The sequence below is a fragment of the Coturnix japonica genome, chromosome 37 (genome assembly GCF_054131305.1).
Source record: "Coturnix japonica strain WE chromosome 37, WE-NBRP24, whole genome shotgun sequence".
Classification (NCBI taxonomy): Eukaryota; Metazoa; Chordata; class Aves; order Galliformes; family Phasianidae; genus Coturnix; species Coturnix japonica.
Window position 1 is genome coordinate 1121890 of NC_140699.1, and position 576716 is coordinate 1698605.

General features: G+C 42.8%; 11 protein-coding genes, 3 long non-coding RNA genes and 1 pseudogene across 24 annotated transcripts; 4 read left to right on the plus strand and 11 right to left on the minus strand.

The window, feature by feature from the left end:
* Window positions 1-22594: 22594 nt before the first annotated feature.
* LOC146754857 (receptor-type tyrosine-protein phosphatase T-like) lies at window positions 22595-456449 on the plus strand. Of its 6 annotated transcripts, none has more exons than XM_085526618.1 (12): window positions 124593-126624; window positions 130766-130847; window positions 133765-133880; window positions 136033-136207; window positions 178583-178876; window positions 280990-281115; window positions 338682-338953; window positions 343091-343172; window positions 346090-346205; window positions 348367-348541; window positions 383027-383320; window positions 456147-456449. In XM_085526618.1, exons 1-12 carry the CDS (start codon window positions 126313-126315, stop codon window positions 456158-456160), a joined length of 2058 nt encoding a protein of 685 aa, XP_085382744.1. In that variant the 5' UTR covers window positions 124593-126312; the 3' UTR covers window positions 456161-456449. The 6 variants fall into 6 exon arrangements, with proteins under 6 accessions (XP_085382745.1, XP_085382746.1, XP_085382747.1 ...); XM_085526617.1 differs by lacking the exon at window positions 456147-456449 and adding an exon at window positions 445339-445660; XM_085526616.1 differs by lacking the exon at window positions 456147-456449 and having other exon boundaries at window positions 124594-126624; window positions 383027-383836.
* LOC146754858 (uncharacterized) lies at window positions 107603-108698 on the minus strand. Its single transcript, XM_085526662.1, is given in 3 exon segments — window positions 107603-108071; window positions 108074-108439; window positions 108442-108698. Coding segments are annotated over 3 exon segments (816 nt in total). The 5' UTR covers window positions 108529-108698; the 3' UTR covers window positions 107603-107708.
* On the minus strand, window positions 244771-246085 carry LOC146754859 (olfactory receptor 14J1-like). Its single transcript, XM_085526665.1, has one exon. It carries the CDS (start codon window positions 245919-245921, stop codon window positions 244986-244988), a length of 936 nt encoding a protein of 311 aa, XP_085382791.1. The 5' UTR covers window positions 245922-246085; the 3' UTR covers window positions 244771-244985.
* On the plus strand, window positions 259099-264322 carry LOC146754860 (uncharacterized). The gene has a single exon (XM_085526700.1). It carries the CDS (start codon window positions 260608-260610, stop codon window positions 262057-262059), a length of 1452 nt encoding a protein of 483 aa, XP_085382826.1. The 5' UTR covers window positions 259099-260607; the 3' UTR covers window positions 262060-264322.
* A 50-nt stretch (window positions 456450-456499) lies between the features above and the next one.
* LOC146754861 (olfactory receptor 14J1-like) lies at window positions 456500-457800 on the minus strand. Its single transcript, XM_085526622.1, has one exon. The coding sequence runs from the start codon at window positions 457791-457793 to the stop codon at window positions 456858-456860; it is 936 nt and encodes a 311-aa protein (XP_085382748.1). The 5' UTR covers window positions 457794-457800; the 3' UTR covers window positions 456500-456857.
* A 14044-nt stretch (window positions 457801-471844) lies between these two features.
* On the plus strand, window positions 471845-479680 carry LOC146754862 (E3 ubiquitin-protein ligase Itchy-like). 4 transcript variants are annotated; one of them, XR_014938489.1, is made up of 5 exons: window positions 471845-472013; window positions 476589-476709; window positions 477664-477760; window positions 478266-478338; window positions 479014-479680. XR_014938489.1 is itself a non-coding variant. In XM_085526466.1 (3 exons), exons 1-3 carry the CDS (start codon window positions 475603-475605, stop codon window positions 479165-479167), a joined length of 282 nt encoding a protein of 93 aa, XP_085382592.1. In that variant the 5' UTR covers window positions 475267-475602; the 3' UTR covers window positions 479168-479680. The 4 variants fall into 4 exon arrangements, 1 of the variants encoding a protein (XP_085382592.1); XR_014938488.1 differs by lacking the exon at window positions 471845-472013 and having other exon boundaries at window positions 476338-476709; XM_085526466.1 differs by lacking the exons at window positions 471845-472013; window positions 476589-476709; window positions 477664-477760 and adding an exon at window positions 475267-475657.
* An 8026-nt stretch (window positions 479681-487706) lies between these two features.
* LOC146754863 (uncharacterized) lies at window positions 487707-492191 on the minus strand (annotated as a pseudogene). The gene has a single exon (XR_014938581.1). The product of XR_014938581.1 is annotated as an uncharacterized LOC146754863 (transcript).
* A 1070-nt stretch (window positions 492192-493261) lies between these two features.
* Window positions 493262-495250, minus strand: LOC146754864 (uncharacterized). Its single transcript, XR_014938584.1, has 3 exons — window positions 495135-495250; window positions 494111-494191; window positions 493262-493382 (listed from the first exon to the last, which is right to left on the minus strand). It is a non-coding gene; the product is annotated as an uncharacterized LOC146754864 (long non-coding RNA).
* A 632-nt stretch (window positions 495251-495882) lies between these two features.
* Window positions 495883-498548, minus strand: LOC146754865 (uncharacterized). The gene is made up of 4 exons (XM_085526480.1): window positions 498416-498548; window positions 497564-497686; window positions 497004-497165; window positions 495883-496053 (listed from the first exon to the last, which is right to left on the minus strand). The coding sequence occupies exons 2-4, from the start codon at window positions 497675-497677 to the stop codon at window positions 495883-495885; spliced, it is 447 nt and encodes a 148-aa protein (XP_085382606.1). The 5' UTR covers window positions 497678-497686; window positions 498416-498548.
* Window positions 498549-498990: 442 nt separating this feature from the next.
* On the minus strand, window positions 498991-502812 carry LOC146754866 (kinesin-like protein KIF20B). Its single transcript, XM_085526652.1, has 6 exons — window positions 502694-502812; window positions 502235-502295; window positions 501870-501995; window positions 501467-501606; window positions 500114-500269; window positions 498991-499185 (listed from the first exon to the last, which is right to left on the minus strand). The coding sequence occupies exons 1-6, from the start codon at window positions 502805-502807 to the stop codon at window positions 498991-498993; spliced, it is 792 nt and encodes a 263-aa protein (XP_085382778.1). The 5' UTR covers window positions 502808-502812.
* Window positions 502813-504183: 1371 nt separating this feature from the next.
* On the minus strand, window positions 504184-509860 carry LOC146754867 (kinesin-like protein KIF20B). Its single transcript, XM_085526482.1, has 4 exons — window positions 509609-509860; window positions 509041-509102; window positions 507815-508010; window positions 504184-505391 (listed from the first exon to the last, which is right to left on the minus strand). The coding sequence occupies exons 1-4, from the start codon at window positions 509799-509801 to the stop codon at window positions 504184-504186; spliced, it is 1659 nt and encodes a 552-aa protein (XP_085382608.1). The 5' UTR covers window positions 509802-509860.
* A 3534-nt stretch (window positions 509861-513394) lies between these two features.
* On the minus strand, window positions 513395-515069 carry LOC146754868 (immunoglobulin superfamily member 22-like). Its single transcript, XM_085526661.1, has 2 exons — window positions 514324-515069; window positions 513395-513680 (listed from the first exon to the last, which is right to left on the minus strand). Exons 1-2 carry the CDS (start codon window positions 514619-514621, stop codon window positions 513571-513573), a joined length of 408 nt encoding a protein of 135 aa, XP_085382787.1. The 5' UTR covers window positions 514622-515069; the 3' UTR covers window positions 513395-513570.
* Window positions 515070-519471: 4402 nt separating this feature from the next.
* LOC146754869 (uncharacterized) lies at window positions 519472-524208 on the minus strand. Its single transcript, XR_014938585.1, has 3 exons — window positions 524006-524208; window positions 521824-522092; window positions 519472-519772 (listed from the first exon to the last, which is right to left on the minus strand). It is a non-coding gene; the product is annotated as an uncharacterized LOC146754869 (long non-coding RNA).
* An 8146-nt stretch (window positions 524209-532354) lies between these two features.
* LOC146754870 (rho GTPase-activating protein 32-like) lies at window positions 532355-533660 on the minus strand. The gene is made up of 2 exons (XM_085526659.1): window positions 533178-533660; window positions 532355-532858 (listed from the first exon to the last, which is right to left on the minus strand). The coding sequence occupies exons 1-2, from the start codon at window positions 533341-533343 to the stop codon at window positions 532428-532430; spliced, it is 597 nt and encodes a 198-aa protein (XP_085382785.1). The 5' UTR covers window positions 533344-533660; the 3' UTR covers window positions 532355-532427.
* Window positions 533661-561120: 27460 nt separating this feature from the next.
* LOC146754871 (uncharacterized) lies at window positions 561121-567599 on the plus strand. 2 transcript variants are annotated; one of them, XR_014938582.1, is made up of 5 exons: window positions 561121-561219; window positions 562625-562712; window positions 564011-564082; window positions 564523-564677; window positions 567507-567599. It is a non-coding gene; the product is annotated as an uncharacterized LOC146754871 (long non-coding RNA). The 2 variants fall into 2 exon arrangements; XR_014938583.1 differs by lacking the exon at window positions 562625-562712.
* Window positions 567600-576716: the final 9117 nt, after the last annotated feature.

Below are 576716 nucleotides of genomic sequence, written 5' to 3' on the forward strand. Positions count from 1 at the left end.
GATCTTAGAGGTTGCCTATTGCAGCCGTGCTTGACATTTTGGCTGCAGGCAAGACATGCAAGTGCACGGCTGTGCTGTGCCAAAAAGGTATTTCTCTTTTGTTCTTGGTGTGAAGTCTCATCTAACTCAAGTACAGGTGAAGAGGTTACCCAGTGTTAACAACAGTGGGCTTTCTCCGTGCCTGCTTGCAGGTATAGGTTCTACTAACAAACCATGGGAGACTCACATGTGGTAAGAAAAGCAACCTCCAATGAGCTTGCATAGTTTCTCTGTTCCTTACTATCCCGTTTTTTTCATGCACTTTTCATTACAGCTCCTTTTTTTGTACTTCACTGATCCCTCATCCTTTTTAGAAAGACTTTTTTTTTTTAAATAGCTTTTAAAAATACAGCTTTCTTATAAGATGGGCTCCTCAGGCAGCACGCCTCCCTCGAGACAACGAAGTAGGCATCTCACACAGAGCCCTGAGAGGCTGTGGATGTCCTGCCCATCAGTTCACTGTTTGCTTTCCCATCACCCTGCTGAGGATTCTGCTACTTCAGTGATGCTACAGCAGCAAATAGACTTCGTCTGTTTTAGGCCTTCGCAAGGCAAAGGGTGACAGCTCCCAGCTGTCTGCACAGGGCTGCAGGAGGAGGCTCTTCATATGAGCAAGTGCTGCCCATGGATCAGCTGGTGCAGAAACATTGCTTCCACAGGTCCATGAGCTCTCTGTGCTGGCCAGTGTCTGTGTGGGCTGAGGAAAGGGGCCCAGGGGAGAGAGGCTGTAAGGTGGTTCAGTACCAGAATAGGAAGGGACGTCAGGGAGCATCATTTTGGCTGCACCTGGGGGCTCCTGTGTGGGCTGGTATAGGGCTGATACCACTTCACCACATGAAGGGGCTAGGCTGAGAGCCCCCACAGCAGATGTCTCTCCTTACATACACATTACAAGTTGCTGTAGATCCAGGAATGAGTTCCTAGTGCAATGTGTATGGTCTGGGAAGGAAGGTATCTGAGAGGTGGAAATGTAATCCTCCAGCAAGAGTGGAGGTAAAACATCAGTGTACCAAAGGGGTTTTGTACATCCCCATATATGCTGAAGCAATATTTAATTTGTGCCCTCACGAATGCACAGAGCTCATCAAAGCTGTAAATGCAATCAGCTTTTGTAAACTGACTCACAAGAAAGGAGGAAAACTGGGGACCTGGGAACTGCTCTGGAGACTCGGCATATCATCTCGATAAACTGCCGTTACCATCAGTGCATCAGAGAGCCTAGAGCAGGGTCCTGTTGGCAGTGTTTCTCTATTGGCTATGGGATATCTAAGAGCTACAGCTAACTGATTCCTTGCTGTACCTCAGTGTATCTAGCATCTCCAGCATTAGCAGTATGTCTGCTAAAAGGCGTCTTGGAACAATCTGAAATGCAATAAGTGCTGTTGTACAGAAAGCTGTTTTTGTGTCTGCAGTCCAGGCAAAATGGGTAAACACCTATACTGTCACAATGGGGTCATGTTGTTCCCTCAATAAAAAATAGGGTTTTCGCAGCATAGGTTGCTAAAATTTGCTAGTCACAGCATATTTGAAAAAGAGCCTCCAATTTCCCTGTTAGCTAGTGCTCTTTCTCTGCCATAAACAGTAATGCTCGATCAAACATCTTGATGCTGTTATAATGAGCTGTACCTAATACCTTAACGAAAACATCTGTGTAGGCTAAAAGGGAGAACAGACTTTCTGGCTGTCAGCAGATTTAGAGCTCTGTATCTGATGCAGTCCAGCCAGATAGTCTCTGTTCATATCTTTCCCTGTTGGCTTTCTTCTTTTCCTACATCTGCTCAGGTAGCACTGGGTGTCCACGACCAGTCACAAGTCACCAACCTATACAGATGTTCTGCTTAGGGCTGTGCCACCTGTGGAGAGGAAATCCAGCAGTGATGGGAGTTAGTGGTTTCTTTGCAAGCCCACCCCATGTGCCATGTCATCCTGTTTTCCCCTTGAGTAGACCTTTGATTTCTCTTTTTTGCAGGCTGCTTTCAATATTCTGTTTCTCCAGATACTGGTGCCCTTCTCTTGCATTCTCTGTGTACCCCCATGCATGTAGTACCTCATGTAGTAGCACGTAATACCTCATTCATAAAATTTCCCAGGCACGCTTCTAGACCCAGATAGCAAGGGCATTTGTTAACTGAGACAGGATTTCAACCTGTGTGATGCAGTATCTGTGGAGTTGACAGAGCCTGCGGAAAGCTGACAAGAGATGATTTCATTCAACTGTGAAGCCTTGAACCATGAAGATCGCAGCGCTGCTCATCCTTTCAGAGCACTGTCATCATTTGATAGATTAATCAGGGTTACTTAGCAGGGATGCTTACCTGGCAAGGCAATTCCTTAGCTTTTGTACCCCTTGAGTAAAAAACTCAAGAGCAATGAGCAGCTGCATCTGGCTCCAGCAGCACTATTAAACTTCAATACCAATGGGGTATTCAGTGAAGGGTATGAGGGCTTCATGTCTTACAGTTGATTTTTTTCTCCCTTGAAGATACCTCTGTATTTTGTCTTCGGTGAGGTGAAAATTTCACTGTAACCTGCATTGTTGCATCTGATAATATTTACAGAGCTTTCTGCCTTAGTAGCCTTGAAGAAATTCCTGTCTCTGGTTTATATTTGCTATGAGCAGACCAGTGCATGTTACCATTGTTGTTTAAAGGATATTTGTGCTTCAAGACCTTTTGTGTAGCATCTCTTTCCAGCTTTGGAGTCAGACTTTCTGCTCCTCCCCTGCAGGTCTTCATGCTTCCTAAAGCGTGCCCGTGGGCACAAGATGAAGCACACACGTACCAGTGTCCTGAGGCTCAAATGCTTTCTGTCCTCAGGAAAGATCCTGAAAAGCCTTTTCCTAAGTGAAGCTCTGGCCCTTGTTTGGGTTGGCTATGAGCTGGCAGAGACAAGATCCTTAATGCTACCTGCATGCATGCTTAGATTGGATTTTATGGCTTGTGAGCCTTCCTGCAGCCCTCTGTGTGGCAGCCTGACATTTAGGCTTCTTTCTTCTTCCATCTTAAAGAGGGGTCAAAAGCAAGTTAGCTTTCTGCCTTCTTTCTTATCTGATCTGGTCTTTGTACCATGATCTGAGCTTTTGTCACCTGCGTGGACAGCTTATATTAACACTGATTTTAGTTTCCAGCCTTTGATCTGCTCTCTTCTAGCTATTAATCGTCTTATCTCGTTCATCAGTAAGACTGCTTTTCCCCTGAGGGGAGATATTCTCTTCCTCTGCCCCGTTTTCCTTTATATTACTGCTACAGCATGTTTGCAGTGCCTGAACTTGGCTCTGCATTGTATTTTCTCTAACTTCTTGCTTACAGATGCAGATTATCAAATAACATCCCATCTGCAAATGGACTCTTAATTTAAGCTTCATAGTATCTGAATATCACCACGCTGCAATCACATCAAGACTGAAGGGAGAAACACGTTTTGCAGAATGGCAGTGTTGTATTTCAGATTGGAGTCAGCCTCTTGTGAAAGCAGCCAACACTTTTGCTCCAACTGGAGCATACTGATGCTTCTCTTCTGTGACTCACTTGAGGCTGCAAATCTAGCTCAGTAACATCTTATTCTTGGTAACAGTGGTCTTCAGAATCCCTCCAGTTTTGGAAGGCTTGTATCACATTTTTTTTTCCCCAAGGACTGAGCCATAGGTGGGCTATGGCTTCTAGGCTGCAGACCTTGTGTATGTTTTTATAAACCTAAAGGAAAGAACTAATATCTTTCCTAAACAACTTAGTACAAGCTGTGCTACGTTACTTGAATACCCTTTCCAATTAACATCTTCTGTGTACAATTCTTGAACGGCCACTAATTTGTGTTTGCTCCATTTTAGTGTAGCACTGTTTAAGACATCAGTTTATTCATTGGATTAGTTTAGCCACAGCAGTGGCACTCCCAAATATACTTTTGTTCCACTGTCCAGGTAGCTTGTCAATGTGCATATTGTTAATGCTTTTGTTTTCTTCTTTGCTTTCCCTTCTTTTTTTTCCCTCCTGCAGTTCTGCTGCAGTCAGCCCTAGAAATATCTTGAAGCATAGATTTCTTCTCTGTGCTAATTCTTTAAATGCCAAAAAGTCTTCCTGCTTCCATATGGAGGCTTTTAAGCTTTTTCTTATGCAGAAAGCAAACATTTTCTGACAGCTGCAGAGGAATTCAGCCTGCTCTGGCATTTCAATACAGACACCTTTTTGCTTGCTAGATAACCACTTTGGGATGAGAGGTAGTCTTAAAAGTAGAATTGTATCGAGTATTTCCTTCCTTTCTCATAACAAAATTCAAAGCCTTTGGTCTACAAATACATATGACTTGTACCTGCCTCACTGCTGCTGAGTGTTAGCAGCAGGGTGCAATGAAGCCCTGTTTTCCTGAGTTACAGAAGGTCTTCTCCACCTGCACAGAGGCTTTTTCACCTCCCGCTAGTGCTGTGCAGTGGGAATCAGGGCTCATTTGGAGCAAGTGTAGGTGACCTCTGGGTGCTCACAATGCAATGAAAATACAGTAACCCCAAATACAGAGCTTGCTGTACCTAACACATTTACTTTGCAGATCCCTTTGTTCAGATTCCTGTTGCACAGAGTGATATGCTTTATCCTGCATAAAGATGGGTCACGCTGCTCCTGGGAGTGCAGGCTGTACAACTTTCCACTCTCTTCTGAGAGCATCGTGCCTGACAAGTCTCTCTTCGATCTCGCTAGACCCTCAGTAGCTTCCAGATATCCAGACAAGAATAAATGCCAGGATGTTCTTTCATTCTTCATTGTCAGAAAGGATTGCAAGATCATTTTTTCTACAGACAGACTGAACTTGCTCTATCTATCCAAGCCTTTTCCATCTTCATATTAAATTACTTCCTCATATTTCTACATCGGGCTATGATGAGTACAGCATATGGGAAAGTTAATAATGAAAAAGCAAAGAAGTTAAAAGTAAATCTGGAGTTTTAAATTTATTCACGTTAAAAAGCCAAGTGCTACTTTAAAAATTATTTCCTATGTTTTCACAGTGTTATTTCAAAAAATATCTCCACTAAGAAAGCTAAAAATCAAATGTGAGTTGAAACTTTTTTAGTTTCATATGATGTTAATGAAGAATCTGGGCAAAACAACAAACTCTGAACCCAGATTGCAAAGTCTGTACAACCAAAGGAAACAAGGGGGGGTACCTACTGGGGGTGATGGCTGACAGGCAAACCGAGAAGAACGTGAACCCCAAGTACTTCAGCCAATAGGAAAAGGGGGAAGGGCTCACTACTGTTGGGGTATAATGATAAAATAGAGGCTGTGTCCCTCGGTACTTTGAGACATTCCACAGGGGAATGCCCCAGTGAATTCAAAATGAGAGAGCTGAAGATTCGCCTCTGTCTCTTTTTGGGATGATTGAATAAGCCTGCTGGAGCAGAAATTTTCCAAACAACTGGTTCAATGGTTCACCCACAGGTCTTAGGAGAATGGGAGGAAACTGGGGAGAGGCTTATGCATTTCTTTCTGCCTTTCTCTTGCCTGTGACACAGAGGTAGTACTGCAGCATGCAGAAAGGCTGCTCTGCTGAAGAGTGCTGAGCACACTGCCAGCTGCAAAAAATGTCATAGTGTGAGATTTAAACAAGAAAAAACAAATTAGTTCTCCTCACCCTATCTTGGAATTTTGAGGTGTCTGTGGGACTATTTTCTAAGGGCTGGAGGGCTGGAGGTTTGTGTTCTCTTCTCTCCTTTTGCTTTTTAAAAGATAGCTAAATTTCCTGTGGGATTATGTGGCTTAAAAAGCCATAAGAGAGGGAAGTCTGAATCCTCGGGAGCAGTCATTGCCCTGCACAATGCAGAATGTGCAGGCAGGTGGGTAGGAAGGCTGTTAGTGTACAAAGATTTGTCTTCGTGCATTTTCATCCTGTGAGGACTGTTCAAAAGCTGCTCTTGTTTAAGGCAATTGCAGAGATTATCATTGATGAAGAGTGATTTAACAGTTCCTAGGTGCCATACATTCACTGTGCTGGCAATCCGGGCTCTCCAACAGCCTCCCCAAGGGCGGGCCTACAGCTGGTAAGGACATGCTTAGAGGCGGCATTTTTTCTGACTACTAACTTGAAAAAGTGGTGAACTACTCCTTGGTGTGAGCAAAGGAGGGACATCAGAGAGTGAGGGTGGCTGCAAGACCCCTCCCAGTGCCATGCTGGCCCCTCTGCCCCAACAGCTGTGTGAGGCCTCACCTGTGGCCTTTACCCACCCCTGCCCAGGCCCTGTTTCAGCCCTTCTGAGGTCTGCACCAAAGGATAGCTGCTACAGATCATGCAGGTATGTGTATGTATGCTGTTTTGGTGGGTACCTAGCTCTGTTTAACACAAGTTTGGTTGGCAAAAGATGTCTGGGTGCCTCCTCTCTCCTGCTCCACCATGCAAGACTTGCGCTATGCAGGACACATGGCTGGAACTTGCCTGCTTGATGTGCTAAAGCTAGCCAAGTCTCTGTTGTGTCAGCTTTACAAGTCAAGAGGAGCTCCACCTGAGGCTTTCTTTTCCTTTCTCTGGCCAAGATATCTCAGCCCTGGAGCTGCCAGCTGGGGTGTGGGTGGTAGCCGGTGTGCAGGACTCCACCAGAGCTCGCTGCTTGCTTTTCCCAATGTTAGCAGGGTGAGCTGAAGAGTTTGAAAGGAAAGAGGATAACTTCCTCAGTTGGAAACTAGGGGTGTTGGTAACTCTGGGAGTCCTTTCTAGCCTTGTATTTCCCATCCCCTTCCCCTGTGGGAAACCTGAAGGAGCAGAAGTAATCTACTTCCCGCTGCTTAGCTGTATTTATTTTCCACTGCCTGCCCCTCGGCCTGCAGCACCACTAATATTCCCAAAGCACCTGAAGTCATTTATTTTCTACCTCTGCCTATGGCAGTGGTATTGCACCCTAGAAGGTTTTTCTTGAAGCCTTCTGGGCTTTGTTGGGTGCGCTCTAGGCATGTGAGAAAATAAATGGGCATAGAAGCAGTATGTGTTAAATCCACAGTGGGTGTCTAGACTGCCAAGGCTTGTATATGTTTTCACTTTTAATAAGTGTACATAGATATATTACTAAGTATCTAGTAGACAAACATACTCTAGATGCTGGAAACTTGCTGCTCCTGTGGTCCTCACAGGAGCAGTTTGAACAGCATCATCTTCCCTTTATAAACACTGTAACATTTCTCTAAGAACTTAGATTACTTTTGATGCTCTCCATTTAATTAGGAAAATCTCTGCTTGTTTTACAAGCTTTTCTGGGTCATCCAAAGCCCTGTGTGAGAAAAGATGCTTGGATGTTGCTGGGGTTGTGCAGGTCTCCCTGCTCTGAACTGAGCTATGCATGCATAGACCAAGGTTCAGCATTTTGGTTAAGAGGAAAGGAGCCAGTCAGCTGCTTTTTCAAAGAATGATGAGGTTTAGAGTGATTAAATGTCTACAAGCTTCTAAGGTAACAAGGCTTCAATTCTTCTGTGATTATAAATGGCTGAGAGTCAAAATGGGACTATTTATTTCCATGAGTGACTGCGTAGGAAGTGCCTAGTTCATGCTGTGAATAACTTGTGTTTTTCCTCTTCTTCATTCCCTCGGCTTCTGATGGTCTCTTGCAGACGAACTTAGACACATTTCTATTAGCTGTCCCCAGCTGGTGTCACTGGCATCTCCTAGATCTACACCAGCAGTTTTTTGGCCTCAGTCATTAAAAAATACATGAGTAAAAATACAAGTCACTGGCTCCAAGGTGGACATAGTGAGCTAGGCTGCTTTCCCCAGTATCTAGCCAGTCTGCATCTAATGGTGAGCCTGCAACCAATAAAGTCCTGAGGAAGGCACATAAGATGTAAAGCCTTTCCCCTCTTATTTCCCTTGGACTGTTTTTCCCATCTTTCCTCATGTGTTTTGCTAGCAGAAGCACCTGTTGTTTGTCAGACAGCTACTTAAGACTTAGGCTGGAACAGGCACATGATACAGTCAAAACTTTTGTAATTTGAACTCCTATGTAACTTTCCTACTTACCACAGGGGAGATAAATCCTCTTACCCACCTGTCAGGTAGGCCCAACAGAGCAGCTGGAAAGAAGAAAACAAGCTGTGCATGACCATCCAATCCCTGCTGACCATTGCGGGTGTTGCTGGGAGCATGCTTTGCTTTCTCCTGTGTAGGAGATATTACCTGGAGCTTTACCTCTGGGGTCTTCCTAGGCACTCTGGTGCTGAAAAGTCCATTCTGCTCAGCAAAGTCATCAGAGGTGAAAAAAGCAGTTTGAGCAATTGATAGAGCTTAAAGTTACAGATGAAAAGGGAACTTCTCATCAAAGGCTTCAACTTTTTCTATAATGTTGCTGCCCCCAGGCTTGCTCTGCTGATGACTCTCTGTTGGCCTGTGCTCCTTGGGGTCATAGGAAAACTGCTTTGTCTGTTGAAGATGGGGGTGGAGGAGGAGAAAATAATAAGTTGGTCTTTCTTTTTTCTTATTTTTTTTCTTCTCTGGAATTGAAAAACATGCAGTTTTAGAAGACATTATGCCAGTCTGTTCCTGCTACGGAGCAAGATTAGTGTTGTATACAAATGGAGATGTTAGGAGAAAAATGTAATGCAAAACAATGTCTTGTTCCCATGCAAGCTAGAGTGGCTGTATAATAAATACAAGGCATCCAGTCTGTGTTTAACATGCTTTTTTGAAGCCATGAAAAAACCTTCAGTAAAAGTCTCCCAAAAAGCTATGAAATGAAAAAGTAGCAGCTGATTCTTACAAATGTTTCTTCCTGGAGGTTTATGTTTATCTTCAGTATTTTTGTTTAGGATTGTTTGACCCTCACACAGCCCTGTGCAGAGGGCATATATAAAATCAGAACAGCTCCATTTTGAAACACGTGGGGTGGCTTCTGAGCTCACTGGCTCTGCTGTAACTAACACTGCAGCACCTCTCTATCTCTCTCTTAAAACTGAGACATCAAAAATGTTTTCTCCAGCCTCCTCCTCCTGGCCACACTTCACCAACATGTACCTTGCAGAAGATGAGGGATAGCAATCCATGAACTTTACGGCTTCAGTGCTGGGGTTGTTCCTGGGCCAGCTGCTCCTCTGGGTCCTGCTGATGGTCAAGGTATGCATCTCTGGAAAAAGCTGGCTTCTGAAGCAAGAGGTATAGCATTGAGACCTATTTGAGATCAGTTCAAGTGCACTGATGAGCTGCAAAGCAATAAGGCATCTAGTAGGAACACGTAAGGTGGTATTTCAGCACTTGCCAAGGAAGGGCATTTATCTGCTATTAAGTCAGCACCCATCAGGATAACAACTAATTGAAACCAAAGGGACCGCTCACAGCGTAATATACCAGGCAACGTGAATAATGATAATACTATTTGGCCCTCAGTTAGTCATCTACAGTTTCCTTCTAGAGCTAGAGAGCTCTGGCTGTATCTCCTGCTGCTGCACGTGGGCTCTGTGTGGATTAATTTGTGCCTCTGAAGAGGGGTGACTGCTGCTCATGTCTGCAGGTGTTTGGCCCAATCTTACCCCTTCCATTTAAGAACTGAAAAATCAGTTATTTTTTTCTTCCTCCTTTACCACAAACTATCTGGGGTCTCTCAAGTGTCTCAAATAAATCTTTCTGATTTCTCTTTGTGCCTGCTAAATTATGGCATCTTTACTGCAGGATAACAAGCCTGGCTGCCTCCCAGCTGGTTTCTTTGCTGGTTGCCCAGCTGTTAGCCTGACCAGAAAGGTGACATGGATGTCTGTCACAACGCAGGGTTTGCCTTTTCTTTCACATTACTTATGTTGCTGTAAGTATACTTGATGAGGTTCAAACACATGAAGTCTGTGGGAATGAAAATTCCTTGTTATTGCCCATTAACATCTATGCAGGGAGACTGGTACTCAACAGTACCAGTGGATGGGGATTTTTTTTTCTTACTGCTGGGCTTGTTTCTTTTTGTAATATATCTTCCTGGAAACTGATTTTGGTTCTCCCGTTGCTGTCTGTGAACTTTAACAAGTAGACAGACTACTGTGATGGCTGCTGCTGCTGAACAATATTGGATGAGCAGACAGGGTTAGTGCTAAGTTTTGGAACACACTCAGCATGTGCCCCTTGAAGTCTGGATTCTTTCCTGGGACTTGAGGTCCTTCTGTGGACTGCTGCTGTGGCATTGCCTCTGCTCATTAGATTTGATACTTCTGTAAGTATAGAAAGGTGGCTTACTGTTAATAAGCTTCTCTGTTAATCTCAAGCGTGTCCCCTTACTGTGTAAAAGCTCCTTGCAAACATAGACTCCGAATCTCATCTTGGCTGTGCTTCTTCGTTTCTGTTTGTGCCATGCATTGCAGTAACGTATCATTTTCTGAATCCTGCCAGGAAGAATGTCTGCTATTCTTCATAGTCTTCTTTATAAGATGGCTTCTGTAGTGTTAGTCCTTGCCTGCTCTGGGAAACAAATACTTTGCTGACAGTGTTTTCACTGATACATCTTGCTGTACTATTTTTGAAAGCTGGTCTCGTCTTTGCACTTGGGCAATTCTCCCTTTAGAAAATGTGACAATGAAACCCATGTGGCACCTTTTGTTTTCGCCATAGCTGCTGATGAGTCATTGGTAGGAGACGCTCTCAATGAATTTTAAGTTTGCACAGCACCAAATGAAAGTACTTATTTGGACACTTCCAGTCGATGTTGTGCTCAAGCACAATAGCAGCAATTAACTTGAATGTGATTATTGTGAGGTCTGGTTTTGATCCCACCAAAGATGTCCTCAAACACATCCTGCACTGTGAGCTACCAGATCTGAGGGTGGGAGGGCAAAGCACAAGGATGTGTATTTTGGCCACTTCTGAAAACAGAAGCATCTGGATGTAGATTCTGTCTAAAGGTCTCACCCTGCAAAAATGTCAGCCATCATAGTACCAGATTAGATCTTCACTTAGCTCCAGTATGTTTATCAAACTGCAAGGTTTTGCTTCCCCCATTCCCCTGCTTCTGCAGTCTAAAGCTGCTGAGGAGTTTCATAAGAATATGTAGCTGTAGTTCCTGTAAATGGGTGAGAAAAATGAACTGCCAACAGTCGTATACTTTATCAATTAGCAGACTGGAGCTGGAAAAAAGAATTATGCCCACCTGTCCTCAACAGTTTCCTGTTTACTGGATTTATTGAGCCCATTCATCTTGACTGAAACATACATCTGGATATGCAGGACTGCTGCTTAATATGTGTGAAGCGGGGGATTTAAAAATCAATCATATTGAGGAGCAACTATTTTCAGTCCTTCACTCTTTCACATTTCTGCCTATTCATTGTGTTCTCCAAGCTGTGAAAGCTTTTAATTTCAGTGTGTTTGACTGACACCCCAGAGGATGTGACTCATGAGTTAAGGGATGGACAGGAAGTGTTCAGTGGTTTCTCAGTAGGGATACATCTGTCCTGAGGCAATTCTCCTTTTTAAGTGGCAGGGGGCTTTAGTGGGAAGAAAGGAGGTTTTGACTAGGAATTATAAAGGGTATCTAGTAGAGGCTTCTAAGAAAAATGCTCACATAAATTCTTTTAATTCTGTGCTAATAGGGACTTGTCAGTGAGCATCCAAAGGTAAAGTTTGGCCAAGTTTGATCAGCACAGAGAGCAGAAAAGGATGTGGCAGCCCAGAGTGCCTTCTTTCCCCAAGTTTCTCTGGTGGGAAGAACCACTTCTCTGGTCTTGACAAGAGGTCTAGAAAGAAAAAGACAGATTCTGCCTACACTAGAAATAAAGCTATGCAATATGCCTACGTTCTGACACAGAGCTCCATGGGCAGTTTTCTGTGGGCAATTTCTTATTCTTTCCTTGCTTCTTTATGCTGTTCTCTTTGTCATGGTGTCAAGATGTCCTGTGGATTTTATGACTTGAATTAGCTCATGCTAAGTAATTTACCTGAATGTTAACTATATAATAACACAGGGGAGGTTCAGGTTGGATATCAGGAAAAGGCTTCAGCCATGGGGAGGCTGGGCACTGGAACAGGCTCCCCAGGTCAGTGGTCATGGCTCCAGACTGCCAGAGTCTTAAAAAGGTCTATTGGTCAGTTTAATCCTACAGCCTAAGCTGACTAGAACAAGATATGTTGCAACTATAATGAGTCTATTTATTTCAGTGTATTCTTATTTATTTATCTTTCTGTTCCATGGGTTCAAACTCAGCTATAGCCCTAATCTATTTTATATATGGTTTTCCCTGGCTTCAAAGTTTTGGTTCAGACCCCTAGGAAAGTGCAGAGAGTTTCTCCAGACAGAAATCCGTTCAGCTTTCTGATGTGTCATGGAAAGACTTTCTTTGGGTGCTCATATGTGGAGCCAGTGAAGCGTTTTGAAGCGTCCCTCACCTGCAGACCACTCTTCTGACTGCTTTGTGAGGGAGACGCTGGGTAAGGGATCTGTGAAAAGTAAAGCAGCTTGAAGCTTTTCTTGTGATCTTGCCAAGCGGGATAAATGGCTTCCCCGTTTAAACAGGTCAGCCTCTAGGAGGTTTCTTTTCCAATTGGCTGCTGTGTTAGGGCACTCTGGGAAGACATTCTGTGATGTCTCGGAAAAGTTCAGAAAATGCATATAATGTTTCTCAGTCTTAAATTCTTTCATTACCATTGAAGGAACTTCTGGGATTTTGCTTTTTTATTGAAGAAGACTACAGGTGTGTAGGAATCAAACTTCATAAGCTTATGAACTTGAAGCAAATGAACGCATTTCCTCCAGTTTCCTATGGCTCTAATCTCAATAGGCTTTGATAATATAAGAACAGGGAAAGGACAGCTTGTGGTGATGGACAGTTTAATCTCACCTGCCTGCTGTGAAATACACTGGTCGATCTAGAGAACTGCAAAGTATAAATTGCCTTTTTAATACTGATAAACAATAAAGGGGTAAACAAAAACTTAAGGAAATATTACATCCTAATTGTAGTTATCTGCTGGGATCAACAAATCTGGTTCATCCCACAGCTTCTGCTGTTTATTGAGTCTCTCAGCCCCACAGTAATTATTTCCTTAGCCCTTAGTTTGTTTGTGCTGTAACAATGGCTTGAGGATGAGAAATTCTGTCCATGTTTATTATGCAACCAAAGCAGCTGACCAGCTAAGTATCTGTCTGATTTTTTTTTATCAAGGAGTTTGTAAGCAAACTTATAATCTAAATGATGCCCTGATGTAATGTAAAGAAAGGGAGGTGATGGATAATCCTCTACCCCTCTCCATCCCATTCCTTACAAGTCAATAAGCTGCATTCCGTGCTACTTCAGGCTGTTTGCATGGAAAAGAGATAAAGAGGGAATAGACTGAAATTATGTAACTTGTTTAATCGTAGAATTATAGGGCTGGCAGCAATGCTTCAAGTCTCCCTCACACCCAGCCTTTACTTGTGCCCTCGGAAGAAGCAGGATCCTTTCAGAAACTCCGAGCTGAGTCTCGCCTCTCTATCACAAGGCAGAGATGGATCTTACCAGATTTTCAGGCTGATCTGATGAAAGAGAGATGGAAAAATGCTACATCCTGTCAGTTTACAATCAGGCAGCCTCCAGGTGCCACAGCTTGGGAGTACAAACACCATGAAGAGCATCTGTTTGAGAAGATCTAACGCAGGGAAAGAGAATGAAATTGAGACTGGGCAGAATATCAGAGCAATGTTTCACAGCAGTGAGGACTACTGAGTATGACTGGGAAAACAGCAGAAATGATCTTAAGAGTGGGGTGATAACTATGAACCAACCCATGCACGCTGCCCTGTAAAGGAGGAGGAGCTTGTTATCTGCCTGGTGGGGAAACTGTACATCAATTGGTTGTTTGCAGTCTAATGAAGGATCCAAGTGTGCTGCCCAAAGGTGGACATTTTCACTGATTTATGCCAGAGGAAGACTCCTGGTAGCACTTCAGCTCAGTCTGATTTCAGTGTGTTGCACTCATGTCTTATTCTAGTGAATTAGGCCAGAGTGGAGTCCTTTGTTAACATAGGGTGGTCAATTGTATTTTGCCTGTAAAGCTTTATTTTTTATGCCTTTTTCTCCTTTTGCTTCAGGATCCCAAGTCCCGAAGCATTTAGAAGAGCAGGCTCAGTTACAAGCACTGTAAGGGCGGTGGAGATGTGTGGCTGCTTACAACTGTCATGGACAGATGTCATGGGAGCTCAGCATTTTGAACAAGAGACAGGCAGAGCTGTGCTGTCATGTCTAAGGAATATGATCCCCGTAAGAGGAATGATATCTGCTATCCTGTAGGGCATCATGTTGATGGGTGATGTTAGCCTCTGAACTGCTTTTCATGACACTTGAGTGGGTCACTGGTAGTTCCCCAAAGAATTAACTGCTGTGGTGAGGTGGGAAAAGATGTCTGACCTTGGATAGCTGGCCTTTGTGCCTCAAGCACAGCAGCTGGTGCCCTCCCTCTGCAATTGTTTTGTGGGAGTCTGGGAGGGCAGGCAGGCAGGCATGGAGACATCCCTTTCACAGAGCAGAAAGGGGCTTGTCTGGCTGTGCTTGTATGCTTGAAACGTGGAATGAACTTAAATATCCCCTTTAACTTTCTTAGAAGAAATCCCATTTGCATGTTACACCATTATTAGCAGAGACAATGGGACAAACACTGGTATCCTGTTAATTATGGGCATGCTAATGATATATACTTCTGCAGTCAAATAGCTCTGTAATTCTATTTCCTGTCTTAATTTTGTGCTTTGCTGTTTGAAATGTTAATGAAGCCAGAATTCTCAAAGGTCATCCTCTGAATATATCGGCTTTTTTATTTTTTATTTTTTTATTTTTAATTTTGTTTCAGAACAATTTAAATGAGGTTTTGTTCTTAATGTTGCTAACAATGTTAACTTTTCTGTTTAATTAATGAAGGTGTAGGAATATGCCTTGGCCCTGGTCAGCGAGCTAAATGAGAACAGCTCTGTGTTCTTCTCTAAACCATTCCCTGCCATTTTCTGCCCTGATATGTGTCCTGTTGCCTTGTTTCCCCCAGCAGCCCCTGCCTCTTTCTCTTCAAAGATGACATGGAAGAATAGTTAAAGGAAAAAAGAAAAAGAAAAAACAAGAACAAAAAAAAACCAACAGAAAAGTGCAAATTTAGCAGAACTGAGCATTGCATTTTCCACGAGGCCATTTATCATCCTCAGAAAGTTTAGGTTCTTCACAAATAATAAAGCAAAGAACTGGTAATTGCAGTTTTCGGCTAATTGGCAGAACTGTGTCATGCAAAAAGGAGAATTTCTACACTGCCTTTGCTGACGATACTTGAAGGTTGTTTTAAACTTTCTACTAAATTAAGTGATTGTCCCTTGTCCGGGTTCAATGTTAATCCAACAGGTGGGGTTTTCATTTGTTTTTAATACTCTTAGATGACGGGGAATTGGCAAGTGTAAGAGGTTGTTTCCACCAACTCGATTTGTGTGATAAAGCTCTCCAGGTCTGTTGTATGCACCTTCATATTGTAAGCTAGGTTCTGCTTTCTTTTTCACTGGAAAGCAAATGGAAGCTCTGGGTTATTTGGTGCTTTTGTACATGACCATACAGCTTTTTGGTGCCTTAAATACCTCTCATGCAGCCAAAGCTTCTCAGTGGTTAGAAAATGCAGGAGCCGTTTGTCTGGCTTTTTTCAGTCTGAACTGCTGACAGTTTCCAGCTTTAGGAAGCTCTCACCTGGCTCCCAGTGTTTAAGTCTCTGATACAGTGGGGCTGAAAAGGAACTGGCCAGGGGGAGGATATGCAGGTATTTGTTTCTAATGAATTAATCGAAACTGGATCAGAAGGGAGTGGTGGAATTTTTAGCTAGCTAATCTATCAGCTGTACTTGCATGTACCTACAAATCTGTGCATGAGAGGCAAGCCAAGAGCTTCTGCAGTAAACTTGCTATTTTTCACATATTTAGATAGCGTGATCATCCTGCATGTGGAGGGCAAATGTGTGAGGGGAATTTTACCTGCTTCTAATATAATCAACAGAGAGTTTGCTTACTTCTCTCATACACCGTGAAGGTGACTTTGGTCTACCTCTTACATTTCTCACTTTACAACTGAGATTGTCAGTGTCTTTTAGCTTCACTGCCTAGGGCTGGATAGTTCCTCAAATATTATTTTACAGCAAGTGTTTCCACCTACAGCGCTGAATTTGCATGTTAGAGCACTTCAAGGGCAGCTTCCCAGCCTACAGACCCTGCTGTTCAGGTAGATAGAGGACAGTTAATCAAGTGTCTGAATGGAGTTCAGCAAGCTTTGCACAGGTATTCCTGGTGTGTCTCAGTGTCAAAATGGGGCAGTATTTACCCTGTGGTGAACAACCCTGGATGCAGATATAACAGCTGCTTGGGGAGGAGTCTGTGGCATTTGTAGCTCAAGAACACCCACTAGCTTAAAACCAGGGTTGTGGCCACATAAACTTCTAATCTAACACAACTGGAGAGACTATAAGCCTCTTAAACCAGCTTCTCCTGGTTTGTGGACATCACTTGTCCATCAGTCGTGGTAGTAGAACTGCCCCAAAACTGGGGAGGAGAACCATGCTACTGGTTAATGTCTCCTGCAACACTGCTGTTCTGGGGGGTGAGGCAGTTCGATTATCTGAATGCTTACTACACTGATATTGCCAACTTTTCTTTTTTTCCTCCACTATTATAGATCTAATCATAAAGGCCAGCTTGTACCCAAAGCACTAGCACATCCATCAAGACGCATTATGTTCTCTAGGGCTTTTTATTTTTATTTATTTTTTTTAAATAGAGACTGTATATTTGGCATTATATAAGAAATCAGTTTTGAGAGAAGATTGATGTTTTCAGCAGATTTTGGTATTTTATGATATTTACAAAGCCCAGAGAAGTGCAGAGGGAGAAAAATATGACTAACTTTTCTTGAGTACTCCAAATAGTTAAATTGAAGTGAAGCTCTTTGTTGTTCCCCAGCAAAACAAAAACAAAAGTCTCTTTTGTTTTGTGTGGTAATTATGGATTTTCATGAGCACTCCCTGGTAATCAGGTTTAATGACACCAAACCCAAATCACATTATAGTCATTTTCCAAGGCTGTGTTGGAGACATGCCACATTAACCCAAAAGAACAAAGCTTTCGACGACAAGAAGAGTAAAAAGACAAAGGGAAGCAGCAAAGAAGTAAGGTTTTTCTTACCTGTGACTGTACCCTTTGCACAATGTGATGCTGCACTAGAGGAATAAGCACTGATAAAAATATTGGAGAAATAATGTTGTCCTTGGATATCTTGGGAATCTAAGGGATAAACTTGTGTAAGGATTTACTCTTAATTTTATATTCTTTACTATCATGTCTATTTGATTAAGCTAATAAAAAAACCGTGCTGCAGGTTGCATTATGTTATTTTAATATGCTCTTTTTCTTCTTGCTTGCTAAGCCTGACTTAGCTCAGTTGTCGAGTGCCAAGGGTTATGGGTTAGACTGTTCTGTGAGCTCATGAGCTGCAGAAAAAGGTTGGGGCTTGGTGGGTTGGAGGAACTTTCTATAGGAAACTAATGGGGGAATCTCATGTCTGCTGTGATGAGTAATGCTTTAGCAGATGCGCATGAAATGATGGAAATAGATCAACTGTACCACCACATTGAGCACTGAAAATAATTTTGGAAAGCCTGTCTATCCAGGCTATCCAAATAAAAACTTGATAGGAATTTCATTGCTGAGCTGAGGAGGGGATGTGGTCAAGAAGTAGGTAACTTAAAATTCATACAGGGAGCATGCTTTAACATAAATGCATGTTTTGAGTTCTGGTAAGATATGAAGTGTGCACACTGGCACACTTGTATCCATTTTTCTATTATGTCATATGCACTTATTAGTGAAAACCTCCATGTAATTTTTAATATGTGCTGAGTGAGTAAGATAACTCTCAGTGTGAATTTTCCTGCACTATAACTTTTGCTTTCTGGCTTCCACAAAGCACCGTAAGGACTTCATCTGTAATTAGTGAGTTGTTCGCATTGCTGTAAAGTGGTAACCTGCTGTAGCTATTGTCTTCTTGGCTGTACACAACTTTCAAAAATATGGTCTAGGATGTCATTATTCTTTTCTTTGTGGTTCAGAAAAGGAATCCATTTTCTTTGATAAAAGACCCATTGATCTTTGTGATCTATAAATCATTCTTTCAAAAGAAGCCCTTTGAAATATCAATTCAAGGTATTCTCACAGAATATAACTTTATAGCTTTTTCTAGTGATGGAAGATAATCCTTGCGCCTATCAAAAAGGAAAATCCATACTATTTTTCATTGAATTTTGTGACTTTAGTTGAAGCTTTCTGAAGGCCCAACATTACCATCTCTAGCCTTGTATACCATATGAAGTCAAAGCCTTTGTGTCAAAACAGTATTTCCTTACCTCCAGCAGAGCTTGAGATAATTGAATTAAAAACAGGACTGTACGAAACAGCACTCCTTGCAGCACTGCAAAGGCTTAGCACCTTTCATGAGGAACACTTGTGCTGTGTGTGATTTCTTCCTATTTCTATTTCTATTTTATTTTATTTTATTTCATTTCATTTTATTTTATTTTATTTTATTTTATTTTATTTTATTTTATTTTATTTTATTTTATTTTATTTTATTTTATTTTATTTTATTTTATTTTATTTTATTTTATTGTCTTTTAAGGAACTGGTTTTCCATTACTGTAAACTGCTTTTAGGAGCCCTGATAAACTCTCTCCATAGGATGCGTTTCTTAGATGCCAGCTTGAAAGTGTCTTACATCCAGTGGAAATACCTGATCTTGCATAAACCTGTCCTGGACAAATCTGCCTCTACCAAGGCTACAGGCCAGGGTCTGCTAAGACTGTCGTATTTGGTGAAACAACTGGAGGGGAGGTGATGAGTGAGTGGTGTCATCATGCTCTCACACCAGCTGTCAGTCCTGTAGCTATCAAGTTTTTTGGCATAAGGGTGCATTCATGTTTCTCCTTATGCAATGAAGGACTGAGACTTTTCTTTGTATAATCTGAAAACCATGGCCACATCTTCAAGGAAAGCACAATGTACGATAACAATGCTGGCTCTATTGCTAGTGGAGGCTAGAGAGCGGGCCTGGGGTGGCTGCCTTTCAGTGCTATAAGTAATGAGCAGTCCTTAAGTGAACAGTTTAGAATTCCTCAGAGACGTTCAGAAACCTGCTGCACAAACCAAGGAATAAACGCAATGCAGCTCTTTTACATAAATAATCCTTTCTGCTTCTAATCTTCTGATTTATTCCCGTGGTGGCATATTGTTTGCGGTGTTTATCTCAAGGGATTGCTATTGATCTCTATTGAAGTGCTGAGGAAATGCATTTATCTGCATGAACCTGTGTCACTGTAGAGGCGCTCTGTGTCTGAGTGTACAGTTCTCCTCTTCGTGGTGATCATGCCTTATCTTTATTTCTCTTTTCCCTCCTCAGTTTATCTTTTGGGTGGCTGGCGCAGAGCAGTGGAATGCTTGGTGTGGTTTGTGAAACTGATTTAGGAAGTCAGCAGTGCTTCTAGTCCAGATCTTACCTCTTCAGTCTGTGACCTGACTGTGGATATAATGTGATTTGGTTTGTTTTTTTTTTAATAACTTTCTCACAGAGACATCTATACTTCAAGCATGTTCAGTGAAATTGGGGCACTCAGTAGAGGAGGGGAGAAGATGGTAGTGAGGAAATACTACCCAAACTGCATCCTTATTGAAGCTAAATAGGGTATTCCCAAAGGTTGAGAAAAGGACCAAGATCTGAAAGTAGCTGGAGTGCCATGCAGAAGGGGGAGGATTTTGTAGCAAATGTGTCCCTCTGTCTGTATTCTCCTCTGAGAATGTGAGGTCTGAAGGATTCTTCAAAGAGCAGAGCCTTCATCACAGGGTTGTCTCGTCTAAAACTGCAGAATAGAGTGAGAAACCTCTTAGGTCTGGTCCTCAAATGAGAAGATTAAAGAGAAAACCACACTTCTATTTTTGTTCATTTGTCCTTCAACATTAGAAACAAGGCAAATATTAGATTTCTGTTAATTTTTTTTTTTTTCCTGTTATTTTTTTTTTTAACCTGGCTTGTATTATAGGAAATGTCAAGGTAACTGACCAAAGCTTTGGTATCATTCCTATGGGTTTTCCTGCCCCTTGAAAAAGGCAACTGAGCAGTTTTTGTGAGACCTAACATCCTGAAGATCCAGATCCAGAGCAATCAGATATGTCTTTGCCCCATTGCACAGGCTGTCACAGCAGCTGGCTTCAGGGCCTTAGGCAAAAAAATCTCCTTGGTCTTCAGCAGGATGCTGTGGAAGGAGTCTGAACTCAGATGAGTTCCTTAAAATCACCCGTAGAGTTCTCCTTCACATTTCTGTAAGGAGTTCAGATGCCATTTCACTGTCTTCCTTGGGATAAGTCAGCTTTGCTGTGGAAATCAGTGAGGCAGGCCATATCCTTGCTAGTTGTTCTGCAGAACCAACCTGCTTGTTCCTGTTGGCTGGGTGAATGGGATTTTGGAAAGATGCTTAATGTCTTTGAAGTATTTTTCTGGTTAAATATTGTTAATCGTCAGAACTATTCAGTTCTTAAGGTAATTTGTGGGTTTCTTTTTTTCTTTCTTTTTTATTTTTTATTTTCTTTAAATCCATTAAAGGCATGAAGTGGAAAAAATTCTTTGGTTCAAGATTATTCAATGTAATTAGAACAGTGTCACTCATCTTAGTAAAATCCTCTATAAAAGTGTTGTTTTTTTTTTTTCTGCTCTCGTTAAAACTTAAATCCATGATACATAGGAAAAGATACAAGTTATTGTTCATTTACTCTGTACCTCGCCATATAATATATTCCTAGAAATAGGAGGCTCTTGGTTTTAGTTTTATAAGTTGAATGCAGCTACTGCTACTATAGGTTGCTGCATGTATGGGAGGCCTGGAAGTGCTTTCTGCTGGTATCGGATTAACTACCTCTGTAATGTATGAAATCCTCATGTAAAGGATGGCTGTGCAAGAAGTGTGGCTGGGATGTGAAATATGGATTCACTGGACACCATTAGGCAAGGCAAGCTGCAACGTTATTATCTGCTTGTAGATTGTCTTTAATACCGGAATACATGTTGAGCATCCTTCTGGCCATCAACCAGATGCTGATTGTGACTTTTTGATTTCTCAATTCCAGCTTCAGCCATGACATTCCAGGCTATGAGGAATAAGTTACTCTTACTACCAGTGCTCGGGATGATAAAGAAACTGTTATTGTTTTTCTTCTTCTCTGCTTTTGTCTTTAATTTGATTGCATAAAACCTTATTTTTCATTTTCTATTTTGTTCCTGTAGATCTCATGGTTCAGTGGAAAAGAAATCATGGGATGCTGCTTCCTTCTGCAAGCTCATCACTTTAAATTTTGATCATTCGAGTTAGTATTATTTCAAGGATTGTTCATTAATTAGGATTTGGATTGCCAAATGTGACATTGTGCCTTGTGTAATCATGTATCAACATATCAATGACTGTGCTGTTCAGCAAACTCTAATAGCCATTTTGGGCAGATAAAAATTACAATAGAAATTAAAAGCAGATTTAAGTAGTTTTATGCTTATGCTTTATGCTTATGGCTGCATATATCTAAATTTTCCAAGTGTTTCATTTGATTATTCTGGACTCATCTATTATTATTGAAAGATTTTTTCCCCCCTTTTCTATGCTTCTCATGACTTTTTTTTTTTTTTTTTAAAGTATCACAATTTGTTCCTCTCTCTGTGTGATGAAGAGACCTCCTCCTAGTTTTCTTCACAAAAGTTTGGCTTGCTCTCCACTTGAATCCTAGGAATGAATTTCATTTGTAGCCTGAAGATCCATAATCATTCTTTGTCTACATAGCTCACACCCTGTCAGAGGCTGCTGTTTCTTACAAATTGCTGAATACCTGCAGTGTTTTGCCTTCTTTCTGTTTGTAATGATTGTGTAACAGCTTCCACCATTCCCTAAGTGCTATTACTGTAGTCTGTTCTCAGTTTGCTGTGCTCAGTCTTGCACTTCAGCAAGCCTTTGATATTTCCAGTTGTCCCATCTGAAGTCTCCAACAGGCCTGATTTTACCTACCAGATACCCATTTTCCTTGGCTTTGTGAGTTACCACTCATCTGACAGTCTCTTAGATGGAACTCTATCCCTGTTCCTTAGTGAGGTTGGTGCACCTGGCTGGATTGCCAAAGAAGTTTAAAATGAAACTATTATTTGGAGACATTTCTCCCGTTGTGCCATAAACTGAGGTTTCCCGTGAGCCCATGAGAGGTTATTAACAACAGGCAGTCATGGAAAAGTCTGTTTCGCAGGACACAAATAAGTTCTATGAAATATAGTCCAGTACATTATTATTACTGTGGAGCAAAGGAATCAGGTTTTATTTGTATGATCTGGAAGCTTTGGTTTTTGGCTGGATAGAATGACTGGAAGATACTGGGAGAAGCTAAATACCAGTAATAAACACTCTTCTTTAGTGCTTCGAGATTGTATTATATTTTTCTGTATGTTTGTCGGTTTGATATGATTGTCATAACTCAAATCCATTTGTTCTTAGGTGTTTAGGAACTGCTGTGAGCAGCTACAAGTATTATCCATTTATTTGCTCTCCTACAGGAAGATGTGTAAGAATACGAAGTTGCCCGAAAGAGACCTTTCCTGAAGTACTGATTTTGGTTCTCACTCTACAATGTGACAAAGCCACCTTCCTAAGACCTTCATCTACAGGTAATATAACATCAGCTGAGTCCATGGTGCTGCTGTTAGATGCAGCCAAATTGAAAATGTATCATAACTAACAATGCACATTGTACATCAGCATACTGAATACTGAATATGACACAGTCTGTAGCTTGGGATCTCTGGATTCCACAGGTTGGAGTATTGGGCACCATCACAGGTTGTTTACTCACCTGTATGTAATGTATGCTCACTATTTAGCAAATATGATAAATCTGGTATCAAGTTCAATGATATGGTTGGTTGAGGGAATCAGGCTCAAAGAAGAAGAAATGGTATCAAAACCAGCTCTATTCTGAAGTGCTTTTGGGGTCCTACAGTTGATAGTTTCTGAAGTGCCCAAGCAGCAGGTTGTTTTTGTTTACTTTAAAGCTTGTTGCCTTCTGATTATTTTCTTTCTCTGGTCACTTTTTCTTAAAGGGAAATAATCTGAGTACCAGGTTTACCCACTGTATTTGTTTGTGCGTAGCTTATTTGCCTTGTTCATGTTTTTGCTTGAGGGGAATGTTGTCTTTGGACTGACTAGGTACTTAGATATTTCTCCTATGTTAGACGAAATATTGTATCCTTTACAGGGTGGGGAGTGCTACCATTTAAGACGATGGAATCAGTCTGTTCCAAAACTGTTTTATATGCATTAGGATCAAGTTAAAGAAGTTTTTTTTTCTGTTGCTATGACCAAACTGTTTCGGTAGCTTTGGACCATTTGCATCCTCATCTTTGTATATTGTCATTCTGAAGTCAGTGTTTCTACTGCAACACTGGAGCTTTTACAGATTTTGTATTGAGAAACTCTTCCTCAGTCTGGGAACGTATTTCTTGTACAGTCCAAATTATATTCACAAATAACTTGCCTTTGTGCGAGCCCCTACCACCTCCGTGCCTCAGCATGCACCGTACTTTTACAGGATGAATACATTAAAATGCTTAGGCATTCACGGCTGACATTTGTTCTGTTTAATTGAAATAATTTCATCACCTTCTAAACTAAGCTTTTATGACACATCAAAACTTTGGAACATTCTCTTTTCAATTATTTATAAGCCTTACAATATATTTCTAAATTTCTAGTTTAGTTGTCTCAAATCATGTTTTTATGTTTTCTCATAACAGCCTGCTCTTCATCTTAAGAATGCTGTCTAACCTCTAGCTTTCTAGAAAATGTGTCTCCTATGAGCTGTAGGATGAATACACAACACAATCCACTCCATTAAAATGCACACACCATAACAATGCTAAGCTTTTGATGCAGGAGTGCTTTCAAGAAACCCGTGTTTCTTTGTGCTATAACATGTCCATTGCTGAAAGTGGACTAGTACCTAGAGCTGCCTAAATGAAGATTGTGTTGTAGCTCGACTATATTACAATGACAGTAAATGAAGGACATATCTTGTATTCACTTACCGTGTTTTTTTTTCCAATTTACTGAAATCATGGAAGTATTTATGGTTAGGTTACCTTAACTGAATGGTATATAAGCCCACTATATGGTGGTACATCTATTCTAAGAGTCTGTAATTGAATAAAGTAGGAAAACAGGGTAAGAGTTTATTGACAGAAGAGTGGTTCTGTGTTCACAGACTTCTGCACCATCTTGTCTTATTAACTGAAATGTTGTTTCCCTAGCATATAGCTGTTCTATGGTTGTCTTAATCATTTTGCTCTGTAGCCTCTAACAGCACCCTCAATGTGCTATTAGCAGCAGGGTCGTTCTGTAAATGAATAAGACAAAATATCTGTTTTTTTTCCTTTTTCCGGTGAAATTTCTCTGCCTACACAAGTTCTGTGTCCCTGGGAGCTGCAAGGAGTCAATCTTTGGTTCAGGTTGGGAGGAGTTTTATTTCTTTTTTTTTCTTCCTCCTTTTTAAATGTAGTTCAGCCAGCCACTTGGAAGGTGAAGATAAGATAGCACTGAGGTTGTCTGCAGACTCAAGTCACGAGGACTTGTAGGCTTCTCTCTCTGCTCACAATATAGTATTGCAGCGGGCACTTCTTGGGATCCATGATGGTGTATATTTGATTCTAGTTTCAGTGCTTTTCTCTTGGTTTCTGAAGCTGTGTTCTTGCTAAGCAGGAAGGTGTTTTTGTAGTGTTAGAATTAGCAATCAGTGTTGGAACTAATACCTTTGCTGTGAGCTGGGCAAGAGCGCTTCAGAAATAGCGCGTGGTTGTCATTAAATGCAGTGAAATGTGGCAGTGTCTTCTAAAAAAATTAACTTCCAGGATTTCCTGTGGAGCTGACTATTTTCTTGATCTTCATGTAAGTGCTCAGAATTAGTGCTCATAAAAAGATTTTAGTACTAATCCTCCTGTAGGTTCCTTTGAAATACAGTGTTAACATTTTTTTTTCTTTACTCCCGTAAAAGTTCTTAATGTGCCTCCTACGCTTCTTTCAGTGAACACACAGCCTCTGATTTATTAATGCACAACGTGTCCCAGAAATCAGTTTAACTGATTCCCATCCATCATTCAGTACCATTTCTTCTATTATGTTGCAGAGCGGGTGTCTTTGAAGCCCTATTTTGTATACACTGGGTGATAGTTCCGTCTAACTTTTCTGAAAAAGAGATAGAACTCACCAGTTTTATTATTTATGATTGAAGGGTGCATTAGTAAGAGCAGAGCCAGAAACCTACTTTCCATAAAAATGTTGAATACTGTTTTTCAGAAGCTGCCTTTCATTTACGCTTCTTAAGTTTTAGGAAATAAATTTAATGATCAAGAAAGGACTGACAGCACCAGTTCAAACAATGTTTAAGGCCAGGTCTGTGTACAAAAGCAAGGTCTGCAATCATACATTGTGCATTACGAATTAATCTAAACCGGCAATGTTATTTCTTGAAGGCCTGGAGCAAAGACGATATTTATTCCAGGCGAGTACCTTCTGTTCTGCCATGTTGTGTCTGTCCATTGCTCTTAGCTGCCTGTCATCTCTGCTGAATGCAAAATACATTGATTGTCACTTCTGCCCTCTGACATTATTGAAGCCTAAATAGAAGGATGTAGAGCTAGTATTTGTTATGCTACATCAGCCATAACATACTTCCTGTACCAAAACAGTCTCGTAGTCTCTGATGTTCAAAAGTAAGCAATGTCAGGGAAACAAAGACAAGCCCATCACTTGGGGACTTGTTTTATTAGCCTCCTCTAGCTAAATACTCCCTGACCTACATCTGGAGCTTGTCTGCAATTAGGAAATAACTATGTCTGCTGTGTTGAGCAAATCAGGAGAGAAGCTCTCAAAACAAATGAGCAGTGGGTTATACCTAAGCTGGGGATATTTAAGGCAGAATCCTGAAGTTCACATTCAAGCACGGAAAGTGAGTGACGTGGTTACTTTCTGGTGCGCAATCCTACACCCTGGTCAGAAAGGTGACTGAAAGCAGCCCTCTGTGGGTTTGCTGATGGAAAAGCTGAGTTACCAGACTTTGATCCATAATCAGCACCATTATTCAATGAGACGGTTGGGATGGCCCATGTTAGAGTCAGGCAGTCTCTAATCTTTAAGTAGGAAGTTTGCAAAGCCTTGGATCAGTTACATTCTGAGTAGGAATAAGCTCTGTTTTTTTGTGGGGATTGAATATCAGTAAGACTCCAGCAGCAGGGCTCCCCTTTGCTCCCACAGTGAGGGGGTGTCCACAGCTCTGTACCTTTTCCCACATTTCATGGTGTCAGTGTGGAGTTTTTAACAATCAGCAGCACTTAAGTTAGCTAAGAGGCAGGCAGTGTGTTGGCACTGCCAAGAATGTCAGCAAGCAGTTTGTGGCCACCCCACATAATTGACACATCTGCGTTATTCAGAGTTTGCTCCGTACAAACTGTTAAACAATGAGTTAGGATTGCCAGCAAGGATAGTCAGTTTGGGAGTATGAAAATGTGTGCATCAGCATCTCTAAAATAAGAGAAGAAGAAGCAGCTTTGAGTCTGGGAAAGATTTACAGGTAGGCAGCACCCACTTGCTTTAATTAAGACTGAAAGAGAAGAGCTGAAGGTGACCTGTAGGGGTATAAATGAAGCTGGTGTGTGTAGTAGCAGAATAGGGATTAAAAGACCTGAGGAAGGGAACTGACTATCAGTGTTTGCTAGTGAGGAAGAGGAACCTGCAGCTTTTGGATGAGTACAGAGCTCTTCACTATTCAGTAAGAACCCAAACAGATTGAATGCAGTTTCCTCCTTTCTGGCTAAACAAAGACTGATGGAATATTACAATAAACTTCAGCCTTTTACTGCTTTAGTCAGTATAAAATTATAGAGAACAGGTCAGCCCTGTGAGTGCAGAGGAAATAGGTCAGGGGTAAAGCATATGAACAATAGCATCTCCATTTTCATAAGATATATTATTCCTGTTTTGAGGCAAATTCTGGTCTTTGTGAAGTGCCAGAGGGCATCTGTTGTGAACTCTGGAACAGGTAGATGAATGGTGGCTGAATTTAACTAATATAAGGAAGCCTTCATTAACTAATGAACTGAATAAGTACAAAGAGAAACTGAGCTTGAATAACTCAGCTTCTCCTCTGAAAAGAAGAACAATGGCATGGAAATCAAATAACATACTCCTTACGTGGGAATAAATTTCTGGCCAATCAGTCCTTGATTTGTTTTCCAGGTTGTACCCGTGCTGGCAAGCTTCATTTCTCATGAGTTGCTGGTAGTTGCTGGCTCTGGGATTCGTGGGTGGTTTATGCCAGAAGGTGAGTCCCAGTCTTGGCATTTGAGCTCTGTGTTCCACATGCAATGTAGTTGTCAGCATTTGGGCTCATGACCTTATTCTGACTGACATATCCTGTCCTATGCCCTGGAAAACCCATATGTGCACAATCCACTGTCAAACAGAGTTCATAGAGAGGACACGTTATTCATATAAACCTTGTTTTGAAATCTTTGGTCTTTGCCCTTTACCTGTTTATCTGTAAGTTTATTTACAAGACTGCTCTGTGTCCATTTGTGTCTAGATGATAAGTGACAAAATCAGATCTCACTTAAGGCTTACACTTGTTTACTTCTAGAAGATGGTGTGATATAGGTGCTAGGAGAGGTGAATCTATTGCAAAACAAAACAAAAATATTTCATTCAAAATTGAGCTTAGATACTTTCTTCTTGTAGTTCAGACTCTTTTACAAGGAATACAAATATGCAATCAGGTAATAGTGCAATCAGTGTCCTAATCAAAGTCAGGGGTCACTTGCTAGATGATCTCTTCGTTTGACACAAGTAGTAGGTGGCCAGATAGATAGTAGAGGACAGACAATTGCTATAGATAAAGAAACAATACAACCAAAATCAATTCAAACTTTTTTACTCTTATGACAGCAATATGAGTCATGCTGAAAAAACCTTCACAGCACACCTTTGTTTTTTTTTTTTTCCCTGGTAAATGTTTCAAAGGCTGAATATGAAATTTGGGTACAATTATTATTCCATTAAAAATAAAGATGTACTGCATCTGATTTCACTGTGTATCCAAACAGTTTTTAACAATTTTTTTTTTTTTTCCAGAACAAAATTGCACCAAGTAAATTTGTGCTAGAAACTTGCACTTTACACAGGAAAGAAACATTATTTTCTGGGCTGAGTGTACAGATGCTGCTGCTTTGGTACACGTGAAGTTCTTTTGTGTTTTATAGTCAAGTGTGTGATTTTTTTTTTTCCACGTGGATGTACTTTTCTTTTGAAATGCCATAAAAATGTATTTTCTCCGCTTCCAAACAAAGATCAACAAGTATGTGATGCACTGACATGTCAGCAGTTACACAGAATAATTTTCCATGAAAAGGATGCTAATTAACTTGAATCAAAATGAATTTGAACTAGAACTTGCCTTCTGGTGGGTGAAGCATGTAACAAAAGTAATAGCCTATGAAAAAATGGGACACGTGTATGAAGGTTTTTCTTTTGTGGTGTGGCACTCAGGAAAATACTCTTCATGTTGTGGAATTTCACGGTGCAGTGGTTGGTAAGTTTCTCTCTATTTCATTCCCCATAGATACTCTTGAAGCAGAACTGCTGAGTCACAGCCTGCACCAGTGACGGAGCTCCTGGTGGGAAGGCAGGGCCTACCCAGGGGAGCTTAAGTGCATGTAATGTGTCTGAGTGATTGGAAGGGCTGGAGCCAAGATCTACCCTTTCCAACACCTCATTTGAGGGTTGGTGAAGGTGAGGATATCTTGTTGGAGATTCCTGTATACCTGAGGCCTTCTCAAAGTAAGTAGCTACTTTTCTTTATTTCTGTGTCTGCTGTGTTTGAGCAAATCCTCACTTGTTGCAGCCTGTGATCTTGCTCCTCTGCTGTTGTAGTTGTGCTTTCAGTTGTGTTACAGCCCTAAATTGTGCTCTTAGTCTGTGGTAGCTCTATGGGCTTTTTCCAGACCTTATTTAAAAACAAATGGAAAATGGGCAAAGTGGGTGTGAGAGTCAGACGAAAAAGTTTGGGTTTCACAGTGTCAACAACATGTATTGCCTCCTTTGGATTCCTTGACAGGTGACAAAAGATCAGAATTTCTATATTCTTCGCTGCACTATTTGTTACAAGGCTATACTACAAAAGGAGAACTGTGGTTTCTTTTTCCTATTTCCATTTCTTTTCTTCCTGTTCATTAAACTTCTCTTTGTAGAACATAGTTTATCAACTGGATGTATATGAAAGGATGCAGCCTTTTCAGCCAGAAATTTGACTCAAGCACTGCTGTTGAGAGGAGAATGCCAGTTGTGCTTGACAACTTAGTACTCTGTTGAGTGTGGAGTAGCTTTTGATTAGTTTTAGTTTTAATGTAGGCATTCTGCAGGTGAGAGGAGGTTCATGTAGAATCAAGGTAAATGTTTTTGAAAGGCTGTTTCATTTGCTCAAGCAGCAATAATAAACTTGCAATTGTTGCATATATATTTCTAGGCAAGTCAGTAATTTGCTTCCAAAGTGATTTGGTTATGTTTGGCCACTCATAATGAAAAGCCTTATTCTGATTAATCTACAGCACATGTCAATTAATCTCTTGTGTAAGACTGAACTATAGTGCCTAATGTGGTTCTTCAAAGTGATAACCCTCTTATGCTTTGCTAAAAAAGTACTTGTCTTTGCAGTTCTGAAATAGATTAAATTAAATTTCACATTGTTGCTGTGAAGAGAGGAGGTAGGAAGAGCCCAGTCTCATAGAATCATAACTGGAAAGCAGTTTTGCTCTTCATGAACACTCTTGTAACCTCACTGTACTAACGTATGGGCAGAACCTAAAGGAAATGACATAAAATCCAATTTAACTTCAGACTCTTTCATTTTATAAGCAAGAAGAATTTGTGAATCTGCATAGATGCAATTGAACAAAATATGTAATGCAAGCCCTTTTTCATTGACTTAATTTAACCAATTTCAGCCACGTGTCAAATCACATGAGGGGGATGCTCTAGAAACTAGTAAAGTCACAAACCTCTTAACTAATCTTGTTGATGCTAATTTAAATTCTTGTAATAAATTTCTATTATAAAAATATCAGAGGGAAATAGGAAATGCTGGTACATAATGCTCAGGAGATATGAAAACTAGTCTGATTGGCTGGGAAACTTGTGCCTTTCAAAATTCCACACTTACGAGCAGTCCTATGAATGTTTTGGTCAGTTGCTGGCATTTAATGAAACCTGCAGAATTCATGGCATCTCTAAGAGTCCCACATTGCATTAGTTGATGATGGGGCTTGGGCCAACAGGCTCAGTGTCTCTGGATGATGGATCTCAGGTTGAAAATCACTGTGCTCGCTCACCCTTCTGATCATCCTGGACGTCAGATTCATGGGAAATCAAAGTTGCTTTGTTATGCTCATTTCTGAATGGAAACGCTTTGCATGCCTCTCATGTCTACATCTGGGCTTTGGGTCAGATGCTTTGCACACTCAAGATTTCATTCAGTAGCTGTGGCAGAGTGCATCATGTTAGGTTTTCATTCGTCAGTCCTGGGTGCTTGAAACTGTAAGGAAGAGCCATTCTCACAATATGAGTGAGAAACCTGAAGTTGTGGGGTCCTCAGCGCATCAGCTGCAGCTGACTAGCTAGTTAAAGATAATCTGGTCTTTCTAATTTAAAAATGTAGTGTAAGATGATAAGTTAAAGGGAACACTGTTACGGTTGTACATGACGCTAGAATAGATTTGTCCTCAGTGCTGTTACAAAACAAGTCTCCACAAACAAATTTTAGTGTCTCATTAAAGACTGCTTTATTGAGAGCATAGTGAACAATGGATATTTAAGGTTATTTTTTGAGAGCAGAAATTATTTACGTTTAAAGAAAACTTTGACTTTATTTCTTGACCATCTTAAGCTATAAATCTTAAGCTGTGTTTTACTTGCTCTGTTATTACCAGAAATGCAGTGTAGTAAAACATGAAGTACTCAAAAAAAACCCCGCAAACATTATTGAAGTCTTATATGGGCACTTAATGTTGAAACATCTTTACTACCAGTTTATAGACACTTAAAATATCATTGTCCTATAAGGTCAATTGCTCTTGCAACTTCACTAGTGGCAGTTACACTGCCTACCCTGTATTGCATTAAACCTTTGTGTACTTATTTAGAGTCATGTGCTTCTTCCACTTTCAATGCTCTTACATATGTTATAGGAATCAGAACTTTTAAAGCAGGCTTTTAAAAATCGGATGTAACTTTTAAATCATATGTGCCTTCCTTTTGTTTATTTCTAGAGCTGTTAGAGACACAAATGAAAATTCTTTTGTAATATAATTGATGTCTGACTATAACATGAATCTTGTCATATTCAACTTTTACCTCTGTTCTTGTACTTGTATCATTCTGCTCTTTTAGCAGAATTGAAGAGGATAGTGTCTGGTCTTGATAGCTTGGGTACAAAAAGGGATCTATGGCGAGTCCTAAATGAAATCATTTATCTGCTTTAAAACTATACTTCAAGGACTGTTATGCCTTCAGCAGAGATTTGCAGGGGAGGGGAAGAGATCAGAAGGAAAAACTGAAGCGATGGGTCATCATGACATACTTGCGTACAAGCATCAATAAATACACTTCTTAGGGGCAGTTGCTGGTACGTCTTCCTCCCAAATATGAGTACAGAGGTATGGTGTCTGCCAGCACCCACTGGGCAGCTCAACACACAGCTACATGCCACACACACTCAGGAGAATGCACAAAAGGTAATTTGTGTAGGCATAAATATATGTACCGAGAATATAATTCCTTAGGAGCAGGCAAGCTGATTGTTTGATTCAAATTGTTTCTTAATTGAAACACAAAACAGCTCCTCTTTAATCTTCAGAGTACTTGAAATCATGTCTAGCTGGGAATATATGAAGAACAGTATATGAACTGCATCTTTGAGGAATGATGTCTCTACTTTTTTCCAGTAACAGATGCCATTTGGATTAACAAATAGGGATTCTCCTCACAGCAGCAGTATCTGATGGGGTTATCAAATTCTCTGAAACTAAAGAGAATGTGACAGTGACATCAATCAGATGTTATTGCTGCACATACAAATTCATTTGCTAGCCCAAGTGGTAGTTCATTTTTGTGCAGCTGGGAAATTCCTTTCAAGATTTGGTAATAGCTCAGCAGTGTGTATGAGTGGATTTGTATACATAAATGACATATATGGGTGCTGTGGCAGCAGTACAAAGCCATACAAATCTGGAGCTGTTTGTTCCTGATTTGAGGCTTTCCATCATCAGAGCTTTGTCTTTTTGGCCTGTGTTAAACATGGGGCGCATAACATCAAGTTGAAACTTGCCGTGGTAGATTCACAGATGTTTCACCTATGTATTTGTTAAATTAAATGTAGGTCTGTAGTGACAAATTTCAGTCTTGATTAAACCTACGTCGGATTATAGTCTGGTGCTGCAGTTTTCACGTTCATTTTGTAGTGGAGTAGGTATCAGGCTTAAAACCTTAACCATAATATTTAGAGGATGTTCAACACTAGACTTCTGTTATAACATTGCCTTTATGGTTTTAAATGGTAATTGCCCTAGTGGCTATTTTATGCACTCAAGTATAAGTGCTCTATATGTGTATAATACCTGGATTTAACAGTTGTCTTTGTTCAGAGCCATATCAGGCATAGCAACAGCTCCTGTGGGTCAAAAGCTTTTGCCTTTTGAATACCCTCCGTGCCTCTCTGAGTTGACCTTCTCTTAGGAAATAGGTTCACAATAGGGCTGAAACGTCCTGCATGCATTTCTCATTTCGTAGTGGAGCATTGCAACTGCTATGTCCTCTTGGGCTTTGAGCTTTGAAGAGCTCCTCTTCCTTATGGCTGCTTTTAGACAAGAAAAAATATGCCAGCAGACTCTATATCTGTGCGTTAGCACTCCATGTACTGCATTCCCTTTCTGGGCTGTTGCATTAATTTCACAGTGTTTTCCAATATCTAGTAGCTCTGAATCAAAAGAATCTTGGTCTTTTCTGTTTCTAGCAGTTCTGGATTTAGAACAGTCTAGAAATTAAACGATGTCCTAATCTTTCCTTAGTGGCAAATGAGGGAAGAGTACTTGTCTGTGTGGGCATGGCCAAATTGTGGCACTGGGACTTACAGTCCTGATGTTAATCCATGGAGAGAACATCCTCCTATCCACACTGTTATTGGGCCATGAGAAATTAGTTTATTATGAACAGGATTTAGGAAAAAAAATTAATGAAGTGTCATTAAAATATATATATATATATATACACATATATATTTTTTCTTAAAGCACCCTGTAAAGTAAAAGCATGAATTCAGTTTGTTTGTGGAGTCAGAGGCATCTCGATATGTATTCGCACTTGTTAATGAAGGGGGACAGCTGCCTGGAGATGCAGAAATTGTAGTTGAAAGGAACTCTGAGAAACACTTATAAGTGTATGTCTATGTATTTTTATAGTCTTTTGTACAGATTTGTATCTATTCACTGTAAGAGAAACGCTATCCTTTTACAGTCTCCATTGAGTGGTATTGGCTTTGAAAGGTATATTCCACCCCTGCTTTGTTCACATATGCACATTATTTCTATTTTAAGGTTTGCTGTGAGTAAAAGCAATCACTGGGTAGGATTCATCTCCTTACAACTATGTCTCTTTAGAGTCAGTGGAGATCACATCAGGACAGTCAGTAGATTCTCGAGTGCAATTCCTGCTATCTTAAAGCAACACTTAAATAGGTCAGATTAATTGTGCCTGAGAGGTTTATTTCTTTCCACTGATTATGGAGGGAGAGTAGATGTTTGTATCACAGTCATCAGCTCTGAAGCTCAGTGATGTGCATCCCACCTGTGGTGTCAGCACAGAGTGGTTCCTGCAGTGAGGTGCTTCCCATCTACTGGCCTCCCGCTCTGCATTTCTGTGGTTCTGCTTTCCTGCACACCAGTATGATTTTTGCCTTGACATTAGAGTTCATAGATGTGAAAATGTAGTCTCCAGATGTTTTAATTCTGCCTGTCAGCACAAGAACCACATTCTAAAACACTTCATTTGACATAATGCATAGGAGAGAAGTGGAGGTGCTGTAGGAGACTTTGTCAAATGGGTCCTTTGCTGTTACAACTAGGGCAAGTTAGCCCTGTTTTGAGCATGGTTGGATTATGCAACCTCCAAAAGCCTCTTCCAGTCTGGTTAATTCTATGACTCTTCATCCAGAGTTTTTCAAATTCATGGTTATTAGTGGCAGGTTTTAAGTCGGGCAATCTGTCTTTTAACAGGTCATAACATAGCAGCCAGTCTTGGGCCTGTACCTTGCTATCTGACCTATTCCTGGGGCTGGATGAGGAGAGCTGCCTGGATTTTCTCCATGAAGTTAGGCAGGATCTTCTGTAGGTACTCAGCAGAGCATTGCTTGGCAAACTTTTTTTCCCCTTTCCTTCCTCTACAAAGAATAAGTATATAGAATAAAGTGAAAGAAGATATTTTTCTGTTCTGCTAAGGCAATTTTGTAAGACTTGGCGTGAGTATCCTGGGAGTCTAAGCTAAAGATGGTGAACATATGGGAAAGCCCAGGAGGAAGCACAGAGTTTTAGTTTTCAAACCTTACTCTTGGACTGCTACAGTAATGTAATGAAAGGACATTAAATGAGCTGAAGTTATTAAACCCTAAAGGTTACAGAGTCCTATTGGGGGCCACATTCAAAATGTAATTAAGCCAAGTCCAGATATTTTAATTTCTAGCTGGAGATTTACACAACATAAGTAGATTCTTCTTCCAATTCTAAACTTTATTGAAAATAAGCTTGTTAACTTGTTTATTTCTCTCTAGCAGTAACTGAATAGACATTGTTTAGAGCCACTTGGCTCTAGTAAAACAGTAGGTACCAGTATCAAAGAGTCATGGTTCAAATCAGATCATGTATCTGGGAAAACAGATGCTTGCACTCTGCTATTAAAGTCTCACTCCCCCAAAACCATGTAGTCTGCAAATGGTTATCCATTCTGATCCTCCAAGGCTCTCCCTGCCTGTTGTTCCAGATGGTCCATTGCTGGTATAATGCTCTCCATTACAGTGTGTGAGAGAACAATGGTCCTAGAACTGTTAATTCTGCTTATTAGGAATATAGGATTACACTTATAAGAGGTTGTTTCCATCTAAAACATTCCGATTTCATTGTAAAATGAACTTGAGTGAGTTTAACTCTTCAAGAACACTATCTTTAAAAAACAAAACACAAGAACAACAACAACAAAAAGTTCACCAAACATGAACACCACCGAGAAAAATCCTTAAAACAAGCCAAAATCCAAAACCAAGGACATATCTTTATGGATTTGACTTGGCTTCCTATTGCTGGATTGGCTCAGCTTTTAGTAGTCCCTTCTCTCCTTCTGTCTGACTAGCTGCTCTTCTCTGAAGGAGTCGGATTGGCTCTGCTATCTATTTTCCTCAGGGAGAAAGCTGGCATGTGGTTCAGGTGCCTTGTGCTGCAGTTTGCAGGTCTGTGCTGGAAAGCTGACTCTTGAGATGACCTGGGTGAAAAAGAAGACGTCACTCCCTCTGCCCCACATCAGTTTATTTCTTGGACTAATTCTGTGACCTGTTTGGGCATTGTGACTCCAAACAAGTTTATTCATGAAACACATCTTGAGTGTGTCCTGTGACTGCCTTGGAGCTGGGAAGATGATTTGAGGGGGCAAGAAGCCAGCAGTCTGCCTTGGTGAGTTGTGCGCACACTAGCTAGGGTTTGAGTGACCTGGAATAATCAGGCACTGGCAAGGTATACCTGGGTGCTGTGAAAAGGTGTGGATTAGAATTCTTAAGGTGAGGGGAGACTCAGTCCTAAAACTCGCTCCTTGGTTGTTTGTCTTGACTGTTGGAGGCAACGGGCTGGCACTGAAAAAATGCTTAAGTTTTAAATTCAGAACAAAAACCTGCAGCAAGCCAAATCACCTTATTTAGAACTTACTAATTGCTTATAACTTTGCTACATCAGTGAAGACATTAGTTAGAAGCAATTGTGGGGCAAGGAGGAAGATAAGAACATGTTTTTAAGACTGTCTTAATATTCAGTCGTACTAAACAAGGTTGCTATGCTTGAGACAACAAGAGTAGAGGAGAACTGCTGAGAATTGCTCTCCTGCTGGAAGGTGTTTGTGTTTGGAAGTACAAGCACTCTGCCCAAGAGACAGCGGGCTGCAGGCTGGCGTAAAAGCTGCTTCAAGGACAGAATCCAGTGAGAATGGTTTGTATGCAGGTGGAGGAGAACATGAACCTTGGGCACCACTCTCCCTTTTTTGTTTTGTTTCTCTACTCTGATAGGGTTGTGTAGGGCTGGGCTTCTTAGAGGAGTAACTGTATTAAAGACAGCAATTCCTGAAAAGGTCAATTTAGGATACCTTCGTCTTGATCGGTAAACAGACAAAAAAATAGATGTGTGAGTTTTGCACTTGAATCTCGATGAGCAGGAGGCATGTGGTAATGTGTGAGAAGAGCCTCAATGTGCAGAGCAGCCCAGAGAGACCAGTTCAGCAGCAGATCGGGATGTGGGAGTCAGACAACGCTCCCACATTAATTAATGAGGTGAGGAAATAGAATCACATGTTTTCCAAGTTTGTTCTCCAGAGAAGATTTATCTGGAAAAGCTTCTGTGTTGATTTAATGGAGATGTGCACACTATGAGGTGTTTGTATGAACAGTTCTGAGCTATTTGGATGCATGTCCCAAAAGCAGAGTAGGGCAAGCGGTGAGAAACTTCTCCCCTGCTTTTTTATTTGCTTACCTTATTTCTCACTGAACGAAGGTGCATTGGGTCTGAGGGCAGTGTCTGAGCCAGTTATTCCTCTGTCCTTCCGGGGTACAGTGCCAGTCCCTGCCTGTTCCCTGCCGGGTGTTTCCTGAGGGAAAACTGAATGAGGAGTGGGGAGTGAAGAACCTGTTTCCCCCAGGAGAGCAGCTCAGGGATTTGTATTGAAACAGGCCAATGATTGAGCTTAGTCCTTAACCAAAGTGTTAATGCTGGCAGCTTGCCTGCACAGTATAAAAAAAGAAGTAAAAAAAAAGGTAGGGGGAAGGATGAGGGTGAAGATGTGGATGGAAAAGAAAACACAGCAGCCTGTACAACCCATGCAAAAGAGACAAAATGAATGTGCTACAAGGAAGGCAAGCTTCCTGGGTGAGGTCAGAATGGAGAGGGGAGCAGGTCACAGGCACAAGCTTGAGAAGGTTAGCTTTGAAAAGCACTCCAATGGCTTTTTTCTGTGCTAGGGAGCAGCAGCTGTTGGTTGTGCCTCTGCTGAGGTTGAATTTTGATCTACTTCAAGCTGCAGTAAAAAAGATGCAATATCCTCTGCAAAATGCCTGCTGAGCACAGAGCTGGGTTTGTAGGGATTGCATGGGTAGATCAATCTATTGGCTTATTAGCTAAAATGATCAGGAATTGCATCACAATGGACTATCGATGTCCCATAGCAGCTGATGGCTCTGAATTCTCATCTCTTCTCTTTGAATATCTATTTTATGTATGTATGTATTTGTATATACATACATACATGTATATAAATATAAATTTAAGTTTCTTCATAAATTTTTAGGATACAGTGCACTCGTACCTTGTAACAATTGTATCTTCTGAGATAATTGTGCCCTTAATTTTTTCTGCTGGTTGTTTCTTCTAGGCTTGCCATCTGTGGGACTGGCAGTCCTCAGTGGCTTCAAACATCCCAGTGAAATTTGATCTGATCTTTCCTTTTTCTTTGTCTAAACAAGCATGGTCTAAACTAGTTGGTTCAGGGTGCGTGGCACACAGAGCATGCTTGACTGAGAGTTTCCAGGAAGGGTGAGGATCCTTATGAGGAAAATCCATTCTCTTCAGTGAAAGCTGCCTTCAGAGCCTGGGAGCCCTGGGACAACTGCAGCCGTGCCTTGCAGTAATCTGGTAAGCAAGAGAAAGATGAGGCTGATTGGAAAATAAACCGAAATGATACAATATTTGCAATGGATAGCTTTCCTCCTGTCTCTGCATATATTGAAAGTTTGTGCTATTTGATGATGCCTCTCCTTTCCCTACCAAATGTTTTACTGTTTTGCTGCTTGCTCTGAAGCTCTAGCAGAGACCTGCTGTGGTACGTAACTTCTAATCTGAGGGTCAGCAGGTTGGGCTCATTCAACAGCAAACTCTGTGGTCACTAAAGTGTCACTGATGCCATGTCCCGAGATCCATCCCAGTAAGGTTTTCCAGAAGTGAAAAGATGACAGTTCTGACAAAGGCCGATGAAGTGGGAATTATCAAAGCAATGTAAAAGGGGAGTGTGTTCAATGAAGAAAAGAGAAGTTTCCTTTTGGGATTGGGGGAAAGGACTGAAATGAAATGAAGCTTTCTTGTAAATATTATAGAGAAACTCTTTGCTGGCTTGGCTGAAAGACAAAGTTAGCATGAAGTAAACCGGACAATGAATTGTACAGACAGTTGGATAGGCAGGCCTTGGATTTCTTCATAAAGACCATTTCCTGTGTGTTGTTAATCCTGTTGATTTAAAAACAAAACAACAACAAAAGGTTTCCTTAATTGTCCAGAAGTTTGCTGGACCCAAACCTTGATGGTTATTACGTATTTTCCACAGATTGCACAAATCTAAGTTTAGTTTGGATGTCATTCTAGCTGACTCTTTTTCAGCCATGCAGTGGAATTTGAATGTGGGTTATTATAGTGGGTCCCTTTTTCCTTTACTGACAATTTTCCCAGCGGTGTAATCAGTCTGTGATAAGTTTTGATTCTGCGTTAACTCTTGTGAGATTGTTTTTATGGATTCATAAGGAATCAGACCTTTGGAACCTGCGTTAGCAGAACAGAAAAACTTTTCCTCTTGTCCTCTGGATGCAGAAACGTCGTGTCACCTAGAAAAAGTGACACAGTAATCACAAGCTGAATGTGAATTTGCAGAAGAGGGCTGTTGTATGGTCCTTAGCTTAGAACTGCATGATGCTTCTTTAGAAGGGAGACCCTGAAGAGGCGTTCAAAATGGAGTACTTGATATGCTTCATGTAAAAACCAATGCCTTAGTGGAAATCATGTGTTGCATTTTAATATTTCTGGTTTTGCTAAGGGAGAGGAGAAAAAAATAATCCAGGTTGCTATTTCTAAATGAGTTCTAGCAGTGACCCATACAGTCCACCTTCTTCTTTTACACAGGCACACAAGGGATCTCTCACAGTAAAGAGTGCTAAGTTTGCGTGCTTAAATTTAAAATCCTGCTTAAATAGAGTTTAACTAAGACCTTAACTCTCTTGACATTAGACCTAATAATTATTAGGCAAAGCAAGTACTGTCTTTTATTAAACTAATGGGTAGAGTTGGAAGGAAAAAAAAGACAAGCTCCTGGGTGTAAAAGAATTTGTCTTTTTTTTTTTTTTTTCCCCTCAACATCTCTTAGCGAGAGGTGGGGAGAATGAAGTATTTTCTCTTTCCATTCAGTGCTTTTCTTGCCCATGTCCTTGATTGACCATAACTCTGTTATATACTACATTATGAACTATTGCTGTTCTGTGGTTGTGTGATTAAAAATGAGAGAGGTCCTATTGGGGGAAGCTGCAGTCTGACTGGGACTAGACTCCATGGTGAGGTGCAGTAAGCAAAGGAGCAGCATCAGGAAGAGACAGTGAAAAAAGCATGTTTACAAAGGCCAGTTCTCCATGTGGTTTTGGTTTTGAAGACCAAGTACGTAATGCAGTAAGCTTCAGAAGCTATCAGCAGCTTCTCCTAGCTGACAATTCAGGTACTGGGGATAAAAGAAGTGATTTTGAAGGAACTGATGAAACTTGTGAGGTTACATGTTAACATCCAGTAGATGTGAGCTCCCAATTGCCAAGCTGGCCTCTGTGTTCTTTCATTTTTTGAGGCCTGTGGCAGATGTAGGAAAACATGAGGAATTCTGACCTGTGAATTAGGTTGGGATCTTTAATTAGGCAGGGAACACTTAGGAAAAAAATTGGCCTGAATGGGGATTTTTGAGTAATGAGCTGATTTGAGAGGTTCAGGTTTGATATCCTGCCAACTAAAGTTTTGCATTAATACTCAGGCCTCTCTTGCTGCGTGAAGTAGGATGGAATCTGTTTGGGTTTGCCCAGTTTAGCAACATTTTAACTGGTACAAAGCACATATAAACTGTCTGCAGGCTGCTCAGTGTCCCTGACTCATGCTGGATACAAGCAGCAGTTAAAGTTACAGCATCCCATTCTCCAGCTATGCCTGGTCTAACAGGGCAATATCTGCTTGAGACTAAGAATGGTGTGGGTCTTCCTGGCCAGTTGGAAGAAAGCTTTAGCACGCAAGCCTGGATGTGGAAACAGTCTCGTCTGCAAGAGTCTCATTTCCATTGTTCTGAGACCTCATTTTCTATAATGATGTGGAAACACTGCTAATGAATTTCAATTCATGTTCATCAGATCTCTTGGATTTGATCAAATATAGGCAGGTCTAGTATAAGACTCAGTTAAAGGGGATTTAGTTTCTCAATAGCAGGAGTTATGTTCTCTCTATTGCCCTGTATTATCCAGCATCAGAACTAAGCTTGGTAGAGCCTGTTGCAAAGGTGGAATGTGCTTAGCTTAAAAACTAGGTCAGGGTCTGAGTAGGCAGTGATTAATATCAGGGTTCAGACCATGTGTAACCCATTTCTGTGAAATATTTATATTCTCAAGAAGGATTTTATCATGGGAGGATTTCCCAGCAGGTTAGGCATATACCAATGTAGCCTTCATTTTTCATGCTGTGATTTAACTGGGTCTATTCAAGAAATGAGTAATTGCTACATCATTGTGATTTTTTGCTTTATCTTAGAACTGCAAGTTTACCTGTTGCCTACAGGGTTCTAATATGAACCTGGTGAACCACGAACGAAATGCTGTTTTGGAATGTAGCTGAAATTAAATCTTGATGTGGATCCTTTGCATGATTTCTAGAATAATGTTCTGCAGGGTATCCCATAACACTGCTGTGATTCTAACACTTGCCTGTAAGAATGTTTCCAACAGCATCCCTAACAGCGACTGGGAATCACTGTATGTTTTCATCTGAGATGTGTACTGACAAAACTTTTAGAAGAGTGTTTTGAGAATGTGATCATTTTCTATCACTTCTATTTTCTTGGAGTGTTTGCTGCTAACTGTGATCATAAACATAATAAGAAGAAAGCAAGAGGATGAAAACTGAGACACAGGCAAGATCCACGTACTCTACCTGGTGCTAGTATTGCCTCGCTATGAGAATCATTGTTCTCATCAGCCACAGAAAATGTAGTTTAGTTTTGTCTTCTCAAGCTTATCTACTTTACGCAAGCAGCTCTAAGACACCAGGCTCTGTCATGCCTGGTATGCCTGGTAGATAAGTCTACTTCATGCAGTCATTTAAATTACAGTGCTTATCCCTTCCATAGCATAACGAGTCGTTTTTTCATCTTTGAAGTGCTTTCAGACTGTTTGCTCTTAGTTCACCTAACACCTGAGAGACAGTGACTGAGAAACGGAGGTTAAGGGGCTTGCTTCAGGCACAGAAACAGTTGGTGTCTGGGCTAAATTCAGGTTTCTGTACACTTGATTCCCATTCCAGAATTAGGAGCCTCCATTTAAAAGCCAACTAAAGCTTATATCTCCTTTTTGTTTCTTTACTTTTTTAAAGGGTAAAAACTATTTTGTTGCTCCACTGCAGCAACGCTAATGCAAGTTTTAATGTGGTAGCTGTAAGAAGGTATTTGTTACAGGTGACAGCTTAGAGTTTCTCATAATGACAGCTCCACACAAATAATAATCCAGTAGTTCTGTGTTAGGGTTGTCCGATGGCAACAAAATTCTGAGAATCAAAGGTATGGATGTAATTAGGAATCTTGCTAATGATTCTGTGCGTTTTTGTTTTTTCCTTCTCAATGAAATGAGATTCACACAGATTAATTACTACCTGCTATAAATAAACCCTGAGAATGGCAATCTGCATCGCAGTGGCAGAGGGTAGCTGTCATTTAATATATCACAGCTTTCCACGCACCTGTTCACCCGGTACTGTTCCTATGGCAACTACACTGTCACGGTTTGAACTAAAAATCCACCTGCGTCCGTGACAGGGGCCGTGGGCCCCGGAGGGGCCCTAGGCCGAAAGGAAAAAGTTAATTAGGAAAAGAAAACAGCGGCAACGATCTAAGGAGGCACACTTATTTACTAAATACTATATCGAAATACAGGATAACACAATATAATACAATATAATTGAAAATTGAGCTAACGAATCAAGCGAAATAGGAGAGAGAATGAATCCCGTAACCGAGAGGCCTACTGTGAATCTAGGCGAACGGCTGAAGGCTCCCACACACTGCCCTGAACGCCAGAACTCGAAAGACGTCAGTCTGTTCTGCGACTGAGTTAATATAGAGTCCAGGTCCCGTGACCCATCGTGTTGTTCCCTGGGAGATGTAGTCTTCTTCTGTAAGTTGCAGATTCAGTAAAATTATTCATGCTTAATATGATGTTATGATGTGGAATACTGATAGCAAAAATTACAAAATTATTAAACCATGACATTCCACCCCTTATTCTACATCATTACATTATGTTTATACATACATACACACTCATATGTATAATTGTGAATAATCAGCAACCTTATTTTTCTCAACAATTTATATTTCTTCCATACAAATCCCTAAGTTGAGAACAAAACTCTATAACCTAACCTACTATTTATTAATTTTGAGAAAATGGCAAAACTGCCAGAAAAAGGAAAACATGTCAGCGGTAGAGGGGAAAGGCAGCGCTAGTAGGGCGTCCCCCACATCAAGGTGCACTCATCCTTTCCCAGCCACCACAGCAGATTTCCTTTTGACTTATACTTCTTTCCATGTGTGCTCTACACATGCATGGCCAGTGCAGGATATAGAGTCCAGATGGAAAACTTGCTTACAGAATGCCTAATTAAGGTATATAGAGAAAAAGTGTTTCCTTAACATTAATCCACTCTATCTTAAGTCCTATACCTAATTGAACTATTCTGTACCTAATTGAAATATTTTCTGAGACTCTACCTATATATCTACAGGACAATCATTGGCTGCACTCCCCCAACATCAAATTCCCTTGTGGTACACATTGGACATTCCCATTTTTGTCCATCACCCACCACGTGCACCCAGGTCCCTGGGCAAAGACAGTACCCCGGAGAGGTTTGCCCTTTCCAGATGCTGGAAGGACCCAAACCGTCTTTCCCAACACGCTCTTTATGTGTACTACAGGAACCTTATCTCCCTCCACGGTACGTAGGGAGCTGGATTGGTTAGGACCATTGCGATTACTAGATCCTCGAGTGTTGACCAACCAGGTGGCTTCTGCTAAATGGTTCTCCCAATTTTTATACGTTCCGCCACCCATTGCTTTCAACATAGTTTTCAACAACCCATTGAATCGTTCAATCTTACCAGAAGCTGGTGCATGATAGGGAATATGGTAAATCCACTCAATGCCATGATTTTTGGCCCAAGTGGTTACAAGGGAATTTTTAAAATGGGTCCCATTATCTGATTCAATTCTTTCTGGAGTGCCATGCCGCCATAGGATTTGCTTTTCCAACCCTAATCTGGTGTTTCGGGCGGTAGCATGGGGTACTGCGTATGTTTCGAGCCACCCAGTGGTTGCCTCCACCATGGTGAGTACATAACGCTTACCATTGCGAGATCGTGGCAAGGTGATATAATCAACCTGCCATGCCTCTCCATATTTATACTTTTGCCATCGCCCTTCCCCCCAAAGAGGTTTCATCCTCTTGGCTTGTTTAATTATGGCGCATGTTTCACAATCATGAATAACCTGAGCAATAGCGTCCATAGTTAAGTCCACCCCTTGGTCTCTGGCCCACTTATATGTTGCATCCCTTCCTTGATGACCTGAAGTCTCATGGGCCCACCGAGCTAGGAATAATTCACCCTTGTTCTGCCAGTCCAAGTCTATTTGAGCCACCTCAATTTTGGCAGCTCGATCAACCTGATGGTTATTTTTATGTTCTTCAGTAGCCTTACTTTTAGGCACATGAGCATCTACATGGCGCACCTTTACAACAATGTTCCTTATTCGGGCAGCAATGTCTTTCCACAGTTCAGCAGCCCAAACAGGTTTACCCTTTCGTTGCCAATTATCATTTTCCCACTGTTGCAACCACCCCCATAAGGCATTTGCCACCATCCATGAATCAGTATAAAGATGAAGCATTGGCCACCTCTCCCGTTCAGCCACATCTAAAGCCAGCTGAACAGCCTTTACCTCTGCAAATTGACTTGATTCTCCTTTACCTTCAGTGGCCTCTGCAACTTGTCGTGTGGGGCTCCATACAGCAGCTTTCCATCTGCGATGCTTCCCTACAATACGACATGATCCGTCTGTGAATAGGGCAAATTTCTGTTCGTTTTCTGGTAGCTCATTGTATGGTGGTGCCTCTTTAGCACGTGATACCTCTTCTGTAGGTGGTATTTCAATTTTTTTACTCTCAGGCCAGTCCATGATCACTTCTAGAATTCCAGGACGGCTGAGTTTTCCCATTCGAGCTCGTTGAGTAATTAATGAAATCCACTTACTCCAAGTGGCATCAGTAGCATGATGGGTGGAGGGAACCTGTCCTTTAAACATCCAGTTTATTACTGGCAAGCGAGGTGCTAGAAGAAGCTGAACCTCTGTCCCAACTACTTCAGAAGCAGCCCGAACCCCCTCATACACGGCTAAGATCTCCTTCTCAGTCGGAGTGTAGCGCTCCTCAGACCCTTTATATGCTCAACTCCAAAATCCTAGGGGTCGGCCTCGGGTCTCTCCTGAGGCTCTTTGCCACAAACTCCAGGTGGGACCTTTCTCTCCAGCAGCAGTGTAGAGGATGTTCTTCACATCCTGTCCCGTCCGTACTGGCCCCAAGGCCACGGCACGGGCTATTTCTTGTTTTATCTGCTCAAAAGCCTGCTGCTGCTCAGGACCCCATGAGAAATTATTCTTCTTCCGTGTTACCTGATAGAGAGGGCTCACTATGTGGCTGTAGTTTGGGACATGCATTCTCCAAAAGCCCACTACTCCCAGAAAAGATTGGGTCTCTGTTTTATTTGTGGGCGGAGACATAGCAGTGATTTTGTCAATCACATCTGCTGGGATGTGACGACGTCCATCTTGCCATTTTATGCCTAAGAACTGGATTTCCTGGGCAGGCCCCTTCACCTTGCTGCGCTTAATGGCAAAACCAGCTTTCAAAAGAATTTGGATTATCTGTTTCCCTTTCTTGAAAACCTCTGCTGCTGTATGGCCCCACACCACAATGTCATCAATATACTGCAAGTGCTCAGGAGCATTACCCTGTTCCAAAACAGCTTGGATCAATCCATGGCAAATTGTTGGGCTGTGCTTCCACCCCTGGGGTAAACGGTTCCAGATATACTGAATACCTCTCCAGGTAAAAGCAAACTGTGGCCTACATTTTGCAGCCAATGGGATGGAAAAGAAGGCATTAGCAATATCAATGGTGGCATACCACCTAGCTTCTTTTGACTCCAATTCATACTGGAGTTCTAGCATGTCTGGTACAGCAGCACTTAATGGAGGTGTGACTTCATTCAGGCCACGGTAATCTACCGTCAGCCTCCATTCCCCACTGGTTTTACGCACTGGCCATATGGGGCTGTTAAAAGGCGAGTGCGTTTTGCTAATCACTCCCTGATTTTCTAATTGGCGAATTAGCTTTTGAATGGGGAGCAATGAGTCCCTATTGGTGCGGTACTGCCGTCTGTGAACCACTTTGGTGGCAATTGGTACCTCTTGGTCTTTTACCTGGAGCAACCCCACAGCAGAAGGATCATCTGACAGACCAGGTAAAGTTGACAGCTGCTTAACACCATTTGTGTTTACAGCAGCTATCCCAAAGGCCCATCGATACCCCTTGGGATCCTTGAAATATCCCATCCTAAGGTAATCGATTCCCAGTATACATGGAGCCTCTGGACCAGTCACAATAGGGTGCCTTCGCCAGTTTTTACCAGTGAGGCTTATTTCGGCCTCCAACATAGTCAATTCTTGGGAACCCCCAGTCACTCCATGGATATATATTGGTTGTGTCCCTTGGTGACTTGAGGGCATTAGGGTGCATTGTGCACCAGTGTCCACCAAGGCTTTATATTTCTGTGGTTGAGATGTGCCAGGCCACTTAATCCACACAGTCCAGTATACTCTGTTGTCCCTTTCCCCCCCCTGGCTGGGGGCAGGGCCCCTCTATTGTTTACCTCGTTGACTTGCAGCAACTGGAACTCTCCCCTTCTTGGAAGAGTTCACCTTGGTAGTTGTTTCACCTTGTAATTCTTTCACTCGTGCCTGAAGTGCAGAAGTGGATGAATTACACCACTTCTTCATGTCCTCCCCATGACTACAGAGGAAAAGCAACAAGGCAAGACGTGTAGTCTCATTGTTGATTCGAGGTGACTTATCATCGTCATTTGCTTGAATACGAGGACGTCTCTTTTTAATGGTTGAGATTTTCGATGATACAGGTCGAGAGGAACTCATGTTGTTTAGCTTCCTCAATAGGCGATTGTGGAAATCCTGGTTTCCATCATCTTGTACCACCGTGGATTCATCTACATCAGGCACATTAGCCAATTTGTCAATAATATCATTTTGTGTTCCCTCCACTTCGTTTAACCTTTCCACAATTTTGACAATGGCTGAAGTATACAGATTAACTTCTGTGGCGCTTATAAATAATTCAAGTTCCTGAAGTCTGCCAATTAATTCATTCACAAAGGGTTTCCTGTCCCCTTTGCCATGTACTAATGCAAGTGCACTGGCATGCTTTTCTGGAGCTGCTTTTGTAAAGTCACGCCACATTTGTCGTGGAACGCGGACTGCTTCAGGATCATGTAATTGGTCTGGATCGTTACGATTGAACTCGCGGCTGTATAGCATTTCCACCAGAGCATTTTCTCTCAAAAATTGGATACCTTTCTCAATATCAGTCCATTTCTTTCTCTCAGGCTCCAAGTCCCGTTTAAAGGGGAATCTATCTCTTACCGCTATCAACATCCGCTTCCAGAGGGTGTAGGACCGATTTTGGCATGTGCCAATACCTCTGTCCACACGTGGGTCCCTGGAAATGCTACCCAGTTGGCGAGCTTCACTGCCATCGAGCCATGCACTGTTGGCACCATTGTCCCAGCAGCGAAGTAACCAAGTGACCATATTTTCTTTTGGCTGACGTGTGTAATCCTTTCTTAGATCTCGAATTTCACTCAGTTTAAAAGATCGATCAATAATGGTCGTAATACTTTGCTCACCTTTTGCTCTATCAAGAGTCCCAGGTGTTGATGGTGGCAACTGTGTTGATGAGGCTGCCCCATCTACAAGTTTGGACTTGAGAAATTCTCGTAAAGAAAAAGTAGCTTTTGGCTCCTCTTCTGACTCTGACCCTGACCCTGATGCTTGTGTTATTTCCTCCAGGTAACCCTCCTTCTTTTTCCTCTCTCCTAACTTTCTCTGCTCCTCTAACTTCTTCTGCTCCTCTATCATCTTCTGCTCCTCTATCATCTTCTGCTCCTCTATCATCTTCTTATACCCCTCTAACATCCTCTGCTCCTCCAACTTCTTCTGGTCTTCTGACTCCCCCTGCTCCCCTGAGTCTCCTGAGTCCTGCTCTCGTAACTCCCTCCGCTCTTCTAACTCCTTCTGCATTTTCTCTAACTGAGTTGAAACTTGTTTTGTCTTTCGCCCTCTTACAGGGGCAACCAACATTGTATCTGGTGTCCCAGATGGTTGGTCCAATTGGACTACCTGTGCCCCCGGTGGCTGGTCAGATTGGACTACATGTGCCCCTGGTAGTTGGTTAAATACATTCAACTCACCCTGGAGGGCACATAACTGGTCTCGGAGAGCGTTCCGCTCAAACTGGACGGCACCAAGCTCAGTCTGGAGGCTGTTGTAGTTGGACTGGAGAGTGTTGTACCCGAACCGGAGGACGTTATGCTCGGCCTGGAGGGCAGTGTGCTCAGTCTGGAGAGTGTTGAGCTTGGTCTGAAGAGCGTTATGCTCGGACTGGAGGGCATTATGCTCGGACTGAAGAGTGTTGTGCTCGGTCCGGAGGGCATTGTGCTCAGTCTGAAGAGCGTTATGCTCGGACCGGAGGGCATTATGCACAGACTGAAGAGTGTTGTGCTCGGACTGGAGGGTGTCGCAGTTGGATTGGAAGGCATCATGCTTGGCCTGGAGGGTGCCGCACTCAGACTGGACGGCGTCATACTTGGACTGGAGAGTGTTGTGCTCGGTCTGGAGGGCATTGTGCTCGGTCCGGAGGGCATCGCGCTCAGTCTGGAGAGTGTTGTACTCGGACCGGAGGGCGCTGTGCTCGGACTGGAGAGTGTCGTGCTCGGACCGGAGGGCGCTGTGCTCGGACTGGAGAGTGTCGTGCTCGGACCGGAGGGCGCTGTGCTCGGACTGGAGAGTGTCGTGCTCGGACCGGAGGGCATCGCGCTCAGTCTGGAGAGTGTCATGCTCGGACCGGAGGGCGCTGTGCTCGGACTGGAGAGTGTTGAGTTGGGATTGCAGGGAGCTTTTCTCATCCCAAAGTTTTTCTGCGTCAGCTCTAAGATTCTCTTTCTCGTACCAGATTGAGTCTCGTTGGTACAGGAGATCTTTTCTCTCAGCTTCAAAAACTTTTTCTCTCTCTACCTTCTCATCCCAAAGTTTTTCTGCGTCAGCTCTAAGACTCTCTTTCTCGTACCAGATTGAGTCTCGTTGGTACAGGAGATCTTTTCTCTCAGCTTCAAAAGCTTTTTCTCTCTCTACCTTCTCAGTCCAAAGTTTTTCTGCCTCAGCTCTAAGACTCTCCTTCTCGGCCCTGAGACTCTCTCTCTCAGCTTCAAAAACTTCCCTCTCAGGAATGGTATTGACTAAGGCCCGATAAGCATTAGCTAGGCCCAAAATCATTTGTGCCTCCTGAGATCTGCCTGAGCCACAACATTCCTGCCTCAAATATGCAATCAAACTCTCAGGATTCTTCAAGTGTTCAGGAGTGAAGCTCCATAACACTGAAGATGTCTGTCCTTTGAGAATCTCTTCAAAGCCTCTCCACACTCCCTGCCACTCAGTATTCTCTGGTTCTAGAGAAGACTTCCTCCGGATGTTATAAATCCAGATACTGAGTGAGATTATTACAATAATCAACAGTAAGATCAGGGAGATTGAGAGTGTGGCCCACTGATCATTCAAAAACTGCATAAAGGATTCATAGAAAGAAAGAGGAGCACGCTTAAAAATCACCATTTCTGTATAATTAGTTGCATTAGTTGCTCCTTCTGGAGCTGTATACAGATACGAAGTGAGCATTGCTAACCATGCTTTCAATCCATTATACAATTGTATAGCTCCATAAGAAAAAGTGGCTAGCTTAAACATGACCCAATATGTTCGGAGTGTCTCAAAAAAGGAACCAATGGCACACAGTCCCTGGTAAAACAAATTTAGTAGAGAAAACATTTTTTTTTCCTCCAATAGAGAGAAAAAAAAGTAAAAGAAAACAAAGCTCAGCAGTGTTTATAAAATATACCGGAGTATTGGCAGTCCGCCTGGACTTTCGAGGTCAAGCTCGCAGGTGCAGAATCGCAAACACGAGATAGCTCCTTAACAGGGAAAAAAACTCGTAGCTCTGTTAAAAGCTAAAAGAGCAACAGAAGAAAACACAGAAAAACAGCAACTCAATTTGCCCGCATTCTCCACCAAAATCTGTCACGGTTTGAACTAAAAATCCACCTGCGTCCGTGACAGGGGGCCGTGGGCCCCGGAGGGGCCCTAGGCCGAAAGGAAAAAGTTAATTAGGAAAAGAAAACAGCGGCAACGATCTAAGGAGGCACACTTATTTACTAAATACTATATCGAAATACAGGATAACACAATATAATACAATATAATTGAAAATTGAGCGCCAGAACTCGAAAGACGTCAGTATGTTCTGCGACAGAGTTAATAGAGTCCAAGTCCCGTGACCTATCGTGTTGTTCTCTGGGAGATGTAGTCTTCTTCAGTAAAATTATTCATGCTTAATATGATGTTATGATGTGGAATACTGATAGCAAAAATTACAAAATTATTAAACCATGACAGCACTGTAGACAGCTGGACTGTGGACTGCACTAGAGTAAGTCCTCAATTCTCTTTAAAAATCAGTGGAGAGGAGCTGGTGGTTCTCAAGGGTGATTCCTCTCACCCAGACACATACATGAGGGTGAGATGACGTGCAGAATACAAGTACTGTTGTCTCTTTACTGTCTTTGCAGCCAGCAGAGGTGGCGTAGATCTCTGCGTTACCAACACATTAAGAATTAAGTGGATCCTGGCTGACATGCTTTCTGTTCCTCCCTGGAGTTGGTGGGATTTCAAAGCATTCCGTTTGAAGTGAGGGCTGTACAACACTCACCAAACCCATCCCGAGCTGCCAGCGAGATGTGAAAGCCGTTCCGCATTTGTCCTAAACTTCAGTGGGCGGCGAATTGCATTGCTTCCACTTGTCAGGTGGAAAAGCCTCACTTCTGGGGGCTCTGACAGGAAGGAAGAAATATATGCATTCTTTTGATCTCTGTATAGAAATGCAGCGTGGAGATTTGGAACGAGCTGCTGTCCGGTGACATCCCCAGCTCAGTGTATCAGCTTAAATGCTGACTCCATCCAGATATCCGGATGTTTTTAAAGATCTTTGTTGTATTCATTTTTGAAGCTTTTCTAGGGCAGGATAGTTGGTTCTTCTTGCATTTCGCATGCAAAGCATCCAGTTTAAAATACAAATCAGTTTGAAAACAATCCTCTTTTTGCTTTTTTTTTTTATATTAAAGAACTTTTAAAGCTTGGATTTAGCTTTTTAGGCTCATTAATATTCACAAACACTGCTTAGTTAAGCTTGCTTTAATTTCTCTGTGTGCTTTCTTAATAGGGATTATAGTGATGTTTGCATTTGCATGTGAGACTTTTACTATTGTGTAAATTATGGTCCTTATTATGGGAAAAAGAAAACTAAATCTACTTTGCTCCCTTCAGTTCTTTAACTCTTAATACCCCATGGGTGTGTTTCTTTTGTGCTTTCCTTATTTATCAGGTGGGTTTTTCAGTTCCCTTTGGGGTTCTAAGCCATCTTTCAGAGGATGAGGAGACTTCTGGTCTCCAGGGAGGCCTGTGACAGGGACCGAAGGATGTCTACCTCTAGAAATTACTGCTTGCTGTCAACCCTGCAAGAGCAAGAGAGCATGTATGGACACTGGGCTGCCTTGTGCTCAGCTCTGCCTTGCTGGAGATCCATGTGGATAGGAGTCAGTGAGTGCCCTGTCAGCAGGGCACGTGGTTGTTGAATTAGAAGCATTAATGTTGGAAAGACCACTAAGGTCATCTAGTCTACCCCCAAACTGTTCACTTAGCACTGGTTCCTGTCATATACCTGCAGGCCATAGGTGTTTGGTCCAGAAGCTGTCAGTGCACCAATGCAGTGCTAGTGCTGAGCAAACACTGCCTCTCAGCTGGGCTTCTCACCATGGACTTGGTGCATGTGGCTCTTGGCAAGCAAGGAAGGTGGAAGAGAGAATAAGTGATCATCTCTGGGTAGGACCCAGACCACTGTCTGAGGATGCACAGGATGAGCAGCAGCAGCAGTTCAGTGCTTGGGATAACCCTAGGAAAGCTGCAGAACTCTTCTGAGGTGTACCAGCACTCTTTAAGCACTACTGTTGCTTATCTGAGTCTCTATAGCTAGAGCATGAAGAGAGTATTCTCTTTCCTTTCCTCCTTGAAAACCCCAAACTAACAAATCAGACACAGGGAACTTGTACACCTAGGAACGTTTCAAACAAAAAGAGCTTCGTTTCCACTGGCTGTTGTGAATGGATGCACTTTGCATCTTCGCTTGGCATCTCTGACAACGTGTACTCTGTAATTTCATGCATCCCTGTAATTAATCACTCACGGTGTGGCTTGTGTAGCAAGAGATGCAACCATCTATAAATCAAATAAAATACCTTGCATAAGTAGTCCTTATATCTTTCTCATGTTATGTTTTCAGGAAAAAAGATGGCTTTTGGTTGGGTTTGCTGGGAATGGGGTTGTTCAGGTTTTTGGAGGGGGAAGCTGTTCTCTGGCAGTCACGTGTGACTTCTTTTTGCATTAGGAGTTGGCAGAAGTAACACATTAATTCACTAAGCAGTTCAGAGCAGCAGGTTCAGCTTCCTTCTGCTGAGGGAGAGTTCTAGTGCAACTCCTTGGGATGTTTTCTTTCCTGCATCAGCTGGAATGGGCTGCATGCTCCAAGCTGCAGAGCATTGATAAGCCTTTCAACTTCAATAAATAAACCCTGTCTGATGGATTTGGGTTTTTACATCCTCCTCATCAATATCTCTTGTTCCATCAGTCACAGGATGCAGCTTGTGTTTGTTCTGACTTATTCCAGCTTAAGAAATCTTGGGAAATGGTGGGGAAGAAGGGGGGGGTAATGGTTTCTGTATATTTAGCATCATGGAGATCTTCATCTGAAGCATTATTAGACTGTGCTGTCCTACCTCTGAAGGCAGCCTTTGCTGATTAACTCAGCAAATAATTAAGCACACGCACCCCTTAAAACTTCAGTTGTATGAGAGTTCTGCACGTTTTGGGGCATTTTTCTGCCCTTATGGAAGAGTAGCACGAGTTTTTCTTCTGCCTGTTCAGATGCTTTATGAAGCCAGTTTGTAATACATATTACTCTGGGGACACTTGTAAATTCGGGTAATGTCTGTCTGTATGAACAGAAATTGTAAGTTTAGGAAGTGCAGCTTAACAGTATTATCAGCTGATCTCTGCTAAACTCCCTTCCCTACCTCTGTTCCATAAAATAATAGATATCTGACAGAGGTTCTGATGCTGATTCATTCTGTTGTTTTTTTCCTTCTGGTTTGCTGTTTAAATAGGCTCCAGCATACAGTGCGTAAACAGCTGTGCTGGAAAAGGCAGATCACTCGATCCTGTCCAGTTAGCGTGTGCCTTGCTGCCTCAGATCAGAGTGCTTTAGACAACTAAGATGAATATCAATGTTGTTTGAAAGATTTGGAATCAAAAGTAGAGAATTTGCCATAGGTTACCCAAGGTGTCCCTGCCTATAGCAGGGGATTGGAGCTACATGATCTGAAAGGTCCTTTCCTACACAAACCATTCTGTCATTTGATGCTCCAAGGCAAAGTAAACCTGCCAGAAGGTACCAACATTCTGAGGCTTAGTGCTGAGGTTCTGAGGAAACGAGGCTTTCAGAATTGCCATGCCATACAACAGCAGAGAAATGAAAGTGATGGAAGAAGCAGAATTGCCACATCTTTGCCTCCTTGTCTCCCACCATGATTCTACAAATGCTGTCTGTAGACCACAGCTAAGCACAGATCAGTCCTGAAGCAATGGCTGTTTATTCTGGTTAGTGTTTCTCTAGGACCAGCGCTCTGTTTTCACTGTCCTTGTGACAGTGGGATTTCAAGGGGAGAAAAAGAAAGTGTGGTCACAGTGTTAAGGGATTAATTACCTGACGTTTAATTACTATGAATTTCTGTAAGCGTGTAAATTGTGTTATGGCTTCCAGGTGTTAACTGTACCCACAGCATCTGAGCATGTGAATGACCATGAGGCACGTGAGATCTGCTGGTGCTTCTGTGGAACTAAACATAGCATCAGGGTCTGAGAATTCCTCTTGTATAGCTGACACGTTCATTTGTTATCGTGAAAGAAAAGAAGGGATGTAAGAAAGTGACTAACGATCTTATAAGAGCCATAAAAACATTCAGTTGCACAGATGTATAAGCTCTAAAGCTCAGTGCTGGTAAAGATGAGATTATTGTTTCTGAAAGCATGCTGAAATAATGCACTGTTTGCTTCTGAGGCTGTGCTAAGTCCCTTTGTGCCGTCTTGTTTTAAGAGATGAGAACTACTAAGCAACAGAATATTTTAGCTTTGTACTGGCAAGATTTTTCTGATTATGTAGGAAGGTAATCGCAAAATGGCTTTTTTGTTTTTGAAAGCAACAGCAGTAAAACATGTATCCAAAACAAAATCGTACATGGTTTGTTTTTTTTTCCTACATAGAATATAATTTTAAAGCACTCATTCAATGTGGAATAGTTGTCTTGAACAAGTCCTTTTTTTATGTAATATGCTCAGATCTGTGCTACTCTGTGGAAGGATCATTGGTCCCAAACATATTGCTCTGAGCACACTGCAGCTCTGTTTTGTGGGTTGGCCTGGTGAAGAGAACAACTGCCCAGGTTAGATATGTAACCTTTAGGGATGGGAGAACTGGACATGAGACTTCATTTGGGGTGGTGATGGAAGCAGGAGCTGTGAGATTGAAACAATGTGGTTTTATTTCGTCTTATAGTTAGGTGAAGTTCTTACAGCTCTGGACTTGTGTATGGAAGATTGAACAGATTAAGTGCTTTATTGAAATCCTCTTTGCATTCCCAATCATGCCATGGCAGTCACTTCTGCTAGAAACAGAAGAATAGTTCAAACTCAATCTAGGGCTTGTCATACCATAGGAAATGTTTGTTAAGAACAGTAGTGTTACGTTATCTAAAATGAGGCAATTTTAACATCATGTGTCTCTGTAGACTTGACTTCTCAAGCCATTTCCACAAAATTCTTCCTCACAAAACACAGAAGCTGGATAAAATGGGTCTTCAGTTCTCTGAGAAGCAAACTCCCTTTTGTGGCCCACTGAACCACATTAACATCCTAAGGGAGATCTTGTAAAACGCGTGATGCAACATGCTGTGTAAAACCTCTGAGGCCAATGGGTGTCAATCTAGCCTTTGCATATGATAATTGTGCTATTTTTGGTTTAGGGGAGGAAACCATTGCATATTTTCAGCTTTAATAGATCTGCTGGTTTCCCTTCTCTTTTCCTTCCTTTCTCTGTACTCTTTGCCAACACTTGATTTTCCAGCTGGAAACCTTGACCATCCTCTAGAGATGGAGCATCATTTCTGTCAGATCACAATGTTTCTTCAAAGATCTTTTCTTGCTTTGCCTGTGATTGTTGCTACTCCAGTGGTACAGAGGAATTAATAGAAGAGTAACAATATTGGATGAATCAACAAGCATGCTCTTGTTGGTTTGTTTTCTTCTAGAAATAAATCCTGGCATGTGAACATATAAACAATATTAGTGTAGGTTTTGTCTATATTAATCTCAGCAATGGGTACACTTAATAGTCTGGTTGTTTTCATCAGCAACCTTATTAGAACTGTTTTATTAAGACTGCTTTTCAGCTTTTTGGGGGTCTCCCTTTCATGTGTTCCTCTAAATCAAGGAATGTAGTCATTTTCTGAAGGATTATTGATCTGTATCTTCTTGCTTCTCTTTGCTCTTCTGCTTGTTTATTAAATCTCATGGAGCTTCCTGCTTGAATGTTAAAGCTCTTCATCTAACCATCAGGTTTCAGTAAATACTTTCTCATATGAGTTTTCCTAAGCTCAGCCACTGCTCTGATTTTTATTGAAGCAGTCTATCCCAGGATGTTTGGCTTCCCGTTTTCCGCAACAGCAAATTTATTACCTTCCTCCTATTTGCAGTGTTGAAACCATGGGGCATTATGTGATGATTAAGGACCGAATCACCCAAGGATGCCGCTCAGCTTCAGCAGTTTCTTCTCGTCCTTTTAAGACACAAAGTTCAGAAGGCTGTAAAGTGAACCATGTACTGTAACCATCCCTATAACTTGTTGGTTCCCAGGAATGAGCTGTAGGAGAGGCCATCTGCTCCCACACCTCCTGACAGGCACTTCTGCTCCTTCTTTACTTATTTTCTCTCTCTTACAGCTTAGAAATGGACTGTGACTGTTATCAAACCGAACAGATTTTAGCTTGCGCGTGTCTTTAAGAGATTCATCTCAAACACAGAGATGCGGAGGATGCAGCTCTCCCCCATCGTGTTCTGCTACAGCGTTTAATCACCCTTACTGTTAAAAAATGTGTCCTTCTAATCTGAAATTTTCTGGAACAGCAGCTGTGCATCTGACAGAGCAGTGCTTCATGATCTTCCCCTAAAGTGATCTAATAGTGTTTAACATCTGTGGACCACTTGGGGTTGCCAAGGTTTTACACACCCGCTGTGAGAGTGTTTGCACACAAAGGATGCCCCGTTTCTCTGCTGCTCTCGTGCACATCATTCTGGCAACTTCTTAAAAACGAGCCAACATCGCGGTATCTGCACAGCTATGCAGCAGATTTACTGTGCTTTAGAGTACCAGTGTTGATACATGTTTGCAATACTACTCATTCTTCATCCTTGTATCCATTCTGACTCCATCCTCTGCACTGTAGCAGTGGGAAGTATGTAGGATTAGCTGGTGGCACCGTTTGGGCAGATGCTGAGGACTGTCAGTAGTAGAGAAGTGGAATCCACACACATTGTGTGTTCTGGCTGGTGCTTCAGCTCACAACTTTGGTGGGTTCTGTGTGCGTTTGTTTGGCTTTGTTTTCTTAAACAAAGATCTCTTGTTACTCTGAAACAGATTTGCTTCGTGGTTGTTTGTGCTGCTTTCTATTGCTTTTCATAGACGAGAGTTCTGTTGGTACTCTGAGCTTGTTATCCACGGAGAGCTGTGTGTGTTTGGAGGCAGAAGAGAGTCTGTGCCTGAAGGTTGTGTTGTGTCCCTATGGCTTTTTGCTGTGCTCCAAATGGACCCCAGGGCAAGGCTGCATGGGACAGCACTGCTCCTCCTGGGACAGCTATGGGGAAGGGGCATGAGGGATGTGGGTAACACTGACCTGGGGGACAAATCTGGGGCTGGAGGTGCCGGCTGTGTCTGTTTGGGAATGTGGGGTGCAAGGGGAGGGTGCTGTGCTCAGCGTGAGAACAAAAATAGTCTTGTTGGCCAAGCTGGGCTGATGTTCTCTATGGGCTGTGTGGGCCTGGCTGCTTGAAGTCTTGCTAATTACCTTTGTGTGGCTTTTGGGATAATGCTGCTTCTAGAAGCATGGCCTGTAGTCCTTTATACTAAAATTTCTCCCTTGGTTCTTGCATTCTGTGCAATCAAGAGCTGTGTGTGAGCGCACTTGATCACAAGCATCTCACTGCTCCTAACCTTTGGTTGCTTGGTTTCCACAGCAGCATCTGAAAGCTTCTCTTGTCTTTCATCTGAAAGTTCGGCTTTGTATGAAAACCTGGAGGTTTATATTCATGCTGCCCCTGGAGCAGTGGGCTACACACACAGATCTCTGGGGGAGAGGATGTTTCAGGGACTATAATGGACTTGGGGGACACTGTGAGGGGAGTGGATGCTTGAATTAATTTCATGTTGTTTCAGGATACTTACCAGCCCATGTTCTGCAATGCTGCAGTGCTTCAGTGGTTGTGGGAGGGATGAGATTAGAGGAGCAGAAATTCAGATTATCCTTTCCTCTTAATGCTGTTATTAATTCTGGTCTGTATCGGAGTGGTCACTGTAATTATCTCTATACGCTGAGATTGATTTCTCCTTGTGCTCCATGGAGTAGAAGCTGGGCTTTCATGTAAATACATTGCAAACGTCAGACAAACTCAATATTGGTTATGAGCTGAGAGGACCTTTCCTCAGGCATTGGTGTAAGACTTTGTACTTTGTTTTTACTCAATCTATCTGCCTCTGGCCTTCAAGTGAAATATGCTTGTCCTTCCTGCTCTCCATCTCCTGTAATCGTTCTTCAAGTGGAATCAGTTTTTTCAGATTTAGAAGCACTGCTTTGTTGGATACCAGTCCAGAACGTATTTAACTTGAAATTATATTATATTAAAGTTTAGTGAAGCTGAATCTCTCTGTTTATTTCTCTGCCAGTCAAATCAATATCCTTCATCTATTTGCTGATGGGGAGGCAGCAAAAAAGGAATCGTTGTGTAGGTGGTAGCGACTTGATTGGCACATGGTAGAAACAAACAGGTGAGAGATGTTTTCTTCTTTTGTTTCCCCACTTTGGAACTTTCAAGGAAAGGAAACAAGTTTCCCAGTAGGGTTTGAAGTGGTTCTTGCAATGATGCAGTTCTATCCCATGGGATAGATGTGGGGCACGTGCTTGCCCAGCTGGTGCTACAGGAGGCTCTTCTGTAGTGCAAACACTCAGGAGGGCAGGATTCTGCCCTCCCCAAGTCATCCCAATCAGATACCATTCATTCCTTCAGTGGCATGTGGATGTATGTGGAAAAAGTAGTGAGTTAGCTTGGAAAGGGAAGCGTGAGTGCAATGGACTGCTTCAATCTATTCCTCCTCATAAGAAATGCTAATAAAGCCACTTGAATTTTTAAAAATGGAGTTGTAGAATTTCATTATTGCTCTTTTTGAGTCAATTAAAGCTGAAATACCACAGGCTGTGGAGCAGGGAAGGAGCCAGGGTGGAACTGTAACGTGTGGTGACTGCAGTCACAGCACCCAGTGGAAATATTAGCAGAGGTTAAGATCTCAGAGTTGTGCTCGTGGTGCCCTAATTCTGCTTCCACAGAGGTCAGTGGTGAAAGGCTCTCTGGTGTAATTTAGAGCCAATGTAAGCTAATGAAGAACATTTTGACAAGTCCACGCTGCAGACGTTGGCCCCTGTAAGGCTGCAGTCAGCTCTGTAAGGCTGCCGTCTCTGAAGAGCTTGCACTCAACCAGCACGACAGTGGCTTGATCTTTTTTTGCATCTTAATTTAGCGTTTTAATTAGAGTTTGTAACGATGAGTGTGAGCTGGTGTGCTGGATGTGGCCTTGCTTTGCTTTCCCAGGTAAGAGCTGATTCTCGGTGGATGAGAGATCTGCATGCTGAGAAGGTTAATGCAGGGTTCGGCCCTTCATAGCTATGGCTGCAATGTAGATAGGAGCATTAATGGAGCAGGTTTATGCTCTATATGGGTTTTTTGGTTGTTTTCTATATGTTTCTGCCATTGGGTGAATCATGCAGGTCCTCTTCATTAAATTTAGTTATTACTTTTGTCTGTGAGTGTTTGGTGTTCAAATAACTGGGGGAAGGGGGAAGGTTACTTAAATATTTAGGCGCATAAAGCTGTCTTTAATATGCAGTCTACAGAACAAGAAAGCAAGCTTACAACAGTATTTTACATTTACAATGGATTTATCTGTGTAATGCAATGGTGTTTATCTACTTCATGCAAACTCAGCTCTAACTGCATTCTATTGGAGAAGTCAGGCATTTAGCGGCAGCCGTATGGAAGCTGAACAGCAGCTCTGCACTGGGCTACTGCTTCCTAAGTCCATGTTTATCTTAGCTGAAGTTGGTTTTGCTTCTGATCCACGTAAGTGCGGAGCCAGCAAACTTTGAAGTGAAAATCAATCCGTTAATGAGCTCAGTTCCTGGTCAGAAACAATTATTTGTTTCTATTTTGGAACAGACTAAAGCTTGCAACTGCCTTCCTGTATGTTTGAAGCGAAGTTGCTGAGGTGGATTATTTTGTACTTTGTGAACTTGCACCAAATGTGTTTAATGAAGTTATACCTGGCAGACACATCTGACAGTGGTTTTATGAAGTTGGTGTTCATATACTATTGAAAAAAATAGTATGGAAATGCCAGACGTGTTTTCCAGGCAGATTCAGACATGGCTATTGATTCATAGATGCAGATACCTTCAAGTTCTGAGATGAGCTTCTGGCATGGATAGAGCTGTGTTAGAGACAGTGCAGAGGAGTTTTGCCCTTTCATTGGCAAATACACAGCCGGTAACAGCTCAGGCTCACTTGTGGTCCAGAAATCAATTATCAGGCTTTTACTCAGCTCTTTTGTAACTTCCTTTTCCTTAATAAATGATGCAGCTGCCCTGATGCCAGGGTTCTCAATAAGGGTGAGCATCCCTCTGCAGCAGTGGCTGCTTTCCCCGTGCCCCCTTTTGTGGTAAAGCAATGCAAGTAAATCTTGGTGTGTGCAATGCAAAACCTGTACCCTCTAGAAATATTTCCTTATTCATATAGACGTCCATTAGCTGCTGGTGGTACTTCAGGGCTACTATCAAGCTCAGGGCTACAGTGAAAACTCCAGGGCTGCTGGTCCTGATGCTTTCACTAGTCAGAACAAAGCTGGTAAAGTTTCAATCTGGGCTCAGAACTGTTGTTTAATCAATTTCTTATGAAGTTTGAAGCTTGCACTGAGACTGTATGCTTGCATGCTTATGAAAGACTAAATTAATTATGCTTGGCTTTCTTAGGCTTTTCTTTCTTGTATGTCTGCACTCTGGGTCCCACCAATGGCTTTTTGGTATTCTGGCCATTGGAAACCGAGTTTAAGTTCGGTTACTGTGAAGAAGTTGTTTGTCAGTGTAATTGCTGTTAGCAGCTGGAGAAGAGACTGAAGTATGGATTATAGCTGCAGAGAAAAATACAAAGCTGAGCTGTTCTACATTGCAAAATAACCAGCCAAACCTTCAAACCAGGGCTGCAAAACGGTGGCAGCTGCTGTACTGGCACTGTGCTGCAGAGTGGAGCCTGCATAGATGTTCCCATCACATCAGCTGAGGATACAGCTCCACATTCAGCTCTTTGCTCCTGTGAACAGAAATGTTAAAGGCTGTGGGGTACCAGCTGCGTGGTGTTGGGGGCTGTAGGCACTAAGGGAGGGGATACCCATTAGATGCCTTGTTTTAAAAGAGTAAAACTTTAATTTAGTATGGTCATGGGAGGATCCTGGCTGGCAGCACTGCAGCCAAATCCTGTTCTGAAATGTGTTGGTACAGACATAGAGTCGCTGCTTAAAGAAATCTTGCCTTTAACCTTTGGGATTTGCAGACCTTGCAAAGAAGGTAGGCTGCTCTTGTTAGCTTCTTCTGGCTAACCTGTTTTACACTCAAGTCTTTGCTGTGCAGTGGAAGGATGCTGTGTGCCCGTGGTATTGTTATAGCCTTGTAGTGTGTCTGCGCTCTAGTGCAGAGCTGCTCAAGTTCTTTGAGATCTGAACAGATCTTGAGCATAAAAGCGGTTTGTAAAGACCCATTCATAATACTGAGATGGAAGATGGCTTATCTTGAAACAACAGGGAACAGCAGCTGCCAGAGTCTCCATAGAGCACTCAATGGAAGGATTCAGCGATGTGTATTTTGTTGCTGTTTGCTTCTTTAAGAAGGCTTGAGCATCGTTCCTGCACACTCCATGACATTCCCCACCAGAACTGATACTAATTCTTCAGCAGATGAATTAAGCTCACTCTCAACTCAAATTCTCTCACCTGAAAGCAGAACTGTGCAGTTAAGATCTGGGAAAGACTTTGTATGTGCAGATAATTTACATCTACTTAAATGTGTGTTTAGGAACTGATGCCATATATCAGTGTCTAAAATCTCTGCTTTGTAGAGCATCTGGGCCTGGCCGTCTTATTTGTGAGCAAGTCAAATTGAATTAAACACATCTTTGTGCTCATGCAACCCTGGGCCATCAGCATCTGGGAAGGAACTGCTCCATTCTGCACATCCTAATGCAAACAGCCCCTCCTGCCCCATCAGCCAAAGGTAGGCTGGGGAGAAGCCATGACTAGGAGTGCTGCAGCTCCAGGCCATCCCCAGGGGGTGCACTGGGTTGTGCCCTCCTGTGTGTATTTGCTTCTCTGCTGTTTCAGGGCATGAGCAGAGAAACTAAGCAATTCCCAGGGGATCTGTCTGGTTTTCCTTTTAGCAGACAAAATGCTTAATTTTTTTTTTTCTCCTGAAACCCTGGGGCATTGCAGACTGTAATTTACAGAAATTAGTATCTTCAACCAGAATTGGTTTAAGTCCATGAATTTTGCAGAGCTCAAGGAAGCCATAATGCCTAAACAAACCAGTGCTGAGCTGAAAGGGGTTGAGGTTGGGATCAGTGGTGAGGTTTTCTGCAGTGTTGTTTGGGTTGGTCTCTTTCAAAAGGAACAATTTGATAGTGCGTGGTGCGTTTGTGTTCAAAGTGCCCTGCACACATCCCAAATTAACCCTGCCAAAATCCTTTGCAGTGCTGTGGAATGAGGTCTTCTGAGGCTCTGAATGAGGGACCTGTAGTGCAGTGTCAGGCTGGAAGTTGTAAGGAACAGCTGTACTGGAGATGGAGTATTTGAAAACTCATGACTGTGTGCTGAAGCCACATCCAGCCCAAACAGACTGATTAATTTCCTTAATTTTTTTGACGTAATACTGCTGATATGGATGAATTTTGGATCCAGCCCCAGAAAATATCTGATGCATCTTACTGAGTTGTCATTGGTTTTGTTTTTCAGATTTATGTTTTTAGGGATGTGTCAGAGATGTACATCTGTCTACACAGCAGTTTCTAAATGCTGTGTCTTTTTGGAAATGACCTCAGGTAACATTTGTATTAAGAAACAGCTCAGCTTTGCCTCGCTGGTTTTGAAAGCTGCCTGTGTTTTCTTGCAGTTTTAAAAGCCCCGACAAACCTATCAATCCTCTTTATAAAGGAAAGAAAGATTGAAAATACAAATAAATTTTGTATGCCAGCTCTGGCGAAGTCGTAACAAGAAATGAATGTAGCTATAGGAAATGTCACTGTTTCTGATTTCTCTGATGTAGCCGTGGCTTGTAGATATAAATGTGTGCCCTTTGCTTGTTTATCACCTTTTATTCTGTAATCAGAAACAATGCCAAGCGTGTAACACAGCTGCTCTTTGCTGCTCAAGTGGCACGGGCTTTGGGAGAGGCACTGCTGCAGCACTCTGTTCCTTTGTGCCTGAAGGAGGAGCGATGGCAAATTATTGCAGATAGAGTGTTTTGCAAGTACAAGGAATCCCGTCTAATCCATAATTTAACCTTTGCAAGAAGATTGCTTCTGTGAGGATGCTACCTGGGCCCATCTCTGAGTTCTTCCCCTAAATGAAGTGGATGTTGCAGGAGCTTTAGTTGTAGCTTCAGTTTTTGAGGAGAATCTCCACTGATCTCTCATGGCTGCAAAGTTTTGGCCACTCCCTCTGCACTGTGTGCTCAACCAAAGCCACCTCCTGATTCTTACATTGATTTTGGGCAGCGGCTTCATTGAGGAAGTGAACTTCATCCTAAAGTAAGGGCCTGCTATGCATATAGGATATTGTTCAGCTTCTGTGTGCATAACATCCCTGGAAGGTGCACACAGCACAGCAATGGGAGATGAACCCTATGCTGAGCTCTGTGTGCCATCTGGGGGTCTGGTGGCCATGGCAGCCTTTCCCACTGTGTGGTCCCAATGCAGCAACCTGAGCACCAGCAAGGTCACAAGCTGAGCATGGAGGTGTTTGGCAGCAGCTGGCACAGACTGCTCCTCTGATCCTCATTGCTGTTCGTTTGCTGTTGCCTAAAACTGGGAAATGAACCAGGGGTTTTTGTACCTGTGCATCAGTGAGCTCTTTCAGCCTACAGAACAGTGACAGTATTGTGGCACTTTGAACCTCTTGTTTAACACTGACTCTGTAAACAAACTGAAGATTTCCAGTTGTGTGTATCAGATTGTTACACCCGTGTTGCTGTGGCCTGTTCTGCTACTCGTCACCTTTGCATCCTGTTCCCACTCTCAGGAAAGCAGCCTTCTCCTTGCATTGTCTTATGACCCAGCAGAAGTGTTTTCTGCTGTGTCTGGCTTCCTCTGGCACTGTAGCATCCCCACCTGCCTCCCCAGCCCCTCGTGCTGAACATGAGCTTAGTTCTCTTCTCCAAATTAGCTTTTGTCCTTATCTTTGCCATGCATTCCATTGATTAATCCAGAATGAAAATACAAATCACTGATGTTGGGCTTTTTTGTGTGTGCAACTCACTTAAAATGCATAAAAATCCATCAGAGGCAATGCAACATCTGTGCAGTTCTTTGTTAATGGCTATTTGCTGCTCTTGCAGTGCAGGAACAAAGGGACATCCAAGGAGTTTGGAAGGTAGCACATTGTGCATTTAGAACTGATTGAAAAAGAGAAGTGCACATTTTACTTGTGCCGTTCTGTCTGGAGGCGTTTTTGGGGAAGTAACTTGGCTTGGCGAAAGATCAGACGCTTCCTTGAAAATCCATGGTTAAATTATGTAGGATGGAGTTGGGGAAGAGATACAAAGCCACTGCCCCAGGGCATCAGCCTGCGCTCTGCTGTGGGTCAGGAGTTGTGGAAGGGTCCTTGATGCATCTCCTTCCCCGCAGCACCAGGGCTGAGCACGGGGCAAGTTGCTCCGTTGCTTTCATCCGATGTGTTACTCTTGCTTTCGTTTACCTAAGTACACCAATTAATTGGTCATAAAGTTGTTCAGGCTTTTCATTAATAGGGAACGTGAGTGATTTACAGCCCCTGGGAATAATCCATCAGATGAGCCGTGGAGCTCAGGCTGGCTGTTTTCAGAGAGAGGCTACGCGGCGATGCTGCTTGCATAGCAAGGAGTCGTGCTGCAGCCATTGGTATTCAAGGAGTGCTGCCCAAAGGGAATTTTTTAAAGATAATTATGACGTTTTCTCCTTTCCTTCCCCTCTTCCTACTGCACTTTGCCGACACGATGTGATGGAGACATAGCGGCGTGGGCTCCCTCCCCTCAGTGTGCGTAGGGTTACTGTTCCCGCAGCACAGGGAGGCAGCCGCTGTGGAAGGGAAGAGCCTTCCTGGATCACAGCACTCATAAATATCAGATGGAACCAGCAGGAAGGAATTTAGGTTGGGAGTAAAATGACACAAAGCCCCGTGTTGGTTTTACGCAGGTGTGGGGAAGCCTGAACAATTATTCTTTCTGCGCTGACAGTTGAATATTTCTTCCCTTTGCCTTACTGTGGTATTTCAGTTTCCTTGGCAACCAGGGTGTTTTTTTTTTTTTTTGCAGGCTGGCAAACCCTCCCAAGAGCAAATACAGGGAAGCAGGTGTTGGCCGTGGCTTTGCACATTGCTTGGGCTCCTCCAGCTGTGGTTCTATAGGATGCTCCTTGGGCCATGCCATGAGCTGAGTTCTGCGCGGCATCGCCGCGTGCCACCAATAGTGTTACCTGAAGGACTTAGGCTGCAGACTGTGCTGAAGTTATCAGCATTCCATTTTTCAGAGGGTGAGTTAAGTGTGCAGAAGGGCTGAGGAAATCACACCTTGGTTTTCTCGCAGAACGTGGTGCTGTAGTGATATTTTAGGAAGGTATTATTTCTTACCCGTTACCTGTGAGTCACCGTGGTTGCGAGCTCAGCCACCTCATTGCCTTGTGTCTTCCAGATCGTCTCATTGATCCCAATTGCTTCTAATGAGCTGCAGTAATAACCAGCACACCTTATCTTTGGATGCTAAGGAGTATAAAAACTAGCTAATTTAGATCTAACCAGCTTTAATTTAGATCTGTGCTTTGCCACTGGAATAAAAAGAATCTGGGCAACTACAGGCAGAGCTGTGCAGTTGGTTTTTAGCATGGATTCTGTTAGGAAAAGAACCACAAGCTTTTCTTCTTTTCTGCCTGCAGAGGCAAGGCTGAGGTGTCTTGATGCTTTGACCAAAGGGAGATAAAGCTCCTGCAAGCACCATGCTTGGTGCCATGTATATGCAAGGAACTCTATTGCATTTATGTGATTGCTGTGTTTGCACTCTGCGAGTTTCAGTAGGGAAGTGGGTTGTCTGGCCATGTCTCATTGACCACAACTAAAAAAAGCACAAGAGTAGTCACTAAAGAAGTTGATGCTTTGCTGCAAGGTGTAACGTCCCATTTTCTTGCTGATGAAAGGAGGTAAAACCAAACTGCCAGAGTTTAAAAAGGGATTCTTTTCCTCCTAGTACTATATTTGGTAGTAAGAAGACATGAACTGTAATGGAAATGTAATATGGCTTTATAAGCAACAGGTGAAATTAAGGAATTTCAGTTCTTAGTTAAGTGCTCACATTTCTTATGTTCCCCAGTTCCCTTCAGAGTTGAGCTAAAAGCATCCCTAGATAAGCAGCTTTCCAGACTATGGTGGGATGGGAAGTGCTCCAGATAACCCTACTTGGTGAAGTTGGATGTATCTGTTTCTGCTCCCAGGTGGATTCTGGTGGCGCAGAGGCCAGTGGGTGGATGAGCTTTAAGGTGCTCAGATGTGAATGTTCTTCTCTGTTCATGCCTGATTGACAGAGCAAAATCTTAAAGGTCACACACTGCCCAAATGTAAATGTCTTCACTGACAAGCACATGTAAGTGGGGCCCGTACTCAGTCTCTTGTGCAATACTTTCATCTCTCGGTACGGTTGCTGTTTTGAGTAGTTGGTGTGTTCTGCAGGTCAGACTTCAGAGGAGTACCCAACTGTGAACGATTCCTTTAAATCAGTGCACCTGTCTGCACACCATGCTGCTGAAGCAGTATTTGTTTCTGCTACACCTGGAGGGCTCCTTCAGAGCCGGGAGCTGAGTCCTTTCCAGCAGTGATCATCTGAGTGTGATCCTTCTGGATGGTCTCACTCTGCTGTGCCACTGCAGCAGGAATGAGAGCTGAGGAGACAGTTGTAGTGCTCATCTGAACTGAGTCCACGTGCAAAACAAATCAGCAGGGCCCGTGGCTTCTCCCTACTGAACAGAAAAGAGATGGATTCAGGTACGGTGCCACTTACCCTCTTCTTCTTGAGAAGCATTCTGGTGCTCTCTCTACTCCTTCAGAGATTAAAGTGCCCCAAAATGAGCCCAGTCTGAGCACTCAGAACTGTGGGAGGATGCAGTGCTTGTTGTGCTGACAGAGAAACACTAATACAAACTGCTCCGTGTCTGGTTTGGCCACCTGCACAGAGAGCTGCTGTGGCTGTTCCTTATATGAGCATTTATAAAACCACTTTTGGGTGATGAGAAAATGAAAGCTGGGAGTTCAGCACAGCATTTGCTGTGTCCCTCTCCCATCACAGATTATTAATCCTCATAGGAGCAGCCTACTCTTTTAAAATAAAACCCAAAGAACAGCAACAATAAAGAACAGTGAGTCAAGCAGATGTTACAAGGAACAGGAAGAAGGGGAACATGCTGCCCTTCACTAATTATTGGAGTAGTGCTTAATATCTCACTCTTCTGTGGGCGTATGTTAGGCAGTGAGCTAAGGAGTACTCAGGGCTTTGATTTTTACCTGGAAGATGAACGCCCTTATTCTCAAGAGCATCGCGTTGGTGTGACTGTGCAGGGGGGAGGATGCAGAAAACCTGGAGTCAATCAAAGGACCCCCCAGACATTGTTCTGCTGTCACCTCTGCATCCCATAATGGTTCTGGGATGCTCTCTGACCTGCTGGCACCAGGAATCTCTGCACACTCAGCTGACACACAGCTGGGATTACAGAAGTGCATTGCCTGACTGTGAGCAATAACGAACAGTGAGCTTCGGGAAAACCTGACTAATAAGAGACCTTAAGCACACGTGGGTTTTTAAAGCTCTGTTATGTACCTTTAATCTTCCTGAAGATTATAGGGTGACAGGATTTTCTAGAAACGGGCAGGATTGTTAAAACAGTGTGCGGAGATCAGCTGTGAAATGACTACTTTTATCATAACTTCTCAACGAGACCTCTCTTTATGCTGTTGGGAGATAAGCGTAGGTTGTACCTGGGAAGTTATAATAAATGCTAATTGAGTTTAAGAATCTGTTCTAAAACTGCTGCTTTTTCTATTTCTAAGGAGGGGGAAAGAAAAAAAGGAGGGGGAAGAGGGTAGAATTGTGACTCTTTTGAATGGTGACTGAGCTAATTTGACAAAACACGTTATTAGACTGTGCGCTGGAATGCTTTTCTGTGCTCTGTAATGGATCCCCCTAGTTTACAGAAACATGCTTTGTTTAGAAACAACCATGGCTGCATGAGATCTGGATTCACCCACCCGTATGGTTGCAAACACAAATACGTGAGGAATGAGGAGAAAAATTGCTACTGCTCTGTTTTGTAGCTGGTTCCATAAAGCTCACCCTGCTTGCAGCGGACACCAAGCTGCAGCTGGATCCTGCTGTCACCCAGCAGCACCAGTTCTCCTGGCTCTGCAGTGCTGCTGAGATGTGATCTCACAATTGTCAGTATAAGGCTGCACCTTTCTCTGTTTCCTTGATTTTTTTTAATCTGGGTGATGGGCAACAACTCTGACTCTTCTACTGACCGGGTAAGCTGTGGTGGGTGGGTATGTAGGGTGTATAGATAGCCTTTATTTAAATAACAAACACCAACAAACCCCGTCTCCCCAAAAAATATCACTTCCAAGGAACTTTAAAGAATAAATCCTGGCTCACCCCTTGGCATAGGAGATCAAGGACTAAAAAAGTGGCCTAGACACAAATCCTACTTGTCTAAAAGCTTACCAGATGTAGCCCGGTGGGCTGACCTGGCTCAGCTTCTTTGATGCAGCCTGATGCCTTCAACTTGACTTTCTAATGCTGTCCCTTTGCTCCCCTGAGAGATGCTTGCTCTTCTTTTCATCTCGTTTTCAGCTGTGACAGAGTGCATCCTTACTTTGCTAGAGCCAAGGCAGGTTTGTCCCTCCTAATAAGCAACAGACTCTGTTGTCCTTCTGTCTGTTGAGGTGTTTTGTTTAAGGCATCATCTTTTCACACTCCTCTGCCTCCTGCAGCTTCTAATTAATTTTGATAATGAGATACTTATTGCCACAAGAGTATTCAAAATGTAGGTACAATTAACTATTGGGAAATTGGCCCTCCTCCTCCATGGAGGAATGGAATGGCATTGACTATTCCTGGCAGTGACTTCTGTTTTCCATCATGGATGGAGGTCATTGCCAGGAACTGCACAGCTTCTTCCCTTTGGGTTTTGTGGCTGTTTCTGGAGCAGGTCCTGCTCCTGTCTGCATTCTGCCCTGGCTAAAGTGAAAGGAGCTGTGCCAAAGCTGCTTCCTGATGAAAGGAGCAGCGACACATTCCCCTGTGGGCCCTTACAATAGGCAGGGGAAAAAGCACTTGTGAAGATTCAGTCTTGGCCGTGTGTATGTAACAGGCAGTGCTCCTGCTTCTGACCCTCCTTCAAGTCACCATGCCATCCAAAGAGCTCTAGTGAGGCTGAGATGGCACTGGAAGTGTGTCCTCAGGTTGTGGGCTCTTCTGCCAGCAGTGCCAATAGCAAAGGAGCATGCTGCCTGCTGAATTACCCGTTTGACAGCTTATATGCACGTAAGCTGGTACTGGTGATTTATTTATTTACTGTTGGCTCTCCATGACCCCTCTACTGCAAATGTTGTATGACTGCAGCCAAGCCCCTCTGTAGGTCCCCATGTCCCTAAGAGCTGTGTTGGCAGCTAAAGGTGAGAGCTGGTGCCTGCCCTTGACCTAATTCTGGAGCTTGTGTGTACAAATCCATCCCATAGTATTCATTCCCCCGGAGCAGACTTCAAGTAGAACGTCATTACGCATAAAACAGCAACTAGGGAAGGGAGAAAATATCAAAGGGCTGATGTTAATGCATGATGCAAAGTGCCATGTGCCACAGAAATTTAAGTACTCTGTGTAGCTATGGGGATTGAACTCGGTGCTTCAAGGCACAGCAGCATCCAGAAGCCAAGTTGGATGAGATCATCAACAGTAATGCATTCAAACCTCTGTAGGTTGAAAGCAGAAGGTGATGGTGTTTCAGGGGTTGCACGCTTCTGCTATCAGTAGGAGAAGCCCAAAGTGTGTTTTGTGGGGACATAGAAACCCTTAACCCACCTGCCTGACTGGCTGGAAATGGAATTGTGAAAGTCCAGGTCACTGCTCAGGGTGAAAAGAGCTGTTAAGGCTTAACATAGCCTGAAGTTGTACCTTCTGTGTTTGTGTCGGATAAAGGTGGGAAGAATCTGAAATCCTGTGCCAATTATTCATAGTGGTTATTAATCACCGATGAGGGTTGGGATCAGATGATCTTTAAGTTCCTTTCCAACCAAAGCTGTTGTATGATTCAAGCCATGCTATTGCCAGGCTGTGTGCATGAATGCAGTTTTGGTGGGGTCCTCCTTCACACAGTTTATACCTACAGATCATCAACTCTGTCATTTGTTAATTATTAACGTGATATCAAAAGCTTTTGTATTTTAAAAGCCACAGAAACCTTTGCTATTAAGCAGTACCTACCGCAACTTTGAAGTTCTTTGGTTCAGGGATTAACCATGCATAATCCTTTGGGTTTCTTTCTTTTGATGGTTAAAATGTACTAAGGACTGCTTCAAAGAGAAAGCAATGACGTGGCATGATAAAACAGCCACATTTAACTGTTTTTCCTGGTACAAACAGCAAAAACCTGCAGATTTGAGGTTGTTTGGAAGGTGTAATAAACACTCTCTGATGACATATGAGGCTAAAGGTTACTCAGCTTTCTTATGATGTTACATTAGGAATCCTGATGAGCCATTTCCACAGAGGGAAACTACTCATTACACAGAAGAAAGTGCAAATATGGGAGGTAATTTCTTGCATGTCTGTAGGGAAAGACAGGTGGTCTGCATTGAACAGAGGGGGAGGGCTGTCTAATGGAAGGATGAGTGGGGATGTCTGCCATTCAGAGCTTATCGGGTCAATGAAGGAAATACTTTCCTGTTTTCTTTCTTTTCTGTTCATGTGAAGAAAACAGCAATACAGAATTCTTCAGATGTAATACTAGGAGGGTGGATATGCTCACTGAGGTACAGGGCAGTGGAATCTATTTTTACCTTAAATTGCAAGTACCGGACCAGAAGCATAGTGCTTTTTCAAGCTTATAAGCTCTCTTACAGAACTGTTTGCCACAAAAGAAAATATGAGATCTGTAGGTAATTGTATTTTGGATGCAAGATGTAGAAATCATTTGCAATTTCACATTTTACATTTCCATATGTTTCAAATCACAAGACAATGAGAACCGTGTTTGTAACTTATAGCAACTGTGTGAGATCATATAGTTGCCTCCATTCTAGGACAGGCAGAACAATTGGGAACCTATGCGTTGCATGTTGGTACCTTTTCAGCTTTTATGGCATGTAAATCCAGACATCCTTAGCTGAATTTGGTAACTTCTGTAACCTAGTTCTTATCAATAAGTATAGGATCTTATATGTGTGAGTCTGTCTGTATGCCTGTAATCTATAGTCACAGCCTGAGATCCCTAAACTTCAGCCATCTCTACTAGTGTTGCTATATTCCTATTTTCCTGATAATTAGCAATTAGAAATAATTAGAAACTTCAGACAAATTCAAAATAGGAATTAGTCTCAAGTAAATTCTTAGCAGTGGAGAAGTAGGTAGGACTGAGATGCCCAGATGGGGGCTGCACTCAGTGCTTCTCTGTTCTGCTCCAGCTGGTTCAAGTTTCTGGGAGGGGACAGGGAAGTGCTGCAATGAAGTCGTGGGAATGTGAAGAGGTGCAAGGCCGCACGTTAGAAAGTTTACTTCTAAAACCTCAGACGTTTGACTTCAGACATAGTGAGGGCTTGAGCAGGGTGTACCCCCCATGCTCCAATTGCTCCAAAAAAAGTTTATTTTGGACAGAGCACTTCAGGCTTGAACTGCTGTTGTGAGTTTGTGCAAGCAGCAATATACAGATGAAGGGCTTTGGAAGACCTCCACCCCATCTCTAGCTTCTTGATGCAGGATTGCTCTGTTTTTGATGTATGATTCCTTATTTAAGGTCATTGAAGCTAATGCTGCAGTCAGGTCTTTCATGATGGATGTTTTTCTTAAGTCTATTTCACCCACCTGATTGCATGGCCTCAACCAAAGAGGAAATAAGGCAAATGAGGCAAGGAAGCTACTGGAGATGGTCCTTTGGGTTGTGCTGAGCCTTTGAGCTCCCATTTATAACCTGCTGAAGTCACATCGATACCACCTTCCACTACCAGTCCCTCCCCCCCAAAATCAAATGCCCACCTCTTTTCCTTTTGTCTCTCCACCAAAAATTAACAAAGAGTTAAGTGTTATTTGGAAGTTCTTCGTCTCAAAGTGTTCTCTTAGCCATTTGTCTGTATGTTTCCAGGGTATCTGTGGCTAGGGAGTTTTAAACGAGTAGAGAACAACTCTGGTTTGACAGCTGTGTGCTTTGAAACAAATCTAGTTGATTACTTCTGCTTTTTTTTTAGCTGAAGTTGACTACAGACATCAGTCCTTAGTGCTTTTACTTCAAAATATATGTATTTATTTCAAAGCTCGTGCTTATTTGCAATCCCAGCTTTGTACACAGTTGATTATTTTCATATTATTTCCCACTTGAATGAAAATCATCTCAGGCAGTATTACAGATTCAATTTTCATTGCTAGTGCACATCTGTAAATATATTTTCAGTGAATATTTGTACACATAGTTGAATGTTTTCTTTCTGCAAAGTGTGTGCCAGGAATGACTGTATTTAAGAGTCGTACACCTGGTATCAGTGTGATTAGAGGTAAGATTGCTCCCCAGTTTTAGAAGGAATTTACACTGCTTGCTCACTTGTTGCCATGGTGCCACTGGTTTTGTTTCTGTAAATGTAGGACGTGCTTTCTTTGTAAAGGGCCTGTGAGTTCACTATTGGCTGCTTGGAGTGCAGATTGCTTTAATCCTCATAGTTTAAACAGGCAAGTGTGAGGATGTAAATAGAATAGGCAGAGAAACATCTAAGTGGCTTACCAGAAAGAATCCTATGGATGCATCCCCAAAAGTTTCAGTTGTTGGCTCCAATTTGTGTTCATTCTCACTGCTTTGCTTTCTTCAAACACACAAGGCTAACAAGGCAGGTCGTGAGCCTCTCAGAAGAGCAAGGAGCAGTGTGACTTACTCTGGATGAATGGTAGGCATTAGAGAAAGCAAGAAAATACTTTTAACATTCTCTGTCATTGTTTCAGGGTCTGAATGATTTGGCTGAAACAAGGCATCTGTGTCATGGAGCAAATATTCATCTGGTTCTACTTGTTGTGGAGGTGATGGGGGCAACTGAGAAACAGTGGAATGCCAGCAGTGTGAAGCAAACCTTCAACTCTGTCTTATCCCCCTGACAGCACATTTAGGTGATCGTATTTGTGACAGTGGATGAGGAATGGTAGAGCCTGATTTGTGTACGTGCTCCAAATAAAGTGCTGATTTCAGCATCAGCTGAGATGTGTTAAAAGTAGTGGTATTTTTATTCCATCCTGCTTTAAGTCTGACCGTCAAGAGCACTTGGGTATTTTCTGCAGTGTTAGGAAAAACATTGTACTTTGTGCTACCTGCTGTCTGTGCTCCAGGGTCTATTAAGGGCTACCGAGCTCGAGGGCTTGAGGTTTGGTTTGCTGGTTGCAGAACAAAGTGAGAGAACAGCTGATGGTTCTGTGTGTGGTTGTTGCTCTGTGGCACAGAAAGGTTGGCACCTGTAATGAAGTATGGATGTCTAAACAGTACAGTGCACACAGTAAATAAACTTTGGTCATCTGAGGGTGAACTGACCAAAGCTCTGCAAAGCAGGAAAAAGTAGATTTGCTTTGTTTTTTTTTGTTTTTTGGTTTTTTTTTGTTCTTCTTTTGAACACACTATTGCATAATAGTTTGATTTGTGGGAAATGTTTGAGAAATAGAGAATCTTCCCTTTTCCAGGTACTTGTGGGCTGTCTGTGAGAAGCAGCAGCTATAGCACTCATGTCCTGTGGTGCAGAGCAGGCCCATATGTCTTCACCTCTGGGGGGAACTGATGCTGTTTACTGTGAAAGATAGTCTCTTGTTTTCCTCTAGAATAGTCAAATCCTCCTCTGAGGAATCCCTAAATTACAAGATCAAATCATTGCTTGGATGCACCGAGCGTGAGGATTCTGCTTGAGAAGCACAAGCTTCTTGAATTGCTGCATTGTGCAAAGGGAGAAGGAATCCTGGCTTTCTGAACTGTAGCTCAGGTAATAAGGGAAGATGATCCTGATGGCCACAGCTTTTCAGTGCACCTGGTGCAGGGAAGAGCACTGTGGGAGAAGAAGAGGAAGAAGGATCCAAATGCTTCAAATGGAGTAGGACAGGGAAAAAAGCACAGTTTTCTCAGTTTATGTTAGAATATTGCTGTATACCAGAAGCACCAATGTGTTAAAATGCCCAGGTATTGTGCAATGGTTGCAGAACGGGCTCAGATAAGGCCTGGTGCTTCTGGGTTCTGTTTCACAGCACTGGAGAGTTCATACTGCAGTATATATCTTGCTTGTTATTTACCAACCATCCTTTTTGCAGTCCTAGAAAATTTATCAAGTTAACTCCCCTCTCTCCCACACACAGTTTTAGTATGTCCACTTGTATGGGAGAGAAAATGCAATTAAACCCTTGCTTTTATCATGGTGTTATTAGAGTGAGAAAGTGCTGACAAGGCCTCTGCCTTCAAACTTGCTTCAATCTAATTGTTCTCCATTTGTGGTTCTATAGTTGACTTTTTAACTGAGCTTTTCCTCCCCTCAAATTCAACTTGAGCTGCATTTTTTCAACATAATAATGTTGCTTAAAAGGAAGGGGGGGGGGGGGCACAAACATGGCTCTGTAATTTTGTCTTCATTTGAACTCTTTATGATGTTGTTGGCATTGGGAAAGAAGATGGAGGAGTGTGGAAGGGGTTGATGGAGGAGGTGAAACTCAATGCAGCTACTCCTGTTGATAAAAGGTGGTAAAAGGTGGGCAGATCCAGGCTCTGGTCAGCTCAGCATAGCAGCAAGAGCTGGGGGGAGAAAATAATGGTTGTTGCAGTAGTAGATAACATCTTCAAGCAGTATTAATTCAATTGGAAGGTTGTAATAAAACCATTTATTTTCAAAAAATACCAGCAGAGGCCAGTTGTGTTTTCCTCATATGCAGAGCAGTTGTCAAAGGAGGTCATCAAAATGATGATTCCTCGTCTGCCCTGCTTCTTATGTCCTTGACTATTTTTATTCACTGTTTTCATAGCTAGCACATCCTGCTATGCAGAGTTCTCTGCAAATAAGCCCAAATTAAAAGTCTATAAATATTTATTTTTCTCCCCGTGAAGCAAAAAGATTTTGCGTTGCTTTTATTACAGCATTATCCTTGGTGTCAGGTAATCTATCTGAAAAGATATAAAAAGAGAGTCACACTTAGAAGGCTTTTTCACGTTCTTGAAACTGAAGGCAAATATTGACTCTGCTTTTCCCTCTAGAAGAGAAATCTGGTTGTTTTTGTATATAGGCTTCTTATCTAAGATTCAATTTGAAGGGGAAGTGACTTTGCTGCTTTTGTCAATTAGCAAGTCAGCAGTTTCAGAACTTACATGTGATTTTAACATAGTTACCCGAGGATGCATTTGAATTTGGTGTAGATACACTTATTCCACATTATGAAATTGTTTCTAACATCGTTTGCCTTTCAGAGAATTTCAAACCTAAATTGCAAGTGAAAGCTTTATAGTTACAGGCGCTGAAAGTTTGCTCACTCGTGAATGCAAACATGACGGCGGGGTGTGTGTGTGAATGCAATCTGATAGCAGAAAGCAAAGCATTGCATTCTGCAGTTGGACTCCGTTGTGTCAGAAGCGTGAACGGAGATGTGTGTTCCACCAAAGGGAGGACTTATGGTCTCTTTGCTAATCTGCAGAGCATTGAGTCTGCTTGGTGTGTCAGCTGCTGGGGAGTTCTGTTAGGAGTTCAGTGAAGGAAAAAAGAGGGAACACAGATGGATGGAAGTCTATGCTTGCTTCTATGTTGGAAATGCATCTGCCTAAAAAGAAAGTATATGAATGATACAGGATCATAGTGTTTATTTTGTTTCACATGCCCTGTGAAAAAGGGGAAACAATAACCCTTTCTTCGAAAGCAGTATTTATCTTGAAAGTGCCTGTTTGCTGTTGGACGGTGAGCATTTGAGGTCCCTAAAGAAGTTAAAGCATCCATTACTTTCTGGTTTTCCAAGAGTAGCTGCACAGAAAGTAGAACATTACTTTTATAACCTGTCTTCCTTTATAGATTGATGGATAATGGTGGTATTGTGAACTTTCAGTCAAGGTTTTGCTGAGCCTTTTGTGTTTTCCAGGTAAGGAAAGTGCTGAGTGAGAACAATGTTACAAAGAAAAATTAAAATACTGAATGTCCTAAAATAGCTTAACAGGGAAAGATGATACACAAGTCTTAGGACTCTAAGTTACTTCTATCTCTATTCAAGGATTGTCAAACTCTCTACAGTCTGCATCCCTGAACTGTGAAATATTCAAGGGGGAAGTCACCAAAGCAGATACTTGGAGCCAGGTGTTTAGAAAGCTGGCACCGTCGTGAATGGCCCAATTCAAATTGGGTGTATAGATAACAACAGATTTTATTTTTACTATACTGTAGAAGCTAAACCATATTTTAGAAACTGAATTATGCCTGTAGTCCTTCAGTTCTCCCCCTTTAGCCTTCTTACAAGGGCTTTATTCAGTGACCCTACAGGAAACCAACATTTTAGTAGATAAATTAGTGTTATTCTAGCAACAAATCTCAGGCTGGTATTTGGATTCCTAATTCTCAGCCTCCCAGCGTACTACCAAACCTTGGTTATCTGGGGAACCCATTACTGATTCTTTAAAGCATGCAGTGTATTAAAAATTCCAAAGAAATGAAGAGGTTTAGCACAATAACATGAATTTGTTCAAATCCTGACCATCATTTAAGTCTCTGGGGTGCTCTGATAATACAAGTGCATAGAAAGTTGCATATTCAGCTGGGTATAGTTTTCATCTCTGGCAAAATGAAAAGGGTTTGGATATTCATTCCAGGAGACATTTTTGAAAAGGACTTGTGATTGATATCTTAGTCAAAAAGACTTAAGGCTCTTGGAAAACACTTTATACTTGTCCAGAAGACACTGGTGCTGAAAGGCAGCAATTTTAATAATTTAGAACATTAAGAACATAATCATTTATAATCCAGCAGTGTCTTTGTACATGTCTGTGTTCTGAGGGGTTTCAAGCAGATAATACTTATTTGAAAGTCATACAGAAAAGGAACATGACTTAAAAATCTTAAGAAGAGATAATGATTAGCTCTGTAATCTGTTTTGCATCTCTTTTGAAAACGTTTTCAGTGTATCATGCTAGACGGTGTGTGTGTGTGTGTGTGTATAAAATAGCTTAAGAGTTCATGAAGGCTGCAAAGGTCATTAAAATCAGGTGAAGCTTTCTCCATCTGCTGTAGGAAATCGCATGTTAATGGGCAGAATTAGGTGACCTTTGCAGGAGCCTGGAGATACGTGAAGCTATTTGGAAATTCTACAGCGAATGAAACAAACAAGATCACCTGCTAGATGTATTTATTTCTCTGTGTGCAATCTCTCTTTCTGAGAAAATCTTGAATGACTAATAGTTGTTTAAAACTGGGTCTAGAGGAGCCTTATAGAAGGTTTTAAGCTCACTGGACTGATTGTCCTTGCACATAAATGTAAGTACATTGTGGACCATTAAAGTGAGTAATCATCAGATGTGTCTTATGCTTCTTATTGACACCATCACAGTTGGTAAGCAATGGAAGTCTTGCTTGCATTAACATAGGCAGATGATATGAAGAATCTTGCAGTATTTTTATTGTAACAGGAGGACTGTGCTCCTCAGCAGAAGGCTTCATTTCCATCACGGTTCCCCAATTCTCAGTCTTCTATCCTGGGGGTGTTAAGAATAACCATTTAACTTGGACGGCTCTGTAATGGAGGACTGTGGAAATGGAGAGGATGATGATAATGCATTCCATTGTGATTTAGTAAAACAGCCTTAAAAAAGGGCTTGAGTTTCTGTGATGTGGTTTTGTTTCTCTTATAGAACACCCCAGATGTTACCATAGTACCATGTTGTTGTGCTATAAAACAAGGTAGATATTTAATGTTTTCAACAGGGTTCTGTGGCTTGCTTCCTAACCAAGCACTCTCACTTGGTGTCTTCAGCCAGTCGCTCTTACATGAAAAACAGGTGATTAAACTGTTACTTAACAGATGATTTCTATTTTCAAAACAGAAAAACAATACTTATTATCAATCCACATATAAAAGACGGGGAGTGAACTTCCTGACTTTTACAGTTAGCAAAAACAGGGTATTATGGGTATTCTTAACTATGTCTACATGTATTACATATACATATATATTATTATTTTATGTAAATGAACTTTTAAAGCCACTTTGAGAAATAACATGCTTTATAAACATAGTGCGTGTCAGCATTGTTGTAAAATTACACCCTAGTCTCCATGAATGAAGACCTAAGCTTGAAGTAGCTGATAATGTACTTATGAGTTACTAATTTCTAAGTCATTGATGTTTCATGTCAAAACAGTAACTTAAGATTTGAAAAAGTCAAATAGAAACTTGTTAAATGAAGGGTTTAGAGCAAGTATACTTGTTCCTTTGTTTCTCATTATTCCTTTCCTATCTATTAAATACTGCATCAATTTGACAGTACTGGAAATCAGAATCTATTAAATAATTACCCAGTTTTAGCAGTACCAGCGTGACAGTCCACTGACTTTATCTAAGAGATTAAATCAAGTAGTCAAAACCTTTACTGTCATAAACTCTGTGGGACTGGATGGGTGAAAGATTGGCTCAAGCTGGTACAAATTTTTTCAGTCACTACTGAATCGCGCAGTGTTGATTGCTACAGCCAGATAAAGATTTAATTTAGATCAGAAGTATTTGGAAACATTCATAAAGATCCTACAAGATAGAGTTTATGAGGGAACCAGTGCATGGGCATACTGTTAGACTGGATGTATCTTTAGAGAAGAAATATATTAAATGGCTGAGTCTGTGACTAACCTGAGTGTTGTTAACTTTGTGTATACCTTTCTTCTATATGAGGAGTTGGCTAAAGGAGTAAAGGATGATTCTTGAGATCTAACTTCTTTTCACTGATGCTCCTGATGTAAAAGCAATGGATGTGCAATCCATAAGCACTCACGGACGCGCAGTTGGAAGAGAGTAAATTAATCATACTGGAGGAACGAAAGCTTTGAAATGGGGTGAAATCGAAATTGGATGTAATTTAGTATTGCAGTGTGTAAGGTCATGCATGTCCGGATTAATTAGATTCTTACTTAAAGATAGAGAATCAGCTGAAAGTGACAAAAAGCTGCTGGAGCATTAATAAAAGGAGATTGAGGTGAGTGAGAGATTTGTCCTAACACAGGGAACGAATTCCTGTAAGGAAGGATGGTAAAATAAGAATGCTGTTATGCAGATAAAAAGTAACTTAATTTGGCATGTTCTGTACAACTTAGGTGCTCCTTTAGAGGAAGGATTAATTCAGAACATTACAGATGCAAAGAAGGGCTATGAGGATTATTGGTAAAACTGACAACTTTCCCTGTGAGAAGACCACAAGAGTGTGACTTTATTAATCCGGAAAGACAGTGGCTCCTCATGGAAATACACAGAAAGAAAGGAAAAATAACAGAATGCTCTAAACACTCCAGATTGCTCTATTTTTCTAATGGGCACCCCTTCACTGACCAGGTCACCAAGTTACACATCCAGAAGCATCGTGGTAGGATGGCTTAACATCTTGGTGCTTTCCTCTTGGTGAGGTAGCTCAGGTTTGCTTTCTCCCATCGTGTAGGTAAATGTAAACTTTGTTCTCACATCCCCATCTCTTGTGTTCAGGAGAGTGTAGCCTGTGCAAGTCTGAAGATACCATTCTCACAACAGTGTTTTTTGATGAGGTTTTTTTTTCTTGATGTGGAAGCCTCACTCTAGAGCAGTCTGAGAACTTTTACTGAAGTGAAACAGTGTTTTGTACAAACCCCTTGAGACTTAGAAGTATATTCTTTTCTACATCGTTTTGTCCTCCCTATGGTGCCCTCTGTCGAGCCTTAAAAGGCCATGTCAAGATGATCTCTGGTGACAGCAGCAAGAAAAAGTGATGATACCAATGGATGCCATGCCATTGGCTATAGTCCTCTTGAGAATGGCTTGATATTTTCTACCTCAATCAGTACAGGTAGAGATGATCAGGTAATTAAGCTGGATTTTCTGCTAATAGATGATGTAATTTTTATTCCTGGCACTTGACTCAAGCAATAATTGCTTAGTCCTTCATTAGTTGCTGCTGTCATGCATGCAGTATTCCCAGTGGCTACTGTCAACTCACTCTGAAGAAAGAAAAGGTCTCTACTTATTCTTGTTTTCAGTGTTGAGTGTAATCAAATTCACTCAGTGTTCGTGATGCCATCCAATCTGCAGAAGAAGCGTTACGTCAATTAGCTCTGTGTACAGCGTGAAGACTGTGTGATTCTGTGAGGAGTGGGATCGCTGAGGTTGGAGCAGTGTTTTTGGAAGTTGGTGACATAATTATAAGTCAGGTCAAATATATTCCATAAATCAATGTTCCCAGCTGTCCTGCACTTGAATGCAGATGATTTATGGATATAAAATCTCTCAGAGGAGGAGGGAAAAAAAAGAAGAAAGGGGAAAGATTTCATTAAAGTAAAACTTGAACTACTCAAAACGATTTGGTATGATCTTTACATTTGAAACCAAGCCCATCGCCTTGATTCTTTTTAGTCCTTATGCTAATAAAATAACTGCTAGTTAAATATTGCTCTTCAAAGTCCATGTTAATTGTGGTAACAGTTCTGGGAAATTCTATTAGTTTCTGCCACAGATAAGTGTTTTCAGAGGTAGTTAAATAACATCTTTATTCCAGCTGGGACCTCATTGTCAGGTTTCTCTTCATTAGATAATCTTAAAATAGCCTTAAACTACTAGAACTGCTGCAATACAGTCAAGTATACCGATTCTTTTTCTCCCTGAGAGACAGTTCTTCACAAGGAGAGGGAAAAAAAAAAGTACTGTTGGCTGATAGCCTAGTGAGAAGTCTATCTTGTCCCAAAGTGCAGAATGTGATTTAAAACAGTTATGCCTCCTGGGTACAGCCCGACAAGCGCTGTCACTTACATGGGAAAACAATACGCTGTAATCCCTTTCTCATCACTAAAGTGTCAGTTCAGCACATGAGGTAAATGCCATCTCTGCAAAGGCAGCGTCACTCTCCTGTGCTTGTATGGCTTTGCGTAAGGGCAAAAATCACCCCATCTCTAAGTATCCCCAGGAAAGTAGTAGCCAGCTGTCGGAGTGCGGTTCAGCTGTAGAAGCATCACAAACGTGAAGGTTCTGAAAATGGTTGGGTAGATTCATGGGGAAAGAACAACTGACTTGAGAGAGGCTTGTTGGGGGTTGGAAGGAGTTTTGAAGAAGATCTGTTGTGTGCATGTCCTATTTCTGCATCTTTCCCAAGTGACGTCTAGCAGATGTCTGACCTTTGGTCTGACGTGCTGCTGTCACTCTTCTGTTTTGGAAGCAGCATGAAGTGCTCTGCTGTCTTTTCCTTCTGCCAACCTCAGATATGTGCAGGTTCAGGCGATTATGATGGAACCCAGGGGCATCAACAAAGGTCTGATACGGTACCATGCTTGTTCTCTTAGGCTAGGAAGTGCATGAATAACAAATGGAGATACCTGACTAGCTTATTTTTGTCACTATTGTGCTTGATGTGATATGCTAAAACCTGCATCTGAAGCCTGAAAGATCTTAAGTTGCTTTTTCTTAAGAGAAGGACCATGGGGCAAACGCCAAGAAAGCATTACCTTCATTTCTTACATTTTTGGCAGTAGTGCCTTACGTGTTCTTGCTAACTGAAGTATCAATGGAGTTACAATGTGGTTCTAATTTAATGGGTATATTTAGTACCAATTCATTTGATCAGAAACTGAATCTAATTTCTGAGTTAATATTATTGTAATGTTTTGAAGCATTATCTATTTAATGAATCAGATTCTACACAATTACTTTAAAATTACAGTGTCTGGCATGAAAATATTATTGAAGAACACTGAGTTGATTTGAATTTTTACACTCAATTTTAACTGCATAGCTGAGATCTTTAGGATGGCGCTTTCATCTCTGCTTCTGAGTATCTGCACTTTCACATGGGGACACTGGGAATGCATTACATGTTAATGAGGTTGCCTGTGTCATCTTGTAAAGCGAGTGCATGCAGTTGTGTGCATAAATACCCTTTCCTCTACCAAAATCAAGTGGGAGAGAAATTTTTTAGGGCTTGATGGTGTATGGATAGAACAATATCGTAGAGTAAGTGTTTGTCTAATTAACAGAGGCAGCGTTGTTAGACCTCTACTGTAAAGAGAAATTCTGTAAGCAAAGGGATTTACTTTCTTATAGTGATGCAAAGACTTCTTCCAGAATTAGACTTCAGCAAATGAGCTTTTTGTGCATCTGAGTCGCACCTGTGAGCCAGAACTATTTCAATGTAGGAACAGTGATGAAATCTTTGACTGCAGAACTGTTTTGTATTGCACTCTATGTAGAAAACGTCACAAAATCCTTGTAGGTTACTCAAAGGAAATATTGATGTATTGTGACCTACTGTATGTTAAATGCTATTCAGACCAGGTTCTAAACTTGGATCTTTAGGTGCCTTTCCCTGGGCCATCTCAGCTGTACCAAGTATGTTTGCACTAGAGCATGAAGCACAGGTTAGACCTGTGTGCACTTGGGATAAGAAGCTCAGGGTACCTGGTTCGTGTCTCTCAACTCAATGACACAAGGTTTAAACCGTGACCAAATATGACAGCAAAATGTTTCCTGCTAGAAATTGGCTGTTGAGTATCTTGAAAAGTAATTGTGTTGATGTTCTGCCTTTCATATCTTGGGAAGAGGTGCTTTAAACATATAATGCTTCCTGGCATGGTTCAAACTGATGCTATTTTAAGAAGTAGGAACGGAGGAATTCAGAAAATCCTCCTTTAGAAATAGTTTCAATTTAAAACGTAGCATTCTAAGTTTCAGACTCAAAATGGAGAAGATCCATCCCAGAAATGGGAGGAAGGCTTTGGATGAGGGCATACTGTTTATTATTTTTCTGCTACCATTCAGGTTTTCTATAACAACAGCACAGCCGGAACCCATTTTGAAATGAAATGCGTAGTGAACTTAAAACATTACAAATGAGCCCATTTGTGCAGTTTGGAATTCCTCTAAAACCAAGGATCTGAGCGGATAGCATTGAACTGTTCTCAATCTTCTATTAGCAAATGATTTTCTGCATCAGAGGATGAAGGAGAAGCTGTTTTCTCCCTTAGTGGAACTGCCTTAGTATTACATGGCTGATGGTCATTATTTGAGATTACCTTTGCTTTGTCTCTGGTTGCAGCTGTTTCAGGACAACACTGTGCGGTGAGATGTGCTCTGGTGGCCTCCTTTTTAACACAATATGAGCTGCTATTAGAGAGTTGCATTTGTGTTAATGCCTTTAATTTTTTCTCCTTTCCCCTGCTGTCCTTCTCTAATACACAGTTTAGGAGCCAACAGCTGTGTCTCTGCTAAATGCGTGTTCTGGGTCTGGCACTGCAAGTTGAAGATTCAAAGCCGTAATTAGAGGGGCACTTTAGCATTTCTGCTCACATACCTAAGTTGGATATTTGGTTAAGCAGAAAGGGAGCTCTATATATTTTCAGGGACTCGTTTGCTATCAGGCAGGGATCTAGTCTTTCCTGGCACCTATCTGTGTTTTGCTCTTTGGACAAAGATATTTGTGCTACAGGCTAAAAGTAAGCAAATCTTCCCATGATTCCCATGTTTGCAGTGTGCTGCAGAGGATAACAAGGCTCCTGGTGCTGTTTGCCCCCACTGTACTATGATTCTGGAAGGCATTTCTGTTATTACAGTGCAATTGGGGCACTCAAGAACGTCAAAATGTGTGAAAAATAGAAAATAAATGGACTTAAAAAAGAAAACAAAAATCAAGTAACAGATAATTAACTTTTGAGTCCAGCTGATTGTTGGTGCCTTGGCCATCACTCAGCTGACCAGACTTTGCAAGGTCTTTCGCGTAGTCCATCCAGCATTTGACATCCTGCCCCCAGCCTGACTGCAGGGCACCTGAGAACAGAGCAGCTGGCTCACTGCTGTTATTTCAAGGCCTGAGTCTCTCCTGACACATTAAATGAAGATCATGATGCAACTGAAAACAGTTTTAAAAACACATCTCCTACTATCCTTGAACCCTGCACTTTACATGTAAATTGAAACTGCTGGCAACAAATAAGAGAGTATTTTATGGACCTCAGTCTATGGAAGGTGCAAACTCATAGCTGCAAAAATGGATAGACCTCAGTAAAATTTATTTATGCAGCCAAACACTCGGAGTAACTTCCAATAAGCACAGAATTAAATTTAACAAGATATGTCAATTGCAACACTCATTGCAAGTTATTATTATTGTGATATGAGCCAATGAGATTCTGTCTGAACAGGTTATATCCATTTTTCTAGGTAACTCTCTGGTATTTGACTGGTATGCAGTTGAGCTATTACATTTTATATACACCAGCTTAAATATCAAGAAGCAATCTTTGGAGATCTATGCCACGCTGGATGCTTAAATTGCACGAGTGCTTCAGAAGCAGTTTAACAAAAAAAAATCAGTATTGATCAGAAAGAATCAAACTAGGATGTGGCTCTGGGCATCCTGGTCTGGTGGCTGGCGACCCTGCACATAGCAGGGGGGTTGAAACCGGATGATCATTGTGGTCCTGTTTAACCCAGGCCATTCTATGAATCTATTCAGTGAACCTATGAAACTATTGGATTTAAGTTTCTAGAGGAAAACTTTGAAACAGGTATTTTTAAAATTACCTGTATGCGGGCACAATCTGTAATCAAAACATGACTACCTTGTCTTTATGCATGCTGTATGTAGCTTTCTATGAGTATAAAATGGAGGGGTGGTCTTTGGATCATGCTAGGTGTTAGTGGAGGTTGGCTCTGGAAATGTGGTGAAGGATCAGTGAATGTCAGATGCAGAGAGAATTAGAGAGGTCATTGCAGACTGAATGACAGCAACTACCACAGAGAAAAGGAGTTATTTATTTCACTTGGGAAAAGCACTGAGGTAATAAAATGCCTTCTGAAAATCTCAGCTTAATTTTTTGCTCTCTAAAAGTGATAAAAATCTGTTTCAGTTACTTTTGATTGCAACCAGATTGCGTTTAACTGCTTTCCTTTTTCACTGTTGTGGCAGTTAACATGATTTCTGTTCCATTGCCAGAACTCACAAGGACAGTAGCTTAGAAGTCTTCAAAGAAAGCATCTCAGCTACAAGGAGATCCTCCTTGGGATTCCTGATAGTCCATCTTTTTGTTTTCATTCATCGCCATGCACAATATGAGTGAACCGATGACTGCTGCTTGTTTGAAGCTCTAACATACTAATTCTAGGCTTATTAAAAAAATTAAATAAAAAAGCTAGGGTTCATAATAGAATAAAGAAAATATTTATTTTGTTTCTATTGTTAAGGCAGTAAATCAGTAGTGTGGTGGCTGCTGTTATACTGCGAAATCCCCAAATCCTTAAACAGAAATGATGTAATCCCAACACAAGAAGTGCTAAGAAAAGAATGCGTAAGTGTGGGTAGGCACATTGGCTAATTAGCTCAAGTGCATAGGAGAATTCAGCTCACTTTTGAGTTGCTGGACATGTAGGGCTAACAGCGATTGGATGTTTTAGTGCAGAATCAAAATGCTTCATTGCAGAGTAAGCCATGTTTTCCATAGTCTTTTCACCACAACTTCAGGACACTTAATAGTTCAAAGCACTGGACTGTAAAAACTCTGTAAATGAGTCTTTAAAAGTTAGAATGAAAACAGGGGGATGGTGGTACAACCACAACAGTAGTCAGTCAACATTGCAGTAGTGCAGCCTTACTGAATTGCTGCCAAGGAATGTAGATTAGGAGCCATTCTGTTTTAAAAACTTCAGCTAAGATAATTAATTGCATTTATTTTCAAGGTGATGTCGTGCTTGTTTGTGGGAATGAGCAACAGAGAATTAGAAAAAAAAACATGGAAATTTCATCAGTGATTACCAAAGCGATAGTGATTTACTAATTGCCTTTTGCTGTTTCCTGACAGTTTGTATCTCTTATAAGCGAAACAATCTGCCTCCAGTCACTGAAAACATTTGTGTGTTGAGAGATTAGGATAAATATACCACAAGTAATTGTTTAGTTGTAAATTTGTTCTTTTCCCTTTGTGGGGAGTTGGATTTGCCTCCTGTCTTCTGTGGGAAGTGCAAATACTTACCCTGTAACCCTTAAAGTGTGCTCAGAAGACCCTAAGCAAGATTTTGGCAGAACAGAATGTAGCCAGGAGCAAAAATCTCCTTCCAGATGTGGTGGAACGGAGCCCTGGCAAATTCTTTGCTCTCCTGGTTTTGGCTCTGGGAAATTCTTGAGAGCTGCGGTTAGCATCAGTTAAACAAAGACTGCAGACTGATGCAGGTTCTGTATGTTGTCCCCATGTTGCTGCTGTTGCTTCTTAAAGGTCTTTCCCCTCCATAGCCCTGTGTGCTTCAGCTGGGAGTTGGAAGGCAGATGCAGCTACATGACTGTATTTGCACTGTGTGAGCGGGGGCTGATCTAGGGCAGTATTTTCTGCATTTTTCCTTCTCTATGCTCTGGTATTTCTTTGCCAGCAGTGTGTGGATAGCACATTAATCAATATAATGAGATTTATGTGGTTCTGTTGAGTTCTGTAGGAAAACATATTGAACGTAGATTGAATGATGGAAATGAAGGCTCAGACAAATGTCTGACATATGCGTTTCTTCAGGCATTTCAGAGTTTAATACGCAAATGGGAAAGGTGTTGATTTTGTGACCCTTTGTGAATTGGCAGATCTAGATCCACAGAGGCAGAGATCCTTCTGCTGCCATCAGTAACTCAGTTCCTGAGTGTTTAATAAAGTGCAACCGAAACCTCTGGATAAATAAATAAGTACCTCGTACTGCAAATCAGTAACTTCTATAGTAAAACCATATTCACAGGTTTTTGCTATGTGACTGTATCCTTTTTTTCCCCCCATCCTGAAATAGTTTTTTTCTAATTAAAACTAATGTAAAAGTGCAGACAAAAGTAGTGAAATGCCATATGAAGCTGCCCCATAACCATGGGCCAGGCCTATCTTTCTCACTGCTGTAAGAACAATACGGTTCTGTGTTTGTGCTGATCTTGAAATCATCCTGCAGTACTTTGCAGTCTGAAACAAATGAAAATCACCATACATTGTTGCATGGCAGATCCCATAAACAGCAGGTCTGAACGACAAGTGTGTAGTGTAATGGGATAGGAATAATTCAGTGAGAAAGCAAAAAGCCTCCTTTAAGGAATGCTTTTTGGAATATCAAAAAACCCAACCAACCAACCCTACCCACAGCCTTTGTGCACAGCGTGTGGTTACTTTCATGCACAGAGCTGGGCTGTGTGAGCAGGGAGATGACAATCCTGAGCCTGGATGGACAACCTGGACACAGTCTTCCACTTTGGATGCTGTATGTGAACTGAACCTGGTCTGCTAGAGATGTTAATTAAGTTGTAAACCTGTGGAATGGATTCCAAAAAAGCCAGACAGTTGGAGCATATAAACAGGAGGGGCAATGGCTAATTACAAGGGTGGACAGTGATAGGACAGGGAGGAATGGTTTTAAACTGAGACAAGAGAGGTTTAGGTTGGATATTAGGAGGAGGTTTTTCACCCAGAGGGTGGTGATGCACTGGAACAGGTTGCCCAAGGAGGCTGTGGATGCCCCATCCCTGCAGGCATTCAAGGCCAGGCTGGATGTGGCTCTGGGCAGCCTGGGCTGCTGGTTTGTGACCCTGCACATAACAGGGGGTTGAAACCAGATGATCATTGTGGTCCTTTTCAACCCAGGCCATTCTAAAATTCTATGATAAAAAGGGGTATATTGATGGAAGACGGCTGGTAGATTTGCTTCATTTTCCCATGGTTCCTCTGCTATTGTTCTTGAGGAGCAGAAGGGAGTGAAATGGAAGTAGTCCTCTGGTTCTCTATTACAAGCCTGTGTATTGTCTGTGTCACCTTAAGTGGTGGAAGAAATCTGTAACTACTCAGGACACCCCCTAAACTCTGTATTCAGCACTTACTTGTTTTAATCCCAGCAGTTGCTTAGTTGCATTTAAAGCCCCCGGGCCCCATTGAGTTAACTGTTGTGACTGTCACCAGGTTGTTTTTCTTTCCTGCCCAAATGAGATGTCTCCCCTGAAAATAACATGAGTCTCACATGCAGAAAGCACAGCTTTCAAATGTTAAACCAGATGGCAATTATCCTGAATTAGTCTCTCATTTGCAATGCTCTCATTTTTTTTGAGGTCTTCTTTTTTTTTTTCCTTTTCTTTTCTTTTCTTTTTTTTTTTTTTTTTTTTAAACTTAAAAACAAAACAACAACTAAAACAACAGCAAAAGCAACCCTTCAGCCATTTGTGATTATTCTTGTTTGGTATTTAAAGACTTGTTTACTTTTAATTGGTTGCCAAAGTCACGTACTGTTTTTGATACAATGGAAAGGCAATAGAATCTTTCTGGGGACAAGATTTGTACTATGACATTCAATGGCAAGGATGTACATGAGGGACATGGTTCTAATCTATATGGAACAGTAAACATCAAGTACTTAACTGGAGAATACATGCTTTTACATTTGGACCATCTACATTATTTCCCTCCAAATACTATGTTGGCTATATACCGTATTTCTCTGCTTTCAGAGCTTTTGTTTTCTAAATTACATTTAGAGCTATAAAACAGAATGCAAGCAGAAGGCAGGAGACTCCCTGTAAGCTTATTTAACTTACTGATGTGGACTGAAGATGGGTTTGTGGAGTTTCTAGCTCTGAAAATGGCCGTCAGAAAGCTTTGATCTCTCTCCCACCTTCAGTCAGGTCGTACTGTTCCAGGAGTAAATCTGAAGATACAAAGCAATTTCATTTTCATTTTGAAGTCATTTAAAACAGAATTGGGCCTTTTTTTTTTTTTTTTTTGTGCAGTGAGATGAGTAATGTATAATTCTGAAATACAAATACTGATTTCTCATATGTGGGCTACTCCAAAAGTAATGCCTCCTATTTTATGATGCTGGCGTGCAACATCAGAGGTGTATGTTGGTGGGATGGCAGCAGAGGTTGAACCTTCCCACCAATATCCTGTTAAATTTTGTTGCTGTGTGACAGATGGCAGCAGAGGGTCAGTCTGACAGAACGGTGTTGACATGGGAGTATGTATGAAGCAGAGGTTTGGAACTGAATTCCTCCATGTGGAAGAAATGTTACCCATCAACATTCATTGACATTTGCTGAAAGTTTATGGAAATCAAACAGTGCATGTTGGCACAATGGGGTGGGGGGTAGAGCATATCAGCAGCATGGAAGACAAGCCTCATTCTGGACAGCTGTCACACCATGGAATGAAGAGTGTCTCCATCAGCTCATCTGCGTGAATGAGCAACTTGAGAACTGTGTACAGAGCTTAATATCATCTTCAGTGTGTTGGAAGTGATGGTGACTGTGTTAAAATATTGGAAAGCCTGTGCCAAGTGGGTCCCAGAAATGCGCACACAGGAACAGAAAGAGCACCATATGCAGGTTTGTCAGGACATATTGAACCACTGTGAGGATGAAGGTGACAGTTTTCTGGATCGCATCATTATCGGTGACAAGATGTGGCATCACTGCTACAAGCTAGAGTCAAAATGGCAGTCTGTGGAGGAGTGATGTGAATTCTGCATCGAAGAAAAAGCTCAAGATGCAGCAGCCCTCAGTGGGTAAAGAAACATACACTGTCCTTTGGAATAGGAAAGGGGAGGATCCTTCTGGAGTACCTGGAAACTGGACAAACCATCAATTCTGACCATTACATCATATCTGAATAAGCTGAAAGCTTCCACTTCTGGACTCTGCCAGAGACAGTCTCAGTTTTACAAGATAACACAAAGCCACATACCTGTTTAGGGACCATGGAATATGTTGCCCATCTTGGTTGGACTATCCTACTGCACTCACCATATAGTCTGGATTTGGCTCCCTCTGACTTCCATCTGTGCAGGGTGATGAAAGATGGGCTGTGTAGACAAGATTTTTCTAGCAGCAATGCCATCATAGCAGCTGGGAACCACTGGGCCATCTCTGCTGGTGCAGATTTTGACATGCATGGCATGCAGGCTTTTTCTTGTCCATCACTGGTGAAATTGCACAGTGAATGACTATGTTGAAAACGAATGTTTTATAGGTGAGAATTTGCTCTAACGAATGGTGATATTATGCTCTTTGTATCTGTTGTTGTTTCTGTGGAAATAAATAGGAGGCATTACTTTTGGAACAATCTCTACATAAAAAGTCCCAGGTATCCATATAGTTTCTTTGCAACGAAGTAATCTCTTATGGATCAGATAAGAAGAAAGCTGCTCCTTCCACAAAATCATTCTGCCTTTGGTAGTTGCTGTGTGACCACTTAGGGGTTTGGAGTGCAAAGTGAAACATTCAAGGATTGCTTTATTCCAGTATGTTTAGGATTACTTTTTCCAGCATGTAAAAGACACAGATATTCCTGTGTACATTCTGAGTTCTTTAAAAAAAAAATACAACCATGTATTCCGATGCTGAATATGCAGAATATACTGAATAGCTTTAGTTGGTACTTGGAGGCAGTTAGAATTTTTTCTTTATCAGCTGAAAAATCTCATAGAAATCTGCAGAGTGTTCAAGGAATTCAGGTACTTCAATCCCACCCTCATATATATAACTCAGTGTTTTGAAATGTAAATCCTACTGGTATCTTAAATATACATATATATTAAGTACTTCAGAGAATGTTACCTATAAAGCATTTATTTGTAGCCATGGACTGTTTTAAGTATGTGCAATAAGATACCATGTACTGCTAACATAATTCCTAATCATATTGTAAGAGCCCGCAGACAGGTTTCTTATATCACAATCAGTGTGTTTTATAATGCATTGTTCCCCAGGGCTCGGTGCTGGGGATGCTTCTATTTAACATCTTTATTAATGATCTTGATGAGGGGGTTGAGTGCACCCTCAGTCTGCAGATGATGCCATGTTGGGATCTGCCAGAGGGGAGAAAGGCACTACAGAGGGACCTGCATAGGCTGGATTGATGGGACAGGGTAAACTGTATGAGTTTCAATAGGGCCAAATGTCTGGTCCTGCATTCTGGTCTTAACAACCCCAGGCAACCCTGTGGGCTTTGGGAGGAATGGCTGGAAAGCTGCGTGATGGAAAGGGACCTTGGTGTGCTGATGGACAGTCAGCTGAATATGAACCAGCAGTGTGCACAGGTGGCCAAGAAGGCCAATGGCATCCTGGCTTGTATCAGGAGTGGTGTGATGAGCAGGACTAGGGAAGTCATCCTGCCCAGTACTCTGCACTGGTGAGGCCTCACCTCGAGTGCTGTATTCAGTTTTGGGAACCTCAGTAAAGAAAGGACACTCAGGTCCAAAGAAGGGCAACAAAGCTTGTGAGGGGTTTGGAGAACGTTGCCTACGAGGAGCAACTGAGGGAACTGGGGCTGTTTAGTCTGGGGAAAAGGAGGCTGAGGGGAGACCTTATTGTTCTCTTCCAATACCTGAAAGGTGACTTCCAATCTAGATGCAGAGGGAGATATTAAATGCAAGAAGAGAATAGTTGTTGAATTGAATCTTGAATCAGGACCGAGTAGGCAACATAAACAGTGTATTTAGTTCTGTATAAGGCTGGAGATAAAAGGATAATGACCGTAGGAGGAGGAAAGAGAATTGCATCAGCCTCTGGAATGAAGGTTCTTGTTTGTGTGCATTAAAGGAACTATTATTATTCCATAGAAATATCCATGGAGATCTGAAGTAACTATGTGAGCTGGGATTAAGTATATGTATTAGGTCTTCGTAGCATATGAAGTTGTCAAAATGATCAGTCCTAGAACTGGTCTATGGAATCTTCTGACATATGAAAATGTAGCAGGGTGCTGAAAATACAGACCCAGAGTGTTTAAAGAAAAGAAAAAATGGTATTTATAATCAAAAGAAGGAAAAAAGGATCAGAATTTGTTCCTGCCAAGAGATTAGGACAAGAATTGATTTGTGATTTCTGGACAAATGTAAGGAAATAAAACACAAAAAGCTGAAAAACAACAGTGTAAGTACAAGCACACAAAGGCAGTAATAGAAAAAAAAAAAAGGGGATTATAAAGGATAAAGCTGATGCCTTTAATGCGCTGCTTGGCAGTATTAAAAGCACAATGAAAAGCAAACAAATTCTGCAGTGGATACACAGAAGTAGTGAAAAGCCAAAAGGTATCTTCATAGCTGCTGGATGACTGTACTTAGTGGAGCTTACCCCATTATAGAGAAGCTGTTAGAAGAGAGATGAGGATTCAGCAAAGGTCAAACTGAAGTGGTCTGGGGTCCTGAGGATCTGAAAGTATTATGAGAGAACAGGAAAATAATATTTTAATAGCATTGAGAAAACAGAGAAGGAAAGTGATCAACAGAGGGCCTTGTTGAATTATAAGAATGTGCTTGGAATAAAATGAGCAGATGCTACAAGAATACTTGAGCTGGTGATGCATTTAGGAACAAGGAGCTGTGAACTAAAAGTGAGAGGGGGCCATGCACATTAATTTAACCACATTTCCTTAAAGAGTAATGCATCAAATAGACTTTCAAGAAGAGTAGGGTAAATGCTCCAAGCAATTTTAAAACATTAGCTAAGTTTTAACTTTCAGAGTGTGGGGAGAAAAGTGGTTTTCCAGCAGCCCTTCAGTCCCCCATAAAAATTTTCCAGACTTGCTTTGAAAAAGAGCTTTATACATCTAACTCCTCCTAACATCACTGGAATGGAGTTAGAGAGTAGAGAGTAACTGACTACTGGGATTGTTCATGAAAGTCCAGGCTAAAGAGTGAAAGAAGAGGAGGATACTGAAGTTATGTGGAAAATGAGCATCCAGTTGACCTTGCTGTTTAGCTGGACCTTCCCCCAAAGTCTCTGTTGCTTGACAGTTTTACACATGAAATACTCTATTTCTTTTTTCTTAGTAGACGCTCTTCTGAAGACACAGACATCTCAGCCCAAAAACAGCTTCTGCAAATCGAAGTTAGTAAGCACTCTGGATTGTTTGCACCTTGCTCAATATCTGCAGCAGTTAGACTTTTGGAACAAGAACACAGAATCTTCTCTAAAAAGCTAGAGATGAAGTCATTCTCCAGTGGAATAAAAGCTTCTAGTGAAACACGCTCATTTTAATTTAAGATGAATGAGATTGAAACTGTATTGCCTCAAGATAATTTCCGGCTGCACTGTTGGTCAGTCCTAGCTCTTTAGCACTTATAGCTTGGTTAACCCTTCTAGTTCTTCAGAGATTGCATTAATCCTGTTTTTTTACTCAGCCTTCCCCAGGCACAGAACTTTATTAGGGAAGAACAATATGTATTGCTGTGCTAGTGACTGAACAACGCACAGCAGAGCTGAAGGCAAAGGATCCAAACCACATTTCAGCTTTGTCCACATTTAGTTCAGTATGTAGAGCATCATACACAGTACTACTATTTTTTTCTGTTTTCTGCTATATTTTTAATTGATGACTTGCTCTAATTATACTACTAGGTGTCAATTTAAACTATACTCATCATCAAAACAAAGTTTGGTACGTTCTGTATTTGACAAGTCATGTTCTCGCTGAACAGTCGTATTTTGTGGATTTTTTTGGTGTTACTTTGACTAAAAAGCAGTCTGCTCATTAGCTTGCCTAGATACTTGCTGCTCTAACAGGTCAACATTTTCAACACCTTGGTTGTGCAGGTGATGTTTTTCAGACTCTAAAAACATTGCTCTGTCCTGAAGCAATGATTTTTGTCTTGGTCGAGTGAGAATTTCAGTAGTTATCATGGTAAATAGAACTAAGTTATAAATATGGATTTTTGCATCTGAAAAAAAAACCCAGTGTTGCCAAACGAATTCTTGCAGGCAAAACCTAAATACTTATTTTTATTCATGAAGCCATCAGTTTTTCCAAAAGGTATGCTGCAAATGCACATATTGAAATCTGTGGGAGGGTTCTATCAAGCATGCAATTACTACAGCGTGAAGTCAGTAATATTTGATAGAGACTGAAAACTGGTACCGTCAGTGACCCAGTTCTTTGGACAATGGCAATGGGAATATCTTCCATCTTCTGCACCCTTCCCATTGACGTGACTCTGGTGGTGGGTATTCTGTTGTTTCCCACAGGTGATGTTCACAGATTAAATTGATCTTGCTCTGAGGTGATATCCAATGTAAACGTTCTTTTCTGTTTCATCGTATCTCTTTGGAGGATTGGTTTACTGCAGGAAGAAATGTCAAAGTTCTTCTATCAATCAGGCAAACATCATCTCTTCTGACAGGAATTTGCTCAGTTTGGTCCTGTATATGGTGAACATAGAAGTGCACTTGTTTCTCCCTGGAATTTTTAGTTTTGGAAAGTCCTTCAGCAGGGAGTGCTGCTTAATCACTCAGTGTGACTTCGTCTCTTCTAGGTAGGCTTTTGGTGAAAGCCAGGATGAATGAATTGGTCCTCAGAATAATTTTTAAGGGAAAAATTGGATGTTTACCGCTACATGGCATGAACTTCATGGTGCCTCTTTGCCATATGATGTCTACCAATTGGCGTGAGGTTTTAATTCCCAATTAACTAGAAAAGAAATACACTTGAGAAGTGTTGAAGGTTTGTGCTTGCTTTGAGGCAAATGATCTTTGCAGATAATGAAGGCAGCATTGTATCCTTACAGCAAATTGAAGTGGAAATTTGTGGGCTTTTCTGATTGTGTGGTTTTGTTGCCATCATTTATTTCTTGGTTGTTTTTCTTTTCCCCTCTTAACCAATAGGCCAGATTTCCACATGGTGCTTTAGTTCTCTTGGAGCCTGGCTGGTTTTTATCAGTTGAGAATTTATGTCTTGAAGGGAGTGCCTCTATCAGATGTACTTGTTTTCCCAAGGAAAGAACTTCCCATTCTGCAACCTGCCTTCTCATTCCCAGTGCTTTTCAAACGTTGTAATATCTTAGCACTTTCTAAATGTTGCAAAGGATTTGAATAACTTCTACTTCAGCATATGGTATGTATCATCAGTGTAATCCACTACAGGTTCTGAGAGCTGATAGCAAACTGCATGAGAGAGTCTATGCGGAAAGTAAATGAGATGGGGAAGAACTTTAAATATGAAATTAGAGCAACAGTGAGATAAATCAATAAAACCCATTTAAAACATTAGGATAAAGTAATTTGCTTTGAATGCTCAGGAGAATTTACTATCTTGTGTTCAGTTTGTATCCCATGTTTACTTAATTTTGTCTTCTGCCTGTTTGTAATGGGTTTTTCTGTGTTTTTTTTAAATTTTTTTTTGTTTTTTATAACTGCGCATATTTGAGGTAATTCAAGTAATGAGAGAAATTGATACTTGCAGTATAAAAATGACTGTCCAGGTGTCTTGGATGGCATTGAAACCAGTTCTGGAAGTAAACAAGTAACATTCAGGATGTTAGTTCTTCTTCACCTGCAACTTATTCTGCATATCTTGTAGAGAAACTGATGCTTCAATTTACTGTGCCACCTGGACTCTTTTACTTTGTGCCTTAAGCAGAAAGACTCTGTACTCTCTGGAGCTTTGTTATACCTCATGCTGTACTTTCTGATGCATCAGCTCATGGAGAGAAGATAATGGCACAGAGTTGTTGGATTTTTTTTTTTCCATTCCAGTGAAAATGCTTTCATTTAATTTGTGAATGTTTCTGTCACTCCACTTAAAGCAATGTTCGTGTATTTGGTTTTGCACAAAAGGTGGAAACGCTGCCTAGTTTCTCTTCACAACCTCAGTCCTTGACTTCAGCAAACCATCAGAGGCTGAATTCCTCTTACAGCAACAGCTGCAGGAATTAGGAATTTTAGAGGGTCACACTTTATCACATGCAAGTACAGTGTGTCTTGCTTCACTGGAGCTGGACTCTCGTAGATTTAATTGAACTATGTTGCCGTTGGGTTTTTTTTGGTTCTTTTTTTTTTTACTGCTGCTTGGTCTCACTTTATTGGATATCTTAGCCATAGCTGTTAAAAAGCAACATTAGAGCTGAGCAAAAAATAAAATTGCAGAAGAACAAAATGTTACAGGAGGCAGATATCCATGTGTGTTTTATAGAAATAGGACTTAGGTTGCCAGAGGCGTTGTTTGTGACTTTATAGCCAAGTTGAATGCTCTAAACCATGTACAAAACTAAAAAGTGACATGATATAATGCAAGATTTAAAGATGTAGACAAGCACAGAGTTGTTTGTCTTGTCCTGAAGTGTAGAAAGGACCTGTGGTGTTTGTGGAAGGAATCACCTTGGATGGACATATTTAACCCTTAACAGCTTAATCTTCTCATGCTTTCTCAGCTGTCTCTGTTGAGACATGGGCTACATGACAAGTTTAATGTTTTAAACAGCTATTTAGAAATGTATTAGAAATTACTTGAGAAACTATTATGTAGGTTTTAGAACAACACCAGCAATACATGCCAGCAGTTGTTTTCAAATGGCCATTAAGCAAAACTTCCACGCTTGATCACTCTTTTTTTGAGCTGACATGGTGCTTTTGATGTTGCTATGAGATGATGATGGTAGAGATACTTGCAATGTAGACATGCTGCTGTCTAAAATCCCTAAGGATTAGAAGAGCAGTTGAGGCCAGTTTCTTACTGGGTCTCTGTAGCTTGCTTGAGGCCCACGGCTTAAAGAGTCCTTGAAGCAGATTTTGCATTGAGCACTAAATAAAACATTTTCTGTCACTGTTTCAGACAAGAAATTCCTTAAAATAAAAATACTTCTAAATAATTTACAGGTTATTGAGGATATAACTTCCAAATTCAGAATGTTTACGAGTAAAATAAAGCACTAATCATACTAATGTTTTTAAACTGAAATTCTTTGAAGGCAGAGCTGTCCGCATACATTGGGAATATGGTTGCTGTGCTTTTGTTACCTATGCATCAGTGGTTATATATTTTTTTTCAGTTTGAGTCTGCTATTATGATGAGGCTTCTGTCTGTTTTCTGCATCTAAAGGAAAGGATTGGTTCAGAATATTGAAATACAGAGGTTTTGTTTTTTTTTTTCCTGCAAATCTCTCACAACTGGTACAGTCCAATCAAAATCAGCTTTCACGCTGTGTCTGGTGTTGCTGCCAAAGGCTGCCTGCCCTGGGCTGATGTTGATGTTTCTCTTCCACTTCTGAGAGTGTTTGTCATATTGTCTCAATCAGGCCAAATGAAATACAAACTGGAAGCAAGAGAAAGATTGGGAAATCAGTTGTGGTGTGAATGAATATGTTTGGGGGCTCTTGGGGGCTGAAGCTTGGAGACTGGGGCAAATGGGTGCTATTGAGAACTGCATTGCCTACCTGGAGGAAAAAAAGAGCAGTATGGTGTTTGCTATTTATGTTGGAAGCAGTTGTTCCTTGCTCATTAAAGGCTCAGTGATCTGATCCAGAAATAGACTTTGTTGCTTGGAGGCACGAGTTGTGATGAGTAGAAATGAACAGTGAGTAACCCATCAGCTGAAAAATGCCACAAACAGAATCCAAACTATTAGAAACCCCAAGAAAATTGATAGGTGTCAAGTTAGGTTTGTGAATAATTCATAAACAACAGTTTCCATGTTACAGAGTAAATCACTCAGGAAATTCTGCTCACCACCTTCTCATAGTAGTGACTTCTGAGCTAGTATAGTTGGTACGTTTATTATTTCTTTTGTTTGTTTCAAAACAATATCTTTATGATTAAGTTAGCTGAATAGCTGTGCCAGGATTGCAGCTGGCATCCATTCTGCTCTGCCAGCATTTCACAAGGAGCACCTCCATGACCTGTTGTTGAACAGGTGACCTAACAGGAAAAAGAATCTTGTTAATGACATGATAGCCTTTGACATTGCTTCCTCAAAACCCCACTTGCATGTGTGCAGAAAGAGCAGTGCAAAGCATTTCCAATCGTATTACAAGGGTTTGCAGAGCAGAATGGTGTGGAAAGGTGATCCAGAATGGGGAGCTGGTAAAAAGGGCTGGGATTCTAATGCAATGTTTCAGCATTTTTTTTTTCTGTAGACTTGCTCCCCTCTTTGAAAGACATTTCATACTAGTAGAATGTCAGTGATTTTATTCATTCTACAAAGCATATGATCACCCTTGCAGAGATCAATGTTCCTCTGACTAACAGTTTCATCTTTGCTTTGTTTTTGTGTCACTGCTATAAGCAGAACATCTGGCCTTATGGGACAAGGAAGGCATCTGGCTTCTTGGAAGAGGCAGCAGAACAACTCAGATTTTGCTGCTCTGAAAGTAATGCCTCCTGTTTAGTTCCATGGCATCTGCAACAGTTCCTCGCTGCCTTCCATCCCCCCTTCTTGGCTTTCTGTGCCCTGCGCTGAGCACAGGCCGTGCCCGCAGGCTGCCCTGGGCTGCTGTGTGCCCAGGCTCCTACCCAGCACTGAGACCTGGACTGGGCCATCACCCTGCGGGGCAGAGCCATTCCCACTGGGGAGAGCAAGAGGGGACATGGGAGTCCCCAGGCAGACCCTCAAGTACCCACATGGAGAGGCACAGACTGTTTTTGCTTTTTTAAGAATTGCTCAGGTTTTTATTGTTATTACTTTGTGTTGTCCTTTTAAATCGGTTGTGGCCCAGTGTTGAAACAAAAGTCCCAATGGAGCAACTGCGGTGGACCTTCATGCTGCCCTTGAGCCCTTCTTCCCGTCCAAAGCCAAGTCCTCTGCTTCTCCAAAGGAACAGCCGCCTCTGTAGCTTCTGTGCCAGCGCCTGGAGGCCGCAGGGAGCTCGGGGCCGTTCGCTGGACTCCTCGTGCTGTGGTGGTGCAGCAGCTGAGAGGACACCAGTCCCAGTCCTGCCCTCTTGTCAGGGCTCAGCTGGAGGCTGCAGGAAGCTGAAAGCCATCTGTTGGACTCCTTGTCTTGTCCCGGTGCAGCAGCTTGTAGGACAGCAGTGCCAGTCCTTCCCGTCTCCTCAGAGTTAGGGGAAGAAGAGGTGAGAGGTCTTGGGGAAGGCTGAGGATGGAGGGCGGGGAAGAAAGGGCGGCAGGGAGCAGCAGCTGGCGCAGGGGCTCTCTGGCGGATGGTGCCATTTCAACGCCAAGATGGAAATGGAGAGCCCCTGGTGCGCCGCCGATGGAGGTAGCAGCGTCGCCAGGCAGACACGATGTTGGGGTGCCTGCCCTGCCTCGATGGAGGTGGATCCACCTCCATGGGCTCTTCCTCCACAGGGATGTCCACCTCCATGGGCTCGACGCTGCTCTGTGGTGGATCGACATCCATCGGCTCAGGTTTGCTGCTGCTCCCCTGAAGCCGCCGCTTCTTTGGTGGAGGAGGATCCATCCTCCTCCACGAGGGACAACACAAAAAGTGTGAAGGGACTTTATATGTTGCTCCTTGGGCCACAAGGGTGTCACCAAGTCGCGAGTCTACTAAGGACTGATGTTCTGTTGTCAGGGTCCCTGTATTTATAGCGGTTGTCAGGGAGGTGGTTTGTGACATCAGAAAGCCATGGCAGTGTGACCATTAGAATGTCCCATGGTGACCAAAACATGGCTGTGTTGGGCGTGGGGAGGCAATGGCCTGAGAGCAGCCATAGCTTTCAATGGGGATGTAGGGTGCATATAATTTGAAAGATGAATAGAAATAAAACCAGCTCACAGTAATAAACAGACAAGCCAACAAACTTTGAGGCAGTGTGTGCTATTGAGATCCTTCAGTCATTTCCTTGAGTTCTTGGTACAGTGAAGCACATTTGAAACATTTATACACCAGTGCACACAGCAGGTGGAAGTAGGTAGAGCAGCTGGAAGTCTTGGCACTGTCCCATAGCTGCAGTGTCATTGGCATTAGCAAAATGTGTTGGGAAGAGCCCTGTGCCTGTTGTGTCATGATGGACGGTTACTGGAACTTCATCAGAGACAGGCAGGGCAGTTGTGGGAGAGAAAGTGAAGTGTCATCTACCATAGGCCATGGTAGATGACAATTAGGAACGGTGCTTGTAGATTTGTTCCTTTTAAACACTGAAGTTGAAGTTTCAAATCCTTGGTGGTGGTTGGGAATTTGTCACAAAACTTCAACCCAGGATATCAATACCACCAATATCTGCCTCTAATGACCTGGGCCACATAATAAAATAGGAGGCCTTACTTTTGGAGCTGTTCTCATAGCTTGCATTGAATAGGATGAGCTTGGAGTGTGACCTTTGCTTCTGAAATCCTCTGCATCCTCTGGTAGCGTGTCAGAACTCAAGAGTAAGCTGGTGATTAGATTTTTAACAGATAGGAGTTTAAGTCCTTATTGAGCTGTGTGGAGGATGTAACATGGCTGTAAGCAGTGATATGACACGTAACCAGAATCAAGAGCATGGGGATCATTTTGTAACCTCTAATTCCTGAGGGAATCTCGAACACATCCTTCCAGCAAGCACAAGTCATGGCTGCTGTAAATACTAGGGTCTGCTTTGTACAAAGATTCAAGTAGTGCATAAAAGCATTCTGCAAATATATGTATTTTGTTACGTTAATCAGTGTGCAAGGTCGTTGTGTGTGTGTATGTTCCATGTGTTAACAAGATGAGGCAGAAGCTCCAAAGAAAATAGAAAATCAAGTCTATAAATTATCATTTTGAAATTAGACAGTGTCAGCCTTGAAAGTTCTTCTTGTAAATGTAAATAATGGGACTTGGTTATTGTTATCCCTAATGATTTATTCATCTGGTAGAAAAATACCTGTATTGACAGTGCAAGATAAATCCATGCTTCTTCACAAACAGGTGACCTAACAGGAAAAAGAATTTAGTTAATGCCAGGATAGCCTTTGACATTGCTTCCTCAAAACCCCACTTGCATGTGTGCAGAAAGAGCAGTGCAAAGCATTTCCAATCGTATTACAAGGGTTTGCAGAGCAGAATGGTGTGGAAAGGTGATCCAGAATGGGGAGCTGGTAAAAAGGGCTGGGATTCTAATGCAATGCTTCAGCATTTTTTTTTTTTTTTTCTGTAGACTTGCTCCCCTCTTTGAAAGACATTTCATACTAGTAAAATGTCAGTGATTTTATTCATTCTTCCAAGCATATGATCACCCTTGCTGAGATTGGTGTTCCACTGACTAACAGTTTCATCTTTGCTTTGTTTTTGTGTTACTGCTATAAGCAGAACATCTGGCCTTATGGGACAAGGAAGGCATCTGGCTTCTGAGAAGAGGCAGCAGAACAGCTCAAATTCTGCTGCTCTGAAAGTAATGCCTCCTGTTTAGTTCCATAGCATCTGCAACAGTTCCTCACTTCCTTCCATCCCCCCTTCTTGGCTTTCTGTGCCCAGCGCTGAGCACAGGCCGTGCCCGCAGCCTGCCCTGGGCTGCTGTGTGCCCAGGCTCCTACCCAGCACTGAGACCTGGACTGGGCCCTCACCTTGCGGGGCAGTGCCATTCCCACTGGGGAGAGCAGAAGGGGACACGGGAGTCCCCAGGCAGACCCTCAAGTACCCGCATGGAGAGGCACAGACTGGTTTTGCTTTTTTAAGAATTGCTTAAGTTTTTATTGTTATTATTTTGTGTTGACCTTTTAAATCGGTTGTGGCCCATTGTGGAATCAAAAGTCCCAGTGGAGCAACTGCAGTGCACCTTGGTGCTGCACTTGAGCCCTTCTTCCCATCCACAGCCAAGTCCTCTGCTTCTCCAAAGGAACAGCCGCCTCTGTAGCTTCTGTGCCAGCGCCTGGAGGCCGCAGGGAGCTCGGGGCCGTTCGCTGGACTCCTCGTGCTGTGGTGGTGCAGCAGCTGAGAGGACACCAGTCCCAGTCCTGCCCTCTTGTCAGGGCTCAGCTGGAGGCTGCAGGAAGCTGAAAGCCATCTGTTGGACTCCTTGTCTTGTCCCGGTGCAGCAGCTTGTAGGACAGCAGTGCCAGTCCTTCCCATCTCCTCAGAGTTAGGGGAAGAAGAGGTGAGAGGTCTTGGGGAAGGCTGAGGATGGAGGGCGGGGAAGAAAGGGCGGCAGGGAGCAGCAGCTGGCGCAGGGGCTCTCTGGCGGATGGTGCCATTTCAACGCCAAGATGGAAATGGAGAGCCCCTGGTGCGCCGCCGATGGAGGTAGCAGCGTCGCCAGGCAGACACGATGTTGGGGTGCCTGCCCTGCCTCGATGGAGGTGGATCCACCTCCATGGGTTCCTCCTCCAGAGGGATGTCCACCTCCATGGGCTCGACGCTGCTCTGTGGTGGATCGACATCCATCGGCTCAGGTTTGCTGCTGCTCCCCTGAAGCCGCCGCTTCTTTGGTGGAGGAGGATCCATCCTCCTCCACGAGGGACAACATAAAAGGTTTGAAGGGACTTTATATGTTGCTACTTCGGCCACAAGGGTGTCACCAAGTCGCGAGTCGACTAAGGACTGATGTTCTGTTGTCAGGGTCCCCGTATTTATAGTGGTTGTCAGGGAGGTGGTTTGTGACATCAGAAAGCCATGGCTGTGTGACCGTTAGAATGTCCCATGGTGACCAAAACATGGCTGTGTTGGGCATGGGGAGGCAATGGCCTGAGAGGAGCCATAGTTTTCAATGGGGATGGAGTGTGCATATAATTTGAAAGATGAATAGAAATAAAACCAGCTCACAGTAATAAACAGACAAGCCAACAAACTTTGAGGCAGTGTGTGCTATTGAGATCCTTCAGTCATTTCCTTGAGTTCTTGGTACAGTGAAGCACATTTGAAACATTTATACACCAGTGCACACAGCAGGTGGAAGTAGGTAGAGCAGCTGGAAGTCTTGGCACTGTCCCATAGCTGCAGTGTCATTGGCATTAGCAAAATGTGTTGGGAAGAGCCCTGTGCCTGTTGTGTCATGATGGACGGTTACTGGAACTTCATCAGAGACAGGCAAGGCAGTTGTGGGAGAGAAAGTGAAGTGTTGCCACCCTTCTTGGATGATGACACTGATGATGTATTCTTTAAGGACCTGAGAGGTACCTGTGCATCAGGTGCTCTTGTCCTTACAATGACTTCAACTTGCCAGATGTTAAGGGTGAATATGACACTGCTGGTATAAAACAAGTCCAGGAGAGTCCTAAAAATGGCTTGATGGTAATTTCTTAGTACAGGTTCTATGGGAACAAATTAGGAACGGTGCTTGTTGATTTGTTGCTTTTAAACATTGAAGTTGAAGTTTCAAATCCTTGGTGGCTGGTGGGAATTTGTCACAAAACTTCAACCCAGGATATCAATACCACCAATATCTGCCTCTGATGTCCTGGGCCACATAATAAAATAGGAGGCCTTACTTTTGGAGCTGTTCTCATAGCTTGCATTGAATAGGATGAGCTTGGATTGTGACCTTTGCTTCTGAAATCCTCTGCATCCTCTAGTAGCATGTCAGAACTCAAGAGTAAGCTGGTGATTAGATTTTTAACAGATAGGAGTTTAAGTCCTTATTGAGCTGTGTGGAAGATGTAACATGGCTGTAAGCAGTGATATGACACGTAACCAGAATCAAGAGCATGGGGATCATTTTGTAACCTCTAATTCCTGAGGGAATCTCGAACACATCCTTCCAGCAAGCACAAGTCATGGCTGCTGTAAATACTAGGGTCTGCTTTGTACAAAGATTCAAGTAGTGCATAAAAGCATTCTGCAAATATATGTATTTTGTTACGTTAATCAGTGTGCAAGGTCGTTGTGTGTGTGTATGTTCCATGTGTTAACAAGATGAGGCAGAAGCCCCAAAGAAAATAGAAAATCAAGTCTATGAATTATCTTTTTGAAATTAGACAGTGTCAGCCTTGAAAGTCCTTCTTGTAAATATAAATAATGGGACATGGTTATTGTTATCCCTAATGATTTATTCATCAAGTAGAAAAATACCTGTATTGACAGTGCAAGATAAATCCATGCTTCTTCACAAACAGGTGACCTAACAGGAAAAAGAATTTAGTTAATGCCAGGATAGCCTTTGACATTGCTTCCTCAAAACCCCACTTGCATGTGTGCAGAAAGAGCAGTGCAAAGCATTTCCAATCGTATTACAAGGGTTTGCAGAGCAGAATGGTGTGGAAAGGTGATCCAGAATGGGGAGCTGGTAAAAAGGGCTGGGTTTATACTGCAATGCTTCAGTGTTATTTTTCTGTAGGCTTGCTCCCCTCTTTGAAAGACATTTCATACTAGTAAAATGTCTGTGATTTTATTCATTCTACCAAGCGTATGATCAGCCTTGCTGAGATCAATGTTCAAGTGGATAACAGTTTCATCTTTGCTTTGTTTTTGTGTCACTGCTATAAGCAGAACATCTGGCCTTATGGGACAAGGAAGGCATCTGGCTTCTGAGAAGAGGCAGCAGAACAACACAGATTCTGCTGCTCTGAAAGTAATGCCTCCTGTTTAGTTCCATGGCATCTGCAACAGTTCCTCGCTGCCTTCCATCCCCCCTTCTTGGCTTTCTGTGCCCAGCGCTGAGCACAGGCCGTACCTGCAGCCTGCCCTGGGCTGCCGTGTGCCCAGGCTCCTACCTGGCACTGAGACCTGGACTGGGCCCTCACCCTGTGAGGAAGAGCTGTTCCCACTGGGGAGAGCAAGAGGGGGCACGGGAGTCCCCAGGCAGACCCTCAAGTACCCACATGGAGAGGCACAGACTGTTTTTGCTTTTTTAAGAATTGCTCAGGTTTTTATTGTTATTACTTTGTGTTGTCCTTTTAAATCGGTTGTGGCCCAGTGTTGAAACAAATGTCCTAATGGAGCAACTGCGGTTGACCTTCATGCTGCCCTTGAGCCCTTCTTCCCGTCCAAAGCCAAGTCCTCTGCTTCTCCAAAGGAACAGCCGCCTCTGTAGCTTCTGTGCCAGCGCCTGGAGGCCGCAGGGAGCACGGGGCCGTCAGCTGGACTCCTCATGCTGTGGTGGTGCAGCAGCTGAGAGGACACCAGTCCCAGTCCTGCCCTCTTGTCAGGGCTCAGCTGGAGGCTGCAGGAAGCTGAAAGCCATCTGTTGGACTCCTTGTCTTGTCCCGGCGCAGCAGCTTCTGGGACAGCAGTGCCAGTCCTTCCCGTCTCCTCAGAGTTAGGGGAAGAAGAGGTGAGAGGTCTTGGGGAAGGCTGAGGATGGAGAGCGGGGAAGAAAGGGCGGCAGGGAGCAGCAGCTGGCGCAGGGGCTCTCTGGCGGATGGTGCCATTTCAACGCCAAGATGGAAATGGAGAGCCCCTGGTGCGCCGCCGATGGAGGTAGCAGCGTCGCCAGGCAGACACGATGTTGGGGTGCCTGCCCTGCCTCGATGGAGGTGGATCCACCTCCATGGGTTCCTCCTGCAGAGGGATGTCCACCTCCATGGGCTCGACGCTGCTCTGTGGTAGATCGACATCCATCGGCTCAGGTTTGCTGCTGCTCCCCTGAAGCCGCCGCTTCTTTGCTGGAGGAGGATCCATCCTCCTCCACGAGGGACAACACAAAAGGTGTGAAGGGACTTTATATGTTGCTCCTTGGGCCACAAGGGTGTCACCAAGTCGCGAGTCGACTAAGGACTGATGTTCTGTTGTCAGGGTCCCTGTATTTATAGCGGTTGTCAGGGACGTGGTTTGTGACATCAGAAAGCCGTGGCAGTGTGACCGTTAGAATGTCCCATGGTGACCAAAACATGGCTGTGTTGGGCGTGGGGAGGCAATGGCCTGAGAGCAGCCATAGTTTTCAATGGGGATGGAGGTTGCATATAATCTGAAAGATGAATAGAAATAAAACCAGCTCACAGTAATAAACAGACAAGCCAACAAACTTTGAGGCAGTGCATGCTATTGAGATCCTTCAGTCATTTGCATGAGTTCTGGGTACAGTGAAGCACATTTGAAACATTTATATACCAGTGCACACAGCAGGTGGAAGTAGGTAGAGCAGCTGGAAGTCTTGGCACTGTCCCATAGCTGCAGTGTCATTGGCATTAGCAAAATGTGTTGGGAAGAGCCCTGTGCCTGTTGTGTCATGATGGACGGTTATTGGAACTTCATCAGAGACAGGCAGGGCAGTTGTGGGAGAGGAAGTGAAGTGTTGCCACCCTTCTGGGATGATGACACTGATGATGTATTCTTTAAGGACCTGAGAGGTACCTGTGCATCAGGTGCTCTTGTCCTTACGATGACTTCAACTTGCCAGATGTTAAGGGTGAATACCACACAGCTGCTATAAAACAGGTCCAGAAGAGTCCTAAAAATGGCTTGATGGTAATTTCTTGGTACAGGTTCTAGGGGAACCAATGGGGAATGGTGCTTGTAGGTTTGTTGCTTTTAAACATTGAAGTTGAAGTTTCAAATCCTTGGTGGCTGGTGGGAATTTGTCACAAAACTTCAACCCAGGATATCAATACCACCAATATCTGCCTCTGATGTCCTGGGCCAACGTAATAAAATAGGAGGCCTTACTTTTGGAGCTGTTCTCATAGCTTGCATTGAATAGGATGAGCTTGGAGTGTGACCTTTGCTTCTGAAATCCTCTGCATCCTCTGGCAGCATGTCAGAACTCAAGAGTAAGCTGGTGATTAGATTTTTAACAGATAGGAGTTTAAGTCCTTATTGAGCTGTGTGGAAGATGTAACATGGCTGTATGCAGTGATATGACACATAACCAGAATCAAGAGCATGGGGATCATTTTGTAACCTCTAATTCCTGAGGGAATCTCGAACACATCCTTCCAGCAAGCACAAGTCATGGCTGCTGTAAATACTAGGGTCTGCTTTGTACAAAGATTCAAGTAGTGCATAAAAGCATTCTGCAAATATATGTATTTTGTTACATTAATCAGTGTGGAAGGTCGTTGTGTGTGTGCATGTTCCATGTGTTAACAAGGTGAGGCAGAAGCCCCAAAGAAAATAGAAAATCAAGTCTATGAATTATCATTTTGAAATTAGACAGTGTCAGCCTTGAAAGTTCTTCTTGTAAATGTAAATAATGGCACTTGGTTATTGTTATCCCTAATGATTTATTCATCAAGTAGAAAAATACCTGTATTGACAGTGCAAGATAAATCCATGCTTCTTCACAAACCGGTGACCTAACAGGAAAAATAATTTAGTTAATGCCAGGATAGCCTTTGACATTGCTTCCTCAAAACCCCACTTGCATGTGTGCAGAAAGAGCAGTGCAAAGCATTTCCAATCGTATTACAAGGGTTTGCAGTGCAGAGTGGTGTGGAAAGGTGATCCAGAACGGGGAGCTGGTAAAACGGGCCGGGATTCTAATGCAATGCTTCAGCATTTTTTTTTTCTGTAGACTTGCTCCCCACTTTGAAAGACATTTCATACTAGTAGAATGTCAGTGATTTTATTCATTCTACCAAGAATATGATCACCCTTGCTGAGATCAATGTTCCACTGACTAACAGTTTCATCTTTGCTTTGTTTTTGTGTCACTGCTATAAGCAGAACATCTGGCCTTATGGGACAAGGAAGGCATCTGGCTTCTGAGAAGAGGCAGCAGAACAACTCAGATTCTGCTGCTCTGAAAGTAATGCCTCCTGTTTAGTTCCATGGCATCTGCAACAGTTCCTCGCTGCCTTCCATCCCCCCTTCTTGGCTTTCTGTGCCCAGCGCTGAGCACAGGCCGTGCCCGCAGCCTGCCCTGGGCTGCTGTGTGCCCAGGCTCCTACCCAGCACTGAGACCTGGATTGGGCCCTCACCCTGTGGGGCAGAGCCATTCCCACTGGGTAGAGCAAGAGGGGACACGGGAGTCCCCAGGCAGACCCTCAAGTACCCACATGGAGAGGCACAGACTGTTTTTGCTTTTTTAAGAATTGCTCAGGTTTTTATTGTTATTACTTTGTGTTGTCCTTTTAAATCGGTTGTGGCCCAGTGTTGAAACAGAAGTCCTAGTGGAGCAACTGCGGTGGAACTTCATGTTGCCCTTGAGCCCTTCTTCCCGTCCAAAGCCAAGTCCTCTGCTTCTCCAAAGGAACAGCCGCCTCTGTAGCTTCTGTGCCAGCGCCTGGAGGCCGCAGGGAGCTCGGGGCCGTCCGCTGGACTCCTCGTGCTGTGGTGGTGCAGCAGCTGAGAGGACACCAGTCCCAGTCCTGCCCTCTTGTCAGGGCTCAGCTGGAGGCTGCAGGAAGCTGAAAGCCATCTGTTGGACTCCTTGTCTTGTCCCGGCGCAGCAGCTTCTGGGACAGCAGTGCCAGTCCTTCCCGTCTCCTCAGAGTTAGGGGAAGAAGAGGTGAGAGGTCTTGGGGAAGGCTGAGGATGGAGGGCGGGGAAGAAAGGGCGGCAGGGAGCAGCAGCTGGCGCAGGGGCTCTCTGGCGGATGGTGCCATTTCAACGCCAAGATGGAAATGGAGAGCCCCTGGTGCGCCGCCGATGGAGGTAGCAGCGTCGCCAGGCAGACACGATGTTGGAGTGTCTGCCCTGCCTCGATGGAGGTGGATCCACCTCCATGGGTTCCTCCTGCAGAGGGATGTCCACCTCCATGGGCTCGACGCTGCTGTCTGGTGGATCGACATCCATCGGCTCAGGTTTGCTGCTGCTCCCCTGAAGCCGCCGCTTCTTTGGTGGAGGAGGATCCATCCTCCTCCACGAGGGACAACACGGAAGGTGGGAAATGACTTTGAGTTGCTCCTCGGGCCACAAGTGTGTCACCAAGTCGCGAGTCGACTAAGGACTGATGTTCTGTTGTCAGGGTCCCTGTATTTATAGCGGTTGTCAGGGAGGTGGTTTGTGACATCAGAAAGCTGTGGCAGTGTGACCGTTAGAATGTCCCATGGTGACCAAAACATGGCTGTGTTGGGCGTGGGGAGGCAATGGCCTGAGAGCAGCCATAGTTTTCAATGGGGATGGAGGTTGCATATAATCTGAAAGATGAATAGAAATAAAACCAGCTCACAGTAATAAACAGACAAGCCAACAAACTTTGAAGCAGTGCATGCTATTGAGATCCTTCAGTCATTTGCATGAGTTCTGGGTACAGTGGAGCGCATTTGAAACATTTATACACCAGTGCACACAGCAGGTGTAAGTAGGTAGAGCAGCTGGAAGTCTTGGCACTGTCCCATAGCTGCAGTGTCATTGGCATTAGCAAAATGTGTTGGGAAGAGCCCTGTGCCTGTTGTGTCATGATGGACGGTTACTGGAACTTCATCAGCGATAGGCAGGGCAGTTGTGGGAGAGGAAGTGAAGTGTTGCCACCCTTCTGGGATGATGACACTGATGATGTATTCTTTAAGGACCTGAGAGGTACCTGTGCATCAGGTGCTCTTGTCCTTATGATTACTTCAACTTGCCAGATGTTAAGGGTGAATATCACACAGCTGGTATAAAACAGGTCCAGGAGGGTCCTAAAAATGGCTTGATGGTAATTTCTTGGTACAGGTTCTAGGGGAACCAATGGGGAACGGTGTTTGTAGGTTTGTTGTTTTTAAACATTGAAGTTGAAGTTTCAAATCCTTGGTGGCTGGTGGGAATTTGTCACAAAACTTCAACCCAGGATACCAATACCACCAATATCTGCCTCTGATTTCCTGGGCCAACGTAATAAAATAGGAGGCCTTACTTTTGGAGCTGTTCTCATAGCTTGCATTGAATAGGATGAGCTTGGAGTGTGACCTTTGCTTCTGAAATCCTCTGCATCCTCTGGTAGCATGTCAGAACTCAAGAGTAAGCTGGTGATTAGATTTTTAACAGATAGGAGTTTAAGTCCTTATTGAGCTGTGTGGAAGATGTAACATGGCTGTAAGCTGTGATATGACATGTAACCAGAATCAAGAGTATGGGGATCATTTTGTATCCTCTAATTCCTGAGGGAATCCCTAACACATCCTTCCAGCAAGCACAAGTCATGGCTGCTGTAAATACTAGGGTCTGCTTTGTACAAAGATTCAAGTAGTGCATAAAAGCATTCTGCAAATATATGTATTTTGTTACGTTACCTTGGCTATTTCATCATCCTGAGCAAAGTAAGTGTTTTGGCATAGATATTTGTTGACTCCAGTAATTAAACAGCTGTGGTATGAGGAGTGAATTCAAGAAATCCAAGCCCTGTCAGTGCAGCCACCTTTGACCAAGGTGCCTTGGTTCTGTTGTCTCCCCTGAATAGAACAGAATGGTTCAGTTGGCAGGGACCTACTTAAAAAGCTTCTTGGCCTCTTTAGGGATGAAACAAATTTGTGAGGGCATTGGAGTGTCTCTTGAATACTGACATGCCCAGGGCGTCAGCATCTCTGTAGGAGGCTTGTTCTAATGTTTGGCCACCCTTGTCATAATGGAATCTTTCCTTGTATCAGCTTTGTGTACTGAAAACTGTGCATTGTAGGATATAGTTCAAGAAGTTATTAGGGATAGTCTGGACTACAGTAGCTGAGAATAGAAAAATACAACATCAAATGTGTAGCTTCAGTACTACTTATGATTTATGGGAGAATGTTCTCTGCAGCAGAGGCCTTTGCAAGCTGTCCTGGAGGCTGGGTGGCAAGGCCTGCCTTTCCTTGTCTTGACGTTCCCATGTCCTTCTGCATGTAATGCTCATCCACTATATGCTGAGGAAGGAAAACAATGTTTTAGAGAGTTATCTTTTCTATGAAAATCTGTTTTCGTGTTAGATATGGTTGGAAAATCAGCTCACTCTAATTCAGAAGGAGAGAAAAACTGTGTAATACATTTTCAATGGTCATGTTTGCATAATATATGCAATGCATAATCTTTCTTTCAGTTTTTTTCCTTAGGTCTTTGAGGTAAGCTTTTCTTCATGCTTTGGTGACTTCCATTGCTAAAAATGAGACAACACTTCTGGTAAAGGTTAAGAAAACCTTCAGAGCCTTATTAAGGCTTGTACCTTGACTGATCTGTAGAGCATCTTAAACGTCAAAGTAGTAAGAACATCTTCAAAAGATTGATGAGTAATTAAAATCCACGCCTTTTCAGAGCTGCAAATGCGTTGCTATACCAAAGGCTTTACATGCTACAAGCATGTCTACAATTGCCATACAATTGTGTGGTTGAATGCATGAAATCATGTCATGCAGCACATGTATGGGTTGAGAATGCAGAAATCAAGATGTACCAGGCTTTTGGAAATCATAATTGTTGTACTTCACGTGATTTAAAGGTATCTGGAGCTGTAGGCAGCGTGAATGCCGTATTTAAAGTGCTGTGCTTTCACTGACATTGTCAGAGTTTGGTACAAATCCTTAGTTGTGTGTACCCTTATGGCACTGGTACTATCTGGAATTTTAGATACTTCTGGATATTTTATTTCTAGCACCATTGCATATGACATAGAGTCATTTGGTAGTTTCCTAAATGGAAAGAAGTTAAAATCTACTATTGTATTGAGCCATATTGAAAATACTACGGAAAAAATAAGTGTGCTCATGGCCAAGAGAATTAGAGTAAGATGAGCAATATATACCCTTCAGCTCTTAACAAACTGTTTGATAGGCAAATTGTTGCATGCTGAGTCTAAGCGGTTCTGTGAGCAGGAGGAAATCATCCTCCACTGTTCTACCAAATTAGCACCCTGGATGGAGGCTGTGTGAATGCAAAATAGAAATGGAGCAAATGATCTCAGTTCTTGTTAATTCCTTTATGCCTTATTGTAAATAGAACAACTAAAATCTTGAACTGTTTAAAGTAAAAGCGTTCTGAATAGAATACGTTAGGAGGAAATTAAAACAGGATGGAATTCAGAAAGATCTCTTGGAGGAAAGTTTGCACTCAGCATACGGTATGTGTTTCACAGCGCTGTGAAATCAGACTTTCATCAAGTTATCTATGTTGAAAATGTAAACCTTCAGCCTGTTACCAGTTTTAGTGGAATATGCTGAGCCTTTGCCTTACTAGGGTGAAACATAATTGTGTGTCCTCAAAGCACAAGCTGCAAGTGGTACACATTCAAAATGGAAAGATGTGTTTTAAATGAACTGTCTGTAGGTTTGGAAATTGGATTCTTCCTTTACAGTATGAGGAGGCAAAATAGCAAAGGAAATTGTCAGGCAGCAGGACTGCTCAAATTCCATTCCTCTGGGGGCTCACATCATGGTGTTCTGAATACCAAAAGTAAGAGGAAAGACTAAACAAATGGAAAAGAGCTTGGGGTTTGTGTTTATTTATTTATTTGTTTTTAAATGTAGTTTTTATGTTTATATCACAAGCAGCAGTTGTCTGTTTTGGGTACTTTTCCTCCCCAGCTGCTGAAAATGATACGGATACAGAGCCAATCTGAGCATGGACTGTGTTTTAAGCTGTTATCATTTTTACTGCTCTTCTAGACAATGTTTTTTTAATGTAGTATATTCTCTATTCCTTTCAGTTCAGAGCTGGGAAGGGAACAGCTCTGTGCGTGTAACAACACTGGGCTCTTGACGTTTGGTTGCAGTACCTCCATGTTGTTGTGTATCGCTGGCTCAAAGATGGTAAACTTCAGGCAGTATTCCACAGTCAGCTTTTGGGTACTGGGCTCTGCATTCCAGTGCGTCTCAGTGCTTTAACAAGTAACTACAGAAGACAGTTTAAATGCTCTTAAAAAATAAAACTAAAAACTGAGTAATCTTGATTGCTTGAGAAATGCATGTGCTATCCAAACACAATACCACTGCCTTGAAAAACTGATTAGCCCGATGATCCAATAGGCTACCTGTACGTACACTGACATTTAAAGGAAAATCTAATGGGTTTCATGAGGTTGCTCACCATGCTGCATTTTGTAGATCAGCGCTCCTTGTGAATGGCAGCTGTGAGCAAGCTAAGCAAGTTATTTCAATTGAGCATCCATAAAACCTCAAGAGTAGAAACACCGTTGCATGGCTGTCAGAAATGCTGAGCTTATTTTAACAATCGTTCCCCTGGGGTATGAACTTCCTAATTTATTCTGTAAGTCTTCACCTGTGGGTAGACTGCCATCCCAGTGCCTGTGGGCAGAATAATGCATGCTGACCCTGCTGTAGCACACATAGAGTTATGCTGCTTGCAGTCAAAGTGAAAGTGGCCTCTAGAAAGGGAAGAAGTCCTAAGATCCCTCTGATATTTTTACTATGTGTTTGCCTATGTAACTGCCTATGTTTTTGGATCATGTTATAAGCGTAAGTAATGCTAATAAATACAAGTTTAAAAGTGATACGTTTTATGTTGTACATGATCACCAGAGGAAAAAAAACTGACTTACGCATTTTGAGGCATTTTCTTATTTCTAAAATGGAGCAGAATGTGGATGCTAGAGAAATCTCCATCCCAAAATCTCTGCCAGGGTGTTGACTTGAGAGCTTCCTGCAGCTGCAATAATAGAGTTCAATATATTAAATCAGGAGGCATAGAAATAGGATTCCAGAGTACATTTCTGTAATAGAGATTAATGGGAAAACTGAAAGCCTGAAAGCTTAATTGTGTCCCCATGCTTGGAATGCTAGTTTGTTTGCATGAATTTGTGGAAATTCTAGTTAGCTCGGTGTAAGTCCTACAGAAATTGCTCATTTGTTTGCAAGGCCACGAGGAGCAATTATTTTTCAAAGATAGATAATCCTACTCAGAAAGATGCTTGTTAATAATTTGGCCCTGATCCTGATCGTGCTGAGTTCAGGAGGAGCTTTATTTGTCTGCTTCATTTAGAGCAGTATCAGAACCTGAGAAAACCGCTCAAGTATGTTTTAATTTGAGTTCTTTCTACCTAAAGTGTTTACAGCCTGTTTCAACAGCGTGCTCATGGAATGGTAAGGGGGAGCTTTGCCTATGGAAAAATCTGTTTCCTTTTGAACTCATGCCAGTACTGAAAACTTCCTTCATGTTCTAAAAATACAACTGAATTTTTCACTTTACCTCTTGGCCATCTTAAACGTTCTGCTGTAATTGCCCAGCCCTCCATTCAAGTCTCGATACTTATGTTGTTTCAAGGCTGTCTCGCACAGAGTTTTAGGTTTTTTTATCTTGCTGTTCCAATTGAAGAATTAAGAAGGGTTATGTGTAGGAAACCATGCTACTGTTTGTCCTTACACTGAAGTAAGTTTATTCAAGCGTTGCTACATTTGGTGGCATCTTTGAAGACTGAAAGTATGAACTAAGAGAGATTGTTAGGGCTGCCATGGAATAAAGCAAATAAGTCATAGAATCATAAAAGATGACTTGGTGTCATCTGCAAACTTACTGAGAGTGCACTCAATCCTTTCATCCAGGTCATCAATAAAGATCTTAAACAGGACAGACCACAGTACTGAACCCCTGGGGAGCACCACTAGTGCCTGGTCACCAGTTGGATTTAACTCTGTTCACCACCACTCTCTGGGCCTGGTGTTCAGCCAGTTCTTTACCCAGCAAAGAGGGTACTGATGCCAGCCATGGGCTGCCATTATCCTGAGTGGTCAGGTACCCATCTGCATCCAGTAAACGATGGAGATTCTCATTAGCCCTTCCCCAAGAATAGAGAACTCTACCATTGCGGGATTGCTCTGCATAAGACAGCTCCTGGCCTCCACATCTCCATCAGTTCTTCTGTTTGTGAACACCAGGTCTAGGAGTGCACCTCCCCTGGTAGGCACTCTTACCAGCTGTGAAGTTTGTCTTCCATAACTTCTAGAAGCCTCCTAGACTGTGGGTCTAGATTAATGTGCAGCGTTATATTTCCAGTATTTATCAGGGGAAGTTAAAGTCCTCAATGAGAACAAGGGCTGGCAATCATACAGCCTGTGCCAGCTGTTCACAGAAATGCCTTGTCTGTCTCTTCATCCCGATTAGGTTGTCTTTAACAGACCCCCACCTGGATGTTCGCCCTGTTGGTCTTCTCCTGGATCCTTACCCACTCAGATTCAATCTTATCATTGCTGTCCCTTTGAAGATAAAAATAACATTCCACTTTAAAAAATAATTAAATAATAAAAAGAGCCTATTAAGAATAACTTTGAGGTCTAGTACAGACACTTGAAATTGGGGTAGAAAGATAATTTCAGACTAAGGTAATAAGAGATTCTAAGTTTATTTAAATCTCCTGGCTGCGGGAATTGAGGACTGATGAGTCAGCTAGAATCAGAATATCAGTAATTGGGTTCTTTTTTAGGTACAGAAATCTACACTTCAGGTAACCTAACTGATTACTTTGCACTAGCTTTTTTTTTTTTTTTTCTCTTGGGAGGTGTGGGGGGAGGTTTTTTTTCCTTCTTTGATTCTTGGTCAAACAACCACTTGTGGTTTTAGTAACAAACAAGAAAACTTCATAATTCTCTGAGGAATTTTTTAGGGGAAGGACTTGATTTGCTAATGTGCTTTTTCACAGCTGCTTAATTGGCTACTGAAGAGAAGAGCCAGGAGTCTCTTTCTTTAACATAAAGAAAAAGAGATGATCCTAGAAAGCTTGGAGGTAAAAACGATTAAAACAATAACAAATAGATGAATCCACTTAGGTGAATCCAGCATGACAGACTAACCAGCAGAGCACTATGACGTTCTAATTTACAGAAATTTCTTCAATGCCAGTGTAATAATGGATTAAAAACTGGATTTACCAGGGATTTCAAAGCTTTTGAAATACCTCCCGAGAGTTTATTAAATAAAGTAATCCTCATGGGAGGGTTAAAATTCTGTTTGGGATTTGAAGGCTACTGAAGATAGAAAATAGTCAAATGTGGCAGAAGGTTAACAAAGGATTGCCCAAATGACTTTCCTAATAGCATATTAAACTGCATTCTGTAAGAGGAAGCGAACAATTAAATAAGTAGCATGGCACTGACTGCAAAATTTGTTGAGAACTGTGAGGAACTTGAGCTGAAGGAAGAGCTGGCATACTTGGGTGTTTAGAGGCTCTGAGGATTTCTCAGCAAAGTTATGAACTATTTACGTCACATTCTGAACATCTCTGTTTGTGTACATTTAACCCTTCTGTCACTTCTAGCTCCATGTGTTTAACCAAAGTGCCAGGACTTGGTGCAGTGTTTGTTATGTGGTTGCTAAATAATGCTCTTCATTTAAGCGGGGTCCCGGTGGCGTCAATTCATGGCTACATTAACCAGTTATTTTGGTGTGGCTGGTACAACATTTGAGTTACCTTCTGGGGATAAAGGTGGATTTAGGTTATGTCAAAGAACTTAGCAGGTAAAATATTGGAAGTTTTCACCCAAAAAGTGGTATAAACTCAGTCTGTATCACCTGCGGAGCTTGGAATGGATGTTGCACAGCCATGTTTCTCAGCAGGGAAGAGCATGGCCAGAAAATGTGATTCAGTTAATGCTATTAATTTCTAATCAAAATCTAACATTGTGTGTATAACGCTATTAGGTTCTAAATGAACTGCAGTCCACAGGGCATAAATGTATACACACTTTTGGGCAATTTAGTAAAAATAAATAAATTCACACAGGCGTCCAACTGGGCTCCAAAAACCACATGTGAATAATAGCCTCTGTGGATGTTAATAATCTTGTTGCTGCTTACTATCAAAAAGACCATGAAGTGAGTCATGATCAACTATTGCAAACTATGCACATTGAGTGTGCTGAGCGTACTTGTTTGACTAAAGCACAGGGATGTGTCCTGTGGCTCAAAGGCAGCTTCTTTTAAGCTACTCAAAGAAAAGCTTTGTTATTGAGTACAGCTGTCAAGTTGAGTAAAAATGTTTGTCAATATTCAGTAACTATTGGGCTTTTACTTAGGCTTCTGTGTAGTGATTGATCCAGTTCAGTAATCGTTAATTGCAACTGCATGGTTTGGGACTTTTTATGAGCACAAATATTGCCTTGTGTTCTGAGCCAGCCACCTATTCATCCTGTTACTGAGAAATGTCTTCTGCTTGGATTAAACTAGTATTTTATTGTGGAGAGTTTAAACCTTCTCTGAATGGTAGTGTCAGTCAAGGCAGTATTTCATTTTCTCTTCCTGAGGCATAAATAATGTTCAGCTAGAAAATGACCACCCTAAGAGGATAACATGCTTGGAAATGAGGATGGTGACTCTTCTGCTTAGGTTGCTGTAATTGTACCAGGGGTTATGATAGGCAAACAAACATTGCCTGTTTAAAAGAAAAAATCTGGTTTAATTTAGTTCCCATGGGAATGAGCAAATCACAGTGATCACAGCTGGTAAAGGTGTGGGCTGAAATGACTGAGGCTCCTTTTTGCTGTGCCAATACGCCTCCACAGTGGCCTGCATGAACCTCTGCTTTTGCAGTTTAGAGCTGCTCCTTTTGAGAAATTCTTGCTCTGCCATACAGTGTGGTGACTTGTGAGATGGGCTTCATTATTTTCTGAATTCTCTCTGCCAAACTCCATCGTTGGCTGCACTGCAGTAAACCCAGAATAGCATCACTGACTTAACAGCAATTAACACTTTCTGTTAAAACCAAGCTCCGTGAAGTTGGGAGTTTGTTACAAAAATAACTCACCAGCCAACCTTTGTCATATTCTGAGTTGAGAGTTGTGGTGCTGATCTCTTAAGTGTGTAAATAAGTGACCATATGGTCAGAACTCTGTTACGTAAAAACAAACTCCTTAAGAAACAATTCCTCTTCAGACATTGTTTGCTGCAGTTGCCTTTTGGCATTGCATTTAATATGTGTTTTCTGTCACAAATACAGACGGTAATAATCTCTCCGCGGTTGCCTGGTGAATGTTACATAGACAGACATATGGAAGTTTTACACAAGTTGCAGAGGCCGTAAAAGTTGGCCAGCAATGGAGCTGCATGCCTGCTAATGAGGTATTTGGTTCTGGCTGGCGTACAACACACTTCTTATGCTTTGGAATGACATAATAAATTATTTAGCCATTTGTCTTTAATGATTAAGCAAAGATAGAATCCAGTGTATTGAAAATAAGACTGTGCTTGGATTACTTGGAATCTAGTACCTTCTAATAGACTAATAGTTTTGCTAAAATACTTCTGGTAGCCCTCATGCCAACTCCAAAGGTTATTCCAAAGTTCCTTTTGGAAAATACACAAGTGTTGAGGTCCAACTTGCATGGCCATTTAGAATTTTTATGAATTGCAACAGCAAGAAAGCCAGGAGTCTATGAACATGTGCTCCAGATGGCTGTCTTATGGGGCACTGGAAACAGGCAGTGGGTTTTGTCTGATGCAGAGTTAGGTGCTGTGGAGCATCTGAGAACCTTGAGCTCCAGCAGCAGGGTAAGTGTCTGGTGGTGTTCCATCTCAGTGGCCTTAGATGAGTGAAAGTAAAGTAAACTAAACCAAGCCGTTCTGTGAACCTTGAGCCATCCATCCGCGCACCTCTCAAATGAGGCTGCATCTAACAGATGTCTGCTGCATACTTGAAGAATGAGGCATAACGGAGTTTGCAGTCATCTTTTAGAACGTGTGTAGAGGAGAGAAAAAATGTGTTCAGAAGCAAACCAGAAATGAGAAACACTGTAAATACAAAGTAAAAGTAGAGAATAAAAGTGTATTCTAAAGAGGGGCTGTTGTTTTTGAATGACTTTGACTGGTCTGACATTGTATCTGAACAGTGCAGGATAGTTGCTCTGTGCGGGTAGTTACAAGTTGTTATATCATGTCTGTTGGCCGTTACTTGTATATGAAACATTCAGACAAAACAGCTTTCAAAGCCAGAAAGAAATTATGTTCCTGGTTTAGTGCATACTGTGTCTGTTCAGGCGTATCAAAGCCTGTTGCCATTGGCTGTCCCAGTCCAGAGGGGCAGCAGAGCTTCCCTTTGCCTTGCTGCCCTTCCTCCAATAAGAGCTGATGTAGCATTAGCTGTAATGTACTCATTTAATTCTTTAATGACTTGTAATCAACAACTGAAAACATGCTTTCCTCGAGCCTTGGTTGGAGAGACCTTTATTTTTAGCCATTGAGTTGTAATGAGATGGGGAATTTTATTTTTAAAGTAAGTTCCATATTTGTAAGCAAAGCTATGAGGTGCACGTTCTAAACAGCAATTACTTGTTCAGAAAAATCTGTACTGACTGCTACCTCTGAACTCATTTGTTGTTGTCATTTCCTCACGAGAGCGTTCTTTAGCATCTGTCTGTAAATTATGCTCATTACACAAGCATTTGCATGCCTGGAACCTAAATAAATGGTCAGTGTGTTTTCAGAGAGTGGGTCCGGGGGTTCTACACTGAAATGCTGCGTTTCCCATGAGTGAGAGAAGCACTTGGCAGCAGCCAGTTGGCCATGGGTTAAATCAGGTGAAGAAGATATTTAGTATTCTGCTGAACTCTGAGCCTTCTTGGAACTACATTTGCAAGAGGCTTTGAGGCTTACTAATGTCCCTACAACTCATTCCTGTGGGCCTCTCTTTCAAGGCTCAGCTATAATAAAGCTCTTGAGTGCTGAGAACAAGATTTGCAATGTCTTTAAACATAGATATTATGCTGAGTTACGGCTATTCCCTCTATTTTGCTTATTTGCCCATTTAATAACCTATGCCTTATTAAGTGTTTAAATCAGTTCTCTACATTTTACCGAAGTGTTAAGGTAGTAATTGATAGGATGAATAGTAATCAAACTACTGGAACTGAAAATCAACAATAACTCCTCATGGTTTTAGTGTATATTTTCATGCGATTTAAAAAATGATGATGCAAACAAGAAGGTATAATTAAAATCAAAGAGACTTCTGATCTTTTGATTGTAGAGACACGTGTTTATTATTACAAGATTCATTTATCTGATAAACTGGGGTAACTTCATTGCTAATGGATCCTTTTTTTGCAGTACTGCAAAGCAATTCATACTGTATTTATAAATAATGGAATAAGGACAGTCTCAAAGCATGCTACAGCAGTGACCTTAGCAACAATGAATGAAGGCAGTGAATCCATTAAAAAGTTGTTCGCCATTGAGATTTATAGAATAGTTTGTGATTCCACAGCACTGTTTGCTTCTCAGGAACAGGCTGATGGCTGTGACAGTCACTCTTTCAATAAATAAACATTTACAAAACATGGAAAGACAATTCTGAAGATGACTGTGGAGCATTGCGGTACGCAGAGCATTTGTAAGGTACATGTAACACATGAGCGATGGCTTTCATCTGGGGTCTGATACCAAGGATTTTTGCTTTGTAAATTAAAATTTGAGGGAAAGAGGTGATTGGAGCACAGATGTTATTCCAGCAAACACCAGCTGCCGGTGTTCTTCCTCTGGTTGATGATGGAAGCAACTTGCTTGTGAGGCTTGAGTGGTAAGCAATAGCACTGGACAGCATTGTGCACCTTCAAGTGTGAAATTTTATCATGAGTCTTTGTGATAAATCATCCCTATTACAGACCAGGGCTGTTAGATGGCACTGCTTTCAGGATTCATCTGATGGAGGCTTAGATCGAGGTTCTTTGGTTATCAGAGTTGTAGTTAAGTATCACTACTGTGTTTGTGCTCCATACAGATGTTAGTTAACCTCTAAGTGCTGATCTTCCACTGCATCTAGCAGTAGTTTGGGTACAGGTATACCTGCATTGAGTGCATAGCTGCTTGGGACTGCTCTGGGCTGGTGGTGAGGCCACAAAGTCCCTCTGCTAATAAGAGACCCTGCTTCAGAAGGGTCAGTGAGGCGACAGTGCCACAATCTTCACATCCTTTCAATGAGTACAGCAAATATTTGTAGTCGCTGAAGCAATATGTAATCAGTCTTGTTTCCAGAGAAGATTTATCTTATAAAAACCCTCAGCAACATAATTCTTTTCACGACATAAATATCCAGAAGAAAACGTCTTTACAAATAAAGGCTGTCTCTTTAAAAAATATTTTCCTATTATCCAACAGTTTCCCAAGTGAATGAATTGTCCTCATGAATTATATGGGACTGAACTTGCAGTTTATATTCCTGTTTATCTGTGAATCAAGCTCTTTCTTATTCCATGGCAGATTAATTCAGTGTGGCCCACATTTGAGAGATAAAACCCACGGGTCTGATTTTGTCCTAATATTTGAAGAAGGGATAGCAGCTATGAGATACGCCTTGTTTAATTCTGAGTTTGTACAAGCGCTGCTCGCTGTGGTTCATCAGTCAGGAGAAGAGATTTCTGAGCCTTCTTCAGCTGTTATTACATGTAGCTGAGAAGGGCAGGGGTAGAAAAATGAGGAAAGTACAATGGTAACTTTTTGTGAAGAAGAACTGTGAATTTCATGGTTTTAACTTTAAGCAATTATATGGAAATACTTTCTTTCTTTTTTGGTTTTGTAAGATGTGAAGTTACCAGAGCTCTCTTGGTCCTGTAATTCAACTGCAGAAGAAGTGCTATGAAACTACGGAGACCAGAGTCAGGACAAAGCTTCATGTGTTTCCAGGTCAGGGTGTTGTTATGGTCTGGGCTGGTGGTGGTAGCTGTGGAGGTGTGCACTGGTTGGCTGGCAGTAATTGGTGGCATCTCTAGTTTGGCATCAAACTATGGGAACAGTTGATACAGTCAAGGGTAGGACCACCATCCAGAGGGCTAGAGGCAGGCTGGAAGAAATACTGTGAATGTGGACGTAGACTAGTCAGGTAGAGGGCAGCCTGAATATAAGTCATCAGCATGTTCTGACTGCTGATGCCATCCTGGGCTGTATTAACAGGGACCTAGCCAGCAGACAAATAGAAGTGGTCCTTCCTTGCTTGCCACTCATTAGATTGCCTTTAGCCTATTGTGTCCAATTTCGGGTGCCCCAACATCACAGACTCTGATGAAAGGGAGGGAGGAAAGTGAAGGCCACCGAGTGAGTGGTCAGGGCAGGAGCCAGCACCCTGGGACAAGAGGTTGAGGAGTGATGACATTGTTCAGGCTCGGGCAGGAAAGATTTGGGGGGGTCCTGGGAGCAACACCTCAGTGCCTCCAGGATGGGGTAGAGTCATTACTGCACTGAGTGGCTGGAGGGTGAGAGACAAGGGGTATGGGCTGAAATGAGAGGTTATAGGGGTGACAAAAAAACAACCTGAGGGCAGCCAAGTACTGGAGCAGGTTATCCAGAGGGACTGGACCATCTGGGAGGCTTTAGAGAGTCAGTGGGGAGAAGAGATGACCCTGCTCTAAGCACAGAAATGGACTAAATATGATGCCTTAGATATTACCTGAGGCCCCTTCTGACTGAAATTATTTCAGGTTGCTTCATTCCATGCTAACAGGGTCAGGTGTCAGGCCCTTCCTTTTTGAGGGTAGAGTTGTTCTTTGGTAACCAGAAGCACTGTGTCTGAAAAAAAAAAGTGCCTGTGCTGTGATGGAGCTGCTGGAAAAGCAGATTGATGTACTGGGAGAAAGAGTTTGCTGTTTCAAAGAAAGTTCTGTACTTTCTGATTTGGGTTCTCAGGGTTTCCGAAGGCTGTTTTTGCAGTTGAGCATTTTGACAGTTTTCTTTTCAAGTTTACATTCAGTCTTTAATGGTTGCTGTAATTTTACTTTTAAACAGCGCAGTTCTTCAAAGGCAGCAGTGAAAGAGCATCAGCTGAGGTCTGTCTGGTGATCATGAGGGGTTCTCAGTGGCTCATTTCTTCAGCTGTCATTTGTCAGAACACACTCATGTAATCTTAATGAACAATGTGCAAAGCCATTAAAAACTCAATTACGGCTTTCTTTTTTACTGCAGACGTGAGAAAATGCAATCATAAAGTGCTGATGTGTAAACACAATAGCCACCATCTGCTACAGAGCAGCATTTCAGCTCAAAAAGAGGGTATATGTTGCAGATGCATCAATAATAGGAAGCTTATCAAGGCATCATTATGCACCAAGCAGGGGAAAAATTGAAATTTATGGCCAGCTAGAGAGCTCTTCATGGTTTAATTCCCCAATTTTCGGTGGTATGTTTAATAACTATAAGAGAGTGCCTTTTTATGTTCACTGTCATTTGAATGGATTTTTAAAAATGAATTTATTTACCATCTTTCTTTTCTCCATGCTTTTGACTGATCTGAACGCAGCACATTTGGTTTTAGTTATTCAGGAAGGTGGCAAAGCCAGCAAGATATTAACTGATGTAACCTGTTGGTTCAAGAGCACTAAATTTAATTGACCTCATATTCAGCTCCTTTAATGAGCATTTACTTCTGTGTCCAATAGAAACAGAACAACCCAACAACTTTCACACAGCAGAGATCATTTCTTCTCTTCAAACTTTCCCATTTCAGTGTCTATTTGATGACATTTGAACTTTCCAGATGGAGGTAAACAAAAACAGCACTCAGTGTTTTTTTCTGCTCTCATTACTGTTCAAAGTCAGTCCAAATCAGAGTTTCTTCAAGGAATCTTTTGTTTTATACACATTCATGCCTGGAGAAATTTAAATAGGTTTTCAGTCATTCATTGATCAATAATTTCTGTTTGTGACACGTTAATGCATTCCCTAGTTCTTTATATGAGTGAGAAATATGACAAATGGCTTGTTGGTGCCAGACCCGCTTGTACCTCTTTTATTTGCACATACAGGCCTATAAATTCAAAAGAAGTCCCATCAGCTTCAATTCTGCGCTCATGTTAAAGAAGTCTGTCAGGCTCTGAATCGCAATGTGTCAGTTTTTATTACAGCTAATAAGGCAAAACACGCTTGTCCTTAAAAGGCTGTTCTGAACTCTGTTTGTTTACTTATTGCTGATCTCAGAGCTACTGGTAAGCAATGCGTCCTGCCCAGAAAAGCTTTAGTGGCATGGACAGGTAGTCAGTGCATCCCAGCTGCTGGTCCAGGAGCACACAGAGCAACCTTTGGAAGGTCCTTGAGGGTAGGGGATGGGTTATGCATTCAGGTTCACAGTGCAAGAAGGGAAATGAGAATCACATACAGCTAGGTTTGTTTGGAGGGTAATTTGTGGTAGAGGGTATAAATTATTCACAGCAGTGAGATTTTGTGAGATAGCAACGTTCTTGTACCCACTGTCAGTCATGGCATGGGTGAAGTTTAATAATATCCCCTCCTAAGGACAGGCTTGGGGTGTTGAGCACCAACTTGACCTGGCAGGAAAAGACCTTCCTGAGGCAGCTGCTATTTGAGGTCTCTGTGGAAGTAAGAGCAGGTAGAGACACCAGATGGCACAGTTAAAGATGGGAGCAGCACCAGTAGTGGAATTTTTTTTTTATCTTTTTCACAATCATGTAAAACAGTCTCTCCCCTCAGGACTTTACTGGAGACAGTTATGATCTTAGAGCCTTTTCTCTTGTATTTCTAGGCATGCTATGGGGTGTGGGTTTTTGTTTCTAAGGCATCCAGAAATGAGAACCAAGGCTGTGAATAACATGCAAATGGCAATGATTTTTTTTTTTTTTTTTTTTTTTTTTTTTGGTAAGGCTATTCTTCCCATAACGAAGGCTGATTATTTTATTAAGTGTTTTTTTGCTTGATGGATATTTCACTCACTCACGTTGTGTCAGTCTCTATGTACAGGCTCTATACTCCAGAGTTATTGTACAAAAGGCCATTGTCGTTCTGCAAATAGGGTATGATTCATTTTTGGTGGGTGTCAAAAACTAAAATTGTAATTATTGCTTTGAACTTTTACTAAAAGCTGATGTTTTTCTCCCAGAGGAATGCTCCTTATTTTCATACGTGAATCTGTAAAAGTGAAATCCTCCTTAAGTCTTTCTATCATTGAAACGCCTGCCTGATGTAGTACAGTTCAGGACCCTGTTGTGCTGGGCACTGTATAGCTTCAGAGTAGATCTTTAGGGCAGGGATCCATCTACTATCCAAATAGATAAGGATTTCCAAATAGGGAAAGGATGAGGAAGACACCCAGAAGTGAAATGATGTGTGCTAAAATCTGATCAAAGATGGAACAGAAATGAATGACCTCTTCTTTACTGAATGTTTGCTTTGGCTGTAGCATCACCCCTGTATCTTACCTGTTGGAAACTGTGCTTCCTGGTCATAAATTATCCCAGGTGATACAGTCTGAGCCCAAATCTCAGATTGCCACTATTTTAGTTTATTTGGGTGGATCAGAAGATTACTGCAGCACTCAGTGAGAAACTAACTGACGAAGGGGGTTTTGAGTTTGACTGAGAGCAGGAGTGAATCAACAGAGAATGTTTATCAGTCTCACCTTACAGACTTTGATTATTAGAGAAAAAATTGAAGGCTTGGATTCAGCTTTTCTGTTTCTTGAGCTCTTTACTGTGAATTTGGAATCTCTGGATTGGGGGCCATTGGGATTTTTAACCTATCCAAATGAAAGATCGGATCGCTAGAGAGCACCTTACTGTAGCTTTTTTGCTAGTACCGCCTCATCCCCAGCTGTGCCTGCACTGTGCTCGAGTTTTCCAAGGTCTCAGGAGCGTGTGTGATTTCTTGTGAAAGATGCACTTTCTTCTGCATCCGTGCTTTGCAGTCCTTTACAAAATGTATACACATATCACATAAACAGAAACAAACCAACAAACCACCAAAAGCAGTTTTGTGTGAGGAAGTGGCTGGTATCTGGTGGCTTAAAAGAAAATAAAATAGAATATGTATGGCTGTCCACTGGACAAAACTGATCAGAATGTTTATCTGGCTCATCTGAGTGTCTGTCAAACTGCTGTGGCACGGAATTGGGGAAGTCAATAGGTTAGAAGTGAGGCAAGGCTTTTCAAACACAGTGTGCTGTGAACTGCAAGAGGCCAGTAGAGAAATACATTTGTAGCATGACTTGGCAGCTGCAGCAGGACTCTGAATGTCAAGAAGGCTGCATTTGATTAAAAATTATTATGCCTAGCTGCTGACACATAGATTTTTTTTTCCCCCGGATCTTGGTATTTTCTTCAGCTTTTTCTGTGAGTGTCTGCACACACATAAAGCAGATCCCTTAAACAGAATTGAATCAAATAACTCTCATAATGTTTTTTCTTATTGCTAACATTTGTCACCTTGATGCATCTGTAAAGAGATGAGTTGAGACACAATGTGCTGTAAAATAACTGCTTGATGAATCAAAACATGAGTTCAACATCCAGTGCCATGCTTAATATGATGCAAGCTTCAGGGTTAACAAACTCATAAATTGCCTTAGTATAGATTTCTCTCCTAAAATTCAGCCGGTCCTTCCCTCCTAGAAGTGTAATTGTCCTTGTTGCTGTATTGCTAGTTGAGATGTTGCTCTTGTGCTAACAAGCCTAATTCATCTAGGCTCTGTACACTGGGTTTTCTTAACACCTTGCTGCTTTCCAAAGCTTGTACCACCAAGATACAGTGTTCCCGGGTACAGATTGGCACTAAGGTGGTAGAGACCATGCAGGCAAATGCCAGCTGAGAATGTGATCTTTTATAGCATTCTTTTGTGTTGAATGTGCCTTTGGGAAAGTAGGTATTTGGGGCTGTACGCTGTAGGAGAGCCCTGTGGCTTCTTGGAAGGTAAATATGACTTTGTTTAGGGTGACTCTTTTATTGCAGTGTTATAAAACAATAAAAGCAAAGTTGTATTTATAATTTCTAAGTTATCTAATTAAGGCGGTTATAGCTGGCCATGAATCTATTTGTATTTATACCCTGTAATTTAGATCTCCTTTCTTTTCTGTTACCTAACAACTAGCATAAAATAGCTAGTTTGAGTTCTTAGGAGGAACTGTTTTGTTTGCTGGCTTCTAAAGGAATCATTGACTTTTCTAGGGAATCTGCTTTAACTGAAAGAGCTCAGCAGATGTTTAGTATTCATTCTTTTTTCCCTTGTCTGTGTACAGGCTCCTTCATGATGGTGAACAGCTCTGGACGGGCATCCGGGCAGAAAGCTCACTTACTTTTGCCCACGTTGAAGGAAAATGACACACATTGCATCGATTTCCATTATTACTCTTCCAGCAGAGATCGTTCGAGTCCTGGCTCTCTGAATGTCTACGTGAAAGTGAACGGAGGACCACAGGGCAATCCCATATGGAATGTCTCAGGGGTTGTAACAGAAGGATGGGTGAAGGCAGAGCTTGCCATCAGTACTTTCTGGCCGCATTTTTATCAGGTATGAGTTCACAGTATTTCTCTGTCTGTTTCCATTGAGTGTCTGGCTGGGTGTGAGCTATGAGCTGTTGTTAGCAATAAGTCTTCTGAAAATTAAATACAGCTTTTTTTCCCCGCATTTTTTTTTTTTTTTTTTGCATCAGATAGAGTTTTCATATGACAGTTTTATAGCAAGAGATGATAGAGACATCTTGACTTAATTCTTCTCACCCTTTTTCTTTACATATGTTCTCAGGTCACAGAGGAAAAGCTGGGCAGGTGAAGTAAATTATTGGAAAGTTAGAACCCACTTATGTATCATGAAATATGCATGTAAACGGACTTGGATTGGCACTTCCCATGCACACAATGGACTCATATACTCCTTGTTAAGCAGTGAAGACATGAGAACTCTTATCTTCTGATTTTTATCGTTTTACATTCAAGGGAAAAAAAACAGTGCCTGGGAGGTAATTGCACCCTACACCTTGCAGGAAAAGGAGAAATACATATTATAGTGTAAGAAAAAAGAGCATGAGTGAGATAGGAATTACAGTAAAAGAAACTATGAAAAGGCATTGAATGCTCTACGGATAGAAAACAGTAGGAAGAAAAGCTTTTTTTTTTTTTTTTTAAATAACTGGGTAGTAGGTCTGTAAAATCTGAGCTAAAGTAGAACACTTTAATGTTCTGCCTCCAAAAAGGAGCCAAGGATTTCAGCAGAATAGATAAGAGCACACTGTACAGGGTGAAGGGGAATATGGGATAAAGAGATGCAAATGCACTGGAAGTGGTGTTTTAAGGGCTGTGCACAACTTGTCACTCGCTCTGAAATCATATTAAAGTGATCGATACTACTTTCATATTAACATCAACCAGAATCTGCTTCGTAGTAGGTGCTGTACAGAGAGAACAGAAATGATCTTTCACCCAGGTAATCAGTGCTTGAAAAACCTGGAAAAGACAGTCTGATCTCAAACTACGAGATCCAACTGTTAGATATACCAATACCAGACTTCCTGAACCTCATTACATCTTTTGCAAGTTTTTTTAGAGGTCAGGTTTGCTTTTCCCGAGGAAGAAAATCCTTTAAATCAAAGAAGAATTTTGCACCGCTGTGCAAAAACGAAGAGCCTAAAGGCAGCAGTGACTGCCTGGGAGTGGTTCCTGCCCAGAAAATGCAAATGTTCTCTCTCTTTTTCTCTCCCTCTCCTGAGCCTCACCTTTATGATGGATAAAGTTCTAATTTCCCTCTGCTAAAGTATGGCTCTTAAAATGTTGTCAGGGATCTGATAGTCTGCTCTGTCCTTGGTCCCTAATTTTGTCCATTGGTTTCTGCAATCTAGTGACTCTCTATGTTTAAGGAAAAAAAGAAAAAAAGAAAGAAAACTTTAAGCTCTCAAAAGTGGGGGGGAAATGCAATCATGGAATTTTATCAAAATTACTGTTGGTTACATCGTAACACTTGTGGCTGAAGGAGTCCAGAGGTGGCATGGTGATAAAAGCTTCTGTGTACCGATGCCTGGGGAACGTCTCATTGACACTCACAATCCAGATTATGCTGTGAGAGTGTTATTTGTCAACTTTAAATCAAAACTGCACGCCCGGAGAACAGTTTGTGCAGAAGAGGCCTGAATGGATATTCTGTATTTCAAAAGTACAAGGTAACACAGGGGGGAAAAAAGTATTTCTCCTAAATAATGAAATCTACGTCAAGAAAAATGTTTATTTTCTTAATACCCAACAATTACACCATCAGTAATTGCTGTGTGCATTGAGAAATCTGAAGCCAACTGCCCAGGATGCAAGGTATTGACAAGTGCCCAGAGCTTTGGAGGTGTGAGTAGCAGCAAACCAGTGCTAGGCCTATTGCCAGAGGGTCGTGGTTTGGGTCTGGCAATTCTGCACAAGGGTTGTATGAGTCACCTACATCCAGAAGCACTCTGCTGAGGTATTAATGTGATGGTGGTAGAGGTTTATCAGCTCTGCCCATGAGTTAGTTGTGCCTGGATTCCCAGTCTGCGAGCGTTTGTAGTGTAGTGAGAAAAATCTATAATAGCTCTAGGAGAAAGGTAAGACGTGTGCTCTTGAATTACTGCATGCCACGAGGATTAACTTAGTCCCAGAATGCACTGAGCACAGCACTACAGTCTGCCAGGAAGGGGTGTTTTGATGTACTGATCCTGTGTACTGTATTGATCCATGCCTGAAGAAGTCTGTCGTACCACGACAGATGAGCCACGCTACATCACTAACACAGACATTGCTGGTAGATAGCAGCAGTGAAATGTGGGTTTGTTTATGGGTAAGGAAACATGAAATGAATCTTGGTATTTGCAGTTCTCAGGAGCATTTAAGAATGTTGAAGAGCCAAACTTTGCATTTGCGAATTATATTAATTTCTGAGAACTTCCAAAAATGTTAAGTATTAAACACTTGTTCTTCAGCCCAGGTGCTTCTGCTCTGCCCACTCTGACAGGGCTGAAGTGGTGCAAAACTGTATAAAAGGGTGAGAACAGTGTGGAAATCTGAACTGAGAAATAAAGAGATCTGAGAGTAGAGTTAAAAAGGTAATAAAATAGCTGTCTAAACAAAGCAGTGTGAATTGAGACCCTCTGCTCTTGTCAGTGATTTTGGCAGCAATGTGAAGATTAAATCCATGGTCTTTTTAGAAGCTGACACAGCTGCTACCGACTCAAGGTTTAGGTTATTTTGTGCTCTATTAAAGACACTGAACTGTGTCACTAATTAACAGAGGTCAGTCCGCTATGTGTTTGTTTTTACCTCAAAGAAGCGGGGAATTATTCTTTCCAAGTTCTTGGCTTTCAGGAAATTGAGGTAGTAATTCAGCAAAGCTTGTAACTTCTCAGCTATAAGATAAGCAAAGTAAAGTTTGGTGGCTATGAAGGCGCAGTTTAATCCTAGTCTGAAGGGAGTCACAGTAATTGCTGTGTGACCTTAGCAGTAAGTGCCGTGTTTATCATGAATGAATTTTCATTTATCAAATAAATTGTCATTTCCATACTGAGGACATGCATTCTATTCCTTGTTTATACAGTCCTTAGAAAGTATTCTTGAACACAGGAAACATTTATTGATGGTTTGATCATCTTCCAGATATTTGCTACCTCCTCTTATCCTTCGGACAACCTATTTTTTGCCCACCTTCATCTGCTGCAGAACTCTGTTTATATTGCTAGCACCTGAGCTTTTCTTACTTTGTTTTTTCCCCTTTATTTCTTTATTCTACCTGTTTTTATCATGGCATTTTTCTAAAGGGCTTATTTCAGGAGTGCTCCCACTTGGAATGCTTTGAACTGAGGGAGTAGATCTTAAGATATCATGGGAATATAAGTAGAAACTAAATTATGGAAGCCCAAATGCAAAGCAAAATGATTAATGGCAACCTGATTATGAAGTACATGCTGCTCCACTTTTGTAGCTTGAGCTGTGGTGGTCGGCATTCAAAAAGCTGAATCTTTTGTTGAGTTACATCTTCCAATGGAGGAGATGAAGAAAAGGCTCAATAGTGACAGGCTAGGAATGCCAAATTTTATTTAAAGTGGGAATAGCAGTGTTGAAGACTGGCTTTTAGTAGTTAACAAACTTAATGGTGTTCCGGTAATGATTTTGATAGTCACGAATTATCCTGCAAAAACAGTGGCTGCTGCAGTAGTAGTAACTGTGCCAGCTGAACACATTAATTAGCTTTGTCCTTGTAAACTTTACAGCATTTAATACTGTTTTTTTTCCTGAATTTTATTTTGCTTATTTGGCAATAGTTAATAAGTTTGAATTTTACCAGTCTCCCAGAGTCCCCTTGCCCTGCCCCAAACTCTTTGCACACAGTATTTGTATTGTACTTATAGAACACTTCAAATCAGATGTAATTGCACACGTGTGTAATTGGTTTCTTTGCTCTTCCAAATGGAAGCAGTACATAGTTCTCACTAATCCTAATTAATATTGCTCTTTTTGTTATCTGTGTCAAATTGATTTTCTGTCTTTGACATGTGTCTTCATGCTGTATTGCATAGGTACCCCTTTGTTATTAATGATAAAATGCTTTGAATGTATCAGACATTGGAATAGGAGTGGAATGTGGTGACTGGCCAAATGACTAGTGCAGTTCTTTCTAAGAAAACCTTTTCTTTGTATTTCAGGTGATATTTGAATCTGTCTCTTTGAAAGGACATCCAGGGTACATAGCTGTGGATGAAGTCAGAGTTCTTGCCCATCCATGCAGTGAGTATTCTTTGTTCTTCTAACCGTCTCAATGCGTTAAATACCAGGCTTTGCAGTCTATAATACTGGGCTTGGCAGTCTTAAGTTGTGACTTATCCAATAGTGCCAACTGTAAAATCTCTTCTGTTTTGGTATCCCCCAAAACAACTAAAGACAGCCAGCCTTGTGCAATTAAATAACTTGACAATTTGTGCAAAAGGCAAAGGTGCTCTGATTCGGTCACTTGTGCCAGGATGTTTGTGGAAGTTTCTCATTGTAGAAGAGTCACAAGAACATAAAACTCTGTTTTGTTGTTTCGGAATTGTTCTGCTGTAGGAAAAGATCTAAATGTTTCTGATAATGTTCTGCGTGGTTAACTTAAGGAAATAAGACAAATTGGTTCGATATATAAAGTAGTAAAATAAGAAAAGACATATCCTAAAGGTATCTCTCAAAAGAAAGGTTTTTGATTCTGCATGAGTTATTTAATAAATAAATCTCATTTAGACTTACACAGCAACGAAAACTAATGCAGGTTCATTACACTGTTCAGAAATATTTGTTCTGTTTCTCCTACCTTAGCTGTACTATGCCCAGCTTACATTTTTCCAGCATAGAGAGACATTAAGCCTCTACATTTGTGTGCGCACTTCTTTGGTTTCTCTGTGCATCTACCGAGAGGCTCAAGGACTTTTGTATCCCTACACTGTGTATGGAGCATACAGATTTTTAACAGCTTTCATGTTCATTGATGAGTTTAGACATATCTCTTTAAAATATAGTATTTTTAAAAAGTAATCCATAATAAATTAATGTCTTTTAGTGCTTGAATTATTAATTGTTATGTAGCAGATTAAATTGAATTTATGGGTGATACTTTGGCTTATTATATTTAGGTTTGTTTATAACTTTGATGCTGTAGTATTTCCAGGTGGCCTCATATCCTTTGGGAAGGTAGCCCACCACCCCCATCAGGTTGGAGCTTTAACAGCCCCTTTCACTGGTTCTTAGTTTCAGTAAATGAGCAGCAGCTCTTCCAAACAAAATTTTGTGGGTGAGGTTCACCCATTTTATTTCAAAGAATAGCAACCATTCGCAATGTGAGGTACATGGCTCTGCTCAAGTTTAACAGGACATTTCTGATAACTGCAGTATGGTTAATTGCAGTTTAACTGAATTATATTTGTATTTACCATGTGCTTGTTCCTCGGGCCTTTGGGTGTATTTACTTCATTAAGAAATACTTACAATCTGTGTTGACCAGATGTTGCTGATAACTGGCAGCCTCCAAACAAATCCCCCAAATGATGTGTATGCATTCCAAAGCATGTTTGGTGGTGACTGATCCCTTTACTGGGAAAGAGGCCACAGAACCAACTGTGAGGCAAAGACAAGAAGGTTATGGGATTAAAAAATATATAGCAACCCCAAATCCTGCTTGGTGAATTATTAAAACTGATGTTTAAAACTCCATCTCCAAGTACATGCAGGTTCCTCTGGAAAATTAAATGCAATCTTGGTGACCCAAAGCTGGAATTACTCAGACTATATCCAGTGCATTTGAAATCAGTTGGCAACCTGCAGTGTGTGCAGGTCCCTACAAGCTATGAGTTCTCTGCAGTCTTTGCAAATACTTCTGTCTGATTCCCAGTGTTGTCTTTGCTGTTCAGTAGTGACACTGTACAGACTTACTTTGCCCCTCGGGTTCATTTTACAATTGTTAAAACTCAAAGCACAGGAATGAGGAAGCTTCTGATTGAGCCTGAATGGCACTTGAAATTATTGGTGTTATGTTTTAGTTTTGAGGCTGGTGTGGCTATATGTGCCTGATTTGGAGCTCACTCATACCTGAACATAGGCAGAAGTCACTCCTAAATAGCCTGCAAGCAGCACATAGTACTTGCTTTGCTGCCTGTCACCCAGAGGTGGTTTACCAGTTGGCTTTGACACGCTGCTCTGACCCCTAGAAAGCACGATAGTACAGAATCCCTGCACTTTGCTTGAGTTGTCAGCAAATTGGGCATATGGAGAATGTGGCACAGGAATTAGATAAAAACCTCTGACGTAGCATGCGGGCAAGGGTTTTCTGTTCATGTGCCTGTAGTAGACAACCATCTATTTGCCAGGCTTCCTGCACACACATGCCTACATCTTCTGAACCTATTTAATTCCAATAGAAAAATGTAGGTTAGTTTGTGCTCTGAAAATATGTAATTCCTTGGCTACTTATATCCAAAAGGTAAAGATGAAGTTGAAAAATGCTGACCCTTACTGTATTAGAAGGCTGTTGTGTGTCCTACTCTGAGAGTATTTGGTTGGTGCACAAACTTCCTTCTGAAGCCCAGCAAGCACAAAGCTAATCAGATGATCTTTTTCTGCTGTCACAAAATATGTTGGTGATATCAGCATTTGGATGTTGGTGGTTTAGTGTTGAACGAATACTGAATTTATTGTCATCAAAAAGCAGATATTGGCGTTATTAACCAGTGCAGCAATCCAACACTTATCAGTAATATCAATGTTTCATTTAATATCAGTGATTTTATATCAGCGGCATTGTTACTCCACAGTTACAGGATGTATTTGATAGTCAATACAATTGAAAGGAGAAAATTCTTTATACAAATTTGTTTTGGCCAGCCACACTTGACAACCTCAATTTCATTTCATTTTGCCCTTGGTAGAGCCACAGTTTCCTAAAGAGAAAAAATGTTCTCAGTTACTCTTAATAGAAGGCAGTAACAAATTGTTTTGGTGACCATGAAAGATCTGTAAGATCCCCTTGCTCTGCACCAAGTAGCTCAGTACTGAGGGACAGCTTTATTTTGCTAAATCTCTTTGTCAGGAGTAGGATGACTTGCTTTGTTCTGATATCTGTGTTGGTGTAACACAATCGCTGCCTTGCTCTACCCTTCCTATTCTTTGCATTTCTTGTTAGGAAAAGCACCTCATTTCTTACGGCTTCAGAATGTGGAGGTTAATGTGGGACAGAATGCGACATTCCAGTGCATTGCCGGGGGGAAGTGGTCCCAGCATGAGAAACTCTGGCTTCAGGTAAAGTGATGCAATTTTTTCAAGTAAAATAAATAGACAGAGGACAGCAGGGTGGTGGGGCAAATGTTTATCATCAAAATCCTTTGAGAACTGCCTTGAGTTGTTTCCAGATCAGAATTCAAGATGATAAAATGCAGAACTGTGCTTCAGAAGATGGAAAAAGTGGCCAGCAAAATGTTAGTTCTAAACATACATCTTCAGACCTGTAAGCACTCCTTCATAAAAAAGAAAAGGCAGAACAGGTGCAATAATCCCTCCCTTCTGCTTAATTTTTGGTCTTCTTTCCTTTTGCCCTCCAAAAATATTGTTGACAAAGGCTGAGGGAAGTATGTTGAGATGAAAACATTCCTTAAGGTATGTTATAAAAGGACAAAGCCAGTTTGTACTCATTTTGTTTCTTCCTCCCAGTTTCCGTTGGCTTTTGCTCTGCATTGGCTCTATATTGATAGCAGAATGTTCCTCTGGTTGCTCACTAAATGACCAAAGAGTTCCTTCTCTTTGTGTCTATTTTCATTCTACTGGTTGGACTTCAAAAACTGTGTTGTGCTATTCACGTAGTGACAAACTTAAGTGATTTTCAGTTCTGGAGTTAGAAATGGAGCTTTTAGCAAACTGGAAGGGTGGAGTGCTGTTTGCCAGTGAAGGACAAAGTTATTACTTGTGCCCTTTGGAGTACTTGGCTCTGTGGAGTTCCAGCATTGCCATATTCTATACTAGAGTTCTTCTGGAGACTTTGAAGATAGTTGAGTTGAAAATTGTTTGAAATTGGTAATCACAGCCTGAACCTCTGATTAATCAGCTGAGGCAAATGTTAGGTCAGCTGTGGGAGCACAGGTGAGACTAATTTAGCTGTGGTCCCAGAAGGGGTGGAGCTTGACTCCACCTCCTCTAGACCTCATTTAAGGGCTGACCACCACTGAGGCAGCATCTCTTGGAGATTGCTCCCTGGTGGAGGTTGCTTCAGCATTTCCCAGCGAAGGCATCCATATTAGTGAGTTTTTCCTCATAAATAACCTTCTGAATATCTGTTACCATCTTTGTATCATTCCACCTTGCACTAGTCTAAATACTCAGGCAAGAATCAGTTTACTAATGGTGTAAACAAAAATTAATACCGGGAAAAAGATTGTGTTGGTGAGAAATGTGGTTGGCGTTCTGTAAAAATAACAGTCATTCTAACTGTACATTATTAAAGCTGTTATCTTAAAATATACCTTTTAGCCTGAAAATTATTGGCCTATGTTGTACTTTTAGCATTAACAGAAACATATTTTGGCTTATTCTATATCTTTTTTTGAATTATTTCTGTGAAATCTTTCCACGGAAAGATTATATGTGTGTGAAAAAACTTCTGATCTGAAGCACTGTGAACCTTTTTTCCAAAGAGAAGAAGGGATTTGGGAGGAAATCATCATTGGTAGGGGGATCCTGGTTTCCATTCTTTTAAACTGGAGGATTTAATGAAAACAGCCTTGGAAATACTTCCCAAAATTGATTACTGGAAACTGGCACAATGACTCTGTGTTTTCCATTGAGGTTTCTAATAAAATAGACCAACTGAGCAAGTTCAGGTGTTTATGCTGATTTCCAGTTAATTCATCATCTGTCACTTTTCCAGTTGGGAAAATGCTGCATGGCATTGGTGGAGAAAGATTTATTGAGGATTGCTGGACATATAAACATTGCTGTTCATCCAAGCAATGTATTTAAATTGTTCTGGAAACAAAGTTTTATGCCTGAAAATGACAGGTTTATAAAATCTGTTCACTTATAGTATTTTCACAGGAGTACAAAATGCATTCATTTGTAGTATTTTCATGTCCTGGATAAGCTTCTGGATATACCCAGTACAAATAGTCTTAGCTGTCACTCTCCAGGCTTTTCAGTATACATAACACATCAAACGCACAAAAATATGTCAGAATTTAAGTAGATACAAAAAACTTAAATATATAAGAACATTTAAGCCCACTACTTCATAAAACCCAGAAAGCCTGTAAATTTTTCAGGGACGTTACCAGCTGTCTTTTCCTGAATGAATTGTACTCGTACAAAATCTAACCTAGTGAAGGTCTGAGCAGTTTTAAGAGTAACGAAGAGTGAATAATTTGTGTGCCTTTGTGATGTGAGTTGTTTTCATCTGTCTCCACAGCAGTGGAATGGGAGGGACACAGCATTAATGGTTACTCGAGTCGTCAACCACAGGCGTTTCTCTGCTACCGTCAGCGTTGCTGACACTTCGCAGCGCAGCATCAGCAAATACCGGTGTGTCATTCGCTCAGATGGAGGATCTGGAGTTTCAAATTATGCAGAACTAATAGTGAAAGGTAAGTTGTATTAATACAGCAACTTGGTGTTAGTTGAGCGTTTCCTCCTGTGTCAACTGTGTGTAAAATTTGACGTCCTATTGGGCCTTTCTTTCTTTCAATCCTATTAGATTCAAGTAGGAAAAATGGGTAAAAGTGACATGAATTTCAATCATTTTCTTAAAACAAGTATTTGAATCAAAGCTTTATCTGAATACAGCCTTCTTCATGAGCTCTTGAAGTAATGTATGGTAGCTGTGGATAATTTTAATGCAGTCAGCAGAATAGTTTATCTGTCAGTCAGCTTCATCTGGCTTGCTTTACATTTCATCAGACACAAATAATCCTATGGTAGTGTTGCATGTCAGAAGAGTCTGTTCAAGACTGTTGGGTGCAGGTGATCTGGAATGATTCTGTTGATGTCCTGAAGCACACAGTACAGATATCAGTAGCTCTTAATGGAAGCTGGAGGTTTCAGCTCTCTTATTAACTGTGATTCAGGAGGTGATGCTGTGCCTGACACGTGCAAGGTGGTATTTGCTTAAGAACATCCATGATGCACGGAATGAAATGCTATTTACTGCGCTGCTTTATTAATGTTACCCAAGCTGCACCACAAGGATGCTCACTGTGTCTTAGGAGAACAAACCAGAAGGTGACAGTCTCCCCTCCCCTTAGACTGCTTTAGTGTCTATTGAAGGCAATACTGATGTGGGTGGAAGGAATCTTCTCAGAGAATATAGTTTTATTGATCAAAACTTTTGTACGTTATGGAGATAGAGGACTGTTGGAGAAATGAGATCACTTTGTTCTACTGTAGTACTTTTTTAGCAACTTTTTCTGTCACTTAGCACTAGCACCTTCACAATGTTTTAAATATCCAATGTTGTAGATATTCAGGCTACACTGATCATGAAGAGAATGTTCAGATTAGGTGCGAAATGCTTTTAATTCCCACCAAATTATCTACTATCTCACTTGTTAGAGGAGTTAACTTATGATTAAAATGAAATCGAGTTGCCAAAAGCAGCATATTGGTACTGTAAAATTGTTAAGTAGAGGGAAGGCAGTCTTCCAGAGCAACCAATATTAGAGTATGCAGAGTTGGGCATGTGCCTGACACTTTCATGTTTAACAGTATGAGGAGGAGAAAAATAGAAGAGTGAGTTGTAAATGTGAATGGCTGGACATCCAACATGATGGACATTGGTAGACTCACTGCTGAATTACCCAGGCAGACACCTAGGCAGAGAAACTTGAGGAGAGGAATATTGTTATGGGAAGGCACACTCCTCTGCTTTGTGCTGCTGTATTAGTAAGCAGGCAAAGTTAAGTGGTTCATTTGAGGTTAGCTTGATGCAGCACTGTGAAACACTGGGATTGCATGGATGAGTACTTCTAGTCTGGCTAATTTTAGCGTGGGTAATAGCAAATTCGCAACACATATATACAGACTGAAATGAAAGCAAATTGGAATTGTTTAATTCTGAAGAGATGTTTATTGAATTGCAGTAATGTACTTGGGTATACATTAAATTAGTCTGTAATTGAAGTTCTGCTCAATTGATAGTCCTGTCCCTAAACCTACTAAATCCAAGCTAATTCTTTGCCTCACATGCTTTTTCCCAGTTAGCTGAACATAAAATCATGTAGGATTTTTTCAACAAAGGTCAAGGTTGAAAAAACTATCTATATATCTTTCTCATGTGAAGATCTGTTTGCTTCCCTTAGCCGTAAGATATTTTATTACAGCAATGAGAAAGTGATTTACAGTTCTTGATGCTGCATAATTTAGTAGACACAGATTGAGGAATCTTTATTTGAAATACATTTACTACCTCAACACTTGAAATTGGAACCGTAGATACTTCTTTCAGCAAATAAACCAGTGATATTAAACACAAACCAGCCCCTTCGGTTGTCATACGTGACTATGTGGACATTATATTTCCAATACTGAGAATGCTAGAGAACTGCCACTGCAGAGCTGTTCACTGTCTGTGCAAATACCTTCTGTAAGTGGCAGTAAATCTATTCTTCTCTTTGCACTTCAGAATCGTAATCACAAAGCCTGCAAAACCCATCATTTCCATCTGCACACCTTACCATCCTTTGGTGCTCCTCTGGAAAATAGCTCTCCTCTATTTCTTAACTTTCACAGTCTCTCATACAGTAATTTTGTGTAGGGCAGGCTTCGAGTATCCTAGAGCTTCTACATCTTGCTGTACTGATCGCATGCAGATGGAATGCTTCTAGTCCGTAATTTTCTTTTAAGTAAAAGCTGCATGGCAGTTATCCATATTCTGAAATAAATGCATATTTTGCTTGTGTAAAGATTGTTTAAAATACTACAAAACTGTCCAGGATCTGAACACGTGAGATCTGTATTAATGATACAATTCGAGTGTCCTTCCAGAAAGCCTCTTACTTCATGTGGGAGTGTGAATAACATTTTAAACTGTGCGTGTGTTTGTATTGGCAAGTTGTTTGCGATTTATTTTTCTGATCCATTTCAGGTAGTTTGAGTGCCCAAATTAATGAGTGGTAGAAATTTGTAACTTCTTTTTTCTTGAACCTGTTTGTTTTTGCAGTCTTGGCTCACCAGCAGGTCCCTTGAGATCATTTTATTGCTACCTGATGATTTTTATGAGATCTGTTCTATGCTGCCACAACAGGAGTTGCAGTATGCGACAAAACCCCTTTACAGACCTCTCAGGATATGTTCTTTTTCCCTTCAGTTTTGCCTTTGTTGATTTTTATAGTGTTTGATTACTCAACACAGATGTAAGACAGTCTGTTCCTTAGCTGAGTGGCTTTCTGTCATCCATGTGACGTTTGGGACAGCTCATCTGTTTATCAGTCACTTTTTTCTTGAGGTTTTCAGACATGAAGCTGATACTTGCAATGATGCCAGAGGGAGAGGTGGGTTGTTGTTTTTTTCCCCAGTGTTGCTTACTGTTTTTTCTCTAATTCTTTTCTGGTCTGATGCCTGTCAAGACAACAAATAACAATAAATAATTATGCATTAAGACAAAATACCTATGTATGTGGTTAAGTTGCTTCAGTATTAAATATATAGAGATATACCTTGCAAATTCACTATTAAAAATTATGAAGTAGACAACCTCTACCTGCATTTTGACCAGTCTCAGTATGTACCATTGGAGTTGTATCCAGAGTAGTTTCAATTAATTATTAAGCTTCAGGAAGAACTATTAGGAAAAAGAACTTTCCAAAGCCTAAAAAAAATAAGAAATAAAGATATGTCTCGCACATCTGATCCAGGCTGGATCTGGCCATAGAGATGTTGCATCAGGCCCTCCATAGGTCTGCTTGGGTGAAACAAGTGGGAGTGTAGATATGAAAGTATATTATATGGCATTATGCATGTACTGCAGATTAGAGCTTGCATCTGGACTGAAAATACAATTGACTTCAATGTACTTCCTTAGGATGACATTGTTATGGGGGCCTGTAGTGACAGGATGAGCAGAAATTGCCCTCTTCCAGTTTAAAGCTGATTTAGATGTGATATCAGGGAGAAATTCCTTACTGCGAGGCTGGTGAGACACTGGCACAGGTTGCCCATTGAGGCTGTGGATGCCCCTTCCCTGCCGTCATTCAGGGCCAGGCTGGATGGGGCTGAGCAACCTGGGCTTAGAGGGAGGTGTCCCTGCCTACAGCAGGGGGTTGGAAGGAGGTGATCTTAAAGGTCCCTTCCAACCCATTCTTTGATTCTGTGACCATAAACTCCATAGTCTTTCACTTCATATTCATCCACAGTACATGTATAATTTTGTACCTTAGGATACTGGTATGAAAAGTACTCATTAAATGTATCATAATACCCTTGCCATCACAAGATAATATAGCAACTATTGCCATAACAGTACTCAGATCCCTGGGCTGGGGGTACTGATAAGAATAGTAGCAATGTTGCAGTCATCTTCTTTTGCCTGAGAGTAGCTGGAAGATCCTAACCTGGCCCCTCACTTGGAGCCATTTAGGTGAGAAACTCATCTATGGTCGGAAATAAATGCTTTTTAGATTTCACTGTTAAAATATTTTTTTATAGTGTGCAGAAATTCAGATAGGAATTTTCGTGCCTCACGGCTATTAATCGGGCTCATCCAGGTTGTGAAAGTTGCTGAGTAGATTTGAATTCATCTGCCTGAGTAATATGCATTAATCAAGGTCCTGCACGTTATCACTTTATGAACAGGGAAGCATCTCTCGTTGGCACTGTCAGCGGTATCAGGAAAGCTGTGATGGGGAGGGCTTTCCTCAGGCTTCATGCTCTCACACTCTCATGTTCTCTCTTTGCCTTTTTACACAACTGGATTGTCTGCAGAGTTAATGTGTGCAGCACCAGGAGAAGTTAAGTGTAGATTTGATTGGGTGTGTGTTAATGTTGCTCTTTTGGATTACCACAGAGTGTATGTGTGGATGTGAACCATTTGTGAAGGTTATGAAATTAGTGAACATGAGAAACTGACTTTGTGGTTGCGGGGTGCCTGAAGAAGCTGCTGCCATTCCTTTATTCCTCTGTAGTCACAGTGATGTAGGGAATGCAATGCTCCAAACCCTGGTGTTCAAATCTGGCTAATAATTACTCGAACTCTTCACTCTGTTTTAATCATCTAGTTTGGTGTTGTCCAATAGCTATTGCTTTAACTCAGATCTAATCATTGGATGTCTGTGTGCTGAGAAAAGGGGAGATGAGATTTTGAACACTCATTCCCTCTCACTGAGAGCTTTGCTTCCTCTCCTTTCACTCTGCCTTAATAGCTTTTGGAGGAGGGGAGAGCGCTGAGGACAAAGCCGTTGTTTCATAGAAATAGGCAGTTAGAAAGAATGATACGTGTTATTTCAAAAGAAAATATTTCCTTCTCCTTCTGTTTAACCTCCAAAATAGAACTGGAAATGAAGCCTTTCTTGGGAGCTGATTGATAGACATACATGATATTATAGACTGGATCCATTTTTCAGAGCTGCACTGTGCAATGTGGACTTGCAGTCGTGTTGCCATGTTTGTATTCCTTGTTTTCAGTGTTTACGTTAGCCAAGGATGTGTGAATTAGAATGGGTGTTTCCGGGAAGAATACAAAGCTACAGCTGTGATACAAGGACATTTCCTAAGCTAATTGTTGACAGTTCAGGTCTCCAATTTCTTTTCTTTCTGCCATAGCTCTTCAATTTCTAAGCTAAGCAAGCAGAGATTGCTGTATGAACTTTATCTTCATTGTAGGCACTTGGGAAATGAATACAACTTTCCTGTCACAGCACTGACTTGAGTTTCAGGAACTATCAGTATTGTGCATATAGGAAAGAAATTGGAGATTGGGATGGGGGGAAGGCTGGGCGTTGGAGGGGGGGGGTGGAGGTTGGTGGTGTTTGATTTGTTTGTTTTCCTCCTAGAGATGCATTAAGGAGTTATGTTTTAATCCTGACTGAGCATGGTAGACAAGTAGGCATGGGATTGAGTTCCTTAGGATTGTTCTTAATATGCATGTTTCTAAGCGTGATGCTCATGATGTATAAAGTTCTTAACTGAATACAAGATAAAAATGCAATAACAAGTAGAAAAAAAAAAAGAATACAAAACAATCTTTTTGAAGTGAAGGAGCTTGAGTAAATCCTTGTGCTTTCTGAGTGTGGTTACCTGCAGCCTCCCTGATGTATCTCAGGAACCGGTTGTGATGGTGCAGGGAGCAGACGGCTCATGTGAGCTGTGGTTCTGCTGGCTGAAAGCCATGGGGCAAGCAGTCCTCACCAGTCTTAGGCAGAGAGAGCTGTTACAGCTTTGTAGGAGCAAGGAGGCTTCTCCCAGGGTTATCATCTTCTCTCTCTCTAGAAGAGGACTCTAGAAATAGCTAGGAATGATTAACTTAGTAAAAGGCTTGTTTGTTTTTAGTTTTGTTTCTTTAAATCTTTCCTCTCAACTTGACCTGAGTAACTGCAAGATTTGTTGTGGGAAGAAGCCTTCTTGCTGCTTTTAAGTAAGATAATGTTATGAATGTATTGAATGTATGAAATAATTGTGCCCTGTCCTATACCCTCTTACCTGCCTCTACCAAACAGAGGAGAGGAAATCTCCAAAGAGCAAAAGTAATGAAAGGAAAAGCATTGCTGTGTGATAGACTTTGTCATCTCACTAGACTGCCCTGGCATTCCTTGACTTTTCCATCAGCTATTCATGTAGACCTGCATATTTCTATATAACCTTATTCTTCTACCTGCTGTTCTGAGAAGTGTCTCCCCACATCAGACAAATACAAAGGATAAAGTGGGAATCGAAGTAAATAAATGAGCTGTTTAATCATAACAATTTCAATCTTAGTATGTTAAAATTGCCAAAACAATTTACATAAGGTTTTGGTCTTCAGAGAAAAGATGTGGTCCAAAAGTTGGTGGAAATAATATGTTGTTTTTTGGTTAGTGTTCCAGTAAACATCTACCTATTAGCTTCCTATTGTAGAGAAAGCTCCCAACAAACAGTTCAGCTGGTGGAAGGAGGGAAGCTTGCAAGAACAAATGAATGTGTTTCAGTCTGCCTAGGATTACACTCATGCTTGAAAAGTACAGACAAGGTAATTTCGTATATTTCATGCTGCCTTACATCGTGGAGGAAGATAGCAGTAATGCAATTTTCAAGTATCTATTGCTGCTGGGGCGTACAGCGTATTAACTTATGTTGAGGGACTTTCACTGCTGGAGGCTTCTGTTGTTCTGTAGTATTCATATGACAGTCTGTAGTCTTGCTAATACCAATTCTCATTTGTTTATTTTTAAAGGGATGGGAGGGGTAGCAGTTACTTGGCCAGTGTTGTTTATTGTCCCCATTAGCTTTCTTGCTTGGTGGCTAAAATATAGTCAAAATACAAAATTGTCCCTTTGTTAATTGTTCTGCAATCTATGCTGCTGTTTCTAGTAGGGTTTGATCCTGCTGGGTTATGCCTGTAGTTGATATTTGGCAGTCAGAACACACAGCCCTCTCCGTGCCCATTTAAAATCATCAGAAAAGTTGAAGGCAGCTGCAAAGAAATTAATTCAGGAGTGCTGCTATCGGAAGGAAAAAAAGCATCAAATGCTAAGGAGATATCTTAAAAGCCTTTGCTAGCTGGAAACGTTCTTGCAGTTAGGATAGCTTGGCAACTCAGACGATCAGATGTACACCATGCAAAATGTATCTGGAACTTTCCATTGTTCTTTGTTTCTTTCCAAGGTACGGTGTTTTCTAACAGCTGATTGCTTGTGATGCTCATATGATATTACAATTCAAAATGACGCCCCCCCACCCACCTTATGACTCAACTATGAAATTTAGCAGAAGGTTTGAGTCACATGCGTCGTTAACTGTCTCTCTTCCACTCATCTTTCTTCTGCCTCTTTAATTGTAGGGAAGTTATTAATGAACTTTCAAACCTCTTGGCAAATGGAACCTAGAACTATTCTTAATTTGCCCATGCTGTGGTTACAATCCTGTTAAGTGCTTTTAATTCAAGAGAAGGCACTTGAAGTACCATCTGTCATTGTACTGGATATTGGTGAGGAGTCTGGTATGATTAGGAGACCTTTGACACTTGTTAGATATAATTGGTGGATATGAGCTGTTATCTCCGCAGGAAGGATATCCTTTCTACATCAAAATATCTTTTCTGTTGCAGGAGGGGGGAAAAAAAGCCCAAAATTGTAGTGCTATACTTAATATGAAATGTGGGCAAAGATTCATTAGATTTCTCAGTGTGCAATGGTCATTATTAATAAGAGAACCTGTCAGAGTAAACTGGCAAAACAGCACGGATTCCATTTATATGTGAGAAATGGTTGAATTTCAAATGAAGGGAGTAAACTCATTCTATTGGGATGCAGGTGCCTCAGATCATGATGACTGGAGATTGTAGGAAGTTTGTGGTGCTAGACACAGAGAGTGTAAGGAAGCATAGTTACTGAGCTCTTTCAGGAATGCAGTAGTTACTGCAGCTAATAGGCTTGCTGCAAAAGTATTACATTTGCTACTGGTCAACTGAATGAAGTCAGGTGTGCTGAATGGAGGCCCTTCAGCCAGCTTCTGTTAGATATTGAGGGAAACAGGGCTTTTAAAGTTCACACAGTATTTGCCTCTGAATGATGGAGCTGAACTGCTTTGCATTCAAAGCCGGCAGAACTGAACTCCAGGGAGAAGCTGGGTGTTGGTTACGTTAACATTCGCCCTATCCAAATGAAAAGATTAAAGAGCATTTTTCAGCGTTAGGGAAGGAATGCTCACTCTGCAGTCAGCTCCCACTCAGCTTCGAGATTATTGGAGGTAGGAAAATATCCGAAGTTGCAGTTTTGCATTTAGATTTTGCAGTCCCACTTCTTCCCCCCTGCTCCACTGAGGAATTTATCTGAGCCAATGATTTCCCAGCATCCATGGTAGCTGTCAGGTGAGGAAATGCAGATCCCAGATGATCACCAACAAACCCCAAAACCTGTTGTGATGCTTTTCAGCTTTGATCTGATGTGTTAATCTTCTGCCATGATAAATATCACCACTTGTTGCCCTCCTTTACTGGTGCTGGGATGCTTTGCTCACTTCACATCCTTCCTGTTACTTCTGCCCTGCTGTGACTTTGAGAGATGCCTTCAGATGTAGGGGCAGAAACCTGCTGAGCAGCAGTTAAGTAGTGTGATTGCAGCAAGCCCTGCCTCTATTGTAATCCTTAGCCTATGGATTTGAGGGCAGAAAAAAAAACCAAACATCAACATAATATGAAGTTTCTTGGCTTTGTACAGACTAGACCTATCTATCTACAGGTGAGATTTCCCTCCCGAGCATCTCTCACTTCTCTTTCTCGGCAGGAAACTTTCTATCAGTGCACGTTTGTATGTGAGGAGGATGCAAATAGCTGCACAACTTAGGCTCTCTCTCTTTGGATCCTATAAATCAGTCTTTGCGTGTGCTTTACTGTCCTATTTATGAGCCTGCAGCTAATACTGAATCACATGGCAGACTACAACTTACAAACTGCTTGTTCCCTCAGCAGGATACAGACACAAATTAAAATGGAAAAGGGTTGAATTGCTTATTTCTTTAATTCTCTCTTTTGTTTCTGCTGTTTCTAAGTTTCTGACTGGCCCCTGTGAGCAGTGCTGAGAAGATCTTATTCCCTCTTACTTGGCATTATGGTATTATTCAGTCCTTTGTTCCAAACTCAGTATTTCTCAGTATTTTCCATGGTTTTGAGGCTGGAATTCTCAATATAAGCACTTTTGTGTTTCCTCTTGCATTTTCTTTTGCCATCACTCTACTACTTAGTCTTCCACATACCTTTGTCTACTTGTTGAGCCTTGCCAAATCGCTTACTTCTGCTTCCTTGTGTGTGTTATGGATGAACTTCTCTCAAGTCTCAGCAAGGAACCTTAAGCATTGGTAGAGGCAAGCACTTGGGCAATGGAATTACTGCTTACCCCTGGGTAAGGGCTTCCACAGTGATGCTCCCAAGAACTACAGGAAGACACAAAAAGCATCAGCTGAGAACAGCATAAGAGCATGAAAAAGTAATTCTGAAGTTTAAAACTGTACAGTTGGTGATGTGTTCTGGGAGACAATTATTTCAAGTGGTTTGTGTACACTAAATCAGCAGCCTTCCGTATTTACTGCATTTACGGCTGTATGCTGTACGATCTGTTTATAAGTAAAAAAGTAAGGTGTCTATCCTTAGTGAATCCACTGCACATCTCTGTGTCAGTTCTTATGCTTTTATATGCACCTGCTGCTTCTCTTTCCTGTTAGCTGCTCTCAAGAGGAGCAACTCAAATGACAGGCCATAATGTTATCCACTCATTGACTTGTCTGTCCACATCAAAATGTTTTGCTGCAGACAAGGTGATAATTTCCCTTACATCAGTCAAACTTCTGTCAGTAAGATCAGACAAATGTCCCTCTGGTTGCTGCAAGGTATATTTATCCTGTTTCCAGTCTGAACAAAGAAAGGAGCAGTAGGTAATTCTGGTGGAACGGAATAGAGCAAATTACTGATAATTGACAAGTAAGACACTTGAGTTGCTAGGGTTACTCCAGAATAGGAGAGGTTTATGTATAATTACAACAGTTCAGTTCCTTGCGTGGGACTGCACTATTGATTCCCCTTGCTTTAGATATGTTTGTGAGAAAAGCAAAAGAGAAAAGCCAGTGTATTTCAAAACAAGTAGTGAGAGTGTTGTACACAAAATGTTCTTTCATTTTGGCTCCTCCATTAAACTGAAATTCCTTGGGCACTAAGCCCAAGAGTTCAGAGTGACATTTGTAAGGTTACGGTCTTCTATACGTTCTTTCTCTTGCCATTTGTGTCCAACAAGCCAAGAGTCCAGACAGTTACATCACAAATTGAGAGGAGAGTTCAGTTAGTAGTTGGATGTGTGAGGTGTTTATATCTTTGGGGACAAATGAGTCAACTTTTCTGATCAAACTATGATTTGATAGTGTTCTACATCAAAATGTGTAGAAAAAAATAAACAAAACCCAAATAACAGATTAGTAGAAAGCGTGAGAGAATCTAACTTAAAACATAACTATTGATTGTTCCATGTGTTCTTATTGTCCCATCTGCTGTTGCAGAATCTGTCATGATTTAATCATCTTAAAAGTTCATTTTTAGGATAGAGATGTCTTAGTCATATATATCTGTCAAGTCTTGACTATGTGGGCAATTCTGGGATTCACCAGTGACTCTCTTCAGTTGTTTTCTCTTGAATATTACATAGTGGTTATTTGAAAAAGATGTAATATCTGGAGACCTACACTGCTGTTTTTTTGTGTTCTTTTTAATTTTATGTTTTCTGATGCTTTATATATGTCTGGTCTGGGTGGCAGCTCTGTTTACTAATACTGCTTCCAAATTGATTCATGTCACCAGACGTGCACCACATTTCCTGTGCCTTTTGATGCTTGAAGGGAAAAACGTGTTCTACGTACACAGCAGTGAATCAGTTTGGGTATTTACTCTTGTAAATAGATGGAGACAGGAGACAAGCTTTCGCCAAACTCAAAGGCAGTGGATCTGGTGGTATTTATAATTCTAGGAAGCTTTCAAACAGGAATGTGATGGTTGGCTGACAATGGATGGCATCCAGTCTGCCAAAGCTGAGTTATCTGAACTTGAGCAGATCTTTCTCTCAATGGCTTCAAAGGCATCTGCCTTTCAGGGTGAACTGTGTAAGAGACTGAGGCACTTGTTCTCCAAGGCCATTTCATTAGATGACTGGAATTCATCCTCAGGATAGCTATACTTGTACAAGTTAATGTGCATATCATTTCGAAAGCGGCTGTAGCTTTAGGCACAGCAGGCTTAAAATAATCTCTGTAGTTAGGACAGTGGATGCCATCATACTGGAGTACAAGCACAAGTACAGATCTCACTCCACATTGTGTCACACGTGCAAAAGTAAGCTGTCACGGTTTGAACTAAAAATCCACCTGCGTCCGTGACAGGGGGCCGTAGGCCCCGGAGGGGCCCTAGGCCGAAAGGAAAAAGTTAATTAGGAAAAGAAAGCAGCGGCAACGATCTAAGGAGGCACACTTATTTACTAAATACTATAACGAAATACAGGATAACACAATATAATACAATATAATTGAAAATTGAGCTAACGAATCAAGCAAAATAGGAGAGAGAATGAGTCCCGTAACCGAGAGGCCTACTGTGAATCTAGGCGAACGGCTGAAGGCTCCCACACACTCCCCTGAACGCCAGAACTCGAAAGACGTCAGTCTGTTCTGCGACAGAGTTAATATAGAGTCCAGGTCCCGTGACCTATCGTGTTGTTCCCTGGGAGATGTAGTCTTCTTCTGATAAGTTGCAGATTCAGTAAAATTATTCATGCTTTATATGATGTTATGATGTGGAATACTGATAGCAAAAATTACAAAATTATTAAACCATGACATTCCACCCCTTATTCTACATCATTACATTATATTTATACATACTTACACACTCATATGTATAATTGTGAATAATCAGCAACCTTATTTTTTCTCAACAATCTATATTTATTCCATACAAATCCCTAAGTTGAGAACAAAACTCTATAACCTAATTTACTATTTATTAATTTTGAGAAAATGGCAAAACTGCCAGCAAAAGGAAAACATGTCAGCGGTAGAGGGGAAAGGCAGCGCTAGTAGGGCGTCCCCCACATCAAGGTGCACTCATCCTTTCCCAGCCACCACAGCAGATTTCCTTTTGACTTATACTTCTTTCCATGTGTGCTCTACACATGCATGGCCAGTGCAGGATATAGAGTCCAGATGGAAAACTTGCTTACAGAATGCCTAATTAAGGTATATAGAGAAAAAGTGTTTCCTTAACATTAATCCACTCTATCTTAAGTCCTATACCTAATTGAACTATTCTGTACCTAATTGAAATATTTTCTGAGACTCTACCTATATATCTACAGGAAAATCATTGGCTGCACTCCCCCAACATCAAATTCCCTTGTGGTACACATTGAACATTCCCATTTTTGTCCATCACCCACCATGTGCACCCAGGTCCCTGGGCAAAGACAGTACCCCGGAGAGGTTTGCCCTTTCCAGACGCTGGAAGGACCCAAACTGTTTTTCCCAACACACTCTTTATGTGTACTACAGGAACCTTATCTCCCTCCACGGTACGTAGGGAGCTGGATTGGTTAGGACCATTACGATTACTAGATCCTCGAGTGTTGACCAACCAGGTGGCTTCTGCTAAATGGTTCTCCCAGTTTTTATACGTTCCGCCACCCATTGCTTTCAACATAGTTTTCAACAACCCATTGAATCGTTCAATCTTACCAGAAGCTGGTGCATGATAGGGAATATGGTAAATCCACTCGATGCCATGATTTTTGGCCCAAGTGGTTACAAGGGAATTTTTAAAATGGGTCCCATTATCTGATTCAATTCTTTCTGGAGTGCCATGCCGCCACAGGATTTGCTTTTCCAACCCTAATATGGTGTTTCGGGCGGTAGCATGGGGTACTGCGTATGTTTCGAGCCACCCAGTGGTTGCCTCCACCATGGTGAGTACATAACGCTTACCATTGCGAGATCGTGGCAAGGTGATATAATCAACCTGCCATGCCTCCCCATATTTATACTTTTGCCATCGCCCTTCCCCCCAAATAGGTTTCATCCTCTTGGCTTGTTTAATTATGGCGCATGTTTCACAATCATGAATAACTTGAGCAATAGCGTCCATAGTTAAGTCCACCCCTCGGTCTCTGGCCCACTTATATGTTGCATCCCTTCCTTGATGACCTGAAGTCTCATGGGCCCACCGAGCTAGGAATAATTCACCCTTGTTCTGCCAGTCCAAGTCTATTTGAGCCACCTCAATTTTGGCAGCTCGATCAACCTGATGGTTATTTTTATGTTCTTCAGTAGCCTTACTTTTAGGCACATGAGCATCTACATGGCGCACCTTTACAACAATGTTCCTTATTCGGGCAGCAATGTCTTTCCACAGTTCAGCAGCCCAAACAGGTTTACCCTTTCGTTGCCAATTATCATCTTCCCACTGTTGCAACCACCCCCATAAGGCATTTGCCACCATCCATGAATCAGTATAAAGATGAAGCATTGGCCACCTCTCCCGTTCAGCCACATCTAAAGCCAGCTGAACAGCCTTTACCTCTGCGAATTGACTTGATTCTCCTTTACCTTCGGTGGCCTCTGCAACTTGTCGTGTGGGGCTCCATACAGCAGCTTTCCATCTGCGATGCTTCCCTACAATACGACATGATCCGTCTGTGAATAGGGCAAATTTCTTTTCGTTTTCTGGTAGCTCATTGTATGGTGGTGCCTCTTTAGCACGTGATACCTCTTCTGTAGGTGGTGTTTCAATTTTTTTACTCTCAGGCCAGTCCATGATCACTTCTAGAATTCCAGGACGGCTGAGTTTTCCCATTCGAGCTCGTTGAGTAATTAATGAAATCCACTTACTCCAAGTGGCATCAGTAGCATGATGGGTGGAGGGAACCTGTCCTTTAAACATCCAGTTTATTACTGGCAAGCGAGGTGCTAGAAGAAGCTGAACCTCTGTCCCAACTACTTCAGAAGCAGCCCGAACCCCCTCATACACGGCTAAGATCTCCTTCTCAGTTGGAGTGTAGCGCTCCTCAGACCCTTTATATGCTCGACTCCAAAATCCTAGGGGTCGGCCTCGGGTCTCTCCTGAGGCTCTTTGCCACAAACTCCAGGTGGGACCTTTCTCTCCAGCAGCAGTGTAGAGGATGTTCTTCACATCCTGTCCCGTCCGTACTGGCCCCAAGGCCACGGCACGGGCTATTTCTTGTTTTATCTGCTCAAAAGCCTGCTGCTGCTCAGGACCCCATGAGAAATTATTCTTCTTCCGTGTTACCTGATAGAGAGGGCTCACTATGTGGCTGTAGTTTGGGACATGCATTCTCCAAAAGCCCACTACTCCCAGAAAAGATTGGGTCTCTGTTTTATTTGTGGGCGGAGACATAGCAGTGATTTTGTCAATCACATCTGCTGGGATGTGACGACGTCCATCTTGCCATTTTATGCCTAAGAACTGGATTTCCTGGGCAGGCCCCTTCACCTTGCTGCGCTTAATGGCAAAACCAGCTTTCAAAAGAATTTGGATTATCTGTTTCCCTTTCTTGGAAACCTCTGCTGCTGTATGGCCCCACACCACAATGTCATCAATATACTGCAAGTGCTCAGGAGCATTACCCTGTTCCAAAACAGCTTGGATCAATCCATGGCAAATTGTTGGGCTGTGCTTCCACCCCTGGGGTAAACGGTTCCAGGTATACTGAATACCTCTCCAGGTAAAAGCAAACTGTGGCCTACATTTTGCAGCCAATGGGATGGAAAAGAAGGCATTAGCAATATCAATGGTGGCATACCACCTAGCTTCTTTTGACTCCAATTCATACTGGAGTTCTAGCATGTCTGGTACAGCAGCACTTAATGGAGGTGTGACTTCATTCAGGCCACGGTAATCTACCGTCAGCCTCCATTCCCCACTGGTTTTACGCACTGGCCATATGGGGCTGTTAAAAGGCGAGTGCGTTTTGCTAATCACTCCCTGATTTTCTAATTGGCGAATTAGCTTTTGAATGGGGAGCAATGAGTCCCTATTGGTGCGGTACTGCCGTCTGTGAACCACTTTGGTGGCAATTGGTACCTCTTGGTCTTTTACCTGGAGCAACCCCACAGCAGAAGGATCATCTGACAGACCAGGTAAAGTTGACAGCTGCTTAACACCATTTGTGTTTACAGCAGCTATCCCAAAGGCCCATCGATACCCCTTGGGATCCTTGAAATATCCCATCCTAAGGTAATCGATTCCCAGTATACATGGAGCCTCTGGACCAGTCACAATAGGGTGCATTCGCCAGTTTTTACCAGTGAGGCTTATTTCGGCCTCCAACATAGTCAATTCTTGGGAACCCCCAGTCACTCCATGGATATAAATTGGTTGTGTCCCTTGGTGACTTGAGGGCATTAGGGTGCATTGTGCACCAGTGTCCACCAAGGCTTTATATTTCTGTGGTTGAGATGTGCCAGGCCACTTAATCCACACAGTCCAGTATACTCTGTTGTCCCTTTCCCCCCCCTGGCTGGGGGCAGGGCCCCTCTATTGTTTACCTCGTTGACTTGCAGCAACTGGAACTCTCCCCCGTTTGGAAGAGTTCACCTTGGTGGTTGTTTTGGATTGTAATTCTTTCACTCGTGCCTGAAGTGCAGAAGTGGATGAGTTATACCACTTCTTTATATCCTCCCCATGATTACTCAAGAAATACAACAAAGCAAAACGTATGGTCTTATCATTGTCGTTTGCTTGAATACGAGGACGTCTCTTTTTTATGGTTGAGATTTTCGATGATACAGGTCGAGAGGAACTCATGTTGTTTAGCTCTCTCAATAGGTGATCGTGGAAATCCTGGTTTCCATCATCTGGTACCACCGTGGATTCATCTACATCAGGCACATTAGCCAATTTGTCAATAATATCACTTTGTGTTTCCTCCACTTTGTCTAACCTTTCCACTATTTTTTTTCCCATTTGGACAATGGCTGAAGTATAAAGCTTAACTTCTGTAGCGCTTATAAATAATTCAAGCTCCTGAAGTCTGCTAATTAGCTCATTTACAAGGGGCTTTCTTTCCCCTTTGCCATATACCAATGCAAGTGCACTGGCATGCTTTTCTGGAGCTGCCTTTGTAAAGTCACGCCACATTTGTCGTGGAACGTGGACTGCTTCAGGATCATGTAATTGGTTTGGATTGTTACGATTGAACTGGGGGCTGTAGAGCATTTCCACCAGAGCCCTTTCTCTCAGAAATTGGATACCTTTCTCCATATCAGTCCATTTCTTTTTCTCAGGCTCCAAGTCCCGTTTAAAGGGGAATCTATCTCTTACCGCTATCAACATCCGCTTCCAGAGGGTGTAGGACTGATTTTGGCATGTGCCTATACCTCTGTCCACACGTGAGTCCCTGGAAATGCTACCCAGTTGGCGAGCTTCACTGCCATCGAGCCACGCACTGTTGGCACCATTGTCCCAGCAGCGAAGTAACCAAGTGACCATATTTTCTTTTGGCTGACGTGTGAAATCCTTTCTCAGATCTCGAATTTCACTCAGTTTAAAAGATCGATCAATAATGGTCGTAATACTTTGCTCACCTTTTGCTCTATCAGGAGTCCCAGGTGTTAATGTTGGCAGCTGTGTTGATGAGGCTGCCCCATCTATAAGTTTGGACTCGAGAAATTCTCGTAAAGAAAATTTAGCTTTTGGCTCCTCGTCTGACTCTGACCCTGACTCTGACGCTTGTGTTATTTCCTCCAGGCGACCTTCCTCCTTCTTCCTCTCTCCTAACTTTCTCTCTCCTAACTTTCTCTGCTCCTCTGACTTCTTCTCCTCCTCTAACATCTTCTTATACTGCTCTAACAACCTCTGCTCCGCCGACTTCCTCTGGTCTTCTGACTCCTCCTGCTCTCCTGAGTCCCCCTGACCTCCTGAGTCCCCCTGCTCTCCTGAGTCCCCCTGCTCTCCTGAGTCCTGCTCTCCTAACTCCCTCCGCTCTTCTAACTCCTTCTGCATTTTCTCTATCTGAGTTGAAACTCGTTTTGTTTTTCGCCCTCTTACAGGGGCAACCAGCATTGTATCTGGTGCCCCCGGTGGTTGGTTAAGTTGGAGTACATACGGTTCAGACTTGAGGGTGTCGCATTCTGCCCGGAGGACGTTATAACTAGACTGGAGGGCGTCGTGCTCAGACTGGAGAGCGTCGTAGTCAGACAGGAGCTCGTCGTACACAGACCGGAGGGTGCTGCGACTGGCTTTGAGGGCGTTGTAGTCGGCCTTGAGGTCAGTGTACAACGAGTCAATAGAGTCATGTTTGACCTGGAGATCGACGCACTTACACAGGAGGGCGCTGTGCTCGGACTGGAGAGTGTCGTGCTCGGACCGGAGGGCATCGCGCTCAGTCTGGAGAGTGTCATGCTCGGACCGGAGGGCATCGCGCTCAGTCTGGAGAGTGTTGAGCTTGGTCTGGAGGGCATTGTGCTCGGTCTGAAGAGTGTTATGCTCGGACTGAAGAGTGTTGTGCTCGGTCCGAAGGGCATTGTGCTCAGTCTGAAGAGCGTTATGCTCGGACCGGAGGGCATTATGCTCGGACTGAAGAGTGTTGTGCTCGGTCTGGAGGGCATTGTGCTCAGTCTGAAGAGCGTTATGCTCGGACTGGAGGGCATTATGCACAGACTGAAGAGTGTTGTGCTCGGACTGGAGGGTGTCGCAGTTGGATTGGAAGGCATCATGCTCAGTCTGGAGAGTGTCATGCTCGGACCGGAGGGCATCGCGCTCAGTCTGGAGAGTGTCATGCTCGGACCGGAGGGCGCCGTGCTCGGACTGGAGAGCGTCGTGCTCGGACCGGAGGGCGCCGTGCTCGGACTGGAGAGCGTCGTGCTCGGACCGGAGGGCGCTGTACTCGGACTGGAGAGTGTTGAGTTGGGATTGCAGGGAGCTTTTCTCATCCCAAAGTTTTTCTGCGTCAGCTCTAAGACTCTCTTTCTCGTACCAGATTGAGTCTCGTTGGTACAGGAGATCTTTTCTCTCAGCTTCAAAAACTTTTTCTCTCTCTACCTTCTCATCCCAAAGTTTTGCTGCGTCAGCTCTAAGACTCTCTCTCTCGTACCAGATTGAGTCTCGTTGGTACAGGAGATCTTTTCTCTCAGCTTCAAAAGCTTTTTCTCTCTCTACCTTCTCAGTCCAAAGTTTTTCTGCCTCAGCTCTAAGACTCTCCTTCTCGGCCCTGAGACTCTCTCTCTCAGCTTCTAAAACTTCCCTCTCAGGAATGGTATTGACTAAGGCCCGATAAGCATTAGCTAGGCCCAAAATCATTTGTGCCTCCTGAGATCTGCCTGAGCCACAACATTCCTGCCTCAAATATGCAATCAAACTCTCAGGATTCTTCAAGTGTTCAGGAGTGAAGCTCCATAACACTGAAGATGTCTGTCCTTTGAGAATCTCTTCAAAACCTCTCCACACTCCCTGCCACTCAGTATTCTCTGGTTCTAGGGAAGACTTCCTCCGGATGTTATAAATCCAGATACTGAGTGAGATTATTACAATAATCAACAGTAAGATCAGGGAGATTAAGAGTGTGACCCACTGATCATTCAAAAACTGCATAAAGGATTCATAGAAAGAAAGAGGAGCACGCTTAAAAATCACCATTTCTGTATAATTAGTTGCATTAGTTGCTCCCTCTGGAGCTGTATACAGATACGAAGTGAGCATTGCTAACCATGCTTTCAATTCATTATACAATTGTATAGCTCCATAAGAAAAAGTGGCTAGCTTAAACATGGCCCAATATGTTCGGAGCGTCTCAAAAAAGGAACCAATGGCACACAGTCCCTGGTAAAACAAATTTAGTAGAGAAAACATCTTTTTTCCTCCAATAGAGAGAAAAAGTAAAAGAAAACAAAGCTCAGCAGTGTTTATAAAATATACCGGAGTATTGGCAGTCCGCCTGGACTTTCAAGGTCAAGCTCGCAGGTGCAGAATCGCAAACACGAGATAGCTCCTTAACAGGGAAAAAAAACTCGTAGCTCTGTTAAAAGCTAAAAGAGCAACAGAAGAAAACACAGAAAAACAGCAACTCAATGTGCCCGCATTCTCCACCAAAATCTGTCACGGTTTGAACTAAAAATCCACCTGCGTCCGTGACAGGGGGCCGTAGGCCCCGGAGGGGCCCTAGGCCGAAAGGAAAAAGTTAATTAGGAAAAGAAAGCAGCGGCAACGATCTAAGGAGGCACACTTATTTACTAAATACTATAACGAAATACAGGATAACACAATATAATACAATATAATTGAAAATTGAGCTAACGAATCAAGCAAAATAGGAGAGAGAATGAGTCCCGTAACCGAGAGGCCTACTGTGAATCTAGGCGAACGGCTGAAGGCTCCCACACACTCCCCTGAACGCCAGAACTCGAAAGACGTCAGTCTGTTCTGCGACAGAGTTAATATAGAGTCCAGGTCCCGTGACCTATCGTGTTGTTCCCTGGGAGATGTAGTCTTCTTCTGATAAGTTGCAGATTCAGTAAAATTATTCATGCTTTATATGATGTTATGATGTGGAATACTGATAGCAAAAATTACAAAATTATTAAACCATGACATAAGCATTTACCATATTGCAAATCTAAGCCTATATTTGTTAACATGCATGCAAAAATGAACCCAGGGGACTTTAAGATGATATCTAACTAAATGATTGTGCTTGGGGCCCTGAGGCTAATGGCATAAAATGTGGCAGTGCATTAAGATCACTTAGCTGAAATAGCACCTCAAACAATTTATATGTTAAATGAGTTGTCACATATCTTGCTGGGATCTGCAGCCCTCTTTTCATTATATGCATTAATATATTCCTGTTTGGAACCATCCTTTTTTTTAGGGGGGGGAGGAGGGGGGGGGATGAAGTGGGGTGGAAAAAAGGGAGTATTCAATAAAACCCCACTGGGTTCAATTTTCAAGAAAATTAACAAATGCCAACTTAATTAGTGTAATAAAATTGTGAAGGATGGGGTGTGGTTAATATTGCATGAAATACGTATCCAAGAAGAAAAAGCAAATGGATTTTTGTAGGAATGCATGTTTGGATCCATCTGCAGTTTATAATAGATGTTTTGTTCAGATCTACACAACAGAAAGTTGAATTAGTGTAGCAGGTGTACGTTTTTTGTTTAAATACACTGATTGGCACCTGCTTGCCCCTGCATCCCCTCCTCTGCTCTTATTAATGATCAGTATCCTGTTAGAGTGAGAAAATTCACTTTTCATTCAGTTATATACAATTCATTTGCACTGACAATTGTTTTGAGATGGAACATACTTCAGCAGATTTGAGCAGCATTGCTAGTCAGTGCCCACAGTCTGTAGTTGTGGTGGTTGTCCTTAGCTCTGTGGGGCTTTATATGCACTTAAATCCATACTTTCTTCTCTTATTCTTCTGAATGTCTGCTACGACCACAGCATTCTGAGTTACTTATTGTCCTCCTCTATCTGTCCTCCATCACCTCATTTTTCTTATTTCACTCCTTCAGTCCTGTCCTTGCCTCCTAATCAGGAAAACACACCTTTAACCTGTTGCTAATGCCCTTAGAAAACAATGATGCTGTTTGGATCTTTGCATAGACATGCTATGGTCTGTATCAAGGGAAAAGAAGTTTTTCTCCTGTTCCCAGACACAACTTGGAAGGAAACGTACTTAAATCATCTCTGTCACACGTGTTTCTGTGAAGCAGGAGGGCAAAACATGATACTTTCTAGATTAATACTGCTGTTAGTCAAGGTCGTTGTATCATCCATCAAGAGGCTAATCCTGCTGGGTAGGAAGGTTTGAATTTTCCAAGTCTTTCCAAGTGAAAGGCAAGCAGACCATTAGCATAGTGCCTGGGATATCTCTGTTCACATCAGTTATAGGCAATTAGTGTTTTATTTTCCAACTGAATAAACAATTTCAAATATAATTAGTCAACAGAATGTCTTTCCTGTTCTTTAAATGCAGCCTTAGGGAGTGTTGGTTTCAAGCAGGTTAAAGTTCTTATTAGATCAGCTGGAATGTTGTAACAAGATTTATTTTGGTGCTGTATGGTAGAAAAGAAAAAAATCACTGAGAACAGCTTTTTCTTTGTGACTTTTTAGGAGAGAAAAAAAAGCCTACAGGAAATACTGCTGCCACTTGTTTCAGATAGGACTTTTAGGGACTTGAGATAGAACTTTTAGGGCTGTGAATGTCCTTGCAAGATCTGGGAAACCCATTCCAGAAATTATTTCACTCTCCAAGGAAGTGTTTGTTGATCCCTATTGTGGGCCACACAAATGGGAAGGAATGCCATGTACCCACTGAAATAAAATAATAACACTTTTACATTGGTTGTAAATTGCAGATATAATCATGCGTCCTTTTCCGTTATCTGGAAGCAGTGTGTTCCTTTAAAAGCTTACTAATTTTATTTTAGAAAGGGAACATAAGTATCTGACTCACTCTCTCATTCGTCTGCCGTAGAAAATGCCTTCTCTTCAGTATTCAAGGCATCTAACAATACTTATTCACGTGCCTCTTGTTTCTTTAATAACTAAATAAGCATTTCTGAATAAGTACCATTAAACCAATTAGCACAAACATCTATTGTATTGTTGTCGATAAAGGAATAGCCTGTATTTACTCTTTCTGATTCAACCCTTCCTCAATTAATAAATATCTTCTGAGGAGTCCGTGCTAGTAAATCTCCTTTGACCTCTCTCTTCTGCTGTACCAAGGCCATGTGTAAGCGCTTCCTTGGGAAAGGAGTTTAGTTCTTACTCTATGTAAGCTAAATAAGCATCACTGAGTTTGAGTTACCTCACAGCCTGTGGCTGTTTTCCTGTGCCCACTCCCAGGTTTGGGTGGCATATTGGCTCTGGTTTCTCATCTTCGTTTAGTGTGATGGAAGACCCCAAAGTCATCCATTGGACATGGCTGCTCATACTCTGCTCCCTGCGTGCTTGATGTCACCCACCTGTCTGACTACGTATTGCTCGTCATGCCCAATGAGTTTTATGAGTTTTTACATACATCCAGAAAGCCATCTTTTCCTATTAATGCAATTTATATCAATGTGTATGAAATAATAATATTTTGTATAATTTTGCTCACTTATAGTTACACCTAAGCATTGTTAGTTATTTTTCTGAGTGTATTAATAAGGAAAACATTGGTGTACAGAATAGTTTCCCTCAGTTATCCCAGTGGCAAGGCAATTAGTGCATCTCTGCTGGCCACTGACTTGAATCTTGCATGGTTGTAGTGCTTTTATTCACAAGCTGTCACTGTTATTCTCTAATCTATCTAGTTCACAGGGAAATAAAGTATGCCATCTTTCGGGATTGCGTTGGAAATGGAAATAACGAATAAAAGATATTTAGTTTAAAAAAAAAAAAAAAGTAATGCCTAAACTAAACTGTAGCCTGATTCTTCAGGGAGAAAATAAAATACCTGCTGACAGCTCTTACCATAGTGACGTTCTTGCTTCTGTCAAAATATCAGACGCCCCATCATTTCCATTGGCATTTGCAAGACTCTTTAAAGAGATGCATAGGAAAGCAGAATGTTTTGATGGGTGAATTTTTCAGTTGGAATCCCTTTCTGTAGCCACTGTTTCAATTGAAAAGAATTTTTTTTCTGTCTGCATGCACTCAGTTTGATTAGAGAAGGTTTGGGAGCAAGTGAAGTTGAAGGGCAGATAAGATATTAAAATTCATCAAAGTGTAAGTTTTTCCACCTGTTGTGCAACTGGACAGTGAGAACTTCTGCTATTATTAGAGAAAAAGAGATATTTATAGTGCAGATGAACTGTGGGACCTGGGATGCGCTGCTCATCACTTGGGTATCTGTGTGTTATTTACAAGCGAGTGAAATTCCTCCTTTACAGAGGTGTAAGGCAGAGTGAAGGACATAGCAATGTCCACTTTGAGATAAAGATAATTGCTCAGCATTCAAGACCTCCTCCTTTCAGGTTCTGGTGCTTCTAAAGAAATATTAGTCTTATCTCCCTAGGATGTGTGTGCCTATTTCTGACGCTTGTGGAGAGCGGCCCACACTATCTGTGTTGTGGTTAATCTCATCTGATTAATAGAGGAGAAGTCAAACATCTGATGTAATTGGGACTGAGGCACTGAGCACAGGTGTGTGAGCTGTCATTGAAATAGGAAGATGGATGCCTATGGAGAAATAAGCCTTTAATGTGTCATTTAGTACTGCAGTGTTTTCTTGTCTGCTTAGCTTTTCTAGATATGGGGCAACCACAATCCTTCTAGTTACAAGAAAACAGCATCCTGTGATTTCATAGCAAAGTGGTTGTTTGTGACTTTCTTTCCTTGGAGTATAGATTCCTTTACTGAGTTGGAAGAAGGCTCCCCTTCTTTTTTCCAGACATATTGCCTAAATAGGAGGGATGGTTATATATATATACTGTGCCAACAACTAACTGGTACTGGGGCAGGGTACACACTTGATAGCTGGACGTCCATGCTTAGTACCTGGTGCTGACAGAAAGGATGACAGACTCAAATACAGTGTATTAAGTAGTAATCTGCCTAACTTCATCTACTCTTTGTCAATAATAAACCCCATAGGACACCAATTTTTTTTTTGTCCGTGTCCACACACATGGCAGAGAGAGGATGAAACTATGGAGAAATAGGAGCGAAAGAGGCAAAAATGAGAAAGTAATTCCCTGTCCAATTACCCTTATCCACACCGCTGTTGTTTGCAGTCACTTTGTCTGGCTGTGTCGTGCTGATTGGCAAAGAGCTGCAGACAGGGTAAGAACAAGTCCATTGCAAATAGGTCTGCATGACTCCAATTCATTGGAAATTTTCATTTAATACTTACTAAGTATTAAACTTTCTTTGCTTCTTACTTCCTTGATGAGATGGACTGGAACATAAATGCAGTCAGCTCTGTGTTTATTGTAATGTGGCTTTTAAAGGAAATAACAGATCATGGGTAATTATATCCCTCCTTCCTCATCTCTGTTCTTCAGAAGCGATTTAGGCTGCCTCATTATAAGCCCTGTTTTCTTTACTCTGAGAGCTTCCTTAGGAGCTTTGCTTTCTGTTTGGCACCTCTGCAGTGTGGAAGTCACCTTTTTACTTCATGGATTTTTTTGTGTGTGTGTTTTTAACAAGAAAGGTCAATAGGGCTGGTATTTTAGAATGCATAGTCTTAGGTAATGAGTTTGGGAGACTCCTCTGTGCTTTTGAAAAAGGAAAACCATTTTAACGCTTTCCTTCACATTGCTGGCATAGTGTAGTTTTTGACAGCTGCTCCTTTACTGTGATTGCCAGATTTGCCTTTACTGTACTTACCAGATTTGGTGATGTATATTAAAGGCTAAACATTCTGATCTCTCAATCCAGCCGTTGGGAAAACCATTACTTAAAGAATGATGTGATGACAACAACTGCAGTAACAGGACCTGTCATTACATTTAAAGACTAAGAAGGAACCGTTGCTGCAATATCAAATGCATACTTTTGTACCTCACTGGTTCATCAATTGAATATGTGTTCAGTTTATTGTTCAGCTTATTAATGGAAGTAAACAACCCCCTAAACCTTCACACTGCATTATGAGAGGTACTGAGCTCTGGCAAACAACTGGAAAAGATAACCCATTAAACAAGCTGGCCTTAAAACTGCCTATAGCAGGCATGAATCCTGGAGCATACCTGGCAGTCCCAAGTTCCATGTGTTGAACGAATGAAAGAAGCCCAGTTCTTTGCACCTCTGTGGTTCTGTATGGGTGCACTCAAGGTTTGCACCAGGTCTTTTTTGTTTGGAAAGATGTCTTGTCAGATGAACAAATATCACCATATAATGGATGTGTAGGTGGTGATTATAGGATGAGAAACATCTAACTTGGGTGATAAAGTACGTGCCTCCAGCTGTGAAGTGACTGAGCAGGGAATATTTCAATGACTGAATCCTGAATGCTTTATGTTGGTAGGAACCATCTACTTCCTTGGGAAGAGGAGGAAGAAGAGTTCTTAGAGCCCCAAGAGTGAATCCCTGTTGTTTTTGTTAGCTTGGTATGACAAAAGGAATTCAGTGGTGTTTAATATAGGTGGGATTAATTATTTACTAAGGCTGGATCTATTTGGTTTTAATGTGGATGCGCTTATGTGGATTAACCAATAACTATAAAGACCAGGAAAGCAGGAATAGCACAAACCAGGTCTTCCTTGATGTACTTTTATTTTATTTTTAAGCTAAAGCACATCAAAAGATTTATGTCTGACAGAGTGAATTTTTGTGTGTTAGTGCACCATCCTGTCCTGTTGTTGGAAAAAGAAGAGACTGTAAATGTAAGTGTATTGCATATTCACTTTGCAATTCTTCTTAACTGTTCCCTGAGTGGCTTGTCGTTTGAGCAATCATAAATGATCCATGATCACATTTGCCACTGCTCCTTCCAACAAATGAAGCAATAGCAGTGTACCCTGTAAATCCCGCAATACAGATGATCTTAGAGTGGAGGTAATGAGAAGATATTTTTCCAAGTATGAACCGTATTGCTGCTTCTTTTTTTTTAATCAGCATATACATCTGTATCTTGTCTAGCCGTGATTGTGTTCAGCTGTTGAGTTCAAACATCACTTAATCAAGATTCTCAGTCCTTTATTGACATGACTTGTTAAGTTTGCTTTGAAATAGGCTTTGTATAGGAGAGTTGTGGTGTCTGTTTAAGTGCTTGGTTGAGTCACTGCATTTACCTTTTGTGTTAAATTACTCTATGGGTAGTTCTACTAATAATTTGTAGCAACATCCTGAAAGAAATACAAGGAACTCAGGTCTGCCAACTAATTCCTGCTCACATGCAGCTGCTAGGCATTTTTTCTTGTTTACATACAAGATAATAGTGCCTTAAGATTTATTTCATAACGGCTTCTGAGATGCATATGCTGTTATTATCTACATAAATTTCTTTCAGTGAGAGATCTCTTATACAAACAACTAATTTTAATGTCCAGGCACTTTCAACTGAGCAATGAAGAATGAAGTAATTCCTTTTAGCTGATATCACATTAGGACATCTTTCTTACTTTCTTAATTCCAGTGATTTGAAAACAAGATAGGCTGCCCAGAGGCAAATGAGCTGGTAGTGCTGCTGCTCTTCTACCTGAGCTCTATTGCAGGAGCTCATTGTCCTGCAGAGGTAATAGGTAGGTAGATTTTCATCGTTGTGTCTTTGAAGTATGGTTAATATGAATCATTAGGATCATCATAAATCTGTGCTGTGATTTCTGAAGAAAGGAATTGGGTGCAAGGCAGTGGTAAATTAACCTAGCCGAGTAATTAATTGTATCAGATGGAAATTTCAAATTCTCCACTTTCGTATACCTGTCCTCCTTTCATGTGGTTAACTGAGGTCTCCCGAAGGATTACACTGATTGAAGAGCCAGATAACTGCTGTTACCAGAAGTGTGAAGGAGGCATTGAACTCAATGAATCAAATAAATGAAGGGATTTGTAAGGCACAATTCAAGTAAAAAGCACTTCAAAGATACTTGAAAAGGCCACATGGGTCAAGTTAGCTAATTGTGGATCTTAACCTATGCGCTGCATTCTGGCCCAGATTTGTGCATACCTGGGGGGGTGGGCCATGGGAACAACGCGTGTGCTGCTTTCTTCATGGTCTGTTACGTTGCCTGCTGTCTTTATAAAATTAAAGCTTACTGAAAGCTTTTGCATACCATACACTGGTAAGGCTTGTCTTGTTGAGATTATTTTTCCCTTGTGTTAGCTAATATAAGATTTCTGTTTTTATTTTTATAACCTGAATGCTTTCAAGGAGCTGCAGGTCTTCTCTGTGTTTTTGCAAATTCCTTTTAGGAAGTACTGAGGTAGATCTGTCCAGTTACCCCTACAGCTCTCAAAATGCAGAGTGCTGGATTTCCTGGGGAAGGAGTTGCAATTTTCCATACTGGTGTGGCAGAATACGAGGCTGTCATGGCAGCTAATTAGATGGGAGAGGCAGTGCTGCTTTTTTCCCCTCATGCTCTTCCATGTTATGGTAATCTCTTATAAAGAAGCACCTTAAACTGTAGTGGTTAAATTTAATAACTGTCTGTAAAAGTCATTTAGCTGTAGAAATCCTTTGCTATGGAGCAGAGCTTATTTACAGCTTCCTGTGTGCTCGTTCCCTTTATAAAACAGTGGGCAATGTTCTGTTGTAAGTACACCTTTGTTTAGGAGAAGGTATGAAATATCAGGACTGTGATTTCCATGAGATAACAAGATTGTCTAAATATTAAGCAATGAATTGTGAGGACTAGAATCCAGAATTGGTACCACAGGCAGTTAAGAGTTGTAAGTGAAAATTGCGTTGGTTGTGTAATGGATTGGCAGCTAACACAGTACTTGAAATTCATTTGGCATTTACATGCACGGTAAATTCCAAACGAGCTCCTAAGAACCCTATAAAAAGAAAGAAGTGCATGTGTGGACTGCTAGTCCCTCCCTGTAATCCTCATAGTATCAGGTTATCATCTGTGCATCATCGGGAGTTTTTTAATGCATGTGCAGAGATGAGTTACATTCCCAGTTATAATACATTTCCAACACCATCAGAGGAAGTAGACTGTTGTTATCTTCTCATCTGATGCTTGCACTTTCCACATGAATTTATCTCAGTTTTTCTGCCCTGCTGCTTTTATGCAGTGAATATTGGTAGATCCCAAGAAAATACAGCCACGAATTTTATTACCAATGAAGTGATTGCCCAGCAGATCGCATTCACACTGGCAGCTTGTGACAGATGTATATATAATGGTCCTAAATCATTGCATGGATTCACTGCGTTCTGTGTTTTACTTGAATAAGTTTCAATAACAGTTATCCAAATAAATTAAAATGCCGCTGTCAAGATCACCAGCAGGAGCTGAAGGCATGGACAAAACATATTAAATATCCAATTCCTTGTGGAAAACCTGTGAAATAAATTTTGCTGAATCTGAAAGCGGCAGATTCATCTCCGCTGTTCGTTTTTCTTCTCTCACTTTTATTAATCAAGTCAACTTGTAATTGAGCTTATTCCAGAAGGTTGCTTACAGTTCTGGGTCTGGTTCTGTATCTGTTCCATCAGTCCTGGTTTACTTTTTTTTCTGAATTATAACTAATTTTCCTGGAAGTTATATACTATAATACTTTATCTAGGGTTTCCAATACCTACAAATGAACATAGCTTCTCAGAAACTCCAGATAGATTTGACTGCCACAGTTATTTCCTTTTATAAAATTATTGCCTAGTTCTTAGAATTGGGGTTTTATGTGATCTTAAAACTAAAAATCTACTGACAACTCTATTTTAGACTCTCGTATTTTATCTTAGTGCCCCAGAGATGCCAGTTCTGGATGTTGTCAGTGCGTGCCTAGTGGTTTGAGTAGCTCCCCATCCACTTCCTTTGTCTCCAGTCACTTCTTATCCAGTTGGCAATGGCTTATTTTGACTCCAAGCTGCTGGCTCTGCTTCTCCCTGTGCTTGCTGGGGAGCTGAGCCAGACCCTCAGGGGCCGGCTTCACTCCACTGCCTTGCTTGCAACCACTGTCTCCAAGTAGCATCCTTTCCACCCTTTCCTGTCAAACTCTCTTATAATCTCCTATTTCCCAGCACCCCAGGACTTACTCATTAATTCATGCTGGAGCAAAAAGTAAAGGAAGCTGTGCAATGGCTTCTTTTCTCTTGACCTCACTTTCAACACTTGGTCATCACAGTTTCTGACAACCAGCGGGGTGCTCAACATTTATCTGTACTCACATTCATAGATCTGTTGGTGTTGAAACATTTCTAGAAAGCATCAACTCTTTCTACGTAGCTGACAGTGGTTTTCGTATCTCTCCAGGCTCATTATAGCCACCTGTTCAACAGACTAAGTTCATCAAATCATTTTTAATCATGTTTGTTGGGCTGTGGAGCTGTGCCAGGGTCCTACTAAGCAACAAATGGGTTCAGAGCAGGCACAGCACAGATACTGCTAGAAAATAGTTCCCTCTGGTGCTTATCTTCTTACCAGCTTGCCTATGAAGGGTAAGAATTTATCAATATTTCAGATTACTCGGGGACAAAAGAGCAGGAACTTGGCTTATTTACCTCACAGTGGTAACTCCATTTATTTTGCATTTGTACCAGAGTAAACTAGGGAAGAATTAGGCACAGAGCCAAGTCATCTTTGTGTTTCTTAAATAATCAGCCAATTCTGCAAGGAGTTATGCTGATGAATATTTAACGAGTGAGAGGATCAGATGCTATTCGTTAAAGCCAAATATTATACCATAATCCATATCTTCCTGTTCTCAACCAGGAGATGTTTTTAGGGGTATGCTTTGAAAAGAACTCTGAGGAATGCAATCTAACCGGTGCTTACAAAGCAGTAGATTTTGCTGTGCAAGTACTTTGGGTAAGATTTGACCTGTAGTGTTTTACTCTAGCTCCTCTAGGGTGCATGATTATCTGCAGCAATTCACTTGTGATTAGACACTAGTCTAAGAAATAGAGGGTTTTCTATTGCACTGGAGGGAGATCTCATCAGGTATTACCCGCAGTTTGTTTGGACACTAGGTTTCTGCTTGTGCAGATAGAAAGTAGGAAACTGAACTTTTAACTCAGTATAATCAGGTCTTATCCATTCATATAATAACAGGACAGTTCTAAATGTTTTCTGTTGCTGCTCTTTGTTACAGTACCTGTGTTTCAGTGGCATAGTGCAATGCTGCTTCATGTTGAGAGGCATTAAGAATCTGAGAGTTTCAGCAGGTACATGGCAGGTATTACTGACAGTAATAAAAGTGAATTTTGACCCAGTGCCTCATAATTACATAATGAGAAAATTGCTGACTTTTTTAGCACAGATGTTCATGATTATGTAAATGACAGCTTATGGAGGACTTGTCTGCTTAAAGTTCTCCATTGATCTGCATCAGCAGGAGTTCCACACGTACAAAGTAATGGGCAAAAAGAAACCCCTTATGTACCCTAACTCAATTTTATGTACGTACCAAAGGCTGAAATAATCAACATATGGCCTTTGCTGTGTTGCTTCAATGTGAATGACAGCTTGAGAGTTCACAGCCTACCTTTCTAAATTCTGTGGCTTTTTTAATCAAACCTGTTTTTCCATCAGTGACTCAAATGGATCTAAATTAATGACTTCTCCACTGAGTTAAGAAGTACAGACCTTGTACAAAGTGATAAACGTCCCTTACTGAGGAAAACATATTTTTTTCCAGTCATCATTTTCATCTAAGCTAGGCATAACACTTTTTCATACTGAATAGTATGTTGGTCATTTTGCATTTTAGTTGCTGATTCTTCACATTCACAGGATGACACATTGTTCAGGCTGCTGCTAATTACGTATTAGCTATTAAGGTAATTAGCAGCTCTCAATTTAGCTGTTGTGATTACAAAGTACTTGGTAACAGGATGATGGTGCAAAAAGGTTCCAGCCAGTCTTCCTGCTGGGAGTCAGTGCTGCTCCTGTTCTCCTGTCTGTGTGTACAGGTATGAGCCTGGTGTAGAGTTTCATCTGTGCAGTGCTTATCACCATAACACAGATAGTATGGCAGTGCAAACGTGTGCAGGTGTGTAGTCATGTATACATGTGTAATCCACTCCTCTCTGTCAGCAGTGGTCTCAAATCACACTTTGGAATAATGTAGTGTTTAATCAGATCTTGTTTCGGCCAGAAGGCATGTGTGAACTGCTCTTTCTTGATGATTCTTGACCTGTTTGATGGCCATGCTTAGGGAGTGTTGCTATTAGAAGCTGACAGATTGTATATCAAAGCTTGTGTACCACAGCACATCATCTTGAAAGGATGAGTCGCTGTGACCTGAATCCTTTGAAGTGTTTTTGAGATTGTAGTTTTTGGTTGTTGTGGGTTTTTGTTTGTTTTCAAAGCTGTCTTTGCATGTCTTAACAGATTTTCCCTTCTGTTTTTAGACTTCGCTGAATGTTTGTCTGTAGGGAACTAAACTATTTGGGAAGCACTCAGCTCATTACATCAGTACATTCAGGTAGATTCTGAACCTACTCAGGATTGCCCAGGTTCAATTTGCATGGGTAGATGGAGTAATAATGTACTTTAAGCAGAAAACTCTGGACAGAAAAGTGTCCTTCAGTGAACAAACTACTAATAATCTGATGAGTCTTATATGCAGATGGTTCTCAGACACCTGCAGATTCTGTTTAGGTAAGATTTGTAGCAAAGTGAATATTCCATCCATTAGTTCCTCCATAAATCATTTTAGTCTATCATTTTATATCATTGGAACACACACTTTTATAATGGAGATTTTATTTGGAGGAAGTTGATTTGAGGTCATGCAGGAAGTGTGTGAAACTTGATGCGACGTGAATGAGAAATAGCATCTTCTCAAGAAGGACAGGGTTCTGTTGCATAAGCTCAAGTACAAGATCTTGTCTGTGGAGGACACAAGTTGTCTTAATACTAATTTTGCATTGACTTCTAGATACAGTACACTACATCAAAACCTGCTTTAGGTCTTCTACAGTTACAGTCTGTATTCCAGGAGCCATGACCAAATAAGCTTCCAGGTTTGTCTGGTTATAGGAGATCTTGTTTCAAACTAACTCCCTCAGTGACAACAGGACAAGCAGTGAACATGTACTTACTGAAAGAGTTTATTAACTAATTACAGACATCCTTGGGAATACTGGGAGACTGCTTGACAAAAAGCCAAAGCACACCCAAACCAGTAAAATGGCAGCACCTTTTTTGGGATCTTGGATTTCTGCTGGTCTTCAAGTCTAAAGGAAATATCCTACCAGCCTTCGCTTAGTTGGACTATTAGATTTATTGATGTGGTCTGGCCTTGGTTAGGGAGCTGCACTCTGTGTTTGGGACATTTTCTCCATTGTGCTGCAGCTGAGGAAATTACCAGCTCTTACTTCTCATCCCCTGTAATTTCTCTGCGATTGGCTGCTCACTCAGTTGGTAGCTCTAAGAATAGTTGGGTAGAAATGTCATTCATTGTTCACCACTGTAGATTGCTGTCTTAGACCTTCAATCTCTTTTCTTTAATGGCTACAAAATAGATTCTTTCATACACAAAAGAGATTTTGAAATGCCTCTTTTATACTTTTTCAGGGGGAAGTTTATGATACAGGGTGAGACTTTTTAAATAAAATGGGGATTTATCAGGCCTGAAAATCCCGGTGTCAACAGGCGCAGTTTCCCAAGTGCAGTGCTCTATTAGAGCTGTACACCTATGATAGGTTTCAGTGTTCATGGGTCCCCATGCCACAAACCAAGCCCTTCTGCAAGAAATTCTTTGTTTTATTCACATGATTAACGTAAGTAGCAGATACATAGAAAACAAATTGAGTGCAGTTTGTATCATCTCTGAAATAACGGGGCTTTTAGGGCTGTACGGATATTGTCAGGCACTTTTTGGACTGTAACATTTCAGCAAGGAGAAGGTCTTGGTCTGAAGCCCCATTTAACTTACATTAAGATTACTTGGACTAGACAGTGAAGGTGGTTTTTTGAAGAATTCCTTATCTTGTTGGAGTGTATTTGGGGTTAATAGGACCGACTCTCAGGTATTCTGTTAGGTACATTCAGAAGTAGAAAGTTTGTTCTTCATGGAAATAAAAACAACAACACCACACATTGGAAATCATAAGTACTAATACAAATAACCAGTTTGGGGAGTATTTCTTGGTGTAATAGGCAGATTTCTTTCTTTCTGGCTGGTATGAAGTATGTACAAGAGTCTGGCATATAAGCTAAGGGTGGAAAGAGATCCCTTTATGATCTGGATGTCAAAATGGAGCTTCATGGTGTGCTATTAGGACACACTTGGACTTTTTTACACTTTGCATGAGTATCTTTCACATACTTTTCAGAGGTGGCTGATGGTAAAGGGCAGTGGGATGTTTTAATTCCCCAATTTGCCTTAAACGAAATGAAAAAACCCTGCCTGAGGCTTTTCCTGCAAACCTAGCAGGTTGCTATGGATTAAACTACTTAATCAATCTGGACAAACTGTTCCATGCTGCTCATAGTAGTCAATACCACCAGTCACTTGCCATTTCAGCAGCTTAGAGACAGACAGTCCTTCATTCTGCAGACAGAGATGTGCCAGAAAGCCAAAGTTGCTAAATAGCCTCTCTAGAAGAACCTATAAAATCTTGTTGTCTCCATCCTTTCCCATCATCGTAAGCTAGTAGCATAGCAACTGATGAAGCTGCTTGAACTTGAGTTGACCTGAAATTACATGTTTCACGGTTTATGTGTTTACTACTACTACTGCCTTTCTACTTTTTTGTGCTTGTTGAATTTACATTTGCAGTCCCTGTGGGAGATTAGCAGCTTGTTCATGCAGAAAGCTGAAATAGATTTAATAACACATGATATATGAGCTTAAGTAGCGCCCAGAGTTAGAAGCATGAGATAGAGCTAAAGCTGGCCCTGACTACTGGCTGTTGAGAATTCCTTGTTTTTGAATGGGATGTGGATGCAGTTTTCAGTATCTTTGTACAGAGTAGTTGCAGCCATAAGAAAGGAGACTTCATCTGTCTTGGATATGAAAGTTACCTTGAACATTGTCTGAAATTGTCCATTTCTCTCCATTGACTATAGAGGGAACTTGAGATGATTAGTACAAGCTTGAATATATAGAAGCTACACATTAAATTTTAGAGTATTGCCATCAGTTCATGGATATGTAAGTTCTTAACACATAGGAGTGTGTTGTGTTGAGTCTCTCGTGAAAGATGTCCGTAACAAGAATGGTATTCCATAATAGTGTCATTCCATAAGCAACAAGGAGCATGATGCTGTTTCTCTTGTCATGATGTCATTGTGTAGCTATTCTGTGGTTGAGAAGATCACACAAACATTAAAAATGAGTTAAATGGCCATTACTCGCAACCCTGGGGAGCTTGATGCTCGCATAGATTAGCTGGAGACTGCCTGTGCACTCCTATCTGTGTAAAGAAAGGTTGCCTTCTAGCACTCTGAGAGCACAATACTTATGAGTGTGTCTTGCTACAGTAGTGGAGGTTTTTGATTCTTTTGATACAGTTGTGTCTCGTCAATACTGAGCCATTAGGGAGCCTTGGGAGAGTCTACAATCACCTTCTTTTTTCCCTCTTTTACACTACAAATGATGACTCAAAGAGAAGCATTCAGTTCTAATCTATGTGGGTTCTTGTAATAAGCTTTACAATTAGAGCAGTCTTCCATCTAATTCACTTAATTTACGCTGGGAAATGAGATACTGTTCAACTAATCCGATGCTATTTTCTTCTTTATTAGAGAATGAAAGCATCCTTGGAGGCTCTGGTGGGATTCAGATTAAGCTTCTGAGAGACAAACAGTATGAAAGGCTAATGAAATAGCATGCTATGGTAATTCCCAATCAGTATCCGTGCCCCACTCCTTTAACCTATAACAGAATTAGGAGAAGAGTTGGTAGGGGGTGATGGACTGTACCAACTCTTTCTGGTCTCAGGGTAAGTTCATAAATCTCTGTTTAATAGGATGACACTGATAAACTTTGTTAAGTAGGGTTTGTTCCACCTGTCTTATCTGGTGACTGCAGTGCTTTCAAAAAGGTTTCAAGAAGTTTTCTGAATTATCTTACCTCTTAACAAACTTCATTGCATTCCCCTCTTTAAACCCAGGCAGCTCTGTTGCTTAATTTAGAACAGACATATTCAAATCACTGAGGAGTATTTCCACTGCTTTTTAAGGGGGAAATGTATAGAGAGTGTGTTCCTCATTCTCATCAGGCTGCAAGTTCTTTAGAACAAAAGTACTACACCTACCCTGCTGTGAGATGTAAAGGATATAATTCCATACGTTTTGACTATTAGCTCTTTGGGAGTGTCAGAAGATGAGCATCTTGTCAAATATTGGTTATCTTGCTCCAATAGCTTCTTTTTTCTTTCTGTGATTACAGTTACTATCCCCAGAGATCTGCTCTGCTCTTGTTTTATTGCCATTGCGTTGAGTTTTTTGACCACTTTGTTTAGTTCTTTGACACCATTCTGGATCGCATATGTTTTCTCCCCTGCTTCTTCTACATATGGGCTTTGTTTTACTGCTTTTTATTCTCTGTATGATCTCCTGTACTTGTGCCTTTTCAGCTCTCACTTCTGTCCTTCTCAGCCAGATCGCTGTGATTGCCTTGCTGTCAACTTGCAATTCCATTTCTACACAAAACCTCCCACTTTCCACCTTTCCCACTGTAAATACCAACAACCTTTTGTTTCTTATGCTTTTGGAAACTAAAGCATTTCCTAGCTTAATCTGTCACATAGATCTGCACTGTATCTGCTCCTTCTGCTTCCCCATGACATTGATGCCAGTACTTTTGACCGAGTCTTCTACAACTTCAGTTTTTGGGAAGGAATTCCTGCCTCATGACGTGGTGGACATTGGCTAATATTTGTAGGTGACCTTTTTGTTGTAAGACAGGAGACAGTTGATCAAATCATGATGTTGTGTCCAGTCCCTTGCAGGCAGAGATATTAGCCGTGAAAGCAAAAGTGAGAAGCAGATGACATGCTATGACGTGTGGTCTGTATCATACCGTACTGAAGCTACTTACTGTGTGCTAGTAAATTCTGAATTGGAAGGAGTATCACATGGAAAGTACTGACATTAATTTGCTAATGCATTAAACAATATGGCAGCATCTAATTGCATCTCCCCAGTTACTACTCCAGTGTCCTGGATCTTTAGCTAAGTACCAGCCTGCCAAGTTCCCATTCTTTCTGTAAGTCTTTGATTGTTAAGCACATAAAAATCTTCTGATTGTTCCCAGGAATGGCTGCAGTGTTGATCTCAAGAGGGCCAACGAGACACCTGCACACCCGCTGGGCCTCTGCATGCAGTGCAGGAGTGCTTGTGAAGGATGAGAAGTGAAATGTTTGTAAGGGTGGTGATTGCAGGTTGGGACTGCTGTGCTGGGATACAAATGGGATAATGGGATACAAAACCAGCTTCTCGCAAGAAAGGCTTTTGCATCCTTAGGATGTATGAATCTTTGTTCTGTAGACTGTAGAAACCCGGCATTGTCTTCTCTCTCTTCCGTGGATTTTTGCTTTAATTAAATATTCAGAATTATTGATTTTAGAGCTGGTTCTGGGCACTTTTCTTTGAGAGTAGGCAGACTGGTGCAATTTACCCATGCAGGTGAATTAATGAATCACTTTATTAACGCCACTGGCACATTTCTTCCAACACAGTTGACATATGCCATTGCTGTCAGCCTATTGCATTACCGAGAGACTGATTTGAATGTCTCTCTTATAGACAAAAGAGCTATTAGTACCGTGTCTGTCAGTGCAGTGAAATGGTCTCATGCTAAATTTCGTCAAATCCTCATGCTGTTTCTTTGTGCAGTTAATGGAACTGGAAGTTCAGACAGTCACTGGAAAGCAAAATTCAATGGCTGCATTTATAACAGTAACGTGCTCTTAATAAGCAATATAAATACCATGATTCAGAGCTTAAAATGCTCATTACAGGGGTGTAAAAGTAGAAGGAGTCACACAGATGCTGTTCAGACATTTACATGACTGGCTCGAAGCTGTCATTACAAACAAGGTGTGCAACACAGCTGTGCTAAGGTGACAGATTTATCTTCAAGGACAGAGGTACGAAAAATCCCAACAGTGGCACTTCAATGTGTTGCCACTTCATTTCTTAAAACAGCTGGGTTTGCATTCTTAAATGTAAATTTAATTATGTACATTCTCAGTAGCCACTGTTTGTGGCTGTTGTGCCAAAAAACACACAATTATGTTCTGTTCTGCAGTTTTTGTTTTATTAGAAGAAAAAGGGTTCTAAGAAGCTTGACATTTGCCTTCTGGCCTCATCTTTACCCATTTCACCTGCTCAGTGAGGATGCCGTGAGAAAATTGTGGTTACAGTTCCTATTAGTAGGGGAATAAGCAATATCAGGTTTGGAAACACAAATCCTGCTTGTCCAGCAAATAGCAGCTCCCCATCCCCAGCTTTTTAACCGCCAAAGAATGAAAAGCACTGTGTGTCTTTGAGCTTGTAGTTGGAGCCTGTGCTCTTGGCTGTGTGCATGTGGGTCTGGGCAGGCTGCAGCTGTCTTGCTGCTCTTTGGGATTTCTGGCTACAGACAGGACATGTACTACTGATGTTACAGGATATCAAGCACTGTGACAGGTATAGACTGGATGGCTCAGGCAGCCTTGTAACAATAGGGGTTCTTTTTTATCTTAAATCATCTCTTGGCCAACATGCAAATGCAGGGTTGATTTTTTTCTAATGCCTTTCTCTTATGAATTGTATCACAGTAGACAGTGAAAACAGTTCTGATGTTTCAGTATTCAATCGGCTATTGACATTTCTAAGCTGAGTTCTTGCATTTGGTGCATTTTTAAGTTCAGGTGGAGACTCTGGTCAGCTGGAGGTTTGTCCTGTGAAACTACTTGGGATGATACAGATACTGGGAGACTCTTTTAGGGAGCTTGGGAAGTCCTTACGTAGTACTATGTGCTGTAGAAAATCAACATGTAACTCTTCTGTTCTTATGCTTTGCTAGAAGTAGACTTGGAACTGGTTTTTGAGTGTGACAGACCTTTGGGCTGATCAGGTTGAGCTGATGTTGTGTTCCCATGTGTATGGCTGTCTATGGAAGCAGGGCAAGAAAAAGTATCCAGTATTAACTAACTCTCTGTAAAGCCATCAGCTACTTTCCCTTTAGTTTTACTCTCAGATCAGTCTCTTCTATCCCTGTTTAAAAAGCAGCAACATTCCATGGCTTCAGTTTTGCCAATTAATTTTCTTGAATCTTTTGTAATTGATGTAAGCTGTTCACATAATTCCCTTCTGTCATGAGATACTTGCATGAAGTCTCAAAACACCAAAAAGCAAAAAACAGCCATCTAATTGCAACAGCAACCCCAAAAAATAACATCAGCAGCGTGCCAATTTGGCATAGAACGTTTTTTACTTTATTATAGAAATCAGAAGCTCTGATTTAGAGCAAAGCAACAAACAAAAAAACCCCTCAACATTCTCCTGTTTTCACGTCTCAATTTGAGACAGCTTCTTTGGCAGTTCCTTTCTGGTGCCTGGGAGAACAATGGAGGTTTTCTAAAGGTCTCTTGGTAGAGTTTGCCCTTTTCCTCTGGACAGATCAGGGATGTCATGGTGATGGAACTTCAGCCTTCTTTCACAAGGATTGATATAGCAAGATCTCAGCTGTGCTCCTTTCCAGCTTCGTGCTCAGGTCTTTTTCTTAGTGAGGGGATTATTGCTTTCCATCTGGGATTGCAGTGGTTTAGAATAGGCAATAAGCAAGGGCTTGTTCAGGAATCGCCTCTCTTTTTTCTTAAAGATGATACAAACTTTCAGACAGAATTAATGCAAGTGACATTCACTGCAACATTTAAATAGCTCATTGGTTGTCCTAGTGGGTATTACCTCTTCTATGATTATCTCCATATGGAATATAATCAACAGTTTCTGTTTGTATTTAGTAATGGATAATAAAATTAATGGCTTTAGCTCTGTTCCAGTTAGGCTGAGTGTGTTTCTTGCAACTGTATTTTCAAACATTTTTTGCCATGTCTGCTTCCTCCTATGCTTCTGCCAAAAGGGAGTTTTTCCCTCAGTTCTATTTGGCTTTTGAACAGGCTGCTTAGTTTTCAGCAATCTCATCTTGCTTTTTCACACAGGGGTTTTAGATGTGAGAGGTAAGTTGGGCTGAAGTTGGCAAAAAAGAGTTCAGAAAAAGCACTCTGTGAAATAATCTTAATGTACCTCTGGGTGCATTTCCGAGATGAAAGTCATTGCTGATTGGGGAGTATTTGTCACACTGCTGGGAGAACAACTACATGCCTTTTACTTGAATGATAGTCAATCTAGTACATTTTACAGTTGCTTACACATTGGTCATCTACTGATCTACTACTTAAAGGATTACCCAGCACCTCCTATGAAGATAACTGTAGTTTCTTTCACTGCAGCAATCAAAATCTGTAACATTTCATGTTTTCATTGGGAGCTCCATTAAAAGCTCCAGAACTGTTTAGACCTCTACCAAGGACTGATGGACCAGGTGCTTCCTGCCACGTTTCTAACAGACTTGTTGATTTTTTCCAACATAACATTTTCTTACATCATCTTTATGGGAGAGAAAAAAAGTAGCGTGTTGAAGGTGTCTCCAGCAAATAATTTGTCTTCTATAATACCGTTTTCCTTCGCGATTGATCTCAACGGACAGAGCTTAGCAGTCTTCTATTGACTTTCTCCATCTTTTGGTCCACTTTACAGTGTTTTACCACTGAACTATACAGATAACTGGAAAACTAAGTATAGAACATAAACTCTGTTCTCATTTCAAGCTTTTTCACCCATGCTGCATCCAGTGCTTTGTCACGGAGCACTCGGTTCATCCTCTTTTCTCTCCCTCATTTTGGAGCCTTTTGAGCTCAATTAAAGCAATTGCTTAGAATTGTCAGGTAGAGAAGTATTCCAGTAGAAGGGTAGAGATACCCAGAAGCGGTTGTCCAAGAGCAAAATGGGTGCTGTATGTGAAGTATTTCTCTTCTTATGGAGGGCAGAAGAGTACACCCTGAATTCCATCACTGACTGCATAATTGGAACTACTTTGTGTGCAGGGTAAAATCTATGCATGTTCAGTAACTATTTTGGGCTTGTACTATGTCTTTTCTTTTCTTGAACCCTCATTTTTGTGTCCATCCTGGGACTGGCATTCAGGCTAGATGCCGTCCCAGTTGCAGCAGCCCAGTTCCAGGTGTGCTTTTCCCTGCAGTGTCTGCAGGAAGAGGGATAAAGGCTGAAAGGGAGCAACATGGTGGACAAAGCTTGCTATATAAAATATGGGCTGGATGGATCAAATGATGCTTAAAATACTGCTGATTGCAATTACATGTGTACAGACCCAATCTGTTTCCCTGTTAATCGAGGTTGCAGAAAGGTTTTAATTACAAAAGGAAGCTGTTAGCATGAGGCTGGTCATCTGTAACTGACAAGTGGGTTTAGTTATAATGGCCAAAAAAAAGGTCCTGGTTTATGTTCTAGTTGTGCTAAATAGTGAATAACTAGTTAAGATCACTTGCAATAGTTTGGCAAAGAGTGATATTGAAAAGTAGCTTCCTGTCCAGTTGGTGCAAGTAGGAAAGAGCCCATTATGTGCAGTGAGGTGTTACTGAGTCTTGAAAAATTGCAATTACATCTGCTCATCTTTGCTCCTTCTGTTTGGAAAATGAGAACAACAGTTTCAACTCCTAATATTCCATTATTCTGCAACATCTCTTCCTCTAATGTTATTAGAGAGACAAAAATGAAGGGGTAGATGAAAATGGAAACCCTGTTTTGGCAGAGGTGGAGGGGAGGTGGTTTAGATCTGTCCTGAAGTAGGCAGGGAAGTAATGCTGGATGCCGTCTTAATTTAAATTGCTTTGGCAATATTAGTTTCTAAACTTGCTAGACAAGACTTTAATGTCTGGTTAGCAGGACAAACTGTTCTATTAATTAAACTCAGGCCCATAAATCTGTTCTAACTGGCAATCAAATCCCAGAGTAACCTGGATCATGCTGTTGTTGAAGCATCACCAGCCCAGGAGAATGATGCTTAATATTTCATTTGTCTTGTGCTCAGCTGTAATGTGACTTTGCAAGATGTCATTTTTTGCACTGGGAATAAAAATCAGCGAGTCCATCTTTTAATGCTCTTGCACCAAGAAAAAAGCAATAAACAATTTAAGATTTATAATGATGTGATTTTTAATGATAATGTATCAACATGCATTTCTTGAAAACTAATTATTTTATTTTTAGAGAAATAACTTTACTGCATAGCTGATTGTGATTAGATAGCCAGAGGAGGTGAATTAGGTAACGTTTTAGTTGGTACTTTTGTATTTACGCTGGTTTCTGTATATTTGTTTCTCTTCACTCAGCAGATGTTAACCTGCAAAACTTCTCCAGAGGGGAAAGTGCTCTGGTCCTCCATCCCGTGTTGCTCCATCTCCTTTCTTCCCCATTCCCGTGGTTCTGCCCTCTTGCTGTTTTCTGTGCTCAGTGAGGAATCAGCTGTGGGAGTTGCAGAGTAATTCCCATAGGGCTCTAAAATTAATGTCGTGATGTAACATTCATAGGTTTCTTTTTTTCTCAGAGAGAAATGTCCTTTTCGTTGCCTTGTTTTCACAAGAGAATAGGTTTTGTGTCCTCTGGGCTGAAGGCAAACTGCATTAGAGTGTGGCAGAGCAAAAGCTAAATGAAATTAATGAAATTGCTCATAATCTTGCACAGTTCAGCTCGGGTTTTCAAAACCACAAAGCATATGCTATTCATGTGGCTTCCAATACCCAGGTGTTATTTCCAACAGAGGGGGATGATCAGGCAGGCAGGGCTCAGGAGACCATCAGTGGCTTTTGTCACAGGGTGCTGCTGAGATATCAGTGCTTGTCTTTGCTTTTCTATCACAGAGGTTATATTCAGTGGCTGAGTTCCTCGTGATGCTTCTCAGACATCTGGGCACTCTTCCAAGTCTCACACAGACTTTATTTGGGTACTTCTGCTCATGAAATTAAGCAAGTTCACAGTCAATCCTTGGTGCCTTTGTTTTTTTTAGCTCTGAGCTATCAAAGCTCTCAGTCAGTTTTAGTGGTGCCTGGAGTGCAGGACCACTGAAAGATCCCCAGTGTTTGTAACTGCAGTACCTTCTCAGACAAATAGCCAGTGCTTTCACTGCAAATCTGTCCTATTTTTCATGTATGTTTGCCTCTATAAAACTTCAGAATGAACAAGTGATTTGAGTTTTCTGCTCTTTGCTAGTTGTGTCATTTTAAGCACTACACAGGTGTGCTCAATCTGTGTTATTTAAGACTTCTTTTCCTCCTCCTATGTTCTATTGACTGCCAGTATGTGTATGCGTAAAGGAGGAAATAAGTACAAACCTTCTGTTCTTTTAAATGTATGACTGTTGTGCTTTATATTTTCAGCAGAAGTTGCTTTGTAAGCACTGTATTTTTTGAAGTGGTGTTTCTGCATTGGTAATGCTACCAGTTGCATTAATACAGCAGTGCAAGGGGCAATAACTTCAAAACAAATATAGTGCCTTTTTATTGTTTTATTTCTGTAAAGCAATAAATACTTTCATAAAAAGAATATTCCAAATGAAAGATTTGGTAAATAACAGGAAAAATTCAATAACTAACAATGGACTGGGGGCAGACTTGCTTTACAGGTACATAGTGGAAGGCCTCAGGCCTCTCATGATTTCTTTTTGTCTACAGAACCCCCAACTCCTATTGCTCCTCCTGAGCTGCTGGCTGTCGGAGCCACCTACCTGTGGATCAAACCCAACGCCAACTCCATCATCGGAGACGGGCCCATCATACTGAAAGAGGTGGAGTATCGGACGACCACTGGGAACTGGGCAGAAACCCACATTGTGGACTCTCCCAATTACAAACTGTGGCATCTGGATCCAGATGTGGAGTATGAGATCAGAGTGCTGCTGACTCGCCCTGGAGAAGGAGGCACGGGACCACCTGGACCACCACTCACAACAAGGACAAAATGTGCAGGTAGTGTTTCTGCTGCTTTCCAGTACTGCATGGATGTTTTGGTTTGCTTACTGATGCATTAACAGACAGGACTTTACCTGTCCTTCTTGTAGATGTGCTTCTTTGGAGATCTGAATGAACTTTATGGATTTTGATATGCTGTAGGTATATTTTGACTTTTTATCCATGGACAAGTGTTTGAGAGTGTTGTTTTTATTCATGCAGTGTGTTTGCTTGCAAGACTTTCTTCCACAGGGTATGTCTGCTTTCTGTTGAAACGGACAAGCAAACGAGAGCTTTTCAACTGATTCTCCAGTAGGCAAATAGATCCTAGGACTTGACTATTATCACATTTTCACCCTGCAAGTTTATAGCAAAATATGTGTTCTTCTTAAGTAGAAGCAGTTCAGTGTTGGCTATTCTGTGCAACAGGGATAAGCGGTAAGCATTGAATTGTTAGAATATATTTCTGTATTCTATTTGATTGTGCTGATTGTTCCTCTACCTTCTGACAAAGAAACCTATTTGAACACTGCACAGTGTCTTCCTTTTTGCTTTTCATATTGGAACAGATCAGTTTTGATCCAAGGTTATGAAAAATCTTTCTAAAGCATTTTGGACTTATCAGTTAAAATTAAAGGATCACATTCTTCATGTTTCAGGTATATTCATCCCATTTTCATAAATGGATCACTAATGGAAATCAAGAATAGTGCTCCTCACTGTCTCTCACAGCATAAGTATCCCTAGCATCATCCTCTTCCTTTGCCAAAGAAGCCTGGCAGGTTGAGAGTGCAGGGCAGAGCTGGGGGCACATCCCTACTGCCTTTGCTTTTTGTGTGGCTTATACAGCAGTGAACATCTGGAGTCTCTTTGAGAAGTTTTGATTGGTAAAAAAAATAGAAAGGAAACTTTAGCATAAGGATTTGGCAGTTGGGTGTTTGCTATATTCAGCACTTATACATTGGCAGAAGACAGATGTTTGGAGGCTTTACTTCAGTGGTATGGATGTTCTGCTGGCCTCTTTGGGAAATGGCATGTGCTGTGCTTCCAGCTGTCCTCATTCACTAGTGTTGTGGTCACGTCGGTGTCAAATTTTCTAACCTTCAGCAGAAATAACCTGGCACAGTGCATCTCCATGTGGAATTATGACATGCTGAGGTTGGGTTTCTTGCAGCTTTGCAGGCCAACTTTCTGCGACAGCCAAACTTGCAAGCCTGTCTGGTAATACTTTCTAGGTAATACAGGATTAAAAAAAAAAGTGGTTAACTTTGTGCATTATGACGGCTTGTACAGGAACCCAAATTGCTCAATTTCTTGCTCTGATTATCAACTGATGTCATAAAGGATGATGTAGATAATCTATTAAAATTGGCTAAGTGGTGCTACTTGCTGTTTTCCGTCCTAGTTTGCTAATGAAAATCTTACTGGAGAAGGTCATTCTGTTAATATATGTTGCAATTTAGAGCTTGTTAAGGCTGATGATGGTGGCATTTATGTTTTGTTTAGGGCACTGGGTGGGGGAACTTGTAGCGATCTTTATGGACTCGAAGGAAGAGACCTCCCTACTGTCTGAAGATGTATGCCTTCTAGAAAGGGCTAACTGAAATGATAGACAAGAAAACATGTGGTATTTCCTGATTTTCATATGTGGTGGCAGGACTACAAAATAACCTATTTCTGGTATAATTATACAAAATTTTCATAGTAAAGGCTTTCAGAAATGTACTGAATGAAGAAAGCAGCGCTACCTCCTTGGTTTTCCTTACAGCACCCAATGAATGACATCAATTGAAAGAGAGTTGTTGTTTTCTAAATAGTTCAGTGATGAGCAGTTCCACTTTTTTTTCAGCCCATTATTTTCTTTTGTCATTGTGTTTTCTTAGCAGGGAGGGAAGTACCAAACTCCCACACATTTGTATGTCATCAGTAAGTGGTGAAATGGTCCTGTTTTATGTTGTTTGTAACGAGTCTTGCTTTAAATAAACAGAAATAATACAAAGTTTTTATTAAACTAGATAATATCTTATTTTTTATAACTTATATATAATATATATAATGTATATAATTTTTTATAATTTCTTTTTTTATCCCACTGGTGGAGCTTTTGCTTTCACACAGGATGGTATTGCAGGACTTCATTTATATTTGATATTTAGAAATGATACTGAGAAGTAAGTCCTACCTTGCTTTCTTCCAGGAAAAAGCCAGATGCAGGGAAAGGGCAAACCCTGCCCTTGCAAATAAATGATTATTTTTGTTTGTAGTTTGTTTCCATAGGCTGTGATAGGTCCTGACTTGGGACCTATGAGAAGGTTAAATGGTCTGGCAGTGCATTGGCAGTCACAGGGAAGAGACAAGAGAACAAGAGAAAGACTGTTGGAGGTTAAAACCAGACACAGGGTTGAGGAGCAGTTAGAGGAAAGGATGATATCAAATGTTAGGTTGTTTTCCCCCCAAAAATAATAGGGAAGGGATAATAGGGTCAAAATAATATGTCTGAACACAGCTCCCAGTAATGATCTGTTCAGCTCAGCACCATCTTCTGAGTGAACTGAGCAACCAAAGCATCTGTTCATGGTAAACACTGAGTTTTTACAGTTTCAAAAACATTTTGTATTTACCTTTAAGGTGATAACTCCCCTTAAATGGGAAACGTTACCTGTTGATGTTGGAAAATAACATTTGGGGTTACTTACTTATGTTTCTTGTCTGTTTTTATTGGTAAATGTTGTAAGGGACTTTCTATTCTTACTGCACTAGACAAGGCACAAGGCTCAGTGGCACATGTTCCGTTCGTGTTTGGTTTTTGCTATATTCCCCAAAAAAAAGGCTTGTATAGCACAATGAAATGAGTTGTTCTTCTCTTGATAGCTTCTGTTCCCAAGAGCCACAGAGCCCTGCAGGTGAGCTGCTGAGGATGGCACAATCTTACATCTGCGTTTTGATATGTGGATCCCACAAAGCCTGTGGGACTTGTACCTGTTTGAGCGACTCTGTCTGTGAGCTGCAGCGTTTTGTTGATGATTGAAACTCTGCTTTCATTCCACCTCAATAGCCTTTGGCATGGCAGCTGGAGAGATAAGAATAGACTTAGGAAATATGGTATTCCTTTTTCTTGATCCCCAGTTGGTGCTTGGAAACAGTCTGATGGTGTTATTGAAAAATAGGGACTTCATCTTAATGGCTTATGTCCTTTTACGAGAGATGATGACTTTCTCTGTCTAATTGATTCAATAGATAACGCACGTTTCTTGGTTTCTCCTTTTTCCCTCCTCACTTCCTAATTTTTGGGGAGCAGAAGAACAGCATCTATCCTTTAAATAACAGCAAGAAAGGGCGTAGTGTTTCCTGATGACATGCATTTTGTGGCTGTCGACGTGCTGGAGTGGAGCAATTTCCTCATCTGTCAGGTTTTAATTTCTTGTAGCCCATAATAGGTACATTCAGACCTCCTGGACAGTGCAGACATGGTGTCAGTTTGAAGAGCTGAGTTCCATAGGAAGAAGTTGTTTCTGTTTTGTCTTTGTGCTGCTGGTGCCAGGGGTGTCCCAGGCAAAAGGTGTCTCTTGGAGGAGCTGCCAATACCAGGTTAGAGATGCACCAGCTGTGGAAGTGTGGTCAAAGCAAAGTGACACCTTTCAGAGAACAGAGGATTGATTGTATGTAACTAGGAGTTATGGACACTAGAAAGGAACTGAGGAAAATGCCATCAACCAACTGTGTTGTCTGAGCTGTAACAAGGTGATGACTTACAAGGAACAGAAAGAATCTGGGAGCAGGAAGGGGTGTAATTAAATGGTGAAATGAGAAGCAGGATGCTTCACAGTACAGGACTCTTGAAGAGCCAGATTGGAGTATGACAGGTTATGTGGATAGGCTTGAGAAGCCCAGCCAAAGTTCAGGCAGTACATTCAGTGCATTGGGAAATGATAGTGTGCAGAGGAGAAGCTGGGATTTACTGTGGGAGTTCATCAGCATGGCACAGATCTAAGGCTTGCTTCTAGCAGCTCCCGAGCCTAGCAAAGCGTGTCTCCTTTTGCCCTGAATCAGGACACATGTGGTGAGGAAATTTCTTTATCCTGATCCTGCAGGAGATCAGCTTTTGTCCCAAGGCGTGTGGATTGACTACCCTTATCTTAGTCTGCATAAATACTTTCATGAATGTAGAAGCAGTCATGATAGGGTTTTGGTCTGGAGGTTTTTTTCCAGTGGGATTTTGCTCATGATGGATTTAAATTCTAGGGATTTATTTCATTTTATCTGCAAAGGCAGTTTGTTATCCTGAAGTGGTTATTTTTATTTATTAGTCTGAAGTCTATTTATTCATTTCCACATCCCCCCGTTTCTGCTTGGTGCCGTTGGTGTTAAATCTAATGACTTTCTACAGTGGTGTTTGAATATAGCACTACAGAATGAATATAGCACCATATTCTGAGTGGGCTGGCTGGCCAGCCTTTCAGAAAGGCATGAGGCTTTCATGGTAAGAGGAGGAGATCTTGCTGGGGATGGGACAGCATCTCTTTCCCAAAGGAACAGAACCTACCTGGCACCTGTTTCCATGCCAGCTGTGTTGGGACACTCTTGATATTCCTTGTCTCTCAAGTCCCATCTGGGTTTCACCCTGAACTGACAGATCTGAAGAGGCGGAAATGCAGAGGGGGGAGATAATGGCTCGATTCTCCTTTTTAAGCTCACTTAAAGAAGGGAGAGCAACAAAACAAGCGGATATTTGGCGCGCTGATGGCTTCTTTCCGCTTTGCTTTCGCAGCTTCATTTTAGCATCCTCGATTTGAGGGTCTCTTCACCACACGATCCTAAAAGTGCCATTGCACAAAATGGTATTCAGGGGTTTGTGTGCAACCAGAACTGCTGTACCAACATCACCATTTTACACCAGTTGAAAGTCGGGCCCATGATTTGCACAAAAAAAAAAGGGCCGGGAGTGGGGTTGTGGTTTTTTTTCCTGATTGTCACTCAGTCCCCTGCTAAAAGCAATTTATGGAAATTGCATGGTGTCTTTTAGTCTTCAGTTAAGTGCCATCTCTCGTAAAATTTCATCCCTTATTACCATATTATTACTGCTTCTCTGCCTTTTTGAGGGTGCGATGAGATGATCATTTCCAGATGTTGCTTTATACGAGAGTGAAAAGCCCAGTTAGTGGGAGGAAACTGGAACGGAGAACACTGTGTGTGTTCCTGCCGTGCCTGTGGGAAGCACTGAGCTTCCACTGGGGAGTGACCCAAGAGAGGAGGCTGTTTTTCCTCTCTATACAGTTCACATTGTGAAATGACAGACCCCACACTTGCAAAGCATTCATGAAGCTCTGTGTTTGTGTAGTCATGAACCTACCTTTGTCCTGGGACTAACGCTGCTTCCTGCTTACGCTTCTCTTTCTGCTTTTCTAAAGGCAGATGAAAAATAAATGCCTTTTCATTTTGATGTACGCGAGTCTGCATGAAAAAGCACCCAAATAATAACAGATGCTTAGGGTTTGTATACCAAAAGTGCCCAATTTTAAACATTTCATAGAATAAAAGGCACTTTAATTGGCTTTTTTTGAAGCTCCAGCATGTAACACAAAAGCAAGGTAGGGGCTGAACTGAATAGAACACTGCATCTTTAGCCTCGCTTTACTCTTTTAACCCTGAAATATTTGTGAAACATTTAGAAAGTGTTTTGTTCCATACATTGTCAATTGTTTTACATTGCCGTGAATATTTTACCCTTTTACTTTTTCCCCACTGGATGTTGAAATATTAAGGTGAGTGTGGCTTCCTGCCCAGTGCTCTCCAGCTTACCCCTATCAGCTGGGATGGTGCACAGCTTATGAGAGAAGCGGGGAAAAAAGAAGTAGAAAACCCAAACTGAACATAGAAATACAACTGATCCCTACTGAGGAGAGCCAGCAGGTGGAGTATGAGAGTACAGAGCCTTTTATGTGCTGGTGTGTGAGTTCACCTTCATAAATACTTTTCATTTTCATTTGGATCTCACCCTGGTTGAGCTTGAAAGTTCGTTGTGGGTTTGTCTGTTTGCATGGGTTTTTAGCCCCTCTTTTGTTCGTGGATGCTTCTATGATCCATTACTTTATGGCATCTGAATATGACAAAGCCAGGAATGAGCTAGACTTGTCCTCCCTCCTCAGAGGGTGCCAGAATCCCTCTGTATCTCAGTTTGCATTTTGCAGGTGGAGAAGCAAAGACCCCGAGCTCCACAGTCTTTGGATTGTGGTGCAGTTTGTTTGCCATGGGATTGATAGGAGACGGAAGCTTTGCTGCCATCTTAATTCTTTGTTATTCCACTGAGCTCAAAGTAAGTGAAAGGAAATGCTTTCACCTCCTTTAAACTTAATCTATAAGCTTTTAGCTTATAAAAGCTTTTTATTGTGATTTAATAAAAGCTGTGCTTCTAAAGCATGTTTAGTAGTAGACTGTTTTTTGACTCTAGACATTTTCATGTAGGCCATAGCTGTGACCATATCAAAGTATTCAGATGTTGCTGGAGAGGCGTACAGGCCTGAGCATCATAATCAGCCTGACAGTTGTTATTACAATGTACTTCATTCAACATCCACAAATCCTCCCCTTAGCTGCCAATAATCCTTCAAGTATTAAACTAAAATCTTGGTGCAGAAACCATTGGAAAGGGATTTACGTGGAGAACCACAAGTGCCAAAATAACAAACTCTGAAACCTTAACATAACAGATTTCTCCCTGTGGCACTTGGAAAATTTTTCCAGCATTTACTAGAAAATGAAGAATAATGCAGGAGGGAAGGAGTCCTTGAATATATCCAGATCTCCAGAAGCTGATTTGTGAGTAAAGGAAGGGTGAAGAAACATATTTGGTGAGCTTGAAAGATTATTTATCAAGGAAGGCTATTTATCGAGGAAGTCCATCACTTTGGAGATGAAGTCTTAGAGTGATCTATTTGTCCAACGTGGAATTTTTAAGGTACGTTTGGTTTAGCAATGCTTGTAATAGGTAAGTTGTTAGTACTGAGTTATTTTTAACAGAGAAGGGAGTGAGGCAAAGAAACAGGACATCAGCTACAAGGCAATGAACGCTGCACCAAAGGCAATCTCAGGTACCAAATACTGTATGTGCTGTGATCATTGTGAGCGTGGATACTCAGTCCTCCACAGGTTATTGTCTTCCTTCTAAATCACCCTAATTTCAATGAAGAGAACATGAAACACAGACATGAAAGCTGAATTTTGACCTGGCCTAAAACCCACAGAGTTAAACTCAGCCCTCTGTGCGCTGCCTGTGCTCCTGCTTGTTCCAAAGTGGTTTTCAGTCACTGCTGGTTTCAGTTTGTGCTGTGCATGTGTACTGCAAATACCTGCCTTCTTCCTACCTCCTCTCAAAGGTTTGTGCAATATATAGCTTTCCCTTGATCCAGCTGGCACAGCAGAGCAAATATTTACTTCTTTTCCCACAGAAGCAAATAACCTCAGTGTAAAAGAGCTGGAATTGCATTCTGTGCAAACAGGTGAGCAAGCAGTACAGCATGTTACAGCCTATCAGGAGCTGAATCTCCCAAAGCTCCTGCACTGCTGCAGCACAGCAGGGGTGCAATCTCAGGCTGCAGGCAGTTCCTTGTATTGCAGGGCTGCACCTGGGGGCTGGGGGCATCAGCAGCATCACCCTGTTGTTGCTGCCTTTTCTTTGGGACACTGGGGGGGGGTCCCTTGGGAGTAGAACAAGGGGGTTTTAAAAGCAAGCACTTGTTGAAAGAGGGGAAGGCACTGCATTGTTTAGGTTGGATATCAGGAAAAACTTCTTTACAGAAAGAGCTGTTAAACACTGCAATAGGCTCCCCACGGAGGTGGTTGAGTCACCATCCCTGGATGTGTTTAAAAACCATTTGGATGTGGTACTCGGGGACATGATTTAGTGGAGGGTTGTTAAGATTTGGGATAGTACGGTTAGGTTATGGTTGGACTTGATAATCTTTAAGGTCTTTTCAACCTGAGCAATTCTACCATTCAATGATTGCTTAGATGTGTTAAGCAAAGGGTACGTTTCCAAAAGTGCAATGGAAGAACCTAAAATGAAAGCAGTGGGGGGATATTCTCACTGTACTGAAAAACACTCTAAAAATTGGTTTCAAATCACAGGCTGTTTTCTGGGGATGTGTGTGTTCTGAGCTGAATCACTTCAGTGCTGAGTTTCTTTGTGCAGGAAAAGGGTTGTTGTGGTTTTTTTTGATGTTGTTTTTCCTTCTGATTGGAGCCGTTTGCTACAAAATATTTACGTTCACCTGAAATTTTCTCAATCATTTCACTCAGAGACAGTAATTAAAAATGAAGAATGTTCTCCTCGCGTTCATCCTTAAGCCATGTGATCCTCCAGTAACCCTGAGATCCTTGGATCTTGTTTTCCTATGCATGTGGCAAGAGAAAGTTAAAGTAATAGGAGTTATAAAAACACAGAACATACCTGAGTCTTAACTGTAGATGACACGGATGACAGTGGAATGAACAAATGTAAAGTCAGTCTGCATATGTGCAGTGAAACTTAGTTTGTCTAGCAAAATATCTCGGTGGTGTTTGACTTGCAGTTTGTGTGGCCACCATAAATATTGGCGTATGTGCAGTTGTGCACATGTTGGAAGTTTTTGCATAAGAAAAATGCTGGGTGAAGTTGGTAGGTGTTGGATTGAATCTGCATTTAAATATCCTAAAGAATACTTTGGCTTCATGAAAATAATTATTTTAAAGAATGGATAATGAGTTTTGTTTTTGCAATGCACTTGCCTTCATTCACAGCATGAAAAATAACCCTGTGTATAATTCTGCATTTCTTTGTCCATAATTGCTGCATTGATTCCTCAGTTTCAGATCTGGAAGCGGTAGTATCCACAGAAGTACATATGGAATCATATAAACAGTGAGATAGAACGGATTATGAGGCATTATGCTATTCACGTTATAGATATATTATGTATTTTGTTTCCTCACAGGAGTAATAGGAAGATTAACGTTAGAGCAGCATGATGCTACAGCTCAGCTTGCGGGAGACACCAGAGGTTTCTGGTGTTGCATCTGAGATGTAGAACTATGCATTTGTATTTCAAGCCAAAGCAGCAGCCGTGCTCTGGGAAGCAGGGCCCAACAGCTGTGGGGCAAGCACTCTTTGTCACTGCCATCCAGGAACAGGTCTGTGACCTGGACACTCCAAACCTGGTGCTGTGGCCGAAGCTCTGCCCTGGGCAGTCTGTATTGGAGGTGGGGGATTCCTCTGAACCACCAGCTGGGGGAATTCAGGGCTTCCAGCTATTTCGTTGGGAATGGCCCATCATTGGAAGTGCTTGTGACAGGGTTTTATAAAAGAAATCTCAAGCAATTGCTGCTATAAGAATATGGAGAGTTAGACATCCGTATGCATTTTTGTTTTCTCCTGTCTCTGTCTCTGCCTCAATTCTAAACAAATTCCTGCCTGTGAAGCTTTCATCTAATTCAACCTTTCCTTTCAAATAATATTTTCTTCTATCTCTGATTTCTGAAATCAGAGTTGAGTTTTCTCTTACATGCCTGGAATCGATGCCCTCCGGTCCCTGCAAACAGCTTGCCTGCACTCGGTGATGGTTTTCTCTCTGCTGGAGTGCCTGTCCTCAGTTAGCTGTCCCACTTGGCACGGTCACTTTTATCTGTTTAACCATTGACAGTTTGATTGCTCAGACCTTTCCAGTTGTCAGCAAACCTTAACAGTTACCCCCTTATACCAACATCTGTTTGACCATATATTTTCCATTTCAGGTAAATAAAACCAGGTTATCCTCCCTGGGGTTAAGGGGGAAAAAGATATATCCAAGAAGGCATGATTAAACTGCTGCCTGAGTGACAGACTTCATAAACATCATGAAGAAATCTCCAGTATTCTCCATTGCAGGACAAAAATGGCCATACTTTGCATGGCAGCTGCATGGGATTCATGAAATGCCATTGCCTCAGATAATGTACTTGAATGTGTTGACAGCTTTGAAACCTAAATACCTTAAAGGGTTTATGAAAAAAAATCCTACCTTGGGTTGTCCCCTGGGTTAAGGACTGGGGCACTGGTGGTGTATCACCTTCAGCATTTCCTTTCAATTGGTCTTTCTCAAAGGAGTCAGGCTGAAAAATAGCAAATTGTAGCCTGCAGCCGTCCATCTGTTCCCTCCTGAGAGCACAAGGACAGTGTGAGATGCTCTGGGCACCCTTCACACAGCTGCAGGTTGCCTTCTTGTGTATTCAGAGCATGGAAGGAACAACAACGTGATCGGATTCTGGGCAGCAAAGCTGAGCGATTCCCAGATTGTGTTGACAGGTCTATCCTTAAAAACCCTTTCTGCTTTGCTTTTGTGATTTTTATGACAGTTCTAGTACCATTGGTCCAAAGAGCTTGAAAATTTTGGAGTCAGAAACCATCTATCTGATTCGCCACTCCCTGCATCCAACAACCTCAGGAAAACTGGTCTGGTTTTTGTTTTTAAACCTTCTGTTTGCTTATGCTTTCATGTGTATTTAACAGTCATAAATGGATGTTTTGTTCTCCATGCAAAAACCACAGGCATTGAGCTGTGCCTCCAGGCTGCCATCTACATGCATCCTCTCTTCTGCATTGCTCCACTTCAAGACTGAATACATTTCCACAGTGGTAAAACCAACAGCTTTTCTGTCTAGAAGGCAAGTTGGGGGGCAGGCTGCTAAAAACTGCTTTGTTGGTTCTGCTGCCTGTTTGTCCTCGAGTCCAGCCCCAAAAGAGTCAGCAGGTGGTGGGATGTGCTGCCCCAGGACTGTGCTATTTGTTTGCACTGCAGGGCTGATGGCAGAGGGTCTGGTATTTGCTCCTGCTGTCTCTGTAGAGCACCAGGAGCATCTTTGCTGCACTGCTCTTTACCTGGTCGCAATTAACTCAAACAATTCCTTTGAGCTTCCTGGGCTTCTTGCAATGCTAATTGCCAAGTCATGTAGCTTGCAATAATTTTAGCTCTACTTACACTAAAATATTATCCTAGACTATCTAGGGAGCCTTATTCTGTGTAGTATGTTGTCTGCTTGAAAGGAAGCGTGGGAGCTCAGGAACTGTGCCAGTCAGTGTGATCTGCAAAGCTTTACGTTTCCTACACTGCTGAGACAACATATGGGTGTCAAGATGTACCATACTAGAGAGACATTTATAAGGGGAGGTTTGACATGAAGCTTCAGAACAGCACAGCTTCTTGGCAGCCTTTGCATTGCATTATACCAATGTATATTTATTTTTTATATATATACAGAGCTATTATGGTATTAATATGCAGTGCTGAATTTAGTGGAGAAGAGCAGTGATGTCTGGAATGCTGTTGAGTTTACTGCAGATACAGCAGTGCTGGGCTGAGTGCTGCTCAGCTTTCACATTAACATCTCTTGCTTCTGTTTCCATTATTTTCTTTAAATTTTATTATCTCTTTTCCTTCCGCTGAAAAAGAAGTATTTTTAAATTTCAGAGTTGAGCTGATGCTTCATCCTCACGGGAATAAGAGCTCACCTTCTCCTCCCTCCAAGCACAGTCTCAGATCTCTGCTTTCTTTAAGCACTGTGCCAGCTTTCAGCTCTCGAGTGCCTCCTTGCTTTGACTGCTGTGTCAGGTGGGTAGTGCGTGAATTCCAGGTATTGTCCTAGGAGGATGAAGCATCACGGAATGGGGGTTTTTCATCCCTCATACTGTGTCATCTGCAAAGCCTTTGGGTTATATTTAAGCTCCTTAGGGCCTTGCATGTCACTGGAAAACACCACGTTTTCAAATAATCAAACTCTTATAACATTCCTTAGATACGGTTTTATAACTCCAGGTCAAATTGCCCGAGAACCTAAATTTTAAAAATTATCTGTGTGGGGAAAGGCAAAAAACCTCTGAATAAAATGTGTGGCAATTAAACATCTAAGCAATGTCACTTGCTTAGTAGCAGCTTTGTGGAAGATCTCATTATTTGATACCATATAGAGTATCCTTTGTAATAACAGAAGCTGGAGACATCATGCTCCTGCGGTGTGTTGTATTGATGCATGTTGTCTGTGTGCATAGAAGTGCTCAGTAGAAACTGCAGTCCTGTCTTTTTGTGCAGTGGGAACCTGAACTGGACCCAGGGCTCCAAAATACTGATGTAATACTAATAAATGTAGAAGGAGATGTGAAATGTGGTAAGAGCATCATTGAATTGCATCAGACTTTGGCAACTGGATGGATGCACTTTGTGCCCTTCTCCATCCTTGAATGTGCACGCACAAAAAGTGGGTGAGCAGCCATTTCTGTGACAAAACTTGAAGACTGAAGGCTTCTGTTGTTTTTAGTGTCGCTGAGGATGCACAAAAGAGGAAGAATCTTCTAATTCTACCCAAGTCTAAATACTGGTGTTTGGTTGGTGTTCTGTCGAATGGATGGGGCCAAGCTCTTCTTGGTGTTGTGTAGCAATAGGACGGGGAGCGATGGCCTCCTTAATGTTGAACATAGAAAGTCCAGTACTAACGTGTGGAAGAACTTCTTTATGTAAGGGTGATGAAGTGCTGCGGCAGGCTGCCCACAAAGGTTGGGGAGTCTCCTATGGAGTTATTCGAGGCCTGGCTGGATGCCCATCTGTGTGACCTATTGTAGGGAACTGCTGTAGCAGGGACTGGACTCAATGATATCTTGAATCCCTTTCAACCCCATGAGCAACAAAACATTTCCATTGTAGGGATGTTAAGCTTAATATTTAACGGGGAAAGTAAGAAATTTTCTATTTAACTTTCTGTGTGAATCAGTACCAAGGAGCAATTTTCTGTATATAATATCTGTAAGTATCTATCAGTAGCTTGCAAATGTTTGATCAATTTCTTTCTGGCCTGTAGCCCATTCAGTGAGTCTGTAGCATTGAGCGTTAATAGTGTATATATATATAGTGTATAGTGTAATATATGAAGTGCATTAAGAGTCCTTTTCCTTGCTCCCTGGATGGGACTCGTTGCAGGGCCAGCAGGCTGTGGCCTTCCTCTGCTCTTCAAACACAGCCTCTGACATCCAAACAGCAAATGGAGCAGCTTCCTTCCTGTCCCTGCATGCCATACAAAAAATAGTTCTAGTGAAAATAAGTGATCTAGTTTAGGTTCTAAATACAGAAATAAACAAGTCTGTGGTAAATGAGGTTTCAGTCTGACTCCTGACCCACGCAGTAACTGTGGCATTTAAAATGCAGCGCAGGTTCAGCTCTGGGTTCTCGGTTACTGTTTCTGCTATCCTGAGATGAGACAAAATGAGGTTTCATCTGGTGCAGTCACTGGCAGTTTGAAGCGTTAACTGCTGTGGAAGAAGATTTGAAAGGCAATTTCCCTTCTCAATTTTCTCCTAAGTCATTAAAATTCATCTTTGGTTCTTGAAACATCCAGATTCTGTTCCGCCTTGTTATCTGGATTGGAGATCTTACGATTGTTCGCTGCATTGAATATCCCTTAAATATATAGCAAACTGTTTGACACCGTTTTACAAATCGTCTGTGATTCTACAGATTTATCTTTAGAAGTTTAATTTTTTCCCTGCCAAATGAACGCTAATCTCGCAATGATCTGAGCTTAGTACTGCTGAAACCTGAAGCTTCCTCGTTGCTTTCATTACTTATTAGCATGATGCACTGCTGCGGCACTTTCTTGGAACTGTTCTTTCTTCAGGTTGGACCCACTCTTGACTCCTCAGCCCTTTCGTTTAATGTGTTTTGCTGTGATGCTGACGGCTATTGGCAATAAAATGAATGGAGAGAGGAAGCAGAGTGCACAGTTCACTCATCCATGCCTCAGAGCACCTATTTGGGAAGAGACCTGGAGGAAGTTTGTCTTAGAAGTGCAGAGGAGTATAAAAATAACTGTGTCACCATATTTGAATTTAAAATAACTTTTTTTTTTTTTAATTCAAAAAAGCTCATGGCAGGAGTTGTCAGGCTGTGGGTGTCAGAAGGGGATGAATTTGCGTGAGCGGAGGCTAGAAGAATACATAGGACTTCCTGCATATCTTTTCTTTAGGAAGCTAGTGGGAAGGGAATAGCCTTTTGTCATGCTCGTGTCACATTTTATTTTAGCTTAAGACTGATGAGAGAGGAGAAGAATCTGGCTGTCAAGATCAGCCTGTCTCCTCTTGCCTGCTTTGTTCCTCCAATCCTCAGCTTCCACTCCTTGCAATGTGCAGCAGAAACAAAGCTCCAGCTAATCCAGGCATTCAGCTGGCGATGCTCACTGCCCTGCTCATGCTACTGGCTTTTAGTGAACGCGATGATGTGCCTTATTCTTGTCTTCTGAAGGTTACTCTAAACCATGTTTGTTTCTACTCGTTATGTTCAGCTCCGCAACTGTTTTAATTATGGACATTCTAGGGTGCGCTGATTCGCCTGGGATTTGGGAGCTGGATTTTTTCTGTCTAGACAACAACCTTGACAAATGATCATTTCAAAAAGTTAAGGTTAATGACAACACACTTTTCAAGGTGCTCCAATAATAAATTACTACGAAGTGAAACATGGGCACACAGTATGTATTTATATCCCAGTTTTGACACCTCTCGGTCATAGAAGAGATTGGCAACTCTTCTGTTTGTCAAGTACAGCGGGAAAGAGAGGGGATGAAGAGATTCATCTTGTTCTCTGAAGTTACTTCTCGTTTCAAGGCAGACACCAAAAGAGAAGGTTAAATGAATGGCGAGAACCTCTCTTTTCCTTTCATTTCATTCTTCAGCTGTGCCTGTGATTGTGCGCCGCGCATCAAGTAGCCAAAGGCCCTTCTGAAAACTCTTTTCATGTGAGAATGATGCCAGACAGAGTGCTTGTGAAATAATTACAGAAAATGAGTGTTGATGCATGTTTTGACTGTGCTGCAGAAGTAATTCTGTCTTCTCTAGCTGAAGTAATTACATTTGTTTCTAAATAGAGGAAAAAAATGGTAATTGTAAAAAAAAAAAAAAAAAAAAAAAAAAAGATAATAAAATTAATAATAATAATAGATCCAAATTCTACTTTATGTAGTGGCAGATAGTTGGGAAGCAAAAAAAGTAATTGTTATATTAGTGGAGTCATTGTTGTGTGTTATTCATTGAGTGAAGTACTGTTATTAAACACATCGAGTCGTGAAGGATTTGTGGGTTTTACGGAATAGTTTGCCTGATGGTTGTTGCTTTCTGTAGCTTTATGGAGAATCAACGTTTTTACATTGTGCTTGGTTAATACTAGACAGCATAGAATGCTGCAGGAACTCGTTAGCTGCTATTACTTTTTAATCTTTTTAAAGGCAAAGATGATCTTCTGTAGCTTCAACTAGAGTTTTCACCAGGGGAGGAGCAAGATTGTCACTTGTAGTTCTATACCTGCGAAGTTTCTGCTCCATGCACATGGCCAGGGGTGAGGCTGTGCTGTCCTTCCTTTTGGACTGGGCTGGGACTGCCCTGTCAGCAGCACTGCTTTCAGCCCTCCAGCAGAACAAGCCTGCAAGTTCTGCCACTCAGTATCTATTTCACCATCTATCTTTTCAAAGAGATAAAAAGTGTGTGTGGTTCCTTGAGACTCGGCTCCCTGAGGTTTTGGTGCAAATCAAGTGATGTAGACCTTACAGCCTTCAGTAAGGACAGAGGTTTAGTGTGTGTTTGGGGTGGGCATTTCAGGAGCACTCTGGGGAGAATCCCAGGCTCTAGAAAACTGCTGAGACTTCTTGATGCTGTGTGCTGTTGGTTTTTCTGTCACAGATGTGGCCTTGCAAGCAGCACATGTATGCTGAGTCTGTTGGATGTACTAGAAATCTTGGTGGTTTCAGAAATGCAGATGACCCAGGTCTCAATGGGCTCAGCGTTGCTCACAGTTTAGTGTGATGGACACGTAATTCTTCATGCTTTGCTGGTGCGTGGTTTTCTTGATTTTATCTTCTGTCTTTCACATTCAGGGAAGCCTTGTTCTATTGACCTTAACTGGAAATTGGACTTCCACTGGAAATGGGGATTAAACCTTTTGAGATAAACTTTGGCTAGACTTTTGCCCAGCATACTAGAGTCCTGTTGGCACATATCTGAAAGCAGAGTTGGACATCTGTAATGCAGATTGCATGTTACTGTGAGTTGTTTAATGAGAGAATTTGAATTGTTGAGTGTATTGTTAAATTTAGAAGTTAGTGAAAGGAAATACAGTGGAACGTTGCTCTACATTCTTAATGAGGCACCTGATACTCTGTTCAATATTAGTTAATTTACTAGTTTCCTGAAGAGACTTCTTAATCTCTTCCTAATGCCTGTACTCAATCTGACAGCATTCATTTACATAGCTAGTGTTTGATTGCATGTATTTAACAGGTGCACATCACCGTAGAGTCATGGACTGAAATAGCCACACATCAGCAATGGATTTAACCGAACACTTTTGGTGCTTCTGAGATATGTGATGAAATTCTGCATCTCCCAGTCGGTCACAATCTGGAAAACCTGTCTGTGTAAAATCACATAACGTGGTTCCAGCATTAATGCTGTGGACTTGCTTTGTGTTTCAGTATTCTATCCATAGATTTGCCACCTGCTCTTTGCATGGTGAGCTGAGCAGCAAAGTAGGCATCAAGCCTTGATTCCACACTGCTAGCAAGGCAACTGAGATGTCAAATAAAGAATAAAGGCCACTGAAATTAATAGGGTTTAATGTCCTCCAGGGATGAATTCTATTTGCAAGGCGATTCTTTCCGTTTTTAAGGGAGAGCTGTCAAAAATGATGCGGGGACCCTACCTGCTTTTTGGAGAGCAGGGTAGAGTCACGGGAGCTTTGTTTTGGTGTAAAATCTTGATGAGTTAACCAAAAGCACTGTGCAGACTCGCACACAAATTGTCCCTTAGTGAGTCATGAAATTATACTCACTTTTCATTTCTATTTTTTTCTTGCTTGTGCTGGAAAGCTTTGGATGACACACGATGCTGTCAAGGCTGTCAAAACTTCATACAGTATATTTCAGCTAAAAGAAAAACCCACAAAACCAACCTCTGGTGTGAATGGGAAGAAGGAGAACCTGGCAAGCTCTCTGACATCAAGGAATGAGAAGGGCGTTGAGAGATTTCTCCCTATCCAAGATCATAAGCAACATATGTTCAGTATGGTGATTTTTTTGCTATATATATTTTTTTTCTTTGATAGTAAAATACAACTACTCTCTTTTCACTACAATGTTTGATGCTTGTGAAATGAAGATCACTTATTTGTGCTAGTGTAGTTTTGATGGGGATGAACTGGCTGTGCGGCTGCTTTCAGGTCAATGGTGGTAACACAGAGCTGTGGACTGGCAGGACTTGAGGTATGAAGCCTGTTTGTGGGGTCTTGTGAAAGCCCACAGACCCTCTTGGAAGTACCATTCCCATGCTGAACTTCAATAACCCCAACATCTGCTGGGAGGGCAGCATGGCAGGATATGAACAGTCCGAGAAGCTTTTGGAGTGCAGCAAGAACAATTCTATGAAAAAGATTAGAACTTGAATCATTTGGTAGGTGATTGTTGGAACTGGATGCTCTTTGAGGTCCTTTCCAGCCCAGGCCTTTCTAGGAGAAGTTAAAATGAGTTTGTTCCACCTGAAAACGTGGGTCTGGAGGGGAATGGTGTCTGATTGCTGTAGCTGTTATGTGAACTGTAATAGAGAGAACACAGTGAAATCATCCTTTTGATGCACAGGGAGAGGATCAGAAGAATATATCTGTTGAATTTTGAAGTTGAATGTAACTTTGAAATTCTGTTTTGGATGTGGAGTTGTTGGACCAGATGACTTGCAAAGGTTTCCCCCAACCCGAATGACGTCAGGATTGGCTTTTTTCCCTCTTTGGCTTTTATCCCTCTTCATCACAACCCTTACTGGGTTATAGAACAGCTTCTCTTGTCCTTTAACTGACACTTTTCATTTACTGTTCCACTTATTCAACAAATTCTGCCTTCTGACCAGGAGTGTGTTACTCTTGATTTTTAATGTTGCTGCACCAGCTATTGGCTGGTGTTGGTGGTGGGGGGGGAAGGATGAGGAAGCTGCAAACTAAATCAAGGACCAGAGGACTTTTAGTCAAGGATTCAGGAGAACAGGGGAAAAAATGCGACTTTAAGGTCACCCTGTGAGGGGATTGTTGTTCTGCAAAAGCCAGCTGTTCTCCCATGGGTGCTATGAACAAAGGCCTTGCTGCATGCAGAACTGATGGAGAACTCTTTCTGCAAATACCTTCTTTCCGCTGTTCTTCATGTAACTTTATTGTGTTTTTAACTCTGAGGTAACAGCATTTTGTGTTAACTCTATTATGCCACGTTTATAAATTGCCAGAGCTCCCAGATGTATCACAAACTACCAAAAAGCAGCAGCATGAGAAGTGTAGTGATTTTACTCAGTGGGGAATTGCAGACACTGGACTTTGAAAGACTTCATTTAAGGGAAAAAGAGATCTTCAAAGCTGGCATTTCCCAAGTAAATAAGGCTTCATCTTTGATATGCCCGCTTCGTGCTGCCTCGTTGGTCTAGAGAAAGATGTACCTTAAATCAAAGTGGACAACTGAGAATGAAAGCTGATAAAAGATTATAATAACAGAAAGGAATCCCTGACAAAAGAAAAGACAAAAAAAGAAAGACATTGTGCTATCTGTTACAGCAAGCGTTTGTCGGGGTGGATAGCTCATGTACAGTCTAGACTGAGATTTCTTTGGGTGAACTTTTATCATGCGCTCAAAGCTCTGCAGGGTGATGTGAAAAATCATGGGGCAAGGGAAGTCCCCAGCCATAGGTTCTCTGTCACCTTGGAGACTCCATAATGTTACCATTATGAAAGAAAAATCACTGCTGGGCTGGTGATGGTTTTGCTGAGCAGGCAAGTACACAGTATGTATAAGCACATGGATGAGGATTCAATAGCCTCATATTTTATGACTGAAATCAGCATGATTAATATTTAGCAGAGCAATAGATCCCTGACCTTGAACAGCCCTGCACAGGCCATCATTACAGACTGGCCATGGAGGAGGCAATAGCACTTCACTAATGGAGAGCATTTGTCACTTTTAGGGAAGTTTGTTTGAGCTCCCAAACTTGGGCATTTCAAACTACTGAAAATTAAGATTAAACCAGTCTGGAGCTGAGTTCTTTCTCCAAGAGCTTGAAGTTGATGCTGGTTTGGGATAGGGAAGTGTTTCTTGTTTTAACATGTTTCCATGGCCATCTTGGCAGGACGGCACAGTCATTGGTGCAAGACTGAAGCACATGTTGTGTATTGGTGCAGTGCTGGGGCTCAGTGATGACACTCATAATCTCTTTTTCTCTTACAACCTCAGAACAGGGAGTGCAGAAGGGATTGCCAGATACATGGGGCAAAGAATCTGCCCTTCTAGGGGTACAGGATGTTGGTGGTGATGTGAGGTACAAGAGCAGGATGAACACAGGTATATCTAAATAGTCTTTTGGAAGCTTGCAGTGCGGGGAGGACCTCTCAGTTTGTTTTACCTGCCCTGGGACCACTGCCAAGTGCTATCTCTAATGGACTGAAGGGGCAGAAAGTGTCCTTGCTGTCTTTGTGACTTGGTTTCTTTGCCTGTAAGCACTGGATGTTTTGTAGGGTTGGTTCAGCTGGAAGGCTGAGTTGTTGGAAAGCCTGAAAGGACCTGGAAGTCACTGGGGAAATAAAGAGTTCATTTCATTTTCCCATCTGTAAAACAAGGATTAGCAATGCTGCTTTGCATAGTGTTTTTTTGTTTATTTTAGGTACTGCAATTGTAGGAGCCCTACGATATCTGTAGCACATTGCCATCCTCTCTTTGGTAAACAGCAACAAGATGTTACCCCAGTTATCCTGGTGCACTTAACAGTGTTTACAGTGTGCTTCAGCTGGGTGCTGCCTTCATGTTTGTTCCCTGCCTGATCTGTGTAGTAGTGTTGCACAAAGGATGCTGAGGCAGACTGAAGTGCAAAAAGATCTTCTAGTGGCATCTGTTGTTGCCATCAGGTCTTTCTGAGGGATAAAACTAGAGAAAGGACAGTGAGCCTTCCAGTGGCAGCTGGGAGGAGAAGTAGTTCAGTGCTTCCATGGTCATGGAAATGATGCAGTTTCCATCAGGATCTTCTTAAAGTCACCGCTGGTTGCAGCCAAGTGGGTTTGTGTTGGCTGGAGCACTTCAGGGGCAGGAGGTGCTGCCTACTGGGAGCTGCTAAGGGCAGGTCCGGTCCTAGCACTGCCTGGGTTAAGGCACTTGGGATGCTGTGTGCTGCTACATGTGTCTCAAGTGGGCTTTTGCCCCTCGTGCTGGGGGCATAGGCCTCTTGTCAATGAGGATTTTCCATAGCATCTGCTTTCCTTGCTGGGAATTCAACAGCAGAAGGTGGTGATATGAAATATCCCATCTTCCAGATAAACACGTTGATGACTTCACAAGTGAAACACGGTGCCAGGTTCTGAAGCAGGAGAGCACACGGTGCTGCAAAGAGTAGGATTTGGCAGACCCTCCGATAAATACTGTGACTTTGCATGTTGTAGGTAATGGCCCTGCAACAAATTATCTCTGATAAAGCAGGGCTGTAGTAGCATGGGTAGATTCCCACTACTGTCCTGCTGCTTGTAGACATCCTTGAAGAACCATTCTCACATCAAATACTTTCGGAGTCCTTTGTGCTGAACTGCAGCAGAACTGTGCTGTGCACGGTCCTGCGAGTGACATGATGGCTCATTTTGTCTTTACAGTCAATGCCAAATGAATAAATAATGTTCTGCCACTTACTATAAATAATGCCCTATTTCCACTATGAAACCACATGCATCCTGCAGAACTCTGACACACCAAGGCCACGGAGCTGCTTCTGCAGAGGTGCTTTGCTGGGCTGGCAGAAACGATGTGTGTGTGGCTTCAGGCATAGAGTCCGGTGGCCCTGCTCTATCTGACAGCCACTCAGTTCTTCTGGAAAAGAAACTGAAGATAGAAAGTCAAGCAGTGACAGAGTGAGCATTGGCTGGGGGCTGGAATTCACCAGCTGCTAAATGAACAGCGAGGAGCAGGACGGCTCCATTAGGGAGAAACATCACACAATATGCTGTGCTTAAAATGTGTCGTTTCATAGCAAATGTTACCGTTTCTGTGTGTCAGTCCTGTAATAGATTTACGTGAGCAGCCTTTGGCAGGTGCTGAGTTCTGTCCAAACCCATGGAGATCTTCAAGTCTGGTTTACATGATCAGATCTCACTAAGGATGCAAATCATCAAGGATGGCACTTGGCAAATTCTGGGGCACTGCATAAATAATCTCAAGGCAGAATATGTTACAGGTGACGCTCATTAATATGCTGCAAAGCTGGGGATTGAACCTACCTGACATGAGATGTCTTGGGAAATAATCTCTGGCTGCGTTGTTCCTGATCAGTCACATGTGGCTTGTTAAAGCAGTTGGAAAAAACACCAGACTGATATGTTCTGCAAGCAGAACAACTTGTGTGAGCAGCAAGTTTTTCACCCAGAGGGTGGAGATGCACTGGAACAGGTTGCCCAAGGAGGCTGTGGATGCCCCATCCCTGCAGACATTCAAGGCCAGGCTGGATGTGGCTCTGGGCAGCCTGGTCTGTTGGTTGACAGCCCTGCACACAGCAGGGGGTTGAAACCAGATGAGCATTGTGGCCCTTTTCAAGCCAGACCACTCTGTGGTTCTATAAGGGTTTCTATGGGGAGGGATGGTCTCCATGACCATTTAGGTGTGAGGAATGACCCAGCATTATTCTCAGCCTGCTAATGTTGTTAAACCAAAGTATGTGCACAGCTACAGTGTGCTGAGGAACATGGAGGTTGTAAATGTGTTTGTAAATGCTTTGCTTTAATTGTATAAATAACGTTTCGCAGGGAGAAGTAAAGAACCATAGGCTGAAGCAGCCCTAACAGTCATATTTCTCTTACAGGGAACTGACAAGTTTAAATGTCAGGGCCATAATAATAATTAATTCAAAATGCTTAATTATCATTTTGTAGCCAGTTTTCCTCTCTGTGCCACAATGCCAGGCATAAATTGCCTGCTGCTGAAATGTGGCTACCAGGAGAAGCCACGGCAGGCATTTTAATGTTGTTTGGGAACGTTATATACTAACCAGTAGCTTGAGGTACGAGGGGGGGGAGGCATCTCTTAACTCTCCATTTTAGTGCACATAAAGGCAGCACGCTGATGTATCCCCAGCTCCAGAGACTGACCTCCCCATGCTGGATGTTGCACTAGGGATGAGTTTTGGTGCTTACATGTGTTTACAAAGGCAGACAAATGCTTCAGTGCCCTGGGCTTTCTGCTGTGTGCTTTGAGTAAGAGAATTTGTCAGCAAACAGTGTGGCATACTCCAAGAGAGCAGGGAAAGCAATTATCTTCCCTGGCACCCTCATTTCCAAGCCCAGCAATATTGAGGGGCAGGGAGCTAATTGCTCCATCTGTTGCTTTGGGTCTTTGGGAAGGAGCCGGGTCTGTCTGCCACACCCCATGGAAGCTCCAAGTGTCATTGGCTTCATTAGAGCCCACACGATTTTCATTGCATCGCTGCATTAGCCTGGGTTTTCTGTCAGACTGGGGTCGATGAGGTTTGTTTTCAATCACAACTTGTGTTGGATGCATTTTTTTCTGCCTGGTGGTTCAGTTGCGATCATAAACCAAAGTTCTTTGTGCCTGCAAACCGCTGTGCAGAGATGCATGTTGGTGTCTGTGCAAACTTTAGTGGCCCAATATCACAGCGGCATTTACAACAGGATGCTCAGTACCCGGGTTTGTACTTAGGGTCTGTTTTACTTAGTGGTAAAAAAGAAAATGGGCATTGGCTCTTCAGGTTCTGTATTGGTCCTGCAGTGCTTTCCTGTCCTCATTCATGTATATGATGCTCTGATACGCATTAGCATTGGTTTGTACATTTATGAACTGTTTTTGTACGCTGGGATGGCAGTCACATCAAGTATAGCAGAATAGCAGCCGTTACAGGTACAGCAGTACTGAAATAACCTGAGATGGAAGAGACCTGAGAGGACTGTGCTGCTTCTGATGGTGAGGTCTCAGTTGTGTAGAAAGCCGAGCTCTTCTGTGCTGTGCCCAGCTGAGCTTTAGTCTGCTGAAGGGGGGTGGGTTTGCCACGAGGCTCTTGTACAGATTGCTTTTTAGTTGCCTCTTGCTTTTTGTTGCTTACATTATGCATACCCCCAAACTGGAGGCAGTGCTGCTGATTAGCTCATCAGGCGCGCAAACTGTGCAGCACCGCACTTTGATCTTTGCTGTATTAGAGATTTAAATGATAAAGCAAGCCTGATTTTCTGTTGAGGAGTCAGAAATAAAAAGCACAAATTTAAAGAGCCCAGGAGTCTTCCCAGTAGGCTAACATTCTACTTAAAGATATTTTATATGGCAATATGTTCCCGCTAAATATCTCTCCAAATACCATCGTTAGCCTTCCATCCAGAGCCACGCTGACATGCTGCTTTCAATCAGACCCAGGCTGCAGAGGATGTCTGAACAGAAAGCAAACCTGAAGCTGAAAGTTGGAGCTTTCAACCCACCTGACTGGCCCAGAAGAGCCCAGGGAGCAGTTCCCTATGATCCACTTGGTTATGGGACAGCTGCACTGGGAGCCTCCAGAACAGCTCTTCTTTGCTATTCCACTGCTCTGCCCCTCTGTGATGGCAGCAGCAGCTCACAGAGTTTGCTTATCCCTGTCTTAGTATCATCACAGCTAGAGACAGAAAGCACCTTAACACAAGGAGCTGGTAGCACGGGTCCATGTCATACATCCTTATCTGCAGCATGCCCTGCAGGAGCCATGTCCATTACACAGGTGAAGGTGAAAAGGCTTATTCGACCTCAGTGACCTCTTCATTTTTTGTAGTTCATGAGGTTGAGAAAATAATGTTACATTGCTTATGTTACATTGCTTATCTTTATGATTAAGTTTTAGAAGTCGCAGCTTATCTCAGCCTGCTTTTTAGACAGATGCTGCTGTTTTCCACTGAAACTGTTAGGAGTGCAAAGATCAATGCTTTCGAGTTGGAGTAAAGGTGATTGAACATGCTACAGGAGAAAAACAAAACCAGGTTTGCATTCAAGGCTGCTGTTTGAAGAATTGTTAGCTGTAGTAAGTGATATTGATTCATTCTTGGAGATGCAAGTTTGGAAAGAGCTCTTTTCTTCTTGCACCTCTTGCAGAGGAGAACAGAGGGACATTCCCCTCTTCTCAGCACCCAGCTGCAGGAGTGAAGCTGAGCTGGCTCAGTGACTGACACGACTGCTGCATCTTCATGGCTCCTGAGCAGCAGCTGCAACTTGTTCTGTTCCAAAGTTCCCAAGCAAGTCTGGGATGCAACATTTGTTTAAAGCTTAATGAATGTGTACGGTCTGTAGTACTAAAGAGCCTGGGAAAATCAGCATTAAAACAAAAAGCAAACAACAAAACAAAAAAAGGCCAGAAGATGAAATAATTACCTAAAAAGCAGCTTGTAGATGCTAGAAAAATATATCTCCCATTTTCTTCTATGTGAAATTTTGCAATCTCAATTCTGTTTCCTGAAGACCCATGTACTTATTGGGTGCTCCAGCAAGAAGCTCAGTGAGGAACATGAGGCTGAAATGCTGCTCCTTGCTGCCTGAGCTGCCCCTGAAGAAGGCTGAAGCATCCCAGACAAGTGTGCAGAGGTGAAGGAGGATTTCTTCCTGCTGTTGCTCATGGGCTTGTTTTGTTGCCAGCTTCCACAAGAGTCAGAACAGAATCCTCTCATTTCACTTCCAGAGGTCAACAGAAGCAAAAATCTGAGGCAGTAGCAGTCCTTGGTTGGATTTTTGTAGCTCAGCATGTAGCAAACGTGAGGAGGACGTGCTTGTTCCCCCCTTTTAAAAACAAATAAAGAAGTCTTAGGTGCTTTTGCATTGCATGAAGGTTTATTTCCCAGGTAAAAACCATACATCCTAGAGAACACTTTGGTGTACACCATGGCTTGCTGAAGAAATAGAATGGGAAGACAGAAGGCATATGCAGACAGGCATATGCGTGCATGCATGCATTCACGTGGACTATAACAGTTCATTTCATATACATGAAAATCAGTGACACGTAGTAAATGTGACCTGACACACTGCAGATAACTGTGTGATTTGGTGGTGTTCCATGTTCTGAAACTTGGAACCATTGTTGTAAAGAGATTTTGGAATATGGATGATGTTGGCAGAGCACACCCTGGCTGTTTGATTGGCTCAGAGACCGTTGCCAACCAAGTGATAAGAGGAACTGCATCAAAAAGTTCAGTTCCTGCATGAAGCTTGAAAAATACAAAGGTGCAGATAATTCCACATTTATCTGCTTTAAATTTTGATTCATTTCCCTAGCTGTTCTGTTGATGGAAATCTGTGTAATCTGCATATAGGCCTGCAAAGAGAAACTCAATGATTTTACAGAGCTTTTGAGAGAGCTTAAGCATCAGGCCAGTAGGAGAAGCACAGGCAGCTCTGCTTCCTTGCCAGTGCATGTGGGATGAGGGCCCTGCCCCTTGTTTCACAGCACTCATGTGCTCCGTGAGTGGCATTAAAGACCCACATCAAGGCTTTTTTTGTTTTGCTTTGCCTTGCCCTCCCCATGGGTTATTTGAAGTCTGCTGGGACCAGGCATAGTATGAAGTGCCCCATGGCTGCTGAGGACTGTGTTCTGGTTGGGGGGAAAAGAATGTTCTGCTGCATGGCAGAAGGGGAAACAGCATCTTCAGGAGCACCCCTTGGTTTGGGTAGGATTGTTGTCCTGTGACCCCATTAATTACCTGCATGCAGCCACCCACCTTGACTTTATGAAGCCCCCGTGTGTATATAGCTTGAAGAATTAGGCTGTATTTGCATCTATGAGATGACAAGAAAACCAGAAAAATATAGAAATCCTTTTAAGTGCAGTATTGGTAACCATTTTTTCAAAACAATTCATGGAGTTGTAGCTCATCCTCTATTTCTCAATAGGAAACCCCAAGTGATCCCAGGTTGGCAGCCCTGGATCTGTGAGCATTCCTTTTAGTTTCCAGAATGAAATTTAAATGGGAAATGAGCTTGGTGCTGGATGGTGTGGGGACAGATGGAAGAGGAAACACTGGCAGAAGGAAAAAAATACCTTGACTATGTCAGTACAGGCGAATGTGCAGCACTGCAGCGCTCATACAGTGCAGTGATGGAGCCATCAGTAATGGGAATGCACAGAACAACAAGGCTGGGGAGCAGCAGATTTCTTTTTCGCTATTAAGCCTATAAACCTTTAGGCTACTTCCTATTAAGGCCATGCAATAAAACATTCCCAGCTGTTTCCAGAACACATTTTGTGGCAGTGACCACAGCAATATAGTATGAGTATTGGCTGCATTTTATAGAGGCTTCTGGAAGTATGAGATACTTGAAAAATACACTGGAGTAATGCTTGAAAACACTTAGGATGTGCCCTCAGGCCACTGCTATAATGTTGGGACTGCTTGTTTCTTTCCTATATTGTTAATCTTTCCTTTTTCTGCGTGCTTGGTTCCACGCCAGTCCTGCAGGATAGGAAATCAAAGTGTCACCAATGACGGAGCTGTCTGAAGGTGAGTGTGCACTGCTGGGTGCTGAGCATCCCATCAGCACCTTCCTGGCTCTGGAACTAAAATGTAGGAGTGCATTTCCATAGCTCCAGCATAAGGTGGCTGAAGTCAGATGTGTTTTGATGAAGAAGCCCAATTGAATTGCATTGCCTTATTCTTCTCAAACGCTTTGGTTAGAGTGAGCAGGCATTTAATCGCCCTTGTGGGTCACTGCTTCACACTGTTTCCTTTCCCATCCATCCCTCGAAGTCACTGCTGAGTTTCAAACCAGGTTTTTCCTTTTCTCTGGTGTTACACGTTCAGCTACGCAGCCAATTGTGGTTTGTTTCCATATCTTGTTCTACATCTCTCCTAGTGGTTTCATTTCATGCTTTAATTAGAAGAAAGGAGCACATCAGTTATTTTCAAAGGAACCGTTGTTAGGTGGAAAAAGCATTTGCTGCAGGTTCATTGCTTCATAGTTTTGACCCTTATACGCTGTTTGATTTAAACAGTTATTCATCAGGGAAGATGACAGCTAGCTCCTGAGTGCTTGAGGGTGCTGCAGGTATTGCACTGCTGATCTCTGTGTGTCCTGCAAAACACCGTGAATGGTGTCTGAAGGATGAAACCAACAGGATCCTGCTTCTAAAAGCAGCAGAAATTAATAAAGAGCTGTTGGAGTGGGTCCAGAGGAGGGTCACTAAGATGATCAGGGGGCTGGAGCACCTCTCCTGTGAGGAAAGGTTGAGGGAACTGGGCTTGTTTAGCTTGGAGAAGAAAAGGCTCCAGGGAGACTTCATTGTGGCCTTCCAGTACTTGAAGGGAGTGTATAAACAGGAGGGGGAATGGCTTTTTGTGAGGGTGGGCAGCGATAAGACAAGGAGGAATGGTTTTAAACTGAGACAGGGGAGGTTTAGGTTGGATCTTAGGAGGAAGCTTTTCACCCAGAGGGTGGTGATGCACTGGAACAGGTTGCCCGAGGAGGCTGTGGATGCCCCATCCCTGCAGGCATTCAAGGCCAGGCTGGATGTGGCTCTGGGCAGTGGCGACCCTGTACATAGCAGGGGGGGTTGAAACCAAATGATCATTGTGGTCCTTTTCAACCCAGGCCATTCTGTGGTTCTATAATGTCTATTCCTAATGTGTTTTTTTAAGACTTTCCCACATAAAATTCTATAGCAGCGATAAAATATACAGTGATATGAAAACACTGAATATAGAGGGTAATAGAAAAATTAAATATTTTGTGAGGTCCTTCCCCATCAGGGATAACTAGACATCACTAGTCTGTCTGAACTTCTAATCAATATGAAATTCAATTTGGAAGTGGATAAAAGAGCTAACAACTTCTTTGCAAAGAGAAGATAATACATCTCAGTTCAGCGAACATACACCATTCTGAAGTACAGCAAAAATGTTTGGGCAGTAGAAAAAGATGGGAAAAGCATCCCTGGGTGGTGTTTGCATAACAGAAAGGCGCTGTTAGAGTCTTCCAGTGCTTCATGGGGAGTGAAGACCTCAATGAATACAGTATGTAGGATGAGGAAAGGCTGATCTCTGGCATTTGTGGTATCAAATAGAGATGAGGGTCTTATTTTTTACCTAAATAGCCTCAGTAATGTTACTGGTGTTCTAAATTCAGCTGCAGAACAGTGACTGGAGCTCCCCATGCTGCCCCATACAGACCCAGAGCCCAAACCAAACCACTGGGCACACCCAGACTGCAGAGGATAAAGTGCATCATCAACACAGCGCTGTTTCTTGTGCACAGGGATATTGTTTGGATGCCATCTGAGGGCTGCTGGTCACAGAGTTTACTTGTTCAGGTCATCGGTTACATCTGTGAGATTTTATTTTGCCTTTCATTGTGTAAAACCCAGAAACTGGGTTATAAGTAAGTGACACCTGAGCTCATGATCTGTGATATGTTGGAGGAACTGCATTTGCGGAAATTCTTCCTCAGAAGATCCCCCAAACATTTGCCAACAGATGACTTTGTTCTCTTGGCTCTTCAGTGAGGTTTAAATGCTATCATGAGGCTCAAAGCCTCGATGGTTGTGAGGGCAGTTTGCATAGAGAGCATTAACAGGTAGCTAACCTTTCCCACTGCAGCTCATTATAGGTGCAATTAATGCTCAGGTTTCTTCATAGCTACGATATAAAAAATGTCAATAGTGTGCAATAGCTGGTTCAGTGCTGTGGAAGAGGTGTGTGTGTAAGAAAGGAAAATGCATTGCTTGGAAAGGGAGCGCAACAGAAGTCAATGGGCAGCATTTCAAAGTAGAGAGTGGTATCATTTCAGGGGTTGTTGGATTTGGGGATTGGAATTAATTTCTGACCAAAAATGCTGTTTGTGGGTGGTTTTCTTTGGTTGTTTTTGTGTTTGCTTTTAAAATGTTTTGAGCAGTGAACTTTCCCAGTGTGAACTAGAAAAGGGGCAAACAGAAAGCAATCTTAATATTGTTTAGGCTGTGATAGATGTGTAAATATTTTATAAAACCATGGCCAGCCAACAAGCAAATATTCTGTCTGCCCATTGTGACTAATTAGAAGATGGCTGAGCCTTCTAATGCCACAGTGCCTTCAAATACAATGCACAAGCAGAGTAGCAAAGCACCATCCGTTATTGACTCGTATTGTTTTATGCTTTTACCTTTGTGCTGTATTGCTGCAGATGAGATTAGACGTCAGTCTGCTCAAACAGAAATCTAATTGAACTTCTTGATTTAGTGCCTCGTTCTAATAACGTTGGAATAGATGGACTAAAACTTTGTTATTGCTCCCTATATATTTAAAATTAAACAAACAATAAAAAAGCAGGCAGAATCTGGATTTTATAGCTGTAGCCTTTGGCAAGAGCAGTGTATGCTTCTATAAATTCTGTTTGATATTGTTGGATCTCTTATGTGACAGCAGTGTTGAAATGAAAGAGTATTACTGCAGAGAACCCAGGCACGAATAACACACCAGCCCGGCGGTGCTCAGATACAGAGGGGCGGCTACAGCTTTGAAACCAAGGTGTTCATTTTGTTTTCCTTCCTGGAGGATGAGTACAAATGTGTTTGGATGCCGCTCATTTGCAGGCAGGAACTTGGTTGTTCACACCACCCCCACTGTCTGTTTTGTTCCGTTTCGTTTTTTCATTTCTCTATAAATGACTTGCTAGAGGGAAATTTGGCCAGAGAAAATGTTTTTAGATGCCTTTGAAGATGTAAAAACAGCAAACGGAACGTGCTGTGGCATAAACATCAAAGATCTGCCCAGGAGGAATCAAAGGATTTTTGTCAGTCTATCAGCTTGCCCATAAGCTGCAATGCTTCAACTGCTGTATGTTTCCTCATGCAGGGCACCTCGCTATTGATTTTGGTGCCACCCATGCATGAAAAGATGCATGGTACATTACAACTGCAAAATTCTACCTCTCATTTCTACACCAGCAGTTCTCCTAAGTGATGTCAGCTCTTCTTCCTTGGGTCCCACACTTCTAAGAGTTCGGGGATGCAGCTGGCAGCCCTCCTTTCTCTGAGCTGGGAATAAGGCAGCAGGTCTTGTCCCAGAGCTGCTCTTGGGTGTTGTTAGCAACCTTCGGCCCTAAGAGGGATTGGGGAGTTGCATTATTAGTGTTAATCTCGTAGTGCTACTGTATGTAGGCAGAAAATGCTTTATGCCAATATACTCGCATTTTATGTCTCTGTTTCTGTTCTGCATACTTGTGCTGCATCAGGGCAGTCAGGTATTAATAACAGTGCTAATGGGACACACACATTTTATTCCTTCCAGATTAGTATGAATACTTTTCCCTAAATGGCTTTTCAGATAGAGGAAAAGTTAACTCTGTGCAGATGAGCTGGTATTGGTTACTAATGTAGTTTCCTTCTGGTTTTGATGCAGTGACCTCCCAGGGCAAAGTGAGAGATTTTTCTCAGTGGAATGCAGAGTGAATTCCTTTGCATTGAACCTGAGGTGTTAACAGTGCAGGTTCAAATGTTCAAAGAACACTGAAATTCTGTCTCAGCAATCCCTAATGACTCTCTTTGGATGTGTTCTTAACTACTGGGTGTTAGAAGGGGTTGGTGCTTTTTGCTTTAATTATCTTCTGTGAGTTAAGGAGAAGTTATGCAATAGCCTCTTATTGCTATTTATGCCACTAGTTCCATTGTGATAAGATCCTGTTTTTGAAGAGTAGAGCAAAAACGAGGCATTTCTGGGTGAAGTCTTTCATTTGGAACCATGATTAGGACTTCTTGAGAGCCTCCCGGTTTGGTGCATCCATGTAAGGCCGTGGCTGCATCCCACAGCCAGCAGCAAATCCCTGCCATGGAGCACTGCAGAGTTTGGGCACCGATACCTCCTGGGGCAGAAGACAGAGTCCAGCCTGGCACTGTAGGAGAATGTCAGCCCAGAGCACAGTTTGGAAGGAAAAGCCAACTGCTTGAACATCATGTATTTTCTCTTCAGGTATTTTTTTTCCCTTTGGATAATTTTCAAATTGCCATAGTTAGTCTCTGTGCCGGTTGCTCAGGTTTCCATGCCTGCAGCGCCACATACGCAATGTCAGGGGAAGTTGTTGATGTTGAATTGATAAAAGAGTGAAAAGAAGAAAAAGAACAGCTTTGACAACCTGACAGTAAAATGCCAGTTTAATTGCTGTGCCCTCTAAACTGTGCTGCTGGCTCTAGTGTGGTGTCCCTGCCAGCTGGGCCTGCAGAAGCAATGAGTGGTTTGATCCACCGGTTCTGTTTCTTTTCTAAATGAGAAAATTTCTCTTATGTTTCCCCACATGCACCTTGCCCAGGAGCTGCTCTGTCCATTTAACACCTCTCCTTTGGCATTAATTGAGCTAGGAAGGTGTGATAAATGGAAAGCATAGTCTGTTTGCTTCCTTTCCGCTCTTGCAGTCATCCAAGACTGGCCCATTATAGTGATTCCCTTTGTCTGATGTTCATGTGAATGCTAACTGATGGTTAGGTGCTCTCTCTAGTTGCACTTCTAGCTACTGGAATTGAAGACCTTATTTCCTTTCCCTTGGATCACACCAGCAGCTTTTCTCTTGTCTTATGAATTCTTATTGCTTTCAGAGGTGGAGAAGTAATATCCTCGTCCACTAGGTGAGAAGTACGTGGGAGTATTTACAAGTGGAAAGATAGAATGAGATTGGTTCCTTCTGTCAAGCTAGATTAGTAGGACGCATCTTCCCAACGGAGCTGGAGCACTGCAGGGTGTCCCTCTGCTGCCCAGTGCTGCACACAGGCTGTTTAACAAGTTTTCCATTGCTTTTCTGAGAATGATTAAAAAGATGGGAAGTTTTGCAGTCAGCTGGTGCTCCCGTAAGCAGGAGCTACACATTTATCTTCTCGTGTTGCGTTTTTCCGTGGGAGAACTGTAGATATATAACAAATCTGATGGACATCTGTATTTCACATTATGAAATACCTGATTTTAGAATGGTTTGCTAAAGACAGAAGAGCAATTCTGAACGTAGCAGGGCTGCTCAGACTGTTTGCGGAGAAGTATCAGTTTTAAAACTGGGTTCTGTTGCTGAGTTGGCATTGTATGTCAATTGTTTCTTCACTTCTTGTGAGATAGGAAGCCAATAGAGTATATAAAGTGAATGAGGGAAAGATCACCACTTCCTATGCTGTGCTTCGGTGGGGAAAAAAAGCACTTAGAATATTTTGTTCTGCTCTAAGAAATAAGACATAGAAATAGGAGGTCTCAAACACATGAATACCCACATGTGCAAGGTCATGTTGTGCACTGCTGTGCCTGTCCAGATGGACAGAAGTTGGTGTCAGGCTATGGGAGTGTAGCACTGCAATGACAAACTTTAGTACTTAATTGTTGGCTCTGCAACTCGGTGTGTTTGGGGAGTATATGTTTATTTCTAGGAGGAGGAAAAAAGGCTTAGTGCCTGTTGGTGTGAAATAGTCAGCAGTTTCTGTCTGTGAGAGGACTTCATAATAGCAAATGGGCTGCTTCTGGAATGGGGACTCAGTCGATTTCTTATTATTGGTTTTTAATTTTATGGTACATTCATGCATTTCCTCGTGCCCTGGAGGAGGCTGCTTATTGCCAGGACCTTCTTTTTACTCTTCTTTGACAGGCCAGAAAGGCGCTTTTATAAATCTAAGTTCATTATCCAAACACAAGTGTAATTATTAACACGACAAAGCTAAACTCAGAGAAAATGCAGCTCATTCAAGGACTGTTTCAAAGGATGCCCACTGGGTCAAACCCAACAGATCAAACATCCTGCAGCACTGTAAGGATTAGGTGTCAAACTGCAGGATATCAAACTTGCTGTCCTACGGTCCCGCATTGCAAAGTGAATTATCTTGAGCCGATCAAAGAACACCTCCCCCCTCTCATGCTTACTGCAGTGCTTGGAATGAAAAGCTTCTTAAGAGTAGTTTCCCAAGGTTATGTTTCTTCACTGCTGTGTATTGAAGAGGGATGCATGTTGTGTGTTTGGGAAGAGTGGGGCAGTGGTAGGAAAGAGGCTGATAAGATAAAATGCAAACCCCACGTTGTTCAAGGAGTGTCACAGATAATGTTCATGTCTCAAAGATATCTGGAACTTTGGAGACTGAGAGCACAGGTGGCAGAGCATGCTGATGGTCGGTGGTGTTTCTGCTGTGTGTGTCTTTATGCAGCCTTTCTCATCTGCTTTTGCCATTAGTCTGCCATATCGGATGCTCAGAAAGATGCATGGGCTCCTGTGTGAGGCACAGGCAATACATTTGGTTTTAGGGACTGCTTCCAGTTCTAGCAGAAGTGTCATGTAAAACCAGGAACTCTTCTCTTGCATATGATTAATAAAATAGAAAACATTGATTGATTATATTTCCAGCACAAACATGAGAGCTTTTGATCCAGTTAGCCAAAAAAAACCCAACAACACCAAAACACCAAACAAACAAGCAAAGAAAAACCCCAAACTAAACAAAATCAAACACCAGAAAAATGCTTATCTGTAAATATTAGAGTTGCAGTGGCTGGTCTGAGGTAAGTTACTGCCTCCAAAGTAACAGCCCTATTTGTAGTATTGCATTTCAGCTTTCCAGAACTCTGAGAGTCACTGAATCGTTCAGGTGGAAGAGAACGTTAAGATCATTAAGCTGGTTCTAAATGTGGGTCTTAAAATAGTGCAGGAAGAGAAGAAAGATGTTAAAATATTCTTTTACGCTGTAACTCAGTTCATTTTGTCTGGATCTGAAAGCTTGATGTTGTAGATGGGGAAGATCATTTCTAATAAGCTCCAGCTGGTCGCCTGGTTTGGGGATGGGATTCAAGGAAATGGGAGAGGAGAGGAGAATGATTCCCTCTCTCCTTAAGCCGCTCCTACATGGTCTGGCAGGTGGGAATGTGGCTCGTGGTTGTTTCCCCTCACTCATTACTATGAGATACTGGTTATCTTCCTCCCTATTTTATCAGCTTCCAGATGTGACTGTGGAGTACATGAATTGTTCCATGCCTCAAAGTCTAAAATGATACATCTGATCTCTCAGGAGAGTGAGCTGTTATCTAGGAAGGAAGAAAACAAGCACAATGGACAAACCCCAAAAGCTCATCAACCAAGGGCGACATTTCTGGCAGCCTGTGTTTTATGGCAGGTTGCTTACAGCAAAGTTTTTGGGCTCTTGTAGTAGATTTCATCTCTTCTACCTCTATTGTTGGCTTGTGAAGTACCTGCAGCAAATCCTAAAGAGATCGCAGTACTCAGACTGCTTTTGCAAATGTAATGCAAAAAGGCTCCTATGAAGAAGTGGCCTGCAGGTGTTTGGGGAACAAGACAGCATTATTAAAAATGGAATAATTAATCTCCCAAGGCTTGTTGTATGTTGCTTTTACAGTCAGCTGTTGTTTCTAGGCAAGCTTCAGATGCTGCAATCAGTACTTGAAGTCTGTGGAAAACTTGCAGTACGGTGTGTATCTGTTCAAGTGTGTGTGGAATGGGCTGAAATGGTCTCTGCCACCCTTCTTACCCTATGAAAAAACGATGCCTGTTGTCCCAGAAGCAGGTCAGTCTGGACAGCCACATCTTTGCATGCTAACCCTGAATCTTTTAACCTCTGTCAGGGACAAACTTTGTTTTCCATCATAACTTTCAGCTGTTGAGCCGAGTTCCCCTTACCATTGTTATCTCTCAATTGTAATAAGGCATTAATAAGGCTGCAGCTGAAGAATCAAATCCAGTATTGGATGTTGCAAAGTAAGACCTGGAAAGCAATAGGAAGAGCCCAAGGGAAAGCATTAAGAACAATCAGAGGTCTGGAAGGCAAGATTAATCATTAGGGTGGTTTTGTCTGGAGAACAGCATGTAAAGCACATAGTGTTCTTCAAGAACATTAAAGGAAAGAAGAGAGTAATTTATTTCCCATGTCTATAGTGAGCATAGAGAGATGCAGTCAGGTTAAATGGCAGCTTTGCAGTTTGACCTAACATTAATGTCTATAAGCCAAAGCTTGGTATAGTTTCTGCTTCAAGATCCATTTGGCAAAGGTAACAGCTGTGCTCCGAAGTATAATTCGGTATCATGCAAGAATGGAACATCAACAACAAAAATAGAAATTATTTATCTAAGTAAACTTTTTTTGGTAGTAATGCTTAGAGTTGTGTGTTTATGATTAAATGCCTAATTAAATATGAGCATCTCACCTTGATAATTAAGCAATAAAGACACATCAAGCAGTGCATTTCAGGGTGATTATAGTCTGCCTTGGGTGTTACTATAAGGCATGAGGCCAAAGATTAAGTGGCTTAAACCACCTGAGAAATTCATTAATATCTAGTAATTTCCTGCTTGGAGTGTTTTGTTGCTATTGAGAACCAGATTCATACATAAGAGCAAGGAAAGCAGGTCTTAGAGGGGAAATTTAGGTAGTGTGGTTAGAAGTGGCTGAAAGCCATAAGGCTCTCAAAGCAGTAGGTACATGTGGTGTTAGCTTATATTCCTTATAAGAATAGAATGTACACAAATGCATATGTATCTTACCTGCTTTTTCTGTTTGACTTCTCTTAATATATTCTAAATCACTCAGTAGCCCCTATGACTTCATGGAGCTCTGTGCATGTCAGTACATTAACCTTGACTGGATTCTCCAGGTACCACTTTGAGATAAACATTAGGCAATAAAGCATATTGTGGCTGGTATTAAGCAGAGAAGAGTGCTGAATGTTTAATAGGCTTGTGATTCCATGTGTTAGCTTCATAAAATAACCTACATCGGAGTCCTTCCCCTTGCATCCACCAGAGAGCTTATATTAGTGGGGTTATGCTGGCTTTACAGCACAGAATTATATATGTTGATGTTGTTATTTTTCCTTTTCATCATCCAGGCTTTATGTTCTTCACTTACCTTCTTCAAGCATGTTCTAATTTTGTTTTCTAATTACTCCAACCAAGTCCATTCCCTTGCCAGCACCAATACCTGCGTACAACTGGTTGTCAGTGGGGACTTGGTGAGAGCCTTCCAGCTGGTAGTTTATGTGCCATCCAATCTGTGATGCCTGTTTATTTTTGCTTGGATGAAATATAATTGCTCCTCGGGTTGACATTGATAAATGGTGTTGACTGGAGTGTGTTCTGATTGCTTCAGTGAATGATGTGAACCATGTGCTGATTTTTGACTGTTAAACAAACATCTCCTTGGAAGACAGTAGATTATTAACCTCTTGCAACGACGTGCTAATTAGCCACTATAAAAATGGGAGAAAACAGAGTCTTATGCTCATTGGTGTTCAGTGGGGATAAAGTTTCTTGAAGTTCTTGGTAAGATCAGCAGGAAACATGCAGCAGTCAGTTTGTGCTCCCAGAATAGGAGGCACCCTTAATTTTGATGCTGAATATTAGAGAAAGAAGTGAAACTAATTTATGTACCACGGGAACTTCTGAATTGAATCAAATGGATTCTGAATCCTGTATTTTGCTGCTTTCTAAAGCAAAACTGGCATATCTCAGCACAGATGTAATTGCTGTTTCAGAATTAGAACTGAGATTTGGGCTGCAGTAAATGTCTCCGGTTACATTTTGGCCCAAGTCCTTCATTTGAATAAACAAACTTTAGAAGGGTTTTGGGAAGTGATTGAAAGGGATAGATTAGAATTTCCCTGCCATTTCCAATCAGAAATACCTTCCAAGCTCTCTGTTTCTGTCCGCACTGTTTGAAATATCTGACCCTTTCTCTAGTGGTTCTGCAAACATTCTGCCCAGCTCTCATCCCATCTCCCCCCATGCCTGTTTGATAGATTTGTTTCCTCATCATTTATTTGTGACATTTGTCTATGCTTCCTCATTGTCCCCACATAATGCACAAACTTTGGCATTAAAATTCATTTTCAGATACTTCTTTTTCACAGTATTTTTGGATGCTGAGTTCAAAAGGAGGACAAAAAGAGGCAGGTAGCTGCCTGCTTCCCAGCATCAATGACTGCTGGACCTACCGACCTTAGGGGTCTTAGAGGCACATAGAATCTTACAACCATAGAATGGCCTGGGTTGAAAAGGACCACAATGACCATCTGGTTTCAACCCCCTGCTATCTGCAGGGTCACCAACCACCAGACCAGGCTGCCCAGAGCCACAACCAGCCTGGCCTTGAATGCCTCCAGGGATGGGGCATCCCATCTCATCTCATGTTCTGCTTGAAGCATGAAGAGATGCGAAGGGAAGAAGCTGCATTCATGAACACGCTGTTGTAATCCACAGGTATCTTCAAGATGCTGCAAAGTTGGAAGGATTAGAAATAATAGTACTCCAAATGCTCAGGGAACTGGAAAGAGACGTGGGTTGTGGAGAGGTAATTAGATGTACGTGTTGTGCCTCTATTGGCCAACATCTGGGCAGAGAGTGAAAATTAATAATTTACACATTTGTAAACATTGAGAGGGAAGAAGAATTTGGGATGACACCGAGAATATGGCTATGAATAGTTGAATGGAAATAAAGAAAGCAAAAGCAAAATAATAATTATAAACCTCAGTCTTGGGAAATGTATTAGAATTAGTAACCTCTGCCTGGGGCATTTAAGATTAGAACGGAAATTGCAGTGCCAGCTCATTTCCTACAGCATGCTTTACAGAGACAGAGGACATTATCTTAATGATCTGTGGTCCTGAGGCAGAGCTAATTTAAATTTCATGTTTGTGTAAGTGTAATGTTTTGGAAAAGAGGATCATTTATATTTTTCTGTCACTTTTTCTGATATCGGGTCTTAGATATGAACAAACGTGTGAGCGTTTGTGTTGATGGGTTAGAAGGATGCCAGTTCAAAACGTGTTGCTTCAGGAGGAGTGGTTGTCATACAGAACCTCTTGCATGGAAACAGAATGGATGTGGTGGATGATTGGAGCAGTGTGACAGCACATGTCTTGTTGTGCTTGTTCATTTTACAACAGGTTTTTAGTTAAAAGGCCTTGAGTAACAGGTGGCCAAAAAAAAAAAAAAAGTCTAAGGAAAAGCTGTATTTAAAAGGAAATCTGTTGTAAAATAGTTCGGGGACTTCTGATCACGATGTGATTGATCTCACTGGGACTTGCTCGAAGAATTTCAGTCTTTAATCCTCTCTGGTACTGACCACTCTATTGATCACACTCATTGAAGGCCAATCACAGGTCAGTAGCTGCTAATTTACAAATGTGCTTTCAGTCTCCAGACCTCATGAAACTCATTTGGATGCATTAGATAACGAGCAAATCCGAATGCCTTTAGTTTGACTGACAGAGGAATCTCCAAGGCATTGTACAGGGACCATAAAAAGCACCTGTGTCAGAATGCCAGTGCACGCTTTTTTACCCTCCTGTTTGCATGGACTGCTTAAGGCCCTTTTTGATGAAGAAATAATTAATGTATTTCTTCCTAACCCCGATTTCCTTCATCTCTTTGGTCGTGTTTCTGATGTAATGATCTCAGTACCATCTCCACAGCACCCATCCAAGCTACAGTGTTTTTCTGTTGCTTTGGGAGAAAGGCGAGGACTTGAGACCTGTTTCTTGTTTCAGTTGCTCAGTGTATCCCAGAACAGCCCCCATTTACATTCTTTAGTCTGTAGCATAATGTGCATACAAGTTCTTATAATCTGGATGCAAAGTAAACTGTGAAAGTAGATGGAAATAAATGTGTTCAGCTTGCATTCAAATGCAAAGCTATTCAAGACCAATACCAGAGTACAAATTGCATACAAGCAAACCAATGCATTCCTGTTTAGTAAGGGAGATTTCAGTGCTATTCTAACACTGCCTACCATGGCAGGGCAATTACACAGCAACTAACCACCCTCCCCTGAGTGCCTGTTCTGTGAGCCTGAGCATGTAATTGAAAAAGCCACAAGTACATTGAAGAGCCACCTGTTTCCTCTTAGGATTATTTAAGGATGTAAATATCTCACTTCAGAAAATCTTAAGAACACATGCAACTATTTGCTGATTCACGAACAATTTATCTCCAAGGTTACCTACGCTAGGACAAAAAGAAAAGGATGTGCAGCAATTGTACTAAAACACAATCCAAAATGGTTTGAAAGCAGCAAGGAAACCTCATAACCATGACAGCGGTTCACACTGTAGGGCTCATCCTGTGCTCCTTCAGCACAGGCATTTCATTCCTGCCCTTCTCTTCCTTACGGCAAATTAAAGTCTATCAAGATTGAAGATGTGTTAAGAGCATGTTCCAATGAAGAGAAGCCAGTGGTGGCTGCTGGTGCCAGGGACGATCAACTTCCTCTTCTTCTTGAGCAGCTTAAAGCAAAATGGATGCCCTCTGCACTGAGATCAAAGTGTGTTTTCAGTGTTGGCAATGGAAACCCAAAGAGAGCAGCTGGTTTGAAAGGAGTTTGTCAGCAATTATATGCACCAGGTCTGTGCTAAAGGGCAAACGTACATTTCTGACAAATGGGACCATTCTACTTTTGAATAACACTTCTGGAAGTGCCTTTTGAAAAGCTTCCCATCTTTTATAACCATTTGAGATTCTAAATAGGTCAGTATAAGCATATCAGCTACGACTATCAGCTGACAAAAGCCTTGCCTGGAGTGGACAAAATGACATCCAGATACAGAACTCAGTCCTTGCTATTGCAAGCATTGAGAATGAACTAAAGCAGAAGTTTGCTAAAAATTCAAAGATAGAAATGCTAAACTAAACAACTGCTGATACATTCATGGAAGGAATACCAAGGTTTGTTTTAATGTTTAGAATTCAATGGCAAATTTAGAACTTGGAGCAGCAAGTGGGGGGCTGCTCCGCCAGGGCTGGGAGTGGGGAAGGCCCTGAGCCTCCAGCAAGACGCTGGCACAAACCAAGCATCACCTCTGCTTCCTATGCAGGTGTTCATTCATAAAAATACACCTTCTGAGACTGAAACACAACAGAGAGAAGCTCACAGCTCTGCTATCTTTAATGTGTAAGGGTTGCATCTACTTAGCTTCAGCTGTTTGCCATCAGCATGAGGTACTCATCAAAGAAAATCCTTTCTATTCCCATTTGATTAATACTGCAGTTCTGGACTGGGAAAAGGAAGTTTTGAGGTAGAAGCAGTCTGTCACTAATGAAAGAGAGCAATTTCCCTTTGTCTTTGCTTGGCTATAGATGATCTCTGTGAGCACTGATATTCAGGTGTCAAATTGGATAAAGCCAGGCTTACTCTGTCATTCTGTGCTCCTGAACACAGCTGTTGTGGCACAAGTTCTTTCTCAGTGGTTCTTTTCTATACGAGGGGATAGACCATGCTTGTGGCTGTGTGGGCCTCACCTTAGTACCATTGACAAGCTGAACCTGGAGTCATTATTGGTATTCCAGTTGCTGAGGCAGAAATCCAACTCTTGAATAGCTCTGGGACTGGGGTGTTCTATTCCTGTTGCATCTGATCCAGCTGCGGGATGTTCCCAAACTGACTGACATTTTGCAAGAGATTCAAATGAAACAGAAATATCACATCACAGCAATCTTTGTGTCAGGGTAAGTTGGAAGCTTTCAAGTGTGAAGCAGAATGGCTGCCTCTTTATTGTATCCGTGGGCCAAAAATTTCTTTCCTGCTCAAGGATTTTTTTCCTACTGGATATAGGTAGAAATTGAAGGCCAGGACACGTGAGTGTTCCCTTTTCTCATGTCACGGCTATTGATGAATAGCAGACCTAAGATGTTTTTAGTATTATCCTGTACTCCATTTAAAACTTAGGGGTTGGAAAAGTAGGAAAGAGATTTGTATGCACACTGTAAGCAGAGCAGCTTCCATCACACTGCTGCTTCAGATGTGGAATGATGGGATGTGAGCTCCTCTTCTCAGGTTGCCTGATTAGCAGACCAGGATTAACTGACAGGGCTGACTTTTTATCACAGTGACGTACAAGATTGGAAATGCCAAAGATGTATTCTTATGTAAAGGCTGGTATTTCAGCTCATGAGCTAAGTAAGACTGATTTATGGTTATTTCTACCTGGGTATTAATTTCTGCCTATAATAGAAGCACCAGATGTGTTCTGTCCACTGCTGCTGAATGCAGCTTTATTTCACTTCTCAAAGCCATCTCCTAGGAAGTTGGATTTGTCATATCTTGGATAGGAGGATTATTATCACAAGCACAATAACTCTGTGGCTGAACATTTCCTTTCCTCCGTTTCTAGTTCTTTCCTCAGTACTTGTTCTCTGATGGTTTGTTTGCATATTTACTGCATATCCATGTTTTTTACTGCTCTCTGGTGTTACTGTCTGTGGGTTTTGCGGTTATCCAAAGGTGATTTGTAAATGACCTGTTGGACACATAGCCCAGAAGAGCCTGGGATTCAGCAGCAGCTCAGAAACCAGCATTTACTGAGTTGGTACTTGCATTGCAGCATATGTGGCTACTGCAGCCTATTTCAATGGCTACACTGCTAAGGATGCTCAACCCATGAACTTCAAAGCTCAGCTGGATATATACATACATACATACATACATACACATATATATATGTATGTATGTATATATCCAGCTGACCTTTATATATATTATATATATATAAAGGAAGTAGGTAAGAGTGCTTAATGGGTGACAGACATGTTGCTTTGTCCTCTTATGTCTGAAGATCCAAATTTCCTTTGAGGAAGGAGAGAATGCAGGATGTTCTGTGCTTGTGTAGGGGGGTCTCAGTCCTATAGCAGAAATTGATAGTTTAGATTCTGGCTTAGGAAGTCAAACCCATCCGCTGTTCGTGGGTTGCTGTAATGAACAGGTCGTGTTAAGGAAAGAAACTACGGCATGGAGCACATTTCTTTTAATTACTGTCCACTTTGAAACGTGTCAGCACGTGTTCAGCGCCTCAGCTGGGAGGAGCTGCGTCTGCCTCGAGGGCGGGGACACGGGTTGGGTGCAGCTCCCGCAGCGGTTCCTGCTGCTGCCGTCGGGCACTGACAGAGCCGGGCAGCCCTGCAGCCCAAGGCCCGGCCGCACGTTGGATGCGGAGCCGCGTCCGGGCGGCTGCGGCGGTTATTGAGGCTGCGGAGGCTGCGGCTCCGTGCCCGGTGGGGGCCGTGCCGGGAGATCATCACCGCCCTTGTCCCCCCTGGGCCTTCTGGGCCCAGCACCGAGCACAGGCCGTGCCTGGGCAGACCCTCAAGTACCCACATGGAGAGGCACAGACTGTTTTTGCTTTTTTAAGAATTGCACAGGTTTTTATTGTTATTTTGTGTTGTCCTTTTAAATCGGTTGTGGCCCAGTGTTGAAACAAAAGTCCCAGTGGAGCAACTGCGGTGGACCTTCATGCTGCCCTTGAGCCCTTCTTCCCGTCCAAAGCCAAGTCCTCTGCTTCTCCAAAGGAACAGCCGCCTCTGTAGCTTCTGTGCCAGCGCCTGGAGGCCGCAGGGAGCTCGGGGCCGTCCGCTGGACTCCTCGTGCTGTGGTGGTGCAGCAGCTGAGAGGACACCAGTCCCAGTCCTGCCCTCTTGTCAGGGCTCAGCTGGAGGCTGCAGGAAGCTGAAAGCCATCTGTTGGACTCCTTGTCTTGTCCCGGCGCAGCAGCTTCTAGGACAGCAGTGCCAGTCCTTCCCGTCTCCTCAGAGTTAGGGGAAGAAGAGGTGAGAGGTCTTGGGGAAGGCTGAGGATGGAGGGCGGGGAAGAAAGGGCGGCAGGGAGCAGCAGCTGGCGCAGGGGCTCTCTGGCGGATGGTGCCATTTCAACGCCAAGATGGAAATGGAGAGCCCCTGGTGCGCCGCCGATGGATGTAGCAGCGTCGCCAGGCAGACACGATGTTGTGGTGCCTGCCCTGCCTCGATGGAGGTGGATCCACCTCCATGGGTTCCTCTTCCAGAGGGATGTCCACCTCCATGGGCTCGACGCTGCTCTCAGGTGGATCGACATCCATCGGCTCAGGTTTGCTGCTGCTCCCCTGAAGCCGCGGCTTCTTTGGTGGAGGAGGATCCATCCTCCTCCACGAGGGACAACACAAAAGGTGGGAAGGGACTTTTTGAATTGCTCCTTGGGCCACAAGCGTGCAACCAAGTCGCGAGTCTACTGAAGACTGATGTTCTGTTGTCAGGGTCCCTGTATTTATAGCGGTTGTCAGGGAGGTGGTTTGTGACATCAGAAAGCTGTGGCAGTTGTGACCGTTAGAATGTCCCATGGTGACCAAAACATGGCTGTGTTGGGCGTGGGGAGGCAATGGCGCTGGTTTTGAAGGAGGATGAAGGGTGCATATGATTTGAAGTGTGAAAAGAAATAAAACCAGGCTCACTGGTGATAAACCATGGGAGAAGTCTCCAGAATTTTAGGGATTGTGTGTTACTGAGATCCTTCCGATATTTCCATGAGTAATAGGGTACAGTGAAGCACACTTGAAATGTTTATACACCAATTCACAGTAGGTGGAAGTAGGTAGAGCAGCTGGAAGTCTTGGCTCTGTCCCATAGCTGCAGTGTCATTGGCATTAGCAAAATGTGTTGGGAAGAGCCCTGTGCCTGTTGTGTCCTGATGGACGGTTACTGACCATCAGTGACAGGCAGGGCAGTTGTGGGAGAGGAAGTGAAGTGTCATCTACCATAGGCCACCAGCCTGGGATGATGACACTGATGATGTATTCTTTAAGGACCTGAGAGGTACCTGTGGATCAGGCACTCTTGTCCTTATGGTGACTTCAACTTGCCAGACATTAAGTGTGAATACCACACAGCTGGTATAAAACAGGTCTAGAAGAGTCCAAAAATGGCTTGTTGGTAATTTCTTGGTACAGTTTCTAGGGGAACCAATGGGGAATGATGCTTGTAGGTTTGTTGCTTTTAGACATTGAGGTTTATGCCCTGTTCATCCCTGGAGATGTCCAAGGGGGTACGACTTATTTGGGGCTTGGCTTGTGCTTACCGTGCTCTATAGAACACTGTTCCGAAAAGAGAGAGTTTCCGAGCTGAGGTTCAAGCCAAAAAGTGAAATCCCCAAGTCAATTTTGATCAGTCACAGGAGGCACCAGTAACAATATCAGTTGCCCCTGTGGAAGGCAAGAAATGGAAATGGATGTCCTCACGTCTAGAACGGAAAAAAGAAGTGGAGGAGGAGTCAACAGAAGATCCAGGTGACAGGTTTGGATCAGCACCGAGAAAGGCAAAAGGAAAAGTGGCATGAAGAAGAGAGTGATGAGGAGGAAATCTCTATTACTGTTTGTCGACCCCTGAAGATGACTGAAATCCAAGGCGTAAGAAAGGAGTACACACGGCACCAGAATGAATCTCTTGTTACCTGGTTGCTTCGCTGTTGGGACAGCTGGGACGGTAGCTTGTTGTGATGTGACAGGCCCTTCCCCATATTCTGGAAGAATCTTAGTGTAATACAGTGGGTGTAGACAAAAAGGCGTAGGTTATATAAGGATGTGTCTGTTTCAATAAATCGCCATTTTGCCACTTCATCTCCTTGGTGTCACTTGGTAATTGGCCTAGCTGCTGCTTCAGTTGAAGGCGAGAGATCGTAAAGAAATTAATGATCATAAAGCCTTCATGTGTATCATTAAAATTCTCAGCTATTAGACACAAACGCTTTCCAGATCGAGCAAGGAACAACAGTACAATTGCACCACGTGTTTCCTTGTGGTGTTACCTATGTGCCCACAGAGAAGACATGAGGAAGTGGCATGACCAGCCTACTCCTGTACTATGAGCATGGGTGAGGGAACTACAAAACAGTCCAACCACCAGTACGGCTGCTCCAGTTATCACAGGTAACCAATAGAGGGGCCCTGCCCTCAGTCAAGGGAGTGGAAGGGATAATAGAGTTTATTGGACTGTGTGGATTTGATGGCCTGGCACATCAGAACCACAAAAATATAAGGCACTGGTGGATACCGGTGCACAGTGCACCCTAATGCCCTCCAGTCATGAAGGGACAGAATCAATCCATATTTCTGGATATCTCTCAAGAATTGACTGTGTTGGAGGCTGAAATAAGCCTCACTGGTAAAGACTGGAAAAACCATCCTATGTGAGTGGCCCAGGGTTTCCGTTCATACTTGGTATTGATTACCTCAGAAGAGGGCATTTCAAGGATACTAAGGGGTATCACTGGGCCTTTGGAATCGCTGTTGTAGATACGGACAACATTAAGCAGCTGTCAGTTTTACCTGGCCTGTCAGAGGACCCGTCTGTTGTGAGGCTGCTACGAGTAAAAATAAAAGAGCAGCAGGTACTGATTGCTACAAAGACAGTGCACAGATGGCAGTATCGCACCAACAGGGATTCCTTGCTCCCCATTCATGATTTGATTCGCCAGTTGGAGAATCAGGGAGTGATCAGTAAAACTCACTCACCTTTTAACAGTCCCATATGGCCAGTGCGTAAAGCCAGTGGAGAATGGAGGCTGACAGTAGACTACCGTGGCCTGAATGAGGTCACACCCCCACTGAGTGCTGCTGTGCTGGAGAGCAAATAATTCAAATTCTTCTATGAGCCAGTTTTGCTATTAAGTGAAGCAAAGTAAAAGGGCCTGCCCAGGAAATTCAGTTCTTAGGTATAAAGTGGCAGGATGGATGTCATCACATCCCAACAGTGATTGACAAAATCACTGCCATGTCTCCACCAACTAGCAAGAAAGAGACACAATCTTTCCTGGGTGCAGTGGGCTTTTGGAGGATGCATATTCCAAACTACAGCCTCATTGTAAGCCCCCTTTATCAGGTGATGCAGAAGAAGAATGATTTTGCATAGGGCCCAGAGCATCAGCAGGCTTTTGAACAGATTAAACAGGAGATAGCCTGTGCCGTGGACCTGGGGCCAGTACGGACTGGACAGGATGTAAAGAACATCCTCTATACTGCTGCTGGAGAAAAAGGTCCCACTTGGAGTTTGTGGCAAAGAGCCTCAGGAGGGACCCAAGACCAACCCCCGGGACTTTGGAGCTGAGCGTACAAGGGGTCTGAAGAGTGCTACACTCCAACTGAGAAGGAGACCTTAGCCACGTATAAGGGGGCTCGGGCTGCTTCCGAAGTAGCTGGTACTGAAATGCAGCTCTTTCTGGCACCTCGACTGTCAATGATGAACCGGATGTTGAAAGGGGAGGTTCCCTCCACCCATCATGCTACCGATGCCACCTGGAGCAAGTGGATTGCACTGATTAGACAACAAGCGCGGATGGGGAACCTCAATTGTCCAGGAATTTTAGAAGTGATCATGAACTGGACTGAAGATAAAAAGTTTGGAACATCACCAGGAGAAGAGGTGTCATGTGCTAAAGCGGCCCCACCATACATCGAACTACCAGAAAATGAAAAGAAATATGCTCTTTTCACTGATGGATCATTTCATATTGTAGGGAAGCATCAGAGATGGAAAGCTGCTGTTTGGAGCCCCACACGACAGGTTGCAGAGGCCACTGAAGGTAAAGGAGAATCAAGTCAGTTTGCAGAGGTAAAAGCTGTCCAGCTGACCTTAGATGTGGCTGAACGGGAGAGGTGGCCAATGCTGTATCTTTATACTGACTCATGGATGGTGGCAAATGCCTTATGGGGGTTGTTACAGCAGTGGGAACAAAATAACTGGCAACAGATGTGTAAACCTATTTGGGCTGCTGAACTGTAGAAAAACATAACTGCTCAAAAAAAAGATATGATTGTAAAGGTGTGTCACGTGGATGCACACTTGCCCAAGAGTTGGGCTATTGCAGAACAACAAAACAACCATCAGGTAGGTCGAGCTGCCAGAATTGAGGTGGCTCAAATAGACTTGGACTGGCAGAACAAGAGTGAATTATTTCAAGCTTGATGGTTCCATGAGACCTCAGGCCATCAAGGAATGGACATAACATATAACTGGGCTAGAGACTGAGGGGTGGACTTAACTATGGATGCTATTGCACTGGTTATTCATGACTGTGAATCATGTGCCATAATTAAACAAGCCAAGAATATGAAGCCTCTCTGGGGGGAAGGCCAAGGCAAAAGTATAAATATGGGGAGGAGTGACAGGTGAATGACGTCACCTTGCCAGGATCTCATAGTGATAAGTGTTTTGTGCTTACCATGGTGGAAGCAACCACTGGGTGGCTTGAAACATACGCAGTACCCCATGCTACTGCCAGAAACACAATATTGGGTTGTTAGAAACAAGTCCTATAGAGACATGACACCTCAGAAAGAACTGAGTCTCATAATGGGACACATTTCAAAAATTCCCTTAATAAATACTCGGGCCAAAGTTCATGGCATTGAGTGGATTTATCATATCCCCTACCATGCACCAGCTTCTGGTAAAATTAAAAGATACAATGGGGTGTTGAAAACTACGTTGAAAGCAATGGGTGGTGGAACACTGAAGCACTGGGAAAAGCATTTGCATGTGGTGCAAGGATGCTGTTAAAGTTCATATCCCACATGTGCCCTGTGTCTCATCACAGGATGTGGGGTGTGAGAAGGGCCCAGTCTGAACAAGCAGTCAATCCCAGTGAAACTCTGAACTTCAGATCTCTCAGTTCCATTGCCCTCCTGTGCACACTCTCCCATAGTTTGATGTTCTTTATGTTCTGCATTGCCCAGAAGTGCACCCAGTGCTCCAGGTGAGGCAGTAGCAATGCAGAGCAAAGAGGGACAAACCTTTCTCCCACCCAGCTGGCAATAAATTGCTTGATGCACTTTAGGGGACTGTTGGCCTTCTTGGCTGGCTGGGCACACTGCTGACTCACTTAAAATTTTATGTTGAGCAGGACCCCCAATCCTTTTCAGTCAGACGTCTCTCATGTGTCCAATATACAGACAGTGTTTATGTCCAGGTATACCCAGGTGCACAATCAGGCACTTGTTCTTGTTATGCATTATGCACTTGGTGCTTAGTACCAACTGGTACCCAGTTCTCTGACTTGTCCACATCTCTCTGCAAGTCCTCTCCACCCTCAGTGGAGGCAACAGCACCTCCTCATCTGGTCTCATCAGCAAACTTGCTCAGAACATCTTCTAGTCCTGCATGCAAGTCATCTGCATAAACATGAAAGGAAAGTGGCCCCAAAATGGAACCCTGGGGAACTCTGACAGTGACCATCTACCAGCCCAATGGAACCCACTGACTATAATCCTTTGGGACAGAACTACTGGCCAACTGCTCACCCACCACTGCTGGTGAACCTGAAAGGCAAAATGTCAGCGTGCTGGAACAAACAGACAAACACCAATATGGTTACATATAGCTGCGTCAATTTATTGCCCGAAAAGCCATGATTTTAAAGGAGACAGACAAGGGTGTCCAAAAATCACACACGCTAATTGGAGGAAAGCTACTGCAATAACAACCCTATAACCCCCCTTCAAAGCCACGAGCCATTCATTCTTTTCCTAGAGATGTCCTTGGTTCTCATGCTGTTTATCCTGCTCCGCAGCTACTGCTCTGTGAACTCCTTATCTCAATCCATGGCTGCTGCTCTGTAAAATTCTTCTTGTATTACAACACACCACGTTCTGTTTCTGTCTAGCTGTATGCAGGAATTTCTGTCCAGAAGGGTGCTGGAGAAATAGTATCAAAAGCTCTACTGAAATCCTCAAGGATTACATCAACTGCCTTCCCTTGTTCAGCTCAATGGATAAAGGTATCATAAAAAGACCTGAAATTAAATAGGACCTTCCCCTCTGTATCTTGTGTTGTCTGTGACCTGTCCTTCAGTTGTTTTTCCATAACTCCCACCATCATTTTCTCCAAAATTTTACCAAGCACTGTAGTGAGACTGAGAGGTCCATAGTTGCCCGTGTCATCTTTCTTGCTCTTCCTTACAATGTGACAACATTTGCCAGCTTCCTGTCAACTGGTATGACCCTAGATTTATTAGATGCCATTGAAATGCAAGCCCAGAGCATGCTAAAGTGTCATCAGTGCAAGAACATAGATGTGCCATAGCTTTGCAATGCCTTGAAATCCAGACTATGCCACAGATGGAGCAGAGAGGAAAATCTGCCTCTTCTGTTCTGAGCTCATCCTTTCGATAAGCTGAATATCACTACATACTCCATGGGATCAGGTGCAAAAGACACACTGGGTGCCCTAAGCACGCGGCTGCAGTGGTATTTAGGATGGCCAAGAATACCTCCCTTCTGGCCCTCAGCTGATGCTCCAGAAGGAGCTGTCTATCTCATAGATTTTCCGTCACAGTTTACAAGCACTAGCACAAAACTAGGATCACCCAAGGCACCTTGGGCATCACTGAGAGACTGTGTACGAGCAGTGCAGTCGCTGTGGAATAAAAACCAAGGATTCAGATGAGGGACTCACACACAGACACCTCACTGTGCACATCTGAACTCAGCTAGGTGAACTTGCAGCTCCCGTGGTTCTTTGAAAAACTGATCCCAATTCAGCCCCAGGGTTTCCATCTGAGGATGAGATGCCTAACGCTAGAATAAGGATGGGATGGTCTGATGATAACAGGACAAATGGAAACGGATTTAAATTAAAAAGGGGAGACATAGGTTAGATGTGAGGAACCTATATTTTTACACAGCAACACTGGAAAATGTTCCCCTTAGAGGCTGAGCATGCCCGATGGATGGGATCCTGGTTTTACTCTGGGTTTACCCTCACGTCAATCCAGGTTTCTACTCATACTTTTATCTAGGTGAACTCTCTCTTTTCTCAAGGTTTTACTCACAGTTTACCATCAGGGTGTGTGATCGGGAGATGGGCTGGTGGAGTGACTTGCTGGCATCCCCGAGGGAAGGCTGCCAGGCAGATACCCCCAGATAAGTGGTTGACTCCCTGCCCTGTCACGGTCAGACAGACCTGACTGATGAGGAGGGTTGGAAGAGAGTCCCAACTCAACATCACAGGAGCCCCCCCATGCCTGCATAGCCCTCGACCCCTGATCCATATAAGCAACAGGTTTGACACTCTGAAATCTGAAGGAGATAAGAATAGGGAGGCAATGGAGGATCTGCCTAGGAGGGAACCTAATGCAAGGCAGTCACTACCAAGCCTTGTGACTTCCTCTGCCATGAAAGAAAGAAGGGTGGTCGTGGTGGGTGACTCCCTTCTCAGAGGAATAGAGGGCCCCATTTGCAGACTGGACCTGAGTTGTCAGGAAGTCTGCTGCCTTCTTGGCTGCAGGTCAGGGACATAACAAGGAAACTCCCAATGCTGGTTAGGTCCACTGATTATTTTCCACTACTCATAGTTTAGGTGGGCAGTGATGAAATTTCTTAGATAAGACTACAAACTATAAAAAGAGATTTCAGGAATTTAGGCCATTTAGTTCACAGAGTGGGAGATCAAGTGATTTTTTGTTCTATACCTTCAGTGGCAGTGAGGGACACGGAGCAGGCTTGGAAAGCAAAGCAATGAACAGTTGTCTCAGAGACTGGTATTGAGCCAGAAACTTTGAGTTCTTTGATCACAGGGCAGTTTACTTGGCCCATGGTCTGTTATCCATGAATGGAACCCAACTGTCTCAAAGGGGGAAGTGAATCCTAGCACAGACGGTAGCGGGGCTTATCGAAAGAGCTTTAAACTAGCTACGATGGGGGAGGGGACAAAACAGGGCTTACCAGATATAAGCCTAGGGAAATGCTGTTTGAACTGGGAGAGAGGCAGATGCCTCAGCTGAAGTGCGTCTACACCAACGCACGCAGCTTGGTCAACAAGCAGGAGGAGCTGGAAGCAACTGTGCATCCGAAAAACCATGACCTAGTTGCTATTACCGACCCATGGTGGGACCACTGCCATGACTGGAGTGCTGTGATGGATGGTTACAAGCTCTTCAGAAGGGATAGATGAGGAAGGAAGGGTGGTGGTGTGGCCCTTTATATTGAAGAGAGTTTTGATGTTGAAGAGCTTGGGCTTCAGAATGAAGTGCATGTTTGTAAGGATCAGGGGAAAGGCCTGTAAGTGTGACATCTTGCTAAAGGTTTCTTATAGACCGCCTAATTGATGGGTGAGGCATTCTATGAGCAGCTTACTGAAGTCGCAAGATTGCCAGCACTCATTTTCTTGGGAGACTACAACTTCTCTGATATATGCTGGGAATATAATAAATAGCAGAGGAATCAGTCCAAGAGGTTTATAGATTGCATGCAAGACAGCTTCCTTACTCAGCTGGTATGAAGTCCTACCAGGTGTGGTTCCTTGCTAGACCTGCTCTTCACTAACAGTGAAGGACTGGTAGGAGTTGAGAAGGTTGGGGACTGTCTTGGGCAGAGCAACCATGAAATGGTAGAATTCTCTATTCTTGGAGATGTCAGAAGGGTGACTAGCAAAACTACTATCCTGAACTTCTAGAGGGCGGACTTTGACCTGTTCAGGACACTTGTAGCACAGGTAACTTGGGAGTCGCTCCTTATGGGTAAAGGGGTCCAGGAAGCCTGGACACTCCTCAAGATGGAAATCTTAAAGGCACGAGATCAGGCTGTCCCTGAATGCCATAAGGTGAGCCATAGGGGAAGAAGACCAGTGCAGATGAACTGGGAAAAACTATTGAGACTCAGGAAGAAAAAGAGAATCTACGCCCTCTGGAAGAAGGGACAGGATACTTGGGGAGATTACAAGGAAGTTGCTAAGGTATGCAGGGAGGAAGTTAGGAAGGCACATTACTTCCCTGTCCCTTAATCCATGCCCAGAGCTTCTCAGCCATGTCCCTGTCAACTGTAAGCTCCATGCAGAGGTCAAGTGGGACACAGAGGGCACAGCCTTCTGCTGTGTGGATGCAAGTGTTGGTGGAACCAGATGGGACAAAGCCCTCCCACCATGCCCTCCTGGGAAAATGGCCACCCCAAGAATGGCAGTCTGCATCCTCCATGACCCCATCTGAAATGCTCCTGCACTGTTTGATTAAAGGGCTTTAAACCAGGTCCAAATGGGGAAGGGTGGGGAATTGGATGTGACAGAGAAGGGCTGAGGGATGATGTTGGATTTGGAGATTGCAGAGAAAGCCTCTGAGTTGTTCCATAGGACTGTGGGAGGATTCCTCAGAGAAGGTCTTACTGCCAATACCCCATCCTAAATCTTACTCTGTACCCTCTGGGGGTAACCCCAACCTGCTGCTGCCCAAAATTGCCTGTAGACCAGTGCGGGTAGCATGAGAAATAAACGGGACAACTCAAGAGAAAACCACAGAGCATTTCCTTTCATGCAGGCTTCTGCTTCTGAGCAAGGCCCTGAACACCAGTACCACAGTGTAGATGCAAGACCCAGACAGGCTAAATCAAAACATGCTTCTGTTAGGGGATGCTTTCTGAAGAGTCTTTACGCTAATGAGACAACCGCAAACATTCACTCAGCGAACTCCAAATCTCTGTGCCTTTGCGGGCCTAGGGTCTTGTTTGTCTCACAGAGACATGGTGGAATGGTTCTCACCTCTGAACTGTAGCAGAGCAGATACCAATTCTTTATGATGGATGGCCAAGAACAATTAGGAAAGGCTGCTGCCATCTGTGAGAGTGCACTGAGCTCTGCCTGGGGATGGCAGAGGAGCCAGCTGAGAACTGATGGAAAGGGCTCAGAGAGGAGAGCAGCAGATTCTGTTCCTTGCTTCCTGATCAGGAAGGACAAGAGGAGGAGGGGGACAGGCAGGTATCTGAGTTACAGCTGGGATGGAATTGTTTTCTTCAGGCTGCCTACTATGGTGCAGTTTTTTGTTTCTAAGAGAAAAACAACGGTGATAACACTCTGATGTTTACAGCTGCTGCTAAGCAGCATTGTACAGAGCCAAGGCCATGGTCAGTGGAGGGCTCAAGGAGCTGGGAGGGAACAGACTGCGCACAGCTGACTGGAAGTGGTCAAAGGGACATTTTGTAGCACCTGACAGCAAGCAGAAATTGTATTGAAAGGGGTGGCAGTTTATCTCACTCTCTTCTCTTCCCAGTGCCCAACTGAGCATCAGTCTGGTGATGCTGAGCAAGCGCTTGTGCATCAGTTGTTACTACTGCATATAAATGGATATATAGTGATAACTATTACACCTCTGCTTTTATCTCTTTTTTCAAATTGCTTTGTTACAACCCACAAGTTGTACTTTTTTTCCCCAATTCTCTTCCCCATCCCACTGGGAATGGGACAGTGCACAAAGCACTGTGTGCTGCTGAGCCACATGCTGGATTCAACAACCACCATCATTTTGGTGCTTGATGTGAGACTCCAACGACTGAGATAACAGCACATCTGTCCTGAGTGAGTTAACACAGGTCTTTGTGGGAGCTGGAGAACTGCAGGCCATTATGCTGATTGTTTCCCCATTTGTGGAGCTTTTTGAGTCTTCTCATGAAGCTGCATTGCACAGCTCCTTGCTTGCTGCTTGTTTTCCTTGCTGTACTGTTTGCCAGCTCTGGGGGCTGGATTAGGGTATTTATTTTGCTATGCTGTTTGACTCTGGTTTATATCATGATAAAATTGGCAGCTGACAAAATGAAGTTTTGTGCACATTCATCTCTGATGTCATCTTTGAGTTATGGAAGTTATACTGTTGATAAGATTAGTAATTACACCCTTGACTTGGACTCCTCAGGGAGTCTTGCTACGGAGGAGAGAAGGGATGACACTTTCCAGTAGTCCCTCAGACTCACTCTCACTTCTTTTTGTCCTGGAGATTGACAGCTAGTTCCAATAGCTCTTGAAAATTTTGACTATCCATGGGATGCTTACACCAGCACACTCCCACTGTTACGTGTCATTAATGTGTTTCAGCTTATGTTTCAGATTAAACAGTTATTCAGAAATATCAGTGAGAGATCTGCCCCAAGGTGAGAAGGCTCTGCATGGCAGGGGGTGTGGGATGGTCTGGGCAGCTGTCTGGAGCGGTGGGCACCCCCAGGGCTTTGGAACTTCATCTCTGAGCAACTGCAGGATCCTGAGAAACTGGTAGAATATTGGGGGCAGGTCTGCTGTGGCTCTGGTAGCCCCCAAGAAACACACATGACTGCAGTGTGCCAGATCCAGAGAGCTGGAAATGCTGACAGTGCTGCAGCCTCTTCAACTCCTGGCACAGACCCTGCAGCAGCTCCAAGGTTTTGCCACATGTCCTGCGCTTGCTCCATGCTCTGGACAGATCCCGCTGTCACTCATCCCCTCATAATGAGCTCTGCAGTCACTCCTGCAACAGGTCCTGTAGCTGTTCCAAGTATTGCTATAAGAAAATGAAACAAATTCCTCCCAAGAGAGGTGCACTGTGGTATTGTACAGGAGGTACAGCCCTGTGGTCACTCCAACCCCTCCAATGAGCCCAGTGGCTGCTAAAACTTCAATCTCAGGTCCTGCGGTGATTCCAGCTCTGGCAATGAGCTCTGCAGTTGCTCCAACTCCTGCAACAGCCCAACAGTCACTTCAGTTCCTACAGTGAATACTATGGCTGTTAAAACCCCTGCAACTAGTTCTGAACTTGCAAACAGAAAAACATAAGAATTACTTCATATATGTTTGCAAATGCATATATTGTATATGTGTGAAAATATACTAAATATATTATATATGTATAAATACATTTGTCAAAACTATTATCCTTTTCTTTTTCTCTTTTTTCTTCTTCTTTTTCTTCTTTTTCTTCTCTCTCTCTCTTTCTTTTTCTTTTTTTTTTTTTTCCTCTTTTCTCTTTATCTCAACCCATAAACCTTTAACCACAGCACTGCCCCGAGTCTCTTACTGATCTCCTTGGGACTATTCAATCTGATCCGGTCACACACTGAAGAGCCTCAGAAGATCCCGAGGTCTTCTCAGGGAGCAGCTCCTGAGGTACATTCCTTACACCAGCTTTGAAAGAGGCCTCCAGTTCTCTGGGCCTGCTCTGAAGGAGCCCTCTTGTTATGGCAGTGCTAGCAAGGAGTCCAGCCCTGACACAGCTGTTCGTATTGCCGGATACTGACTGCAGCCCTGATTGCTGCTGTAGAGGCAACAGGACTGTCATAAGACACACAAGACCTTCAGGACTGCACAAATGAGAGGACTTCAGAGCACTGTGGTGGTGTAAAGAGATCAGAAATGGAAAGAGCACATTGAGCTGCTGTCTGCGGCTGTACCTCCCCAAATCCAGACAAAGTAGGTAGAAAGAAGAGCTAAGTAAAAGTCTATTTTGAAACATTTTTAGGTATATTTTAACGTATTCGGGGAATCTGGTTATATGTTTACATGAGCACTTGGAGTGAAAAAAATGCAAATTAAGTAGGAAAGAAGTGAAATAAATTTTTATTTATAAGTTCAATAACATTTTATTTTTTTTTGCACGTTGCGATATCTCACATAATCAAACAATAAAAGATGCATAAAAAATAAAGAACCATCACTGGGAATCCTATGAGGAAGTTGTGCATTTTATGGAAGCTGGAATAGTGCTTATTGCAACACCTTCCTGAGAGCGTGCTTGATCTCCCTGTTCCTCATGCTGTAGATAATAGGGTTCAGTGTTGGAGGAACCACTGCATACAGAAGTTCCACTGTCAGATCCAGGAGTGGGGAGGAAATGGAGCGGGGTTTCAGGTAGGCAAAAGAAGCAGTGCTAAGAAATAGGGAGACCACGGCCAGGTGAGGGAGGCACGTGGAGAAGGCTTTGTGCCGTCCCTGCTCAGAGGGCATCCTCAGCACAGCCATGAAGATCTGCACATAGGACACCAATATGAAAACAAAACACCCAAAGGCTAAACTGGCACTGAAAAATAGAAGCACAACTTCCCTGAGATAGGAGGCTGAGCAGGAGAGCTTGAGGATCTGGGGGATTTCACAGAAAAACTGGTTGACAACATTGCCTTTGCAGAAAGGCAAACAAAACGTACTGGCAGTGTGCAGCAGGGAATAGAGAAGCACAGTGCCCCAGGAAGCTGCAGCCATGGTGGCACAAGCTCTGCTGTCCATCAAGGTCCCGTAGTGCAGGGGCTTGCAGATGGCAATGTAGCGGTCATAGGACATGATGGCGAGAAGGAACAACTCTGCTGACATGAAGAAGACATAGAAAAAGATCTGTGCAGCACATCCTGCATAGGAGATGGCCCTGGTGTCCCAGAGGGCGTTGGCCATGGCTTTGGGGAGAGTGGTGGAGATGCAGCCCAGGTCGAGGAGGGCCAGGTTGAGGAGGAAGAAGTACATGGGGGTGTGCAGGCGGCGGTCGCAGGCTACGGCTGTGCTGATGAGGCCGTTGCCCAGGAGGGCAGCCAGGTAGATGCCCAGCAAGAGCCAGAAGTGCAGGAGCTGCAGCTGCCGCGTGTCTGCCAACGGCAGCAGGAGGAACTCGCTGATGGAGCTGCTGTTGGGCATCTGCTTTTGTTCCTTGCCTCAGAGACCTGTTCAGAGTGCAGAAGATAATGACAAATCCAGATGATTCTCAAAGACATTCCTCCTACTATACTATGAAATGTTTTCATTCTCCTATGACAATATTCATTTAGCAACTCTAATTGAATTTAACTTCATTAAGTTCACCATTCTATAAGCAGAAAAAGCACATGGAGCTTTAACCTTCCTTTCATCTTCTAATCTTATCCCATTTCCCTGGACTTTTTCATCTGTTTCGTGTCTCATATCTTTACCCTCACTGCTGTTAAAATCCTCAGTCCCAACCTTTGTGCCCTTCACTTTCTCTTCTGGAAACATGCCTATTTGCAATATAGGTGCATTATTCTTGTCAACAAAATTGATAATTTCAACTAGTTCCACCCTTGGAAAGGTTCCTTTTTCTTGAAAGGAGAGGCTGAAAACACTTCACGTGTGACAGTTCACATAACAAGCAATTGACTGAAGAAGAATTGGGAGTCTCAGAGTTGTGTTTATGTTTGACAGACTCTTAGACTTCTGCTTCGAATCCTTCCCCCTTCTGTCCAAACAAGAAATAGAAAATTGCTACCTTGGCTCTCCTCTTGCAAAGTACCCACAGAAACTTTCAGCTGTGCAGTGGAGATCCCCCTGCCCCAGGCAGCGGCTGTGGCAGCACAAGCCCTGCTGGGGGGCTCCTTCCCCCCACACGTCTCCCCGCAGCGCCCTGGGCAGCTCCCCGGGCAGGCTGAGTGCTGAGCCTGGCAGGCGGCAGAGTCCCATACCCGGCACACAGCCCCTGGGGCACAGCAGGGACCCTGCTCTGCAGGACAGCCCTGGGCACACACCTGCAGCCCCAGCTGCACAGCCTGCAGCCGTGCTGGGACACGTAGCCCTCAGGGCTGTGCTTTCATACTGCAGTATGGAAGCCCTCAGGTAAGCAGAAGGCTTTTTCCACTGTAAAGAAACATTCATTGCCTGAAGCTAGATCTGCTTCGGGATGTTCCAGATTAAGTTAACCCTCTATGAATAGCAGCTGCATTACCTACTGCAAGGGACTTACTGTGTCATGGCCTGTGAGCAATGTTCCTGAAGTGAGCTCACAGCCCGCTCACACCGCACACATCCTGTAAGCTCTCTCCTATTTCTCTCGTCTCTGTCTTTCACCTGCCGGCTGTGTGTGCACAAGAGCTGCTCCTGGGCACAGCTGTCTCTCTACAGCTCTGCCCACTTTTATGAGCTCCCTGTGTCCCAGGAGCGCGGCCAAGCTCAGCAGCAGAGGATGTCAGTTTTATCCTTCCCGCTCATTTCCCCTGTGTTGTCCCTGGGTCCTCGTGGCCATCAGCTCCTGAAAGACAACAGTATCATAACGGTTCTTTGAAATCTGCTGAGTTATCCACCAGTCATTTCCTGACATCTGGTGAGTCCTGCTTGAGAATGTTTGATGAAACAAAAAGGGCAACCAGACAAGGACAAGGAGGGCTGAGACAGCTTCTCTGTGCAGGGCAGTGATCCAGCCGAGGCAGTGCAGGCGCCTCATCCCTAGATGGAAACCCTGGGGCAGAAATGGGATTCAGCTCCCCATAGACCCTTGGGAGCTGGGATTCCTCTATTTCAGCTCAGATGTGCACAAGGAGTTGCACAGTGCTGTTTTAATACCTTCTTTAAACAGAACTATAAACAAATAAACAGTAAATGTTTGCTGGATTCTTCCTATTTAAACTCTCTCCAGGTATCTCTCCATTTTGCTGAACAAGTTCTGATAACCTGAAATAGATAACAGGAAGGCACAAGGCACAAGATGCTCTTTAGGTTAGAATGGGTCCCAGGGCTCATTTGCTGCTGAGTCCATCAACCACCAGTGCAGAGAGAAGTTTGCACAAACTGCTCAAGAAGACAAAGTCAGAAGTAACAGTGAAGTTTCTTGGAGTATTAATGGGCCCACTGAGGGCCATTACCAAGTAAGCTTCCCAAGGCACTAGTTAGAGAAGATAATTGGAAGCCATGACAACAGGCTGGGAAAGGCACTCGCATGCTAAGAAACCTCTCCTTTGCCTTACGAAGCAGACAGGTCAAGCCCTGATTGCAAAACCAGAGGTAGGGAGATCCTGTCTCTCATGTTGGCTCAAGGCACTTCCTGGGGCATTGAGTTGGAGGTCTATATGATGTTAAGTGAAAGACATGGGAATGGAAGATCCTAGGCTCTGCATGTGGTGCAAGGATGCTGTTAAGTTCATATCCCACATGTGCCCTGTGTCTCATCGCAGGATGTGGGGCTGTAGCAATGCAGAGCAAAGAGGGACAAACCTTTCTCTCACCCAGCTGGCAATAAATTGCTTTATGTGCTCCAGGGTACTGTTGGCCTTCCTGGCTGCCTGGGCACACTGCTGACTCACTTCCAATTTTATGTTGAGAAGGACCCCCAATGCTTTTCAGTCAGACCTCTCTTATGTGTCCCATATCCAGTCAGTGTGTATGTCCAGGGTTGCCCATACCCAGGTGCACAATCAGGCACTTGTTCTTGTTATGCGTTATGCACTTGGTGCTTAGTACCAACTGATACCCACTTCTCTGACTTGTCCACATCTTTCTGCAAGTCCTCTCCAACCTCAGTGGAGGCAACAGCACCTCCTCATCTGGTCTCATCAGCAAACTTGCTCAGAACATCTTCTAGTCCTGCATGCAAGTCATCTGCATAAACATGAAAGGAAACTGGCCCTAAAATGGAACCCTGGGGAACTCTGACAGTGACCATCTACCAGCCCAATGGAACCCACTGACTATAATCCTTTGGGACAGAACTGCTGGCCAACTGCTCACCCACCACTGCTAGTGAACCTGAAAGGCAAAATGTCAGCGTGCTGGGTCAAACAGACAAACACCTATAAGGTTACATATAGCTGCGTCAATTTATTGCCCGAAAAGCCATGATTTTAAAGGAGACAGACAAGGGCGTCCAAAAATCACACACGCTAATTGGAGGAAAGCTACTGCAATAACAACCCTATAACCCCCCTTCAAAGCCACGAGCCATTCATTCTTTTCCTAGAGATGTCCTTGGTTCTCATGCTGTTTATCCTGCTCCGCAGCTGCTGCTCTGTGAACTCCTTATCTCAATCCATGGCTGCTGCTCTGTAAAATTCTTCTTGTATTACAACACACCACGTTCTGTTTCTGTCTAGCTGTATGCAGGAATTTCTGTCCAGAAGGGTGCTGGAGAAATAGTATCAAAAGCTCTACTGAAATCCTCAAGGATTGCATCAACTGCCTTCCCTTGTTCAGCTCAATGGATAAAGGTGTCATAAAAAGACTTGAAATTAAATAGGACCATCCCCTCGGGATACTGTGTTGTCTGTGACCAATCACAGAATTGTACTTCAGGTGTTTTTCCATAACTCCCACCATCATTTTCTCCGTAATTTTATCAAGCACTGGAGTGAGACTGAGAGGTCCATAGTTCCCCTTGTAATCTTTCTTGCTCTTCCTTACGATAAGACAACATTTGCCAGCTTCCTGTCAACTGGTATGACCCTAGATTTATTAGATGCCATTGAAATGCGAGCCCAGAGCATACTAAATTGTCATCAGTGCAAGAACATAGATGTGCCATATCTTTGCAATGCCTTGAAATCCAGACTATGCCACAGATGGAGCAGAGAGGAAGATCTGCCTCTTCTGTTCTGAGCTCATCCTTTCGGTAAGCTGAATATCACTACATACTCCTTGGGGACAGGTGCAGAAGACACAATGGGTGCCCTAAGCACGCGGCTGCAGTGGTATTTAGGATGGCCAAGAATACCTCCCTTCTGGCCCTCAGCTGATGCTCCAGAAGGAGGTGTCTATCTCATAGATTTTCCGTCACAGTTTACAAGCACTATCACAAAACTAGGATCACCCAAGGCACCTTGGGCATCACTGAGAGTCTGTGTACGAGCAGTGCAGTCGCTGTGGAATAAAAACCAAGGATTCAGATGAGGGACTCACACACAGACACCTCACTGTGCACATCTGAACTCAGCTAGGTGAACTTGCAGCTCCCGTGGTTCTTTGAAAAACTGATCCCAATTCAGCCCCAGGGTTTCCATCTGAGGATGAGATGCCTAACGCTAGAATAAGGATGGGATGGTCTGATGATAACAGGACAAATGGAAACGGATTTAAATTAAAAAGGGGAGACATAGGTTAGATGTGAGGAACCTATATTTTTACACAGCAACACTGGAAAATGTTCCCCTTAGAGGCTGTGCATGCCCGATGGATGGGATCCTGGTTTTACTCTGGGTTTACCCTCACGTCAGTCCATGTTTTTACTCATACTTTTGTCTAGGTGAACTCTCACTTTACTCAAGGTTTTACTCACAGTTTACCATCAGGGAGTGTGATCCCGAGATGGGCTGGTGGAGTGACTTGCTGGCATCCCCGAGGGAAGGCTGCCAGGCAGATACCCCCAGATAAGTGGTTGACTCCCTGCCCTGTCACAGTCAGACAGACCTGACTGATGAGGAGGGTTGGAAGAGAGTCCCAACTCAACGTCACAGGAGCCCCCCCATGCCTGCCTAGCCCTCAACCCCTGCTCCCTCTAAGCAACAGGTTTGACACTCTGAAATCTGAAGGAGATAAGAATGGGGAGGCAATGGAGGATCTGCCTAGGAGGGAACCTAATGCAAGGCAGTCACTACCAAGCCTTGTGACTTCCTCTGCCATGAAAGAAAGAAGGGTGGCCGTGGTGGGTGACTCCCTTCTCAGAGGAATAGAGGGCCCCATTTGCAGACTGGACCCGAGCCGTCAGTAAGTCTGCTGCCTTCTTGGTTTCAGGTCAGGGACATAACGAGGAAACTCCCCATGCTGGTTAGGTCCACTGATTATTTTCCACTACTCATAGTTTAGGTGGGCAGTGGTGAAATTTCTTAGATAAGACTACAAACTATGAATAGAGATTTCAGGAATTTTGGCCATTTAGTTCACAGAGTGGGAGATCAAGTGATTTTTTGTTCTATACCTTCAGTGGCAGTGAGGGACACGGAGCAGGCTTGGAAAGCAAAGCAATGAACAGTTGTCTCAGAGACTGGTATTGAGCCAGAAACTTTGGTTTCTTTGATCACAGGGCAGTTTACTTGGCCCATGGTCTGTTATCCATGAATGGAACCCAACTGTCTCAAAGGGGAAAATGAATCCTAGCACAGAAGGTAGCGGGGCTTATTGAAAGAGCTTTAAACTAGCTATGATGGGGGAGGGGACAAAACAAGGCTCACCAGAGATGAGCCTAGGGGAACGCTTCTTGAGCTGGGAGAGAGGCAGATGCCTCAGCTGAAGTGCGTCTACACCAACGCACGCAGCTTGGTCAACAAGCAGGAGGAGCTGGAAGCAACTGTGCATCTGACAAACCATGACCTAGTTGCTATTACTGACCCATGGTGGGACCACTGCCATGACTGGAGTGCTGCGATGGATGGTTACAAGCTCTTCAGAAGGGATAGATGAGGAAGGAAGGGTGGTGGTGTGGCCCTTTATATTGAAGAGAGTTTTGATGTTGAAAAGCTTAGGCTTCAGAACAATCAAGACGAGTGCATGTTTGTAAGGATCAGGGGAAAGGCCTGTAGGTGTGACATCTTGTTAATGGTCTCTTATAGACCACCTAATCAAGATTAATTGATGGGTGAGGCATTCTATGAGCAGCTTACTGAAGTCGCATGATCGCCAGCACTCATTCTCTTGGGAGACTTCAACCTCCCTTATATATGCTGGGAATATAATAAAGAACAGAGGAAGCAGTCCAAGAGGTTTCTAGATTGTATGGAAGACAGCTTCCTTACACAGCTGGTATGAAGGCCCACCAGATGTGGTTCCTTGCTAGACCAGCTCTTCACTAACAGTGAAGGACTGGTTGGAGTTTAGAAGGTTGGGGACTGTCTTGGGCAGAGCAACCATGAAATGGTAGAATTCTCTATTCTTGGAGATGTCAGAAGGGTGACTAGCAAAACTACTATCCTGAACTTCTAGAGGGCGGACTTTGACCTGTTCAGGACACTTGTAGCACGGGTCCCTTGGGATTCGCTCCTTATGGGTAAAGGGGTACAGGAAGCCTGGACACTCCTCAAGATGGAAATCTTAAAGGCACAAGATCAGGCTGTCCCTGAATGCCATCAGGTGAGCCATAGGGGAAGAAGACCGGTGTAGTTGAACTGGGAAAAACTGTTGAGACTCAGGAAGAAAAAGAGAATCTCCGTCGTTGAGAAGAAAGGACAGGATACTTAGGGAGATTACAAGGAAGTTGCTAAGGTATGAAGGGAGGAATTTAAGAAGCTACCTTACTTCCTTGTCCATTAGTCCATGCCCAGAGCTTCTCAGCCATGTCCCTGTCAACTGTAAGCTCCATGCAGAGGTCAAGTGGGACACAGAGGGCACAGCCTTCTGCTGGGTGGATACAAGTGTTGGTTGAACTGGACAGGACAAGCCTTCCCACCATGCCCTCCTGGGAAAATGGCCACCCCAAGAATGGCAGTCTGCCTCCTCCATGACCCCATCTGAAATGCTCCTGCACTGATTGATTAAAGGGCTTTTAACCAGGTCCAAAGGGCGAAGGGAGGGGAATTGGATCTGACAGAGAAGGGCTGAGGGATGTTGTTGGTGTTGGAGATTGCAGGGAAAGCCTCTGAGTTGTTCCATAGGACTGTGTGAGGATTCCTCAGAGAAGGTCTTACTGCCAATACCCCATCCTAAATCTTACTGTGTACCCTCTGGGGGTAACCCCAACCTGCTGCTGCCCAAAATTGCCTGTAGACCAGTGCGGGTAGCATGAGAAATAAACAGGACAACTCAAGAGAAAACCACAGAGCACTTCCTTTCATGCAGGCTTCTGCTTCTGAGCAAGGCCCTGAACACCAGTACCACAGTGTAGATGCAAGACCCAGACAGGCTAAATCAAAACATGCTTCTGTTAGGGGATGCTTTCTGAAGAGTCTTTACGCTAATGAGAAGACCACAAACATTCACTCAGCGAACTCCAAATCTCTGTGCCTTTGCGGGCCTAGGGTCTTGTTTGTCTCACAGAGACATGGTGGGATGGTTCCCACCTCTGAACTGTAGCAAAGTAGGTACAGACTCTTCATTACGATTAGGCAATGAAGATGAAGAAATGCTGCTGCTGTCTGTGAGAGTGCACTGAGCTCTGCCTGGGGATGGCAGAGGAGCCAGCTGAGAACTGATGGAAAGTTCTCAAAGTGGAGAGCAGCAGATTCTGTTCCTTGCTTCCCGATCCGGAAGAACAAGAGGAGGAGGACAAGCAGGTATCTGAGTTACAGCTGGGATGGAATTGTTTTCTTCAGACTGTCTGCTATGGTGCAGTGTTTTGGTTCTAAGAGAAAAACAATGTTGATAACACTCTGATGTTTATAGCTGCTGCTAAGCAGTGTTCTACAGAGCCAAGGCCATGGTCAGTGGAGTGCTCAATGAGCTGGGAAGGAACAGACTGCGCACAGCTGACTGGAAGTGGCCAAAGGGACATTTTGTACCACTTGACAGCAAGCAGAAATTGTATTGAAAGGGGTGGGAGTTCATCTCAGTCTTTTCACTGCCCAGGGCCCAGCTGAGCATCAGTCTGGTGGTGATGAGCAAGTGCTTGTGCATCAGTTGTTACATACAATTCCATATCAACAGATATACAGTCAGAACTATTACTCCTCTCCTTTTATATCTCTTAGTAAACTGCTTTGTTACAACCCACACGTTGTACTTTTTTTCCCCAATTCTCATCTCCATGCCACTGGGAATTGGGCAGTGCACAAAGCACTGTGTGCTGCTGAGCCACATGCTGGATTCAACAACCACCATCATTCGGGTGCCCGATGAGAGGCTCCAAGGGTTGAGATAACAGCACATCTGTCCAGAGCGAGATAACACAGGGGTTTGTGGGAGCTGGAGAACTGCAGGCCATGATGCTGAGAGTTTCCCTATTTGTGGAGACTGATGAGTCTTCTCATGAAGCTGCATTGCACAGCTCCTTGCTTGCTGCTTGTTTTCCCTGCTGCATCATTTGTCAACTTGGGATGCTGGATTAGGGTATTTATTTTGCTATGCTGTTTGACCTTGGTCTATATCACAATAAAATTGGCAGCCAACAAAGTGAAGTTTTGTGCACATTCAGCTCTGTAGTCATCTTTGTGTTTTGAAAGTAATATTGTTGGTATGATTAGGAATTACACATTTTACGTTGTCTTCTCTGGGAGCCAGGGGTATTCAAGGAGTGACTGGATATTGTGTTGAGGGACATGGTTAAGTGGGAGCTATAGGTAATAGCCTATATGGATAATGACCTATGAATGGTTGGACTGGATGATCTTTTAGGCCTTTTCCAACCTTGGTGACTCTATGATTCTGTGACTGAGGTTAAACATTATTCAGGAATATCAGTGAGAGATCTACCCCAAGGTGAGAAGGCTCTGCATGGCAGGGGGTGTGGGATGGTCTGGGCAGCTGCCTGGAGTGGTGGGCACCCCCAGGGCTTTGGAACTTCATCTCTGAGCAACTGCAGGATCCTGATAAACTGGTAGAATATTGGGGGCAGGTCTGCTGTGGCTCTGGTAGCCCCCAAGAAACACACATGACTGCAGTGTGCCAGATCCAGAGAGCTGGAAATGCTGACAGTGCTGCAGCCCTTGCAACTCTTGGCACAGACCCTGCAGCAGCTCCAAGGTTTTGCCACATGTCCTGCGTTTGCTCCATGCTCTGGACAGATCCCGCTGTCACTCATCCCCTCATAATGAGCTCTGCAGTCACTCCTGCAACAGGTCCTGTAGCTGTTCCAAGTATTGCTATAAGAAAATGAAACAAATTCCTCCCAAGGGAGGTGCACTGTGCCAGGAGGTACAGCCCTGTGGTCACTCCAACCCCTCCAATGAGCACAGTGGCTGCTCCAACTTCAGTCACAGGTCCTGCGGTGATTTCAGCTCTGGCAATGAGCTCTGCAATTGCTCCAACTCCTGCAATAGGAAAAGAGCCTCTCCAGTTCCTACAGTGAACCTTGGGACTGTTAAATACCCTGCAACAGGTCCTGGACTTGCAAACAGATATGCATATAAACAATTATCATCTATGTATCATATGTATATGTACTAGTACATGCACATATGTTAGCCACTGCCTATATTGTATATATGTGAAAATATACTATATATATAAGATATGTATATATGCATTTATCATATTTATAATCGTTTTCTTTTTATCTTGACCTTAGACCACAGATTCTAAACCTCAGCACTGCCTTGAGTCCCTTACAGATCTCCTTGGACTTCTGAAACTATCCCTGGCAGTCAGTGAAATGCACCAGAATATCTTGAAGTCTTCTCAGAGAGCAGCTCCTGAGGTATATTCCTTACACCAGCTTTGGAAGAGGCCTCCAGTTCTCTGGACCTGCTCTAAAGGGGCCCGCTTGTTATGGCAGTGCCAGCAAGGAGACCAGCTCTGACAGACCTGTTCATATTGCTGGCTACTGACTGCAGCCCTCGATTTCTGCTGTATAGGCAACAGACAGTCGTGAGACACACAAGACCTTCAGGACTGCACAAATGAGAGGGCTCGAGAGCACTGTGGTGGTGTAAAGAGATCAGAAATGAAAAGAGCACGTTGAGCTGCTGTCTGTGGCTGTACCTCCCCTAATCCAGACAAAGTAGGAAGAAAGAAAACCTAAGCAAATGTCTTTTTTGAAAATATTTTAGCCATCTTCTAACGTATTCAGGGAATCTGGATACATGTTTACATGAGCTCTTGGAGTGAAAAAATGGAAATTAGGTAGGAAAGAAGTGTAATACATTTTTATTTATGAGTTCAATTTTTTTTTTTTTTTTTTTTTTTTTTTAACGTTGCTATATCTCACATAATCAAACAACCAAAGATGCATAGAACATAAAAAACCAACACTGGGAATCATATAAGAAAGTTGTGCATTTTATGGAAGCTGGAATAGTGTGTATTGCAACACCTTCCTGAGAGCGTGCTTGATCTCCCTGTTCCTCATGCTGTAGATAATAGGGTTCAGTGTTGGAGGAACCACTGCATACAGAAGTGCCACTGTCAGATCCAGGAGTGGGGAGGAAATGGTCGGGGGCTTCAGGTAGGCAAAAAAGCCAGTGCTGAGAAATAGGGAGACCACGGCCAGGTGAGGGAGGCACGTGGAGAAGGCTTTGTGCCGTCCCTGCTCAGAGGGTATCCTCAGCACGGACATGAAGATCTGCACATACGACACCACTATGAAAACGAAGCAGCCAAATACTAAACTGATACTAAAATTGAGAAACACAGTTTCCCTGAGATTTGATTCTGAGCAGGAGAGTATGAGGATCTGGGGGATTTCACAGAAAAACTGTTTCACTACATTGCCTTGGCAGAGAGGCAGTGAAAACGTACTGCCAGTGTGCAGCAGGGAATTGAGAACCCCAGCGCCCCAGGCAGCTGCTGCCATGGTGGCACAAGCTCTGCTATCCATCAAGGTCCCGTAGTGCAGGGGCTTGCAGATGGCAACGTAGCGGTCATAGGACATGATGGTGAGAAGGGAATACTCTGCTGAGAGGAAGAAGAGAAAGAAAAAGAGCTGTGCAGCACATCCTGTGTAGGAGATGGCCCTGGTGTCCCAGAGGGCGTTGGCCATGGCTTTGGGGAGAGTGGTGGAGATGCAGCCCAGGTCAAGGAGGGCCAGGTTGAGGAGGAAGAAGTACATGGGGGTGTGCAGGCAGCGGTCGCAGGCTACGGCTGTGCTGATGAGGCCGTTGCCCAGGAGGGCAGCCAGGTAGATACCCAGCAAGAGCCAGAAGTGCAGGAGCTGCAGCTGCCGCGTGTCTGCCAACGGCAGCAGGAGGAACTCGCTGATGGAGCTGCTGTTGGGCATCTGCTGTTGTTGGGCTTGGAGTCCTGTTCAGAGTGCAGAAGATAATGACAAGTCCAGACCATTCTCAGACACACTCCTCCTGCTATACTATGAAATGTTTTCATTCTCCTACAACAGTGTACATTTAGCACCATTACTTGCCTTTAATTTCATATATTTCAGCATTCCTTAAGCAGAAGCAGCATATGGAGCTCTAACCTTCCTCTTCTTATCCCTCCTCCCTGGATATTTTCATGTGCTTCATGTCTCATATCTTTAACCCAACTGCTCTTAGAGCCCCCAAAACAGCCTCTGTGCCATTCAGTGTGAATCCTAAAAAGCTGCCTGTTTGCAGATTGAGTGAATTATCCATGTCTACTGAAAATTAACATTCCCTCAGAACAGGAAAAGGAAACCCCCTGCCTTGGCTATCCTCAAGCAAAGTGCCCTCAGAAACATACTGTTGTGCAGTGGAGCTGTGATCCCCTGCCCCAGGCAGCAGCTGTGGCAGCACAAGCCCTGCCGGGGGGCTCCTTCCCCCCACCCGTCTCCCCGCAGCGCCCTGGGCAGCTCCCCGGGCAGGCTGAGTGCTGAGCCTGGCAGGCGGCAGAGTCCCATACCCGGCACACAGCCCCTGGGGCACAGCAGGGACCCTGCTCTGCAGGACAGCCCTGGGCACCCACCTGCAGCCCCGGCTGCACAGCCTGCAGCCGTGCTGGGACATGCAGCTCCCCCCCACACACACACCCCGTAGATCTTATGCTGCAGCACAGAAGCCCTCAGCTGGACCAGAAGGCTTTTTCCACAGTAAAGAAACATGCATTACCTGCTGCCAGTCTGCTATGGAATGTCGCATATTTTGTTAACCCTCTATTAAAAGCAGCTGCATTGCCTACTGCATGAGACTTACCGTGTTGTGGTCTGTGAGCAATGCTCCTTCGTAGAGCTCACAGCCCGCTCACACAGTACATATCTTGTAAGCTCACTCCAATTTCTCTCCTCTCTTTCTGTCACCTGCAGGCTGTGCTGTGCACAAGAGCTGCTCCTGGGCACAGCTGTCTCTCTACATCTCTGCCCACTTTTATGAGCTCCCTGTGTTTTAGGAGCCCAACCCAGCTGAGCAGTAGAGGATGTCATTTTTATCCTTCCCACTTGTCTCCCCTGAGATTTCCCTGCATCATCATGGCCAACAGTTCCTGAAAGTCAACAGCATCATGACTGTGCTTTGAAATCTGTTGAATTTAACAACAGATTTCAGGTGGTCAGTGACAAATTCCTGACATGTGGTTAAGCCTCTCAGAGAGTGTTTGCTAAAGCAAAAAGGAGCACACAGACAGGGACAGGATACCATAGAATCATAGAAACACCAAGTTTGGAAAAGATTTAAAAGATCATTCAATCCAGCTGTTCACCTATCACCAATAGCTCCCACAAATCCATGGCCCTCAACACAACGTCCAATGATTCCTGGAACACCTCCAGGTTCGGTGAATCCACCCCCACCCTTGGCAGTCCATGCCAGGTCCCAAAGTTCAGGACGTGGCATTTGGTCTTGGTGAAACTCATCCCATTGGCTTCAGCCCAGATCTCCAGCCTGTCCAGATCCTTCAGTAGGTCCTTGCTAATGACAGACAGGTCCACACTCCCAGCCAATTTGGTGAAATCAGCAAACCTACATAGGATGCACTCAGTGCCCTCATCCAGGTCATCAATAAAAATATTGAAGAGGACAGGCCTGTCTGGAGGCGTTTTTGGGGAAGTAACTTGGCTTGGCGAAAGATCAGACGCTTCCTTGAAAATCCATGGTTAAATTATGTAGGATGGAGTTGCGGAAGAGATACAAAGCCACTGCCCCAGGGCATCAGCCTGCGCTCTGCTGTGGGTCAGGAGTTGTGGAAGGGTCCTTGATGCATCTCCTTCCCCGCAGCACCAGGGCTGAGCACGGGGCAAGTTGCTCCGTTGCTTTCATCCGATGTGTTACTCTTGCTTTCGTTTACCTAAGTACACCAATTAATTGGTCATAAAGTTGTTCAGGCTTTTCATTAATAGGGAACGTGAGTGATTTACAGCCCCTGGGAATAATCCATCAGATGAGCCGTGGAGCTCAGGCTGGCTGTTTTCAGAGAGAGGCTACGCGGCGATGCTGCTTGCATAGCAAGGAGTCGTGCTGCAGCCATTGGTATTCAAGGAGTGCTGCCCAAAGGGAATTTTTTAAAGATAATTATGACGTTTTCTCCTTTCCTTCCCCTCTTCCTACTGCACTTTGCCGACACGATGTGATGGAGACATAGCGGCGTGGGCTCCCTCCCCTCAGTGTGCGTAGGGTTACTGTTCCCGCAGCACAGGGAGGCAGCCGCTGTGGAAGGGAAGAGCCTTCCTGGATCACAGCACTCATAAATATCAGATGGAACCAGCAGGAAGGAATTTAGGTTGGGAGTAAAATGACACAAAGCCCCGTGTTGGTTTTACGCAGGTGTGGGGAAGCCTGAACAATTATTCTTTCTGCGCTGACAGTTGAATATTTCTTCCCTTTGCCTTACTGTGGTATTTCAGTTTCCTTGGCAACCAGGGTGTTTTTTTTTTTTTTTGCAGGCTGGCAAACCCTCCCAAGAGCAAATACAGGGAAGCAGGTGTTGGCCGTGGCTTTGCACATTGCTTGGGCTCCTCCAGCTGTGGTTCTATAGGATGCTCCTTGGGCCATGCCATGAGCTGAGTTCTGCGCGGCATCGCCGCGTGCCACCAATAGTGTTACCTGAAGGACTTAGGCTGCAGACTGTGCTGAAGTTATCAGCATTCCATTTTTCAGAGGGTGAGTTAAGTGTGCAGAAGGGCTGAGGAAATCACACCTTGGTTTTCTCGCAGAACGTGGTGCTGTAGTGATATTTTAGGAAGGTATTATTTCTTACCCGTTACCTGTGAGTCACCGTGGTTGCGAGCTCAGCCACCTCATTGCCTTGTGTCTTCCAGATCGTCTCATTGATCCCAATTGCTTCTAATGAGCTGCAGTAATAACCAGCACACCTTATCTTTGGATGCTAAGGAGTATAAAAACTAGCTAATTTAGATCTAACCAGCTTTAATTTAGATCTGTGCTTTGCCACTGGAATAAAAAGAATCTGGGCAACTACAGGCAGAGCTGTGCAGTTGGTTTTTAGCATGGATTCTGTTAGGAAAAGAACCACAAGCTTTTCTTCTTTTCTGCCTGCAGAGGCAAGGCTGAGGTGTCTTGATGCTTTGACCAAAGGGAGATAAAGCTCCTGCAAGCACCATGCTTGGTGCCATGTATATGCAAGGAACTCTATTGCATTTATGTGATTGCTGTGTTTGCACTCTGCGAGTTTCAGTAGGGAAGTGGGTTGTCTGGCCATGTCTCATTGACCACAACTAAAAAAAGCACAAGAGTAGTCACTAAAGAAGTTGATGCTTTGCTGCAAGGTGTAACGTCCCATTTTCTTGCTGATGAAAGGAGGTAAAACCAAACTGCCAGAGTTTAAAAAGGGATTCTTTTCCTCCTAGTACTATATTTGGTAGTAAGAAGACATGAACTGTAATGGAAATGTAATATGGCTTTATAAGCAACAGGTGAAATTAAGGAATTTCAGTTCTTAGTTAAGTGCTCACATTTCTTATGTTCCCCAGTTCCCTTCAGAGTTGAGCTAAAAGCATCCCTAGATAAGCAGCTTTCCAGACTATGGTGGGATGGGAAGTGCTCCAGATAACCCTACTTGGTGAAGTTGGATGTATCTGTTTCTGCTCCCAGGTGGATTCTGGTGGCGCAGAGGCCAGTGGGTGGGTGAGCTTTAAGGTGCTCAGATGTGAATGTTCTTCTCTGTTCATGCCTGATTGACAGAGCAAAATCTTAAAGGTCACACACTGCCCAAATGTAAATGTCTTCACTGACAAGCACATGTAAGTGGGGCCCGTACTCAGTCTCTTGTGCAATACTTTCATCTCTCGGTACGGTTGCTGTTTTGAGTAGTTGGTGTGTTCTGCAGGTCAGACTTCAGAGGAGTACCCAACTGTGAACGATTCCTTTAAATCAGTGCACCTGTCTGCACACCATGCTGCTGAAGCAGTATTTGTTTCTGCTACACCTGGAGGGCTCCTTCAGAGCCGGGAGCTGAGTCCTTTCCAGCAGTGATCATCTGAGTGTGATCCTTCTGGATGGTCTCACTCTGCTGTGCCACTGCAGCAGGAATGAGAGCTGAGGAGACAGTTGTAGTGCTCATCTGAACTGAGTCCACGTGCAAAACAAATCAGCAGGGCCCGTGGCTTCTCCCTACTGAACAGAAAAGAGATGGATTCAGGTACGGTGCCACTTACCCTCTTCTTCTTGAGAAGCATTCTGGTGCTCTCTCTACTCCTTCAGAGATTAAAGTGCCCCAAAATGAGCCCAGTCTGAGCACTCAGAACTGTGGGAGGATGCAGTGCTTGTTGTGCTGACAGAGAAACACTAATACAAACTGCTCCGTGTCTGGTTTGGCCACCTGCACAGAAAGCTGCTGTGGCTGTTCCTTATATGAGCATTTATAAAACCACTTTTGGGTGATGAGAAAATGAAAGCTGGGAGTTCAGCACAGCATTTGCTGTGTCCCTCTCCCATCACAGATTATTAATCCTCATAGGAGCAGCCTACTCTTTTAAAATAAAACCCAAAGAACAGCAACAATAAAGAACAGTGAGTCAAGCAGATGTTACAAGGAACAGGAAGAAGGGGAACATGCTGCCCTTCACTAATTATTGGAGTAGTGCTTAATATCTCACTCTTCTGTGGGCGTATGTTAGGCAGTGAGCTAAGGAGTACTCAGGGCTTTGATTTTTACCTGGAAGATGAACGCCCTTATTCTCAAGAGCATCGCGTTGGTGTGACTGTGCAGGGGGGAGGATGCAGAAAACCTGGAGTCAATCAAAGGACCCCCCAGACATTGTTCTGCTGTCACCTCTGCATCCCATAATGGTTCTGGGATGCTCTCTGACCTGCTGGCACCAGGAATCTCTGCACACTCAGCTGACGCTGGGATTACAGAAGTGCATTGCCTGACTGTGAGCAATAACGAACAGTGAGCTTCGGGAAAACCTGACTAATAAGAGACCTTAAGCACACGTGGGTTTTTAAAGCTCTGTTATATACCTTTAATCTTCCTGAAGATTATAGGGTGACAGGATTTTCTAGAAACGGGCAGGATTGTTAAAACAGTGTGCGGAGATCAGCTGTGAAATGACTACTTTTATCATAACCTCTCAACGAGACCTCTCTTTATGCTGTTGGGAGATAAGCGTAGGTTGTACCTGGGAAGTTATAATAAATGCTAATTGAGTTTAAGTATCTGTTCTAAAACTGCTGCTTTTTCTATTTCTAAGGAGGGGGAAAGAAAAAAAGGAGGGGGAAGAGGGTAGAATTGTGACTCTTTTGAATGGTGACTGAGCTAATTTGACAAAACACGTTATTAGACTGTGCGCTGGAATGCTTTTCTGTGCTCTGTAATGGATCCCCCTAGTTTACAGAAACATGCTTTGTTTAGAAACAACCATGGCTGCATGAGATCTGGATTCACCCACCCGTATGGTTGCAAACACAAATACGTGAGGAATGAGGAGAAAAATTGCTACTGCTCTGTTTTGTAGCTGGTTCCATAAAGCTCACCCTGCTTGCAGCGGACACCAAGCTGCAGCTGGATCCTGCTGTCACCCAGCAGCACCAGTTCTCCTGGCTCTGCAGTGCTGCTGAGATGTGATCTCACAATTGTCAGTATAAGGCTGCACCTTTCTCTGTTTCCTTGATTTTTTTTAATCTGGGTGATGGGCAACAACTCTGACTCTTCTACTGACCGGGTAAGCTGTGGTGGGTGGGTATGTAGGGTGTATAGATAGGCTTTATTTAAATAACAAACACCAACAAACCCCGTCTCCCCAAAAAATATCACTTCCAAGGAACTTTAAAGAATAAATCCTGGCTCACCCCTTGGCATAGGAGATCAAGGACTAAAAAAGTGGCCTAGACACAAATCCTACTTGTCTAAAAGCTTACCAGATGTAGCCCGGTGGGCTGACCTGGCTCAGCTTCTTTGATGCAGCCTGATGCCTTCAACTTGACTTTCTAATGCTGTCCCTTTGCTCCCCTGAGAGATGCTTGCTCTTCTTTTCATCTCGTTTTCAGTTGTGACAGAGTGCATCCTTACTTTGCTAGAGCCAAGGCAGGTTTGTCCCTCCTAATAAGCAACAGACTCTGTTGTCCTTCTGTCTGTTGAGGTGTTTTGTTTAAGGCATCATCTTTTCACACTCCTCTGCTTCCTGCAGCTTCTAATTAATTTTGATAATGAGATACTTATTGCCACAAGAGTATTCAAAATGTAGGTACAATTAACTATTGGGAAATTGGCCCTCCTCCTCCATGGAGGAATGGAATGGCATTGACTATTCCTGGCAGTGACTTCTGTTTTCCATCATGGATGGAGGTCATTGCCAGGAACTGCACAGCTTCTTCCCTTTGGGTTTTGTGGCTGTTTCTGGAGCAGGTCCTGCTCCTGTCTGCATTCTGCCCTGGCTAAAGTGAAAGGAGCTGTGCCAAAGCTGCTTCCTGATGAAAGGAGCAGCGACACATTCCCCTGTGGGCCCTTACAATAGGCAGGGGAAAAAGCACTTGTGAAGATTCAGTCTTGGCCGTGTGTATGTAACAGGCAGTGCTCCTGCTTCTGACCCTCCTTCAAGTCACCATGCCATCCAAAGAGCTCTAGTGAGGCTGAGATGGCACTGGAAGTGTGTCCTCAGGTTGTGGGCTCTTCTGCCAGCAGTGCCAATAGCAAAGGAGCATGCTGCCTGCTGAATTACCCGTTTGACAGCTTATATGCACGTAAGCTGGTACTGGTGATTTATTTATTTACTGTTGGCTCTCCATGACCCCTCTACTGCAAATGTTGTATGACTGCAGCCAAGCCCCTCTGTAGGTCCCCATGTCCCTAAGAGCTGTGTTGGCAGCTAAAGGTGAGAGCTGGTGCCTGCCCTTGACCTAATTCTGGAGCTTGTGTGTACAAATCCATCCCATAGTATTCATTCCCCCGGAGCAGACTTCAAGTAGAACGTCATTACGCATAAAACAGCAACTAGGGAAGGGAGAAAATATCAAAGGGCTGATGTTAATGCATGATGCAAAGTGCCATGTGCCACAGAAATTTAAGTACTCTGTGTAGCTATGGGGATTGAACTCGGTGCTTCAAGGCACAGCAGCATCCAGAAGCCAAGTTGGATGAGATCATCAACAGTAATGCATTCAAACCTCTGTAGGTTGAAAGCAGAAGGTGATGGTGTTTCAGGGGTTGCACGCTCCTGCTATCAGTAGGAGAAGCCCAAAGTGTGTTTTGTGGGGACATAGAAACCCTTAACCCACCTGCCTGACTGGCTGGAAATGGAATTGTGAAAGTCCAGGTCACTGCTCAGGGTGAAAAGAGCTGTTAAGGCTTAACATAGCCTGAAGTTGTACCTTCTGTGTTTGTGTCGGATAAAGGTGGGAAGAATCTGAAATCCTGTGCCAATTATTCATAGTGGTTATTAATCACCGATGAGGGTTGGGATCAGATGATCTTTAAGTTCCTTTCCAACCAAAGCTGTTGTATGATTCAAGCCATGCTATTGCCAGGCTGTGTGCATGAATGCAGTTTTGGTGGGGTCCTCCTTCACACAGTTTATACCTACAGATCATCAACTCTGTCATTTGTTAATTATTAACGTGATATCAAAAGCTTTTGTATTTTAAAAGCCACAGAAACCTTTGCTATTAAGCAGTACCTACCGCAACTTTGAAGTTCTTTGGTTCAGGGATTAACCATGCATAATCCTTTGGGTTTCTTTCTTTTGATGGTTAAAATGTACTAAGGACTGCTTCAAAGAGAAAGCAATGACGTGGCATGATAAAACAGCCATATTTAACTGTTTTTCCTGGTACAAACAGCAAAAACCTGCAGATTTGAGGTTGTTTGGAAGGTGTAATAAACACTCTCTGATGACATATGAGGCTAAAGGTTACTCAGCTTTCTTATGATGTTACATTAGGAATCCTGATGAGCCATTTCCACAGAGGGAAACTACTCATTACACAGAAGAAAGTGCAAATATGGGAGGTAATTTCTTGCATGTCTGTAGGGAAAGACAGGTGGTCTGCATTGAACAGAGGGGGAGGGCTGTCTAATGGAAGGATGAGTGGGGATGTCTGCCATTCAGAGCTTATCGGGTCAATGAAGGAAATACTTTCCTGTTTTCTTTCTTTTCTGTTCATGTGAAGAAAATAGCAATACAGAATTCTTCAGATGTAATACTAGGAGGGTGGATATGCTCACTGAGGTACAGGGCAGTGGAATCTATTTTTACCTTAAATTGCAAGTACCGGACCAGAAGCATAGTGCTTTTTCAAGCTTATAAGCTCTCTTACAGAACTGTTTGCCACAAAAGAAAATATGAGATCTGTAGGTAATTGTATTTTGGATGCAAGATGTAGAAATCATTTGCAATTTCACATTTTACATTTCCATATGTTTCAAATCACAAGACAATGAGAACCGTGTTTGTAACTTATAGCAACCGTGTGAGATCATATAGTTGCCTCCATTCTAGGACAGGCAGAACAATTGGGAACCTATGCGTTGCATGTTGGTACCTTTTCAGCTTTTATGGCATGTAAATCCAGACATCCTTAGCTGAATTTGGTAACTTCTGTAACCTAGTTCTTATCAATAAGTATAGGATCTTATATGTGTGAGTCTGTCTGTATGCCTGTAATCTATAGTCACAGCCTGAGATCCCTAAACTTCAGCCATCTCTACTAGTGTTGCTATATTCCTATTTTCCTGATAATTAGCAATTAGAAATAATTAGAAACTTTATTAGAGCAATTAGAATAATTAGAAACAGTGGAGAAGTAGGTAGGACTGAGATGCCCAGATGGGGGCTGCACTCAGTGCTTCTCTGTTCTGCTCCAGCTGGTTCAAGTTTCTGGGAGGGGACAGGGAAGTGCTGCAATGAAGTCGTGGGAATGTGAAGAGGTGCAAGGCCGCACGTTAGAAAGTTTACTTCTAAAACCTCAGACGTTTGACTTCAGACATAGTGAGGGCTTGAGCAGGGTGTACCCCCCATGCTCCAATTGCTCCAAAAAAAGTTTATTTTGGACAGAGCACTTCAGGCTTGAACTGCTGTTGTGAGTTTGTGCAAGCAGCAATATACAGATGAAGGGCTTTGGAAGACCTCCACCCCATCTCTAGCTTCTTGATGCAGGATTGCTCTGTTTTTGATGTATGATTCCTTATTTAAGGTCATTGAAGCTAATGCTGCAGTCAGGTCTTTCATGATGGATGTTTTTCTTAAGTCTATTTCACCCACCTGATTGCATGGCCTCAACCAAAGAGGAAATAAGGCAAATGAGGCAAGGAAGCTACTGGAGATGGTCCTTTGGGTTGTGCTGAGCCTTTGAGCTCCCATTTATAACCTGCTGAAGTCACATCGATACCACCTTCCACTACCAGTCCCTCCCCCCCAAAATCAAATGCCCACCTCTTTTCCTTTTGTCTCTCCACCAAAAATTAACAAAGAGTTAAGTGTTATTTGGAAGTTCTTCGTCTCAAAGTGTTCTCTTAGCCATTTGTCTGTATGTTTCCAGGGTATCTGTGGCTAGGGAGTTTTAAACGAGTAGAGAACAACTCTGGTTTGACAGCTGTGTGCTTTGAAACAAATCTAGTTGATTACTTCTGCTTTTTTTTTAGCTGAAGTTGACTACAGACATCAGTCCTTAGTGCTTTTACTTCAAAATATATGTATTTATTTCAAAGCTCGTGCTTATTTGCAATCCCAGCTTTGTACACAGTTGATTATTTTCATATTATTTCCCACTTGAATGAAAATCATCTCAGGCAGTATTACAGATTCAATTTTCATTGCTAGTGCACATCTGTAAATATATTTTCAGTGAATATTTGTACACATAGTTGAATGTTTTCTTTCTGCAAAGTGTGTGCCAGGAATGACTGTATTTAAGAGTCGTACACCTGGTATCAGTGTGATTCGAGGTAAGATTGCTCCCCAGTTTTAGAAGGAATTTACACTGCTTGCTCACTTGTTGCCATGGTGCCACTGGTTTTGTTTTTGTAAATGTAGGACGTGCTTTCTTTGTAAAGGGCCTGTGAGTTCACTATTGGCTGCTTGGAGTGCAGATTGCTTTAATCCTCATAGTTTAAACAGGCAAGTGTGAGGATGTAAATAGAATAGGCAGAGAAACATCTAAGTGGCTTACCAGAAAGAATCCTATGGATGCATCCCCAAAAGTTTCAGTTGTTGGCTCCAATTTGTGTTCATTCTCACTGCTTTGCTTTCTTCAAACACACAAGGCTAACAAGGCAGGTCCTGAGCCTCTCAGAAGAGCAAGGAGCAGTGTGACTTACTCTGGATGAGTGGTAGGCATTAGAGAAAGCAAGAAAATACTTTTAACATTCTCTGTCATTGTTTCAGGGTCTGAATGATTTGGCTGAAACAAGGCATCTGTGTCATGGAGCAAATATTCATCTGGTTCTACTTGTTGTGGAGGTGATGGGGGCAACTGAGAAACAGTGGAATGCCAGCAGTGTGAAGCAAACCTTCAACTCTGTCTTATCCCCCTGACAGCACATTTAGGTGATCGTATTTGTGACAGTGGATGAGGAATGGTAGAGCCTGATTTGTGTACGTGCTCCAAATAAAGTGCTGATTTCACCATCAGCTGAGATGTGTTAAAAGTAGTGGTATTTTTATTCCATCCTGCTTTAAGTCTGACCGTCAAGAGCACTTGGGTATTTTCTGCAGTGTTAGGAAAAACATTGTACTTTGTGCTACCTGCTGTCTGTGCTCCAGGGTCTATTAAGGGCTACCGAGCTCGAGGGCTTGAGGTTTGGTTTGCTGGTTGCAGAACAAAGTGAGAGAACAGCTGATGGTTCTGTGTGTGGTTGTTGCTCTGTGGCACAGAAAGGTTGGCACCTGTAATGAAGTATGGATGTCTAAACAGTACAGTGCACACAGTAAATAAACTTTGGTCATCTGAGGGTGAACTGACCAAAGCTCTGCAAAGCAGGAAAAAGTAGATTTGCTTTGGTTTTTTTTTTGTTTTTTGTTTTTTTTTTGTTCTTCTTTTGAACACACTATTGCATAATAGTTTGATTTGTGGGAAATGTTTGAGAAATAGAGAATCTTCCCTTTTCCAGGTACTTGTGGGCTGTCTGTGAGAAGCAGCAGCTATAGCACTCATGTCCTGTGGTGCAGAGCGGGCCCATATGTCTTCACCTCTGGGGGGAACTGATGCTGTTTACTGTGAAAGATAGTCTCTTGTTTTCCTCTAGAATAGTCAAATCCTCCTCTGAGGAATCCCTAAATTACAAGATCAAATCATTGCTTGGATGCACCGAGCGTGAGGATTCTGCTTGAGAAGCACAAGCTTCTTGAATTGCTGCATTGTGCAAAGGGAGAAGGAATCCTGGCTTTCTGAACTGTAGCTCAGGTAATAAGGGAAGATGATCCTGATGGCCACAGCTTTTCAGTGCACCTGGTGCAGGGAAGAGCACTGTGGGAGAAGAAGAGGAAGAAGGATCCAAATGCTTCAAATGGAGTAGGACAGGGAAAAAAGCACAGTTTTCTCAGTTTATGTTAGAATATTGCTGTATACCAGAAGCACCAATGTGTTAAAATGCCCAGGTATTGTGCAATGGTTGCAGAACGGGCTCAGATAAGGCCTGGTGCTTCTGGGTTCTGTTTCACAGCACTGGAGAGTTCATACTGCAGTATATATCTTGCTTGTTATTTACCAACCATCCTTTTTGCAGTCCTAGAAAATTTATCAAGTTAACTCCCCTCTCTCCCACACACAGTTTTAGTATGTCCACTTGTATGGGAGAGAAAATGCAATTAAACCCTTGCTTTTATCATGGTGTTATTAGGGTGAGAAAGTGCTGACAAGGCCTCTGCCTTCAAACTTGCTTCAATCTAATTGTTCTCCATTTGTGGTTCTATAGTTGACTTTTTAACTGAGCTTTTCCTCCCCTCAAATTCAACTTGAGCTGCATTTTTTCAACATAATAATGTTGCTTAAAAGGAAGGGGGGGGGGGCACAAACATGGCTCTGTAATTTTGTCTTCATTTGAACTCTTTATGATGTTGTTGGCATTGGGAAAGAAGATGGAGGAGTGTGGAAGGGGTTGATGGAGGAGGTGAAACTCAATGCAGCTACTCCTGTTGATAAAAGGTGGTAAAAGGTGGGCAGATCCAGGCTCTGGTCAGCTCAGCATAGCAGCAAGAGCTGGGGGGAGAAAATAATGGTTGTTGCAGTAGTAGATAACATCTTCAAGCAGTATTAATTCAATTGGAAGGTTGTAATAAAACCATTTATTTTCAAAAAATACCAGCAGAGGCCAGTTGTGTTTTCCTCATATGCAGAGCAGTTGTCAAAGGAGGTCATCAAAATGATGATTCCTCATCTGCCCTGCTTCTTATGTCCTTGACTATTTTTATTCACTGTTTTCATAGCTAGCACATCCTGCTATGCAGAGTTCTCTGCAAATAAGCCCAAATTAAAAGTCTATAAATATTTATTTTTCTCCCCGTGAAGCAAAAAGATTTTGCGTTGCTTTTATTACAGCATTATCCTTGGTGTCAGGTAATCTATCTGAAAAGATATAAAAAGAGAGTCACACTTAGAAGGCTTTTTCACGTTCTTGAAACTGAAGGCAAATATTGACTCTGCTTTTCCCTCTAGAAGAGAAATCTGGTTGTTTTTGTATATAGGCTTCTTATCTAAGATTCAATTTGAAGGGGAAGTGACTTTGCTGCTTTTGTCAATTAGCAAGTCAGCAGTTTCAGAACTTACATGTGATTTTAACATAGTTACCCGAGGATGCATTTGAATTTGGTGTAGATACACTTATTCCACATTATGAAATTGTTTCTAACATCGTTTGCCTTTCAGAGAATTTCAAACCTAAATTGCAAGTGAAAGCTTTATAGTTACAGGCGCTGAAAGTTTGCTCACTCGTGAATGCAAACATGACGGCGGGGTGTGTGTGTGAATGCAATCTGATAGCAGAAAGCAAAGCATTGCATTCTGCAGTTGGACTCCGTTGTGTCAGAAGCGTGAACGGAGATGTGTGTTCCACCAAAGGGAGGACTTATGGTCTCTTTGCTAATCTGCAGAGCATTGAGTCCTGTGAAAGACAGAACTGGTTTTCTTTTGTTGTCTCAAAGCTTGCTTCATGAGGCCTTCCTGATGATAAGACTCTGACTGACAACTGTTAAGTATGCTGGAGGACGGATGGTGGGTGTCATTGTGCCATAGTGTTTCTGCTTACGACCGCAAAGATAAGCAGAAATGGGAAGAGCAGTCTTTCTCAGGGGTGCTGCTCGAAGGAGTGGACCACTGCAGAAGGCGATAACGCTTGTGTCCGGCAACAGAGACCCCCTCTTCCTTCCTTGCTGGCCCATCTGTGGCCAGGAATGTCACAAAAGATGGTTGTGAATCACTTTTCAAGAAGTGTTTGCCTGTTTGTTCAGAAGTTTGGTATTTCCCCCAAAAATGCTGAGCTGCAATTCTCAGACTTTGAAGAGGGAAAATTCCCACCGAAATGGGGGATAAAAGGCCCTCGCTAAACTGGGGACTTTGGAGACAAACTCCCAAAGACACCTTTGACGGAGAATTCCCTGAGGGGAAAACTTTGTCGGAAGAACCCCCGGGACCGGCTTGCTGCGGAGCTCCCTGGCTGTCTCCCATCCCCCGCGGTGATCAGACGAGTTCCTGAGATCAACGGACCTACTGCGTACCTCGCTGGACCCACGGTGGTGACTATATCTCTTTTGCTCTCTGCAAAGATTCCTTGCTTATATTTCCTACTTTCCCTATCGCCTACCTTCCCTTCCCCATCTCCCAAAAAAAAAACACCTAGGTCTTTAATAAACTGGTTGGACCAACATTTGAACCGTTGCTTCTTAATCTCACGCCGGGTATACACATATTAAAGAACCTTGCCTCCCTCCTGCAAAATTGGAGCGAGACATTTTTATTGGCGTAGTCGGCAGGATGCCCGCCGTGAGAGTGTTGTCCTTCCAAAAACTCCAAAATTTTTCTGTATGTACCTCCTGGAGTTGCAAGGACCGATAATTTTGGTAACTTAGATGTGAGCACCTCTCCAGGAAGACCGCTTCATATTCTGAAACTTTACTGCTTATGTGTTTACCTCTCGGGGACGCATGAATTAATTTTGACTATTTGCTTTTGTTTTATATGTGTGTGCCTCCTCGGGAAGACTATTTTGCATTTTTGTGGTTTAAGTAACTTGTAACGTATTTTGGAATTTGAAAGTTTTGTGTGTGCGCCTCTTGGGGAAGTGAGGAAGTAATTTTTTGACGTTTGTGCCTCTCCAAGAAATTTATTCCTTTCTGAGAAACCTAGAAGTGTTTTGTAACTTGTGTGGCTTTAAGCTTGAAGTTTTTCTGGCCTGACAGGGTAGCCAGGAGCGATTTAGGTGTTTGCACTTTCTTTGTAAGTGTTGATTGGGCTTCTTGGTCTGTTGTGAAAAGAAGGAATGATTGTAGCATTTGCATTTGTTTGATAGGTGCCTGTCTCCCTTGGGAGGGGTAAGGAGTTAAGTGTACCTTCTCTTCCCTTAGTGTGTATCTTTTAGGGTATTGAGAAATTAGTGAAATTATTGCCACTATGAAAAGTGAAAATGTGCTATTTGACCTTTTAGAAAAGCATGATGCTCGGCCCTCTTTATCAGGCGTGGATTGGGCACGACAAAACTGGTATAACTTGCAGAGTGTCTCCGACCGCATTCGTGTTTTACAATATGAGGCTCATACTCGAGCCGGGAAAGGAAAATCGTTTATTTGTGCGGTACTCGGTGCTGCTTTAAAAGCTGCCGTGGAGTTCCGAGATGAAAAGCATTCGGCAGAAACCCAAACCATACAAGCATTACAGGAATCAGTTAAAGTAATGCAAGAATTGGTAAAAACTCTGCAGAATCAAATAGTGAACCTTGAAGAACAATTACAAAGAGAGCAACATAATACAGTTTTGTTGCAAATGGCTTTTAAGGAACTATTGACATATAAGAATACTAGCAATACTGCTGTCCATAATTTGCCTCAAGAAAAAACTTTTCCTCAGAAGGAACTACAAGGAATAAAGGAAGGGCTTGGCAAATTAGAGGACTCGCCAACCCAATTGCGTCCTTTGATAAAAACCGAATATACGTTTGATAACGGTGAGGATCTGAACCCTCAAATGAATGTTAAAGAAATTCCTTTTTCTGCCACTGAATTAGCAAAACTGAAAAAAGATTTTAGCCGCTCTCCAAAGGAATCGGAAACAGAATATGTATGGAGAGTCAGCTTAACTGGTGGAGACCAAATTATGTTAACCGAAAAGGAGGCTGAGGGTTATTGGGGGCCAGGTGTATTTTTGACTACTGGTAATAACCGTGCTCCCTGGTCCCTAACACAAAGGGCTGCCTATTGGGCAGGTGGTCTTAACCCTTTAGAAAGGGGAGACCCTCTTGCTATTAATGGGACAGCTGATCAATTAGTGGAAAGTGTTCAAAAAGCTGCTTGTCTGCAAATGATGTATGATAGAAAGCTGCAGACACATCATGGATCACCTATGATGATGCCTGTTGATCCTGAACGGATGACTCCTTTAATCAGGGGGCTTCCAGAATCACTGAAACCTATAGGTATACAACTACAAGGAAAGATACAAGCTATGCCTCAGGAAGAAAGAACCCTAGCAGCATTAGAAGGAACTGGCACCTCAGGCCATTTGCAGTCGGGATGTAAAGTATGGACATGGGGGGAGGTTGCCCAAGAGTTGATTAATTATGAAAGGAAATATGGGCCTGTGGCTTCTTCCAGTATATCTGAGCCAGAGGAAGTAAGGCTTGCAGCAACCATCCTTGCTCCTAGGCCACCTAGCCCAAAACTCTGTGGAACTGGAAGGGTCTCATTGCCAGTAAGAACAGGTAGGCGAAATATTGATCATAAACGTAATCGTCTCTGGACACTGGGCTGGCAAAAGGGTGTTCCACGAGACTTGATGAATGGATTACCCACAGTCAGGTTAGAGAAATTAGTTAACTTGTGGCCAGAACAAAAGCTCAAGGAAAGCTGATGCTTTCGCCCCCTCCCCCAGATGAGTGGGAGGTGGGGGGGGAAGGCAGTTAAGGGTGGATGTTTATTAGAAAGCTCACAACAAAAGGAGATCCTCGATTTAACACCTTCTGTCCCAAGGCCTCCCCACTCCTGCCAATTGCCCCTGTGAGTCACGATCCAGTTGCTGATAAGCTAGGGAAGTACTTATCTCTCTGGCCAGCTTGTGTGGACTGACTCAGCTAACATGAGGCGTTTCCCTAACCTTAATGAAATCCCTCAACAAATATCCTTAGAAGGCTAAGGACACCCCGAAAAAGGAATGTAAAATATACTCCTCGATGGATTGTTCTCTCATTTTTTAATTGTATTAACAAAGCCCCAAAAGGGCAAGTTGTTGTTTTGTTTTATTTTACAGAACATCCCCGTGGGACCTTCACTGAACAGAATGACTGATAGCTGGCTTTAACCATTTGTGTTTTGTGACAGAAAAGTTGAAGATGTGATTGTGCTAGAATTCTGAATTTACCTCTCTTATTACATATTTTGGTTGCAATAGTATTATGCTTTTGTTTGTTGTTGTGGATTGTGATTGATATCAGTCCTTGGATCTGTTAAAACTTCACAATTTGGTTCATAGTTTCTTTTTCAGGTCATTCTGGATTTCTGGTACTTTCTGCACAGTGATAACCATTCCTTCTGATCCCTTCTTTTACCCCTTTTTTTTTTTTTGTCAAAGTGATTATGATTTGCATGTAACTCCTCCATGCTGTTTCCAAATTCCTAACAAATTGGGAAATGAGCCAAGGGACCTATCTAATATCTGTTAGATGTGGTCAAAAATGAAATATATTTTAAAACACTTTGCACTAATGTTTTTCAGTGTCACATAAGTTCAGGAGTTCCATACAAAACATGGTTGTTGAAAAATGTCTAAGTTTTGATAAGAGATGTGTTTGTTTCTGGGATTATCTCTCTTATGGTTTATACTGTGGGGTATCCCACACACTGTCCTGTGAAAAGTTCGGTAAACTATAACAGTACTCTAACTTGCCAAACTAGTATTTATATCTCTCAGCAATTGAACTGCTTTGGAAATGCTCAAGTGGACAGCAGCTGACACAAATACCCCTATTTATTTGTTTTACATGTTTATTTGATACTATTATTTATTGTCACTGTCTTTGTGATTGTTAAATGTTTATGGTATATATAAGCATGGATTGCTAAAGGAAAGTTATATGGTATTAAGGGTGTTAATTTCTATTTTAAAGAAATCTAATGTAGTGGTTTGTTATGAGTGAATATATATTGATGGGAAATAATTATGACCTTACGAGTAACTTTATGTTTAATGTGTTATCAATCAAGGTTTTGATTGAATGATGATGATTATGTTAACATTTAATTCCCCCATATCACCTATCCCTCTTTTCCCTTATGCTTACTTTTTTTTTTCTTTCCTCACCACCGTGAATGGTCATTTGTGCATCAATTTCAAGCAACCTTTGAGCCACGGGGTGGTGTGAAAGACAGAACTGGTTTTCTTTTGTTGTCTCAAAGCTTGCTTCATGAGGCCTTCCTGATGATAAGACTCTGACTGACAACTGTTAAGTATGCTGGAGGACGGATGGTGGGTGTCATTGTGCCATAGTGTTTCTGCTTACGACCGCAAAGATAAGCAGAAATGGGAAGAGCAGTCTTTCTCAGGGGTGCTGCTCGAAGGAGTGGACCACTGCAGAAGGCGATAACGCTTGTGTCCGGCAACAGAGACCCCCTCTTCCTTCCTTGCTGGCCCATCTGTGGCCAGGAATGTCACAAAAGATGGTTGTGAATCACTTTTCAAGAAGTGTTTGCCTGTTTGTTCAGAAGTTTGGTATTTCCCCCAAAAATGCTGAGCTGCAATTCTCAGACTTCGAAGAGGGAAAATTCCCACCGAAATGGGGGATAAAAGGCCCTCGCTAAACTGGGGACTTTGGAGACAAACTCCCAAAGACACCTTTGACGGAGAATTCCCTGAGGGGAAAACTTTGTCGGAAGAACCCCCGGGACCGGCTTGCTGCGGAGCTCCCTGGCTGTCTCCCATCCCCCGCGGTGATCAGACGAGTTCCTGAGATCAACGGACCTACTGCGTACCTCGCTGGACCCACGGTGGTGACTATATCTCTTTTGCTCTCTGCAAAGATTCCTTGCTTATATTTCCTACTTTCCCTATCGCCTACCTTCCCTTCCCCATCTCCCTAAAAAAAAACACCTAGGTCTTTAATAAACTGGTTGGACCAACATTTGAACCGTTGCTTCTTAATCTCACGCCGGGTATACACATATTAAAGAACCTTGCCTCCCTCCTGCAAAATTGGAGCGAGACAAGTCCGATTGGTGTGTCAGCTGCTGGGGAGTTCTGTTAGGAGTTCAGTGAAGGAAAAAAGAGGGAACACAGATGGATGGAAGTCTATGCTTGCTTCTATGTTGGAAATGCATCTGCCTAAAAAGAAAGTATATGAATGATACAGGATCATAGTGTTTATTTTGTTTCACATGCCCTGTGAAAAAGGGGAAACAATAACCCTTTCTTCGAAAGCAGTATTTATCTTGAAAGTGCCTGTTTGCTGTTGGACGGTGAGCATTTGAGGTCCCTAAAGAAGTTAAAGCATCCATTACTTTCTGGTTTTCCAAGAGTAGCTGCACAGAAAGTAGAACATTACTTTTATAACCTGTCTTCCTTTATAGATTGATGGATAATGGTGGTATTGTGAACTTTCAGTCAAGGTTTTGCTGAGCCTTTTGTGTTTTCCAGGTAAGGCAGATGTGCTGAGTGAGAACAATGTTACAAAGAAAAATTAAAATACTGAATGTCCTAAATAGCTTAACAGGGAAAGATGATACACAAGTCTTAGGACTCTAAGTTACTTCTATCTCTATTCAAGGATTGTCAAACTCTCTACGGTCTGCATCCCTGAACTGTGAAATATTCAAGGGGGAAGTCACCAAAGCAGATACTTGGAGCCAGGTGTTTAGAAAGCTGGCACCGTCGTGAATGGCCCAATTCAAATTGGGTGTATAGATAACAACAGATTTTATTTTTACTATACTGTAGAAGCTAAACCATATTTTAGAAACTGAATTATGCCTGTAGTCCTTCAGTTCTCCCCCTTTAGCCTTCTTACAAGGGCTTTATTCAGTGACCCTACAGGAAACCAACATTTTAGTAGATAAATTAATGTTATTCTAGCAACAAATCTCAGGCTGGTATTTGGATTCCTAATTCTCAGCCTCCCAGCGTACTACCAAACCTTGGTTATCTGGGGAACCCATTACTGATTCTTTAAAGCATGCAGTGTATTAAAAATTCCAAAGAAATGAAGAGGTTTAGCACAATAACATGAATTTGTTCAAATCCTGACCATCATTTAAGTCTCTGGGGTGCTCTGATAATACAAGTGCATAGAAAGTTGCATATTCAGCTGGGTATAGTTTTCATCTCTGGCAAAATGAAAAGGGTTTGGATATTCATTCCAGGAGACATTTTTGAAAAGGACTTGTGATTGATATCTTAGTCAAAAAGACTTAAGGCTCTTGGAAAACACTTTATACTTGTCCAGAAGACACTGGTGCTGAAAGGCAGCAATTTTAATAATTCAGAACATTAAGAACATAATCATTTATAATCCAGCAGTGTCTTTGTACATGTCTGTGTTCTGAGGGGTTTCAAGCAGATAATACTTATTTGAAAGTCATACAGAAAAGGAACATGACTTAAAAATCTTAAGAAGAGATAATGATTAGCTCTGTAATCTGTTTTGCATCTCTTTTGAAAACGTTTTCAGTGTATCATGCTAGACAGTGGTGTGTGTGTGTGTGTGTGTATAAAATAGCTTAAGAGTTCATGAAGGCTGCAAAGGTCATTAAAATCAGGTGAAGCTTTCTCCATCTGCTGTAGGAAATCGCATGTTAATGGGCAGAATTAGGTGACCTTTGCAGGAGCCTGGAGATACGTGAAGCTATTTGGAAATTCTACAGCGAATGAAACAAACAAGATCACCTGCTAGATGTATTTATTTCTCTGTGTGCAATCTCTCTTTCTGAGAAAATCTTGAATGACTAATAGTTGTTTAAAACTGGGTCTAGAGGAGCCTTATAGAAGGTTTTAAGCTCACTGGACTGATTGTCCTTGCACATAAATGTAAGTACATTGTGGACCATTAAAGTGAGTAATCATCAGATGTGTCTTATGCTTCTTATTGACACCATCACAGTTGGTAAGCAATGGAAGTCTTGCTTGCATTAACATAGGCAGATGATATGAAGAATCTTGCAGTATTTTTATTGTAACAGGAGGACTGTGCTCCTCAGCAGAAGGCTTCATTTCCATCACGGTTCCCCAATTCTCAGTCTTCTATCCTGGGGGTGTTAAGAATAACCATTTAACTTGGACGGCTCTGTAATGGAGGACTGTGGAAATGGAGAGGATGATGATAATGCATTCCATTGTGATTTAGTAAAACAGCCTTAAAAAAGGGCTTGAGTTTCTGTGATGTGGTTTTGTTTCTCTTATAGAACACCCCAGATGTTACCATAGTACCATGTTGTTGTGCTATAAAACAAGGTAGATATTTAATGTTTTCAACAGGGTTCTGTGGCTTGCTTCCTAACCAAGCACTCTCACTTGGTGTCTTCAGCCAGTCGCTCTTACATGAAAAACAGGTGATTAAACTGTTACTTAACAGATGATTTCTATTTTCAAAACAGAAAAACAATACTTATTATCAATCCACATATAAAAGACGGGGAGTGAACTTCCTGACTTTTACAGTTAGCAAAAACAGGGTATTATGGGTATTCTTAACTATGTCTACATGTATTACATATACATATATATTATTATTTTATGTAAATGAACTTTTAAAGCCACTTTGAGAAATAACATGCTTTATAAACATAGTGCGTGTCAGCATTGTTGTAAAATTACACCCTAGTCTCCATGAATGAAGACCTAAGCTTGAAGTAGCTGATAATGTACTTATGAGTTACTAATTTCTAAGTCATTGATGTTTCATGTCAAAACAGTAACTTAAGATTTGAAAAAGTCAAATAGAAACTTGTTAAATGAAGGGTTTAGAGCAAGTATACTTGTTCCTTTGTTTCTCATTATTCCTTTCCTATCTATTAAATACTGCATCAATTTGACAGTACTGGAAATCAGAATCTATTAAATAATTACCCAGTTTTAGCAGTACCAGCGTGACAGTCCACTGACTTTATCTAAGAGATTAAATCAAGTAGTCAAAACCTTTACTGTCATAAACTCTGTGGGACTGGATGGGTGAAAGATTGGCTCAAGCTGGTACAAATTTTTTCAGTCACTACTGAATCGCGCAGTGTTGATTGCTACAGCCAGATAAAGATTTAATTTAGATCAGAAGTATTTGGAAACATTCATAAAGATCCTACAAGATAGAGTTTATGAGGGAACCAGTGCATGGGCATACTGTTAGACTGGATGTATCTTTAGAGAAGAAATATATTAAATGGCTGAGTCTGTGACTAACCTGAGTGTTGTTAACTTTGTGTATACCTTTCTTCTATATGAGGAGTTGGCTAAAGGAGTAAAGGATGATTCTTGAGATCTAACTTCTTTTCACTGATGCTCCTGATGTAAAAGCAATGGATGTGCAATCCATAAGCACTCACGGACGCGCAGTTGGAAGAGAGTAAATTAATCATACTGGAGGAACGAAAGCTTTGAAATGGGGTGAAATCGAAATTGGATGTAATTTAGTATTGCAGTGTGTAAGGTCATGCATGTCCGGATTAATTAGATTCTTACTTAAAGATAGAGAATCAGCTGAAAGTGACAAAAAACTGCTGGAGCATTAATAAAAGGAGATTGAGGTGAGTGAGAGATTTGTCCTAACGCAGGGAACGAATTCCTGTAAGGAAGGATGGTAAAATAAGAATGCTGTTATGCAGATAAAAAGTAACTTAATTTGGCATGTTCTGTACAACTTAGGTGCTCCTTTAGAGGAAGGATTAATTCAGAACATTACAGATGCAAAGAAGGGCTATGAGGATTATTGGTAAAACTGACAACTTTCCCTGTGAGAAGACCACAAGAGTGTGACTTTATTAATCCGGAAAGACAGTGGCTCCTCATGGAAATACACAGAAAGAAAGGAAAAATAACAGAATGCTCTAAACACTCCAGATTGCTCTATTTTTCTAATGGGCACCCCTTCACTGACCAGGTCACCAAGTTACACATCCAGAAGCATCGTGGTAGGATGGCTTAACATCTTGGTGCTTTCCTCTTGGTGAGGTAGCTCAGGTTTGCTTTCTCCCATCGTGTAGGTAAATGTAAACTTTGTTCTCACATCCCCATCTCTTGTGTTCAGGAGAGTGTAGCCTGTGCAAGTCTGAAGATACCATTCTCACAACAGTGTTTTTTGATGAGGTTTTTTTTTCTTGATGTGGAAGCCTCACTCTAGAGCAGTCTGAGAACTTTTACTGAAGTGAAACAGTGTTTTGTACAAACCCCTTGAGACTTAGAAGTATATTCTTTTCTACATCGTTTTGTCCTCCCTATGGTGCCCTCTGTCGAGCCTTAAAAGGCCATGTCAAGATGATCTCTGGTGACAGCAGCAAGAAAAAGTGATGATACCAATGGATGCCATGCCATTGGCTATAGTCCTCTTGAGAATGGCTTGATATTTTCTACCTCAATCAGTACAGGTAGAGATGATCAGGTAATTAAGCTGGATTTTCTGCTAATAGATGATGTAATTTTTATTCCTGGCACTTGACTCAAGCAATAATTGCTTAGTCCTTCATTAGTTGCTGCTGTCATGCATGCAGTATTCCCAGTGGCTACTGTCAACTCACTCTGAAGAAAGAAAAGGTCTCTACTTATTCTTGTTTTCAGTGTTGAGTGTAATCAAATTCACTCAGTGTTCGTGATGCCACCCAATCTGCAGAAGAAGCGTTACGTCAATTAGCTCTGTGTACAGCGTGAAGACTGTGTGATTCTGTGAGGAGTGGGATCGCTGAGGTTGGAGCAGTGTTTTTGGAAGTTGGTGACATAATTATAAGTCAGGTCAAATATATTCCATAAATCAATGTTCCCAGCTGTCCTGCACTTGAATGCAGATGATTTATGGATATAAAATCTCTCAGAGGAGGAGGGAAAAAAAAGAAGAAAGGGGAAAGATTTCATTAAAGTAAAACTTGAACTACTCAAAACGATTTGGTATGATCTTTACATTTGAAACCAAGCCCATCGCCTTGATTCTTTTTAGTCCTTATGCTAATAAAATGATAACTGCTAGTTAAATATTGCTCTTCAAAGTCCATGTTAATTGTGGTAACAGTTCTGGGAAATTCTATTAGTTTCTGCCACAGATAAGTGTTTTCAGAGGTAGTTAAATAACATCTTTATTCCAGCTGGGACCTCATTGTCAGGTTTCTCTTCATTAGATAATCTTAAAATAGCCTTAAACTACTAGAACTGCTGCAATACAGTCAAGTATACCAATTCTTTTTCTCCCTGAGAGACAGTTCTTCACAAGGAGAGGGAAAAAAAAAAGTACTGTTGGCTGATAGCCTAGTGAGAAGTCTATCTTGTCCCAAAGTGCAGAATGTGATTTAAAACAGTTATGCCTCCTGGGTACAGCCCGACAAGCGCTGTCACTTACATGGGAAAACAATACGCTGTAATCCCTTTCTCATCACTAAAGTGTCAGTTCAGCACATGAGGTAAATGCCATCTCTGCAAAGACAGCGTCACTGTCCTGTGCTTGTATGGCTTTGCGTAAGGGCAAAAATCACCCCATCTCTAAGTATCCCCAGGAAAGTAGTAGCCAGCTGTCGGAGTGCGGTTCAGCTGTAGAAGCATCACAAACGTGAAGGTTCTGAAAATGGTTGGGTAGATTCATGGGGAAAGAACAACTGACTTGAGAGAGGCTTGTTTGGGCTGGGAAGGAGTTTTGAAGATCTGTTGTGTGCATGTCCTATTTCTGCATCTTTCCCAAGTGACGTCTAGCAGATGTCTGACCTTTGGTCTGACGTGCTGCTGTCACTCTTCTGTTTTGGAAGCAGCATGAAGTGCTCTGCTGTCTTTTCCTTCTGCCAACCTCAGATATGTGCAGGTTCAGGCGATTATGATGGAACCCAGGGGCATCAACAAAGGTCTGATACGGTACCATGCTTGTTCTCTTAGGCTAGGAAGTGCATGAATAACAAATGGAGATACCTGACTAGCTTATTTTTGTCACTATTGTGCTTGATGTGATATGCTAAAACCTGCATCTGAAGCCTGAAAGATCTTAAGTTGCTTTTTCTTAAGAGAAGGACCATGGGGCAAACGCCAAGAAAGCATTACCTTCATTTCTTACATTTTTGGCAGTAGTGCCTTACGTGTTCTTGCTAACTGAAGTATCAATGGAGTTACAATGTGGTTCTAATTTAATGGGTATATTTAGTACCAATTCATTTGATCAGAAACTGAATCTAATTTCTGAGTTAATATTATCATTGTAATGTTTTGAAGCATTATCTATTTAATGAATCAGATTCTACACAATTACTTTAAAATTACAGTGTCTGGCATGAAAATATTATTGAAGAACACTGAGTTGATTTGAATTTTTACACTCAATTTTAACTGCATAGCTGAGATCTTTAGGATGGCGCTTTCATCTCTGCTTCTGAGTATCTGCACTTTCACCTGGGGACACTGGGAATGCATTACATGTTAATGAGGTTGCCTGTGTCATCTTGTAAAGCGAGTGCATGCAGTTGTGTGCATAAATACCCTTTCCTCTACCAAAATCAAGTGGGAGAGAAATTTTTTAGGGCTTGATGGTGTATGGATAGAACAATATCGTAGAGTAAGTGTTTGTCTAATTAACAGAGGCAGCGTTGTTAGACCTCTACTGTAAAGAGAAATTCTGTAAGCAAAGGGATTTACTTTCTTAGAGTGATGCAAAGACTTCTTCCAGAATTAGACTTCAGCAAATGAGCTTTTTGTGCATCTGAGTCGCACCTGTGAGCCAGAACTATTTCAATGTAGGAACAGTGATGAAATCTTTGACTGCAGAACTGTTTTGTATTGCACTCTATGTAGAAAACGTCACAAAATCCTTGTAGGTTACTCAAAGGAAATATTGATGTATTGTGACCTACTGTATGTTAAATGCTATTCAGACCAGGTTCTAAACTTGGATCTTTAGGTGCCTTTCCCTGGGCCATCTCAGCTGTACCAAGTATGTTTGCACTAGAGCATGAAGCACAGGTTAGACCTGTGTGCACTTGGGATAAGAAGCTCAGGGTACCTGGTTCGTGTCTCTCAACTCAATGACACAAGGTTTAAACCGTGACCAAATATGACAGCAAAAGGTTTCCTGCTAGAAATTGGCTGTTGAGTATCTTGAAAAGTAATTGTGTTGATGTTCTGCCTTTCATATCTTGGGAAGAGGTGCTTTAAACATATAATGCTTCCTGGCATGGTTCAAACTGATGCTATTTTAAGAAGTAGGAACGGAGGAATTCAGAAAATCCTCCTTTAGAAATAGTTTCAATTTAAAACGTAGCATTCTAAGTTTCAGACTCAAAATGGAGAAGATCCATCCCAGAAATGGGAGGAAGGCTTTGGATGAGGGCATACTGTTTATTATTTTTCTGCTACCATTCAGGTTTTCTATAACAACAGCACAGCCGGAACCCATTTTGAAATGAAATGCGTAGTGAACTTAAAACATTACAAATGAGCCCATTTGTGCAGTTTGGAATTCCTCTAAAACCAAGGATCTGAGTGGATAGCATTGAACTGTTCTCAATCTTCTATTAGCAAATGATTTTCTGCATCAGAGGATGAAGGAGAAGCTGTTTTCTCCCTTAGTGGAACTGCCTTAGTATTACATGGCTGATGGTCATTATTTGAGATTACCTTTGCTTTGTCTCTGGTTGCAGCTGTTTCAGGACAACACTGTGCGGTGAGATGTGCTCTGGTGGCCTCCTTTTTAACACAATATGAGCTGCTATTAGAGAGTTGCATTTGTGTTAATGCCTTTAATTTTTTCTCCTTTCCCCTGCTGTCCTTCTCTAATACACAGTTTAGGAGCCAACAGCTGTGTCTCTGCTAAATGCGTGTTCTGGGTCTGGCACTGCAAGTTGAAGATTCAAAGCTGTAATTAGAGGGGCACTTTAGCATTTCTGCTCACATACCTAAGTTGGATATTTGGTTAAGCAGAAAGGGAGCTCTATATATTTTCAGGGACTCGTTTGCTATCAGGCAGGGATCTAGTCTTTCCTGGCACCTATCTGTGTTTTGCTCTTTGGACAAAGATATTTGTGCTACAGGCTAAAAGTAAGCAAATCTTCCCATGATTCCCATGTTTGCAGTGTGCTGCAGAGGATAACAAGGCTCCTGGTGCTGTTTGCCCCCACTGTACTATGATTCTGGAAGGCATTTCTGTTATTACAGTGCAATTGGGGCACTCAAGAACGTCAAAATGTGTGAAAAATAGAAAATAAATGGACTTAAAAAAGAAAACAAAAATCAAGTAACAGATAATTAACTTTTGAGTCCAGCTGATTGTTGGTGCCTTGGCCATCACTCAGCTGACCAGACTTTGCAAGGTCTTTCGCGTAGTCCATCCAGCATTTGACATCCTGCCCCCAGCCTGACTGCAGGGCACCTGAGAACAGAGCAGCTGGCTACTGCTGTTATTTCAAGGCCTGAGTCTCTCCTGACACATTAAATGAAGATCATGATGCAACTGAAAACAGTTTTAAAAACACATCTCCTACTATCCTTGAACCCTGCACTTTACATGTAAATTGAAACTGCTGGCAACAAATAAGAGAGTATTTTATGGACCTCAGTCTATGGAAGGTGCAAACTCATAGCTGCAAAAATTGATAGACCTCAATAAAATTTATTTATGCAGCCAAACACTCGGAGTAACTTCCAATAAGCACAGAATTAAATTTAACAAGATATGTCAATTGCAACACTCATTGCAAGTTATTATTATTGTGATATGAGCCAATGAGATTCTGTCTGAACAGGTTATATCCATTTTTCTAGGTAACTCTCTGGTATTTGACTGGTATGCAGTTGAGCTATTACATTTTATATACACCAGCTTAAATATCAAGAATCAATCTTTGGAGATCTATGCCACGCTGGATGCTTAAATTGCACGAGTGCTTCAGAAGCAGTTTAACAAAAAAAAATCAGTATTGATCAGAAAGAATCAAACTAGGATGTGGCTCTGGGCATCCTGGTCTGGTGGCTGGCGACCCTGCACATAGCAGGGGGGTTGAAACCGGATGATCATTGTGGTCCTGTTTAACCCAGGCCATTCTATGAATCTATTCAGTGAACCTATGAAACTATTGGATTTAAGTTTCTAGAGGAAAACTTTGAAACAGGTATTTTTAAAATTACCTGTATGCGGGCACAATCTGTAATCAAATCATGACTACCTTGTCTTTATGCATGCTGTATGTAGCTTTCTATGAGTATAAAATGGAGGGGTGGTCTTTGGATCATGCTAGGTGTTAGTGGAGGTTGGCTCTGGAAATGTGGTGAAGGATCAGTGAATGTCAGATGCAGAGAGAATTAGAGAGGTCATTGCAGACTGAATGACAGCAACTACCACAGAGAAAAGGAGTTATTTATTTCACTTGGGAAAAGCACTGAGGTAATAAAATGCCTTCTGAAAATCTCAGCTTAATTTTTTGCTCTCTAAAAGTGATAAAAATCTGTTTCAGTTACTTTTGATTGCAACCAGATTGCGTTTAACTGCTTTCCTTTTTCACTGTTGTGGCAGTTAACATGATTTCTGTTCCATTGCCAGAACTCACAAGGACAGTAGCTTAGAAGTCTTCAAAGAAAGCATCTCAGCTACAAGGAGATCCTCCTTGGGATTCCTGATAGTCCATCTTTTTGTTTTCATTCATCGCCATGCACAATATGAGTGAACCGATGACTGCTGCTTGTTTGAAGCTCTAACATACTAATTCTAGGCTTATTAAAAAAATTAAATAAAAAAGCTAGGGTTCATAATAGAATAAAGAAAATAAGTGCAAAAGAGCTACCTTCAGGCAGCTTTTCCGCTGCCTTAGTGGATGGGGAAAGTCATAGATATGTAATTTAAATGACTCTGCAGGCTGAATATCTAGCTATTCAATGTGACATTATAAAATGCTGAAATAAAGTCAGTCAGTAGAGCGTTCTGACTGATCCAAGAGCTCCAGTGGAATAGCTGATGTAGAATGTGGTTGTAATGCACCGTACACATAACATTAGATAACCCCATTCGGATTTACAGAGTTACCAGACCCAGCACTTTTCAGATGCTGGAAGGAAAGAAAAGCAACGTTACTGAATGTTGAATATTAATTTTGGAATATAAAACTGTATTAGGAGGAAAAAGGTGGCTGTGGAACTTAAAAAGCAGAAATTGGAGCCAAGTAAAACTTGGTTATATTTATGGTACAAAAATAAAGTCAAGTAAAGCGCTATGAATTTGCATTTTAAAAAAGGAATCTTAATTTTATCATACTGTGAATAGCACAGAAGCCTCCTACAGGAGTGGAAAGCTACCTGACTAATGAATTAAAAGGATATGATTAACTGGAAGTGTAACAAAAGCCATTGGGGAATGTCTAAGAATGTTTCATGATTTTGAAAACCTGTGTTAATCTTGGAAGTTTAATTACATGAAGATAGGCCGGCCCGAAAACTTCCTGCAAGTTAATCCTGGTGTTTCAGCAGCCTGAAGCTAAGCTTCATTTGCAAAGCCTGGATTCCTTGAGAGCCAGCTCATGTGCCATGCTGGGTGAACTGACTTGGTGCTGTAGCTTAAAACAACATTGGGTTTATAAACGTGTATATATTTAAAGCAATTCAACGTTACAATTGGAGAATAGATAAAACCTCCCTTGCATATGTCCAAACCAACTAATACTTTGTGTTGAAAGTAAGATGGAAAGGAAGTTAATGGATCTCCACTGTGGCAGATGAATCCACCCCATGACAGTGAGGACTGATATGGCAGCAGAGAACCAACAAGTCATTGTACTTGTAGGGGAAATGAATGTGTTTGAAGCACTGGAGAAATCATTGGTGTTTCCTCCTGAAGCCCAAAATTTCTGGATAGCTTGAGAAATGCAGCTCTGTCAACACAAGACTTTGAAGGGTAAATGTGGATTTGCATTTCACAGTTGTGTTATCTGAATTTCTGTTAGGTATGAGCTCAAGCAACTGACATAAGAAAATTATACCTTGTTTTATGCTGGGGAATCTGCTCCTTAATTTCTTCTGGTGTAGACCCTCAGGTGACTGAGGGACAAAACCTTACCAGAGCTTTCCCTGCAGTTTAAAGAGAAGCATCTTCCTCATATTCTGAATATATGCAGCGAACACGTGGTAGGTTTTGAGATGGTAAAGGCAACTTTTCTCTTTACAAAAGTCTTTTTCTTGAAAAAACAGGTAATATAGAAGTAATTCAGGAAAATAAGGAGGTATTGATTGAAATTAACCAGTTACAACAGTAGATTGATAAGATGGCAGAAGGATGATTTTCTGAGGAATGAGCCTTTCTGAAACTTCCTATCTTGTACTATGCAGAATCACAAAGCTTATCACTTCTAGGCTGTTACACATGAAACTAATGATGACTCAAGTGACAAGCACCCTCTGCCTTCTCTTTGGTATGATGCCTGTTGAGAGCTGAGGTCACTGGACAGTGCTCATCAGAAATAGGTCTGTCGAAGTTGGATCTGTTCAGCTTAGCATTTCTGGTTGCTTGTACGTGTATTTCTGATGACTTCTGTGTTAACCTTTCTGGATGGAGTAGAAGGTATATGAAGTTGTAGCTACCACCCCTGATGAAAGAAAACTCAATAGCCCTTGAAAAGATTTACCCTGTCTTAAATGAAGTGGCTCAACACAAAGTTGATTTGCACACCCTGTGCTACATGAAGTCTGCAATCTGAGAAATTTATTACAAATGGATTCTTGTAAGACAAATCGTGTGGAATAAATTGTTTTTCTAAGGAGCCAAATGCAGCTCTTTCAGTGAAGTATAGACAAAAATTATTGATCAGAGAGCGTTGTTTGGTTTTGTTTTAATTTCTGGAGTCTTACAATTCCCAAGCACTGTCTCATTCTATGACCATCTGTTTCTTCCTGAACTCTCTTCTTATTTTGTGAGGCTAAGAATGAAATGAATCAATTTCAACCCATTTTCAGAACAAGTATTCCAGGGAAAAAGCATTGGTTGGAATGGTGTGTGCTGTTACAATTTCTATCCCCAAAGCAAAGGCATGGAAGGTGACAAACGGCACTATTGAGGTTCTTGCTCTCTTCCCCCCCTCCCCACACTGGGAATGTTGTAAATGCCTCATTGAACTGTCTGAGGGTGTGTTATTTTCAGTCTGTATCTAGAAATACAGGATAACCAACGAGGCTTCTCCCATTAGTATATTTCTTTATCCCTCTTTAGAAGTATTGTTTTTTATCTAGTGAGTCTGTGAGAGTTTGACATTGGATGACTTTATAAAACATTCTACTAATTGGATTTGTTAAAATAAATAAATCAAACACTAATTGGAACGTGCCCTGCCATTATTTTTGCTTACTGAATTAGATATAATGGCGTGAAGTCCTTTTTATCATATTTGTGCACTTATTTAAACACCCCCCTGGCGCACACTTCTGCAGATTCAATTATATATTCAAAGGAGGCACTCAATTTATGCAAGGCTGGTTTACATTTAATCCGGGGGCAAGACTCAGTAACTGATGATAGGTCTGTTCAAGATTAATTAGCATCACTCAGATGAGCAGTGGCATTGTTACAAGCCTGCAGTGTAAAACAAGGGATATTTAATCTGTCCTGTGTGAGCTGTTATTTGCTTCAATATGACCATTTTCAGGAAGGGAACGACTTCATCCTTTTTTGGCTTTCATTTTGTGTGAAAAGAGATGGTCAACACCACATGCATTATCTTAACAGTATCAGAGTCATCTCAGTTTCCTTTCTTTTTTTGCCCTACTTAGCAATTGTATTTCTTCACTTAATTTTTAGCTGATTAATGGAAAGATTCTGGTTTGCATCCCGAAATCCTTAGCCCTGTTAATTATTAACGAAGACACCAAACCCCATTTTGGTTGGTGTGCAAGTGCTTTACTTTTCCTCTGAGCTGCTTTGTGACGCTGTGGGTAGAGCTGTGACGTGCAAACCTAGAATCTAAATTCACTTCATGATATCTTTTATAATGAATTATCTTCTCTCTGTTAATGAAAATCCCTGTTCTGCAGTCAAGCAGTTTTGTTTCAGCAGTGGCTGATTTTGTATTAAGATGGAACTTATCTATGTGGTTTTTCTTCTCTTGTTATGTTCCTGCAGAGCTGTAGCTTTTAGGTATCCATACAGGTGATGTCTTAGGAAATAGTAAATATTAAGCTTGTGCTGCTGCCAGTGAAAGGAACTCACCTGCAGGTTTCAGCCTACTATGCCATTTTGGAGTCGCTATCCCTACTTAAGTAGGCATTTAAAGTCCGTAATTACATTTTTTTGTTTAGACTGAAATTAATCAGTGGGGAGTAATTGAATTTCTAAGGACCTGGCAATGAGCTGCTCATGTAGCAGAGCGGATGGCTCCATCCCAGCAGGTTAGCACTTGTGCAAATGCCACGTGTGCCTTCACCTTGCTGCCTTGCCATCTTGCTTGGGAGCTTGTTCTCACGCACACACACTTGAACATAACAGCACACTCATCAGTTGGGTCAGCAGTATTCCCCAGAAGAGGCAAGATGCTGTGCTTCTCTTTAAACTCTCTCTTCTCCCCTTATGCACGGTTTGCTCTGCTCAGAGCCTGCTGCAGCCTGGACCAGGCTGTGGGCTCCATGGGCAGTGGGGTGCTGCTGGTTGCATGGATGGGGTGATCCTATTTGATCTGGTGGCCATATGCATGGATTAAAGCAGAGTTTGGTGCTCTAAATATCTGCAGTGGGTGTCTATGAGTGGGGGCTGGCAGCAGGGCACCTCTGGGAGGAGAAGGCAGGGCTGTGCTAGGCTGGGCATGACCACTTCCACAGGGCACAGATTGTTTGAGAAAGAGCTTTCTTGCTCATGGGTGATCATGGCTGCGTCCCAACTAGGTCCACTTTTAGTTCTTGTCCCTTTTGCCACTCTCTAGCACAAAGCCGACAGGTGCTTTCCTCTTCTTGATCACCAGGATTGAGCCGTTGTGTGCTCCCTGTGCAGCCACTCTGCTTATCCGAGCATTGAGAATCGACTCCAATGCTTTTTTTCCCCCCTGTCCTCATTTCCTGCAAATTCACCTCTCCAAATTCCAATTCTGCTTCCAGTAAATTAATCCATCTGGTTTATTGCCTTGTCACTTTGCATTTGGTGGTTCCTCCACTAACTTTTCTTTCTTCAGAAATGTAGATGTGTTTGCAGCTGCTTTTAAGGCTCTCCATGGTTTATCCTTTCTTATCCAATCTCACTACACGGGTTAGCCTTGAATTTCATTCAAGGCACTTTCAAGCTTCTTCAGGTGTTGTCTCTTATCAGTGGAAACTCCCAATTAATTTCCAGAAGCTCTCACTATCCTTGTTCAGCTTGCCCTCCAACTTCACCCGCCTCTGTGTACATAAAACAATCTATTTGGCTAATTGTATCTGTATATCAGCAATTAGGTTCCCTGTTAAATAAGGACTTCTACCCTGTATTTTGTTGTCGTCTCATTTTGCTTCTGAGACTATCAGCACCTGCGTAATTTTCTCTGTACGCGAGTCCTCGTACAATTGCATGTCTTGATCAGAGTATTTATTTGCAACTCCTTCAAAGGAAGAGCTGAGAGACAGCACCACTTACTGTACTGTAGCGTGCTTTAGAGAGGTGTTGTGTAAATGGAGTTTGTCTGAAGTCCTCCTATTAGAGTGAATCTATTAAAACTAGAATGCCCTGCGTGGAGACGGAGAGCAGAGTATTTGATATTGTCTCTTGTGCCTGCTCGCTATGGGAGAAGGTGATTTTTGGCTGCATTGCATGCTTCTCACAGACAATCCAGAGCACCTGTTTTTTCTGTCAGACATTTTAATAAGCACATTTAATATTTTAAACTTGAACTTTTTCACCTAAATTAAATTAAAACTTGAGGGAAACAGCTGAAGTGCGGTCCTGCTCATTTTGACAGCTCTGAAAGCCTCACAAGAACTGTAAATTTAAAGCAAAAACTACTTTTAAATGCTGTAGGAAATACATTTGCAAGGTCTCTGCTGGAGCAGGCAAGGCTGCAAGGGTCATAAAATCTGCTAAACTCAGAACTATTTATATTAAAATTACACAACATAACAATTTTTTTCTGTTACGACAAGCTTAATCTTTAAACTTGAACAACACCGACTACGGTCAGGTACTCTATCCAACAAATCCTTCAAGCGTGTGCTTAAATAGGAATAATTTGTGTGAATTTTGACATGAATTTTTAGAAAATCATTTGTGGTTGGAGTGCACTTTAAGTCCTTTAGCAGAATAAGGATTGTATGAGGAATTTTGATGTAACTGAGATGGGTTTGGTCTTCCTTGGGACACGTAGAGAAAAAAAACACATGTTAAAACTAAAGAATGCTTAAATGACCCACTGCTGGGTAACGGTTATTGAATTGAAACCAGAGATCACTTGTGTACTTGCTATTCGTTGTGCATGTGTAGGGAATGCAGCCTGTGGGAAGGTAAAGAGCCGGGAACGTCTCTGTGCATATAACTCTGATTAGTGTCAGGAGCAATTGGCAGTTTGGCTGGCACAGCAAGATCGTGTAGCCCTGAGCAGTGCTCAGTCCCTGCAGCTCCAGAAGTGTTAGATATGTCCAGCTGACTTTGGAGTAACTGCCCAGAGATTTCTCCTTGCTTCTGTAAGAGAAAACAAAAGCAGAGCAGTGACACTGTTGTCATAATTAAGGTCAAAACCCAAACACCCAAATTACCTCATGTAATAGAGCCAGTACTACAATATGTTTGGCAAACCAAGATGGGGAGATGTGAGGAATGTACCTGAGGCAATGGAAGGGGAGGTTCAGCAGTGTAGTAATGATCCACTAGTACTAAATGGGGATAAACTAATTGAATTAGTTTGCCTGACACACGAGCATGTGTTGAAATATATATTTTTCCCCCACCGTCAATGCATTTATCTTGATTTGTAAGTGTTCAGGCAGCTGCCAGGTGGCAGTGAACCACATTCAAGTATTTCAGGAACCGGAGTAGGAAAGATCACTTAGTCAACAGTCTGGAAGGTGTGAATGCCAGTTTCTATCCACTTCTTGTTATTCTCCCATTGTAGAGAAATTAAAGGCTTACACTGTGAGGTCCAGTTCTGAAAGGCCTGGAGAAGTAGTCATGTGTCACATAGGACTTTGTGTTATTAAGCATAAGAGGTGGTTGCAAGGAAGGATGCAAGTTCTCAAAGTGCAACCCAACCCAGTGTAATTTGAATCTCAAGTGAAATCAAGCGTGTATTGCTGTAGTATAGGGATACTTTGCTTGTCTTTGCCATTTGGGTTCTTTCTTTCTCTTATTTCTTTAAAAAATCTGACCTGGAGGTTTCTGTAAATACCAGCACTGGGACCCAAATGCGTGTGCTTGTTATGTGCAATTGTCTGTGAAAATGTTAAGAAAATAGGTGGAAATAAAGGGAGCTGATGGAGGAGAAGAGCAGCAATGTGAGAAGAAAGACTTCTAAGGGATACAAAAAGGTTGAACGTTCAAAACTGTTTTCTGGATACCTTCTCTGCTCTCTGAAATATATTATACATGACTTGTTTGTTCCCCAAATTTCTCCCTCTGTAAACCTAGGTGTGAGAAATTAAATGATTTTAGTGTCATGATTATGTATAATATTAATGCAGGAATGTATGTGTTTTTCTTGCTTTTAGGTGGTTGTTCCTTTGATGAGCACTACAGTAATTGTGGTTATAGCGTGGCCTTGGGAACCAATGGATTTACCTGGGAGCAGATCAGTACCTGGGAAAAGCCAACGATGGATCCTGCAGTCCCAACTGGTGAGTGAGAAGCCTCAGCAGCAGCAGAGGTGTTACTCTGTGAGGATCAGCTGTTAGCCCTGAACAGATTACTGACATATATTGTGAGCACATCATAACACCACTGTCTTTTCAGTATTCTCTGAAGAGTTCACAATAATGATAACTTCCAGTGGTTTTATTTCTTAATGGAAACTAACATTATATGTTGGTGTATATGGCATAAATCCCACAGAATGCTTTGTTGACCCTGAAGAAAAGCATATTTTAGGAGAAGGCGCTATATTTTTCTGAAAACCATAGTTTGTGCTTTTTTGGCAGTTGAAATAGCTGAAGTCCCTGCTCTAAAGCAATTGACACAATGGCAAACAGAACTGGCCAGCCAACTTGACTGCAGTCTTAAAGTATTTGTTCCAGTTAATTGATTGCACTCTGACAAGCATGAACTACTTGGCAGAATTAACATCTTGTGTTGTTGTTGTGGTATTTATATGACTGTAAATTATTGGGCTAAGAAGCCTGAAATTGCCAGGTGCCTGTTAAGGGAAGCACAGAGAGCTGATGTAACAATAGTTCCCTGCTGTAGCCGTGGAGAGGCAGGCTGGTGTTCATCCCTGTGTGTTAAAGCTATTAAAAGAAACAAAACAATAAGAAAACTTGTTTGTTTGTTTGTTTTAATTACAGCCTAGATTGGAAACTGTTAGTAACTGAATCTTTCATAGCATGTGACTTGTAGGACTATTTGTTTAGACTCTGGTATCCCAAAAGTTAATTCTGAAAGTTACGTCTCTGGTCTTGTCTGTAAGAATGCATTTCATTATTCTGAATGTGTTCTCAATGAGGGCAGTTTTATTTCTACATCTCCTCACCTTCAGCTCTTGTGTGTGTCACAGTCCCTGTTCATGGTAGACCTAACTAGGGAGAGATGGCAGTTATTTGAATTTACAGATCTCAGAATGATCTGAAGGAATAGGAACAGACATAGCTGTGATGCCATCTGGAAGGCAAGGAATTAATGGGAGGGCTTGTACTGGAAAAGTTCAGTACTTTGCTAACTCCAGATGTGAAGGAAAAATCTATCTTCCTGGCTTCCATCTGAAAGTGTTTTATCATCTGAAGATGCTGGGTCTGTGGAGAAATTGATAGGCAATCAACAGGCTGGGATGGCAAACAAACCCCAGAATAGTGCAGTGTGTTTCTTAACAAGGCCTTCAGAATTGATTTTCCCAATTAAGAAGTAGATAGAGATGTGTGTGGTTCTTTCTCTTAGTGCTGTGTTCCATATTATCAGGTAGCACTAATAGTTAGATCCATAAAAGTGTTAGAGCAACTGCAAATTAATGACAACGACAACAAAAAGCAACATAAAGAAATGCAGATATCTCAATTGTATGGAAATACAGAAGAGGGAAAGCTTCTAACAACTTATAGTGTGCTGATATTGAAACGCCATTTAAGTGAGCTTAAAAGGTATGAGGGGCAATGACAATGTGCTTCGCTTTACTAATTGTTTTCTCAGTACTAGTCATGCAGAGCAGAAAGTCAAATCAGTAGGTAGGAAAATAAGGTTGACCACAGCAAATGTGTACAGAACACATTTCTCCACTAACAAAAATATGTTTTCAAAAGCTGTCCAAATGATGCTAACGTCGAGGTAAATTATGGTGGTCAATTAAACTGCCTTAAGCTTGCAGAGATGCTAGCGCTATTACTGGGAGTCTGTATTGCTGGATGGAATCTTAATGCATATGTTGTTTGTATTGGTTACTTGTTTGAAAGTCTGTTTTGTGAGAATAAAGGGTTACTTAAAAATCATCTAGTGGCAAAGCCAGCCAAATAAACTGATGAACAGCATGTTCCACTCCTACAATCAGAGACATCTTTAAAGCCAGAGTACCAAAACATTTGGTGATTGACTTTCTATTTTGTTTAATTTATCCACAGCAGCTGAAAGCAGCAGGGTGGAAATCCATCGAGTTTGCAAGGGTGTCAAAGGTGGTAACAGTGGTTGGAATAAGCAACTGTGGCCAACTGGAGGCAGGAAATCTCTTTTAGCATGGGCAGGAGCAACAGGAGTGCAAGAATGCATAGAGTTGTGAGCAGTAATGTGTGTTTTCTTGATCAGGATGCTGTTTTAGGCACTATGCAGTTCTTGTGTGACTGGAAACAGCATAAAATACTGTATTGTGAAAGTGGTAAAGCATGAGTGAGCAGACATTAAATTGGTTCCACGATACTAAACAAGTCTGCAGCGCAACCTGCTGGGAGACGTTGGCAGAAAAGCGTGGCCTCACCCCATCCTGGTCAGCCCACATTAATGTTGCTCTCAGAGCTATTTCCTTGTTTAAAATGTCAGCTTTCATAAGCACCAGCTTATGAAAGCTGGTCCCTTTGAATTGAACTAAGTCACAGAATTCCATCCTCCTGAATACTAATGATAACATCTAGTGCTTTTTACAGTCCTTTTCATCGTTAGATCTCAGAGTGCTCTTCAGAGGAGGTCAGTATCATGAATGAGAGCCTGAGTCTGTTATACCATGTAATTCTCTGCTCAGACACTGCTGCAAAGGTCTCTGCTCAGGGATGACTTCCTATTTTTATTTATATTATTTTGAAATCCAAGTGTGCTCCTCAAAGGAGGGGGACAAAAAAAAGCACAATTAAACTGCTCTATTAGCCATGTAAAAGTTTGTAGGCAATTTGTTTTACACCACTGCTAGCAAATAAACTGTTTGTCGTGAATTCTGTGGTTAATTCCTTAGGGCTGGAAACTGTGTTAATTGGAGGATTAAGAACCAGATGTTTGTTGTTTCAAATAAACGTTTCAGACAACCTGAAATAAATGAATTTGTAGGTATCTAGTCCCCAGACTTTGGTGCAACTCTTTCCACCTCCTTGCACAATAGCAGGAGCGATTATAACAGAATATTCCATAACAGATGGGTGTTTACTTAAGCTTGAATTTCCTCAGTGATGAGTATTCTACAGCCTCTGGGCTACTTGTTCCACTCTTTGAGTTATAAAGGTTCTCAGTACTCATCTTCCATTTTCCCTTTTATGGCTTAATCTCATTATTTTTTTCTCTATCTATGACTAGGAAGAATAATCAGTTGTTGCTCTCTTTTATTATCTCTGACGTAGCTGTGTGAGGTTAAGTCTTTGTTTCCCAGGACTAAGTATGACCCAGTGCTTTTAACCTCTTTTAATTCAGAATGTTTTGCTTCCTTCTCTCTATTTAATGCCTTCAGTCATTACCTTCTTATCTTTTTTGGGTATTTGCCTAAAGCTCTCTTATCAAGCTGGGGTTTGATACACTGTATAAGAGTCTTGGCAGGATGTGTGGCTGTAATTCTGTTCCAGAAGTTTAGACTACAGTACGTAGTTATATCCTGCTCCTTGTATTTGCTTGATGCAGTTTTTATTCTTTCTTTCCCCGCAAATAACTAGTCTTTATGTGCTTATGTATTAGATGATTTGAGATGAACATGGGGGTCTAGTCTGTGTTGAATGACAGAAGATGCTTCCTTGCTGATAAAAAGGCCTGAGCTGTTGTGTATATCAGAGGCAAAAGCTTGGTTCATGGAACAAGTTCTTGTGTTAAAACTAAGAAAAACACTGGCTTTACTTTGCATGTTATGACACTGCAGCATTCCAGGAACCCTGCACCTGCCTACCCTTGCAGCATTTGTGAGAATATATTAATAATGGAAGTATTTAACATTTAGCATTTGCATGTTCAAAGTATTTTACTGGCATTTACTAATTAACTCCAATGGAGACCTTGCTGGGCTGACTAGACTGGAGCAATTACTTTAATTGTGTTAAATACAGTCGTCCTCTGAATGCAAAGCTATGGTACAATGTGCCTTTGTGCATCAGTGTTAGGCTGGCTGTTAATCTGCTGGTTTGGCTGTGTGAAGTTTGGTGGAAAGCAATCAGCACACAGCAGTTTGAAGGTCTGGCCTCATCTTCCCAACTGCTGATTTCCTTTCATTTATACAAACTGGCACTTAGTGTAAGTGCTAGTTTACTTTGTATGTATGTGTGTGTGTATATCCATAGTTATCCTGTAAAGATGAGCAATATCGCTGCTGTTTTGGGCTGAATCAAGTAGACATTGTGTTTATCTAAGAAACAAATTTAGATGAGCTTAGAGCTGAATTAAAAGGTTAGAAGAAATCAGAGCATTCAGAATTAGCACTGTGGCATTAGTGTGTCACTTACCGAGTGCAGGCAGCTTACCTTTCCTCACACCACAAAAATCAACAAGACCCATTATCAGCCAGCAGTATTTTCATGCTAGAAATGGATGCATTGTTATCTAAGGGTTGAACTCACTTGAAATGTGTAACCGACAGTTTGGAAGCTGCAAATGTTTGTGGAAAATGCCACGAGTACATAATTTTGTGGGTTTTCTTGTGTGTATTTATGTTGTGCTTCTCAAATAGCTGCTAAGTAGCATTGCACCACAGATATGGAAGTGTGCATGTACTGCATTTGCACTCTTGCTGTTTACAGCTGAGCTAAAGCATTTGAACTGTTTCACAGTGCTTCAGAAGACAGAGTATGGTAGTACCAAGAGACTGCAAGCTGCCCTATTGGTTTAAACCCTAATGGCAAGTGCAACATTGAAATAAGAGGTTCACTCTTCAGAGATGGCAGTCAGCATTTGTCCTATAGTCTTCACATGAATATGGAGAAGGGTTCTGTGCTGACACCTTATAATTGTAGATGTTTTGAGATAATGGTAAGGTTAAGACACAAACATGTCCTGTGAACTTCCGTATGTGAGTTGGTATTGCATGACACAATGAAATGAACCTAACTTGAGAGGTGCTTGGTGTTTGAATTGCATTGCTTCTCTTGAACTTGTAGTGGATTTTTTCTTTTCTCTTGCAGCAGAGATAAGGGATGGGGACTCTTCTCTCATCTAATTGGGCGTGTACTTTTGTTCCAGTAGCTGGAGGGCTCACTAAGCTTCTCACTGAAAGAACAGAAGGGTTATCATCATTAGCATTGCTTCATGAAATAACCATTTAGCAAGTGAACATCATAGGCATGATGTATATCTGAATACCAGATGGCTAAATTCTACTTGGACTCCACTGAACTGAGTGAAGTTTTATGTTTCTCTAATAGGCCAAATGCTTTCCTGTGTCACCTTCTTCTTTGCAGCGAGTAGCACTGTGAAGTTAGTGTGAATGAATAATTGTGGAACAGCTTTCTTTGGGGAAGATGATAAACTTTCCATCTATGCCTACACAGAAGACTGACAGGATTGTTCAGTTTCATTCAGAGAGGAGTGATGTGCAGTCAGTGTTAGCCTACCCAAAGAACAGAGGACCTCTGTACACACATCAGGCATTTCTAGTTTTATTTCTTCAAGGCTAGAGTAAACACCAACGTGAGTTAGACTCAGCTTTTTTAAGTTTGAAAGGCAGTGCAGTAGAATTAACATTTTCCTGTGTCAGAGTGGATTAATACTTGCTTACAAGAAAATAAACAAACTTGTTAAAGGAATAAATTAAAACCCAATTGTGTCTATGATGAATCATGATCCAATTTTGTCTGAGAGGGGAGAAGGAAAATTGGCTCAGCTGTCTATGTATTGTTTCTCCAAAAAGTATTTTTTGTGGGGGAAAATTACTAAGAATGAGTGAAATATGTTTGTTCCCACTCTCTGACTTCCATAGGAGTAAATAGATTAGCCTGGGGACTGGGGATTGAACTCAAAGTAATTTCTCAGCTTTTAAGGTCTGAGCAAAAAGGGATCTGTGGAGACTTTTCACAGTGCATTTTAATTCTGCTCTTTACCATCTCACTTAGTGTCTGTATTTTGGGGTTGGCTTTTATAGTAACAATTGTAAATAATTCTTCTGAATTTTCATCACTAACTTAAACTGACTTGAGTCTGGGGGGATGATTTACATCTTTCCCCTGATTTTATTTTAGGTAAATGTACCTAAGAATGCTTAGAATTGGGAAAATGAATGATTTTCATCCATACAGCTGTTTATCCATACAGCTTTGGGATGGACAGAACATTGTAAACAACTAGAGGGAACTTACTTTGAACTGCACCTTTTAAATTGCTCACACTTATGCTATCTATCGGGTCTCCCCAGAAGCTATTACTGCAGCTGATTCTTTAATAGCCGCTTGCAGCCCAGTGTTAGTATTTAGCTTTCCCTCAGAGGAATATATTGTCATCCATATTTTTTTTATTTTCTCTGGTCTAGGTTATCTGTAAGTAAATCATACCTGCATTACTATATAATTTGCTTTTCAGCCAAGGGAAACTAGCAGTGAAGACCATGAGCAATTACTTCTGTTGCACACAATTGCTTTCAGGAAGGCAAATCTAAGCAATTAGTCTTGAGGGTGATTCGTACCAAATATTAGATTTCTATCTGGTGTTCCTGTATTCTAACACCAAGTAGATTTCTTCTGTGGTTAGACCTACTGATTTTGGGTGGACCATAAATAGTAATGAATTAAAGTACGTGTGAAATTACAGACTTGTAAATTAACAATCTTGCGCTGAAAAATAATAAGCATAAGTCAGCCAACTACTCTGTGATGTTATATGCAGGAGAAGTTGATTTAATTAAGAACTCTTAGCTCTCCAGAGGCTCGCTTCTGAAGGAAGCTACATCCCGGTTATTAATGTTTTGTCAGTCCATTGTGAAATAGAATCTTTCCTTATGCGTCGTTGTGAGAGGTCAGAAGAAGCTTCCATGTAGTTGGCACTTTGGTACTGTCATCTTGCTTAGCAAGGGAGCGTAGTTTGCTCTGAACATGCACATATCAAGATAAATCAAAGAGGGTGGAAAGAATGACTTCTAGGAAGGCCTTTTAATGACCGTGAAGGAAACATGTAGGGAATGCATGTAGTTACTGCAACTTGATGTGTTAAATGGTACGTTTGAACTGTTGTGAGTCTATTTCTGATCCTTTTCAGTGGAAAAAGTCAGAAGTGGGACTGTTTGTGAGTGCCAGGACCTTTCCATTATCACCATTAGAGAGACCATGACACTTAAAAAGCAATGCCATAACATCGTTCAGCATCATGCTAGGAGGAAGGACAAGAAATCCATTGTTATACATGTTTATCTTCCATAGTTCCAGGCATATTCATTTTTCTCAGAACCTGTTGGCTCTGTCAGGAACTGATGTTTTTCAGCATCTTAGATTAGGAACAATGCAGACTATGAGGGCGTGCTGTCCACGTGCCATGGGGTAGTTGTTTGAGAGCCAAGTTAAGGCGCTGTATAACCAAAGTAATGGAAAAACGTTTCTAATTTAAAACTTGAAAATGTTAGAGAGTTGGAAAGAAATGTTTCTTTTCATGTTAGGTTTCTTCCAAGTGGATAAATACGATCTAGTTTAAATGCCACAGAAGTTAATATAGTTGTGTTAAAATAAGGCTAGCGTAGAAAACGAGTTTACTTATCCTGTGACTAAGATCTTTTGTTTTAAGTAGTTAATTCTATAGCTTCCTATAACAAAGGGAAGATTGGTAGTTTTATACTCCACTTGTCAGAAGGTTTGGAGCAAGAAAAGAAGTGCGCTATAGGAAGACGAGCAAGATGTGTGAGTAGGAAGAGGCTCAGAGAAGGTCTTTCTGGTGAAGCTGGTATAGTAAAACTGATAAATGTGAAAGTAGTGGCTACTAAGGAACAGAGGAAAAACAATGACTAAGGTCATCTAGAGAAGGTAGACCCAAAAAGGAATAAGTCTGAGAGAAGAATGACCTGAGCAGTCTGTATGGACAGATGGCCAAAGTCAAGATAGATTAGATATGAATAAGATATCTTTGGATAAGATTGTGAATGAGGAGCGAACGTTGAAAGATAAGGATTTACGAAAGGAAATGCTGAGGAAACAGTAGGCAAAATTACATCTCAGAAGTGATCAGAAAGCAACAGAGGAAAACCTTGGAGGCATTCAGAGCAGAGACTGAATGGAATACAGGAAAGGCAAAAGGTTTAGTCAAGGTCCAGTCCATCATCTGCTTTTATAGCAGAGTCTTGGGCAGTTCTCTATGGGTGTTCAGCTCCTCGCAGCTGCTTAACACCAAGTCAGTGGAATTTTCCTGAAGTCCTTTGAATTTAGTGGATACTGGATACAGTCACTGAAGGGTACTGTATGTTGTAATGATTGTCTGACTAATGCAGTACTTTTCCTGTTTTATTTCTTCCCAGTAAGCTCATCTTTCTACTTTTATTATTACTATTACTTCTCTCACAAAACCAGACTCAGCATCAGAGCACAAAGCTGTATTGCGGTATCTAAGATTCCAGTGTCATTAATTATTTAACTTTACCATAGGCCTAATTTGTTGTGTAGTGAAATAAGTGAAAGCCTTTCCACCAACCTCAAAATAAATGAGATGAGATTTCATAATAGGCAGAGTACATAGTCTAGGCTTTTAAATACTTCAGTCCTTAAAAGGATGCAGGTTGTTTGGATTGAATGGTAATAACCTCAGTTAAGTGATCCTGCTGAGAACTGTGACTACTAAGAGCCCTAAGTCATTTTTTGTTCTTAGGAAATACCAGCATTTCCCATTTCCAATAGTAAATCTTTAGTGCATGTAATTCAGCACATAAAAGGAAAAAAAAAAAGAAAGGTCTGTTTTCCTGAAAGTCATTTGTGTGTGTACAAAAAGAAGCTGATAGCAACAGCTTTCGCATATTCTCATGAGAAAAAATAATGTATGCATCCCTTGCATTAGGCAATCCAATGCCTTCTATAGCATTCACCTCTTTCAGAAGGAGTGGGAACTGTTGCAGTTGTATTCCTTTGAGATGAAAGTTGTAATACTACAAATTATCGCTTGTTTTCAGTATGGACTAGAAAAATAAATGCAATTTATGCTTTTAAATGTGGAAAATTAAGCAAAATAAAGCAATTTTATATGTTTGAGGATCTTTTCAAATGAAAAGCTGCACTCAGTGAATTCTCATCAGTTCCTTTTCTCACTGTCGTGTTTCACGATGTGAACTCTGAATTGAATGAACAGCTGCAGTAAAATGGTACCAGTCAAGTCACAGGGAATTCACAGGGAGTTGAGACATTTCAGGCTGTGACACAGCCCTTTGGAGCTCTCATTTACCTTGAGAAATGGTTGACTTTTAGCATAATGTCTTCAGTACAGCTCACAAATAGAGAGGTGTCAAGCCCTTATTTGCAGTACTTATACTTAGTACTAAGAGTCAGCCTTGTACAAACAGAACAAAGACTCTTACTATCACTATTAGGGGTTTATATTTCTAATTGTGGAAACAGATTTTTTTTTTCTCCTGGTCTTCCCCTTCAGTCTTACTTACAGTGCAAACATGAGAGTTAATATGAAGGAAATGGCAGAGTTGATCTTAAGGGTGTTTTAGGGAAAGCAGAATAGGAAATGAAAGACATGGCTCAGGTGTCTAAAAGCCTTCTTAGTTCACCTGAAATAAGGCTATTCTTCACATTAAAGATCTGACTGTATCCCTTTGATCCTTGAAAATGCCACCTACTGCAGCGTATGGATGTTGGCTGAGCCAGGATGCAGTTTCAGCTGATGTCTTGGTCCAGTCTCATGGCTGTGCCTCTGTGCACACAACAGAAGCAGTGGGCAGAAACATGCTGAAAGCACAAACAGAGGGGCAGTGAGTGGCCGGCACTCCTCAATATCCTGAAATAACAGACCTGATTAATTTGAAGATTTTTCAGAACAGATCTTCTTTTAATCTGTACAATTACAGTGGTGAAGGTTGAGCTGTGGGGAATCTGGGCAGTACAGCTGAGGTTGCCTTCTTGCTCACCCTGAGCCAAACTGATCAAGCTACAATAACTTAAATTAAGTTCTTGTTATACTTGATGCAGCGTAGGCTGATTGAGTGAAGATGCACCACAGCCTTCATTACGTGCTCTCATGGCCAGTCTGATTACTCCATCTGACCATAGCAGACAAATATCTTTCACCCTTTCCATTTTATAGGTTTAAGCTGTTTAGTAATAGTGGGAATATTAAAAAGAGGAATCATAACCAGATCGTATTTTAGCTTAGTTCTCATTAGCTGTTCATCTAGAACAGATTGCATAGGACAATCTTCTGGAGTGTGTCTAATTGCTGCAACATGGTAATTTAATGGGAACACATTTTTATAAGCTTGTTTAACCGCATCTGTGCCAACTGACCTCACAGCTTGGTGTGCAGTGATGCAATGCGAGCAACTAGCCTTTAAATGTAGGGTCTTATTTGTATGGCCCCTTTTGAACTTCATTCACTGTTGTGCCTTTTCTAATGTGGCATCTAGCATCACTGCAGTATCTGAATTCAAAGTGTTCATCCTCCATCCCACTCATCATCCACAAACGTTTGTTCTTCAAGATAACTTTTAGGTCCTTAGAGTCTTATCCCTTACATTTTTCCTTCTATTCTTTATACTGTGAGCGTTTCTTTTCCTAAAATGTTCCTTGTCATAATTTGTCTAGGAACCAAGTTTTCTTGTTGTCTGGAGTGTTTTTACATGGCAGCAAACAAAGCAGCTCTCAGAACTCTGTGGTCCTTCAGCCCATCCCAGGAAATACACCATTTCTGTGCATCTATCTCAAAACCTTGTGACTGTTTCTGTTTTTCCCTCGATTCCTTCTTCATTGACCTCAGGCTTCCCTGTTACTCACAGCCTCAAGTCCAGTGGGCCACACTTGATTCTTGTAGGCTGCCTAGAAAAAAAGGTATGTGCATTCTGTTGCAGCTTGGCTGAATTGGTACAGAAATCATCCCTCAGCCTTTTACCCTTTAAGTGAGAAACAGGGTTTTAAAAGCTAATTTGCTTGTTTTCATGGCACGATCTTAATTCTACAAGGGAGAATAGATGATCTAATCTAATTTAATTTTGCTCTTTGAGAAGGAGGGAGATCACTTGGCCAGCTGCTGCTCTGAGCAAACATGGAGCATGTAGGCTACAAGATAAGCTTTGAACTCTATCAAGTCTCTCGGCAGTATATGCTAATGTGCGCTGTTGGGAGATTTCTGAAACTTTCTCTTCTGATTGTATTAATTAGCGTGCCACTCCAAACCAACAAAGCAGTTGGAATGAGCTGTAACTCTGTAAAACAAGTGAGTGCTGTTACACATAGGGCTTCCTCTGTCCCTGATGCTTTAGTGTGTTGGCAGTGTGGACTATGAAGATATATATTTGGCCTGATTTATGGAGTATATCTATTTCATCTCTTTCTAGAACTTTAAGCATATTTTAGCACTTTAATCTTTTCCATTCAAGCTGTTCATTTGTTAGAAAAGTGTACATGCCAATCTTGCATCTAAAGAGAAACCCTTTTCTTCGCAAATATTTAAACATTTAACATGAGGTAGGAAAGCATCTCTGAGTATCAATAGCAATACTAAATTTCTTTCTGCACTGTGACAAACCCCCTGAAAAACCAAGGCCTCTACAATTCAGGGCCTCAGAGTTCTTCAACTAATCTTCCCCAAGGTGGATTTGTTCTTTTTTGTAATCTGATGTTTGTCAGGGTGGAATAAGTTTATCAGTACTGGCTGTTGAATCTTTGTATGTAATAAGACACAGAGATGTTCCTGTATTCTTTTATCTTCCTCCATGCAGTAACGGTCCATGCAGTTGACAAAGACATGACTTTATTCCAAAAGACAGAGCAAACCAAGGCTTGGAATATAGGAGATAATTCCTATAACTTAAATGTATAGAAGTCCATGCTTGTGCCAGCAGAGGAGTTAGGGTTATAGCACTTGGGAGCTCATACTGCTTGCTGTGTATAGCAGCTTAAATAAGACATAAGATGAGAAGCAATAGTTTGTGAGATAATGTCAGGGAGTATCATAGTGTACAGTACATTAAAGCTGTATCCCCATTTGGGGAGTTTATTACTCTATGAAATTGTGAACTTTACCTGTTTCACTGTAGCCTTGTTTGTTTTTTTCCCCTTACATCATCTTTAAGATGTTATTTCACGTGTGCGGTCTAAATCAAGTCGTTACCTTTCTCATCTCATGTGAGGTCTTGACAAGTGTAGGTTCTGCCTATGGCTTCACCTCTAGCCTGTCCTATTGCTGAACTTGAAATAGCAAAGTCTGCAGGTTTTAACTTCTGTTTCATACCCATAAAGAAAGAGATGAAAACATTTAGCTAAAATCATTATATCATTGCTGTGTGAACTGGTTACAAACTGTTGTTTGGATCTAAGTACAGTTCTGGGAGAGCCTTCCCTGTACTATTGCTAAAGAATTCTTTAGGCTTTCGTATTCTATTCAGCTCCCTCTTTAGCTTTGTTTCCCCTTGTCTGATAAGTACTGATAAAAACTCACCAACAGCCTCCCTTTGAAACAGAGGTCATACCTCCCATAGTAAAAATAAAGCATTGCATCAGTTCCTTCACAAGGACTCTATTCAAGCTACTTCTTTATGGGGGAGAAAGAAGCTACTAACATTGTTATCAGAAATCAACTCTTTCCTCATGTTGAAATTAACCTAATGATTCTCCCATATTACTTCAGTTAAAAGAATATGATCAATGTTGGGCTTCCTTGGTCACACTTAAAGCTTTATTTTTTTCCTCAGAATCTCAGATATCAGATTTAATCCTCCTACCTGCACTTCTTGAATACTTTTTCGTTATTCCCAAAGTAAAAGCAATAAATAATTTCCTTTATGTTAAATATATTTAAAGCTGCCTTAAGCTCAGATAGGAAATCTAAGAAACATCTCTTGGTGCCATATACGTACAGTATGACAGCCCATCCAGAATTCATCTGGCTATGACAAATTATTTCCACAGGCATGAATGCAGTGTCTTTTATGCATGTACTCACATACTACTGCTTAACTTGAGAAAATGATAAAAGCATATCAACTTTAGAGCCTACTCAATACTTTACATAGTAGATATTTATAGGGCATCAGCTATGCTTTTTCATTCACTTAACCTACGCTTACTTCTGGAACTGTGTTGCCTATGTAGTTGCTTATTTGCTTGATTTAAGAGATGTCACCCTTTTCTTTTGTACCTTGCTCACAAGGCACAGCTGGACCACAGCTGAGCTTTCTTGTGCATCTATGATAGGAGTGTCATCCCGCTGTAGAATGATTACAGGGCTTGTAGAACATGTACCCAATTTGCAACTAAATGATTTTTGTCTGCTATCACATCGTGCTGCAGCTTGAGATCCAACCACCAGTCTACATTTTTCCTCCCTATTTACATCGTCATAAATTATAATACTTATTTTGCCAACCAATTCCGTTATCAAAAATACACACATGTCATCTTTCTTGCCTTTGGATGTCTAACTGAAAGTTTGCTATGAAAACTGTTACCCTGGGCAGTGTGGTCATTTCTGCTATGTTTGTTTACTTTTGTTTCTATTGTTAAGGCAGTAAATCAGTAGTGTGGTGGCTGCTGTTATACTGCGAAATCCCCAAATCCTTAAACAGAAATGATGTAATCCCAACACAAGAAGTGCTAAGAAAAGAATGCGTAAGTGTGGGTAGGCACATTGGCTAATTAGCTCAAGTGCATAGGAGAATTCAGCTCACTTTTGAGTAGCTGGACATGTAGGGCTAACAGCGATTGGATGTTTTAGTGCAGAATCAAAATGCTTCATTGCAGAGTAAGCCATGTTTTCCATAGTCTTTTCACCACAACTTCAGGACACTTAATAGTTCAAAGCACTGGACTGTAAAAACTCTGTAAATGAGTCTTTAAAAGTTAGAATGAAAACAGGGGGATGGTGGTACAACCACAACAGTAGTCAGTCAACATTGCAGTAGTGCAGCCTTACTGAATTGCTGCCAAGGAATGTAGATTAGGAGCCATTCTGTTTTAAAAGCTTCAGCTAAGATAATTAATTGCATTTATTTTCAAGGTGATGTCGTGCTTGTTTGTGGGAATGAGCAACAGAGAATTAGAAAAAAAAACATGGAAATTTCATCAGTGATTACCAAAGCGATAGTGATTTACTAATTGCCTTTTGCTGTTTCCTGACAGTTTGTATCTCTTATAAGCGAAACAATCTGCCTCCAGTCACTGAAAACATTTGTGTGTTGAGAGATTAGGATAAATATACCACAAGTAATTGTTTAGTTGTAAATTTGTTCTTTTCCCTTTGTGGGGAGTTGGATTTGCCTCCTGTCTTCTGTGGGAAGTGCAAATACTTACCCTGTAACCCTTAAGGTGTGCTCAGAAGACCCTAAGCAAGATTTTGGCAGAACAGAATGTAGCCAGGAGCAAAAATCTCCTTCCAGATGTGGTGGAACGGAGCCCTGGCAAATTCTTTGCTCTCCTGGTTTTGGCTCTGGGAAATTCTTGAGAGCTGCGGTTAGCATCAGTTAAACAAAGACTGCAGACTGATGCAGGTTCTGTATGTTGTCCCCATGTTGCTGCTGTTGCTTCTTAAAGGTCTTTCCCCTCCATAGCCCTGTGTGCTTCAGCTGGGAGTTGGAAGGCAGATGCAGCTACATGACTGTATTTGCACTGTGTGAGCGGGGGCTGATCTAGGGCAGTATTTTCTGCATTTTTCCTTCTCTATGCTCTGGTATTTCTTTGCCAGCAGTGTGTGGATAGCACATTAATCAATATAATGAGATTTATGTGGTTCTGTTGAGTTCTGTAGGAAAACATATTGAACGTAGATTGAATGATGGAAATGAAGGCTCAGACAAATGTCTGACATATGCGTTTCTTCAGGCATTTCAGAGTTTAATACGCAAATGGGAAAGGTGTTGATTTTGTGACCCTTTGTGAATTGGCAGATCTAGATCCACAGAGGCAGAGATCCTTCTGCTGCCATCAGTAACTCAGTTCCTGAGTGTTTAATAAAGTGCAACCGAAACCTCTGGATAAATAAATAAGTACCTCGTACTGCAAATCAGTAACTTCTATAGTAAAACCATATTCACAGGTTTTTGCTATGTGACTGTATCCTTTTTTTCCCCCCATCCTGAAATAGTTTTTTTCTAATTAAAACTAATGTAAAAGTGCAGACAAAAGTAGTGAAATGCCATATGAAGCTGCCCCATAACCATGGGCCAGGCCTATCTTTCTCACTGCTGTAAGAACAATACGGTTCTGTGTTTGTGCTGATCTTGAAATCATCCTGCAGTACTTTGCAGTCTGAAACAAATGAAAATCACCATACATTGTTGCATGGCAGATCCCATAAACAGCAGGTCTGAACGACAAGTGTGTAGTGTAATGGGATAGGAATAATTCAGTGAGAAAGCAAAAAGCCTCCTTTAAGGAATGCTTTTTGGAATATCAAAAAACCCAACCAACCAACCCTACCCACAGCCTTTGTGCACAGCGTGTGGTTACTTTCATGCACAGAGCTGGGCTGTGTGAGCAGGGAGATGACAATCCTGAGCCTGGATGGACAACCTGGACACAGTCTTCCACTTTGGATGCTGTATGTGAACTGAACCTGGTCTGCTAGAGATGTTAATTAAGTTGTAAACCTGTGGAATGGATTCCAAAAAAGCCAGACAGTTGGAGCATATAAACAGGAGGGGCAATGGCTAATTACAAGGGTGGACAGTGATAGGACAGGGAGGAATGGTTTTAAACTGAGACAAGAGAGGTTTAGGTTGGATATTAGGAGGAGGTTTTTCACCCAGAGGGTGGTGATGCACTGGAACAGGTTGCCCAAGGAGGCTGTGGATGCCCCATCCCTGCAGGCATTCAAGGCCAGGCTGGATGTGGCTCTGGGCAGCCTGGGCTGCTGGTTTGTGACCCTGCACATAACAGGGGGTTGAAACCAGATGATCATTGTGGTCCTTTTCAACCCAGGCCATTCTAAAATTCTATGATAAAAAGGGGTATATTGATGGAAGACGGCTGGTAGATTTGCTTCATTTTCCCATGGTTCCTCTGCTATTGTTCTTGAGGAGCAGAAGGGAGTGAAATGGAAGTAGTCCTCTGGTTCTCTATTACAAGCCTGTGTATTGTCTGTGTCACCTTAAGTGGTGGAAGAAATCTGTAACTACTCAGGACACCCCCTAAACTCTGTATTCAGCACTTACTTGTTTTAATCCCAGTAGTTGCTTAGTTGCATTTAAAGCCCCCGGGCCCCATTGAGTTAACTGTTGTGACTGTCACCAGGTTGTTTTTCTTTCCTGCCCAAATGAGATGTCTCCCCTGAAAATAACATGAGTCTCACATGCAGAAAGCACAGCTTTCAAATGTTAAACCAGATGGCAATTATCCTGAATTAGTCTCTCATTTGCAATGCTCTCATTTTTTTTGAGGTCTTCTTTTTTTTTTCCTTTTCTTTTCTTTTCTTTTTTTTTTTTTTTTTTAAAACTTAAAAACAAAACAACAACTAAAACAACAGCAAAAGCAACCCTTCAGCCATTTGTGATTATTCTTGTTTGGTATTTAAAGACTTGTTTACTTTTAATTGGTTGCCAAAGTCACGTACTGTTTTTGATACAATGGAAAGGCAATAGAATCTTTCTGGGGACAAGATTTGTACTATGACATTCAATGGCAAGGATGTACATGAGGGACATGGTTCTAATCTATATGGAACAGTAAACATCAAGTACTTAACTGGAGAATACATGCTTTTACATTTGGACCATCTACATTATTTCCCTCCAAATACTATGTTGGCTATATACCGTATTTCTCTGCTTTCAGAGCTTTTGTTTTCTAAATTACATTTAGAGCTATAAAATAGAATGCAAGCAGAAGGCAGGAGACTCCCTGTAAGCTTATTTAACTTACTGATGTGGACTGAAGATGGGTTTGTGGAGTTTCTAGCTCTGAAAATGGCCGTCAGAAAGCTTTGATCTCTCTCCCACCTTCAGTCAGGTCGTACTGTTCCAGGAGTAAATCTGAAGATACAAAGCAATTTCATTTTCATTTTGAAGTCATTTAAAACAGAATTGGGCCTTTTTTTTTTTTTTTTTTTTTTTGTGCAGTGAGATGAGTAATGTATAATTCTGAAATACAAATACTGATTTCTCATATGTGGGCTACTCCAAAAGTAATGCCTCCTATTTTATGATGCTGGCGTGCAACATCAGAGGTGTATGTTGGTGGGATGGCAGCAGAGGTTGAACCTTCCCACCAATATCCTGTTAAATTTTGTTGCTGTGTGACAGATGGCAGCAGAGGGTCAGTCTGACAGAACGGTGTTGACATGGGAGTATGTATGAAGCAGAGGTTTGGAACTGAATTCCTCCATGTGGAAGAAATGTTACCCATCAACATTCATTGACATTTGCTGAAAGTTTATGGAAATCAAACAGTGCATGTTGGCACAATGGGGTGGGGGGTAGAGCATATCAGCAGCATGGAAGACAAGCCTCATTCTGGACAGCTGTCACACCATGGAATGAAGAGTGTCTCCATCAGCTCATCTGCGTGAATGAGCAACTTGAGAACTGTGTACAGAGCTTAATATCATCTTCAGTGTGTTGGAAGTGATGGTGACTGTGTTAAAATATTGGAAAGCCTGTGCCAAGTGGGTCCCAGAAATGCGCACACAGGAACAGAAAGAGCACCATATGCAGGTTTGTCAGGACATATTGAACCACTGTGAGGATGAAGGTGACAGTTTTCTGGATCGCATCATTATCGGTGACAAGATGTGGCATCACTGCTACAAGCTAGAGTCAAAATGGCAGTCTGTGGAGGAGTGATGTGAATTCTGCATCGAAGAAAAAGCTCAAGATGCAGCAGCCCTCAGTGGGTAAAGAAACATACACTGTCCTTTGGAATAGGAAAGGGGAGGATCCTTCTGGAGTACCTGGAAACTGGACAAACCATCAATTCTGACCATTACATCATATCTGAATAAGCTGAAAGCTTCAACTTCTGGACTCTGCCAGAGACAGTCTCAGTTTTACAAGATAACACAAAGCCACATACCTGTTTAGGGACCATGGAATATGTTGCCCATCTTGGTTGGACTATCCTACTGCACTCACCATATAGTCTGGATTTGGCTCCCTCTGACTTCCATCTGTGCAGGGTGATGAAAGATGGGCTGTGTAGACAAGATTTTTCTAGCAGCAATGCCATCATAGCAGCTGGGAACCACTGGGCCATCTCTGCTGGTGCAGATTTTGACATGCATGGCATGCAGGCTTTTTCTTGTCCATCACTGGTGAAATTGCACAGTGAATGACTATGTTGAAAACGAATGCTTTATAGGTGAGAATTTGCTCTAACGAATGGTGATATTATGCTCTTTGTATCTGTTGTTGTTTCTGTGGAAATAAATAGGAGGCATTACTTTTGGAACAATCTCTACATAAAAAGTCCCAGGTATCCATATAGTTTCTTTGCAACGAAGTAATCTCTTATGGATCAGATAAGAAGAAAGCTGCTCCTTCCACAAAATCATTCTGCCTTTGGTAGTTGCTGTGTGACCACTTAGGGGTTTGGAGTGCAAAGTGAAACATTCAAGGATTGCTTTATTCCAGTATGTTTAGGATTACTTTTTCCAGCATGTAAAAGACACAGATATTCCTGTGTACATTCTGAGTTCTTTAAAAAAAAAATACAACCATGTATTCCGATGCTGAATATGCAGAATATACTGAATAGCTTTAGTTGGTACTTGGAGGCAGTTAGAATTTTTTCTTTATCAGCTGAAAAATCTCATAGAAATCTGCAGAGTGTTCAAGGAATTCAGGTACTTCAATCCCACCCTCATATATATAACTCAGTGTTTTGAAATGTAAATCCTACTGGTATCTTAAATATACATATATATTAAGTACTTCAGAGAATGTTACCTATAAAGCATTTATTTGTAGCCATGGACTGTTTTAAGTATGTGCAATAAGATACCATGTACTGCTAACATAATTCCTAATCATATTGTAAGAGCCCGCAGACAGGTTTCTTATATCACAATCAGTGTGTTTTATAATGCATTGTTCCCCAGGGCTCGGTGCTGGGGATGCTTCTATTTAACATCTTTATTAATGATCTTGATGAGGGGGTTGAGTGCACCCTCAGTCTGCAGATGATGCCATGTTGGGAGGTAGTGTTGATCTGCCAGAGGGGAGAAAGGCACTACAGAGGGACCTGCATAGGCTGGATTGATGGGACAGGGTAAACTGTATGAGTTTCAATAGGGCCAAATGTCTGGTCCTGCATTCTGGTCTTAACAACCCCAGGCAACCCTGTGGGCTTTGGGAGGAATGGCTGGAAAGCTGCGTGATGGAAAGGGACCTTGGTGTGCTGATGGACAGTCAGCTGAATATGAACCAGCAGTGTGCACAGGTGGCCAAGAAGGCCAATGGCATCCTGGCTTGTATCAGGAGTGGTGTGATGAGCAGGACTAGGGAAGTCATCCTGCCCAGTACTCTGCACTGGTGAGGCCTCACCTCGAGTGCTGTATTCAGTTTTGGGAACCTCAGTAAAGAAAGGACACTCAGGTCCAAAGAAGGGCAACAAAGCTTGTGAGGGGTTTGGAGAACATTGCCTACGAGGAGCAACTGAGGGAACTGGGGCTGTTTAGTCTGGGGAAAAGGAGGCTGAGGGGAGACCTTATTGTTCTCTTCCAATACCTGAAAGGTGACTTCCAATCTAGATGCAGAGGGAGATATTAAATGCAAGAAGAGAATAGTTGTTGAATTGAATCTTGAATCAGGACCGAGTAGGCAACATAAACAGTGTATTTAGTTCTGTATAAGGCTGGAGATAAAAGGATAATGACCGTAGGAGGAGGAAAGAGAATTGCATCAGCCTCTGGAATGAAGGTTCTTGTTTGTGTGCATTAAAGGAACTATTATTATTCCATAGAAATATCCATGGAGATCTGAAGTAACTATGTGAGCTGGGATTAAGTATATGTATTAGGTCTTCGTAGCATATGAAGTTGTCAAAATGATCAGTCCTAGAACTGGTCTATGGAATCTTCTGACATATGAAAATGTAGCAGGGTGCTGAAAATACAGACCCAGAGTGTTTAAAGAAAAGAAAAAATGGTATTTATAATCAAAAGAAGGAAAAAAGGATCAGAATTTGTTCCTGCCAAGAGATTAGGACAAGAATTGATTTGTGATTTCTGGACAAATGTAAGGAAATAAAACACAAAAAGCTGAAAAACAACAGTGTAAGTACAAGCACACAAAGGCAGTAATAGAAAAAAAAAAGGGGGATTATAAAGGATAAAGCTGATGCCTTTAATGCGCTGCTTGGCAGTATTAAAAGCACAATGAAAAGCAAACAAATTCTGCAGTGGATACACAGAAGTAGTGAAAAGCCAAAAGGTATCTTCATAGCTGCTGGATGACTGTACTTAGTGGAGCTTACCCCATTATAGAGAAGCTGTTAGAAGAGAGATGAGGATTCAGCAAAGGTCAAACTGAAGTGGTCTGGGGTCCTGAGGATCTGAAAGTATTATGAGAGAACAGGAAAATAATATTTTAATAGCATTTAGAAAACAGAGAAGGAAAGTGATCAACAGAGGGCCTTGTTGAATTATAAGAATGTGCTTGGAATAAAATGAGCAGATGCTACAAGAATACTTGAGCTGGTGATGCATTTAGGAACAAGGAGCTGTGAACTAAAAGTGAGAGGGGGCCATGCACATTAATTTAACCACATTTCCTTAAAGAGTAATGCATCAAATAGACTTTCAAGAAGAGTAGGGTAAATGCTCCAAGCAATTTTAAAACATTAGCTAAGTTTTAACTTTCAGAGTGTGGGGAGAAAAGTGGTTTTCCAGCAGCCCTTCAGTCCCCCATAAAAATTTTCCAGACTTGCTTTGAAAAAGAGCTTTATACATCTAACTCCTCCTAACATCACTGGAATGGAGTTAGAGAGTAGAGAGTAACTGACTGCTGGGATTGTTCATGAAAGTCCAGGCTAAAGAGTGAAAGAAGAGGAGGATACTGAAGTTATGTGGAAAATGAGCATCCAGTTGACCTTGCTGTTTAGCTGGACCTTCCCCCAAAGTCTCTGTTGCTTGACAGTTTTACACATGAAATACTCTATTTCTTTTTTCTTAGTAGACGCTCTTCTGAAGACACAGACATCTCAGCCCAAAAACAGCTTCTGCAAATCGAAGTTAGTAAGCACTCTGGATTGTTTGCACCTTGCTCAATATCTGCAGCAGTTAGACTTTTGGAACAAGAACACAGACTCTTCTCTAAAAAGCTAGAGATGAAGTCATTCTCCAGTGGAATAAAAGCTTCTAGTGAAACACGCTCATTTTAATTTAAGATGAATGAGATTGAAACTGTATTGCCTCAAGATAATTTCCGGCTGCACTGTTGGTCAGTCCTAGCTCTTTAGCACTTATAGCTTGGTTAACCCTTCTAGTTCTTCAGAGATTGCATTAATCCTGTTTTTTTACTCAGCCTTCCCCAGGCACAGAACTTTATTAGGGAAGAACAATATGTATTGCTGTGCTAGTGACTGAACAACGCACAGCAGAGCTGAAGGCAAAGGATCCAAACCACATTTCAGCTTTGTCCACATTTAGTTCAGTATGTAGAGCATCATACATAGTACTACTATTTTTTTCTGTTTTCTGCTATATTTTTAATTGATGACTTGCTCTAATTATACTACTAGGTGTCAATTTAAACTATACTCATCATCAAAACAAAGTTTGGTACGTTCTGTATTTGCCAAGTCATGTTCTCGCTGAACAGTCGTATTTTGTGGATTTTTTTGGTGTTACTTTGACTAAAAAGCAGTCTGCTCATTAGCTTGCCTAGATACTTGCTGCTCTAACAGGTCAACATTTTCAACACCTTGGTTGTGCAGGTGATGTTTTTCAGACTCTAAAAACATTGCTCTGTCCTGAAGCAATGATTTTTGTCTTGGTCGAGTGAGAATTTCAGTAGTTATCATGGTAAATAGAACTAAGTTATAAATATGGATTTTTGCATCTGAAAAAAAAACCCAGTGTTGCCAAACGAATTCTTGCAGGCAAAACCTAAATACTTATTTTTATTCATGAAGCCATCAGTTTTTCCAAAAGGTATGCTGCAAATGCACATATTGAAATCTGTGGGAGGGTTCTATCAAGCATGCAATTACTACAGCGTGAAGTCAGTAATATTTGATAGAGACTGAAAACTGGTACCGTCAGTGACCCAGTTCTTTGGACAATGGCAATGGGAATATCTTCCATCTTCTGCACCCTTCCCATTGACGTGACTCTGGTGGTGGGTATTCTGTTGTTTCCCACAGGTGATGTTCACAGATTAAATTGATCTTGCTCTGAGGTGATATCCAATGTAAACGTTCTTTTCTGTTTCATCGTATCTCTTTGGAGGATTGGTTTACTGCAGGAAGAAATGTCAAAGTTCTTCTATCAATCAGGCAAACATCATCTCTTCTGACAGGAATTTGCTCAGTTTGGTCCTGTATATGGTGAACATAGAAGTGCACTTGTTTCTCCCTGGAATTTTTAGTTTTGGAAAGTCCTTCAGCAGGGAGTGCTGCTTAATCACTCAGTGTGACTTCGTCTCTTCTAGGTAGGCTTTTGGTGAAAGCCAGGATGAATGAATTGGTCCTCAGAATAATTTTTAAGGGAAAAATTGGATGTTTACCGCTACATGGCATGAACTTCATGGTGCCTCTTTGCCATATGATGTCTACCAATTGGCGTGAGGTTTTAATTCCCAATTAACTAGAAAAGAAATACACTTGAGAAGTGTTGAAGGTTTGTGCTTGCTTTGAGGCAAATGATCTTTGCAGATAATGAAGGCAGCATTGTATCCTTACAGCAAATTGAAGTGGAAATTTGTGGGCTTTTCTGATTGTGTGGTTTTGTTGCCATCATTTATTTCTTGGTTGTTTTTCTTTTCCCCTCTTAACCAATAGGCCAGATTTCCACATGGTGCTTTAGTTCTCTTGGAGCCTGGCTGGTTTTTATCAGTTGAGAATTTATGTCTTGAAGGGAGTGCCTCTATCAGATGTACTTGTTTTCCCAAGGAAAGAACTTCCCATTCTGCAACCTGCCTTCTCATTCCCAGTGCTTTTCAAACGTTGTAATATCTTAGCACTTTCTAAATGTTGCAAAGGATTTGAATAACTTCTACTTCAGCATATGGTATGTATCATCAGTGTAATCCACTACAGGTTCTGAGAGCTGATAGCAAACTGCATGAGAGAGTCTATGCGGAAAGTAAATGAGATGGGGAAGAACTTTAAATATGAAATTAGAGCAACAGTGAGATAAATCAATAAAACCCATTTAAAACATTAGGATAAAGTAATTTGCTTTGAATGCTCAGGAGAATTTACTATCTTGTGTTCAGTTTGTATCCCATGTTTACTTAATTTTGTCTTCTGCCTGTTTGTAATGGTTTTTTTCTGTGTTTTTTTAAAAATTTTTTTTGTTTTTTATAACTGCGCATATTTGAGGTAATTCAAGTAATGAGAGAAATTGATACTTGCAGTATAAAAATGACTGTCCAGGTGTCTTGGATGGCATTGAAACCAGTTCTGGAAGTAAACAAGTAACATTCAGGATGTTAGTTCTTCTTCACCTGCAACTTATTCTGCATATCTTGTAGAGAAACTGATGCTTCAATTTACTGTGCCACCTGGACTCTTTTACTTTGTGCCTTAAGCAGAAAGACTCTGTACTCTCTGGAGCTTTGTTATACCTCATGCTGTACTTTCTGATGCATCAGCTCATGGAGAGAAGATAATGGCACAGAGTTGTTGGATTTTTTTTTTTCCATTCCAGTGAAAATGCTTTCATTTAATTTGTGAATGTTTCCGTCACTCCACTTAAAGCAATGTTCGTGTATTTGGTTTTGCACAAAAGGTGGAAACGCTGCCTAGTTTCTCTTCACAACCTCAGTCCTTGACTTCAGCAAACCATCAGAGGCTGAATTCCTCTTACAGCAACAGCTGCAGGAATTAGGAATTTTAGAGGGTCACACTTTATCACATGCAAGTACAGTGTGTCTTGCTTCACTGGAGCTGGACTCTCGTAGATTTAATTGAACTATGTTGCTGTTGGGTTTTTTTTGGTTTTTTTTTTTTTTTTTTACTGCTGCTTGGTCTCACTTTATTGGATATCTTAGCCATAGCTGTTAAAAAGCAACATTAGAGCTGAGCAAAAAATAAAATTGCAGAAGAACAAAATGTTACAGGAGGCAGATATCCATGTGTGTTTTATAGAAATAGGACTTAGGTTGCCAGAGGCGTTGTTTGTGACTTTATAGCCAAGTTGAATGCTCTAAACCATGTACAAAACTAAAAAGTGACATGATATAATGCAAGATTTAAAGATGTAGACAAGCACAGAGTTGTTTGTCTTGTCCTGAAGTGTAGAAAGGACCTGTGGTGTTTGTGGAAGGAATCACCTTGGATGGACATATTTAACCCTTAACAGCTTAATCTTCTCATGCTTTCTCAGCTGTCTCTGTTGAGACATGGGCTACATGACAAGTTTAATGTTTTAAACAGCTATTTAGAAATGTATTAGAAATTACTTGAGAAAGTATTATGTAGGTTTTAGAACAACACCAGCAATACATGCCAGCAGTTGTTTTCAAATGGCCATTAAGCAAAACTTCCACGCTTGATCGCTCTTTTTTTGAGCTGACATGGTGCTTTTGATGTTGCTATGAGATGATGATGGTAGAGATACTTGCAATGTAGACATGCTGCTGTCTAAAATCCCTAAGGATTAGAAGAGCAGTTGAGGCCAGTTTCTTACTGGGTCTCTGTAGCTTGCTTGAGGCCCACGGCTTAAAGAGTCCTTGAAGCAGATTTTGCATTGAGCACTAAATAAAACATTTTCTGTCACTGTTTCAGACAAGAAATTCCTTAAAATAAAAATACTTCTAAATAATTTACAGGTTATTGAGGATATATCTTCCAAATTCAGAATGTTTACGAGTAAAATAAAGCACTAATCATACTAATGTTTTTAAATTGAAATTCTTTGAAGGCAGAGCTGTCCGCATACATTGGGAATATGGTTGCTGTGCTTTTGTTACCTATGCATCAGTGGTTATATTTTTTTTTTCAGTTTGAGTCTGCTATTATGATGAGGCTTCTGTCTGTTTTCTGCATCTAAAGGAAAGGATTGGTTCAGAATATTGAAATACAGAGGTTTTGTTTTTTTTTTCCTGCAAATCTCTCACAACTGGTACAGTCCAATCAAAATCAGCTTTCACGCTGTGTCTGGTGTTGCTGCCAAAGGCTGCCTGCCCTGGGCTGATGTTGATGTTTCTCTTCCACTTCTGAGAGTGTTTGTCATATTGTCTCAATCAGGCCAAATGAAATACAAACTGGAAGCAAGAGAAAGATTGGGAAATCAGTTGTGGTGTGAATGAATATGTTTGGGGGCTCTTGGGGGCTGAAGCTTGGAGACTGGGGCAAATGGGTGCTATTGAGAACTGCATTGCCTACCTGGAGGAAAAAAAGAGCTGTATGGTGTTTGCTATTTATGTTGGAAGCAGTTGTTCCTTGCTCATTAAAGTCTCAGTGATCTGATCCAGAAATAGACTTTGTTGCTTGGAGGCACGAGTTGTGATGAGTAGAAATGAACAGTGAGTAACCCATCAGCTGAAAAATGCCACAAACAGAATCCAAACTATTAGAAACCCCAAGAAAATTCATAGGTGTCAAGTTAGGTTTGTGAATAATTCATAAATAACAGTTTCCATGTTACAGAGTAAATCACTCAGGAAATTCTGCTCACCACCTTCTCATAGTAGTGACTTCTGAGCTAGTATAGTTGGTACGTTTATTATTTCTTTTGTTTGTTTCAAAACAATATCTTTATGATTAAGTTAGCTGAATAGCTGTGCCAGGATTGCAGCTGGCATCCATTCTGCTCTGCCAGCATTTCACAAGGAGCACCTCCATGACCTGTTGTTGAACAGGTGACCTAACAGGAAAAAGAATCTTGTTAATGACATGATAGCCTTTGACATTGCTTCCTCAAAACCCCACTTGCATGTGTGCTGAAAGAGCAGTGCAAAGCATTTCCAATCGTATTACAAGGGTTTGCCGAGCAGAATGGTGTGGAAAGGTGATCCAGAATGGGGAGCTGGTAAAAAGGGCTGGGATTCTAATGCAATGTTTCAGCATTTTTTTTTTCAGTAGACTTGCTCCCCTCTTTCAAAGACATTTCATACTAGTAGAATGTCAGTGATTTTATTCATTCTACCAAGCATATGATCACCCTTGCAGAGATCAATGTTCAAGTGACTAACAGTTTCATCTTTGCTTTGTTTTTGTGTCACTGCTATAAGCAGAACATCTGGCCTTATGGGACAAGGAAGGCATCTGGCTTCTTGGAAGAGGCAGCAGAACAACTCAGATTTTGCTGCTCTGAAAGTAATGCCTCCTGTTTAGTTCCATGGCATCTGCAACAGTTCCTCGCTGCCTTCCATCCCCCCTTCTTGGCTTTCTGTGCCCAGCGCTGAGCACAGGCCGTGCCCGCAGCCTGCCCTGGGCTGCTGTGTGCCCAGGCTCCTACCCAGCACTGAGACCTGGACTGGGCCCTCACCCTGCGGGGCAGAGCCATTCCCACTGGGGAGAGCAAGAGGGGACATGGGAGTCTCCAGGCAGACCCTCAATTACCCACATGGAGAGGCACAGACTGTTTTTGCTTTTTTAAGAATTGCTCAGGTTTTTATTGTTATTACTTTGTGTTGTCCTTTTAAATCGGTTGTGGCCCACTGTTGAAACATAAGTCCCAATGGAGCAACTGCGGTGGACCTTCATGCTGCCCTTGAGCCCTTCTTCCCGTCCAAAGCCAAGTCCTCTGCTTCTCCAAAGGAACAGCCGCCTCTGTAGCTTCTGTGCCAGCGCCTGGAGGCCGCAGGGAGCTCGGGGCCGTCCGCTGGACTCCTCGTGCTGTGGTGGTGCAGCAGCTGAGAGGACACCAGTCCCAGTCCTGCCCTCTTGTCAGGGCTCAGCTGGAGGCTGCAGGAAGCTGAAAGCCATCTGTTGGACTCCTTGTCTTGTCCCGGCGCAGCAGCTTGTAGGACAGCAGTGCCAGTCCTTCCCGTCTCCTCAGAGTTAGGGGAAGAAGAGGTGAGAGGTCTTGGGGAAGGCTGAGGATGGAGGGCGGGGAAGAAAGGGCGGCAGGGAGCAGCAGCTGGCGCAGGGGCTCTCTGGCGGATGGTGCCATTTCAACGCCAAGATGGAAATGGAGAGCCCCTGGTGCGCCGCCGATGGATGTAGCAGCGTCGCCAGGCAGACACGATGTTGGGGTGCCTGCCCTGCCTCGATGGAGGTGGATCCACCTCCATGGGCTCTTCCTCCAGAGGGATGTCCACCTCCATGGGCTCGACGCTGCTCTGTGGTGGATCGACATCCATCGGCTCAGGTTTGCTGCTGCTCCCCTGAAGCCGCCGCTTCTTTGGTGGAGGAGGATCCATCCTCCTCAACGAGGGACAACACAAAAGGTGTGAAGGGACTTTATATGTTGCTCCTTGGGCCACAAGGGTGTCACCAAGTCGCGAGTCTACTAAGGACTGATGTTCTGTTGTCAGGGTCCCTGTATTTATAGCGGTTGTCAGGGAGGTGGTTTGTGACATCAGAATGCCATGGCAGTGTGACCATTAGAATGTCCCATGGTGACCAAAACACGGCTGTGTTGGGCGTGGGGAGGCAATGGCCTGAGAGCAGCCATAGCTTTCAATGGGGATGTAGGGTGCATATAATTTGAAAGATGAATAGAAATAAAACCAGCTCACAGTAATAAACAGACAAGCCAACAAACTTTGAGGCAGTGCATGCTATTGAGTTCCTTCAGTCATTTGCTTGAGTTCTGTGTACAGTGAAGCACATTTGAAACATTTATACACCAGTGCACACAGCAGGTGGAAGTAGGTAGAGCAGCTGGAAGTCTTGGCACTGTCCCATAGCTTTAGTGTCATTGGCATTAGCAAAATGTGTTGGGAAGAGCCCTGTGCCTGTTGCGTCATGATGGACGGTTACTGGCCCTTCATCAGCGACAGGCAGGGCAGTTGTGGGAGAGAAAGTGAAGTGTCATCTACCATAGGCCATGGTAGATGACAATTAGGAACGGTGCTTGTAGATTTGTTCCTTTTAAACATTGAAGTTGAAGTTTCAAATCCTTGGTGGTGGTTGGGAATTTGTCACAAAACTTCAACCCAGGATATCAATACCACCAATATCTGCCTCTAATGACCTGGGCCACATAATAAAATAGGAGGCCTTACTTTTGGAGCTGTTCTCATAGCTTGCATTGAATAGGATGAGCTTGGAGTGTGACCTTTGCTTCTGAAATCCTCTGCATCCTCTGGTAGCGTGTCAGAACTCAAGAGTAAGCTGGTGATTAGATTTTTAACAGATAGGAGTTTAAGTCCTTATTGAGCTGGGTGGAGGATGTAACATGGCTGTAAGCAGTGATATGACACGTAACCAGAATCAAGAGCATGGGGATCATTTTGTAACCTCTAATTCCTGAGGGAATCTCGAACACATCCTTCCAGCAAGCACAAGTCATGGCTGCTGTAAATACTAGGGTCTGCTTTGTACAAAGATTCAAGTAGTACATAAAAGCATTCTGCAAATATATGTATTTTGTTACGTTAATCAGTGTGCAAGGTCGTTGTGTGTGTGTATGTTCCATGTGTTAACAAGATGAGGCAGAATCCCCAAAGAAAATAGAAAATCAAGTCTATAAATTATCATTTTGAAATTAGACAGTGTCAGCCTTGAAAGTTCTTCTTGTAAATGTAAATAATGGGACTTGGTTATTGTTATCCCTAATGATTTATTCATCAGGTAGAAAAATACCTGTATTGACAGTGCAAGATACATCCATGCTTCTTCAAAAATAGGTGACCTAACAGGAAAAAGAATTTAGTTAATGCCAGGATAGCCTTTGACATTGCTTCCTCAAAACCCCACTTGCATGTGTGCAGAAGGAGCAGTGCAAAGCATTTCCAATCGTATTACAAGGGTTTGCAGAGCAGAATGGTGTGGAAAGGTGATCCAGAACGGGGAGCTGGTAAAAAGGGCTGGGATTCTAATGCAATGCTTCAGCATTTTTATTTTTCTGTAGGTTTGCTCCCCTCTTTGAAAGACATTTCATACTAGTAGAATGTCAGTGATTTTATTCATTCTACCAAGCATATGATCACCCTTGCAGAGATCAATGTTCCTCTGACTAACAGTTTCATCTTTGCTTTGTTTTTGTGTCACTGCTATAAGCAGAACATCTGGCCTTATGGGACAAGGAAGGCATCTGGCTTCTGAGAAGAGGCAGCAGAACAACTCAGATTTTGCTGCTCTGAAAGTAATGCCTCCTGTTTAGTTCCATGGCATCTGCAACAGTTCCTCGCTGCCTTCCATCCCCCCTTCTTGGCTTTCTGTGCCCAGCGCTGAGCACAGGCCGTGCCCGCAGCCTGCCCTGGGCTGCTGTGTGCCCAGGCTCCTACCCAGCACTGAGACCTGGACTGGGCCCTCACCCTGCGGGGCAGAGCCGTTCCCACTGGGGAGAGCAAGAGGGGACACGGGATTCTCCAGGCAGACCCTCAAGTACCCACATGGAGAGGCACAGACTGTTTTTGCTTTTTTAAGAATTGCTCAGGTTTTTATTGTTATTACTTTGTGTTGTCCTTTTAAATCGGTTGTGGCCCAGTGTTGAAACAAAAGTCCCAATGGAGCAACTGCGGTGGACCTTCATGCTGCCCTTGAGCCCTTCTTCCCGTCCAAAGCCAAGTCCTCTGCTTCTCCAAAGGAACAGCCGCCTCTGTAGCTTCTGTGCCAGCGCCTGGAGGCCGCAGGGAGCTCGGGGCCGTCCGCTGGACTCCTCGTGCTGTGGTGGTGCAGCAGCTGAGAGGACGCCAGTCCCAGTCCTGCCCTCTTGTCAGGGCTCAGCTGGAGGCTGCAGGAAGCTGAAAGCCATCTGTTGGACTCCTTGTCTTGTCCCGGTGCAGCAGCTTGTAGGACAGCAGTGCCAGTCCTTCCCGTCTCCTCAGAGTTAGGGGAAGAAGAGGTGAGAGGTCTTGGGGAAGGCTGAGGATGGAGGGCGGGGAAGAAAGGGCGGCAGGGAGCAGCAGCTGGCGCAGGGGCTCTCTGGCGGATGGTGCCATTTCAACGCCAAGATGGAAATGGAGAGCCCCTGGTGCGCCGCCGATGGATGTAGCAGCGTCGCCAGGCAGACACGATGTTGGGGTGTCTGCCCTGCCTCGATGGAGGTGGATCCACCTCCATGGGCTCTTCCTCCAGAGGGATGTCCACCTCCATGGGCTCGACGCTGCTCTGTGGTGGATCGACATCCATCGGCTCAGGTTTGCTGCTGCTCCCCTGAAGCCGCCGCTTCTTTGGTGGAGGAGGATCCATCCTCCTCCACGAGGGAAAACACAAAAGGTCTGAAGGGACTTTATATGTTGCTCCTTGGGCCACAAGGGTGTCACCAAGTCACGAGTCGACTAAGGACTGATGTTCTGTTGTCAGGGTCCCCGTTTTTATAGTGGTTGTCAGGGAGGTGGTTTGTGACATCAGAAAGCCGTGGCAGTGTAACCGTTAGAATGTCCCATGGTGACCAAAACATGGCTGTGTTGGGCGTGGGGAGGCAATGGCCTGAGAGCAGCCATAGTTTTCAATGGGGATGGAGAGTGCATATAATCTGAAAGATGAATAGAAATAAAACCAGCTCACAGTAATAAACAGACAAGCCAACAAACTTTGAGGCAGTGCATGCTATTGAGATCCTTCAGTCATTTGCATGAGTTCTGGGTACAGTGAAGCACATTTGAAACATTTATATACCAGTGCACACAGCAGGTGGAAGTAGGTAGAGCAGCTGGAAGTCTTGGCACTGTCCCACAGCTGCAGTGTCATTGGCATTAGCAAAATGTGTTGGGAAGAGCCCTGTGCCTGTTGTGTCATAATGGACGGTTACTGGAACTTCATCAGAGACAGGCAGGGCAGTTGTGGGAGAGGAAGTGAAGTGTTGCCACCCTTCTGGGTTGATGACACTGATGATGTATTCTTTATGGACATGAGAGGTACCTGTGCATCAGGTGCTCTTGTCCTTACAATGACTTCAACTTGCCTGACGTTAAGGGTGAATACCACACAGCTGCTATAAAACAGGTCCAGAAGAGTCCTAAAAATGGCTTGATGGTAATTTCTTGGTACAGGTTGTATGGGAACCAATTAGGAACGGTGCTTGTAGATTTGTTGCTTTTAAACATTGAAGTTTCAAATCCTTGGTGGCTGGTGGGAATTTGTCACAAAACTTCAACCCAGGATATCAATTCCACCAATATCTGCCTCTGATGTCCTGGGCCACATAATAAAATAGGAGGCCTTACTTTTGGAGCTGTTCTCATAGCTTGCATTGAATAGGATGAGCTTGGATTGTGACCTTTGCTTCTGAAATCCTCTGCATCCTCTGGTAGCATGTCAGAACTCAAGAGTAAGCTGGTGATTAGATTTTTAACAGATAGGAGTTTAAGTCCTTACTGAGCTGTGTGGAAGATGTAACATGGCTGTATGCAGTGATACGACACGTAACCAGAATCAAGAGCATGGGGATCATTTTGTAACCTCTAATTCCTGAGGGAATCTCGAACACATCCTTCCAGCAAGCACAAGTCATGGCTGCTGTAAATACTAGGGTCTGCTTTGTACAAAGATTCAAGTAGTGCATAAAAGCATTCTGCAAATATATGTATTTTGTTACATTAATCAGTGTGGAAGGTCGTTGTGTGTGTGTATGTTCCATGTGTTAACAAGGTGAGGCAGAAGCCCCAAAGAAAATAGAAAATCAAGTCTATGAATTATCATTTTGAAATTAGACAGTGTCAGCCTTGAAAGTTCTTCTTGTAAATGTAAATAATGGGACTTGGTTATTGTTATCCCTAATGATTTATTCATCAAGTAGAAAAATACCTGTATTGACAGTGCAAGATAAATCCATGCTTCTTCACAAACCGGTGACCTAACAGGAAAAATACTTTAGTTAATACCAGGATAGCCTTTGACATTGCTTCCTCAAAACCCCACTTGCATGTGTGCAGAAAGAGCAGTGCAAAGCATTTCCAATCGTATTACAAGGGTTTGCAGTGCAGAGTGGTGTGGAAAGGTGATCCAGAATGCGGAGCTGGTAAAAAGGGCTGGGATTCTAATGCAATGCTTCAGCATTTTTTTTTTTCTGTAGACTTGCTCCCCACTTTGAAAGACATTTCATACTAGTAGAATGTCAGTGATTTTATTCATTCTACCAAGAATATGATCACCCTTGCTGAGATCGGTGTTCCACTGACTAACAGTTTCATCTTTGCTTTGTTTTTGTGTCACTGCTATAAGCAGAACATCTGGCCTTATGGGACAAGGAAGGCATGTGGCTTCTGAGAAGAGGCAGTAGAACAACTCAGATTCTGCTGCTCTGAAAGTAATGCCTCCTGTTTAGTTCCATGGCATCTGCAACAGTTCCTCGCTGCCTTCCATCCCCCCTTCTTGGCTTTCTGTGCCCAGCGCTGAGCACAGGCCGTGCCAGCAGCCTGCCCTGGGCTGCCGTGTGCCCAGGCTCCTACCCAGCACTGAGACCTGGACTGGGCCCTCACCCTGTGGGGAAGAGCTGTTCCCACTGGGGAGAGCAAGAGGGGGCACGGGAGTCCCCAGGCAGACCCTCAAGTACCCACATGGAGAGGCACAGACTGTTTTTGCTTTTTTAAGAATTGCTCAGGTTTTTATTATTATTTTGTGTTGTCTTTTTAAATCGGTTGTGGCCCATTGTTGAAACAAAAGTCCTAATGGAGCAACTGTGGTGGACCTTCATGCTGCCCTTGAGCCCTTCTTCCCGTCTAAAGCCAAGTCCTCTGCTTCTCCAAAGGAACAGCCGCCTCTGTAGCTTCTGTGCCAGCGCCTGGAGGCCGCAGGGAGCTCGGGGCCGTCCGCTGGACTCCTCGTGCTGTGGTGGTGCAGCAGCTGAGAGGACACCAGTCCCAGTACTGCCCTCTTGTCAGGGCTCAGCTGGAGGCTGCAGAAAGCTGAAAGCCATCTGTTGGACTCCTTGTCTTGTCCCGGTGCAGCAGCTTGTAGGACAGCAGTGCCAGTCCTTCCCGTCTCCTCAGAGTTAGGGGAAGAAGAGGTGAGAGGTCTTGGGGAAGGCTGAGGATGGAGAGCGGGGAAGAAAGGGCGGCAGGGAGCAGCAGCTGGCGCAGGGGCTCTCTGGCGGATGGTGCCATTTCAACGCCAAGATGGAAATGGAGAGCCCCTGGTGCGCCGCCGATGGAGGTAGCAGCGTCGCCAGGCAGACACGATGTTGGGGTGCCTGCCCTGCCTCGATGGAGGTGGATCCACCTCCATGGGTTCCTCCTCCAGAGGGATGTCCACCTCCATGGGCTCGACGCTGCTCTGTGGTGGATCGACATCCATCGGCTCAGGTTTGCTGCTGCTCCCCTGAAGCCGCCGCTTCTTTGGTGGAGGAGGATCCATCCTCCTCCACGAGGGACAACACAAAAGGTGTGAAGGGACTTTATATGTTGCTCCTTGGGCCACAAGGGTGTCACCAAGTCGCGAGTCGACTAAGGACTGATGTTCTGTTGTCAGGGTCCCTGTATTTATAGCGGTTGTCAGGGAGGTGGTTTGTGACATCAGAAAGCTGTGGCAGTGTGACCGTTAGAATGTCCCATGGTGACCAAAACATGGCTGTGTTGGGCGTGGGGAGGCAATGGCCTGAGAGCAGCCATAGTTTTCAATGGGGATGGAGGGTGCATATAATCTGAAAGATGAATAGAAATAAAACCAGCTCACAGTAATAAACAGACAAGCCAACAAACTTTGAGGCAGTGCATGCTATTGAGATCCTTCAGTCATTTGCATGAGTTCTGGGTACAGTGAAGCACATTTGAAACCTTTATATACCAGTGCACACAGCAGGTGGAAGTAGGTAGAACAGCTGGAAGTCTTGGCACTGTCCCATAGCTGCAGTGTCATTGGCATTAGCAAAATGTGTTGGGAAGAGCCCTGTGCCTGTTGTGTCATGATGGACGGTTACTGGCCCTTCATCAGCGACAGGCAGGGCAGTTGTGGGAGAGGAAGTGAAGTGTTGCCACCCTTCTGGGATGATGACACTGATGATGTATTCTTTAAGGACCTGAGAGGTACCTGTGCATTAGGTGCTCTTGTCCTAACGATGACTTCAACTTGCTTGACGTTAAGGGTGAATACCACACAGCTGCTATAAAACAGGTCCAGAAGAGTCCAAAAAATGGCTTGATGGTAATTTCTTGGTACAGGTTCCGTGGGAACCAATGGGGAATGGTGCTTGTAGGTTTGTTGCTTTTAAACATTGAAGTTGAAGTTTCAAATCCTTGGTGGTGGGTGGGAATTTTTCACAAAACTTCAACCTAGGATATCAATACCACTAATATCTGCCTCTGATGTCCTGGGCCAACGTAATAAAATAGGAGGCCTTACTTTTGGAGCTGTTCTCATAGCTTGCATTGAATAGGATGAGCTTGGAGTGTGACCTTTGCTTCTGAAATCTTCTGCATCCTCTGGTAGCACGTCAGAACTCAAGAGTAAGCTGGTGATTAGATTTTTAACAGATAGGAGTTTAAGTCCTTACTGAGCTGTGTGGAAGATGTAACATGGCTGTAAGCAGTGATATGACATGTAACCAGAATCAAGAGCATGGGGATCATTTTGTAACCTCTAATTCCTGAGGGAATCTCGAACACATCCTTCCAGCAAGCACAAGTCATGGCTGCTGTAAATACTAGGGTCTGCTTTGTACAAAGATTCAAGTAGTGCATAAAAGCATTCTGCAAATATATGTATTTTGTTACGTTAATCAGTGTGGAAGGTCGTTGTGTGTGTGTATGTTCCATGTGTTAACATGGTGAGACAGAAGCCCCAAAGAAAATAGAAAATCAAGTCTATGAATTATCTTTTTGAAATTAGACAGTGTCAGCCTTGAAAGTTCTTCTTGTAAATGTAAATAATGGGACTTGGTTATTGTTATCCCTAATGATTTATTCATCAAGTAGAAAAATACCTGTATTGACAGTGCAAGATAAATCCATGCTTCTTCACAAACAGGTGACCTAACAGGAAAAAGAATCTAGTTAATGCCAGGATAGCCTTTGACATTGCTTCCTCAAAACCCCACTTGCATGTGTGCAGAAAGAGCAGTGCAAAGCATTTCCAATCGTATTACAAGGGTTTGCCGAGCAGAATGGTGTGGAAAGGTGATCCAGAATGGGGAGCTTGTAAAAAGGGCTGGGTTTATACTGCAATGCTTCAGTGTTATTTTTCTGTAGGCTTGCTCCCCTCTTTGAAAGACATTTCATACTAGTAAAATGTCTGTGATTTTATTCATACTGCCAAGCGTATGATCACCCTTTCTGAGATCAATGTTCAAGTGACTAACAGTTTCATCTTTGCTTTGTTTTTGTGTCACTGCTATAAGCAGAACATCTGGCCTTATGGGACAAGGAAGGCATGTGGCTTCTGAGAAGAGGCAGTAGAACAACTCAGATTCTGCTGCTCTGAAAGTAATGCCTCCTGTTTAGTTCCATGGCATCTGCAACAGTTCCTCGCTGCCTTCCATCCCCCCTTCTTGGCTTTCTGTGCCCAGCGCTGAGCACAGGCCGTGCCCGCAGCCTGCCCTGGGCTGCCGTGTGCCCAGGCTCCTACCCAGCACTGATACCTGGACTGGGCCCTCACCCTGCGGGGCAGAGCCGTTCCCACTGGGGAGAGCAAGAGGGGACACGGGATTCTCCGGGCAGACCCCCAAGTACCCACATGGAGAGGCACAGACTGTTTTTGCTTTTTTAAGAATTGCTTAGGTTTTAATTGTTATTATTTTGTGCTGTCCTTTGAAATCTGTTGTGGCCCAGTGTTGAAACAGAAGTCCCAGTGGAGCAACTGCAGTGCACCTTGGTGTTGCCCTTGAGCCCTTCTTCCCGTCCACAGCCAAGTCCTCTGCTTCTCCAAAGGAACAGCCGCCTCTGTAGCTTCTGTGCCAGTGCCTGGAGGCCGCAGGGAGCTCGGGGCCGTCCGCTGGACTCCTCGTGCTGTGGTGGTGCAGCAGCTGAGAGGACGCCAGTCCCAGTCCTGCCCTCTTGTCAGGGCTCAGCTGGAGGCTGCAGGAAGCTGAAAGCCATCTGTTGGACTCCTTGTCTTGTCCCGGCGCAGCAGCTTCTATGACAGCAGTGCCAGTCCTTCCCGTCTCCTCAGAGTTAAGGGAAGAAGAGGTGAGAGGTCTTGGGGAAGGCTGAGGATGGAGGGCGGGGAAGAAAGGGCGGCAGGGAGCAGCAGCTGGCGCAGGGGCTCTCTGGCGGATGGTGCCATTTCAACGCCAAGATGGAAATGGAGAGCCCCTGGTGCGCCGCCGATGGAGGTAGCAGCGTCGCCAGGCAGACACGATGTTGGGGTGTCTGCCCTGCCTCGATGGAGGTGGATCCACCTCCATGGGTTCGTCCTGCTGCGGGATGTCCACCTCCATGGGCTCGACGCTGCTCTGTGGTGGATCGACATCAATTGGCTCAGGTTTGCTGCTGCTCCCCTGAAGCCGCCGCTTCTTTGGTGGAGGAGGATCCATCCTCCTCCACGAGGGACAACACAGAAGATGGGAAATGGCTTTGAGTTGCTCCTTGGGCCACAAGGGTGTCACCAAGTCGCAAGTCGACTAAGGACTGATGTTCTGTTGTCAGGGTCCCCGTTTTTATAGTGGTTGTCAGGGAGGTGGTTTGTGACATCAGAAAGCCATGGCAGTGTGACCGTTAGAATGTCCCATGGTGACCAAAACATGGCTGTGTTTGGCGTGGGGAGGCAATGGCCTGAGAGCAGCCATAGTTTTCAATGGGGATGGAGGGTGCATATAATCTGAAGATGAATAGAAATAAAACCAGCTCACAGTAATAAACAGACAAGCCAACAAACTTTGAGGCAGTGCATGCTATTGAGATCCTTCAGTCATTTGCATGAGTTCTGGGTACAGTGAAGCACATTTGAAACATTTATATACCAGTGCACACAGCAGGTGGAAGTAGGTAGAGCAGCTGGAAGTCTTGGCACTGTCCCACAGCTGCAGTGTCATTGGCATTAGCAAAATGTGTTGGGAAGAGCCCTGTGCCTGTTGTGTCATGATGGACGGTTACTGGAACTTCATCAGAGACAGGCAGGGCAGTTGTGGGAGAGGAAGTGAAGTGTTGCCACCCTTCTGGGATGATGACACTGATGATGTATTCTTTAAGGACCTGAGAGGTACCTGTGCATCAGGTGCTCTTGTCCTTACGATGACTTCAACTTGCCAGATGTTAAGGGTGAATACCACACAGCTGCTATAAAACAGGTCCAGAAGAGTCCTAAAAATGGCTTGATGGTAATTTCTTGGTACAGGTTCTAGGGGAACCAATGGGGAATGGTGCTTGTAGGTTTGTTGCTTTTAAACATTGAAGTTGAAGTTTCAAATCCTTGGTGGCTGGTGGGAATTTGTCACAAAACTTCAACCCAGGATATCAATACCACCAATATCTGCCTCTGATGTCCTGGGCCAACGTAATAAAATAGGAGGCCTTACTTTTGGAGCTGTTCTCATAGCTTGCATTGAATAGGATGAGCTTGGAGTGTGACCTTTGCTTCTGAAATCCTCTGCATCCTCTGGTAGCATGTCAGAACTCAAGAGTAAGCTGGTGATTAGATTTTTAACAGATAGGAGTTTAAATCCTTATTGAGCTGTGTGGAAGATGTAACATGGCTGTAAGCAGTGATATGACATGTAACCAGAATCAAGAGCATGGGGATCATTTTGTAACCTCTAATTCCTGAGGGAATCCCTAACACATCCTTCCAACAAGCACAAGTCATTGCTGCTGTAAATACTAGGGTCTGCTTTGTACAAAGATTCAAGTAGTGCATAAAAGCATTCTGCAAATATATGTATTTTGTTACATTAATCAGTGTGGAAGGTCGTTGTGTGTGTATGTTCCATGTGTTAACAAGGTGAGGCAGAAGCCCCAAAGAAAATAGAAAATCAAGTCTATGAATTATCATTTTGAAATTAGACAGTGTCAGCCTTGAAAGTTCTTCTTGTAAATGTAAATAATGGGACTTGGTTATTGTTATCCCTAATGATTTATTCATCAAGTAGAAAAATACCTGTATTGACAGTGCAAGATAAATCCATGCTTCTTCACAAACAGGTGGCCTAACAGGAAAAAGAATCTAGTTAGTGCCAGGATAGCCTTTGACATTGCTTCCTCAAAACCCCACTTGCATGTGTGCAGAAAGAGCAGTGCAAAGCATTTCCAATCGTATTACAAGGGTTTGCAGAGCAGAATGGTGTGGAAAGGTGATCCAGAATGGGGAGCTGGTAAAAAGGGCTGGGATTCTAATGCAATGCTTCAGCATTTTTTTTTTTCTGTAGACTTGCTCCCAACTTTGAAAGACATTTCATACTAGTAGAATGTCAGTGATTTTATTCATTCTACCAAGCATATGATCACCCTTGCAGAGATCAATGTTCCTCTGACTAACAGTTTCATCTTTGCTTTGTTTTTGTGTCACTGCTATAAGCAGAACATCTGGCCTTATGGGACAAGGAAGGCATGTGGCTTCTGAGAAGAGGCAGTAGAACAACTCAGATTCTGCTGCTCTGAAAGTAATGCCTCCTGTTTAGTTCCATGGCATCTGCAACAGTTCCTCGCTGCCTTCCATCCCCCCTTCTTGGCTTTCTGTGCCCAGCGCTGAGCACAGGCCGTGCCCGCAGCCTGCCCTGGGCTGCTGTGTGCCCAAGCTCCTACCCAGCACTGAGACCTGGATTGGGCCCTCACCCTGTGGGGCAGAGCCATTCCCACTGGGGAGAGCAAGAGGGGACATGGGAGTCCCCAGGCAGACCCTCAAGTACCCACATGGAGAGGCACAGACTGTTTTTGCTTTTTTAAGAATTGCTCAGGTTTTTATTGTTATTATTTTGTGTTGTCCTTTTAAATCGGTTGTGGCCCAGTGTTGAAACAAAAGTCCCAATTGAGCAACTGCAGTGGACCTTCATGCTGCCCTTGAGCCCTTCTTCCCGTCCAAAGCCAAGTCCTCTGCTTCTCCAAAGGAACAGCTGCCTCTGTAGCTTCTGTGCCAGCGCCTGGAGGCCGCAGGGAGCTCGGGGCCGTCCGCTGGACTCCTCGTGCTGTGGTGGTGCAGCAGCTGAGAGGACACCAGTCCCAGTCCTGCCCTCTTGTCAGGGCTCAGCTGGAGGCTGCAGGAAGCTGAAAGCCATCTGTTGGACTCCTTGTCTTGTCCCGGCGCAGCAGCTTCTGGGACAGCAGTGCCAGTCCTTCCCGTCTCCTCAGAGTTAGGGGAAGAAGAGGTGAGAGGTCTTGGGGAAGGCTGAGGATGGAGGGCGGGGAAGAAAGGGCAGCAGGGAGCAGCAGCTGGCGCAGGGGCTCTCTGGCGGATGGTGCCATTTCAACGCCAAGATGGAAATGGAGAGCCCCTGGTGCGCCGCCGATGGATGTAGCAGCGTCGCCAGGCAGACACGATGTTGGGGTGTCTGCCCTGCCTCGATGGAGGTGGATCCACCTCCATGGGCTCTTCCTCCACAGGGATGTCCACCTCCATGGGCTCGACGCTGCTCTGTGGTGGATCGACATCCATCGGCTCAGGTTTGCTGCTGCTCACCTGAAGCCGCCGCTTCTTTGGTGGAGGAGGATCCATCCTCCTCCACGAGGGACAACACGGAAGGTGGGAAATGACTTTGAGTTGCTCCTCGGGCCACAAGTGTGTCACCAAGTCGCGAGTCGACTAAGGACTGATGTTCTGTTGTCAGGGTCCCTGTATTTATAGCGGTTGTCAGGGAGGTGTTTTGTGACATCAGAAAGCTGTGGCAGTGTGACCGTTAGAATGTCCCATGGTGACCAAAACATGGCTGTGTTGGGCGTGGGGAGGCAATGGCCTGAGAGCAGCCATAGTTTTCAATGGGGATGGAGGGTGCATATAATCTGAAAGATGAATAGAAATAAAACCAGCTCACAGTAATAAACAGACAAGCCAACAAACTTTGAAGCAGTGCATGCTATTGAGATCCTTCAGTCATTTGCATGAGTTCTGGGTACAGTGAAGCACATTTGAAACATTTATATACCAGTGCACACAGCAGGTGGAAGTAGGTAGAGCAGCTGGAAGTCTTGGCACTGTCCCACAGCTGCAGTGTCATTGGCATTAGCAAAATGTGTTGGGAAGAGCCCTGTGCCTGTTGTGTCATGATGGACGGTTACTGGAACTTCATCAGAGACAGGCAGGGCAGTTGTGGGAGAGGAAGTGAAGTGTTGCCACCCTTCTGGGTTGATGACACTGATGATGTATTCTTTATGGACATGAGAGGTACCTGTGCATCAGGTGCTCTTGTCCTTACAATGACTTCAACTTGCCTGACGTTAAGGGTGAATACCACACAGCTGCTATAAAACAGGTCCAGAAGAGTCCTAAAAATGGCTTGATGGTAATTTCTTGGTACAGGTTCTATGGGAACCAATTAGGAACGGTGCTTGTAGATTTGTTGCTTTTAAACATTGAAGTTGAAGTTTCAAATCCTTGGTGGCTGGTGGGAATTTGTCACAAAACTTCAACCCAGGATATCAATTCCACCAATATCTGCCTCTGATGTCCTGGGCCACATAATAAAATAGGAGGCCTTACTTTTGGAGCTGTTCTCATAGCTTGCATTGAATAGGATGAGCTTGGATTGTGACCTTTGCTTCTGAAATCCTCTGCATCCTCTGGTAGCATGTCAGAACTCAAGAGTAAGCTGGTGATTTGATTTTTAACAGATAGGAGTTTAAGTCCTTACTGAGCTGTGTGGAAGATGTAACATGGCTGTATGCAGTGATACGACACGTAACCAGAATCAAGAGCATGGGGATCATTTTGTATCCTCTAATTCCTGAGGGAATCCCTAACACATCCTTCCAGCAAGCACAAGTCATGGCTGCTGTAAATACTAGGGTCTGCTTTGATTCAAGTAGTGCATAAAAGCATTCTGCAAATATATGTATTTTGTTATGTTACCTTGGCTATTTCATCATCCTGAGCAAAGTAAGTGTTTTGGCATAGATATTTGTTGACTCCAGTAATTAAACAGCTGTGGTATGAGGAGTGAATTCAAGAAATCCAAGCCCTGTCAGTGCAGCCACCTTTGACCAAGGTGCCTTGGTTCTGTTGTCTCCCCCGAATAGAACAGAATGGTTCAGTTGGCAGGGACCTACTTAAAAAGCTTCTTGGCCTCTTTAGGGATGAAACAAATTTGTGAGGGCATTGGAGTGTCTCTTGAATACTGACATGCCCAGGGCGTCAGCATCTCTGTAGGAGGCTTGTTCTAATGTTTGGCCACCCTTGTCATAATGGAATCTTTCCTTGTATCAGCTTTGTGTACTGAAAACTGTGCATTGTAGGATATAGTTCAAGAAGTTATTAGGGATAGTCTGGACTACAGTAGCTGAGAATAGAAAAATACAACATCAAATGTGTAGCTTCAGTACTACTTATGATTTATGGGAGAATGTTCACTGCAGCAGAGGCCTTTGCAAGCTGCCCTGGAGGCTGGGTGGCAAGGCCTGCCTTTCCTTGTCTTGACGTTCCCATGTCCTTCTGCATGTAATGCTCATCCACTATATGCTGAGGAAGGAAAACAATGTTTTAGAGAGTTATCTTTTCTATGAAAATCTGTTTTCGTGTTAGATATGGTTGGAAAATCAGCTCACTCTAATTCAGAAGGAGAGAAAAACTGTGTAATACATTTTCAATGGTCATGTTTGCATAATATATGCAATGCATAATCTTTCTTTCAGTTTTTTTCCTTAGGTCTTTGAGGTAAGCTTTTCTTCATGCTTTGGTGACTTCCATTGCTAAAAATGAGACAACACTTCTGGTAAAGGTTAAGAAAACCTTCAGAGCCTTATTAAGGCTTGTACCTTGACTGATCTGTAGAGCATCTTAGACGTCAAAGTAGTAAGAACATCTTCAAAAGATTGATGAGTAATTAAAATCCACGCCTTTTCAGAGCTGCAAATGCGTTGCTATACCAAAGGCTTTACATGCTACAAGCATGTCTACAATTGCCATACAACTGTGTGGTTGAATGCATGAAATCATGTCATGCAGCACATGTATGGGTTGAGAATGCAGAAATCAAGATGTACCAGGCTTTTGGAAATCATAATTGTTGTACTTCACGTGATTTAAAGGTATCTGGAGCTGTAGGCAGCGTGAATGCCGTATTTAAAGTGCTGTGCTTTCACTGACATTGTCAGAGTTTGGTACAAATCCTTAGTTGTGTGTACCCTTATGGCACTGGTACTATCTGGAATTTTAGATACTTCCGGATATTTTATTTCTAGCACCATTGCATATGACATAGAGTCATTTGGTAGTTTCCTAAATGGAAAGAAGTTAAAATCTACTATTGTATTGAGCCATATTGAAAATACTACGGAAAAAATAAGTGTGCTCATGGCCAAGAGAATTAGAGTAAGATGAGCAATATATACCCTTCAGCTCTTAACAAACTGTTTGATAGGCAAATTGTTGCATGCTGAGTCTAAGCGGTTCTGTGAGCAGGAGGAAATCATCCTCCACTGTTCTACCAAATTAGCACCCTGGATGGAGGCTGTGTGAATGCAAAATAGAAATGGAGCAAATGATCTCAGTTCTTGTTAATTCCTTTATGCCTTATTGTAAATAGAACAACTAAAATCTTGAACTGTTTAAAGTAAAAGCGTTCTGAATAGAATACGTTAGGAGGAAATTAAAACAGGATGGAATTCAGAAAGATCTCTTGGAGGAAAGTTTGCACTCAGCATACGGTATGTGTTTCACAGCGCTGTGAAATCAGACTTTCATCAAGTTATCTATGTTGAAAATGTAAACCTTCAGCCTGTTACCAGTTTTAGTGGAATATGCTGAGCCTTTGCCTTACTAGGGTGAAACATAATTGCGTGTCCTCAAAGCACAAGCTGCAAGTGGTACACATTCAAAATGGAAAGATGTGTTTTAAATGAACTGTCTGTAGGTTTGGAAATTGGATTCTTCCTTTACAGTATGAGGAGGCAAAATAGCAAAGGAAATTGTCAGGCAGCAGGACTGCTCAAATTCCATTCCTCTGGGGGCTCACATCATGGTGTTCTGAATACCAAAAGTAAGAGGAAAGACTAAACAAATGGAAAAGAGCTTGGGGTTTGTGTTTATTTATTTATTTGTTTTTAAATGTAGTTTTTATGTTTATATCACAAGCAGCAGTTGTCTGTTTTGGGTACTTTTCCTCCCCAGCTGCTGAAAATGATACGGATACAGAGGCAATCTGAGCATGGACTGTGTTTTAAGCTGTTATCATTTTTACTGCTCTTCTAGACAATGTTTTTTTAATGTAGTATATTCTCTATTCCTTTCAGTTCAGAGCTGGGAAGGGAACAGCTCTGTGCGTGTAACAACACTGGGCTCTTGACGTTTGGTTGCAGTACCTCCATGTTGTTGTGTATCGCTGGCTCAAAGATGGTAAACTTCAGGCAGTATTCCACAGTCAGCTTTTGGGTACTGGGCTCTGCATTCCAGTGCGTCTCAGTGCTTTAACAAGTAACTACAGAAGACAGTTTAAATGCTCTTAAAAAATAAAACTAAAAACTGAGTAATCTTGATTGCTTGAGAAATGCATGTGCTATCCAAACACAATACCACTGCCTTGAAAAACTGATTAGCCCGATGATCCAATAGGCTACCTGTACGTACACTGACATTTAAAGGAAAATCTAATGGGTTTCATGAGGTTGCTCACCATGCTGCATTTTGTAGATCAGCGCTCCTTGTGAATGGCAGCTGTGAGCAAGCTAAGCAAGTTATTTCAATTGAGCATCCATAAAACCTCAAGAGTAGAAACACCGTTGCATGGCTGTCAGAAATGCTGAGCTTATTTTAACAATCGTTCCCCTGGGGTATGAACTTCCTAATTTATTCTGTAAGTCTTCACCTGTGGGTAGACTGCCATCCCAGTGCCTGTGGGCAGAATAATGCATGCTGACCCTGCTGTAGCACACATAGAGTTATGCTGCTTGCAGTCAAAGTGAAAGTGGCCTCTAGAAAGGGAAGAAGTCCTAAGATCCCTCTGATATTTTTACTATGTGTTTGCCTATGTAACTGCCTATGTTTTTGGATCATGTTATAAGCGTAAGTAATGCTAATAAATACAAGTTTAAAAGTGATACGTTTTATGTTGTACATGATCACCAGAGGAAAAAAAACTGACTTACGCATTTTGAGGACTTTTCTTATTTCTAAAATGGAGCAGAATGTGGATGCTAGAGAAATCTCCATCCCAAAATCTCTGCCAGGGTGTTGACTTGAGAGCTTCCTGCAGCTGCAATAATAGAGTTCAATATATTAAATCAGGAGGCATAGAAATAGGATTCCAGAGTACATTTCTGTAATAGAGATTAATGGGAAAACTGAAAGCCTGAAAGCTTAATTGTGTCCCCATGCTTGGAATGCTAGTTTGTTTGCATGAATTTGTGGAAATTCTAGTTAGCTCGGTGTAAGTCCTACAGAAATTGCTCATTTGTTTGCAAGGCCACGAGGAGCAATTATTTTTCAAAGATAGATAATCCTACTCAGAAAGATGCTTGTTAATAATTTGGCCCTGATCCTGATCGTGCTGAGTTCAGGAGGAGCTTTATTTGTCTGCTTCATTTAGAGCAGTATCAGAACCTGAGAAAACCGCTCAAGTATGTTTTAATTTGAGTTCTTTCTACCTAAAGTGTTTACAGCCTGTTTCAACAGCGTGCTCATGGAATGGTAAGGGGGAGCTTTGCCTATGGAAAAATCTGTTTCCTTTTGAACTCATGCCAGTACTGAAAACTTCCTTCATGTTCTAAAAATACAACTGAATTTTTCACTTTACCTCTTGGCCATCTTAAACGTTCTGCTGTAATTGCCCAGCCCTCCATTCAAGTCTCGATACTTATGTTGTTTCAAGGCTGTCTCGCACAGAGTTTTAGGTTTTTTTATCTTGCTGTTCCAATTGAAGAATTAAGAAGGGTTATGTGTAGGAAACCATGCTACTGTTTGTCCTTACACTGAAGTAAGTTTATTCAAGCGTTGCTACATTTGGTGGCATCTTTGAAGACTGAAAGTATGAACTAAGAGAGATTGTTAGGGCTGCCATGGAATAAAGCAAATAAGTCATAGAATCATAAAAGATGACTTGGTGTCATCTGCAAACTTACTGAGAGTGCACTCAATCCTCTCATCCAGGTCATCAATAAAGATCTTAAACAGGACAGACCACAGTACTGAACCCCTGGGGAGCACCACTAGTGCCTGGTCACCAGTTGGATTTAACTCTGTTCACCACCACTCTCTGGGCCTGGTGTTCAGCCAGTTCTTTACCCAGCAAAGAGGGTACTGATGCCAGCCATGGGCTGCCATTATCCTGAGTGGTCAGGTACCCATCTGCATCCAGTAAACGATGGAGATTCTCATTAGCCCTTCCCCAAGAATAGAGAACTCTACCATTGCGGGATTGCTCTGCATAAGACAGCTCCTGGCCTCCACATCTCCATCAGTTCTTCTGTTTGTGAACACCAGGTCTAGGAGTGCACCTCCCCTGGTAGGCACTCTTACCAGCTGTGAAGTTTGTCTTCCATAACTTCTAGAAGCCTCCTAGACTGTGGGTCTAGATTAATGTGCAGCGTTATATTTCCAGTATTTATCAGGGGAAGTTAAAGTCCTCAATGAGAACAAGGGCTGGCAATCATACAGCCTGTGCCAGCTGTTCACAGAAATGCCTTGTCTGTCTCTTCATCCCGATTAGGTTGTCTTTAACAGACCCCCACCTGGATGTTCGCCCTGTTGGTCTTCTCCTGGATCCTTACCCACTCAGATTCAATCTTATCATTGCTGTCCCTTTGAAGATAAAAATAACATTCCACTTTAAAAAATAATTAAATAATAAAAAGAGCCTATTAAGAATAACTTTGAGGTCTAGTACAGACACTTGAAATTGGGGTAGAAAGATAATTTCAGACTAAGGTAATAAGAGATTCTAAGTTTATTTAAATCTCCTGGCTGCGGGAATTGAGGACTGATGAGTCAGCTAGAATCAGAATATCAGTAATTGGGTTCTTTTTTAGGTACAGAAATCTACACTTCAGGTAACCTAACTGATTACTTTGCACTAGCATTATTTTTTTTTTTCTCTTGGGAGGTGTGGGGGGAGGTTTTTTTTCCTTCTTTGATTCTTGGTCAAACAACCACTTGTGGTTTTAGTAACAAACAAGAAAACTTCATAATTCTCTGAGGAATTTTTTAGGGGAAGGACTTGATTTGCTAATGTGCTTTTTCACAGCTGCTTAATTGGCTACTGAAGAGAAGAGCCAGGAGTCTCTTTCTTTAACATAAAGAAAAAGAGATGATCCTAGAAAGCTTGGAGGTAAAAACGATTAAAACAATAACAAATAGATGAATCCACTTAGGTGAATCCAGCATGACAGACTAACCAGCAGAGCACTATGACGTTCTAATTTACAGAAATTTCTTCAATGCCAGTGTAATAATGGATTAAAAACTGGATTTACCAGGGATTTCAAAGCTTTTGAAATACCTCCCGAGAGTTTATTAAATAAAGTAATCCTCATGGGAGGGTTAAAATTCTGTTTGGGATTTGAAGGCTACTGAAGATAGAAAATAGTCAAATGTGGCAGAAGGTTAACAAAGGATTGCCCAAATGACTTTCCTAATAGCATATTAAACTGCATTCTGTAAGAGGAAGCGAACAATTAAATAAGTAGCATGGCACTGACTGCAAAATTTGTTGAGAACTGTGAGGAACTTGAGCTGAAGGAAGAGCTGGCATACTTGGGTGTTTAGAGGCTCTGAGGATTTCTCAGCAAAGTTATGAACTATTTACGTCACATTCTGAACATCTCTGTTTGTGTACATTTAACCCTTCTGTCACTTCTAGCTCCATGTGTTTAACCAAAGTGCCAGGACTTGGTGCAGTGTTTGTTATGTGGTTGCTAAATAATGCTCTTCATTTAAGCGGGGTCCCGGTGGCGTCAATTCATGGCTACATTAACCAGTTATTTTGGTGTGGCTGGTACAACATTTGAGTTACCTTCTGGGGATAAAGGTGGATTTAGGTTATGTCAAAGAACTTAGCAGGTAAAATATTGGAAGTTTTCACCCAAAAAGTGGTATAAACTCAGTCTGTATCACCTGCGGAGCTTGGAATGGATGTTGCACAGCCATGTTTCTCAGCAGGGAAGAGCATGGCCAGAAAATGTGATTCAGTTAATGCTATTAATTTCTAATCAAAATCTAACATTGTGTGTATAACGCTATTAGGTTCTAAATGAACTGCAGTCCACAGGGCATAAATGTATACACACTTTTGGGCAATTTAGTAAAAATAAATAAATTCACACAGGCGTCCAACTGGGCTCCAAAAACCACATGTGAATAATAGCCTCTGTGGATGTTAATAATCTTGTTGCTGCTTACTATCAAAAAGACCATGAAGTGAGTCATGATCAACTATTGCAAACTATGCACATTGAGTGTGCTGAGCGTACTTGTTTGACTAAAGCACAGGGATGTGTCCTGTGGCTCAAAGGCAGCTTCTTTTAAGCTACTCAAAGAAAAGCTTTGTTATTGAGTACAGCTGTCAAGTTGAGTAAAAATGTTTGTCAATATTCAGTAACTATTGGGCTTTTACTTAGGCTTCTGTGTAGTGATTGATCCAGTTCAGTAATCGTTAATTGCAACTGCATGGTTTGGGACTTTTTATGAGCAGAAATATTGCCTTGTGTTCTGAGCCAGCCACCTATTCATCCTGTTACTGAGAAATGTCTTCTGCTTGGATTAAACTAGTATTTTATTGTGGAGAGTTTAAACCTTCTCCGAATGGTAGTGTTAGTCAAGGCAGTATTTCATTTTCTCTTCCTGAGGCATAAATAATGTTCAGCTAGAAAATGACCACCCTAAGAGGATAACATGCTTGGAAATGAGGATGGTGACTCTTCTGCTTAGGTTGCTGTAATTGTACCAGGGGTTATGATAGGCAAACAAACATTGCCTGTTTAAAAGAAAAAATCTGGTTTAATTTAGTTCCCATGGGAATGAGCAAATCACAGTGATCACAGCTGGTAAAGGTGTGGGCTGAAATGACTGAGGCTCCTTTTTGCTGTGCCAATACGCCTCCACAGTGGCCTGCATGAACCTCTGCTTTTGCAGTTTAGAGCTGCTCCTTTTGAGAAATTCTTGCTCTGCCATACAGTGTGGTGACTTGTGAGATGGGCTTCATTATTTTCTGAATTCTCTCTGCCAAACTCCATCGTCGGCTGCACTGCAGTAAACCCAGAATAGCATCACTGACTTAACAGCAATTAACACTTTCTGTTAAAACCAAGCTCCGTGAAGTTGGGAGTTTGTTACAAAAATAACTCACCAGCCAACCTTTGTCATATTCTGAGTTGAGAGTTGTGGTGCTGATCTCTTAAGTGTGTAAATAAGTGACCATATGGTCAGAACTCTGTTACGTAAAAACAAACTCCTTAAGAAACAATTCCTCTTCAGACATTGTTTGCTGCAGTTGCCTTTTGGCATTGCATTTAATATGTGTTTTCTGTCACAAATACAGACGGTAATAATCTCTCCGCGGTTGCCTGGTGAATGTTACATAGACAGACATATGGAAGTTTTACACAAGTTGCAGAGGCCGTAAAAGTTGGCCAGCAATGGAGCTGCATGCCTGCTAATGAGGTATTTGGTTCTGGCTGGCGTACAACACACTTCTTATGCTTTGGAATGACATAATAAATTATTTAGCCATTTGTCTTTAATGATTAAGCAAAGATAGAATCCAGTGTATTGAAAATAAGACTGTGCTTGGATTACTTGGAATCTAGTACCTTCTAATAGACTAATAGTTTTGCTAAAATACTTCTGGTAGCCCTCATGCCAACTCCAAAGGTTATTCCAAAGTTCCTTTTGGAAAATACACAAATGTTGAGGTCCAACTTGCATGGCCATTTAGAATTTTTATGAATTGCAACAGCAAGAAAGCCAGGAGTCTATGAACATGTGCTCCAGATGGCTGTCTTATGGGGCACTGGAAACAGGCAGTGGGTTTTGTCTGATGCAGAGTTAGGTGCTGTGGAGCATCTGAGAACCTTGAGCTCCAGCAGCAGGGTGTCTGGTGGTGTTCCATCTCAGTGGCCTTAGATGAGTGAAAGTAAAGTAAACTAAACCAAGCCGTTCTGTGAACCTTGAGCCATCCATCCGCGCACCTCTCAAATGAGGCTGCATCTAACAGATGTCTGCTGCATACTTGAAGAATGAGGCATAACGGAGTTTGCAGTCATCTTTTAGAACGTGTGTAGAGGAGAGAAAAAATGTGTTCAGAAGCAAACCAGAAATGAGAAACACTGTAAATACAAAGTAAAAGTAGAGAATAAAAGTGTATTCTAAAGAGGGGCTGTTGTTTTTGAATGACTTTGACTGGTCTGACATTGTATCTGAACAGTGCAGGATAGTTGCTCTGTGCGGGTAGTTACAAGTTGTTATATCATGTCTGTTGGCCGTTACTTGTATATGAAACATTCAGACAAAACAGCTTTCAAAGCCAGAAAGAAATTATGTTCCTGGTTTAGTGCATACTGTGTTCAGGCGTATCAAAGCCTGTTGCCATTGGCTGTCCCAGTCCAGAGGGGCAGCAGAGCTTCCCTTTGCCTTGCTGCCCTTCCTCCAATAAGAGCTGATGTAGCATTAGCTGTAATGTACTCATTTAATTCTTTAATGACTTGTAATCAACAACTGAAAACATGCTTTCCTTGAGCCTTGGTTGGAGAGACCTTTATTTTTAGCCATTGAGTTGTAATGAGATGGGGAATTTTATTTTTAAAGTAAGTTCCATATTTGTAAGCAAAGCTATGAGGTGCACGTTCTAAACAGCAATTACTTGTTCAGAAAAATCTGTACTGACTGCTACCTCTGAACTCATTTGTTGTTGGCATTTCCTCACGAGAGCGTTCTTTAGCATCTGTCTGTAAATTATGCTCATTACACAAGCATTTGCATGCCTGGAACCTAAATAAATGGTCAGTGTGTTTTCAGAGAGTGGGTCCGGGGGTTCTACACTGAAATGCTGCGTTTCCCATGAGTGAGAGAAGCACTTGGCAGCAGCCAGTTGGCCATGGGTTAAATCAGGTGAAGAAGATATTTAGTATTCTGCTGAACTCTGAGCCTTCTTGGAACTACATTTGCAAGAGGCTTTGAGGCTTACTAATGTCCCTACAACTCATTCCTGTGGGCCTCTCTTTCAAGGCTCAGCTGTAATAAAGCTCTTGAGTGCTGAGAACAAGATTTGCAATGTCTTTAAACATAGATATTATGCTGAGTTACGGCTATTCCCTCTATTTTGCTTATTTGCCCATTTAATAACCTATGCCTTATTAAGTGTTTAAATCAGTTCTCTACATTTTACCGAAGTGTTAAGGTAGTAATTGATAGGATGAATAGTAATCAAACTACTGGAACTGAAAATCAACAATAACTCCTCATGGTTTTAGTGTATATTTTCATGCGATTTAAAAAATGATGATGCAAACAAGAAGGTATAATTAAAATCAAAGAGACTTCTGATCTTTTGATTGTAGAGACACGTGTTTATTATTACAAGATTCATTTATCTGATAAACTGGCGTAACTTCATTGCTAATGGATCCTTTTTTTGCAGTACTGCAAAGCAATTCATACTGTATTTATAAATAATGGAATAAGGACAGTCTCAAAGCATGCTACAGCAGTGACCTTAGCAACAATGAATGAAGGCAGTGAATCCATTAAAAAGTTGTTCGCCATTGAGATTTATAGAATAGTTTGTGATTCCACAGCACTGTTTGCTTCTCAGGAACAGGCTGATGGCTGTGACAGTCACTCTTTCAATAAATAAACATTTACAAAACATGGAAAGACAATTCTGAAGATGACTGTGGAGCATTGCGGTACGCAGAGCATTTGTAAGGTACATGTAACACATGAGCGATGGCTTTCATCTGGGGTCTGATACCAAGGATTTTTGCTTTGTAAATTAAAATTTGAGGGAAAGAGGTGATTGGAGCACAGATGTTATTCCAGCAAACACCAGCTGCCGGTGTTCTTCCTCTGGTTGATGATGGAAGCAACTTGCTTGTGAGGCTTGAGTGGTAAGCAATAGCACTGGACAGCATTGTGCACCTTCAAGTGTGAAATTTTATCATGAGTCTTTGTGATAAATCATCCCTATTACAGACCAGGGCTGTTAGATGGCACTGCTTTCAGGATTCATCTGATGGAGGCTTAGATCGAGGTTCTTTGGTTATCAGAGTTGTAGTTAAGTATCACTACTGTGTTTGTGCTCCATACAGATGTTAGTTAACCTCTAAGTGCTGATCTTCCACTGCATCTAGCAGTAGTTTGGGTACAGGTATACCTGCATTGAGTGCATAGCTGCTTGGGACTGCTCTGGGCTGGTGGTGAGGCCACAAAGTCCCTCTGCTAATAAGAGACCCTGCTTCAGAAGGGTCAGTGAGGCGACAGTGCCACAATCTTCACATCCTTTCAATGAGTACAGCAAATATTTGTAGTCGCTGAAGCAATATGTAATCAGTCTTGTTTCCAGAGAAGATTTATCTTATAAAAACCCTCAGCAACATAATTCTTTTCACGACATAAATATCCAGAAGAAAACGTCTTTACAAATAAAGGCTGTCTCTTTAAAAAATATTTTCCTATTATCCAACAGTTTCCCAAGTGAATGAATTGTCCTCATGAATTATATGGGACTGAACTTGCAGTTTATATTCCTGTTTATCTGTGAATCAAGCTCTTTCTTATTCCATGGCAGATTAATTCAGTGTGGCCCACATTTGAGAGATAAAACCCACGGGTCTGATTTTGTCCTAATATTTGAAGAAGGGATAGCAGCTATGAGATACGCCTTGTTTAATTCTGAGTTTGTACAAGCGCTGCTCGCTGTGGTTCATCAGTCAGGAGAAGAGATTTCTGAGCCTTCTTCAGCTGTTATTACATGTAGCTGAGAAGGGCAGGGGTAGAAAAATGAGGAAAGTACAATGGTAACTTTTTGTGAAGAAGAACTGTGAATTTCATGGTTTTAACTTTAAGCAATTATATGGAAATACTTTCTTTCTTTTTTGGTTTTGTAAGATGTGAAGTTACCAGAGCTCTCTTGGTCCTGTAATTCAACTGCAGAAGAAGTGCTATGAAACTACGGAGACCAGAGTCAGGACAAAGCTTCATGTGTTTCCAGGTCAGGGTGTTGTTATGGTCTGGGCTGGTGGTGGTAGCTGTGGAGGTGTGCACTGGTTGGCTGGCAGTAATTGGTGGCATCTCTAGTTTGGCATCAAACTATGGGAACAGTTGATACAGTCAAGGGTAGGACCACCATCCAGAGGGGTAGAGGCAGGCTGGAAGAAATACTGTGAATGTGGACGTAGACTAGTCAGGTAGAGGGCAGCCTGAATATAAGTCATCAGCATGTTCTGACTGCTGATGCCATCCTGGGCTGTATTAACAGGGACCTAGCCAGCAGACAAATAGAAGTGGTCCTTCCTTGCTTGCCACTCATTAGATTGCCTTTAGCCTATTGTGTCCAATTTCGGGTGCCCCAACATCACAGACTCTGATGAAAGGGAGGGAGGAAAGTGAAGGCCACCGAGTGAGTGGTCAGGGCAGGAGCCAGCACCCTGGGACAAGAGGTTGAGGAGTGATGACATTGTTCAGGCTCGGGCAGGAAAGATTTGGGGGGGTCCTGGGAGCAACACCTCAGTGCCTCCAGGATGGGGTAGAGTCATTACTGCACTGAGTGGCTGGAGGGTGAGAGACAAGGGGTATGGGCTGAAATGAGAGGTTATAGGGGTGACAAAAAAACAACCTGAGGGCAGCCAAGTACTGGAGCAGGTTATCCAGAGGGACTGGACCATCTGGGAGGCTTTAGAGAGTCAGTGGGGAGAAGAGATGACCCTGCTCTAAGCACAGAAATGGACTAAATATGATGCCTTAGATATTACCTGAGGCCCCTTCTGACTGAAATTATTTCAGGTTGCTTCATTCCATGCTAACAGGGTCAGGTGTCAGGCCCTTCCTTTTTGAGGGTAGAGTTGTTCTTTGGTAACCAGAAGCACTGTGTCTGAAAAAAAAAAGTGCCTGTGCTGTGATGGAGCTGCTGGAAAAGCAGATTGATGTACTGGGAGAAAGAGTTTGCTGTTTCAAAGAAAGTTCTGTACTTTCTGATTTGGGTTCTCAGGGTTTCCGAAGGCTGTTTTTGCAGTTGAGCATTTTGACAGTTTTCTTTTCAAGTTTACATTCAGTCTTTAATGGTTGCTGTAATTTTACTTTTAAACAGCGCAGTTCTTCAAAGGCAGCAGTGAAAGAGCATCAGCTGAGGTCTGTCTGGTGATCATGAGGGGTTCTCAGTGGCTCATTTCTTCAGCTGTCATTTGTCAGAACACACTCATGTAATCTTAATGAACAATGTGCAAAGCCATTAAAAACTCAATTACGGCTTTCTTTTTTACTGCAGACGTGAGAAAATGCAATCATAAAGTGCTGATGTGTAAACACAATAGCCACCATCTGCTACAGAGCAGCATTTCAGCTCAAAAAGAGGGTATATGTTGCAGATGCATCAATAATAGGAAGCTTATCAAGGCATCATTATGCACCAAGCAGGGGAAAAATTGAAATTTATGGCCAGCTAGAGAGCTCTTCATGGTTTAATTCCCCAATTTTCGGTGGTATGTTTAATAACTATAAGAGAGTGCCTTTTTATGTTCACTGTCATTTGAATGGATTTTTAAAAATGAATTTATTTACCATCTTTCTTTTCTCCATGCTTTTGACTGATCTGAACGCAGCACATTTGGTTTTAGTTATTCAGGAAGGTGGCAAAGCCAGCAAGATATTAACTGATGTAACCTGTTGGTTCAAGAGCACTAAATTTAATTGACCTCATATTCAGCTCCTTTAATGAGCATTTACTTCTGTGTCCAATAGAAACAGAACAACCCAACAACTTTCACACAGCAGAGATCATTTCTTCTCTTCAAACTTTCCCATTTCAGTGTCTATTTGATGACATTTGAACTTTCCAGATGGAGGTAAACAAAAACAGCACTCAGTGTTTTTTTCTGCTCTCATTACTGTTCAAAGTCAGTCCAAATCAGAGTTTCTTCAAGGAATCTTTTGTTTTATACACATTCATGCCTGGAGAAATTTAAATAGGTTTTCAGTCATTCATTGATCAATAATTTCTGTTTGTGACACGTTAATGCATTCCCTAGTTCTTTATATGAGTGAGAAATGTGACAAATGGCTTGTTGGTGCCAGACCCGCTTGTACCTCTTTTATTTGCACATACAGGCCTATAAATTCAAAAGAAGTCCCATCAGCTTCAATTCTGCGCTCATGTTAAAGAAGTCTGTCAGGCTCTGAATCGCAATGTGTCAGTTTTTATTACAGCTAATAAGGCAAAACACGCTTGTCCTTAAAAGGCTGTTCTGAACTCTGTTTGTTTGTTTACTTATTGCTGATCTCAGAGCTACTGGTAAGCAATGCGTCCTGCCCAGAAAAGCTTTAGTGGCATGGACAGGTAGTCAGTGCATCCCAGCTGCTGGTCCAGGAGCACACAGAGCAACCTTTGGAAGGTCCTTGAGGGTAGGGGATGGGTTATGCATTCAGGTTCACAGTGCAAGAAGGGAAATGAGAATCACATACAGCTAGGTTTGTTTGGAGGGTAATTTGTGGTAGAGGGTATAAATTATTCACAGCAGTGAGATTTTGTGAGATAGCAACGTTCTTGTACCCACTGTCAGTCATGGCATGGGTGAAGTTTAATAATATCCCCTCCTAAGGGCAGGCTTGGGGTGTTGAGCACCAACTTGACCTGGCAGGAAAAGACCTTCCTGAGGCAGCTGCTATTTGAGGTCTCTGTGGAAGTAAGAGCAGGTAGAGACACCAGATGGCACAGTTAAAGATGGGAGCAGCACCAGTAGTGGAATTTTTTTTTATCTTTTTCACAATCATGTAAAACAGTCTCTCCCCTCAGGACTTTACTGGAGACAGTTATGATCTTAGAGCCTTTTCTCTTGTATTTCTAGGCATGCTATGGGGTGTGGGTTTTTGTTTCTAAGGCATCCAGAAATGAGAACCAAGGCTGTGAATAACATGCAAATGGCAATGATTTTTTTTTTTTTTTTTTTTTTTTTTTTTTGGTAAGGCTATTCTTCCCATAACGAAGGCTGATTATTTTATTACGTGTTTTTTTGCTTGATGGATATTTCACTCACTCACGTTGTGTCAGTCTCTATGTACAGGCTCTATACTCCAGAGTTATTGTACAAAAGGCCATTGTCGTTCTGCAAATAGGGTATGATTCATTTTTGGTGGGTGTCAAAAACTAAAATTGTAATTATTGCTTTGAACTTTTACTAAAAGCTGATGTTTTTCTCCCAGAGGAATGCTCCTTATTTTCATACGTGAATCTGTAAAAGTGAAATCCTCCTTAAGTCTTTCTATCATTGAGACGCCTGCCTGATGTAGTACAGTTCAGGACCCTGTTGTGCTGGGCACTGTATAGCTTCAGAGTAGATCTTTAGGGCAGGGATCCATCTACTATCCAAATAGATAAGGATTTCCAAATAGGGAAAGGATGAGGAAGACACCCAGAAGTGAAATGATGTGTGCTAAGATCTGATCAAAGATGGAACAGAAATGAATGACCTCTTCTTTACTGAATGTTTGCTTTGGCTGTAGCATCACCCCTGTATCTTACCTGTTGGAAACTGTGCTTCCTGGTCATAAATTATCCCAGGTGATACAGTCTGAGCCCAAATCTCAGATTGCCACTATTTTAGTTTATTTGGGTGGATCAGAAGATTACTGCAGCACTCAGTGAGAAACTAACTGATGAAGGGGGTTTTGAGTTTGACTGAGAGCAGGAGTGAATCAACAGAGAATGTTTATCAGTCTCACCTTACAGACTTTGATTATTAGAGAAAAAATTGAAGGCTTGGATTCAGCTTTTCTGTTTCTTGAGCTCTTTACTGTGAATTTGGAATCTCTGGATTGGGGGCCATTGGGATTTTTAACCTATCCAAATGAAAGATCGGATCGCTAGAGAGCACCTTACTGTAGCTTTTTTGCTTGTACCGCCTCATCCCCAGCTGTGCCTGCACTGTGCTCGAGTTTTCCAAGGTCTCAGGAGCGTGTGTGATTTCTTGTGAAAGATGCACTTTCTTCTGCATCCGTGCTTTGCAGTCCTTTACAAAATGTATACACATATCACATAAACAGAAACAAACCAACAAACCACCAAAAGCAGTTTTGTGTGAGGAAGTGGCTGGTATCTGGTGGCTTAAAAGAAAATAAAATAGAATATGTATGGCTGTCCACTGGACAAAACTGATCAGAATGTTTATCTGGCTCATCTGAGTGTCTGTCAAACTGCTGTGGCACGGAATTGGGGAAGTCAATAGGTTAGAAGTGAGGCAAGGCTTTTCAAACACTGTGCTGTGAACTGCAAGAGGCCAGTAGAGAAATACATTTGTAGCATGACTTGGCAGCTGCAGCAGGACTCTGAATGTCAAGAAGGCTGCATTTGATTAAAAATTATTATGCCTAGCTGCTGACACATAGATTTTTTTTTCCCCCGGATCTTGGTATTTTCTTCAGCTTTTTCTGTGAGTGTCTGCACACACATAAAGCAGATCCCTTAAACAGAATTGAATCAAATAACTCTCATAATGTTTTTTCTTATTGCTAACATTTGTCACCTTGATGCATCTGTAAAGAGATGAGTTGAGACACAATGTGCTGTAAAATAACTGCTTGATGAATCAAAACATGAGTTCAACATCCAGTGCCATGCTTAATATGATGCAAGCTTCAGGGTTAACAAACTCATAAATTGCCTTAGTATAGATTTCTCTCCTAAAATTCAGCCGGTCCTTCCCTCCTAGAAGTGTAATTGTCCTTGTTGCTGTATTGCTAGTTGAGATGTTGCTCTTGTGCTAACAAGCCTAATTCATCTAGGCTCTGTACACTGGGTTTTCTTAACACCTTGCTGCTTTCCAAAGCTTGTACCACCAAGATACAGTGTTCCCGGGTACAGATTGGCACTAAGGTGGTAGAGACCATGCAGGCAAATGCCAGCTGAGAATGTGATCTTTTATAGCATTCTTTTGTGTTGAATGTGCCTTTGGGAAAGTAGGTATTTGGGGCTGTACGCTGTAGGAGAGCCCTGTGGCTTCTTGGAAGGTAAATATGACTTTGTTTAGGGTGACTCTTTTATTGCAGTGTTATAAAACAATAAAAGCAAAGTTGTATTTATAATTTCTAAGTTATCTAATTAAGGCGGTTATAGCTGGCCATGAATCTATTTGTATTTATACCCTGTAATTTAGATCTCCTTTCTTTTCTGTTACCTAACAACTAGCATAAAATAGCTAGTTTGAGTTCTTAGGAGGAACTGTTTTGTTTGCTGGCTTCTAAAGGAATCATTGACTTTTCTAGGGAATCTGCTTTAACTGAAAGAGCTCAGCAGATGTTTAGTATTCATTCTTTTTTCCCTTGTCTGTGTACAGGCTCCTTCATGATGGTGAACAGCTCTGGACGGGCATCCGGGCAGAAAGCTCACTTACTTTTGCCCACGTTGAAGGAAAATGACACACATTGCATCGATTTCCATTATTACTTGTCCAGCAGAGATCGTTCGAGTCCTGGCTCTCTGAATGTCTACGTGAAAGTGAACGGAGGACCACAGGGCAATCCCATATGGAATGTCTCAGGGGTTGTAACAGAAGGATGGATGAAGGCAGAGCTTGCCATCAGTACTTTCTGGCCGCATTTTTATCAGGTATGAGTTCACAGTATTTCTCTGTCTGTTTCCATTGAGTGTCTGGCTGGGTGTGAGCTATGAGCTGTTGTTAGCAATAAGTCTTCTGAAAATTAAATACAGCTTTTTTTCCCCGCATTTTTTTTTTTTTTTGCATCAGATAGAGTTTTCATATGACAGTTTTATAGCAAGAGATGATAGAGACATCTTGACTTAATTCTTCTCACCCTTTTTCTTTACATATGTTCTCAGGTCACAGAGGAAAAGCTGGGCAGGTGAAGTAAATTATTGGAAAGTTAGAACCCACTTATGTATCATGAAATATGCATGTAAACGGACTTGGATTGGCACTTCCCATGCACACAATGAACTCATATACTCCTTGTTAAGCAGTGAAGACATGAGAACTCTTATCTTCTGATTTTTATCGTTTTACATTCAAGGGAAAAAAAACAGTGCCTGGGAGGTAATTGCACCCTACACCTTGCAGGAAAAGGAGAAATACATATTGTAGTGTCAGAAAAAAGAGCATGAGTGAGATGGGAATTACAGTAAAAGAAACTATGAAAAGGCATTGAATGCTCTACGGATAGAAAACAGTAGGAAGAAAAGCTTTTTTTTTTTTTTTTAAAATAACTGGGTAGTAGGTCTGTAAAATCTGAGCTAAAGTAGAACACTTTAATGTTCTGCCTCCAAAAAGGAGCCAAGGATTTCAGCAGAATAGATAAGAGCACACTGTACAGGGTGAAGGGGAATATGGGATAAAGAGATACAAATGCACTGGAAGTGGTGTTTTAAGGGCTGTGCACAACTTGTCACTCGCTCTGAAATCATATTAAAGTGATCGATACTACTTTCATATTAACATCAACCAGAATCTGCTTCGTAGTAGGTGCTGTACAGAGAGAACAGAAATGATCTTTCACCCAGGTAATCAGTGCTTGAAAAACCTGGAAAAGACAGTCTGATCTCAAACTACGAGATCCAACTGTTAGATATACCAATACCAGACTTCCTGAACCTCATTACATCTTTTGCAAGTTTTTTTAGAGGTCAGGTTTGCTTTTCCCGAGGAAGAAAATCCTTTAAATCAAAGAAGAATTTTGCACCGCTGTGCAAAAACGAAGAGCCTAAAGGCAGCAGTGACTGCCTGGGAGTGGTTCCTGCCCAGAAAATGCAAATGTTCTCTCTCTTTTTCTCTCCCTCTCCTGAGCCTCACCTTTATGATGGATAAAGTTCTAATTTCCCTCTGCTAAAGTATGGCTCTTAAAATGTTGTCAGGGATCTGATAGTCTGCTCTGTCCTTGGTCCCTAATTTTGTCCATTGGTTTCTGCAATCTAGTGACTCTCTATGTTTAAGGAAAAAAAGAAAAAAAGAAAGAAAACTTTAAGCTCTCAAAAGTGGGGGGGAAATGCAATCATGGAATTTTATCAAAATTACTGTTGGTTACATCGTAACACTTGTGGCTGAAGGAGTCCAGAGGTGGCATGGTGATAAAAGCTTCTGTGTACCGATGCCTGGGGAACGTCTCATTGACACTCACAATCCAGATTATGCTGTGAGAGTGTTATTTGTCAACTTTAAATCAAAACTGCACGCCCGGAGGACAGTTTGTGCAGAAGAGGCCTGAATGGATATTCTGTATTTCAAAAGTACAAGGTAACACAGGGGGGAAAAAAGTATTTCTCCTAAATAATGAAATCTACGTCAAGAAAAATGTTTATTTTCTTAATACCCAACAATTACACCATCAGTAATTGCTGTGTGCATTGAGAAATCTGAAGCCAACTGCCCAGGATGCAAGGTATTGACAAGTGCCCAGAGCTTTGGAGGTGTGAGTAGCAGCAAACCAGTGCTAGGCCTATTGCCAGAGGGTCGTGGTTTGGGTCTGGCAATTCTGCACAAGGGTTGTATGAGTCACCTACATCCAGAAGCACTCTGCTGAGGTATTAATGTGATGGTGGTAGAGGTTTATCAGCTCTGCCCATGAGTTAGTTGTGCCTGGATTCCCAGTCTGCGAGCGTTTGTAGTGTAGTGAGAAAAATCTGTAATAGCTCTAGGAGAAAGGTAAGACGTGTGCTCTTGAATTACTGCATGCCACGAGGATTAACTTAGTCCCAGAATGCACTGAGCACAGCACTACAGTCTGCCAGGAAGGGGTGTTTTGATGTACTGATCCTGTGTACTGTATTGATCCATGCCTGAAGAAGTCTGTCGTACCACGACAGATGAGCCACGCTACATCACTAACACAGACATTGCTGGTAGATAGCAGCAGTGAAATGTGGGTTTGTTTATGGGTAAGGAAACATGAAATGAATCTTGGTATTTGCAGTTCTCAGGAGCATTTAAGAATGTTGAAGAGCCAAACTTTGCATTTGCGAATTATATTAATTTCTGAGAACTTCCAAAAATGTTAAGTATTAAACACTTGTTCTTCAGCCCAGGTGCTTCTGCTCTGCCCACTCTGACAGGGCTGAAGTGGTGCAAAACTGTATAAAAGGGTGAGAACAGTGTGGAAATCTGAACTGAGAAATAAAGAGATCTGAGAGTAGAGTTAAAAAGGTAATAAAATAGCTGTCCAAACAAAGCAGTGTGAATTGAGACCCTCTGCTCTTGTCAGTGATTTTGGCAGCAATGTGAAGATTAAATCCATGGTCTTTTTAGAAGCTGACACAGCTGCTACCGACTCAAGGTTTAGGTTATTTTGTGCTCTATTAAAGACACTGAACTGTGTCACTAATTAACAGAGGTCAGTCCGCTATGTGTTTGTTTTTACCTCAAAGAAGCGGGGAATTATTCTTTCCAAGTTCTTGGCTTTCAGGAAATTGAGGTAGTAATTCAGCAAAGCTTGTAACTTCTCAGCTATAAGATAAGCAAAGTAAAGTTTGGTGGCTATGAAGGCGCAGTTTAATCCTAGTCTGAAGGGAGTCACAGTAATTGCTGTGTGACCTTAGCAGTAAGTGCCGTGTTTATCATGAATGAATTTTCATTTATCAAATAAATTGTCATTTCCATACTGAGGACATGCATTCTATTCCTTGTTTATACAGTCCTTAGAAAGTATTCTTGAACACAGGAAACATTTATTGATGGTTTGATCATCTTCCAGATATTTGCTACCTCCTCTTATCCTTCGGACAACCTATTTTTTGCCCACCTTCATCTGCTGCAGAACTCTGTTTATATTGCTAGCACCTGAGCTTTTCTTACTTTGTTTTTTCCCCTTTATTTCTTTATTCTACCTGTTTTTATCATGGCATTTTTCTAAAGGGCTTATTTCAGGAGTGCTCCCACTTGGAATGCTTTGAACTGAGGGAGTAGATCTTAAGATATCATGGGAATATAAGTAGAAACTAAATTATGGAAGCCCAAATGCAAAGCAAAATGATTAATGGCAACCTGATTATGAAGTACATGCTGCTCCACTTTTGTAGCTTGAGCTGTGGTGGTCGGCATTCAGAAAGCTGAATCTTTTGTTGAGTTACATCTTCCAATGGAGGAGATGAAGAAAAGGCTCAATAGTGACAGGCTAGGAATGCCAAATTTTATTTAAAGTGGGAATAGCAGTGTTGAAGACTGGCTTTTAGTAGTTAACAAACTTAATGGTGTTCCGGTAATGATTTTGATAGTCACGAATTATCCTGCAAAAACAGTGGCTGCTGCAGTAGTAGTAACTGTGCCAGCTGAACACATTAATTAGCTTTGTCCTTGTAAACTTTACAGCATTTAATACTGTTTTTTTCCTGAATTTTATTTTGCTTATTTGGCAATAGTTAATTAGTTTGAATTTTACCAGTCTCCCAGAGTCCCCTTGCCCTGCCCCAAACTCTTTGCACACAGTATTTGTATTGTACTTATAGAACACTTCAAATCAGATGTAATTGCACACGTGTGTAATTGGTTTCTTTGCTCTTCCAAATGGAAGCAGTACATAGTTCTCACTAATCCTAATTAATATTGCTCTTTTTGTTATCTGTGTCAAATTGATTTTCTGTCTTTGACATGTGTCTTCACGCTGTATTGCATAGGTACCCCTTTGTTATTAATGATAAAATGCTTTGAATGTATCAGACATTGGAATAGGAGTGGAATGTGGTGACTGGCCAAATGACTAGTGCAGTTCTTTCTAAGAAAACCTTTTCTTTGTATTTCAGGTGATATTTGAATCTGTCTCTTTGAAAGGACATCCAGGGTACATAGCTGTGGATGAAGTCAGAGTTCTTGCCCATCCATGCAGTGAGTGTTCTTTGTTCTTCTAACCGTCTCAATGCGTTAAATACCAGGCTTTGCAGTCTATAATACTGGGCTTGGCAGTCTTAAGTTGTGACTTATCCAATAGTGCCAACTGTAAAATCTCTTCTGTTTTGGTATCCCCCAAAACAACTAAAGACAGCCAGCCTTGTGCAATTAAATAACTTGACAATTTGTGCAAAAGGCAAAGGTGCTCTGATTCGGTCACTTGTGCCAGGATGTTTGTGGAAGTTTCTCATTGTAGAAGAGTCACAAGAACATAAAACTCTGTTTTGTTGTTTCGGAATTGTTCTGCTGTAGGAAAAGATCTAAATGTTTCTGATAATGTCCTGCGTGGTTAACTTAAGGAAATAAGACAAATTGGTTCGATATATAAAGTAGTAAAATAAGAAAAGACATATCCTAAAGGTATCTCTCAAAAGAAAGGTTTTTGATTCTGCATGAGTTATTTAATAAATAAATCTCATTTAGACTTACACAGCAACGAAAACTAATGCAGGTTCATTACACTGTTCAGAAATATTTGTTCTGTTTCTCCTACCTTAGCTGTACTATGCCCAGCTTACATTTTTCCAGCATAGAGAGACATTAAGCCTCTACATTTGTGTGCGCACTTCTTTGGTTTCTCTGTGCATCTACTGAGAGGCTCAAGGACTTTTGAATCCCTACACTGTGTATGGAGCATACAGATTTTTAACAGCTTTCATGTTCATTGATGAGTTTAGACATATCTCTTTAAAATATAGTATTTTTAAAAAGTAATCCATAATAAATTAATGTCTTTTAGTGCTTGAATTATTAATTGTTATGTAGCAGATTAAATTGAATTTATGGGTGATACTTTGGCTTATTATATTTAGGTTTGTTTATAACTTTGATGCTGTAGTATTTCCAGGTGGCCTGATGTCCTTTGGGAAGGTAGCCCACCACCCCCATCAGGTTGGAGCTTTAACAGCCCCTTTCACTGGTTCTTAGTTTCAGTAAATGAGCAGCAGCTCTTCCAAACAAAATTCTGTGGGTGAGGTTCACCCATTTTATTTCAAAGAATAGCAACCATTCGCAATGTGAGGTACATGGCTCTGCTCAAGTTTAACAGGACATTTCTGATAACTGCAGTATGGTTAATTGCAGTTTAACTGAATTATATTTGTATTTACCATGTGCTTGTTCCTCGGGCCTTTGGGTTTATTTACTTCATTAAGAAATACTTACAATCTGTGTTGACCAGATGTTGCTGATAACTGGCAGCCTCCAAACAAATCCCCCAAATGATGTGTATGCATTCCAAAGCATGTTTGGTGGTGACTGATCCCTTTACTGGGAAAGAGGCCACAGAACCAACTGTGAGGCAAAGACAAGAAGGTTATGGGATTAAAAAATATATAGCAACCCCAAATCCTGCTTGGTGAATTATTAAAACTGATGTTTAAAACTCCATCTCCAAGTACATGCAGGTTCCTCTGGAAAATTAAATGCAATCTTGGTGACCCAAAGCTGGAATTACTCAGACTATATCCAGTGCATTTGAAATCAGTTGGCAACTTGCAGTGTGTGCAGGTCCCTACAAGCTATGAGTTCTCTGCAGTCTTTGCAAATACTTCTGTCTGATTCCCAGTGTTGTCTTTGCTGTTCAGTAGTGACACTGTACAGACTTACTTTGCCCCTCGGGTTCATTTTACAATTGTTAAAACTCAAAGCACAGGAATGAGGAAGCTTCTGATTGAGCCTGAATGGCACTTGAAATTATTGGTGTTATGTTTTAGTTTTGAGGCTGGTGTGGCTATATGTGCCTGATTTGGAGCTCACTCATACCTGAACATAGGCAGAAGTCACTCCTAAATAGCCTGCAAGCAGCACATAGTACTTGCTTTGCTGCCTGTCACCCAGAGGTGGTTTACCAGTTGGCTTTGACACGCTGCTCTGACCCCTAGAAAGCACGATAGTACAGAATCCCTGCACTTTGCTTGAGTTGTCAGCAAACTGGGCATATGGAGAATGTGGCACAGGAATTAGATAAAAACCTCTGACGTAGCATGCGGGCAAGGGTTTTCTGTTCATGTGCCTGTAGTAGACAACCATCTATTTGCCAGGCTTCCTGCACACACATGCCTACATCTTCTGAACCTATTTAATTCCAATAGAAAAATGTAGGTTAGTTTGTGCTCTGAAAATATGTAATTCCTTGGCTACTTATATCCAAAAGGTAAAGATGAAGTTGAAAAATGCTGACCCTTACTGTATTAGAAGGCTGTTGTGTGTCCTACTCTGAGAGTATTTGGTTGGTGCACAAACTTCCTTCTGAAGCCCAGCAAGCACAAAGCTAATCAGATGATCTTTTTCTGCTGTCACAAAATATGTTGGTGATATCAGCATTTGGATGTTGGTGGTTTAGTGTTGAACGAATACTGAATTTATTGTCATCAAAAAGCAGATATTGGCGTTATTAACCAGTGCAGCAATCCAACACTTATCAGTAATATCAATGTTTCATTTAATATCAGTGATTTTATATCAGCGGCATTGTTACTCCACAGTTACAGGATGTATTTGATAGTCAATACAATTGAAAGGAGAAAATTCTTTATACAAATTTGTTTTGGCCAGCCACACTTGACAACCTCAATTTCATTTCATTTTGCCCTTGGTAGAGCCACAGTTTCCTAAAGAGAAAAAATGTTCTCAGTTACTCTTAATAGAAGGGAGTAACAAATTGTTTTGGTGACCATGAAAGATCTGTAAGATCCCCTTGCTCTGCACCAAGTAGCTCAGTACTGAGGGACAGCTTTATTTTGCTAAATCTCTTTGTCAGGAGTAGGATGACTTGCTTTGTTCTGATATCTGTGTTGGTGTAACACAATCGCTGCCTTGCTCTACCCTTCCTATTCTTTGCATTTCTTGTTAGGAAAAGCACCTCATTTCTTACGGCTTCAGAATGTGGAGGTTAATGTGGGACAGAATGCGACATTCCAGTGCATTGCTGGGGGGAAGTGGTCCCAGCATGACAAACTCTGGCTTCAGGTAAAGTGATGCAATTTTTTCAAGTAAAATAAATAGACAGAGGACAGCAGAGTGGTGGGGCAAATGTTTATCATCAAAATCCTTTGAGAACTGCCTTGAGTTGTTTCCAGATCAGAATTCAAGATGATAAAATGCAGAACTGTGCTTCAGAAGATGGAAAAAGTGGCCAGCAAAATGTTAGTTCTAAACATACATCTTCAGACCTGTAAGCACTCCTTCATAAAAAAGAAAAGGCAGAACAGGTGCAATAATCCCTCCCTTCTGCTTAATTTTTGGTCTTCTTTCCTTTTGCCCTCCAAAAATATTGTTGACAAAGGCTGAGGGAAGTATGTTGAGATGAAAACATTCCTTAAGGTATGTTATAAAAGGACAAAGCCAGTTTGTACTCATTTTGTTTCTTCCTCCCAGTTTCCGTTGGCTTTTGCTCTGCATTGGCTCTATATTGATAGCAGAATGTTCCTCTGGTTGCTCACTAAATGACCAAAGAGTTCCTTCTCTTTGTGTCTATTTTCATTCTACTGGTTGGACTTCAAAAACTGTGTTGTGCTATTCACGTAGTGACAAACTTAAGTGATTTTCAGTTCTGGAGTTAGAAATGGAGCTTTTAGCAAACTGGAAGGGTGGAGTGCTGTTTGCCAGTGAAGGACAAAGTTATTACTTGTGCCCTTTGGAGTACTTGGCTCTGTGGAGTTCCAGCATTGCCATATTCTATACTAGAGTTCTTCTGGAGACTTTGAAGATAGTTGAGTTGAAAATTGTTTGAAATTGGTAATCACAGCCTGAACCTCTGATTAATCAGCTGAGGCAAATGTTAGGTCAGCTGTGGGAGCACAGGTGAGACTAATTTAGCTGTGGTCCCAGAAGGGGTGGAGCTTGACTCCACCTCCTCTAGACCTCATTTAAGGGCTGACCACCACTGAGGTGGTGAGATACTGATCTCTTGGAGATTGCTCCCTGGTGGAGGTTGCTTCAGCATTTCCCAGCGAAGGCATCCATATTAGTGAGTTTTTCCTCATAAATAACCTTCTGAATATCTGTTACCATCTTTGTATCATTCCACCTTGCACTAGTCTAAATACTCAGGCAAGAATCAGTTTACTAATGGTGTAAACAAAAATTAATACCGGGAAAAAGATTGTGTTGGTGAGAAATGTGGTTGGCGTTCTGTAAAAATAACAGTCATTCTAACTGTACATTATTAAAGCTGTTATCTTAAAATATACCTTTTAGCCTGAAAATTATTGGCCTATGTTGTACTTTTAGCATTAACAGAAACATATTTTGGCTTATTCTATATCTTTTTTTGAATTATTTCTGTGAAATCTTTCCACGGAAAGATTATATGTGTGTGAAAAAACTTCTGATCTGAAGCACTGTGAACCTTTTTTCCAAAGAGAAGAAGGGATTTGGGAGGAAATCATCATTGGTAGGGGGATCCTGGTTTCCATTCTTTTAAACTGGAGGATTTAATGAAAACAGCCTTGGAAATACTTCCCAAAATTGATTACTGGAAACTGGCACAATGACTCTGTGTTTTCCATTGAGGTTTCTAATAAAATAGACCAACTGAGCAAGTTCAGGTGTTTATGCTGATTTCCAGTTAATTCATCATCTGTCACTTTTCCAGTTGGGAAAATGCTGCATGGCATTGGTGGAGAAAGATTTATTGAGGATTGCTGGACATATAAACATTGCTGTTCATCCAAGCAATGTATTTAAATTGTTCTGGAAACAAAGTTTTATGCCTGAAAATGACAGGTTTATAAAATCTGTTCACTTATAGTATTTTCACAGGAGTACAAAATGCATTCATTTGTAGTATTTTCATGTCCTGGATAAGCTTCTGGATATACCCAGTACAAATAGTCTTAGCTGTCACTCTCCAGGCTTTTCAGTATACATAACACATCAAACGCACAAAAATATGTCAGAATTTAAGTAGATACAAAAAACTTAAATATATAAGAACATTTAAGCCCACTACTTCATAAAACCCAGAAAGCCTGTAAATTTTTCAGGGACGTTACCAGCTGTCTTTTCCTGAATGAATTGTACTCGTACAAAATCTAACCTAGTGAAGGTCTGAGCAGTTTTAAGAGTAACGAAGAGTGAATAATTTGTGTGCCTTTGTGATGTGAGTTGTTTTCATCTGTCTCCACAGCAGTGGAATGGGAGGGACACAGCATTAATGGTTACTCGAGTCGTCAACCACAGGCGTTTCTCTGCTACCGTCAGCGTTGCTGACACTTCGCAGCACAGCATCAGCAAATACCGGTGTGTCATTCGCTCAGATGGAGGATCTGGAGTTTCAAATTATGCAGAACTAATAGTGAAAGGTAAGTTGTATTAATACAGCAACTTGGTGTTAGTTGAGCGTTTCCTCCTGTGTCAACTGTGTGTAAAATTTGACGTCCTATTGGGCCTTTCTTTCTTTCAATCCTATTAGATTCAAGTAGGAAAAATGGGTAAAAGTGACATGAATTTCAATCATTTTCTTAAAACAAGTATTTGAATCAAAGCTTTATCTGAATACAGCCTTCTTCATGAGCTCTTGAAGTAATGTATGGTAGCTGTGGATAATTTTAATGCAGTCAGCAGAATAGTTTATCTGTCAGTCAGCTTCATCTGGCTTGCTTTACATTTCATCAGACACAAATAATCCTATGGTAGTGTTGCATGTCAGAAGAGTCTGTTCAAGACTGTTGGGTGCAGGTGATCTGGAATGATTCTGTTGATGTCCTGAAGCACACAGTACAGATATCAGTAGCTCTTAATGGAAGCTGGAGGTTTCAGCTCTCTTATTAACTGTGATTCAGGAGGTGATGCTGTGCCTGACACGTGCAAGGTGGTATTTGCTTAAGAACATCCATGATGCACGGAATGAAATGCTATTTACTGCGCTGCTTTATTAATGTTACCCAAGCTGCACCACAAGGATGCTCACTGTGTCTTAGGAGAACAAACCAGAAGGTGACAGTCTCCCCTTAGACTGCTTTAGTGTCTATTGAAGGCAATACTGATGTGGGTGGAAGGAATCTTCTCAGAGAATATAGTTTTATTGATCAAAACTTTTGTACGTTATGGAGATAGAGGACTGTTGGAGACATGAGATCACTTTGTTCTACTGTAGTACTTTTTTAGCAACTTTTTCTGTCACTTAGCACTAGCACCTTCACAATGTTTTAAATATCCAATGTTGTAGATATTCAGGCTACACTGATCATGAAGAGAATGTTCAGATTAGGTGCGAAATGCTTTTAATTCCCACCAAATTATCTACTATCTCACTTGTTAGAGGAGTTAACTTATGATTAAAATGAAATCGAGTTGCCAAAAGCAGCATATTGGTACTGTAAAATTGTTAAGTAGAGGGAAGGCAGTCTTCCAGAGCAACCAATATTAGAGTATGCAGAGTTGGGCATGTGCCTGACACTTTCATGTTTAACAGTATGAGGAGGAGAAAAATAGAAGAGTGAGTTGTAAATGTGAATGGCTGGACATCCAACATGATGGACATTGGTAGACTCACTGCTGAATTACCCAGGCAGACACCTAGGCAGAGAAACTTGAGGAGAGGAATATTGTTATGGGAAGGCACACTCCTCTGCTCTGTGCTGCTGTATTAGTAAGCAGGCAAAGTTAAGTGGTTCATTTGAGGTTAGCTTGATGCAGCACTGTGAAACACTGGGATTGCATGGATGAGTACTTCTAGTCTGGCTAATTTTAGCGTGGGTAATAGCAAATTCGCAACACATATATACAGACTGAAATGAAAGCAAATTGGAATTGTTTAATTCTGAAGAGATGCTTATTGAATTGCAGTAATGTACTTGGGTATACATTAAATTAGTCTGTAATTGAAGTTCTGCTCAATTGATAGTCCTGTCCCTAAACCTACTAAATCCAAGCTAATTCTTTGCCTCACATGCTTTTTCCCAGTTAGCTGAACATAAAATCATGTAGGATTTTTTCAACAAAGGTCAAGGTTGAAAAAACTATCTATATATCTTTCTCATCTGAAGATCTGTTTGCTTCCCTTAGCCGTAAGATATTTTATTACAGCAATGAGAAAGTGATTTACAGTTCTTGATGCTGCATAATTTAGTAGACACAGATTGAGGAATCTTTATTTGAAATACATTTACTACCTCAACACTTGAAATTGGAACCGTAGATACTTCTTTCAGCAAATAAACCAGTGATATTAAACACAAACCAGCCCCTTTGATTGTCATACGTGACTATGTGGACATTATATTTCCAATACTGAGAATGCTAGAGAACTGCCACTGCAGAGCTGTTCACTGTCTGTGCAAATACCTTCTGTAAGTGGCAGTAAATCTATTCTTCTCTTTGCACTTCAGAATCGTAATCACAAAGCCTGCAAAACCCATCATTTCCATCTGCACACCTTACCATCCTTTGGTGCTCCTCTGGAAAATAGCTCTCCTCTATTTCTTAACTTTCACAGTCTCTCATACAGTAATTTTGTGTAGGGCAGGCTTCGAGTATCCTAGAGCTTCTACATCTTGCTGTACTGATCGCATGCAGATGGAATGCTTCTAGTCCGTAATTTTCTTTTAAGTAAAAGCTGCATGGCAGTTATCCATATTCTGAAATAAATGCATATTTTGCTTGTGTAAAGATTGTTTAAAATACTACAAAACTGTCCAGGATCTGAACACGTGAGATCTGTATTAATGATACAATTCGAGTGTCCTTCCAGAAAGCCTCTTACTTCATGTGGGAGTGTGAATAACATTTTAAACTGTGCGTGTGTTTGTATTGGCAAGTTGTTTGCGATTTATTTTTCTGATCCATTTCAGGTAGTTTGAGTGCCCAAATTAATGAGTGGTAGAAATTTGTAACTTCTTTTTTCTTGAACCTGTTTGTTTTTGCAGTCTTGGCTCACCAGCAGGTCCCTTGAGATCATTTTATTGCTACCTGATGATTTTTATGAGATCTGTTCTATGCTGCCACAACAGGAGTTGCAGTATGCGACAAAACCCCTTTACAGACCTCTCAGGATATGTTCTTTTTCCCTTCAGTTTTGCCTTTGTTGATTTTTATAGTGTTTGATTACTCAACACAGATGTAAGACAGTCTGTTCCTTAGCTGAGTGGCTTTCTGTCATCCATGTGATGTTTGGGACAGCTCATCTGTTTATCAGTCACTTTTTTCTTGAGGTTTTCAGACATGAAGCTGATACTTGCAATGATGCCAGAGGGAGAGGTGGGTTGTTGTTTTTTTCCCCAGTGTTGCTTACTGTTTTTTCTCTAATTCTTTTCTGGTCTGATGCCTGTCAAGACAACAAATAACAATAAATAATTATGCATTAAGACAAAATACCTATGTATGTGGTTAAGTTGCTTCAGTATTAAATATATAGAGATATACCTTGCAAATTCACTATTAAAAATTATGAAGTAGACAACCTCTACCTGCATTTTGACCAGTCTCAGTATGTACCATTGGAGTTGTATCCAGAGTAGTTTCAATTAATTATTAAGCTTCAGGAAGAACTATTAGGAAAAAGAACTTTCCAAAGCCTAAAAAAAATAAGAAATAAAGATATGTCTCGCACATCTGATCCAGGCTGGATCTGGCCATAGAGATGTTGCATCAGGCCCTCCATAGGTCTGCTTGGGTGAAACAAGTGGGAGTGTAGATATGAAAGTATATTATATGGCATTATGCATGTACTGCAGATTAGAGCTTGCATCTGGACTGAAAATACAATTGACTTCAATGTACTTCCTTAGGATGACATTGTTATGGGGGCCTGTAGTGACAGGATGAGCAGAAATTGCCCTCTTCCAGTTTAAAGCTGATTTAGATGTGATATCAGGGAGAAATTCCTTACTGCGAGGCTGGTGAGACACTGGCACAGGTTGCCCATTGAGGCTGTGGATGCCCCTTCCCTGCCGTCATTCAGGGCCAGGCTGGATGGGGCTGAGCAACCTGGGCTTAGAGGGAGGTGTCCCTGCCTACAGCAGGGGGTTGGAAGGAGGTGATCTTAAAGGTCCCTTCCAACCCATTCTTTGATTCTGTGACCATAAACTCCATAGTCTTTCACTTCATATTCATCCACAGTACATGTATAATTTTGTACCTTAGGATACTGGTATGAAAAGTACTCATTAAATGTATCATAATACCCTTGCCATCACAAGATAATATAGGAACTATTGCCATAACAGTACTCAGATCCCTGGGCTGGGGGTACTGATAAGAATAGTAGCAATGTTGCAGTCATCTTCTTTTGCCTGAGAGTAGCTGGAAGATCCTAACCTGGCCCCTCACTTGGAGCCATTTAGGTGAGAAACTCATCTATGGTCGGAAATAAATGCTTTTTAGATTTCACTGTTAAAATATTTTTTTATAGTGTGCAGAAATTCAGATAGGAATTTTCGTGCCTCACGGCTATTAATCGGGCTCATCCAGGTTGTGAAAGTTGCTGAGTAGATTTGAATTCATCTGCCTGAGTAATATGCATTAATCAAGGTCCTGCACGTTATCACTTTATGAACAGGGAAGCATCTCTCGTTGGCACTGTCAGCGGTATCAGGAAAGCTGTGATGGGGAGGGCTTTCCTCAGGCTTCATGCTCTCACACTCTCATGTTCTCTCTTTGCCTTTTTACACAACTGGATTGTCTGCAGAGTTAATGTGTGCAGCACCAGGAGAAGTTAAGTGTAGATTTGATCGGGTGTGTGTTAATGTTGCTCTTTTGGATTACCACAGAGTGTATGTGTGGATGTGAACCATTTGTGAAGGTTATGAAATTAGTGAACATGAGAAACTGACTTTGTGGTTGCGGGGTGCCTGAAGAAGCTGCTGCCATTCCTTTATTCCTCTGTAGTCACAGTGATGTAGGGAATGCAATGCTCCAAACCCTGGTGTTCAAATCTGGCTAATAATTACTCGAACTCTTCACTCTGTTTTAATCATCTAGTTTGGTGTTGTCCAATAGCTATTGCTTTAACTCAGATCTAATCATTGGATGTCTGTGTGCTGAGAAAAGGGGAGATGAGATTTTGAACACTCATTCCCTCTCACTGAGAGCTTTGCTTCCTCTCCTTTCACTCTGCCTTAATAGCTTTTGGAGGAGGGGAGAGCGCTGAGGACAAAGCCGTTGTTTCATAGAAATAGGCAGTTAGAAAGAATGATACGTGTTATTTCAAAAGAAAATATTTCCTTCTCCTTCTGTTTAACCTCCAAAATAGAACTGGAAATGAAGCCTTTCTTGGGAGCTGATTGATAGACATACATGATATTATAGACTGGATCCATTTTTCAGAGCTGCACTGTGCAATGTGGACTTGCAGTCGTGTTGCCATGTTTGTATTCCTTGTTTTCAGTGTTTACGTTAGCCAAGGATGTGTGAATTAGAATGGGTGTTTCCGGGAAGAATACAAAGCTACAGCTGTGATACAAGGACATTTCCTAAGCTAATTGTTGACAGTTCAGGTCTCCAATTTCTTTTCTTTCTGCCATAGCTCTTCAATTTCTAAGCTAAGCAAGCAGAGATTGCTGTATGAACTTTATCTTCATTGTAGGCACTTGGGAAATGAATACAACTTTCCTGTCACAGCACTGACTTGAGTTTCAGGAACTATCAGTATTGTGCATATAGGAAAGAAATTGGAGATTGGGATGGGGGGAAGGCTGGGCGTTGGAGGGGGGGGGGGTGGAGGTTGGTGGTGTTTGATTTGTTTGTTTTCCTCCTAGAGATGCATTAAGGAGTTATGTTTTAATCCTGACTGAACATGGTAGACAAGTAGGCATGGGATTGAGTTCCTTAGGATTGTTCTTAATATGCATGTTTCTAAGCGTGATGCTCATGATGTATAAAGTTCTTAACTGAATACAAGATAAAAATGCAATAACAAGTAGAAAAAAAAAGAATACAAAACAATCTTTTTGAAGTGAAGGAGCTTGAGTAAATCCTTGTGCTTTCTGAGTGTGGTTACCTGCAGCCTCCCTGATGTATCTCAGGAACCGGTTGTGATGGTGCAGGGAGCAGACGGCTCATGTGAGCTGTGGTTCTGCTGGCTGAAAGCCATGGGGCAAGCAGTCCTCACCAGTCTTAGGCAGAGAGAGCTGTTACAGCTTTGTAGGAGCAAGGAGGCTTCTCCCAGGGTTATCATCTTCTCTCTCTCTAGAAGAGGACTCTAGAAATAGCTAGGAATGATTAACTTAGTAAAAGGCTTGTTTGTTTTTAGTTTTGTTTCTTTAAATCTTTCCTCTCAACTTGACCTGAGTAACTGCAAGATTTGTTGTGGGAAGAAGCCTTCTTGCTGCTTTTAAGTAAGATAATGTTATGAATGTATTGAATGTATGAAATAATTGTGCCCTGTCCTATACCCTCTTACCTGCCTCTACCAAACAGAGGAGAGGAAATCTCCAAAGAGCAAAAGTAATGAAAGGAAAAGCATTGCTGTGTGATAGACTTTGTCATCTCACTAGACTGCCCTGGCATTCCTTGACTTTTCCATCAGCTATTCATGTAGACCTGCATATTTCTATATAACCTTATTCTTCTACCTGCTGTTCTGAGAAGTGTCTCCCCACATCAGACAAATACAAAGGATAAAGTGGGAATCGAAGTAAATAAATGAGCTGTTTAATCATAACAATTTCAATCTTAGTATGTTAAAATTGCCAAAACAATTTACATAAGGTTTTGGTCTTCAGATAAAAGATGTGGTCCAAAAGTTGGTGGAAATAATATGTTGTTTTTTGGTTAGTGTTCCAGTAAACATCTACCTATTAGCTTCCTATTGTAGAGAAAGCTCCCAACAAACAGTTCAGCTGGTGGAAGGAGGGAAGCTTGCAAGAACAAATGAATGTGTTTCAGTCTGCCTAGGATTACACTCATGCTTGAAAAGTACAGACAAGGTAATTTCGTATATTTCATGCTGCCTTACATCGTGGAGGAAGATAGCAGTAATGCAATTTTCAAGTATCTATTGCTGCTGGGGCGTACAGCGTATTAACTTATGTTGAGGGACTTTCACTGCTGGAGGCTTCTGTTGTTCTGTAGTATTCATATGACAGTCTGTAGTCTTGCTAATTCCAATTCTCATTTGTTTATTTTTAAAGGGATGGGAGGGGTAGCAGTTACTTGGCCAGTGTTGTTTATTGTCCCCATTAGCTTTCTTGCTTGGTGGCTAAAATATAGTCAAAATACAAAATTGTCCCTTTGTTAATTGTTCTGCAATCTATGCTGCTGTTTCTAGTAGGGTTTGATCCTGCTGGGTTATGCCTGTAGTTGATATTTGGCAGTCAGAACACACAGCCCTCTCCGTGCCCATTTAAAATCATCAGAAAAGTTGAAGGCAGCTGCAAAGAAATTAATTCAGGAGTGCTGCTATCGGAAGGAAAAAAAGCATCAAATGCTAAGGAGATATCTTAAAAGCCTTTGCTAGCTGGAAACGTTCTTGCAGTTAGGATAGCTTGGCAACTCAGACGATCAGATGTACACCATGCAAAATGTATCTGGAACTTTCCATTGTTCTTTGTTTCTTTCCAAGGTACGGTGTTTTCTAACAGCTGATTGCTTGTGATGCTCATATGATATTACAATTCAAAATGACGCCCCCCCACCCACCTTATGACTCAACTATGAAATTTAGCAGAAGGTTTGAGTCACATGTGTCGTTAACTGTCTCTCTTCCACTCATCTTTCTTCTGCCTCTTTAATTGTAGGGAAGTTATTAATGAACTTTCAAACCTCTTGGCAAATGGAACCTAGAACTATTCTTAATTTGCCCATGCTGTGGTTACAATCCTGTTAAGTGCTTTTAATTCAAGAGAAGGCACTTGAAGTACCATCTGTCATTGTACTGGATATTGGTGAGGAGTCTGGTATGATTAGGAGACCTTTGACACTTGTTAGATATAATTGGTGGATATGAGCTGTTATCTCCGCAGGAAGGATATCCTTTCTACATCAAAATATCTTTTCTGTTGCAGGAGGGGGGAAAAAAAGCCCAAAATCGTAGTGCTATACTTAATATGAAATGTGGGCAAAGATTCATTAGATTTCTCAGTGTGCAATGGTCATTATTAATAAGAGAACCTGTCAGAGTAAACTGGCAAAACAGCACGGATTCCATTTATATGTGAGAAATGGTTGAATTTCAAATGAAGGGAGTAAACTCATTCTATTGGGATGCAGGTGCCTCAGATCATGATGACTGGAGATTGTAGGAAGTTTGTGGTGCTAGACACACAGAGTGTAAGGAAGCATAGTTACTGAGCTCTTTCAGGAATGCAGTAGTTACTGCAGCTAATAGGCTTGCTGCAAAAGTATTACATTTGCTACTGGACAACTGAATGAAGTCAGGTGTGCTGAATGGAGGCCCTTCAGCCAGCTTCTGTTAGATATTGAGGGAAACAGGGCTTTTAAAGTTCACACAGTATTTGCCTCTGAATGATGGAGCTGAACTGCTTTGCATTCAAAGCCGGCAGAACTGAACTCCAGGGAGAAGCTGGGTGTTGGTTACGTTAACATTCGCCCTATCCAAATGAAAAGATTAAAGAGCATTTTTCAGCGTTAGGGAAGGAATGCTCACTCTGCAGTCAGCTCCCACTCAGCTTCGAGATTATTGGAGGTAGGAAAATATCCGAAGTTGCAGTTTTGCATTTAGATTTTGCAGTCCCACTTCTTCCCCCCTGCTCCACTGAGGAATTTATCTGAGCCAATGATTTCCCAGCATCCATGGTAGCTGTCAGGTGAGGAAATGCAGATCCCAGATGATCACCAACAAACCCCAAAACCTGTTGTGATGCTTTTCAGCTTTGATCTGATGTGTTAATCTTCTGCCATGATAAATATCACCACTTGTTGCCCTCCTTTACTGGTGCTGGGATGCTTTGCTCACTTCACATCCTTCCTGTTACTTCTGCCCTGCTGTGACTTTGAGAGATGCCTTCAGATGTAGGGGCAGAAACCTGCTGAGCAGCAGTTAAGTAGTGTGATTGCAGCAAGCCCTGCCTCTATTGTAATCCTTAGCCTATGGATTTGAGGGCAGAAAAAAAAACCAAACATCAACATAATATGAAGTTTCTTGGCTTTGTACAGACTAGACCTATCTCTCTACAGGTGAGATTTCCCTCCCGAGCATCTCTCACTTCTCTTTCTCGGCAGGAAACTTTCTATCAGTGCACGTTTGTATGTGAGGAGGATGCAAATAGCTGCACGACTTAGGCTCTCTCTCTTTGGATCCTATAAATCAGTCTTTGCGTGTGCTTTACTGTCCTATTTATGAGCCTGCAGCTAATACTGAATCACATGGCAGACTACAACTTACAAACTGCTTGTTCCCTCAGCAGGATACAGACACAAATTAAAATTGAAAAGGGTTGAATTGCTTATTTCTTTAATTCTCTCTTTTGTTTCTGCTGTTTCTAAGTTTCTGACTGGCCCCTGTGAGCAGTGCTGAGAAGATCTTATTCCCTCTTACTTGGCATTATGGTATTATTCAGTCCTTTGTTCCAAACTCAGTATTTCTCAGTATTTTCCATGGTTTTGAGGCTGGAATTCTCAATATAAGCACTTTTGTGTTTCCTCTTGCATTTTCTTTTGCCATCACTCTACTACTTAGTCTTCCACATACCTTTGTCTACTTGTTGAGCCTTGCCAAATCGCTTACTTCTGCTTCCTTGTGTGTGTTATGGATGAACTTCTCTCAAGTCTCAGCAAGGAACCTTAAGCATTGGTAGAGGCAAGCACTTGGGCAATGGAATTACTGCTTACCCCTGGGTAAGGGCTTCCACAGTGATGCTCCCAAGAACTACAGGAAGACACAAAAAGCATCAGCTGAGAACAGCATAAGAGCATGAAAAAGTAATTCTGAAGTTTAAAACTGTACAGTTGGTGATGTGTTCTGGGAGACAATTATTTCAAGTGGTTTGTGTACACTAAATCAGCAGCCTTCCGTATTTACTGCATTTACGGCTGTATGCTGTACGATCTGTTTATAAGTAAAAAAGTAAGGTGTCTATCCTTAGTGAATCCACTGCACATCTCTGTGTCAGTTCTTATGCTTTTATATGCACCTGCTGCTTCTCTTTCCTGTTAGCTGCTCTCAAGAGGAGCAACTCAAATGACAGGCCATAATGTTATCCACTCATTGACTTGTCTGTCCACATCAAAATGTTTTGCTGCAGACAAGGTGATAATTTCCCTTACATCAGTCAAACTTCTGTCAGTAAGATCAGACAAATGTCCCTCTGGTTGCTGCAAGGTATATTTATCCTGTTTCCAGTCTGAACAAAGAAAGGAGCAGTAGGTAATTCTGGTGGAACGGAATAGAGCAAATTACTGATAATTGACAAGTAAGACACTTGAGTTGCTAGGGTTACTCCAGAATAGGAGAGGTTTATGTATAATTACAACAGTTCAGTTCCTTGCGTGGGACTGCACTATTGATTCCCCTTGCTTTAGATATGTTTGTGAGAAAAGCAAAAGAGAAAAGCCAGTGTATTTCAAAACAAGTAGTGAGAGTGTTGTACACAAAATGTTCTTTCATTTTGGCTCCTCCATTAAACTGAAATTCCTTGGGCACTAAGCCCAAGAGTTCAGAGTGACATTTGTAAGGTTACGGTCTTCTATATGTTCTTTCTCTTGCCATTTGTGTCCAACAAGCCAAGAGTCCAGACAGTTACATCACAAATTGAGAGGAGAGTTCAGTTAGTAGTTGGATGTGTGAGGTGTTTATATCTTTGGGGACAAATGAGTCAACTTTTCTGATCAAACTATGATTTGATAGTGTTCTACATCAAAATGTGTAGAAAAAAATAAACAAAACCCAAATAACAGATTAGTAGAAAGCGTGAGAGAATCTAACTTAAAACATAACTATTGATTGTTCCATGTGTTCTTATTGTCCCATCTGCTGTTGCAGAATCTGTCATGATTTAATCATCTTAAAAGTTCATTTTTAGGATAGAGATGTCTTAGTCATATATATCTGTCAAGTCTTGACTATGTGGGCAATTCTGGGATTCACCAGTGACTCTCTTCAGTTGTTTTCTCTTGAATATTACATAGTGGTTATTTGAAAAAGATGTAATATCTGGAGACCTACACTGCTGTTTTTTTGTGTTCTTTTTAATTTTATGTTTTCTGATGCTTTATATATGTCTGGTCTGGGTGGCAGCTCTGTTTACTAATACTGCTTCCAAATTGATTCATGTCACCAGACTTGCACCACATTTCCTGTGCCTTTTGATGCTTGAAGGGAAAAACGTGTTCTACGTACACAGCAGTGAATCAGTTTGGGTATTTACTCTTGTAAATAGATGGAGACAGGAGACAAGCTTTCGCCAAACTCAAAGGCAGTGGATCTGGTGGTATTTATAATTCTAGGAAGCTTTCAAACAGGAATGTGATGGTTGGCTGACAATGGATGGCATCCAGTCTGCCAAAGCTGAGTTATCTGAACTTGAGCAGATCTTTCTCTCAATGGCTTCAAAGGCATCTGCCTTTCAGGGTGAACTGTGTAAGAGACTGAGGCACTTGTTCTCCAAGGCCATTTCATTAGATGACTGGAATTCATCCTCAGGATAGCTATACTTGTACAAGTTAATGTGCATATCATTTCGAAAGCGGCTGTAGCTTTAGGCACAGCAGGCTTAAAATAATCTCTGTAGTTAGGACAGTGGATGCCATCATACTGGAGTACAAGCACAAGTACAGATCTCACTCCACATTGTGTCACACGTGCAAAAGTAAGCATTTACCATATTGCAAATCTAAGCCTATATTTGTTAACATGCATGCAAAAATGAACCCAGGGGACTTTAAGATGATATCTAACTAAATGATTGTGCTTGGGGCCCTGAGGCTAATGGCATAAAATGTGGCAGTGCATTAAGATCACTTAGCTGAAATAGCACCTCAAACAATTTATATGTTAAATGAGTTGTCACATATCTTGCTGGGATCTGCAGCCCTCTTTTCATTATATGCATTAATATATTCCTGTTTGGAACCATCCTTTTTTTTAGGGGGGGGAGGAGGGGGGGGGATGAGGTGGGGTGGAAAAAAGGGAGTATTCAATAAAACCCCACTGGGTTCAATTTTCAAGAAAATTAACAAATGCCAACTTAATTAGTGTAATAAAATTGTGAAGGATGGGGTGTGGTTAATATTGCATGAAATACGTATCCAAGAAGAAAAAGCAAATGGATTTTTGTAGGAATGCATGTTTGGATCCATCTGCAGTTTATAATAGATGTTTTGTTCAGATCTACACAACAGAAAGTTGAATTAGTGCAGCAGGTGTACGTTTTTTGTTTAAATACACTGATTGGCACCTGCTTGCCCCTGCATCCCCTCCTCTGCTCTTATTAATGATCAGTATCCTGTTAGAGTGAGAAAATTCACTTTTCATTCAGTTATATACAATTCATTTGCACTGACAATTGTTTTGAGATGGAACATACTTCAGCAGATTTGAGCAGCATTGCTAGTCAGTGCCCACAGTCTGTAGTTGTGGTGGTTGTCCTTAGCTCTGTGGGGCTTTATATGCACTTAAATCCATACTTTCTTCTCTTATTCTTCTGAATGTCTGCTACGACCACAGCATTCTGAGTTACTTATTGTCCTCCTCTATCTGTCCTCCATCACCTCATTTTTCTTATTTCACTCCTTCAGTCCTGTCCTTGCCTCCTAATCAGGAAAACACACCTTTAACCTGTTGCTAATGCCCTTAGAAAACAATGATGCTGTTTGGATCTTTGCATAGACATGCTATGGTCTGTATCAAGGGAAAAGAAGTTTTTCTCCTGTTCCCAGACACAACTTGGAAGGAAACGTACTTAAATCATCTCTGTCACACGTGTTTCTGTGAAGCAGGAGGGCAAAACATGATACTTTCTAGATTAATACTGCTGTTAGTCAAGGTCGTTGTATCATCCATCAAGAGGCTAATCCTGCTGGGTAGGAAGGTTTGAATTTTCTAAGTCTTTCCAAGTGAAAGGCAAGCAGACCATTAGCATAGTGCCTGGGATATCTCTGTTCACATCAGTTATAGGCAATTAGTGTTTTATTTTCCAACTGAATAAACAATTTCAAATATAATTAGTCAACAGAATGTCTTTCCTGTTCTTTAAATGCAGCCTTAGGGAGTGTTGGTTTCAAGCAGGTTAAAGTTCTTATTAGATCAGCTGGAATGTTGTAACAAGATTTATTTTGGTGCTGTATGGTAGAAAAGAAAAAAATCACTGAGAACAGCTTTTTCTTTGTGACATTTTAGGAGAGAAAAAAAAGCCTACAGGAAATACTGCTGCCACTTGTTTCAGATAGGACTTTTAGGGACTTGAGATAGAACTTTTAGGGCTGTGAATGTCCTTGCAAGATCTGGGAAACCCATTCCAGAAATTATTTCACTCTCCAAGGAAGTGTTTGTTGATCCCTATTGTGGGCCACACAAATGGGAAGGAATGCCATGTACCCACTGAAATAAAATAATAACACTTTTACATTGGTTGTAAATTGCAGATATAATCATGCGTCCTTTTCCGTTATCTGGAAGCAGTGTGTTCCTTTAAAAGCTTACTAATTTTATTTTAGAAAGGGAACATAAGTATCTGACTCACTCTCTCATTCGTCTGCCGTAGAAAATGCCTTCTCTTCAGTATTCAAGGCATCTAACAATACTTATTCACGTGCCTCTTGTTTCTTTAATAACTAAATAAGCATTTCTGAATAAGTACCATTAAACCAATTAGCACAAACATCTATTGTATTGTTGTCGATAAAGGAATAGCCTGTATTTACTCTTTCTGATTCAACCCTTCCTCAATTAATAAATATCTTCTGAGGAGTCCGTGCTAGTAAATCTCCTTTGACCTCTCTCTTCTGCTGTACCAAGGCCATGTGTAAGCGCTTCCTTGGGAAAGGAGTTTAGTTCTTACTCTATGTAAGCTAAATAAGCATCACTGAGTTTGAGTTACCTCACAGCCTGTGGCTGTTTTCCTGTGCCCACTCCCAGGTTTGGGTGGCATATTGGCTCTGGTTTCTCATCTTCGTTTAGTGTGATGGAAGACCCCAAAGTCATCCATTGGACATGGCTGCTCATACTCTGCTCCCTGCGTGCTTGATGTCACCCACCTGTCTGACTACGTATTGCTCGTCATGCCCAATGAGTTTTATGAGTTTTTACATACATCCAGAAAGCCATCTTTTCCTATTAATGCAATTTATATCAATGTGTATGAAATAATAATATTTTGTATAATTTTGCTCACTTATAGTTGCACCTAAGCATTGTTAGTTATTTTTCTGAGTGTATTAATAAGGAAAACATTGGTGTACAGAATAGTTTCCCTCAGTTATCCCAGTGGCAAGGCAATTAGTGCATCTCTGCTGGCCACTGACTTGAATCTTGCATGGTTGTAGTGCTTTTATTCACAAGCTGTCACTGTTATTCTCTAATCTATCTAGTTCACAGGGAAATAAAGTATGCCATCTTTCGGGATTGCGTTGGAAATGGAAATAACGAATAAAAGATATTTAGTTTAAAAAAAAAAAAAAAGTAATGCCTAAACTAAACTGTAGCCTGATTCTTCAGGGAGAAAATAAAATACCTGCTGACAGCTCTTACCATAGTGACGTTCTTGCTTCTGTCAAAATATCAGACGCCCCATCATTTCCATTGGCATTTGCAAGACTCTTTAAAGAGATGCATAGGAAAGCAGAATGTTTTGATGGGTGAATTTTTCAGTTGGAATCCCTTTCTGTAGCCACTGTTTCAATTGAAAAGAATTTTTTTTCTGTCTGCATGCACTCAGTTTGATTAGAGAAGGTTTGGGAGCAAGTGAAGTTGAAGGGCAGATAAGATATTAAAATTCAGCAAAGTGTAAGTTTTTCCACCTGTTGTGCAACTGGACAGTGAGAACTTCTGCTATTATTAGAGAAAAAGAGATATTTATAGTGCAGATGAACTGTGGGGACCTGGGATGCGCTGCTCATCACTTGGGTATCTGTGTGTTATTTACAAGCGAGTGAAATTCCTCCTTTACAGAGGTGTAAGGCAGAGTGAAGGACATAGCAATGTCCACTTTGAGATAAAGATAATTGCTCAGCATTCAAGACCTCCTCCTTTCAGGTTCTGGTGCTTCTAAAGAAATATTAGTCTTATCTCCCTAGGATGTGTGTGCCTATTTCTGACGCTTGTGGAGAGCGGCCCACACTATCTGTGTTGTGGTTAATCTCATCTGATTAATAGAGGAGAAGTCAAACATCTGATGTAATTGGGACTGAGGCACTGAGCACAGGTGTGTGAGCTGTCATTGAAATAGGAAGATGGATGCCTATGGAGAAATAAGCCTTTAATGTGTCATTTAGTACTGCAGTGTTTTCTTGTCTGCTTAGCTTTTCTAGATATGGGGCAACCACAATCCTTCTAGTTACAAGAAAACAGCATCCTGTGATTTCGTAGCAAAGTGGTTGTTTGTGACTTTCTTTCCTTGGAGTATAGATTCCTTTACTGAGTTGGAAGAAGGCTCCCCTTCTTTTTTCCAGACATATTGCCTAAATAGGAGGGATGGTTATATATATATACTGTGCCAACAACTAACTGGTACTGGGGCAGGGTACACACTTGATAGCTGGACGTCCATGCTTAGTACCTGGTGCTGACAGAAAGGATGACAGACTCAAATACAGTGTATTAAGTAGTAATCTGCCTAACTTCATCTACTCTTTGTCAATAATAAACCCCATAGGACACCAATTTTTTTTTTGTCCGTGTCCACACACATGGCAGAGAGAGGATGAAACTATGGAGAAATAGGAGCGAAAGAGGCAAAAATGAGAAAGTAATTCCCTGTCCAATTACCCTTATCCACACCGCTGTTGTTTGCAGTCACTTTGTCTGGCTGTGTCGTGCTGATTGGCAAAGAGCTGCAGACAGGGTAAGAACAAGTCCATTGCAAATAGGTCTGCATGACTCCAATTCATTGGAAATTTTCATTTAATACTTACTAAGTATTAAACTTTCTTTGCTTCTTACTTCCTTGATGAGATGGACTGGAACATAAATGCAGTCAGCTCTGTGTTTATTGTAATGTGGCTTTTAAAGGAAATAACAGATCATGGGTAATTATATCCCTCCTTCCTCATCTCTGTTCTTCAGAAGCGATTTAGGCTGCCTCATTATAAGCCCTGTTTTCTTTACTCTGAGAGCTTCCTTAGGAGCTTTGCTTTCTGTTTGGCACCTCTGCAGTGTGGAAGTCACCTTTTTACTTCATGGATTTTTTTGTGTGTGTGTTTTTAACAAGAAAGGTCAATAGGGCTGGTATTTTAGAATGCATAGTCTTAGGTAATGAGTTTGGGAGACTCCTCTGTGCTTTTGAAAAAGGAAAACCATTTTAACGCTTTCCTTCACATTGCTGGCATAGTGCAGTTTTTGACAGCTGCTCCTTTACTGTGATTGCCAGATTTGCCTTTACTGTACTTACCAGATTTGGTGATGTATATTAAAGGCTAAACATTCTGATCTCTCAATCCAGCCGTTGGGAAAACCATTACTTAAAGAATGGTGTGATGACAACAACTGCAGTAACAGGACCTGTCATTACATTTAAAGACTAAGAAGGAACCGTTGCTGCAATATCAAATGCATACTTTTGTACCTCACTGGTTCATCAATTGAATATGTGTTCAGTTTATTGTTCAGCTTATTAATGGAAGTAAACAACCCCCTAAACCTTCACACTGCATTATGAGAGGTACTGAGCTCTGGCAAACAACTGGAAAAGATAACCCATTAAACAAGCTGGCCTTAAAACTGCCTATAGCAGGCATGAATCCTGGAGCATACCTGGCAGTCCCAAGTTCCATGTGTTGAACGAATGAAAGAAGCCCAGTTCTTTGCACCTCTGTGGTTCTGTATGGGTGCACTCAAGGTTTGCACCAGGTCTTTTTTGTTTGGAAAGGTGTCTTGTCAGATGAACAAATATCACCATATAATGGATGTGTAGGTGGTGATTATAGGATGAGAAACATCTAACTTGGGTGATAAAGTACGTGCCTCCAGCTGTGAAGTGACTGAGCAGGGAATATTTCAATGACTGAATCCTGAATGCTTTATGTTGGTAGGAACCATCTACTTCCTTGGGAAGAGGAGGAAGAAGAGTTCTTAGAGCCCCAAGAGTGAATCCCTGTTGTTTTTGTTAGCTTGGTATGACAAAAGGAATTCAGTGGTGTTTAATATAGGTGGGATTAATTATTTACTAAGGCTGGATCTATTTGGTTTTAATGTGGATGCGCTTATGTGGATTAACCAATAACTATAAAGACCAGGAAAGCAGGAATAGCACAAACCAGGTCTTCCTTGATGTACTTTTATTTTATTTTTAAGCTAAAGCACATCAAAAGATTTATGTCTGACAGAGTGAATTTTTGTGTGTTAGTGCACCATCCTGTCCTGTTGTTGGAAAAAGAAGAGACTGTAAATGTAAGTGTATTGCATATTCACTTTGCAATTCTTCTTAACTGTTCCCTGAGTGGCTTGTCGTTTGAGCAATCATAAATGATCCATGATCACATTTGCCACTGCTCCTTCCAACAAATGAAGCAATAGCAGTGTACCCTGTAAATCCCGCAATACAGATGATCTTAGAGTGGAGGTAATGAGAAGATATTTTTCCAAGTATGAACCGGAGAAGAGAAGGTTGCGGGGTGACCTCATTGCAGCCTTTCAGTACCTGAAGGGAACTTACTCCCAGGAGGGGAGTAAACTCTTCGAAAGGGCTGATAATAGCAGGACTAGGGGAAATGGTTTTAAGTTGAAGGAGGGAAGATTTAGGTTGGATGTTAGGGGTAAGTTCTTTACTAGAAGGGTGGTTAGGTCCTGGAACAGGCTGCCCAGTGAGGTTGTGGATGCCCCGTCCTTGGAGGTGTTCAAGACCAGGTTGGACAGGGCCCTGGGCAACCTGATCTAGTAAATGTGTATGTTTGGTGGCCCTGCTAGGCAGGGGGGTTGGAACTACATGATCCTTGAGGTCCCTTCCAACCCGGGTAATTCTGTGTGATTCTGTGTGATTCTTTTTTTTAATCAGCATATACATCTGTATCTTGTCTAGCCGTGATTGTGTTCAACTGTTGAGTTCAAACATCACTTAATCAAGATTCTCAGTCCTTTATTGACATGACTTGTTAAGTTTGCTTTGAAATAGGCTTTGTATAGGAGAGTTGTGGTGTCTGTTTAAGTGCTTGGTTGAGTCACTGCATTTACCTTTTGTGTTAAATTACTCTATGGGTAGTTCTACTAATAATTTGTAGCAACATCCTGAAAGAAATACAAGGAACTCAGGTCTGCCAACTAATTCCTGCTCACATGCAGCTGCTAGGCATTTTTTCTTGTTTACATACAAGATAATAGTGCCTTAAGATTTATTTCATAACGGCTTCTGAGATGCATATGCTGTTATTATCTACATAAATTTCTTTCAGTGAGAGATCTCTTATACAAACAACTAATTTTAATGTCCAGGCACTTTCAACTGAGCAATGAAGAATGAAGTAATTCCTTTTAGCTGATATCACATTAGGACATCTTTCTTACTTTCTTAATTCCAGTGATTTGAAAACAAGATAGGCTGCCCAGAGGCAAATGAGCTGGTAGTGCTGCTGCTCTTCTACCTGAGCTCTATTGCAGGAGCTCATTGTCCTGCAGAGGTAATAGGTAGGTAGATTTTCATCGTTGTGTCTTTGAAGTATGGTTAATATGAATCATTAGGATCATCATAAATCTGTGCTGTGATTTCTGAAGAAAGGAATTGGGTGCAAGGCAGTGGTAAATTAACCTAGCCGAGTAATTAATTGTATCAGATGGAAATTTCAAATTCTCCACTTTCGTATACCTGTCCTCCTTTCATGTGGTTAACTGAGGTCTCCCGAAGGATTACACTGATTGAAGAGCCAGATAACTGCTGTTACCAGAAGTGTGAAGGAGGCATTGAACTCAATGAATCAAATAAATGAAGGGATTTGTAAGGCACAATTCAAGTAAAAAGCACTTCAAAGATACTTGAAAAGGCCACATGGGTCAAGTTAGCTAATTGTGGATCTTAACCTATGCGCTACATTCTGGCCCAGATTTGTGCATACCTGTGGGGGTGGGCCATGGGAACAACGCGTGTGCTGCTTTCTTCATGGTCTGTTACGTTGCCTGCTGTCTTTATAAAATTAAAGCTTACTGAAAGATTTTGCATACCATACACTGGTAAGGCTTGTCTTGTTGAGATTATTTTTCCCTTGTGTTAGCTAATATAAGATTTCTGTTTTTATTTTTATAACCTGAATGCTTTCAAGGAGCTGCAGGTCTTCTCTGTGTTTTTGCAAATTCCTTTTAGGAAGTACTGAGGTAGATCTGTCCAGTTACCCCTACAGCTCTCAAAATGCAGAGTGCTGGATTTCCTGGGGAAGGAGTTGCAATTTTCCATACTGGTGTGGCAGAATACAAGGCTGTCATGGCAGCTAATTAGATGGGAGAGGCAGTGCTGCTTTTTTCCCCTCATGCTCTTCCATGTTATGGTAATCACTTATAAAGAAGCACCTTAAACTGTAGTGGTTAAATTTAATAACTGTCTGTAAAAGTCATTTAGCTGTAGAAATCCTTTGCTATGGAGCAGAGCTTATTTACAGCTTCCTGTGTGCTCGTTCCCTTTATAAAACAGTGGGCAATGTTCTGTTGTAAGTACACCTTTGTTTAGGAGAAGGTATGAAATATCAGGACTGTGATTTCCATGAGATAACAAGATTGTCTAAATATTAAGCAATGAATTGTGAGGACTAGAATCCAGAATTGGTACCACAGGCAGTTAAGAGTTGTAAGTGAAAATTGCGTTGGTTGTGTAATGGATTGGCAGCTAACACAGTACTTGAAATTCATTTGGCATTTACATGCATGGTAAATTCCAAACGAGCTCCTAAGAACCCTATAAAAAGAAAGAAGTGCATGTGTGGACTGCTAGTCCCTCCCTGTAATCCTCATAGTATCAGGTTATCATCTGTGCATCATCAGGAGTTTTTTAATGCATGTGCAGAGATGAGTTACATTCCCAGTTATAATACATTTCCAACACCATCAGAGGAAGTAGACTGTTGTTATCTTCTCATCTGATGCTTGCACTTTCCACATGAATTTATCTCAGTTTTTCTGCCCTGCTGCTTTTATGCAGTGAATATTGGTAGATCCCAAGAAAATACAGCCACGAATTTTATTACCAATAAAGTGATTGCCCAGCAGATCGCATTCACACTGGCAGCTTGTGACAGATGTATATATAATGGTCCTAAATCATTGCATGGATTCACTGCGTTCTGTGTTTTACTTGAATAAGTTTCAATAACAGTTATCCAAATAAATTAAAATGCCGCTGTCAAGATCACCAGCAGGAGCTGAAGGCATGGACAAAACATATTAAATATCCAATTCCTTGTGGAAAACCTGTGAAATAAATTTTGCTGAATCTGAAAGCGGCAGATTCATCTCCGCTGTTCGTTTTTCTTCTCTCACTTTTATTAATCAAGTCAACTTGTAATTGAGCTTATTCCAGAAGGTTGCTTACAGTTCTGGGTCTGGTTCTGTATCTGTTCCATCAGTCCTGGTTTACTTTTTTTTCTGAATTATAACTAATTTTCCTGGAAGTTATATACTATAATACTTTCTCTAGGGTTTCCAATACCTACAAATGAACATAGCTTCTCAGAAACTCCAGATAGTTTTGACTGCCACAGTTATTTCCTTTTATAAAATTATTGCCTAGTTCTTAGAATTGGGGTTTTATGTGATCTTAAAACTAAAAATCTACTGACAACTCTATTTTAGACTCTCGTATTTTATCTTAGTGCCCCAGAGATGCCAGTTCTGGATGTTGTCAGTGCGTGCCTAGTGGTTTGAGTAGCTCCCCATCCACTTCCTTTGTCTCCAGTCACTTCTTATCCAGTTGGCAATGGCTTATTTTGACTCCAAGCTGCTGGCTCTGCTTCTCCCTGTGCTTGCTGGGGAGCTGAGCCAGACCCTCAGGGGCCGGCTTCACTCCACTGCCTTGCTTGCAACCACTGTCTCCAAGTAGCATCCTTTCCACCCTTTCCTGTCAAACTCTCTTATAATCTCCTATTTCCCAGCACCCCAGGACTTACTCATTAATTCATGCTGGAGCAAAAAGTAAAGGAAGCTGTGCAATGGCTTCTTTTCTCTTGACCTCACTTTCAACACTTGGTCATCACAGTTTCTGACAACCAGCGGGGTGCTCAACATTTATCTGTACTCACATTCATAGATCTGTTGGTGTTGAAACATTTCTAGAAAGCATCAACTCTTTCTACGTAGCTGACAGTGGTTTTCGTATCTCTCCAGGCTCATTATAGCCACCTGTTCAACAGACTAAGTTCATCAAATCATTTTTAATCATGTTTGTTGGGCTGTGGAGCTGTGCCAGGGTCCTACTAAGCAACAAATGGGTTCAGAGCAGGCACAGCACAGATACTGCTAGAAAATAGTTCCCTCTGGTGCTTATCTTCTTACCAGCTTGCCTATGAAGGGTAAGAATTTATCAATATTTCAGATTACTCGGGGACAAAAGAGCAGGAACTTGGCTTATTTACCTCACAGTGGTAACTCCATTTATTTTGCATTTGTACCAGAGTAAACTAGGGAAGAATTAGGCACAGAGCCAAGTCATCTTTGTGTTTCTTAAATAATCAGCCAATTCTGCAAGGAGTTATGCTGATGAATATTTAACGAGTGAGAGGATCAGATGCTATTCGTTAAAGCCAAATATTATACCATAATCCATATCTTCCTGTTCTCAACCAGGAGATGTTTTTAGGGGTATGCTTTGAAAAGAACTCTGAGGAATGCAATCTAACCGGTGCTTACAAAGCAGTAGATTTTGCTGTGCAAGTACTTTGGGTAAGATTTGACCTGTAGTGTTTTACTCTAGCTCCTCTAGGGTGCATGATTATCTGCAGCAATTCACTTGTGATTAGACACTAGTCTAAGAAATAGAGGGTTTTCTATTGCACTGGAGGGAGATCTCATCAGGTATTACCCGCAGTTTGTTTGGACACTAGGTTTCTGCTTGTGCAGATAGAAAGTAGGAAACTGAACTTTTAACTCAGTATAATCAGATCTTATCCATTCATATAATAACAGGACAGTTCTAAATGTTTTCTGTTGCTGCTCTTTGTTACAGTACCTGTGTTTCAGTGGCATAGTGCAATGCTGCTTCATGTTGAGAGGCATTAAGAATCTGAGAGTTTCAGCAGGTACATGGCAGGTATTACTGACAGTAATAAAAGTGAATGTTGACCCAGTGCCTCATAATTACATAATGAGAAAATTGCTGACTTTTTTAGCACAGATGTTCATGATTATGTAAATGACAGCTTATGGAGGACTTGTCTGCTTAAAGTTCTCCATTGATCTGCATCAGCAGGAGTTCCACACGTACAAAGTAATGGGCAAAAAGAAACCCCTTATGTACCCTAACTCAATTTTATGTACGTACCAAAGGCTGAAATAATCAACATATGGCCTTTGCTGTGTTGCTTCAATGTGAATGACAGCTTGAGAGTTCACAGCCTACCTTTCTAAATTCTGTGGCTTTTTTAATCAAACCTGTTTTTCCATCAGTGACTCAAATGGATCTAAATTAATGACTTCTCCACTGAGTTAAGAAGTACAGACCTTGTACAAAGTGATAAACGTCCCTTACTGAGGAAAACATATTTTTTTCCAGTCATCATTTTCATCTAAGCTAGGCATAACACTTTTTCATACTGAATAGTATGTTGGTCATTTTGCATTTTAGTTGCTGATTCTTCACATTCACAGGATGACACATTGTTCAGGCTGCTGCTAATTACGTATTAGCTATTAAGGTAATTGGCAGCTCTCAATTTAGCTGTTGTGATTACAAAGTACTTGGTAACAGGATGATGGTGCAAAAAGGTTCCAGCCAGTCTTCCTGCTGGGAGTCAGTGCTGCTCCTGTTCTCCTGTCTGTGTGTACAGGTATGAGCCTGGTGTAGAGTTTCATCTGTGCAGTGCTTATCACCATAACACAGATAGTATGGCAGTGCAAACGTGTGCAGGTGTGTAGTCATGTATACATTTGTAATCCACTCCTCTCTGTCAGCAGTGGTCTCAAATCACACTTTGGAATAATGTAGTGTTTAATCAGATCTTGTTTCGGCCAGAAGGCATGTGTGAACTGCTCTTTCTTGATGATTCTTGACCTGTTTGATGGCCATGCTTAGGGAGTGTTGCTATTAGAAGCTGACAGATTGTATATCAAAGCTTGTGTACCACAGCACATCATCTTGAAAGGATGAGTCGCTGTGACCTGAATCCTTTGAAGTGTTTTTGAGATTGTAGTTTTTGGTTGTTGTGGGTTTTTGTTTGTTTTCAAAGCTGTCTTTGCATGTCTTAACAGATTTTCCCTTCTGTTTTTAGACTTCGCTGAATGTTTGTCTGTAGGGAACTAAACTATTTGGGAAGCACTCAGCTCATTACATCAGTACATTCAGGTAGATTCTGAACCTACTCAGGATTGCCCAGGTTCAATTTGCATGGGTAGATGGAGTAATAATGTACTTTAAGCAGAAAACTCTGGACAGAAAAGTGTCCTTCAGTGAACAAACTACTAATAATCTGATGAGTCTTATATGCAGATGGTTCTCAGACACCTGCAGATTCTGTTTAGGTAAGATTTGTAGCAAAGTGAATATTCCATCCATTAGTTCCTCCATAAATCATTTTAGTCTATCATTTTATATCATTGGAACACACACTTTTATAATGGAGATTTTATTTGGAGGAAGTTGATTTGAGGTCATGCAGGAAGTGTGTGAAACTTGATGCGACGTGAATGAGAAATAGCATCTTCTCAAGAAGGACAGGGTTCTGTTGCATAAGCTCAAGTACAAGATCTTGTCTGTGGAGGACACAAGTTGTCTTAATACTAATTTTGCATTGACTTCTAGATACAGTACACTACATCAAAACCTGCTTTAGCTCTTCTACAGTTACAGTCTGTATTCCAGGAGCCATGACCAAATAAGCTTCCAGGTTTGTCTGGTTATAGGAGATCTTGTTTCAAACTAACTCCCTCAGTGACAACAGGACAAGCAGTGAACATGTACTTACTGAAAGAGTTTATTAACTAATTACAGACATCCTTGGGAATACTGGGAGACTGCTTGACAAAAAGCCAAAGCACACCCAAACCAGTAAAATGGCAGCACCTTTTTTGGGATCTTGGATTTCTGCTGGTCTTCAAGTCTAAAGGAAATATCCTACCAGCCTTCGCTTAGTTGGACTATTAGATTTATTGATGTGGTCTGGCCTCTTGGTTAGGGAGCTGCACTCTGTGTTTGGGACATTTTCTCCATTGTGCTGCAGCTGAGGAAATTACCAGCTCTTACTTCTCATCCCCTGTAATTTCTCTGCGATTGGCTGCTCACTCAGTTAGTAGCTCTAAGAATAGTTGGGTAGAAATGTCATTCATTGTTCACCACTGTAGATTGCTGTCTTAGACCTTCAATCTCTTTTCTTTAATGGCTACAAAATAGATTCTTTCATACACAAAAGAGATTTTGAAATGCCTCTTTTATACTTTTTCAGGGGGAAGTTTATGATACAGGGTGAGACTTTTTAAATAAAATGGGGATTTATCAGGCCTGAAAATCCCGGTGTCAACAGGCGCAGTTTCCCAAGTGCAGTGCTCTATTAGAGCTGTACACCTATGATAGGTTTCAGTGTTCATGGGTCCCCATGCCACAAACCAAGCCCTTCTGCAAGAAATTCTTTGTTTTATTCACATGATTAACGTAAGTAGCAGATACATAGAAAACAAATTGAGTGCAGTTTGTATCATCTCTGAAATAACGGGGCTTTTAGGGCTGTACGGATATTGTCAGGCACTTTTTGGACTGTAACATTTCAGCAAGGAGAAGGTCTTGGTCTGAAGCCCCATTTAACTTACATTAAGATTACTTGGACTAGACAGTGAAAGTGGTTTTTTGAAGAATTCCTTATCTTGTTGGAGTGTATTTGGGGTTAATAGGACCGACTCTCAGGTATTCTGTTAGGTACATTCAGAAGTAGAAAGTTTGTTCTTCATGGAAATAAAAACAACAACACCACACATTGGAAATCATAAGTACTAATACAAATAACCAGTTTGGGGACTATTTCTTGGTGTAATAGGCAGATTTCTTTCTTTCTGGCTGGTATGAAGTATGTACAAGAGTCTGGCATATAAGCTAAGGGTGGAAAGAGATCCCTTTATGATCTGGATGTCAAAATGGAGCTTCATGGTGTGCTATTAGGACACACTTGGACTTTTTTACACTTTGCATGAGTATCTTTCACATACTTTTCAGAGGTGGCTGATGGTAAAGGGCAGTGGGATGTTTTAATTCCCCAATTTGCCTTAAACGAAATGAAAAAACCCTGCCTGAGGCTTTTCCTGCAAACCTAGCAGGTTGCTATGGATTAAACTACTTAATCAATCTGGACAAACTGTTCCATGCTGCTCATAGTAGTCAATACCACCAGTCACTTGCCATTTCAGCAGCTTAGAGACAGACAATCCTTCATTCTGCAGACAGAGATGTGCCAGAAAGCCAAAGTTGCTAAATAGCCTCTCTAGAAGAACCTATAAAATCTTGTTGTCTCCATCCTTTCCCATCATCATAAGCTAGTAGCATAGCAACTGATGAAGCTGCTTGAACTTGAGTTGACCTGAAATTACATGTTTCACGGTTTATGTGTTTACTACTACTACTGCCTTTCTACTTTTTTGTGCTTGTTGAATTTACATTTGCAGTCCCTGTGGGAGATTAGCAGCTTGTTCATGCAGAAAGCTGAAATAGATTTAATAACACATGATATATGAGCTTAAGTAGCGCCCAGAGTTAGAAGCATGAGATAGAGCTAAAGCTGGCCCTGACTACTGGCTGTTGAGAATTCCTTGTTTTTGAATGGGATGTGGATGCAGTTTTCAGTATCTTTGTACAGAGTAGTTGCAGCCATAAGAAAGGAGACTTCATCTGTCTTGGATATGAAAGTTACCTTGAACATTGTCTGAAATTGTCCATTTCTCTCCATTGACTATAGAGGGAACTTGAGATGATTAGTACAAGCTTGAATATATAGAAGCTACACATTAAATTTTAGAGTATTGCCATCAGTTCATGGATATGTAAGTTCTTAACACATAGGAGTGTGTTGTGTTGAGTCTCTCGTGAAAGATGTCCGTAACAAGAATGGTATTCCATAATAGTGTCATTCCATAAGCAACAAGGAGCATGATGCTGTTTCTCTTGTCATGATGTCATTGTGTAGCTATTCTGTGGTTGAGAAGATCACACAAACATTAAAAATGAGTTAAATGGCCATTACTCGCAACCCTGGGGAGCTTGATGCTCGCATAGATTAGCTGGAGACTGCCTGTGCACTCCTATCTGTGTAAAGAAAGGTTGCCTTCTAGCACTCTGAGAGCACAATACTTATGAGTGTGTCTTGCTACAGTAGTGGAGGTTTTTGATTCTTTTGATACAGTTGTGTCTCGTCAATACTGAGCCATTAGGGAGCCTTGGGAGAGTCTACAATCACCTTCTTTTTTCCCTCTTTTACACTACAAATGATGACTCAAAGAGAAGCATTCAGTTCTAATCTATGTGGGTTCTTGTAATAAGCTTTACAATTAGAGCAGTCTTCCATCTAATTCACTTAATTTACGCTGGGAAATGAGATACTGTTCAACTAATCCGATGCTATTTTCTTCTTTATTAGAGAATGAAAGCATCCTTGGAGGCTCTGGTGGGATTCAGATTAAGCTTCTGAGAGACAAACAGTATGAAAGGCTAATGAAATAGCATGCTATGGTAATTCCCAATCAGTATCCGTGCCCCACTCCTTTAACCTATAACAGAATTAGGAGAAGAGTTGGTAGGGGGTGATGGACTGTACCAACTCTTTCTGGTCTCAGGGTAAGTTCATAAATCTCTGTTTAATAGGATGACACTGATAAACTTTGTTAAGTAGGGTTTGTTCCACCTGTCTTATCTGGTGACTGCAGTGCTTTCAAAAAGGTTTCAAGAAGTTTTCTGAATTATCTTACCTCTTAACAAACTTCATTGCATTCCCCTCTTTAAACCCAGGCAGCTCTGTTGCTTAATTTAGAACAGACATATTCAAATCACTGAGGAGTATTTCCACTGCTTTTTAAGGGGGAAATGTATAGAGAGTGTGTTCCTCATTCTCATCAGGCTGCAAGTTCTTTAGAACAAAAGTACTACACCTACCCTGCTGTGAGATGTAAAGGATATAATTCCATACGTTTTGACTATTAGCTCTTTGGGAGTGTCAGAAGATGAGCATCTTGTCAAATATTGGTTATCTTGCTCCAATAGCTTCTTTTTTCTTTCTGTGATTACAGTTACTATCCCCAGAGATCTGCTCTGCTCTTGTTTTATTGCCATTGCGTTGAGTTTTTTGACCACTTTGTTTAGTTCTTTGACACCATTCTGGATCGCATATGTTTTCTCCCCTGCTTCTTCTACATATGGGCTTTGTTTTACTGCTTTTTATTCTCTGTATGATCTCCTGTACTTGTGCCTTTTCAGCTCTCACTTCTGTCCTTCTCAGCCAGATCGCTGTGATTGCCTTGCTGTCAACTTGCAATTCCATTTCTACACAAAACCTCCCACTTTCCACCTTTCCCACTGTAAATACCAACAACCTTTTGTTTCTTATGCTTTTGGAAACTAAAGCATTTCCTAGCTTAATCTGTCACATAGATCTGCACTGTATCTGCTCCTTCTGCTTCCCCATGACATTGATGCCAGTACTTTTGACCGAGTCTTCTACAACTTCAGTTTTTGGGAAGGAATTCCTGCCTCATGACGTGGTGGACATTGGCTAATATTTGTAGGTGACCTTTTTGTTGTAAGACAGGAGACAGTTGATCAAATCATGATGTTGTGTCCAGTCCCTTGCAGGCAGAGATATTAGCCGTGAAAGCAAAAGTGAGAAGCAGATGACATGCTATGACGTGTGGTCTGTATCATACCGTACTGAAGCTACTTACTGTGTGCTAGTAAATTCTGCATTGGAAGGAGTATCACATGGAAAGGACTGACATTAATTTGCTAATGCATTAAACAATATGGCAGCATCTAATTGCATCTCCCCAGTTACTACTCCAGTGTCCTGGATCTTTAGCTAAGTACCAGCCTGCCAAGTTCCCATTCTTTCTGTAAGTCTTTGATTGTTAAGCACATAAAAATCTTCTGATTGTTCCCAGGAATGGCTGCAGTGTTGATCTCAAGAGGGCCAACGAGACACCTGCACACCCGCTGGGCCTCTGCATGCAGTGCAGGAGTGCTTGTGAAGGATGAGAAGTGAAATGTTTGTAAGGGTGGTGATTGCAGGTTGGGACTGCTGTGTTGGGATACAAATGGGATAACGGGATACAAAACCAGCTTCTCGCAAGAAAGGCTTTTGCATCCTTAGGATGTATGAATCTTTGTTCTGTAGACTGTAGAAACCCGGCATTGTCTTCTCTCTCTTCCGTGGATTTTTGCTTTAATTAAATATTCAGAATTATTGATTTTAGAGCTGGTTCTGGGCACTTTTCTTTGAGAGTAGGCAGACTGGTGCAATTTACCCATGCAGGTGAATTAATGAATCACTTTATTAACGCCACTGGCACATTTCTTCCAACACAGTTGACATATGCCATTGCTGTCAGCCTATTGCATTACCGAGAGACTGATTTGAATGTCTCTCTTATAGACAAAAGAGCTATTAGTACCGTGTCTGTCAGTGCAGTGAAATGGTCTCATGCTAAATTTCGTCAAATCCTCATGCTGTTTCTTTGTGCAGTTAATGGAACTGGAAGTTCAGACAGTCACTGGAAAGCAAAATTCAATGGCTGCATTTATAACAGTAACGTGCTCTTAATAAGCAATATAAATACCATGATTCAGAGCTTAAAATGCTCATTACAGGGGTGTAAAAGTAGAAGGAGTCACACAGATGCTGTTCAGACATTTACATGACTGGCTCGAAGCTGTCATTACAAACAAGGTGTGCAACACAGCTGTGCTAAGGTGACAGATTTATCTTCAAGGACAGAGGTACGAAAAATCCCAACAGTGGCACTTCAATGTGTTGCCACTTCATTTCTTAAAACAGCTGGGTTTGCATTCTTAAATGTAAATTTAATTATGTACATTCTCAGTAGCCACTGTTTGTGGCTGTTGTGCCAAAAAACACACAATTATGTTCTGTTCTGCAGTTTTTGTTTTATTAGAAGAAAAAGGGTTCTAAGAAGCTTGACATTTGCCTTCTGGCCTCATCTTTACCCGTTTCACCTGCTCAGTGAGGATGCCGTGAGAAAATTGTGGTTACAGTTCCTATTAGTAGGGGAATAAGCAATATCAGGTTTGGAAACACAAATCCTGCTTGTCCAGCAAATAGCAGCTCCCCATCCCCAGCTCTTTAACCGCCAAAGAATGAAAAGCACTGTGTGTCTTTGAGCTTGTAGTTGGAGCCTGTGCTCTTGGCTGTGTGCATGTGGGTCTGGGCAGGCTGCAGCTGTCTTGCTGCTCTTTGGGATTTCTGGCTACAGACAGGACATGTACTACTGATGTTACAGGATATCAAGCACTGTGACAGGTATAGACTGGATGGCTCAGGGAGCCTTGTAACAATAGGGGTTCTTTTTTATCTTAAATCATCTCTTGGCCAACATGCAAATGCAGGGTTGATTTTTTTCTAATGCCTTTCTCTTATGAATTGTATCACAGTAGACAGTGAAAACAGTTCTGATGTTTCAGTATTCAATCGGCTATTGACATTTCTAAGCTGAGTTCTTGCATTTGGTGCATTTTTAAGTTCAGGTGGAGACTCTGGTCAGCTGGAGGTTTGTCCTGTGAAACTACTTGGGATGATACAGATACTGGGAGACTCTTTTAGGGAGCTTGGGAAGTCCTTACGTAGTACTATGTGCTGTAGAAAATCAACATGTAACTCTTCTGTTCTTATGCTTTGCTAGAAGTAGACTTGGAACTGGTTTTTGAGTGTGACAGACCTTTGGGCTGATCAGGTTGAGCTGATGTTGTGTTCCCATGTGTATGGCTGTCTATGGAAGCAGGGCAAGAAAAAGTATCCAGTATTAACTAACTCTCTGTAAAGCCATCAGCTACTTTCCCTTTTGTTTTACTCTCAGATCAGTCTCTTCTATCCCTGTTTAAAAAGCAGCAACATTCCATGGCTTCAGTTTTGCCAATTAATTTTCTTGAATCTTTTGTAATTGATGTAAGCTGTTCACATAATTCCCTTCTGTCATGAGATACTTGCATGAAGTCTCAAAACACCAAAAAGCAAAAAACAGCCATCTAATTGCAACAGCAACCCCAAAAAATAACATCAGCAGCGTGCCAATTTGGCATAGAACGTTTTTTACTTTATTATAGAAATCAGAAGCTCTGATTTAGAGCAAAACAACAAACAAAAAAACCCCTCAACATTCTCCTGTTTTCACGTCTCAATTTGAGACAGCTTCTTTGGCAGTTCCTTTCTGGTGCCTGGGAGAACAATGGAGGTTTTCTAAAGGTCTCTTGGTAGAGTTTGCCCTTTTCCTCTGGACAGATCAGGGATGTCATGGTGATGGAACTTCAGCCTTCTTTCACAAGGATTGATATAGCAAGATCTCAGCTGTGCTCCTTTCCAGCTTCGTGCTCAGGTCTTTTTCTTAGTGAGGGGATTATTGCTTTCCATCTGGGATTGCAGTGGTTTAGAATAGGCAATAAGCAAGGGCTTGTTCAGGAATCGCCTCTCTTTTTTCTTAAAGATGATACAAACTTTCAGACAGAATTAATGCAAGTGACATTCACTGCAACATTTAAATAGCTCATTGGTTGTCCTAGTGGGTATTACCTCTTCTATGATTATCTCCATACGGAATATAATCAACAGTTTCTGTTTGTATTTAGTAATGGATAATAAAATTAATGGCTTTAGCTCTGTTCCAGTTAGGCTGAGTGTGTTTCTTGCAACTGTATTTTCAAACATTTTTTGCCATGTCTGCTTCCTCCTATGCTTCTGCCAAAAGGGAGTTTTTCCCTCAGTTCTATTTGGCTTTTGAACAGGCTGCTTAGTTTTCAGCAATCTCATCTTGCTTTTTCACACAGGGGTTTTAGATGTGAGAGGTAAGTTGGGCTGAAGTTGGCAAAAAAGAGTTCAGAAAAAGCACTCTGTGAAATAATCTTAATGTACCTCTGGGTGCATTTCCGAGATGAAAGTCATTGCTGATTGGGGAGTATTTGTCACACTGCTGGGAGAACAACTACATGCCTTTTACTTGAATGATAGTCAATCTAGTACATTTTACAGTTGCTTACACATTGGTCATCTACTGATCTACTACTTAAAGGATTACCCAGCACCTCCTATGAAGATAACTGTAGTTTCTTTCACTGCAGCAATCAAAATCTGTAACATTTCATGTTTTCATTGGGAGCTCCATTAAAAGCTCCAGAACTGTTTAGACCTCTACCAAGGACTGATGGACCAGGTGCTTCCTGCCACGTTTCTAACAGACTTGTTGATTTTTTCCAACATAACATTTTCTTACATCATCTTTATGGGAGAGAAAAAAAGTAGCGTGTTGAAGGTGTCTCCAGCAAATAATTTGTCTTCTATAATACCGTTTTCCTTCGCGATTGATCTCAACGGACAGAGCTTAGCAGTCTTCTATTGACTTTCTCCATCTTTTGGTCCACTTTACAGTGTTTTACCACTGAACTATACAGATAACTGGAAAACTAAGTATAGAACATAAACTCTGTTCTCATTTCAAGCTTTTTCACCCATGCTGCATCCAGTGCTTTGTCACGGAGCACTCGGTTCATCCTCTTTTCTCTCCCTCATTTTGGAGCCTTTTGAGCTCAATTAAAGCAATTGCTTAGAATTGTCAGGTAGAGAAGTATTCCAGTAGAAGGGTAGAGATACCCAGAAGCGGTTGTCCAAGAGTAAAATGGGTGCTGTATGTGAAGTATTTCTCTTCTTATGGAGGGCAGAAGAGTACACCCTGAATTCCATCACTGACTGCATAATTGGAACTACTTTGTGTGCAGGGTAAAATCTATGCATGTTCAGTAACTATTTTGGGCTTGTACTATGTCTTTTCTTTTCTTGAACCCTCATTTTTGTGTCCATCCTGGGACTGGCATTCAGGCTAGATGCCGTCCCAGTTGCAGCAGCCCAGTTCCAGGTGTGCTCTTCCCTGCAGTGTCTGCAGGAAGAGGGATAAAGGCTGAAAGGGAGCAACATGGTGGACAAAGCTTGCTATATAAAATATGGGCTGGATGGATCAAATGATGCTTAAAATACTGCTGATTGCAATTACATGTGTACAGACCCAATCTGTTTCCCTGTTAATCGAGGTTGCAGAAAGGTTTTAATTACAAAAGGAAGCTGTTAGCATGAGGCTGGTCATCTGTAACTGACAAGTGGGTTTAGTTATAATGGCCAAAAAAAAGGTCCTGGTTTATGTTCTAGTTGTGCTAAATAGTGAATAACTAGTTAAGATCACTTGCAATAGTTTGGCAAAGAGTGATATTGAAAAGTAGCTTCCTGTCCAGTTGGTGCCAGTAGGAAAGAGCCCATTATGTGCAGTGAGGTGTTACTGAGTCTTGAAAAATTGCAATTACATCTGCTCATCTTTGCTCCTTCTGTTTGGAAAATGAGAACAACAGTTTCAACTCCTAATATTCCATTATTCTGCAACATCTCTTCCTCTAATGTTATTAGAGAGACAAAAATGAAGGGGTAGATGAAAATGGAAACCCTGTTTTGGCAGAGGTGGAGGGGAGGTGGTTTAGATCTGTCCTGAAGTAGGCAGGGAAGTAATGCTGGATGCCGTCTTAATTTAAATTGCTTTGGCAATATTAGTTTCTAAACTTGCTAGACAAGACTTTAATGTCTGGTTAGCAGGACAAACTGTTCTATTAATTAAACTCAGGCCCATAAATCTGTTCTAACTGGCAATCAAATCCCAGAGTAACCTGGATCATGCTGTTGTTGAAGCATCACCAGCCCAGGAGAATGATGCTTAATATTTCATTTGTCTTGTGCTCAGCTGTAATGTGACTTTGCAAGATGTCATTTTTTGCACTGGGAATAAAAATCAGTGAGTCCATCTTTTAATGCTCTTGCACCAAGAAAAAAGCAATAAACAATTTAAGATTTATAATGATGTGATTTTTAATGATAATGTATCAACATGCATTTCTTGAAAACTAATTATTTTATTTTTAGAGAAATAACTTTACTGCATAGCTGATTGTGATTAGATAGCCAGAGGAGGTGAATTAGGTAACGTTTTAGTTGGTACTTTTGTATTTACGCTGGTTTCTGTATATTTGTTTCTCTTCACTCAGCAGATGTTAACCTGCAAAACTTCTCCAGAGGGGAAAGTGCTCTGGTCCTCCATCCCGTGTTGCTCCATCTCCTTTCTTCCCCATTCCCGTGGTTCTGCCCTCTTGCTGTTTTCTGTGCTCAGTGAGGAATCAGCTGTGGGAGTTGCAGAGTAATTCCCATAGGGCTCTAAAATTAATGTCGTGATGTAACATTCATTAGTTTCTTTTTTTCTCAGAGAGAAATGTCCTTTTCGTTGCCTTGTTTTCACAAGAGAATAGGTTTTGTGTCCTCTGGGCTGAAGGCAAACTGCATTAGAGTGTGGCAGAGCAAAAGCTAAATGAAATTAATGAAATTGCTCATAATCTTGCACAGTTCAGCTCGGGTTTTCAAAACCACAAAGCATATGCTATTCATGTGGCTTCCAATACCCAGGTGTTATTTCCAACAGAGGGGGATGATCAGGCAGGCAGGGCTCAGGAGACCATCAGTGGCTTTTGTCACAGGGTGCTGCTGAGATATCAGTGCTTGTCTTTGCTTTTCTATCACAGAGGTTATATTCAGTGGCTGAGTTCCTCGTGATGCTTCTCAGACATCTGGGCACTCTTCCAAGTCTCACACAGACTTTATTTGGGTACTTCTGCTCATGAAATTAAGCAAGTTCACAGTCAATCCTTGGTGCCTTTGTTTTTTTTAGCTCTGAGCTATCAAAGCTCTCAGTCAGTTTTAGTGGTGCCTGGAGTGCAGGACCACTGAAAGATCCCCAGTGTTTGTAACTGCAGTACCTTCTCAGACAAATAGCCAGTGCTTTCACTGCAAATCTGTCCTATTTTTCATGTATGTTTGCCTCTATAAAACTTCAGAATGAACAAGTGATTTGAGATTTCTGCTCTTTGCTAGTTGTGTCATTTTAAGCACTACACAGGTGTGCTCAATCTGTGTTATTTAAGACTTCTTTTCCTCCTCCTATGTTCTATTGACTGCCAGTATGTGTATGCGTAAAGGAGGAAATAAGTACAAACCTTCTGTTCTTTTAAATGTATGACTGTTGTGCTTTATATTTTCAGCAGAAGTTGCTTTGTAAGCACTGTATTTTTTGAAGTGGTGTTTCTGCATTGGTAATGCTACCAGTTGCATTAATACAGCAGTGCAAGGGGCAATAACTTCAAAACAAATATAGTGCCTTTTTATTGTTTTATTTCTGTAAAGCAATAAATACTTTCATAAAAAGAATATTCCAAATGAAAGATTTGGTAAATAACAGGAAAAATTCAATAACTAACAATGGAATGGGGGCAGACTTGCTTTACAGGTACATAGTGGAAGGCCTCAGGCCTCTCATGATTTCTTTTTGTCTACAGAACCCCCAACTCCTATTGCTCCTCCTGAGCTGCTGGCTGTCGGAGCCACCTACCTGTGGATCAAACCCAACGCCAACTCCATCATCGGAGACGGGCCCATCATACTGAAAGAGGTGGAGTATCGGACGACCACTGGGAACTGGGCAGAAACCCACATTGTGGACTCTCCCAATTACAAACTGTGGCATCTGGATCCAGATGTGGAGTATGAGATCAGAGTGCTGCTGACTCGCCCTGGAGAAGGAGGCACGGGACCACCTGGACCACCACTCACAACAAGGACAAAATGTGCAGGTAGTGTTTCTGCTGCTTTCCAGTACTGCATGGATGTTTTGGTTTGCTTACTGATGCATTAACAGACAGGACTTTACCTGTCCTTCTTGTAGATGTGCTTCTTTGGAGATCTGAATGAACTTTATGGATTTTGATATGCTGTAGGTATATTTTGACTTTTTATCCATGGACAAGTGTTTGAGAGTGTTGTTTTTATTCATGCAGTGTGTTTGCTTGCAAGACTTTCTTCCACAGGGTATGTCTGCTTTCTGTTAAAACGGACAAGCAAACGAGAGCTTTTCAACTGATTCTCCAGTAGGCAAATAGATCTTAGGACTTGACTATTATCACATTTTCACCCTGCAAGTTTATAGCAAAATATGTGTTCTTCTTAAGTAGAAGCAGTTCAGTGTTGGCTATTCTGTGCAACAGGGATAAGCGGTAAGCATTGAATTGTTAGAATATATTTCTGTATTCTATTTGATTGTGCTGATTGTTCCTCTACCTTCTGACAAAGAAACCTATTTGAACACTGCACAGTGTCTTGCTTTTTGCTTTTCAAATTGGAACAGATCAGTTTTGATCCAAGGTTATGAAAAATCTTTCTAAAGCATTTTGGACTTATCAGTTAAAATTAAAGGATCACATTCTTCATGTTTCAGGTATATTCATCCCATTTTCATAAATGGATCACTAATGGAAATCAAGAATAGTGCTCCTCACTGTCTTTCACAGCATAAGTATCCCTAGCATCATCCTCTTCCTTTGCCAAAGAAGCCTGGCAGGTTGAGAGTGCAGGGCAGAGCTGGGGGCACATCCCTACTGCCTTTGCTTTTTGTGTGGCTTATACAGCAGTGAACATCTGGAGTCTCTTTGAGAAGTTTTGATTGGTAAAAAAAATAGAAAGGAAACTTTAGCATAAGGATTTGGCAGTTGGGTGTTTGCTATATTCAGCACTTATACATTGGCAGAAGACAGATGTTTGGAGGCTTTACTTCAGTGGTATGGATGTTCTGCTGGCCTCTTTGGGAAATGGCATGTGCTGTGCTTCCAGCTGTCCTCATTCACTAGTGTTGTGGTCACGTCGGTGTCAAATTTTCTAACCTTCAGCAGAAATAACCTGGCACAGTGCATCTCCATGTGGAATTATGACATGCTGAGGTTGGGTTTCTTGCAGCTTTGCAGGCCAACTTTCTGCGACAGCCAAACTTGCAAGCCTGTCTGGTAATACTTTCTAGGTAATACAGGATTAAAAAAAAAAGTGGTTAACTTTGTGCATTATGACGGCTTGTACAGGAACCCAAATTGCTCAATTTCTTGCTCTGATTATCAACTGATGTCATAAAGGATGATGTAGATAATCTATTAAAATTGGCTAAGTGGTGCTACTTGCTGTTTTCCGTCCTAGTTTGCTAATGAAAATCTTACTGGAGAAGGTCATTCTGTTAATATATGTTGCAATTTAGAGCTTGTTAAGGCTGATGATGGTGGCATTTATGTTTTGTTTAGGGCACTGGGTGGGGGAACTTGTAGCGATCTTTATGGACTCGAAGGAAGAGACCTCCCTACTGTCTGAAGATGTATGCCTTCTAGAAAGGGCTAACTGAAATGATAGACAAGAAAACATGTGGTATTTCCTGATTTTCATATGTGGTGGCAGGACTACAAAATAACCTATTTCTGGTATAATTATACAAAATTTTCATAGTAAAGGCTTTCAGAAATGTACTGAATGAAGAAAGCAGCGCTACCTCCTTGGTTTTCCTTACAGCACCCAATGAATGACATCAATTGAAAGAGAGTTGTTGTTTTCTAAATAGTTCAGTGATGAGCAGTTCCACTTTTTTTTCAGCCCATTATTTTCTTTTGTCATTGTGTTTTCTTAGCAGGGAGGGAAGTACCAAACTCCCACACATTTGTATGTCATCAGTAAGTGGTGAAATGGTCCTGTTTTATGTTGTTTGTAACGAGTCTTGCTTTAAATAAACAGAAATAATACAAAGTTTTTATTAAACTAGATAATATCTTATTTTTTATAACTTATATATAATATATATAATGTATATAATTTTTTATAATTTCTTTTTTTATCCCACTGGTGGAGCTTTTGCTTTCACACAGGATGGTATTGCAGGACTTCATTTATATTTGATATTTAGAAATGATACTGAGAAGTAAGTCCTACCTTGCTTTCTTCCAGGAAAAAGCCAGATGCAGGGAAAGGGCAAACCCTGCCCTTGCAAATAAATGATTATTTTTGTTTGTAGTTTGTTTCCATAGGCTGTGATAGGTCCTGACTTGGGACCTATGAGAAGGTTAAATGGTCTGGCAGTGCATTGGCAGTCACAGGGAAGAGACAAGAGAACAAGAGAAAGACTGTTGGAGGTTAAAACCAGACACAGGGTTGAGGAGCAGTTAGAGGAAAGGATGATATCAAATGTTAGGTTGTTTTCCCCCCAAAAATAATAGGGAAGGGATAATAGGGTCAAAATAATATGTCTGAACACAGCTCCCAGTAATGATCTGTTCAGCTCAGCACCATCTTCTGAGTGAACTGAGCAACCAAAGCATCTGTTCATGGTAAACACTGAGTTTTTACAGTTTCAAAAACATTTTGTATTTACCTTTAAGGTGATAACTCCCCTTAAATGGGAAACGTTACCTGTTGATGTTGGAAAATAACATTTGGGGTTACTTACTTATGTTTCTTGTCTGTTTTTATTGGTAAATGTTGTAAGGGACTTTCTATTCTTACTGCACTAGACAAGGCACAAGGCTCAGTGGCACATGTTCCGTTCGTGTTTGGTTTTTGCTATATTCCCCAAAAAAAAGGCTTGTATAGCACAATGAAATGAGTTGTTCTTCTCTTGATAGCTTCTGTTCCCAAGAGCCACAGAGCCCTGCAGGTGAGCTGCTGAGGATGGCACAATCTTACATCTGCGTTTTGATATGTGGATCCCACAAAGCCTGTGGGACTTGTACCTGTTTGAGCGACTCTGTCCGTGAGCTGCAGCGTTTTGTTGATGATTGAAACTCTGCTTTCATTCCACCTCAATAGCCTTTGGCATGGCAGCTGGAGAGATAAGAATAGACTTAGGAAATATGATATTCCTTTTTCTTGATCCCCAGTTGGTGCTTGGAAACAGTCTGATGGTGTTATTGAAAAATAGGGACTTCATCTTAATGGCTTATGTCCTTTTACGAGAGATGATGACTTTCTCTGTCTAATTGATTCAATAGATAACGCACGTTTCTTGGTTTCTCCTTTTTCCCTCCTCACTTCCTAATTTTTGGGGAGCAGAAGAACAGCATCTATCCTTTAAATAACAGCAAGAAAGGGCGTAGTGTTTCCTGATGACATGCATTTTGTGGCTGTCGACGTGCTGGAGTGGAGCAATTTCCTCATCTGTCAGGTTTTAATTTCTTGTAGCCCGTAATAGGTACATTCAGACCTCCTGGACAGTGCAGACATGGTGTCAGTTTGAAGAGCTGAGTTCCATAGGAAGAAGTTGTTTCTGTTTTGTCTTTGTGCTGCTGGTGCCAGGGGTGTCCCAGGCAAAAGGTGTCTCTTGGAGGAGCTGCCAATACCAGGTTAGAGATGCACCAGCTGTGGAAGTGTGGTCAAAGCAAAGTGACACCTTTCAGAGAACAGAGGATTGATTGTATGTAACTAGGAGTTATGGACACTAGAAAGGAACTGAGGAAAATGCCATCAACCAACTGTGTTGTCTGAGCTGTAACAAGGTGATGACTTACAAGGAACAGAAAGAATCTGGGAGCAGGAAGGGGTGTAATTAAATGGTGAAATGAGAAGCAGGATGCTTCACAGTACAGGACTCTTGAAGAGCCAGATTGGAGTATGACAGGTTATGTGGATAGGCTTGAGAAGCCCAGCCAAAGTTCAGGCAGTACATTCAGTGCATTGGGAAATGATAGTGTGCAGAGGAGAAGCTGGGATTTACTGTGGGAGTTCATCAGCATGGCACAGATCTAAGGCTTGCTTCTAGCAGCTCCCGAGCCTAGCAAAGCGTGTCTCCTTTTGCCCTGAATCAGGACACATGTGGTGAGGAAATTTCTTTATCCTGATCCTGCAGGAGATCAGCTTTTGTCCCAAGGCGTGTGGATTGACTACCCTTATCTTAGTCTGCATAAATACTTTCATGAATGTAGAAGCAGTCATGATAGGGTTTTGGTCTGGAGGTTTTTTTCCAGTGGGATTTTGCTCATGATGGATTTAAATTCTAGGGATTTATTTCATTTTATCTGCAAAGGCAGTTTGTTATCCTGAAGTGGTTATTTTTATTTATTAGTCTGAAGTCTATTTATTCATTTCCACATCCCCCTGTTTCTGCTTGGTGCCGTTGGTGTTAAATCTAATGACTTTCTACAGTGGTGTTTGAATATAGCACTACAGAATGAATATAGCACCATATTCTGAGTGGGCTGGCTGGCCAGCCTTTCAGAAAGGCATGAGGCTTTCATGGTAAGAGGAGGAGATCTTGCTGGGGATGGGACAGCATCTCTTTCCCAAAGGAACAGAACCTACCTGGCACCTGTTTCCATGCCAGCTGTGTTGGGATACTCTTGATATTCCTTGTCTCTCAAGTCCCATCTGGGTTTCACCCTGAACTGACAGATCTGAAGAGGCGGAAATGCAGAGGGGGGAGATAATGGCTCGATTCTCCTTTTTAAGCTCACTTAAAGAAGGGAGAGCAACAAAACAAGCGGATATTTGGCGCGCTGATGGCTTCTTTCCGCTTTGCTTTCGCAGCTTCATTTTAGCATCCTCGATTTGAGGGTCTCTTCACCACACGATCCTAAAAGTGCCATTGCACAAAATGGTATTCAGGGGTTTGTATGCAACCAGAACTGCTGTACCAACATCACCATTTTACACCAGTTGAAAGTCGGGCCCATGATTTGCACAAAAAAAAAAGGGCCGGGAGTGGGGTTGTGGTTTTTTTTCCTGATTGTCACTCAGTCCCCTGCTAAAAGCAATTTATGGAAATTGCATGGTGTCTTTTAGTCTTCAGTTAAGTGCCATCTCTCGTAAAATTTCATCCCTTATTACCATATTATTACTGCTTCTCTGCCTTTTTGAGGGTGCGATGAGATGATCATTTCCAGATGTTGCTTTATACGAGAGTGAAAAGCCCAGTTAGTGGGAGGAAACTGGAACGGAGAACACTGTGTGTGTTCCTGCCGTGCCTGTGGGAAGCACTGAGCTTCCACTGGGGAGTGACCCAAGAGAGGAGGCTGTTTTTCCTCTCTATACAGTTCACATTGTGAAATGACAGACCCCACACTTGCAAAGCATTCATGAAGCTCTGTGTTTGTGTAGTCATGAACCTACCTTTGTCCTGGGACTAACGCTGCTTCCTGCTTACGCTTCTCTTTCTGCTTTTCTAAAGGCAGCTGAAAAATAAATGCCTTTTCATTTTGATGTACGCGAGTCTGCATGAAAAAGCACCCAAATAATAACAGATGCTTAGGGTTTGTATACCAAAAGTGCCCAATTTTAAACATTTCATAGAATAAAAGGCACTTTAATTGGCTTTTTTAGAAGCTCCAGCATGTAACACAAAAGCAAGGTAGGGGCTGAACTGAATAGAACACTGCATCTTTAGCCTCGCTTTACTCTTTTAACCCTGAAATATTTGTGAAACATTTAGAAAGTGTTTTGTTCCATACATTGTCAATTGTTTTACATTGCCGTGAATATTTTACCCTTTTACTTTTTCCCCACTGGATGTTGAAATATTAAGGTGAGTGTGGCTTCCTGCCCAGTGCTCTCCAGCTTACCCCTATCAGCTGGGATGGTGCACAGCTTATGAGAGAAGCGGGGAAAAAAGAAGTAGAAAACCCAAACTGAACATAGAAATACAACTGATCCCTACTGAGGAGAGCCAGCAGGTGGAGTATGAGAGTACAGAGCCTTTTATGTGCTGGTGTGTGAGTTCACCTTCATAAATACTTTTCATTTTCATTTGGATCTCACCCTGGTTGAGCTTGAAAGTTCGTTGTGGGTTTGTCTGTTTGCATGAGTTTTTAGCCCCTCTTTTGTTCGTGGATGCTTCTATGATCCATTACTTTATGGCATCTGAATATGACAAAGCCAGGAATGAGCTAGACTTGTCCTCCCTCCTCAGAGGGTGCCAGAATCCCTCTGTATCTCAGTTTGCATTTTGCAGGTGGAGAAGCAAAGACCCCGAGCTCCACAGTCTTTGGATTGTGGTGCAGTTTGTTTGCCATGGGACTGATAGGAGACGGAAGCTTTGCTGCCATCTTAATTCTTTGTTATTCCACTGAGCTCAAAGTAAGTGAAAGGAAATGCTTTCACCTCCTTTAAACTTAATCTATAAGCTTTTAGCTTATAAAAGCTTTTTATTGTGATTTAATAAAAGCTGTACTTCTAAAGCATGTTTAGTAGTAGACTGTTTTTTGACTCTAGACATTTTCATGTAGGCCATAGCTGTGACCATATCAAAGTATTCAGATGTTGCTGGAGAGGCGTACAGGCCTGAGCATCATAATCAGCCTGACAGTTGTTATTACAATGTACTTCATTCAACATCCACAAATCCTCCCCTTAGCTGCCAATAATCCTTCAAGTATTAAACTAAAATCTTGGTGCAGAAACCATTGGAAAGGGATTTACGTGGAGAACCACAAGTGCCAAAATAACAAACTCTGAAACCTTAACATAACAGATTTCTCCCTGTGGCACTTGGAAAATTTTTCCAGCATTTACTAGAAAATGAAGAATAATGCAGGAGGGAAGGAGTCCTTGAATATATCCAGATCTCCAGAAGCTGATTTGTGAGTAAAGGAAGGGTGAAGAAACATATTTGGTGAGCTTGAAAGATTATTTATCAAGGAAGGCTATTTATCGAGGAAGTCCATCACTTTGGAGATGAAGTCTTAGAGTGATCTATTTGTCCAACGTGGAATTTTTAAGGTACGTTTGGTTTAGCAATGCTTGTAATAGGTAAGTTGTTAGTACTGAGTTATTTTTAACAGAGAAGGGAGTGAGGCAAAGAAACAGGACATCAGCTACAAGGCAATGAACGCTGCACCAAAGGCAATCTCAGGTACCAAATACTGTATGTGCTGTGATCATTGTGAGCGTGGATACTCAGTCCTCCACAGGTTATTGTCTTCCTTCTAAATCACCCTAATTTCAATGAAGAGAACATGAAACACAGACATGAAAGCTGAATTTTGACCTGGCCTAAAACCCACAGAGTTAAACTCAGCCCTCTGTGCGCTGCCTGTGCTCCTGCTTGTTCCAAAGTGGTTTTCAGTCACTGCTGGTTTCAGTTTGTGCTGTGCATGTGTACTGCAAATACCTGCCTTCTTCCTACCTCCTCTCAAAGGTTTGTGCAATATATAGCTTTCCCTTGATCCAGCTGGCACAGCAGAGCAAATATTTACTTCTTTTCCCACAGAAGCAAATAACCTCAGTGTAAAAGAGCTGGAATTGCATTCTGTGCAAACAGGTGAGCAAGCAGTACAGCATGTTACAGCCTATCAGGAGCTGAATCTCCCAAAGCTCCTGCACTGCTACAGCACAGCAGGGGTGCAACCTCAGGCTGCAGGCAGTTCCTTGTATTGCAGGGCTGCACCTGGGGGCTGGGGGCATCAGCAGCATCACCCTGTTGTTGCTGCCTTTTCTTTGGGACACTGGGGGTCCCTTGGGAGTAGAACAAGGAGGTTTTAAAAGCAAGCACTTGTTGAAAGAGGGGAAGGCACTGCATTGTTTAGGTTGGATATCAGGAAAAACTTCTTTACAGAAAGAGCTGTTAAACACTGCAATAGGCTCCCCACGGAGGTGGTTGAGTCACCATCCCTGGATGTGTTTAAAAACCATTTGGATGTGGTACTCGGGGACATGATTTAGTGGAGGGTTGTTAAGATTTGGGATAGTACGGTTAGGTTATGGTTGGACTTGATAATCTTTAAGGTCTTTTCAACCTGAGCAATTCTACCATTCAATGATTGCTTAGATGTGTTAAGCAAAGGGTACGTTTCCAAAAGTGCAATGGAAGAACCTAAAATGAAAGCAGTGGGGGGATATTCTCACTGTACTGAAAAACACTCTAAAAATTGGTTTCAAATCACAGGCTGTTTTCTGGGGATGTGTGTGTTCTGAGCTGAATCACTTCAGTGCTGAGTTTCTTTGTGCAGGAAAAGGGTTGTTGTGGTTTTTTTTGATGTTGTTTTTCCTTCTGATTGGAGCCGTTTGCTACAAAATATTTACGTTCACCTGAAATTTTCTCAATCATTTCACTCAGAGACAGTAATTAAAAATGAAGAATGTTCTCCTCGCGTTCATCCTTAAGCCATGTGATCCTCCAGTAACCCTGAGATCCTTGGATCTTGTTTTCCTATGCATGTGGCAAGAGAAAGTTAAAGTAATAGGAGTTATAAAAACACAGAACATACCTGAGTCTTAACTGTAGATGACACGGATGACAGTGGAATGAACAAATGTAAAGTCAGTCTGCATATGTGCAGTGAAACTTAGTTTGTCTAGCAAAATATCTCGGTGGTGTTTGACTTGCAGTTTGTGTGGCCACCATAAATATTGGCGTATGTGCAATTGTGCACATGTTGGAAGTTTTTGCATAAGAAAAATGCTGGGTGAAGTTGGTAGGTGTTGGATTGAATCTGCATTTAAATATCCTAAAGAATACTTTGGCTTCATGAAAATAATTATTTTAAAGAATGGATAATGAGTTTTGTTTTTGCAATGCACTTGCCTTCATTCACAGCATGAAAAATAACCCTGTGTATAATTCTGCATTTCTTTGTCCATAATTGCTGCATTGATTCCTCAGTTTCAGATCTGGAAGCGGTAGTATCCACAGAAGTACATATGGAATCATATAAACAGTGAGATAGAACGGATTATGAGGCATTATGCTATTCACGTTATAGATATATTATGTATTTTGTTTCCTCACAGGAGTAATAGGAAGATTAACGTTAGAGCAGCATGATGCTACAGCTCAGCTTGCGGGAGACACCAGAGGTTTCTGGTGTTGCATCTGAGATGTAGAACTATGCATTTGTATTTCAAGCCAAAGCAGCAGCCGTGCTCTGGGAAGCAGGGCCCAACAGCTGTGGGGCAGGCACTCTTTTTCACTGCCATCCAGGAACAGGTCTGTGACCTGGACACTCCAAACCTGGTGCTGTGGCCGAAGCTCTGCCCTGGGCAGTCTGTATTGGAGGTGGGGGATTCCTCTGAACCACCAGCTGGGGGAATTCAGGGCTTCCAGCTATTTCGTTGGGAATGGCCCATCATTGGAAGTGCTTGTGACAGGGTTTTATAAAAGAAATCTCAAGCAATTGCTGCTATAAGAATATGGAGAGTTAGACATCCGTATGCATTTTTGTTTTCTCCTGTCTCTGTCTCTGCCTCAATTCTAAACAAATTCCTGCCTGTGAAGCTTTCATCTAATTCAACCTTTCCTTTCAAATAATATTTTCTTCTATCTCTGATTTCTGAAATCAGAGTTGAGTTTTCTCTTACATGCCTGGAATCGATGCCCTCCGGTCCCTGCAAACAGCTTGCCTGCACTCGGTGATGGTTTTCTCTCTGCTGGAGTGCCTGTCCTCAGTTAGCTGTCCCACTTGGCACGGTCACTTTTATCTGTTTAACCATTGACAGTTTGATTGCTCAGACCTTTCCAGTTGTCAGCAAACCTTAACAGTTACCCCCTTATACCAACATCTGTTTGACCATATATTTTCCATTTCAGGTAAATAAAACCAGGTTATCCTCCCTGGGGTTAAGGGGGAAAAAGATATATCCAAGAAGGCATGATTAAACTGCTGCCTGAGTGACAGACTTCATAAACATCATGAAGAAATCTCCAGTATTCTCCATTGCAGGACAAAAATGGCCATACTTTGCATGGCAGCTGCATGGGATTCATGAAATGCCATTGCCTCAGATAATGTACTTGAATGTGTTGACAGCTTTGAAACCTAAATACCTTAAAGGGTTTATGAAAAAAAATCCTACCTTGGGTTGTCCCCTGGGTTAAGGACTGGGGCACTGGTGGTGTATCACCTTCAGCATTTCCTTTCAATTGGTCTTTCTCAAAGGAGTCAGGCTGAAAAATAGCAAATTGTAGCCTGCAGCCGTCCATCTGTTCCCTCCTGAGAGCACAAGGACAGTGTGAGATGCTCTGGGCACCCTTCACACAGCTGCAGGTTGCCTTCTTGTGTATTCAGAGCATGGAAGGAACAACAATGTGATCAGATTCTGGGCAGCAAAGCTGAGCGATTCCCAGATTGTGTTGACAGGTCTATCCTTAAAAACCCTTTCTGCTTTGCTTTTGTGATTTTTATGACAGTTCTAGTACCATTGGTCCAAAGAGCTTGAAAATTTTGGAGTCAGAAACCATCTATCTGATTCGCCACTCCCTGCATCCAACAACCTCAGGAAAACTGGTCTGGTTTTTGTTTTTAACCTTCTTTTTGCTTATGCTTTCATGTGTATTTAACAGTCATAAATGGATGTTTTGTTCTCCATGCAAAAACCACAGGCATTGAGCTGTGCCTCCAGGCTGCCATCTACATGCATCCTCTCTTCTGCATTGCTCCACTTCAAGACTGAATACATTTCCACAGTGGTAAAACCAACAGCTTTTCTGTCTAGAAGGCAAGTTGGGGGGCAGGCTGCTAAAAACTGCTTTGTTGGTTCTGCTGCCTGTTTGTCCTCGAGTCCAGCCCCAAAAGAGTCAGCAGGTGGTGGGATGTGCTGCCCCAGGACTGTGCTATTTGTTTGCACTGCAGGGCTGATGGCAGAGGGTCTGGTATTTGCTCCTGCTGTCTCTGTAGAGCACCAGGAGCATCTTTGCTGCACTGCTCTTTACCTGGTCGCAATTAACTCAAACAATTCCTTTGAGCTTCCTGGGCTTCTTGCAATGCTAATTGCCAAGTCATGTAGCTTGCAATAATTTTAGCTCTACTTACACTAAAATATTATCCTAGACTATCTAGGGAGCCTTATTCTGTGTAGTATGTTGTCTGCTTGAAAGGAAGCGTGGGAGCTCAGGAACTGTGCCAGTCAGTGTGATCTGCAAAGCTTTACGTTTCCTACACTGCTGAGACAACATATGGGTGTCAAGATGTACCATACTAGAGAGACATTTATAAGGGGAGGTTTGACATGAAGCTTCAGAACAGCACAGCTTCTTGGCAGCCTTTGCATTGCATTATACCAATGTATATTTATTTTTTATATATATACAGAGCTATTATGGTATTAATATGCAGTGCTGAATTTAGTGGAGAAGAGCAGTGATGTCTGGAATGCTGTTGAGTTTACTGCAGATACAGCAGTGCTGGGCTGAGTGCTGCTCAGCTTTCACATTAACATCTCTTGCTTCTGTTTCCATTATTTTCTTTAAATTTTATTATCTCATTTCCTTCCGCTGAAAAAGAAGTATTTTTAAATTTCAGAGTTGAGCTGATGCTTCATCCTCACGGGAATAAGAGCTCACCTTCTCCTCCCTCCAAGCACAGTCTCAGATCTCTGCTTTCTTTAAGCACTGTGCCAGCTTTCAGCTCTCGAGTGCCTCCTTGCTTTGACTGCTGTGTCAGGTGGGTAGTGCGTAAATTCCAGGTATTGTCCTAGGAGGATGAAGCATCACGGAATGGGGGTTTTTCATCCCTCATACTGTGTCATCTGCAAAGCCTTTGGGTTATATTTAAGCTCCTTAGGGCCTTGCATGTCACTGGAAAACACCACGTTTTCAAATAATCAAACTCTTTTAACATTCCTTAGATACGGTTTTATAACTCCAGGTCAAATTGCCCGAGAACCTAAATTTTAAAAATTATCTGTGTGGGGAAAGGCAAAAAACCTCTGAATAAAATGTGTGGCAATTAAACATCTAAGCAATGTCACTTGCTTAGTAGCAGCTTTGTGGAAGATCTCATTATTTGATACCATATAGAGTATCCTTTGTAATAACAGAAGCTGGAGACATCATGCTCCTGCGGTGTGTTGTATTGATGCATGTTGTCTGTGTGCATAGAAGTGCTCAGTAGAAACTGCAGTCCTGTCTTTTTGTGCAGTGGGAACCTGAACTGGACCCAGGGCTCCAAAATACTGATGTAATACTAATAAATGTAGAAGGAGATGTGAAATGTGGTAAGAGCATCACTGAATTGCATCAGACTTTGGCAACTGGATGGATGCACTTTGTGCCCTTCTCCATCCTTGAATGTGCACGCACAAAAAGTGGGTGAGCAGCCATTTCTGTGACAAAACTTGAAGACTGAAGGCTTCTGTTGTTTTTAGTGTCGCTGAGGCTGCACAAAAGAGGAAGAATCTTCTAATTCTACCCAAGTCTAAATACTGGTGTTTGGTTGGTGTTCTGTCGAATGGATGGGGCCAAGCTCTTCTTGGTGTTGTGTAGCAATAGGACGGGGAGCGATGGCCTCCTTAATGTTGAACATAGAAAGTCCAGTACTAACGTGTGGAAGAACTTCTTTATGTAAGGGTGATGAAGTGCTGCGGCAGGCTGCCCACAAAGGTTGGGGAGTCTCCTATGGAGTTATTCGAGGCCTGGCTGGATGCCCATCTGTGTGACCTATTGTAGGGAACTGCTGTAGCAGGGACTGGACTCAATGATATCTTGAATCCCTTTCAACCCCATGAGCAACAAAACATTTCCATTGTAGGGATGTTAAGCTTAATATTTAACGGGGAAAGTAAGAAATTTTCTATTTAACTTTCTGTGTGAATCAGTACCAAGGAGCAATTTTCTGTATATAATATCTGTAAGTATCTATCAGTAGCTTGCAAATGTTTGATCAATTTCTTTCTGGCCTGTAGCTCATTCAGTGAGTCTGTAGCATTGAGCGTTAATAGTGTATATATATATAGTGTATAGTGTAATATATGAAGTGCATTAAGAGTCCTTTTCCTTGCTCCCTGGATGGGACTCGTTGCAGGGCCAGCAGGCTGTGGCCTTCCTCTGCTCTTCAAACACAGCCTCTGACATCCAAACAGCAAATGGAGCAGCTTCCTTCCTGTCCCTGCATGCCATACAAAAAATAGTTTTAGTGAAAATAAGTGATCTAGTTTAGGTTCTAAATACAGAAATAAACAAGTCTGTGGTAAATGAGGTTTCAGTCTGACTCCTGACCCACGCAGTAACTGTGGCATTTAAAATGCAGCGCAGGTTCAGCTCTGGGTTCTCGGTTACTGTTTCTGCTATCCTGAGATGAGACAAAATGAGGTTTCATCTGGTGCAGTCACTGGCAGTTTGAAACGTTAACTGCTGTGGAAGAAGATTTGAAAGGCAATTTCCCTTCTCAATTTTCTCCTAAGTCATTAAAATTCATCTTTGGTTCTTGAAACATCCAGATTCTGTTCCGCCTTGTTATCTGGATTGGAGATCTTACGATTGTTCGCTGCATTGAATATCCCTTAAATATATAGCAAACTGTTTGACACCGTTTTACAAATCGTCTGTGATTCTACAGATTTATCTTTAGAAGTTTAATTTTTTCCCTGCCAAATGAACGCTAATCTCGCAATGATCTGAGCTTAGTACTGCTGAAACCTGAAGCTTCCTCGTTGCTTTCATTACTTATTAGCATGATGCACTGCTGCGGCACTTTCTTGGAACTGTTCTTTCTTCAGGTTGGACCCACTCTTGACTCCTCAGCCCTTTCGTTTAATGTGTTTTGCTGTGATGCTGACGGCTATTGGCAATAAAATGAATGGAGAGAGGAAGCAGAGTGCACAGTTCACTCATCCATGCCTCAGAGCACCTATTTGGGAAGAGACCTGGAGGAAGTTTGTCTTAGAAGTGCAGAGGAGTATAAAAATAACTGTGTCACCATATTTGAATTTAAAATAACTTTTTTTTTTTTTAATTCAAAAAAGCTCATGGCAGGAGTTGTCAGGCTGTGGGTGTCAGAAGGGGATGAATTTGCGTGAGCGGAGGCTAGAAGAATACATAGGACTTCCTGCATATCTTTTCTTTAGGAAGCTAGTGGGAAGGGAATAGCCTTTTGTCATGCTCGTGTCACATTTTATTTTAGCTTAAGACTGATGAGAGAGGAGAAGAATCTGGCTGTCAAGATCAGCCTGTCTCCTCTTGCCTGCTTTGTTCCTCCAATCCTCAGCTTCCACTCCTTGCAATGTGCAGCAGAAACAAAGCTCCAGCTAATCCAGGCATTCAGCTGGCGATGCTCACTGCCCTGCTCATGCTACTGGCTTTTAGTGAACGCGATGATGTGCCTTATTCTTGTCTTCTGAAGGTTACTCTAAACCATGTTTGTTTCTACTCGTTATGTTCAGCTCCGCAACTGTTTTAAGTATGGACATTCTAGGGTGCGCTGATTCGCCTGGGATTTGGGAGCTGGATTTTTTCTGTCTAGACAACAACCTTGACAAATGATCATTTCAAAAAGTTAAGGTTAATGACAACACACTTTTCAAGGTGCTCCAATAATAAATTACTACGAAGTGAAACATGGGCACACAGTATGTATTTATATCCCAGTTTTGACACCTCTCGGTCATAGAAGAGATTGGCAACTCTTCTGTTTGTCAAGTACAGCGGGAAAGAGAGGGGATGAAGAGATTCATCTTGTTCTCTGAAGTTACTTCTCGTTTCAAGGCAGACACCAAAAGAGAAGGTTAAATGAATGGCGAGAACCTCTCTTTTCCTTTCATTTCATTCTTCAGCTGTGCCTGTGATTGTGCGCCGCGCATCAAGTAGCCAAAGGCCCTTCTGAAAACTCTTTTCATGTGAGAATGATGCCAGACAGAGCGCTTGTGAAATAATTACAGAAAATGAGTGTTGATGCATGTTTTGACTGTGCTGCAGAAGTAATTCTGTCTTCTCTAGCTGAAGTAATTACATTTGTTTCTAAATAGAGGAAAAAAATGGTAATTGTAAAAAAAAAAAAAAAAAAAAAAAAGATAATAAAATTAATAATAATAATAGATCCAAATTCTACTTTATGTAGTGGCAGATAGTTGGGAAGCAAAAAAAGTAATTGTTATATTAGTGGAGTCATTGTTGTGTGTTATTCATTGAGTGAAGTACTGTTATTAAACACATCGAGTCGTGAAGGATTTGTGGGTTTTACGGAATAGTTTGCCTGATGGTTGTTGCTTTCTGTAGCTTTATGGAGAATCAACGTTTTTACATTGTGCTTGGTTAATACTAGACAGCATAGAATGCTGCAGGAACTCGTTAGCTGCTATTACTTTTTAATCTTTTTAAAGGCAAAGATGATCTTCTGTAGTTTCAACTAGAGTTTTCACCAGGGGAGGAGCAAGATTGTCACTTGTAGTTCTATACCTGCGAAGTTTCTGCTCCATGCACATGGCCAGGGGTGAGGCTGTGCTGTCCTTCCTTTTGGACTGGGCTGGGACTGCCCTGTCAGCAGCACTGCTCTCAGCCCTCCAGCAGAACATGCCTGCAAGTTCTGCCACTCAGTATCTATTTCACCATCTATCTTTTCAAAGAGATAAAAAGTGTGTGTGGTTCCTTGAGACTCGGCTCCCTGAGGTTTTGGTGCAAATCAACTGATGTAGACCTTACAGCCTTCAGTAAGGACAGAGGTTTAGTGTGTGTTTGGGGTGGGCATTTCAGGAGCACTCCGGGGAGAATCCCAGTCTCTAGAAAACTGCTGAGACTTCTTGATGCTGTGTGCTGTTGGTTTTTCTGTCACAGATGTGGCCTTGCAAGCAGCACATGTATGCTGAGTCTGTTGGATGTACTAGAAATCTTGGTGGTTTCAGAAATGCAGATGACCCAGGTCTCAATGGGCTCAGCGTTGCTCACAGTTTAGTGTGATGGACACGTAATTCTTCATGCTTTGCTGGTGCGTGGTTTTCTTGATTTTATCTTCTGTCTTTCACATTCAGGGAAGCCTTGTTCTATTGACCTTAACTGGAAATTGGACTTCCACTGGAAATGGGGATTAAACCTTTTGAGATAAACTTTGGCTAGACTTTTGCCCAGCATACTAGAGTCCTGTTGGCACATATCTGAAAGCAGAGTTGGACATCTGTAATGCAGATTGCATGTTACTGTGAGTTGTTTAATGAGAGAATTTGAATTGTTGAGTGTATTGTTAAATTTAGAAGTTAGTGAAAGGAAATACAGTGGAACGTTGCTCTACATTCTTAATGAGGCACCTGATACTCTGTTCAATATTAGTTAATTTACTAGTTTCCTGAAGAGACTTCTTAATCTCTTCCTAATGCCTGTACTCAATCTGACAGCATTCATTTACATAGCTAGTGTTTGATTGCATGTATTTAACAGGTGCACATCACCGTAGAGTCATGGACTGAAATAGCCACACATCAGCAATGGATTTAACCGAACACTTTTGGTGCTTCTGAGATATGTGATGAAATTCTGCATCTCCCAGTCGGTCACAATCTGGAAAACCTGTCTGTGTAAAATCACGTAACGTGGTTCCAGCATTAATGCTGTGGACTTGCTTTGTGTTTCAGTATTCTATCCATAGATTTGCCACCTGCTCTTTGCATGGTGAGCTGAGCAGCAAAGTAGGCATCAAGCCTTGATTCCACACTGCTAGCAAGGCAACTGAGATGTCAAATAAAGAATAAAGGCCACTGAAATTAACAGGGTTTAATGTCCTCCAGGGATGAATTCTATTTGCAAGGCGATTCTTTCCGTTTTTAAGGGAGAGCTGTCAAAAATGATGCGGGGACCCTACCTGCTTTTTGGAGAGCAGGGTAGAGTCACGGGAGCTTTGTTTTGGTGTAAAATCTTGATGAGTTAACCAAAAGCACTGTGCAGACTCGCACACAAATTGTCCCTTAGTGAGTCATGAAATTATACTCACTTTTCATTTCTATTTTTTTCTTGCTTGTGCTGGAAAGCTTTGGATGACACACGATGCTGTCAAGGCTGTCAAAACTTCATACAGTATATTTCAGCTAAAAGAAAAACCCACAAAACCAACCTCTGGTGTGAATGGGAAGAAGGAGAACCTGGCAAGCTCTCTGACATCAAGGAATGAGAAGGGCGTTGAGAGATTTCTCCCTATCCAAGATCATAAGCAACATATGTTCAGTATGGTGATTTTTTTGCTATATATATTTTTTTTCTTTGATAGTAAAATACAACTACTCTCTTTTCACTACAATGTTTGATGCTTGTGAAATGAAGATCACTTATTTGTGCTAGTGTAGTTTTGATGGGGATGAACTGGCTGTGCGGCTGCTTTCAGGTCAATGGTGGTAACACAGAGCTGTGGACTGGCAGGACTTGAGGTATGAAGCCTGTTTGTGGGGTCTTGTGAAAGCCCACAGACCCTCTTGGAAGTACCATTCCCATGCTGAACTTCAATAACCCCAACATCTGCTGGGAGGGCAGCATGGCAGGATATGAACAGTCCGAGAAGCTTTTGGAGTGCAGCAAGAACAATTCTATGAAAAAGATTAGAACTTGAATCATTTGGTAGGTGATTGTTGGAACTGGATGCTCTTTGAGGTCCTTTCCAGCCCAGGCCTTTCTAGGAGAAGTTAAAATGAGTTTGTTCCACCTGAAAACGTGGGTCTGGAGGGGAATGGTGTCTGATTGCTGTAGCTGTTATGTGAACTGTAATAGAGAGAACACAGTGAAATCATCCTTTTGATGCACAGGGAGAGGATCAGAAGAATATATCTGTTGAATTTTGAAGTTGAATGTAACTTTGAAATTCTGTTTTGGATGTGGAGTTGTTGGACCAGATGACTTGCAAAGGTTTCCCCCAACCCAAATGACGTCAGGATTGGCTTTTTTCCCTCTTTGGCTTTTATCCCTCTTCATCACAACCCTTACTGGGTTATAGAACAGCTTCTCTTGTCCTTTAACTGACACTTTTCATTTACTGTTCCACTTATTCAACAAATTCTGCCTTCTGACCAGGAGTGTGTTACTCTTGATTTTTAATGTTGCTGCACCAGCTATTGGCTGGTGTTGGTGGTGGGGGGGGAAGGATGAGGAAGCTGCAAACTAAATCAAGGACCAGAGGACTTTTAGTCAAGGATTCAGGAGAACAGGGGAAAAAATGCGACTTTAAGGTCACCCTGTGAGGGGATTGTTGTTCTGCAAAAGCCAGCTGTTCTCCCATGGGTGCTATGAACAAAGGCCTTGCTGCATGCAGAACTGATGGAGAACTCTTTCTGCAAATACCTTCTTTGCGCTGTTCTTCATGTAACTTTATTGTGTTTTTAACTCTGAGGTAACAGCATTTTGTGTTAACTCTATTATGCCACGTTTATAAATTGCCAGAGCTCCCAGATGTATCACAAACTACCAAAAAGCAGCAGCATGAGAAGTGTAGTGATTTTACTCAGTGGGGAATTGCAGACACTGGACTTTGAAAGACATCATTTAAGGGAAAAAGAGATCTTCAAAGCTGGCATTTCCCAAGTAAATAAGGCTTCATCTTTGATATGCCCGCTTCGTGCTGCCTCGTTGGTCTAGAGAAAGATGTACCTTAAATCAAAGTGGACAACTGAGAATGAAAGCTGATAAAAGATTATAATAACAGAAAGGAATCCCTGACAAAAGAAAAGACAAAAAAAGAAAGACATTGTGCTATCTGTTACAGCAAGCGTTTGTCGGGGTGGATAGCTCATGTACAGTCTAGACTGAGATTTCTTTGGGTGAACTTTTATCATGCGCTCAAAGCTCTGCAGGGTGATGTGAAAAATCATGGGGCAAGGGAAGTCCCCAGCCATAGGTTCTCTGTCACCTTGGAGACTCCATAATGTTACCATTATGAAAGAAAAATCACTGCTGGGCTGGTGATGGTTTTGCTGAGCAGGCAAGTACACAGTATGTATAAGCACATGGATGAGGATTCAATAGCCTCATATTTTATGACTGAAATCAGCATGATTAATATTTAGCAGAGCAATAGATCCCTGACCTTGAACAGCCCTGCACAGGCCATCATTACAGACTGGCCATGGAGGAGGCAATAGCACTTCACTAATGGAGAGCATTTGTCACTTTTAGGGAAGTTTGTTTGAGCTCCCAAACTTGGGCATTTCAAACTACTGAAAATTAAGATTAAACCAGTCTGGAGCTGAGTTCTTTCTCCAAGAGCTTGAAGTTGATGCTGGTTTGGGATAGGGAAGTGTTTCTTGTTTTAACATGTTTCCATGGCCATCTTGGCAGGACGGCACAGTCATTGGTGCAAGACTGAAGCACATGTTGTGTATTGGTGCAGTGCTGGGGCTCAGTGATGACACTCATAATCTCTTTTTCTCTTACAACCTCAGAACAGGGAGTGCAGAAGGGATTGCCAGATACATGGGGCAAAGAATCTGCCCTTCTAGGGGTACAGGATGTTGGTGGTGATGTGAGGTACAAGAGCAGGATGAACACAGGTATATCTAAATAGTCTTTTGGAAGCTTGCAGTGCGGGGAGGACCTCTCAGTTTGTTTAACCTGCCCTGGGACCACTGCCAAGTGCTATCTCTAATGGACTGAAGGGGCAGAAAGTGTCCTTGCTGTCTTTGTGACTTGGTTTCTTTGCCTGTAAGCACTGGATGTTTTGTAGGGTTGGTTCAGCTGGAAGGCTGAGTTGTTGGAAAGCCTGAAAGGACCTGGAAGTCACTGTGTGATAAAATGTTTGCTCATTAAGACCGGGATGTGGTAGCATTGTGATGGAGTGCTTGTTCATTAGGACCGGGATGTGATGGTGGAATATGGAGGCCACAAGGGTTGCAGAACACTCTAATTTTATGGGTAGATTGTGTACTCTGCATAGTTACAGGCAAAGCGCGCCCCGATGGATACAAAGTTTCACGGAAGGACCAACCAAGGAACGACACACCAAGTGGCACGATCACGACCGACCAATTAAAGGACAATACACTCGGGATGGACCTTACAAAAGAAGTTGCAAGGGACAGGAAGGTGCGGCAGTTGGAGGAACGAGGATTCCCCTGTCGCCCAGCGCTGAATTGCCTTTTTGTTTTACCCGCTACAATTAATAAAAGTTTCTAATTGGAACATTATCGGCTCATTGCTTGTAAATTGATGACAATTTGGTGCCGTGACTCGGATGGGAATACTGGCGTGGGTACGAGCCTGAGGGGGCGCCCCGCCTAAATAGGTGGCCTCGGCTCCTATCCTCCCGCCCTACTCCTGCCGACGATCCGAAATTTAAAACACAAAGGCAAGTAAAAACCGGTTAACCCTTTAAATTTCGTGCACGAAAGTCCGGACGAAGACGCAGGACAGGTGAGTATAGTCCGGTCTGGGTTGGGAATCCGGCGTGTGGCGAGTGTTGTGTGCTTGTGAAGGGGGGCCGGCAGCCGGCACTAACCCGAGCGAGTGTGGACCCCACAGTAGTGCGGTTCCCATTGCCCGCGAGGGCGTGGGCCACGACCTGGGGGAAGCGAGTGAATGCAACACTGAGTGAGGGCACGCCGAAGGGTGGGTACAGGGTATAAGCGGGACCCTTTCACCACCACAACCCCTAGAGCTACGGGCACTAGGGATGATTATTATTATTTAGGTGTTCCCCTAGAGCTACGAGCACTAGGGATGATTATTATTCAGGTGTTCCCCTAGAGCTACGAGCACTAGGGATGATTATTATTCAGGTGTTCCCCTAGAGCTACGGACACTAGGGATGATTATTATTTAGGTGTTCCCCTAGAGCTACGGGCACTAGGGATGATTATTATTATTTAGGTGTTCCCCTAGAGCTACGAGCACTAGGGATGATTATTATTCAGGTGTTCCCCTAGAGCTACGGACACTAGGGATGATTATTATTTAGGTGTTCCCCTAGAGCTACGGGCACTAGGGGGAGCTACAGACGTTGAATAAAACAAGAGAGCAAGAAGTAAAGAACGAGATGGGGCAGTGTAAAACTAAACCACCCACCCCTTCTAAACGACCATCCATTCCTAAGGACTCACCTCTAGGGTTCATGCTAATTGCCTGGACGCACTATCCAGGAACAAGAAATAAAGATAAAGCAAAGATGATTTATTATTGTATAGAAATTTGGAGCGGACAACAAATTGGCCCGGCAGTATGGTGGCCTAAGTATGGTTCTAATGAAGATTGGGTACAACAGCAATTAAATTTTTGGGTAAACTCCAAAACCCCTTTCAATCAAGAAGAAAGTGACTATGCAGCAGTATGGGTCACTCGCCCAGAGGGTTTAGGAGTCCCCATTTTTAATTTGACACGAAAAGAAAAAGATGTCGAAAAACGTAAACCTCGAAGGGAAGAGGAGGCCCTAGTGGGACCCCCACCATATGCTGTACCACCAGCAATTCCCCTACCTTCTCCTCCTCAGTTGGATCATGGGCAGATGGATTCGAGAAAGGGAGAAGTACAAAAGATAGAAGGGGGAGGGCCTGTGACACGGGCAAAGGCACGACAAAATAACCTCTACCCTTTAAGAGAAATGCCCATGGGAGGTCCACAACCTCAGATGGGGTTTATATCAGTGCCCTTAAATTCAGGGGATGTTAGAGATTTTAAGAAGGAAATGGGTAATATACTAGAAGATCCCCTGGGGGTGGCAGACAGAGTAGATCAGTTCTTAGGGCCAAATGTTTATACCTGGGAGGAACTACAATCTATTCTAAGTATACTGTTCACAGCAGAAGAGAGAGGTATGATTAGGCGTGCAGGGATGCGCATTTGGGATGCTCAACATGCCCACGGGCCCGCTGCGGATATTAAATGGCCCTTACAGAATCCGCAATGGGACCATCAAAATCAACATCATAGGACTCACATGCAGGACCTGCGAACTATCATTATCCAGGGCATTAGGGAGGCAGTCCCAAGAGGTCAGAATATAAATAAAGCTTTTAATGAAAGACAAAAGAAGGAGGAAACACCCACTGAATGGCTAGAAAGGTTACGCAAGAATTTACAACTATATTCAGGATTGGATCCCGATACACCGATAGGCCAGGCTCTGCTCAAAACACAGTTCGTAGCTAAGGCTTGGGAAGATATCCGCAAGAAACTAGAAAAGATAGAAAATTGGCAGGATCGGGGGCTTGATGAACTTTTGAGGGAAGCTCAGAAGGTATATGTAAGAAGGGAGGAAGAAAGACATAATAGGCAGGTTAGGATGATGGTAGCAGCGGTCAGAGAAAGTAGGGAATTGGAAAGGAAAATGGGGGGATGGACGCAAAATCGAATTCCAGGACAGCAAAAATTTAGGAAGCCTGAAAACAGGGAGGAGGAGAGAATATGCTATTATTGCAGGAAAAAGGGACACATGAAGAGGGACTGCAGGGTTAGAATGAGAGACGAAAAGTCCTTCCAAGAAGACCAGGGGTGTCAGGGGCTCTATATATTGGGGACCCAGAAACAACAGGAGCCCTTGATAAAATTGAAAATTGGTCCCCAAGCTGAGGAGGTAGAGTTTCTAGTAGATTCAGGAGCAGAAAGGTCTACTATACAACAGATCCCCCTCGGATGCGAACCTTCCCGGGAAACTACCAAAGTAATAGGAGCAAAGGGAGAACCTTTTACAGTAGGAATAGTTAAAAATGTAATGATAGAAGCAGAGTCCAAAGTGGGGTTGGGTGATTTCTTGATACTGCCTGAAGCGGAGTTCAATTTGTTAGGACGGGATCTGATTATTGCATTAGGCATAGGACTAGAAGTAGAGAATAAAGAATTGAGAATCAAACTCTGCCCTCTTAGGGTAGAGGATGAACAAGAGATCAATTCTGATGTCTGGTACACCCCCGAGAGTGTGGGACAACTAAAAATACCCCCTTTCACGGTAAAAATCAAGAATCCTGAAATCCCAGTAAAAATAAAACAATATCCTATTTCCCTGGAAGGAAGGAGGGGTCTCAAACCAGAAATAGATAGATTAGTGAGCAAAGGATTACTGGAACCCTGTATGTCCCCATTTAATACCCCTATATTACCGGTAAAGAAACCTGATGGAACATATCGGTTGGTTCATGATCTGAGGGAAATTAACAAGCGCACTGTATCTAGGTTCCCAGTTGTAGCTAATCCCTATACATTGCTAAGTAAATTAGGGCCCGACAACTTGTGGTATAGTGTCATAGACTTAAAAGATGCTTTTTGGGCTTGCCCTTTAGATGAGACATGCCGCGATTTTTTTGCATTTGAGTGGGAAGACCCAGATACTAACAGAAAACAGCAATTAAGGTGGACTGTACTCCCCCAAGGCTTCACAGAATCCCCTAATTTGTTTGGGCAAGCCCTAGAACAGATCCTGCAAGAGTATCAGCTAGATCCTGATACCAAATTAATACAGTATGTAGATGATCTATTAATTGCTGGAGAGGATGAGGGAAAGGTTCGGAAAGAAAGTATTAAATTGCTGAACTTTTTGGGACTGAAAGGACTTAAAGTATCAAAAAGGAAATTGCAATTTGTGGAAGAGGAGGTTAGATATCTAGGGCATTACCTGAGTAAAGGAGAAAAGAAGATAGATCCTGAAAGGATACAAGGAATATTGTCCCTGACGTCGCCAAGCAATAAGAGACAAATAAGACAATTGCTGGGATTAGTGGGATATTGTAGACAATGGATCGAAAATTATAGCAGTAAAGTAAAGTTCCTATATCAAAAGCTCAGTACCGATGGATTAATAAAGTGGGATAGACAAGATGAAGAGAATCTACAAAAGCTGAAGGAGGATCTCATCAATGCCCCTGTCTTGAGCCTGCCTGACTTAAAAAGACCCTTTTATTTATTCGTTAACATAGACAGTGGTACAGCGTATGGGGTTTTAACACAGGATTGGGCAGGGAAGAAGAAACCCGTTGGATATTTGTCAAAATTATTAGACCCTGTGAGCCGAGGATGGCCCACTTGCTTACAAGCAATTGTTGGGTGTGCGTTATTGGTAGAAGAAGCCAGGAAAATTACTTTTAACAGCAATATAAAGGTACTATCTCCCCACAATATTAGAAATGTGCTCCAACAAAAAGCTGAAAAATGGATATCTGATTCTCGTCTTCTAAAGTATGAGGGTATCTTACTGGAAGCCCCTAACTTAACCCTGGAGACCACAAGTCTCCAGAATCCTGCAGAATTCTTATATGGAAAACCCGAAAATGTGGGACTCATTCATAACTGTTTACATACGATAGAAGAACAAACAAAAATCAGACCAGATTTAGAAGAAGAAGAATTAAGAGAAGGGGAAAAATTATTTGTGGATGGATCCTCTAGAGTAGTGGAGGGAAAGAGAAGATCAGGTTATGCAATAGTAGATAGAAAGACCCTCCGGGTATTGGAATCAGGACCCTTGAGTAACACTTGGTCAGCTCAAGCTTGCGAGCTGTATGCTGTTTTACAGGCACTAAAAAGATTACAGGGAAAAGAGGGCACTATCTATACCGATTCCAAATATAGTTATGGGGTAATACATACCTTTGGGAAGATTTGGGAAGAAAGGGGATTGATAAATTCCCAAGGAAAGGACTTAATACATCAAGAATTAATAAAGCAACTCTTAGTGGCCCTACGAAAACCAAAGAAGATAGCGGTGGTACACCTTAGAGGACACCAACAGGGGACCGATTACAAGACTAGAGGAAATAATGCAGCAGACCTAGAAGCTAAGCAAGCTGCCCTCAGGGAATTGGTCCTGAGGCAGGAGAGGCAGGAAGAATTGACACATGATGAGGCCCCTTCGTTTACACCGAAGGAAGAACAAAAACTGAATCAAATGGGAATAACTAAAAACACAGAAGGGAGGTGGTATCTAGCTGACGGGAGAGAGGTACTGCCTAAGTCAATAGCATCTCAGGTGCTGACCCAGTTGCACGAACGGACCCACTGGGGAAGCCAAGCTTTAATAGATCATTTTGCCACTAAGTACATGTGTATAGGCCTACATAATCTAGCTAGACATATTACTCAAGGATGTATTACGTGCTTAAAGATAAACAGAGCCGTACAAAGAAAACTGCCTATGGGGGGAAGACCCTTGGCCACTAGGCCATTTTCTAGAGTCCAAATTGACTTTACCGAATTTCCTAAAGTAGGAAGATATAAATATGTATTAGTCATAATAGACCACCTCACACATTATGTAGAGGCATTCCCCACAACTAAAGCAACAGCTCAGGTAGTAACAAAAATATTACTCGAGCAAATCATCCCTAGGTATGGGGTAACAGAAGTAATAGATTCAGATCAAGGACCACACTTTACATCAAGAATCACTAGAAATATAGCTGAAGCCTTGGGAATAAAATGGGAAGAACATACTCCCTGGCACCCACAGAGTTCAGGGCGAGTAGAGAGAATGAATGGGGAACTAAAAAAGCAATTGGCCAAATTAACACTAGAAACTAAGCTCTCATGGATAAAATGCATTCCCCTTGCCCTCTTAAACCTTAGGGCCCAGCCCCGGGCTGACATAGGAATATCTCCCTTCGAAATGTTATACGGAATGCCATATGATGCAGGAACCCCTAAAGATCACCCGGGGGTGGTAGATCAGAACATTCAAGCTTATATCACGTAATTAATGAAGTATAAACAGGAATTGTGGAAAAAGGGACAATTGACTCAAAGACCCCCTCTGGACATTACCCTCCATCGAATAAAGCCTGGAGATTGGGTTCTGATAAAGACCTGGAGAGAAACCACACTGCAGCCTCGCTGGGAAGGTCCCTATCTGGTGTTATTGACTACCAATACTGCCATCAGAACTGCTGAAAAAGGATGGACACATGCTAGTCGTGTTAAGGGTCCAGTACAAAATCACGAATGGAGAGTCACTAGTCCAGCGGGTGATTTGAAAGTAAAACTGTCACGAAACCCTCCGTCAAGGAAAATGAGAACATGAATTAACAATGATTGTATAAACGTATCAGTATAGAATTTAATGTAGAAGGGAATATTTTGACTATTGTGAATGCAACTGTTGGGATATGTTTTAGAAAGGTAGTGGACCCACTGCGGAAACAGGGATACACAAATTGGTTATTAGCCTTCAGAGTGGCCGTGGAAATTTTAATAGAAGGGGGTAAACCTGAGGGTGAATTTGGATCCTTACCAGCATCACTTAAGTGTATAACCAGTGGGAAAAAGAATAGGGTGCAGTACCCCAAAGACCCACTTAAAAGGGAAGCAAAACCAGCCCCTCCTGAAGAATACTCTTGCTGCCGAGAAGATTATACACCCCATGGCTCGAGGCAACCGAGTCGATGGGCGAGGCAGAGGAGATAAAACATGTGGAGGAGTCTGCTCCATTATGAATGAATCCAAAGATTTAGGATCCAGAAGATACCCCAAGACTGGAAATAACTCCCCCGAGCAATTAAAGACTCACTACTGCAGTGGGAAAACTGCCTATCTAAAACTAGCTCAATTGATAATAATATTAAGTCTCATTAATGAGGGTTGGGGTACAGAGGTACAGACACATGAGCCATTTAAGTGGTCCCATCAGAAGTAGTGTTACAAAATAGAAGGGGGTTGGATCTTCTCCTATTGCAGCAAGGGGGACTATGTGTGGCTCTTAAAGAACAATGTTGCACCTACGCTGATCAAACGGGGGTAGCAATAGATACAATGGCTGAACTAAGAAAACAGTTAGAACAAAGAAAAAGAGCCCAGGAGTCGACAAGAACTAAAACGGTTTAATGAGCAAAACAAAATAGTACAATAAAAGAAAAGGGGGGACTGTGATAAAATGTTTGCTCATTAAGACCGGGATGTGGTAGCATTGTGGTGGAGTGCTTGTTCATTAGGACCGGGATGTGATGGTGGAATATGGAGGCCACAAGGGTTGCAGAACACTCTAATTTTATGGGTAGATTGTGTACTCTGCATAGTTACAGGCAAAGCGCGCCCCGATGGAAACAAAGTTTCACGGAAGGACCAACCAAGGAACGACACACCAAGTGGCACGATCACGACCGACCAATTAAAGGACAATACACTCGGGATGGACCTTACAAAAGAAGTTGCAAGGGACAGGAAGGTGCGGCAGTTGGAGGAACGAGGATTCCCCTGTCGCCCAGCGCTGAATTGCCTTTTTGTTTTACCCGCTACAATTAATAAAAGTTTCTAATTGGAACATTATCGGCTCATTGCTTGTAAATTGATGACAACTGGGGAAATAAAGAGTTCATTTCATTTTCCCATCTGTAAAACAAGGATTAGCAATGCTGCTTTGCATAGTGTTTTTTTGTTTATTTTAGGTACTGCAATTGTAGGAGCCCTACGATATCTGTAGCACATTGCCATCCTCTCTTTGGTAAACAGCAACAAGATGTTACCCCAGTTATCCTGGTGCACTTAACAGTGTTTACAGTGTGCTTCAGCTGGGTGCTGCCTTCATGTTTGTTCCCTGCCTGATCTGTGTAGTAGTGTTGCACAAAGGATGCTGAGGCAGACTGAAGTGCAAAAAGATCTTCTAGTGGCATCTGTTGTTGCCATCAGGTCTTTCTGAGGGATAAAACTAGAGAAAGGACAGTGAGCCTTCCAGTGGCAGCTGGGAGGAGAAGTAGTTCAGTGCTTCCATGGTCATGGAAATGATGCAGTTTCCATCAGGATCTTCTTAAAGTCACCGCTGGTTGCAGCCAAGTGGGTTTGTGTTGGCTGGAGCACTTCAGGGGCAGGAGGTGCTGCCTACTGGGAGCTGCTAAGGGCAGGTCCGGTCCTAGCACTGCCTGGGTTAAGGCACTTGGGATGCTGTGTGCTGCTACATGTGTCTCAAGTGGGCTTTTGCCCCTCGTGCTGGGGGCATAGGCCTCTTGTCAATGAGGATTTTCCATAGCATCTGCTTTCCTTGCTGGGAATTCAACAGCAGAAGGTGGTGATATGAAATATCCCATCTTCCAGATAAACACGTTGATGACTTCACAAGTGAAACACGGTGCCAGGTTCTGAAGCAGGAGAGCACACGGTGCTGCAAAGAGTAGGATTTGGCAGACCCTCCGATAAATACTGTGACTTTGCATGTTGTAGGTAATGGCCCTGCAACAAATTATCTCTGATAAAGCAGGGCTGTAGTAGCATGGGTAGATTCCCACTACTGTCCTGCTGCTTGTAGACATCCTTGAAGAACCATTCTCACATCAAATACTTTCGGAGTCCTTTGTGCTGAACTGCAGCAGAACTGTGCTGTGCACGGTCCTGCGAGTGACATGATGGCTCATTTTGTCTTTACAGTCAATGCCAAATGAATAAATAATGTTCTGCCACTTACTATAAATAATGCCCTATTTCCACTATGAAACCACATGCATCCTGCAGAACTCTGACACACCAAGGCCACGGAGCTGCTTCTGCAGAGGTGCTTTGCTGGGCTGGCAGAAACGATGTGTGTGTGGCTTCAGGCATAGAGTCCGGTGGCCCTGCTCTATCTGACAGCCACTCAGTTCTTCTGGAAAAGAAACTGAAGATAGAAAGTCAAGCAGTGACAGAGTGAGCATTGGCTGGGGGCTGGAATTCACCAGCTGCTAAATGAACAGCGAGGAGCAGGACGGCTCCATTAGGGAGAAACATCACACAATATGCTGTGCTTAAAATGTGTCGTTTCATAGCAAATGTTACCGTTTCTGTGTGTCAGTCCTGTAATAGATTTACGTGAGCAGCCTTTGGCAGGTGCTGAGTTCTGTCCAAACCCATGGAGATCTTCAAGTCTGGTTTACATGATCAGATCTCACTAAGGATGCAAATCATCAAGGATGGCACTTGGCAAATTCTGGGGCACTGCATAAATAATCTCAAGGCAGAATATGTTACAGGTGACGCTCATTAATATGCTGCAAAGCTGGGGATTGAACCTACCTGACATGAGATGTCTTGGGAAATAATCTCTGGCTGCGTTGTTCCTGATCAGTCACATGTGGCTTGTTAAAGCAGTTGGAAAAAACACCAGACTGATATGTTCTGCAAGCAGAACAACTTGTGTGAGCAGCAAGTTTTTCACCCAGAGGGTGGAGATGCACTGGAACAGGTTGCCCAAGGAGGCTGTGGGTGCCCCATCCCTGCAGACATTCAAGGCCAGGCTGGATGTGGCTCTGGGCAGCCTGGTCTGTTGGTTGACAGCCCTGCACACAGCAGGGGGTTGAAACCAGATGAGCATTGTGGCCCTTTTCAAGCCAGACCACTCTGTGTTTCTATAAGGGTTTCTATGGGGAGGGATGGTCTCCATGACCATTTAGGTGTGAGGAATGACCCAGCATTATTCTCAGCCTGCTAATGTTGTTAAACCAAAGTATGTGCACAGCTACAGTGTGCTGAGGAACATGGAGGTTGTAAATGTGTTTGTAAATGCTTTGCTTTAATTGTATAAATAACGTTTCGCAGGGAGAAGTAAAGAACCATAGGCTGAAGCAGCCCTAACAGTCATATTTCTCTTACAGGGAACTGACAAGTTTAAATGTCAGGGCCATAATAATAATTAATTCAAAATGCTTAATTATCATTTTGTAGCCAGTTTTCCTCTCTGTGCCACAATGCCAGGCATAAATTGCCTGCTGCTGAAATGTGGCTACCAGGAGAAGCCACGGCAGGCATTTTAATGTTGTTTGGGAACGTTATATACTAACCAGTAGCTTGAGGTACGAGGGGGGGGAGGCATCTCTTAACTCTCCATTTTAGTGCACATAAAGGCAGCACGCTGATGTATCCCCAGCTCCAGAGACTGACCTCCCCATGCTGGATGTTGCACTAGGGATGAGTTTTGGTGCTTACATGTGTTTACAAAGGCAGACAAATGCTTCAGTGCCCTGGGCTTTCTGCTGTGTGCTTTGAGTAAGAGAATTTGTCAGCAAACAGTGTGGCATACTCCAAGAGAGCAGGGAAAGCAATTATCTTCCCTGGCACCCTCAGTTCCAAGCCCAGCAATATTGAGGGGCAGGGAGCTAATTGCTCCATCTGTTGCTTTGGGTCTTTGGGAAGGAGCCGGGTCTGTCTGCCACACCCCATGGAAGCTCCAAGTGTCATTGGCTTCATTAGAGCCCACACGATTTTCATTGCATCGCTGCATTAGCCTGGGTTTTCTGTCAGACTGGGGTCGATGAGGTTTGTTTTCAATCACAACTTGTGTTGGATGCATTTTTTTCTGCCTGGTGGTTCAGTTGCGATCATAAACCAAAGTTCTTTGTGCCTGCAAACCGCTGTGCAGAGATGCATGTTGGTGTCTGTGCAAACTTTAGTGGCCCAATATCACAGCGGCATTTACAACAGGATGCTCAGTACCCGGGTTTGTACTTAGGGTCTGTTTTACTTAGTGGTAAAAAAGAAAATGGGCATTGGCTCTTCAGGTTCTGTATTGGTCCTGCAGTGCTTTCCTGTCCTCATTCATGTATATGATGCTCTGATACGCATTAGCATTGGTTTGTACATTTATGAACTGTTTTTGTACGCTGGGATGGCAGTCACATCAAGTATAGCAGAATAGCAGCCGTTACAGGTACAGCAGTACTGAAATAACCTGAGATGGAAGAGACCTGAGAGGACTGTGCTGCTTCTGATGGTGAGGTCTCAGTTGTGTAGAAAGCCGAGCTCTTCTGTGCTGTGCCCAGCTGAGCTTTAGTCTGCTGAAGGGGGGTGGGTTTGCCACGAGGCTCTTGTACAGATTGCTTTTTAGTTGCCTCTTGCTTTTTGTTGCTTACATTATGCATACCCCCAAACTGGAGGCAGTGCTGCTGATTAGCTCATCAGGCGCGCAAACTGTGCAGCACCGCACTTTGATCTTTGCTGTATTAGAGATTTAAATGATAAAGCAAGCCTGATTTTCTGTTGAGGAGTCAGAAATAAAAAGCACAAATTTAAAGAGCCCAGGAGTCTTCCCAGTAGGCTAACATTCTACTTAAAGATATTTTATATGGCAATATGTTCCCGCTAAATATCTCTCCAAATACCATCGTTAGCCTTCCATCCAGAGCCACGCTGACATGCTGCTTTCAATCAGACCCAGGCTGCAGAGGATGTCTGAACAGAAAGCAAACCTGAAGCTGAAAGTTGGAGCTTTCAACCCACCTGACTGGCCCAGAAGAGCCCAGGGAGCAGTTCCCTATGATCCACTTGGTTATGGGACAGCTGCACTGGGAGCCTCCAGAACAGCTCTTCTTTGCTATTCCACTGCTCTGCCCCTCTGTGATGGCAGCAGCAGCTCACAGAGTTTGCTTATCACTGTCTTAGTATCATCACAGCTAGAGACAGAAAGCACCTTAACACAAGGAGCTGGTAGCACGGGTCCATGTCATACATCCTTATCTGCAGCATGCCCTGCAGGAGCCATGTCCATTACACAGGTGAAGGTGAAAAGGCTTATTCGACCTCAGTGACCTCTTCATTTTTTGTAGTTCATGAGGTTGAGAAAATAATGTTACATTGCTTATGTTACATTGCTTATCTTTATGATTAAGTTTTAGAAGTCGCAGCTTATCTCAGCCTGCTTTTTAGACAGATGCTGCTGTTTTCCACTGAAACTGTTAGGAGTGCAAAGATCAATGCTTTCGAGTTGGAGTAAAGGTGATTGAACATGCTACAGGAGAAAAACAAAACCAGGTTTGCATTCAAGGCTGCTGTTTGAAGAATTGTTAGCTGTAGTAAGTGATATTGATTCATTCTTGGAGATGCAAGTTTGGAAAGAGCTCTTTTCTTCTTGCACCTCTTGCAGAGGAGAACAGAGGGACATTCCCCTCTTCTCAGCACCCAGCTGCAGGAGTGAAGCTGAGCTGGCTCAGTGAGTGACACGACTGCTGCATCTTCATGGCTCCTGAGCAGCAGCTGCAACTTGTTCTGTTCCAAAGTTCCCAAGCAAGTCTGGGATGCAACATTTGTTTAAAGCTTAATGAATGTGTACGGTCTGTAGTACTAAAGAGCCTGGGAAAATCAGCATTAAAACAAAAAGCAAACAACAAAACAAAAAAAGGCCAGAAGATGAAATGATTACCTAAAAAGCAGCTTGTATATGCTAGAAAAATATATCTCCCATTTTCTTCTATGTGAAATTTTGCAATCTCAATTCTGTTTCCTGAAGACCCATGTACTTATTGGGTGCTCCAGCAAGAAGCTCAGTGAGGAACATGAGGCTGAAATGCTGCTCCTTGCTGCCTGAGCTGCCCCTGAAGAAGGCTGAAGCATCCCAGACAAGTGTGCAGAGGTGAAGGAGGATTTCTTCCTGCTGTTGCTCATGGGCTTGTTTTGTTGCCAGCTTCCACAAGAGTCAGAACAGAATCCTCTCATTTCACTTCCAGAGGTCAACAGAAGCAAAAATCTGAGGCAGTAGCAGTCCTTGGTTGGATTTTTGTAGCTCAGCATGTAGCAAACGTGAGGAGGACGTGTTTGTTCCCCCCTTTTAAAAACAAATAAAGAAGTCCTAGGTGCTTTTGCATTGCATGAAGGTTTATTTCCCAGGTAAAAACCATACATCCTAGAGAACACTTTGGTGTACACCATGGCTTGCTGAAGAAATAGAATGGGAAGACAGAAGGCATATGCAGACAGGCATATGCGTGCATGCATGCATTCACGTGGACTATAACAGTTCATTTCATATACATGAAAATCAGTAACACATAGTAAATGTGACCTGACACACTGCAGATAACTGTGTGATTTGGTGGTGTTCCATGTTCTGAAACTTGGAACCATTGTTGTAAAGAGATTTTGGAATATGGATGATGTTGGCAGAGCACACCCTGGCTGTTTGATTGGCTCAGAGACCGTTGCCAACCAAGTGATAAGAGGAACTGCATCAAAAAGTTCAGTTCCTGCATGAAGCTTGAAAAATACAAAGGTGCAGATAATTCCACATTTATCTGCTTTAAATTTTGATTCATTTCCCTAGCTGTTCTGTTGATGGAAATCTGTGTAATCTGCATATAGGCCTGCAAAGAGAAACTCAATGATTTTACAGAGCTTTTGGGAGAGCTTAAGCATCAGGCCAGTAGGAGAAGCACAGGCAGCTCTGCTTCCTTGCCAGTGCATGTGGGATGAGGGCCCTGCCCCTTGTTTCACAGCACTCATGTGCTCCGTGAGTGGCATTAAAGACCCACATCAAGGCTTTTTTTGTTTTGCTTTGCCTTGCCCTCCCCATGGGTTATTTGAAGTCTGCTGGGACCAGGCATAGTATGAAGTGCCCCATGGCTGCTGAGGACTGTGTTCTGGTTGGGGGGAAAAGAATGTTCTGCTGCATGGCAGAAGGGGAAACAGCATCTTCAGGAGCACCCCTTGGTTTGGGTAGGATTGTTGTCCTGTGACCCCATTAATTACCTGCATGCAGCCACCCACCTTGACTTTATGAAGCCCCCGTGTGTATATAGCTTGAAGAATTAGGCTGTATTTGCATCTATGAGATGACAAGAAAACCAGAAAAATATAGAAATCCTTTTAAATGCAGTATTGGTAACCATTTTTTCAAAACAATTCATGGAGTTGTAGCTCATCCTCTATTTCTCAATAGGAAACCCCAAGTGATCCCAGGTTGGCAGCCCTGGATCTGTGAGCATTCCTTTTAGTTTCCAGAATGAAATTTAAATGGGAAATGAGCTTGGTGCTGGATGGTGTGGGGACAGATGGAAGAGGAAACGCTGGCAGAAGGAAAAAAATACCTTGACTATGTCAGTACAGGCGAATGTGCAGCACTGCAGCGCTCATACAGTGCAGTGATGGAGCCATCAGTAATGGGAATGCACAGAACAACAAGGCTGGGGAGCAGCAGATTTCTTTTTCGCTATTAAGCCTATAAACCTTTAGGCTACTTCCTATTAAGGCCATGCAATAAAACATTCCCAGCTGTTTCCAGAACACATTTTGTGGCAGTGACCACAGCAATATAGTATGAGTATTGGCTGCATTTTATAGAGGCTTCTGGAAGTATGAGATACTTGAAAAATACACTGGAGTAATGCTTGAAAACACTTAGGATGTGCCCTCAGGCCACTGCTATAATGTTGGGACTGCTTGTTTCTTTCCTATATTGTTAATCTTTCCTTTTTCTGCGTGCTTGGTTCCACGCCAGTCCTGCAGGATAGGAAATCAAAGTGTCACCAATGACGGAGCTGTCTGAAGGTGAGTGTGCACTGCTGGGTGCTGAGCATCCCATCAGCACCTTCCTGGCTCTGGAACTAAAATGTAGGAGTGCATTTCCATAGCTCCAGCATAAGGTGGCTGAAGTCAGATGTGTTTTGATGAAGAAGCCCAATTGAATTGCATTGCCTTATTCTTCTCAAACGCTTTGGTTAGAGTGAGCAGGCATTTAATCGCCCTTGTGGGTCACTGCTTCACACTGTTTCCTTTCCCATCCATCCCTCGAAGTCACTGCTGAGTTTCAAACCAGGTTTTTCCTTTTCTCTGGTGTTACACGTTCAGCTACGCAGCCAATTGTGGTTTGTTTCCATATCTTGTTCTACATCTCTCCTAGTGGTTTCATTTCATGCTTTAATTAGAAGAAAGGAGCACATCAGTTATTTTCAAAGGAACCGTTGTTAGGTGGAAAAAGCATTTGCTGCAGGTTCATTGCTTCATAGTTTTGACCCTTATACGCTGTTTGATTTAAACAGTTATTCATCAGGGAAGATGACAGCTAGCTCCTGAGTGCTTGAGGGTGCTGCAGGTATTGCACTGCTGATCTCTGTGTGTCCTGCAAAACACCGTGAATGGTGTCTGAAGGATGAAACCAACAGGATCCTGCTTCTAAAAGCAGCAGAAATTAATAAAGAGCTGTTGGAGTGGGTCCAGAGGAGGGTCACTAAGATGATCAGGGGGCTGGAGCACCTCTCCTGTGAGGAAAGGTTGAGGGAACTGGGCTTGTTTAGCTTGGAGAAGAAAAGGCTCCAGGGAGACTTCATTGTGGCCTTCCAGTACTTGAAGGGAGTGTATAAACAGGAGGGGGAATGGCTTTTTGTGAGGGTGGGCAGCGATAAGACAAGGAGGAATGGTTTTAAACTGAGACAGGGGAGGTTTAGGTTGGATCTTAGGAGGAAGCTTTTCACCCAGAGGGTGGTGATGCACTGGAACAGGTTGCCCGAGGAGGCTGTGGATGCCCCATCCCTGCAGGCATTCAAGGCCAGGCTGGATGTGGCTCTGGGCAGTGGCGACCCTGTACATAGCAGGGGGGGTTGAAACCAGATGATCATTGTGGTCCTTTTCAACCCAGGCCATTCTGTGGTTCTATAATGTCTATTCCTAATGTGTTTTTTTAAGACTTTCCCACATAAAATTCTATAGCAGCGATAAAATATACAGTGATATGAAAACACTGAATATAGAGGGTAATAGAAAAATTAAATATTTTGTGAGGTCCTTCCCCATCAGGGATAACTAGACATCACTAGTCTGTCTGAACTTCTAATCAATATGAAATTCAATTTGGAAGTGGATAAAAGAGCTAACAACTTCTTTGCAAAGAGAAGATAATACATCTCAGTTCAGCGAACATACACCATTCTGAAGTACAGCAAAAATGTTTGGGCAGTAGAAAAAGATGGGAAAAGCATCCCTGAGTGGTGTTTGCATAACAGAAAGGCGCTGTTAGAGTCTTCCAGTGCTTCATGGGGAGTGAAGACCTCAATGAATACAGTATGTAGGATGAGGAAAGGCTGATCTCTGGCATTTGTGGTATCAAATAGAGATGAGGGTCTTATTTTTTACCTAAATAGCCTCAGTAATGTTACTGGTGTTCTAAATTCAGCTGCAGAACAGTGACTGGAGCTCCCCATGCTGCCCCATACAGACCCAGAGCCCAAACCAAACCACTGGGCACACCCAGACTGCAGAGGATAAAATGCATCATCAACACAGCGCTGTTTCTTGTGCACAGGGATATTGTTTGGATGCCATCTGAGGGCTGCTGGTCACAGAGTTTACTTGTTCAGGTCATCGGTTACATCTGTGAGATTTTATTTTGCCTTTCATTGTGTAAAACCCAGAAACTGGGTTATAAGTAAGTGACACCTGAGCTCATGATCTGTGATATGTTGGAGGAACTGCATTTGCGGAAATTCTTCCTCAGAAGATCCCCCAAACATTTGCCAACAGATGACTTTGTTCTCTTGGCTCTTCAGTGAGGTTTAAATGCTATCATGAGGCTCAAAGCCTCGATGGTTGTGAGGGCAGTTTGCATAGAGAGCATTAACAGGTAGCTAACCTTTCCCACTGCAGCTCATTATAGGTGCAATTAATGCTCAGGTTTCTTCATAGCTACGATATAAAAAATGTCAATAGTGTGCAATAGCTGGTTCTGTGCTGTGGAAGAGGTGTGTGTGTAAGAAAGGAAAATGCATTGCTTGGAAAGGGAGCGCAACAGAAGTCAATGGGCAGCATTTCAAAGTAGAGAGTGGTATCATTTCAGGGGTTGTTGGATTTGGGGATTGGAATTAATTTCTGACCAAAAATGCTGTTTGTGGGTGGTTTTCTTTGGTTGTTTTTGTGTTTGCTTTTAAAATGTTTTGAGCAGTGAACTTTCCCAGTGTGAACTAGAAAAGGGGCAAACAGAAAGCAATCTTAATATTGTTTAGGCTGTGATAGATGTGTAAATATTTTATAAAACCATGGCCAGCCAACAAGCAAATATTCTGTCTGCCCATTGTGACTAATTAGAAGATGGCTGAGCCTTCTAATGCCACAGTGCCTTCAAATACAATGCACAAGCAGAGTAGCAAAGCACCATCTGTTATTGACTCGTATTGTTTTATGCTTTTACCTTTGTGCTGTATTGCTGCAGATGAGATTAGACGTCAGTCTGCTCAAACAGAAATCTAATTGAACTTCTTGATTTAGTGCCTCGTTCTAATAACGTTGGAATAGATGGACTAAAACTTTGTTATTGCTCCCTATATATTTAAAATTAAACAAACAATAAAAAAGCAGGCAGAATCTGGATTTTATAGCTGTAGCCTTTGGCAAGAGCAGTGTATGCTTCTATAAATTCTGTTTGATATTGTTGGATCTCTTATGTGACAGCAGTGTTGAAATGAAAGAGTATTACTGCAGAGAACCCAGGCACGAATAACACACCAGCCCGGCGGTGCTCAGATACAGAGGGGCGGCTACAGCTTTGAAACCAAGGTGTTCATTTTGTTTTCCTTCCTGGAGGATGAGTACAAATGTGTTTGGATGCCGCTCATTTGCAGGCAGGAACTTGGTTGTTCACACCACCCCCGTTGTCTGTTTTGTTCCGTTTCGTTTTTTCATTTCTCTATAAATGAATTGCTAGAGGGAAATTTGGCCAGAGAAAATGTTTTTAGATGCCTTTGAAGATGTAAAAACAGCAAACGGAACGTGCTGTGGCATAAACATCAACGATCTGCCCAGGAGGAATCAAAGGATTTTTGTCAGTCTATCAGCTTGCCCATAAGCTGCAATGCTTCAACTGCTGTATGTTTCCTCATGCAGGGCACCTCGCTATTGATTTTGGTGCCACCCATGCATGAAAAGATGCATGGTACATTACAACTGCAAAATTCTACCTCTCATTTCTACACCAGCAGTTCTCCTAAGTGATGTCAGCTCTTCTTCCTTGGGTCCCACACTTCTAAGAGTTCGGGGATGCAGCTGGCAGCCCTCCTTTCTCTGAGCTGGGAATAAGGCAGCAGGTCTTGTCCCAGAGCTGCTCTTGGGTGTTGTTAGCAACCTTCGGCCCTAAGAGGGATTGGGGAGTTGCATTATTAGTGTTAATCTCGTAGTGCTACTGTATGTAGGCAGAAAATGCTTTATGCCAATATACTCGCATTTTATGTCTCTGTTTCTGTTCTGCATACTTGTGCTGCATCAGGGCAGTCAGGTATTAATAACAGTGCTAATGGGACACACACATTTTATTCCTTCCAGATTAGTATGAATACTTTTCCCTAAATGGCTTTTCAGATAGAGGAAAAGTTAACTCTGTGCAGATGAGCTGGTATTGGTTACTAATGTAGTTTCCTTCTGGTTTTGATGCAGTGACCTCCCAGGGCAAAGTGAGAGATTTTTCTCAGTGGAATGCAGAGTGAATTCCTTTGCATTGAACCTGAGGTGTTAACAGTGCAGGTTCAAATGTTCAAAGAACATTGAAATTCTGTCTCAGCAATCCCTAATGACTCTCTTTGGATGTGTTCTTAACTACTGGGTGTTAGAAGGGGTTGGTGCTTTTTGCTTTAATTATCTTCTGTGAGTTAAGGAGAAGTTATGCAATAGCCTCTTATTGCTATTTATGCCACTAGTTCCATTGTGATAAGATCCTGTTTTTGAAGAGTAGAGCAAAAACGAGGCATTTCTGGGTGAAGTCTTTCATTTGGAACCATGATTAGGACTTCTTGAGAGCCTCCCGGTTTGGTGCATCCATGTAAGGCCGTGGCTGCATCCCACAGCCAGCAGCAAATCCCTGCCATGGAGCACTGCAGAGTTTGGGCACCGATACCTCCTGGGGCAGAAGACAGAGTCCAGCCTGGCACTGTAGGAGAATGTCAGCCCTGAGCACAGTTTGGAAGGAAAAGCCAACTGCTTGAACATCATGTATTTTCTCTTCAGGTTTTTTTTTCCCTTTGGATAATTTTCAAATTGCCATAGTTAGTCTCTGTGCCGGTTGCTCAGGTTTCCATGCCTGCAGCGCCACATACGCAATGTCAGGGGAAGTTGTTGATGTTGAATTGATAAAAGAGTGAAAAGAAGAAAAAGAACAGCTTTGACAACCTGACAGTAAAATGCCAGTTTAATTGCTGTGCCCTCTAAACTGTGCTGCTGGCTCTAGTGTGGTGTCCCTGCCAGCTGGGCCTGCAGAAGCAATGAGTGGTTTGATCCACCGGTTCTGTTTCTTTTCTAAATGAGAAAATTTCTCTTATGTTTCCCCACATGCACCTTGCCCAGGAGCTGCTCTGTCCATTTAACACCTCTCCTTTGGCATTAATTGAGCTAGGAAGGTGTGATAAATGGAAAGCATAGTCTGTTTGCTTCCTTTCCGCTCTTGCAGTCATCCAAGACTGGCCCATTATAGTGATTCCCTTTGTCTGATGTTCATGTGAATGCTAACTGATGGTTAGGTGCTCTCTCTAGTTGCACTTCTAGCTACTGGAATTGAAGACCTTATTTCCTTTCCCTTGGATCACACCAGCAGCTTTTCTCTTGTCTTATGAATTCTTATTGCTTTCAGAGGTGGAGAAGTAATATCCTCGTCCACTAGGTGAGAAGTACGTGGGAGTATTTACAAGTGGAAAGATAGAATGAGATTGGTTCCTTCTGTCAAGCTAGATTAGTAGGACACATCTTCCCAACGGAGCTGGAGCACTGCAGGGTGTCCCTCTGCTGCCCAGTGCTGCACACAGGCTGTTTAACAAGTTTTCCATTGCTTTTCTGAGAATGATTAAAAAGATGGGAAGTTTTGCAGTCAGCTGGTGCTCCCGTAAGCAGGAGCTACACATTTATCTTCTCGTGTTGCGTTTTTCCGTGGGAGAACTGTAGATATATAACAAATCTGATGGACATCTGTATTTCACATTATGAAATACCTGATTTTAGAATGGTTTGCTAAAGACAGAAGAGCAATTCTGAACGTAGCAGGGCTGCTCAGACTGTTTGCGGAGAAGTATCAGTTTTAAAACTGGGTTCTGTTGCTGAGTTGGCATTGTATGTCAATTGTTTCTTCACTTCTTGTGAGATAGGAAGCCAATAGAGTATATAAAGGGAATGAGGGAAAGATCACCACTTCCTATGCTGTGCTTCGGTGGGGAAAAAAAGCACTTAGAATATTTTGTTCTGCTCTAAGAAATAAGACATAGAAATAGGAGGTCTCAAACACATGAATACCCACATGTGCAAGGTCATGTTGTGCACTGCTGTGCCTGTCCAGATGGACAGAAGTTGGTGTCAGGCTATGGGAGTGTAGCACTGCAATGACAAACTTTAGTACTTAATTGTAGGCTCTGCAACTCGGTGTGTTTGGGGAGTATATGTTTATTTCTAGGAGGAGGAAAAAAGGCTTAGTGCCTGTTGGTGTGAAATAGTCAGCAGTTTCTGTCTGTGAGAGGACTTCATAATAGCAAATGGGCTGCTTCTGGAATGGGGACTCAGTCGATTTCTTATTATTGGTTTTTAATTTTATGGTACATTCATGCATTTCCTCGTGCCCTGGAGGAGGCTGCTTATTGCCAGGACCTTCTTTTTACTCTTCTTTGACAGGCCAGAAAGGCGCTTTTATAAATCTAAGTTCATTATCCAAACACAAGTGTAATTATTAACACGACAAAGCTAAACTCAGAGAAAATGCAGCTCATTCAAGGACTGTTTCAAAGGATGCCCACTGGGTCAAACCCAACAGATCAAACATCCTGCAGCACTGTAAGGATTAGGTGTCAAACTGCAGGATATCAAACTTGCTGTCCTACGGTCCCGCATTGCAAAGTGAATTATCTTGAGCCGATCAAAGAACACCTCCCCCCTCTCATGCTTACTGCAGTGCTTGGAATGAAAAGCTTCTTAAGAGTAGTTTCCCAAGGTTATGTTTCTTCACTGCTGTGTATTGAAGAGGGATGCATGTTGTGTGTTTGGGAAGAGTGGGGCAGTGGTAGGAAAGAGGCTGATAAGATAAAATGCAAACCCCACGTTGTTCAAGGAGTGTCACAGATAATGTTCATGTCTCAAAGATATCTGGAACTTTGGAGACTGAGAGCACAGGTGGCAGAGCATGCTGATGGTCGGTGGTGTTTCTGCTGTGTGTGTCTTTATGCAGCCTTTCTCATCTGCTTTTGCCATTAGTCTGCCATATCGGATGCTCAGAAAGATGCATGGGCTCCTGTGTGAGGCACAGGCAATACATTTGGTTTTAGGGACTGCTTCCAGTTCTAGCAGAAGTGTCATGTAAAACCAGGAACTCTTCTCTTGCATATGATTAATAAAATAGAAAACATTGATTGATTATATTTCCAGCACAAACATGAGAGCTTTTGATCCAGTTAGCCAAAAAAAACCCAACAACACCAAAACACCAAACAAACAAGCAAAGAAAAACCCCAAACTAAACAAAATCAAACACCAGAAAAATGCTTATCTGTAAATATTAGAGTTGCAGTGGCTGGTCTGAGGTAAGTTACTGCCTCCAAAGTAACAGCCCTATTTGTAGTATTGCATTTCAGCTTTCCAGAACTCTGAGAGTCACTGAATCGTTCAGGTGGAAGAGAACGTTAAGCTGGTTCTAAATGTGGGTCTTAAAATAGTGCAGGAAGAGAAGAAAGATGTTAAAATATTCTTTTACGCTGTAACTCAGTTCATTTTGTCTGGATCTGAAAGCTTGATGTTGTAGATGGGGAAGATCGTTTCTAATAAGCTCCAGCTGGTCGCCTGGTTTGGGGATGGGATTCAAGGAAATGGGAGAGGAGAGGAGAATGATTCCCTCTCTCCTTAAGCCGCTCCTACATGGTCTGGCAGGTGGGAATGTGGCTCGTGGTTGTTTCCCCTCACTCATTACTATGAGATACTGGTTATCTTCCTCCCTATTTTATCAGCTTCCAGATGTGACTGTGGAGTACATGAATTGTTCCATGCCTCAAAGTCTAAAATGATACATCTGATCTCTCAGGAGAGTGAGCTGTTATCTAGGAAGGAAGAAAACAAGCACAATGGACAAACCCCAAAAGCTCATCAACCAAGGGCGACATTTCTGGCAGCCTGTGTTTTATGGCAGGTTGCTTACAGCAAAGTTTTTGGGCTCTTGTAGTAGATTTCATCTCTTCTACCTCTATTGTTGGCTTGTGAAGTACCTGCAGCAAATCCTAAAGAGATCGCAGTACTCAGACTGCTTTTGCAAATGTAATGCAAAAAGGCTCCTATGAAGAAGTGGCCTGCAGGTGTTTGGGGAACAAGACAGCATTATTAAAAATGGAATAATTAATCTCCCAAGGCTTGTTGTATGTTGCTTTTACAGTCAGCTGTTGTTTCTAGGCAAGCTTCAGATGCTGCAATCAGTACTTGAAGTCTGTGGAAAACTTGCAGTACGGTGTGTATCTGTTCAAGTGTGTGTGGAATGGGCTGAAAATGGTCTCTGCCACCCTTCTTACCCTATGAAAAAATGATGCCTGTTGTCCCAGAAGCAGGTCAGTCTGGACAGCCACATCTTTGCATGCTAACCCTGAATCTTTTAACCTCTGTCAGGGACAAACTTTGTTTTCCATCATAACTTTCAGCTGTTGAGCCGAGTTCCCCTTACCATTGTTATCTCTCAATTGTAATAAGGCATTAATAAGGCTGCAGCTGAAGAATCAAATCCAGTATTGGATGTTGCAAAGTAAGACCTGGAAAGCAATAGGAAGAGCCCAAGGGAAAGCATTAAGAACAATCAGAGGTCTGGAAGGCAAGATTAATCATTAGGGTGGTTTTGTCTGGAGAACAGCATGTAAAGCACATAGTGTTCTTCAAGAACATTAAAGGAAAGAAGAGAGTAATTTATTTCCCATGTCTATAGTGAGCATAGAGAGATGCAGTCAGGTTAAATGGCAGCTTTGCAGTTTGACCTAACATTAATGTCTATAAGCCAAAGCTTGGTATAGTTTCTGCTTCAAGATCCATTTGGCAAAGGTAACAGCTGTGCTCCGAAGTATAATTCGGTATCATGCAAGAATGGAACATCAACAACAAAAATAGAAATTATTTATCTAAGTAAACTTTTTTTGGTAGTAATGCTTAGAGTTGTGTGTTTATGATTAAATGCCTAATTAAATATGAGCATCTCACCTTGATAATTAAGCAATAAAGACACATCAAGCAGTGCATTTCAGGGTGATTATAGTCTGCCTTGGGTGTTACTATAAGGCATGAGGCCAAAGATTAAGTGGCTTAAACCACCTGAGAAATTCATTAATATCTAGTAATTTCCTGCTTGGAGTGTTTTGTTGCTATTGAGAACCAGATTCATACATAAGAGCAAGGAAAGCAGGTCTTAGAGGGGAAATTTAGGTAGTGTGGTTAGAAGTGGCTGAAAGCCATAAGGCTCTCAAAGCAGTAGGTACATGTGGTGTTAGCTTATATTCCTTATAAGAATAAAATGTACACAAATGCATATGTATCTTACCTGCTTTTTCTGTTTGACTTCTCTTAATATATTCTAAATCACTCAGTAGCCCCTATGACTTCATGGAGCTCTGTGCATGTCAGTGCATTAACCTTGACTGGATTCTCCAGGTACCACTTTGAGATAAACATTAGGCAATAAAGCATATTGTGGCTGGTATTAAGCAGAGAAGAGTGCTGAATGTTTAATAGGCTTGTGATTCCATGTGTTAGCTTCATAAAATAACCTACATCGGAGTCCTTCCCCTTGCATCCACCAGAGAGCTTATATTAGTGGGGTTATGCTGGCTTTACAGCACAGAATTATATATGTTGATGTTGTTATTTTTCCTTTTCATCATCCAGGCTTTATGTTCTTCACTTACCTTCTTCAAGCATGTTCTAATTTTGTTTTCTAATTACTCCAACCAAGTCCATTCCCTTGCCAGCACCAATACCTGCGTACAACTGGTTGTCAGTGGGGACTTGGTGAGAGCCTTCCAGCTGGTAGTTTGTGTGCCATCCAATCTGTGATGCCTGTTTATTTTTGCTTGGATGAAATATAATTGCTCCTCGGGTTGACATTGATAAATGGTGTTGACTGGAGTGTGTTCTGATTGCTTCAGTGAATGATGTGAACCATGTGCTGATTTTTGACTGTTAAACAAACATCTCCTTGGAAGACAGTAGATTATTAACCTCTTGCAACGACGTGCTAATTAGCCACTATAAAAATGGGAGAAAACAGAGTCTTATGCTCATTGGTGTTCAGTGGGGATAAAGTTTCTTGAAGTTCTTGGTAAGATCAGCAGGAAACATGCAGCAGTCGGTTTGTGCTCCCAGAATAGGAGGCACCCTTAATTTTGATGCTGAATATTAGAGAAAGAAGTGAAACTAATTTATGTACCACGGGAACTTCTGAATTGAATCAAATGGATTCTGAATCCTGTATTTTGCTGCTTTCTAAAGCAAAACTGGCATATCTCAGCACAGATGTAATTGCTGTTTCAGAATTAGAACTGAGATTTGGGCTGCAGTAAATGTCTCCGGTTACATTTTGGCCCAAGTCCTTCATTTGAATAAACAAACTTTAGAATGGTTTTGGGAAGTGATTGAAAGGGATAGATTAGAATTTCCCTGCCATTTCCAATCAGAAATACCTTCCAAGCTCTCTGTTTCTGTCCGCACTGTTTGAAATATCTGACCCTTTCTCTAGTGGTTCTGCAAACATTCTGCCCAGCTCTCATCCCATCTCCCCCCATGCCTGTTTGATAGATTTGTTTCCTCATCATTTATTTGTGACATTTGTCTATGCTTCCTCATTGTCCCCACATAATGCACAAACTTTGGCATTAAAATTCATTTTCAGATACTTCTTTTTCACAGTATTTTTGGATGCTGAGTTCAAAAGGAGGACAAAAAGAGGCAGGTAGCTGCCTGCTTCCCAGCATCAATGACTGCTGGACCTACCGACCTTAGGGGTCTTAGAGGCACATAGAATCTTACAACCATAGAATGGCCTGGGTTGAAAAGGACCACAATGACCATCTGGTTTCAACCCCCTGCTATCTGCAGGGTCACCAACCACCAGACCAGGCTGCCCAGAGCCACAACCAGCCTGGCCTTGAATGCCTCCAGGGATGGGGCATCCCATCTCATCTCATGTTCTGCTTGAAGCATGAAGAGATGCGAAGGGAAGAAGCTGCATTCATGAACACGCTGTTGTAATCCACAGGTATCTTCAAGATGCTGCAAAGTTGGAAGGATTAGAAATAATAGTACTCTAAATGCTCAGGGAACTGGAAAGAGACGTGGGTTGTGGAGAGGTAATTAGATGTACGTGTTGTGCCTCTATTGGCCAACATCTGGGCAGAGAGTGAAAATTAATAATTTACACATTTGTAAACATTGAGAGGGAAGAAGAATTTGGGATGACACCGAGAATATGGCTATGAATAGTTGAATGGAAATAAAGAAAGCAAAAGCAAAATAATAATTATAAACCTCAGTCTTGGGAAATGTATTAGAATTAGTAACCTCTGCCTGGGGCATTTAAGATTAGAACGGAAATTGCAGTGCCAGCTCATTTCCTACAGCATGCTTTACAGAGACAGAGGACATTATCTTAATGATCTGTGGTCCTGAGGCAGAGCTAATTTAAATTTCATGTTTGTGTAAGTGTAATGTTTTGGAAAAGAGGATCATTTATATTTTTCTGTCACTTTTTCTGATATCGGGTCTTAGATATGAACAAACGTGTGAGCGTTTGTGTTGATGGGTTAGAAGGATGCCAGTTCAAAACGTGTTGCTTCAGGAGGAGTGGTTGTCATACAGAACCTCTTGCATGGAAACAGAATGGATGTGGTGGATGATTGGAGCAGTGTGACAGCACATGTCTTGTTGTGCTTGTTCATTTTACAACAGGTTTTTAGTTAAAAGGCCTTGAGTAACAGGTGGCCAAAAAAAAAAAAAGTCTAAGGAAAAGCTGTATTTAAAAGGAAATCTGTTGTAAAATAGTTCGGGGACTTCTGATCACGATGTGATTGATCTCACTGGGACTTGCTCGAAGAATTTCAGTCTTTAATCCTCTCTGGTACTGACCACTCTATTGATCACACTCATTGAAGGCCAATCACAGGTCAGTAGCTGCTAATTTACAAATGTGCTTTCAGTCTCCAGACCTCATGAAACTCATTTGGATGCATTAGATAACGAGCAAATCCGAATGCCTTTAGTTTGACTGACAGAGAAATCTCCAAGGCATTGTACAGGGACCATAAAAAGCACCTGTGTCAGAATGCCAGTGCACGCTTTTTTACCCTCCTGTTTGCATGGACTGCTTAAGGCCCTTTTTGATGAAGAAATAATTAATGTATTGCTTCCTAACCCCGATTTCCTTCATCTCTTTGGTCGTGTTTCTGATGTAATGATCTCAGTACCATCTCCACAGCACCCATCCAAGCTACAGTGTTTTTCTGTTGCTTTGGGAGAAAGGCGAGGACTTGAGACCTGTTTCTTGTTTCAGTTGCTCAGTGTATCCCAGAACAGCCCCCATTTACATTCTTTAGTCTGTAGCATAATGTGCATACAAGTTCTTATAATCTGGATGCAAAGTAAACTGTGAAAGTAGATGGAAATAAATGTGTTCAGCTTGCATTCAAATGCAAAGCTATTCAAGACCAATACCATAGTACAAATTGCATACAAGCAAACCAATGCATTCCTGTTTAGTAAGGGAGATTTCAGTGCTATTCTAACACTGCCTACCATGGCAGGGCAATTACACAGCAACTAACCACCCTCCCCTGAGTGCCTGTTCTGTGAGCCTGAGCATGTAATTGAAAAAGCCACAAGTACATTGAAGAGCCACCTGTTTCCTCTTAGGATTATTTAAGGATGTAAATATCTCACTTCAGAAAATCTTAAGAACACATGCAACTATTTGCTGATTCACGAACAATTTATCTCCAAGGTTACCTACGCTAGGACAAAAAGAAAAGGATGTGCAGCAATTGTACTAAAACACAATCCAAAATGGTTTGAAAGCAGCAAGGAAACCTCATAACCATGACAGCGGTTCACACTGTAGGGCTCATCCTGTGCTCCTTCAGCACAGGCATTTCATTCCTGCCCTTCTCTTCCTTACGGCAAATTAAAGTCTATCAAGATTGAAGATGTGTTAAGAGCATGTTCCAATGAAGAGAAGCCAGTGGTGGCTGCTGGTGCCAGGGACGATCAACTTCCTCTTCTTCTTGAGCAGCTTAAAGCAAAATGGATGCCCTCTGCACTGAGATCAAAGTGTGTTTTCAGTGTTGGCAATGGAAACCCAAAGAGAGCAGCTGGTTTGAAAGGAGTTTGTCAGCAATTATATGCACCAGGTCTGTGCTAAAGGGCAAACGTACATTTCTGACAAATGGGACCATTCTACTTTTGAATAACACTTCTGGAAGTGCCTTTTGAAAAGCTTCCCATCTTTTATAACCATTTGAGATTCTAAATAGGTCAGTATAAGCATATCAGCTACGACTATCAGCTGACAAAAGCCTTGCCTGGAGTGGACAAAATGACATCCAGATACAGAACTCAGTCCTTGCTATTGCAAGCATTGAGAATGAACTAAAGCAGAAGTTTGCTAAAAATTCAAAGATAGAAATGCTAAACTAAACAACTGCTGATACATTCATGGAAGGAATACCAAGGTTTGTTTTAATGTTTAGAATTCAATGGCAAATTTAGAACTTGGAGCAGCAAGTGGGGGGCTGCTCCGCCAGGGCTGGGAGTGGGGAAGGCCCTGAGCCTCCAGCAAGACGCTGGCACAAACCAAGCATCACCTCTGCTTCCTATGCAGGTGTTCATTCATAAAAATACACCTTCTGAGACTGAAACACAACAGAGAGAAGCTCACAGCTCTGCTATCTTTAATGTGTAAGGGTTGCATCTACTTAGCTTCAGCTGTTTGCCATCAGCATGAGGTACTCATCAAAGAAAATCCTTTCTATTCCCATTTGATTAATACTGCAGTTCTGGACTGGGAAAAGGAAGTTTTGAGGTAGAAGCAGTCTGTCACTAATGAAAGAGAGCAATTTCCCTTTGTCTTTGCTTGGCTATAGATGATCTCTGTGAGCACTGATATTCAGGTGTCAAATTGGATAAAGCCAGGCTTACTCTGTCATTCTGTGCTCCTGAACACAGCTGTTGTGGCACAAGTTCTTTCTCAGTGGTTCTTTTCTATACGAGGGGATAGACCATGCTTGTGGCTGTGTGGGCCTCACCTTAGTACCATTGACAAGCTGAACCTGGAGTCATTATTGGTATTCCAGTTGCTGAGGCAGAAATCCAACTCTTGAATAGCTCTGGGACTGGGGTGTTCTATTCCTGTTGCATCTGATCCAGCTGCGGGATGTTCCCAAACTGACTGACATTTTGCAAGAGATTCAAATGAAACAGAAATATCACATCACAGCAATCTTTGTGTCAGGGTAAGTTGGAAGCTTTCAAGTGTGAAGCAGAATGGCTGCCTCTTTATTGTATCCGTGGGCCAAAAATTTCTTTCCTGCTCAAGGATTTTTTTCCTACTGGATATAGGTAGAAATTGAAGGCCAGGACACGTGAGTGTTCCCTTTTCTCATGTCACGGCTATTGATGAATAGCAGACCTAAGATGTTTTTAGTATTATCCTGTACTCCATTTAAAACTTAGGGGTTGGAAAAGTAGGAAAGAGATTTGTATGCACACTGTAAGCAGAGCAGCTTCCATCACACTGCTGCTTCAGATGTGGAATGATGGGATGTGAGCTCCTCTTCTCAGGTTGCCTGATTAGCAGACCAGGATTAACTGACAGGGCTGACTTTTTATCACAGTGACGTACAAGATTGGAAATGCCAAAGATGTATTCTTATGTAAAGGCTGGTATTTCAGCTCATGAGCTAAGTAAGACTGATTTATGGTTATTTCTACCTGGGTATTAATTTCTGCCTATAATAGAAGCACCAGATGTGTTCTGTCCACTGCTGCTGAATGCAGCTTTATTTCACTTCTCAAAGCCATCTCCTAGGAAGTTGGATTTGTCATATCTTGGATAGGAGGATTATTATCACAAGCACAATAACTCTGTGGCTGAACATTTCCTTTCCTCCGTTTCTAGTTCTTTCCTCAGTACTTGCTCTCTGATGGTTTGTTTGCATATTTACTGCATATCCATGTTTTTTACTGCTCTCTGGTGTTACTGTCTGTGGGTTTTGCGGTTATCCAAAGGTGATTTGTAAATGACCTGTTGGACACATAGCCCAGAAGAGCCTGGGATTCAGCAGCAGCTCAGAAACCAGCATTTACTGAGTTGGTACATGCATTGCAGCATATGTGGCTACTGCAGCCTATTTCAATGGCTACACTGCTAAGGATGCTCAACCCATGAACTTCAAAGCTCAGCTGGATATATACATACATACATACATACATACACATATATATATGTATGTATGTATATATCCAGCTGACCTTTATATATATTATATATATATAAAGGAAGTAGGTAAGAGTGCTTAATGGGTGACAGACATGTTGCTTTGTCCTCTTATGTCTGAAGATCCAAATTTCCTTTGAGGAAGGAGAGAATGCAGGATGTTCTGTGCTTGTGTAGGGGGGTCTCAGTCCTATAGCAGAAATTGATAGTTTAGATTCTGGCTTAGGAAGTCAAACCCATCCGCTGTTCGTGGGTTGCTGTAATGAACAGGTCGTGTTAAGGAAAGAAACTACGGCATGGAGCACGTTTCTTTTAATTACTGTCCACTTTGAAACGTGTCAGCACGTGTTCAGCGCCTCAGCTGGGAGGAGCTGCGTCTGCCCCGAGGGCAGGGACACGGGTTGGGTGCAGCTCCCGCAGCGGTTCCTGCTGCTGCCGTCGGGCGCTGACAGAGCCGGGCAGCCCTGCAGCCCGAGGCCCGGCCGCACATTGGATGCGGAGCCGCGTCCGGGTGGCTGCGGCGGTTATTGAGGCTGCGGAGGCCGCGGCTCCGTGCCCGGTGGGGGCCGTGCCGGGAGATCATCACCGCCCTTGTCCCCCCTGGGCCTTCTGGGCCCAGCACCGAGCACAGGCCGTGCCTGGGCAGACCCTCAAGTACCCACATGGAGAGGCACAGACTGGTTTTGCTTTTTTAAGAATTGCTCAGGTTTTTATTCTTATTATTTTGTGTTGTCCTTTTAAATCGGTTGTGGCCCAGTGTTGAAACAAAAGTCCCAGTGGAGCAACTGCAGTGGACCTTCATGCTGCCCTTGAGCCCTTCTTCCCGTCCAAAGCCAAGTCCTCTGCTTCTCCAAAGGAACAGCCGCCTCTGTAGCTTCTGTGCCAGCGCCTGGAGGCCGCAGGGAGCTCGGGGCCGTCCGCTGGACTCCTCGTGCTGTGGTGGTGCAGCAGCTGAGAGGACACCAGTCCCAGTCCTGCCCTCTTGTCAGGGCTCAGCTGGAGGCTGCAGGAAGCTGAAAGCCATCTGTTGGACTCCTTGTCTTGTCCCAGCGCAGCAGCTTGTAGGACAGCAGTGCCAGTCCTTCCCGTCTCCTCAGAGTTAGGGGAAGAAGAGGTGAGAGGTCTTGGGGAAGGCTGAGGATGGAGGGCGGGGAAGAAAGGGCGGCAGGGAGCAGCAGCTGGCGCAGGGGCTCTCTGGCGGATGGTGCCATTTCAACGCCAAGATGGAAATGGAGAGCCCCTGGTGCGCCGCCGATGGATGTAGCAGCGTCGCCAGGCAGACACGATGTTGTGGTGCCTGCCCTGCCTCGATGGAGGTGGATCCACCTCCATGGGTTCCTCTTCCAGAGGGATTTCCACCTCCATGGGCTCGACGCTGCTCTCAGGTGGATCGACATCCATCGGCTCAGGTTTGCTGCTGCTCCCCTGAAGCCGCGGCTTCTTTGGTGGAGGAGGATCCATCCTCCTCCACGAGGGACAACACAAAAGGTGGGAAGGGACTTTTTGAATTGCTCCTTGGGCCACAAGCGTGCAACCAAGTCGCGAGTCTACTGAAGACTGATGTTCTGTTGTCAGGGTCCCTGTATTTATAGCGGTTGTCAGGGAGGTGGTTTGTGACATCAGAAAGCTGTGGCAGTTGTGACCGTTAGAATGTCCCATGGTGACCAAAACATGGCTGTGTTGGGCTTGGGGAGGCAATGGCGCTGGTTTTGAAGGAGGATGAAGGGTGCATATGATTTGAAGTGTGAAAAGAAATAAAACCAGGCTCACTGGTGATAAACCATGGGAGAAGTCTCCAGAATTTTAGGGATTGTGTGTTACTGAGATCCTTCCGACATTTCCATGAGTAATAGGGTACAGTGAAGCACACTTGAAATGTTTATACACCAATTCACAGTAGGTGGAAGTAGGTAGAGCAGCTGGAAGTCTTGGCTCTGTCCCATAGCTGCAGTGTCATTGGCATTAGCAAAATGTGTTGGGAAGAGCCCTGTGCCTGTTGTGTCCTGATGGACTGTTACTGACCATCAGTGACAGGCAGGGCAGTTGTGGGAGAGGAAGTGAAGTGTCATCTACCATAGGCCACCAGCCTGGGATGATGACACTGATGATGTATTCTTTAAGGACCTGAGAGGTACCTGTGGATCAGGCACTCTTGTCCTTATGGTGACTTCAACTTGCCAGACATTAAGTGTGAATACCACACAGCTGGTATAAAACAGGTCTAGAAGAGTCCAAAAATGGCTTGTTGGTAATTTCTTGGTACAGTTTCTAGGGGAAACAATGGGGAATGATGCTTGTAGGTTTGTTGCTTTTAGACATTGAGGTTTATGCCCTGTTCATCCCTGGAGATGTCCAAGGGGGTACGACTTATTTGGGGCTTGGCTTGTGCTTACCGTGCTCTATAGAACACTGTTCCGAAAAGAGAGAGTTTCCAAGCTGAGGTTCAAGCCAAAAAGTGAAATCCCCAAGTCAATTTTGATCAGTCACAGGAGGCACCAGTAACAATATCAGTTGCCCCTGTGGAAGGCAAGAAATGGAAATGGATGTCCTCACGTCTAGAACGGAAAAAAGAAGTGGAGGAGGAGTCAACAGAAGATCCAGGTGACAGGTTTGGATCAGCACCGAGAAAGGCAAAAGGAAAAGTGGCATGAAGAAGAGAGTGATGAGGAGGAAATCTCTATTACTGTTTGTCGACCCCTGAAGATGACTGAAATCCAAGGCGTAAGAAAGGAGTACACACGGCACCAGAATGAATCTCTTGTTACCTGGTTGCTTCGCTGTTGGGACAGCTGGGACGGTAGCTTGTTGTGATGTGACAGTCCCTTCCCCATATTCTGGAAGAATCTTAGTGTAATACAGTGGGTGTAGACAAAAAGGCGTAGGTTATATAAGGATGTGTCTGTTTCAATAAATCGCCATTTTGCCACTTCATCTCCTTGGTGTCACTTGGTAATTGGCCTAGCTGCTGCTTCAGTTGAAGGCGAGAGATCGTAAAGAAATTAATGATCATAAAGCCTTCATGTGTATCATTAAAATTCTCAGCTATTAGACACAAACGCTTTCCAGATCGAGCAAGGAACAACAGTACAATTGCACCACGTGTTTCCTTGTGGTGTTACCTATGTGCCCACAGAGAAGACATGAGGAAGTGGCATGACCAGCCTACTCCTGTACTATGAGCACGGGTGAGGGAACTACAAAACAGTCCAACCACCAGTACGGCTGCTCCAGTTATCACAGGTAACCAATAGAGGGGCCCTGCCCTCAGTCAAGGGAGTGGAAGGGATAATAGAGTTTATTGGACTGTGTGGATTTGATGGCCTGGCACATCAGAACCACAAAAATATAAGGCACTGGTGGATACCGGTGCACAGTGCACCCTAATGCCCTCCAGTCATGAAGGGACAGAATCAATCCATATTTCTGGATATCTCTCAAGAATTGACTGTGTTGGAGGCTGAAATAAGCCTCACTGGTAAAGACTGGAAAAACCATCCTATGTGAGTGGCCCAGGGTTTCCGTTCATACTTGGTATTGATTACCTCAGAAGAGGGCATTTCAAGGATACTAAGGGGTATCACTGGGCCTTTGGAATCACTGTTGTAGATACGGACAACATTAAGCAGCTGTCATTTTTACCTGGCCTGTCAGAGGACCCGTCTGTTGTGAGGCTGCTACGAGTAAAAATAAAAGAGCAGCAGGTACTGATTGCTACAAAGACAGTGCACAGACGGCAGTATCGCACCAACAGGGATTCCTTGCTCCCCATTCATGATTTGATTCGCCAGTTGGAGAATCAGGGAGTGATCAGTAAAACTCACTCACCTTTTAACAGCTCCATATGGCCAGTGCGTAAAGCCAGTGGAGAATGGAGGCTGACAGTAGACTACCGTGGCCTGACTGAGGTCACACCCCCACTGAGTGCTGCTGTGCTGGAGAGCAAATAATTCAAATTCTTCTATGAGCCAGTTTTGCTATTAAGTGAAGCAAAGTAAAAGGGCCTGCCCAGGAAATTCAGTTCTTAGGTATAAAGTGGCAGGATGGATGTCATCACATCCCAACAGTGATTGACAAAATCACTGCCATGTCTCCACCAACTAGCAAGAAAGAGACACAATCTTTCCTGGGTGCAGTGGGCTTTTGGAGGATGCATATTCCAAACTACAGCCTCATTGTAAGCCCCCTTTATCAGGTGATGCAGAAGAAGAATGATTTTGCATAGGGCCCAGAGCATCAGCAGGCTTTTGAACAGATTAAACAGGAGATAGCCTGTGCCGTGGACCTGGGGCCAGTACGGACTGGACAGGATGTAAAGAACATCCTCTATACTGCTGCTGGAGAGAAAGGTCCCACTTGGAGTTTGTGGCAAAGAGCCTCAGGAGGGACCCAAGACCAACCCCCGGGACTTTGGAGCTGAGCGTACAAGGGGTCTGAAGAGTGCTACACTCCAACTGAGAAGGAGATCTTAGCCGCGTATGAGGGGGCTCGGGCTGCTTCCGAAGTAGCTGGTACTGAAATGCAGCTCTTTCTGGCACCTCGACTGTCAATGATGAACCGGATGTTGAAAGGGGAGGTTCCCTCCACCCATCATGCTACCGATGCCACCTGGAGCAAGTGGATTGCACTGATTAGACAACAAGCGCGGATGGGGAACCTCAATCGTCCAGGAATTTTAGAAGTGATCATGAACTGGACTGAAGATAAAAAGTTTGGAACATCACCAGGAGAAGAGGTGTCATGTGCTAAAGCGGCCCCACCATACATCGAACTACCAGAAAATGAAAAGAAATATGCTCTTTTCACTGATGGATCATTTCATATTGTAGGGAAGCATCAGAGATGGAAAGCTGCTGTTTGGAGCCCCACATGACAGGTTGCAGAGGCCACTGAAGGTAAAGGAGAATCAAGTCAGTTTGCAGAGGTAAAAGCTGTCCAGCTGACCTTAGATGTGGCTGAACGGGAGAGGTGGCCAATGCTGTATCTTTATACTGACTCATGGATGGTGGCAAATGCCTTATGGGGGTTGTTACAGCAGTGGGAACAAAATAACTGGCAACAGATGTGTAAACCTATTTGGGCTGCTGAACTGTAGAAAAACATAACTGCTCAAAAAAAAGATATGATTGTAAAGGTGTGTCACGTGGATGCACACTTGCCCAAGAGTTGGGCTATTGCAGAACAACAAAACAACCATCAGGTAGGTCGAGCTGCCAGAATTGAGGTGGCTCAAATAGACTTGGACTGGCAGAACAAGAGTGAATTATTTCAAGCTTGATGGTTCCATGAGACCTCAGGCCATCAAGGAATGGACATAACATATAACTGGGCTAGAGACTGAGGGGTGGACTTAACTATGGATGCTATTGCACTGGTTATTCATGACTGTGAATCATGTGCCATAATTAAACAAGCCAAGAATATGAAGCCTCTCTGGGGGGAAGGCCAAGGCAAAAGTATAAATATGGGGAGGAGTGACAGGTGAATGACGTCACCTTGCCAGGATCTCATAGTGATAAGTGTTTTGTGCTTACCATGGTGGAAGCAACCACTGGGTGGCTTGAAACATACGCAGTACCCCATGCTACTGCCAGAAACACAATATTGGGTTGTTAGAAACAAGTCCTATAGAGACATGACACCTCAGAAAGAACTGAGTCTCATAATGGGACACATTTCAAAAATTCCCTTAATAAATACTTGGGCCAAAGTTCACAGCATTGAGTGGATTTATCATATCCCCTACCATGCACCAGCTTCTGGTAAAATTAAAAGATACAATGGGGTGTTGAAAACTACGTTGAAAGCAATGGGTGGTGGAACACTGAAGCACTGGGAAAAGCATTTGCATGTGGTGCAAGGATGCTGTTAAAGTTCATATCCCACATGTGCCCTGTGTCTCATCACAGGATGTGGGGTGTGAGAAGGGCCCAGTCTGAACAAGCAGTCAATCCCAGTGAAACTCTGAACTTCAGATCTCTCAGTTCCATTGCCCTCCTGTGCACACTCTCCCATAGTTTGATGTTCTTTATGTTCTGCATTGCCCAGAAGTGCACCCAGTGCTCCAGGTGAGGCTGTAGCAGTGCAGAGCAAAGAGGGACAAACCTTTCTCCCACCCAGCTGGCAATAAATTGCTTGATGCACTTTAGGGGACTGTTGGCCTTCTTGGCTGGCTGGGCACACTGCTGACTCACTTAAAATTTTATGTTGAGCAGGACCCCCAATCCTTTTCAGTCAGACGTCTCTCATGTGTCCAATATACAGACAGTGTTTATGTCCAGGTATACCCAGGTGCACAATCAGGCACTTGTTCTTGTTATGCATTATGCACTTGGTGCTTAGTACCAACTGGTACCCAGTTCTCTGACTTGTCCACATCTCTCTGCAAGTCCTCTCCACCCTCAGTGGAGGCAACAGCACCTCCTCATCTGGTCTCATCAGCAAACTTGCTCAGAACATCTTCTAGTCCTGCATGCAAGTCATCTGCATAAACATGAAAGGAAAGTGGCCCCAAAATGGAACCCTGGGGAACTCTGGAAGTGACCATCTACCAGCCCAATGGAACCCACTGACTATAATCCTTTGGGACAGAACTACTGGCCAACTGCTCACCCACCACTGCTGGTGAACCTGAAAGGCAAAATGTCAGCATGCTGGGACAAACAGACAAACACCAATATGGTTACATATAGCTGCGTCAATTTATTGCCCGAAAAGCCATGATTTTAAAGGAGACAGACAAGGGTGTCCAAAAATCACACACGCTAATTGGAGGAAAGCTACTGCAATAACAACCCTATAACCCCCCTTCAAAGCCACGAGCCATTCATTCTTTTCCTAGAGATGTCCTTGGTTCTCATGCTGTTTATCCTGCTCCGCAGCTGCTGCTCTGTGAACTCCTTATCTCAATCCATGGCTGCTGCTCTGTAAAATTCTTCTTGTATTACAACACACCACGTTCTGTTTCTGTCTAGCTGTATGCAGGAATTTCTGTCCAGAAGGGTGCTGGAGAAATAGTATCAAAAGCTCTACTGAAATCCTCAAGGATTACATCAACTGCCTTCCCTTGTTCAGCTCAATGGATATAGGTATCATAAAAAGACCTGAAATTAAATAGGACCTTCCCCTCTGTATCTTGTGTTGTCTGTGACCTGTCCTTCAGTTGTTTTTCCATAACTCCCACCATCATTTTCTCCAAAATTTTACCAAGCACTGTAGTGAGACTGACAGGTCCATAGTTGCCCGTGTCATCTTTCTTGCTCTTCCTTACAATGTGACAACATTTGCCAGCTTCCTGTCAACAGGTATGACCCTAGATTTATTAGATGCCATTGAAATGCAAGCCCAGAGCATGCTAAAGTGTCATCACTGCAAGAACATAGATGTGCCATAGCTTTGCAATGCCTTGAAATCCAGACTATGCCACAGATGGAGCAGAGAGGAAAATCTGCCTCTTCTGTTCTGAGCTCATCCTTTCGATAAGCTGAATATCACTATGTACTCCATGGGATCAGGTGCAAAAGACACACTGGGTGCCCTAAGCATGGGGCTGCAGTGGTATTTAGGATGGCCAAGAATACCTCCCTTCTGGCCCTCAGCTGATGCTCCAGAAGGAGCTGTCTATCTCATAGATTTTCCGTCACAGTTTACAAGCACTAGCACAAAACTAGGATCACCCAAGGCACCTTGGGCATCACTGAGAGACTGTGTATGAGCAGTGCAGTCGCTGTGGAATAAAAACCAAGGATTCAGATGAGGGACTCACACACAGACACCTCACTGTGCACATCTGAACTCAGCGAGGTGAACTTGCAGCTCCCGTGGTTCTTTGAAAAACTGATCCCAATTCAGCCCCAGGGTTTCCATCTGAGGATGAGATGCCTAACGCTAGAATAAGGATGGGATGGTCTGTTGATAACAGGACAAATGGAAACGGATTTAAATTAAAAAGGGGAGACATAGGTTAGATGTGAGGAACCTATATTTTTACACAGCAACACTGGAAAATGTTCCCCTTAGAGGCTGAGCATGATGATGGATGGGATCCTGGTTTTACTCTGGGTTTACCCTCACGTCAATCCAGGTTTCTACTCATACTTTTATCTAGGTGAACTCTCACTTTACTCAAGGTTTTACTCACAATTTACCATCAGGGTGTGTGATCGGGAGATGGGCTGGTGGAGTGACTTGCTGGCATCCCCGAGGGAAGGCTGCCAGGCAGATACCCCCAGATAAGTGGTTGACTCCCTGCCCTGTCACAGTCAGACAGACCTGACTGATGAGGAGGGTTGGAAGAGAGTCCCAACTCAACATCACAGGAGCCCCCCCATGCCTGCCTAGCCCTCGACCCCTGATCCATATAAGCAACAGGTTTGACACTCTGAAATCTGAAGGAGATAAGAATAGGGAGGCAATGGAGGATCTGCCTAGGAGGGAACCTAATGCAAGGCAGTCACTACCAAGCCTTGTGACTTCCTCTGCCATGAAAGAAAGAAGGGTGGTCGTGGTGGGTGACTCCCTTCTCAGAGGAATAGAGGGCCCCATTTGCAGACTGGACCTGAGTTGTCAGGAAGTCTGCTGCCTTCTTGGCTGCAGGTCAGGGACATAACAAGGAAACTCCCAATGCTGGTTAGGTCCACTGATTATTTTCCACTACTCATAGTTTAGGTGGGCAGTGATGAAATTTCTTAGATAAGACTACAAACTATAAAAAGAGATTTCAGGAATTTAGGCCATTTAGTTCACAGAGTGGGAGATCAAGTGATTTTTTGTTCTATACCTTCAGTGGCAGTGAGGGACACGGAGCAGGCTTGGAAAGCAAAGCAATGAACAGTTGTCTCAGAGACTGGTATTGAGCCAGAAACTTTGGTTTCTTTGATCACAGGGCAGTTTACTTGGCCCATGGTCTGTTATCCATGAATGGAACCCAACTGTCTCAAAGGGGGAAGTGAATCCTAGCACAGACGGTAGCGGGGCTTATCGAAAGAGCTTTAAACTAGCTACGATGGGGGAGGGGACAAAACAGGGCTTACCAGATATAAGCCTAGGGAAATCCTGTTTGAACTGGGAGAGAGGCAGATGCCTCAGCTGAAGTGCGTCTACACCAACGCACGCAGCTTGGTCAACAAGCAGGAGGAGCTGGAAGCAACTGTGCATCCGAAAAACCATGACCTAGTTGCTATTACCGACCCATGGTGGGACCACTGCCATGACTGGAGTGCTGTGATGGATGGTTACAAGCTCTTCAGAAGGGATAGATGAGGAAGGAAGGGTGGTGGTGTGGCCCTTTATATTGAAGAGAGTTTTGATGTTGAAGAGCTTGGGCTTCAGAATGAAGTGCATGTTTGTAAGGATCAGGGGAAAGGCCTGTAAGTGTGACATCTTGCTAAAGGTTTCTTATAGACCGCCTAATTGATGGGTGAGGCATTCTATGAGCAGCTTACTGAAGTCGCAAGATTGCCAGCACTCATTTTCTTGGGAGACTACAACTTCTCTGATATATGCTGGGAATATAATAAATAGCAGAGGAATCAGTCCAAGAGGTTTATAGATTGCATGCAAGACAGCTTCCTTACACAGCTGGTATGAAGTCCTACCAGGTGTGGTTCCTTGCTAGACCTGCTCTTCACTAACAGTGAAGGACTGGTAGGAGTTGAGAAGGTTGGGGACTGTCTTGGGCAGAGCAACCATGAAATGGTAGAATTCTCTATTCTTGGCGATGTCAGAAGGGTGACTAGCAAAACTACTATCCTGAACTTCTAGAGGGCGGACTTTGACCTGTTCAGGACACTTGTAGCACAGGTAACTTGGGAGTCGCTCCTTATGGGTAAAGGGGTCCAGGAAGCCTGAACACTCCTCAAGATGGAAATCTTAAAGGCACAAGATCAGGCTGTCCCTGAATGCCATAAGGTGAGCCATAGGGGAAGAAGACCAGTGCAGATGAACTGGGAAAAACTATTGAGACTCAGGAAGAAAAAGAGAATCTACGCCCTCTGGAAGAAGGGACAGGATACTTGGGGAGATTACAAGGAAGTTGCTAAGGTATGAAGGGAGGAAGTTAGGAAGGCACATTACTTCCCTGTCCCTTAATCCATGCCCAGAGCTTCTCAGCCATGTCACTGCCAACTGTAAGCTCCATGCAGAGTTCAAGTGGGACACAGAGGGCACAGCCTTCTGCTGTGTGGATGCAAGTGTTGGTGGAACCAGATGGGACAAAGCCCTCCCACCATGCCCTCCTGGGAAAATGGCCACCCCAAGAATGGCAGTCTGCATCCTCCATGACCCCATCTGAAATGCTCCTGCACTGATTGATTAAAGGGCTTTAAACCAGGTCCAAATGGGGAAGGGTGGGGAACTGGATGTGACAGAGAAGGGCTGAGGGATGATGTTGGATTTGGAGATTGCAGAGAAAGCCTCTGAGTTGTTCCATAGGACTGTGGGAGGATTCCTCAGAGAAGGTCTTACTGCCAATACCCCATCCTAAATCTTACTGTGTACCCTCTGGGGGTAACCCCAACCTGCTGCTGCCCAAAATTGCCTGTAGACCAGTGCAGGTAGCATGAGAAATAAACGGGACAACTCAAGAGAAAACCACAGAGCATTTCCTTTCATGCAGGCTGCTGCTTCTGAGCAAGGCCCTGAACACCAGTACCACAGTGTAGATGCAAGACCCAGACAGGCAAAATCAAAACATGCTTCTGTTAGGGGATGCTTTCTGAAGAGTCTTTACGCTAATGAGACAACCGCAAACATTCACTCAGCGAACTCCAAATCTCTGTGCCTTTGCGGGCCTAGGGTCTTGTTTGTCTCACAGAGACATGGTGGAATGGTTCTCACCTCTGAACTGTAGCAGAGCAGATACCAATTCTTTATGATGGATGGCCAAGAACAATTAGGAAAGGCTGCTGCCATCTGTGAGAGTGCACTGAGCTCTGCCTGGGGATGGCAGAGGAGCCAGCTGAGAACTGATGGAAAGGGCTCAGAGAGGAGAGCAGCAGATTCTGTTCCTTGCTTCCTGATCAGGAAGGACAAGAGGAGGAGGGGGACAGGCAGGTATCTGAGTTACAGCTGGGATGGAATTGTTTTCTTCAGACTGTCTGCTATGGTGCAGTTTTTTGTTTCTAAGAGAAAAACAACGGTGATAACACTCTGATGTTTACAGCTGCTGCTAAGCAGCATTGTACAGAGCCAAGGCCATGGTCAGTGGAGGGCTCAAGGAGCTGGGAGGGAACAGACTGCGCACAGCTGACTGGAAGTGGTCAAAGGGACATTTTGTAGCACCTGACAGCAAGCAGAAATTGTATTGAAAGGGGTGGCAGTTTATCTCACTCTCTTCTCTTCCCAGTGCCCAACTGAGCATCAGTCTGGTGATGCTGAGCAAGCGCTTGTGCATCAGTTGTTACTACTGCATATAAATGGATATATAGTGATAACTATTACACCTCTGCTTTTATCTCTTTTTTCAAATTGCTTTGTTACAACCCACAAGTTGTACTTTTTTTCCCCAATTCTCTTCCCCATCCCACTGGGAATGGGACAGTGCACAAAGCACTGTGTGCTGCTGAGCCACATGCTGGATTCAACAACCACCATCATTTTGGTGCTTGATGTGAGACTCCAACGATTGAGATAATAGCACATCTGTCCTGAGTGAGTTAACACAGGTCTTTGTGGGAGCTGGAGAACTGCAGGCCATTATGCTGATTGTTTCCCCATTTGTGGAGCTTTTTGAGTCTTCTCATGAAGCTGCATTGCACAGCTCCTTGTTTGCTGCTTGTTTTCCTTGCTGTACTGTTTGCCAGCTCTGGGGGCTGGATTAGGGTATTTATTTTGGTATGCTGTTTGACTCTGGTTTATATCATGATAAAATTGGCAGCTGACAAAATGAAGTTTTGTGCACATTCATCTCTGATGTCATCTTTGAGTTATGGAAGTTATACTGTTGATAAGATTAGTAATTACACCCTTGACTTGGACTCCTCAGGGAGTCTTGCTACGGAGGAGAGAAGGGATGACACTTTCCAGTAGTCCCTCAGACTCACTCTCACTTCTTTTTGTCCTGGAGATTGACAGCTAGTTCCAATAGCTCTTGAAAATTTTGACTATCCATGGGATGCTTACACCAGCACACTCCCACTGTTACGTGTCATTAATGTGTTTCAGCTTATGTTTCAGATTAAACAGTTATTCAGAAATATCAGTGAGAGATCTGCCCCAAGGTGAGAAGGCTCTGCATGGCAGGGGGTGTGGGATGGTCTGGGCAGCTGTCTGGAGCGGTGGGCACCCCCAGGGCTTTGGAACTTCATCTCTGAGCAACTGCAGGATCCTGAGAAACTGGTAGAATATTGGGGGCAGGTCTGCTGTGGCTCTGGTAGCCCCCAAGAAACACACATGACTGCAGTGTGCCAGATCCAGAGAGCTGGAAATGCTGACAGTGCTGCAACCTCTTCAACTCCTGGCACAGACCCTGCAGCAGCTCCAAGGTTTTGCCACATGTCCTGCGCTTGCTCCATGCTCTGGACAGATCCCGCTGTCACTCATCCCCTCATAATGAGCTCTGCAGTCACTCCTGCAACAGGTCCTGTAGCTGTTCCAAGTATTGCTATAAGAAAATGAAACAAATTCCTCCCAAGAGAGGTGCACTGTGGTATTGTACGGGAGGTACAGCCCTGTGGTCACTCCAACCCCTCCAATGAGCCCAGTGGCTGCTAAAACTTCAATCTCAGGTCCTGCGGTGATTCCAGCTCTGGCAATGAGCTCTGCAGTTGCTCCAACTCCTGCAACAGCCCAACAGTCACTTCAGTTCCTACAGTGAATACTATGGCTGTTAAAACCCCTGCAACTAGTTCTGAACTTGCAAACAGAAAAACATAAGAATTACTTCATATATGTTTGCAAATGCATATATTGTATATGTGTGAAAATATACTAAATATATTATATATGTATAAATACATTTGTCAAAACTATTATCCTTTTCTTTTTCTCTTTTTTCTTCTTCTTTTTCTTCTTTTTCTTCTCTCTCTCTCTTTCTTTTTCTTTTTTTTTTTTTTCCTCTTTTCTCTTTATCTCAACCCATAAACCTTTAACCACAGCACTGCCCCGAGTCTCTTACTGATCTCCTTGGGACTATTCAATCTGATCCGGTCACACACTGAAGAGCCTCAGAAGATCCCGAGGTCTTCTCAGGGAGCAGCTCCTGAGGTACATTCCTTACACCAGCTTTGAAAGAGGCCTCCAGTTCTCTGGGCCTGCTCTGAAGGAGCCCTCTTGTTATGGCAGTGCTAGCAAGGAGTCCAGCCCTGACACAGCTGTTCGTATTGCCGGATACTGACTGCAGCCCTGATTGCTGCTGTAGAGGCAACAGGACTGTCGTGAGACACACAAGACCTTCAGGACTGCACAAATGAGAGGGCCTGAGAGCATTGTGGTGGTGTAAAGAGATCAGAAATGAAAAGAGCACGTTGAGCTGCTGTCTGCGGCTGTACCTCCCCAAATCCAGACAAAGTAGGAAGAAAGAAGAGCTAAGTAAAAGTCTATTTTGAAACATTTTTAGGTATATTTTAACGTATTCGGGGAATCTGGTTATATGTTTACATGAGCACTTGGAGTGAAAAAAATGCAAATTAAGTAGGAAAGAAGTGAAATAAATTTTTATTTATAAGTTCAATAACATTTTATTTTTTTTTGCACGTTGCTATATCTCACATAATCAAACAATAAAAGATGCATAAAAAATAAAGAACCATCACTGGGAATCCTATGAGGAAGTTGTGCATTTTATGGAAGCTGGAATAGTGCTTATTGCAACACCTTCCTGAGAGCGTGCTTGATCTCCCTGTTCCTCATGCTGTAGATAATAGGGTTCAGTGTTGGAGGAACCACTGCATACAGAAGTGCCACTGTCAGATCCAGGAGTGGGGAGGAAATGGAGCGGGGTTTCAGGTAGGCAAAAGAAGCAGTGCTAAGAAATAGGGAGACCACGGCCAGGTGAGGGAGGCACGTGGAGAAGGCTTTGTGCCGTCCATGCTCAGAGGGCATCCTCAGCACAGCCATGAAGATCTGCACATAGGACACCAATATGAAAACAAAACACCCAAAGGCTAAACTGGCACTGAAAAATAGAAGCACAACTTCCCTGAGATAGGAGGCTGAGCAGGAGAGCTTGAGGATCTGGGGGATTTCACAGAAAAACTGGTTGACAACATTGCCTTTGCAGAAAGGCAAACAAAACGTACTGGCAGTGTGCAGCAGGGAATAGAGAAGCACAGTGCCCCAGGAAGCTGCTGCCATGGTGGCACAAGCTCTGCTGTCCATCAAGGTCCTGTAGTGCAGGGGCTTGCAAATGGCAATGTAGCGGTCATAGGACATGATGGCGAGAAGGAACAACTCTGCTGACATGAAGAAGACATAGAAAAAGATCTGTGCAGCACATCCTGCATAGGAGATGGCCCTGGTGTCCCAGAGGGCGTTGGCCATGGCTTTGGGGAGAGTGGTGGAGATGCAGCCCAGGTCGAGGAGGGCCAGGTTGAGGAGGAAGAAGTACATGGGGGTGTGCAGGCGGCGGTCGCAGGCTACGGCTGTGCTGATGAGGCCGTTGCCCAGGAGGGCAGCCAGGTAGATGCCCAGCAAGAGCCAGAAGTGCAGGAGCTGCAGCTGCCACGTGTCTGCCAACGGCAGCAGGAGGAACTCGCTGATGGAGCTGCTGTTGGGCATCTGCTTTTGTTCCTTGCCTCAGAGACCTGTTCAGAGTGCAGAAGATAATGACAAATCCAGATGATTCTCAAAGACATTCCTCCTACTATACTATGAAATGTTTTCATTCTCCTATGACAATATTCATTTAGCAACTCTAATTGAATTTAACTTCATTAAGTTCACCATTCTATAAGCAGAAAAAGCACATGGAGCTTTAACCTTCCTTTCATCTTCTAATCTTATCCCATTTCCCTGGACTTTTTCATCTGTTTCGTGTCTCATATCTTTACCCTCACTGCTGTTAAAATCCTCAGTCCCAACCTTTGTGCCCTTCACTTTCTGTTCTGGAAACATGCCTATTTGCAATATAGGTGCATTATTCTTGTCAACAAAATTGATAATTTCAACTAGTTCCACCCTTGGAAAGGTTCCTTTTTCTTGAAAGGAGAGGCTGAAAACACTTCACGTGTGACAGTTCACATAACAAGCAATTGACTGAAGAAGAATTGGGAGTCTCAGAGTTGTGTTTATGTTTGACAGACTCTTAGACTTCTGCTTCGAATCCTTCCCCCTTCTGTCCAAACAAGAAATAGAAAATTGCTACCTTGGCTCTCCTCTTGCAAAGTACCCACAGAAACATGTGGCAGCACAAGCCCTGCTGGGGGGCTCCTTCCCCCCACACGTCTCCCCGCAGCGCCCTGGGCAGCTCCCCGGGCAGGCTGAGTGCTGAGCCTGGCAGGCGGCAGAGTCCCATACCCAGCACACAGCCCCTGGGGCACAGCAGGGACCCTGCTCTGCAGGACAGCCCTGGGCACACACCTGCAGCCCCAGCTGCACAGCCTGCAGCCGTGCTGGGACACGTAGCCCTCAGGGCTGTGCTTTCATACTGCAGTATGGAAGCCCTCAGGTAAGCAGAAGGCTTTTTCCACTGTAAAGAAACATTCATTGCCTGAAGCTAGATCTGCTTCGGGATGTTCCAGATTAAGTTAACCCTCTATGAATAGCAGCTGCATTACCTACTGCAAGGGACTTACTGTGTCATGGCCTGTGAGCAATGTTCCTGAAGTGAGCTCACAGCCCGCTCACACCGCACACATCCTGTAAGCTCTCTCCTATTTCTCTCGTCTCTGTCTTTCACCTGCCGGCTGTGTGTGCACAAGAGCTGCTCCTGTGCACAGCTGTCTCTCTACAGCTCTGCCCACTTTTATGAGCTCCCTGTGTCCCAGGAGCGCGGCCAAGCTCAGCAGCAGAGGATGTCAGTTTTATCCTTCCCGCTCATTTCCCCTGTGTTGTCCCTGGGTCCTCGTGGCCATCAGCTCCTGAAAGACAACAGTATCATAACGGTTCTTTGAAATCTGCTGAGTTATCCACCAGTCATTTCCTGACATCTGGTGAGTCCTGCTTGAGAATGTTTGATGAAACAAAAAGGGCAACCAGACAAGGACAAGGAGGGTTGAGCCAGCTTCTCTGTGCAGGGCAGTGATCCAGCCGAGGCAGTGCAGGCGCCTCATCCCTAGATGGAAACCCTGGGGCAGAAATGGGATTCAGCTCCCCATAGACCCTTGGGAGCTGGGATTCCTCTATTTCAGCTCAGATGTGCACAAGGAGTTGCACAGTGCTGTTTTAATACCTTCTTTAAACAGAACTATAAACAAATAAACAGTAAATGTTTGCTGGATTCTTCCTATTTAAACTCTCTCCAGGTATCTCTCCATTTTGCTGAACAAGTTCTGATAACCTGAAATAGATAACAGGAAGGCACAAGGCACAAGATGCTCTTTAGGTTAGAATGGGTCCCAGGGCTCATTTGCTGCTGAGTCCATCAACCACCAGTGCAGAGAGAAGTTTGCACAAACTGCTCAAGAAGACAAAGTCAGAAGTAACAGTGAAGTTTCTTGGAGTATTAATGGGCCCACTGAGGGCCATTACCAAGTAAGCTTCCCAAGGCACTAGTTAGAGAAGATAATTGGAAGCCATGACAACAGGCTGGGAAAGGCACTCGCATGCTAAGAAACCTCTCCTTTGCCTTACGAAGCAGACAGGTCAAGCCCTGATTGCAAAGCAGAGGTAGGGAGATCCTGTCTCTCATGTTGGCTCAAGGCACTTCCTGGGGCAGTGAGTTGGAGGTCTATATGATGTTAAGTGAAAGACATGGGAATGGAAGATCCTAGGCTCTGCATGTGGTGCAAGGATGCTGTTAAGTTCATATCCCACATGTGCCCTGTGTCTCATTGCAGGATGTGGGGCTGTAGCAATGCAGAGCAAAGAGGGACAAACCTTTCTCTCACCCAGCTGGCAATAAATTGCTTTATGTGCTCCAGGGTACTGTTGGCCTTCCTGGCTGCCTGGGCACACTGCTGACTCACTTCCAATTTTATGTTGAGAAGGACCCCCAATGCTTTTCAGTCAGACCTCTCTTATGTGTCCCATATCCAGTCAGTGTGTATGTCCAGGGTTGCCCATACCCAGGTGCACAATCAGGCACTTGTTCTTGTTATGCGTTATGCACTTGGTGCTTAGTACCAACTGATACCCACTTCTCTGACTTGTCCACATCTTTCTGCAAGTCCTCTCCAACCTCAGTGGAGGCAACAGCACCTCCTCATCTGGTCTCATCAGCGAACTTGCTCAGAACATCTTCTAGTCCTGCATGCAAGTCATCTGCATAAACATGAAAGGAAACTGGCCCTAAAATGGAACCCTGGGGAACTCTGACAGTGACCATCTACCAGCCCAATGGAACCCACTGACTATAATTCTTTGGGACAGAACTGCTGGCCAACTGCTCACCCACCACTGCTAGTGAACCTGAAAGACAAAATGTCAGCGTGCTGGGACAAACAGACAAACACCAATATGGTTACATATAGCTGCGTCAATTTATTGCCCGAAAAGCCATGATTTTAAAGGAGACAGACAAGGGCGTCCAAAAATCACACACGCTAATTGGAGGAAAGCTACTGCAATAACAACCCTATAACCCCCCTTCAAAGCCACGAGCCATTCATTCTTTTCCTAGAGATATCCTTGGTTCTCATGCTGTTTATCCTGCTCCGCAGCTGCTGCTCTGTGAACTCCTTATCTCAATCCATGGCTGCTGCTCTGTAAAATTCTTCTTGTATTACAACACACCACGTTCTGTTTCTGTCTAGCTGTATGCAGGAATTTCTGTCCAGAAGGGTGCTGAAGAAATAGTATCAAAAGCTCTACTGAAATCCTCAAGGATTGCATCAACTGCCTTCCCTTGTTCAGCTCAATGGATAAAGGTGTCATAAAAAGACTTGAAATTAAATAGGACCATCCCCTCGGGATACTGTGTTGTCTGTGACCAATCACAGAATTGTACTTCAGGTGTTTTTCCATAACTCCCACCATCATTTTCTCCGTAATTTTATCAAGCACTGGAGTGAGACTGAGAGGTCCATAGTTCCCCTTGTAATCTTTCTTGCTCTTCCTTACGATAAGACAACATTTGCCAGCTTCCTGTCAACTGGTATGACCCTAGATTTATTAGATGCCATTGAAATGCGAGCCCAGAGCATACTAAATTGTCATCAGTGCAAGAACATAGATGTGCCATATCTTTGCAATGCCTTGAAATCCAGACTATGCCACAGATGGAGAAGAGAGGAAGATCTGCCTCTTCTGTTCTGAGCTCATCCTTTCGGTAAGCTGAATATCACTACATACTCCATGGGGACAGGTGCAAAAGACACAATGGGTGCCCTAAGCACGCGGCTGCAGTGGTATTTAGGATGGCCAAGAATACCTCCCTTCTGGCCCTCAGCTGATGCTCCGGAAGGAGGTGTCTATCTCATAGATTTTCCGTCACAGTTTACAAGCACTAGCACAAAACTAGGATCACCCAAGGCACCTTGGGCATCACTGAGAGTCTGTGTATGAGCAGTGCAGTCGCTGTGGAATAAAAACCAAGGATTCAGATGAGGGACTCACACACAGACACCTCACTGTGCACATCTGAACTCAGCTAGGTGAACTTGCAGCTCCCGTGGTTCTTTGAAAAACTGATCCCAATTCAGCCCCAGGGTTTCCATCTGAGGATGAGATGCCTAACGCTAGAATAAGGATGGGATGGTCTGATGATAACAGGACAAATAGAAATGGATTTAAATTAAAAAGGGGAGACATAGGTTAGATGTGAGGAACCTATTTTTTTACACAGCAACACTGGAAAAAGTTGCCCTTAGAGGCTGTGCATGCCCGATGGATGGGATCCTGGTTTTACTCTGGGTTTACCCTCACGTCAGTCCATGTTTTTACTCATACTTTTGTCTAGGTGAACTCTCACTTTACTCAAGGTTTTACTCACAGTTTACCATCAGGGAGTGTGATCCGGAGATGGGCTGGTGGAGTGACTTGCTGGCATCCCCGAGGGAAGGCTGCCAGGCAGATACCCCCAGATAAGTGGTTGACTCCCTGCCCTGTCACAGTCAGACAGACCTGACTGATGAGGAGGGTTGGAAGAGAGTCCCAACTCAACGTCACAGGAGCCCCCCCATGCCTGCCTAGCCCTCTACCCCTGCTCCCTCTAAGCAACAGGTTTGACACTCTGAAATCTGAAGGAGATAAGAATGGGGAGGCAATGGAGGATCTGCCTAGGAGGGAACCTAATGCAAGGCAGTCACTACCAAGCCTTGTGACTTCCTCTGCCATGAAAGAAAGAAGGGTGGTCGTGGTGGGTGACTCCCTTCTCAGAGGAATAGAGAGCCCCATTTGCAGACTGGACCCGAGCCGTCAGTAAGTCTGCTGCCTTCTTGGTTTCAGGTCAGGGACATAACAAGGAAACTCCCAATGCTGGTTAGGTCCACTGATTATTTTCCACTACTCATAGTTTAGGTGGGCAGTGGTGAAATTTCTTAGATAAGACTACAAACTATGAATAGAGATTTCAGGAATTTAGGCCATTTAGTTCACAGAGCGGGAGATCAAGTGATTTTTTGTTCTATACCTTCAGTGGCAGTGAGGGACACGGAGCAGGCTTGGAAAGCAAAGCAATGAACAGTTGTCTCAGAGACTGGTATTGAGCCAGAAACTTTGGTTTCTTTGATCACAGGGCAGTTTACTTGGCCCATGGTCTGTTATCCATGAATGGAACCCAACTGTCTCAAAGGGGAAAATGAATCCTAGCACAGAAGGTAGCGGGGCTTATTGAAAGAGCTTTAAACTAGCTATGATGGGGGAGGGGACAAAACAAGGCTCACCAGAGATGAGCCTAGGGGAACGCTTCTTGAGCTGGGAGAGAGGCAGATGCCTCAGCTGAAGTGCGTCTACACCAACGCACGCAGCTTGGTCAACAAGCAGGAGGAGCTGGAAGCAACTGTGCATCCGAAAAACCATGACCTAGTTGCTATTACCGACCCATGGTGGGACCACTGCCATGACTGGAGTGCTGTGATGGATGGTTACAAGCTCTTCAGAAGGGATAGATGAGGAAGGAAGGGTGGTGGTGTGGCCCTTTATATTGAAGAGAGTTTTGATGTTGAAAAGCTTAGGCTTCAGAACAATCAAGACGAGTGCATGTTTGTAAGGATCAGGGGAAAGGCCTGTAGGTGTGACATCTTGTTAATGGTCTCTTATAGACCACCTAATCAAGATGAATTGATGGGTGAGGCATTCTATGAGCAGCTTACTGAAGTCGCATGATCGCCAGCACTCATTCTCTTGGGAGACTTCAACCTCCCTTATATATGCTGGGAATATAATAAAGAACAGAGAAAGCAGTCCAAGAGGTTTCTAGATTGTATGGAAGACAGCTTCCTTACGCAGCTGCTATGAAGGCCCACCAGATGTGGTTCCTTGCTAGACCAGCTCTTCACTAACAGTGAAGGACTGGTTGGAGTTGAGAAGGTTGGGGACTGTCTTGGGCAGAGCAACCATGAAATGGTAGAATTCTCTATTCTTGGAGATGTCAGAAGGGTGACTAGCAAAACTACTATCCTGAACTTCTAGAGGGCGGACTTTGACCTGTTCAGGACACTTGTAGCACGGGTCCCTTGGGATTCGCTCCTTATGGGTAAAGGGGTACAGGAAGCCTGGACACTCCTCAAGATGGAAATCTTAAAGGCACAAGATCAGGCTGTCCCTGAATGCCATCAGGTGAGCCATAGGGGAAGAAGACCAGTGTAGTTGAACTGGGAAAAACTGTTGAGACTCAGGAAGAAAAAGAGAATCTCCGTCGTTGAGAAGAAAGGACAGGATACTTAGGGAGATTACAAGGAAGTTGCTAAGGTATGAAGGGAGGAATTTAAGAAGCTACCTTACTTCCTTGTCCATTAGTCCATGCCCAGAGCTTCTCAGCCATGTCCCTGTCAACTGTAAGCTCCATGCAGAGGTCAAGTGGGACACAGAGGGCACAGCCTTCTGCTGGGTGGATACAAGTGTTGGTTGAACTGGACAGGACAAGCCTTCCCACCATGCCCTCGTGGGAAAATGGCCACCCCAAGAATGGCAGTCTGCATCCTCCATGACCCCATCTGAAATGCTCCTGCACTGATTGATTAAAGGGCTTTTAACCAGGTCCAAAGGGCGAAGGGAGGGGAACTGGATCTGACAGAGAAGGGCTGAGGGATGTTGTTGGTGTTGGAGATTGCAGGGAAAGCTTCTGAGTTGTTCCATAGGACTGTGTGAGGATTCCTCAGAGAAGGTCTTACTGCCAATACCCCATCCTAAATCTTACTGTGTACCCTCTGGGGGTAACCCCAACCTGCTGCTGCCCAAAATTGCCTGTAGACCAGTGCGGGTAGCATGAGAAATAAACAGGACAACTCAAGAGAAAATCACAGAGCACTTCCTTTCATGCAGACTTCTGCTTCTGAGCAAGGCCCTGAACACCAGTACCACAGTGTAGATGCAAGACCCAGACAGGCTAAATCAAAACATGCTTCTGTTAGGGGATGCTTTCTGAAGAGTCTTTACGCTAATGAGAAGACCACAAACATTCACTCAGCGAACTCCAAATCTCTGTGCCTTTGCGGGCCTAGGGTCTTGTTTGTCTCACAGAGACATGGTGGGATGGTTCCCACCTCTGAACTGTAGCAAAGTAGGTACAGACTCTTCATTACAATTAGGCAATGAAGATGAAGAAATGCTGCTGCTGTCTGTGAGAGTGCACTGAGCTCTGCCTGGGGATGGCAGAGGAGCCAGCTGAGAACTGATGGAAAGTTCTCAAAGTGGAGAGCAGCAGATTCTGTTCCTTGCTTCCCGATCCGGAAGAACAAGAGGAGGAGGACAAGCAGGTATCTGAGTTACAGCTGGGATGGAATTGTTTTCTTCAGACTGTCTGCTATGGTGCAGTGTTTTGGTTCTAAGAGAAAAACAATGTTGATAACACTCTGATGTTTATAGCTGCTGCTAAGCAGTGTTCTACAGAGCCAAGGCCATGGTCAGTGGAGTGCTCAAGGAGCTGGGAAGGAACAGACTGCGCACAGCTGACTGGAAGTGGCCAAAGGGACATTTTGTACCACTTGACAGCAAGCAGAAATTGTATTGAAAGGGGTGGGAGTTCATCTCAGTCTTTTCACTGCCCAGGGCCCAGCTGAGCATCAGTCTGGTGGTGATGAGCAAGTGCTTGTGCATCAGTTGTTACATACAATTCCATATCAACAGATATACAGGCAGAACTATTACTCCTCTCCTTTTATATCTCTTAGTAAACTGCTTTGTTACAACCCACACGTTGTACTTTTTTTCCCCAATTCTCATCTCCATGCCACTGGGAATTGGGCAGTGCACAAAGCACTGTGTGCTGCTGAGCCACATGCTGGATTCAACAACCACCATCATTCGGGTGCCCGATGAGAGGCTCCAAGGGTTGAGATAACAGCACATCTGTCCAGAGCGAGATAACACAGGGGTTTGTGGGAGCTGGAGAACTGCAGGCCATGATGCTGAGAGTTTCCCTATTTGTGGAGACTGATGAGTCTTCTCATGAAGCTGCATTGCACAGCTCCTTGCTTGCTGCTTGTTTTCCCTGCTGCATCATTTGTCAACTTGGGATGCTGGATTAGGGTATTTATTTTGCTATGCTGTTTGACCTTGGTCTATATCACAATAAAATTGGCAGCCAACAAAGTGAAGTTTTGTGCACATTCAGCTCTGTAGTCATCTTTGTGTTTTGAAAGTAATATTGTTGGTATGATTAGGAATTACACATTTTACGTTGTCTTCTCTGGGAGCCAGGGGTATTCAAGGAGTGACTGGATATTGTGTTGAGGGACATGGTTAAGTGGGAGCTATAGGTAATAGCCTATATGGATAATGACCTATGAATGGTTGGACTGGATGATCTTTTAGGCCTTTTCCAACCTTGGTGACTCTATGATTCTGTGACTGAGGTTAAACATTATTCAGGAATATCAGTGAGAGATCTACCCCAAGGTGAGAAGGCTCTGCATGGCAGGGGGTGTGGGATGGTCTGGGCAGCTGCCTGGAGTGGTGGGCACCCCCAGGGCTTTGGAACTTCATCTCTGAGCAACTGCAGGATCCTGAGAAACTGGTAGAATATTGGGGGCAGGTCTGCTGTGGCACTGGTAGCCCCCAAGAAACACACATGACTGCAGTGTGCCAGATCCAGAGAGCTGGAAATGCTGACAGTGCTGCAGCCTCTGCAACTCTTGGCACAGACCCTGCAGCAGCTCCAAGGTTTTGCCACATGTCCTGCGTTTGCTCCATGCTCTGGACAGATCCCGCTGTCACTCATCCCCTCATAATGAGCTCTGCAGTCACTCCTGCAACAGGTCCTGTAGCTGTTCCAAGTATTGCTATAAGAAAATGAAACAAATTCCTCCCAAGGGAGGTGCACTGTGCCAGGAGGTACACCCCTGTGGTCACTCCAACCCCTCCAATGAGCACAGTGGCTGCTCCAACTTCAGTCACAGGTCCTGCGGTGATTTCAGCTCTGGCAATGAGCTCTGCAATTGCTCCAACTCCTGCAATAGGAAAAGAGCCTCTCCAGTTCCTACAGTGAACCTTGGGGCTGTTAAATACCCTGCAACAGGTCCTGGACTTGCAAACAGATATGCATATAAACAATTATCATCTATGTATCATATGTATATGTACTAGTACATGCACATATGTTAGCCACTGCCTATATTGTATATATGTGAAAATATACTATATATATAAGATATGTATATATGCATTTATCATATTTATAATCGTTTTCTTTTTATCTTGACCTTAGACCACAGATTCTAAACCTCAGCACTGCCTTGAGTCCCTTACAGATCTCCTTGGACTTCTGAAACTATCCCTGGCAGTCAGTGAAATGCACCAGAATATCTTGAAGTCTTCTCAGAGAGCAGCTCCTGAGGTATATTCCTTACACCAGCTTTGGAAGAGGCCTCCAGTTCTCTGGACCTGCTCTAAAGGGGCCCTCTTGTTATGGCAGTGCCAGCAAGGAGACCAGCTCTGACAGACCTGTTCATATTGCTGGCTACTGACTGCAGCCCTCGATTTCTGCTGTATAGGCAACAGACAGTCGTGAGACACACAAGACCTTCAGGACTGCACAAATGAGAGGGCTCAAGAGCACTGTGGTGGTGTAAAGAGATCAGAAATGAAAAGAGCACGTTGAGCTGCTGTCTGCGGCTGTACCTCCCCTAATCCAGACAAAGTATGAAGAAAGAAAACCTAAGCAAATGTCTTTTTTGAAAACATTTTAGGCATCTTCTAACGTATTCAGGGAATCTGGATACATGTTTACATGAGCTCTTGGAGTGAAAAAATGGAAATTAGGTAGGAAAGAAGTGTAATACATTTTTATTTATGAGTTCAATTTTTTTTTTTTTTTTTTTTTTTTTTTTACGTTGCTATATCTCACATAATCAAACAACCAAAGATGCATAGAACATAAAAAACCAACACTGGGAATCATATAAGAAAGTTGTGCATTTTATGGAAGCTGGAATAGTGTGTATTGCAACACCTTCCTGAGAGCGTGCTTGATCTCCCTGTTCCTCATGCTGTAGATAATAGGGTTCAGTGTTGGAGGAACCACTGCATACAGAAGTGCCACTGTCAGATCCAGGAGTGGGGAGGAAATGGTCGGGGGCTTCAGGTAGGCAAAAAAGCCAGTGCTGAGAAATAGGGAGACCACGGCCAGGTGAGGGAGGCACGTGGAGAAGGCTTTGTGCCGTCCCTGCTCAGAGGGTATCCTCAGCACGGACATGAAGATCTGCACATACGACACCACTATGAAAACGAAGCAGCCAAATACTAAACTGATACTAAAATTGAGAAACACAGTTTCCCTGAGATTTGATTCTGAGCAGGAGAGTATGAGGATCTGGGGGATTTCACAGAAAAACTGTTTCACTACATTGCCTTGGCAGAGAGGCAGTGAAAACGTACTGCCAGTGTGCAGCAGGGAATTGAGAACCCCAGCGCCCCAGGCAGCTGCTGCCATGGTGGCACAAGCTCTGCTATCCATCAAGGTCCCGTAGTGCAGGGGCTTGCAGATGGCAACGTAGCGGTCATAGGACATGATGGTGAGAAGGGAATACTCTGCTGAGAGGAAGAAGAGAAAGAAAAAGAGCTGTGCAGCACACCCTGCGTAGGAGATGGCCCTGGTGTCCCAGAGGGTGTTGGCCATGGCTTTGGGGAGAGTGGTGGAGATGCAGCCCAGGTCAAGGAGGGCCAGGTTGAGGAGGAAGAAGTACATGGGGGTGTGCAGGCGGCAGTCGCAGGCTACGGCTGTGCTGATGAGGCCGTTGCCCAGGAGGGCAGCCAGGTAGATACCCAGCAAGAGCCAGAAGTGCAGGAGCTGCAGCTGCCGCGTGTCTGCCAACGGCAGCAGGAGGAACTCACTGATGGAGCTGCTGTTGGGCATCTGCTGTTGTTGGGCTTGGAGTCCTGTTCAGAGTGCAGAAGATAATGACAAATCCAGATGATTCTCAAAGACATTCCTCCTACTATACTATGAAATGTTTTCATTCTCCTACAACAGTGTACATTTAGCACCATTACTTGCCTTTAATTTCATATATTTCAGCATTCCTTAAGCAGAAGCAGCATATGGAGCTCTAACCTTCCTCTTCTTTTCTTATCCCTCCTCCCTGGATATTTTCATGTGCTTCATGTCTCATATCTTTAACCCAACTGCTCTTAGAGCCCCCAAAACAGCCTCTGTGCCATTCAGTGTGAATCCTAAAAAGCTGCCTGTTTGCAGATTGAGTGAATTATCCATGTCTACTGAAAATTAACATTCCCTCAGAACAGGAAAAGGAAACCCCCTGCCTTGGCTATCCTCAAGCAAAGTGCCCTCAGAAACATACTGTTGTGCAGTGGAGCTGTGATCCCCTGCCCCAGGCAGCAGCTGTGGCAGCACAAGCCCTGCCGGGGGGCTCCTTCCCCCCACCCGTCTCCCCGCAGCGCCCTGGGCAGCTCCCCAGGCAGGCTGAGTGCTGAGCCTGGCAGGCGGCAGAGTCCCATACCCGGCACACAGCCCCTGGGGCACAGCAGGGACCCTGCTCTGCAGGACAGCCCTGGGCACCCGCCTGCAGCCCCGGCTGCACAGCCTGCAGCCGTGCTGGGACATGCAGCTCCCCCCCACACACACACCCCGTAGATCTTATGCTGCAGCACAGAAGCCCTCAGCTGGACCAGAAGGCTTTTTCCACAGTAAAGAAACATGCATTACCTGCTGCCAGTCTGCTATGGAATGTCGCATATTTTGTTAACCCTCTATTAAAAGCAGCTGCATTGCCTACTGCATGAGACTTACCGTGTTGTGGTCTGTGAGCAATGCTCCTTCGTAGAGCTCACAGCCCGCTCACACAGTACATATCTTGTAAGCTCACTCCAATTTCTCTCCTCTCTTTCTGTCACCTGCAGGCTGTGCTGTGCACAAGAGCTGCTCCTGGGCACAGCTGTCTCTCTACATCTCTGCCCACTTTTATGAGCTCCCTGTGTTTTAGGAGCCCAACCCAGCTGAGCAGTAGAGGATGTCATTTTTATCCTTCCCACTTGTCTCCCCTGAGATTTCCCTGCATCATCATGGCCAACAGTTCCTGAAAGTCAACAGCATCATGACTGTGCTTTGAAATCTGTTGAATTTAACAACAGATTTCAGGTGGTCAGTGACAAATTCCTGACATGTGGTTAAGCCTCTCAGAGAGTGTTTGCTAAAGCAAAAAGGAGCACACAGACAGGGACAGGATACCATAGAATCATAGAAACACCAAGTTTGGAAAAGATTTAAAAGATCATTCAATCCAGCTGTTCACCTATCACCAATAGCTCCCACAAATCCATGGCCCTCAACACAACGTCCAATGATTCCTGGAACACCTCCAGGTTCGGTGAATCCACCCCCACCCTTGGCAGTCCATGCCAGGTCCCAAAGTTCAGGACGTGGCATTTGGTCTTGGTGAAACTCATCCCATTGGCTTCAGCCCAGATCTCCAGCCTGTCCAGATCCTTCAGTAGGTCCTTGCTAATGACAGACAGGTCCACACTCCCAGCCAATTTGGTGAAATCAGCAAACCTACATAGGATGCACTCAGTGCCCTCATCCAGGTCATCAATAAAAATATTGAAGAGGACAGGCCCCAGCACAGACCCCTGGGGAACACCAGGTAGGCACACAGGTGGGCGTCCAGGCGGGTCTTGAATATCTCCAGTGAAGGATACAACACAACCCCCTCGGGTAGCCTGTTCCAGTGCTCCATCACCCTCACCATAAAGAAGTTCTTGCACAAATTCGCGCAGAACTTCCTATGCTCCAGTTTCTGTTCAGTTCCCCTACTCATATTTCCACACACTGACATCACGACACCCAGGTCCCTCTCTACAGAGCTCCTCTCCAGCAGCTCATTCCCCAAACTGTCCTGGTGTGTGCAATTATTCCTTCCTAAGTGCAACACTCTACACTTGCTTTCATTGAACCTCGTCTGGTTTCTTGCTGCACATCTATCCAGCCTGTCCAGGTCTCGCTGAATGGCAGCACAGCCTTCAGGCGTGTCAGCCAATCATCAGCAAACTTGCTGAGGGTGGCCACTATCCCCTTGTCAAGGTCACTTATGAAGAAGCTGAACAAGACCAGGCTCAGCACCAACACCTGGGGAACACCGCTACTTACAGGTCTCCAAATGGACTCTGCTTTGACAATGACCACCCTCTGTGCTCTGTCAGTCAGACAGTCCTCAACCCACCTCACTGTTCACTCATCTTTCCCACATTTCCTTATCTTTGTTATAAGGATATTGTGGGAGACAGTATCAAAAGCCTTGCTGAAATCAAGGTAGACAACATCTACCGCTCTCTCCCCATCCACCCAGCCAGCAACAGTGTTATAGAAGGCTACCAGGTTGGTCACACATGACCTCCACTTGGTAAACCCATGCTGACAACTCCTGATAACCTCCTTTTCTTCCAACTGTCTGAAGATGGCATTCAGCACAAGCTGTTCCATCGCCTTTCCAGGGACAGAGGTGAGGCTCTCTGGCCTGTAGTTACCCAGATTTTCCTTCATACACATTTTTGAAGACAGGATTGACACTGGCTATCCTCCAGTCTTCAGGCACCTCCCCCATTCTCCAAGTCCTCTCAAAGATGATAGAGAGTGGTTCTGCAGTCATCTCTGCCAGCTCCCTCAGCACACATGGATTTCTGAGTATTGTCGTGGCCTAGGCACTCATGGGCCAACTCTACCTTGACTAAAGGCAAGTCCTCCATTCCCCATACCCTCTCACTAAGCTCCAGGGTCTGGGATTCCTGAAGGAGAGCTTTTACACTGAAGACAGAAGCAAAGTAAGCCTTCAGTATCTCCACCTTCTCAACAACCCCCATTACCAGAACACCTCCCTCACTTCGTAGGGACTCACAGTCTCACTAGTCTTCATATTATTCTTAACGTAATTTCAAAAGCCATTTTATTATCCTATTTAATGAGTGTCAACCCATTTACGTAATACTATGTTCTGCCTGTGAGGAAGCGTGAGAGGGAGGAGGGCCAGTCAGTGCTGGTTCTGTGGCAAGGTGTTTATCACTGAAGAATACTAACTGTTAATGGAAAGATATATGGTATTAACGGTGTTTATGGGAACTGAAGAACTGTATTGTTTGACAAACTGTTCTTATGGTATAAGAAAGCATAATTGTTAATGGCATATGGAAGTGTTGTTGAGGGAATGTGGAAGTGTATCTGAGGGTACAAATAGTGGAATAGTTCACAGAGGAAAAAGGGTTAAAGAGAAAGTGAGTTTATCTGCACTGACATGAGAGCAACCCCCCGCTCCATTCCCCTGCAAACAGAGCAAAGCAGAGCAGAGCAGAGTAGAGCAACTGTCCCCATGTAGCATGTAGTGTTATTCTGCTTACTAAATGGATGAGCTCACTACAGAAGAGGCAAATCTTCTGTTCTGCTCCATCTCTGGCATACTCTGGAGTCCAAGGCATTTCAAAGCTATGGAACACCTACGTTCTTTCAATGATGACACCTTAGTATGCTCTGGGCTCTCATTTCAATTGCATCTAAGTAAGTTAAGAGTCATGACAGCTGACTGGAAGGCCAACAGTCCCCTAAAGTGCATCAAGTAAGTTATTGCCATCTGGGTGAGGGAAAGGGTCGTCCCTGTCTGCTCTGCACTGCTGCAGCCTCACCTGGAGCACTGGGTGCACTTCTGGGCACCGCAGAAGATCAAGTGCATCAAACTATGGGGGAGTGTGCACAGGAGGGCACTGGAACTGAGAGATCAGAGATTCAGAGTTACATTGGGATTGACTGCTTGTTCAGACGGGGCCCTTCTCACATCCCACATCCTGTGATGAGACACAGGGCACATGTGGGTTATGAACTTGACAGCATTTCTGCAACACATGCAGAGCCTGGGATCTTCCCTTCCCATGTCTTTCACCTAACATCATATAGATTTCCAACTCACTGCCACAGGAAGTGCCCTGAGCCAACATGAGAGACAGGATCTCCATGCCAAGGGTCTGGGAATCAGGTCTTGTCCTGTTTGCTTTTTAAGACAAAGGAGGATTTTCTTAGCATCAGAGCCACCATACCAGTGCCTTTGCCTGACTGGAGTCATGGCTTCCAATTATCTGCTCTAACAAGTCCCTTGGGAAGCTTACTTGGTAATGGCCCTCAGTGGGCCCATTAATACTCCAAGAAACTTCACTGTTACTTCTGACTTTGTCTTGCCAAGTACTTTATGCAAACTTCTCTCTGCACTGGAGGTTGATGGACTCAGCACCAAATGCACCCTGGGGCCCATTCTAACCTAAAGAGCCTCTTGTGCCTTGTGCCTTCCTGTTCTCTTCTTCAGGTTTTCAGAACGTGTTTAGCAAAATGGAGACAGCTTAAAGAGCAAGAATCCAAAATGCATTTAATGTCTGTTTATTTATAGTTTGTTTTATACAAGAAGTTAAAGAAGCACTTTGCAACTGATGTCAATGCAGGATGTCCCCAATGAGTTCTATTCTGTTGCTGTGTGGACAAAGTTCCTCCTCAACCTCCCCACCCCTCTTCTACTCTCATTGGCCCCATGGGACTTGCATCACTTTTCCTCACATCACTCTTCTCTGTTGTCACCCACTCAGTGTTAAACCTCCTTTGTACAAACTCCCACTGGCTTTCCACAGAAAACCAGCTGCACACAGAAAAAGAAAGATTTCTCTTTATTTATGGCCAACAAACAGAAGGAAAGGTGATGCAATTGAATGAACAGAAAAACACAGTGATCAATTGCATGCCACGTCCAAGCTGCTTCTATTGAGGTTTATCTTTCTTAGGGAATATTTGCACAAGAAATGAGTTAGACACTGATAGGATGGGATAGATAAAATCATGGTGAAGGACTTGACAACAGATTTTTGAGGAATGGAGAAAATTCCAGTAATCTCCCTGGGATAGATCAACCAGGGAGTTGGGAGGTATCAACGTAAAATTGAACAGGACTTGTGAGTATTTCACACACTGAGCATGAAAAATTAAAAAGAGAGAAAGAGAAAGAGAAAAAGAAAAAAAAAAGAGAAAGGATGAAAGGAAAAGGAAAATTAAAAGGAAAAGGAGAAGAAAATGACATAGCAAAAGAAAAAGAAAGAGAAAATGAAAAGATAGGAAGGGATAGAATCACGGTGAAGAAGTCGACAACACAGTCCATCAGACTTTGGTGAGATGGAGCAAACTTGAGTCATCCCCCTAAAAGTCAGAAATCAGACCGATAATTGGGAGGTATCTGACTGAACAAAGACAAGGGATGGGGAAATCTGGCAGGCTGTGACAGGAGCGTGTGTCTAAATGGCCTGCTGAAAACATGCCCTTAACCACGGCCATTTATTTAGGAGAGCTGTGTGGAGAATGTTTATGCAGAATGGCTTCATCAGAAAGGACATGAAGAGATTCCACTAGTTAAATTGTGAAAGAATGAACGTGACTGAAGACAAAGACGGTCTATTCTAGGGCCGATCACGGGCTAGGCAGCTGAGAAGAAATCAGGATGTGAAAAGACAGGGTATGTAGCTAAAGACGAAATATGTATCTAGAGGCAAGGACGGCCTGAGGGAAAAGCAAGATGTGTAGCAAGGTGTAGACAGAGCTGCAAAGAAAAAGTATCCATAAGACTAACCACAAAGGTCAGATGAAGTAATGTGTAACCCACCAATGCTGAGCTTTACTTCTGCAATATGCATGAACTTATTACTGATTGTATAAATGAGATGCTGTAACACCTAATAAACGAGACTTGTTGACCATGATAGCATGAGACTTGTCTCCCGCGGTTACTTCCAACAAAGCTGTGTTACAGAAAGGCAGAATTTCTATACGTCCTTATCAAACTAGTTTTTTCTTCTTTTAGTTTGACTCCTGACTTTAACTTTGAAATCAGACAAAGACCTTACAGTAGCAGACGTATCTGATGAAGAATTCACCATTTGTTTACTGTTACAGCATGAAATGATTTGTAAAATGAGTACAGAGCAGGTAAAGAACATCTACCATGTGAAATCAAGGATCATCCATTCCTGCCCTAAACACACACTTATTCACCGAAAAAATTCTCCCTCTACATATCCAAAAGCTGATTTTAACAGAAATCAGAGCATAGACAGAAACACACAATCAAAATTAAAATGTTTCTTTGTGAGTCATTATGAAGTTAATAAAACATTTAATAAACACAGTGAGTCCGAGCTTCAGAGATGCTTTGTGTTTTTATTTATTTATCTAGCCGGAAGAATGTACACACACATTTCCTTGGACTGTGGTATTGAGAGATACACTTAAAGCAATCAAGCTGAAGTATAACAGAAGTATATCTAAAGCACCTTTCTTGAAGGACGGCAGGATCACTGAGGATAAGATAATACAGAGCCATAAATGAGGAGGATCAGAAGGACCAACCAACCTGTATAGCATTTCAGAGTGTAGCTGGTTCTTAGAAGAACGAATGACTCTATGGTTCTATGATTCTGTGACTTAAGGTTGGAAAAGACCACTGAAGGTCATCTAGTTCAACCATCAACCCACTCCCAGCATGCCCACTATGTCCCTCAGAGCCACATCTACACGTTTCTTGGACGTCTGCAGGGATGGTGATTCCACCATCACCCTGGGCAAACCTTTCCAATACCTAATGACTATTTTTGAGAAGTTGTTTCTCCGAACATCCAGTAGAACCTCTCCTGGCACAACTCTAAGCCACTCCCTCTTGTCCTGTCACTAGTTACACACAAAAAGAGGTTGAACCTCACCTCACCACAACCCCCCTTCAGGAAGTTGTAGAGAGCAATGAGGTCTCCCCCCAAGCCTCCTCTTCGCTGGACTAAATACCCCCAGCTTCCTCAGCTGCTCCTCACAAGACTTATGCTCCAGACCCCGCACCAGCCTCATTACCATTCTATGAACATGTGCCAGGGTCTTTCTTGTAGTGAGGGGGCCCAAAAATGAACACAGTACTCAAGTCACAGCTTCACCAGTGCCAAGTACTGAGAGATTATCACCTCCCTGGTCCTGCTGGCAACACTATTTCTGATACAAGCCAGGCCTTCTAGGCTACCAGGCACACTGCTGGCTCACATTCATCTGGCTGTCAACTAACACCACCAGAATCTAGATTCTAGCTACAAGCCTGCAAAATGGAGTGGCATGATATTGTGATCAAAGTGCAGTAGCTGGCACTTGACTTTGTTGAAGCTTCTTCAATTGCCTTCAGCCCATTGATCCAGCCAATTCAGATCCCTCTGTAAGGCCTTCCTACTCTCAGGCAAATCAACACTTCCTTCCAGCGTGGAGTCATCTGCAAACTCACTGAGGATACACTCAATCCCCCCATCCAGATCATCAATAAAGATATTAAACAGGACCTACCCCTATACTGACTCCTGGGGGAAAAAAAAAAAAAAAAAGTCAATTAATGAAGCTGGGAAACAGCACAACATTAGGCACCTCTTTGTATTCTAAGTGAGACAAGAAAGAATATTTTCCATTTTAAATTCACAGTATGTAATTAGCAACAGGATAATAGTTATCTATAAATACCTACAAAATCCTTTTACTGAAGGCTTGTTTTGTTCTGGAGACAAACCATCTGTGCATTCCACTCAGAATCTGTATTTACAAATGCTCTAACTTATGTCATTGATATCAGATCAAAAGAACCACAAGCTAAAAACTGCTAACAAAGATAAGAACCAGCTTAAGTCGATCTGCATATACTAAAAGTTTAACTCTCACTGGGTTAGTAGAAAAAAACTATAGTACTGGAATGTAGAGGATTTTACAGACACTTTACACCTGTGTTTTTAACTGTGTATCTGAAGCCCAGGCTGCCCAGCAAAGCCACCAGGTGGCACGAACACATAGTACCAGAGGTGCTTTCTCTCACCATCCCTCAGCAAAGGTGCTGCCCCAAAACAAACTGTGCGATCAACCCACCAAATGACAGAAGCACAAAATCATTTATCTGAAATGAATCTGAAAATATCTGGCAAACCAATACCCTTCATAAAAAGAGGAAGAGATGATTAACCAAAAAAATACATTCTATTTCCTCACAATTATTGGGTTCAACTTCAGGCATCTTTTTATTCACTCAACATATCCTTTAAATATCAGGTCACAGTAGCAGCCCCTGTTTTGTTACACAAGATGAAGAGCAGTCATGCCCTGCCTGGCATTAGAGTTCTCATCACCTGTTAACTCATCTGCGAGCTCATATGCAGCAATAATGTATAGATCAATCAGGAAATTAAAAAACAAATAAAAAACCAGCAGGATGCCATAAATGTTGCACTGATTCAGCAACAGGAGATAGTATTTACCTATTTGTGGCATTCGACTCTCTAAGACAAGATCAAAGCATTTCAGAAACAATAAATGTCAAAAACCCTCTCAAATCTGTATCAAAGAGCATCAAGACCTCCAAAACATTGTACCCTAGAGCTTAAACTCTCAGGAAAGAAGATGACACATACATACAAGAAAATACCTTAAGGTTGTCAGAGAGAAGGCACCTACTACATTAAAGCATTGCAACTCTATCCTTGCAACACTGCAGTACTTGCAATCTTTACAGTTAGCTGAATTCCATTTCTAGACCATCAGAAGAGCAGTAGAACAGGTGCCATTTGTAAAAAGTGAGCTCTTCAGGAGTACAAGATGGATATTAACACTACCCAGCAAATGCATGCCTTGGGCAACAAATACATGCCGCTCTACTTCACAGCGACAATTGATGTGATATCTAAAGTATTCATAAATAATATCCACATACACTATTGGTTCCATTTAAATCTAATCAGAACTTCGTACAGTGTATATTAACAGTACAAAATTGTAAAAACGGCTTTCAAGTTAAATTTTTCAATACATGGTCCTTCTACAAGGAATATAATGATTGCACCCTAAAACTTCAAATAGAATATCCATGCATCATTTAGATTGCTCAGAGGGATTAATAACCCTTTTGACAAATGAAATGGATGCGACAAAAGACAGAAAGTACTGATCACAGAAGAACATTACGTGCGTGAAAACAGAGGACACTCAAAGTCCATGACGTGTTAAATGACCACTAAGATCATCACGTCCATCTATCAGAGACAAACATGAACTTTTATTGAATACTACACGCCATACGTGTTTTGCATGTGTGTAATGGCCAGGGAGACCTGAGGGGGATCATGGGATCACATGGCTGAGGCCCCACTCTGGTAGGAAACACCCATGCCAAGCACATGAGATGTGAGGAAGGGAGAGGGCAGCGGCACTGGGAAAAGCCCAGAAACTTGAGCTGGGGCTGGAGCACGTGCTGCGGGTGAGGACGGCTCACTGTGATGACCCAGCAGTGGACTGCGGCATCGCTGTGAGACGGGCAGTGATGTACCCAAGCGAAGGTCAAGCGAAGGTGACGCCCAGCAGCTTGGCCAAGCCATGGTTGGAGACGTCACCAGGCAACGGATTTTGACCCCATAGGCCACGCCGGCTTTGATGCGGGCGCAGCAGCTCAGCCCAGCAGTTCATGCCTGGCCTCCGACCGAGCGTGTGTGCGAGGACTGGAGTGTGGACAGGGCGAGCTTTGGTGCTGGAAAGTGCTCTGGGTGCTGTTAGCACAGCTCCCAGCGGCCTTCTCAGAGCCATTTGTTCTTTCCCCGAGCCTGCCGGGAGCAGGCAGACGGGACATCCTAGAGAAAAAAGCGTGTGCAGCAGCACAGGTAGGCGGCACAGAGACTGGCAGCGGGGGGGGCACAACTTGAGGGACCCTTCCCAGGCCGGAGTCTGACTAATGTCTCTTGTCCTCTTCCAGTGTGTCACCTGCTGCTGCTGCTGCAGCGTTAGTGCTGGGGAGCACGTTACCATCTCCCGCTCCCACTGGCCCACCGCAACTGGTGGAAGGATGGAGGCAGAGTTTGAGACCCGCTGCCCCGTGTGCCTGGAGAACTGGGACAGCGCAGCATACGCCATGCCTTGCTGCCACCAGTTCTGCTTCCGCTGCATCCAGCGGTGGACAAGCACCAGGCCCCAGTGTCCGCTGTGCAAACGGGACGTGAAGACCATCATTCACTCCGTGCAAGCGGACGACAACTACAAGGAGGTGGAGGTCAGACCAGCTGCACAGGCGTCCGTTGCTACACGGAGACCCGCACTCCACCACGCAGCCCGGCCATGGCCTGCAGTGCCCACGCATCCTCATCCTCTGGGCGGCCTCTCCCCTGCCACCTGGGCTTCCCTCTTCAGGGAGCAGCCGGCCCTGCTGCGGCCCCTGCGGTCCTGGCTGCGCCAGAACCTGCACCGCATCCTGGGCACCGAGGGGCCACAGGCAAATATCCTGGTTGACAGTGTCATCTGGGCCCTGCTCCTCGTAGGCTTGGCAGAGGGGATCCTGATAGAAATGCTGGATCCTGACCTGCACGGCCACACGGTGACCTTTGTGAGGCACTTCATCGCCTTTGCGGTGCGGAGGTGCAGCCGGGTGGCAGGCCGCTTCCTGGGCCTCAACATCCCCCCTGCTCCTGGGGCACAGGAGGCCACAGCAGCAGAGCCCAGAGCTGCCACACCAGAGGAGCCACCTGTCCCTGGCTCAGCACCCTCCAGCAGCCCTGCCAGCTCCAACAGGGACGAAATGCTGGGCAGGGCAACACAAGAGGTTCGTGGGCATCCCAGCCGCCCACACGGCAACCCTGCAACTGTCACCACAGAGCAGGCAGCGCCTCAGGAGGAGCCAGGAGAGCCTGTGGCAGGGCCCTCCGACACCAGCCCACCTGAGGGGACCCGGCGAGCCCCGAAGAGGAAGGCCGGCGACTCACAGGCCTCAGCACCATCAAAGAAGAGGCCACCCCGCGGCAGCAATAGAAGAACCATGGGGCAGCTGAGGAGGCTGGGGCCAGGCAGCACCTGGGACACACACTGGCCCCAACGGACCCTTGTCATCACCGTCCAATTCAACCTCAAATAGAAAACAGAAAGACTGCAAACAATATATTAACATTGAAAACAATTGAAAAACAAAGTGTTGGTATTGAGTGTTGGTATTGATAACAGCACAGCTGTTGACGCTTCCCCATCCTTGACGCTCTCTCCCCTTTTTCCTACTGCCGTGCAACTGCTGCCACTGTTGCATTCCAGACACGAACCCCACGGGCTTCAGAGAGGGCAATGGCAAATCTCTGCTCCTGGGGACCAACATCCACAGGCCGTGCTACAGCTGGGGTCAGCCAGCTGGAGCAGAACCACCAGTCCTGCTGGACACCAGGCTGAACCTGCAAGGAACCCACCCGGGCTGCCTTGCCGAATGCTGTCCTGGGCTGCGTGAGGCCAGGTGCCACCCGTGGGTGAAGGGTGGTTATCCCGCCCTCTGCTCAGCCCTGAGGAGGTCACAGCTGGAGCGCTGGGACCGCAGCTCGGCTACCCAGCACAGGGGATAACAACACACTTCTTCCCATTACGAGTGGACCATTCGGTTCTACCACTCCAGATCCGCAGCCCATCCCTGTACAACCACTCTTAAGTAGGGACCTATACACTTCCTTCTTTGCAGGCATTTGAAATGTCTCTACAGAAGACAAAACCAGACAAAAATCTTTCCGTGCCTATTCACACCACGTTCCTAAGACAACACAGCTGGTTCTTAAACACGGTAGTACGTACCCTTGGTTTATTGCACATCTGGTGAACAGAAAGTTCTCCAGCCTCACTATGGAATAAAGAACTCCACCATCATTCCCATGCTCCCTATGAAGCATAATGAGCTCCAACACTCACTCAGTCCCTCACTCAATCTTCCCCCTGCTAATGTTCTTCCATCTAATTCCACCTCACATCACAACACAATCTATGGGGCAGGAGCTGCTATGGGGCACATGTGTATCAGATCTATGGGGCAGTAGATTTTGTGGGGCACATGTGGGTCAGATCTATGGGCCTGGAGCTGCTGTGGGGCAGATGTAGGTCAGATCAATGGGTCAGGAGCTGCTGTGGAGCTGATGTGGGTCAGATCTATGGGGCAGGATCTGCTGTGGGGCAGGTATGGTTCATATCTATGGGGCAGGAGCTACTGTGGCTCAGATCTATGGGGCAGGAGATGTAGTGGGTGAATGTGGATCAGATCTATGGGGCAAGAGTTGTTGTTCCGCTGACGATGACTGTGACCACGGCAACAATTTCCAATGATAGTATAAACTTACAAATAAGTCTAACGTGGTTCAGTCAGTTCTCCTTGGTGTGACAGCTCAAATCCAAAATGGTTGAGTAAGCTCTCCTTGGAATGGCAGCTTCTGGCTCTGGGATCTCATCTGGACCTTGCCAGCAGACAAGAGGGAGCAGGGATGCCCACCTGCTTCTTGTTCTTCACAGGACACGATGGTATCATTCCCCAGTTTTCCCATACCAATCTGGAGCCAGATCTCCTGCCAGTAAACACTTCTGAGCACCCTCTTCTGGAGGTGAACAGCTCTGGAGGAAGGTGCTTTCAAATGTCCACAAAGTGATGTTGATTGTCACACAGTAGCACCCATCACTTGCCTCCTCCATAAATCAGTTACAGTCTTGTTGGTGAACCTGAAGACAAAAGGTCAGCGTACTGGGACAAGCAGCCACACACCAGCATCACAGAATCACAGAATGACCCAGGTTGGAAGGGACCTCATGGATCATGAAGAACAAACCCCCCTGCCTGGCAGGGCCACCAAACATACACCTTTACTAGATCAGGTTGCCCAGGGCCCTGTCCAACCTGGCCCTGAACACCCCCAAGGACGGGGCATCCACAACCTCCCTGGGCAGCCCGTTCCAGGGCCTAACCACTCTCCTAGTAAACAACTTTCCCCCTAACATCCAACCTAAATCTTCCCTCTTTCAACTTAAATCAGTTTCCCCTTGTCCTGCTATTACCAGCCCCCTCCTCATCCTATGTGGAACACCAGTGCCAGCAGTGCGGCCGCCATTTTAGAACCCTCTCCACGTCACCTTGGTCACCGCTGCCGCGCGCAACGCACTCGCCTCTGACAGCTGTGGCAGTTAGCAGCCATGTCGGCAGCTAAGAGGGCTAGGGTAGAAGTTTTCCCTGTTTCAGGCGGGAGGATGGAGCTGGGGGCCCTAGGAGTGAGAAGGAGGAGGGGGCCCGCCATGACCACCAGGCAGAGGATGGGTAAGAGAGCCATATTCCATCATGCCTGGACCAGCCCCGTGACCACCACCCATGTGGAGCCTATGGAGGTGGATCCACCTCCAGATGAGCGAATGGAGGTGGATCCACCTGCAGAGGAGCCCATGGAGGTGGATCCACCTGCAGAGGAGCCCATGGAGGTGGATCCGCCCGCGGCATAGCTGGCCTGGCACCACACCACCGTGCCAGGCCCCGCGCTGGCATGGTCACAGCTTCACCGTGGCTGGTCCAGGCGCTGAGCTCCTTACCCACTGCACGGCCCCCGCCCCCTGCATTAGCTGGGTGGCATTTTTGTAACATCTGTTCCTCCTTTGGGCCTATTCTGCAGCCACATTCTGTGGGCCCCCAGTCCCATCTTTACCCTGTTTGTTCCAGTCCCTGTTTCTATAGTTGGTTTTTGGGTTTAGTTTAGTTTTAGAGTTAGGTGTAGGTTGTTGTTAGTGTTTTCGAGTTAGGCATAGGTTATTGTTTGTGTTTTCGAGTTAGGCATTGCTTATTGTTCATTTTTTAGTGTTAGGATTAGGTTAGGAGTAGGTTTAGTGTTAGGAGTTGGTGTTTTCCTGTTAGGAGTTTGTGTTTTCCTGTTAGGAGTTTGTTCCTCTTCATTCTTTAGTGTTAGGAGTAGATTGTTGTTCCCATAGTAGAGTTAGGCATAGGTTACTGTTGGTACTGTAGGGTTAGGCGTGGGTTCCTACCAGCAGCTGGCAGCAAACAGCGCTCGCTCGGTAAGCACACGTCTGCTTTCTCCCCCGGTGCCGTGAGTGCGACTGCCATGAGAGCGGAGGTCTGATGCCATCTGCGAGGGATGGGATTTGCATCCGGTGGCTTTTCCGTTGCAGAATGTCCAGCAGCAGAGCGTGAGTGGCCGTGAAATGAAGCTGGGCCTCAGGAGAGCAGTCTGGAGCTGCGTCACGAGCTTCCTGCATGGCCAGCGCAAGGTAGGTGTGCCTTACTGTAAGCATGCACTGAAGCAGTGTTGGTTAAGCACGGCTCATTCCTCTGTCTGCAACAGATGGTCTTTCTGCGCGCTTTATTGCTGTGGCCGGCATTGAACAGCACAGCAGCAGCGAGGCCTCGAACATGTCCACAACCAGGTACATGAATGTGAGTAAATTTAGCTGTGTGAATGATGTTATTGTTCATATTAGTAAGGCAGTATTCACATGTGTGTGATGGAGCTCAGGGATAGGTTTATTCTTGCCTGGTAAATTTTCCCTTCTTTGACACCCACCCGTCCTCTCTTGCTTCTCTTCCCCTCACCTGTAAGTGCAGCAGTACTGAAGGCTGAGGGCTGTTCTCCGAGGCAGGTGCTAAAGGGCAACTGAAATGCAAGTTTGATGTCCCTCTTTCTTCTTGGGTCGGTAGCCCAAGGTGACCAAGCTTCAGAGCACTTCTCTAAGTCAGCCTGGAAATGTTTCTAGCAGGAAGTAACTCCATCACAGTGCCTGAGAGTAATGATGCCTCTTTTTCCCCCCTCACAGCAGGCAGCCTCCGTGAGAGCAGTAGAGCAGCAGGCTGTCTGTGCTATGGCTGCTGAACGGCATTTCTGGCCACCTGAGATCCCTGAGCCCATGCTAATGAAGAACATGCTGCGCCACGGACTCTTCTACAGAGCCGTTTTGCAGCTTCTCTGTGCTGGCCATCATGCTGCCAGTTTCCAAGTCCCCAAAGGCAGTAAGTGGTGCTCTCATGGGCTGGGAGAAAGGCACGGGCAACCAGCTGGGAGGGAACCATCTGTAGCTGTTGCCAGCAGCCTGGAGGTGCCAGCTCATCTTATCCTGCGGCTGCTGTCGCGCCCTATGAGCTGCCAGGCAGAGAGTCCACCTGCCCGTGCAGGGACCACCTTGCAGAAAAGGGCTTTAGGCTCTGGTTTGTGTGGGATTTGGGGAACGAGACAGGGGTAGAGTTTCTTGTGTGCCTGACTGTCAGGAAGGCGGTTCCCAGTTCTGGCAGCCCAGTGTGCCCAGGAGGGTGACTTGAGCTCCCAAAGCGAGCCGCCAACCAGTTGTTAGCTGAGAAGGTTCCCTGAGCGTTTCTGAATTGATTCTTGTAGGACTCGGAGAGTCTGGGGACTGAGACTTGGGAGAGAGTGAAGAAAGCCAAGGCAAGCGCTGCTCAGCTGAGGAAGAAAGCTGAGAAGGAAAGCAGAAAGTAAGGATGATGGCCTGAGCAAGAAGCTACAAAGGACAGCAGAACCACCTGCAGCGCTTCCTCGGAGGTGGCACCAAAAGCTGCTGACTGAACAGTCCAGTTTACTGGCACAGCCGTGCTTTCCCTGTCATGGACGGTGGAGATGATGGAAGTGAACTGGACAGGAAGGGCTTGTGCTGCGTTAGAAGCAAAGAGGGCTTCACATAGGCAGGACTTGGTGTATGGCAAGAGCTGGAGATGCTGTGTTCCTTCAGGGTGTGTCTCTTGAGGTCCAGGCCTGGTGTAGGGTTAGGCTGAAATAGGGCTGGCTGGGACTGGAGAGGGAGGAGGTGACGTAGCCTCGGGGTCTGGCTTCTCCTTGGGTCTGACTGGAGGCTGAGTGACTGATTGCTAAGTGGAAATCCTGGGCACTGGGGTTTCATTTTGGGGTGTGGGCAGGGTAATAAATAGTAGCCAAATCTTCTTGTCCGCAATAAAGTTGAAGCGAACTTTCTAAACCTGGTGCTGCCTCTTTCAGTAGGTGGTCAGAACGTCCCTCGCTCGGGCTGGCAATCACAGGGCGATGAAGCGGTAGGCTTCACGTCTCTCCCTTGACATGGTGCACGTTTTCCCGTTTCCTTGTTGGTCTTCCCAACCTGTGGCCTTTCAGCCAACCCGTAAGTGCTGGTGACAGGCTGTGAGCATCTCCTTACTCTCTGAGGTCCGACAGAAAGAAACCAGAGGAAGGGAAGCAGCCCGGCAGGAAGAAGGGTGTCCCGTGCTCAGCCCCTTGAGTTGGCCTCTCTTCCCTGAGGGCTCCTTCAGCTTCTGATGCACCGTGTGTTGCTGTTTGCCCTGGGAAGCCCAGCTGCACACTGGCAGCCGTGGCCTGTGCATCAGCCTCCCCTTGAGGCCCAAGGAGTTGTTTGTTTCTATGTATTCAGTATTGGTGTGGCATTTTGTTGTTTTGTTCTGCTTTGAGATCAGGGGTAATTTAACACTGCTGGAAGTAATTGGGGTTCAGGAGTAGCATATGTAGAATTTTGATCATGCAGCAAGTTGTGATTCCTACTGTGTTAAAGAACTGGCACACACATATACGCCTGCAGCCGGAGCTTGATTGACTCTCGTCAATACGGCCTTCCAAACCCCGGCCCTGGGGAGCTGTCCAAAAATTTTCCAACCTTTTGTACTACCTAAGTTTATTTTAAACAGACAAGGAGGAGTAATCTCTTAAAGGCTTTTTTTAAGGCATTGGACTAAGTTTTGATTATCACATCTCAGGAAGCTTCTGCATTCCACCTAGTGCTAATGTGATACATCAAGAGCAGATTACACAAGAGATTCAGGCCTTGCTGCCAGTCTTTTATGAATCCGAACTTTGTTTCATGTTGCCAGATATTCTGGTTTCCATTTCAGGAGATTCCTTTGCTGTATATTAAGAAGGCCAACTGCATCCTGGCCATCATCAGAAACAGTGTTGCCAGCAGGAGCAGAGAGGTGATTGTCCCCCTGTTGTCAGCACTGATGAGGCCGCAGCTCGAGTGCTGTGTTCAGTTTTGGGCCCCTCACTGCAAGGAAGACATGGAGGCCCTGGAACGTGTTCAGAGGAGGGCAACAAAGCTGGTGAGGGGTCTGGAGCACAGGCCGTATGAGGAGCGGCTGAGGGAGCTGGGAATGTTCAGCCTGGAGAAGAGGAGGCTCAGGGGAGACCTCATTGCTCTCTCTAACTTCCTGAAGGGAGGCTGTAGTGAGCTGGGGCTCGGCCTCTTCTCTCGTGTCATTAATGATAGGACCAGAAGGAATGGCTTCAAGCTGCGACAGGGGAGATTCAGGCTGGACACTACGAGGTATTACTGGTCAGAACAGGTGGCCAGGCACTGGAATGGACACAGGGAGGTGGTGAAGGGAAGGGGACGAGGGCGAGGAAGGAAGGAAGGGAATGGGAATGTAAAGGAGGGAAAGCGAGAGGAAAGACATGGAACGAGACGTGAATTTTGGGTCCTTGTCCGGCAGCTGCCCCCCCCCACCAGGCCCCAGCCCGGCCTGAGCCAGGTGACAGTGCCAGTGACAGGAAGTGCTTCCTGCAGGCGGCGGAGAGCACTTCCGGGCCATGGCGGCATGGAGGCCATGAGCGGGGCCGGGAGGAGCGGGCTCTGTGCTGCGAACGGGGTCGGGCCTCGGTGCGGGGGCACGGAGGGGCTGTCGGGGGAGGAGCTCACGGCGCTGCCGGCACCCAGAGGCGGCTCCCGGGCGGCTCCACGGTCTCGCTGTGCTGCGGAGTCACCCGGCCGGCCCCAAAAGCCTGGAGGCAGAGCCTGAGCCGGCCCCGGCCGTGTTGGTGTGCATTGTTGTTCCGGGGCTGTGAATGAGGACTCCCCGCTGGAATTGGTGCCGATGGATCTGCACGCCTCGGTGCCGTGTTGGGCTGGGGCAGTGGGCGTGGATGAAGGTTTGTACGGATGGAGTGGGTCTGGATTGCAGTGAGCGGGACAAGTCCGGGCTGCGGTTTGGCGTGGTTGTGTTGGTTGCTTTTTTGTACGCTTTATTGCTGTGGCCGTAGAATTCCCTCTTTCTTACCATCTGATCTGTGAAGGCTTCTTTGTGGGAAGGTTTTGAGGGATGAGGGAGTAGAAATTGCTTTTGTCACGAGTCATCTGGAAAGGTTTCACAGAAACAGCAACATTTGCAGAAGGAATGTATTGGCATTGGCAGTTGTGCAAAATACTCATTGGGATAGAGAGGAGGGAGTACCTGCAGAAGACCATTCTCTTCTGGTTTTGAGGAAGCCAGGGAGAGCTCAGATTGCAGCTTAAGCAATGTTCTTTTGTCACACTCTGTGTCCTGTGTTGCGTTCCCCAGAGTTTCATCTCTCCTTTCGATTCCAGTTCTCCTGACAGGTTAGGCTTGAATTCAGCATAATATCTGCTTCTCCCTGGGTTCAGGTTCTTTGGGTCTCCTGCCTGCTTTTCTCCCTTTTCTTAATGGAGAGTGGAGTTTCTACCACAGAGCAAAGTTTCCTGATTAACAGAAACAAATATGGAACATATTAGATGAATATAGCTCTGCATTTTTTTCTTCCTCTGGGTAGCAAGGGACTCCTGTGCTCTCATTAATATCAACAGTGAGTAGATGCTGCCTGCTATTGGAGCCTAAAATGCTTTCCATAGTTGAGTGGTTGGAAACATAGGGTTTTAACTTAAAATTGTTTGTGCAGGGTGAAGGTTGGGAACACAATTAGAATACAGTTACACAGTGCTCTATCCCCAGAACTTTCCAGCATTTTTCTTAACACAGCTTACGGTTCATTTCAAAACAAACTAACAAAGATGAACTTGGGTTAGCGTAGCCCGTTTTAAATGATCCTTCTGTGTCTTTTCCAGGCTGGTAGCAGAATGGAGACTTTCCTGAGGCGCTGAGGAACAGACACAAGCTTCTTTTGAAGGCTTCAATGAAATTCTGCCCCAGCAGTATCTGCGGTCCTTTGATGCTAAGGAGCTGGAGGTAAAAGACTATTGTCGGATCCAGGCTGCTACATGTAATACTTGAATTTCAGTCAGAGTCTGAAGAGCAGAGTTCATTATGGCTGGTGGTTCTGCTTTCAGGATGTGTGAGAGAAGCCTTATGTATCAGGTAGTATTTGGTTACTGTGTTGTTCTTCACTTTCTTCTTTGCAACCAATTTAGACACATTTCTAACGTTAAGATTCTGCCAGCATAAATTTTTTGGCTGACAGTGTTTTTGTAGTCCTTGACAATGTGATTTGCGTGTGTCTAAAGAGTGAGTGACTGGAAAGCAAGGGAGATAAGAACCAAATATCAGCGGATGGTCAAATTACAGAGTGGAGCAGGTTTTAGCTGCTATTGGTCTCTCCAAATTATACTCTGCAGCAGAACATCGTATTTATAGCACAGAATTGTACGGTTAGGCAATGAGAAAGGATGGTTTATATGTCTAAATGCATTCATTTTCATGACTGGTGTATCTTCTTTGTTGCCACGGATGTTATTATTTGCTGTGGAACTTTAAGAGTTTAATATTAAAACCAAGCGTACTGTGATTGCGGGTGCTTTGAAGTACAGTAGTATTTCAGTACAATAGTCTTGCTGTAGAAGCAAAGTAGTAGCTTGTAGTTTCCATGTTTATGAAATTTTTCTTCCCTAAAGGTGCTCCTGTGTGGAATTCAAGAAATTGATCTGAATGACTGGCAGAGGCAATACCATCTACCGGCATGATAGCAGAACCTGCAGACAGATACTGTAGTTCTGGCAGGTTTGTAGACTTCTTTTTTCCACACAAGAACGCAGCAACAGCTTAATGAGCAATAGTCAGAATTACTCAACAGATAAGTAGCATGTAAATGTAAATGATAACTGCTAATCCAGCTGTCCCATGGGGGATGGGGAAGTGAATATTTCAATGTTAAACTTGACATCAATGTTAATTATTATTTTTCAGTTTGGGAAATAAATAGATAATGAGAAGAGAATGAGATTTCTACAGTTTGTTACTGGAACGTGCAGATTACCAGTAGGAGGATTTGCTGACCTCACGGGTAACGAGCCCTCTTTAATGCATTTTATGCTCATGTTATTTCCTTTTTTCTTAATAAGGACCAAGCTGTGTGTTTAAGGGTATTTTTTAATGAATTTATATGGAATCTGAGTCTTGCATATTGGTAGAGCTGTGATAGAAAAAGGGATGGATGGAATGTGAACACGCCTTGCATCAGTGACTTGATCCATGGTTTGGACATGGTCCTGGCAGGGCAGCCTGCTCTGGGTATCCTTGGTTGATCAGAGTGGCAGGACTAGGTAAACTCCAGAGATTCCTTCCAGTACCAAACCAACGATGTGATTCAGTGGTTGATTTTCTTTGAAAACCGCTTCATATTTATGCATTTCACTACGTGGATTTCTTCAGAGGGATGTAGTGAGAGACAAATGTCTTTGTGCTCTGCAAGTAGTTATAGTCTTGTTTTCATGCGCTGTGTTCATGTATTACCTACTGGTATACACGGGCAGTTAGACCTAAGAATTCATTGTTTGATTTTTGTACAGGGAGCAACAGACCCCAAAAATTTTGCATTGAGAAAGTTGGAAAGGAAAACTGGTTACCTGGAAGTCACACCTGGTAAGTACGAAGGATCAAACTCTGCTGTGGTTCTGTTCTTATGGATGGAAATCTACTTTGAGATTTTAGGAAGTGGGTGTGATATGGAAGTGTCTGAGACTGTGTGAAAGCAAAGCACTGGGCTATGGCAGTAAGCTCTGCTGAGTAATAGTTGAACTTCTGAAAAGCAGTTTTGTTGTGGAGCTGATTCCATTGTAAACGCCATGGATCTGCACATCACTAAAAACGTAAAGCTACTTTTAGTACTTAAGGTTGTCCTTTTTTTAAAGAGTTTGGGATTGATCTTTCATTATCACCACGCTCGATCTTGGCAATGAAAATAAATAGCCACGCTCATGCTCCCTCTTGGCTGGAGAAAATGTAGCTTCAGCTCAGTTTCTCAGTTACGCTGGTGCTTTGTGAAGATGCTCAGATTTTAAGTTTCAGATACAGAAGAGAGATTAGGTGAGACTTGTTACTAAATACATTGCCAGTTATGGAAAGTTATCGCTGCTCAGGTGCTTGTTGTGCTTTAACTCTCACTTTCATAGACAAGTGCATGTCAAGATACAGGTGTTTTAGAGGGTACAAATGCAGTTTTCCTTCTGAACAGGACAGTTCATATGCCTGTGTTCCTAATGGATATTTGGTGGTTTAAACTGTTGTTCAATACTTAAGGTTTCTCTTTGTTTTCAGTTTCAATCGCTTGGACCTTCCAGCCTATAAGAATTATGAGCAACTGAAGGAAAAGCTGTTATTTGCAACTGATAACCCCACAGCATCTGCTACCCCAGGTAATATTGGACTTCCAGCTGAGATGAATGACTTTACTGCTCCCAGCACTGCTTGAGCAACCTGATCTGTGTGAATTCATACTGCATAACAAATACATACTCGTATGTAGCTGCCAACTAATCCCAGTTCTCAAACATGAAAGTAACTTCTGTTTCGTTGTTTGCCTTATGAAAATGACATGAAAAACTGAATGAGCTGCTGAGCTGCTGATGGACGAATTAACAAAGCCTTATTGCTCCGGGTAGCTCAGGTTCATATATGAATATGAATGTTCCTATATGAAGCTGCACAGTAAATGCGTCATGTCTTCATCTGATCAAGCAGCGGGAGCTGATATTTTAATGTGTTTCTATTCCAGAAAAAGAAAAAAAAACTTGAAAAAGAAAAGCCTGTTAAAATTGTCTTGTTTGCATCATTCTGACATGCTGTGCTCTGTCTGTGAATTCAGCTCTTGGTTCTGTTGGTATCTCCAGCCCCTGATTCTTGTGGTGTCTTCATTTTCTTCCAGCATCACTGTTTGTGTATTGCTCTATTGAACAAGGACATGAACAGGGATCAGCAGCACTGGATGGTTAAATACTGTATGAAGTTAATTGTGGAAATTTCCTTGTATTGTAATTTCCAATACTCAGGAAACTGTAACAATATCTCTGTAAGTCAAATACTTCTATAAAATGACTCAAAGAGATGCTCGTCCTGTCGTTATTGGTTTGGTGTTACGAAGCACAAGTGTAGAAATGAAGGATTGAACTGCTGCTGGGGGTTGCAGGTAGGCTGGGTTTCTGTCATGTGCTATTTCTGCATGCTGGGGATGTGAGCGGGCATTGGGCCCGAGCCCCGCTTGTGTTGGTCACAGCACAGGGGCTGCAGGAAACACTGGGAGAGCAGAGCAGGGAGAGCCGGGCTGTGTGCAGGCCGGGGCATGACACGGAACCTTGGCAGCTGCGCAGCTGCTGAGCTTTTCCCCCAAGTCTTCAGACTCTCAGGTGATAAGGCTGTGCAGCAAAGCCAGCTGGGCACTGCTGATACTGCGGGCTTAGGGGATGAAGCCCTGCAGCACCTGCATGGCACTCCCTGTAGTCTGCCATCTTTATGTGCACAGCTGCTGCAGGTGTTGTTGGAGCAGTGGAGCGGCAGTGCGGTGCTGCAGGGCAGCTACACACCCCAAGGGCTCTCCATAGGCTGCAGTGATGTGACCCAAGTCCAACACTCACTTTCTTTCCCGTCCCCAAGAATGACATACCAGTAGCAAAATGTTTTCCCCTTTTCCCAGTGTCCAAAGACAAAGATGAGGTGTCTTAGCAAGTGCACCAGCAATGTGTGGAGCAGAACCGCCGTGGGAGCCACTGTCACACCTGAGCTGATCCGTTTTAGGCTTCCCATGGAAATGTAGCATTTTGACTCTTCGTTAGTAAATCTTTGAGGTTGCATTTGACCTGCTGTTGCAATGTCTGCTGCTTGCTCTTCATGCAGCTAGTCAATGTATTTGTTTATGTAGTCAGTGCTAGGGTTTGATTTAGACAGCTCCGTCATCTTTCCAAGAGCTGCACCATGGTCGGCTGTGGAGAGAGGGTGAGTGGGAGGGGACACCTGTGTCCCACAGTGGCTCCTCCAGTCAGTGAAGGTCCTGAAATTGGTCTCTTCAGCTAATAGGGAGCTTTCCTCAGCTACCGTGTGTTTGGAGAGAGGAAGAGCAGTCCCAGGACCTTCAGCTGTGATACTCTTCAGACGGACCTTGTGGAGACAACTGCAGGTGTAGTCTGGGATGGAACGGCTCCTGTTTGGCTCTTGTTACCCACGTGCAGCATGTGGTTATTGAGCTTATAAGGGAGCAACATAGGAAAGAATCCTGTTCTCATCTACTACCTAATGCTAAGTCATTCCTCCTCACGGGGAAGTGACTAAGCATTGGTCCTGGGTGCTAGGAGAGGAATGTCAGATCTGAAACCAGTGTGAATGATGGACAGCCTTGTTAAACACAGGGCTGCTCTGCAGTGCAGAGGTGCTTGTGAGTTCAGAAGATACCTGATGAAGGAGAACTGCTTTGCTGTTGGATGTCATCAAGCTGCAATCTGCCCAGGCAACAGCAAAACAGGCAGAGGTGTGTGTTCCAGACTGTGCCAGCCTTTGATTCTGTTCCTGAGGTGAGCTGCGCTTTGCTCGCTGCAAATTCCAACTATATTTGTAGGAATTATTTCTATGAATAACACAATGGTGGTGTTTGAGTCACAGACAGATGCAGCAGAGCCTTTGCTCTGATCTTCTCAGGAACTCAAGCAGCTTTTTGCCATCCCCACCTGGAGCCATTGAAGCGTGCAGCCAGGAGCTGGACTCAGTGGTCCTCGCAGGGACCCTCCAGCTCAGGAATTCTATCATTTTACAATCACTGAGCTTGGCAGACTTGCAAAGAGTGTGGATGTGACAGCAAGCAATTAGCATGGCCAGCATCAGGAACCCATGGTTATGAGCTTAGGGCTGGTTTAGGTTTGCCAAGCAGGGGGACTAATGCTGGGATCCTTCTCTCCGGCCTGGAGGCTCTCACACAGCAGCATGGTTCTGTATTTGGCAGGTGGGTTGGACCCAGGCTGTGCAGGAATCAACTGGGCTCTGCTTCAGCTGCAGTCTGAGGGCCTTTGGCTGCAGCCAGCTGCTGTTCACACAGGGTACAGAAAGCTCCAGAGCCACACAAGGGCCTTCGGGCTCCAAGTGAAACCCCACAAGCTGAGGGGAAGGAAGTGAACATCACCAGAGGTGGTGACTGCACAGCACTGATGTGTGGTGACAGACCGGGGTGGGCGGTGAAGTTGGGAAGACCAAGAATGAAAGATGGGAAAAGCAGCTGAATTTAAAGGAAGAGATGTGAAACCAACAGGATCATCACCCTGTAATTGCCAGCCCAAACAAGGGACGTTTTGACCAGCGACTGCTCTGATCCACTTAACAAAAGCCACAAAACCACTCCATAAACTTAGAAGAACTGCTAAAGCAACAAGCTACAGGTACTGGAGGAGAGCAGGACCTTTGCCCTGCAGTCAGCAGCAGTTTCAGACACACCAAAGCCGACACTGGTTTGCTTCCGTATCTCTTGTGGGACGGCCCCAGCCAAATCATCCCTTCTGGTCTGAGGATGAGGAGGGTCAGATCCTTTCAGAGCACCAAACCTGGCAGCCAACCTCATCACCAAACAAGCAGCCAGGATCCAAACGCCAGCACTCTCCATTCATCATCCCACTTTCTCGCTGCAGTCAGTCCAATGCTTCATGAGATTCAGAAGCAAACAAAATCAATACAGTCATCTTGATCCCTGCAGGAACACGCTGTGAGCAACAGCACACCTTCCTGGAAGAACTACCTCCATGAACAGAGGCAGCGACCACCTCCTCCCCTCCTACAGCCTCATTGCTTTCTCCTTAAGTATCACCACACGGAGCCTTGACCCTCCCTGGCACCCAGGCACCAAAGGGCTCTTTTCATGTTTTTTACACCAGGCTGGGAAAGAATCTTGGCTTCAAAACTTCCAGAGCAGCAAGAAGGAAGTATTGGTTCTTTTCACAGACAGCCTTGGCTCTTCCGCTGCTGCCAGTGGGGAACATCAGCAGAGAGCATCTCTAAAGCAGAGAGAAGCACATGTATGAGAATGAAAGTCAATTAGGTCTGAGCAGGATTAATAGGGATTTAATTGAACTATGTGAACTGGAACTCGGGTCACGAGCTGCTTATGAGCCTGCCTCAAGGGATCATGCAGCTTGCACTGGAGGAGCACAAGGATGCATTGTGAGCGGGACAGCATGTGGTCAGAGAGGGAGACCTGCTTGAACAGTCAAAAATGGAAGAGAAAAACTGCTTGAGATAGATGCCTGGGAATTTGAGGACTTAGCGCACAGTCTTTCCTTCCTTTCCTCTTCTGGGGAGGGAACCAAGTAACACCAGCCAGAGCTCACCCAGCTCACCGCTCCTCCTGCAGTCCAAGTGGCTGCCAGGCAGCTCCCTGCTACAGCTACACTTGCCATGGGGCCTACAGAAATCCCCATTATCAATTGACTGAATCCCCATCTAATCCCCCGATCCTATTAACAAACACTGCCTTTATTTTGCTACCTCCATGGGGGCTCTTGGAGCCAACATCCCTCATGAGAGGCAAATTAATTAAGACATTGCACCGTTTCCTCTTTCCAGGAAGGTGGAGGTGTTCTGGCAGACATTTTGCTGCTTCCAAGTCAAGCACGGACACACGCATGCCTGAAAGTTTGAGCCAACCACCCTCACACAGATCGAAGGAGCTGAAAGGCCTCCCCTAAACGCGTCACTCTCGTGAACAGGCCATGGATGTCCCTGTGTTTCTACAGAGCTCAAGAAGCTTTCATAGTAAACAGAAAGAGGCAGCATGACTTTTAAAAAGTTACTTTTGTTTTAATTTGAAACAAAGATTATATGTAATTGGTGTGAGATATTTTTGTCATGTTTCTTTGTCCTGAGATCTCCAAGCAACTTCGGAGTGCTTTTGTCTCACATGCTTTGTTCTGTTCTCCTCATGCTGCCCACCTGACTCATCCACCAACAGCAAGGGAGAGAAGCAAACGCGGTCCTTCTCACACTGATGGTTCCAGCAAATGTGCTGCTAGTCTTCTGGTAGAGAACAGACACAGCACAGCACTGCTGCTGGACCTGGGCTCACAATGCATTTGTCAATTGAGGATGGCAGTCTGTGTATGCAAAAGGATGGCAGACTTGCAGCCCCACCACAGAACCCTTTTCTTCAAAGCCACTGTAAGCTCTGGGGCACCTAACACATCAGGTTCTCCTCCCGTTGACTCATTCGTGATCAAACAAACCAAGCAGTGAGCTGGCATCAGGAAGCTCCAGATGCCTTACAGAGACTCTGTGGCTACGACACCACCTCTCTCCAGACCCTTCTAGCCATATTTCAGGCTAACACTAGACCGTCCCTGGCCCTGAAGAGACAGACCCTAAAGGAATGCAGTGTCTTCAGCTCTTGCCATATATCAAGTCCCAAATAGGTGAAGTCCTCTTTGCTGCTAATTCATTGGAAGCCCTTCCCTTCCAGCTTCCTTAGTTCCAATCCGCAGTCCACGAAAGGGAAAGCACAGCCATGCCTGAAAAACAGACCACGCAGTCCGTTGCCTTTGGTGCACTTCTGAGGAAGCATTCCAGGCGATTTTGCTGTCCTTTGTGCCTTCCTGCTCAAGCCCTTATCGCTTCTTTTTGCTTTCCATGGCTTTCTTGCTCAGCTGAGCAGCACTTGCCTTGGGTTTCTTCACCATCTCCCAGGTCTTAGACTCAAAGCCCTCCAAGTCCTACAAGAATCAATTGGGAAACAGTCAGGGAGCTTTCTAACAACATGCTGATGCCCAGCTCATTTCGGGCATTTATGTGAAAGCAAAAGTACGTAAGTGCTGGGTATCTCCGCTGGAATGCATCTATATCAGACTGAGCCTACATTTAGTAAGACCTGAGCAGCACCATCCCTGCTTCCTCTGCATGTGTTTCTGGATGAGTGTTAATCCACACACAGACTGTTACCACAGAGGTTGTTATAAGCTTAAGTGCCTAAATCAGGCTTTGTAGAGAAAAAACACCTCCATTTTAACAGCAGGACAAAAAACAACACTAAACAACAATTATTCACACCAGAAAAAGATATCACAGAATCACCAGCATGTATTGAACCATTGAAAAGGTATTTCTGCTAAATTTTCATCCTTATCACGTGCGAGACAAAAGGTAAGCCTCAAAACAGCAGTCAGAATGTTACGGTCAGAGCCTTTACACCAAGACCAAAATCCAGGCAGGGCACTGAAGGCAAAGCTCTCTTCACCTGGACTAACAAGGAATCCTAAGCTACAAAGCTTGTTTCCTTCAGGGCAGATGACAGATCATATTTCAGCCATGGGAAATAAAGTCTAGTTATCTGGTAAAGACACGAGGGAACAGTGCCAGTCTCATTGGAGAAAGCGCACACACACAGATTGCCTCCTTTCATTAAATGCGTTTGAGTCTAAATATTGCTTTAGCATCTTGGGTTCTAGCAGTCAGAGCTTGCCAACTGGAAAAGGACACACAGAAAATGCCAGAGCAAGATGTGCTAGCTTCAAGCTTCCAACACAGAGCACCAGATAATAGAGCAATGACACTTGTTTAAAATGCAGAAACACTCACCTATCACCTAAGTGTCATCAGTGATGCGCTCTACTCCAGCCATGAAAGAAGTCAACTCTAGTCCTGAAAAAGGTCGGTCTAGGCTGATAACTAAACCACACGTAGGAGAAAACAGAACATCTGGCCAGAAGGATGAAAGACCTCAAAGTCTAAAACTGCCTATGAAAACCTTAAACAAAATCTCCTGACAAATGCATTTATTTCTACTTAGGAAAGAAAGCCAAGTTTGAGAGATGGTCAGATTATTCTATGTAGTATTTGAATGAAGAGGTGAGAAAGAAGATGGCAGTGTCAAGCATGAGCTGATGAGAAGGATTAATTCTCATTCAGTAATATAAAAATGTAGCAGACACTGATGATGCTGTTGGATCAGGGAGCAATGGAAGAGCTGCATAATTTGATAGTCAGGCTTGATTTGCCATTTGAAAGTTAGGTGGAAGATACTACTTTACTCCAGAAAGGATGTAATACAGAAGAATATAAGGCTACAATTCGTCTAAAGTCTGGAAACTAGAGAAGCAACTTGGAATGAGAATTTGATCTTACAATTCAGGATCTATGGAACTGAACCATGCATGTTCCTCTTTTTATGTTTTAATAAAAAGAGGAAATATTTAATAAAAATAAAAGTTTTGTTAATTATCTATAAAATATATTTTTTATGCAGTCCAAGACAGTTGTGCTTCACTCAGCATGGCCCAGGCAAGCCAAAAGGTTGGACACCTACGAAAGATGCATGATGGGAATGAAACAGACCAAAAATGAACATTCAAAACAATCCAGTAGTCCAAGTAAAAGAGAAAAATAAACCAACAGTATTTGTATGGTTGGCAGTAATTCAACAAAATAGAGAAAGCTGCCTGAGCAAGAAATCAGAGCAAATAAACTCATTGGGATTACCTTATTTCTTGCATATCAAATACAGGTCATTGCGAAAGTAATTTCATCTCTTTCCAAAACACAAACAGAAGGGTTGGGGGATGGTTAGAATATACTCTGAAATGTTTACTCCAGACTGGAACACTTCAAACAGTAGATTAACATTCATGGATATTAGAATTCCCCCCAAATGTATTTGGCTTATTTTTCTAAGTTTATTAATTTAAAGCTGAATTCACACAAGTGAGGGAAAGCATCTTTCTTCCACACAGAGGAATTGGCACCATCTTCTCTCCAAAGACAATTCTTTAAAAAGATCCAAAAATTAAGTATACACAAATGTATATTCAATACATTTGATTTAATACACAAATGTGTATTCATGCTCTTCTCTCCCCCGGATTTCTGCTAAGTACACCAGTCACGTGAAAAAAGCAAGCCAGGCCATCCTGAACAAGTACAGTTATTACTGCACAATGGGTAAATAGCAATCAGTCCTAGAGATACTGTTCCTATACAGGGGAGGCAAGACAAAAATAAATAAATCCTTAACCACAATAAAATCCAAACCCAGTTTAAGAAAGCTTGCATTTATTTCAGCCTCAATGGAGTCAGTTTGAAACTGTCAGAGAGACACTGTACACCTATATACAAATTTAAGAACACAACGGAGTAACTGTTACTGTTTATTAACAACCAGTTTTAATAATATGATAAAAGTATGTCCCGAGAAAGGGGAACAAACATGCTTCTTCAAGGTTTTTTAGCTGTTCTGGATCTCAGCCGTCGCTTGATGATCAGATGATCACTTTCCTTCTTTTGTTCCTCAGATTCCTGAAGAAAACATTTCAAAAGTTACTCATCTTTTCGCACAAGACTGACAAGCTCTTCTTGACACATGCAAACATATTTCTTCCCCTAAATGGATTTCAGAATGGAATTTGCTTATTATATTTTATTCACAAAACTATGGGATACCGAGATCATTTTAATGCAGCTTAATCACAAGGAACAAATATGGAGAATGTACAAAATCCTGTTTATCTTAAAAAAGCACACACATCTGAGGAAAGCCTGAAGGCAGCTTTCATTTTGAAATACTTGTTTTCAAAAGAGTATTATAATACTTGTTTTGTGAAACATGAAGCATTCAGAAAACATTTTTAGCCTCAATCCCTGTAGCTATGACTTGACCAGAATTTCAGTTCTCGGTTCAGTTCCATGTTCTCAGAACTACAGTGAGAAAAGAAATTCTCATCTTCTTCACCCTCTAACAAAAAAAATATAACATTTTGGTTTCTGCCCTATCATTCATCAAATCATCAAAAAATTCAGAGGGATATTACAGTATGGGCAAATGATCACTATGCTGAAAAGAAAAAGGACTCTAATATAATTAAATGATGCAGTTCCAACAGAGCAAGAATGTTCTTAGCACAATAGCTGCCGACAGAGTCATGAAACTGGCATGTTACCTTTATCTTGTCAGTGTTCTCTGGAAGTTTGCAGCTTGACCAATTACTGATATGACACCAATATGATGAGCAGTAAAATGGCGATTTATTGAAGCTAACACACGTATATATACCCTATGCCCTTCGTGTACGCCCACTGGAAACGTATACACCATATATCTAGATGGCATGGGGATGGACCTATCTCGTCACAGCCCGAAAAGCGCACACTCGCCTAATACAACATTTCCCCCTCCCCATGCCAAGAAAGCCTTATCCCGTTACAACGCGAACGCTAATCCTAATCTAAATTATATAAAGGTGTTAGTCCTTATCTAAACAAGTAATTTATAAAGGGAGATATGTAGATTGCAAAGCATGCAGAGATAAACAATGCTATATCTAACAATATTAGTAGTTTCTAATTAATACGTTCAAGGCACCTTTGGTTATATTATAACGTTCATCCTTCTGCTCAGAGTTTCGCGTATAACCGCTGGAGCTCCATTTTCTCATTGAACACTCCTTCTATCATACGTTGCAAACAACCTTGTAGACATCTAAATATACATGGCACACATATCATTAATGCAAGAAATATAAGAAGCCCTATCACTAATGCCTTAAGTAGCTGTTTGAGCCATGGCCCAATACCTCCAAACAGACTTCCTAGCCAATCTCCAAAAGGATCATCCTGGATGCCAACCTTCTTGGTGTGTTCTTGTAACCACTCCAACTTCTTGTGCAACGACTCACTATGATCACTCAGGTTAAAACAACACATCCCTTCAAAGTCCTTACACCCATGACCTTGTGCCAGAAGTAAGAAATCAATTGCCGCTCTGTTTTGGAGCACAGCGTGTCTAATGCTCTCTACATCTATAAGCAAATCTGAGAGTAGCCGAGAGGTAACATTAGCCTGTTTAACAGTCCAGCAGGCCAATCTCTTGATTTCTTTTAAAGCGTGTGCAGCAGCCACCCCGGGAGCAAGGAAAGAAGCAAAGACTCTAGCAGTGGGTCCCCATAACTTTACGTCGTCCCCGCAGTCAGGCTCCAGAACATGCATATCCCTTTTGGCTCGCGAATGATTAGATGCCTTATAGATCTCAAAGATACTTGGGGATAAGATAGTCAATTTTCCCAGATAGCAAGGACCTCCTACTGGGTTCTTAGGAATCCCTTGCCAAGCACGATTACTGCAAATAAGAAATATCCCTGATGGTAAGGCTTTTGCTGTATCATTGTTCCAAAGTTCTCCCATGAATGAAAATGATCCTTTGGGGATAGGGAAAACACAACAACCTGTGTTGAATGCCATATCTTCACAGTCGACCTTTCGGACAGACCCATCCGTCCTGCTAATATTAACAATCTCACCTATTGAGATGTTTATAGGACAATCTCCAGAACGATAAGGCACCGATCCGTTAGGGTAAAACCCACAATATCCTCCATCAATATCAAAGGTCTCATCATCACGGGGATACACAAGGGTATAGGGGACAGTTTGATTAGTTTTCGGGTCCCAGTAGGGGCCCTCTGGACCAAGAAGTTGCTGCCTAGTCAGAGACAACCTTTTCATTGAGCCAAAGATCATGCACCCAGGGGACAACCATTGTGAGCTATTCTTGTCCCAAGTATCATTTTGTACCATTTGTGAGCCAAGTAAATCCAGCTGCTGGGGCTCCTCGGGAAGAGTGATGTTTAACCTACAAATAGTACAAGCCATTTTCCTTCCGAGATAGTATACGGAATCATTTCCCAGCCACCTCCAAGTTCTTTCTAGTCCATTGCAGAACCGCAAACAGCCACTCTTTTTCCCAAGGTAACCCTTAAACGCAGAGTCATCCCATTCTGGGACCCCTATAAGGCATGTATGAAAGGGTGATGTAGCTGACTGTAATGCAAGACAAAAGTCTGTTCTTCCTGTCTGATTAGCCCATGTAACCCATAAGTTCCCCAGTTGTTGAATCAAATGAATGCCCCCCACCGGCGACCAACACAGACACAAAAGGCACAACAGCATTAGCATGGTAGTTCTCGTTGGCAGCAAGGGTTGTTTCTCTGGGTTCTCTGGGTTCTTGGGTTTCTTTTTCTTCGGTATCCACGAGAAAGCTCTTCTTTTGCGCTCTGTCGATTCAAGATTCCTTAGGCGGCCGATCAGGAGGTCCATGATCAACGCCACTATGAGGTCTGCACCCTTGGACCAGTTTAAAAGAGTGGGAAGGAGCCCTGGGCCATTGGCACCCTCCCGTACCAGTTTCCCTGCGGCAAAACCTTGAATTTTTGACACTGATGTGCATCACGTCCAGCCCAACCACACAATTGACAAGGTTCCCCCAGTCCCTGTGATTCCTTCTGATTAATCCTCATAGGGCATTGGGCTTTAAGGTGACCAAGCTGTCCACACTTAAAGCATGGGCCCTTATCCTTATTTTCCCCAACTCGAGAGGCTGCCATTACTGCAGCAGCCATCCCCTGCATGGCAGTTACAAAGCCCTCATTAGTCAATGGTGCATTTTTCTGATGATCTAGCACGTACTTGATGATCTCTCCTGGAGTGTTCAAAGTCCCAGGTGCCGCCCTTATAATCTGTTGAATGTCTGGCAGCGATTTTTGTTTAAGACAATCTATCACGACTAAAGATTGGACCCCCTTTGGGAGGTCAGACCCCTCCACCACACGGATCAAGCGATTCGCAAAATCAGAGAATGGCTCGGAGGGCTCCTGTTTGATGTCTGTCCATGGGAGCACAGGCTCTGCAACCTTAGCCACCATCCGCAGAGCCTGAAGGGCTGCGGTCGTGAGCGCTGCCAACTCCCCTGCTCTAAGCGCATTCGCCTGGCCCTCCGGGGACCCCACCATGCCATCTGCTAACCCCTGAAGACGCGCAAGAGTTGTCTTGTCTTTTCGACCCTGGCCATTAGCCGGATGGTTATTATCGCGGGTTGCAGCGGCTACCACAACCTGAAGCAGCCTATTCCACTCGTCGTACCATAAGGTATATTGCACAGGCTCAAGGATGACACGCATAAGGCTGACCACATCATAAGGCAGAAGACTAGAGGCCATGAGAGCCTCAACTGCTGCCATAGTCACTGGAGAGCGCAAGCCTTTGTTTTTGACCAAATCCGCAAGGCGAGTGACCGCCTTAGAGTTTAAAGGAGTCCAAGCTCTACCCTCTGTATTCACTGTTACTGGAAAGGCAAACGTATCTATCACATCGGCTGCTCTGAGATCCTCCCTCACCCGAGCCCAGTCAGTGAGTGTGGGCGGGCTCCACGGGCCAGATGCCACAGGACCACACCCCTCCTGGGTGTGTCCCGGGGCCATCTGCATCGAAGTGCTACGCCCACATCCAGTGCCCTGCTGGGTGGAGTGATCCACCCCTTCAGGGGAGTGGCTAGAACAACAGGCAGGACCAGACAGTAACGAAGTGCCACCCCCTCCCTCCCCTTGCTGGGCGGAGTGATCCGCCCCTTCAGGGGAGTGACTAGAGCAACAGGCAGAACCTGGCAGTGAGACAGTACCATCCTCCCCCACTGCCCTCTTATCAGTTGTGCAGAGAGCAACAGTACATTCCACCGAGGGTCCCCCTCCCCCTTCATCCATAAATGATTTTAATGAAGGATATAGTCTCCGTGCTGGATAGGGAGGTGGGGGTGGGGTGTACTCTGGAGCTGAGTGGTTATGTTCAACTTCCTCCTTCTTTGTTCTTGAAGGTGTTACGTCAGTTGGAGCCGAGGGGGTCGGCGCCATCTTCTCCTCCTTTGGATCTGTAGGAGAGATGAGACCCCCCTTGGTTCCCCTCGCCCCCAGCCCCAACAGTTCCCTAGCCCGATCCCCCGCAATCTTCTCTTCCCTTGCCGCCTTAAGCGCCTCCAAGACTAATCCCCAGACCTTGAACTCTGTAACTTTTCGGGTGGCCAGCACCCTTTGTGAAAGCGCCATTGTGAGCGCATCCCAGTTATTGGGATCATATAAATCAGAGGGAGATGTTAACATCCCCTCCTTCTCTAGCAGCGAAAGAACTGCAGCAATCTCCTTCTTAGAAGGAACATCCTTCCCACAGTAAGTTTTACATGCATGCAGAATCACCTTAATAACGGCTTCCATGTTGCCTCCGGCCAAACGTATCCCACCTGGCCCCAACCTGGCGCTTCCCCAACCGTACCGAGGGGGTTCCGAGCTCTCCCTACTGCCTGACGAAGAGTTATGGCCAATCCTCCCGTCCCAGTCTTTCACCACTCCGCGAGTAAATAATTACCGCTCCGCAGTGAGAACCTTCGCCGTTAGAATTATAGCTGCTCCACTTCCAATCACGTCCAGGGTCACCATTTGTTACCTTTACCTTGTCAGTGTTCTCTGGAAGTTTGCAGCTTGACCAATTACTGATATGACACCAATATGATGAGCAGTAAAATGGCGATTTATTGAAGCTAACACACGTATATATACCCTATGCCCTTCGTGTACGCCCACTGGAAACGTATACACCATATATCTTGATGGCATGGGGATGGACCTATCTCGTCACAGCCCGAAAAGCACACACTCGCCTAATACAACACTGGCACATCAGATCCTTTGCAAGTTGGCTTAGACAGGAGATCATAGTTTAAGCATACCTAAAAAGCTGTCTAAGTTGTGCTCTAGAAAAGCGTGTAGTAGAATAATCCCACTCCAACACATTGAAATTATCTAAGATTCCAAATTAGAAGACATCTCCGTGATTGCTACATCACCTACTTAGTAAACAGTAAGCCAGCCAAACAGAGATCTTTGAGGACAAACTAAAACAGAACAGCAGGAAGACCAACAAGAACGACTTGGTAGAAGAAAGAAATACCTCAGTACTTTCAACCTCCTCCTGCAAATAGATGAAACCTCCAGTCTGTTTGGACTCCTTAGTAGTTTATTTTAAGCCAAGACTACAGTATAATCGCTTACCGAAGAAGCAGGTATATCTAGAGGGCCAGAAACGACAGTGGAATACAGCTTCCTTTTGGATCGTTTTGGCTTGGTCTCTCCTTCTTCGAGACTTTCAGGTTCGTTTGATTTAGGAGAACTTACTGCTGACATCAGCTTCTTGGCTAGAAGAAATTTGTTTTGATACATAAACCAATCAACTTACTGGTTTTGTGAGTCTTTAAATCACTGAATGCAAAAAAAGCTTCGTAACAAACTTGGTTTATAAATGACATGTAAAATTTAAGTGAAAATACTCAGAAATTGTATTTGTTCATCGAGGTTCTTTATTATTTCTATAGCTGAAACAGTTTATAGCTTCAGGTACGGCAGCTTAAAGCACGCATTAAAATGGAGTATGAAAGACAATCATGGCTCAGAAGTCGCTGGAAGTCAGAAACTTCAGCAGGAGTTAAACAACAGGCCTAACTTTCGTGCTGACAGAAGCACAAGACAGAACCAACTTTCTCTGTATACTTGTAGGTTTTCACAAATGTAATAATGAATCTCTGAAGAGACGAATAAATGCATTTACTTCATAAATCAAAGGACAACTTAACATGGCAGACAAGTTCTCTAAGAACACATACATTAATAGCCTACAGCAGAAACAAGCCATTCTACAATGTCTAGAAAACATGGAATAAAACTTATTCTACACCAACCTTTAGAGTGTATAATAGAAGGAGAGCTTTGAATAAAATCTCCAACTTTTTGCAGTGTTTCATCCTTCTTTTTAGTCAGTCTTGAAGCACGTACTCGCTTTCTCAGGAAGTAGTCTTTTCCGGATTTCTGTTCAACAGAGATGTGAACATGTGAAACAAGAGCATTGTTTAAACTTCATTTTAGTTCAACGTTATTTTAAGTTGACATTTTGAGCTTTACTACTGACACCTCTGTTCATTATGCTGATGATACCACAACGGCAAGTAATGTAGACAATTTTATACCCTTTAGGGAGTTGTCAAAATCTCAGCTATTTCAAGGCATACGTTTCTTAAAGTTTCTTAATAAGGCAGTAGTTTCTTTAAAAGTAGCTCCCAAGCTGTGGAGTTGTTTCTTACATAAGCTGTTCTAATTACATAAAATAAACAAACATACAAAACAGAAGACAACAGATGGGAAAAATATACTACTCATACTCTGACCATGCCAAGGATACTGCTATCACATGTGAACATCTGTTTTTAATAACTGCCATGCATATTAATGATACGAACCTTAGTTTAATACAAGGGCTTCACTTACAAAAGCACACGATAATATACTAAAGCTTCTCTTCCCAACTATTCAGTGTGCAATATCCTTCCCTCCAAATCATTACACAGTACAGCCATTACACGCTCTGGGGACAGACTGACTTGCCCTTTGGTTAGCTTATGGAATTTAATAGGAAGAGCTCATAAGCATGTAAGATTCCCATTCAGGTATACACATAAGGATAAGACACTGCTTCTTCTGTGTGACCACACAATTACAGGAAGTCCCAAGCTAGCTTCAAAACTAGAACAAAAACCAACCATTTTCTCGTCACTTGCAGAGGGTGCATTAAAAGCCATGACACATTTTGTATTTTTCGTGTTCTCACTTTTCACAAAATCCTGGGAAAATAAGACAAGTTTCAGCTATGATTCTTTTGGAAAGAACAATTGATGTCACAAAAGTGAACACTTTAAACACTTTTGCTAATAGTAGGGAAGTATTTGCTAGTGGTAACTATTCCACTGTAAATCAAATAATAAGTAAGCATTCAATTATAAAAACAGGACATGAAGATATCAGTATTAGACATCTCATGATGTCTAAAAAGCTGATTTATGTCTACAGGTTTCAAAGAAAATACACAATGAAGTTAAGAGAAATTCCCTTCTCTTAAACCATTATCACTGAGCTTGGCTATTAGTTTTGTTCATTAAAGCAGTTCATTAATTAAATTCTTCAACTACTTTACTGAGGTAGAAATAGCATTTTTTAATGCTTGTTTTTAATGCTTTTTTTTATTGTAGAAAGACAAAAAGTAGTCAGAGCCACTTTATCAGGCTCTGCTAAGAATCTGAATGGAGTATCACCACCCACTGTATTTCCAAGAATTAAGTTGGTTAATAAATACTTTGTTTTTAAAATATATGTAACTGCTATTTTATGAAAGTTAGCAATTAAAAACTTATATAGGAATGATTAACATCATCTGCTAACAAAACAATATCCAGAAATCCCGCAGGGGAAGAAAATAAGTTCAATTTGCTATGCCTGTTTCAGTGGCTCCATGAATTTTTTCCAAGTAACTTATCTAATCATGAGCCACTTCATAAGCATTAACATGAGGAGAGTTTTCAACAGCACCTGACAAAAATTCATCACACAATTGTTTCAACAGCTTTTATTCCTATCAAAGGCTATAAAAACAGGTGATCTGATCACCTTGAAAGGGATAAATAAATTAAAACTTGGGAATTGTTTAGAGAACATGAGATCTTTTCCTACTCATTCCTTATCAAAAGCAATACAATCACAACATTTTCAGATCTGAAGTTTCATACTAACCTCAGATTCATTTAATGAAGTGAGGCTCCTAGTACATCGACGTGACAAATAATTGTCTTCAGCTTTGCATCTTAATGGAATACTTTCTCCAGTTTTAGTTTTGCTTTGTTGTTTCCTAGGCTGTAAATATTTAAAAGGAGTAAAGATTAGGCTATGCATTAGACCTCCAAAATATCTCGAGTTTTCTAAAGTTACAGTGTAAAACCTCAAGCTCAGACACCACATGAACACGTAAGCTGAAACACAGCACAAGTGTGGGAAGGTAGTAACATCTATTCATTGTGTGATCTTCAGATACACCCTACTGGGTCTCACTAACAGTCTCAGGCAGTATTCTGCCTCCAAAAGAGAGAAAGCGAGACATTATTTAGGGACAAAATCTGTAACGCTGGTTGTTTTGTCATCTATTCCCCCCATACTCTGCACGCTCACAGCTGCTATGTTAGAACACCAAAGGCTAAACCTCTGCCTAATCTTCAGCATACACATACGAATACATGGAAAACTGCATGGAAAAGTTCCATAATGTACACAGAGAGATGGTGTTCTAGTAAATAAAATATTTTTGAGAAGATGAGAGCTCATGTTTGAGTGGAAGACAAAAAGAACCAACAAGTGCTCATCACTGAATATGTAGTTAAAGGACTATATGCTAAGAAAAATGATTCCAGCTCCAGTATCTCCTAGGAAAACAGAAGAACAAAAAGGGGTTAACAAGATGTTAAGTACTGACTTTCTATAAATATAATCATACCTTTTCATTTACAGAGTCATTCCTTCTACTTTGTCTTTCTTCAAGTAAAGGTATTTCTGGCAAACACTGAGGGCTACTGTGGTTAATGCGTTGTTTTAATTCCTTTATAAAGTCATCTTTGTCAGCCAGTTCTTTTCTTAACTCTTCTATCACAGTTGCATTATCCTAATAAACAGTAAAAACTGCTGAGTTGTGGGATTGGCAAAAGGAATTAACACACACAAGCAGTATTGCAATTACTTAGTAGCATCAGTTTTAGAATTGCAGGCTAGAACACTTAACTATTCAAGAACAGTAACATTTCACGGATTTGTACGGTCACTGTTACAAGTGCAATAGTCACAGAATTGCCTGGGAAGTTGTAATACAATATATTTTGATTCTTCTATTTTACTTATGTGCTTCAGCCTTCATCTCCCTTAAGATATAATAACCCGAGCTTTTATTTGTTCCCAAATCCTCGGTACTGTGAAAAAGTCGGCAGTTGTAGGGGAAGTTTTGCTATGAGAACATCTTTCTTCTCAGAGAAAGTGAATCCAAACATTCTCAAAAGAGCACAATTCATTTAGTCTTCTGTTTAGCTTCTGAAATTCTATGCTACGGCTTAGATTGGCTATCCTGATTAAAAGCTGGATGTTGAAATAAGAAATGCAACTTCCAGAGATCATCCCCCCTCTGCTTTTTGATGCTTCCCTTAATCTCTCTCGACGTCCCCTTCTGTCTTTTCAAGCCATTGTAGATACTACCTCAGAGAAAGCAAAGAAAGTAAGAAACCTGAGACAGAACTACTGTCTGAGTATTGAGCCTAGCTTGGGATCCGGAAATGCTGTGAATTATCAGAAAAAGCTACAGATATCCAGTATGATTGTAGGATCATAAGCATCAAACTGACATCTGCTTATCTGAACTACTGAAAAAATTGAAATTTTAGTAATTAACAGAAATTCTGTTTCTGAAGAACAAAAATAAAAGCTGGTGCTTTTTTTGGTTAGTTGCACATGATGTCAATACGACAGTGTTTAAGAACAGAACCACACCCAGAATACAAAGAGCAGGTACAGCAGTTTTACAGAATTTATGGGTAGCTAATCAGGTAGGAGGAAAGGAGAGCTGACCTTGCTTGAATCCTTTAAGGCAGATTGTCTCAGTTCTGCTATTTCTGTCTCTTTTTGTATGACATTAGAAGCCAAAGTTTTGAGCTGTTCTTCCAAAGCTTCTACTAACTGATCTCTCTCCTCACGCCACTTTTGAAGATTATGGTCCTTTTCCTCCAGCTCCTATATTTCATGTTGAAAGAAAAGCATACACAGTAGAAACAAGCAGAATCTTTAAGACAGCCTAGAATTAATAAGTTTTTCATATAGCATAAATAAGGACTCAAGCTGATAGAAAGAGTTTATGGTAAGACATTTCAATTAACATATCGTGATGTCACTCAACAAGATCAGGTTACATGCATGTATTACATATGTATTTACTATGCAGATTATTGTATTGAAAACAATCTGCCAGTGCTCTGTAGTGACTAATTATTTGAATATCTTTCATGGTCTACCGCTAATTTCAGTTGGCCACTTTCATTTTGCTCCAATTTTTTTTTTTTTTTTGACCTTTTTCCTGTTGCTTGGAAAACCTGCATCATTCATTTAATAAAAATTAAGAGCAAGAAAAATACCTGTTTAAGTTGTTGGATAGTATAGTCTTTATAATCCAGCTCATCCTTAAACTGGTTATTAATCCTTTCAAGTTCATCCATCCTGTTCCTGAGGGATTCCTCCACAGAACGCATTGTGGACACCTGTAATGTAAGCACAGCTCACGGTTCATTAAAAGACTTCTGTAATCCAACCTGGCCAAATACTTCTTTGTTAAATAAAGAGGAATTCACAAACAAGTGCTGAGTAGGAAAACGACAGCAAGTGCAAGGTTACCAAGGAAGACATGAATTCATTTTTAAGCTTCAATTTTCCACCCCAAGCACACCCAATAAACTTTCAGACTAAGATCCTGCAAAATGGGTTTTAAAATATCTACTTGTTTAATAATTAAATTTTAACTATTAACATCACTGAAGCTGAAATTGAAGAAAAAAAATATACATGCTTATATTAAAGAGCCTCTGGAAATTAGTCTATTTCTCTTCAAGTAAATAGCATTCTTCTTCCCAGTTATCAGCGTTTTTTCACAAGACTTAGGTTTTAGGCTTTGGAGTTACCACGGATACCAATGGCAAGTCACCAGTAACTTAGAGATAATAACAAGTCCCCTCCAGAGGCAGATTAGCTATTCTCTTCACAAACCTTATTCTAGACTACCAACCAACTTTACTTTCCTCTGTTCATTATCTATGCGAAACCATGTTTTAACTTCTGGTCCCCTCTAGAGCTTCAATGGCAACTTTACCTAAGATTTGCTGCTAGCCACACTAGTGTGAAATTTCCAGCTTCATAGTTAAAGTTTGAGAAGTTTTAACAGCAGAAAGCCAAGCATAATCTTACAGAAAAAAATATCTCAGTTGACTACAAACCTCGCTTTGTACTTGCTGAATTTGTTTCTCGGCATCAGAATGTTTGTCTTTTAGATCTGCATACTCTTCTTCTTTCCTCTGCAAATCTTTTTTCAAATTCAGTACAAGGGCAGAACTCTCAGAAAGAATATTTTCTAGCCTTATGTGAAAAATAAAGAGACAAAGAACATTACTGTTACACATCTCATGGAAACAGCAATTACAGCTTAATCCATGCCCTGCCTGTTGGTTTCTATTTGTAAATAGATACTTAAATCTATCTAGACCAGTGACAAGATTTAAACAATTACTTTTGAATTTCAGCTTGCTTCTCATAATCAGATGCTGAAGCAATAAATTATTCAGATGCTATTCTGAGGGATGTACAACAAAACCACCAGAAATCCCCATATTATTCTTCATTTCCTTGCACACTCCTGTTTTCCCTTGGAACTCAAGTAGCATACCAAAGCATCCTAAAGTAGTAGTTTGGCCATTGATAAGCATGCAGATGCATTAAGTCGAAGGGATGTTCCCATTAACTATTTTTAACTCTAGTTCATTCTCAAAGGGCTCTAAGTTAACTCAGTGGTTACTTACGATTCTATACGTTGCACTTTCTCCATTTCACTCTTTTCCTTTTCCCGAAGAGAATGTTTCATCTGCTCCAAGCTTTCATTTAAAGCCAAACTTTTGAGCTGTTCTTCCAAAGCTTCTACTAACTGATCTCTCTCCTCACGCCACTTTTGAAGATTACGGTCCTTTTCCTCCAGCTGGGCAACAAGTCTTTCCTAAAAGAAGAACAGATGAACAGTGAACATCACCTACTACACACTGAACTGTTCTAACACTTCGGTAGTTAGCACCGTTTTACAGTCTTAGTAAATGTATGATCTCTTCAAGATCCACAGGAGCTCTAGAACTAGTTGCACTACAAACTTACAGAAGCAAAACCATGCTTCTATTAGACAACCTACATTACTCTCCTTGTGAAAAAATATTAGTATTATTTAAGAACTTCAATTTGCTCATTTAATGATTACTAATGAGCTTTAGGAAAATAAAGTCACAAAGTGATAATAATACTAAGCTCCTCACATCCTTCTATGCTGCTTGCAGGTCCAGAAAGTCGGGACTAACTACTTCCAGATGTAAAAAAAGCTTTGCAGAATGTACAGATTCACATGTTTAAGAAGTTACATGACAAGAGCCCAGCAAACAGCTCAAGTAACTCTAGTGACTTTGTTATCAGTCACTATTTGGAAAGTGATAAAGGAGCAAAACTGTGGCCGTTTGACCAAGTATTTTTATTCAGTATCTGGAGAGAAGTTTGTGGGGTTTCTTTAGAAACTCAATTGCCTTTTCTTCCTTATAAAGGCTTAAAGGCCTTCTGCTTTGCAGAAAAGAGAACAAACAAAAGCTATTGTACAAAATACTTTCTTAGCCTCATTAAATAGTGATCTATTTTTCAACTGTAATTTTCTTATTGATGTCCCACATACGTGACATTTCATTATGCACTTATGAAAGATCTTTCTTTTTGTGGCCCCCCCATTCCTTCCTTTTCCAAATCAAGCAGTTCTCATATGGGCTTTGCCGCATAAGAAAGCAAGGGGACTTGGACAAGCTGCTCTTATGCACCCTTACGGTTAATACTTGGTATGTAGTTGTCTCCAAACTACAGGCACCAGACAACTCTGCCAGGACCTCATCACTTACGATTTCTGCTTGTTGCTTTCCATAATGTTGTCGGTCCTCAGCAAATTGTTTCATTTCTTTGTTGCGAAGATTCTCAGCTTCTTTTATCTGATTTAGGAGCTCTTCTTTCTCCTCCAGCCACTGTTTTCTATCAGTTTGATACTTAGTCTCACTTTCCTATTTCAAAGAAACCAAAAATGAAATAGTGAGTCATTAAGGAATAAAAGTCTTAAAAGCCAGGTCATCATTAAATAGACTTGTTTCTGCAAGATAACAGAAATATTAGCAGTTTTTACTACAGAATATTCCCAAAGGCAGGTATTGGATAATCATTAGTTCTTTTCCATTAAAAAATAATCATTTCCAGTATTTCTTATTCAGACTGCAGAGCCTCCATAAAACATCTCTTTTTCTTTATAAATGTTCACACAAGCTTTACAGAACTTACACCAAAAGTCAGTATAAGAAAAACTCTTTTAACTTAAAAACTTCTAACACTTTACGCTGCCTTGCAGCAGTTGTAGAAAAACTTGCAGCTCCATTAGGGTTGAAAGACAAAGAAAAGCAACATAGTTTACACTGTAGGAGTAGTCTCCTTTCCTATCAAACCTACTGGCAGACATTCTCATATATAGGACAGAGCACCTGAGAAACTGCTTGGAAAAAATAAAAGTCTTTTAACCAAGGAAAATTAGTAGACCCGCAGCCCAACAAAAAAGGCTTCCTGGTGATAAAGTTAGATGATGATTTCGATAGCTTATATTAGTTGCCCAAGCAACTAACAGAAAACAGTTTTGACAAATACACCGTAAGTTACAATTTGCTTTGAGTTAGTATTCCTTTCTTGCAAACAACAATTGTATAAGTATACTCTGCTTATAGCACATTGACGTGGCATAGAATGAAGCAATGAATGTTCAACTTTCCCCTCTTCTTGAAAAAGTGAATTGGCTCTGTGCATTAAAAAAATATATCATGAATAAGCTTACTCAAGGTGAAGGAGGAAAGAAGCTCAGAACCATTCCACTAACAGAGTGGATGTAACCTATTGTATACTCACTTAGAAAACTCCCACTGCCAGCCCACTACTTTTATTTAAAAAAACAAACAAACAACAACAACAAAAAGTAACATCAGATGGGATAAGACAACTAACTGCTCAGAGGCCAGCAAAAGAAGCACTGCTCGTGGCAGCATAATGTAGGGAAGGCTACACTTCCTATACTATGGGGGCATCAGTGATGCCATTCTTAACGTACCACAAAAAAGCTGCACCTGGTCCCTATTGCATGTTGCACTGCAGCTTTTACAGGAAGTTTCTGTAATCAATATAACAGTTTACTTTATCAAGTTACAACTTTGAAGTTAAGTTACCTCCAGCTCTTTTTGCAGCTTTATTAATTCTGTACTGTTTTCATTCAAATTTGCCTCATCACTTTCGTTGTTCTTTTGCTGCCAGTCACCATTGCTCTGGTATTCCAGTTCACTGTATTTGTGTTTCCATGCAATCAGTTCTACTCAATACACAAAATGAGGTTAGATAGCATATCATTTCAAATATATATTTGAAATACCACACCAATGACTTTTTACTAAAGCAGCTTGGGTTTTATCTGCTACAGACATAAAGAAATAACAGAAGCCTTTAACTACAAGAGAGTTGTTGTTTACTATGGAACGTTAATGCCTAAGTAACAGTCACATGAAAATGGAAGTGGCTATCACAGTACGTCTAAACCCCTTTTGCATTCCTGCTCCCTTTCCCTGGAAAGATTACCTGAAACTAATTTTTGGTTCTCTTCTAACTGAGCTTGAAGCATTTCATCTTGTTCAAGCTGCACTTCCTCTTGTTCTTCTAATGCCATCCGCATAACTTCAATTGTTCTATCCCTTGCACACAGATCTGAAGGTTTGAAAATGTACAGATGAACTCCCTACTAGCTCCCATTATTCTCAAATCAAGATTCTCCCATGACCAAAAGCTCTTTTAAAAGAAATAGAGCATCTCCATTGAAATATTTACATACAAATACATGCAGATATGTTTTAAAATCGAAACACAGAAGACTCAAAGTCATTAGCAATATGACAACATTTACACGGATATTCCACACACACACACACGCACAAATAATGGCTGACCGTCACATAGTTGGTCATAGTCTTTGGAGATATCTTCCATCCTCTCAGTTTCCACCAGCTCCTATATTTCATGTTGAAAGAAAAGCATACACAGTAAAAACAAGCAGAATCTTTCAGACAGCCTAGAATTAATAAGCTTTTCATAAAGCATAAATAAGGACTCAAGCTGATAGAAAGAGTTTATGGTAAGAAAATTCAATTAACATATCGTGATGTCACTCAACAAGATCAGGTTACATGCATGTATTACATATGTATTTACTGTGCAGATTATTGTATTGAAAACAATCTGCCAGTGCTCTGTAGTGACTAATTATTTGAATATCTTTCATGGTCTACCGCTAATTTCAGTTGGCCACTTTCATTTTGCTCCAATTTTTTTTTTTTTTTTGACCTTTTTCCTGTTGCTTGGAAAACCTGCATCATTCATTTAATAAAAATTAAGAGCAAGTAAAATACCTGCTTAATTTGTTGGATATAGAAGTCTTTATAATCCAGCTCATCCTTAAACTGGTTATTAATCCTTTCAAGTTCTTCCATCTTGTTCCTGAGGGATTCCTCCACAGAACGCATCGTGGACACCTGTAATGTAAGCACAGCTCACGGTTCATTAAAAGACTTCTGTAATCCAACCTGGCCAAATACTTCTTTGTTAAATAAAGAGGAATTCACAAACAAGTGCTGAGTAGGAAAACGACAGCAAGTGCAAGGTTACCAAGGAAGACATGAATTCATTTTTAAGCTTCAATTTTCCACCCCAAGCATACCCAATAAACTTTTAGACTAAGATCCTGCAAAATGGGTTTTAAGATATCTTCTTGTTTAATAATTAAATTTTAACTATTAACATCACTGAAGCTGAAATTGAAGAAAAAAAATATACATGCTTATATTAAAGAGCCTCTGGAAATTAGTCTATTTCTCTTCAAGTAAATAGCATTCTTCTTCCCAGTTATCAGCGTTTTTTCACAAGACTTAGGTTTTAGGCTTTGGAGTTACCACGGATACCAATGGCAAGTCACCAGTAACTTAGAGATAATAACAAGTCCCCTCCAGAGGCAGATTAGCTATTCTCTTCACAAACCTTATTCCAGACTACCAACCAACTTTACTTTCCTCTGTTCATTATCTATGCGAAACCATGTTTTAACTTCTGGTCCCCTCTAGAGCTTCAATGGCAACTTTACCTAAGATTTGCTGCTAGCCACACTAGTGTGAAATTTCCAGCTTCATAGTTAAAGTTTGAGAAGTTTTAACAGCAGAAAGCCAAGCATAATCTTACAGAAAAAAATATCTCAGTTGACTACAAACCTCGCTTTGTACTTGCTGAATTTGTTTCTCGGCATCAGAATGTGCTGTTTATCTTGCTCCACAGCTGCTGCTCTGAACAGCTTTTCTTGTATTCCCACAAGAATGTTTGTCTTTTAGATCTGCATACTCTTCTTCTTTCCTCTGCAAATCTTTTTTCAAATTCAGTACAAGGGCAGAACTCTCAGAAAGAATATTTTCTAGCCTTATGTGAAAAATAAAGAGACAAAGAACATTACTGTTACACATCTCATGGAAACAGCAATTACAGCTTAATCCATGCCCTGCCTGTTGGTTTCTATTTGTAAATAGATACTTAAATCTATCTAGACCAGTGACAAGATTTAAACAATTACTTTTGAATTTCAGCTTGCTTCTCATAATCAGATGCTGAAGCAATAAATTATTCAGATGCTATTCTGAGGGATGTACAACAAAACCACCAGAAATCCCCATATTATTCTTCATTTCCTTGCAAACTCCTGTTTTCCTTTGGAACTCAAGTAGCATACCAAAGCATCCTAAAGTAGTAGTTTGGCCATTGATAAGCATGCAGATGCATTAAGTCGAAGGGATGTTCCCATTAACTATTTTTAACTCTAGTTCATTCTCAAAGGGCTCTAAGTTAACTCAGTGGTTACTTACGATTCTATACGTTGCACTTTCTCCATTTCACTCTTTTCCTTTTCCCGAAGAGAATGTTTCATCTGCTCCAAGCTGTTTTTCAGCTGCATAACTTCTTGAATCAGATTTGCTTCATTGCTAATTAACTCTTCAAAATTTTTGTCTGCATTTGCAGACTTCTCCTGCAGAGTTGCTGTAACTGTCTCCAGATTAACAATAATAGATTCTTTTTCTTTAAGTAATTCATTGAGTTTTGACACATTGTCTTCCATTGTCTTGGAGGCCTCCAGGCGATATTCAAGCTCTCTTATTTTTACCTCACAGTTGGCAACTTCCTCCTGAAATTGTGCAATCACTCTCTGATCTTCTGCAGTCTTTTCTTCAAACTCCTGAGTTTTCTTTTCTATTTGCTCATGTAACTGATTCACAAGATCATCTTCCTGACTAGTCTGAGTTGTAATCTCACATAGCTTCATTACAAGTTGACGATTATGATATTCAGCATTATTCAGTCCCGCCTTTAGGTTTTCATTGTCTTGAAGCAGTGCTTTGATGTGCTGACTTTTTTGTGAGGAAACATCAACAATACTTCTGCATACTTCCCAAATCCTTTCAAGACTATAGTTAAAGGAGAGGTCCTGCACAAGATCTGAGATGGAAGAAGTCTGTGACTGAATGCATGCAGAACTAATTTGAGATGTCCCTGGCTCATCTTTTTCAGAGTCTGAGGAATCCTTTACACTGACAAAGTCAGTACTGATGGCGTGAAACTCTAAGTGACATTTGTATAATTCATCTAATTTGGTCCGCATTTCTTTTACTTGTGACACTTGATCAATTATACATTCTTTGGCAACTTCTATGTTGTTAGTTAGTTGGGCATTTTTGTCTTCTAATGTCATATTTATAGATTTCTGTTCATCCAGTTCAGAAGCAATTTCCCGATAATCAGCTTGACCCTGCAGAATTTGTTCACGGAGGGCATCAGCTGTTTCTTCAGAAAAAGAAAGATCAATACGCAGGCTTGTTACCTGCTTACTGAAATCTTCTTTTTTATTTTTTTCTCTTCTGCATTGTTCTTCAAGCACAGTTAAATGATGTTCCAAGATTTCAGTTCTTTCCCTCAGTGCTAGTACTTCCTTTCGGTACGCGGAGCACTTTTGTTTCATGTGTTCAATTTTCTTTTGCTCTACAGTGTTCTTTTTCTTTCTCTCATTTACAACTACTGTAAAACAAACAAACAAACAAACAAAAAAAAAAGGGAAAAGGAATGTAGCTCAGATTGATTAAAATCATTATTACATAGCAGTTCACAACACCAAGTAGCAACTTCTAAGTGAAAAACTGTCGTAATATGCAAGCCATGCCCTCACATCACATAGTATTTGATACTAGTGAAGGAATTCAAGTCCTCTGAACACGTAATCAGGTGCCTCAGATTTCTATACAGAATTAACAGCAAAAGGTTTTCAGTCTGGAAGAACACTTTTACCATGGCACTACTCAAATCTTCCACTCCACACCAGTAGAAAATCTAATTAGATTTAAGAAACATGGGAACGAGATAGATAATTCACAGCTATATTCTTTCTATCTTCCGTGCTTCAGCAATCCCCATAAGGCAGCCAGGAATCACTCCATCTACATCTAAATGGTAGATAAACAGTTCTCTAAGAAATTTCATTCCAACTCACAGTCCTCTTACTTTCAAAAGAAAGATAAAACCCTGGACAAGTTGATCACTTAAGTGTTGATATCTGTCTCTCTTAATCAGTTGATCTCTAAACAAAATATGAGGATTCCTACTTCTGTCCACACTTACTCTTTTGCATATAAAGTTCACGCATAAAGTTGTACAAATTTGCAGATTCAAGTTTCCATAAATATTCCATTAGCTTGGGGCTGTTTTTTTCTTTAACTGGTGAGCAATTAGCTAAAATCACATGCATTTTCTTTCTATCAAAAGCAACTTCTGCTGTATTTCATCATTGCTTTAGAATCCAGTTATGTCCATTCCATAATATGCATACTTTAAGTATTAGAAAAATAAATATAAGTCAAGACTTACTAGGGATTGTGTCACCACAACAATATATTCCATGGCGATTCTTGTACAGTCCTTTTATTACTACAACTACAGAAATGCAGGATTTTATAGCACCCACGTGCAGCCTGCATTACATACAGATTCACATGTACTGCATGGAAACAGCCTCTTAAATCATCTAAGGAGTTTTATATACAGCCCTCAACTGATTTATAAGTCATACTGTAGAAACAGCAGTGGCATATTCCACCCCAAACCAGGTTTTGGTTTTGACTGCTGCTCCCAGCAACACTAGTGAGGGGAATATTATTTATAAGTAATCTAAACACTTTATGCTGAAAACAACAAGCAAGCACTAAAGCAAGATAAATAAGACTAGGGAGAAGATATGTAATGTTCAGTCTAGAAGCTCCTTACACAGGAAGTAGGGAAAAAGCATTATTACAGAGCATAGGAAACAAGACCTAAATGCTCAGAGAATGGTGTAAATACCCTGAACTTGAAGCTGAGATAACCTAGCATCTCCTAAAACACTTTTGCTCGTGCTACTTATATAACTAATTCTACAAAAGAACCAGCACAACATACCTGTGCTCATTGTTCTACTGTGTATATTTAACATAGCTAAAGAATATATACTAAGCGGTTTTTGAAATTGGATGCTATTAATACTCACAAATAGAAGAAAATTTTAACATGATTGAATACTCAGTACTTCTTAACAGAAAACTTCATGCTGACATTGTGACTATCAGCTACCCATTTTAATTCCTATGTGGAGCATTGCTGTCATTAATTGTTAAATGAGAGCTTTGGTCATATGATTAGAGCAAACCCACTACTATTTGGAGTATGGAGGAGTCCACATCCCTCCCTCAGTCTCTGGTAAGATGCTCACATTAGGATTCAATATTTATGCCAAATAAAGGCAGCAGGGACAAATCATCCAAGAACAGCATCTCATCCAAAGAAGGCCTTGACTTTCTCCCTTGCACATATTTTGCAAGAGGAATACAAGAAAGGAAGGGACTACAGCTAAGTTTTAGATTTTCCCTTCTACATTGTATATGCCTTCCGTAATTCTAGGAACACTGATGCTCAGCTGTGCCCAGAAGTGAAGTTAAATGCATCAGAGCTTATCCAAACCATTTTGCTCAAATATTGCCCATGAGCGAGCAATTAGCAGGTCGTCAACAATTTTGATAGTTGCTTAAGGAAACAAACAAACAAACAAACAAAAAAAAGCACTTGAGCAGCTGATGCTACTCAGAAGATCAGCAAGAGCAGTTGAAACAATCCTAATGAAACTGCTTTAAAACTATTACCAAATCTGCAAGTGCATCAACAGATGAGGAAAAAGCAGCAAAAAGGAAAAAAATAGTGCAAAAAACTTTGATTCTTAAGCATTCAAAAATGAACAGCATAGGACCTTCTGAAAAAGGGATATTTACATAACAGTTACTTCTATTTACAGTTTAACACAGTGGCTTTTCTCCTTATACCATAAGGTACGCGCTTCACAGCCTTTTGCTTCCTATCCGGAATAGGAAGCAATTTATTGTTTTGGAAGACACCCTGTTCAACGATGGAAGAAACTGTACCTTTCTTTGGAGGTGGCTCTTCCACAGTAGGCTTATCCTCGTCAGTACTGTGCTTTCTTCCCACTTCCAACTCAGTTTTCTCTTGTTTCAGTGCTTTAACTGAAAGCACTGAAAATTGGCTGCTTTCAGTTCCCTTATTAGTGTTCTCTTCTGCCGGTTCTGCTTTAATGGTAGTTAAATGGTAGGTAGTCTTTTCCTGTATTGATATAAGATCAGTTACATTGAAGCTTAACAAAAGGAGCACTTAAGTCTCAGTAATCTTCTGTAGGCAAATATTTACACAAAACCATACAGCTAAAATATTTACCCGGTGACTCTATAGACATCGGTTACAAATCTCAATAGCAGACAGAACAAGTACACCTTCAGATAATGACAAGTGCAATACTCGGTAGAGTATACAAGGGAAAGCAAGAGCCGAGCAGGTTACAAAGTAAAAGACTTGCACACAATCAAGAGTTTACCAGTTTATCAAAGAATTTCCTGTTTCCAAGAAGTCAACAAAATTACAAACATGGTCAAAGAGCAAACGGTCAGCTCTCATACAAGTTCATCACATCACACTTCTGCTAAGCTGCTAAAATCACTTTCATCGTGACAGATATAATCCAACCTTAAAGCTTAGTCAGCTCTGTCACGCATATTTTAGATTGTGTCCTTGACCACAAGTGAAGCTTCCTTACTTACAAGATGACGATTGTTAAGCCATGCTGGCACTGCCAAGGACTGATTATTCATCTTTAGTAGCTTATGAAAAGAAAAGCTTCAAAAGTGTTCAGGCCACACAATCTCACAGATAGAGTTGGAGCCTTGTTCTTGGAAGAAGTAATAGGCGAGGACATGACTACTCATCACAGTCAGCTTTAATACCATGGAAATACTAAGTTGCAGTGATGCAGACAGTCAAAGACTAAGGAGGGTCAAGTTGCTAAGCTTACAAGGTTAGAGATCTGAGTGACAGAATTAACTATAAATGTTTTCAGAGCTACTTCAGGCTACCAAACACCAAAAAATGAACAAAAACCACCAGAAGTGGTATGCACACATACTTAATCAAGCTAGTCTTCACATATTCAGTAGCTCGCAGTACATTAGTCAGGATAAAGTTTTATGGACTGCATAGAACGTGGAGATATCCTGATAACGGAGCCTACTGGAATAGCATTTTAAGCTACCACAAGTTGGTATTAAAACAATTTTACACAACATCTTCTTGATAAAGTTACCTCAGTTGCTTCTTTAAGTTGCTCAACAGACTCATCCAATTTAATCACCTGCATTTCAAAGTCTGTAACACACAGAAAAGGTTGTATTACATAAGTAGCCAATAGATAGTTTATCAAGTAATCAATTTTTCCAGATATTCTAACGTTTAGGTAGCTTTTGAACAGATTAATTAATTTGCATGTGGTCTTCACTTATTGGGAGTGATTCAAAAGTTTTCTATATTTCTTGGAATGAAAACATTGCATCAACAAGACATAAAGAAGAGTAGAGATTACAATATAAAAGTAAAAATCAAGATATAGATATATAAGATATATTTAACCCCATACTTATGAAAGCGTAAAGCTGCTAGTTGCAGTTTAAAGGAGAGGGGGGAAAATAGAAAAGAAATAACCAAAAACCGTGGAATTGCTGAACCTGAATATACACAAGGAACAAACTATCACTTATCTACAGGCTATGGTTCCAAAGGTAGAACATCTCCTCTAATTCCTACTCAAACTGGTTATTTTTCTTTTAGATTAATGAACTATTTCTGTCTTCTACCTTTCACATCGCATAACTCACCTTTGTTCTTCTGCATCAGCTCTTCTTCAGTTTTAAGTAGTTTGGTGCTTTTCTCTGTTAGCTCTTCATTGGTCTCCATCAGTTCAAAGTTAGTTTTCTCCAGCTGCTTTTCAAACCAGCCAGTATCTTCCTTCGGGTCCCCCAGGGATACAATGGAACTATGTGCTGCCTCAGCTTGCTCTTTAATATCCATGACATCATAATGCACAGAATCAAGAATGCCCTCAGGATCAACACAGGTGTCAGGCACTATGCTATGTTCTCCACCCTGAAACGTAATTTATAATCAGTTAAAACTGGTGAATAGCTGACTACATAATAGCTGTTATTTCTACAGATAGTCTGGATAGCCACTATGAAGACAGTCATACAAGAAGTTTTTAATTTCAGCTTCAAAACCCACCTCACAAATTCACATACAACATGACAGTGATTCGTATGGGGGGAAGATAAGTGGCATTCTAGTAACAGCTAATATATTTTATAGTATTTGATGACCACGCTCCCTTTTTTTTTTTTTTTTTTTTTTTTAAAATATTACCCCAGATTGATCTCCTTCAAATTTAACGTACAAGTTCGGACTCCCCTTTTCTTTGTATACAGCGTAAATTTTCATTTTGTGTTGCAGAAACAAGGAAAACGCCCAAATTCCCAAAGCTTTCTGAAACTGTTCTTAAGGCTCAGCAACTATTCCTGCTAGATGAAGAATAGATGTATCTTGCTCATCATACAGCAACACAGCATGCACTTCTTTGTAAACAGCCTTGTGTTTCTATAAGATGTGCCCATAACATTTAAATAGTAAAAAGGAAAATATTTAAGAAAAAAAAAAGAAAAATACCAGGGTGTCATGGTTTAATAATTTTGTAATTTTGCTATCAGTATTCCACATCATAACATCATATAAAGCATGAATAATTTTACTGCTCCCGAACACTTGCAGTATATTGATGATATTGTTGTGTGGGGCCATACAGCAGCAGAGATTTTCAGGAAAAGAAAACAGATAATCCAAATTCTTTTGCAAGCTGGTTTTGCCATTAAGCGCAGCAAGGTGAAGGGGTCTGCCCAGGAAATCCAGTTCTTAGGTGTAAAATGGCAAGATGGGCATCGACACATCCCAGCAGATGTGATTGAAAAAATCACTGTTATGTCTCCTCCCACCACCAAGACAGAGACCCAATCTTTTCTGGGAGTAGTGGGCTTTTGGAGAATGCATGTCCCAAACTACAGCCACATAGTGAGCCCCCTCTATCAGGTAACACGGAAGAAGAATAATTTCTCATGGGGTCCTGAGCAGCAGCAGGCTTTTGAGCACAGAAAACAAGAGATAGCCCGTGCCGTGGCCTTGGGGCCAGTACGGACAGGACAAGATGTAAAGAACATCCTCTACACTGCTGCTGGAGAGAAAGGTCCCACTTGGAGTTTGTGGCAAAGAGCTTTAGGAGAAACCCAAGGCCAACCCTCGGGACTTTGGAGTCGAGCATATAAAGGGTCTGAGGAGTGCTACACTCCAACTGAGAAAATCTTAGCTGTGTACAAGGGGGTTCAGGCTGCTTCTGAAGTAGTTGGGACAGAGGTTCAGCTCCTTCTAGCACCTCGCTTGCCTGTGGCCCCCCTGTCACGGACACAGGTAGATTTTTGTTTAAACCGTGACAACTACCCAGAATGCAGCATAAGGGAATTTTTGCCTAGAACTCTGGAGGACTATTTGTAACTCAGAAAGGTCAGAGATAGAAAGTTCACACTGATTTCTGGGTCACCAGCCTCACCGTACATCAGCATTTTTGGTTTTTAAATGATACATAAAGTTCTCAATGGCACTGCTCTAGTCGGTAGTTCTTTCCCTTTCTGTGCAGCTTGCTCTGTGCATGGCTTGTGAACCGCTATTCAGGCCAGACAGCTGCAGCCCCAAAGACCTGCCATAAATGTACAAATTCTACCAGGATAATGTCTTGGTAGTGGAGAAACAGGATGCGCAGTCATATGGCTCTCACACATACCTTGTACAACCAGCTTGGCTCTGGACTGGGCATCACCAATGTCACAGGTGTACACGTCACTGTCACTTTTCTCCAGATTTTTTATGCACAGCTGCAGGTCTCGTCCTTTCTGTGCCCTCTTGTATTTCCTGCCAGGCCTGAGCTCAGCAATGCCTTTCCTCCATATGACGAAGGATGCGGCTTTCTCACTCTGACATGTAAAAAGTGCACTTCCACTTTCTTCAATTTTCACATGTGAAAGTTCCTTGATAAAGTAATTAGGTTTTTCTGGAAGGAAAAAAAAAAGGATGAGGGTGTAGGACAAAGGGATTTGTTACCACAACAAGTCCCAAGCATACAGAGGTGTCCTGAATCTCCTTTGCCCTCATTTCAGAATATCACATAGAGATGCAAAGAGTCTAAGAAGACCACAGAGTCCACCCATTTACATAGGTCTGATAATTCCAGTAGATATCTGGAAAGTTCAATACCATTATACATGCGCTGGTAGGATCTCATCTGATAAACTGCATATAGTTTTGATTACACATATTCAATATAGACTAATTCAGATTGCCATCTTTTCTTGGCTCACTAACAACCAAGATCATAGAACCATAGAATGATCACAGAATCATAGAGTGGCCAGAGTAGGAAAGGACCTCAAAGAGTATCTAGTTTTAAACCCCCTGTCAAGGGGCCACCAACCACCAGACCAGGCTGCCCAGATCCACATCACACTGGAGAATCATTCGGTTTCCAGATTATTTTAAGGAAAAGATTTTAATCCAACGTATTTTCTGAAAACTAAGAATTGATCCTGCTCAAGGAAACAGAAGAGAAAAACATCACCCACAGGATGCAGATATTTACCTTGACTTCTCTACATGCCATCCCCAGTGTGCTTTTCAACTCACCTTGCACAGTGACCCTGGCTTTTGTTTCAGAGTCCTCTGTCACACAGGGGTACTCCCCACTGTCCTTGGCAGTAGAGTCATGGATGATCAGAATGGCCCCACTTCCCTCCTGCTGCAAGTCGTACTTCTGGCTTTTTCTGATTGCTTTGCCATCCTTGTACCACCTGATGTTCAAATCCGGTTTTGACAGCTCACAGCTCAGGCTGATGTCCTGCCCTGCTGCTGCTGTCTTATCCTCCAGCTGTTTTGAAACCTCAGTAGGTTTTCCTGGAAGAAAACATGCTTTTTGAGTAACATACACTTAGGGTAGGATGCCTCTCTCAAAATACACGCATCTACATGCTGGAGATAAGTTAGAGAGGCACTTGCAACAGACGCCATCCTACAGCCAACAGTAATCTGCAAAGTACAGACAATAGAATTCCAGGCAGCATTTATTCTCTCTTAAATCTACCCCATTGAGGATGATGAACCATGTCTGAAAACTGCCTCTTTCTTCTCTCCACTCATCACACTGGGAGCCTCGGATGATGCTCTCAGATGCAAATGATCTAGATAGGAATTTGTTGTACAGCTAGATGATGTGAAGGCCATCCCTTCGGCTTATACTTAGAGGATATTTGCTCCCACAGTTCCCTCAACAGAGCATTCCTGATTTACTGTTAATGGAACAAGCTGTAGTGAGATGCCCATTTCCAACACTACCCCAGTGCTTTGGGTAGTTCTCACATTTGTGTAAAATGTTTTGTCCTTTTATTAATTTTTAAGAGAAATTCTCAGTGCTTCGAGGTTCAAGTAGAAGGTTGCTATTCACTTTAACCATATTATGAGTTAGCTCTCACGTCAATCTTATCAGAAGACAGTTGAAGGAATCAGACCCCAGAATCTCTCCCATCTCATTACCTTTCACAGACAGAGAGGCTTTGGAGGTTAGACCACGGGCAGTAAAAACGACTTCCCCAGCGTCAGTAGGAGTCACACTTTTGATAATGAGAGTATATTTCCGACTCACGTTAGAAGCTTTAAATCGCCCACCACTTTCCACTCTGCTTCCATTCAGTGTCTACTTGAACTCATCAATGCTTTCATGGGACGGAATGCATTCAAAAGTACAATCTTCTCCCTCCTGGATTTCAGTGGTTTTCAGCCGTTTGCTAATGCCACTATTCAGCTCTGGAAGATAAGAGATAGGTTAGTATGAGGTTTAGATGGAGAAAAGGCATTTGTGACTGACATGAGTAGCAGTACTGGTGTTTTAACTCAGGATTTGCAGAACATGGCTGCATTCCTTACTGATGTATTCTCTAAGACATCTCCACTCAGAATTACCAGAAAGCTATAAAAAAAAAGAGACGTGAATCTCTTGGCTTTGCTCTGGAAGAACTACAAGGAGAGCAGCTCAGTCCATGGAGCACAATGAAGATTCAATGAGCTACAGAGGGAAAAACCTAACAGAGAGGACAACTCTAGGATGCTGCGTGAGAAAAAGGGTTTTGCCTACGACAAGAAATTAAATGTTTCTATTAGCTAATTTGTTACCATCCTACCCCTACTGGTGTTCAAACCATTTCTCCATTTTAGGGATGTTTAGAAAGGAAATATTTCCAGGACATTCTTGATGTGTTTGGTGATTTTCATGGCAAAAGGAGATACATTTACATCAAAAGTAATGGGAATTTTCCAGACATCACTGTGCTAAATTGCAGTAATACACTTCTATTGTAGAAACTATTAAGGCTCGTGCGGGAATAGGTGTAAGACATAGTGACCACACTGAATGTGCTTTCAGCACTCCTTTACTTTCCACAGTACTTACCCTGAATGCCGACCTTTGATTTGGCAACATCACTGCCAATATCACAGGTATAGAAACCTGCATCTGACTTCTCGAAGTCATGGATAAGGGGACATAGGGTCTTCCCAGACTGTAACAGCTCATACTTGTTGCCAGAAGTGAGCAGAACACCGTCCTTCTTCCACACTGGTTTGACCTTCTCTTTAGAGACTTCGTATTCCAATTTAATCACACCCCGCTCCTCACCAAAAACATCATCCAAGGACTTCATGAAGACAGCAGGGCAAAACAGAACAATGTGATACAGAAGTTGAGACATTTCCAGTTGCTTTCAGATTTTTAAAGATGGATAAATAAATCTTAACCAGTACTGACGACACCAATATAGAACATAAAGCAGTTTCATGTGTGTTGACTGAATGCACTTTATGGAATTCTGAACTAATCAGTAGGAGAATACAGGGAACAGGAGGGACAGCCTGCATTGCCTTGGGTGGGACTGATATCATATGAAGTAATTGGGATGCAGCTCTTCTAAAGCTGGAGAGCTGGCACTGCCCTCACATGGAGCAGAGCTCATACAGCAGGCCACAGGATTAAGAGGATAAGCTGCTGAACACTTTTGATTTTCCTGTTTTATTGACTCCTTTTATCTATCTTCTATTTCACACATCAGAGGTTTACACTGGGGAAAAAACTTCCACCAAATGCAAAAGAAAGGAGAAAGAGGAAATCCTTCAAACTCTGAGCGCATAGAGTAAAAGAGCTTAATTGCTGGGGAGAGCAGATTAGAATCACAGTACCCTTAGAATTGGAAGAGACCCTTAAAGGCCATCTAGCCCAGCTCCCCTGCAATAAAAAGGGACATTCACAGCTAGATCAGGTTGCTCACAGCCTGGTCATTAGTCATCCCAGAGGCAAAACACACACTGAATGATCTCTCCCTGCAGTCATAAATCCTTGGAGACAACAGCATTGACACTGCATGTTACTGAAGCAGTAAAAGAAACTGCTCTTGTAACTCTCCTTGTGGTAAATAAAATGATGATAAAAAGCAATGGAATGCTTTGGCAGGACACCAAAACCATCCTCCTTCGTTGATATCTGCTGCAATGGAACCTTCCACTGGAAGAAAGCCTCTGATGACTTTTCACCCCAGAGAGGTCAGCTTTAGAAGCAGGATTGCTGCACAATAGAATGAACTGGAGCTCCTTAGCATCTCTTACATCCAGGAGGGGTGTGATCAGACCCACCTATCACCTTCAGGTGCGCTTTCTGACACCTTGTCTGACTTCACTGTCACTGTGCCAGCATCCTCAGGCGTAACCTGCTTCATTGTCAGTGTGCAGCAGTTGCCAACGTTCTTGATTTCACTGTAATTGTTGGTGTAAAGGTGGTTGCCATTCAGGAACCATTCCACGTCCTCGTCATCATGGGACAGCTCGCAGGAGAAGACAGCAGAGCTCTCTTCTTCAATTTCCACATCCTGCAGGTGCTTCCTTACTTCTACATCGTGGGCTGTAGGGAAACAAGGTGAACTGTTACCACTGTTACTATAAAGCATACTGGGATGTGGTAGAATGGCTGGACTAGATAATCTTTGTGTAATCTTCTCAGTGAAGACTATACATTTATAAAGTTAGCAGGAGAGATCGGCAGAAATCAACCCCAAGAAGAGAAATCTGAGGTGAAATAGGACATGGAAGAGGCCACCCAAAAGAACATCTGTCCTGCAGGCAACCAAAACCTGAGTTCCTTTTACTTAAGACCCACTGTGAAACATCAAAACATATAAACATGTGATAGTCAAACCACTGGCTGCCTTTTCATGACCCAGAACAGTACTCCTGGCTTCCTGAACAGACTCCTCATGGCCTCTACCATTGCCACAACTGTGACTGTCAAAGGCACAAAGGAAATATGCTCACCAACGCAGTCCTTTGTTCTTTGTGTGTGATTTCCAGATATCTATTTTACTTTGAGCTCTGGGAATAGTCAGCTCTACCAGGTCTCTTACTGGGAGTAGCAGACTCACCTATCCAGATGCAGCCTCCAACATAAAGGCATAGTAAAAAGGCAGTGTACTACTAGGAGAAGTTCCTGCTTCTCCTGCCATGAAAGGCTGCACGCACAACATGCACTCCAGCCTCACTGCACATACTTAGCTTAGTCAAATGTTTCTGTGAACAGGAATTACAGTTTGGGATCTCAGGCACAGGAGAGATTAGAATAATTACTTGAACACTGCTTCCATTGTACATATATTACTAATTATTGTTCTACAGACAGACTGAAACAGGTCTTTGTGCCATACTAAAACCAAATACTTGCTACAAACCCAGGCAATCAAGTATAGGGAAAAAACCTCAGCAAAGACTACTGCAACTGGACCACTGTATAATAGAAACTAGATTTTACTTTACTGTTCTCTGCTGTATTTCAGACAACACCTGTCTTACCTGTGACATGAATCTTGAAGGTGAGTTTCTGGCCAGCAGCCTTGCAGCTGTACTCCCCTGCATCTTTCTTCTCCACCTGGCTCACCACCAGCCGACGCTGTTTGCCCTCTGACTCCACCTTGAAGTTCTTGCTCGAGGTGATCAGTTTCCATTCCTTGTACCACTTCACCTCCGTCTTCTCCTGGGCCACCTCGCAGCACAGTGTGGCATTTTCTGTTGGTGCAGCCTTCATCTCCTTCTGCACCTTCTCCTTGTTGATAAAAACATCTTCTGCTTCTGGAATTGAAGGCAAATGGGCACATTTAAGACATGAATCTTTTCTACACAGCATTCCCCAAATGCCCAAATTAGTCTTTGGACTGTACCGTTGAGGACAGCTTTCCCACTCACATTTCCTGACAGTGCTATGAACTGAATGCCAACATCTGAACTATATCAATTGCCAGTGAAGAACTTCCTCCCTGCCAGACCAAAACAGCTTAGATAGCCCTAAACTTGTTTTCATTTCCACCAGTATCATGTTCCAAAATCTTCAAAAATTAAAAAACACCCCTTTCCCCACTGTCCAGCAGCACACCAGCATACGCAGTCATTGAAAAGTCTGTTTCATACACGGGGACAGGCATTACATTGTCCAAACAAGCTGACAGCTGTAAGTTGCTTTGCCAGCAAAAGCCAGGTGAGGGTCAAGGTTAAATTCTGTTTGTGATTAAGTCATAGTGAGGAAATGTATTTTTCTCACCTACTTATTTCTGAAAACAGTTCTAATATCTCCTGAGTTTTCAGAGGCAGTAATAAAATGGTTTCCCATATGGAATCATAGAATGGTTTGGGTATAGAAGGAAGCATTAAAGATCATCCAGTCCAACCTCTTGCCGTGGTCAGGGACATCATTCACTAAATGAGGCTGCCCAGGGTCCCCATCCAGCCTGGCCTTGGACACTCCCAATGATGAGTCACCCACAACCTTCACTGGACAATCTGTTCCAGTGTATCACCACCCTCATCATAAAGAACTTTTCTCATGTCCAAACTGAGTCTACCCTCTTCACTTTTGAAACAATTGCCCTTTGTTATGTTGCTACAGACCCTGGTAAAAAGCCTTTTTCCACTTTCTTATCAGACTCTCCTAATAAATAGAACGCCTGTCTTCCTCCATTTCTGGAAAGAAAAGCACCAGCTTGAAGCCTTTCTGTTTTTAAGCATTTCTTTTGTACCTGCTATAGAGAAGAAAACAAAAGAAAATACAGGAAAACCTTTTTAGTTGCAGGTTTCTTTAATTTAATAGAAACCACCAATGCTGCCTTCTAGCATTGTGACCAAATGCTGTCTCTGAGACTATTTAGGAAGAAGCATTTGCAGAGGTGTGCTTGTGCCCTGAAGATATCTTTAATATTCTTTAATTTCCCCTGTAATTACTGACTTCTCATTTTGCTATCATTGCATCTACTTGAGATCCCCAGGGAAATTCCCCAGTTATTTCCAGCCCATCTTAAGCTGAGGCTACCCAAGTCCTCTGCAGTAATAGCTTCAGAAGGCAAACAAAACAGTGCATGAATTAAACAGAATTTAAGCACGGTCTACATCACTGAATGCTGGGGCTGAATGTGTCAAACCACTTAACTTTCCCTCATTCTTTGTTGGGGGGTTCAATACAGTCCAAACAATTTCTCTCACCTGTGACATGAATCTTGGTGAGTCTTCTCCTGGGCCACCTCGCAGCTCAGCGTGGCATTTTGAGTCAGTACAGCCTTCACCTCCTTTTGTACCTTGTCCTTGTTTGTAAACACGTCTTCTTTCTCTGCAGGGACATCACAACAGTCACACCGTTTTGCTGTGGTCTGCTGCAGACCTTACTCCAGTTCCCCATTTTCACTATACTTGCCCTTCACAGGGAGCATCGTGATGCCTCATTAAGACAGGAAAACACTTTCCCCTCTATTTTGCCTTGGGAAATGATAAGCATATCATTTCATTTCATATCATATCATATCATATCATATCATATCATATCATATCATATCATATCATATCATATCATATATCATATCATATCACATCATATCACAAAGCTAAATATTTCGCAGTCTGATAGCAGATTTGGACATGAGATTTAGAACACCTGCATGCACTGCTGAACCTCCTCCCTTATCTTTTTTTCTTCTGATGTCTCTCTACATTTCCAGTAAATCAGAAGGGAACGGCCCTCTAGAACAGGTTGCCCAAGGAGACTGTGGATGCTCCATCCCTGCAGGCATTCAAGGCCAGGCTGGATGTGGTTCTGGGCAGCCTGGGCTGCTGGTTGGCAACCCTGCAAATAGGAGGGGTTTGGAACTGGATGGGCACTGTGGGCCTTTGCAACCCAGGCCATTTATGAGTCTGATTAGTGGCATTTTCCACCTAATTGTGTCATTCAAATTTTGTAACCAGATCTCTTCATACACCTCCCCTTTTCTCACTCCTTGCATGCCTCGTGTGCTCTTGCACTGTAACCCTGCAGACACCAGCTGACTACAAGAGCTGCACAAGTTACCCTCCTTGCCTATTGTTTGTTGCAGTAATTCATTCCTGGATGTAAAAGCACATGTAGAAAAGTGTCGCTATGACACTAGATGACAAAGAAAGTCCTATAGCCAAAGTGTTTTGCACCAGAGAGGCTGTCAGTTGATCCTCCAAATGCAAGACACACCAAATGAAGAGTTCCTTTATCTCTGGGATTCCAAGCATTTTCTCACCTCTGACTTTCACTTGGAATGTTGCTTTGTCATCTTTTGTTTCACAGCTGTAGCTCCCTTGGTCTTTCAGGGTCACATTTTTGACCATGAGATTGCGGTGCGTCCCCTGGGAGATGATGGTTGTCCTCTGGTCCTGCTTCACCTCTGTTTGATCTTTCTTCCATACGACAGCTCCGCTTGCAGCTGACACCTCACACACCAGCTCCAGGTCTTCAGAAGGACTGACTGATATTTCTGGAGTCGTTTTGGACTTGCTGACAGAATTAATGGCTTCATCTGAAGAAAAAAAGAGAAAGTGGTTTACATCCTGACTCAGGCTTATTCAGCACAGCATTAAGATACAGTTAGAACTGATTGTAATGTCTATGCTCATTACATCTGGGGGATCGAGTTTCACCTCTGGAGGTACTCACATACAAACATGTGCTTGATTCTCCTGTGTAAGGAAAGAGTAAGTTCTATGCAGACAGTTCTCATTTCTTTTAATCAATTCTGTATTCTGCACATGTTCTTCTGAAGCTAAAATGAAGGCAGATAAGTAACCTGTTTGCAATACATGAACAAACCAATTCAACACCTTGTCTCTAAGCTAACAAGCAGCGTTTGATGAGCACATCAGTATTTCATGCCCTTCATTCCATCCAGACACAACCTGCCTGAGGAGCAAGCTGATGGCTGTCAGCTACAGGCAGACCTAGCTTAGTACTGCATTTCTTAGAGCAACAACTGTCGCTTTCAGTCACTGAATATACCAAGGACAATTACTATGCCAGGCACATTTATGGCATCAGTGAACAAATAATGCCTTAAAAATTGTAATAGACAGGAGACATCTATTCTTTTAAAACTAGGTGACCAAAGAACAACAGTCCTTCTAGAGTCAAGCTGTTAAGAACTAATAGCACCAACCAATATCACGTAGATTGATTACTTCCCTGCCCTAAGACCATCTTGTGAGCATTTGGTGCTCCTAATTAAGCCCTCTTGATGGCATTTTTGTCTGAGCCACGTGACATTTTGTGATAGGAGTTACTGCTAGTGTTCCCTTAACCCTACACCAAAGTAGGAGGTATCCATTCTCAGGGAATCATGCAGGCTTCCTCTGGATTTGATGCTCAGAGACAGCCCCAGAACTTTTTAAATCTTAGCTTAGCTCTCATCCAATAATGTTCATCAAACAGTGCAACTTGTCCTTTGGGGATGCCTTTGTTCTGCATCAACCAGTTCCAATGGAGTCTTCTTGGCTTGTTTTAGATCAGTTTGTCAACAGATAAAGCCATGGTCTTTGAATTACAAAGTGAAATTGCAGAATGCATGATTCTCAACCAAACAGAACGGGAGGTGGGATGCAGGGTGAATACCTGAGCCAACACCACCTGCAAGCAATCCTTCAATATCTTAGGATTCTCTAGCCACCCCAAATCCAATGTTGTGCTTGATCTATCATCTCTGCTGAGTTTTTAGCTAGCTGATGGTGAGCATCATGATGGTGATGGGTGAGCAGTCGGACTAGAGGGTCTTAATCAACCTTAAGAATCCTGTGATCAGAGGAATGTGAATGTGCTGTTAGATGTCACAAGCGCTGTACTGCAGCATGAGCATACACAGCGAAAGGCTTTCAGTAGAGCTTCAGTTCAAAAATGAGGACTGGGTTATGGAAAATAGGCTCAGGATAGAAACCAGAAAACAGATCTTAACGCCAGGTTCTGTGAATGCAGCCAGCTGAATTTCACAGATATTGAATATCAATGACAATTTCTTGTGTTATTTTACCCTCCAGCTCCACCCTGAACAGGAACATGTCAGTGACAAGCATTACTCCTCCAGGCTTGACCTGACAGTGCTTTACTTGCACTATGAGCTAATGGCTGCGCTTACAGCACCTCAGGGAGACACCTCAGAGATCACAACATCCTTTGGGTACAGCAGGAGACACTCAACTCTCCAAATGTGGAGTTTAATTTGTCAGAAGAGGAGACAGGATTCCCATGCTAATAACTTAGGACCATTTCAGTCAGAGGTTTAAAGATGATGTAAGTGCTGAGGCAATTCATGAACTAGAAGAATGAAGCCCAGATGTGAGGGCTCAAGTCATGACTCCAGCGTCAGTTGGAGCTAAGGCTGTCCTGAATTCATCACAACACAGTTACATTATTTGCTCATCCTGTGGATTTGCATAGGGACAACAGTAAGGTCAGAATTGCTTCAATAGAGCTATGCAATCTTTGTCCTAAATACTGGAAACCCACAGGGCTGGACAAATAAAATGAATTAAGTCTGAAGTGCTTTACATGGATTGTGATCCCATGTTTGCCTCACAAACTTACCTGAGACTTTCCAATCAAAAATCAGAGTGTCATCTCCAATTTTGCAGATGTTCCCTCGTCTTCTTTCGTTACAGCTGAAGCCACAAGCTTATGCAGTTTCCCTTTATCTTCCATTGTGAATTTCTTACTGGTCGTGATTTCTTTGCCATTTTTGTACCACTTCACCATGACATTGGCTTCAGAGGTCTCAGAAACAAATTCAGCGTGTTTTCCAGCAACTGCCCTGATAACTCCTCCAGTTGTCTCTTTGTTTATGAAGTCTGCCAGTGCTGAAACAAAATATGGACACACAAAATATGTATGACGGTAAAGAACTGCAGGGACATTGGTGACCATGAGGCATTCATTTATCATAAGACCAAAGATACACGTTTATTCCTAGTTCTAATTGCTTGACCACGTACCAGATTACCTTATCTCCACAAGTTGAAGGACATACACTGTACAGGGGACAGAGCCAAAGGAAGAAGCCCAAGTTGAGACAGCACAGTCAGAGCTGCTAAAATCAAAGTCTGGATTATGCATGCATTTGTTCTGCAGTTCCAAGAACACGCATAGATAATACAAATTCAACAACGTTCTACAGAATGCCTGTATTTAGGAGCTCGAGAGCCAGCTGATGGACACTGGGATGCCTGAGATCCTGTAAATACATTTAACTCCATCCTATCATACAGTCAAATTTAATTCATTTTTTCAGGAACTGTCTCTCATCATTGTAGTCCCCTCACCACTGCTGGATGTGAGCCCAGACACACAAAAGCAGGTGCTGGTTTTCACTGCAGATACTGCAGTAAGGAGAAACAGCCTCCGGACTGGACCAGCTGAGCGTGGCCCTATCAGGATTTGCTCCAAAGGTCTTATTACCAGTAGTGCTTCCTGCTGAAATACATGGGGGTCCTCCTTTGATTCCAACCCCAACCCACCCCACCATGCCCCCTGATAACATCCATCAGGGCCACATCTCCACAGTTCCTGAACACCTCCAGGGATCCCACCACCTCCCTGGGCAGCCTGTGCGAGTTCCCCACCTCCCTTTATGGGATAACACCATCTCCTCTTCCCAACCTCCCTGAACAGGATGGATGTTGCTGAGATCTCTGTTTTTCCACCACCATGGATCACAGGTTGAAAGGTCTGGAAGGAAGAGCACGAAAAGAGTTTCATCCACGTGCCTTCTCCTTCCTTAGTAAAACCAGTGTGAAACTGCAGCCACGTCAGGCTGAAGGAGACGTCTCAGATGTCCTGCCTGGATGCAGGAGCTCACGTGTCAGAGGATGTCTGGCACGTCAAGTCTCATGGCAGTGCAGTGCATGACAAACTGCAACAACACTTTCCTGTGGGCTCCTTTGGGCACGAGGCCCAGCGGGTGACACACCTCTGGCTGCAGCTCTTCAAAGCCTCCCAGCAGCCACGTGATGCCCATGGGAGAGACACAGCTGACCCGCACAGCAGATGATTTACCAGCTAGCTCTGATTTACAACAAGAGAAGATACAAGTGGCGATGCTGAATGGTGAAATACTGCGAGTGTGTGGCATAGGTATAAGATTTGTGAGCCTGAGGATGTTCAAAGTCAGGATGGACAGGGCTCAGAGCACCTGATGGAGCTGCGGTGCCCCTGTTCATTGCAAGGGAGTCCAACTAGCTGACCCTTAAGTGTCTCTTCCCTATCTATGAGATACACAAAAGCTGATTCTGCAGTAACCAAGCTACCAACAGCAGCTGTTTGTCTTACAGCTTGCCAACACAGATTTTAAAATAACAGCATTGATTACTCATTTGATAGTCACATTACAGTGCAAAGCACATGGAAACGTCCATCAGCTAATTCATTTAATTCTTTGGGCAGACCTGCCAGTATGAAATATTATGCTAACATGACAGAGAGAAGAAAAGCAAAATTAAGACTAGCTGACAAGCCGTGGCAGGAAGTTCTGCTCTCCATCAATTTAGTCCCATTATTCAATTCTGTTTGGAGATGTCTCCATGACACTCTGGAGTTTGTTCTTTGAGAAGAAGCAATTAAGTAAGCTCTCCAATGCCAAAGTGCATACACTACTCTAGGCCTTTCTTGTTTCTCCATGGATCAACAAGGGTGACAAGCCAGCAGAAGATGATGAAGAGCCTCATCATGCAAACTCATGCATTTTATCCCCCTCACAGATGCACTGACAACTTACAGCATCATCCATTGAGACGTTGTGAATTTTCAGGGTGTGTTTCTTCCCCACAATGTGCAGTTCCTATTTTTCACTGGCCTTGAGCTCCTTCCCATCCTTCATCCACTCCACAGTAGCGCCTGTGTCTGAAAGCTCAGCCTGCAATTTGGCTTCCTCACGCAGCCGAGCGGAGATTTTTCTACATCTTTGCTCTTATTGGTAAATCTCACTGCAGCACCTGTCAGGAGCAAAGGCCTCGTTATTTCAATTGATATCAGGCTAACGTGGTCAATGTTTGCTGCAACATCTCTGAAAAAGTATCACCTTCTGTTCCTGCACTCATCATTGTGTCACTGCTGAGCAATTCAAGATATTTCATTTGGTCTTCTTGCCGGATTTACTAAGTAAAAATCAACCAAACATCTCCTTCTACTGATTAAGAATGCTCTAAACATGCTTCTGCAGAGGTTTCCACCCAATGACAAACAGGTCCTCCCATCATGAATGTTTATTTGTTCTATTTTGTCATGCAAAGCTGATTGATAGAGATATTATTGGAATGATTGCTCCCCTACTTCTAAATTATTCCAGTGCAATCAGAAAGGCTGTCTGAACCTGGAGCTGAAAGTACTGCTCTATGGTGATGCAGTGGTAAACCTGCTGACTGAATGCACTGGCCAATAGCTGTGAACTGCAGACATTCATCAGCTGGCATGAAGCAATCTGGTTCAGATACCAAGCAGCTGGGTAGACTGGCTTACCCTACACTCAGTGCTATCATGTTTAGGTCATTACCGGGACTCACGTCAGTCCATGGGATGCAATTTCAGGTATTTGGTACAGTCAGTGAATGCCTGCAGCCCCAGTTCTAATCATCAGATCACAGCAACTATGCCTTGACTGTAAGAGGAAAGGAGAAGGATCAAAGCAAATACCTCTCACTCACATCTTGGTGCTGACATCAACATTTTCGGCAACAAATTTCACTTCTGCTCCACCATCATTCTTGGTGATGTTCTTTATGATTAGGCTGTGAGTAGTTTGGATTCTCTTGATGATGCAGGTCTCGCTTTCCTGTAAGACTTTACCACTGAGGTACCAAGTGCTGCAACACATTGTTGTAAGATCAGTAGTAAACATGGCATCCCCTCCAGGTACAGCTTCACCAGCTGTTAGGGGGGATTTCACAGCCAGGACTGGTTCTGAGGAAGAACAACATGGATGTCTTAATGCTCTTTAGATGCAAGTCTGGTATCTCATCTAAAGATGGAAGATTAAATCATAGGTACATTTCTACTTCTCCCTTTGCATGAGTGCTGGAAGAAGCACTACTATGCTTAAGATCTGTTACAGAAAGTTCTGCCTCTTGCACATGTGTGATATCAAAAGATAAGGATATTCATGTCTCTGTCACAGAAACAGAACTTGTATCACTTTAGTGGTAGCTGGAGGTTGACAGGAGAACTAGTAATAAAGGAAAGCCTTTGGTGTGTTAATGCACTACTATCCTTAAAGTCAAAGGAAACATCTTTAGGGAACCAACACAGCTGCTCAGCTCACACTGACCCATTTCCATTGGGGTTTTTGTGCTTACCAAGGTGCACGCTCCCTGGGAATTCCAGAGACGGGCTCTGTCCATGAGCATTGACTGCAGACACTCAGAACTGATCATCAGCCTCTTCAGACAGATTGCTCACCGTGAACTCTGGGACGGGGACATGAGACTCGTGGCACCTCACCCACGTGAAGCCAGTTAGTTTATTGCCTTCCACAATGTAGCCATCGATTGGAATGGGGCGTTGCATCTTCGGAGGGGACCATGCCAGTGTCACTGAGGTTTCTGTTTTATTTTTCACCACAGGGTCAGCTGGGGGCTGGGTGGGAGGTTTTCTGGGAGCTGAACAGAAATAAATACAGAAATATTAGCATAAGGTCATGTAGGCTGGAAAAGGCCTTCAAGATCAGCAGACTCAACTTTCAGCATGACCTACTGAGTCCCACCATTAACTACTGTGGTACCTGAGGACATACATGACAAGCTTATTCCTGCAGGTATTTGCATAGTGAATATATTCACCCTCTGGTTGCTTTGGAACATTTTAGAGGTTAAAATCCCATCAGACTTTTTCACTGTGTGCAGCCACTGATACAGGCAGGAGGCTGGGAATTACCTGATGGGCTCTAGTTACAGACTACTGACACAGTAAAGGATTGATTTCATTTCATTTTGGCCATCAGAAAGTTTGGTGTCTGGTTTCAGTCACCCATCTAGACTCCAATTATAATCATATGGAGAACAGCGCATTTAGGAGAACTCATCTCATCTTAATAAACCTGAATGAAATCACAGAATCATAGGATCACGGGAGGGCTTGGGTTGGAAGAAACCTTCAAGATCATTAAGTTCTAAACACCCTGCCATGGGCTGGCTGCCCACTAACCAGCTCAGGCTGCCCATCACCCATCCAACCTCGCCTTCAACACAAAGGACAGGCATCCACAGCTTCTCTGGGCAGCCTGAAATGGAAGCAATGAGCCACATGTTGAAGATACTCAAACATTCATGACTGTAGAGAGAGCCAAATACTCCATACATATTGCCTGCCTGGTCAATGGTATTAAAATGCCAACAACAGACTCATCCAGCTCATTGAAAATGGTGTGAACAAGGCGTACAGGATTCTTCCAGCAGCGAGTTAGATCTGCAAAGTGTAAAAATAGGAAATCTCAATGCAATGCAATTTTCCCTCATAACATAAATAGACACATAACTGTTTTGGGGTGCACTGTTACCAGCCTGTCAGTTGCTGTTGGTCAGTGCTAGATGCCAAAGGTCCCACTAACATAGCATGAAGCCGAAAGCTAGACGCTGGAATCAGATCTCCTGACCTTACCATCAGAAATTGAGATGTCATATTTTGCTCAGAGGTGCCTGTTTGTAGGAGGGACAGCTACCGAGCTTTTTCTGCTGCAGGAACCAGCTCCAGCTTCAGGATTTAAACAGCAGTCAGAAATTAAACTGAGCTTTTTTCACCTCCATCAAACAGAAGGAGTGGTTGGGTGGTACAGCTTTCCAAATCACTTAGAAACTGTCACAACAATCAGATGCCTACCTTTTCTTTTTGAACTTGTTAATACATAGAGCTTAATAGCATCAGAATGCCCCAAGCACTTCAGATAACAGGACAGCTGTAAACCCTTCTTTAAGGATTCCTTTGTTTAACCACTGAGTAACTGTAATTCAGTGGTGCTGGTGGGAGAAGGGAAGTCCTAATCTTCCCAGATGGTGAATAGAGTTGATGTTCACATGCAGACTGGTGCTGCAGCACAGCCAGAAACCACTCATTTGGGAAATACAGCACCAAGAAAATAACAGGAATAGCTTCATAAAATCAGGCAGCTTCACCCAAATTTCATGTCAGGTCCATTATTCTTCCTATTTTCAGGAAGGTTTTCCCTTTTTCTTGTAGTTTTATTTTCTTTTCCTTTCATGCAAGCAGCTTTGTAGCTTACAAATTGTTTTCTATTCACCTCCTGGTGTGGACAAATCACACAGGTTTGACTGCATGTTTTACATAGTTAGCATTTTATATTTGTTCCAGTATGGAACTGTACAGCCATAGAATGGCCTGGGTTGAAAAGGATCTCAAAGATCATCCAGTTCCAACCCCCTGCTATGTGCAGGGTCGCCAACCACCAGACCAGGCTGCCCAGAGCCACAATCCAGCCTTTCCTCATAGGGGAGCTGCTCCAACCCTCTGATCATCACAGTGGCCCCTCCTCTGGACCCACCCCAACAGCATCACAACCTTATTGTCCACAGAAAGCATATAACCCTCATTCAATTGCCCTTCCACTCAGCTTAGAGCACTACTAAAACCAGCATCTTCACCTTAGCTCATCACACTGCTGCAGTTCCTTTTACAAGGATTTCACTGGCAAAAATTAAATCAAAGCCATCACAAGGGATTTAGCACAGTTACGTGTTACTGGCTACGAGAGCTGTCAGCACAGTCACCTGTCAGGCTTTGCTGCTGTTCTCTTTATGTAGAGGCACAACAAGGTTCAGACACCTCACAGTGCAATTCTCACTTGGACTGTAAAGAAAAAGGAGGCTTGAAAAGCAGCGTGTGGAAAACAAAGAAACAAGAATTAGAACAACAGTGGGGCCATGGCACTAGTAGGAATTGTTCTGCCTTTAACAGCAGAGCTTTTCAAGAAGTATGAGGGCATTGCAAACCAGACCAGTTTGGACAGATTAACAACTGCAAGTAGTGGGTTCCAAAATTCCAGACATGAAATCAAAGATAGAAAAACTCTTCACATTTTCATCTCCCAATTTTTCGTAAATTGTGCATTACAGTGCAAACAAGTCTTCACATACAACTTGGAAGCTAAAGACAAGTCTGACAAAACAGACTGCACAAAAATGATGGATAATTAACAGAGCAAATTGCTCTTTCAAAAACAGAGTTTATGTCTTCTGGTCATAACACTTCAGAAGCCTCAGAGGCTTCTTCTCCTTTGTATATTTTCATTAATCTTAGATTTTGTTTTCATTCAATGTGACCTCACTAAACAAATATTGTCTAAGACCATGAGTATCACATAAATGTGCAGATCGCAAGCTGCTCACTTATCTAGTACCCTTGGCATGATGCTTTATTTTCCTCAGCTGATCATCTAGATTGTGCCTGTTGATTGCGCAACAACAGCCTGTTGGTCTCGATTACCTGTGAGAGGCTCTAACTTTGGCCAGGAAAAATCATTTGAGGACAAGTAATTCTCTTGGAATCAGTAAGGCAGTCTTCCCATTCTTTCTTACCAGCACCCATCTTACATGTTAATAAAGGCTTCTGGAAATCAGTTTGAAGATCAAGAAACAATTCAGTTCAAGCATATGCAATCACAGGATTTGTACGTCACCTGCAAAAGTCATTTTATTCTATCCACAATCTCATCCTACATGCAGTTCCTTAGAGGGTTCCTTAGGCACACCAACCCCATGCTCCTATTACAGACCCTTGCATAAGACAGGTGATATACCTACAAGATTATCTACAGCATAGACTATGAAAACAGGGAGTCTAGCTAGAGAAAATTATCTACCTGTGCTTCTGAGCAATCTGTTAACCACTCTCATACAGTTCAGGCCAATCCAAACAAGATGCAATGACATGTCAGCCACAGAAACAGCTTGATTTTAAGGAGTTTGTTTGGACAAGCCCCTGTTGCATACGGTGGTCAAACATGCATTACTTGGGGGCACATTGTATTTGATTTAACACATCCTCTTACCTTCGGCTTTGCACAGAGTCCAAAGTCTATCAGCTTCAAATTGTCAATCAGCAGATTTTCCCGGTGGATGAGAAAGCAGTCAGGAATGATTTCCACCCAAGTGCCCAAGGAAACATCTCTTCTCTTATTTCCTGCTGTGGACAGTGGTTCCCAGTCTACTCAAAGCTCGCTCGCTCTCGCTGTCTCAGAGATCTTCACTGACTGCTGGCAAGTTCCCATCTTCCAATATCCCAGGTGGGAAATACTAGCTTGTATCTGTTGGAAAGGACCTGGGGACTAGGAGGACAAGTGGTGAGAGACCACAGGCTGAATGCAAGCCAGCAGTGTGCTCTGACAGAAAAGAAGTACAACAAGATCATCAGCTGCATTAAAAAGCAGCACAACCAGACCAGGACAAGTCATTCCTGCTTCAACACTCATTGCACCACATCTACAATACTGTATCTGGTTTTTGGCCAGGAAGGATAACAACCTGAAACAAACTCTGAAGCAAGTTCTATGGATGACCTCCAGCCTGTGCAGGGGGCTGAAGCTCCCACTCAGAGAAGAGAAGCTGGGGAGAATGATCTTTGTGACAGAAAATCCATTGGATGGGGCCAGAGGAATGCATCTCACCCCATACCCTCTGTACAGCCACCATTTGTTTAAAGGATCACTCTTCCTTGAGGCACAAAACTAGAGCAGGTTACACAACAGACTGACACCACAAGGGCTTCTCTCGAGATACAAACTGCAGCAAAGAGCATCACAAAAATGTGAAACCAACACTCAGATCAGATCTGTGTCTCTGCTCCGCTCATTAGGAGCATCATGTTTTACTCCCCTTTCAGAGGAAGATACTTCTTCAAGGATAACAAAATCCAGCTCAGCTACAGAACACAGTACCACATAGCAATAATTATCTAACATTTCCTGTAGGGAAAGAATCCTAAGCACAAGTTATTCTCTGAGTTTCAGCTGGAACTGAATTATTTTCTTCAGTGTCTGATTTAATACTACGTTTTCATTCTAGAGAAACAATGGAGATAGCGCAGTGATGCTTACAGTTGCTGCCAGGCAGCGTTGTACAGAGCCACAGTCAATCTCAGCTGAGAGCCCAAGGAAGTGAGAAGGAACAGAACTAGGACAGCTGACTTAAACTGGCCAAAGGATATTCCATACTATATGACATATTGTGGAAGGAGTTTTGAAGGGGGTAGAACTTCATGTCAATCTCTTCCACTACTAGGAGGCTAACTGGACACTGATTGGTAGGTGGTGAGCAATTGCTTTTGCATTCATCATAACTATTATCCTTTATCTCAGTAAATAATTCTATCAATTCAATCAACCCATTAGTTCTACTTTGTGTTACTTCTCCCGCCTTAAGTTCTCTCCTGCAATCCACTGGAATGGAGTGGAGTACTGTAACTTTCTCTCCCAACAGAAAAATAAAAACACATTCATTATTATTTATGGAAGACTGACTACAGTTCAGGCTCACTGGTTTGATGTCTCTGGGCATAACCCTGACTGTGAACAGAAGCAATTGCTGAAACAGTCTGTCAAAAAAAGACTGGAGCTTCCTCTTCCAAAAGGCGGTCCTTAGAAACAATGCAATCAAACAGCTTCCCTGTAAGATAAGGTTATCTGAAAATGCATTTAGAGAGTATCAGAGAAAGATAAGTAAGAAAGACAGCACAGAAAGCAGAAACTATTCCTTACCTCTATGACTATAAATATTTCTTTGATGTCTCTCTTACGTGATCCAATGGGCAAACATGTTGATGATTTCAGTTCTTCATGGCATCAATTTCTGTTTTAGCATGAGGCAAGTCAACCTTAAGAGACCATAAAAGCAAGCGATGAAATCGCTAACTACTGTGACATACCAGGTACCACATCTGACTGCTGTGGAACAGAACAAGCACATATGGGACAGTACACAATTCAACATCAACTCAGCAATGACTGACATCACTCCCATAGAAATTCTGAAACAGAGCTGTGAAAAATGAAAAGTAAAACATTCAGCATTTTCATTGGCATTTTGGTAAAGTTGCTCTAATAATGTAACAATAATGTAATGTAATGTAATGATGTAATAACTTCCTCCATTTTAAAGCCAGAGAATTCTGCCCTCTGAACAACCAGCAACAAGATTTGTGGTGCTCTGTTAAACTTTTTCCAGCTCTACAGCATCTTTCAAAAAGCAATGGGACCAGTAGGCTGCATTCGTATGTACCATCCCACCTGCCCCCGTGTTCTTGAGAACTCCACAACTCCAACAGAAGATATTCTCATATTTAAATGCCTTTTGGCTTACCCCTACAGTAACTTTCTCCATGATTTTTAGTGCAACTTTTTCACCAGTAAGAAGATGCCGCATAAGATTTACGTTTGCAAAACCACCTACAAATCAAAACACAGATGCTTAAAGTTGAGTGTGAATTCTTCTCTAATATAATATTACAATTTCCAACTGGTTTAAAAAACGAATTTCAAATTTATACAAATGAAACCTTAGAGAAGAGCTGTTAATCTATTCTCAGATTAATTCTAGAGTGGTGAGACAGACTGTTAGGTGTGCTGTTTCTGTACAAAGATGACACTTACCCGTTCCAACTGTTTCATGGAATTCCTAGTACTTGAGAATTTCCTCGTAGTCACTGACAGACATCCTGAATGTGCAAGAACTGAAGATCCTCCAAGCATGTGCAATGAGGAAGTGCCAGCAGTGTTCACATCCTACTTAGGACATATTCTTAGAGGCAGAAGGGACACTCGTGGCAGATCCAGCAATGCTCATCTTCTCACCAACGTGCATCCCCCTCTCACCCAGCAACAACAAAACACAGTGCATGAAGCTGGCTTCACTTAGGTTAACAATATGGAACATCCCTCAGGGCTTTGTGCCACAGAGCAGTAGCAGGGCTGGACTACAGCTTGAGGAAGCAGTGGAAGCCTTTCCCTGTATGGTTACAGTGTCCCTGCACGCACCCCACAGCCAGAGCGTTGCAAGCTGAGCTGTCTTGCTGTTTCTTGTACTCATCCCAATCTCTGCGAATGAAAACTCAGAATTCAGTCAAGGCGTTGATTGAGCACGAGCGTGCCTTTATTCAATAGGAAAAAGGAGGGGGTGTGAGGTCTGGAGGAAAGATGGGACTCATTCTCTGTTGTCTGACGAGAGTGTCTCAGAAGTCGTGCTGTTGCCCGGAGCCTGGGACTCTTGGCCTGATTCTACCTCCCCCTCCAAGATGTTTGGCTTCTCCTCTGTAATGCTGACCTGAGCCTGCATGGTTGTGCTGCTGTCGGGGCACTCGTGCTGTGCTTGGGCTGGGCTGTCCTCGAAAGGCACTCGGTTCAGGCTGGTGCCTGAGGAGTCTGGCAGGCTCAGGTCAGCAGCTTCAACAGGTATGGGATGAACGAGAGCTTCAACGATGATGGCATTCTTCTCTTTATAACTGATGTTATACGGAAGGCTTTCATCTGAACTGCAGCATCCTGTGCTTAGTAACAGTTCTTCATTGATGGAATCACAGGAAGCTGCATCGTAACATGCCTGGCGTCTTGGAGATATACAAGGGCTCGGGTCACCTAGGAAGGAGTAGACGCATAGCAGTTAGTGTCAAAGTTTCACAAGATGAATCATGAAACAGGTTCTTGACATTTGGCTATGCAGTGATGGTGGGCAGAAGCAAATAGGCTTCTAGCAACAGTGTCACTGTCTTGAAAGTGATCCTCGTGCAGGTCCAGCTCTTGTGTTGACAAGAGACTCATTTGGGAAAGACAGGGGTCAACTGAAGATGTCAGGCACAGGCTTGAATGCCAGAAGGATGTACAAGCCCACTGAAAGCATGAATTCTACCTGTGTTGCTGACAAGCAGTGTTTTGAAAGCTGGATTTGCATGCTTACCTGCCAGGACCAAGACTTCAGCTTCAGAGGGCTCCCTGGCACTGCTCTGCAGTTGGCGTTTGGCCACAGGGGATGGTTTGCCCAGGCAGAAGCAGGAATGCCAACTGCCAGCTGCTGACTCTGCCCTCTTACTGGGAGAACTCATTCTGCAGAGAAAACAGAGCATGCTGTCAGTCGTGGTGCAGGGTGAGGGAAGAGCTGCACCAAACCCTTGCCAATAGTTGCCTGTTCCTGTCAATGCCTGGTTTCTGCTGAAACACAGCTTAGAAAAGCGCTCTGTTTCAAACAGCAGAGGATGCTTCCATTCCTACAGCTCAGCCCTCAAGTCCTGTTGTCTAAATACCTCTCAACGATGTCAAGCAGGGACATGGATCCCGAGAATGTTGGAGGCTCAGGCTGCTTCGCTCTCCTGGGGCAGGCCTTCAACAGGGAACGAAGGCAGGAGATGAACTTGCCCCGTTTCTTTGGCTCTGCGCAACAAAAGAAAAAAACAAGTTAATTTCAGCCCTGGCTCGGTTGGACGAGGCTGAGTGCAACACATTCAACAGAACACGTAACAACAGAAAGCATGTTCCCAACAAAGACACGCAAGAACGAATTTTCCCCATCCCTGGAGGTGCCCAAGGAGCTTAATGCAGTTCTCTTTCTAAGCTTGCTCAACTCGGGCATTAATGAACCCCCTGAAAATGGTTCAGACCCCATTTTACTAACCCGCATTGTCAAATGTAAAATACGCACCTGGCTTTGGCAACGAATGTAGGATGGACTCGGGCAGTTTTCCCCTGATGAGTTCCACGCACTCACCAGGGAAAAAACCAACCTGTAATAAGAACAAAAAGACAGGTGGGCATTAGCCCAAGCCCAGAGCCAAAGGGAAGGTCCTCTGACACCGACACAGGGCAACTGTTTGCATCCAGAAGCCATCCTGTGCAGGCAGAGCAGCTCCAACCGGAGATTCTAGACACTACTGAAGCTGTGCTCTCTAGTCAAAAATGTGTGCCTACCTCAAAGACATAGCACGCACCAGCTGCGGCTCCCGCATGTTATCAGCCTGCAAAACAGAGCACAGGCCGTTGTCAGGAGATGAGGACAAACCAGGAGGATTTCAAGGTGAGGAGCACATCTGCAAAGAAAGCTGCAGCAAATGCGCTCCGTCCTTATCAGGAGCACTTCAGAAGGAGCTGCACGTCTCATCACAGTTATTTCCCTTTCTGGCGTGCATTGCCAGGCCATGCAAAGATGCATCTCTCTCTACCCAGACTAATCAGCAATGGCACTGGCACAGACAGGTGGCCAGGCCCTTTTTGGCCCATTCTTTCCTGCAGGAGAGTACACCTGCAGCTCCTTCTAATGGCTCAACACAGGGAAAACAGACCGGCCAGAGCTTCATACTGTACCTCCATCGCCGCCAACTCAGGCTCACGGCTGATCCCACTGCACGCAGCACCCATCACAGCAAGTGTGAACAGCTGGAACAGAGCAGAAACACACTTCTGTTTTCTCTATTCACACAGCACAGTATGGACAGACTTCTTCAGAGCTACCCGCGCATACCCTGCGGCAAAACCATGCGGGGGGACAAAACATGGCACGTACCTGGCAGTGAGATCACCTCAAGCTATCTGCAGCAGTTCCTTGTCGCTTTGCTCGGATGAAATGAGAGCAAAAGCTGCACCGAGGCAGTGGGCGGAGGGTGAGGAGAGGAGAGAGAAAGAGCAGGTCAGTGAGCAGGGCTAAGACAGTCATGGAATAACACACACAGCACAACTGTCCCACCCACTTGCTGCAAGACATGCTGAGTCTCAGGCTACGTGATGCCTGTCCGCCCAGCAACTTTACAATGCTTCCACTACTGAGCAAAGACAATGGAAGAAGCACGGGACAGATGCCAACTTTACTGGTACCCCCTTTGGAACGTGTGTACCGGGGAAAATTACGTCTGATGGTCAAGAGTAAGCAATACGGTGCTGTGAGCTCAAACAGCCAGCAGTTCTCAACACCTCACTGCCCACCCATCCATCCCACGTCAGCTCAGCTTACCTACAAGCTGCTGCACACGACGGTGAGAAGAAAAAGCACTAAAGATACTAACTAAAGCCACTAACTAAAGGCACTAACTAACTAACGGCACTAACTAACTAACGGAACTAACTAACTAACGGCACTAACTAACAACAGTAACTAACTAACAACGCTAACTAACAACACTAACTAACTAACAAAACTAACTAACTAACAAAACTAACTAACTAACGGCACAAAAGGCACAAGAACAACAAGACAACCAACCACTCCGACCACTAGCTCACCCACAAAGGAACACAGAACGCACCGCTCCTCCCCTCATTCCAGCCGCTTATGACATCACCAACGGCCAACAGCCTGGTCCACCATGACCCCCCACAAGGCGGGGAGCCAAGACCACGTGGTCACATCTGATTCCAACACGGCACCACAACATTCCAGGACTCAGTGTGGGCTTGGAATTCTATCCTGGTGTGGCAGCGCAATGGGAGGTGTTAGGGCACAGCTGAAGAGCTGACAGACAACGGACGTTTCCAAAGGAGGGTGCCAGATTAACTCTCAGCATTCTCTTGCGGGGCTCTTAGGAATGCTTCAAACCCATTTTCACTGCCTAGCTCATTTCTAGAAAGTCCAGTTGAGAAATGCTCACTTTGTCTGGGGAACGCCTCTATGCATCATGAATGAAAAATAAAATAAAATGGGCACGCGACCCTATGAAACTTACCTCTCTGCTCTTGCTGTCAGCCAGACACCTCAGATGAGCATGACGTGTCCCTGCTCCTGAATGAAGATTCACCCAAGTCTGTGTTCCTCTCTGCTCCATCTCTGGCTCTAAAAGAAACACAGACAGAGATGATTACAAGATCCTTTGTGCAGACGAAAGACAAGGGTGCACACGAATTCTGTTTAGCAAGAAATACTACAGTCCCAATGGTAGTACTTGAATCCTCCTTTGGGGCTGGAGCTCAACAGGTCAACACATCAGAAATAACACTAAGTGCATCTGGAAGACGTGTCTCAAAGCCCAGAAAATCCAACACGGGAGGGGGCTGGACAGTGGACTACAAGTGTCCATTTCCATTGCAGCTCCCTGTAGAGAACAGCACCAATCAGCAGGCGTGAATCAATTCATTCACAAGCTGCACAATGACTCTGTTCTTTACATGATAAAGAAACACACAGAGATTCCTGACCAAAAAGTTGGGAGTTAAGAACGACCAAAGAGGTTCCTGTTCCTACGCCTCATCCTCTCACCCCAACTCCTGGGTGATGCCCACAGGCTTCAAGTCAGCTCTCAAATCCATTGAACTCCAGTCACAGAACTCCATCAAAAAGGATGTCACACATGTGACACTTACATACATTTTGCATCAGAAACAGTGACGCCAGCAGGAGCAGAGAGGTGACTGTCCCCCTGTACTCAGCACTGGTGAGGCCACAACTCGAATTCTGTGTCCAGTTTGTGGCCCCTCACTGAGAAAAAGACACTGAGGCATTGGAACGTGTTCAAAGAAGGGCAACAAAGCTGGTGAGGGGTCTGGAGCACAATGGGGCCATATGAGGAGAGGCTGCAGGAGATGGGAATGTCCAGCCTGGAGAAGAGGTGGCTCAGGGGAAACCTCATTGCTCTCTATAACTTCCTGAAGGGAGGTTGCAGTGAGCTGGGGGTCGGCCTCTTCTCTCGTGTCATTACTGATAGAACTAGAGGGAATGTTTTCAAGCTGCGGCAGGAGAGGTTCAGGCTGGACATTAGGAAATATTACTTCTCAGAAAGGGTGGCCAGGCACTGGAATGGACTGCCCAGGGAGGTGGTGGAGTCACCCACCCTGGGGGTGTTCAAGGAACGTCTGCAGAAATCCCTGCTGAAATCCTGACCTCTGCCACAGGTGGCTGAGTGACACAAAAGCTGTGTCCTTGGTTCCCGGCCTTACCTTCACATGCTGTTCATCTTGCTCTGCAGCTCCTGTTCTGAATAGTCTTCTTATATTCCCATGTGATGTACCCTGAAATACATCATTTAGTGAGTCTGAACAAAACATAAGACATTAATTGGAACTGTGAAGAAATGTTTTTTGCACTTTACTTGGAGGATGTTACATGCTATACCTTCTTTTCTCAATTGTAACACATGATTTTTTATAAAAAGAAACATAGCAAGTCAGCTCTTCAGTGTGCATATTGATGAAACTTGGTGAAATACAACTTTAGAAAAAGGTAATTTGAAAATTTAAATATTCTTATCAGAATCTCTGCTATTAGTTACCGTTCCAATGTTCTGATTTGATGATGATTCTCTCAGAGCTGTTTTGTCACTCGCCACCTCAAATGCACTTCAAGTGCTTTAGGAGCATCACTGGAATTTTGAATAAACTCGATATATTTTAGGAAAGCTGCTACAGATGCACGACTGCAGTACTTTGGAAAAATATAATCTTGATTGAACGCTGAACAGTGTTATTTAATTATAATCCAGGTAATTAAATTAATTAAACCAAGGGAATCACCTCCCAGTCAGTCAGCTCCCACCAGGGAAATCGCTTCCCTGCCAAACAGATGTAACCAACACAAGCTGCTACATCACTCTAGGGCCCCACTGAGTCTTCCCAAGGGGTCTCCAAAGGCTTCCCTGTTGACTTCTGAAAACCTGGAAACACTCACATGGAAACCAGTGCCCCCTAATGTGCCCCAGAGGTTTCTCAGGGCCCTGCAATTAGCTCTACAGACATCCAGACATGCCCCAGAGCAAGTATGTGTGCAGTAGGGAGCCCAAGAGACATTCCAGAGTATGCTAGTACTCCTCAGTGCGCTCAAGGGTTCTTCACCTGTCTCTAAATATGCCATACTTGACTTTGTTTTCTCTTCTGGAGCTTTCCTTAGTTCTCAGCTTTGCTTTCTCATGCCATTTATCATTCAGTTTAGAGATTATTTTAACTAAAATATTTTAATCCACCATATTTTCTGAAAACTAAGAATTGATCCCGCTCAAGGAAACAGAAGAGAAAAACATCACCCACAGGCTGCAGATATTTACCTCGACTTCTCTACATGCCATCCCCAGTGTGCTTTTCAACTCACCTTGCACAGTGACCCTGGCTTTTGTTTCAGAGTCCTCTGTCTCACAGGTGTACTCCCCGCTGTCCTTGGCGGTAGAGTCATGGATGATCAGAATGGCCCCAGTTCCCTCCTGCTGCAAGTCGTACTTCTGGCTTTTTCTGATTGCTTTGCCATCCTTGTACCACCTGATGTTCACATCTGGTTTCGACAGCTCACGGCTCAGGCTGATGTCCTGCCCTGCTGCTGCTGTCTTATCCTCCAGCTGTTTTGTTACCTCAGTAGGTTTTTCTGAAAGAAAACATGCTTTTTGAGTAACACACACTTAGGGTAGGATGCCTCTCTCAAAATACACGCATCTACATGCTGGAGATAAGTTAGAGAGGCACTTGCAACAGAGGCCATCCAACAGCCAACAGTAATTTGTAAAGTACAGACAATAGAATTCCAGGCACCATTAATTCTCTCTTAAATCTACCCCATTGAGGATGATGAACCATGTCTGAAAACTGCCTCTTCCTTCTCTCCACTGATCACACTGGGAGCCTCAGATGATGCTCTCAGATGCACATGTTCTAGATAGGAATTTGTTGTACAGCTAGATGATGTGAAGGCCATCCCTTCAGCTTATACTTAGAGGATATTGCTCCCACAGTTCCCTCAACAGATCATTCCTGATTTACTGTTAATGGAACAAGCTGTAGTGAGATGCCCATTTCCAACACTACCCCAGTGCTTTGGGTAGTTCTCACATTTGTGTCAAATGGTTCCTCCTTTTACTTATTTTTAAGAGAAATTCTCAGTGCTTCAAGGTTCAAGTAGAAGGTTGCTATTCACTTTAACCATATTATGAGTTAGCTCTCATGACAATCTTATCAGAAGACAGTTGAAGGAATCAGACCCCAGAATCCCTCCCATCTCATTACCTTTCACAGACAGAGAGGCTTTGGAGGTTAGACCACGGGCTATAAAAACGACTTCCCCAGAGTCATTAGTACTGAGTCACAGTTTTGATAAGGAGAGTCTCTTACCAACCCACGTTAGAAGCTTTAAATCGCCCACCACTTTCCACTCTGCTTCCATTCAGTGTCCACTTGAACTCATCAATGCTTTCATGGGACAGAATGCATTCAAAAGTGCCATCTTCTACCTCCTGGATTTCATTGTTTTTCAGCCGTTTGCTAATGCCAATATTCAGCTCTGGAAGATAAGAGATAGGTTAGTATGAGGTTTAGATGGAGAAAAGGCATTCGTGACCAATGTAAGTAGCAGTACTGGTGTTTGAACTCAGGATTTGCAGATCATGGCTGCGTTCCTCACTGATGTATTCTCTAAGACATTCTCCTCTCAGAATTACCAGAAAGCTATAAAAAAAAAGAGACGTGAATCTCTTGGCTTTGCTCTGGAAGAACTACAAGGAGAGCAGCTCAGTCCATGGAGCACAATGAAGATTCAATGAGCTACAGAGGGAAAAACCTAACAGAGAGGACAACTCTAGGATGCTGCGTGAGAAAAAGGGTTTTGCCTACGACAAGACATTAAATGTTTCTATTAGCTAATTTGTTACCATCCTACCCCTACTGGTGTTCAAACCATTTCTCCATTTTAGGGATGTTTAGAAAGGAAACATTTCCAGGACATTCTTGACGTGTTTTGTGATTTTCATGGCAAAAGGAGATACATTTACTTCAAAAGCAATGGGAATTTTCCAGACATCACTGCGCTAAATTGCAGTAATACACTTCTATTGTAGAAACTATTAAGGCTCGTGGGGGAATAGGTGTAAGACATAGTGACCACACTGAATGTGCTTTTAGCACTCCTTCACTTTCCACAGTACTTACCCTGAACGCCGACATTTGACTTGGCAACATCAGTGCCAATATCACAAGTATATAAACCTGCATCTGACTTCTCGAGGTCATGGAGAAGGAGACATAGGGTCTTCCCAGACTGTACCAGCTCAAACTTGTTGCCAGAAGTGAGCACAACACTGTCCTTTTTCCACACTGGTTTGACCTTCTCTTTAGAGACTTCGCATTCCAATTTAATCACACCCCACTCCTCAACAAAAGCATCATTCAAACACTTCATGAAGACAGCAGGCTTCTCTGCAATTAAACAGGCAAAACAGAACAACGTGATACAGAAGTTGAGACATTTCCAGTTGTGTTCAGATTTTTAAAGTGGTATCAATAAATCTTTACCATTACTGACGACACCAAAATAGAACCTAAAGTGGTTTCATGTCTGTTGACTGAATACACTTTAAGGAATTCTGAACTAATCAGTAGGATAATACAGGGAACAGGAGGGACAGCCTGCATTGCTGTGGGTGGGACTGATATCATATGAAAAAATTGGGATGTAGCTCTTCTAAATCTGGAGAGCTGGCATTGCCCTCATGTGGAGCAGAGCTCATACAGCAGGCCACAGTATTAAGAGGATAAGCTGCTGAACACTTTTGATTTTCCTCTTTATTGACTCCTTTTATCTATCTTCTATTTCACACATCAGAGGTTTACACTGGGGAAAAAAGATCCACCAAATGCAAAAGAAAGGAGAAAGAGGAAATCCTTCAAACTCTGAGCGCATAGAATAAAAGAGCTTAATTGCTGGGGAGAGCAGATTAGAATCACACTATCCTTAGAATTGGACGAGACCCTTAAAGGCCATCTAGCCCAGCTCCCCTGCAATAAACAGGGACATTCACAGCTAGATCGGGTTGCTCACAGCCTGGTCATTAGTCATTCCAGAGGCAAAACACACACTGAATGATCTCTCCCTGCAGTCATAAATCCTTGGAGACAACAGCATTGACACTGCATGGCACTGAAGCAGTAAAAAAATTTGCTCCTGTAACTCTCCTTGTGTTAAGTAAAATGATGATAAAAAGCAATGGAATGCTTTGGCAGGACACCAAAACCATCCTCCTTCGTTGATATCTGCTGCAATGGAACCTTCCACTGGAAGAAAGCCCCTGATGACTTGTCACCCAGAGAGGTGAGTTTTAGAAGCAACATTGCTGCACAATAGAATGAACTGGAGCTCCTTAGCATCTCTTACATCCAGGAGGGCTGTGATCAGACCCACCTCTCACCTTCAGGCGCGCGCTTTCTGACACCTTGTCTGACTTCACTGTCACTGGGCCAGCATCCTCAGGCTTAACCTGCTTCACTGTCAGTGTGCAGCAGTTGCCAACGTTCTTGATGTCATTGTAATTGTTGGTGTAAAGGAGGCTGCCATTCAGGAACCATTCCACGTCCTCGTCATCATGGGACAGCTCGCAGGAGAAGACAGCAGAGCTCTCTTCTTCAATTTCCACATCCTGCAGGTGCTTCCTTACTTCTACATCGTGGGCTGTAGGGAAACAAGGTGAACTGTTACCACTGTTACTATAAATCATACTGGGATGTGTTAGAATGGTTGGACTAGATGATCTTTGTGTAATCTTCTCAGTGAAGTTTATACATTTGCAAAGTTAGCAGGAGAGAACGGCAGAAATCAACCTCAAGAAGAGAAATCTGAGGTGAAATAGGACATGGAAGAGGCCACCCTCCCTGCTCATACCTTCAGCTGTCAGCGTGGCCTCAGTCTCTGCAATTCCCGCCTTGCACTTGTACACACCAGCATCATTGGGCTTCAGCTTCAGAATCTGGAGCTCTGCTGAATGCTTATCCCTCTTGATCTTGTACTTCTCAGAGGGCTCGATGGGTGTGTGGCCCTTGAACCATTTCACAACCTTTGGAGAAGGCCTGAAGTCACAGGACAGGACGACAGAATGACATTCCAAAGCTGTCTTGTCCTCCAACTTCCTGGTGATTTGTATATGGTAATCTGAAAAGCAGGGGTGGAAGAGAAGAAAGGATGAGGACAATTGGAAGAAGAGGAAAGTCTCTTGAAACTATTCCATTCCAATTAATTTCATGTTCACAATGGTTCTTTGAACAATTCTAAAGATAAAACAAATGATTGTCTATAGGGAAGGCCATTGATTACATTTCTATAAAGTAATACTGTATAGTATCTACCAAATGCAAGCTCCAGCTCTTGCTCTGTGCTTATTAAATTGCTCCCAGTTGAGGCTTTTATTCAAATAAGAGTGAGTTGAAAATAGAATAAGTACTTTAGGATGTGAATGGAGACTCTTACGCTGGGGACAACAGGAGATAAAAAGCCTGCAAATTTCTTTCAGATAAAATCAATGACAAACTGCATCAAATTTAGGTGCTACCAAACTTAAACTTGTCTACTTCAGAAATACAATTAATTTCACCTGATTTGACTTCTTTGGTGTAGCCAAGGACAAAACCTCAGCTCTGTAGATCTGAATAGTAAGCACATCAGAACTATTCATACAGATCTTTTACTAAGACGCAGCGGTCTCATTTAGTGTCCAATGACTTTGAACTGGAAATGGAGCAGAACCTCCAGACACACACACAATATTTCAAAGACCCTAGTGAAGGAAGACTGGACATTAATTAATTCTTCATCTTCATGATGTAAACCAAGCCAGGATATGTTACCTCTAACAAGCAGATTGGCTGTGGATTTGGATCTGCCAATTGAGAACTGAATGGTGCCTGTCACATCAGTGGTGGTTTTCAGTATGGTCAGCCGGTGGATGGTGCCTTCTTGCTGCATAATCAAGTTTCCGCCAGCCTGTAAGACTTCCCACGTAGATACCACCTGCGAGGTTCCACAGAAGGAATGGATACCTCGCATTCAAATTTGGCTTCTTCAGGCTCAGTCACATCCTCATCACACAGCTCCTTTACTAGATTAATGGATTGCTCTTTAAGAAAGATGGAACAAGAGAAAGCAGAGATTTAGAAGGAATGTAAAAAACCCTTACATTATCACCCCACTTACTCATGTCAGCATTACTGCACATGAACACTACACCTATCAGCTCAAAATGCCTTAAAACATCATTAAAAAAATAGTAGAAAGAAAGGAAAGTTGTTAAGAAGTCAGACAATAAGACTGACAACCTGAAGAGAGCCCAGATCTTCTGATTCCCAGTCCAACATCCAAATCAAACCATGACCTTCCCATCCCGATATCAAACTCCTCGCATTACGAAGTGGAAAAGAGGTTCAATGAAACACGGACATTGATAATTACTTTGGTTAAATACAGCAACTTAGCTCTGAACAACAAGTTTTCTCCTAGTAAAGGTCTCTGTAGCTCAAACGTAATGACTCTACTTAAGAGAAATTCATTTTCCAGAATGTTCTTGCCCTTATAATTGTAACAGTGGCAAAGCTGGGGACTGAACTCTTGAGTAGTGTGCTAACTCAAATGTCTCCCTTTTCTTTATCACACTTAACATCATATATATACCCTAACATTGTATATATTAAAAAAAGAACCCTGTGTTCTTTTCAAACAGCAAGAGAAAATGAAGAAAAAGTCAAGCTATGTTTTTTATCCCTCAACGTTCAAACACAAATCTCAAGTCTAGAGGTAGAAAATCAACTTCCTAAGAAAATAATCTGTTTTACTTAGCAAAAGTAAATCCCAAAAGACAAGCTGGATACTTTGTGGGCAGAAAGGTAGGTAGGTAGGAGTTTTTATTTCTGTGAAAGGTCCTGGTGGTGTTTAACTTCCTTGACATTAAAGCAAAGGATGTTAGCTGGTTTATAATATAAGATAATTTAAGCAAAATCGTCATCAGAAGCATAATTACCTTTAACTGTAAGATGGGCACAAGATTCACGAGATTCTGCCTTTTCTGCTACAGATTTTATTTCTGCTGCATCCTTGACTTGGACACGTGTGTAAGTCAGAGAGCAGGTCTTTCCTGAAGCAGAGAACCACAGAGTCACTAAGGCTGGAAAAGACCACTAAGCTCATCTAGTCCAACCGCCAACTCATCCCTACCAAACAGTGCTCTTGAGAGCAAACCCACAACTACACTTGGCTTCCTTGAGCAAAGAGCTCTGAGGCACATGGCCAGGCTGAGCATCATCCATCTGGTTTCACAGCATCACTGCCTGTTCTCTCATGTCAATGAAACCACCCATTCCACCCCAACCACATCCCACCAAAGCTGCTTAGTGCTCCCAAAGCGAAGGCTCACCAGTTGATTCCAACTTGAAGGTCATCTTCTGGCCAGCAGCCTCGCAGATGTATTCTCCAGCATCTTTCTTCTCCAGCTGCTCCACAACCAGACGCCGTGTTTTGCCCACAGATTCCATTCTGAACTTTCTGGAGGAGGCAAGCAGTCTTCCATCCTTGTACCATTTTACTTCGGTTGGATCCTGTGCTACTTCACAGCTGAGGGAGGCACTTGCTGCCAGGACAGCACTCACCTCTTTCTGCACCTTCTCCTGGTTTATAAACACAGGTTTTGGCTCTGAGGGAAGAAAAGAAAAAGTATTGACTGAGGGACTGAAATGAGACCATCTTGCAGGTTTGTATGTACAGCTTGGAACAGGTTTAGGTTACCACTTGTGCCCAAACTAATAGCCTTCACTAGAGAATATCAGCTCTTCTGTTGAAACAAAGTGTCAAATCTAGGCAAGAAAGAACCCAGGAACTGAAGGAACCAAGAGGGTCCTTGAACACCAGTCCCATGGTTGCAAGTCACTATGCAAACATATTGAACCCAAAAGAACATCTGTCCTGCAGGCAACCAAAACCTGAGTTCCTTTTACTTAAGACCCACTGTGAAACATCAAAACATATAAACATGTGATAGTCAAACCACTGGCTGCCTTTTCATGACCCAGAACAGTACTCCTGGCTTCCTGAACAGACTCCTCATGGCCTCTACCATTGCCACAACTGTGACTGTCAAAGGCACAAAGGAAATATGCTCACCAACGCAGTCCTTTGTTCTTTGTGTGTGATTTCCAGATATCTATTTTACTTTGAGCTCTGGGAATAGTCAGCTCTACCAGGTCTCTTACTGGGAGTAGCAGACTCACCTATCCAGATGCAGCCTCCAACATAAAGGCATAGTAAAAAGGCAGTGTACTACTAGGAGAAGTTCCTGCTTCTCCTGCCATGAAAGGCTGCACGCACAACATGCACTCCAGCCTCACTGCACATACTTAGCTTAGTCAAATGTTTCTGTGAACAGGAATTACAGTTTGGGACCTCAGGCACAGGAGAGATTTGAATAATATCTTGAATATTGCTTCCATTGTACATATATCAGTAATTATTATTCTACAGACAGACTGAAACAGCACTTTGTGCGAGACTAAAACCAAATACTTTCTACAAACCCAGGCAATCAAGTATAGGGAAAAATCCTCAGCACAGACTACTGCATCTGGATCACTGTATAATAGAAACTACATTTTACTTTACTGTTCTCTGCTGTATTTCAGACAACACCTGTCTTACCTGTGACATGAATCTTGAAGGTGAGTTTCTGGCCAGCAGCCTCGCAGCTGTACTCCCCTGCATCTTTCTTCTCCACCTGGCTCAGCACCAGCCGACGCTGTTTGCCCTCTGACTCCACCTTGAACATCTTGCTCCAGGTGATCAGTTTCCCCTCCTTGTACCACTTCACCTCCGTCTTCTTCTGGGCCACCTCGCAGCTCAGCGTGGCATTTTGAGTCAGTACAGCCTTCACCTCCTCTTGTACCTTGTCCTTGTTTGTAAACACGTCTTCTTTCTCTGCAGGGACATCACAACAGTCACACTGTTTTGCTGTAGTCTGCTGCAGAGCTTACTCCAGTTCCCTATTTTCACTGTACTTGCCCTTCACAGGGAGCATCGTGATGCCTCATTATGACAGGAAAACACTTTTCCCTCTATTTTGCCTTGGGAAATGATAGGCATATCATTTCATATCATTTCATATCATATAATATAATTTCATATCATTTCACATCATATCACAAAGCTAAAGATTTTACAGTCTGACAGCAGATTTGGACATGAGATTTAGAACACCTGCATGCACTGCTGAACCTCCTCCCTTCTCTTTTTTTCTTCTGATGTCTCTCTACATTTCCAGTAAATCAGAAGGGAACAGCCCTCTAGAACAGGTTGCCCAAGGAGACTGTGGATGCTCCATCCCTGCAGGCATTCAAGGCCAGGCTGGATGTGGTTCTGGGCAGCCTGGGCTGCTGCTTGGCAACCCTGCACATAGGAAGAAGGGGGCTGGAACTGGATGAGCACCGTGGGCCTTTGCAACCCAGGCCATTTATGAGTCTGATTATTGGCATTTTCCACCTCATTGTGTCATTCAAATTTTGTAACCAGATCTCTTCAACCACCTCCCCTTTTCTCACTCCTTGCATGCCTGGTGTGCTCTTGCACTGCAACCCTGCAGACACCAGCTGACTACAAGAGCTGCACAAGTTACCCTCCTTGCCTATGGTTTGTTGCAGGAATTCATTCCTGGATGGAAAAGCACATGTAGAAAAGTGTTGCTATGACACTAGTTGACCAAAATGTTTTGCACCAGAGGGGCGGCAAGTTGATCCTACAAATGCAAGACACACAAAATGAACCGTTCCTTTCTCACTGGGATTCCAAACATTTTCTCACCTCTGACTTTCACTTGGAATGTTGCTTTGTCATCTTTTGTTTCACAGCTGTAGCTCCCTTGGTCTTTCAGGGTCACATTTTTGACCATGAGATTGCGGTGCGTCCCCTGGGAGATGATGGTTGTCCTCTGGTCCTGCTTCACCTCTGTTTGATCTTTCTTCCATACGACAGCTCCGCTTGCAGCTGACACCTCACACACCAGCTCCAGGTCTTCAGAAGGACTGACTGATATTTCTGGAGTCGTTTTGGACTTGCTGACAGAATTAATGGCTTCATCTGAAGAAAAAAAGAGAAAGTGGTTTACATCCTGACTCAGGCTTATTCAGCACAGCATTAAGATACAGTTAGAACTGATTGTAATTTCTATGCTCATTACATCTGGGGGATCGAGTTTCACCTCTGGAGGTACTCACATACAAACGTGTGCTTGATTCTCCTGTGTAAGGAAAGAGTAAGTTCTATGCAGACAGTTCTTATTTCTTTTAATCAATTCTGTATTCTGCACGTGTTCTTCTGAAGCTAAAATGAAGGCAGCTAAGTAACGTGTTTGCAATACATGAACAAACCTATTCAACACCTTGTCTCTAAGCTAACAAGAAGCGTTTGATGAGCACATCAGTATTTCATGCCCTTCATTCCATCCAGACACAACCTGCCTGAGGAGCAAGCTGATGGCTGTCAGCTACAGGCAGACCTAGCTTAGTATTGCATTTCTTAGAGCAACAACTGTTGCTTTCAGTCACTGAATATACCAAGGCCAATTGCTATGCCAGGCACATTTATGGCATCAGTGAACAAATAATGCCTTAAAAATTGTAATAGACAGGAGCCATGTATTCTTTTAAAACTAGGTGACCAAAGAAGAATGGTCCCTCTAGAGTCAAGCTGTTTAGAACTAATAGCATCAATCAGTATCACATAGGTAGATTACTTCCCTGCCCTAAGACCAACTTGTGAGCATTTGGTGCTCCTAATTCAGCCCTCTTGATGGCATTTTTGTCTGAGCCACGTGACATTTTGTGATAGGAGTTACTGCTAGTGTTCCCTTAACCCTACACCAAAGTAGGAGGTATCCATTCTCAGGGAATCATGCAGGCTTCCTCTGAATTTGATGCTCAGAGACAGCCCCAGAACTTTTTAAATCTTAGCTTAGCTCTCATCCAATAATGTTCATCAAACAGTGCAACTTGTCCTTTGGGGATGCCTTTGTTCTGCATCAACCAGTTCCAACGGAGTCTTCTCTGCTTGTTTTAGATCAGTTTTTCAACAGATAAAGCCAGGGTCTTTGAATTACAAAGTGAAATTGCAGAATGCATGATTCTCAACCAAACAGAACGGGAGGTGGAATGCAGGGTGAATACCTGAGCCAACACCACCTGCAAGCAATCCTTCAATATCTTAGGAATCTCTAGCCATCCCAAATCCAGTGTTGTGCTTGATCTATCATCTCTGCTGAGTTTTTAGCTAGCTGATGGTGAGCATCATGGTGGTGATGGGTGAGCAGTCGGACTAGAGGCTCTCAATCAACCTTAAGGATCCTGTGATTGGAGGAACATGAACGTGCTGTTAAAGGTCACAAGCACTGCACTGCAGCATGAACATACACAGTGAAAGGTTTCAGTAGAGCTTCAGTTCATAAATGAGGACTGGGTTATGGATAACAGGATCAAGTTAGAAACCAGAAAACAGATCTTAACGCCAGGTTCTGTGAATGCAGCCAGCTGAATTTCACAGATATTGAATTTCAATGACAGTTTCTTGTGTTATTTTACCCTCCAGCTCCACCCTGAACAGGAACATGTCAGTGACAAGCATTACTCCTCCAGGCTTGACCTGACAGTGCTTTACTTGCACTATGAGCTAATGGCTGTGCTTACAGCACCTCAGGGAGACACCTCAGAGATCACAACATCCTTTGGGTACAGCAGGAGACACTCAACTCTCCAAATGTGGAGTTTAATTTGTCAGAAGAGGAGACAGGATTCCCATGCTAAGAACTTAGGACCATTTCAGTCAGAGGTTTAAAGATGATGTAAGTGCTGAGGCAATTCATGAACTAGAAGAATGAAGCCCAGATGTCAGGGCTCAAGTCATGTCTCCAGCCCCAGCTGGAGATAAGGCTGTCTTGAATTCATCACAACACAGTTACATTATTTGCTCATACTGTGGATTTGCACAGGGACAACAGTAAGGTCAGAATTGCTTCAATAGAGATATGCAATCTTTGTCCTAAATACTGGAAACCCACAGGGTTGGACATATAAAATGAATTAAGTCTGAAGTGCTTTGCATGGATTGCGATCCCATGTTTGCCTCACAAACTTACCTGAGACTTTCCAATCAAAAATCAGAGTGTCATCTCCAATTTTGCAGAAGCATTTTCCCTTGTCTTCTTTCGTTACAGCTGAAGCCACAAGCTTACGCACTTTCCCTTTATCTTCCATTGTGAATTTCTTACTGGTTGTGATTTCTTTGCCATTTTTGTACAACTTCACCATGACACTGGCTTCAGAGGTCTCAGAAACAAATTCAGCTTGTTTTCCAGCAACGGCCCTGATAACTCCTCCAGTTGTCTCTTTGTTTATGAAGTCTGCCAGTGCTGAAACAAAATATGGACACACAAAATATGTATGATGGTAAAGAACTGCAGGGACATTGCTGACCATGAGGCATTCATTTATCATAAAACGAAACGTACACGTTTAATCCCAGTTCTAATTGCTGGATTCTAATTCAGAAGCTGGCAAATTGGCAGCTTTTATAAACCACGTACCAGATTACCTTATCTCCACAAGTTGAAGGACATACACTGTACAGGGGACAGAGCCAAAGGAAGAAGCCCAAGGCTTCAAGAAAATGTCTAAAATAGGAAAACTGAGGAAAGAATTGGAACAAGCAAACTAGAAGGAAATCAATGGAGGGGGTTCTATTACTGCATTGTAACCCCCTGGCAAACAAAATGAGCCTAAAAGATGGAGATATCACTTAGGACTGAAAAGAAAATCAGAATTCCTTTATGGAAATTAATTGGAGCGCAAAAGTTAGATGATGAAACTGGCCCCTATTAACACACAGTGGAACAATTGACTTCAAAGATTCAAAATCTCACCACTTTCTTAGCCAAAAGTTTAAGCCTATGGCCACGGTCCTATTTTACTCAGGGTAATGGAGTTTGTTTTCCAACTTCTTGTTAACATATCATTTCAAAACAGCGCACACAACTGAGTTGGGTCTGTTGAGACAGCGCAGTCAGAGCTGCTAAAATCAAAGTCTGGATTATGCATGCATTTGTTCTGCAGTTCCAAGAACACACATGTATAATACAAATTCAACAACGTTCTACAGAACGCCTGTCTTTTAGGAGCTCGAGAGCCAGCTGATGGACACTGGGATGCCTGAGATCCTGTCAATGCATTTAACTCCATCCTATCATACAGTCAAATTTCATTCATTTTTTCAGCAACTGTCTCTTATCATTGTAGTTCCCTCACCACTGCTGGATGTGAGCCCAGCCACACAAAAGCAGGTGCTGGTTTTCACTGCAGATACTGCAGTAAGGAGGAACAGCCTCCGGACTGGACCAGCTGAGCGTGGCCCTATCAGGATTTGCTCCAAAGGTCTTATTACCAGTAGTGCTTCCTGCTGAAATACATGGGGGTCCTCCTTTGATTCCAACCCCAACCCACCTCACCATGCCCCCTGATAACATCCATCAGGGCCACATCTCCACAGTTCCTGAACACCTCCAGGGATCCCACCACCTCCCTGGGCAGCCTGTGCCAGTTAATTCTGTGCGCAGACCTGCCAGTATGAAATATTATGCTAACGTGACAAAGAGAGAGAAGAAAAGCAAAATTAAGACTAGCTGACAAGCCTTGGCAGGAAGTTCTGCTCTCCTTAAATTTATACCCATTATTCAATTCTCTTTGGAGATGTCTCCATGCCTCTCTGGAGTTTGTTCTTTGAGAAGAAGCAATTAAGTAAGCTCTCCAATGCCAAAGTGCATACACTACTCTAGGGCTTTGTTGTTTCTCCATGGATCAACAAGGGTGACAAGCCAGCAGAATATGATGAAGAGCCTCATTCATATTCAGTGTAAAAAAAAAAAAAAAAAAGGCAATTGTTGCTGGGAAGAAGGTGCATTTGCATTTGTGTCATCCGCAGAGGGTACTGCAGAAATGGAAAGTCTTCCACTGGAGCAAACAAAGGGCTCTCATTTATTGCAATCAAGGCCCAGCGTGTGGATCTCAGAGATCAGACCTACACCCTGCAGCAAAACAGAGACCTGCGTGGGAAAGTTCAGTTTCTCTCTACATCTGTGTAAGAAAAAGCCCACCATGGAATGACAGCTAAGTAAACATCCCTGTGACTCTTCACAGGTCTCTTCTACATTTGGGATCACTGCTACAAAAAGAGATGTTGACATCATCTCTCGTGGCCACCCTGAGAGAAGAGCAGGAAGGCTGGGATGCTCTTTTTCCTATCTTTCCCTTGATTTCCTCTGGATCTTAGGGACAAATCACAGGACTGAACACAGAAATCAAATGGCTCTACAAAGCAGATTGGCCAGTTCAAGTCAAAACAGCCACTGAAAACACCCCACATGCTGTCTGACAACAGCTGGACTGTCGGGGAGTCAGGTGAATGCAGTCTGCTGGCCCTGGGCAGGAGGAGCACAGCCCAGACTGTCACATACCTTTCACTGAAAGCTGATAGAGCATTTTATCCCCCTCACAGATGCACTGACATCTTCCAGCATCATCCATTGAGACGCTGTGAATTTTCAGGGTGTGTTTCTTCCCCACAATTTGCAGTTCATAATTTTCACTGGCCTTGAGCTCCTTCCCATCCTTCATCCACTCCACAGTAGCGCCTGTGTCTGAAAGCTCAGCCTGCAATTTGGCTTCCTCATGCAGCCGAGCGGAGATCTTTTCTACATCTTTGCTCTTATTGGTAAATTTCACTGCAGCACCTGTCAGGAGCAAAGGCCTCGTTATTTCAATTTAGATCAGGCTAACGTGGTCAATGTTTGCTGCAACATCTCTGAAAAAGTATCACCTTCTGTTCCTGCACTCATCATTGTGTCACTGCTGAGCAATTCAAGATATTTCATTTGGTCTTCTTGCCGGATTTACTAAGTAAAAATCAACCAAACATCTCCTTCTACTGATTAAGAATGCTCTAAACATGCTTCTGCAGAGGTTTCCACCCAATGACAAACAGGTCCTTCCATAATGAATGTTTATCTGTTCTATTTGGTCATGCAAAGCTGATTGATAGAGATATTATTGGAATGATTGCTCCCCTACTTCTAAATTATTCCAGTGCAATCAGAAAGGCTGTCTGAACCTGGAGCTGAAAGTACTGCTCTATGGTGATGCAGTGGTAAACCTGGTGACTGAATGCACTGGCCAAGAGCTGTGAACTGCAGACATTCATCAGCTGGCATGAAGCAATCTGGTTCAGATACCAAGCAGCTGGGTAGACTGGCTTACCCTACACTCAGTGCTATCATGTTTAGGTCATTACCAGGACTCACGTCAGTCCATGGGATGCAATTTCAGGTATTTGGTACAGTCAGTGAATGCCTGCAGCCCCAGTTCTAATCATCAGATCACAGCAACTATGCCTTGACTGTAAGATGAAAGGAGAAGGATCAAAGCAAATACCTCTCACTCTCATCTTGGTGCTGACATCAACATTTTTGGTAACAAATTTCACTTCTGCTCCATCATCGTTCTTGGTGATGTTCTTTATGATTAGGCTGTGAGTAGTTCGGGTTCTCTTGATGATGCAGGTCTCGCTTTCCTGTAAGACTTTACCATTGAGGTACCAAGTGCTGCAACACATTGTTGTAAGGTCAATAGTAAACATGGCATCCCCTCCAGGTACAGCTTCACCAGTTGTTAGGGGGGATTTCACAGCCAGGACTGGTTCTGAGGAACAACAACATGGATGTCTTAATGCTCTTGAGATGCAAGTCTGGTATCTCATCTAAAGATGGAAAATTAAATCATAGTTACATTTCTACTTCTCCCTTTGCATGAGTGCTGGAAGAAGCACTACTATGCTTCAGATCTGTTACAGAAAGTTCTGCCTCTTGCACATGTGAGTTATCAAGAGATAAGGATATTCATGTCTCTGTCACAGAAACAGAATTTGTATCACTTTAGTGGTAGCTGGAAGTTGATAGGAGATAGGAGAACTAGGAAGAAGGGAAAGCCTTTGTTGTGTTAATGCACTACTATCCTTAAAGTCAAAGGAAACATCTTTAGGGAACCAACACAGCTGCTCAGCACACACTGACCCAATTTCCATTGGGGTTTTTGTGCTTACCAAGGTGCACGCTCCCTGGGAATTACAGAGACGGGCTCTGTCCATGCGCATTGACTGCAGACACTCGGAACTGATCATCAGCCTCTTCAGACAGATTGCTCATCGTGAACTCTGGGACGGGGACATGAGACTCGTGGCACCTCACCCAGGTGAAGCCAGTTAGTTTATTGGGTTCCACAATGTAGCCATCGATTGGAATGGGGCGGTGCATCTTTGGAGGGGACCATGCCAGCGTCACTGAGGTTTCTGTTTTATTTTTCACCACGGGGTCAGCTGGGGGCTGGGTGGGAGGTTTTCTGGGAGCTGAACAGAAATAAATACAGAAATATTAGCATAAGGTCATGTAGGCTGGAAAAGACCTTCAAGATCAGCAGACTCAACTTTCAGCATGACCTACTGAGTCCCACCATTAACTACTGTGGTACCTGAGGACATACATGAAGCTTATTCCTGCAGGTATTTGCACAGTGAATATATTCACCCTCTGGTTGCTTTGGAACATTTTAGAGGTTAAAATCCCATCAGACTTTTTCACTGTGTGCAGCCACTGATACAGGCAGGAGGCTGGGAATTACCTGATGGGCTCTGGTTACAGACTACTGACACAGTAAAGGATTGAGTTCATTTCATTTTGGCCATCAGAACGTTTGGTGTCTGGTTTAAGTCACCCAATTATAATTTAAAACTCCAAGTATAATCCTATGGAGAGCAGCGCATTCAGGAGAACTCATCTCATCTTCATAAACCTGAATGAAATCACAGAATCATAGGATCACGGGAGGGCTTGTGTTTGAAGAAACCTTCAAGATCATCCAGTTCTAAACACCCTGCCATGGGCTGGCTGCCCACTAACCAGCTCAGGCTGCCCATCACCCATCCAGCCTCGCCTTCAACACCAAGGACAGGCATCCACAGCTTCTCTGGGCAGCCTGAAATGGAAGCAATGAGCCACATGTTGAAGATACTCAAACATTCATGACTGTAGAGAGAGCCAAATACTCCATACATATTGCCTGACTGGTAAATGGTATTAAAATGCCAACAACAGACTCATCCAGCTCACTGAAAATGGTGTGAACATGGCGAAAAACACCTTCCTAAGATCCAATCTAAACCTCCCCTGTCTCAGTTTAAAACCATTCCCCCTTCTCCTATCACTATCCACCCTCATACACAGCCATTCCCCCTCCTGTTTATATGCTCCCTTCAAGTACTGAAAGGCCACAATGAGGTCTCCCCGCAGCCTTCTCTTCTCCAGGCTAAACAAGCCCAGATCCCTCCACCTTTCCTCATAGGAGAGCTGCTCCAGCCCTCTGACCATCACAGTGGCCCTCCTCTGGACCCACCCCAACAGCTCCACATCCTTCCCAGGCCTGGACACAGTGCTGCAAATATGGCCTCACAAGAGCTGAGCAGGAGGGGACAATCACCTCCCTCTCCTGCTGGCCACCCCTTTTTCAGTGCAGCCCAGAACACGCATGGATCTATCTTTTTCATACGGATATTCCCATAGATGTACATATATATACCACACCTACACACCCACAATCTGCTACAACTCCATAGAATTATCAAGGTTGGAAAAGACCTATAAGATCATCCAGTCCAACCATTACCAATACTTCCCAGTTAAATCATAGCCCTCAACACAACATCCAAACTTTTCTTGAACTTCCCAGGGTCGGTGACTCTACATGAGAGAAAAGGGCACACAGATAAGGGATTCTGCATTTGCTATTAGCAGGGGTGGGATGAGACCGAGCACTGCCCCAGCTCCTGGGATAACGCAGAAGGGCTGAGACCTTCCAGCTGCTTCCACCCAGGGTCACACAGCAAAGCCGACCCTGCAGGAGTCTGCATCATTCTTTGCATGGCATTGCTAAGAGGAAGATCCCCCCCCTACCCTTGGCTCTACACTCCAGCTGCTGTCTGCCATCTGTAAAGCCACCACAGCTCTCCTACTGGAGTTCCCATCTGCACAGTGACAGCTTGGTTTCTTCTTACTGTCAAAGCAGCCACAGCCTCAGTGCTTCTCAAATCTCCCCTTTTCAGCTGATTTCCTCTTTCTAGTGGCTGGGCAATTCCTCCCTCTCACAGTCATCCCTCTGCCCCACTCTGTGCCCACAGACCCACAGAGGGCACACAGAGCCAGCCCTGTCCCAGCTGCTGCTGCTTCACATCTGACAGTCTCAGGAGCTGAGATCCAGGCCGAGACAGCACTGCCCAGACATGGTTTGTAGGACGTTTGTGAGAGGAAATAGGGAGGTTTGTGATTAAACCTGCCCCCTAAGGAGGAAGGCAATGCTGCCTGCAGCCCCAGCAGGCATTACAAAACATTCCCTAGAGTCCCCATAAACTCCCTTTACAGTCCCTGCACAGCTCTATATAACAGTCTTACAGAACTACCTCTAGTAGAAGCAATCTCCACACAGAGATCCTTTCCCAGTGGCACTCAGCCCTTCAGTGGGGTCTAAGAGAGCTGCAGCCAGACTCAAACACAACTGCTCACACAGCTCAGCTGCCTTCACCTGTGCTCCAGACGCTGACACATTGCAGCCCCACATCCCCCTCTGCCCCCCCACAGCCCCACACCCCCCTGTCCTCCCCGCACTCCCCATCAGCCCATCCCACCTCAGTGCTGCCTCTGTCTCTTCTCTCCTCTCCCTGTCCCAGCGCCGGCCTCCCCCGGCCTCCCATTGGGCAGCGGCAGCTCCGCCAGCTCCGATTGGCTGAGCTGCAGTGCGCGGGAGTGGCCATTGTGGGGGGGGGCAGAGGGGGATGTGGGGACTGTTTCCCAGTTGAGACTACCTCAGCTTTCTGGTCAAGGCATCGACATTGGTGAGTTTTCCTTTGCTAATAACTTTTGACTAAAAAATAACAAAATAAATAAATAAATAAATGCCACAACACAAAGCAGAACACACACACAAAAACCCACAAAAACAAGGAACTTGGATTTAATGGATGCTGAAGATTCAACACCTGTGCATTTGTCATGTGAGTTACTTATTTCTTTTGCCCTTAGTTTGGACACAAATGGCATTATTTTCTTCACAGTAACAGAAATGGGAAAAGGAACTGAACTTCTGAAGTTCAAACTTCTGGGTTGTTTTTTTTCTTTTTCTTTTTTTTTTTTTTGCCTCTTGGAGACACCTGTATTTGGTGGTGGAATGGAATTCCCCCATCCCATTTTAGTGCAGATTTTGTTGTGCTCGATGTGGAATAAACCCTACCCAGCCTGTTCCGCACCGTTCCCTCTGTTTGCAGTACGTAGCCTTTCAGGAGTGTTTATTTGTCATTTCTTGTTCTATGTGACCCTCTGTTTGGCTGATTTTCTTTTTAATTCCGTGCTTTAATCAAGCATGTTGTGAGCTTGTTAGTGCACCTATTATTCTGGAGGGCCAGACTCAATAACATGTCAGGCTGAGAAGTTGTTTGGCTGTGTTATGTGGGACAAGACCAAATTCATATAGAATCCAGCCCCAGAGAAAAGCAAATGTAGCCAGCAGGACTTGAGGGCTGAGCTGTAGGAATGGAAGCATCCTCTGCTGTTTGAAACAGAGGGCTTTTCTAAGCTGTGTTTCAGCAGAAACCAGGTAGTGCTGGGAACAGGCAACTATTGGCAAGGGCTCAGTGCAGCTCTTCCCTCACCCTGCACCACGACTGACAGCATGCTCTGTTTTCTCTCTCCAGACCAAGTTCTCCCAGTAAGAGGGCAGAGTCAGCAGCTGGCAGTTGGCGTTCCTGCTTCTGCCTGGGCAAACCATCCCCTGTGGCCGAGAACCAACTGCAGAGCAGTGCCAGGGAGCCCTCTGAAGCTGAAGTCTTGGTCCTGGCAGGTAAGGGTGCAAATCCAGCTTTCAAAACACTGCTTGTCAGCAACACAGGTAGAATTCATGCTTTCAGTGGGCTTGTACCTCTTTCTGTATTCCTGCGTTCGAGCTGTGCCTGACATCTTTGGTTGACACTTGTCTTTCCCAAATGAGTCTCGCAAGCTGCTTGAAACCTGCTTGACAGGCAGCACCAAGCCTTTGCCTCCTTGGATAGTGAAAGTTTACACTAACTGCTGTGTATCTACTCTTTCCAGGTGAATCCATCCCTTGCCAGTGCAGGAACACCCCGGCAAGTAGCGATGATGCACGTTGTGCTTCCATCAATGGAGTGCAGTTAGGATGCATGAGTCACTGCAGTTCCAAGGACAGCCTTTCACGTGACAGCAATGATGGAGAGGAGGAGGTCTGACCTATTCAGTTTTGAGCCTCTCCATGCAGGAAAACCTTGCGGTTCTGGAATGTCTTCACCTACGAAGGTAGTGAGGGATTTGGAGCACAAACCTTACGAGGAGCTGCTGAGGGAACTAGGATTGTTCAGCTTGGAAAAGAGCAGGCTCAGGGGAGACCTTATAACTCTCTATAACGTCCTGAAGGGAGGTTGTAGTGAGCTGGGGGTTGGCCTCTTCTCTCGAGTAATCAGTGATAGAACTAGAGGGAATGGTTTTAAGCTGCGCCAGGGAAGATTCAGGCTGGACATTAGGAAATATTACTTCTCAGAAAGGGTAGTCAGGCACTGGAATGAACTGCCCAGAGAGGTGGTGGAGTCACCGACCATGGGAGTGTTCAAGAAACGTTTGGATGTGATGTATGGAATATGATTTATCCGGGAAGTATTGGCAATGGTTGGACCAGATGATCTTCTAGGTCTTTTCCAACCTTGATAATTCTGTGATTCTGAGCTGAGAAGCTTTTCTTGCTCAAGTCCTGCTTCCAAGTTTAACCACCTACGGGGAAGTAGATGTCACTTTTCTAGTGTCCTTCAATTCCGTGTCCGCATTTTCCTAAAAGTAAAAGAATTTGGAGGTAACCGGCTGCAGTGAAGTGAGAGATTTCAGTGCCTGTTTCTGATGGTGGCAATGAGTTCAGAGGTCATACTTAATTGACGATTCCTGTTTCCATTCTGACAAAGGCTGTAGTTGCAGCTGACTTCCTGAGGCTGCCATACGTGGTGGTGATGCAGCCTTGGGCTTCTTGGGGATTTGCATGACTCCCACCTTTCCTTTCTGTGTCTTGCAGGTCAGCTGGTGCTGGAAGCGGCCGGTATCTGAGCAGGAATGAAGGTGAGTGCAGGAGCAGCTGCTGAGGGGAGGAAGGAAGTCCATGCTAATGAGCTCTGAAGCATCTGCAGGTACGGTACCAAAGGAGGCTGCAGTGATGCAGGGGGCTCCCCAGCAGGAAGCTGTCTGATCCAAATGCTTGCTGAGAGTTTGGAAGCCCAAACCCTTATGGTCTCTGTAAGGGTGGCTAATAAAAAGATGTTAACCAAGATGGTGGTAAATAGTCAAAGGTTGTTAGCAAAGGAAAACTCACCAATGTCGATGTTTTGACCAGAAAGCTGAGGCAGTCTCAACTGGGGAGCAATCTCCAAGAGATGCTGCCTCAGTGGTGGTCAGCCTTTAAATGAGGTCTCAGAGGAGGTGGAGTTGAGGTCCACCCCTTCTGTGAGCACAGCTAGATTACTCTCACCTGTGCTCCCGCAGCTGACCCAACACTTGCCTCAGCTGATTAATCAGAGGTTCAAGGTGTGATTTCCCATACAATCTCTAAGCTGAAGGCAGCATCTCCTTGATCTGATGGTGGTGTGCCTGAGTGAGGGAGTGATCCAAGCTGGATGCAGAAGAGTCATCTTGATTTCTCTCCTATTTTACTTCAGATGACACCTATTGGGTGTTGGTTTCTTAAAATTTGGATCTAGGAGGTGGCCTCTCCCTTTGCTTCTGGTGAAAGCTGCAGCAGGAGTAGAAGACAAAGAGGTTTTCTTGGTGGCAGCAACACCAATTATTTGATTCAAATGTAGAACTGTGATGAAAATGCTGAAGAACAGATCTGCCTCAAAGACATGCTTGATCATATAAGGAATGAGCATGTAATCCAAGACAGCCAGCGTGGCTTTAGCAGGGGAGGGCCATGCCTAACCAATCTGGTGCTCTTCTATGATGGAGTGACGGCATTTGTGGACAAAAGGAAGGTAACAGATTTCATTGACCTGGACTTGAGCGAGATCTTTGACATGGCCCTCCACCACATCCTTATCTCTAAACTGGAGGGATGTGGATTTGACAGGTGGACCACCTGGTGGATAAGGGATTGGTTGAAAGGCCACAGACAGAGGGTGGTGATTCATGGTTCGATGTCCAGGTGAAGGCTGATAACAAGTGGTGTCATCCAGGAGTCTGTCTTGGGACCAGTGCTTTTTAACATGGTTATCAGTGACACCAATGATGCAATGGAGTGCACCCTCTGCTGTTTGCTGAGTGGTGCGGCTGATGCAGTGGAAGGAAGGGATGCCATTCAGAGGGAGCTCAACCGAGAGGTTGGCCTAGGTGAATCTAATGAGGTGGAACACAGCAAAGTGCAAGTTTTTGCACTTGGGCTGGAGGAATCCCAGGCATTTCTACAGCCTGGGAGGAGCAGTCCTTAAGAGAAGCCCCGCAGAGAAGGACCTGGGGGTCCTGGTGGATGAAAAACAGAACGTGAGCCATCAGCGTGCTCTTGCAGCTCAGAGAGCAAATGGTCCCCTGGGCTCCATCAGAAGAGGGGATGGCCAGCAGGGACAGGGAGGCGATTGATCTTCATGATCCTTGAGGTCCCTTCCAACGCGGGCCATTCTATGATTCTGTGATTACACTCACTGACAGAAATAACGGCAGCTGTACAGAAGCTGGATATATTTTGGGACAGTTCTTGTAACCAGCTGATTTTAAGACCTTGCCCAAGTCGTGAGTCTTAATTGCATGTCAGAAGAAAGCTGGGAAAGTGGTTATTGCTCATTCTTTCTCATTTGCTGATTCTTTCTTTAGGGATCCTTTTCCAAAGGAGATTCTGGTGATGGAAGCAGTTGAAGAAAGAACCAAAGCAGCTCTTGCCAAGAGTGCTTGAAGTCCCTGTGGAGAGAAGCAAAGAACTTGGGCTTCCTCTGGGATGCTCCCCACCATGTCTCAGGAAGGAGACAACTGCTGTTCCACTTTCTGCTCTGTGTGTGGAAAGGTACGTCTGGGTTTCTTCTGCTTGTTTTTTCTTTCTTTTTCTGGCTTTGAAGGAGAAGGGGTGGAGCAAAGGGAGACCCACTGGTCATTTGTTACCTCAAGAACAGGATGGATTTTACATTCATTGTGAAAAACCTGGGCTAGTAGCATGGGCATGTTTCAGGCTGGACTCTTCTTTTGCTGCTTGGTTTCCTTTTGGCTACAGGGAGACAGCTGTCTAAAGGTGTGTTTTCAAACCCACTCTCCAAATCCATGTTTCATTGTTGCAGGTGGTTCAGTGTGCTCTTGCAGTGTAGATGCTGTAGTTTGCTGTAGAATCTGAATGGTTTCTGTTGTTACGGGAGGACTGGGAGGAGGTAGTGAGAAGAGAATTCAATGCCTGAGGTGTATCTTAGTGAGAAATGTTGGCATGAGGTGCTGAAAGTCTTGAGCTGTCAAAGGCCAGTGAGGCTCAGACTCCTTAACCTGCTGGAGCAGGGTGGAAGCAAGGAGTGGGCACTGCCGTCCCACAGGCTGCACTTGGTTCTGGTCTGCCAGGTCTGTGCTGGCCTGGATTTCTTCTGAGAAGTTTGTTGGAGCTGCTTGGAGTAGTGAAGGGTGGGGAAGAAGTGCTGCTCAAGAGCTAAGGCTCGGCTTGATCATTTTGGATGGATTTAACCATGGTATCTGAAGACATAGTTTCCATCAGAATGATCCCAGCATTTTGCAAGTGTCTCAGCTGAAGCCCCTGAGCAGATGTGTGAGACCACCCGCCTCCTCCAGATGAGCCATAGGAAAGCTGACTGTGCCCAGTAATTACAGCTTCTGCAGATTGAATGTGCTTCCAAGTGTTTTCCTTAGTGATCAATCATGTCCCAGCACTCTGATATTACATCTCTGTCACAATCTGGAGCATCTCTGCAAACCTTGGGTGCTCATTCCCACCAGAGTTTCTTCCTTTCTCTCTTTACAATCAGTGTGGTGCAGTTCCCTGTGTTTGTGAGCAGCAGCCAGCAGGCTGCAAGAGATCCAATGGCAGCTTTCAGCACACAGAGGGATGTGATGGGGACAGACTGTCCTTACCGCCATGCATAAGTGAGTTTTTACCGTCCTCTCTCAAGAAGTATGAAAGAATAGAGTTTGAATGATACTTGTGAGCAGGTGCTGTGCTGTAGGGGATGTCAGGTAACCATTCCTATGGGGGTGCGGGAAGGAGCAGTGAAAGTGATGTATTAGTTTGTGTTTTGGCTGTTAAAGAGGAGTTCCATTTCTGGAAGCAAAACTATGGGCTAAGATGGAAAACAGAAGGGAGAAGGCTGATACCTGGATAGTGGGCTGAGCTTTGGTGACTGCAGCCATTTGCAGTAGAAGTTTTGCTGTTTTGCACAGTGGGGTTCAGAATGGGAGCTGATGATGAATGGGAGCTGCTCGAGGGACAGACTTCCATGTACAAGTTCCAGTGCCTCAATGACTTTCTTGTAGCGAGGAACCCCAAACTGAACATAAGACTTGAGGCGCAGCCTCCCCAGTGTTGAGTCCAAGGGGATGATTACCTCTCTGCTCCTGCTGGCCACACTATTTCTTAGACAGGCCAGGATGCCGTTGGCCTTCTTGGCCACCTGGGCACACTGTTGGCTCATGTTCAGCTGAGCATCGACCAACAGCCCCAGGTCCATTTCCTCTGCACAGTCCTGCAGCCACTCAGCCCCAGGCCTATAGCGCTGCATGGGGTTATTGTGGCCAAAGTGCAGGACCTGGCACTTGGCCTGGGTGTACCACATCCCATTCACCTCAGCCCAGTGAGGTTGATCCAGCTTATCTAGATCCCTCTGAAGGGGCCTCCCTTCCCTCAGGCAGATCAACACCACCTCCCAGTCAAAAGACAAAAAGAGAAGAAAGCAGAAATGAAGAAGGCTTCTCTGAGAGCTGCCCCTGCACCTGCAGAGGTGAGTCCTTGTTATGGACAGACACAGCTCTTGTTGTCAGGGCCTCCATCTGTCAGACATGAATGAGACTGTAAAATCCTGAGGGAAGTGGTGTCCTGGTTCTGTACTTGCTTTTTTCCTTTGCAGTTTTTGAAGTGTTGCACAAAATGAAGGAGAAATCTCTAAAGCAGGTGGTCGGGATGCTGGCATGGTGATGTTACTTAGTAATTAGTGCTATTATTTTGTAGTATATTAATAGTTTGCTAATAAACAAAAAACAAGGGGGGGAGGAAGGCGTTCTGATAACAGAGGATGCTGAGAAGGCAGAAACACTGAATGCCTTCTTTGCTTCTGTCTTTAGTGAAAAGGCTCTCCCTCAGAAATCCCAGACCCTGGAGGTTAATGAGAGAGTCTGGACAATAGGAGATTTCTCTTTAGTCAGGGAAGAGGTGGTCTGTGATTGCCTAGGAAACATTAATGTCCATAAATACATGGGATGGGTGCATGGGGTGCATCCACGGGTGCTGAGAGAACTGGTGGAGGTCATTGCTGAGCTGCTCTCTGTAATCTTTCAGAGGTCTTGGAGAACTGGGGAGGTGCCTGAAGACTGGAGGATGACCAATGTCACTGCAGTCTTCAAAAAGGGCAAGAAGGAAGAGCCAGGTAATTATAGGCCAGTCAGCCTCACCTCTGTCCCAGGGAAGGTGATGGAACAGCTTGTGCTGGATGCCATCTCCAGAGAACTGGGTGATAAGGAGGTTATCAGGAGTACTCAGCATGGGTTCACCAAGGGTGCATCCATGTGTGCAAGAACCTCTTTACGGTGAGGCTGACGGAGCACTGGAACAGGCTTCCCAGGGAGGTGGTGGAGTCTCCTTCTCTGGAGATATTCAAGACACGCCTGAACACCTACCTGTGCGACGTGGTTTAGGGAACCTGCCATGGCAGGGCGGTTGGACTCCATGATCACTAGAGGTCCCTTCCAACCCCTACAATTCTGTGATTCTGTTGGAAGGTGGGAATGCAAGAGAGAATATTGCGAGCAAAAGCTGTGGAGCGAGATAAATGGCATGAGAAAGCAAAGCTGAGAACTAAGGAAAGCTCCAGAAGAGAAAACAAAGTCCAGTAGGGCATATTTAGAGACAGGTGAAGCATCCATGAGTGCACTGAGGAGTACTAGGGTGCTCTGGAATGTCTCTTGGGCTCCCTACAGCACACATACTTGCTCTGGGGCATGTCTGGATGTCTGTAGAGCTAATTGTGGGGCCCTGAGAAACCTCTGGGGCACATTAGGGGGCTTCCATGTGAGTGTTCCCAGGTTCCCAGAAGTCAACAGGGAAGCCTTTGGAGACCCCTTGGGAAGACTCAGTGGGGCCCTAGAGTGATGTAGCAGCTTGTGTTGGTTGCATCTGCTTGGCAGGGAAGCGATTTCCCTGGTGAGAGCTGAGTGACTGGAAGGTGATTTCCTTGGTTTAATTAATTTAATTACCTGGATTATAATTAAATAACACTGTTCAGCGTTCATTAAAGATTTCTTTTTTTTCCAAAGTACTTCAGTTGTGCAGCTGTAGCAGCTTTGCTAAGATATATCGAGTTTATTCAAAATTCCAGTGATGCTCCTAAAGCACTTGAAGTGCATTTGAGGGGGGGAGTGACAAAACAGCTCTGAGAGACACATCATCAGATCAGAACATTGGAACGGTAACTAATAGCAGAGATTCTGATAAGAATATTGAAGTTTTCAAATTACCTTTTCTTAAAGTTGTATTTCACCAAGTTTCATCAATGTGCACACTGAAGAGCTGACTTGTTATCTTTCTTTTTATAAAAAATCATGTGTTACAATTGAGAGCAGAAGTTATAGGATGGAACATTCTCCAAGTAAAGTGCAAAAGACATTTCTTCATAGTTCCAATTAATGTCTTATGTTTTGTTCAGACTCACTAAATGATGTATTTCAGGGTACATCATGTGGGAATATAAGAAGACTATTCAGAGCAGGAGCTGCAGAGCAAGATGAACGACATGAGAAGGTAAGGCTGGGAACCAAGGACACAGCTTTTGTGTCACTGAGCCACCTGTGGCAGAGGTCAGGATTTCTGCAGGGATGGGAAATCATCCCATCACTTAGTGCCTTACAAGGAGCTGAGAAGCTTTTCTTGCTCAAGTCCTGCTTCCAAGCTTAACCACCTACAATGAAGTAGATGTCACTTTGCTGGTGTCCTTCAATTCCGTGTCTGCATTTTCCCCAAATCAGGGGGTAACCAGCTGCAGTGAAGTGAGCGATTTCAGTGCCTGTTTCTGATGGTGGCAATGAGTTCAGAGGTCACAATTAACTGACGATTCCTGTTTCCATTCTGACAAAGTCTGTAGTTGCAGCTGACTTCCTGAGGCTGCCATACGTGGTGGTGATGCAGCCTTGGGCTTCTTGGGGATTTGCATGACTCCCACCTTTCCTTTCTGTGTCTTGCAGGTCAGCTGGTGCTGGAAGCAGCCGGTATCTGAGTAGGAATGAAGGTGAGTGCAGGAGCAGCTGCTGAGGGGAGGAAGGAAGTCCATGCTAATGAGCTCTGGAGCATCTGCGGGTCTGGTACCAGAGGAGGCAGCAGTGATGCTGGAGGGCACGTGGTGAGTGCGTGGACAGGGTGGCACAAACGTGTGCGTGTGCTGAGGAGTTGGGTTGCACACAGGTGCACACAAAGGGGTGTTTGTGGAAGGTGTAGGCACGTACGTGTTCCCAGGGTTGGTTTGCACACGTCTGTGAATACAAAGGAGGGCACACGATGCGGTGTGTGCATGGAGGTGTGCAAAGCAGGCAGGGTGGCACACGGGTGTGCATGTGCACATGGATAGGGGAAGGCTGGGGTTACAGGTTGACCTGTGCTGAGGTGAGTGGGGGCTCACGGTGTTGCTCAGTGGTAGATTTGTTTACACTGAGTGCTAACAGGAAACTCGCACACCCTTTTTGTTTCAGCTGTGCCAGCGCTGTGATCCCTTGCTGCTGGGATGTGCTGTTGGAAGGATGGTGTGCATGCCGAGCTCCCATCACTTCCAAGCCCTACAATTCTGTGATTCTGTGAATCAAGTGTAGAGCAAAAGGGATGTTTGGGCCAGGTGACTGTAAGAAGGCTGGCTGCTTTGGATGTTGGCAGCTGATGGAAACAGGTGCTCTGGGGACCGTTCAGCTTTTAACAGAAGACAGGGGTCCTGCAGGAAGAACGACTAGGTTCTCAAAAGGCTTCAGACGTGCACACAGAGTACATCTGTCCTGCCGTGCCGTCTCTGCTTCTTTTTGATGAAAGCATTTTCATGACCACTTGTTGTGGCTGTTGCTTGTAGAAGGAGGAATGTTAGGTGCAGTTCTCACTGAGAACTTCTGCTAGGATTTCTGTGTAATTTGAATCATGAGTGTTAGCACAGTGAGTTGAAGGAGGGCCCCGGAAGCAAATTTGTTGCTGTTGAAGCACTGTGTGATGAGCAGGTGCGTGGTAAGACGTGCTGGCAGATGTTGAAGCCACTTTAAGATTGAGGTGAGAAGGAAAGGCGATGAAGGAGCTGATGGCAAAGAGCTTCCTTAGGAGGCTTGGTGCTTGCATGGGATTGTATCCGATCAACTTCTTGTGTGCTGGTGTCCATCTGTGGTTTGTGGAGCAGTTTTCATTCCAGGGTCTGTCTGGTAGGACTGTGGCTTGGGCCAGGCCAGGGCGAATCCAGTGTGCTTTACTCTCGTTCTTAGTGCTTGTTTTTGCTCAGGTGTCAATCCTCACAGAGCAAGGCCTGAGGGTGGGGTTTGCGGAGAAAGAGGACATGCAGGCCTTGTGTGACACCCATGGAGCTGCAGCGAGGCTGCATTGGTGTAAAACAAGGGAAATGCACAGAGATCTGAAGGTGGGTTTTGGGCTCGACTTATGCCAGAGGGGATGTGCGTGCTCCTTTACAATGTGCGTTTTCTGCCTACTGTATGGCAGGTGGGCTTGGAAAGTTGTTTCCGTGTTTCTGTTGTTGGGAGAAGCAGATATCAACTCTTCTCTCTATTGAAAGATTTAACAAAAGAGCCTCTCCTTGCTTCTTAGTGTATGAATCACAGAATCATAGAATCACCAGGGTTGGGAAAGACCTAAAAGAACAGTCCAACCGTTCTCTTATTACCAATAGCTCCCAATAAACCACGTCCTTCAACACAACATCCAGTCATTCCTTGAACACCCCCAGGTGGGATGGCTCCACCACCTCCCTGGGCAGTCCATTCCAGTGCCTGGCCACCCTTTCTGAGAAGTAGTATTTCCTAATGTCCAGCCTGAACCTCTCCTGCCGCAGCTTGAAACCATTCCCTCTAGTTCTATCAGTAATGACATGAGAGAAGAGGCCGACCCCCAGCTCACTGCAACCTCCCTTCAGGAAGTTTTAGAGAGCAATGAGGCTGAGCCACCTCTTCTCCAGGCTGGACATTCCCAGCTCCCGCAGCCTCTTCTCATATGGCTCCATTGTGCTCCAGACCCCTCACCAGCTTTGTTGCCCTTCTTTGAACACGTTCCAATGCCTCAGTGTCTTTTTTGCAGTGAGGGGCCACAAACTGGAAACAGAATTCGAGTTGTGGCATCACCAGTGCTGAGTACAGGGGGACAATCGCCTCTCTGCTCCTGCTGGCATCAGTGTTTCTGATACATACATTCCCATGTATGTAAGTGTCACATGTGTGACATCCTTTTTGATGGAGTTCCGTGACGGGAGTTCAGTGGATTTGAGAGCTGACTTGAAGCCTGTGGGCATCACCCAGGAGTTGGGGTGAGAGGATGAGGCGTAGAAACAGGAACCTCTTTGGTCGTTATTAACTCCCAACTTTTGGTCAGGAATCTCTGTGTGTTTTTTTATCATGTAAAGAACAGAGTCATTGTGCAGCTTGTGAATGAATTGATTCACGCCTGCTGATTGGTGCTGTTCTCTACAGGGAGCTGCAGTGGAAATGGACACTTGTGGTCCACTGTCTGCCCCCCTCCCGCATGCTCAGATCAGCCAAGTTGTCAAGGCCTGGCTCTTGGTTGGTGAATTGTGCCAAGGTCAGAGAGTTGGATTTTCTGGGCTTTGAGACACGTCTTCCAGATGCACGTTGTGTTATTTCTGATGTGTTGACCTGTTGAGGTCCAGCCCCAAATGAGGATTCAAGTACTACCACCGCAGGAATGGTTTAGATTGGAATTGGAATGCAGAAGGCTGAAGCCAGCAGGAGCAGGGAATCCATCATCCAAGGGCTTGGTGCAGCTCTTCTTTGCTCAGTTGTGGAAGCATCGTAAAGTTGCTGGGCGGACAGGCATCACGTAGCCTGAGACTCAGCATGACTTGCAGCAAGTGGATGGGACGGTTGTGCTGTGTGTGTTATTCCATGACTGTCTTAGCCCTGCTCACTGACCTGCTCTTTCTCTCTCCTCTCCTCGCCCTCCACCCACTGCCTCGGTGCAGCTTTTGCTCTCATTTCATCCGAGCAAAGCGACAAGGAACTGCTGCAGATAGCTTGAGGTGATCTCACTGCCAGGTACGTGCCATGTTTTGTCCCCCCCGCATGGTTTTGTAGGCCGTGTGGCACCGTGTTTAGTAACACAGCCTCATGCAGCTTTGATGTGACCCTGGTCACGGGTGGGTTTCTCCACTGCCCTGCAGCTCAGCCCTCAGAAGGGCTGTCTCTCAGAATGGCCGCCCTAGACCCCGTCCCCATCTCTGCTGCCCTCCCCGTCCCTTCAGCTGTTCCCGGTTCGGGCCGGGCGACACCGGGCAGGTGGGTGAGCGGAGCGGGGCAAGATGGCGGCAGGGAGTGGGGTGTGAGGGGCAGGGCGGGGCCTAACGGGGGCGGGGGGCGGGGCTAAGGGGAGGGGAGAGCGGGGATTGGTGGGAGAGGGAGCCAATAGGAGGTAGAGAGGAGTTGGGCACAGGGTGATGTTAACACCCCTTTGTGACGTCATAATGCCCCTTTGTGATGTCATAATGTCCCTTTGTGACGTCATAATACCCCTTTGTGATGTCATAATGCTTCTTTGTTACATCATAATGCCCCTTTGTGACATCATAATGCCCCCTTTGTGACGTCATAATGTCCCTTTGTGACGTCATAATGCCCCTTTGTGACGTCATAATGTCCTTTTCTGATGTCATAATGCCGCTTTGTGATGTCATAATGCTCCTTTGTGATGCCATAAAGCTCCTTTGTGATGTCGTAATGCCCCTTTGTGACATCATATAGCTCCTTTGTGATGTCATAAAGCTCCTTTGTGACGTCATAATGCCCCTTTGTGACATCATAATGTCCTTTTGTGACGTCATGAAGCTCCTTTGTGATGTCATAATGCTTCTTCGTGACGTCATAATGTCCCTTTGTGACGTCATAATGCCCTCTGTGACGTCATAATGCGCCTTTTGACGTCATGATGCCCTTTGTGACATCATGAAGCTCCTTTGTGACATCATAATGCCCCTTTGTGACGTCATAATGTCAGTTTCGAATGTCATAATGCCCCTTTGTGATGTCATAATACCCCTTTGTGACGTCGCAGTGCTCCTTTGTGACGTCATAAAGCTCCTTTGTGACGTCGTAAAGCCCCTTTGTGACGTCATAAAGCTCTTTTGTGATGTCATAAAGCTCCTTTGTGACATCATAATGCCCCTTTGTGACATCATAAAGCTCCTTTGTGACGTCATAATGCCCCTTTGTGACATCACGATGTCCTTTTCTGATATCATAATGCCCCTTTATGACGTCATAATGCTCTTTGTGACGTCATCATGCTCTTTGTGACGTCATAAAGCTCCTTTGTGATGTCATAAAGCTCCTTTGTGATGACATAATGCCCCTTTGTGACATCATAATGTTCTTTTGTGATGTTATAATGCCCCTTTGTGATGTCATAATGCTTCTTTGTTACATCATAATGCCCCTTTGTGACGTCATAATGTCCTTTTCTGATATCATAATGCCCCTTTGTGACGTCATAATGCCCCTTTTTAAAGTCATAATGCCCCTTTGTGACGTCATAATGCTTATTTGTGACATCATAATGCCCCTTTGTGACATCATATCACCCCTTTGTGATGTCATACTGCCCCATATGAAGTCCAGACAGAGTCAAAACTTATGGACCTGCACGAGGATCACTTTCAAGACAGTGGCTCTGTTGCTTCAAGCCTATTTGCTTCATCCTGCCGCCACTCTACTACCAAATATCAACAACCTCTTTCATGATTGAACTTGCAAACATTTCACGCTAACCCTTGTGTTTCTATGCCTTCCTAGGTGATTTGAGCCCTTGTCAACCCCAATGATCCAAACCAAGTAGTGATGTGCAGTGTGTTTCCATCAATGGAGAGTTCTTATTAAGCATGAATCGCTGCAATTCGGATGACAGCCTTCCACATGGTAACAGTGATGGACACAAGGGGCTCATCCACGTTCATGCTCTCATATCTCCTGGCTCTGCTGAAGCTCCTGACCTGAGCCTGCCAGACACAGCAGTCACCTGCCTGGATTGTGACCCAGCGCCTTTGCAGTGCTGCCCATCCCAAGCACAGCCCGAGTGTCCCAGCAGCAGCACCACCATGCAGGAGCAGGGCAGCATCAGTGAGGTGAAGCTGAGCATCTTAGATGGGGACTTAGAGTCAGGCTGCCAGTCCCAGGCACCAGGCAGCAGCACCAGCTCTGAGCCACTCTCATCTTGACAAGAGGAGTCCCATCTTCACCCTTGACCTCTCAAGCCCTCCTGTCTTTTATTGAATAAAGTCACTCTCATGCTCAGTCATCGCCTCGACTGCATTCTGAGTCTTCAATCACAGGGATTGGGATGAATGCAACAAACAGCAAGGCAGCTCAGCTTGCAATGCTATGGCTGTGGGGTTCGTGCAGGCAGAGCTCTGGGTTCCCATTTTGCCTGGCTTTGGGATGTCTGCAGCAAGATCTCTACCATTTTGTATGGGAGCAAATAATCTCTAGCATCCAGGTTGCTGCTCATGATAATCCCAGTCTTCCTGGCTGTCGCTTTGTGATACCTTTTAAAGCCTTTTGATACTCTTTGATGCCTTGGCTGCTCCCTAACACCTCTGTCCTCCTGCCATGTTGACTCATGTCTCCCACTTTTAAGCTGGCTTTGCAGATCATCTCCAGCCCTGTCATCATCACGCTGCAGCAGGAGGTGCTCACCTGGCCCAATGTCTGGCAGTGCTGCTTGTTCTGCAGATGAGCAGCTGCCTCCTCATCTCTTCAGCTACAGTAGTTTTTCTCAGGGCAGTTAGATGCAGTCACGCTCCTCTGGATTTGGTGTGTTAAATCCATGCTGCATGGCAGCAGTCAGTGCAATACAAAGGCGTTCTGTGTGCCACAGCATTTCTCCAGGGGAAATGAATCCTAGCAACAGTCTGGAGGAGTCTGTGAGCCTGAGATGCTCAACCAATGAGAGCCATGAGAGCATCACCTGCACTGGGTTTAGGGCATAGAACAGAATTAATGTCACTGACTGGTGTGCAATTTCTCCCTTGCCAACAGGGGATGTGCGCGCAGTATTGCAGTAATGAATAAGCACTGCTGCTATCGCTGCCATCTTTGCCTAACTAGAAATCTTTGACTTTGAGAGTTTCTCACACAAGGGGAGAGGGTAAGAAAGTAAAGAGGCACAGAAAACTAAGGAAAACTGCTCTTCTTTATCTTATCTATAAAAATTGATACAATTGATGCTGTCGTTCCTTTTTTTTTTTTTTTTTTTGTATTTTTAATTTTTTGCCAGTGTCAGTTAGATTGTTTTAAAATATCCACACACCAAAATCTGACTACCAAGCAAATGTAATGAAAATGAAATGAAGGTGAGTTAGCGGAAAGCACAAGGCCATATTATATTAGGCTCTAGCAAATTTACAGGCAGTCACTGCACAAAGAGGTAGATTTGAGTTGCACATTATATGATTCCCACAAAGATTAAGGAAATCTGAAGCTTTCAATATATTTTTTTAATTCTTTTTTCATTTCATTTTTTAAACACCTGACCCAGACCCCAACTCTCGCAGGAGCTGTAAAGATAACAGCATTAACCTGCATTGTAACTCTAGATTAATAGTCAAGTGCATCACTCAGCCAACAGTTGGGACATAGAATCCTATTGCCCTCATGTAATCACTACTTAAACAAGAAACAGTGAAATTCATTGAGATATTTAGTCTGAACTCTTCCACTGGGGTCATGACTGAATGAGTTCCAAACTTGTGCTGAATGTCATTGCTGAATTCCTTTCTTTCCCATTCAGTACTGTAGCCAACTAGAATAAAAAACAGCAAAGTTCAGATGGGGATAATCCAGGTTGGAAACCAATACAAAGTGGAGGCAACAAATGGTATATTTTTCATATCGAATCTATGCAGCTCTTAGAGCATCAGCAGTAAGAAATTTGGATGAGATTAAATTTCTGTAGCTGTAGTAACCGTTTTGAAAATGGTCCTCAGAGATCCCTAGCTGGAAAGCACTGGGCCTATTCATCCTATTTTAAATCTATGGGAAGAAATTATTCTGAGTGTTGAAAGAGTGTAAAAATAAAACATTTCTAATTTATTCACCTCCTTTTAAAGTACTTTCAGACATGGTCTGTGATACTACCTTAGATTTCTTTGTATATTTAAATGAGGGTGGTTTGATGCTGGCACAATCACCTTAAAAGACTCTTCAAGATTATTTACCTCTGCCTTAGAAATCTATCAAAACTGCCAAGAATTAAACTGTAGGATGAGGAAGCCTGCCATTTCTAAGATTTGTGGTACTAGCAATTGACTTACGTTTTGCCTTGGTGGAGAACAGGCTGTGCATGGATACACACATGATTTCTCTAATTGTTTGTAAAGGAAAGAATTTCCTCAGCCTTTGCGAAAGCCAGCCTAAGTATCAAAATGGACCTGAGCCCATGCTCAGGAGCAGCAGTTACTGGTTACTGAATGCCTTTAATGCTTGTGGTGCTTTACAAAGTTCAACTTGCTGAGTATCATACTGCTTTCACATTATATCTAATGCAAATTTTAGGAACCCACTGCTGGAGGCAATGGAACAGAAAGGTATGGGGTAAGGGCACAGTAGGTTTTGTATCCAGACACCTGTGATGCAATCCACAGACCGATGGTAGGTATTGAACTGTCTTACTAACACAGTATTCCTTGGCAATATGATTGATGGTTGGACTTGATCTTTTGAGGTCTTTTCCAACCTTAATGATTCTTTAATTCTGTGAATACTGAAGACTTCTTTTCAGTATGGCTAGGAAAACACTGGCTAAGTTGTTTGGTTTGCATATATGAAGTTGGGACTGCCAATGGCACAGCTGTGTCATTAGAAAGGGTGGCAGGAATACCCTGAACACGTCTACTCCCTTTCTGTCTTCTCCATCTCAACTCATGCTCCCTGTGACACTAACAGACAAGATTTAGCAGGCATGGTGGTGATGGTTGGATGGTTGGATTAGATGATCTTAGTGCTCTTTTCCAACCTTAACGCTTCTGTGATTCTGTAGATATGCCGTACAAGTCTTACCCTTATATTAAATTTAGCTAGAGATTGTTGGGAATTAACATTTTTGCCTGAAATTTCTCAGAGAATCCCTTGTGCAGGGCCAGCGAAAGACAATGTGCTCAATGGGATTTCAGCAGTCTACTGAAAGAATGGGAGGTAGTTGTTTGAGGAGTTACTTTGCTCTGTCAAAAAGCTGTACTGAGACTATATCTAAAACTATGGGATGCACATAAGAATGTACCCTACCTCTCTGCCTAGGGCTGGTCTACATAGGGAGTCAGAAAAAGCTGAGCAGCAAGACAATACCATGAGTATCGATTTGCCTGCTTAAATTGGCAGGCATTTCAAGTGTAGACGTCAACTCTTCTCTCATAACAAGTACGGCATGCTTCTCTCTACGAGACTACCTTACAGGGACATGTCTTTGACTGGGCTGATTTTGCCTTCTGAATTTTACTCCACAAAAGAATTTCAACAGGTAAAAGTTGAAATGACTGCAATGCTCGTTTATACAGTGGTGTATCCATGCATCCATGTTGACATTTCTATCTTCAAGGTTACTGTGAGATGGGAATCACTGATTATAGAATTATTATTATTATTATCCCTGTACATAACTTTAGATGCACCAATCAATTTCCATTCATTTAGTCTCTTTCTAGCAGAAAACTGAACAACAGTAATAACAACAAAAAGAGCCTAAACGAAACAAACTACAAAGGAGGCCAGAATGAATGCCTTCTGAACTGAGTATCACTGAAAGTTTTTCTTTATTGGCTACAGTGTGATATTTTTCTCCACGTTTTCTGCTCTGATTAAAACCACTTTCATCTTCTGTGATGTTAGCAGTGCGTGGGCCTGTAGAAAAGCATGCACACAAATGAAGACTAAAGCTGCATCTCTGCTCAGCAGTGCTGGCAGTTCACCATCAGTCTTGTCTCTGTGTAACACAGAGAGGGAAACAAGAAAGGATGCATTGTCTCAGCTATTCAAGGCATATCATAGAATCACAGAATGGCCTGGGTTGAAAAGGACCATAATGATCATCAATTTTCCTAAGACCACATCCTGGTCTTAATGAGCAAACACTTTATCACACTGGGCAACCTGTTCCAGTGCACTGCTACTCTTGATGAGAAGAAATTTATTCTACTATCCAACCTGAACCTCCCCTAGTGCAACTTGAGGCCATTACCTCTTGTCCTGTAGCTGAAGATTTTTAGTGCCAATTTTCATTGCCATGGATTAGGTTAACAGAAAGGAAACAGGACCCCAGTGTCTGTTATCAGATATCAGGTGGATAAGTTTCTGTTTATATCTACTGAATTCTCTTTTTGATAGTCGTAGAACCAGAGGTAATGTCCTTAAGTTGTGCCAGGAGAGGTTCAGTATTAGGAAAAAATGATTCCCAGATGGGGTTGCAATGCTTTGGAAAAGGCTGCCCAGGGAAGTGGTGCAGTCCCTGATATAGCACTGAGGGACATGATTTAGTGGGTGTGGTGGGGATGAGTCAGTGGTTGGACTACACACTTGCATGTTGCTGTGTGTGCCCTTTATTGCTGTACACTGTAGTCTGTGTAAGGACTTGTTCTTCAAACCATCTGAATGTTTGTTTGCCATGATGCAGCAGCTGTCTCCTTCGTAAAGAAGGAAGCAAGAAAAAGACCACATTAAATTCATTCATTCTTAGCAGAAAGGAAACAAAGAAAAGAATTTTTAACCTGCTGTTAGCCATGTTTGTAAATAAAAAACCACTGTTTAGAAATACCTGGAAAGTAAGTACACCATTCTGGAAAGTCAAATAAATGTGGTGCAAAGCAAACTGTCTCTGGCTTTGCCAAATCAGGCCTTCATTAGCCAAAGGATCCCTCCCTTTTTCTCGTAGTGATAAAGAAATTCCTTTTATGGTTCTACTATTTTCATTAGTTATTTTGGGAAGATTATCTCCAGTCCAGCAACTCAAAGGTTTTGGGATGTACCTCTGGTCCCAGTTCACCTTGCTGAACCTGTCAACAAAACTAACATCACCTGTCACAGAATGATAGAATCATGAGAGCTGGAAAAGACCACTTAGATCATCCAGCCCAATCATCAGTCCATCACCACCATGTCCACTAAGCCTCCTCTCCTCCTTCTTCACTGACCTTGGTGACTGCAGGGCTGTTTGTCTCACATCATTCTTGCTCATAGCTTTCACATATGCTATGCAGTGGTTTGAACCTTCCTTAACAAAGTTATCACAGAAGTGCCAGCAGCATCACTCCTTGACTCAGCTTTGGCCAGCACTTGAACTGGTTCTGTCTGACATGGGGCAACTACTGGCCTCTTCCTACAGAGAACAACACTGCAGCCTCTTTGCTGCCACAGTCCAGACATTAGACATGTAATACAACCTGAGAAAAATATACAACTTGAAATTATGTAGTTCTTTTATTGAAAATCTCTTTTTAAACCCTGTGTTTGTCTCAGTATTTCATGACCTCTACCACAGTTCTCTATTTCCCTCAGCATCACTTTGCGTTTGTCTTCTGAATGTCATGCTTGGATCTGAATTGATAAGTGAAAAAGCTGCATCTGACAGTCCTTTCCAGATGTGCCTGTTTGACTCCAGCTGGTGAAGTTGTTTCTCAAGACTTGCTTCCTCTCATTCATGTTCTTTCACACTGAACTGTAAAATCAGCTCCCACCTCCCGGTCTTTAGGATAAGTGGCACCTTTTTGAATTTCTGATGGGTTTCAGCTTGAGCGAGATGCCATGAAGAGCAGGAACAGCAGGAAGTCAGTGAGAGAATTGTTTAAGGATATTGAAAATGAGAGATGGTTGAGTGTCAGGGAGTCATTTGTTTCCTCAAGGCATAATATATCCACAGGATAAACTTTCATCTCCACTGATCACAGCAAAGTGGTGGTGATAGTTAAAATAGAAAAGCAGGTTTCAATGTAACAAAACGTTGCTGGAAAAACTAAATAAAAGCCAATACTTGGCATTACAATTCAGGGCAGATAGCAGGCCAAATCTTCACTGAGCTGAGAAGGTAGCAGGATCTTTGGCAGGTACAAGTGGAGTTCAGACACAGTATTCATGTGAATGATGTGATACCAAGAATACAGATTATTTCCTCAATAATGAGAAAGGACAAATAGAAGCTGCTTCACCCCATCTGAGGTCAGGCTGTTTCCACACATAGGAAAATTGCAGGTAAGTGGAGGGGATTTTATCTAAGTGTAGGAACCAGGGGTGAAAATGTTGATTTTCTCCTCTATGAGAAGGGCAGAGCCAGCCATGCACACCCACAGAGCACAGAGCTTTTCATTGCTTCTTCATTTTTAAGTAAAATCATAGGGAAACTGTCAGACAATCAATGTGCAGAAGTGGTACAATCTCTTGAAAAGCCACTTACAGATCTGCAAAACTTGCAAATAACAATTTTCTGTTTATCCAATTGTTTTCCCATCTCCAGATAAGACCCCGTGCTCTGATCCATTTTTTGTGCGTGCATCAACAGATTTACAAAAAGAAACAAGTCAGCAACTGGCAATTTATTCAAGGTGTTGAAAGTATCAGACAGTTGGTAGATTAGAAAGCAAACTGATTCCTCCAGAATTTCTTGGGGGACTCTCAGGAAATGGGATCCAGTAGGAGCTGGTCTGAAGTGGGGACTACTCCATTTCTAAGGAACTGTACATCAATGAGGAACTAGTTCAATGCTTTCTCAATCAAAGAAAAACCTGACTTCAGTACATGTCTGACCAAATGCCCAAGCTGTACAAACCTAAGTAAAGGTGTGAATGCAACTCTCTGAAAGGAAATTTTGTCATTTATTTCATTTATTTCATTACTAACCATGGAAGTTTGGTGGCCCTTCCAGGCAGGGGGGCTGGAGCTTCATGATCCTTGGGGTCCCTTCCAACCCGGGTCATTCTGTGATTCTGTGATTCATTTCTCTGCATTGACAAGACTATCTTCCTTGTGTAAGCAGAAAGAAGAGCTGCTGGAGAGGAGCTCTGCTGAGAGGGACCTGGGCGTCCTGGTGGACGACAGATTGACCATGAGCCAGCAGTGTGCCCTTGTAGCCAAAAAAGCCAGGGGTGGGTAAAAGATCTAACACACATCTCTATGATGGGGGTGGCCCAATCACAAGCAGTGCT

Excerpts from the sequence above, each read along its gene's own strand:
- LOC146754857 (XM_085526616.1), top strand. The coding sequence starts at position 126,313 with ATGTTTAGTATTCATTCTTTTTTCCCTTGTCTGTGTACAGGCTCCTTC. Across the intron at positions 130,848-133,764 it reads AGTTCTTGCCCATCCATGCA|GAAAAGCACCTCATTTCTTA; the intron begins GTGAGTATTCTT and ends ATTTCTTGTTAG. Across the intron at positions 281,116-338,681 it reads GGATCCTGCAGTCCCAACTG|GCTCCTTCATGATGGTGAAC; the intron begins GTGAGTGAGAAG and ends GTCTGTGTACAG.
- LOC146754859 (XM_085526665.1), bottom strand. The coding sequence starts at position 245,921 with ATGCCCAACAGCAGCTCCATCAGCGAGTTCCTCCTGCTGCCGTTGGCA.
- LOC146754860 (XM_085526700.1), top strand. The coding sequence starts at position 260,608 with ATGAAAAGTGAAAATGTGCTATTTGACCTTTTAGAAAAGCATGATGCT.
- LOC146754861 (XM_085526622.1), bottom strand. The coding sequence starts at position 457,793 with ATGCCCAACAGCAGCTCCATCAGTGAGTTCCTCCTGCTGCCGTTGGCA.
- LOC146754862 (XM_085526466.1), top strand. The coding sequence starts at position 475,603 with ATGGATCTGCACGCCTCGGTGCCGTGTTGGGCTGGGGCAGTGGGCGTG. Across the intron at positions 475,658-478,265 it reads GGCAGTGGGCGTGGATGAAG|GGAGCAACAGACCCCAAAAA; the intron begins GTTTGTACGGAT and ends ATTTTTGTACAG. Across the intron at positions 478,339-479,013 it reads TTACCTGGAAGTCACACCTG|TTTCAATCGCTTGGACCTTC; the intron begins GTAAGTACGAAG and ends CTTTGTTTTCAG.
- LOC146754865 (XM_085526480.1), bottom strand. The coding sequence starts at position 497,677 with ATGCGTTCTGTGGAGGAATCCCTCAGGAACAGGATGGATGAACTTGAA. Across the intron at positions 497,166-497,563 it reads CTATCCAACAACTTAAACAG|GAGCTGGAGGAAAAGGACCA; the intron begins GTATTTTTCTTG and ends CATGAAATATAG. Across the intron at positions 496,054-497,003 it reads CCTTAAAGGATTCAAGCAAG|GATAATGCAACTGTGATAGA; the intron begins GTCAGCTCTCCT and ends ACTGTTTATTAG.
- LOC146754866 (XM_085526652.1), bottom strand. The coding sequence starts at position 502,807 with ATGCGTTCTGTGGAGGAATCCCTCAGGAACAAGATGGAAGAACTTGAA. Across the intron at positions 502,296-502,693 it reads ATATCCAACAAATTAAGCAG|GAGCTGGTGGAAACTGAGAG; the intron begins GTATTTTACTTG and ends CATGAAATATAG. Across the intron at positions 500,270-501,466 it reads AGCTGCAAAAAGAGCTGGAG|GAAAGTGAGACTAAGTATCA; the intron begins GTAACTTAACTT and ends TCTTTGAAATAG.
- LOC146754867 (XM_085526482.1), bottom strand. The coding sequence starts at position 509,801 with ATGGATATTAAAGAGCAAGCTGAGGCAGCACATAGTTCCATTGTATCC. Across the intron at positions 509,103-509,608 it reads GCTGATGCAGAAGAACAAAG|ACTTTGAAATGCAGGTGATT; the intron begins GTGAGTTATGCG and ends TGTGTGTTACAG. Across the intron at positions 505,392-507,814 it reads AGAGCCACCTCCAAAGAAAG|TAGTTGTAAATGAGAGAAAG; the intron begins GTACAGTTTCTT and ends TTTGTTTTACAG.
- LOC146754868 (XM_085526661.1), bottom strand. The coding sequence starts at position 514,621 with ATGTCTCAACTTCTGTATCACATTGTTCTGTTTTGCCCTGCTGTCTTC. Across the intron at positions 513,681-514,323 it reads ATCAAAGGTCGGCATTCAGG|AGCTGAATAGTGGCATTAGC; the intron begins GTAAGTACTGTG and ends CTTATCTTCCAG.
- LOC146754870 (XM_085526659.1), bottom strand. The coding sequence starts at position 533,343 with ATGCTCTGTTTTCTCTGCAGAATGAGTTCTCCCAGTAAGAGGGCAGAG. Across the intron at positions 532,859-533,177 it reads TGAAGTCTTGGTCCTGGCAG|GTGACCCGAGCCCTTGTATA; the intron begins GTAAGCATGCAA and ends ACTCCTTCCTAG.